This window comes from Haliotis cracherodii, unplaced genomic scaffold (genome assembly GCF_022045235.1).
Source record: "Haliotis cracherodii isolate W230 unplaced genomic scaffold, xgHalCrac1.p SCAF_3, whole genome shotgun sequence".
NCBI lineage: Eukaryota > Metazoa > Mollusca > Gastropoda > Lepetellida > Haliotidae > Haliotis > Haliotis cracherodii.
Window position 1 is genome coordinate 71,744,269 of NW_027266286.1, and position 491,821 is coordinate 72,236,089.

At 40.7% G+C, this 491,821-nt stretch overlaps 4 protein-coding genes across 14 annotated transcripts; 1 reads left to right on the forward strand and 3 right to left on the reverse strand.

The window, feature by feature from the left end:
• Nucleotides 1-426: 426 nt before the first annotated feature.
• LOC139474582 (serine/threonine-protein kinase 33-like) lies at nt 427-40,933 on the reverse strand. Its single transcript, XM_071257651.1, has 12 exons — nt 40,776-40,933; nt 19,177-19,373; nt 17,213-17,317; nt 15,887-16,025; nt 14,851-14,933; nt 14,177-14,264; nt 5,628-5,703; nt 4,665-4,777; nt 3,788-3,873; nt 2,807-3,007; nt 2,551-2,640; nt 427-1,934 (listed from the first exon to the last, which is right to left on the reverse strand). The coding sequence occupies exons 2-12, from the start codon at nt 19,339-19,341 to the stop codon at nt 1,725-1,727; spliced, it is 1,356 nt and encodes a 451-aa protein (XP_071113752.1). The 5' UTR covers nt 19,342-19,373; nt 40,776-40,933; the 3' UTR covers nt 427-1,724.
• Nucleotides 40,934-49,755: 8,822 nt separating this feature from the next.
• LOC139475031 (diacylglycerol kinase zeta-like) lies at nt 49,756-419,181 on the forward strand. Of its 9 annotated transcripts, none has more exons than XM_071258254.1 (30): nt 49,756-49,826; nt 125,382-125,563; nt 312,411-312,516; nt 331,758-331,841; nt 345,237-345,311; nt 366,389-366,445; nt 369,576-369,644; nt 373,032-373,064; nt 374,149-374,301; nt 374,959-375,203; nt 376,550-376,724; nt 380,784-380,854; nt 383,858-384,000; nt 385,548-385,603; nt 389,104-389,240; nt 389,965-390,073; nt 390,900-391,099; nt 391,750-391,871; nt 393,426-393,505; nt 395,721-395,802; nt 396,315-396,567; nt 398,705-398,785; nt 400,548-400,628; nt 406,678-406,799; nt 407,223-407,260; nt 408,125-408,245; nt 408,490-408,526; nt 410,627-410,726; nt 412,018-412,081; nt 415,828-419,181. In XM_071258254.1, exons 2-30 carry the CDS (start codon nt 125,448-125,450, stop codon nt 415,878-415,880), a joined length of 3,063 nt encoding a protein of 1,020 aa, XP_071114355.1. In that variant the 5' UTR covers nt 49,756-49,826; nt 125,382-125,447; the 3' UTR covers nt 415,881-419,181. The 9 variants fall into 9 exon arrangements, with proteins under 9 accessions (XP_071114355.1, XP_071114354.1, XP_071114349.1 ...); XM_071258253.1 differs by lacking the exon at nt 49,756-49,826 and adding an exon at nt 67,629-67,729; XM_071258248.1 differs by lacking the exons at nt 49,756-49,826; nt 125,382-125,563 and adding an exon at nt 252,369-253,803 and having other exon boundaries at nt 412,018-412,085.
• LOC139475680 (uncharacterized) lies at nt 123,404-125,449 on the reverse strand. The gene is made up of 2 exons (XM_071258869.1): nt 125,415-125,449; nt 123,404-124,745 (listed from the first exon to the last, which is right to left on the reverse strand). The coding sequence occupies exons 1-2, from the start codon at nt 125,447-125,449 to the stop codon at nt 123,404-123,406; spliced, it is 1,377 nt and encodes a 458-aa protein (XP_071114970.1).
• A 9,860-nt stretch (nt 419,182-429,041) lies between the features above and the next one.
• LOC139473618 (cyclic AMP-responsive element-binding protein 3-like protein 1) lies at nt 429,042-463,404 on the reverse strand. 3 transcript variants are annotated; one of them, XM_071256290.1, is made up of 10 exons: nt 463,021-463,404; nt 439,097-439,268; nt 435,596-435,877; nt 434,960-435,147; nt 433,958-434,101; nt 433,529-433,587; nt 433,210-433,278; nt 432,696-432,792; nt 431,466-431,655; nt 429,042-430,634 (listed from the first exon to the last, which is right to left on the reverse strand). In XM_071256290.1, exons 1-10 carry the CDS (start codon nt 463,117-463,119, stop codon nt 430,252-430,254), a joined length of 1,683 nt encoding a protein of 560 aa, XP_071112391.1. In that variant the 5' UTR covers nt 463,120-463,404; the 3' UTR covers nt 429,042-430,251. The 3 variants fall into 3 exon arrangements, with proteins under 3 accessions (XP_071112391.1, XP_071112390.1, XP_071112392.1); XM_071256289.1 differs by having other exon boundaries at nt 434,951-435,147; XM_071256291.1 differs by having other exon boundaries at nt 434,951-435,132; nt 463,021-463,402.
• Nucleotides 463,405-491,821: the final 28,417 nt, after the last annotated feature.

Consider the following 491,821-nt stretch of genomic DNA (forward strand, 5'->3'; position numbering starts at 1 on the left):
ATAATAATTTTTTCATCATTTCACCATTGCCTTTGGCTTCCTTCCCCTTCCCAACAGGCAGTTTTATTCAGGGTAAAAATGGTCGATTTGATACAAAATCTACGTTTTACATTGTCTGACGCCATGCCAAGATGGATAAACTGCCACATATCTGTGACTTACAAATCCACCGAGTCTGGCATGTATATCCCATCTTACCAGGACTCCTTTCCTATCTGTCCTTTTCCATGCTTAATTTCCAACACTGTTTATGATACAGAACTGGTGCCAATAGAGCAGTGTTTGAAATTAAGCATGAAAATTGGTCCTTGTTGTAACCCTTGTCAAAAATTGAAGATTTAAAGATATATATATATATTGATTTAAATGCTACAGAAGAAAACATTAAGTAGCCACTGATTAAGCTATAGTGTATAAATTTGACACTTGAATTTTCAGGTTTGTGATAAATGTCAATTATCATAAATCCAGGATGCTCGGAACAGCTACTATGCTCCCACAGGAACCAATAAAACACATCAAAGTATATGACAGAGAATTGGCTATTTTGAATCCTTTATCCAGTTGAAAAGGTGCAATATCAGATTTATATATCACAACACCAGGAGCTCCACTACAGTGCATGGTCTCAGGGAGCAGAGTAGGGAGCTGGAGGACATACATGTGCACTTAACAAGGGACACACAATTGTTGGATATTGGGGCGTGCTTAGCGGGAAAACTTTTTCAAAAAGAGATGAGATGTGTGAAGTATATTTTTCTTTGTCCGATTATGTAGAATATGGCCTTGGTTAAAGCTTCCAGTGCAGCTCTGATCTTGTACTTTGTAGTGTAAACTCACTGCTGATATTTAGGACATGGATAACAAGCTTCTTTTCACGATTCTATTCTATACAATGGATCTTTTTACATATCACACATTTAACAAAATAAATGCATTTGAAACTTTGAATATACAATATTGGTACATTCCTAGAAGTAGGAAAGTGTAATGCCGAATGGCTGTTCAAGCAGGGAAAGGCACTTGTTTCCTATCACTCTTCACAGCAGTTTGGATAAGGCTACGTCTAAAATATCACATCTCTAAACATCACAACAAGGTCGATCTCACTACAAAAAATTGTCATTCAACTTCCAACACTGTCCGAGACGTGGCCACTTGACAATCAATTTCAATCAAAGCAGGGAGAAAGACTGGACATCGTTATAAACCAAACTTGTGCAGTCGTCCTGTTATTTTATCTGTCTACAAAAACAAAGTCTCAATACAAAATTTCAACCCTCCCACAAAAAAGTGTATTAATACAAATGTCAACCATGATGTAATCAAGAATGAGAAAAACATGATTATTTATATTAATTTAACCAATCAGCAAGCTACATATAAATCAACAGTACAGCGGGAACAAGTTATCTCCCCTTCCACACTAAACTTCCGCAGCATCAGCACACAGAAAACCCCTGTAGTCACATGGCCTGCCAACACATCATGTGACCTCCTCACAAGTCATCTGACCTACTAACAAGTCATGTGACCTGACTGGGGTGAAGGACGGATCAGCATATGGTTGCTCCTGAAGAAAGGATCTTCTTTCCCGGTAATCTTCTGTTAGCACTTCACTCAGCGATACATAGATGTAAAATATATACACACATACTGTAAAGTCACCATCCACAGCAGTGCTGTTGGAATAAGGGTATACTTAATGCTACACTAATTTGGGGTTATTTCTTTTGGTTTCTTGTGTAAGCAGATGGTGTTTTTGTATTGTTCGAGTTCACAGCAGTTTTCTTATTGGCGGTGCCACCACCAGCTGTCCTTCCACCGGTATTTCCTGGTTTGGATCCTGTCTGTGTGGCAGGTGGTTTGGTAGATGGGTTTATCCTCGTGGCACCTCCTGTACTACCTCCGGGCTTTGTTCCTCTTCCTGTAGCCTGCAGTCACAATACATGAGGTTAGGTCTCAACATGGGTGGGACTCAATATGGTTAGTGAACACACAGTGAACATTGATAGTGAACACACATAGTGAATATGGTTAGTGAACAGACACAGTGAAAATGGGAAGGACTCAAAACGATCTTAATAAAATCAGATCTTAGTGCTTCCATCCCATTTCTGGTCATGTCAGAACGACCTTACCTCTGACCAATCAAAGTCTCACTTACAAGATCATGAAAGTGAAAGTCTGATTACGTTTTCTAATCATGCAACATCAAAACAGTTAACACAGCACATTCTGAATGACAGTTACAGGCGAGCTGTACAACTGATTCCATCAAAATCATCATCTTTCTCTTGCTTTAATGGGATAAACATTTCAAACAGAATCGACCATAGCCCTTGGAAAGTACTGCCATACAATCTCAGCCATCTATTAGACATTCCAGAATTTTCTTTTGTTCAGTTTTCAAAATGTAAATTGAAACTAGCTTGGTAGTGTTCAACTCTCTACCTACCCTAGGTTTAGTGATATAGTTAGGCATTACTGAACTGTCTACCTACCCCAGGTTTAGTGCTAGAGTTAGGCAGCTTTCAATTGTCTACTTACCCCATGTTTGGTACCAGAGTTAGGCGGTGTGCGACTGTCATTGGACCGTTTGCCTCCTCCAGATCCCTTCCTTGTATCACTTGAACTACCCTGTATCAGAAGTAATCACAAAATGAATTCCACATCTGCCATGATAAACATGATAGAGAAATAACGCAAACTTTTATAAAATTCACACACATTTCCATGGAAACATTTGTCTTGAACAATCTATCAAGGTATTAATAAAATGTATGTTTTAGTACTGGGCACTGACCTTGGCAGCATCCGGTGCAGCATTGTGGGAGGTGTTGTCGCTGGTAGAGGAGGCACTCTCCTTGATGTCACCGTCTGGGCTGTCCCCATTTATTGCACTCTCAGGGTTCTCTTCACAGCTTCCCCCCTTCTTTAACTCCGGACCCCATTCCTTCATCATCTCCAGAACGTTCACTGGCTTCGTGCTGTCGTGGGTCTGGCCCTAGGGAAACCAAAGCATGTGTCACAGAATATTTGGAACTTAACTGTCAGTACACAGTGTCAGACATGTCTGAAGTGAGTACCTTACAGATGGACAACCACAGTCTGGTGTCTTTTCTATGCCTAAACTGGTAACATGCATCAGCTTCTTCCCTGTTAGACACTGATTCTCAGTATCTTGGAGTAATATTTTCATAATAACAATTATCCCAGTATTTTGTCTAGTTCCCTGATGGTTAATTTCGACTTGATCACAGTGTTGCAGCAGTAACCTTAGTAATGTCTTTTTCTGACAAAGGCTTGCAAGAGGAGATAAAAAAACATTTTCTTTTCTTTCTGTGGTTCTGCGTAGCTAAGATATAATACCTCAGAGCTCTGATGGCGCATAAACACTGAAAGTACCTACCTGACCTATTATATATACCTGGCCATTTTATACATTGGCCTTACCTTGCCCAGAAACCTACCCATCGTATAATAAATATGTATAGCCAATCTCAGGATGCTGCCCTCAAACTCAAACTTTACCAAGGCAGCCAGAACAAAGTTTTACACATACGATTATTTTTCTTTTTAACATACATCATAAAAGCAGCAACCAAATTAACATGAAAGAATAATAATTTCAATTTTAATCCAAACGTTTTCTCCAGGGCGCACTTGCACAAAGCGATCTTTGCACAGTATGGATATGAGGACATTTTCCACTAGTGGAAAACCTGATAGCAGTGCCACTTCAAATAAGGCTACTAGCAGACAGACAATGTAGGCCTTGACTTACTGTTAGCCAGGAGTGGTCGAGCACTTCCGCCGCAGACATCCGGTGAGCAGGGTCAACCTTCAGCATTCGCTGGATACACATCTTCGCTGTAACATACAAGTCAGTGGACTTAGGCTTGTGTTTAAATCAAATTGTATTACACAGCCACTTACTGAAACAGGGGTTTGATGATAGGGGAATAACTACCGGGACCATAGATACTGGTTCACAGTGGAAACTAAACTCAATTAACTAAACATGAACTAAACTTGATGTCAACTTAACGTCAAATCCCCTTATAATGTTATGAGCAATGAAAATGCAATAAGATACACAATGAAATGAATTTGAAACTTGAAGTGAACATGCACAACAGCAATATTTTCAATTTACTGTGGAGTTGTCATACTGTCTGTTACTAGAGCTGTTATGATTGACTCTCGTATTCGGTGAATCGAACCATATCCATTCATGAATTGAATTCGTTATTCGAGACCACTAGAATGGAATATTTATGAATATGCAATCATGCATTTACATACCCTGTACCTAAAAATATCCAAAAGAAATTATTATATGCATAGATTTCTTCAAAGACAACACTCTTATAATATATAATTTGACAGTATCATGGTCATTGTCCCATTTGAGCAGATACTAATACCTGGATAAGTGCAGTATATAAATGTATTATATATTAATAATTAACAAATCATGTCAAATATTTTATGTTGTTATTTTTTCACTGAATATAACAAATAATAAATCAACTGCTGACTTGTTATTGTATTCGTGATTTAATATTCATATTCATTACCCTATATTCGTGATACGAATCGTATTCACCTCATAGTGTATTCATTGCACCCCTTTCTGTTACTATCAGATCATTCCCTACCTTCCTCACTGATCTGTGGCCATGGTTCCTCACTAAAGTCTACTTCTCCTTTCTTGATAATTTCATACAAGGAGTCTTCATCATTACTGCGGAATGGTGGGTACCCACACAACCTGAAATAGTTCATATAGAACATTATACACCATAGTCAGAAATGTTAGAGCAGCCAATACACACAGATCAGGTCTGGAGCCGGCAAACCAGGGGTCGATAGTGTGAGCATACCAGGGTCCCTTTTCCTGAAGTTACCCTGTGCTACAACTGTGGCACGTCTATGTTACAGAGTGGGAGTTACAAGTTGTATCAATACAATTGTATTGTGAAACAGGACCCGGCCAACCAGCAGTCACTCACCCTACTAGTAGCCATTGTGGCCATGGGCGGATACAGCTTTTTTTAAAAGGGGGGGTGCACAATTAAGATCTATTCATTGTCTTTGGTGGTAATTTATACAGAAATAAAGATTTTTTTCGAAATAAAAAGGGGGGCGTGAGGGATGCGCACCCCTGCACCCCCCCTCTGTATCCGCCCATGGTGGCCATCCAATCCCTATACAATACCTTGCTCCTACAACTACCATGTTCTACCCTGGGTCTGTGGCGGAAGTCACTTGGGGACCAGACATACAATACTAGCAATGTTAACACCAACAGCCCAGCTAATATGAAACACATCATGTGTCATCTGAAACATTGTTACTGTTAGATAAAGTGTGAACAATAATGCCAATCAGGATTTCTCACAAACACATATTCAAATTACAATAAAAGTAAAATTTGTTTTCTATCTACCGGTACTTTCAATGTGGGTTTTTACCAGCAAAACTGACAAGTTGTCAGACATTTATTTGTTTGTCTATTATGACGTTTCCACAGGGCCTATAATCTCTACAAAGGTGACTAGCAATAGATTGCATGTGTATAAAACTTGGAAGATGTAATTGAAATTGCAGCGAGTACTTACATGATATACATAATGACCCCCATGGCCCACACGTCACACTGTTGGCTATAGGTCTTGTTGTCGATTATCTCCGGGGCTGCAACCAGAATATGACTTTACATGATGCTGCTGACACAGAAACAAGCTTCTCTCACTACAATATTGACAAGTAGAGTCTCATTGTAATCCACATGGACAGACAACTTCACTTCCTCAAAAACCCTTTTTTGTGAAATGGGTTAATCGTAAGATGCTGTAGGCCCAGTAACTTAAGACCAGTAGGAGATGATAAACATTCACACAACATGCAGCCTAACTGTGCTTCTGCTACAGTCAACACTGATCAACCAACTGGTCTCAAATATTCCAGCGAAGTTCATTTCATTCACATCCAAGTCCGGCAAGGGGGGGTCGTTATCCTAGGATTTGTTTGTTTGTTAGTTGTTTAACACAGCACTCACCAATATTCCAGCTATGTGACGGCCTCTAAAATAATCGAATCTGAACCAGACAATCCAGTGATTGATATTTGTGACACAGGGTTGAAATATCCCTTATCAACCAAATCATTAAGCCCGACTACACGATCCATTTGGTTGACCAGCATAGGTTTCTGAGCACCAGTTCTAACCCATAACCCTCACAGGATTTATCATAGCATTGACCCTGCAGGTGCAGATCTTCGAAACTAAAGCTGTCATATCAATGAAAACACAGCACTCTTTAGTTATGGAAACAACAAAGAACACTAAACAAATTCAAACCATGCAACAACTGTGTCCACATCATATAACCATACAAACAGTCCTCATTGCATAAAATCACATTATTTATTCATAAATAATAACAACAAGTGACAAACCATGCTTGAGATTTGGTCAAATAATATTTTCATGATTAATGAACAATCAAACAAGCAATCAAAACTCAACAGAATGAAGAATATGATTACCAAGCATATGCTATTTAATTAACAACACTATCATATTATGCTTTCAGTTATCCGTTCAGTCCTGATGTCCTGATTGTCCCAGTAACAATGACATTCAATATTGGAGCAGGATGGTTCATAGCACCAACACAAGAATTCTGATGTAATTAAGTAAAACAATAACCGGCGCCAGAAGCATTAGCTATTGATCAACATCCTCCCCAACAGTGCTGAAGCCAGCACGTGTTGTGGGGGGTCTTAATGCGGGTGGTCAGTAGTCAGTAGGATTACTGTATCCAGACTGTCTGTACCCAGGTTGGTAGTAAATACTTTTACATATTAAGACAAAACTTCGCAATTGATTTTGAAAATCGGTCTTAGTTAGAAAATGGCTTAACACTGTTACAACCGTTTCTTATTCTGCTTTCAGTATTTTCAGTCGGCGGCGGTCGGGTAGCCTTGTGGTTAAAGTTTTCGCTCGTGACGCTGAAGACCTGGGTTCGATTCCTGACTTGGGTACAGTGTGTGAAGCCCATTTCTAGTGTCCCTTGCCGTGATAATGAATATTGCTAAAAGCGGTGTAAAACCATACTCACTCACTCTTTTCAATGGAACATTTTACCAATATCTTAGACTGACCAACATCTAATAATACTTCAACACCATAACTGAGTACAATGAAGAATGAAACTATTATTCTCATTTTCCCACTGAAACACTAAGTAGTATTGTTTCACGTTTAACTCTTACGATCACATTTTGACCAATCTTACTCGTACGATAGTGATTTTGTGTCGTTTTACGCTAGTCAGTAACACCGTCAGGACCCTCCTGTGGGGTGCAGTCACCTGGCAACAGCCAGTCCTGTTGCCATGGAGATGAGTGATGTGTGAGGGTACAGAGGTCAATAGAGCCTAGAGGGCCTTCTGTGTGAGCTCACTCAGCCACACATCCGCTGACAGAGTGATGGATTCGGAATCAATACACACAACAATAAACACTTAATTAAGAAGGAATTTGTGCTGGAAATATTTCATATCTTTTAATCTTTCAATGTTAAACAAGAAATTTGCATGACTTGTTCATGCTCTGTGCTAAGGAACTATCTCAGTACAATAATCTAAAACATAGGAATGAATGAGTTTGGTTTTATGCAACTATGAAAAGTATTTGAGATACTTGGGATAGGGAAGATCAAAGTGATACATGTCTTTGATGTTTACCACTGGGATTCAAACCAGATCCATGTGTAACTAACGGACCCAACTCTGCACAACTAATTACAGCACTTTAGGCCACAAGGCCACCCATGCCCCTAGTATTATCTAAAATATTAATTACTATTTACAACACAGCTAATAAATATCAAAATATTGTCATCTATATATATCGTTATGACATGTTTGTCAATCATCTGTGCATGTTCATATCAATCAATTGTGAAGCTGCTATAGGATTTTGCAGGAAGTTTCAAGAATTGATCTGTAGCCAGCAAGTGATTTACAACACAAAACTAAAATACACTGCCTGTGAGAGAGTTGAACCCTGCATGGATTGTAGCTGACAGCTCTTGGATAAATGCAGTAAAAAAACATGAATTTATTTGCCTGTTGCTGATTACATATTGATAGTTGCTAGGAATATGCAATCTGACTACACCCAACTCACACACAGAAAATCCCACAACATACAAGCTGTACCAGCTGTACAAGCTACTACTGCAGCTGCTATCACAGATTCCAAATTCAAGGGCTCGAAGGGTGGTATGACTCATGAACATGCATGAAGTTTGCTAAAAAGTCCTAACGTAAGAGCTGCAGCATTGTACAACGCACACAATATTATATATCATTTGGTTTCTGGGTAATTATTTTTATCTCCGCAAGAACACAAAACAAATTATTATTACTTGTGTTACTTGTGCGTTTTTTTACATTTGATGATTTACGGATATTTGCCAAATAATTAGCTTGGATCAGTCAAAATAGAAAAAAGCAAATCATTATTTAAATAGTTTCTTAAATTTTGTATGATATCCAGTCCATTCGAGATGAAGTGGTCACGGGTCAGGCAAACAAAAATTTACTCAAACTATTTTTATTTTATTTTGTGTGTTTTTTAACTCAAATTTAGTTATAGCTATCTCTTATGGGTGATATTGCATGATCTCACCCAAGCGGTATCTCCTGTGGAAGCCATTTTGGGTTGGTAAATACTCTGAACCATGCTGCTCATGACAAATGTTGGACTGGATGGGTAAGTTTAGCCTCCTGCCATTTGAAACAGGTTCAAAAGGAAGCAGTGGGATTGACGAGTCCAGGGTATGTATCGCAACAGGCTGGAGATATAATTCACTGGATAATCCAGGATGATATTGTCTATACTGGCTTCAACCTGATTTTGACAACCATTTGACAAGACCTTAACTATTCAGCCATCTCAGGAAGCCAGTACACCAGGTGTGAATAAATGTTTGTCATCCTAGAACATTTGTTCCAAAGATATTTCCCTCAAGACAAATAACATACCGTATTCGACGTAATAAGCGCCCCGCTCTAATAAGCGCCCACTGCGATATTTGCTAATATATTGGCTAGTGAACAATACCTATTAGCACCCTTCCGATAGATCAATGTACACCACACTTATTTATTCGCGTATAATACCTACTCGTGTGTTATATGCACCCTTAATTATGGGCAATTATATTCCTGAAAAATGTATCTCTCGTATAGAGCGGGTGGGGCAGTACTCGGACACTTAACGTTCCTAACGGCATGCAAGTTGAACCAAAGTACCTATTGACTTTCTTTCATCGTATATGTGAAGGAAGGTAACTGCTGTGGTGATTATACTCGGTAGTGGTTGTGTTCGTGCGCTTGTTTCAGCAAATTCTTATGATATTTACTCGACGACTACTTCGGTAGTAATCGGACGCCTGCGGTTGAAGTCGGACACCCTTGCGGCAGTACCCGGACACTTTAAGAATTTTTAAAAAATGTCTTAACCGAATATAACATAATTACAATTGTGTTTTTTTTTTACTGTGTCAATGAGAACATCAAAATAATAGCAACATAAATACAACTTCATTGGCTTATCTTCTCATTTTGGCATCACTGTACACAGATACATGTGTTGTTTTTATACTGACATTAGGTTTCTTCTCAGTCACTAAACCCAAACGCTGTCACCATCGAATCCTGTTTCATTCAGTCTTTCTATTATTTTGAATAAAGTACGACGTTGTGGCTTGATACGCAATAAATAAAAACAGTCTAGTTTTGGGCCCCCACCCCTAACAGGCCCGCTGTGAGTAATTCTACCAGTAAAGAACGGTGTCACATTTAAAACGCAATCTTCCATCATCAGAGGAGTGAGTACTCCTGACAACTGTAAGGGAACTCTGCCGACGACGCGGCCAGCTATGTCCCGTAAAACCTGTCTATTGGGTGGGGGCCGGACTTCCAGATCTAAACTACGAAAATGTATGTCAGCTTCATCGGGAATACTAATTTTGAGAGCGTTTACGTCATATATGTTTTCTGGTTCCTGATTCATCTTCAGTGCCATAAATGGTAACGGCTTCACATGATACACATGGTACCTATGAAGAAAGAAAATATAATATGAGAAGTGGCAACATTCGCTAAATAATCTTCCGTTGTTAATTAGGTGCAAAGTCTATCATTAACCTGGTACTTCATAGTTGTCATATATTTCCCAAAAACTTATACTCATAGAAATAAACCAGTACATCAAATGAATATAGTTTCAGGTTTAATATTACCCAGTTATTGACGAAAATATTGCGATGGGTTTCGTGCTATGGTGATAGCTGACAGCATTGGTGTCTATACCCCACCCTGGTGGTCCAGAGTATGCATGAATCTCGTGGAAAAGGGCGTCAAAGGGATATTCCATTTTTCTGTTAAAATATGAAAAATATGTTCATTTTTTGTACATTTTAATGTGAAATGAACACTGATTTCACTTCTTTCAAAAAAGCAAACTGTGCCAACAATAACATTCACATTGCAGGGAAACGGATTTTTTCCCTCTCAGCTACAAGTGTCACACGTGAAGGGAAGGTCGGCGAGTTGTTGATGTGTTAATGTCTGGTATCCCAGGCAATTCTTGTGGAACCATTTGGTACAATTAAGACACCCCACCCAGTCATCATTTGCCGCCAAATCCCGACCCAAACAAAGGTGACAAAAATCCCGGAGGGAATCATCGGAAAAATCGATGTCGTCGTCGTATTCGTCGTCATCCATGTAGGGAATCTCGGATTCAGAGAGATCTTCGTCACTGTCTAGTGTTGCTTTGCTTTTCTTTTCTATTTGTTTTAAGAGTTTGTATGCCTTTTTCTCGTCTTCTTGCTTTCTCTTTTGCACACGCTTCTCTTCCCGTTCTTTTTCCCTTAGGGCTTTCCGGGCTGCTTTCTCTTCTTCTCGTTTAAGCTTTATTTCCTCTCTCATTCGCTTTCTGCTTTCTTTCATCTGTTTCTCTTCCTCTGCCTTTCTCTTCTTTTCAAGGAGAAGTTCCCTGATGTCTTCTCCTGAGGCAGATTTGGGTAACACTGTAGGTTTATACTTTTGGGTACGGCTCCGTACTTTAGGGAGAACTAAATATTTGTCAAATGCGTCACTGGAAGATGTGTGGGCTGTGGCTGATGTAGAATGTAAGACGAGGTGTGAAGTGTCTGTTTGGGGTGTTGTGCTATGTGCAGTTTGTGATTGTACTGGTGCATGAGGGTCTGTATGGGGTGATGGCAGAGTTGTTTGTACGGCTGGTGAGGATGCATATTCTGGTGATGTTAGTGTAGCGGAAGGTTGGGATGGGGTGTCTGCTGGGGGTGCAAATGTGAATGTTCTGACTGTGGATGGGGTTACAGGGGTTGACTGAAGGACTGGTTTGCATGGTTCAAAGATGGTGCTGGGTTTTAATTTCTGATTATCGGTAACCTTACCAGGATTGAGCGGAAACAGCCCTGATTCGAGGAAACCCCTCTTCGCATTTTCTGTTGTAGCTGCCCTTACCCAAGCAGTTTTAAATACACTGGCAAAGGTACATTTCCTAACACATTCGCCGATGTTTGAAATCTGAAAATCTCGGACAGATTGGCGCCATGCATGTTTGAGTGGACTGAACAAGCTCAGGTCCAATGGCTGTATAACGTGTGATGCGTGTGATGGGAGACAGTACAGGACGATGTTGTTCTCCACACAAACAGTGCACGCTTCAAGGGTAAGGTGCGTTGAATGACCGTCCAGAAACAGAATTATTGGTTTCTTGATTGCCTGTTTATCGACATGGGGAATGAAACAAGTTTTAAGCCAAGAAACAAATAGTTCTGCGTCCATCCAGCCATTCTCGGTTCGCCCTAGAACCGCCTCCTCAAAACCATCTAGGGGGTTGTATTTGAACCTGCTGCCGGGAAAGACGATCATGGGGGGAGTGTAGTCACCTGAAGCACTTGCACAAGCAAGAACTGTTATCTGGCTCTTGTCTGAGGCCGAGAAGTTATAAACTGTCTGGGATCCTCGTTCGGCCAGAACCCTACCACTCTTTGGACACATGGGGAAACCCGACTCATCAGCATTATACAGCCTTGATGGGTCATGCAAGATGTCTGAATCAGTTTTGTCAGCGATGTAGGTTGTGAAGGTATCAAACCAATCAGCAATTTTTTGTTGTGATACCATAGCACGTTCTTTTGAAAGTTGTGTTGGTGTTCTTACTGATATTGTAGGGTTTCGTTTTAAGAAAGCCCTAAACCAATCCCTACCAGGTCTGTCATCAGTAAAAGGATTCTCCCTACCATCTAATTTGATTATTTTCTGGACCGTGTCTAACAGTTCGTCCCTTGTCCGGCCGTACCCTATACTCGACATGTGTATAGCCCAATCTGAAAGATGTCTTTCCTCGTCTTTTGATAAGATGGGTGAAGGACCTTTGCGGTAAACAAGAGGTACTTTATTTGAGAGTTTGTCATGCAGAGTACTTTTTGGTATACCAAAAGCGACGGCAGCTTTGCGTGCAGACATCTGCTTGGCGTTAACAGCATCCATAGCCCGCTTTAAGTTTTCAATTGAATAGGCAGGCTTTCCTCCTCGAACGCTCATTTTAGCAAATCTACACAGACGGTCCTACAATATAATTAGAACTAGTCAATGGAACTATCATATCCATATACTGAAGAATAACGGGAATGTTACTGATACGTAATAACTTCTGTTATCAGATTAGAATGAATGAGGGTACTGATGGGTGACACGTAAAAAACGTTCAGTTTCATCGCAAAAGTAAAATATGACTGATAAACGACACTGAGATAACGTCTTTTTATGAGATTGACAGTTACAGAATGTTTACACTAAAAGCATGCAACTGACATACTGTACGTATTAACCCCCTGAATAACACCCCCAAAGACAAAGTCACGTGCACCACCCCACCCCATCCCCAATCAGAACCCTCTTAAAGTATGTCACTGGCGATCGAAAAAAACCTATTTTTTCATTTTGCATTTTCTTAATAGCTTTTTTTCAATTATTTTTATTTAAAAAAATTCTGATATGTATTTCCAAATTTTATTTGTCGACTGTCCGAGTACTGCCTTCCCACGTAATTTCTCCGAGGTAGTAGTCGGACACAGCTTAATTAGGTTATTTTTAGAATTTTCGCGCCAAACGTTTCCATGTTGGCACGGTCGATTCACAAGAAGTCGCCAAAAACAGAAAAAGCAGACCAGAAACTAGTCGTGAGGAATCTATAACCTTATGATCAGAAACTACAATGCATTGCCAAAACGCAACAAAATGCGTGGGCGACATGGTCACGTGGGAAAACATGCACACGAGCTTTTATCGTGAGTGTTACCAGTAGCAGACGAATCTTTTCTGACGTCAGGGAGGAAGAGGAAGAAGCCTGCGTGAAAATTATGCCCATCAGTACTTTTGTTTATTGTGTACACGTGTTAATTTGCTGGGTTTCCGGGTACTGCCACTGTCCGAGTATTGCCCCACCCGCTCTATAAACATTTCAGGCTGTCAGCAAAAACCACCAAATTTATCTTTCAACTCTGTTTTTTTCCTTCACCAAAATAATATTCTAATAAGAACCATTATTTCTAATTTTGAGAGCGCCCTGGGCGCTTATTACGTCGAATACGGTAACCTTCATATCTCTTGTTTGTTTGTTTGATTGTTGTTTGTTTGTCTGGCCATCAGATCCCATTAGTCGCCTCTTACAACAAGCAAAGCCGCCTTTTAGGGCAAGCATGGGTTGCTGAAGACCTATTCAACACCGGATCTTCACAGGTCTCATATCTCTTGTAACAAGGATTGGTCGGCTTGGAGTCAGTATACTGTCTGAGTCGGGTAACCATGTTAAACTGTGTATCTCAGGGGGCCAGCTATAAAACCAGCATTAGTCCGGACAGTTCAAGCAGCCACATGTACACACACATACACATGTACACACATGCACACACATACACACACATACACACACATTAACACACATTAACACATACACATACACATACACTTCTCCATGCAAGTGAAATAATCATGAAGACAATGTTAAACCCTATTTCAGCAACTTGGCACCAGTGTAGGGAAGCGGAACTTACACATGTACATTGGTGTACCACAGAAGTCCTGCATCATGTTGTCATGTCCCGCGCCTCCCTTCACTACAGATAATCCAAAGTCAGTCACCTGGAAATAGTTCATCAACACGATCAACAAACATGTAACACCATAGCTTGTTTCACAAAACACTTCATTCTCTTTTCTTGCCTCCACCTAAAAGATGCTAAAGACTTTGGACTAGCTCTCTGACTGCTAAGTGAGTTAGTAAGTGTGGTTTTACGCCGGTTTTTCGCAATATTCCAGCAATATCACAACTGGGGACACCAGAAATGGGCTTCACACATTGTACCCATGTGGGGAATCAAACCCAGGTCTTCTGTGTGACTAGCAAAAGCTTTAACCACAAGGCTACCCCACCACCCCGCTGTCTACTAAGAAAAATAAGCCTTGTGACCTAGTCATTTTGAAACTTGCTGAGAAACATTATTATTCTTAATGGCCTACAACACACTAGTCCAAACAGTTTGTCTGTTATTGAAGGTACCCTGAGGGCCATAGAAGAGTTTCAGGTTTCTTATGGGAGATCTCTTTTTCGGGCTGATCACTTTTAGGGCTGGTCAATATTTCAGGTTAAGTTGCATTCCCGAACATATTTTTGAGCAAATGAAAAAAGAGATGAACACCATGAGACTACATTGTATTGTCTACCTACCTTAATATGTAACTTGTCGTGTGGATCGTCAGGGTTTTGACTGAGGAGAATATTTTCTAGTTTGATATCTCGATGTACAATGTCTGAAAAAAACAAATGCAAACATCAGCAGTCACACAGACAGTTCTCCAGACTCACTGCAACTCTCTGATTGAATGTTTTACATGAAGTCAGTTGGTCAACTTGTCAGTTTATTTCCAGTTTGAAGAGAATATATGGATGTCAACTTCTTTATTATGAGGAACACGTTTCGGAGCACATGCTTACTCCTCCATCAGGTGGTTGGCTCCCATTGTCTATTGCTAATACCTATCAGCGCCAATCATCTGTTGGCTTCCCTTGTTTGTTTCTACCCTTTGTTATTTTCCACCTTTTGTTGTCTTATTAATTTTGTTGTTCTTACATGTACATATATTTGCTCTCTGCCTCATGGCATTCATTCATCTGATGAAGGAGTAAGCATATACTCCGAATATACTCATAATAATAAAGAAGTTGACATCCATATATTCTCTTCCTTATGTGTATCACTTCTACATGCCTTTTAAAGACTTAAAATTATTGTTCATATTGCTGGAACATTATGTCAAACTGGAGACACAAAGCCTTCCAGCAGTATCCCAGCTATATCACAGCAGAGTGTCAAGCTATTATTTGAAAGTATGGCCAACAATCCACACCATGAAATTCAGTCATCCATGCCACTAAGTCTAACCAATTGGTCTTCAGCAACCCATGCTTGTCAAGAGGCGACTAACAGGATCAGGTGGTCAGGTTCGCTTAGTTGGTTAATGCGTGTCATCATACCCCAATTGCGTAAATTGATGGTCATGATGTCAATCAGTGGATTTTCTAATCTAGATTTGATTGTTTAATATAGCTGAAATAGTGCTGAGTTTGGCATTAAACAACAAACAAACAAACATGAACACCCAATCAAACTTAGTCTCTTCTTACAAGTATAGGTCACGGGGAGCAAGTCTAGCCAAATCCCAACAGGGCTTCATGCAGAGGAACCATATAAAGTTGTGCTTACCATTTTTATGTAGATATGAGATTGCACTTGCTAATCTTTTAATGACAGTTTTGGTATCAGCTTCTGAGAAGTGTTTGTTGTCTTTCAGAGAGTCAGCCATCTCTCCTCCATCACACAACTCCATGACCAGGAACATCCGCTGTGAAGAACATACACACAGTACAGAACCAGTACAACAACACAGTGGTGTAAGGCAGCATTTCATCTTCCACCACAGTTAACTCCAAACATGTCAAACACAAACTTCATGAAAATAAAGGTTTTTACCATACAGACATAGTTCAAATAGAATGCCAAACTTGTTCTTGGCAACACAGTCAGTGTTCTATTATGGTGCTTGAGGTTTGCACCTTTAGAATTTGAATCAAGGGATATCCTAACTTAGAGTTAACAAATTAAGTCAAATAATTGCCTGCAGCAGAAGTAGGCAAACACACCTTTTTTCAGGTAGCAAAGTGAATTTTAAGAGGCATGGTTTAATTTATTACATTGACAGTGTCACTTTTTAACTGCACCAATGATATCCTTGATGAATAGAAAAGGGGGTTGCTGAAAAATAAGTAAGAACGAAATGATCTCGACAGTAGGCATTCCTATTGATTAAACCAAGGCACATACTGGGCACGGAAAAAAAAATAACTTCACCACAAATATTCACAGATAGGACATTTTACATTACAAAGTTATGATAGTAACTTATCATAACTTACTTGTTTTTGAAAAAATTTCACAATTGACAAAACAATGTGACAAACTAGATTCTGTGCGACTAGATATGAGGGGCGATTGGGTAGCCTAGTGGTTATAGTGTTCGCTCGTCACGCCAAAGACCCGGGTTCGATTTTCCACATGGGTTCAATGTGTGAAACCCATTTCTGGTGTCCCTCACTGTGATATTGCTGGAATATCGCTAAAAGCAGCGTAAAACCATACACACTCACTCACTCACTCACCATATTTGAATATGCATTCAAGAAGAAATGCATCAAAAACTACTGATCAAAAGATGTTCTACTGATGACAATAGTCACTTATTCACACATGGGTGTCATGGCTATCCACACAGATCAATACACATCATAGAGATCGATAATCGTTAACTATATGGATAAATTATTGATAAATATCAGAGAACTTTGAGCAAATATGCAAAAAAAAGTCTGAAACAAATCAACATACCTACTTCATGTCACTGGTGAGTGGTGATACATTTAGGCATCGATTACTTTGTGGGCATCTAAGTTAATACAAACACAGTTTCCTACCGTCTTAGGCAATTGACATGATTGACAGTAACAAGTCTTATCACAACTGGGTGCCCCTTACCGTTGGGGATTCCAGTACTTCATTGAGCTGGATGATGTTAGGATGATTTACTCTCTTCAAGATGGCCACTTCCCGCTCTATCAACTTGAGAGCCGAGCTCCCCGCCTGCAAGTAGGGTAGATTTGGTCATATATGAGAACATTCTGAAGACAAACGCTTTCAAAAAGAAGTCAGACAGTCCTGTGTTTAAGGCTGAGTTCCAGAAAAACTAAGTACTATCACGATATCAAACACCGAGAGTGACCTTCACACATAATACCCATGTGTGGAATCACAACAACTTTCAGGCTACATTACTGCTATCATGTTCAAGAGAAAGGGCATCCCACTATCATGAACTGTCATATATAACACCCATGACACCTCTCTCAACCTCATGTCATCTCCAGCTCACCCTCACCACCTAACTTAAACCCCCATGGAAGCTCTCTCTTAACCAAATGTCATCTCGATATCTCAACCCCATGACAATTCTAGCTCACCCTCACCACCTCCCTTAGACCCCATGGCATCTCTAGCTCACCCTCACCTAAACCCCCATGGCATCTCTAGCTCACACTCACCTAAACCCCATGGCATCTCTCTCTTAACCCCATGGCATTACTAGCTCACCCTCACCACCTCCCTTAGACCCCATGGCATCTCTAGCTCACCCTCACCTAAACCCCCATGGCATCTCTAGCTCACACTCACCTAAACCCCATGGCATCTCTCTCTTAACCCCATGGCATTACTAGCTCACCCTCACCTCAAACCCCATGGCATCTCTCTCTTAACCCCATGGCATTACTAGCTCACCCTCACCTAAACCCTATGGCATCTCTCTCTTAACCCCATGGCATTACTAGCTCACCCTCACCTCATACCCCCATGCCATCACTAGCTCACCCTCACCTCAAACCCCATGGCATCTCTTTCTTAACCCCATGGCATCTCTAACTCACCCTCACCTAAACCCCATGGCATCTCTAGCTCACCCTCACCTAAACCCCATGGCATCTCCCTCTTAACCCCATGGCATCTCTAGCTCACCCTCACCTAAACACCGTGGCATCTCTAGCTCACCCTCACCTAAACCCCATGGTATTACTAGCTCATCCTCACCTAAACCCCATGGCATCTCCCTCTTAACCCCATGGCATCTCTAGCTCACCCTCACCTAAACACCGTGGCATCTCTAGCTTACCCTCACCTAAACCCTATGGCATCTCTCTCTTAACCCTATGGCATCTCTAGCTCACCCTCACCTAAACCCCCATGTCATCACTAACTCACCCTCACCTCACCTCTCTTCCCAATGGGACCTGTACTCCACTCTCATCACGTCCCACCACTCCCCAGTTGCTCAAACCTCAAAGTGAGCTCTCCGCCATGTCCACAACACATCATCTACCCATGTCTCCCCCAAGCCCAAGTCACCTCTCCCATCTCTCTGACCCTGTCATTTGTCTGCTACCGCCATCCCATGTCATCTACACACTACTCCTATCTCTTCCCCTACCTGTCCTGCCCAGTGTGCAACCTTAGCCACTAGTCCAAAGCCAGTCTGAAGTAAAATTCTTTTCAGTCTAGTAATTCAGTTAACAATGGTCCACATGATAACACTAAAATGTGCAACAAATTACGCTAAGAGCCAAGTTCATGCTTGTGGACTTGGCACAGACTGGCCTCATTTTGTTTCAGAACATCTTTGACCCGTGAAAATCCGGGTTAGAAGAGGTCTTCAGCAACCCATGCTTGCCGTAAAAGGCAACTATGCTTGTCATAAGAGGTGACTGACAGTATCAGGTGGTCAGGCTCGCTGACTTGGTTGATGCATGTCATCGATCCCAATTACGTGGATCGATGCCCATGATATCAATCACTGGAGTGTCTGGTCCAGACTTGATTATTTATGTTTTCATATAGCTGGAATATTGCTGAGTGCGGCGTTAAACAAAAAACAAACATTCAGGACATCTTACCTTCTCCTTGTTGATGCTCTTGATGGCCCAGGACTTGCTGGTGTCTCGGTGCTGGGCCTCATGGACCTTCCCAAAGCTTCCCTGGCCAAGCTTCTTCCCCACCTCATAGCTCTCCTTGACTGCGCTGTCATCAGCAATACGTATGTGTGGAATTGTTGTGGTCATTTTGCGACCCTCATCACCTCAGGCATAAACATCTGAAACAACATCCTCATTTTACCGGTATGACCAACTGGACCAGTTCTCAGGAACTGCTAATCTAAGCCCTGTGTAAACAAGAACAAGCATGTTGTGTAACAATGTTGAATATAGAAAAATATCAGTCATAACAAAACATATCTTAATCCCCCTGCACTGTTATCATTCACGTGAATAGCAGACTTTGGCTGCACAATGAAACCTTATTAATCCAGACAACACCGTTCCCATGGAAATAATCGGGATTAACGAACTTAGTGAAAATGGGTATGGAGTCTGCAACTTTAGCCACTAGTCTCCAATAATATTCTGTTTGGTCCAGAAAGTTCTGCTAATAACAGTCCACATTGCAACACTAAAATCGACTGAAAATGATGCCAAGAGCCTGTTGAAGTTTGGACTTGTAGACTCAAATGTTTTTGGCACAGACCGTACATGTATATAGACATGCATTGCCAGAGCTACAGATTAGCTGTGTGTTTGCATAACAAAAGCAAAATAAATCACCATAACCCAATTAATTTGCTTAGTTGCTTATGTACAAATATGTATGAAGCACTTTAAAAATACAACAATGTGCCTAATTAACCAATGAAGCCTTTTCAGCTTGCGTAACCAAATATCTTCACACATCCATATTTTCTGATCAAATACAGTCATCATTTAATAAACTCTACCGCAGTGAATAATGCACAAAATGGCTATGTGTCACTTCTTGTAACTGAGACTTGTATGTCTGTTGTGAGCTCATGCGACAAGTGCACATAAACAGAAGAATGAGCCTCCTCACGGGTTGAAAAATGGGTGAGGTTGGGTGAAATGGGGTTTAACGTTGCATTAAACATGCCCTTGTGTGTGACTGCTTTTACTAGTCCAGATTTTTTACTACTACCGATTTTACAGTGCAAGCCCAGTGAGAAACCATGTTGCAGTTTTAACATGAATACCCCATATTGACACTGTATACTGATCCAAGACGACCAGTCTTTGTTTTATCCACTTCATACCGAGTGCCAGGCAGGGTAACAACAAGTACCATTTTTTAATGTCTTCTGGTATGACGCAGACGGGGATCAAACCCCAGACCTTCCACTCTCTAAGTGGACACTCTACCACAAGACCATGGAAGCGGTTTGAAAAATACCAAATAGACTTGGACCTAAGGGAGTAAAATATATTGATGGCAACAAATAAGGGAACAATAAAACATATTCGGAAATATAATGTTCACATTTGTTATTGATAGTTTTCTTTGGATATTCTATATATACTGATGGAAATTAATAAGGGAACACTTAGTTTTAGACACTGTAAGATGACCTGCTATCATGGGGTCCCAGCCTGTCCACCAAATACACATTTGAAACAATGCACACAAATCATCTGGAAGGTAGCCTTTCTGGATCAACAGCTTCCAGAGTAACAACGTTTCTTTGCAATGAACTGAGGCCCCTTGGAGTCTGTGACAGCAGAAGCTGACTATTACTACTCATGACATAACAAAGAAAATATGTCACTTAGCAATCTGCCTCATGTTAAAAGTGTCCTTCCCGCAAGTATACATTTTTTGTTGACGTTTGGCGAAATACAAATAGTGATAGAAATTGGCACTCATCCTATAGTCCTTACCAAACTGCCCAATAGAATAGGTAAAGGACTTGTAGATATTTGCCATCTTTAAGGGTTTTGCTGTATGATGTCATCTTAAGGACAAGTGGAAAAAAATGTTAGTTTCTATTGCTGATAAATGTTATTCAGGTGAGCAGTGGTGAAGGAAGAAAGAGTCATTTGCCCTGAATATGACCAAGTATATCAAGGGCTCCTGGGTATATGGAATGTACCCAGTAATCCATGGGTGCACTGTATGCATCACTGAACAGCAGGATTCAGCAATTGACTCAGGATTCAGCAAATGAGTGAGAAAATCGCAGAGAATCTTCAGGGAAACATGTTGCCAGATCAAGTTACCAGAGTTCTGAGAGGCAAAAATATAATCCATCAATTAATGATGACTGATGTCTACAAATGATGAAGATATTTATGGATGTCCTTAAGGTGAAACATTGACAGTGAAACAACTGGAGATTCAACACAGGATTGTGTTTGTTTGTTTGTTTGTTGTTTAACACCGCACTCAGCAGTCTGTAAATAATCGAGTCTGGACCACCAGACAATCCAGTGATTGACATTATGAGCATCAATCCATGCATTTGGAATACGATGACATGCATCAACCAAGTCAGCAGCCAGACCCCCTGATCCCGTTAATCGACTCTTGCGACAAGCATGGGTTGCTGAAGACCTATTCTACCGCGGATCTTCACGGGTCACACAGGACTGTGACCATGGTATGGAGTGTGAGGCCATAGTCTAAACACAGACAGGCAACTATTGGACAGTTCCAGAATAAGCTGTTCACAGCACTGCAGCTACTTCCTCCTTCAAAATGCACCATGTTTATCCACCTTCAAACACCAACGATCTCACAACAATAGAAACAATATTCAAGGAATACAACATATTGCTACTGATTGAGAGAAGGACTTGAACTGCTCCTGAAGCAACAAACACCAGTACCCCAGTAATCAAGTCATAAGGGTGCCATTGTACAAAGCGATCTTAGCGCTAAGGTCCTCCAACTCATACTCTAACATAGACTTTCGACAGTCACAGTGCTGAGGTTGTTTGGCACAAGGGTACCCTTATCAACAGCACCACAGAAGATGGCAATCAATGGCAGGGCATGTTCCTGTATTTCCCTCAGGTAACATCTGTATGGACACACTGCAGCATCAGCTAGCTTCATCATATCACTTCAGCTGCTTCAGCAACTTCAGCTGCGTTAGAAATTGGCTGAAGTCCTTGCCAAACTGCCCAATGCTAAAGGTATCATAAGGACCAGTAGAAAATTGCCATTTTTAAGGGTTTTGCTATATGTTATCATTATAAGGACTAGTGGACGAAAACTGTTAGTTTCTAACCCTGTTCAGCCTTGTGAAGTACACATTGGGAAAATATGCTACATGTGAAACGACATGAATATTAAAGGTAGAAGGTGGCAAAAGAGATTAGCGCCATGATGGGCACCTGTTTTAGCTGCAGCGTAAATAATGGATGCTATTCTAACAGGTGATGAAGCAGTTTGTAGCGGTGGCTGAGATCCAGGTCACCTCTATAGATTTTCTCTCCTAATGCCTTCCTTCTTCATTAAACTTTCACAAATCCTACAAAAGATATTAGACACAGTTCTTTGATTCCACAGGGGAAATTAACATTCTCTCTGCACCTCAGATGAGTTTTTTAATTAAAGGTCGTTGCTGTTTTCCATGCAGAATGTTATTTTACCTTGAACATACAAAGGTGTTTTTTTATGCCAGAAGACTTTTACAATCCATGAACTATGACAAATGAAATGAACAAAATGTCTATTTACATTCATAATAGTATGATTTCTCTTATAATTACATAGCTCTAATTTCCATGATTTCCATGATCAAATCTAGGCATTTAAAAAAACAAGTAGGTATTTGCTGTAAAAATAGAATTTACAACAAAACTCATAACAAACTGTATTTGTTACTGATAGATCAAATTAAGATTCATGTTATTTCAGGCCATATTTGCAAAGCCCATCCAAATTACAAAAAGACAAAAAAGTGCAGAGCTATTAATTCTGATTTTTTTCTGAAACATTATAACAATAACGTAAGAATGAGGACCAATGTAGTTTAACCATAGTATCATTGCAAGTTAGGCAACCAATTTAAAGCTAGTAGTTGTTTTAATGATACAGCAATACAGTATTGTATCCACATACGAGGCCCACGATACAATATATCACTTTGCAACCCCTGTATCGCAATACATACCATACATCATATTGTATAGGCATATTTTTTTGTATTTCCCAGTTGGCTTCAAATAGCGTAACATTCACATTGCCCATTACCCTACCTCCTAGCTTCTACACTACAACAGTACAATATCCCATCTTTGAACTCTGAAATAAAAAACAAATGATTCAGGGTTGATTCGCCTGCAAAATGTGAGTGAGTATGGTTTTACGCCGCTTTTAGCAATATTCCAGCAATATCATGGCAGGGGGACACCAGAAATAGGCTTTACACATTGTACCCATGTCGGGAATCAAACCAGGGTCTTCGGCGTGACAAGCGAAAGCATTAACAATTAGGCTACCCGACCGCCCCATGAAAGAATATCAACAAATGAGATGAAAGTACTGTAAAAGGGGATACAAATTGCATCACACCTGTAGTATCTGGATAGTATCATATCACAACCCAATGTATCACATCTATATAAAGCAACATCACTATCTGTGTCCTCAACACAATATTACCAGGTCACAGCTTCAGTCACAGGAACACAAGGCTGAGAAAATTGAGTCTCTACAAGTTCCTGGAGGGAAATACTGGACAATCATCAGCGACCATCAGTGGCGCCTCAACAACACACACCTATCAAATATCCCAGCAGGACAGGGTAGACTGTACTTGTATATCTAACACCATTTCTCCAGATATAACCACAAGCCTAAGCCAGTTATACAGCCCACAGTTAAATACTGGACAATCATCAGCGACCATCAGTGGTGCCTCAACAACACACACCTATCAAATATCCCAGCAGGACAGGGTAGACTATTTCTCCAGATATAACCACAAGCCCAGTTATACAGCCCTCAGTTAAAAATAGAGCCACAGGACTGTAGCTCACCTGTATTTTGATCAAGGTCATCATAAATGTGAAACAAGAATATGCAGGGATAGGTTTCTACAGTTGGTTGTTTTGTTTTTTTACGCCGCACACAGCAATATTCTAGCTCTATGACCGCGGTCTGTAAATAATCGAGCTTGACCAGACAATCCAGTGATTGACATCATGAGCATCGATCTATGCATTTGGGATACGATGACATGCATCAACCAAGACAGCGAGCTTGACCACCCGATCCCGAAAGTCACCTCTGACGATAAACAAAGTCGTCTCTTTCAGCAAGCATAGGCTGCTGAAGACCTATTCTCTACCCTGATCGTCACGGGTCGGTTTCAAAAACACAAGACAGCATTAGTATTTCATAATGATACATGCAGAAATGGCAGAATAATGGAAAATTGAGATTTTGCATTGTGACTGCTATGGTTGTAATGTTTAGATGTATAATGGAACAGATTTCTCTAAGATAATCGGTGAGACACGATTGCTGGGATCATATGTACAACATTCACCTTCATGAACTTTGGGTTTCAGCGTTAGAAATTGGCACTAGTCCTGTAGTCTTTGCCAAACTGCCCAATAGTTGAAGTTTCATAAGGACAAGTAGAAAATTGCCATTTTTAGGGTTTTGCTATATGTTATCATTATGAGGACTAGTGGACTAAACATGTTAGTTTCTACAACTGCACTACAAGCAGGAATGGCTGAGTCATGGAAAATGACAGAGAAGCCATGTTAAAAAATGCATCAGAATTATGCGGAGACTTTAAATACAATTAGCTGAAATGCGCACCATCGTATACCATGGTCACCAAGGTTTACCATGGAATACCAAGCTAAACCGTGGTCACTTTCATTTCTTACCAAGTCAAAAGAAACCATGGTAGACCATGGTCATTTAAGAGTTTAGACAAATCCATAGTGGACCATGGTCATCACAAACAAAACCATGGTAGACCATGGTCATCTCAAACAAAACCATGGTAGGCAATGGTAATCTTAGACATTGCCATGGTAGACCATGGTCATCTTAGACAAATCCATGGTAGACCATGGTCATCTTAGACATAGCCATGGTAGACCATGGTCATCTTAGACATAGCCATGGTAGACCATGGTCATCTTAGACAAAGCCATGGTAGACCATGGTCATCTTAGATATAGCCATGGTAGACCATAGTCATCTTAGACAAATCCATGGTAGACCATGGCTATTTCCAACTGTGATTAAAAAAAATGAAAATTGACCTCCTGTTTCATAATTTTGAATTTCATTTACGAGTAAAAAATAATGGTAACATCAAATGAAAAGTAACTAATTCCAAAGTTTTCATCCAATAGTCCCCAATGATAATATATAGTAAAACTCTTAAAAAGGGCACATTTCTACAACCCCTCATGATATTTTAACCATTGGGCAGTTTGGCAAGGACTACAGCCAAAAGACCTAGTGCCCATTTCTAACACTGCTACATTGAATTTTTATGCCAGACTAATTGTAGAGCAACTAATAATAAAAATAAGCCATAAGCTAAAAAATGGAAAGTGGGCCTACTACTACCTGCCAAACCTCTTGGACGAACTGACCAGCTGAGCACTCTCCCAGACAAACATTACCCCTCAATAGTTAACTACAGTTGATTCACTGAACCTTGTCCACCATGCCCACAGTCATCTCGGCATGGTTGAGTGACCCTTCACATACAGTATGGATCCCCCACAATGACAATGAGTTTCCTATGATTAACATCTTGGATCAATCTAAGCCTAAACCCTTCATGGGGTGTTATTTGTATACATTATATTACACTGTTGACACCTCTGTAAACCCATGAATAAAGACATGGACACCCCATATTCCATTGTCAGCCTGTTTTTGTAGGCAGTTAATTAAGGTAGAGAAATACTTCCAAACACATGCAGGTAACACATAGTAAACACGACAGTTGTCATGCTGTTCCTACTGTTTGTGAGGGGCCATTTCCTGCTAACACATTTACCTTATGTTAAGCTCCACTGAATCACACAGAAATAAAAATAGCATGGATAATGTCTCATCGTACATGAGGTACTAGAGACGGAGGTAGTAACACTGCATTCAGGCTAGTACCACTGCTCTGAGGCTAGTCACACTACACCAAGGCTAGTAACACTGCATTCAGGCTAGTACCACTGCTCTGAGGCAAGTAACACTACACCAAGGCTAGTAACAATGCATTGAGACTGCTAACACTGTATTGTAGCTTATACCACTGCATGGATGATGGGAACAATGCACTAAGGCTAGTACCACTGCATTGTGGCTAGTAACACTGCACGGAGGCTAGTAACAATGCCTTAAGGCTAGTACCACTGCATTGTGGCTAGTAACACTGCATGGAGGCTAGCAACAATGCACTAAGGCTAGTATCACTGCATTGTGGCTAGTAACACTGCATGGAGGCTAGCAACAATGCACTAAGGCTAGTATCACTGCATTGTGGCTAGTAACACTGCATGGAGGCTAGTAATGCCTTAAGGCTAGTAACACTACATTGTGGCTAGTAATACTGCCTTTAGGCTATTTACACCTCATTGAGGCTAATAACACTGCATTGATGTAAGTAACAATGCACTGAGGCTAGTAATATTCATTGAGGCTAGTAATGATGCATTGAGGTGAGAAACACACACCATGCCGACAACCAATCTATTATTATCTGTATATGATGTAAACATGTAAAAAAACACACAGCTGAATTCGATAAAAGCTGAAATATCTAAACTTTCAATAGATTTTAATGTTGACAAACAAACACCTCACAATCTGCACAGAATGAGTAACAAGAAGTAAAACTACTTTCCATTATTTACGAGGTCTACCAAAATACAATAAGCGCCATCTCAGTTTAAAACAATGGAATCCACTGAGGTTTGAAGTCTTCAGCAACCCATAATTGCCATAAAAGGTGACTATGGTTGTCGTAAGAGGCGACTGACGGGATTGGGTGGTCAGGTTCGCTGTCTTGGTTGATGCATGTCATTGTATCCCAATTGCGTGGATTGATGCTCATGATGTCAATCACTGGATTGTCTGGTCCCGACTCGATTATTTACAGACTGCTGTCATATAGCTGGAATATTGCTGAGTGCGGTGTTAAGCTGGAATATTGCTGAGTGCGGTGTTAAACAACAAACCAGCCAAACCAACTGAGGTTTGAAACAATTATTGATAATTGTACAATTACAACTTTCAGAAAAACACAAATTGCCAAATTTAGATGAAGTAAATATATGAGAAATACGGACATAAGTAAAGCCTTATATGGGAAGTTGGTGTTCACACATGTTGGTTCTTGTTAGCAAACACAATCATGTACTGGTTCCCTGGCTATTGGAGACTCTCACTCACCATTGCTTACGATAACGTAATCCTACTTGGCTGGCAAGGTGACCCAGCTTACTACAGGGAAACAATACCGCAACTAGAAAATGTCAGCATTTAAATAATGGGTGTAAACCAAGCTCAACGCTTTCCAAACACTCCTGAATGTACTTCAATGTCAAACAGACATACGATACTATGGAGTTGCTATGAGGTATGATACCCATATATTGGGTATTACCATATTAGGTACCCCTAGATCTTTATTCATTATTTTTATGTGAGTTTTCGCTTTATTATCTTAATCTAGGGAAACATAGGTCTTTCATTTTTTACATAATGACAAAATCCACTTGACTTTCAAGATTAACTTATACGAGCAGCAGGGGTCACTCTAGGAATTTTCTGACATGGGCCTTTTATGTGAAAATTTCAAATAGTCCAGAGGTACACCCATACAGCACAATGTTAAAATGCCCCACTGTATTTGAAAAATATGGGCCTTTTTTCAAATTTAGGGGCTAAAAGCACAAGGCCCCACCCTAGAATTATCCCTGGAGCAGAGATTTTGTAAACTAGTCAAACTATAATATCCTGTTATGTATTTGTGAAAGATCATGTACACACACATTCAGATGTCTCCAAGAATATTTTGTCCTGACAAAATCAAAATCAATGCATCCCTCCACAGACAGTGTCTAAAGTTGGCAGTCTGACTCAACCACTTCTGACAATCTGTCACTTGACGTAAATAGTTCAAAATAACAGTTTATTCCATACCTCATAAGAGTGAATGCTTTGATGTACTTATCAGCACAGCAACTATTTACATAGACAAGCAAAGACATACACTTGTTCAAAAAAAGTCTTTACATCTATTCTTACAGTATGTAGACAAATATCTAAACTGCTTGACAAAATTGCCTCAACTTGTATAACCCTTTTTAACCTATTGAAGCTGCCTGTTTATCGAGCCAAGTGTGTGTACCTTTTGTGACTTGACTTGAGAGAGAGCTGAGCAGCGTTCTCCATAACAAACCTATCTGAACAAACATCTCACTTCCACTAGCATGTCCAATAAGGGTGTGGAATAGTTTACACCAAATGTTGTGTGTACATGTTTAGACCAAGTGACTCAACCACTTGAGCAATGGACAAGATGGCGGCACATGGAACTAGAAAAAATGTAGAATAACTAAAGAAATGTGCATATCTGATCAGATGGCAACAGGTTGATCGTACATACTTCTTGAAAATAAACTGGGATGTGTTCTCTTTTCCTGACAAATCAAATAAACTATTCCTTACAATCTGTACTTGACCACTTTCAGAGATGAGGAAAACAAGTTTATCTGTACATGCTGTATGTTACAAAAAAATTGTCGCATGTTGGGCGGTGGGGTAGCCTAGTGGTTAAAGTGTTCGTTCTTACACTGAATACTGGGGTTCGATTCCCCACGAGTAATGTGTGAAGCCCATTTTTTAATTTCACGGAGTCATATGAAACAAAATGCCCAAGTTATGTACAAACAAGCATGAACACCGGTGGACCCTTGTCATAGCCTGAACGTTAAAACCTGGAGATTGTAGGTGTAGCTAGATTCAAATACTATATACCCGCCTACCAATGTGTCTCCGCAGAGCGGAGTAAACAAGTGTTAATCAAATCATGTACCTCATCGAATCAGGGGTAATTATACGCATGGCTCCCCAAGATGGCTAGTTCACAGAGATACACCATCAAAGTCAGGCTAGCTGTTATACAAATCAGGTGTCTTTACATTTCCTTGCCTTGCTTATTGTCTGGGTCCATGTCTGGTGTTTGAAAGCTGCCAGTGATTTCTGCCAGGTGAAGTGTGTGGTAATGTGGTATACTAGTAATAGCCAGGTTCATTGGCTGGAGGACTTATCAGCAATCTGTGTGTGACAAGCTCGGGATAAGATTACACAAGGTAACTGAGCTACAACCTAGGAATACTTAGTGCCCCACCTTACTGCTTAAGTGGCTGCTCGTAAACCATCAACACCAAAATATCTAGAATTCAGCGTTAGACATTGGCATTATAGTCCTATAGTCCTTGCCAAACTGCCCAATGGTAAAGGTATCAGAAGGACTAGTAGAAATTTGCCCTTTTTAAGGGTTTTGCTATATGTTATCATTATAAGGACTAGTGGACGAAAACTGTTAGTTTCTAACCCTGAGAATTGGTTCACTCAGAAAAGAACACTAAAAAACATCAAGATCAATCATTAAATCATTATTCTTGCATTCGAAACATAGTCACATGCTGCTTTCAATGGTACAGGCACATCAGTGATACAGTTTTGTGGATATTCTCCGCTGGAAATATGGAGCACTTTTGGCAATATATATCACACATTAATTACCAACTTTAGCAAAAGTTAATGAAAATTATGAGAAAATAGGATGTAGAGCTATGATCATACTGACTTTCCAGTGCCTAGCCAGTTATAGCTTACAATTTCTCCGCTATATACATGTGTCGTTGATATATTGTAAGTTGACCACCGGTCTTGAGGGTCACCTGAGGGACTAGCAGACACCTAATTTATTACAGGTATGTTTTATGCATGCATGCTTTGGTCAAAATCGGTAATGATACCACAGTTAGGTATTTATCCACTTCATTGTGTCAGATAAAACATAAAACTATTCCTCTAGAACTATTTCATTCAGAAAATATTGTAAATATCAAGATAAAGGCATCTAACTTGATTCATTCAAGATACAAAACTGCAGTTGGTATTTAATGCCAACAATTCAGCAATTTGAGAGGGGAAACATAAGAAATGTGCCTTACAGCTTAGCGAGGAACACTGAAATAATAGAATGGGTCTCAGCACATCAAAATCCGAAATTCACATGTTAGGTAAGACAAAACATGATAAACACACACATGATAAACATGATAACATGACAATGGTTTATAAAATAACAATATTATAATTTCAGAATGTATCATTTTTACTTGACTTCAAAGGTATTCAACACAATATACATGATTTCTTTCTATGAAATAATTATCTCATTAAAATCAGATCTTAAAGCTCACTAGCAAACTAACCATGCTAACAGCATTCTAGACTTGACAGTGTTCAAAACAACATGAAGCATTATCAGTATAAATGTAACAGACTGAAAACAAAGCCTAGTTAAATATGCAAGGGCTGGGAATGTTTGGTTGATTACCAACTGAAAGCTTCCACCATGGTGAATAGCAGCTTAGAAATAGAGTCAACCCAAAACACACCTCCGTAAAGCCGTAAAGCCCAGCCTAATCTCTCAGCATGCACGTCAATAAGAAACTGACTTGACCCTACCTGTTCTATTCTCTCCAACTCAGCGCAATAACAGACCGTCAAGATTTGACCAATCAAATCCTTCAAAACACTGCAATCACTTAATTTACTCGCCAAATATCCCCATACCTATAGCTCTCAAATAAGAGCTGTTCATAAATCTAGAGTGGATTGTCAGAGCGCGTCATGCCGGCGTTGATGAATGCGTCCGTGACAGCACTCACCTCCAAGGAATTACAACCTTGATCACCACCACACTTACTCAAATATTTCATAACCTTTCCACACAAGATTTCCCAGAAGACCTCCACATGCACAGAATAAGGTGTACGAGGAACCACTATCCGGCCACTCAACTGTAGTCTATTATTCAGCGTCCTGGCATAGCACTCAACAAGACATAATTACATTGAATTACCTTTCAAGCTATGAACGTACAGGTATACATGACAGTGCTCATAATCTCCCCAATGTCCTTTCACCGCTCAGACTCAAAGTAAGGCAACAGTGGCACCAGGCTTCGGTTAGTACAGTTCACAATGGCTGTGTGCTTACTCCCAGAATCTCACAGTCAAAGCCTGCAGTTCACAATTAAGCAAGTCACCAAGAATGCCTACATAACCTTGCTTGACGTAATGTCAAACCCTCCATTCAAAACCTTCGGGACTGTAATGAGCAGAGCAAAAACTCAGAAATACGACCCCACAAACAATGAGCTGAAAACAAAATCTGATAACATGCAATTTACATTTTCCTTGTCAACACTAAGCCATGTTAAGTAGAATTTGACTAGTGCTGCTACCCTAGGTTACTATTGAGAGACTTTAACCATGCAAATTGATCATTAACAAGCGGCCTCGTAACATCTGTTTTACAAATGACATGGGCTCGATATTTCATGCAACAATCACTGCCCGAGTCAGGTGGTGTTTTTTAACAAGGAGCTACACAATGGGGCTGGCTGGGTAGATGTGGTGACAACGCCATGCACTGACACTATGTGAGATAGGCCTACCTGTTGTCAAAACAATGTAATGGCATGTGTGCTTGGTGATGCAGCCACGTTTCACTCTCCGTCCTGACCCTAATGACAGCCACAATACGACACACGATACAAGCAGTGTATTGCTTGTACTGCAATAACACTGGAGAGCAATCCATTATCTGTATTTTACTCATCAGAGAAACAGTAACCAATGAACCTTGCGTAGCATACCATTATGTTAATTTCGGTCATATTTCTGAAAAAAAAAATGGCCACAAAACGAAAAACAGATGACAGATTAGTATGTACTCAATTTTTAATAAATCATCAAATGTCAGGAATAAATCATCAAATGCCATAAAATATTAACTGTATGAGCTTGTCAAATTTATTTATTGCCTGAGATGGAAAAGTAAGAAATACACCATGAACGAGTAGTGATCATGATAATCGTCTCGTTTATTGTGTATTGCACACTATTAGCACGATAAGCTTGATCATAAAACCCACTATGCATAATTGTCTCATGTACTCAATACTGTAGGGGTGAAATGATACATCTGTGAACCGGTGCATTGTGAGATTTCATGCAACAATACGATACACAATACATTCTTTTCTGTATTGATACAAGGCAATACACTCGCTAAACTAAATTACTTAATACTCATTTAATGACCTCCCGCGTTTTTGTCAGTTAAATATCACAAAATGTGTTGTTAGCATTAGCATTTCAAGTTCACTACTAGAATAGCTGCCATGAACCTGCTCAGAAATATTTATAGTCAAGACATTTCTGAGTAATTTGACACAAATATGCATATCAGGATATATAACACATCGTGACCTATTTATCGTGACCATGCTGTACCATTTCACCCCTAATATACTGCACAACAAGCGACAATTTACAACTTCTAAAGCCGGTATACAATTACAAGCAAGTCAGCCAGTTCCACCCAGGGAAGTGGTTAAAAGATTGATGGAGTTCTAAACAGACTACATTTCCTCTGGGTTCTTGGACTAGTTAAGATAAATCTTACATCAGACCTTTTTAAAGTGTAATGGTATGCTGGAGATCGGGTACCTTTTGACAAGATAAAACACCATCTCAATGGGCCATACAGCTTGAACTTGATTGACTTCATACAAACATGCTGTTATATATTACACAAATGCCCCCACATAAACAAAGGTGTACATGATGATATTGACCCTGAGTTGCTGATACTGTGACGGCACGTAACATACATCGTGTACTTGGGATGCCATGACAAAACAATGCTTTACTTGTTTACATTTTATATCAACAAAATAGGCATAATTTCCAATCAATCAGAGAGTACGGCAAGGATGAAATATTATACATTATTAGATGCAGCACTATCATATTCCATCCCATGCTGAGCAATAGTACCACGGCACTGGAGCTCACCTGTGATATAATGACATGAAAAGTTCAAAAACACAAATAAAACAGCCAATTCAGATCCTGCAGCATCAATATTTTGATTTATAGTTTTAGTAATGGGTGTTAACAATAAATCATCTCTGACAGCTGTTGTTAACATTAAATCATCTCTGGCAGCTGTTGTTCACAATAAATCATCTCTAAAGATCCTCTATGGCAATGAATGTTAGCAATAAATCCTCTCTGGCAATGGATGTTAACACTAGATACTCTCTGGCAATTGATGTTAACACTAGATACTCTCTTGCAATGGATGTTAACAACAGATAAACTCTGACAATGGATATTAATACTAGATACTCTCTGATAATGGATGTTAACAACAGATATACTCTGACAATGGATGTTAACACTAGATACTCTCTGGCAATAGATGTTAACACTACATACTCTCTGGCAATGGATGTTAACAATTGATCCTCTCTGACAATGGATGTTAACAATTGATCCTCTCTGACAATGGATGTTAACAATTGATCCTCTCTGACAACCAATGTTAAAAATTGATCCTCTCTAGCATTGGATGTTAATAGATCTTCTCTGACAATGGATGTTAACAATTGATCCTCTCTGACAATGGATGTTAACAATTGATCCTCTCTGACAATGGATGTTAACAATTGATCCTCTCTGGCAATGGATGTTAACAATTGATCCTCTCTGACAATGGATGTTAACAATTGATCCTCTCTGACAACAGATGTTAAAAATTGATCCTCTCTAGCATTGGATGTTAATAGATCTTCTCTGACAATGGATGTTAACAACTGATCCTCTCTGGCAATGTATGTAAATAGATCTTCTCTGACAATGGATGTTAACAATTGATCCTCTCTGACAATGGATGTTAACAATTGATCCTCTCTGGCACAGAATGTTAACAACAGATAAAATTACCCAAACTGCCGGAACCCCACACTACCCTGCTCCAGTCTTAATAAGGTTAGATGACTCATTAATACTTGAATACCTACTATCATATACTCTCACTAAACAAGAATTCAATAGGTCATATGCACAAATACGCCCAGCAAAAATGACATGGCTATTTAATATCAGCTAAAGCACAAGGCATATATTACTGTGTTACTTAAAAAGGACTTAGTGCATAATACTGCCAGCAATATTCTTTATTATTCTTTTATAACACTGACCCCGATCTTAATCTCCATAAAGTGTTCACCATTATAGCTTGTGGCAAGATATCAAGTTAGTAGTTACCTTCACGGTTTGTAAGCCAATCTCAAAGTTAGGACCTCATTGAAATATTGTTTATAGTATCATTCCGCACATATAATGCAAGTTTCAATACTCTGTTCGTTCATGTTTTCAGGTATTAATAAACGACTTAATCAATTTCAGATAATAATTCAATATGATTGGTCAGTCTGAATATGATGAACCATGATAACAGTAGCAACACACAGGGCACATGTCCACATAATGTCGGAGATAATACCACCATTGAAGAAAACTGTGGAACTTGAACTTCTATCCAATTCATATTTATTTCAAGATAGGTGAGGTGAAATGATGTTTAGCGTCACGCTCAAGATTATTGCACTATAGTGACGTTCATGCATATGTGTGGCTGCTCGTACCAGTTCAGTTCAGACTAATGTTGAATTTAATGTGCTAGACTACTGAGATGCCGTGCCACAGTTTGACATGAATACACCACTCAGACACAGTGTACCATCTCCATGCCGATCAGTCCTTGTCTTAGCACCTTAATGCCAAGTGCCAGTCAAGGTAACAACAAGTACCATCTTCTAAAGTCTCTTGGCATGATGCGGCCTGGAATCAAACCCCCGACCTTCATCTCTCTGGGCAGATTTTCTCTCCACTTGACCATGGAGACGGTCTATTAATTTCAAATATTGTAACTGTAACCAATTAAAACAAGAAACAGTAAAAAACAAAAGCAGCCCCTTCACCAAGTTCACTGTACGTCTCGCCAGAAATAATGACACACCACTATACATGTTCACATGATCCAGTTTGATACAATATTGTTTTGTACAACCTCAAACCAGATAACGAACCCTGCCTGTTCAACATAATGCCAACATAATGGGAAACCTAACTACGAAAACCTAATACATCAAAGTCTTATTCCTCTTGCTCCCTAAACATAAAAATCATACATAGTATTCCAATCTGTGGCTTTAGCCACTATTCTGAAGCCCAAGTCTAGTAAATTTCTGTTCGGTCTAGTCATCTCAGCAAATAAATGTCCAGATGGTAACACTGAAATGTATAAAAATTATGCTAAGAACCAAGTTTGGGTTTGTAGACACAAAAGATCATGTCATATTGGTTTTCCACTCTAAAGACATCACTTATCGACTTTGTAAAACCACACGCCCCCAATATGCTCAATGCAATGCAAATTTATTTCAACCTGCTTCATGCCTCCAGATGACCCTTGAAGATCCGGGGTCAAATAGGTCTTCAGCAACCCAAGCTTACCATAAAAGGCGACTATGTCGTAATAGGCGATTAACGGCTTGATTGATGCATGTCATCGATCCCAATTGCATGGATCGATGCTCATGATGTCAATCACCGGATTGTCTGGTCCAGAATTGATTATTTACAGACCACCGTCATATAGCTGGGATATTGCTGAGTGCGGTGTTTAACACCCAACAAACAAACCCGCAACATTACAATGCAGCCGTGTAGATTCAGATATGATATGCAACGGCTTATGCTTGAATTATTACCACCACACTATCATAAGCCCTCAGTAAATGCCCTGGGCACTTAAAACTATAGACTAAGGCGGTTGCTTATTAAAAACTTTTAAAAAAAACATTTGTAACATACACAAGAAAGTATGGATCATATAAATGTAAGAGCTTAGTCCAGGGTTCTCATTGGGATTACTTACAGACTGGTGTATATGGCCATTGGCATGCTTACTGGTGCACCACGATTGTTGTAACTCCTCCACTTATCTGTTTGACAAAGGGATCGCAGCACTACAATATTTGTAACTCCCATTCTTTACTGTTTGACAAAGAAATTGTAGCATTACCATTGTTGTAACTCCCATACCTAATTGTTTGACAAAGTCATCATAGCACTATGATTGTTGCAACTGCCTTACTTTACTGATGATGAAGAGAATCCTCTTCCGTTGTTGAGTGGTAGAGCATCCACCCTGAGAGCGAAATATCTAGGGTTCAATCTGAGTCTGCATCATACCAAAATATGATAAAAGATGGTACTTGTTGTTACCCTGCCTGGCACTTTGCATTAAAGGGATAAAACAAGGACACTGTGTCTGAGTGTCATGTTAAACTGTTGCTCACACATTAAACACACACATGCACGCACGCGAGCATGCACGTCACTATATTAGAGCAATAATCTTGGACGGGATGTTAAAGTCCATTTCAACTCCCTTGACAAAGAGGTCGTAGCAATACGACTGTTGTAACTCCCTTACTTGACTGTTTGACAATGAGATTGTAACTTACCATGATTGTTGTAACCCATATTTTATGGATTCACAAGGCAAATAATAATTACAACTAGACTGTCTTAACATCCATACCTTCCTCTTTCACAAAAAAACTAATAGTTTTAGCTTACCAGTCCTTATAATGATAACATATAGCAAAACCCCTAAAAATGGCACATTTCTACTAGTCCTGAGGATACTTTAACTATTGGGCAGTTTGGCAAGGACTATAGGACTTGTGCCAATTTCTAACACTGACTGCTATTCCAAACACGAGGCGTAAACAGTGTTTATCATCATGTGTAGATATCTTGATAGATGTAAACACAAGGAGAGTAGGGTGGCAATGGGAAAGGCATGTCCCGCCACTGCTACGTGTGTCCTCCAGCAGGCAGGGTGATCAGGCTAGTTCAGTCTATGTTCACAATCCCTGTACCCTGGTCTGCCTGATAGCACAGCCATTGATTAATCCATTTCTAAGTCAGATCCCCAGATTACAAGTAGACCCATACTAAGAGTGCCATGACTGGGTCACTATACTGGCTAGCTCCTAGACTAATCACTTTCCACATTCCACCAAGTCCTGTAAACATTTTCTGCATGATAACCATGATAACACTAGGCCAACTTGTTGTGAGCAACCAGATTTTTGTTTATGCAACAATAAAATACTACTGTCCACATATTTGCAGGATCGTAGCAATTTTATTTCATTTTTTCTAAGATATGAATTCTGATTTAGAAGAAAAATAAATAATCACTCCTAATATCAATGTCAACCGGTGAAGATCTGGGTTAGAATATGTCTTGAACATCCCACGCTTGTTGTAAGAGGTGACGATGCTTGTCTTAAGAGGGGACGAATGGGATCGGGTGGTCAGGCTTGCTGACCCAATTGTGTGGATCAGTGCTCATGATGTCAATCACTCGACTGTCTGGTCGGAACTTAATAATGTACAGACTGCTGTCATATAGCTGGAATACTGCTGAGTGCTGTGTTAAACAACAAACAAACAAACAAACAAACTAATAGCAATGTCTGTAATCTATAGCGTCATTGTCATCATCTTTCTTAACATGCTTTAAGTATAATACAAAGGCTGCAAATAAACTCATCAAAACCCTATAATATCTATCAACAATCCTGTCAGTCCACTCTCAATCCCTCATATTAATGATCAAGTCAACATTTTCCTACAAAACAAAACCTTTTTGAAGGTAGAGAATACAATAATGAATAATTAAGTCATTATATTATGCGCCAAATTCCATTCAAGTGAATGCTCATGGTCCTACATTATTACCACCTCGGCCAAATGATCAGCGTGCACTCAATTTTCACTCTCAGCTCCCTGGGGAGTTTACAACATTTACATTGATAATGTTGTTATTTCACTTTCATCCAATTATTTTTTTCCTGTAAACATGGTAAATCAAAAAGAAATAATACTAAAAAAGTATTATTGTGCTGTATTTGATCATAAAGTCAATAAAAAATTTAGGGGCAGCCTCCATTATAACATCAAATGAAAACTTGGGACCATGCTTGCTGGCAGGTTTCTCAAATTCAGGTCTTATTGACATAACTATGACTAAGGTTAAACTTCATGTCGCTATCACCCTGTGTAAAGTCATGTTGATCGATGTATTCGTGTAGAAACTTTGATGTACCCAGACCAGTACATGGAACAATGAGTCATAAATAACTTCACATTGAATGTATAACATAGGAAATGCTGGTATCACACCACTAGTACTGCTCTACAGAGCCCATTGCGACACAAACAATACACATCACTACAAAGTACACCTGACAATCTTCTTTCTTATACCAATCCCACAATATACCATATCATGCTTATCATGTTCAAGGTTATGAAATTCTTTGGTTTTCTTGTTTGGTATTTCGACGAACAAGAATATTCTTACAAAAATATATGAAAAAAATTGTGCTTTCTCAAAGATCTTAAGAAATTAACCTGAAATCTACCCTGGCAATACATCTATTGTGCCTTCAGTCTCAAAGCATGCTGATCAAGAAAGCGCATAAAAGAAAACTAAATTAGCCTGGCCTTGAATTGTATTTTCTAAATAACGTCCAGCGGATCCTTGCATGCCTAAGGGTCGCAACCCTGTACAGCAAACTTGCAGCCCAATCTCACGTTATCACCAGGCAGATGGGATAGTATAACACCTATAGGAAATCCAGGTACGAAGAGAGGATCTAGCAGCCTATGCTTGTCGTATGAGGCGACTTAATGAGTCAGATGGTCAGGTCAGGTTGACGGCATGTCATCATATTCCATTTGAAAGGATCGATGGTCATGTCAATCACTGCATGGTCTGGTCTAGACTAGAGTATTTCCAGGTCTGTCATATAGCTGACTGTATCGTATACAACAATCGAGCAATATAGCATTACAATTATAGAGAGCAGCCTTACACATAACCATGACAACCAGCCACAGGAAAACAGACAAGCAGCTATTTTCAACACTGCTTCTATGCAAAAATATCTATTTAGTCTTCAGCAGTGTATTTTAAAAATATTCTAATCAAGAATTGACATGGATATAGTTTGATGATAAATGTATTTCATTCAATATGTTACAAAGCAAATGGTGGGACGCAAAGCATTTGAGTGACTAGCACACACTGGTCAACAAGACATTGAAAATCATTCAAAAGTTACTATGTACTTTGAAACAATTTCTCTATGGTATCATTTGTTGATTGACCGATATCTTGTCTGTAAATCCCAAATCAATGAAAGCCTTGGCCTGAACTGCTTGTCATGCTTGTGTGGTCCATGTAGCTTCTAGGTTTAGTTGTGAAACAACTGCAGCATTTCCACCAGTAACTGGTGAGATGAAATGGGGTTTAATGTTGTGTTCAAGATTATTGCACTTATATTGCAATGTGCATGAACATGTGAGTTTGTGGCTGCTTTTATTAGTCCAGACCAAAGCCGTATTTATGGTCCTAGCCTAGTGGATACCCACTTCAGTCAGAATATACTGACGTGCAAACCAATCCTCATTTTACCCCTTTAATGCTGAGTGCCAGGCAGGGTAAAAACAAGTAGCATCTTCGAACATATTTTGGCATGATGCATCCAGGGATCAAACTACCAACCTTCTGCTCTCCAGGCAGAAGCTCTATCCACTAGACTATGGAGTCATTTCCACCAGTAAGCAACATTATGGAGTTGAGACACATATACCTATCACCATACTTAACAAGATACTGTGAACTCAGCTAGTTTTCTTTATTATTTATTTTCAAATTATGATACTGACATACAGATCAGCAATCCATTAAAGACACATTCATAAGAAATTTCCAAAAATTTCCACTTAATATCAACGTTATATTTCAGAGGTGAATGTTGTACCTTGAAACCTGTTCTGACCTAAGCTCTGACCCAAGGATATATTATAATACCTCTTTAAAAAAGTGACAACAAATTCAAAGATAAAAAACACTCTGTATAAACAATAAGTGAATTACATATGTAAAACCAGTCCTGAGCATATAATCAAATTCACATAAATATATGAATGAAACATGAACATTAAACAACTGAGCACAAGCTGACAAATAAGTTTCATTTGGCATGATAAAGCTAGATAAAACAATTATAATCATATAATAGGTCATTTGGTGTGATTAGGTAGTTTGTTTACAAGGGCACAGGTGCTTGACCTGTTCAGATTTGGAACTATACTGATCCAATCAACATAGACTAAACGCTCTAATGGCTAATAGAACTATACAATCACAGTCACCATATATCACCTTTGAAATAGCTTAGACTAATAAGGTTAATTTGCTATAACCTTAAATATGCATTAATTTATCGTTATGTCAAACCATTATTCATCATTCCGTGATATATTATCATGATTATTCAAAGACAAAGATTATTTTAATCTCGTAGTTGACCTTCGAGAACCCAAAACACTAGGCTGGGGAACATATCACAGAGGTCGCGATTCGGTCTGTCAACTTCAAAAGTTCTCGGCTTGAAAAAAGAATCTTCCACACTTACCAAGGATAATTACAGGCCCACAATATGTCGAACGGAATGCACTGAATTCAGTCTACAAGCTGTACAAACTGTCAAATCCATGTGATAATTCTCAAGTCATTATCTGGTAAGTCTATGCAGCAAACCAAAACATTCGTAAAGTTTCAGTCGTGTCGCCATAGGCGCTTTCCGATGCTAACGACGCGACGCACATTTCTGCGCACGACTCTCGAAACAGGCGAGATAAAAAGAGACTGTCCGTCATCTGCGGACCGCTAATAAATTCTAGTGTACCTAGTATGTTATTGTGCGGTTTAAACTTATAATTATATACACTATACTATTGCTCTAAATTATGCATATTCGAACAATCTTGAGAAACATATCAACACATTAAATATAATATGATTTGGACTAAATGTCACATATTGATGAATGAGGTGAGGTGAAATGGGGTTTAACGTCGCGTCCAAGATTATTGCACTTATACTCTGTGTGTGGCTGCTTGTACCAGTCCGGACTGATGTCGATTTTTAGTGTTAGCACACTGAGATACCATGCCGCAGTTTAACATGAATACCCCATCCAGACACAGTATACTGACTCCGAACCGACCAGTCCTTGTTTTAGCCAAGAGTGCCAGACAGGGTAACAACAAGTACCATCTTTTAACGACCTTCCGCTCTCCGGGTGGACGCTCTACCACTGGACCACGGAGGCGGCCTATTGATGAATGACGTTTTCTGAAAAAGATGAATCCCCTACCTATCCCCTGCCGTTTTCCGCGGCATTGACCATGTGCGGAATGGAACTGGCATGGGCGGATACAGCTTTTTTCAAAAGTGGGTGTGCACAATTATGATCTATTTATTGTCTTTGGTGGTAATTTATACAGAAATAAAGATTTTTTTCGAAAAAAAATGTATCCGCCCATGACTGGGGTCTTCCCGTTGTAGCATAACCTCGATACTTCACCACCTCTCACATACATTAGTGAACCAGTCACAGTTAAATATTGCTTGGTGTTCGTGCTAAACCTTAACCCCGAAATATTGTACTCCCGATCTCTTGAAAAAAATAAAATTCAAATAGCTTTTGGTGAATTTGGATATTAATATCGCTTTTAATACGTATTTCAACGTTTTGCCTGTGTAATTTGCAAAGAAATCCCAAATCAGTGGACGTCGTGGACGTTCACCAGTTTGGTGACACCATGGCCCCGCTAGATACGTCATGTCGCAAGAGGCGATTGACAGAATCGGGTTGTCAGGGTCGCTGACTTGGGCGAATGTGTCAGTCACTGGATTGTCATGTCCTGATTCGATTATTTACAGGCTGGCGTCACATAGCTGACATTTTACAGGGTGTAGTGTTAAAAGACAACAAACAAAAGACACATTTTATGGTGTCTCATGAGAACGCGAATGATGCTGGATAAGTGGCTAAACACATTTCAAACACATGCAGAACCAGCGGATCCGCAAGGCACAGGGACACGACTTTGCACAGCACGATATAAATTTATGTACCCTTAAACTTTGTACTCCGTGGGACCCATCTTCCCCAGGCAAGAGCGTCCACTAGCCTTTTTATCAAAGTCTTGTTACCAGGCTTTGATACAGGCTAGTGGATACGCTTGCCTCGGAATGATGTGTGGGACCATGTCAAGTATCATTTGTAGCGTACGTAAAATAACAAATGCAAACGCCTTGGGTTCGGAAGGGATTACTTCCCTTTGGCTATCTCTTCACCGATATCTTGCAACAATACTGATATCGCGACATTCATCAACCTGTTCATTCCAAAAAGATGTACTGTGTCGTTTTTCTTCACGCTCTCAATCAAATATGTCCTTATCAAGTTCTCTCCTCCATCATAAGTCAAGCATATATCCTTTCCCTGTTGCATCAAAATACATTTAAAAAAGTACCTCACTGAACAAAGGTGTCTATATTTCCATTACCTTATATATCACTAATCCCCGCCAATTGTCTTGTCTGCCTGTACTGCAGGGTTCGTAAAAAAACGTATGTGTCAAACTGCCCATCTCTTCTTCTTTTTCTTTTTCTTTTTTTTTTAACGCATCTTTATCACATCACGATTCCACGTTTTCACATATCTGTACCATACCACGCGGACAGTTAGTGAGTGAGTGAGTGAGTTGGGTTTAACGCCACTTTTAACATTATTCCAGTTATATCACGGCGGGTCAGCTTAATGTGGGAGGAAAGCCCGAAGTGATGCAGGTCTCAGACGTTTACCACTTCGGTGAAACCCACGAGCACGGGTATGGTGCTGACAAACCTAGAAACATAATCGGGGCGAACCGGGATTCGAACCCACAATCACAGGTTTCTGGCATGCCCAAGGGACGCAACTCTGCACAGCGAATCGCGGCGCCTTGGACGTCTGGGCCACCCGTGCCCCCACCACGCGGACAGACGTTTCGGGGGATATTATTTCCAAGTTAAAGTCAATAAGATAATTTGAATTATTAATTGACACCAAGGGCGGTTTAATATACCCCTTGAAAATAAAAGGGTAAAATGAATACTACTTCTACCAAATCGAATATTGGTATGATCGTATACATGTGTCGCAGAGGCTTATGCAGGGTAATGGAGACACAAAAGCTAATCCCAAATATATACATCCTGCCACACATGTCGTGCATCAAGTATACAGTGAAGATCAGTATGAAAGGTGTGTGAGTTGGGTTTAACTCCGTTTTTAACAGTATTACAGTTAAATCGCGGCGTGTCAGCTTAATGTGGGAGGAAAGCCCGAAGTGATGCAGGTCTCAGACGTTTACCACTTCGGTGAAACCCACGAGCACGGGTATGGTGCTGACAAACCTAGAAACAAAATCGGGGCGAACCGGGATCTGAACCCACAATCATAGGTTTCTGGCGCGTCCGAAGGGACGCAAATCTGCACAGCGAATCGCGGCTCCTTAGACGACTCGGCCACCCGTGCCCCCCACTATGATAGGACAACACTGTGAGGAATACTACTGAAAATAAACACAAACAACTCCAGTAAAAGATACTGCATTCATTTATTCCGTGTAATGTTCACCTCGATAACATACATGTAAGGGTTAGTCATTTATGTGAATTTTGTGGAAGTGTTCACTGTACAGTAGATTCCATAAGACATAATCTATTTTAATTGCTTTCCCTGTTAGGTTGGACTTCTTTAGGTGGTCTAGAGCTCACCTTAATATCCATATCTGGTTTCATTTTACGTGTCCCTTAAACAGTACATTAAGGCTAAATATGCATTATTTCGCAAAAGGCTACGATTTGAATTCAATATTTAATGGTAATTCACATTTCACTACTGCAAGAAATCTTGAATTTTTTTTAAATCAGTGCATAGTTTTATTCCATATTCATGAAGATTTAGAGTTTTTTGTTTTGTTGTTTTTGTTGTTTTTTAATCAATGTTTTCATTGTTATATGTTACTGCGATGTTGTTGTCCTGGATGTAAATAATAACGTAGCTGTAGTTATGAAAGAAAATTGAGTAATAAAACACTTACAGAACAATACTTACCATTTACTTTAATGTCAATTGTGTAATGCATACTTTTTCTCATGTCACAATCAATACACTGTAATTTGTATATGTATCATGTTTGGGAGAGGCATTCAGATAAGTAAAATTTGCTTGTTTGCCAATTCCTCCACTTTATGGAAATCTATATGTTTATATCACATCATATCTAGTGTGTGTTTCTTTATTGAACTCTGCATCTTGTTAATGTCATATATGATGTATATTATGTATTATTGTTGTGACTGTGTGCGAACACATCCTTCCCAGCTCTCTAAGCTCTGTCCTGCTCGAATATTGATTGATTTAACAGACATTCAGAACCTCTCTGTTGTTGTCCTGATCCAGATGAGATCTCGGAGTGATTTCCGCCATTACAGGTAATTACTTAGGTCGCCCAGACGTTGATTGAGATAATCACCCTTTGTAGTTGAACGCCGCTGATTTAATTGGTAGTAGGGGAAACATGAAACAGAAGGTGCGACACAGCGGTTTGAGTGAGTGAGTGAGTTGGGTTTGAACAGTATTTCAGTTACATCACAGCGTGTCAGCTAGTCGTGGTGAGTGCTTGTTTGTTTGTTGTTTATCAACGCACTCAGTAATATTTTAGTTATATGGCCGCGGTCTGTAAATAATCGAATTTGGACAAGATAATCCAGTGCTTGATATCATGAGCATTTCTACACAATTGGGATACGATTAAATGCATCAACCAAGTCAACGGGCCCCGGCACGATTACCAATTGCTAGATTGCTGATTTCACATCTAACTGTGATAGGAATTTCACGGAAAATATGAGCTTGCGAGTTTCGAACTCCGAACTATATCATTCGCTGGTCTCAGTGATTTAGCTAATAAGTCTTCATAGTATATTGTGTAAAAGCATTTTATTTGACAGAAAAAGAGGCCATATTTAGTCTAAAGTGAAGACCGTGAAACAAGCTATGACTGTCTTACTCTATTGTCGAGGACGGACAATACAGTGGTGAAATACGAAATATATCTTAAAATATCAAATCAGAGAGGAAATCAATATTATCATTTTTACACATATAGATCATTTACATTTTGGACCGGACCAGTTCCAAAGACGCCTGCAGAAAGTACGTGTTTGAACTTTTCCAAAATCATTTGGCAATCATTCAGACTCTGGAGACATCATAGACAAATGAATTTATCCCGAATTCAGAGGTTTTTACCTTGAAATCCTGGATTGTGTCAGTTTGTACAGATTAAGACATTCGGAACAATATTTGCCCTGAAGGCGGTTTTCCAGACAAAGGGGGCTTCGGATGGCATTGCCATCTGCGTACATACACTTCAAGATTTACACTCGATTACCCAGTGCATTATATCTACTGGTACAATAAATATCACAATAAAATAGAGATATAGAATACTGGATAATCGACGATGTTCAAGAGTAAACAAGGTTTTCAATGTTGTACTCAAAAAATGTATTGCGCCCTATTTTTTGGCATACGTCAGTGAGTTTGATATTTCAGTCACATCACGGTGTATCATCCTTTGCAGGAGGAAGTATGAAGTGCATGCTGCATGTTTTATACGTTTGTGAACATGGTCCTGTGGTCACAAATTAAGGGAAGTTAGGCAACGTCGGTCGGAGACTTTGGACGGGTGACCCCAGTTTGGCTCCTGGGTTTTGCTATGGCTTCGATCCTGCCCCACACTGAAGCATATGTAGCACATGTGGTCTCTCCTTGGGCAAGTGACTTTGTTCGAAATGTGTCTCTGATCACCCAGCAGTGAATGGGTACCCGGGAGGATGAGTGGTTTATGGTTGTTAACCTTCTTGCGCATTGGGTTTTATACTACCTAGGGAGCTTAAAATGATTTTTGAGTGCACCATGATCAAATGACAGGGTAATAATAGAGATTTGAGCATGCCCCTGTGTGGTGTGGAAATATGCCCTATATTAATTACCTATTATTATTATTGTTGTTGTTGTTGTTGTTGTTGTTGTTATTGTTATTGTAAAGAGAACGAGCGCGCGTATGGTGTTGACAATTTGACAATTACCAGGAAACATAATCGGGGTGAATTCACACACACACACACACACACACACACACACACACACACACACACACACACACACACACACACACACACACACACGTGCGTGCACGTCGGTGTATAAGTGCAATAATTTTGAACGCGACGTTAAACCCCATTTCACCTCACCTTGATCACGTTCGATATTTACCTGCTGCCATTATAGAGTTGTAATATTGCCTAGCGTAGATCAAACAACAAACAAAGAAACCTTGCACACCAACGAAGAACGTAGCTTCGAACAGTGTCCGACATTATACTTATGTGAATTATTTTTTTCTTAAATCAAACTAAATGGCTCATTGCTAGATCTAGCTTTCGATCTGGTTCGCTAGAGTGGGCGAATTTGGCATTAACGCTGCTGTTAGCAATCTTATTGTTATATCAAGGCATGTCAGAGTAATGTGGAAAGTTCAAAGTTATGCAGGTCTTAGACCTTTACCAGAGCGGTGGAACCACTTGCTCTTGTATATGGTGTTGACTAACCACAAAACATTATCAGGTCGAGTTTGGGATTCAAAAGCACAATATTAGGTTTCTGGCACAAGCAATTACGACTGGGCCACCCGTGCCCCCTGTGTTGCACAAAGCCCCGGAACGACCTTGAACATTCATGTATGCGAAGACCTCTTTTCTTACTGGTGTCAGTGTCCTTAACCAAGTTTCCCACAATTGCAAGTTTCTTGCACAACGTTATAAAGTGACAATTCGTGATCGCTGTGTCTTTGAAATCTCCATAAATCGTGTCGTTGAAACACGACAACCACATGTGGTTTTGTAAGTGTGTTCTCTGGGGTGAAAAAATCCTTAAACTTTCTGGACTTTCGTATCTCGTAACGTTGTAGTTAGTCTAACGCGTCAGCCTAACGTTGGAGTTAGTCTTACGTGTCAGTCTTACGTTGGAGTTAGTCTTACGTGTCAGTCTTACGTTGGAGTTAGCCTAACGTGTCAGTCTTACGTTGGAGTTAGTCTTACGTGTCAGTCTTACGTTGGAGTTAGTGTTACGTGTCAGTCTTACGTTGGAGTTAGTCTTACGTGTCAGCCGAACGTGTCAGTCTTACGTTGGAGTTAGTCTTACGTGTCAGTCTTACGTTGGAGTTAGTGTTACGTGTCAGTCTTACGTTGGAGTTAGTCTTACGTGTCAGCCTAACGTGTCAGTCTTACGTTGGAGTTAGTCTTACGTGTCAGTCTTACGTTGGAGTTAGTCTTACGTGTCAGTCTTACGTTGGAGTTAGTCTTACGTGTCAGCCTATCGTGGGAGTTAGTCAAACGTGTCAGCCTTCGTTTGGAGTTCGCCTAATGTGTCAGCTTAACACTGGATGTAGCATTACGTCGGTGTTAGCATGTGTCAGTCGAGGATCGATGTTCATGATGTCAATCACTGGGTTGTCTAGCCCAAACAAGATTAATACTTTATAGTAATATTTTATTTATCATTCAACATCATTCTTCCAACTTTTTCAGTTTGTAGACAGTAATCAGCAGTGTCTTAAAGGGGAAGTGTACACGCAAAAATCACTTTCTTTCTTTTTCTAAACAAAACGCAATTTTAGAATTAGTTAGTATCTGTGTTTGAAAATATACACTCATTTTTTTTCACAGTGAAAGTAGGAAGCTCACAATAGTGTGAAAGTGATATGCCGTTATGAGGCCTTCGTTTTACGAGCGAAATAGGCCTGAGTTATCCCCCTTAGATTATGACGTAATTGGTGCCAATTCAACTGGGTCCCTGTCTATTCTCAACGCAAAAGATATCAAGGACCAGTTTGCGGTAAAACAACATGGTCTACGACACACTCCGGCGCAGTGGTGACTCAGCATAACACAATTCTGGCTGGCATCTGAGATGCTAGAATCACAAAACTGTACCTACACCACGTGAAGCGGCTCTAACAAAGCATGATGACGTCATAATGTTTATCAATTGGCACCAATGACGTCATATTGCAAGGGGCATAAGCCATGGTGTTTTTGTTATGGAAATAGAACACTTGGTAAATGTGAAAAATATAAATCGTTTTAGTGCAATAAATATGTTAATTAAATATGATGTTTTTATATTTTTGTCTATGATACTTTTATGTTAACACTTTTAATGTGGAGAAAGTACAAGAAAAAATGGTTCATTTCCGTGTGAACTTGCCCTTTAAAGTGTAAAAAGTACTGCTAACAGCTTCAGGAGCAGAGCAATTTGTGATGTCATTTGATTGTGACGTCATTGTAACAATGACGTCACAATGGTCTGCAAAGTATTGTGATGCAATTTCATTGCAGCGATATCTACAATGTTGACATCGCCTGCGCTCACCCAAGCGATATCTCCTGTGGGAGCCAGTTTTGGATGACAAATAGAGAATCTCACCCGAGTGTCTTTTGATATCAAATATATCAACACAAGTTGATAAAAGTGGGAAAACTCCGAGGCTTGCCGAGGATTTTTTCCACTTTTATCAACGAGTGTTGATATATTTGAAATCAAAAGACACGAGGATGAGATTTTATTTATCAACCAACTCCATTCTTCCAACTTTTTCAGTTTGTAGACAGTAATAAGCAGTGCAGTAACAAGTATTGATAACAGCTTCAGCAGCAGAGCCATTAGTGATGCCATTTGATTGTGACGTCATGGTAAGCAATGACGTCAAAAGGGTCTGCAAAGCAATTTCATTGCAGTGATATCAACAGTGTAGATATCGCTTGATCTCACCCAATAATCTAAAAAAAGAAAAAATAAGTAATAAATAGGAGACATGCATGGCGAAATGTTTATATAAGTCACTTCCACTTCATGGTAACCAAACAACCTTTCTTATTGTTTATAAGCCATTTGTAGATATAAATCACTTTTCAATTGTGTGTACGTCTTATCACGAGTTTGTATATTGAAGAAAACTTTCGCTATATCGCACAGACGAACGGGTATAGATTTCAGGTGTAACAAAACATAGAAATAAGCAATGGATGTTATTAAACAGTATGAGTAATAACCGGTATTAATATCTTTGAAAGCATGCACTTTCGTGTATGTTAGCCATGTTTGTTGTTATATCGAGGCAGGCAGAAGTTCACACATATTGGGGCTGATAGCTATACACAGATATACTCGATGTTGCCTTTTATAGCGCATGTTTTACAATTGAAGTCACGCTCGGTCAAAGGTGGAAAGTCACGTGATACTTGTCGATATTCCAACATCGTAATCCGCATTATTCGAGTGTTTAATCAAGATGGCTGTGCAGGAAATGATTAATAAATGTCAAATAATAAGTTAAAGGAATTAACCCAGCCTCGTCCGTGAAAGGCGAGGACAGGATATGAAGCATTCCCTCATATCCCCCGCCGAGGCTAAGCAGCTTTTGCCGTCAACACATTGGTCCTACTCTCTGATTGGAGTACACACAAATCACCGTTGAAGTCATCGTGCGGCACAGCAAAGGTAAGAAGACATCGATATTCACAATTCTTGTTTTACTGCATATGTTGCATGTTAATGATTCAAAATGTTAACAAATGTTGCAGACTGTATGCAAAACCGGTCGATATCTATTTGTATAATAACATAACATGCATCATACTTAATAACACGTACAATGGCTATGCAATTTGTTTTGAATAAATAGAAATGACTGAACAGCCTAAAGGAATTGGGGGTGTCGCATTTGAAATAACCATTCGTCCACGTTAGTATTCAATGGAACACGAAACACCCCCTGCACATACAGTATCACCGTTTATATATGAAGTGTCATATTACATAACTACACCGACTGGCCATGTCTGGTTTTAAAATGTCCTTATATCACAGGGGTTTATCAACATGTAATGTTTTAATAATCAACCATCTATTTAAGTCGGTGGAACTATGTGCATCACAGACCCATGGGCTCTTGTGATATGGTGCCCCGGCTATGGTGAAAGCTGAATGTGTGTTGACTGATGAAAGACACTGACTAAAAAGAAGCAGTGAGCCGTGTTTACCTAGGCAGATCATATGTCGCGTGTCTCTAACGGGCATAGACCTGTGTATTTACACACGAGATCTATTCCTATTACCTTATGTAAGGTGGTTGGCAATAATCAATACCATCATGACACAGAGCAGGGAGTGTTACATAACGTGCAGGTATCAGTAGCGTCTCCTGAAGTCACAGTATCACTTTATATAACCCGTATAACATCATGTGTATGTCCCCGCCCTGTATCACTATACATACCCGTATAACATCATGTGTATGTCCCCGCCCTGTATCACTATATATACCCTGTATAACATCATGTGTATGTCCCCGCCCTCTGTATCACTATATATACCCTGTATAACATCATGTGTATGTCCCTGCCCATTGCACACTATATATACCCTGTATAACATCATGTGTATGTCCCCGCCCTCTGTATCACTATATATACCCTGTATAACATCATGTGTATGTCCCCGCCCTGTATCACTATACATACCCCGTATAACATCATGTGTATGTCCCCGCCTTCTGTATCACTATATGTACCCTGTATAACATCATGTGTATGTCCCCGCCCTCTGTATCACTATATATACCTTGTATAACATCATGTGTATGTCCCCGCCCATTGCACACTATATATACCCTGTATAACATCATGTATCACTATATATACCCTGTATAACATCATGTGTATGTCCCCGCCCTCTGTATCACTATATATACCCTGTATAACATCATGTGTATGTCCCTGTCCATTGCACACTATATATACCCTGTATAACATCATGTGTATGTCCCCGCCCTCTGTATCACTATATATACCCTGTATAACATCATGTGTATGTCCCCGCCCTCTGTATCACTATATATACCCTGTATAACATCATGTGTATGTCCCCGCCCTCTGTATCGCTATATATACCCTGTATAACATCATGTGTATGTCCCTGCCCTCTGTATCGCTATATATACCCTGTATAACATCATGTGTATGTCCCTGCCCTCTGTATCGCTATATATACCCTGTATAACATCATGTGTATGTCCCCGCCCACTGTATCGCTATATATACCCTGTATAACATCATGTGTATGTCCCCGCCCTCTGTATCGCTATATATACCCTGTATAACATCATGTGTATGTCCCTGCCCTCTGTATCACTATATATACCCTGTATAACATCATGTGTATGTTCCCGCCCACTGTATCACTATATATACCCTGTATAACATCATGTGTATGTCCCCGCCCTGTATCACTATATATACCCTGTATAACATCATGTGTATGTCCCTGCCCTCTGTATCACTATATATACCCTGTATAACATCATGTGTATGTCCCTGCCCTCTGTATCGCTATATATACCCTGTATAACATCATGTGTATGTCCCCGCCCTCTGTATCACTATATATACCCTGTATAACATCATGTGTATGTCCCCGCCCTCTGTATCACTATATATACCCTGTATAACATCATGTGTATGTCCCCGCCCTCTGTATCACTATATATACCCTGTATAACATCATGTGTATGTTCCCGCCCACTGTATCACTCTATATACCCTGTATAACATCATGTGTATGTCCCCGCCCATTGCACACTATATATACCCTGTATAACATCATGTATCACTATATATACCCTGTATAAAATCATGTGTATGTCCCCGCCCTCTGTATCACTATATATACCCTCTTTAACATCATGTGTATGTCCCCGCCCACTGTATCACTATAATACCCTGTATAAAATCATGTGTATGTCCCCGCCCTCTGTATCACTATGTATACCCTGTATAACATCATGTGTATGTCCCCTCCCACTGTATCACTATATATACCCTCTTTAACATCATGTGTATGTCCCCGCCCACTGTATCACTATATATACCCTGTATAACATCATGTGTATGTCCCCACCCACTGCACACTATATGTAGCCCGTGTAACATCATGTGTGTGTCCCCACCCACTGCACACTATATGTACCCCGTGTAACATCATGTGTATGTCCCCACCCACTGCACACTATATGTAGCCCGTGTAACATCATGTGTATGTCCCCGCCCTCTGTATCACTATATGTAGCCCGTGTAACATCATGTGTATGTCCCCGCCCACTGCACACTATATATACCCTGTATAACATCATGTGTATGTCCCCGCCCTCTGTATCACTATATGTAGCCCGTGTAACATCATGTGTATGTCCCCACCCACTGTATCACTATATGTAGCCCGTGTAACATCATGTGTATGTCCCCGCCCACTGCACACTATATGTAGCCCGTGTAACATCATGTGTATGTCCCCGCCCACTGCACACTATATGTAGCCCGTGTAACATCATGTGTATGTCTCCGCCTACTGTATCACTATATATACCCTGTATAACATCATGCGTATGTCCCCGCCCACTGCGAACTATATATACCCTGTATAACATCGTGTGTATGTCCCCGCCCACTGCAAACTATATATACCCTGTATAACATCATGTGTATGTCCCCGCCCACTGCACACTATATATAGCCCGTGTAACATCATGTGTATGTCCCCGCCCACTGCACACTATATATAGCCCGTGTAACATCGTGTGTATGTCCCCGCCCACAGTATTCTTGCAGTATCAGTGACCTTGTTATTCACCTCCAGTAGTCTTTTGACGGTATTAATGACCTTAATACTCACCTCCAGTAGTCTTCTGACGGTATTAATGACCTTATTACTCACCTCCAGTAGTCTTCTGACGGTATTAATGACCTTAATACTCACCTCCAGTAGTCTTCTGACGGTATTAATGACCTTGTTATTCACCTCCCGTATTCTTCTGACGGTATTAATGACCTTGTTATTCACCTCCAGTAGTCTTCTGACGGTATTAATGACCTTGTTATTCACCTCCAGTAGTCTTCTGACGGTATTAATGACCTTGTTATTCACCTCCAGTATTCTTCTGATGGTATCAATGACCTTGTTATTCACTTCCAGTTGTCTTCTGACGGTATTAATGACCTTGTTATTTACCTCCAGTATTCTTCTGACGGTATTAATGACCTTATTACTCACCCCTAGTTGTCTTCTGACGGTATTAATGACCTTATTGCTCACCTCCAGTAGTCTTCTGACGGTATTAATGACCTTATTATTCACCTCCAGTAGTCTTCACTGACCTTATTCACCTTCATTACTCTTATGACGGTATTAATGAACTTGTTATACACCTCCAGTTGTCTTCTGGCGGCATCAATGACCTTGTTATGTGCCCCTTTCTCCATTATATCATTACACCATTAATTCGAGAAGACGGGAACGGGTGGCCAAACGTTTAAGACACCTGCTGTACAAAGTTGCGTCCTTTTGGCTTGTTAGTAACCTATCATCGTGGGTTCGAATCCAAGTTTGACAGCATCATACCATGCTCGTGGTTTTCACCAGACATCATGGCACCTTCATCACTTTCCTTTCCTCCCAAATGAAGCTGACACGCCATGACATAACTGGCATGCTGTTTAAAGCGGCGTTAAACCAAACTCACTTACTACAAGAAAGTCACGGCAAATATTAACATTTAGGTCCTTAGCGAAGAACATGCATATTTTTTGGCAACGTAGCAAAGGATTTTACGAGTGCTTCTTACAGCGTGGTTTGTATTTTCCCAAAAATTGTTTCGCGTCTCCCTCCTGTAATACAGTGTCTGACTGTGAGATGATCAGTCACAAAAAGGATTGTAAAACACATTATATTTCCACGTATGACCGAAAATACTTACATACAAACCAACACCTAACGCAATTTGTTTGAACTGCCCCATGTTGGTAAGAAGTCATTAAGTAAAGGGGTATTTGGCCCGCGCCTCCTTGATAGTGAGATACATAATAAACAAGGCCGTGCATTGCAGTCAGCCAATCTTTAAGTCAGTTGTCTCTGAAGACAATCTTAGGGTGCGGGGTGGGGGCGTATTTCACCCGGACTCCCTATGAAAGAGGCAACTTGCGCTTTACAAAATCTTGCCCTTTTGAACTCAATTAAACGGTGAAACCAATATTGAAATTAAAATATTTTTTTCAGTTCTGGTAGCTGTACATCAGCCATCACTCAATGTATCCCTTGTAGGATTTGGGGCTTTCGGGAAGCCTAGTTGTTAAAGCGTTCGCTCGACACGCGTACGATTCCCGACTTCGGTACAATGAGTGAAACCCATTTCTGGTGTCCCCTGTTGTGATATTGCTAGAATATTGTTAAAAACGGCGTAAAACATTCTCACTCCCTCACCTTGTAGGATTTATAAAAGAAAAACACTACAATGTTATTTTGAATCAGTTGTCTGATTTGCGTGATACGTGAAGCAAGATGTTGCACGAATGACGTATGCTGAGAAGGATTTCCAGTGTGTCGTATCAAGGTAACGTGTCACTATAGGTCTTCCAGACTTGAAGTACGACTCGATGACTATCTTTAAACACATAATTGTGTAGTCCGCGGTTATATAAATGTAATCGGTTATTCTTTGATACGACCCCTGTCACATCTTCCTGGTCACGATTTAACTATATAGCTGATACTGCCACGACACAATCAGGTTATGGAGACAAGTGCACATTTACAGTGATTCAATAACTGCAGCCTCAAGGCGCCGATAGAGTTTATCCAAATGTCATCAGATCACAGCTATGTCATCTTCGGGTCCGAGAGTTGGTTATATATTACGATGATGGGTGCCGGGGGGCTTGCTGTTATATCAGCGGGTTTTTTTCTCAAATTCACAACAGTTAATAAGCAGGGCTAACACTGCCTAATGACGCCCCGGTGGGCAAGTCAAGGGCGAATCATAGCACGTGTCTGACTCCGTCTGTATGACCCTCGCTATCTGTAATAATTCACTGTGATATAAATATCGAACTCTCTCTATCTGTTTACCAAAATTGCTAGCCATTATATTTACTTCACTATCAACCTATCTATCGCTATAATTGCTTCACTTGTTACCCATCCATATATATATCGCCATTTATCATCCAAAACTGGCTCCCACAGGAGATATCGCTTGGGTGAGATCAAACGATATCTACGCTGTAGATATCGCTGCAATGAAACAGCATCACAATGCTTTGCAGACCATTGTGACGTCATTGGTAACCAAGCTGTAAACAGTACTTTTTACACATAAAACATTGCTTATTACTGTCTACAAACTGAAAAAGTAGGAAGAATGATGTTGGATGATAAATATAATCTCACCCTCGTGTCTTTTGATATCAAATATATCAACACTCGTTGATAAAAGAGGAAAAAAAATCCTCGGCAAGCCTCGGAGTTTTCCCACTTTTATCAACTTATGTTGATATATTTGATATCAAAAGACACTCGGGTGAGATTCTTTATATAATACACCCGCTGTCCAACCATGTATTTGCTTCGCTAGCTATTCACCTATTTACAACACTCTGTCCATCCACCTATTTTCTTCACTCTGTCCATCCACCTATTTACTTTACTCTGTCAATCCACCTATTTACTTCACTCTGTCCATCCACCTAATTACTTTACTCTGTCAATCCACCTATTTACTTCACTCTGTCCATCCACCTATTTACTTTACTCTGTCAATCCACCTATTTTCTTCACTCTGTCCATCCACCTATTTACTTTACTCTGTCAATCCACCTATTTACTTCACTCTGTCCATCCACCTATTTACTTCACTCTGTCCATCCGCCTATTTTCTTCACTCTGTCCATCCACCTATTTACTTCATTCTCTATCCGTCTATGCATTTACCTCACTAGCTATCTATCAACCTATTTACTTCACTCTCTATCCGTCTATGCATTTACTTCACTATCTATCTATCCACCTATGTGATTCATTATCTATCCGTCAAAATATGTACTTCACTTGCTACCTATCAGCCAATTTACTTCATTATCTATCCACATATTTACTTCACTAGCTACCTTTCCGCCAATTTACTTCACCATCTATCCACATATGTACTTCACAAGCTATCTATCCGCCAATTTACTTCACTATCTATCCACATATGTACTCCACAAGCTACCTATCAGCCAGTTTACTTCACTATCTATCCACATATGTACTTCACTATCTACCTATCTGCCAATTTACTTCACTATCTATCCACATATGTACTTCACAAGCTACCTATCCGCCAATTTACTTCACTATCTATCCACATATGTACTTCACTATCTACCTATCTGCCAATTTACTTCACTATCTATCCACATATGTACTTCACAAGCTACCTATCCGCCAATTTACTTCACAATCTATCCACATATTTACTTCACTAGCTACCTATCCGCCAATTTACTTCACTATCTATCAACATATGTACTTCACTAGCTACCTATCTGCCAATTTACTTCACTATCTATCCACATATGTACTTCACAAGCTACCTATCCGCCAATTTACTTCACAATCTATCCACATATTTACTTCACTAGCTACCTATCCGCCAATTTACTTCACTATCTATCCACATATTTACTTCACTGGCTACCTTTCCGCCAATTTACTTCACTATCTATCCACATATGTACTTCACTAGCTACCTATCCGCAAATTTACTTCACAATCTATCCACATATGTACTCCACTAGCTACCTATCCGCCAATTTACTTCACAATCTACCCACATATTTACTTCTCTAGCTACCTATCCGCCAATTTACTTCACAATCTATCCACATATTTACTTCGCTAGCTACCTATCCGCCAATTTACTTCAATATCTATCCACATATGTACTTCACAAGCTATCTATCCGCCAATTTACTCCACTATCTATCCACAAATGTACTCCACTAGCTACCTATCAGCCAATTTACTTCACTATCTATCCACATATGTACTCCACTAGCTACCTATCCGCCAATTTACTTCACAATCTATCCACATATGTACTTCACTAGCTACCCATCCGCCAATTTACTTCACAATCTATCCACATATGTACTTCACTAGCTACCCATCCGAAAATTAACTTCATTATCTATCCACCTATTTACCACAGTAGTTATATATCTATCCACCCATGTGCTTCATCATCTATCCTCCATGTATCTACTACACCAGCTATCTATCCAAACATTTACTTTGCATATAGATCTAAACAGTAGTAGACGGTTCCCCATGTCAGATACACATACGACCCGACTAGCGACACAGAGGGATACATCGGATAGCCAAGTGGTTAATGCTTTGGTCTGTCGCGTCAAAGTCCCGCGTTAAATTCACAACATGGGTTCAATGCATGATAACCATTCAGGATGTTCTCCGTCGTAATACTATGAAGCGAGGTGAAATGGGGTTTAACGTCGAGTCCAAGACTACTGCACTAGTGCAGCGACGTGCGTGACTCCAAGCTAGCCAGTCCTTGTATGCCCGCTTAATGCCGAGAGCCAGGCAGGCTAACAACAATTTTTAACGTCTTGTGGTATGATGCGTCCGAGGATCAAACCACCGACCTTCCGCCCTCCGGGCAGACGCTCTATCCACAGGACAACGGAGGGGGTCGGTTTGGGATATTGCTCACACCTTACTCACTCACTGTATATTGCGCATAGACTGTGTGTTATCTAGAGCGGAGTCCGTACAGTTTTAGTAATGAAGTAACGACAGGGAAACGACGTAACTCGCACCTGTTAATGAGGATATTTACCCCACCCTGGCGGCAATTTCCAGGCTAGGCCCAGATGTTATAATCAATGCCATCCGTGAAACGGAGACATAGTCCCTGAAGACGCGCGCAGTCATTAACTGCTAGATGCGTATAAATGATAAAACGTCAGTAATTGGGATGGCGATGGACATGATGCTGGGGGTAGGTTGGGGATGGGGGTGCTTATTAGGATGAAGGTGAGGATGAGGAGTGAGTGAGTATGGTTTTACGCCGCATTTAGCAAAAGTCCAGCAATATCACGACAAGGCACACCGGAAAATGGGCTTCACACATTGCACCCATGTGAGGAATCGAACCCGGGTCTTCGGCGTCACGAGCGAACGCTTTAACCACTAGACTACCCCACCCTGAGGTTGAGGTATAATTTGGACGAACTCATCACATAACCAACAAACTATTTGGGTATTAAGATTTTATTGGAAATTCAATGCGATCGTGCTCACTGTATCCGAGGCTTGTAAACTGTTGTGTTCCATATAGCTCGATGTATCCCTGTCAGAGATACATTCACAAACTACTACTAAAACGAAGCTTTAGCAATAAGACTGGTCTCTTCACTAATTTTAACAAACCAGGCATAAACCTTTGAGCAGAGTTGCGGGCCTTATACGTGACAGAATCCTATGATCCAAATTCCCACTGATCATTTTCTTGTTTTGTCAGCACCATGTCTGTGCTCATGGGTTTCAAAGAAGTAGTAAACGTGTGTAGATAATCGAGTCCAGACCAGCAAACCAGTGGTCAGCGCTCCACGCCATCGGGACACGATGATGGGCAATGGCCAAACTATCCCATCCCTTTTGGGGGCACGGGTGGCCCGGTGGTCTAAGGTGCCGAAATTCGCTATGCTGAGTGGCGTCCCTTGGGAAACCTACAGTGGGTTCGAATCCTGGTTGAGGCCCCGCGGGAGAATGTACTACTATTATACTTAAGCTGTACTCCGATTTCTACGAATGTAAGAACTCAGTAAGAGAGACAGACACTAAAACTACGTGCATGTATATCAATGTCATATTTCGGAGAATGGCTTTTCCAGCAATCACGACGTCAGGATGAAGTTTCATTCCAAGCATTCCAACATTATTGACGTATGAGTAGACTTTGTCATTGCCTTCTTTGGAGTACAAACTTGTTAGCATGTAAAATAAATAGATAATCCCTTCCAAGCGAACATAGAAAATATCTGAAATAAATCCATCACAATAGGACCGAGAGCAGTCAGCAAAATACCGTCTACGGATATGATACTGAAGTCTTTGAGAGGGTGTTATAAGGCTTGGGGAGATGAAGACTGGCGCCAGTCTAGAATGGACTGACGCATCGCGAGAACGCAATTTTATCCTTATAGAGTCAATACGAGACTATCACGTTATCTGCCTAGATGCTGACCATGCATCTTTAGGAAAATAGTCTTTAATAAATTCATCTATATTTATGCACAGGACGAAAATGATTTTCTGTTAATCAGCGTTCGGGGACAATAACTGAACAAATCGATGACGCGCACGTCTCATTGTTAATAGAATATGCAGAAACGTGTGTTAGCAACCTCGATTATTGAGTGCATTTCAATGCATTATGTCTCAGTCCTATTATCATAATCGAATCAAGATACAATAGACTTGAAAAAAGGATGGTTCGTGTGTCACAGCTCACAAAAGTGTCGCATGATTAGTGCGGCGTGAGCGTAGATATCAAGGATAACTATTGATGGTCACTTACATGTTCACTGGAGTGTTGGAGACACTGCTCATGTTTATTGTCTTTAAACTGCGCACCTGACTCCTCATAAATGACATAGGTATGAGTGTCTGTAATTCATTGTTCACAATCATATGTGCGTAACAGCGTAAATTATTGATAATAATATGGATATTTTTCGCCGATGTTCACGTCTACACGGGACTGAAGCTATCCAGCGAAATTGTGCGTACTAATACTACTACTGCTGCTACTACTACTACTACTACTACTACTACTACTACTACTACTACTACTAATACTGCTGCTGCTGCTGCTACTGTAGTCCTGCACCATGACCGTGGAATAAATTTATTTTATGAAAAATAATAATCTAGAAATGCATACAAAAGCAAGTCTAGCCAGCTCAAGCTAGCTCTATTCTATTCTGAAATCAGCATAGGGAATTTTTTTATATTTTTAGAGTCAAGAAGGATATTGTGTAATATAAGATTTCAGAGACTAAATGTTAGTCTACTGCTACTGCTACCACTACTATTGCTGCTGCTGCTGCTACTACTACTATTAATGCTGCTGCTTCTGTTACTAATGTACTGCTACCGCTACTACTACTACTGCTACCACTACTACTACTGCTACCGCTACTACTACTTCTACCGCTACTACTACTTCTACCGCTACTACTACTACTACTGCTGCTGCTTCTGTTACTAATGTACTGCTACCGCTACCACTACTACTGCTACCACTACTACTACTGCTACCGCTACTACTACTTCTACTGCTACCGCTACTACTAATACTGGTACGCCTACTACTACTACTACTTCTACTGCCACCGCCACTACTACTACTACTACTTCTACTGCTACCGCTACTACTAATACTGCTATGCCTACTACTACTACTTCTACTGCTACCGCTACTACTACTACTACTACCACTACTACTACCACTGCTGCTTTTACTAATGCACTGCTACCGCTACTACTACCTCTACTTCTATTACTTCTACTCTTGGTCACATATAGTGACATGATACACGTGTGGGGAACTGAACCCTGGTCTCATTCAGCACCACTCGCCCATTTCCGTACACCGCAAGAAGCCATTCGGCTCGTCACGAGTGGTCACGAATGCATTGGTTGTGCCAATCGAGACATTATCAATTTATTCTGCACAGCTTATCCTTCAACTTCCTCACAGCACTGTAGATAGTCCTAATATCCGTGTCACGTTTTCATTTATAAGCTGTATTTGTAATAGGAACTCCGAAGGTTGGGTTCCAACTTTATAGTTGGGTGTCAGATAAATTTCATCAACATCGGGACAGGGATATCCATGACATTATTTTCCGCGACAATTAGGACTAAAGAATAAAATTTGTTGTGTGTTGATACAAGTTGATTGGTGGATTGTATAATTTTTATATCCTCAACCATTGTTTATACGTCAGAGAAGATTTTCACATGACGTCGATCAAACCGTTGTTGGTTTAGGCGACGTTTTTCGCCAAGGTCAAGGTCATAGGGCAGGCAATCCATATTTCCTTAATTGCAAATGATGAGGTGTCCTCTATACATATGTCTGAATATGGGATTCCATATTAAGGCTTTACCTGAACGGCATCGCTTTGTCGACGCACATTCGAAAATTGTATATGTCAACACAATTCATCATTCAATTCATCATTTGACAGACCCGTGAAGATCCGCTGTAGAACAGGTCTTCAGCAACATATGCTTGCTGTAAAATGCGACTGACGGGATCGGGTGGTCAGGCTCGCTGACGTGGTTGATGCATGTTATCGTATCCCTATTGCATGGATCGATGCTCATGATGTCAATCACTGGATTGTCTGATCAAAACTCGATTATTTACAGACCGCCGTCATATAGCTGGAATATTGCTGAGTGCGGCGTTAAACAACAAACAAACAAACAAACAAACAAACGAACAAAAAAACATCATTCGACAAGATACAGCTGACTCAGGGTATTGTCGGAAAACTAGTTATGTACGTACCTATTTTGATGGTACGCCTCAATTATATGATTATATGATCCTCTTTCTGTGGCCAAGTCATGTTTTAAGTATTTGTACATATAAGTTAGATATTTTAGATGTTTCATTTTAGCTTTAAACTTTACATACAGTACCCTACAAACAAACCTTTAGAGTTATACAAGCCCTCAATACAATAAGCCTATCCCTGCACCCTGCATTTAACAATAGCCACCTTACTGGGTCAGGCCAGGTTCTGACCCATGCGTATGCACACTGCACAAGTTTCTTTTGTCTGTCTGCTTTAGTTTCTGTGGTCAGCTTACTATCTATTGTGTATGTAGATTTAAAGGTTTCTGTCCGGCATATCCTGTTGGCAGTTGTACACAATTATTCAAGGAGGTCACTTAGATTTGTATTAGATCGTTTTCCTTCATATCAGCCCCTTGCTGATTGTGGATGTTGAACATTGTACATTCAGGGAACTCGATGTTTGTGTATTGAGGATTTCATTATCCAGAATGATGTGACCGTAAACAACATTGAACGTGACTGCGAACCACTGAGATAAGCTCATTGCCACACAGTGGTAAGTAGGGAGCATAATTATATATATATGGTTCAAACTAATAACTAGTATATGGTTATTCTTCTAAATTAATGTTTTGTGTGAATTTAATGTATTCTCAAAGTATTTACAAATGGAAATTTTATATAGTTATTCAGAAATAGTTTACAACCTGCTATTTATATTTAAGGATTTATTCATGCTAGTGCTAATGTGCTAGCTTATAAGATGAAGTCTTGTAATTGTGTTTAATCTCCATGTTCTGCTACAAAAATACTTATGATGTTTGCATTATATTTTCAGGGTTTAATATGATTAGTATCTACTCTCGGAATAAAGATGGTTGTCATGTGAACTGACGAGTAGCGTCGTGTTGTGTGTGCCCCACCAACATCCACCCCTTACCCGCTACTACATTTCTTTATGACCAAAGCAATGTCAGCGAGTTTCACCAAATTGATTTCACCTGCTTAACGTTGTATGGGTTTTAGTCGACAGTATGCTGATCCGCCATGATGTAACCCAAATACACAGATTAAAGCGGCCTTAGACCTTTGGCCTTGTTTATTGCTCAATCCGACCAATATTACAACGGAGTTCGTGAGCTAGGGGGTGGGTGGATGGGAGACGGGTAGTTGATGGGGGTGAGTGGATGGGTTGGTGTTTCAGTCAGTCAGTCGGTCAGTCAAACAGTAATCAAGGTTTCATGGCTATATTATCGAGCACAATCACAATTATTACAGGAAATGACTTAGGGGCCTTTTTAATGCACACAGGTAAAACGTTTGTTCAGTAAATGCCCCACATGAATAGTTTGTTATCAGTGATGGATGAAGCTATATTTGGTTTGTTTTAACTTTTATTTAACTATTTCAGACAACATTAAAGTAATTCAGCGCCATAGGGTCGTCCTGTGCAAGTGGATCTTGGTCACGGCTGAGGGTTGACCTTCCAATGACCTCACTATCCGTCATGTTATCCATACCTAGCACCCCATAGTGGTCACACAATGTCCACGCGAGTCCTGCTTCTTCCTGGGATCCAGTTGGGAAATACTCGTGTCCCGAATCAGGCCGTTTGACTGGATCCAGTGGGGAAACACTCGTGTCCCGAATCAGGCCGTTTGACTGGATCCAGTGGGGAAATACTCATGTCCCGAATCAAGCCGTTTGACTGGATCCAGTGGGGAAACACTCATGTCCCGAATCAGGCCGTTTGACTGGATCCAGTGGGGAAATACTCATGTCCCGAATCAGGCCGTTTGACAAGATCCAGTGGGGAAATACTCGTGTCCCGAATCAAGCCGTTTGATTGGATCCAGTGGGGAAATACTCATGTCCCGAAACAAGCCGTTTGACTGGATTCAGTGGGGAAATACTCATGTCCCGAATCAGGCCGTTTGACTGGATCCAGTGGGGAAATACTCGTGTCCCGAATCAGGCCGTTTGACATGATCCAGTGGGGAAATACTCGTGTCCCGAATCAAGCCGTTTGATTTGATCCAGTGGGGAAATACTCATGTCCCGAATCAGGCCGTTTGACTGGATCCAGTGGGGAAATACTCGTGTCCCGAATCAGGCCGTTTGACTGGATCCAGTGGGGAAATACTCGTGTCCCGAATCAGGCCGTTTGACTGGATCCAGTGGGGAAACACTCGTGTCCCGAATCAGGCCGTTTGACTGGATCCAGTGGGGAAATACTCGTGTCCCGAATCAGGCCGTTTGACTGGATCCAGTGGGGAAATACTCGTGTCCCGAATCAGGCCGTTTGACTGGATCCAGTGGGGAAATACTCGTGTCCCGAATCAGGCCGTTTGACTGGATCCAGTGGGGAAACACTCGTGTCCCGAATCAGGCCGTGTGACTGGATCCAGTGGGGAAATACTCATGTCCCGAATCAGGCCGTTTGACTGGATCCAGTGGGGAAATACTCGTGTCCCGAATCAGGCCGTTTGACAAGATCCAGTGGGGAAATACTCGTGTCCCGAATCAGGCCGTTTGACTGGATCCAGTGGGGAAACACTCGTGTCCCGAATCAGGCCGTGTGACTGGATCCAGTGGGGAAATACTCATGTCCCGAATCAGGCCGTTTGACTGGATCCAGTGGGGAAATACTCGTGTCCCGAATCAGGCCGTTTGACTGGATCCAGTGGGGAAATACTCGTGTCCCGAATCAGGCCGTTTGACTGGATCCAGTGGGGAAACACTCGTGTCCCGAATCAGGCCGTGTGACTGGATCCAGTGGGGAAATACTCATGTCCCGAATCAGGCCGTTTGACTGGATCCAGTGGGGAAATACTCGTGTCCCGAATCAGGCCGTTTGACAAGATCCAGTGGGGAAATACTCGTGTCCCGAATCAAGCCGTTTGATTGGATCCAGTGGGGAAATACTCATGTCCCGAATCAAGCCGTTTGACTGGATCCAGTGGGGAAATACTCGTGTCCCGAATCAGGCCGTTTGACAGGATCCAGTGGGGAAATACTCGTGTCCCGAATCAGGCCGTTTGACTGGATCCAGTGGGGAAATACTCATGTCCCGAATCAGGCCGTTTGACTGGATCCAGTGGGGAAATACTCGTGTCCCGAATCAGGCCGTTTGACTGGATCCAGTGGGGAAATACTCGTGTCCCGAATCAGGCCGTTTGACTGGATCCAGTGGGGAAATACTCATGTCCCGAATCAGGCCGTTTGACTGGATCCAGTGGGGAAATACTCGTGTCCCGAATCAGGCCGTTTGACTGGATCCAGTGGGGAAATACTCGTGTCCCGAATCAGGCCGTTTGACTGGATCCAGTGGGGAAACACTCGTGTCCCGAATCAGGCCGTTTGACTGGATCCAGTGGGGAAACACTCATGTCCCGAATCAGGCCGTTTGACTGGATCCAGTGGGGAAACACTCATGTCCCGAATCAGGCCGTTTGACTGGATCCAGTGGGGAAATACTCGTGTCCCGAATCAGGCCGTTTGACTGGATCCAGTGGGGAAATACTCGTGTCCCGAATCAGGCCGTTTGACTGGATCCAGTGGGGAAATACTCGTGTCCCGAATCAGGCCGTTTTCCGGCATCGACTGCGTCGGTGTAGATGTGGTCAATGGAAAGAAACACAAACGTATCGAGAACATCTTATTTACATTTCTCTATTCCGCATCAGCTTTAGAAACTGTTTAGAAGAGAGAAATGTAAAGAGAGGTGTAACTAGGCCTGACAGGGGTGTAACTAGGCCTGACAGGGGTGTAACTAGGCCTGACATGGGTGTAACTACGTCTGACAGGGGTGTAGCTAGGCCTGACAGGGGTGTAACTAGGCCTGACAGGGGTGTAACTAGGTCTGACAGGAGTGTAGCTACGTCTGACAGGAGTATAACTAGGTCTGACAGGAGTATAGCTACGTCTGACATGGGTGTAACTAAGTGTGACATGGGTGTAACTAGGCCTGACATGGGTGTAACTAGGTGTGACAGGGGTGTACCTAGGCCTGACATGGGTGTATCTAGGTGTGACATGGGTGTATCTAGGTGTGACATGGGTGTAACTAGGCCTGACAGGAGTGTACCTAGGTGTGACATGGGTGTATCTAGGTGTGACATGGGTGTAACTAGGTGTGACATGGGTGTAACTAGGCCTGACATGGGTGTAACTAGGTGTGACAGGGGTGTACCTAGGCCTGACATGGGTGTATCTAGGTGTGACATGGGTGTATCTAGGTGTGACATGGGTGTAACTAGGCCTGACAGGAGTGTACCTAGGTGTGACATGGGTGTAACTAGGCCTGACATGGGTGTACCTAGGTGTGACATGGGCGTACCTAGGTGTGACATGGGTGTATCTAGGTGTGACATGGGTGTAACTAGGTGTGACATGGGTGTAACTAGGCCTGACATGGCTGTACCTAGGTGTGACATGGGTGTATCTAGGTGTGACATGGGTGTATCTAGGTGTGACATGGGTGTATCTAGGTGTGACATGGGTGTACCTAGGTGTGACATGGGTGTATCTAGGTGTGACATGGGTGTACCTAGGTGTGACATGGGTGTAACTAGGCCTGACATGGGTGTGCCTAGGTGTGACATGGGTGTATCTAGGTGTGACATGGGTGTACCTAGGTGTGACATGGGTGTAACTAGGCCTGACATGGGTGTACCTAGGTGTGACATGGGTGTTACTAGGCCTGACATGGCTGTACCTAGGTGTGACATGGGTGTACCTAGGTGTGACATGGGTGTATCTAGGTGTGACATATGTGTAACTAGGCCTGACATGGGTGTATCTAAGCCTGGCTGGAGTGTACTGAGGCCTCATAGAGCCGTAGATCTGACTGGGCCGTTATTACGCTTACTGTAACAATATTATCTGATAAACTGCAAATATAATTAAACTATTCACAGTTTGGTATAAGCATTGTTTAGTTGGCTACATTGGTTACACCGGCCCTGTATTGATTTGGAGGATGAACAACGACACTTGGGATCACCTTGTAACTGAAGCGCCTTCCAATCCTTAACTGACTGGTTTGACTTCTTTTACAGTCACTATACCTCGAGCTTGGACACGTTATTTTGGCACATGTTTAGTTCTCTAATCCTGTGACTAAACCTAGACACAAGAATTGTGATAAAGGCAAATATATTACTGGTGTGTTATATACACCGTGTAATGTTTTGTTCACAGCTGGTTGGTCTTTAACAACAACCACATATGGTCACCCACTTATGTGAACCCAAATTAATTGAAACTTTCTAGATGTCACTTGCACATGTGTCTGTGTGTTTAATGTGGTCATAAAAGTAGCGACATGTTCATCAATGAAAAAATCGAATGTAAATATATATCACGATTTTGAGGTTATTTTCTACAAAAATAGAAACAATAAGTCACGCCTTGGGAAGAGGTGGCTGTATCCATGGATACCACTATATTTTCTGTGATCTAGATAGTTATAATAATTTCTCTTTCTACATCGAGAAAAATGGTAAAAATAGAAAATATTAGAAAAATTGTGAATGGATGTCCTTCGCGGTAGTTTAAGAAAATCGATAAGTTGGGAGCATATTGCTTGTCAATATAGGGATTATATACATGGGTTTGTGTCAATAGAAAATAGCCAATTATTATAGGAACGACCACAGGCACTTCGTATTGTTTTCATTAAAGCTAATCATAAATCCAATGAATGCCGCTCAGTAATTATTTTATCAGCGACGCCGTTGCTATGGAATCTTACAGGTAAGCGAGGGCCACGCCCACACCTCCCACGCACGATTGCGGTATCCCATCGTGCATTCGGGCAACATGGCGGGGAAGTTTGTGTTCGTCGACTAACTTATGTCAACACGTACTGCACACAAACACAGGCAGTTCAAGTTGGATATACGCATTTTTTGAGGTATGGCAATTTGTGGCAAGCGATTTCAATTACTTCAGGGCCTCTAAACAATCGTAGTCAGACGATCGATTGAAAGGTGTTCGTGGTCGAACGCATGCCGTGTTCGCCACTGTTCCGTGTTCGTGTGTGTGTGTGTGTTGTTTAGTGCCTGCGAAGAGACTCGAAATACTGACTTTCACAACTCACTGACCGACGATCGACGCATCGCGTGTCTTCCCTCCCTCATGACCAATGGCAAATTGCAGCTATAATTTCACATTTTAAGCCAGTTGACATACCGTGATGTTTACGAACAAATGTAGCATTTGGTTTCGGAATGTAGTTTGTTTGCGAGGTGGTCGTCTGAAAGGATGTCATTCATCTTTTTGAGTAACAGAAACGTGTCGGTTGTATCAGCTGATGGTGATAACACTGGATGAATATGTGACAGTTTATTTTGATGAATAATTGTCACGGAGATATGGATATATATGTTTATAACTTAGAAACTGGTGTTATTCCAACCAATGTGTACATGTGCCTTACAGGAAATACGTTGTTTTTATGAACTTTGACATAATTGTGAAACATTGTGAGGAAATGTAAACAAAGTTAATTGTCCTGGGTGAAAAACTTGGTTATTCAATATTCTATGTTCAAGATAAACTGTCATGATGAGAAAAAAGATCTGGAGGATAATTATACACAAATATCGTTTCAACGTGTTTATGAAAAGTTATCATAAACATTATGCTAACTCATGTATGGTTGTACTGTTTTGTATTTTTAAGTTATGGTTTTGTCCATGCCGTGGTTTACCTTATTAAATATCTGCCCAGAGAGCTGAAGGTCAGTGGTATGATCCCTGGCCTCACAAAGAGTTGTTAAAAAATGGTACTTGTTGTTTCCCTGCCTGGCACTCATAAGGGGCTAAAACAAGGACTGGTCGGTTCAGTCAATATACTGTGTCTGAGTGGGGTATCTATAGTGAACAGCGGCATGGAATCTCAGTAGGATAACACTATTAAACCAGCATTTGTCTGGAATAGTCCAAGCAGCCAAAAACACATGTGCATGCACATGGCTGTATAAGTGGAATTATCTTTTTCATTTCATTTTTCATGTTAATATGTCATGACAAAGTTTAAGATAATGAATATATTATATATTCAGTGTGAAAGACTGAGTTTTCTGAAGTTGATAAAAGTGATATTTTCCATTGCAGTGAACATAACAATTGATATTTCACTGCAGTGAACATAACACTTAATATTTCACAGCTGTGAACATAACACTTTGACGGAACTATTGTCATACAAGAGTGACCTCCTCTCCAATTATCTCCCTTTATCGTAAGTGTCTGGCCTGTAAACAAAATGGTGACTTCCGTTACGTTAGTTCCACATTGACAGGGTAAAATAATTACAGATGGTCATTTATGGAGTTTATCGCTTCATGACGTGTGTTATTCTCTTGAAAATGTTTTGTTATAAACTGTAAATTCTCATTTAACTTGTCAATCGAGACCTCGTTTTGCAAAGCGCCATTGTTGTTCCTTGACAAGTGTGTATTCTTTCGCTTCCTTCAGTATTCTCGTAGTTTTTCAAGAAAATGTTTGTCAAAGTTGATTTTGTGTTTAATCATATCTGTATGTATGGTACAAAATGTATGTGACCCTAAATATATTTTGTTACCTTTTTTAATTTTTTTATGGTTTTGCAAACTCAAAACTACTTTTTAAGTCGCATACAAGGGGTGGTTAACCGTCTCTGTGTGCTAGGTAGAGAGAATTTACATTTCAAGGTTTCACATTTGTAATTAAATATTAAATTTTCCTGAAGACAACTACACAAAAAGTATATAATAAATAGGATCTCCATGTGTCTTGTGAAATATCATGTTTTTCTCCTCACGTGACATGGGTAAAGGAGATATTTTCAGGAGAAATATCATATTTCCTTGTTGAAAATATGTCACTACATGATGTCTGGCTGAAATAGTACTGATACTGCATTTAATTTCAGCTCATCTTGTTTGAGAACTGAGTGCCGTTGTACAGAGCGATCTTTGCTCCAAGGTGATCATAACTCCAATACCCTACCATAGACTTACGACAGTCGTAGCGCTCAGGTGGTTTTGTACAGCGGCACCCGGGTCTTCTTCTTGAGAGTGTAGGACCTATGTACGTCACAACTGTCACAAAATTTAAAAAAACCACTTTCCCAACATCTTCAATCTTCAAATTGTGGTGGACAAGATTTTAAGATTATGTTTAGTCCTGTATTCAAGTTTTGTTGTATTTTACATATATGTTTTTGTGGATTTATTTTAAAATGGCATCTAGATGACATGTTTATTTGTTCCCCCGGCCCTTTTGTTAAAAAGTGTGACTCAAGATTTGTTGAAGAATCTTTATGTATTTCATAAAGTTAAAGGTCATCGTGTTTCATCTGACCTATAGATAGCAGAACAATCAGACAGTATATAGCCTGCTAAAGGCTTTGTCTATTAATGAATCACCCTCAGCCATTTATGATGAGGTTTTGTAGATAAAACAGTCAGTGTCACCCTCCTTGTCTGTCCGCTATGTTGTTATGTGCTAACATCTCCATGAATAGCAGCACAAGGACTTGCAACAGTCACTTACTGTTGTCAATGGCTGCTTACCACACGAATCCACCATGTTTTCTCATTGGTCCTACCCGAAAATCCTGACCCGATACGGTCCGATGCTCAGAAAGTGATGCACAAGTGAACATGACTGTTTCACCTGTTATATGAGATAAACTTGTCCATACCCTGGCTTGTTTGAACAACAATGAATTAAAACGTAAATTGCATTGATCTTAGACATAGTTAGTTGATGTGATTGGCTCTGTATCATTTTGTTGTTGTTGCTTGTATAGCATGTATAGTGATACATATTCAATTCCTCTACTCAGTTTTTTAAATATTTGTTAACAGTTTACCCGGGAATCAGCAACTGTACAAAGTTGATTGGACAACATGTAGTGATTAATTTTAAACTTTTATCCTGAGGTTTATCTCTGAGCAAAAATGAGTCAAACAATGGTGGTTCAGTCCATTTGCATAAAAGGGGCTAAAACTAAGTTGGAAATGTGCCTACAGTAATTTATGTAGGCACAATGGAATGTAGGCGCAGTGGGATGTAGGCACAATGGGATGTAGGCACAGTGGGATGTAGGCACTGTGGGATGTAGGCACTGTGGAATGTAGGTACTGTGGAATGTAGGAACAGTGGGATGTAGGCACTGTGGGATGTAGGCACAATGGGATGTAGGCACTGTGGGATGTAGGTACAGTGGGATGTAGGCACAATGGGATGTAGGCACAATGGGATGTAGGTACAGTGGGATGTAGGCACAATGGGATGTAGGCACTGTGGGATGTAGGCACAATGGGATGTAGGACAGGGGGATGTAGGCACAGTGGGATGTAGGCACTGTGGGATGTAGGCACAGTAGGATGTAGGCACAATGGGATATAGGCACAATGGGATGTAGGCACTGTGGGATGTAGGCACAATGGGATGTAGGCACAATGGGATGTAGGCACTGTGGGATGTAGGCACAGTGGGATGTAGGCACAGTGGGATGTAGGCACAATGGGATGTAGGCACAATGGGATGTAGGACAGGGGGATGTAGGCACTGTGGGATGTAGGCACAATGGGATGTAGGCACAGTGGGATGTAGGCACAATGGGATGTAGGACAGGGGGATGTAGGCACAATGGGATGTAGGACAGGGGGATGTAGGCACAGTGGGATGTAGGCACTGTGGGATGTAGGCACAGTAGGATGTAGGCACAATGGGATGTAGGCACAATGGGATGTAGGACAGGGGGATTGAACCGTGTATTTTATCTGTCCAGAATGCATTTTGTAATGGTCATGTCTGGGTGAGATCACTCAGGCAATTACTAGGTGGGTTCAGGGGTTAGTGGACAATGGTCACCTTGGCCTGTGGACAGCTGTGCTACATTCTGGGACCAGACAGAGAGTTATTTTGACTGCCCAGGGCCGATATGCAGCCTCAAGTCTGCAGCAAATGTCAGTAAAATTCTCAAACTGAATTGAAATCCCTCCCAAGTCACGTTCATCGAGTTAAAACTAATGTATTGGTCATGTGGAGACTTGTACCTCACCCATAACATGCCCCTTAGACATGATGAAGAAGAGGGGGCTTTGTTTGTTTGTTGTTTAACCCCGCACTCAGCAATATTGCAGCTATATGACGGCGGTCTGTAAATAATCGAGCCTGAACCAGACATTCTGGTGACTGACATCATGAGCATCGATCAACGCAATGGGGATATGAAGACATGCATCAACCAAGTCAGCGAGTCTGACCACCTGATCCTGTTGGTAGCCTCTTATGACAGGCATAGTTGCCTTTTACGGCAAGTAATGTTGGTTACCGAAGACCTATTCTAACCCGGATCTTCACGTGTCGAAAATGAAGCCCATTTCTGGTGTCCCCCGCTGTGATATTGCTGGAATATTGCTAAAAGTGGCGCAAAACCACACTCACTCACTCACTCACTCACATGTCGAAAAGGCTTCATGCTTAGTTGTAGAGTATTGAATGCCATGCTGAGAATAATACACTGGTAAAATACTGCTTAATTTAAGAAGAAAAGAAAAATAATAACTTTAATTCCCAACAAAGTTTGGAATCCCAGATAAATTGTTTCTAGATAAATATCAACAGTGAGCGAATCATGGTTCACTGATGTATCAGTCCATTGGAACTGACACCTGCTGATACAACACAAGATATGCCGACCCATGCATCAATATATGTTTTAAGAAGTAAATTTTTCATAAGTCTGCAGTGGCTTTGGCCCCACAAAGCAATCTTAGCGCCGCAATTGTCGTAAGTCAGTGTTGGCGCTAAGATGACTACTCAGGCATGTCACAATCCTCTGACATATCGATGTAGCACAAATTTACACCTTACTTTTCACTAAATGCCCACCCATGTATTGATTAATGATGTAATTGTGTATCCAGTTTCAAAATGTAATGTTTACTATGATTTGTAATAATCTGATCTGACATAACTTCTTAGGCTTGAATGAATGTACCACCAGTAACACTGCAACATTCCTAATCTGATTGAATAATATTGATATGACTTCTATGAGAATGCTGGACACTGGTACCCCGGTAAGACCTGCATGATTATTGCTGGGAACGTCTTCACACTTAGTACCCGCGATTCAATAATCCATTAATTTGTTAACCTACCCGTGAGGATCCAGGTTAGAATAGGCTTTCAGCAACCTATGCTTGCTGTAATAGGTCACTATGCCTGTCATTAGAGGGGACTAACGGGATTAGGTTGTCAGGCTCTCTGACTTGGTTGATGCATGTCATCATATCCCAATTGCATAGAGGGGGCACGGGTGGCCCAGTCGTCTAAGGCGCCGCGATTCACTGTGATTCAGAGTTGCGTCCCTTGGGCACGCCAGAAACCTATGATTGTGGGTTCGAATCCCGGTTCGCCCCGATTATGTTTCTAGGTTTGTCAGCACCATACCCATGCTCGTGGGTTTCACCAAAGTGGTAAACATCTGAGACCTGCATCACTTCGGGCTTTCCTCCCACATTAAACTGACACCCCGCGATATAACTGAAATAATGTTAAAAGCGGCGTTAAACCCAACTCACTCACTCACTCCCAATTGCATAGATTAATGTTCATGATTGTCTGGTTGCAGACCGCTGTCATATACTGATGTGGCTGGAATACTGCTGAGTGTGGCTTGAAACAAACTAATTTGTTAACCTGTGCGATTTCAGAGAGTACACGTCCGACAATATAACTGGTGTCTAACTGTATATTCGCTGCCAACAGTAAGCATACAGTAAGCTGGGTTTCCAGACTAACGGGGTTTCATTGTGCAAGGTTATGCATGCTAAATGAATATGTATCTTGCATATCACAACCCCTCTTAGTCTTAGTTCTGATCTTATGGTTTCTAGCAATGGTGTTAGGAATTGAGTAACTAAGGATATGTATTTATTGGGTCCTGTCTCCCTGGGGATTGCAAGCCCACTGGGAGTATAGGTCCATGAAAACTTTGTACTTGTTAAAGACAAGAAGCTACGGAAATGGGAATATGATGGAATGCCCTTGCTGATTGTGTGTTGTAGTCCCCTAATTGGGTGGATCACTGTGTGGTGTAGTCCCCTAATTGGGTGGATCACCGTGTGTTGTAGTCCCCTAATTGGACGGATCACTGTGTGGTGTAGTCCCCTAATTGGGTGGATCACCGTGTGTTGTAGTCCCCTAATTGGACGGATCACTGTGTATTGTAGTCCCCTAATTGGGTGGATCACTGTGTGTTGTAGTCCCCTAATTGGGCGGATCACTGTGTATTGTAGTCCCCTAATTGGGTGGATCACTGTGTGTTGTAGTCCCCTAATTGGGTGGATCACTGTGTGTTGTAGTCCCCTAATTGGGTGGATCACTGTGTGTTGTAGTCCCCTAATTGGGTGGATCACTGTGTGGTGTAGTCCCCTAATTGGGTGGATCACCGTGTGTTGTAGTCCCCTAATTGGGTGGATCACTGTGTGGTGTAGTCCCCTAATTGGGTGGATCACCGTGTGTTGTAGTCCCCTAATTGGACGGATCACTGTGTATTGTAGTCCCCTAATTGGGTGGATCACTGTGTGTTGTAGTCCCCTAATTGGGCGGATCACTGTGTATTGTAGTCCCCTAATTGGGTGGATCACTGTGTGTTGTAGTCCCCTAATTGGGTGGATCACTGTGTGTTGTAGTCCCCTAATTGGGTGGATCACTGTGTGGTGTATTCCCCTAATTGGGTGGATCACTGTGTGTTGAAGTCCCCTAATTGGGTGGATCACTGTGTGTTGTAGTCCCCTAATTGGGTGGATCACTGTGTGTTGAAGTCCCCTAATTGGGTGGATCACTGTGTGTTGAAGTCCCCTAATTGGGTGGATCACTGTGTGTTGTAGTCCCCTAATTGGGTGGATCACTGTGTGTTGAAGTCCCCTAATTGGGTGGATCACTGTGTGTTGTAGTCCCCTAATTGGGTGGATCACTGTGTGTTGTAGTCCCCTAATTGGGTGGATCACTGTGTGTTGTAGTCCCCTAATTGGGTGGATCACTGTGTGTTGTAGTCCCCTAATTGGGTGGATCACTGTGTGGTGTAGTCCCCTAATTGGGTGGATCACTGTGTGTTGAAGTCCCCTAATTGGGTGGATCACTGGGTGTTGTAGTCCCCTAATTGGGTGGATCACTGTGTGTTGAAGTCCCCTAATTGGGTGGATCACTGTGTGTTGTAGTCCCCTAATTGGATGGATCACTGTGTGTTGTAGTCCCCTAATTGGGTGGATCACTGTGTATTGTAGTCCCCTAATTGGGTGGATCACTGTGTATTGTAGTCCCCTAATTGGGTGGATCACTGTGTGTTGTAGTCCCCTAATTGGGCGGATCACTGTGTGTTGTAGTCCCCTAATTGGGTGAATCACTGTGTATTGTAGTCCCCTAATTGGGTGGATCACTGTGTATTGTAGTCCCCTAATTGGGTGGATCACTGTGTGTTGTAGTCCCCTAATTGGGTGGATCACTGTGTCTTGTAGTCCCCTAATTGGGCGGATCACTGTGTGTTGTAGTCCCCTAATTGGGTGGATCACTGTGTGTTGTAGTCCCCTAATTGGGTGGATCACTGTGTATTGTAGTCCCCTAATTGGGTGGATCACTGTGTGTTGTAGTCCCCTAATTGGGTGGATCACTGTGTGTTGTAGTCCCCTAATTGGGTGGATCACTGTGTGTTGTAGTCCCCTAATTGGGTGGATCACTGTGTGTTGTAGTCCCCTAATTGGGTGGATCACTGTGTGTTGTAGTCCCCTAATTGGGTGGATCACTGTGTGTTGTAGTCCCCTAATTGGGTGGATCACTGTGTGTTGTAGTCCCCTAATTGGGTGGATCACTGTGTGTTGTAGTCCCCTAATTGGGTGGATCACTGTGTATTGTAGTCCCCTAATTGGATGGATCACTGTGTATTGTAGTCCCCTAATTGGATGGATCACTGTGTGTTGTAGTCCCCTAATTGGGTGGATCACTGTGTGTTGTAGTCCCCTAATTGGATGGATCACTGTGTATTGTAGTCCCCTAATTGGGTGGATCACTGTGTGTTGTAGTCCCCTAATTGGGTGGATCACTGTGTGTTGTAGTCCCCTAATTGGGTGGATCACTGTGTGGTGTAGTCCCCTAATTGGGTGGATCACTGTGTGTTGTAGTCCCCTAATTGGGTGGATCACTGTGTGTTGTAGTCCCCTAATTGGGTGGATCACTGTGTGTTGTAGTCCCCTAATTGGGTGGATCACTGTGTGTTGTAGTCCCCTAATTGGGTGGATCACTGTGTGTTGTAGTCCCCTAATTGGGTGGATCACTGTGTGTTGTAGTCCCCTAATTGGGTGGATCACTGTGTGTTGTAGTCCCCTAATTGGGTGGATCACTGTGTATTGTAGTCCCCTAATTGGGTGGATCACTGTGTGTTGTAGTCCCCTAATTGGGTGGATCACTGTGTATTGTAGTCCCCTAATTGGGTGGATCACTGTGTGTTGTAGTCCCCTAATTGGGTGGATCACTGTGTGTTGTAGTCCCCTAATTGGGTGGATCACTGTGTGTTGTAGTCCCCTAATTGGGTGGATCACTGTGTATTGTAGAACCCTAATTGGGCGGATGACTGTATTGTATAACCTTAATTGGGTGGATCACTGTATTGTAGAACCCTAATTAGGCGGATCACTGTGTATTGTAGAACCCTAATTGGGTGAATCAGTTGTGTATTGGAGTAAATCAGCCCTAAGTCCACCTATGCTGGTTTTCTGGTCCAGATTAAGAGTCAGGTGGCTGTGTTGCTGTTGACATGACAACATTTCGTCACTCCAATGTAACTATTCCTAGCCCTGTGTCTCTGTCAATGTCAGTTAACACTGTCAGCAGTGATCAGTGGATTTCCTGTATGTGGCATGTCAGTGATGTCAGCCTGGTGACCAGTGCGGGGGTCACAGGTCAAGGCTGCAGGTAGGCAGGTGGATTGTAATCCATCTCATCTCTCATCTCTCTCTTTGACATCTCATCATAATACCTCTTCTCTGAGGGGTTGGAAGTCCAAGGTAGTTAATCAGTGTACCCTAACCAACATCCATACATAGCTGTGTTGCTGATGGTGATGTGAAACAACATCCACCCAACAGCTGTGTGGAACCTTGGATGAGTTAAATGTTTCCGATCCCAATAATCTCCTCAAAAGGATGTTAATGTAAAAATTGACTTCACTATTTCCTACGTTGATGGAGGTATTAATGTTAAAACCGGTGTGCCAACTGTGTAAGTCTGCTTAGTCAATAGTAATTACTTCAAACACTTCTTATTTACTGATTAACACACACTAAACTCTAGACAACACTTTGACATCAGTGACGTCGTTCAGAGCAAAAATGCAAAAAGCCCCACTCGTTCTATTGTCTGCTATTTGGAAAAAGTAGTTTCTAAGTGGATGTGGCCTAAGGCTGGGACGGATAACTCAGGTACTCAGGTCGGGTGGGTACTGAGTAGGACCCGGGTACCCACAGGACTACCCAGACCTGTGGTTAGACACGTGATATCTTGTTTAATGACATAAATTATCTAAACCTCTATGGTTATACTAAAAGTTACTAATGTTCCCATTTCTTTCTGACAATGCACCCATTCCTTCTGACTTTTATATGGTTGAATAAGGATAAAACTTCACACAATAAACTTCAGTGTATGCATGATCAGATCGTTTACACAAATACATTTTGCCAGGGTTATCATGGGTTATGGTCAAACTTTTCCAAATAGGACAGTTTGTTCCTATCTTTAAATATCTACAGCGTGTACCCAGGTAAGGTCGGGTAATAGGGTGTTGGGTACCCGGGTAGTAAATTTGCCCTAGTTTGGGGTTTATGGAATCGTAAACGCAAAAAATATTGCTTGCTTAGCCAATCAAATTCAACGGAATCGCTTGCTATTTATTTATCAGGAAGGAGGTACAACAGCAAGCCATTCATTCCGGAATCGGGGCGGTCGGGTAGCCTAGTGGTTAAAGCTTTCGCTCGTCACGCTGAAGACCCGGGTTCGAATCCCGACATGGGTATAATGTGTGAAGCCCATTTCTGGTGTCCCCCGCCGTGATATTGCTGGAATATTGCTAAAAGCGGCGTAAAACCAAACTCACTCACTCACTCACTCATTCCGGAATCTGACTTGACAATCAGGAAGTCCATCAGAAAAGCATTATCCAACCACTTAAACATGTGTGATGAAGGATGTGATGTATGAAGCAATTACAACACAATACAATATTAACATGATTAATGGTATTGTTTATTTTCAATTTTGTGGTAGCAGTGGTTGTTTGACTAGGAATATTAGGACTGCAGTGCATGGTTGGGTTTGTATATAACAACACTTTCCACTAATTTGTTAATGTGTCAGTATTTCTATAGCGGCTCGTTGCATCTACCCTTGAGGATCTGGGTTAGAAAAGGTCTTCAGAAACATAGGCTTACATAGGCTTGCCGTAAAAGGCGACTATGCTTGTCATAAGAGGGTACTAACAAGACCGGGTGGTCAGACTCGCTGACTTGGTTGATGCATGTCATCATATCCAACTTACTCATCGCAGATAATCATGATGTTAATCACTGGCTTGTCTGGTCAAGGCTTGTTAATTTACAGACCGCCTTCATACAGCTGGAATGTTGCAGAGAGCGGCGTTAAAAAAACAAAAATTATAACAAGATGTTATTTAGGAGATAAATATTTCGTTTTGTAAGATTTGCGTGATGTTATGCTGAATGGATGTACGGAAATTTCATTTGAACACGACGCCGTAAGGCGGAGTGTTCAAATGAAAAATTTCCGTACATCCATTCAGCATAACATCACGCAAATCTTACAAAACGAAATATTTATCGACATTGTAACATGAACGTTAATTAAATCGATATTTAGGAGGAACTAATTTACTGAGCGCATGACACAACAAAACTGTCGTTAGTAATACGTCTCCTCGTGCTCACCTTCGAAAAGATGCATGATATGGGGTGCCGCGAAACCGATCAATGGTTTCGAGGTACTCCAATAATGAGGGTCCATTTTACGAAAGGGGTGGTCACATGTTCAAGCTCATTTCTCAGAAAATAAACAAACAACAGGAAATATCACAAATTCAATTCTTTATCACAGTTCCTCATCTTACTTGTAATTTGTAGTTATGCGTAACTATGAAATACAAATAATCAAAATTAGAAAAGACGTACATACTGTTTGGCCCCTGTACAAGATAGTGTCAACTCGCCTGAAACTGAGGTGGTGACAAGAGACGTCAAACATGTGCGAAATTTCAGACATGCAGCTTAGCTGGGATTGAAAAAGTTGTTTACTGTTACAGTGGATTAACATATGTGAGAGAGGCCGTGGAAATTAGCAGAAGAATTAACCTGGAAATTATTCACGGGAGCAGTGGACAGTGGCAGGATTTCTTGTATCTATGACAGGTACCAAATTACGTTCGTTAGCGAGCTGCTGCTGTCTCTGAAAAATGTTCGAATAATGTCGTTTTTGAGACGAGCTCGAGTCAATGGAATACGGCTTCAACGATTCATCGGATTTGTGGCCGGTAATTCTGCAAATCTCGCGATTCAATACCTGCGTTTGACAGTAAAGTGACGGCAGTTTGCAGTGTGAAATTCCCGGTCTTGGATAATGTTTATGCTGCGCTCAAATGGCGGCCCCCTGATGTGCCTGTGTATGGCAACACGCAACCCAACAAAACTCGATTTTGAGTAAAGTTCTCCCTCAGCATTTCTGACTTCGGCATAAAAGAACCTCAGTCTCTCATTCAGTTGAAAAGCAGGAAGCTCTTCGAACGTGGGTTCAAAACCTCGGAAACCAAGCCATTCTGGAAGTGAAAAGATTGCCTTGTTCAGGGTACAAATGTGACGGTAAGTGGGAGTAATTCGTTATTATTACGGTGTCGTGTTTAAAAGAAATTTCCGTATATCCATTTAGTATAACATATCTCAAATCTTACAAAACGAAATATTTAATTTATGTTAAGATTTTGGTCAATCTCGTTATATTATTGCCAATTTTTGCGATGACACATTGGTCACGCTTTACATTGCTATTATGGCAATGGTGTAAGGGAGGTAACTCTCGCTGATGTTGATAGAATCTGCGTAGGAATTTTTTTTTATTTGTTTATGTATTCTTTTATGTTTCAATGGCTTACGTCGAAATATTTTAACTCCCAGTAGATTTGGAGAGGTTCCTATCCACGATGTCCTGTACTGCTTTTGTATCAAGGGACGCGAAGCGGTGACTGGACGCTTGAACTTTGGGCTCTACGGAAACGCTGGCTGTATTTCCTAGTTCGGGGGCCATCTCAGAACGGTTTTCAGCTTCAACAGCTTTTTGTGGGTTATAATAAGAACAAAATTAGGTGGATGTATGAAAGTCATTATAGAGTTGCAATAAATGTTTTTTTACTGTGTTAAAAATTGATTTTGTTTTGTTTTTTCCTTTGGCCAAGCCCAAGAAAATTACATTATTTATGATTATGATTTTGTAATTAATGGAAAAAGGTAAATTTCATTTACCTTCAAATTCTTGTATTATCTCAGAAAATGTCTCGTCGCCCCATTCACTCAATATTTTATCGAAATCTCCGATGTGGAAGTCAGGGTAAATTTCCATCTGTTCCTCCATGTTGATGATTTCAAAAATAGTTCCATTAATTAATGTATACATACACGGTGATGAGACCCCAAAAATTCAGCGATGTTATGCTCATTCGACAACACTTTTTAACCAATCAGATCAGGGAACATACCTACATTTATGTTACAATTTGTGTTTAGTATTGCTAAAGCGGCTCATTATGGGGTTTATTCTCCCTGCAGTGTTTTATTGAACGATAAACAACCCCCACTCGTTTATTTCTTAAATATACTTGAATCAGGTGTATCGATACGTGACATATCAATGTAACGTTTAAAGATTACCATATGAAAATGTACAGAGATAATGATTCCTTGATACACTGCTGTAATTATAGGACCTTCACCTTGCCTTGAAATGTGCCTCAGACAAGGACCTCTTGCCACTCCACACCACTCCACCACATCAGTGAATGCAGAAACAATGGTAGAGGTCTCATAACTATTTTAATAAAGGGAAGTTTTAAGTCTAAACATGCCGTTGGACCCGGCCCTCAAAATAAGGCCTTTTATTTTTGGGGGGTTGGATTACAAATTTTTGGCCTAAAATTCGGTGAGCAATTTCTAATTTCCTGTTAATTATGTTGGTCGGTCTTGTCAACTAACCAAAACAATTATTGAAGGCCTTGTTGAAGTAGTGACTTCACCTCAAATACTTCCTGCTTTGCTGGAGTCAAGCTGAGTTTGGTTATGTTGTGGGTCACTGTGACTTTTGATCTCTGGGTGTCATTTCAAATGTTTTCAGTTGACCAATTGAATCAAAGCTCTACAACCACCCCCACCTCGACTGATGGGCTGTTGCTGATGTTGAGGTCATTGACTGTTGATCATATGGAGGTCACTGACTGTTGATCATGTGGAGGTCACTGACTGTTGATCATGTGGCAGTCTTTGACTGTTGAGGTCACTGACCGTTGATCATGTGGAGGTCACTGACTTTTGAGGTCATTGACTGATGATCATGTAGACGTCACTTACTGTTGATCGTGTGGAGGTCACAGACTGTTGAGGTCACTGACCATTGATCATGTGGCAGTCATTGACTGTTGAGGTCACTGACTGTTGATCATGTGGAGGTCACTGACCGTTGATCATGTGGAGGTCACTGACTATTGATCATGTGGAGGTCACTGACTGTTGATCATGTGGAGGTCACTGACTGTTGATCATGTGGAGGTCACTGACTGTTGATCATGTGGAGGTCACTGACTGTTGATCATGTGGCAGTCTTTGACTGTTGAGGTCACTGACCGTTGATCATGTGGAGGTCACTGACTTTTGAGGTCATTGACTGATGATCATGTAGACGTCACTTACTGTTGATCGTGTGGAGGTCACAGACTGTTGAGGTCACTGACCATTGATCATGTGGCAGTCATTGACTGTTGAGGTCACTGACTGTTGATCATGTGGAGGTCACTGACCGTTGATCATGTGGAGGTCACTGACTATTGATCATGTGGAGGTCACTGACTGTTGATCATGTGGAGGTCACTGACTGTTGATCATGTGGAGGTCACTGACTGTTGAGGTCATTGACTGTTGATCATGTGGCAGTCATTGACTGTTGAGGTCACTGACCGTTGATCATGTGGAGGTCACTGACCATTGATCATGTGGAGGTCACTGACTGTTGATCATGTGGAGGTCACTGACCGTTGATCATGTGGAGGTCACTGACTGTTGAGGTAATTGACTGTTGAAGTCATTGACTGTTGAGGTCACTGACCATTGATCATGTGGAGGTAACTGACTGATTGTCATGCTCTAGTAGCGTCTAGGTTGTGAGATTTTATGTTGTCTTTGAGACCTTGAATGTTGTGGCAGACAATAAATTATGTTGTTTTATCTTTGTTTCCGGCTATAGCCCAATGGATAATCTTTGAAAGTCTTGGTCTCCTAAGTCTGTCATGACCAGCGGATCTCGCTGCCACTGCATCATTAACCTAGAAGTCACAGTCTGGTATCTTGTCTGAAGCAGACTCAGACTGATTGGTGCCCAGTGGGACACAGTCTTGTAATAAGGGTAACCAGTGACATCCAGGCTGAGCTTTGTAGTGGATAATGTCCCCAGTGCATTGTGGGTAGGCAGTAATGTCTTCAGTGCATTGTGGGTAGGCAGTAATGTCCCCTGTGCGTTGTGGGTAGGCAGTAATGTCTCCAGTGCATTGTGGGTAGGCAGTAATGTCTCCAGTGCATTGTGAGTAGGCAGTAATGTCCCCAGTGCATCATGGCAAGGGGTAAAGTTTGTGGTATATGTACAATTGTTCCAAACAGAATTTTCCGAATCTCATTAAAATCAGATCTTAGTTCTCGCTATCGCTAAACAAAAATCTGAGGACATCCCATTACGGGTCACGTCTGAACGACCTTTCATCCAACAAATCAGAGCGTCGCTTACCAGATCATGAAAGTGACAGTCGGAATGTGTTTTCTAATCATGCAACCTCGAAAACGTCAACACGGGGTATTCCGAACGACAGTTACGACCTGTACGACTGATTCCGTCAAAATTATCATCTATCTCTCGCTTCAGTGGGATAAACATTTGAACGGAGGAGGCGTTGCACAGTACGTGGGAAGCACTGCCATACAATCGCAACCATATATTAGACATTCCGGAATGTTCGTTTAATCATTTTTCAAAATTTTAATCGAGAACTGTGTCATCATATTTTTCAGTCCGAAATGGAAGTCTCCAGGTTGAAACGAGTGCTTTCCAGCTTGAGAAAGCTGCTTTCCAATTGGCTGATGTCGACTTCTTGTTAGTCATTTCTGTGGTCGGTCAGAGTTCTCGAAAGGTCGTTCTGACGTGACCCGTAATGGGATGTCCTCAGATCTTTGTTTAGCGGCAGCGAGAACTCACATCTGATTTAAATGAGATTGCGAATTTTCCATAAAGTAAGGTTTCCTGGTTAACAGGGTTTCACTGTATAAATACTCTCAGTCAAAAGAAACATGAACCATAGAATCATATAGAGAAATATGTACGTTAAGAAGAGATGTTTCTGATGTGTATCTTTTAATAACAAAACTAACAATCAGTCAAGTGTTACCACAGAGTATCTTTATTCTTTTCACAATATTCACGAGACAAATGGTGGATCTCAAGTCATGGATTTATGACGTCATGTGATGTGTTCATGAGCGTCATTTCACACAACATAACAGTATGTTCATTTGTGCATCCAACCAATCTAATATCTCTTGAATATGAGTAATTCTTCATATATTAACCAAAATGTTATTCACATTCCTTTTGCAGTTAGTATATATCTCAAATAAGATGAACATTAACAGAACTTTTACTTGGAATCAGACAGAATACTGAGTTAAAGTTGCTTTCTGCATGTTCTGTGATCAGCTGTCATTAGGATAATAGTACGTGTATGGCAGTCAGCAGTAGATGGCCAGCATTTTAAGCTGCCTTAATCATGATAATGTAGTACTGTCACCGACAGTCTTATTCAATGGCAGTTATTGGAAAATACACTTAAATCAATATTGAGTAAACATACGTATTACTGAGTGTATTCATACACAAGAGACAAATTGATTGTTTGGTGTGTTGCTATGTACATATTACAGGAAAATTGTCTTGCAATTCGGAAATGAATCTTGTCAAACAATAGAATAATATACAAGTTTGTCTTGAATTGAATATGATAATACCTACAACGTATGTGTTTAGTTTGGCGGACAAGATTTATGGTATTTGTATGATGAAAACAAGACATTTTGTGGTTGGTTGTTGTTTCAGTTTTAGCAGTATCACGAGAACTATGTGTGGTTTTATGTGTTCCGCGTTATGTTTTATACCACTCGCTACTGAAGCATAAAAACGTCATATATACTGAACGATTCTACAACAGCGAATTTATCTGGCCGACATGGTTCAATCTGCCATTGTAATAATGGTTATAGAATTGAAAGAAATTGAAAATTGATAGAAAACAGCTGTTCCATTGAACCTAGGTTAACTAGAGCTGTGTCACGTGACTTTCATTGCAAGTTTCTACTTCATGTCGGGGTCAATACATGTGCAGCCTGTTTTCTTCATGGCGGGGTTAAGGGTTTTATTCTCCTTTTCCACCTGTATTTCCCTCCCAAACAGGATCACATGAGCCAATCAGATCTCAGCATTCTGACATGGAGGTAAAATAATCCTTGTTTAATTAGGTCCCCTGCAATCTATGCTTGTCATACAAGGCGTGAATCGTTCCTCATTATACGATCACTTGTTTTGAGATCCAGCATCATTTTCGTGAATATTGCTGACTACAGCATTCAACTGGCTCAGTGACTTGGTTGATTTCATGTCATTGTAAATCTATGTTTATCTTTGTTCATTATATCAGGGGGCACGGGTGGCCTAGTCGTCTAAGGCGCTGCGATTCGCTGTGCAAAGTTGCGTCCCTTAGGCACGCCAGAAACCTATGATTGTGGGTTCGAATCCCGGTTCGCCCCGATGATGTTTCTAGGTTTGTCAGCACCATACCCATGCTCGTGGGTTTCACCTAAGTGGTAAATGTCTGAGACCTGCATCACTTCGGGCTTTCCTCCCACATTAAGCTGACACGCCGTGATATGACCGGAATTCTGTTAAAAGCGGCGTTAAACCCAACTCACTCATTATATCAGTAACTGGATTGTCAGGTCCAGACGTTTTTATTTACAGGCTGCTGTCTTAGTGCTGGAATATTGCAGAGTGCTGTTTGTTGCTGTGTGGTTTCAGTGGAGTGCTACTGTGTCATGTAAATATGCCTGATCAGATATTTAGCATGTTTAGTGGGAAGAAAGTTGAAATGGTTTCACTGTGGTTACAGATATGTTATAATGTGATAGTGTTTCATCACACCCAAACAGCATGCAGCCACTTCAAAGGCTGCCTGAGCCAGATTTTGTCAGAAACAAACAGCTTGGATATAGCTGGAATATTCCTGACTTTGGCATGGACAAACATTCATCTTTTGAAAAGTTACCCATTCAAGAGTTTTAACATTGTACATATCAATTCAAGTCCCTGGACAGTTGACAGTTATTTATTCCCCTCCAGAAAAGGACTGCCTCGGTGTATAATGAATGGAGCATCTGACAGTTGAATCGGTGGTTTCCTTTTTAGAAATATTTGAAGAATTTAGAAAGTTAATTATCAAGTAAATACTGGTATGTTCTTGCTGTGAGAATATGAGATGGAAAATCCTCACTCTGAAGAATCCTTATCTCCAGATTGATAAGAAATCTGTCTGGTGGATAAACACACATAATCAGAGAGTTGTCCTCGCTCAGTTCTGAGGCCCTAATAGAAATGATGGCTTCAAGTCTCAGCTGTTATCTCAACAACTTGATCCGACATGCACCTTGGCTATCCTCAACACTAATGGCACCAGGACTGGTCGCTTCATTAATGGAAGGGTTTATGTGAATGTGATAGGCTTATCAAACTCTGAGTTTCTTTGAGCCAGAGTCAGAATGTCATGGTAAATGTTGGTGAAGATTTTATTTTTATACATGTTATTGAAAAAAGTTACATGGACTGAAAGACACTATGTAATAAGTGGGGTGAAGATCCTCGTTGCTAAAGAAAGAGATATGGGCTGGATTTCTGGTTGACACTTGCTGAATATGAGGTGTAAAATATTCTTTGGAAAAGGAAATGGAATAAGATTGGGAATTAATGTTTACTGAATAGTTTGACATTCAAGGAACAGTTACGTTTCTTGGAGAGAGTGGCATGTGGGTGAGTGTTTTTCTTTCATGTGTTGTGTCCGCTGTTGTGTCGGCTGTTGTGTTGGCCATTCATCTACCTCCCTGGTTAGATGGTGTGATGTAAGGGCAGCTAGGTTTATTTTCACGAATGTTATGTCAATAATGTGAAGTGTGTTTGTTAAGAATATTCCGATTCTAGTGATGGATGTGTTTGTTTAGTTGCTTGTCGCTGCAATCAGCAATGTTCCTGGTGACAGTGGCCTGTAAATGGTCAAGTATGGGTCGGACTGACCAGTGACATTATGAGTAACGTCCCTTGCTTATTTGATCAATTCCAAGTTGTGACCCCGAAATGTCAATCACAAGCTGACTGCTCATTTCTTTTTTTGTTAATTGCTGCCGTCAGCAGTTTTCTTGTTATGTCATTTTTTTATTTTATTTTCTTTTTCAAATTAAACAAGTATGGAGCCACCAATTTGCTTGATGTTGAGGGACCCACATTCCAGTTATATCATGGTAGTCTATAATTAGTCGAGTCTGGACCAGACAATCCAGTGATTGATATTACAAGCAACATCTGGATGTGTTTGCTGGTATTTTAGGTGGTATAAAAGATGTAAAGTGTTAAACCTCAATAATTTAAAAAAACAAGCCACCCTTCTCATTTTTGAAAAAAATGTGCCTGAAAAATTATTTATTTTTTTAAGCAGTCTTATCACAATTTGACTAGGAAACATTTCAGGTTAAATTCTACAGATACAACTGACTGCTGCTTAAAACATGTAAAATATGTAGGCTAAGACCAAGTGAAACTCAAGCAGTAGCATCAGAAGCATGTTGACTATGCTGGGAATCAGCTCTCCCAGGCATTATCTGTGCCCTGTTGCATACTCCTTCATCAGCGTCTGCACTGTGACAATGGCCCTTCAGATCTCTTGCTGGTCTTTGGAACTACTTTTTGTCCTGGACTGCCCAAGGATACACCTGAAAAGTTTGGCTCCGAGACCCCACAATTATAGATTTTGTCGACGGGATCGGCAGCCCAGTCGTCCAAGGAGATGCAAGTCGATGATAGTTTACTTTGAGTTAGTACGAACATCGTTGGATGGAATCAGTGATGATGTTTCTAGGTCTGTCAGCACCATATCCAGGCTTGTGTGTTTCACCAAAGTGGTAAACATCTCAGATCCACATCACTTCAGATTTCCGACCTACATTGACTGACATGCTGTGAAAAAACAGAAATGCTGTTCTAAGCTGCGTTAAACCTCACTCACTCACTCACTGACTCGTTTTATTGTTATGCTCTTACTTGACATATTTATCATGTTGATCATGTTGATGATTTATATAATATTTACTTTTTGTATATTTTATTGATTTCTTTAATTAGAAAAATATTTAACATGATTTACAGTTGAATATTCTAAATGTTTTTTCTTCAAAAGTGAAACATTTATTCTTATCGTAATCAGACATTTTCAAAATATCCAGCATTCTATTGTAAATATTTTGTTAATCTCACTCACTCACTCACTCACTCACTCACTCACTCACTCACTCACTCACTCACGATTTACATTTGAATATTCTAAACTTTCTCATCTTTTTCTCTTCTATTACACTGATGTGACCTTTATTCATTGCCTTTAACATTATTGAAGGAGTTGAAATCTGAATGAGAATTTAAGCCAAACTTGTGAGCTGTGCATCCTGGGAGTAATCAAGGTTAATGCCTGGGCCCTTTCTCCTTTCCATTACGGGCAAGGCTTTAAAAGATATAGTTTCATAGACCTCAGAGGAGCAGTTTCAGGATGGTGTCAGATAAAAGCTTAAGTCTGTCTAATTTTCTTCAGGCTAAACATAAAAAAAATGTTGCATCCCACTCAAATGACTGGGTGATGGAGTGCACAGGATTGTTATGTAAACAGGAGTGTAAGGATAAATTGACATGCATTTACCCTGTTGATGTTGTGATGCCCAACTCTGATGTATGCCCACACACGTCTTGATACGGACATTGCTGACACACAATTGCCTTGTCAAACTATTAGAAAATTGTAACGTAATGAAGCAAAACAGTCATTCTCAATTGAAATTGATTTGATGGAATTAGTGTATTATTGACAAATAATGTATACTTTCTGCATGGTTTGTCGTTATTTTTTTCTTACTTCAAAATATTGTTCTTTAAAACATATATTCTCATATGAAGCCAATCCTGATACTCTGGATGCTTTTAGATGATGGTGATTTTTACGATTCTGAATAAACATTCGCATTAACATCTTTAACACTTGCATTATATTTCATTCACTGCTTTGACTTCATCTCACTTAAAACATCCAATATTCATGTTCCTTTTTTCTCCTTTAGCTAATACAGACAAATAAAACGACAAATCTCTTACTTTAATTACCCTTGATGTCATTCAAGGATGCTCCTATTGAAGGAGGTCTCTGAATAAACCAGAGCAGTCATCACAGCTAATGAAATAGACGGGTAAGCTTCAACACCGTCTTCTAGCAACGTGCTCCGATTACTGGCACGACCATGATGGCGACTCCTGTCCACACACCTCAAAAAGACATTTATAAAACTGCATCTCGCTATTCCCACCGGAGATACTCCTGACAGAGCGTCCATGGTAGCTGTTAAGGGAATCTCCCAGTGTGATAGGGCATGTGAGTATTATGAGGAACTGTGGTCTCATGGCCTAAACTAAGTTCTATGGCATTGAAGCACAACATGAAACCTGTAACAACTGTTGTTATAGTCCTTTGTTTGTTTGTTTGTTTGTTGTTTAATGCTGCACTCAGCAATATTCCAGCTATATGACGGTGGTCTGTTAATAATCGAGACTGGACCAGATGATCCAGTGATTGACATCATGAGCATGCATCAACTAATACCCCGTTCACATGCGCCTCTATACATATGTGTGTATGTGTGCATACGTGTGTAGAAATACATATGTGAGTATACTTGTCATGTGAACGCGTTTACTCGTGTGTATTTACACCAGGAGCAAATTTGCATCATGCCTGGAGTAGGTGCAAATGTAAATGTAAATTTGCACTGTGTGTATATGTTGCAATGTGAACGTTTATGTTAACGTAAGAGGATGATCTAATTAATATCTGTTCTTTTGCCAATACCAAACAAATTGTCAACAGTTGTCAACTTTTATGCGTATATACAGAGTTGAGTGGAAGGTGTTTTCTTTTGGTTTCAAAGAGTCAAAACTTTGTGTACAAATTAAATCAAACACAATTTACATACTTCATTTACACACCTTAGTTGATTTTCATGTGAACGCATAGTAAATTTACATGTATACACGTATGTATAGTTACACATGGGCAAGGGGCGGTCAGGTAGCCTAGTGGTTAAAGCGTTCGCTCGTCACGCCGAAGACCCGGGTTCGATTCCCGACATGGGTACAATGTGTGAAGCCCATTTCTGGTTTCCCCCGCCGTGATATTGCTGGAATATTGCCAAAAGCGGCGTAAAACCATACTCACTCACTCACTCACACATGGGCAAAATTACTTACGTAAGATGATGCTGTGCATGTGAATGGAATATAAGTCGTCAGGCCTTACCACAAACCTGTTTGTGCCCTCTTTCGACAATCATGGGTTGCTGAAGATCTATTCTACGCCAGATCTTCAATGGTTGTCATAGTCCTGTGACATGGCTGTGGAATATATGTATTTTATGCAAACAAAACCAATTTAGGTTTATGTAATAGGAAGTCTAGCCAGCCTAAAATCAGCATCAGGAAAATTTATTGTTTTAATTTTAGAGGAGAGAAATGTATTGTGTGATAAATATGATAAAAGATTTCATTGACTATATGTTAGTCTGCTGTTGTTGTTACACTGTTTTCCCTCGGAACTGTTCTTCCATACAGTGCTGTGTGTCTAGGCTGCCTCATCTTGCCACATTCCATATTAATCCACACACTTATAACTCCATATTGTATTACTCCAGGGATTGCACACAATGTGCATACCGTATTTGACGTAATAAGCGCCCCGCTCTAATAAGCGCCCACGGCGATATTTGCTAATATATTGGCTAGTGAACAATCCCAATTAGCACCCCTACCGATTGATCAATGTACACAAGACCTATTTATTTGTGTATAATACGCACTCAATTGTAATATGCACCCTCAATTATGGGCAATTAAATTCGGGAAAAATGCATCTGTCGTATATAAATATTTCAGGCTGTCAGCATAAACCACGAAATTTATTTTTCAACTGTGTTTTTTTTTTTTACCAAAATGATATTCTAATAAGAGCCCCGTATTTCTAATTTTGAGAGCGCCCTGGGCGCTGATTACATCGAATACGGTATACAGGAGTGTGATGAGGTTTGGGAGGTGTGTCCGGAGATTCACGAGATGTGCTGACACACCATGCAATTCACGGGGGAGTGTTTCAAGTGAGATGGAAACTGGTCAATTAATTTTCAGTTTGTTTCAGATGTTCGTGTGTAATGGTCAATGAAAACAATATGGAGCCATGCCTGATGTTTCATTGACCGATTCTCAAATTCCTGACTGTGTTTCCCGTTATTTTTGATAATTGCAGCCCTATTGGGTGGCAGGGCAGACCAGGCTTAGCAGTTTAATTGTCTTAATCGATAGAAATAATTTAACAGCTGGAATCATCCTCCCAGTCCCAGTGTCAGGATCATCATAGGCCTTGTCGTTTCAGAGATGTCGAAAATGTGAAAGGCAAATACACTAGGACAGACTGACGGACAATGTGACGGAGAAGGCTCCACACAGACTGAAGTGGATCAAAGTAAACATAAAACATGATAAAATAGGAATTCTGCTTCAGCAACTGGTCCCAGACCCATGTCTGATAAAATTCTGCTCAGCCTAGCTGCCTAAGAAAATAATTTTTTCAAAAACACCAGAGGACTGCTGAAAACCTTATTCACTAGTCAGAGTGTGTAGCTTATAAGTCCTGCTTGAACGAGACAAGAATGTTTATTATGTTTACATTTTCTGTCAATTTTATTCAGTATGATGCTGACAATGCAGGGGTTATAATCACTGTTCAAACCTATCATCACAGGATTCTGGCACACCTAAGGTACGCAACTCTGCACAACTTGGCCACCAGTACTGCCACTTGTCTGAAGTCTTAGTCTAGTGCACTCTGTGGTACTGTAGCCTCAGCTATTGTTCGTCCAGTAAATATTCAGAAGGTTTTGACTATCTTTTGAAAGTGCTGATGGTGATGAAATTTTTCAACTTTGGTGAAAGACACAAGCACAGTTGTGGTACAGCTGCTGACAGACAGAGGATCATAATTAGGGAAAATTGAGGATTCAAATCCATGATCAGCAGATCCTGGCACAGCAAAGGGAAACAACTCTGCACCAAACCTTACACCAGCATGACATCGGTGCCCTTAAAGAAATCAGAATCAACGAGTAATGAAATGTTTGAAGTGAGGTGAAAATATGTTGTTTCTGCCATTGACTGGGAATTGTGGATTAGCACACTGAACGTAATAGAGCAGGGATGATCCGATTTGCTGATTTTCCACAGGCTTGATCTTATTCAAAATTAATATTTGATGCGGCAGATTGATCCCTTCCGGACAGCGCTTTATCTTGGATGCTCCGATTTAGATAACCAGCTTCTTGGCCATCTTATCACAGCCTAACCTAGCAGCTGTCTGACAGTGGAACTGTGAAAGCGTGAAAGCAGCCTTTTATTGCACCAAGTCAAATAGTGCGAAGGTTTGAATCATCAGTGTTTTTATGTCGATAAATCTCATCACATTGTTTACACGGAGTACACAAAACGTTCATTCAGCCATTGCTCCAGTACTTTGCCCTTGTTGATGATATCTATAGTAGAGAAGTGTAAACATATTTATAATGTGTATACCAAGTGGGTCTATATTTTTGCCAGATATATTACGTTTATTGGGGTGATAGATCAGTATTTGTTATGCTATGATCATGTTGACAGAGTAACCCTAGAAATAACTAAGTACACATATTTTTGTTGCATGACTGAAGGAGTGTATTGGGCCCCTGGTCTTGTGTTAGGAGTTAATTTACTATAGCACTATGGTATTGTGCGATGGTGCAAATGAAATGCATTCATTAACATGATTAGGAATAACACTCAAAGGACGAGGTATAAGAAGGGCATGTTACGGCCCAGGGATCTGCACGATTTAAGAAACCGTTTGGAAATTGAAATGAAAATTATCAGATGTCTCATTCTGAATGAGAAATGGCTTTGCTACAGTTAAGGCTAAATGTGTGAAATACACCTAATTTTAGAGCTTTTCAAGCACTGTATTTCACATGTTTAAACAGGAACAAGTCTTTCACGCAAACTGATATTTCTTAAGGGAGGTAGAATCTAGATAAAGACGGTACAAATGTCTTGTTGAGATAGTTAAAAATTGTCTTGGTTCATAGACCTTTATATTATATATATTATTGTTTGTTTAATCCATTGCAAGAGGCATATTTACAATATAGACTCAGGGGATTCAAAGAAACAACAAGAGGATTTGGGGCAGTAGGGTAGCCTAGTGGTAAAAGCGTTCGCTCGACACGCCCAAGGCCTGGGTTTGATTCCCGACTTGGGTACAATGTGTGAAGCCCATTTATGGTGTCCCTCATTGTGATGTTGCTGGAATATTGCTGAAAGCCGCGAACCCTACTCACTCACTCACTCACTAATATGTCTTTACTTTGGTAACAACTGTGCCTGCCATTTCCTTTCAACTTTCCTGACTCATGGACTTGATCAATGCTAAGAGTTTTTCTTCAGGTTAATATGGAAGAAAAGAATACAAGACTAATTGTCCACCCTTTTGATAACAATATTCCAAAGTTTTCTGTCACTTTAAAATTTGACATTTTCAGTGAATCAAACAGGGCCCATACATCCATCCACATTTCATCAGATACTACTTCAGATGCTACTTCACATGGGGCACATTTTGGCCGCTGTTTTTTTAGATGTACCGAATATCTCATGACAAAACATTTCAACAAAGTTGGAGGAAGTCTACTTCATCAAAATATAATGTTGGGACTGATATGGATACACAAGCCCTCATTGGATCCTCCATATCATGTGTCATCATTTCATGTGATACGGCTGCGATACAATACAGCTGTGATGAGATGGAGCACTGTGGAACATGAACTCCAAGTTGAAAGTAACGTACTTCCTTTAATAGGCGCCTCTGGTGTGTATCTTTCATCATATAAGGACTAGGCAGTTATTGGAGATCTGGGTCTTGTTCCTCCAAGCATTCTTAGCTCTTAAAGACGATCATTCCTCCCATACTTTAACATAGATGAACCATAATCTTAGACCTGAGATGACTTTGTGGAATTGGCCCCTGGTATATATATCTGTGGAGAATCCCACTCTCACGTTTGGATATGAAATATATCATCACAAGTTGATAAAAGTTCCAACTCTGAGGCTTGCTGAGAAGTTGTATACTTTTGTTTCTGTTGCTATGTTTGATATCAAAAGAGACAAGGGTGAGATTCTGTTTATCATCCAAAATCATTCTTCCAACTTTTTCGGTTTGTTAACGGTAATAAGCAGTGTCTTGAGTGTAACTAGTCCAGCAAACTAGGACCAATCCTGCCCCGCATTCTCCAAGAGGGAGGCCAGCATGAGTCCACCAGTTGACAGATATCAGTCTCTGTGTTGGGGGTAGTGTGATGCTGATGGTTGTTATGTGCAAGATAGGCGGTACCTATCGATGATGTCATGATCATCCAAATCGTCGAGGGAGTTTGACCTGTCATGGAAAACACGATCTTGCCTCCATACTTTTTTGGCTATTTCATCCGTGTTCATCTTTATCGCTTGCGTAAATATTTACACCACCCCAAGACCTCACATAGAGTTTACGCCAATTTTTCATGGCCGTAATATTACGCTAGCTTTGTGAAATACCCTAGTTCACTTCTTCCAAGTTACGCCAGTTTTAAATGCACGTAAGACTTACCGGTACGACTGCTTTGTGAAGGTCCAGGGTAGAATAGGTCTTCAGGAACCCATGCTTGCCGTAAAAGGCAGCAATGCTTGTCATAAGAGGCGACTAACAAGGTTTGGGTGGTCAGGCTCACTGACTTTGTTGATGCATGTCATCTATCCTAATTGCGTAGATGGATGCTCATGATGTCAATCACTGGATTGTTTCGTCCGACTCAATTATTTAGACTGCCATCTAGAGCTAGAATATTCCTGAGTGCACCGTTAAACAACAAACCAAAAACCAAAAACTAGTTTGTTTTAAAGTTTGACTTGATGATCTTCATCAAACAGTGGCTTTAACTGAGGCGGAGCACACAGCACGGAAGTCCTGTACATTACACAGACAGGAGGAAGCTAATTGTCACGGAGTGCTTTATGTTGTGATCTTCCTGTTTGACTGCATATTGTTTCAGAAGAGATTTCTGCTCTCATGTCTACATCCTGTTAGATAAGAGTGTAGACTATTGTGTGTCAAGACAAATCTATGTTACTTGTGATATGTCTTCTTACCAATGTAGACTTATAGCCATGTTCCGATGTAATAATTTCAGACTTGCTGTTGAACTGGGGCGTCACAACAACATCCCATATAATGAACGTGTCTGCACTTTCTGTTTTTCAAAGGGACATAACCATGTAGAAGATGAATTCCATGTTGTTATGATTTGTGACCAGTATTCTAGAGCAAGAAGAAGCTCTATTCCCAAGCGTCTCGTTACCCCTCCCTCTATTGAGAATTTTATAAGACTTTTGTCAGCTGAAAACGAACAAATTATAAAAGTCTTAGGTAAATTTCTTTCCCATGTCATGAACATCGAAAGGAAACACAGTGTGGAACGGTAAATCATAATTAAATCTTTTACAGTATATTTCCATTGTATTATGGGCGGGTGTCTGTCTGTCAAATCTGTTGATGATGTCCAATGCTTTCATTCGGTTTAGTGGCATGAGCTGACTCGCATTGAAACTCTTCACTTGGAGGACAAGAAAACGATTTCAGCAGTAAATATTTACTTGCATAACAAAGAATGATGACTGTGGGACAAAATGACATTGTTGTGTTTGATTATCTCATGCCTAATACACAGAACAACTTATTTGATGTTTGTGGCCGTTTTGTCAAATATTACAGAAAATTGAATGTGCCTTTTCAACATGTTCAAGATGCCCCTCAAGCAAGCCACCAAGCCTGACCACACAATCCATTTAGTCGCCTCGTATGACAAGCTTAAGTTTTACTGGGGACCTATTCTCTCACAGAATCCCCACATAGGAGAGGTGAGGTCCGGTAAATTGGGGTTTAATGTAGCGTCCAAGATTATTGCTCTTAGATAGTGGCGTGCATGCATGCGTGTGTGAGTGTACTAGTCTGAACTAATGCCGATTTATAGTGCTAGCCCACTGATGAATTCCCCACTCAGACACTGTATACTAACTCCGAGCCGACCAGTCCTTGTTTTAGCCCCTTAATGCCAAGCGCCAGACAGGGTAACAACAAGTACCATCTTTTGGTATGACACGCCTGGGGATCGAACCCTGGACCTTCCGCTGTCTGTCCAGTGGACCCCCAATAATTAATATTAAGGGTCCTTGCAGGGAATTTGTGGGTCCTGTGAAGTAATGAAATGGTGTAGAGTAGTGTATGATTTGATAATTACTTTAGAGCCTGGAATGAATCAATGGCCATGTGGACAGTGGTCATGATTGATGGATGGAATGACAGACATAACTGCTCTTGATCCACTGAAGGTACAATGAAGATTATTGTGCGTCCGTCGGGACACTGTATCTTCTTTTTCTTGTAAAAACCCTGCAATATGTATGATTGTTAGTTTAGGTTATTTTGTGACCTAGGACACTATTGGCCCAATTGAAAGAAGGCCCTGCAGTTTGCTGTGCACAGTTGCATTTCTTGGTTGTGCCAGGATCCTGTGATCATGTCTTTCCCCAAAGTGGTAACCATGACAACCTGCAGCACTCGGGGCCCTTCACCCACGTCAGCTGCCATGATATATCAGTAATACTGTTAAAGCAGTGTTATACCCGACTCACTCACGACATGTAAAGGCAACAACCATATTTTACCGTGATTTATGCAATATGATTCTTAAGATGTAAAAGGAAATCTTTTGAAATTCTTGCTGGCTTGTTTGTTTGTTGATTAACGCAGCACTCAGCAATGGTCATGCTATATGACGGCGGTCTGTAAATAGTCATCATGAGCATTGATCTATGCATTATGGGATATGATGACATGCATAATCACCTCTTATGGCAAGCATGAAGACCTAATCTAACCCGGATCTTCGTGGGTGGGAAATACTCGCTGGTAGATGCATACTGGAAAGCATAATCACATGGTAAACAATGATCGTAGAGTTTGAACAACTAATTATGACCAATGAATTATTGATGACAAATTCCCAACTAATTCCTGAAGCAAGTCGTAACTATTGACAACAATAATGTTAAGCTTATTGAAAACCTCTGTAAAAGCTGAATACAGTATTATAAGAGATAGGAAGAAGGTATTGTACTTGACCTGACACTGTTCCACATCTATCAGAGCTGACTGGACCTGTGAAGATCCGGTCTTCAGCAACCCGTGCTTGCTGTAAGAGGTGACCAATGGGATCGGGTGATCAGGTTCGCTGACTTGGTTGATGCATGTCATCATATCCCAATTGCGTAGATCAATGCTTTTGATGTCAGTCACTTGATTGCCTGGTTCAGACTCAATTATTGACAGACTGCCTTCATATAGCTGGAATATTGCTGAGTGTGGCATTAAACAACAAACAAACAAACAGACCGAGCTGACTGTCATTGTTTCTGGTGGGTCAACCAGTACATCGTTGACAAAGGGTAGCATCCATTGTTAGATACCCAGATAATGCAAAATAGAAAACCTTGGAAGTCTGTCAGTGTTTGGGCGCATATGAACATGACGAGCATATGATACATGATACAAGTGTCATGGCCGACATAGGATACTGTACCTGCAGAATAGCTTAAAGGTGTTAAAAACAGTTGAACAACATGTATATGGCGGGAATGAATCAGACAGGTTTTAAATTGTCAAATATTGAAATTGGCTCTGGAAACATTTTTTGACACAATTTTCTCTGTCTATGCTACTCCAAAGGAGGGAGAAGATGTCCGAAGTTGGAGAACTTGCACCCAATCCCATTCACTTCTTGTGAATAAAACCAAACCAAAAGAAGTTAAAGAACGCGCAATTCTTTCATATTACTAAACATGCTAAAGTTAATCTGCCATGTTGATGTAGCAGGGTGTGGAGTCATCCCACTGATGACATCCTTACCTTGTCAGCGTGCTGACGGGGCAAACCTCTTTAGTCATGTGGACAAGGCGTCCGATCTCTGATCAGAAGGTCTGTGGTTCGAATCCCATCACAGGACTCGGAAATTTTATGGTCGCTACAATGGCGCCCAGCGTGGGGCTAAGCACGTTCATATTAAATTTGAGCCAAATAAGCCTCAGTACCCAACTATGCGGCCCGGGACGTGCCTTCTGTTGACGGGGGAGTATGTAGCAGGGCGTGGAGCCAACCCACAGATGACATCCTTACCTTGTCAGCTTGCTGACGGGCTTAACCTCTTTGGTCATGTGGACAAGGCGTCCGATGGCGTCAGAAGGTCCTTGGTTCGAATCCCATCACTGGACTCGGAAATTTTATGGCCGCTACATTTACACTACTCAATTATTTTATATTACTATAGTTAATCTGCCATGTTTACACTACTCAATTCTTTCATATTACTAAAGTTAATCTGCCATGTCTACACTGCTCAATTCTTTCATATTACTAAAGTTAATCTGCCGTGTCTACACTACTCAATTCTTTCATATTACTAAAGTTAATCTGCCATGTCTACACTGCTCAATTCTTTCATATTACTAAAGTTAATCTGCCATGTCTAGACCACTCAATTCTTTCATATTACTATGAAGTTACTGGATGATAACATGTTGGTAAATACTCAAGGATTAAAAAGTCGCCTGATTACCTGGATTAGTGTCCTTTGAGTGTTAATACCAAATAGCCATGCTTGCAGGTTTACCCTGAGTGTTAACTGCTAGTGACCTGCTCCCGACCTATTACTGTGTAATATATAATTTATATACCGCACTTATCCAGATATCTCTGCTCATATATGGTTTATGTTTGCTACCTGATCAGTTGATCCATATGCATTCCAATTATCATTCTCAACTCACTGGGGAGTATACAACCCATGCTGCCTACAGGTGCTAGCAGGTTTTTACATATCGGATAGGGCGTTAAGCGTTCACTCGTCACACCGAAGACCAGGGTTCGATTCCCGACATGGGTACAATGTGTGAAGCCGATTTCTGGTGTACCCCGCTTTGATATTGCTGAAATATTGCTAAAAGCGGCGTAGAACCTCACTCACTCACTACATATCGGATAGCCATTCATTGCTGACTGAACTCAGGCACTAAGTCACTTGTCCAGGGTGACCCCACACACTTTGATACTTGTGTTTCGGGTGTAAGTAGGTATTTGTGTTTCGGGTGTATGTAGGTATTTGTGTTTCGGGTGTATGTAGATATTTGTGTTTCAGGTGTATGTAGATATTTGTGTTTCGGGTGTATGTAGGTATTTGTGTTTCGGGTGTATGTAGGTTTTTGTGTTTCGGGTGTATGTAGATATTTATGTTTCGGGTGTATGTAGGTTTTTGTGTTTCGGGTGTATGTAGGTATTTGTGTTTCGGGTGTAGGTAGGTATTTGTGTTTCGGGTGTATGTAGGTATTTGTGTTTCAGGTGTATGTAGGTATTTGTGTTTCGGGTGTATGTAGGTTTTTGTGTTTCGGGTGTATGTAGATATTTGTGTTTCGGGTGTATGTAGGTATTTGTGTTTCGGGTGTATGTAGGTATTTGTGTTTCGGGTGTATGTAGGTATTTGTGTTTCGGGTGTATGTAGGTTTTTGTGTTTCGGGTGTATGTAGGTAGGTATTTGTGTTTCGGGTGTAAGTAGGTATTTGTGTTTCGGGTGTATGTAGGTAATTGTGTTTCGGGTGTATGTAGGTATTTGTGTTTCGGGTGTATGTAGGTAGGTATTTGTGTTTCGGGTGTAAGTAGGTATTTGTGTTTCGGGTGTAAGTAGGTATTTGTGTTTCGGGTGTATGTAGGTATTTGTGTTTCGGGTGTAAGTAGGTATTTGTGTTTCGGGTGTATGTAGGTATTTGTGTTTCAGGTGTATGTAGGTATTTGTGTTTCAGGTGTATGTAGGTATTTGTGTTTCGGGTGTATGTAGGTTTTTGTGTTTCGGGTGTATGTAGGTAGGTATTTGTGTTTCGGGTGTATGTAGGTATTTGTGTTTCGGGTGTAAGTAGGTATTTGTGTTTCGGGTGTATGTAGGTATTTGTGTTTCGGGTGTATGTAGGTATTTGTGTTTCGGGTGTAAGTAGGTATTTGTGTTTCGGGTGTAAGTAGGTATTTGTGTTTCGGGTGTATGTAGGTATTTGTGTTTCGGGTGTATGTAGGGATTTGTGTTTCGGGTGTATGTAGGTATTTGTGTTTCAGGTGTATGTAGGTATTTGTGTTTCGGGTGTAAGTAGGTATTTGTGTTTCAGGTGTATGTAGGTATTTGTGTTTCGGGTGTAAGTAGGTATTTGTGTTTCGGGTGTAAGTAGGTATTTGTGTTTCAGGTGTATGTAGGTATTTGTGTTTCGGGTGTATGTAGGTTTTTGTGTTTCGGGTGTATGTAGGTATTTGTGTTTCGGGTGTATGTAGGTAGGTATTTGTGTTTCGGGTGTAAGTAGGTATTTGTGTTTCGGGTGTAAGTAGGTATTTGTGTTTCGGGTGTAAGTAGGTATTTGTGTTTCGGGTGTATGTAGGTATTTGTGTTTCAGGTGTATGTAGGTATTTGTGTTACGGGTGTATGTAGGTATTTGTGTTTCAGGTGTATGTAGGTATTTGTGTTTCGGGTGTATGTAGGTATTTGTGTTTCGGGTGTATGTAGGTATTTGTGTTTCAGGTGTATGTAGGTATTTGTGTTTCAGGTGTATGTAGGTATTTGTGTTTCGGGTGTATGTAGGTTTTTGTGTTTCGGGTGTATGTAGGTAGGTATTTGTGTTTCGGGTGTATGTAGGTATTTGTGTTTCGGGTGTAAGTAGGTATTTGTGTTTCGGGTGTAAGTAGGTATTTGTGTTTCGGGTGTAAGTAGGTATTTGTGTTTCGGGTGTATGTAGGTATTTGTGTTTCGGGTGTAAGTAGGTATTTGTGTTTCAGGTGTATGTAGGTATTTGTGTTTCGGGTGTATGTAGGTATTTGTGTTTCAGGTGTATGTAGGTATTTGTGTTTCAGGTGTATGTAGGTATTTGTGTTTCGGGTGTATGTAGGTTTTTGTGTTTCAGGTGTATGTAGGTAGGTATTTGTGTTTCGGGTGTATGTAGGTATTTGTGTTTCGGGTGTATGTAGGTATTTGTGTTTCGGGTGTAAGTAGGTATTTGTGTTTCGGGTGTATGTAGGTATTTGTGTTTCGGGTGTAAGTAGGTATTTGTGTTTCGGGTGTATGTAGGTATTTGTGTTTCGGGTGTATGTAGGTATTTGTGTTTCGGGTGTAAGTAGGTATTTGTGTTTCGGGTGTAAGTAGGTATTTGTGTTTCGGGTGTATGTAGGTATTTGTGTTTCAGGTGTATGTAGATATTTGTGTTTCTGGTGTATGTAGGTATTTGTGTTTTGGGTGTATGTAGGTATTTGTGTTTCGGGTGTATGTAGGTATTTGTGTTTCAGGTGTATGTAGGTATTTGTGTTTCAGGTGTATGTAGGTATTTGTGTTTCGGGTGTATGTAGGTTTTTGTGTTTCGGGTGTATGTAGGTAGGTATTTGTGTTTCGGGTGTATGTAGGTATTTGTGTTTCGGGTGTATGTAGGTATTTGTGTTTCGGGTGTATGTAGGTATTTGTGTTTCGGGTGTATGTAGGTATTTGTGTTTCGGGTGTAAGTAGGTATTTGTGTTTCGGGTGTATGTAGGTATTTGTGTTTCGGGTGTATGTAGGTATTTGTGTTTCGGGTGTAAGTAGGTATTTGTGTTTCGGGTGTAAGTAGGTATTTGTGTTTCGGGTGTATGTAGGTATTTGTGTTTCAGGTGTATGTAGGTATTTGTGTTTCGGGTGTATGTAGGTTTTTGTGTTTCGGGTGTATGTAGGTAGGTATTTGTGTTTCGGGTGTAAGTAGGTATTTGTGTTTCGGGTGTATGTAGGTATTTGTGTTTCGGGTGTATGTAGGTTTTTGTGTTTCGGGTGTATGTAGGTAGGTATTTGTGTTTCGGGTGTATGTAGGTATTTGTGTTTCGGGTGTAAGTAGGTATTTGTGTTTCGGGTGTATGTAGGTATTTGTGTTTCGGGTGTAAGTAGGTATTTGTGTTTCGGGTGTAAGTAGGTATTTGTGTTTCGGGTGTAAGTAGGTATTTGTGTTTCGGGTGTATGTAGGTATTTGTGTTTCGGGTGTATGTAGGGATTTGTGTTTCGGGTGTATGTAGGTATTTGTGTTTCGGGTGTATGTAGGTATTTGTGTTTCCACCATCTGGTCATCTACCTTCGGATGAGGGCACAGGGTGAATGTACTGTACACGAGGGGTAGCGACAACACCTGGAGCCTGCTGGTGTGGCCCTTCTGACTGCTAGCTCACTTCGCACCACTCGGACATTGAGCTAACACACTTTGAGCTAACACACAGTTAAAAAGACCTGTGAAGATCTAGGGTAGAATAGGTCTTCAGCAACTCATGCTTGCAGTAAATGGCGACTATGCATGTCGCAAGAGGCGACTAACAGGATCAGGTGGTCAGGCTCGCTGACTTGGTTGATGCATGTCATAGAATCCAATTGAGTGGGTCGATGCTCATGATGTCAATCACTGGATTGTTTGGTCCAGACTTGATTATTTACAGACCGCCGTCATATAGCTGGAATATTGTTCAGTGCGGGATAAAAAAATGAAATATATTTCAAATAACTCACTATTTCAAATCAGTAGCCCGTTTCCGCGTGTGACAGCAGTGATGAAAAATAAAGTTTATCTTAGATTTTGATTTAGTTTTAAAAAGCTGTTTTGAAAACAGACTTGATCCTATCTAGCAGTAGGTCTGGGTGATACACCAACTGTGCGATCTGATATGTATTACCTTGTTCAAGATCCGATACGCATCACGATACTTGCATGTGCCCTTATCTGTGATGTGTAAGCCATCTTTTTCATAGACACACAAATATCTGGCACACTAACGATTTACAGGTGGTATTGTCAAGTATGGTGCAATGGATGAAAATATTTCTGTTTTTACATGTGTACTTCTAACTTTCATCATTACTTAGTGTTTGGTGTACCAGTTAGAAAGGAAACATAATTTATATATCAATATTTTTACTGTGTGCCACTGTGATTTCTAATTGTATCGAGAAATAAAAAATCATGATTCACCCATGCAAACTTATGCTGTGAACTCTTATGATATGCTTTGGTCATTGTAATTTGGTTCAGAGAGTATTGATTCAACTTCAAGATGGCTGCCATTCACCACAACATTGTGGCTTTGAAGTTTCTCAATTTTCTTTCCTTTAATGATGAAAGCATTTGGACTTTCTTTTGAATAAATAATAAGTTTAATATTTTTACTACATGTCTTTGTTACTTGTTTGATATGATTATGTAGTCCATGAAAGTTTGTTCCGCTTTTGTAATGAACATGTGATAGTCTTATTGTCAGATAGTTTTAGTAGTGTCAGGCAGATGGATATATTTCTTAGACATTTATGGGTTAAAAAGGTTGCAAAAAAATATTCTTGAAAATGATTAAAGACGCCTTGTAAAAAGATAAGGATTTTAAAAAGTCTCTGAGTGTTTTTTCGAGTAAAGTTTTCTTTTGAATTTATGGGATGAAGAGTAGGTGATTTATCATGTTTATTAGCAGTAATTTCAAATGTTAGCTTCTAAGAACATTTACTGATATCCTGTCCAAGAAGATATGCATTGATTCAGTGTCGAGTAAGCCTGTAGGACATTGACCACTGTATAATACAATGACCCTTTGTTTCCAAGCAGTTTGGGTACCCAGAGCCCCATTCCACAAAGCGATCTTAGCGCTAAGACTGTCGTAAGTCTATGTTAAAGTATGGGAGTTACGATCGTCTTACCGCTACGATCGCTTTGTGGAACGGGACCCAGGACTATATTGGGCCAGAACCTTGTTGGAGGTATTTGGTCAGGGTATGTCACCTGTCATACTGGTATGCCAGTATTGCCATCAATCTGAAGATCAGTGCATGTTCGTAACTCAGAAGAATTTGGAGACCTGGTATAGGAAGTGTATCGGTTGTGTTTGATCCCAGATGGTTGGATCGGACTCAGTATACTGTGTGTGAGTGAGTGAGTGAATGTCCTTGGTAAGCTGTGACATGGTATCTCAGGGGGACCCTTGAAATTATATACATGTTGACATTTAATAGTCAAACTGCCTCAAATATGGTACGGCATTTATGATATGTGTATACATTCTCTTGCAACTAAAGTTCGTTTATAGCTGTTAATAACGGTGAGTTGTGCAATCTACCAATCACTTCGCATACGATTTCGTCTAAATTATTGTAAACATTATTGTAATTATTGTATGAAATTTTGAATATAATTAAAAAAGTATATTGCAAACATTAGTCCAGATAAACAATGAACATTTTTTTATTACCAGATATTATAATGATAGGATTAAATTGCATACTTCAATTTGTATTTCCGGTGTTACGTGATTGCAGTGATCAGCTGATAATGTTTTCTGAGATGGGGGGAAAACATCGTGTCATTGGAAAATTTGAGTTTATTGACAATGATAGTAAATTTTGGGAGCCATGCTTTTCCGCGCGCTATAATCGAGTTAGCGCTATATTGAAGGGCGCAATAACGAGGGAACACTGTATTTGGGGTTGTTGGACTGATAATTTGTGGATTAACAAAATCAAGAGTATGAGGTAATATTGCTGTCATTGTATATTTATATAAACATAACTGACAGTAATTGTCCGAATGTTCAGGCGTGATTCTGAACTGCCGAGGTGTCGCTGTATTGCTGCATCACCATCACCTGTAGAAGGTCTGCCATGACAACTGGATATATAATCACTACAATCAACAATAGAGTAACTGTAAAAACAAATGTTTTTCAAAAGCATTTCTAAAATCTGCTCCAAATGATTGAAAGCCACGTAAGATGGTGTGAAGCACAAATGACAAATATCCAGCCATGACGTAGGTGGAAATTAATGCTCTGTCCCTAAATGATATTTTATCATAGCACTCGTAACACACATGTCACATGGATTCATTATCAGATGGAGGCTCCGACAAATGTCCCTAGAAGATATTACGTGTCTCGTCCCACTTTCTGGTGTATGTAATTCCTGTCACGATTTGGACTCAACACCAGGCAAGTCTCATTAGACTGGAGTCACCACATGGAATCATTTCCACAAGGTCGTTTCTTTTATAACCTCTCAGTAACACGATGAATACTGTTAAATCAGTATGAGATAACCAACATAGAAATTGAATATTAGAATAAATGCATTGGTATTGATATGTGGAAGGGTGAGTGAGTGAGTTTGGTTTCTCACCGCTTTTAGCAATCCAGCAATATCACGGCAGGGGACACCAGAAATGGGCTTCACACATTGATAGCCATATGGGGAATAGAACCCGGTCTTCAGTGTGATGAGTGAACGATTAAACCACAAGGCTACAAGACTGCCTCTTATGAGGGGAAGAGTTGTGCAGGATGCTTTGCATGTGTTTGCGACATCCCTCTCCTGAACAAACATGAGAATATACAGTACAAGGCATAAATCATGTCCTAATAAGTATGCAATTCTGATTTGGACTTGTACCATATGTTCTGGTGTGGTGGACAATTGACTGGCTTTTGCATGTGTTTGGGATGGGTGCCACCAGGGGGGTGAACACCTGGTGTCATCACTATTGGATAGTGATTCATAAACACCTGGTGTCATCACTATTGGATAGTGATTCATAAACACATGCTGATGATATAGTCAGAATTATACAATCGGCTTTTCCTATGAATATGGAAAGGGTTTTGTCGATTTTCTATATTGAATAGATTTGCTGTCTTTTTTGTATGATGGCATTTTGTACAAATTCAATGTCTTTCAAAATCACAGAAGGTGAAAATGAAATTAATACATGAAAAATTCATGGTTGTGATTTTTTTTCTGAAAGGAATTAAATCAATTCAAGCAATGAATATCTTCATGGTATTGATATCTGATGCTACTGAGGGTCTCTGCTTCAATGTCCATTGTCCAGAGGCAGCTGGTGTCTAGGCACAACTATAGCATGTGTGAATTTTTTGTTTGTTTAACGCCCCACTCAGCATTATTCCAGCTATATGATGAAGGTCTGTGAATAATCGAGTCCGGACCAGACAATCCAGTGATTGACATCATGAACATCGATCCAAGCAACTGGGATACAATGACATGCATCAACCAAGTCAGTGAGCCTGACTACCAGATCTAATTGTCGCCTCTCATGACAAGCATTGTCACCATTTACTGCAAGCATGGGTTGTTGAAGACTTATTTTACGCCGGATCTTCATAAGTGTTTCACAAAGCTAGTTATATATTAAGTTCTTGTAAAATTGGCGTAAACTCTACGTGTGGTCTTGGGCAAGTATGGGTTGCTGAAGACCTATTCCACCCCGTATCTTCACGGGTCTTGTTTGAAACTGAGATTGAGTCATTGTAATTAGAACCGTTCGATATGTATGATATCTTTAAGTCGGAAGAGGTGTTTTAATGACTTGAATCAAAAAATTTTTTACTTTTTGACTGGCACAGATCACCTTTATGATAATGGAGAAATATTGGAATTTATTTACTTCTGAACGAATGTAATGTTTGGAGTGAACAGAACTAGATTCATGCCCATTTTGCTCCTGGAGATTCTGGGTTAGAATTTGTCCAAATGGATCAGGGTGTCAGACTTAGTGTCTTGGTTGACGGCTTGTTATTGTACACTGACGGCGTTAGAATTGCTCTTCAGCAACCCGTGCCTGTCAGCATATGCCAATTGTGTAAATCGATGCTCATGATGTCTTTCACTGGATTGTCTGGTCCAGATTTGATTATTTACAGACCGCCATCATATAGCTGGAATATTGCTGAGTGAGGCATTAAACAACAAACAAACAAACAAACAAACATACCGAAGTCAATTCACTCAGTGTTGCTCAAAGAAGGCATTCAAATTCAGACATTGTCAATCTTGAGTTAGGTGGACTTCGGTCCAAAGGTTACAGTTCTAACCAGTTACCACAGTGTTTGGGTTTGATTCTTAACATGGGTAGACCATGACCATTCCCTGCAGCCATGTGCTTAATGCATTCGCTTGTAACCCTGAAGCCACTGAAGTCCACTCCACATGTAGCAATGTGTTCAGCCCTCTCTCTTTCTGCAGATCAAGCAGTGTGAACAAAATGGCCATTTTCTCCGAGAACCATGTTTCTTCTGAAGGAAAATATCGACTTGTTTGTTTCCAAAATTAATGCTTGCAGATATTCATTCACGTGACAAATCCAAATCAGTAGACTCACATAGATGTTGAACATTTTACAAGTAACACCAGGTTTTTCTTAAGGTCAAGGTCACCATGGAACAAATAGTGAAAAAGCAGCCAATAAATTGTCGAAATATTTCTCCTTAGTGTAGTTAGTTCATGGAAACTCTGTAAGCTGACTTGCCAGCTGCATGCTTCAGCCGTATTGCATGATTAATAGTCCGAAGACTCAGGCATGTCATCAAATTTATGCTTTTTTGCTCCCTACAAATGCTGATGAAGAAGTTGGTAAAGTTTGCAAATGCCCAGATAAGTTGAACCATGCACACATGGCTGTGACATAGAGACATAGATGTGGGACATGTGACAAAAAACTGAGGCTGCATGGCTCTTGTGGGAACATCAGTGTGAAGGCTGAATGTTTTAATAGATTGTCACGTTTCTCTCCAACTGTTCGTTTGAAGTGAATGTATGTTATAGGGTCTGATGTTCAATCATTCTTATTAATCCTCAGATGACCTTGAGTGATTACAAAATCTTTTGATGAATCGGATATGTAGTTGTGTGTGCCCTTGCTGGTGGTGTTATCATCTCATGGTGGGTTGCTCATGCTATCAACCACTGGTTTGACAAGTTTTTATTGGCTGCTGTGATAGAGGGCATGTTTTTCTGACTTCAGCATAACTTTCACTCATTCATGCGTATACATCTTGAGGTGGTCATTCATTTCAGGAGAGGATGCTGTGTCATCAATATCATCAAATGATTTGTTTCATGACTAAGTCTTTAATTATTTATTGAAACAAGTTTAATATTTTGAATCATGTCAGAAATACACATTTTTTAACATCATGTAAAACTAAAATATAATTTAATCCTTCAAGGTTATCATTTTATGTTTTATAAGCTCATTGTTTGGAGACGATGTGAGTTCTGCCTTGTGACCTCTTATGCTGCTGACAGCCTACTTAGTGTAATGTAAAAGCTAAATTCAGACACGTGTGTCACATTATTTTGATAATATTTTGATGCAATATTTTGCAGTACAAGAAGATACATTGCATTATTTGCATACGTTTCATAACTCCCCAGTTGTTCATGCGTCATTTATCACTTGACACTTGGTCGTGCCATTCGCAACTAAATAACCTTGACACTTGGTCGTGCCATTCGCAACTAAATAACCTTGACACTTGGTCGTGCCAATCGCAACTAAATAACCTTGACACTTGGTCGTGCCATTCGCAACTAAATAACCTTGACACTTGGTCGTGCCATTCGCAACTAAATAACCTTGACACTTGGTCGTGCCATTCGCAACTAAATAACCTTGACACTTGGTCGTGCCATTCGCAACTAAATAACCTTGACACTTGGTCGTACCCTTCGCAACTAGATAACCTTGACACTTGATCGTGCCATTTGCAACTAAATAACCTTGACACTTGATCGTGCCATTCGCAACTAAATAACCTTGACACTTGATCGTGCCATTTGCAACTAGAAAACCTTGACACTTGATCGTGCCATTTGCAACTAAATAACCTTGACACTTGATCGTGCCATTTGCAACTAGAAAACCTTGCAAATTGATAGTGTCTTTGCAAGCAGTGTCCTCTGCAACTTTTTTGTTTATTGTCGTAGGAAGAAATGTGGTAAGTATCATCCTTAAGGTGGGGCATTGAAGTGGTAATATTTTCAGCAACGTTCAAATAAGGTCAAGGTCACTGGAATGTTCATTCTTAGGAAAGTTCTGCATATTTTAACCAACTGTACCAGCCTCTGTGTTTCTATGACATATTTGTAGAGCTTCCCATGTTTTCAACTGGAAAAAAAAAATCATGTGATTGGTTGAAGATGAGGGTTAAGGTCATGAAACTGGAAGTGCATATAAGGTTCTTCTAAAAGGGCGTCGACCATTCTGAGGCTGTGTTTGCAAGCAATAGCCGATAACCTTACTCGCCACTTCTCGCCTTACTTCACGAGAGAAGTATCTGCTCTAGTGAGCACACCAGATTTTTCTTTTGTTCGTAGTCACTTATTCTGAAATCAGAACAGACGGACCTGATACAAGTGTGCATTACATTTTGTTTTGCATACTGCTTATCATGCTTATTGCGTCGAATACGGTAATTATATAAATATGCTACTACATCTGAGACAGTGAGGCACAAGACAATATCTTTACACATCAAAGTGGCCAGATTGCTGCAGCTGTCAGTATAGGGCTTCATTGACAGCATGTGAAGCTGCACAGCCAATGTGGACAAAGGATAAGAAGTACACAAATGGAAATAGCTTTTTGGATATTTTCTCAATGAAACAGATGAAAAGCATAAGCAGTATCTTGATGGACTGTGTCAGATTTGACGATGTGTGGCAGAGGTACTCAGCTGGCCACAAGGAACTCTAGGTAGGGAAGTGTTTTGCAGTGTCATTCTGGCTTCATATGACCGAGGCTTTTATGTTGTTATCTAGACTTCGATGAACACCCGCTTTAAATCTAATCAAGCTGGCAATTAGTGTTTTGTAGCTCATCCGCAAGAAATACACACAAACTTTTTCTTCAAGTTGCCTCTATAAACATGACTGAAAATAGTTATTCTGCGCAGCACTTGGGTCGTCGACTTCCCTGTGAGGAGCTCTATTGTTTTGGTTTGAATTGTATTGGGCATGAACAAACTTGAGCCATCACACTCAGAAATACAAGTACATATTTTAGGGTAACTCGATTCACAGCCCTAAGTTATATTGCATTTGATCAATGATGACTATAGATAGATATTAGTGAGGTCAGCTGTCACCTGATTTGGTTAAGTCAAAATAGTTCATGATACATGTTTCTTCTTGGAAAAGTTTGGAACATTTGGCTAGATGGGTCTGTCACACAGAAAACTATCTAACTGTCTCAGAAGCACATGCAGTAAACAACGTTATAACGAACACCCTTCAATAATGAAGTGACACATATTATGAACTCTTTTGGGGTCTCGTCCATTTGCTGTGTATATGCTTATGATGAACTACGGTTATAACGAAATAAAATAAGTGGTCCCTTTGAGTTCATTGTAACCGTAGTTTACTATAGTGTCATCTATTTTTATCAGGAATCCAAAGCATTCCCGAGTGACATACTTCACAACTTATTTTCCTGAAAATTGCTCAAAAAGTGTCATAATGACAATGTCTATACTTCATACTATCATACAGAAGTCAAATGACTGAAGTTTGTGCAGACCGAACTGTTGCCTTCACAAGTTCCACCAGGAATAGGGGCGGTAGGGTAGCCTAGTGGTTAAAGCGTTCGCTCGTCACGCCAAAGACCCGGGTTCGATCCCCGACATGGGTACTATGTGTGAGGCCCCCGCTTGATATTGCTGGAATATTGCTAAAAGCGGCGCAAAACCATACTTACTCAATCCACCAGGAATATTGCTGTTTGAGCGATGTAAGTTTGGTGCTCAATGGCTAGAACATTTGTTGGTTTTCCTCTATGCTTGAACCAGGCCATGGCTTGATTCGTTGCGTAAATATAGCGATTAGACTGCACTTTGTCTGTATACACCGGTGATGGAGGAAGGAAGTGTATACTGAGGCGGTGAAGTATTGATGTGCCTACTGGCTTTAGCCAACTCTACTGTTCCTCCAGGGTGACAACTTGCATCATACGGTCAATGTCAATCCTGTCAACTGAAAAGGACCAGGAGTCCGGGAGACGAAAGAACACATATGCATTTCAAGTGTAATATAAGACCTGTAGCATTATGATGTCATCTTGATTAAGGGATTCCCCTGGATTGTATGAAAATAGACTGCCCTCGTAGTCTAGTTGTAGAGCATCTGCCCGGTGAGCAGAAGGTTCGGGGTTCAATCCATGGCTGCGTCATACCAAAAAGCGTTAAAAGATGGTACTTGTTGTTACCCTGCCCATTAAAGGGCTAAAACAAGGATTGGTAGTCTTGGAGTCAGTTTACTGTGTCTGAGTGGGGTTTTCATTTTAAACTGCAACATGGTGTCTCAGTGGGCTAGCACTATAAAATCGGCATTAGTTTGGACTAGTACAAGCAGCCACACACACACTGTATATATATGTGCAATAATCTTGGACGCGATGTTAAACTCATTTCACCTCAGCACCACACTTTGAACAAACGTAAATAAGCAGCAAGTGATTCCGTGCCATTTGATTGGCCAACCGAAAAAAGAATAGGCCATCATCAGCCCACTAACAGACTACAGTTTCCTGATTGGCTGATGAGAGAATGGGCGGGGCTTGTGTTGCATTATTTCGTTGAACGTTGTTACTAATTTTTTGCTGTTGTCTACACATTTTTGTGTGTAAATGATGAAATATGCAGTCTCTGAAGTTTCTATTGTTAACATTGATGGAAGTGTGCTATGCAGATTTACACAGTTTGAACACGATTTTTTACGTTTTATACCTCGATAAACGCTAAAAATATTGAAGTGAACATACTGAAACTAACATTTTGAATTAAACAAAGATCCAAATTGAGATGTTAAATTATGATATGGTTTATGTATGATTAAATAATGCTGAAGTATTGTCGGTGATGGATATTTGATCAAATTTGGTGTGGTTTGGTTACAAACACAAGATCATAGAGTAATCCGGGTTGTGGATAGACGAGCAGATGAATAGATGAACCGATGAATAGATGAACCGATGAATAGATGAACCGATGAACTGATGAAAGGGAAACTGATGAAAGATGACTGAATGAAGGAGAAATGGATGACAAAGTGAAAGGATTAATCTCTTTGATACAGAAAGTCTGAATAGGGTCAGCAAAAAGTAATATGGAAACAGAGTCGATTGCATGTCTTTTGTACAACGGCTGGTGCTGAACGTGTTGGTGTGGAATGTACTTGACTGTAACATGCTGTGTGTGGGAGGCAGCAATCACATTCACATCAACACACGACTGTTTCATCACTCAACCACCACACTCTGTGTCACGTGGGAATACGTCTTTCACATCTTATTACTATCACCACTGCAGCTTTACCCCAATTTCATATATTTGATAGCAAATTAATTGTGTTTTAGTAGGTCTTTTAATATATTTGAAAAACAAGCTTTGACACCAAATTCTAAATTTGAACCACATCTCAAAATATGTAAATAACATTTTAGTCCATGTCATTAACTACCATGGGTTATGAATATTTTTTTATGATCCTAATTATTTTTTTATTTGCAATGGAATACACAGTGACCCCTTTCCATTTCATTGGATTCAATTACAATATTAGATTTTTTGAATATTAAATTTAGATATTGAACATGTTGAAAGTTAAACACAATAGACATTTCTTGGGACGGGGAAAAGATGTCAAATGAGACAGTTGTGAGAGTCAACAGCACTCTTGATCATGGTAATGTTAAGGCAGACCGGTGAAGATCCATAAGCTCATTTGTGTGTACTGAACTCTAAATAGTATGATGCAATATGAGTACAAGAGTACACGGACAGTACGTGGACGTAGTTGCTGCAGATGAAGGTGCTGTCTCGTGAGGGTGCAATAGGTAAGAGTTTCTGCCTGTGTTGGTAGCATGGTGGGTGCTGTTTTACAAGCTGAATTGGCTCATGTGACAAATGTTATATTTGGATAACACTTTCTTAGTAAGGTACAGATTCTTGTACATTATTGGGTGAGTCCCATCCAGGATTTAAACCCACACTACCAGAGTGAGGCACCTAATCGCGAGCACACAAGTCAGCGATCTCACCCACTCAGCCACTGAGACTTCCACAAAATGAAAGTCCGACAACTGGTAGTCTAGATCACATACATGTACTTTGTGTACCCCTCTGAAAGTATAAATTGCCACGGCTCCCATGGCCGAAAACTATGAACACAAATGTAATTTAAAAAGTGGTCAGAATATCAAATGTTATATTTGGGATAACACTTTCTTAGGAAATACAGATTCCAGTACATTTTGGGGTTGAGTCCCATTCAGGATTCGAACCCACACTTCCCACTGAATGGGCTTGAACATGGTTGAGGGTGTACACCAATGTCAGCATGTAACATCCTGTACAACTCTCTACTGACACTGACACAAATGCTTTTATACAACAGGTCTTGCAATATTGCAGTTTTATGAGTGTGAGTGTGTTTGATTTTACGCCTCTTTTAGTAATATTCCAGGAATATCACGACAGGGGGGACACCAGAAATGGGCTTCACACATTGTACCCATGTCGGTAATCGAACCTGGGTTTTCGGCGTGACGAGCGAACACTTTAACCACTAGGCTACCCGACCGCCCCCTGTAGTTTTATGAAAGCTTCAAACATGATATGTAAACCATAGTTATCCATTTGGAACTGGCAGCATAGGACAAAGGTGAGAGAGTTGGGTTTAATGCTGCTTTAAACACCATTTCAGTTGATCATAGCTTGTCAGCTTGATGTGGGAGGAAGCACAAAGTGAAGATGTGGACCAATATGGTGAACCCATGTTTAGTGCTGACGAACCATGGAACATGAGGAAGACACAAACCAAACTGTGACAGTTAAATATGTGACTAGGCCATGAAATCTTAGATTAATATCCGGAATGAGTATCCTTGTGAGAATTCTTGGCACTCATGGGTTATGCCAAAGTGATACATTTTTATCCCCCCGGCATATGATCTAGAGGGATATAGTCATCATCTGGTCTGTCTGTCTGTCTGTCTGTCTGTCCATTCGTATTTCGTTTCCAGAGCATATCTTGTTAACTGTATAAGATTTTCCATCCAAATTTTGGTACAGGTCTTATCCAGGGGCTGAAGTGTTACATTTTCCCTTGAAGTTGGAAAATCCTATCTTCAGCGGAGTTTGCCATTCTTTCATACTTGAGCATGAAAACAGGCCAGCTGTCCACCATTTGAACATGGCTGATAACATTCATGCCAACTGATTCCATTGAGCATAAAAGACAAAATAGCGGTAATCATTGTATGAATAGATCACTAGAAATCAGTTAATGTACAAGTCATGATTATCTACCCAAACTGATTCCATTGAGCGTAAAAGACAAAATAGCGGTGATCATTATATGAATGGATCACTAGAAATCAGTTAATGTACAAGTCGTGATTATCTGCCCTTACTGATTCCATTGAGCGTAAAAGACAAAATAGCGGTGATCATTATATGAATAGATCACTAGAAATCAGTCAATGTACAAGTCATGATTATTTACCCAAACTGATTCCATTGAGCGTAAAAGACAAAATAGCGGTGATCATTATATGAATAGATCACTAGAAATCAGTTAATGTACAAGTCATGATTATCTGCCCAAACTGATTACATTAAGCGTAAACGACGAAATAGCAGTGATCATTATATGAATAGATCACTATAAATCAGTTAATGTACAAGTCATGATTATCTGCCCAAACTGATTACATTAAGCATAAACGACGAATAGCAGTGATCATTATATGAATGGATCACTAGAAATCAGTTAATGTACAAGTCATGATTATCTACCCAAACTGATCCCATTGAGCGTAAAAGACAAAATAGCGGTGATTATTATATGAATGGATCACTAGAAATCAGTTAATGTACAAGTCATGATTATCTGCCCAAACTGATTCCATTGAGCGTAAAAAACAAAATAGCAGTGATCATTATATGAATGGATCACTAGAAATCAGTAAATGTACAAGTCTTGATTATGTGCCTAAACTGATTCCATTGAGTGTAAAAGACAAAATAGCAGTGATCTTTATATGAATGGATCACTAGAAATCAGTTAATGTACAAGTCATGATTATCTACCCAAACTGATTCCATTGAGCGTAAAAGACGAAATAGCAGTGATCATTATATGAATGGATCACTAGAAATCAGTAAATGACACCAGGTGTTCGAGACAGGAGTAAGCATGTCCTGCCCATTTGTGCCCTGTAAGTGTTGGTGGCCTGATGCCTCACTGCAGTAGTCATGCCATTTGACACCTGTAATCAGACCAGACAATCACCTCATCAACCAGAAAGTATTGTTGGAAAGGAGAATATTGTATTTTCAATCATTTTTAAGAGCTACGATTTCATGTATCACTGAATAGCAACATAGCTTTTCACCACAGGTGTGTCCCGATTATGTACAAGCAGCGATTTAGCTGAAATATTGCTAAATGCAGAGTAAATAAAAGCATAAAATATATTTCCATAATTATAACTGAAATCTGCACAAAAAAGCAGCATCCATTGTACGATCCAAATATACCATGAGCATATGTTTATGAACCTCCAACAAATATTGATGACACCAGATGTTCGCAAAAAGGTGAGCATATTCTGTCCCATGGATAGCACCCATCACAAACACATGCAAAGGCAAGTCAATTGGTCATCTGTAAAAAAACATGGGAACAACATTTACTCTTTACATGCCATGAATAGATGCTCACACGTGGATTATTGTTAAATTTTGAAAATAATAGTAGCCGCACATTTTCCGAATGATTCTGTCTAATCTGTTGGCAGGCGGTAACAGTAAATTGTAGCAGTAATGGCAGTGGTTTATTGATCCTGCTAATTGCTTCCTTGACAGTCTCAGGGTAACCAGCAACCCATCCATCAGTGGGAAATGTACAGCTTACATTTCGCTGATCAAGAAATCTTTGTCTGAATTTATCAGAAGATTGATGACATATCCACAATAGTCGAAACCTGATTCTTTAATCGGACAGATTCTGAATTTTGTGTAGTGAGAATGTCTGCAAGCTGAGCTGATGAATTACGTCAGACCAAATTCAGGATCAAGAGGTAATAATTTTTGAGGATTTCTATTTGTTTTAGGGTTTCTCTATGGCTCCTAATTGTTTGTTTGTTTGTTGCACTGAGCAATATTCCAGCTATATGATGGCGGTCTGTAAATAATCAAGTCTGGGCCAGACAATCCAGTGATCGACATCATGAGCATAGATCCATGCAATTGGGAAATGATGACATACATTTACGTTGTCAGAGAGCCTGACCACCCAATCCTGTTAGTCGCCTCTTATGGCAAGCATGGGTTGCTGAAGACCTATTTACCCTGGACCTTCATTGGTCAGCTCCATATAGACAGAATATATAAATAAATACTCTGTCAAGTCATTACAGATGACTTGAGCTGTGTTCAGTTGTGACCTGTCTTAAAACTCAGTCAAAAACTGTTTGTGGTTTAAGATTCAGCAGATCTGAATTTTGAAATATTAGTCTGTGATTTATGACATATTCTGAAAGCAAAGCGAAATGTATCAAATTGTTAGGTTATGGTAAACATAGTGGTGATAAGTGTATTGTGAGGACTATGGCAACATTCATGTTATAAAGGCTATGGCAACATTCATGTTATAAAGGCTATGGCAACATTCATGTTATAAAGGCTATGGCAACATTTATGTTATAAAGGCTATGGCAACATTCATGTTATAAAGGCTATGGCAACATTCATGTTATAAAGGCTAGAGCAACATTTATCTTATCAAGGCTATGGCAACATTCATGTTATAAAGGCTATGGCAACATTCATGTTATAAAGGCTATGGCAACATTCATGTTATAAAGGCTATGGCAACATTCATGTTATAAAGGCTATGGCAACATTCATGTTATAAAGGCTATGGTGACATTCATGTTATAAAGGCTATGGCAACATTCATGTTATAAAGGCTAGGGCAACATTCATGTTATAAAGGCTATGGCAACATTCATGTTATAAAGGCTATGGTGACATTCATGTTATAAAGGCTATGGCAACATTCATGTTATAAAGGCTATGGCAACATTCATGTTATAAAGGCTAGAGCAACATTCATGTTATAAAGGCTATGGCAACATTCATGTTATAAAGGCTATGGTGACATTTATGTTATAAAGGCTAGAGCAACATTTATCTTATCAAGGCTAGAGTGACATTTATCTTATGAAGCCAAGAGCGACATGATATGGCTGGAGCAACATTTATCTTATAAAGGCTATAGCGACATTTATCTTAAAAAGGCTAGAGCGACATTTATCTTTTAAAGGCTAGAGCGACATTTATCTTATAAAGGGTAGAGCGACATTTATCTTATAAAGGCTAGAGCGACATTTATCTTTTAAAGGCTAGAGTGACATTTATCTTATTAAGGCTAGAGTGACATTTATCTTATGAAGGCTAGAGCGACATTATCTTATGAAAGCTTGAGCGACATTTATCTTATCATAAAGCCTTGAATGACATGTATCTTAATAGGCTAGAGCAACATTTATCTTATGAAGGTTAGAGCGACATTTATCTTATAAAGCAGTTATAGAGCAACATTATCATGAAGACAAGAGCGACATTTGTCTTTCATGCAGACTACAGTGACACATCTTATCATAAGGGCTACTTTGACATGCACCAACTCACACGCGCACCTCCTCCTACATGCACTGTTCTATTGAGAGAAATCCAGGTGATCCATATGTCATCAATTTGTATTGTTATATCTGTCCGTTCACCGAGTTCACTACACTTCACAGTGCCAATCAATTGTCAGCGGTTGATCATGTTAATTTTACCATGTCTACAGGCATACAGTCCAAACATTCTTGGAATCTTTTTGTTACATTTGCCCTTCATGGTCAGCTACTTAAAATGAATGTCAAGGTCAAGATTCTATATATAATATATGTAAGTATGGCCTGTCAACCAGCGAAAAGTAAGCGACACGCAGTTACAGCATGCGAAAAAAGGGAAAATTTGTCTGTTTAAAGAAAAACACCCGTCAGCAAGTTTAGAAACCATCAGTAAGCATTATGGCACTGAATTTGGACATACCATAGGAAAATCGACAATTGGTGACAGTTCAAACTTCCATGACAGACTTTTTAAAACGTGTATGAATAAAGATTGAGTGGATGTATCTGTTTGCTGTTTGCTCTGTCATCTGTCATGAGTTGCATAATTGAAGGGAAGTAACTCTTCTGGTTTCTGGTTTCAGTTTTACGGAAATTTGTTTATACGGAAGAATTGTCAAATGACGCAAGTGTCAGTATAAACGAGGCATGACTGTATCTCATTACTGTGGCCCCCATTCACACACTGACTCAAACATTTGGCGCGACGGGAGTGATGGAAGCTGTTTCAGCTCAAGTTTCTGAATAGCGCCATTATGGCAGTTCATGTTTTCATTTACACAAGGAACATTCCCATAACAGCTGATATGGACGCTCTGTCAGGAGTATCTCCGGTGGGAATAGCGAGATGCAGTTTTATAAATGTCTTTTTGAGGTGTGTGGAAAGGAGTCGCCATCATGGTCGTGCCAGTAATCGGAGCACGTTGTTAGAAGACGGTGTTGAAGCTTACCCGTCTATTTCATTAGCTGTGATGACTGCACTGGTTTATTCAGAGACCTCCTTCAACAGGAGCATCTTCAAATGACATCAAGGGTAATTAAAGTTGGTCGTTTTTGCTTTTTATTTGTCTGTATTAGCTGAAGGAGAAGAAATGGAACATGAATATTGGATGTTTTAAATGAGATGAAGATAGGGCCGTGAATGAATAATGCAGGTGTTAAAGATGTTAATGTTGATGTTTATTCAGAATCATAAAAATCACCTAAAAGCATCCAGAGTATCAGGATTGGCTTCATGTCCCTGGTGGGTGGGTGAGTGGGTGAGTGAGTGAGTGAGTGAGTGACAGAGTGAGGATGTGTGGGTGGGTGGGCGAGCGGGTTGGCGTTACACGGTTTACAGTGAATTCATGCAACATTACAACTTCGCTGCTTCCCAAGGTAAAATGCAGCTGAATAACCTGATTGAAGGAGTTTGATAGTTACTGAAATACATGACAGCTATTTGAGTTTCAGTATGTCCAATGTAGCTTTAACATTGCCTTTAGAGTTATCTCCCTTGGTGTGTGGGTAATTGAATACTTTGCAAGAAAGTATGTGTTATGCCTTCTTGGTGTTAATTCATATGGATTGCCTTACAAAAGAAGTGACTTGAAGGCATTGGGGAAACCATCTTCCATATTGTCATGGATATTTGCTTTGTATGCTGCTGGCTATAAGATAATTAGACCTATGTACAATCATTTCAGAGCCATTGCACAGGGGATTCATGCAATGAGTGATGCTCGCAGCTCTAATGTCCGTCTAATGCAGACTTGAAGTGGCCGCTTCACCTTATGGGAATTTGACCATATTTTCTTTGAATGTTGAATCTTGATGGAGTCATTGGGGGAGGATGGGTGGAAAGTGGCCGTGGGGAAGTTACCGACCCCTCGGTTGATCACCTCGGCTGTGGAGTCGAGGGGACGGATTGGGAGCACTTGTTGCAGGTCAAGCTAAAGACTTACAGCTTCACTGTTTGTGTAGTTGCTTTGAATTTGTGTTTCAAAGATAAGGGTGTGTGTTGTTATTTCCAAGAAGTTGTTATACAACATGTGGTTCATATTGTGGATGGGTATTGAGTGGTTGTTGTGTTTTTGTTGGTGAGAATTTTGAAGTTTGGGGTATTGGATATGGCTTAGTTTTGTTTGGAACATGTTGGACATGTAGGTTGGAGTATATCTGTGGGTTGGTATTGCAAGGAATTGGTATTTGATGGTTAATTGGGCCTATTCTGTCCTGGAAACCCCTTTGGTAGACAAGCATTGGGCACTGGGTACCTGTTCTGTCCAGGAGTCACCACTGGGAGACAAGTATTGGACACTGGAAAACTATTCTGACCAGGAATCTCCACTGGGAGATAAGTATTGGACACTGGGAAACTATTCTGCCCAGGAATCTCCACTGGGAGATAAGCATTGGACACTGGGAAACTATTCTGCCCAGGAATCACCACTGGAAGATAAACATTGGACACTGGAAAACTATTCTGCCCAGGAAGCTCCACTGGGAGATAAGCATTGGACACTGGGAAACTATTCTGCCCAGGAATCTCCACTGGAAGATAAACATTGGACACTGGAAAACTATTCTGCCCAGGAAGCTCCACTGGGAGATAAGCATTGGACACTGGGAAACTATTCTGCCCAGGAATCTCCACTGGAAGATAAACATTGGACACTGGAAAACTATTCTGCCCAGGAATCTCCACTGGGAGATAAGCATTGGACACTGGGAAACTATTCTGCCCAGGAATCTCCACTGGGAGACAATATTGGCACAGGGGAACTATTCCACTCTTTCACATGAAAAAATGACAGTTCCATTTCTTCAAATAATAAAAAATGGTACAGTCCAAGACCAATCACTTATTGATTTGAATGGAGAATTCAAGAATAAATGTTTCAAAAGATCAGGGTTAAATAGTATTTTCAGAGCAGCGCCTTGCACGTACTCATATCAAATGATATTCACGACATATGGTACTATTTATTATGCATGAGAGTCATGCTCTTTAATATAACCTTCATCCATGATCGAATAGAGTATTTGTTGCCTCGAGAATTACTAATGTGCAGTGTCGAGTCATGGAATATATTTTCTGTGTGAGTCAACACCAAAGTTCAAAGAGGTACTTACATCATTGATTCATGGGAAACATATATTCTGTGCTTCCCATGCATTTGTATGTTAGGGGGCCCAGTCGTCTTAGGTGCCAAAATTTGCTGTGCAGAAAAATGTGGTTTGCCATGATCATATTTCTAGGTTTCAGCACCATACACATGCATCACTTTGGGCTGTCCTCCCACCTGTGAAGGTACGGGGTAGAAAAGGTCTTCAGCAACCCATGCTTGTCGTAAGAGGCGACCAACAGGATCGGATGGTCAGGCTCACTGACCAGGATGATGCATGTCATCATAACCCAACTGCGTGGATCGATGCTCATGATGTCAATCTCTGGATTGTCTGGTCCAGACTCAATTATTTACAGACCGCCGTGATATATGTGGGAGGCGGTTGGAAAGCCTAGTTGTTAAAGCATTCGCTTGTCACGCTAAACACCCGGGATCGATTCCCGACAAGGTACAATGTGTGAAGCCCATTTCTGGTGTCCCCCGCCGTGAAAGGAGGACAACTCACAAGCAAATATGTCAAGAATCTGAAGGAAATTATGGGAGTCATGATAAAAGCTCCTGTGCAATAATTCATACATTGTTTGATATGTAGCATAAGGACACTTGTTTCACATCACGTCTGCCTGTAAATTGCCGATAAATCACGAATCAGGTGCTAATAAATCAGGAAGGCTGTTCTTTCAGCAGATGTAATACAGAGGATTGGATTAGGAGAGTCATTCACATTCAACTGCTTCATCAAACACCCAGGTTTCAGGCTTCCGTTCCAGATTCAGCCTTCGGCAATCTTCCTCTCATGCATATTGAAGCAAATGAGAATACTTAACACATTATTGTATCTTTTTTGATTCAATTGAACTTGAAATTACCATGACAGCATTTCCAGAGAGAAAGCTTGTCCACACACGTTCAAGAAACTTGTGACAATCAGTAGCCTGATTGGTCAGGTGATATAACATTCTCAGTGCACAGTTGCCTCCCTTGGGCATGCCTGAGGAACCAGTGATAGTGGGTTTGTACCCTGTTCATGTTTCTAGGTTTGTCAGCACCATGCCCATGCTCGTGGGATTCACCAAATTGGTAAATGCCTGAGACTTGCATCACCTCGGGCTTTCGTACCACATTAAACTGACATGCCATGATTTAACTGGAATACTGTTAAAAGCGGAATTGAACCCAACTCATTCACTCAATCACACTCACTCTAATGCTCAGTAGACATTCAGTAGCAGAATAGGATTATCCTGATTGTCTCCTCATACAGATTTTTGGTCAGAATAGGCCTGAAGTGCCCATGCTTGTATCCCCATAATGATTCTAGGCCTTAATTCATGTTTGTCTTAGATGTTTGTGGTGGATAGGGCCATGTTAATCTTTTGGTGTCTTCCCAGTACCCCATGCTTGTCTCCCTGTGGATGTTCCAGGTCAGATTAAGTCCCCAGTACCTCTGAGATTGTGACAAATGTAGGTCTTTTCTTGGTAGATATGTTTGTCTGTGGCTTTAGAATATTCTTGTTATGTATTTAGTGATGAAATACTGTATTCACCTGAAAATATATTATCAATATCTCTCGCAAGTCAAACTTTACTATAAAACTACCTTCAGTCTGCCTCAATGTCACTAAATACCTGTGAAGATCCGGGGTAGAATAGGTCTTCAGTTTGAATCCTGGTTTGCCATGATCATATTTCTAGGTTTGTCAGCACCATATACTTTGGGCTGCCCTCCCACCCGTGAAGGTACGGGGTAGAATAAGGTCTTCAGCAACCCATGCTTGCTGTAAAAGGCAACTTTGCTAGTCGTAAGAGGCGCTAACGGGATCGGGTGGTCAGGCTCACTGACTTGGTTGATGCATGTCATCATCGTATCCCAATTGCGTGGATCGATGCTCATGATGTAAATCACAGGATAGTCTGGTCCACACTCGATTATTTACAGACCGAGTCATATAGCTGGAATATTGCTGAGTGCGGCGTTAAACAATAAACAAACAAACAAACAATGTCACTATAAAGTATTCAGAGAAAGATCCTGAAGATCAGAAAGGTAACATAATAAACAAACTTTTTGCATGTTATTTTTTCTTGTCTCATCTCTTAATCCAACAAAGCTGAATATTTCACTTGTGAATGCCACTCATGAAAACATCAACTTGTCGGGTCACCCTGTGAGATAAACATGTTATCTGACATTTAAGAAAAAGTACAGATACCCTCTGTATATGCTTGCTTGTAGGGGAACAAAGGGTAGAGTTAATGGTGAGACAGATTAGACAATTCTTCTGTGTCCTTGAAAGCACTCCGAAAGGTAAGGGCAGCGAAACAGAAATAGTTCAATGAAGAAAAGCGTGACCCATCCATCGATCTTCCCAAAGATATTAATGCTATTTTAACTGAGAACTCATGAGCAGACTTGGTATTTCTTCATCCTCTGAAGGATTTTTAGCCGGCCATTTATTTTAGCCAAAGAATCCCTGCAGATGTTCTAAATATAGCCTGTGTATCACGTTCTATCTAATGACACCTCTAACAATAGAGACAGGCATGTTACATACTTGGGCCATCAGTACAGCCATAGCAGAACGGCGGCAGTGTGTTAGCATGCTTTTATGCTCATAATTCAAGACAAAGCATCGTGGAATATGACCATTATGTACCTGTTTTATGACCAGGATGTTGCTCCATTGGGGGCCTCGAGAGCTCATGGTATTAATGAACTTGTTTCACTGCAACACACGTGCTGGTTAACTCTCTCAGACCACGATACACAAGCAGGTGAAATGGAAGTGTTTTTCTGAATACAAGTTAAGTGGAGATTTTGGAGTATTAGCAATGCAAATACTGCTTTTGAAGTGTTTTGAAGACAATTTTTACAAATATTTTTTTTTCAACCATAACAATAGTCTGGAATATTTTGGTCATGGTGAAGATTAATTTGTGATGTTATTAAAGTTTTGGAATGTGTCTCTGAGTTTTTTAAATGATTCACATTTTCATTGAAACCTGACCATACAGAAGTGGATGCCAATATATGGTTATGCCTATCAAAAGGGTTGGATGCCGATACATAGCAACATGGGGGATGCCGATACATAGCAACATGGGGGATGCCGATACATAGCAACATGGGGGATGCCGATACATAGCAACGTGGGGGATGCCGATACATAGCAACGTGGGGGATGCCGATACATAGCAACATGGGGGATGCCGATACATAGCAACATGGGGGATGCTGATACATAGCAACATGGGGGATGCTGATACAGTGGGTGGAGGCTGATACACTGGGTGGAGGCCGATACACTGGGTGGAGGCTGATACACTGGGTGGAGGCTGATACACTGGGTGGATGCCGATACAGTGGGTGGAGGCCAATATATGGGGTGGATGCCGATACAGTGGGTGGAGGCTGATACACTGGGTGGAGGCTGATACAGTGGGTGGAGGCCGATACACTGGGTGGAGGCTGATACACTGGGTGGAGGCTGATACAGTGGGTGGAAGCTGATACACTGGGTGGATGCCGATACAGTGGGTGGATGCCGATACAGTGGGTGGAGGCTGATACAGTGGGTGGAGGCTGATACACTGGGTGGATGCCGATACAGTGGGTGGAGGCCGATACAGTGGGTGGAGGCTGATACAGTGGGTGGAGGCTGATACAGTGGGTGGATGCTGATACAGTGGGTGGAGGCCAATATATGGGGTAGAGGCCGATACAGTGGGTGGAGGCCAATATATGGGGTGGATGCTGATACCCTGGGTGGATGCCGATACAGTGGGTGGAGGCTGATACAGTGGGTGGAGGCTGATACACTGGGTGGATGCCGATACAGTGGGTGGAGGCTGATACACTGGGTGGATGCTGATACACTGGGTGGAGGCTGATACAGTGGGTGGAGGCCGATACACTGGGTGGAGGCTGATACACTGGGTGGATGCTGATACACTGGGTGGATGCCGATACAGTGGGTGGAGGCCGATACACTGGGTGGAGGCTGATACACTGGGTGGAGGCTGATACACTGGGTGGATGCCGATACAGTGGGTGGAGGCCGATACAGTGGGTGGAGGCTGATACACTGGGTGGATGCCGATACACTGGGTGGAGGCTGATACAGTGGGTGGAGGCCAATATATGGGGTGGATGCCGATACAGTGGGTGGAGGCTGATACAGTGGGTGGAGGCCAATATATGGGGTGGATGCCGATACAGTGGGTGGATGCCGATATATGGGGTAGAGGCCGATACAGTGGGTGGAGGCCAATATATGGGGTGGAGGCCGATACAGTGGGTGGAGGCCTATGAGAGGGGTCGATGCAACTGTTAATCAGAGATACAGTTACCGAACGTAGAAATATCAATAGTTCCAAGATTTGTTTTGTGAGGCGTCCGGCTATGATAGACCTGGCATTAAACCTGCTTCACTGACTCCATCAGGAGGGAACACAAGAAAAGGTGTATTTTTATGTCAGTATCTGTGGGAAATGCGCAGTTTTACACCTTGTTTGTTATCCATAAATCATCATTTCATATGCAGTCCTATTTGGAATTACCAGATTGGATATGGTCTTTTTTCTTGTTTACCACAGACCTGAAGCTTATGCAGGCAATGACAAATGAGGTGTTAATGTTTGTGTAATCCATTAGCTCTGCTTTACTTCAAATTCTGTGTATTTTGTTTAAAAAGAAATCCCTTCCTGTCATGTCTGGTTGAAATGGATTGTTGAGCCTGCGACAACCCGAGGATGTTGGACATGCCTCTCTGTCGCTCTCCGACATGCCAATTATCGAGCAGACTCCCAGCCTGGTCGCTGTCACTGGCTCTCCCACTGTCATCACAGCCTGATAGGGAGGTGACAAAAAATGACCAAACTACGGGGCTCATTGAAAGATTTGACATGTGCTTTGATAGATGATCAGTGGGACTAACTTTGGATTCCTCACCTGTGTTTTCAGCCAGTGAAGACGTATTAATGTGGGGTGTCGTACAGAGTGGCGAAGACCCGCCCCAAACTCCGAGTCATGGCTGAGGGCTGGTGTTTTGAGGAGGGGAATCGAAGCGACTCGTCCGAGGGGCCAGATGGTGGACTTGGTGACCGGTTTGCGCACTTCACCATCCGCAAACAGACATCTTACAGGTAGGTTTTAGAAAGTTTCCCAGTAATTTGTTTTGTAGTATATTGTCATTTGATCAAGTCTTTGATTGGCATTTAAAAATGATACACAAAGGAGAGAGAATTTATGGATGTCAAATCCTTTATTATGAGGAACTAGGGCTGGGACGAGTCCAAATTTACTACCCGGGTAGCCGACCCCCTATTGCCCTAGCCGGCTACCCACTGCAAGTCTCAAGAGTTGGGAACAGAATGTTTGATGTCAAATTGTTTTACCGCAGACCTGGCAAAAATGATTTAGATACAAGTATCCAACATTCCTTCTGACTTTTATGTGTTTGAGTAAAGACAAACTTTCAGTCCACTTCACTGTAAACACAATCAGATCGTTTGTGCAGAATGCATGAAAACTAGTTGTAGAAATTATAAAAAATGTACCGTTAACTTTGTACTTTCTGGCTGGGGAAATCAGCAGGGACTGATTTATAGACATTCCCAACTGAAATAGTCCTAAAGTTAGGTTTTCTAAGAATACAGCTAAATAAATTCTCCCATGGGGATTCCAGGGCCACATACATCCCCTGTACCCCACTTTTGAAGATTGACTGGTTGTAGTTTGTGATCTGGTTGAATACAACCATCACACACACACTCGCATGCACACACACACGCACGCACGCACTTGTATGCACACAAACCACACACCATCCCCAAGTTCTGAGCCCCCCATAGAAGGAATTGCATTGTTGTGAAATAATTAGTTGTGGACATGACATGGTGTCATGGACAAGTGGCTGTGAGAATAGGCAGGGGTCTGTGACCTTTGGAAAATGGACAACTTGAGGAAGTGCAGAAACCCTCAAATCACCCTGAAACGTGGCAGAAAAAATAGATGAACTGAAGTCTTTTGCCACAATTTTTTATTAATGCTCATATTTATAGATACAGTCAAGTTTCGTTAATCCAACAGTCGCCTTTATCCGACACTAATGATGGGACCGATTAAATCAGTGGTATTTAGACCCGTTATTCCAACAGTCTAGCATTATGACTCCCAACAAACCTAATTTGCAACGAATTGCTGAAATCACTTATTAACAGTCTTGTTAATCGACACAGTGATCAGCGTAATCCGTGGTCATCAGCCTGTGGGGGCTGTCGGGTAGCCTAGTGGTTAAAGCGTTCGCTCGTCACGCCGAAGACCCGGGTTCGATTCCCGACATGGGCACAATGTGTGAAGCCCATTTCTGGTGACCCCCGCCGTGATATTGCTGGAATATTGCTAAAAACGGCGTAAAACCATACTCACTCACTCATCAGTCTGTGAGTACACAGCGCGAGACAAGTCGGCTAGTAGCTGCATATTACACTGGCTGCAGAGATAAGCTTGCTTAACAATCAACAAATAATGCTTTAGATAAACAAAACAGATTTTAAAAAATCACATGCTCAGATTACCTCATGCTCATAAAAATCAGATACAAGTTCTCACTCCTGCTGAGGACATCTTATTACAGGTCATGTCAGAATGATCTTTCACAAACTCAAACTTTGACTGACCAATGAAATGACGCACAGGAAGTCTACATCAGCCACTAAGAAACCTGCCTTCTTGAGCTTTGCAGCACTCGTTTCAAACTGGCGACTTCCATTCTAGACTATTCTTTCAAAAGTATTTTGAAAGTCATACAGTAGTTTTGTGATTAGCTTTAGAGGTTGCATGATTAGAAAACATATTTCCCCAGCAATGTAACGTAGCAGTATGAATATTTCATTTTAAACTTTTTTTCTTATTACATTTGTTTTGTTATCGATAGTGCAATTGTCCAATTTGAAATTGAAGCCTTCTTATTGTTTTTTACAAATCCTTTCAAATTTGATCCTAATATATTGTGAAAATTAAAGGAATTCAGGTGATTTTTAAATATCTTTAAGGTCTTCTGTTTGTGGACACTTGGCAGACTGACTTTGTGTAAAGTATTTACAAATCTGTCCCTTGTGAGTAACCTCACTCGGGACTAATGATGTGTCATTTCTTGTCACTCATTGGTCATGCTCCCACCTTGTCCTCATCACTCATTGGTCCTTCTCCCACTGTGTCCTCATCACTCATTGGTCCTTCTCACACTGTGTCCTCATCACTTATTGGTCCTTCTCCCACTGTGTCTTCATCACTCATTGTTCCTTCTCCCACTGTGTCCTCATCACTTATTGGTCATTCTCCCACTGTGTCCTCATCACTCATTGGTCCTTCTCCCACTGTGTCTTCATCACTCATTGGTCCTTCTCCCACTGTGTCCTCATCACTCATTGGTCATTCTCCCGCTGTGTCTTCATCACTCATTGGTTATTCTCCCACTGTGTCTTCATCACTCATTGGTCATTCTTCCACTGTGTCTTCATCACTCATTGGTCATTCTCCCACTGTGTCCTCGTCACTCACTGGTCATTCTTCCACTGTGTCCTCATCACTTATTGGTCATTCTCCCACTGTGTCCTCATCACTCATTGGTCATTCTTCCACTTATTGGTCATCCTCCCACTGTGTCTTCATCACTCATTGGTCATTCTCCCACTGTGTCCTCGTCACTCACTGGTCATTCTTCCACTGTGTCCTCATCACTTATTGGTCATTCTCCCACTGTGTCCTCATCACTCATTGGTCATTCTTCCACTTATTGGTCATCCTCCCACTGTGTCTTCATCACTCATTGGTCATTCTCCCACTGTGTCCTCATCACTTATTGGTTATTCTTCCACTGTTTCCTTGTCACTCATTGGTCATTCTCCCACTGTGTCTTCATCACTCATTGGTCATTCTCCCACTGTGTCTTCATCACTCATTGGTCATTCTCTCACTGTGTCTTCATCACTTATTGGTTATTCTTCCACTGTTTCCTTGTCACTCATTGGTCATTCTCCCACTGTGTCTTCATCACTCATTGGTCATTCTCTTACTGTGTCTTCATCACTTATTGGTTATTCTTCAACTGTTTCCTTGTCACTCATTGGTCATTCTCCCACTGTGTCTTAGTCACTTATTGGTCATTCTTCCACTGTTTCGTCTTCACTCATTGGTCATTCTCCCACTGTGTCCTGGTCACTCATTGGTCATTTTAGGATAACAAAGGGAGATTAGTCAAATTTTTATTGTAAAAGATTTACATAAAATGTTCATTTAAAAAAAAGTTTTCCTCAAATTAAAACTTTACTGTTTATTGTAATCGTGCTAACATCTCATATAAGTCCTATATAAATAGATCTAACAACAAACCAACCAACCAACCAATCTAACAAAACAACAGTGTTTGGTATTTGCAAAAACATGAATTAGAGTAATGAAACGAACCCAGAACCAGCTGTCCCCATGTCCCCCCACTGACGATCTGCAATCGCATTGCGCTGATTTGGTATTTTGGATTCAACTTGATAGTTTGTCTGCTCTTTGCTTGTGTTTTTACTGACTATCCCGAAAAACTACTGATTGAAGGCTTAAACTTTAAGCTGAAATACCTGAATAAAAATTAGATGACCTTCTGAACTGTCACTTATCATCCTGTTCTTTGTGTTTGATGTATTTCGGAACGTTTGATTAGGCGGGTGCCACCTGGTGACGCTATTGACCAGTCCCCATCTCCTGAGATTTGTGACTTTGATGTTTGGGAGCCGTTATTTAGCCCCAGCTGTTCGGAGCTTCCTTCTATTTGTGTTACAGCCGCGGACCTAGTCGTTAGCAACATGTTACACTTCGTCACATGCGACACCACACAGCTGAGGAATGATAGGTGGCGCTGTAATCAGCTGATCAGCATATCGTTAACCAGGCAGAGGTTCGTCAGGAATATAGGATGGGACGAGGATGCTTGATATCATCCTGTATTGTAGACAGATCTATCATAGTGAAGTGTTCAGTTATGTGCTGATGTAGATTATAGCCAAATCAATATTATTGATCGAGCCAACAAAGCCCTATTTTGCCTAATCGAGACATGTTCTGACTTTGTTCTTGAAGAAGTTTTCTTTAAGTGTCTAAGGATGTGGCTGTGTACTTGTGTGATGAGTGAGTGAGTGGATGTGACTTTACTCTGCTTGCTGCAATATTCCGGCGATACCATGGGGATATGTGAAATGGGCTTCACACATTGTACCCATGTGGGGAATCGAACCCGGGTCTTCAGCATGATCAGTGAATGCTTTAAACACTAGGCTACCCCATAGGTGAAGACTAAGGTTTGAATCCATCATGGTTGTTGTGCACATGATGCCTGCTGTGATGGGGGGCGGCGGGAACTATGTGCAGTCCTCGCAAGTTGGATTCATATAATTCAAAATCTGTGTTTGTCTTTGAACAATTTGATGATGTCTATCACTCCAGAGTGAGTGAGTGAGTCTAGTTTTACGCCGCTTTTAGCAATATTTCAGCAATATCACGGCGGGGGACACCAGAAATGGGCTTCACATATTGTACCCATGTTGGGAATCGAACCCGGGTCTTCGGCGTGACGAGTGGACACTTAACCACTAGGCTACCCGACCGCCCCAAATTACACAGAGACAAAGCTTCACTTTTACTCGTGATTTCTTAGGCCACACTTTTTTTACTTGCTTCACAGATTTTTTTGCAGGAAAATACCTGTTGGTGTGTGTAAAGAAAGCAATTCAATTTTTGTTTAGCTTTCTTTCTTCTCCACTACATAAAAATGGTTTAATGTGGGAAGAGAGCCTCCAACACAGCTGTTGCTTTAAGCAATACAAACCTGAACAATTAGCGAGGATACTGTTGTGCATCTATGCATCCTGTCAATCAAAGGATCAACAACAAAACTTCACTCCACATTTTTAATATATGTTCAGGGGTGGTGGGGTAGCCTAGTGGTTAAAGTGTTCGCTTGTCACGCTGAAGATCTAGGTTTGATTCCCAATATGCATACATTGTGTGAAGCCCATTTCTGGTGTCCTCCGCCGTGATATTGCTGGAATATTGCTAAAAGCGGCGTAAAACAATACTCACTCACTCACTCACCCACATTGCTTCAGTACTTCCATTGTTCAAAGTCACAAGACTAACATATGATATCTCTGACGGACCTGATATGACACTAAATCATCATATCACCCAATATTCTGATTGGTCACTACCTCTATTCAATAATACACAAGCAAGGGGACACAAATGGTGTTCACGGCAATAGGGGAATTTTTTTTTCCATTTCAATTTTATTACAGTCAGCAGATCCATAAATCAAGTAAAAAAGTGGTGCCTTACAATGTTTTCAGTTATTTAGAGCTCTAACAGACCTTGGAGCATGGCTCCTCTTTAATTTATAGGACCTCTGCACTCACCATTGAACACATTTTAGAGCCTTAACACAAGTGTTCATTCATGGTTTCGTGGTAAAACATTAGATCAGGCACTGTTGAAGTGTTTTGAGTAACGCATGTTCAGTTTGCACCTCCAAGGAGGATATAACTGCAAGTTAAATATAGATCTCTATGTTTTCTTTATCTTCATGTGTAATAAAATCCATTTGGAACCTGTTCTTTAATGATTGGTCCCGAGTCCTTTCTCTGTAACTGTGATGTCTGACAAGTTTGCCGTGTCCCTTGTGAGCCGAACATTGATGGCGTGCCTGCCAGAATTTTTCAAAGTTAACGTTTTATCTGTAATGCTTGAAGCAGATATCTCTGTGGTCCTGGGGCTATACATAGGAGTGTTAATCAGCGAAGGTTAATTAGCATGTCAGAGACAATGCCAAACTGTGAGATTGGAGACACTGGGCCTATTAATAGTATAACTTGGGCAGCCGTTTCATGGGGACTGAACTGTATTGATGTCCAGACTGGCTTCAGCTGATGCTTAACGATGTCTGTAATTGCTGTGATGTGAGATAGGACTTTGTCCATCATAGGAGGATTTGTCTGATTACCTGTTCTTGTTAAGATGGACACAGATGATCGATAACCCAATTTTGATATGTCCATCTTCCCAACCAGACTTTGTAGATTTGATGTGTGTATCTGAAGACAGATTATTGTCAAGGTAGTTTATATATACACCTGGCTAGGACTAGATGAGAATGTCATCTACGTGTGATGGCCGTCTGCTCATCTGCCTGTAGCTATGATTAAAGGGTGTGTCATATTTATGTCTTTTCCATTAGTTTCTAAATTAGACCTTGTGTTTTAATACGTTTCAGACCTTTCTTTCTTCATATTATAATTTGTAAAGTTAATTGTTATGAAACAAAATAGCATTCATGGTAGAAAAGAATATTTGCGTTATTCCTGATGGCATATTGCATATCTCATGAGCCAGGAATGGAGCTACACAGTTGTAGTGCTGAGAGCATGGGAGCAACACAGTTGTAGTGCTGAGAGCATGGGAGCTACACAATTATAGTGCTTAGAGCATGGGAGCTACACAGTTGTAGTGCTGAGAGCATGGGAGCTACACAGTTGTAGTGCTGAGAGCATGGGAGCTACACAGTTGTAGTGCTGAGAGCATGGGGGCTACACAGTTGTAGTGCTGAGATCATGGGAGCTACACAGTTGTAGTGCTGAGAGAATAGGAGCTACACAGTTGTAGTGTTGAGAGCATGGGAGCTACACAGTTGTAGTGCTGAGAGCATGGGAGATACACAATTGTAGTGTTGAGAGCATGGGAGCTACACAGTTGTAGTGCTGAGAGCATGGGAGATACACAGTTGTAGTGCTGAGAGCATGGGAGCTACACAGTTGTAGTGCTGAGAGCATGGGATATATACAATTATAGTGCTGAGGGCATGGAGATACACAGTTGTAGTGCTGAGAGCATGGGAGCTACACAGTTGTAGTGTTGAGAGAATAGGAGTTACACAGTTGTAGTGCTGAGAGCATAGGAGCTACACAGTTGTAGTGCTGAGAACATGGGAGATACACAATTATAGTGCTGAGGGCATGGGAGATACACAATTATAGTGCTGAGAGCATGGGATATACACAATTGTAGTGTTGAGAGCATGGGAGCTACACAGTTGTAGTGCTGAGAGCATGGGATATACACAATTGTAGTGCTGAGAGCATGGGATATACACAATTGTAGTGCAGAGAGCATGGGAGATACACAATTATAGTGCTGAGAGCATGGGAGCTACACAATTATAGTGTTGAGAGCATGCGAGATACACAGTTGTAGTGTTGAGAGCATGGGAGATACACAGTTGTAGTGTTGAGAGCATGCGAGATACACAGTTGTAGTGTTGAGAGAATAGGAGCTACACAGTTGTAGTGTTGAGAGCATGCGAGATACACAGTTGTAGTTTTGAGAGCATGCGAGATACACAGTTGTAGTGTTGAGAGAATAGGAGCTACACAGTTGTAGTGTTGAGAGCATGCGAGATACACAGTTGTAGTGTTGAGAGCATGGGAGATACACAGTTGTAGTGTTGAGAGCATGCGAGATACACAGTTGTAGTGTTGAGAGCATGCGTGATACACAGTTGTAGTGTTGAGAGCATGCGAGATACACAGTTGTAGTTTTGAGAGCATGCGAGATACACAGTTGTAGTGTTGAGAGAATAGGAGCTACACAGTTGTAGTGTTGAGAGCATGCGAGATACACAGTTGTAGTGTTGAGAGCATGGGAGATACACAGTTGTAGTGTTGAGAGCATGCGAGATACACAGTTGTAGTGTTGAGAGAATAGGAGCTACACAGTTGTAGTGTTGAGAGCATGCAGGATACACAGTTGTAGTTTTGAGAGCATGTGAGATACACAGTTGTAGTGTTGAGAGAATAGGAGCTACACAGTTGTAGTGTTGAGAGCATGCGAGATACACAGTTGTAGTATTGAGAGCATGGGAGATACACAGTTGTAGTGTTGAGAGCATGGGAGCTACACAGTTGTAATGTTGAGAGCATGCGAGATACACAGTTGTAGTGTTGAGAGAATAGGAGCTACACAGTTTTAGTGTTGAGAGCATGCGAGATACACAGTTGTAGTTTTGAGAGCATGCGAGATACACAGTTGTAGTGTTGAGAGAATAGGAGCTACACAGTTGTAGTGTTGAGAGCATGCGAGATACACAGTTGTAGTTTTGAGAGCATGCGAGATACACAGTTGTAGTTTTGAGAGCATGGGAGATACACAGTTGTAGTGTTGAGAGCATGGGAGCAGGCTCTGTGCAAGTGGACCCTTTAACAATAGAATGATTTTCAGCATTTGGAAATATTGGACATGTCTACTGTATTAGAATGCTTTATTGCTGTAAGTGAGGTCCTAGCCAGACGTTTAAAAGATTACACATTCATAATGTCAGCTTAACAGGGATCATTGTTGACCATGTGGCGTGACAGGGGTCATAAGCATGGCGTGCTGGGAGATCATACTCCGCCGGCGAGCCAGGATTAGATCATTATTACTTTAACATCAGCTTTGTAATTAACTCCCCTATCAATAATCCCTCAAACGTTAATTGATGAATATCTCCTTCAAGATGGTTTAGGATGTATGCAGGTCATTTATGGAGTTTACACGTCTTCACACAGTCACCCTGGGCTTTAGGTTCATGCCCTGGGCATGTATAGTTTTCTAGTCTGTGTCGTTGAGTTGTACATGCTAGTCTTCGTCCTTGAGATGTACAGTCTGCTAGTCTGTGTCCTTGAGATGTACATGCTAGTCTATGTCCTTGAGATGTACAGTCTGCTAGTCTTTGTCCTTGAGATGTGCAGTCTGCTAGTCTGTGTCCTTGAGATGTACAGTCTCCTAGTCTGTGTCCTTGAGATGTACAGTCTCCTAGTCTGTGTCCTTGAGATGTACAGTCTCCTAGTCTGTGTCCTTGAGATGTGCAGTCTGCTAGTCTGTGTCCTTGAGATGTGCAGTCTCCTAGTCTGTGTCCTTGAGATGTACAGTCTGCTAGTCTGTGTCCTTGAGATGTACAGTCTGCTAGTCTGTCTTTGAGATGTGCAGTCTGCTAGTCTGTGTCTTTGAGATGTACAGTCTGCTAGTCTGTGTCCTTGAGATGTACAGTCTCCTAGTCTGTGTCCTTGAGATGTGCAGTCTCCTAGTCTGTGTCCTTGAGATGTACAGTCTGCTAATCTGTGTCCTTGAGATGTACAGTCTCCTAGTCTGTGTCCTTGAGATGTGCAGTCTCCTAGTCTGTGTCCTTGAGATGTACAGTCTGCTAGTCTGTGTCCTTGAGATGTACAGTCTCTTAGTCTGTGTCCTTGAGATGTACAGTCTGCAAATCTGTGTCCTTGAGATGTACAGTCTCCTAGTCTGTGTCCTTGAGATGTGCAGTCTCCTAGTCTGTGTCCTTGAGATGTACAGTCTCCTAGTCTGTGTCCTTGAGATGTACAGTCTGCTAGTCTGTGTCCTTGAGATGTACAGTCTGCTAGTCTGTCTTTGAGATGTGCAGTCTGCTAGTCTTCGTCCTTGAGATGTACAGTCTGCTAGTCTGTGTCCTTGAGATGTACAGTCTCCTAGTCTGTGTCCTTGAGATGTGCAGTCTCCTAGTCTGTGTCCTTGAGATGTACAGTCTGCTAATCTGTGTCCTTGAGATGTACAGTCTCCTAGTCTGTGTCCTTGAGATGTGCAGTCTCCTAGTCTGTGTCCTTGAGATGTACAGTCTGCTAGTCTGTTTTTGAGATGTGCAGTCTGCTAGTCTTCATCCTTGAGATGTACAGTCTGCTAGTCTGTGTCCTTGAGATGTACAGTCTGCTAGTCTTCGTCTTTGAGATGTACAGTCTGCTAGTCTGTGTCCTTGAGATGTACATGCTAGTCTGTGTCCTTGAGATGTACAGTCTGCTAGTCTTTGTCCCTGAGATGTACAGTCTGCTAGTCTGTGTCCTTGAGATGTACAGTCTCCTAGTCTGTGTCCTTGAGATGTACAGTCTGCTAGTCTGTCTTTGAGATGTGCAGTCTGCTAGTCTTCGTCCTTGAGATGTACAGTCTCCTAGTCTGTGTCCTTGAGATGTACAGTCTGCTAGTTTGTGTCCTTGAGATGTACAGTCTGCTAGTCTGTGTCCTTGAGATGTGCAGTCTGCTAGTCTGTGTCCTTGAGATGTACAGCCTGCTAGTCTGTCTTTGAGATGTGCAGTCTGCTTGTCTTCGTCCTTGAGATATACAGTCTGCTAGTCTGTGTCCTTGAGATGTACAGTCTGCTAGTCTGTGTCCTTGAGATGTACAGTCTCCTAGTCTGTGTCCTTGAGATGTACAGTCTGCTAGTCTGTTTTTGAGATGTGCAGTCTGCTAGTCTTCATCCTTGAGATGTACAGTCTGCTAGTCTGTGTCCTTGAGATGTACAGTCTGCTAGTCTTCATCCTTGAGATGTACAGTCTCCTAGTCTGTACAGTCTTCTAGTCTGTCCTTGAGATGTACAGTCTTCTTGTCTGTGTCCTTGAGATAGACAGTCTTCGTGTCTGTGTTCTCAAAATGTAAATCTTCTGGTCAGTGTTCTTGAGAAGAGAATTTATGGATGTCAACAAGGAACACAATGTTTCGGAGTAAATGCTTACTCCTTCATCCGGTGAATAAATGATACAAAGCAGAGAACATATATATGAACCTGCAAGAACAACAAAAGTAATAAGATAACAAAGGTGGAAACTTAGCAAGGGAAGCCAACAGTTAATTGGGGCTAAAAGGTGATTAGCAATGTACAGTCGTGCCTCGTTTATACGGACACTTGCGTCATTTCACAATTCGTCCGTATAAACGAAATTTCCGTATAACTGAAACCAGCTTCTTACTGGAAGAGTTACTTCCCTTCAATTATCAACTCATGACATGGAAGTTTGAACTTTACCACATTTTGAGGTTTGAATTTTAAACAATAATGTGTCACTTGGTTAATTGACTTCTCACGAATCAAAGGATTACCACCAGCGGAAGGATTACCACCAGCGGAAGTGTATTGTCCGGATAAGTGAGACAATTTTGTGTGCATTTCAGTGTTTTGTATATGAAAATGACCGTCCGGTTCCGGAAACTGAATTTCCGTATATACGGGTAAATTTATATAGTAATTATTTCGTTTTGAATGAAAATCGTCCGGGAACCGAGGTTTCCAGATATCTGAAGTCCGTATAAGCGGGGCACGACTGTACAGTATACGTGTGGTAAAGGTGATTAGCAATGTACAGTATGCGTGTGGTAAAGGTGATTAGCAATGTACAGTATACGTGTGGTAAAGGTGATTAGCAATGTACAGTATGCGTGTGGTAAAGGTGATTAGCAATGTACAGTATGCGTGTGGTAAAGGTGATTAGCAATGTACAGTATGCGTGTGGTAAAGGTGATTAGCAATGTACAGTATACGTGTGGTAAAGGTGATTAGCAATGTACAGTATGCGTGTGGTAAAGGTGATTAGCAATGTACAGTATACGTGTGGTAAAGGTGATTAGCAATGTACAGTATGCGTGTGGTAAAGGTGATTAGCAATGTACAGTATGCGTGTGGTAAAGGTGATTAGCAATGAACAGTATGCGTGTGGTAAAGGTGATTAGCAATGTACAGTATGCGTGTGGTAAAGGTGATTAGCAATGTACAGTATACGTGTGGTAAAGGTGATTAGCAATGTACAGTATGCGTGTGGTAAAGGTGATTAGCAATGTACAGTATGCGTGTGGTAAAGATGATTAGCAATGTACAGTATGCGTGTGGTAAAGGTGATTAGCAATGTACAGTATGCGTGTGGTAAAGGTGATTAGCAATGTACAGTATGCGTGTGGTAAAGGTGATTAGCAATGTACAGTATGCGTGTGGTAAAGGTGATTAGCAATGTACAGTATGCGTGTGGTAAAGGTAATTAGCGATGTACAGTATGCGTGTGGTAAAGGTGATTAGCGATGTACAGCATTAATATCACATAACCTTCTCTGACTGACAGGACCAGGCTCAGAGACATTTGCCTGATTCTACTCGGAAGACATTTTGAAGTCTGCAGTGCTTTTGGCAAGTCGCTGCTGACATAGAGGCACAGTTGGCTGAGCCGTCTTCAACCCTGCAATTTACTGTGCAGAGTTGCATCCCTTTGGCATGCCAGGATACACTTAATCATTGTTTGGAATCTCTGATTATGTTTCTCAGGTTGTCAGTGCTGTACCTGTTCCAATGGGTTTTCATCAAGTGGTCAATATCTAAGACCTGCACCACTTCAGGTTGTCCTCCCACAAGAAGTTGACCAGCCGTGATATAAGGGATAAAACTGCTGCCAGCTAGCCCGGTCGTCTAAGGCGCTGCAATTAGCTGTGCAGAAGTGCACGTCAGAAACTTATGATTGTGGGTTCGACACTTGGTTCACTCTGATTATGTCTCTAAGTTTGTCAGCACCATACCCGTGCTTGTGAGCTTCACTTAAGTTGTAAACATCTGAGACCTGAATCACTGCAGGGTTTCCTCCCACATCAAGCTGACACACTGTTTTACTGGAGTACTGGTCAAATCATGGTTAAACCCAACTCACTCACTCACTCACTCACTCACTCACTCACTCACTCACTCACTCACTCACTCACTCACTCACTCCATGAACTTCACTGAACTTCACCCAACTGGAATTAAACAGCAGCAACCAAATAATCAACTCAAAAACCAGAAAACTAAAATGTTGGAATTTTACAAATCAAACGTTAACTTGAACTTTTTCTTCTTTAAAACTTCTTCAGGCAGGACGTAATAAGCATCTCTTAATTTTTTTTACCAGCTACTTCCAACTCTATTTTTTAAAGTTGATTCTCTCCAAAGATATTTCTGGTTTCATGAGTTAAATTTTTATGGCAAGTTTAAAATACCCATGGAGGAATTGGTTCTTTCAAGGTTTTCATTAAATACAGAAATGAAAAAGTTTCAAGCTTCATTAAGCCCATGTGCAGTCATGTGATGATGTGTCACTAGAGATCAGCTCTCTCCTCATCAGAGGTTGTTAGTCAGTCAGGTTGCAGCATGTTTCTTTTCTTTAGTATTTCATCTGGATGGTTCGAAACAGAATTTCTGCCATGTTGCAGCTGTGGAATGAGACCTACAGACATTCTGTGATTCCATTTAGATAACAGTCAGAATAAAGGTTTGGATCTTTTAAGGGACATTGACAGCATCAAGGTTAGCTCTTGTTATGTCACAATCTTTTCATCTATCCCTAATTCCATTAGCACTGAGGTGGTGGGGTAGCCTACTGGTTAAAGTGACAGCTCGTCATGCCGAAGACCCGGGTTTGATTCCCCACATGGGTACAATTAGCAGCATAAAACCATACTCACTCACTCACTCACTCACTCACTCACTCACTCACTCACTCACTTGATCCATTCATGTAATTTTCACCTCTATGTTGCCTCTTACACCCAATGGAATCTGTTTCAGCAGATATCGAGGAAGTTCATTCAATATTTTTCACTGCACTTGCCGCTATGATGGCTGTCTGTAAATAATTGAGCCTGGGCCAGACAACCAATAATTGATGTCATGAGCATATATCCATCCAATTGGATTCATGGACATGAACTAAGTCGATGAGGCTGATCCCCTGATCCATGTAGTCCCCTCTTTAGACCAGTATATAGGTTGCTAGGCGGGGGGACCTATTTTCTAACCCAGAATTGTCATGAGGTAGAGCATAGAACATCCAATTTGGACCACCGCTTGCCCATTGTACTCATTCCAGGTTTCATACTTAAAGCCCCATCTGCGGTAGTAACTACCGCACTCTAGTGGGCGTAGCTTATACAAGTGATCTGACAGGTCAATATGACGTCATGATAACACATATATTTCATTGGTTTATGTGTAAACGGGTGACGTCATGTAAACACCCACCCACATGGGCGGTTTGACAACAAGGACGTAAGTTTTAATGGTAATAAATATCTATCAAACGATTCCAAGACTTTTCAACAAACGTGTAGGTCTTTGGTTTCAAAACCTACCTGCCATGTCGTCTTCACATCTTCATAAAATGATACCGCGGAATGTCCACCCCTTTGAACGTAAAGTTGATTGTTCTGGCAAGTGATAGGCCGACCTTCAAGGTCAAGGTCACTGCTTGTTTTGTGATGATATGAACAGCTTCTGACCCCAATATCTTGTGTTCTTGTTGAAGGATATTCACCTGCCTAGCCATTCACGACCTCTAAGACAAGATCTCAAGTTGTATATACTTTGGTTGACTTTTTGTGGTAAGGTCAAAGTCTCCAGAATGCAAAAGGCTGTTATGAAACATGTTTGGAAAATGAGCAAAGTTTTAGAGTTTCTATACTAAATTATGTTTGTTGTTTCCACTGCACTCAGCAGTGTTCTAGCTATATGACTGTAGCCTGTAAATAATCTGGTCTGGACCAGACAATCCAGTGATTGAAATTGAGCGATGTCCCAATCTGTCATGTGATATGACATGCAATCAAATAAGTCACCAAGCCTGACCACCCAATCTATTTTGTTGCCTTTTGCTTACAAAAAGACCCGTGAAGATCCGGGATAGAAAAGGTCTTCAACAACCCAAGGCGACTATGCTTCGCCTAAGAGGCGACTATGCTTTTCGTAAAAGTCAACTAACGAGATCAGGTGGTTGGTTGATTCATGGCATCGTATCCCAATTGCGTGGATCGATGCTCATGATGTCAACCACTGGATTGTCTGGTCCAGACTTGATTATTTACAGACCACCGTCATATGGCTGGAATACTGCTGAGTGCGGCGTTGAACACCAAACAATCAACAGCTCATGGCTGAGAATGAAGGTCAAAAGCCAAAAGTGCCCATAAATTATTAAGGTGACTACAGCCATAGAACATTCTGTTTCAAAGTTGTACTGCACTAGTCGTGTGTTTTCCAAAACTTGAAGTGTTGTTGGTAGCTGAGGGAATCGGCTTTTCTGTTTCCAACTTTTTCTGTGTGAGGTCAGCTGTCACCTGATGTGGTCCAGTCAGAATGGCTCATGGGGCATGTATGAGGTCCGCTGTCACCTGATGTGGTCCAGTCAGAATGGCTCATGGGGCATGTATGAGGTCCGCTGTCACCTGATGTGGTCAAGTCAGAATGGCTCATGGGGCATGTATGAGGTCAGCCGTCACCTGATGTGGTCAAGTCAGAATTGCTCATGGGGCATGTGTGAGGACGGCCGTCACCTGATGTGGTCAAGTCAGAATGGCTCATGGTACATGTGTGAGGTCAGCCATCACCTGATGTGGTCAAGTCAGAATGGCTCATGGTACATGTGTGAGGTCAGCTGTCACCTGATGTGGTCAAGTCAGAATGGCTCATGGGGCATGTGTGAGGTCAGCTGTCACCTGATGTGGTCAAGTCAGAATGGCTCATGGTGCATGTGTGAGGTCAGCTGTCACCTGATGTGGTCAAGTCAGAATGGCTTAATGGGGCATGTGTGAGGTCAGCCGTCACCTGATGTGGTCCAGTCAGAATGGCTCATGGTGCATGTGTGAAGTCAGCCGTCACCTGATGTGGTCCAATCAGAATGGCTTATGGTACATGTGTGAGGTCAGCTGTCACCTGATGTGGTCAAGTCAGAATGGCTTATGGGGCATGTGTGAGGTCAGCTGTCACCTGATGTGGTCAAGTCAGAATGGCTCATGGGGCATGTGTGAGGTCAGCTGTCACCTGATGTGGTCAAGTCAGAATGGCTCATGGTGCATGTGTGAGGTCAGCTGTCACCTGATGTGGTCCAGTCAGAATGGCTCATGGTACATGTGTGAGGTCCGCTGTCACCTGATGTGGTCAAGTCAGAATGGCTCATGGTACATGTGTGAGGTCAGCTGTCATCTGATGTGGTCAAGTCAGAATGGCTCATGGTACATGTGTGAGGTCAGCCGTCACCTGATGTGGTCAAGTCAGAATGGCTCATGGTACATGTGTGAGGTCCACCGTCACCTGATGTGACATGTTTCTGATAGGTTTGGGGTATTTGGACAAAGGTGAGGATGCAGCTGCTTCTGTTTTGGCATGTAATGCAAATGCCTATATATTTCTAAGATTATGTTGGGCTGTTCTTCCTTTCTAATTTCATATCAAATCCAGAAAATCAAATGCTACTTTCAGGTTAGGATGTCTATAACATCTATAGTTTTATATCTCTATTTTCATTTTGTTTTGAGTAAAAGTCGTACAGTAAAAGAAACAAATAAGTTATTTATTTTTCATTATGACCAGTTAGTCTTGCGGGATGTACCTTTTGCTATTTAGAGATGTTGGTTAGTTTTTTTTGTTATTCCCGTGGGAAAAGTTCTATTGTGTTTGGGTTAAATTCACACTACTGTTCTGTGTCGGGAACTTTTAAAGCTTTTATGATGGGCTTTTGTTATACTGATGTTCTGCAAGAATACCAGTCTCGTGTCTCAAGGGTGCTTTTATTGCTGAGGTTTACATATTTCATCTGTAAATGATGTATTGAGATGTCCCAGTGGTGGTAAATGAGCGTCAGAACTGGTGCAGGTCATTAACCATTCACCTAACAGTGCCCTATGGAATAACACTTGTCAGCGCTAGACCTAAACCCTTTTGATTGTACAGGGGAGAAGTTGCATGTCACATCAATCTACTGATCTAGTTTTGTGTCAGATGAAGCTGTTACACGATGGAAGATGATGAAAAGCGCCCCAAGCTATGATTAGCCACAGTGGCCCCCTGTAATCCTGTTTAATGTCACCAGACTGGGATGGTAGGGTCGCCATTATCCATGTCTATTATTGTATCAGAAGTCATTTCTTTACAGCAGACGTCATCTGTGACCATCTTGAATTCTGAGTTCAGTGTGGCTGTTGGTCATTGTCGTTCACCTGTGGCAGGTCATAGGTTTTCTGGAGGGTGCTTTCATTGGGTTAGTTGTTATCATCTCGTTGTTCCATTCATTAGAAGAAAACAAGGTTGATTGGAGGCATGGCCAGACAAATTGGTCAAAATGGTTGCTTATGGTCTTAATGGAAGGTGATGTTTGTGAGTGAAAGGTTGGATGATTTTCTTTTGAATAAAGATTATTTATCACATGTTCATGGATATATTATAATGGGGGACCGCCTCCATGGTCAGGTGTTTGAGGGTCCAACCGGATGTTCGATCCCCCGGCAGCGTCATACTAAAAATGGCAACAGATGGTACGTGTCGTGACACTGCTGCACTCGGCTGAAGCAAGGACTCGGCTCAGAGTATACTGTGTCTGGTATCTCAGTGGGCTAGCCCTATAAAATTGGCATTTGTCTGGACTAGTGCAAGCAGACACACACACGCACACGTACACGCACACCCCCACGCACATGCACGCACACCCAAACACACGCACGCACACCCCCACGCACATGCATACACACCCAAGCTCATGCACGCACGCACGCACACATGCACACACACATTGAGAGGTATAATGTTTGGACTCAACTTACAAAGAGATTTGTTGCCATTGTAACGCAAGTACACATATTTGTTCAAGAATATTTTTTTTAACATGCATGTAGATGATTTCAGTGGTGCCATTTGATATTGAGTTTCTTGGGAATGGTGCAAAATCTCATTCATACAAAATATAATGTTCATGATGATTTCTTAAGTTTTCATAATGTCTTAAATCATGCAGATCATGTGGATTATCAGGCTCCCTGCTACACCTTGGCCTTGTCATGGAAATAAGTAGGACTTAAATCATCAGACTGTGATGTACAGTTTGAAGAAGAACCAAACTTTGCTTTTAGATTTCTCTTTTTTTTCTTCTCGAAACTTTGCAAACTTGTCAACCAAGTGATCAAGTTTTCAATTCTGCTGACTCGACATAATTTTTAATTTTGATGCTTGTCATTTCTGTGGAAACAAGTGGGACTTGGATTCAAATGAAGGCTGAGTCTGTTTACTTATCTCAGAGAGGGTTTCTTTTTAGTGAAGTTTTAGAAGCAGTTGGTGTACAGATGTCTTCTGGATTTCACATTCAATCATTTGTTGGTCCATTCATGTGTTCATTCAGTCAGTCATTTAAGTTAATTGATGATATTTGTTTCCTGACTTTTAATTTTCATAGGATAGACTTAGAAGTCTGCTTGAATATTCCATAAGCAGTTGTGTTTAAAGTACAGATCTGATGAATAGATGGTTTGAGTGACATGCTGGTGGGTCACATTAAGAGGGAGTGGTGTTTGTAATAGGGATGCAAGCTGTCTTTAAATCAAGATGAATAACAGCTCTTTGAGAAATGGATAACAACTCTCCTGGTATCTCCCCCATGTCATGTTTAACTAGTTGTGATATATCTGTTCCATTTAGTCCCTGATTCATGCCAAACACGTCAAGAAGAGACCGGAATCGTGTCACCCGCCACCCAGACCGGCCGTAAATTGTTCCTCCGATATTGAGATACCCGGTATTGCCGAGACGTTCCACACCAGCTCCGTACATGTCCGGACAATAGTTCGCCATAAGCAAATAGATCACTTTCAAGCTGAGGAGGAAGCAGAGGAAATCTATAATGGATCGTTGCTAAGTCTTATACTGGGCTGATAATAGCTATGGCATTTGATTCCCCATATTGAACAGGCTTCACAGGCCCACACGCTGGAGTGTTATTTGAGATCACGGTTGATGGAGAAGGAACTGAGGGCTTTAATTCTTAGGGACATGGTCAACATTGCATTGGTCAGTGGCAAATACCCTGCTGGTGACAGGTATTGAGTAATGGGGGAACCTGATTTGTTTTCATCACCTTCTCCTTATCTCAGCAGAGTAAGGAAGTAGCTTGACAGTATTTCAGGAAGTAACTTGGCGATGAGGATGTAACTTGTTGATGAGGATGTAACTTGGAGATAAGGATGTAACTTGTTGATGAGGTTGTAACTTGGAGATAAGGATGTAACTTGGAGATAAGGCTGTAACTTGGAGATAAGGATGTAACTTGTTGATGAGGCTGTAACTTGGAGATGGGGATGTAACTTGGAGATAAGGATGTAACCTGTTGATAAGGATGTAACCTGTTGATAAGGATGTAATTTTGAGATTGGGATGTAACTTTGAAATAAGGATGTAACTTTGAGATAAGGATGTAACTTTGAGATGGGGATGTAACTTGGAGATAAGAATGTAACTTTGAGATGGGGATGTAACTTTGAGATGGGGATGTAACTTGGAGATGGGGATGTAACTTGGAGATAAGAATGTAACTTTGAGATTGGGATGTAACTTTGAGATAAGGATGTTACTTTGAGATAAGAATGTAACTTTGAAATAAGGATGTAACTTGGAGATAAGGATGTAACCTGATGATAAGGATTTTACTTTGAGATGGGGATGTAACTTTGAGATAAGAATGTGACTTGCCGATAAGTATGTAACTTTGAGATGGGGATGTAACTTTGAGATAAGGATGTAACCTGTTGATAAGGATGCAACTTTGAGATAAGGATGTAACTTTGACATAAGGATGTAACTTGGAGATAAGGATGTAACCTGTTGATAAGGATGTAACTTGGAGATAAGGATGTAACTTTGAGATAAGGATGTAACTTTGAGATGGGGATGTAACTTTGATATGGGGATGTAACTTTGAGATGGGGATGTAACTTTGAGATAAGGATGTAACTTTGTGATTGGGATGTAATTTTGAGATGGGGATGTAACTTAGAGATGGGGATGTAACTTGGAGATGGGGATGTAACTTGGAGATGGGGATGTAACTTTGAGACTGGGATGTAACTTTGAGATAAGGATGTAACTTTGAGATAAGGATGTAACTTGCCGATAAGTATGTAACTTTGAGATGGGGATGTAACTTTGAGATAAGGACTCGAGGTATAGGGTTGTAAGTCTGTGAATATATCCCCCACCAGGAATAGGGGTGGGGCATATGGGAATGGCGCTTGTACCTCCGTCCATCTGCTTTCAACAGAACTTTCAGTGAATAGTGATAACGCTGTTTTCTTGTTGGTTATGAACTAGTGTTCATGTGTAAGCATGTAACAGGGTGATATGCCTGTGTTGTGACAAGGTCATTCTGAGTGATATTCTTGATACAGATCAAGTATTACTGAGTGATGTTGTATGTAACTACACTACAAAGTTTTTCTACTTTTATCAACTTGCGTTGATGTATTTGATATCAAAAGTCATGCAATAGAGAATACTACACTCATTCTCGTTAGATACCATTTTTACGAAACGAGTGGACTTTCTATGGTATCTGACCGAGCGAAAGCGAGGTCAGATACCATAGAAAGTTCACGAGTTTGTCAGCTGTATGTTTATTAAATGGGTGATCTCTTCACGGGCAAGGAATAATCAAGATTATTGCACTTATATAGTGACATGCAGCTTGTACTAGACCGGACTAATGCTGATTTTATAGAGCTAGCCCCACTGAAATACCATGCTGCAGTTTAACATGAATACCCCACTCAGACACAGTATACTGACCCTGAACAACCAGTTCTTGCTTTAGCCCCTAAATGCCAAGCTCCAGACAGGGTAACAAAAAGTAACATCTTTTTAACGTCTTTTGGTATGATGCGGCCCAGGATCGAACCCCGGACCTTCCTCACTCTGGGCAGATGCTCTACCACTAGACCAGAGAAGCAGTCTGGTATGTAACTGAGTGATGCTGGATGATGTATGTATAGTCAACACTGGTTGCCTGGCTCAGAGTCTAGTATTTACAGGACTTGGCTTGTTATTTCTGTGAACTCAGAAGGATGAGAGCAGCTTGTCTGTGAGAGTTTGTCTGTGAGGGTTTGTCTGTGGTTTTGACTTATCACGATTTCTGTATTTATCTGATTTATGATATGGAAGTCTGTGTAAAAAGACACCATGGAATGGTTTCAGATGTCAACTGCATGACATCCTTAAAGCTGAGATCTAGATTCAGACAGCCGCAAAACAAACAGAAACATGTGGCATGTCCAAATTCAACATGAAAAAATGAATCTAGTTTGGATTAAAAGTATTTGCTTTGTGTCACTGATAGCAGCTTTTTATTTCACCATGACCAGTGATGAGCTCATCCTTACACAGCAAATCAGAAGAATCTTTGAAATCAATCACTGAAATGAATATTATTCTTTTCTCTTTGTTCAACATGTTTGATTTATATTTTAGTGATTATTTTTTTATTTCACGGGTGTATCATAAACTGTACTATTCAAGTATTTAAATATTTATCTAGAAGTGCTTAAAAATGTGTTGATAAAGAAAAAAGTCAGCTAAATGGTCTGGTTAAGTACAGCTGACAGCTTGATGATGGTAGTTGAGGATTGCGTTTTCATCCATAATTCCCACATCCACGTCAACTTCCACACCACGACCACACCCACGCCCACATCGACATTCACATCCACCCACACCCACATCCACATCCATGACCACGTCCACACCCACACCCACATCCACACCCACGTCCGCATCCGCATCCGCATCCGCATCCACACCCACACCCACATCCACACCCACACCCAATTCCACGTCCACTACCGCATCCGCATTCACATCCACACCCACATCCACTACCGCATCCGCATCCACATCCACACCCACGTCCACTACCGCATCCGCATCAACATCCACACCCACACCCACGTCCACACCCACTACCGCATCCACATCCACACCCACATCCACACCCACTACCGCATCCGCATCAACATCCACACCCACGTCCACATCCACATCCACATCCACATCCACATCCACGACCACATCCGCATCCACATCCACACCCACGTCCACATCCGCATCCACACCCACATCCACACCCATGTCCGCATCCACACCCACACCCACATCCACACCCACGTCCACATCCACATCCACATCCACATCCACGACCACATCCACGACCACATCCACGTCCACATCCGCACCCATATCAACATCAGTTTTCCAGGCTTACAGACCCATATAGATCCACGGTAGAATAGGTCTTAAAGCCCCATCTGCGGTAGTAACTACCGCACTCTAGTGGGCGGAGCTTATACAAGTGATCTGACAGGTCAATATGACGTCATCATAAACACATAGATTTCATTGGTTAATGCGTAAACGGGTGACGTCATGTAAACACCCACCCACGTGGGCCGTTTGACAACAAGGACGTAAGTTTTAATGGTAATATAAATATCTAACAAACGATTCCAAGACTTTTCAACAAACGCGTTCATCTTTGGTTTCAAAACCTACCTGCCATGTCGTCTTCACATCTTCATAAAATGATACCGTGTGAATGTCCACGATTTATCCAACACACAAATTATAGTTCTAGATTTCTAGACTAGAACGAAATATGTTTGTCGTAATGCATATGAGCAGTGTAAATGAACAAGAAACATAATATGTGTTGGGGCACCAATCGTTATCCTGTGGTGTACGGTATATCTGCAGTTTATAAATAGCATTTCTCACAATATATACGGCAATCGGTGATTTCAACAATGTTTTTCTTCGTTGTGTTCGTCTTGCCTCATCTGGATGACAACGATCGTGTAAAAAACCCTGGTCAAAAATATTTTCAATTGATCAAAGTAGTTTCTTGTCGTTTTTTCATTGCCCAGTAGCAATGTATTTTGACAAAGTCTCACTTGTCCGATGAAGCTCTTCGTGCCGAAGTAACTCGATCCGTGAAACTTGGCGAGTCCGAGTGACCCAGATCCCTTTTGATTGGCATGCCAAGTGTCATTTGCATACGGCCATCTAATTGTTTGTATGTGTTTCTCCCCTCAAGCCTCAACTAATCAGAGAGCGGGCGGACGAAATAAAATATATGACTTATCAAAAAATGTCTTTCAATAATTGTGTAAGTAATTTTATGACATTTTAAAAAAACACTTGATACTAGAATCAAGTCTATGAATTAATTTATGATGTAGATCGATTCGCTTTGCTTCGGAAACGAATTTTTAATAAACAACGGAACAAAGATAAAGTTGACCTGGTTTTATGACGGTGCATTTGTAGATGTAGAAGTATTTCTTTTATTAGATCGGTGGGCAATTTTCCACTGCCGCAGCAAAATTGAGACACGAAGACATTATATTATTTCACGTCGGAATGGAGATAAAAATATTCAAATACGGACAGCCTCACAGACTTGGAAACGATGTTCAGATAAATATTTGTTCACATTAGTTCTGTCATGTGCGTGAAAATGGGTTTCATCATTACTTTCATCAAGCTTACATTCAGGTCGCTTGCTACTTTGGCAGTCGTGTTATGTCTCGAAGCTCAAAGCAACAATGTTTATCTCAGATACATTTTTCTCTCCATTCACGACGAATATCTGGGCAGTTGAATTCAACAATGTAATACACACGGCCTCATTCACGGCGTCATCGCAAAGATTTCTTCCAAATACCCACCATGTGATCAGGGTTACGACCTTGGGATAAATTAATAAATCATTTTGCATTTTTAGAAAATATTATTTTTTTCGTGAATATTATAATTAAAAAATATCCCCTAGATGGTACTTTTTCATTGCACTGGGTATTTCTTTTATTACTTTCTAAAACTTTTTATTTTCGCATTTCTGACCACGCGATCTCCTAGCAACCACGCCCCATGAGCGCATCCAGTTGCTGCTTACAACTGTGAAGATCTTTGCAATTTCGCTTGTCTTCAATATGAGCAACAGAAGATTTTCATGTGAAGCCTACTTTGACGAAGAATTGTTCGAGATAATCAGGGAGCCTTATGTCATTTCGATTATGACATTGGTGACTCTATCGTGGAGAAAGTTCCAATTCAAGTTGACATCATTCCGATTCACAACTCGAATCGACAAGATGGCGCCTCTCTTCCCGCCCTTGCAAGGGCAACAGAAACTTTGATAAATTCAGTGACGATTCTTGGGATTAGTGAATCAGTGTCACAGCTAGATTTCATTGTGGAACCAGATGAAGCCGAATATGTATGTTCGCCCTTCTTTTGTCAACCATGCGCGACACGGCACAGGCAATCGCAGTTAAGGAATGGTGCGGCCACCATGTTGCAGAAATTCGTCGATTCGAGCACATTGCTTCTGGTCGAAGTGTTTGGAGAGATTGTAGATACTTGGACTTGAAGAAACGGAATTAAACGTTGCAGCAGATCAGAGACCATATAATATTACATGGTCTCTGAGCAGATGAAGGATTGGTGTGGACAAAACGGGAAAGGGATCCCAGATTGTATTTTAAAACTTGTGCGCTAAGTGTATCCAAATACCCCGAACAAAAATACATGGGACAAGTGTGGATCTAATGATCAAACTCAGTTTTGTGTGTGAAAATTCTGTGAAAGTGAAGGAAGTTCATAATTAAAGTTGTCTTGGAATATGTGTATTGGAGTTTTCGTTTATCGTAAGTACAATATTATCTGGATACGCCTTCTGTAGGTCAAATCATGAAATATATTTCGTTACTCATTTACCAGTTGCTTATGTGCATTGTTATTTTGATACACGTGACATATTCATCTATTGTAGTCAAGCTGAGGAATATTGGCGTAACTTCTGGTGCTTCAAGTTAGGCCCCTTCCTAAACATTAGTTGAAAAATCTGTAATAATTTACGTTTTATGAATATAAACTGATTATTGTGTGGCATAAATCTAACTGTTGAATGCAAATGACCAAAACTAAACAAGTATCTGTAATTTTCGGATAGAACTGAAAGAATCGCGTCGTCAATTTCGTATTTAAGTATCGTTACTGTTACATTAACCGAAACTGATGTTCTGCCGTAAAAATATACAACACAATACACTTTGACCACAAATGCATTAAATGTGTCACATGTACACATGACCATGTGCTTTGCTATTTATAGCGCTAACGTAATTAAGCTCCGCCCACTGTGATTGATGCAGACGCCAAACACGATCGATTCGATTTTTTATGATAAAACTACAGAAAATTTATTTACTTATATCTTGATATGGAGCCATTTTTTGTATCCATGGTTTGTTATTCAAGTTGATACGAAGTTTGACGGTCAATGGTGATCTGGTTCCCGTATGGTTTTCAAAAAACCTCTCCCGACACTCGGTTGTGTTTACATTGTCAGTCATTGTTCGAAACTGAAACACCGCCACCTTGCGGGCTATTTATAGTCAGGGTGGGGCTTTAAGCAGCCCATGCTTGCCGTAAAAGGCGACAATACTTGTTGTAAGAGGCGACTAACGGGATCGGTTGGTCAGGCTCGCTGATTTGGTTGAAGCATTGTATCGTATCCCAATTGCCTGGATCGATGCTCATGTCACTCAATCACTGGTCGATTATTTACAGACCGGCATCATATAGCCGGAATATTGCTAAATGCGCTGTTAAACAACAAACAAACAAACAATCCAGCTTACAACTGACATTGTATTGACGAGATAAGTTCAATATTCACCGAATCCGCTTTGTTGGTATTTTTGGTGGGGAAAAAATATGAAATGTCATATTGTTTTTATAATAAATAAAACAAAAGTCCATCTGCCCTCCTCACTTTTGAGAAAACTGTGACCACCTCTGTGTTTTAGTGGGTAGAGCAGAACAGTGGTTGTTTGGTCCCCTGGTCGCGTCATACCAAGAGACGTTAAAAGATGGTACATGTGACCCTGCCTGGCGCTTGACATAAAGAGGATGAAAGGATCGGCTGACTGAGTCGGGATTCAATGTTAAACTTCCTGAACTACCAAGCGGGCAGCCTAAGCCCTGGCTAGTCCAAGCAGCCACACACACACATGCATGCACATGACTACATAAATGCAATAATCTTGACATGACATTAAACTTCATTTGACCTGACCACTACTAGTCAATGGACTCAGCAGGTACATCTGTGTGGCTACAAACTGACCTACAGGATGAGGAAGGGGAGGGTTTGGTGTAGCAAGTACGTCCCTGGGTTTCCTGAAGTAAACACATCCTACGGCACTGCTGCTGCTGATGATTCTGCCACTACTACTACTACTACTACTACTACTACTACTACTACTACTACTAAAAAGAAATAAATGAAAAGTAAAACAAAATCAATATCAAATAGTTAATTAAGTTTTTGAAACTACTACTACTACTACTACTACTACTACTACTACTACTACTACTACTACTACTAAAAAAGAATAAATGAAAGTAAGACAAATTCAATATCAAATAGTTAAGTAAGATTTTGAAACTACTACTACTACTACTCCTACTACTACTACTACTACTACTGCTACTACTACTAAAAAGAAATAAATGAAAAGTAAAACAAAATCAATATCAAATAGTTAAGTAAGATTTTGAAACTACTAATGCTACTACTACTACTACTACTACTACTTATCATAACTACTACTAATAAAATCTATATCAAATAGTTAAGTAAAATTTTGAAATTATTACTACTACTACTACTACTACTACTACTAAAAAAGAACAAATGAAAGTAAAACAAAATCAATATCAAATAGTTAAATGAGATTTTGAAACTTCTACTGCTGCTGCTACTACTACTACTACTACTACTACTACTACTACTACTACTACTAAAAAGAAATAAATGAAAAGTAAAACAAAATCAATATCAAATAGTTAATTAAGTTTTTGAAACTACTACTACTACTACTACTACTACTACTACTACTACTACTACTAAAAAAGAATAAATGAAAGTAAGACAAATTCAATATCAAATAGTTAAGTAAGATTTTGAAACTACTACTACTACTACTCCTACTACTACTACTACTACTACTGCTACTACTACTAAAAAGAAATAAATGAAAAGTAAAACAAAATCAATATCAAATAGTTAAGTAAGATTTTGAAACTACTAATGCTACTACTACTACTACTACTACTACTTATCATAACTACTACTAATAAAATCTATATCAAATAGTTAAGTAAAATTTTGAAATTATTACTACTACTACTACTACTACTACTACTAAAAAAGAACAAATGAAAGTAAAACAAAATCAATATCAAATAGTTAAATGAGATTTTGAAACTTCTACTGCTGCTGCTACTACTACTACTACTACTACTACTACTACTACTACTACTACTAAAAAGAAATAAATGAAAAGTAAAACAAAATCAATATCAAATAGTTAATTAAGTTTTTGAAACTACTACTACTACTACTACTACTACTACTACTACTACTACTACTAAAAAAGAATAAATGAAAGTAAGACAAATTCAATATCAAATAGTTAAGTAAGATTTTGAAACTACTACTACTACTACTCCTACTACTACTACTACTACTACTGCTACTACTACTAAAAAGAAATAAATGAAAAGTAAAACAAAATCAATATCAAATAGTTAAGTAAGATTTTGAAACTACTAATGCTACTACTACTACTACTACTACTACTTATCATAACTACTACTAATAAAATCTATATCAAATAGTTAAGTAAAATTTTGAAATTATTACTACTACTACTACTACTACTACTACTAAAAAAGAACAAATGAAAGTAAAACAAAATCAATATCAAATAGTTAAATGAGATTTTGAAACTTCTACTGCTGCTACTACTACTACTACTACTACTACTACTACTACTACTACTACTACTACTTCTACTTCTACTAATACTACTACTAAAACGAAAGTGAAACAAAATCAACGTCAAATAGTCAAGTAAAATTTGAAAGTGTTAGGGACACCCGACTGGATGTCTCAAAACAAGCCTTTTGAATCCTGACACTCCTGCCAATGAATGGAGGCTTCACTGAGTTAAGTGTGCACCTCACACAATGTTTGGAGAAAGCTGTTTCTGACAGCATCAACGCGGTTGATGGATGGCTGTGTTGCAGGTACAAGCTGCAACTTCGAAAGATTTTCAATTCAGGAACAATTGGTCGTCTTCTCTCTTTAAGTCAATATGAATTGTTTTTGTACTTGAACAACATTTCTGGAGAATTAATTGGAATATTGTCATGGATTTCGATCATTGTTTGGAAGAACTTGATTTATTTTCTTGCCAAAAAATATGATTATATTTTTTGGGAAATTTCATTAAAATGTTATTTGGATGGCTTTTTCATGAGAGACACAAAAACGATTGCTGCTATAGATATACATGTGGAGGGCACTGGTGTAGAGGTGTGGTTAAAACGTTCACTTGTTATGCCAAGCGCAGGTTCCATTTCCAGCATGGGTAAAATGTGTGAAGCTGAAATTGCTGCAATATGGTTTTATATGTAAAACCAAACTCACTTCCTCAGACCCGTGAAGATCCGGGGTAGAATAGGTCTTCAGCAACCCATGCTTGCCTCCCTGTGAAGATCCGGGGTAGAATAGGTCTTCAGTAACCCATGCTTGCCTCCCCGTGAAGATCCCGGGTAGAATAGGTCTTCAGCAACACATGCTTGCCTCCCCATGAAGATCCGGGGTAGAATAGGTCTTCAGCAACCCATGCTTGCCTCCCACATGAAGATCCCGGGTAGAATAGGTCTTCAGCAACACATGCTTGCCTCCCCCGTGAAGATCCGGGGTAGAATACGTCTTCAGCAACCCATGCTTGCCTCCCACATGAAGATCCCGGGTAGAATAGGTCTTCAGCAACACATGCTTGTCTCCCCGTGAAGATCCGGGGTAGAATAGGTCTTCAGCAACCCATGCTTGTCGTAAGATGTGGCTAACAGGATCGGGTGGTAAGGCTCAATGACTTAGTTGATGCCTGTCATCATATCCAAAATGTGTCGACCAATGCTCATGATGTCAATCACCAGATTGTCAGGTTCAGGTCCAGACTGCCACCATATAAGTGGGACATTGTTGAGTGAGGCGATTTTAACAAACGAACAAGCAAATACTCAATCTGTCACTTTCCATGATATTGCTGATCTATTGCTTAATGTAAAGTAAATGTGACAAAATCTTTTCCATATTCATAGGAAATCTCTGCCAAAAAACGATTGTACCGTTCTGATTCTGAGACCACTCACTCTGTAACTTTTTGGAATATTGCGTAGTGGCTAAAATCAAACTCACTCACTAATGCAATGAATTGCTGCATGTAGAGACCATACCCGCTCACTTTAAGCAGGAACTTTGTGTAACTCTGCATGAATCCTGCATCCCATCTTGTTTGCAACCAGTTCACTCCGGTGAAAGTTACCGTGTAATCCTGGGACCATCTGCTGTACCAGATTGACCCAGTCCACAGATGGGTGGGAGGACTTTCACGGTTCATTAGTGGTATTAGCTTGGTGGTCGAAGCAGGGTGATCTGTGCTGAGGTCAGCCGGTCAGTTTGTGATTTGATGAGTTCCTGAACTAAGTCAAGCTACATCAGTGGTACAACACTTACCAATCCTTCTTGGTTCACCTATTAGGATTCCAGGGCAGAATAGACCCAAACAACACTTCTTCGTAAGACCATTAGGATTCCAGGGCAGAATAGACCCAAACAACACTTCTTCGTAAGACCATTAGGATTCCAGGGCAGAATAGACCCAAACAACACTTCTTAGTAAGACCATTAGGATTCCAGGGCAGAATAGACCCAAACAACACTTCTTCGTAAGACCATTAGGATTCCAGGGCAGAATAGACCCAAACAACACTTCTTCGTAAGACCATTAGGATTCCAGGGCAAAATAGACCCAAACAACACTTCTTCGTAAGACCATTAGCATTCCAGGACAGAATAGACCCAAACAACACTTCTTAGTAAGACCATTAGGTTTCCAGGGCAGAATAGACCCAAACAACACTTATTAGTTTGACCATTAGAATTCCAGTGCAGAATAGACCCAAACAACACTTCTTAGCTAGACTATTAGGATTCCAGGGCAGAATAGACCCAAACAACACTTCTTCGTAAGACCATTAGGATTCCAGGACAGAAAAGACCCAAACAACACTTCTTCGTAAGACCATTAGGATTCCAGGGTAGAATAGACCCAAACAACACTTCTTAGCTAGACTATTAGGATTCCAGTGCAGAATAGACCCAAACAACACTTCTTCGTAAGACCATTAGGATTCCAGGACAGAATAGACCCAAACAACACTTCTTCGTAAGACCATTAGGATTCCAGGACAGAAAAGACCCAAACAACACTTCTTCGTAAGACCATTAGGATTCCAGGGTAGAATAGACCCAAACAACACTTCTTAGCTAGACTATTAGGATTCCAGTGCAGAATAGACCCAAACAACACTTCTTCGTAAGACCATTAGGATTCCAGGACAGAATAGACCCAAACAACACTTCTTTGTAAGACCATTAGGATTCCAGGACAGAATAGACCCAAACAACACTTCTTCGTAAGACCATTAGGATTCCAGGGCAGAATAGACCCAAACAACACTTATTAGTTTGACCATTAGAATTCCAGTGCAGAATAGACCCAAACAACACTTCTTAGCTAGACTATTAGGATTCCAGTGCAGAATAGACCCAAACAACACTTCTTAGCTAGACTATTAGGATTCCAGGGCAGAATAGACCCAAACAACACTTCTTCGTAAGACCATTAGGATTCCAGGACAGAATACACCCAAACAACACTTCTTCGTAAGACCATTAGGATTCCAGGGTAGAATAGACGCAAACAACACTTCTTAGCTAGACTATTAGGATTCCAGGGCAGAATAGACCCTAACAACACTTCTTCGTAAGACCATTAGGATTCCAGGACAGAATAGACCCAAACAACACTTCTTCGTAAGACCATTAGGATTCCAGGGTAGAATAGACCCAAACAACACTTCTTAGTAAGACCATTTGGATTCCAGGGCAGAATAGACCCAAACAACACTTCTTCGTAAGACCATTAGGATTCCAGGGCAGAATAGACCCAAACAACACTTATAAGTTTGACCATTAGGATTTCAGGACAGAATAGACCCAAACAACACTTCTTAGTAAGGCCATTTGGATTCCAGGATAGAATAGACCCAAACAACACTTCTTAGTTCCCCTGTTATTAGGATTCCAGGACAGAATAGACGCAAACAACACTTCTTAGTTTCCCTATTAGGATTCCAAGGCAGAATGGACCCAATCAACACTTCTTAGTTCCCCTATTAGGATTCCAGGACAGAATAGACCCAAACAATATTTCTTAGTAAGACCATTAGGATTCCAGGGCAGAATAGACCCAAACAACACTTCTTAGTTTCCCTATTAGGATTCCAAGGCAGAATGGACCCAATCAACACTTCTTAGTTCCCCTATTAGGATTCCAGGACAGAATAGACCCAAACAATATTTCTTAGTAAGACCATTAGGATTCCAGGGCAGAATAGACCCAAACAACACTTCTTCGTAAGACCATTAGGATTCCAGGACAGATTAGACCCAAACAACACTTCTTAGTAAGACCATTAGGAATCCAGGGCAGAATAGACCCAAACAACACTTCTTATTTAGACTATTAGGATTCCGGAGCAGAATAGTCCCAAACAACACTTCTTAGTTAGATCATTAGGATTCAAGGACAGAATAGACCCAAGCAACACTTCTTAGTTTGATCATTAGGATTCCAGGACAGAATAGACCCTAGCAACACTTCTTAGCCCCCCCATTAGGACTGAAGAATTGAAGATCAGAAAACTCCCATGAACTTCCTTATCTGAGGCAAGGTAGTTAACTGACAATAAAAGTCCATTTTCTACCCTTAGCGAACTAGGCTGGAATTATATAGTTATATTTTGGCTGTACTAACGAGTCTATGCATAGTCCAATCAAAATAGCAAAATGAAATCGCCATCCGGTTTCTTAAACTGCTGTGCACATTTTGATGGGTTGCAGGGTGTGCAAAGCATGTGCACTTCTGCATCAACAAATATTTTCCAAAACTTTTCATGTTTTAAATCAAGATGCTGACATGATTTGATGCACTTCACAAAGTAAGATTTTGATTATCGATCAGATTGTCTTGATTTGGCGCTGCCATTTTGTTTGAAGCAAATGCAAGTGATGTGAGAGGTGGAATCTGATTGGTCAATAGGAGGGACACAGACGGGACATAACTCGTAATAGCCACTGTTGGCGCAACCACTGATTTGTGCCTTGAGTTCAGCAATGGTGGAAACTGGACTTTTACAGTCAGTTAACTCCCTTGCCTCAGGAAGATGTACCTTGGAGTCTCAGTCATCTGAGGCACAGCAGTTGGATTCCAAAGGCAGAATCCAATGATTATAGTTTTGAATCTCTGATGTGCTGTGTTTATGACTGTTCGTCATCACCATACCAATGGTCGTTGGTTTCACCAAAGTGATGGAAGTCTAAGGCCGTCATCACTTTGGCCTTCTTCTGACATGCCACGATATGGCAGAAATACTGTTCAAAGGATTGACAAGTTGATAATTAATCTACAGAGCCTTCTGAGTTTACAAAACTTGTGTCAGAATTAATTCCCTTTTTACCTTCTCACTCTTAAAATACAAACACTCTTTTTGTAAGATCGTTATGACACACAAAGATTATGATCTATATTCATGCTATAACATTATGCTGTAGAGGTGATTTTTTGGTTGATAAGTAAAAGAACCTTCAGATTTGTCAAGAAATATTTGAGCTCAGTATCTACCTGCATGCCATCAGAGACTCGGCTTTGACTTGTGACATGGAAGATTCTCTTTCTTGCCGCCCGGAATATGTATCAAGGGGAATATTCTTATCTTGCGGTTGCTTTGGAAGAATCAGGAACAGCAGGAATGCCATTAATGTCATGTTATTGTGTGTTGCTTCTCTGGTAGAGATGTCTCTGCCTTTGATCATCCGAGAGCTGGTCAATATCTCTTGCAATGTGTCACGTTGACCAGAAGAAATATGAGACACACTATTAAATCTTTGTATTTCTGGAATAACCAAGGTAATATTGGCATAATTTCATTCTTCGTCAGGATTAGCTGTGAAGTTCTTTCATCCAATTTGTTTGCTTGTTTGAGTTTGATTTGGTTAACTTTTCATATACGTCAACTCTGACAAGTTAATTGATTGACAGAAGTGTATTTGAAAGTGACTTCATTTGGATTCAAATGGGAGGTGGAAAATGATCACCATTGAGTAATTATTGGTAATTGGAGTTGAACAACTCAAGGTCTGCAATTAAGGATCAGTTGGTTCAACCCAGCAGGTCTGATTTGTTTGTTGTTGTTTAAAGCCGCATTCAACAATATCCCAGCTATATGACGACGGTCTGTAAATAATTGAGTCTGCACCAGACAATTTAGTGATTGATATCATGAGCATCGATCTAGGCCATTGGGGTATCATGACATGCATCAACCAAGTCAGCGAGCCTGACCATCCCATCGCGCTGGTTGCCTCTTATGACAAGCATGGGATGCTAAAGACAAATTCTAATGTGGATCTTCACGGGTCCTGGACGTATGACGCTCTGCCTTGTAACCTTAGGAGGAAGTTATGGTTTTGTTAGCTCACCTGGACATAAAGATGTCATTTGTTCTCTATTTATAAATAATAAGCAATAATTGGCTGAAGTTTCGTTGTTATTTTCAACATCTTCCAACTTTGAAATATTCAATTTTAAGTCACTTAGCCTGTAAGGTCATGAACTCTGTCATCAGAAACGTCTGTTGTCAGCATTGCCCATCATGGCTTCATTGATTCAAAAGAAAGTTTATATGGAATATGGATGTCTCTCACTATACATAGGTTCATGTTTGTTCAAGGCAACAAAACTGGAATTTCAATATTCCTACCAGGTAGCCATCTTTCGGGGGTTGGTTGGTTGGTGAAATGGTCATGTTTTGTAGTTTCAAATTGTTCAAGGCTTCATGCCCTGGCAGCCATTTTGATATTTGAAAAAGTTAATGATGGCCATTCCTCAGATTTTTTCAAAATGTAACACAATTTGGTAGATGTGTGGTTAGCAGTGGGGCTCAATGCGTATGTTCTGTGTCTATTATGATATTTTATATTTAGACCTTGTACTGTAGACCATGCTTCTAAGTTCCCCCAAAATGCATTTCCTTGCACTGTAGACATCTTCTCTGTAGAAACCAATTGGCTGATGAAGCTGAGACTTCGCTTGCTTGTTTCCACAAATGATGAAACCTTAATATGCTCAAATAGGTTCAACTCCGATTCTTGGTGTGGCTGCCATGGCAGGTGTCCTTCTCAACTTTGGATAGAGATAATCAGATATGTCACATATATTGAAATATACAACACTTGGTGTGGCTGCCATGGCAGGTGTCCTTCTCAACTTTGGATAGAGATAATCAGATATGTCACATATATTGAAATATACAACACTTGGTGTGGCTGCCATGGCAGGTGTACTTCTCAACTTTGGATAGAGATAATCAGATATGTCACATATATTGAAATATACAACACTTGGTGTGGCTGCCATGGCAGGTGTCCTTCTCAACTTTGGATAGAGATAATCAGATATGTCACATATATTGAAATATACAACACTTGGTGTGGCTGCCATGGCAGGTGTCCTTCTCAACTTTGGATAGAGATAATCAGATATGTCAGATATATTGAAATATACAACACTTGGTGTGGCTGCCATGGCAGGTGTCCTTCTCAACTTTGGATAGAGATAATCAGATATGTCACATATATTGAAATATACAACACTTGGTGTGGCTGCCATGGCAGGTGTCCTTCTCAACTTTGGATAGAGATAATCAGATATGTCAGATATATTGAAATATACAACACTTGGTGTGGCTGCCATGGCAGGTGTCCTTCTCAACTTTGGATAGAGATAATCAGATATGTCAGATATATTGAAATATACAACACTTGGTGTGGCTGCCATGGCAGGTGTCCTTCTCAACTTTGGATAGAGATAATCAGATATGTCAGATATATTGAAATATACAACACTTGGTGTGGCTGCCATGGCAGGTGTCCTTCTCAACTTTGGATAGAGATAATCAGATATGTCAGATATATTGAAATATACAACACTTGGTGTGGCTGCCATGGCAGGTGTCCTTCTCAACTTTGGATAGAGATAATCAGATATGTCAGATATATTGAAATATACAACACTTGGTGTGGCTGCCATGGCAGGTGTCCTTCTCAACTTTGGATAGAGATAATCAGATATGTCAGATATATTGAAATATACAACACTTGGTGTGGCTGCCATGGCAGGTGTCCTTCTCAACTTTGGATAGAGATAATCAGATATGTCACATATATTGAAATATACAACACTTGGTGTGGCTGCCATGGCAGGTGTCCTTCTCAACTTTGGATAGAGATAATCAGATATGTCACATATATTGAAATATACAACACTTGGTGTGGCTGCCATGGCAGGTGTCCTTCTCAACTTTGGATAGAGATAATCAGATATGTCAGATATATTGAAATATACAACACTTGGTGTGGCTGCCATGGCAGGTGTCCTTCTCAACTTTGGATAGAGATTATCAGATATGTCAGATATATTGAAATATACAACACTTGGTGTGGCTGCCATGGCAGGTGTCCTTCTCAACTTTGGATAGAGATAATCAGATATGTCAGATATATTGAAATATACAACACTTGGTGTGGCTGCCATGGCAGGTGTCCTTCTCAACTTTGGATAGAGATTATCAGATATGTCAGATATATTGAAATATACAACACTTGGTGTGGCTGCCATGGCAGGTGTACTTCTCAACTTTGGATAGAGATTATCAGATATGTCACATATATTGAAATATACAACACTTGGTGTGGCTGCCATGGCAGGTGTCCTTCTCAACTTTGGATAGAGATTATCAGATATGTCACATATATTGAAATATACAACACTTGGTGTGGCTGCCATGGCAGGTGTCCTTCTCAACTTTGGATAGAGATAATCAGATATGTCACATATATTGAAATATACAACACTTGGTGTGGCTGCCATGGCAGGTGTACTTCTCAACTTTGGATAGAGATTATCAGATATGTCAGATATATTGAAATATACAACACTTGGTGTGGCTGCCATGGCAGGTGTCCTTCTCAACTTTGGATAGAGATTATCAGATATGTCACATATATTGAAATATACAACACTTGGTGTGGCTGCCATGGCAGGTGTCCTTCTCAACTTTGGATAGAGATTATCAGATATGTCACATATATTGAAATATACAACACTTGGTGTGGCTGCCATGGCAGGTGTCCTTCTCAACTTTGGATAGAGATTATCAGATATGTCACATATATTGAAATATACAACACTTGGTGTGGCTGCCATGGCAGGTGTCCTTCTCAACTTTGGATAGAGATAATCAGATATGTCACATATATTGAAATATACAACACTTGGTGTGGCTGCCATGGCAGGTGTACTTCTCAACTTTGGATAGAGATAGTCAGATATGTCAAAAATATTGAAATATACAACACTTGGTGCCATGAGAATTAAGTTTGTGGATCATGGAAACATAAAATTCTCCCTGTCAAAAGTATATTTTGACAAACCTATTTCTGGCTACTGCTCAGCCATTTATGCTCAATATGTAAGTTAATGCTCTTAAATCCTCTCAATGTGCACATTTGGCGATGTAATCATGTTATCCTCTGAAATTGCCTGACTCATGGAACTCAACTTAGGATGTTCATTTCTCCATGTGATGGCGTCATGTTTTGATCAGGTCATTTACAGTGTCTGTTTTAGTGAAACAATGAGAATAACAGTATGGCATTAGCAACTAACTCCACCATGAAGTGGGGTAGGGATATAGGAACAAAGTCTGTCCATCTGTCCATCCGTCCATCGGTCCATCGGCTTCTCAATGGAGACAATTTTCTCGGAAAATATTTAAGATGGAGAAATTAAATTTTACACACTGATGTTTCTGGTCATGATCTTAAATGAGTTCGAAATGATGTCATAAATTCTTTTTTACAGAGTTATGGCTCTTGCTTCAGCTCTTCAACTTAGCATATACTCAGAAACTACTAAAGTTGCATGAAAGAAAGTTTGCATGCTTATCTAAGAGACACCTGTCAAGACTGTGTTTGAAAATTGGTGCCATGAATTATTTTTTTCAAGAGTTACATCCCTTGTTACAGGTTTTTAGATATTGTTCATACACAGTTATGGCCCTTGATCCACATGGTTTTTTTATTCAGTTCATTGTACCAGCAATGGGGAATGAAAAATCTGATTTTTTAGTTAACAGTTATCTTTAATGTCAGTCACTTCAATATGAATGAAAAGAATTCTTATGTGCCCCATTGCAGGGGATAGTGATACATCTGTTTTCTTCTTCCCCTGGCTAAGAAGGTATATTATGAGGCTTAGAGTTGAAAATTGTGTAAAGTAAATTTATGGCTTTTGTGAATTGCAACAATGTTACACAATAGTACTTTCATTTTTTTAAACTTTGGACATTTTTTTCATGTTTGAATATTTGTCAATTCTGTTGTCCTCAGAGTTTTTTAAAAACATATTTGAACAACAATGCTAAAAGAAACTTGTAAACTGGAGCTACAGTGGCACTGATATTTTAAGCTTATATAATCATGATTGATTAGAACTGTATATCAGCAGGACAATGTTCTTAAAGTCTGTTTTATTTCTTTCAGGTAGGTGGATATCGTTTGGTAATCATCACGTCTCATCATTCCTAGCGATGACAGCTGTCAACTAGAAAAGGTCAATGTTATTGTTCTGCTAGGTTTACTGTGGTAATTATGTGGAATTATGAAACACATCCTTTCCCATCACAGTATAGAAACAGTATTGTGATGTATGTGAGAATTATCCAACACATCCTTTACAATCACAGTATACAAACACTATTGTGATATATGAGAATTATACAACACAGCCTTTACCATCACAGTATAGAAACAGTATTGTCATATATGTGAGAATTATCCAACACATCCTTTACAATCACAGTATACAAACACTATTGTGATATATGAGAATTATACAACACAGTGTTTACCATCACTGTATAGAAGTGCTATTGTGATCTATGAGCATTATACAACACAGTGTTTACCATCACTGCATGAAAACGCTATTGTGTTATATGAGAATAATACAACACCTTGTTTACCATCACAGTATAAAAACACTATTGTGATATATGAGCATTATACAACACAGTGTTTACCATCACTGTATAAAAACGCTATTGTGATATATGAGCATTATACAACACAGTGTTTGCCATCACTGTATAGAGACTCTATTGTGATATATGAGCATTATACAACACAGTGTTTACCATCACTGTATAGAGACGCTATTGTGATATATGAGCATTATACAACACATTGTTTACCATCACAGTATAAAAACACTATTGTGATATATGAGCATTATACAACACAGTGTTTACCATCACTGTATAAAAACGCTTTTGTGTTATATGAGCATTATGCAACACAGTGTTTAGAAGCGCTATTGTGATATATGAGCATTATACAACACAGCCTTTACCATCACAGTATAAAAACGCTTTTGTGTTATATGAGCATTTTACAACACAGTGTTTAGAAGCGCTATTGTGATATATGAGCATTATACAACACAGCCTTTACCATCACAGTATAGAAACCGTATTGTAAAACAAAGAATTCTTCAACGTAGCTTGTAGCAGTCTGTCTGGGCCAGGAAAGATGTAGGTGGAACTGGTTTGCAAGTTTTCCTGTTTAGTTTGGTGAATTATGTTTGCTGAGCCGCTCTGTCCATTTCATCAGGTTCACCACAAGGTTTTAATCATCCAAACTCCTTTTGTTTCCAATTATTGTGAAGAAGGATGGCACCTAGCTGTGGCAGTACATTGTTGGTGCTTCAGATGGTGTACCCCCACACGCAGGGATCATTGTTCAAATAGGCTCACAAAGGTGTTGAAAGGTTGCCAAGAAGTTGAATTAACCAGGATTCAGTTAAAACGAAGGGAAATGTGATCAGGAGAAAATGGGATTTTATTACGAAAATGAGGGAGTTTTGAAGTTTCCGTCAGTGGATGTATCAAGACAACCATAATTTGCAATACTATGTATAACAATGATGATGATGAGGTCACACAATGAGGTCAGCACTCACGGACTCACTCACTCATGCACTCACTCACGCACTCACGCACTCACTCACTCACTCACTCACTCACTTACTCACTCACTCACTCACTCACTCACTCACTATGTGCTCTGTCTAAGTGAGAGACAGATATCCTATATCCAGGATAACACATGGTGTTGAATTCTACCCCGGGAGTGCGAAACAGGGGTGAGAAATGATGAAATATATCATGATGGACTCTCCTCAGGAAGTTGAGGGAACCTCTGAATATATGACAGATATTTTGACAAGAGTAATCAGTTCTTTCATCCTTGAAGGAAACTTCTTCATAATAGTAAACATTTTGAAGAATAGGCCTTTTTCAATTCTTCATTTTGTTTAATTCAGTGGTTGTTATGCAGGTTGACCCTTTAAGAGTAGGTTAGCTGCCCTCTTGATAGTGTTCAGATTGACCTTTAGGAGTAGGTTAGCTGCCCTCTTGATAGTGTTCAGATTGACCCTTTAGGAGTAGGTTAGCCGCCCTCTTGATAGTGTTCAGATTGACCCTTTAGGAGTAGGTTAGCTGCCCTCTTGATTGTGTTCAGATTGTCCTTTAAGAGTAGGTTAGCTGCCCTATTGATAGTGTTCAGATTGACCCTTTAAGAGTAGGTTAGCCGCCCTCTTGATTGTGTTCAGATTGACCTTTAGGAGTAGGTTAGCTGCCCTCTTGATAGTGTTCAGATTGACTCTTTAGGAGTAGGTTAACTGCCCTCTTGATAGTGTTCAGATTGACCCTATCGGAGTAGGTTAGCTGCCTTCTTGATAGTGTTCAGATTGACCCTATCAGAGTAGGTTAGCTGCCCTATTGATTGTGTTCAGATTGACCCTATAGGAATAGGTTAGCTGCCCTCTTGATTGTGTTCAGATTGACCCTATCGAACTAGATTAGCCGCCCTCTTGATAGTGTTCAGGTTGACTCTTTAAGAGTAGGTTAGCTGCCCTCTTGATAGTATTCAGATTGACCCTTTAAGAGTAGTTTAGCCACCCTCTTGATAATGTTCAGATTGACCCTTTAGGAGTAGGTTAGCTGCCCTCTTGATAGTGTTCAGATTGACCCTATTAGAGTAGGTTAGCTGCCCTCTTGATAGTGTTCAGATTGACCCTTTAGGAGTAGGTTAGCCGCCCTCTTGATAGTGTTCAGATTGACCCTTTAAGAGTAGGTTAGCTGCCCTCTTGATAGTGTTCAGATTGACCCTTTAAGAGTAGGTTAGCTGCCCTCTTGATAGTGTTCAGATTGACCCTATCGGAGTAGGTTAGCCGCCCTCTTGATAGTGTTCAGATTGACCCTTAGGAATAGGTTAGCTGCCCTCTTGATAGTGTTCAGATTGACCCTATCGGAGTAGGTTAGCCGCCCTCTTGATAGCGTTCAGATTGACCCTTTAAGAGTAGGTTAGCTGCCCTCTTGATAGTGTTCAGATTGACCCTTTAAGAGTAGGTTAGCTGCCCTCTTGATAGTGTTCAGATTGACCCTATCGGAGTAGGTTAGCCGCCCTCTTGATAGTGTTCAGATTGACCCTTAGGAATAGGTTAGCTGCCCTCTTGATAGTGTTCAGATTGTCCCTATCGGAGTAGGTTAGCCGCCCTCTTGATAGTGTTCAGATTGACCCTTTAAGAGTAGGTTAGCTGCCCTCTTGATAGTGTTCAGATTGACCCTTTAGGAGTAGGTTAGCCACCCTCTTGATAGTGTTCAGATTGACCCTTTAAGAGTAGGTTAGCTGCCCTCTTGATAGTGTTCAGATTGACCCTTTAGGAGTAGGTTAGCCACCCTCTTGATAGTGTTCAGATTGACCCTTTAAGAGTAGGTTAGCTGCCCTCTTGATAGTGTTCAGATTGACCCTTTAGGAGTAGGTTAGCTGCCCTCTTGATAGTGTTCAGATTGACCCTTTAGGAGTAGGTCAGCAGGGAGATTGTGCTCTTTTTAATGATAAGTATCCTCACATGTCGAGGAAACCCTCATTGATTTGTCCTTTTGTCCTCTTGTGCAAGATGTGTAAATGCCTCACAGTGCTACCGTTACATCACAGACCATATTTCAGCTCATCTCGCCACCATTTTCCTGGAATCAGACAGGGTTTCTTTGAGTGTTGACATTAGCTGCATAAATGACTGCAAGTGCTACAGTGAGCGTACATATGTCAAGGGTGCTGTGTTGACGTAGTGGTGTTGACGTTGTGTGTCGACACTGCCTTCAAGAAGCAGTACCACCAGAATCCTGTGGTGTGCCTTAAGGCCGTATCTTCTTCTGTCGGTGAAAGTGCCGTGACATATCTGTAAAACCGCGGGGGGGCATTTCTGGTCTTCACGCACAGCCCTATGAATAAGTAAACAGCTTATGGAAGGTTGTCTGCGTGAATGGCTTCCTACTGAGACTGTTTGACTGGTAGATGCTGCTATTTGTGCCTACAGGAGCCTTTGTCCACAGATCCCTGTTGCTTGCAATGCTTCCAGAGTTGCTTGATGTCTCATACAGGGAGGTCACACAGGCGGGACTCTATCAATTAGCCAAATTCCTTCCTTCCAATAGGGATTGTGACTGTGAGATCATAACTGCCTTTGGGATACTATTGATGGACTTATTAGAGATTCAGGACAAACAATATGTGTGTGTGTGTGTGTGTCTGTCTGTCTGTCTGTCTGTCAGTCTCTCTCTCTCTCTCTCTCTCTCTCTCTGGAATACTGAGTGCAGTGTTAAACAACTAAAAAAACTATGAAAATTCAACAATAAAAAGCTCTTCAGGATTTGATTGCCCCAAGTTTAGATTTTCTTTCAGCTTCGTCCTGGCAGCAGTGACAGCTCGGTCAACAACACATCAGATTGTGTTGGTCAGATGACATTGTGTTGCAACTAGACAATGTCGTGGTTTGCCTGCTTCAGATGGAATTAATAAAGTCAAAACCTGTGTCCAATTTGGTCACTGAGACACAAACAGTCCTTTTGTTTTCTCTGATGGGGGCGGTCGGGTAGTCTAGTGGTTAAAGCGTTCGCTCGTCAAGCCGAAGACATGGATCGATTTCTGACATGGGTACAATGTGTGAAGCCCATTTCTGGTGTACCTCGCCTGGAATGTTGAATCTACCGTATTTTCTTGAGTATAGTGCGCACCCAAGTATAATGCGTGGATTCAGTATTTTGGAAAAAAATAACAGGGAAAGGGGAGGGTGATATGGGAATGATTGCTGTCCATCTGTCCTTCCATCTCTCCGTCCATCTGTCCTTCACATCTCTTTTCCAGAGCAGAACTCAGAAACCATGTAATACTTTATTATGAAGTTTTGCACATGTATAAATGTTCCATAAAAAGGTCGGGGTCAGCACAATACAATATGTTGTGAAAATTTATTACAACGAAAGACCAATCTCAAAACACCCCTCCCCTCTCCTATAACAAATGACCAGTCCCTTGAAAGGATGCAGATCCATGTGCCTTCAGGTGTACTGTCCAGCAGAGTGGGGGATCTGGAAAGTGGGATCAAGGATGTGGCCATGTTTTATCTGGTGTCTAATAATATCTTCAAGAGCCCCGAGGCACGATCAGTCTGGTGCTAAGTATAGTTCACTTCACCTCAAAGCAAATCATGGCTTGTTAACCATGAAGTGAAGTGTTAAGGCACACTTCATAGTGATTCTTATGGATGGCAGGGTTTTGAGGATAGGGATATTGTCAGCCTTTATACAGAAAGTCGTGTGTAGTCATACAGAAAAGTGACATGTGTTGCAGCAGTAAATAGCATTAGTGACAGGCTGTTTTTATCTGGGTGTTGGAGTCTGTCATATCTTGGTTGAACTCACTTATTCACCAAATCTCACACTTATCAGGGATAGCAGTCTTGAGTTAACTCTCTCTCTCTCTCTCTCTCTCTCTCTCTCTCTCTCTCTCTCTCTCTCTCTCTCTCTCTCTCTCTCTCTCTCTCTCTCTCTCTCCTTCCCTGGAGAAAGATTTAAATGATCAGGGATTCCAGTTTCATCCAGATATAATACAATTTTTTCTCCTTATAGTTGCTGATGATGTATTTTTTTTCAGACATGGTGTATGGTTTGCAGAAAAGTATCAATGTTCTTGAACAATATTATAATAAGTATTAATTGTCTATCATGCTTTCAAGATCACTCACTCACTCATGCTCATTCACTCACCCACTTGCTCACTCATCCATTCACTCATTCTCATGCTCACTCACTCACTCTATCACTCACTCACTCACTCACTCACTCACCTGGGGGAAATGGTGGCTCAGGCATCTTCAGGTGCCGCAATTTGCTGTGCAGAGTTGCTTCCCTTGGGCATGCCCGAGATTTGGGATCAGGGGTTCGAATCCTGTTTTCAATTATGTTTCAAGGTTTGTCAGCACCATTCCTATTCCCATTGCCATCTCACTCACTCACTCACTCACTCACTCACTCACTCACTCACTGAGGCTGACACTGATTCAACCGGCTACCTCTTCACTCACCCTCCCATGTGTCATGCTATAGTTGCAATGTTAAATAAACCTCGAAACTCTACTGTATCCACCAGGATGGCCTGATCAGACCGGGTGTACTGGAACAGCAGAACCACTCCTTCCTCAGGTCTCTCAGTAGTTGTAGGCCTCAAGTTGTGGAGCCCATTCTTTGTACTCTCCACAGTCAGGGAATGTAGAGTGTGCTCTGTCCTCCTTGGGATGTAGTCTTGTGGGTAAAATGTTTTCTTGTAGTTCTGATTTTGGGAGGTTGATTCCCCTAGTGGGCTCAAATTGTGGAACCCATTCTTTGTATTCTTGATAGTCAGGGAATGTAGAGTTTGCTCTGTCCTCCTTGGGATAGATATGTAACTTGTATCAAAGAAATTAATGGCAACTGCTACACAAGAACAAATGTGGTATTTCATTTTTATTGCAGGATATTACAGCGATGGCCCACCTCCCTGAGGAAGGTGGGCTATGTTGAAAGAATGACAAAGACGCAACAGTGGATTTAATGGCCGAGGGTGTGGAGGTTCTAAAGGGCTACCCCAATTTAGCAATGGAATAAATAGTATTTATGTGGCGACTTGAGTCGCCAAACATATTTGTTAATATATAATTAATGGTAAGGCCCAAATGGCGGAAATGTCACAACCCGACCACAGCTGCGGGTCTAAATGGGAGCGAACGCCGCCAGGCCAAATTTAATTGTTAATATATACTTAATGCTACGGCCCAAATGACGGAAACGACGCAACCCGACCACAGCTGCGGGTCTAAATGGGAGCGAACGCCGCCAGGCCAAATTTAATTGTTAATATATACTTAATGCTACGGCCCAAATGACGGAAACGACGCAACCCGACCAACGCTGCGGGTCTAAATGGGAGCGAACGCCGCCAGGCCCAGCTATGTGGCAACTTGCGTTGCCAAATATAATTGTTACTAGATTCCCGAGTGAAAACCCGGGAAAGACTGGGTTCCAACTGGTAAGAAGGTAACCCAGTCTGGGTTCCCGCTGGAAAGCAGGTAACCGGAAACCCTAATTAGTATATATATCAATATAAATTATGATGATATAGGAGGTAGCCCAGAAGAACCACGCCACTTAGCACCAAAGTGCTACCCCACACCCCACGGCCGCGGATGATGATACGCGTGCCCGCCATGATTGCCTCATAAGAAAGATGTCTTACCTTTATATTTACTTACTTGAAAATTTGGACCAAGGCATGATCGATATCCTTTACGAAAGCTACTATCCCTTTACAACTAAGGTGGATTCCCTCCCACTGGAACCAGGACCGGTCAGTGGCCACTATTCTAGGATGGGGGATAAAAGAGAACTTAGGAAGGTCGCGGAGACGATTGGCTAACCGCCTATTGAGCTTAGATCTACTCTTTTCCACCTTATGTGGGTCGCCTGCGGAATGCCAATACCTTCGTTGTAGGATACCGGAAAAACAGACATGGGTGTTTGGTAGGTGTGCCTGGATCCGCATGATTGACGTCTCCATATCTATGAGGAGCTGGCTGGTCTTCGTGGAGCCCAAGTCATTGGATCCCAAGTGTATTACGACAGCTGAAGGACTGCGCCGCGTTGCCTCCACCTGAGCGTCGATCACCCTGTCCAGGTCGTTCCACCGCAGTCCGCCCCTTGCCAACCACAAAATCTTTTTGTGGGGCACCAGCTCCGGGCGCTGTGGGGACAGCTGTTGCCTCGCCCTTGTCATAAAGCTTGAGCCCACCATCCAGACTGGAACAAATGTACTATAGTAGCATTTGGCAGTTATTAGTTATTTGCCTTTAGTTCTTGTTAACTAACATGAATAATTATGTCACAGGAAGACGTATATACGACTGATAGCATTCTGACTTCCACCTGCCATATTGCTGGATGAGATGTGGTGGTACCCCATTGATAGCTGCCGTTGTTGCTGCCCCGATTCGGAAAGAGTGGGAAGAATAACTTTCAGTACCTATTGAGCTGAGGGCCAAGGCCTTTTTTAGGACCGCTTGGAACTGATACCTGGTTAGCGGTGAATGGTCAAAGTGGATAAATGCTTGGGCGGGGCCAGATGGGCGTACCTTTAAGTATGCCTTAAGGGCAGCCACTGGGCAGGGTGATTTACCTGGTGTCGGCTCTATACCCACTGAATTGCCGTACCCATGTTGGTCACCTTTGGAGTGTGGAAGGTGGATCGTAGCTTTCTCCGGTTCGCCTGATATACTTACGTTATTGATGGAGCAGCCTGGCTGTGACATCTTAGTTTGAACTAGTTCACTTACTCTAAAGAAACCAAAGAAGGCTATACAATAGACAGCTCTGAAAAGGCATACCTCGTATGACGAAGAACAAACCTGTGTGAGATTGTTGATGACCACCTTCAACAGATCCAGAGTAATAGGTTTCCTTGTGTCCTGGCGCCCTCTTGACTTGTACATACCTGTTATTAGTTTAGTAACCAGGAAATGATTGGTACAGTCTTCCATACCTTTAAATTTATGGTTGGCGGATATACCAGCGATATATGTTTTTACTGTGTTGGGAGAATGGTTGGTGACTGACAAATGAGCAATAAAGTTTACGACCTGATCTAGGGGGACTGGCCACGTTTCTGGAAGCTGATGCACCGATCTGAACTGCTTCAGCGCGTTGATGCCTGTCCTGTAAGTCGACCAGGTATTTTCAGACAGTGACTGTAGTAGTAGCCTGTCAACTTCTTGCTTCAGATGTGCCATATGTTGTCTGGAACCGGCGTTGGCGCAGGTTCTGCTTCCGGTGCTACTGCCCGGAAACGATTGAACTGAAACCTCGAGAGTGCATCGGCTATAACATTGGAATTAGTTGCAATGTATTTTGACTTAAACAAAATGTTATAGTTAAGACAAAGGAGGATGAGGCGGCGGAGAAGATTCATCACCCGAGGGGCTTTGGTTGATTGCTTGTTGATGATTGCCACCACTGCCTGGTTGTCACAGTAGAACAGTATTTTCTTGTTCATCAGCTGTGTTCCCCATAGTTGAATGGCGCAGACGATGGGAAACAGCTCCAGAAAGGTCATGTCAAGTGTTGTCCCATCCTTAACCCAATGGTCAGGCCATCTACCGCAGAACCATCTGCCCTGAAGGTAGGCCCCAAAACCTATGCTCCCTGCTGCATCTGTGTAAAGCTGAAGGTGAGAGTTGTCCACCCACAGCTTGTCCTGAAATACTGATACACCATTAAAGTTCGTGAGAAATGTAAGCCACATTTGAAGATCCTGTTTTACCCATTCTGTGATTCGAATATGATGGAAAGGTTGCTTACCTTGGCAGAGGAGGTCGATGAGTCTTCGACAGAATGCTCTACCCATTGGGATGGCCCTACACACAAAATTGAGCTTACCAATGAGTGACTGTAATTCTTTCTTTGTTGCCTTAGAGTTTGATGTGGCGAGTATGTGCTGAATTTGGGCTGTGATTTCACTGATCTTACCTTCCGGTATTCTCACCTGCATAGCTAGCGTGTCTATTTCGAGGCCCAGAAATGTAAGTTGAGACACTGGACCTACTGTTTTATCCTGGGCGATGGGAATACCAAGATGAGTTAGCATTTCTAATGCAGACTGCAAATAGGATTGGCATTGTGTTGTGCCCTGCTGTCCCCCCGTCAGAAAGTCATCAAGGTAATGCATAATCGGTATTGCTGGGATACGCTGACTTATGCACCATTGGAGAAATGAGCTGAAGGTCTCAAAAATAGCACATGATATCGAGCATCCAAATGGTAAGCATTTATCAAAGTAAATTTTACCTTCGAATTGGATACCCAGCAGTTCGAAATCATCCGGGTGCACTGGTATAATTCTGAATGCTGACTTGATGTCGAACTTTGCAAGCAGTGCTCCCTTTCCCAAGTGTTGCACCATCTGTACAGCTTCGTCGAACTTGGCATAAGAGACTGAACACGCTTGCGGATCTATGTGGTCATTAATTGACCCTCCTTTTGGATAAGACAGATGATGAATTAGACGGAAATCATCGACTTTCTCACCTTGGCATTGTTGTGATTCTGCCTGTTTCTTTGGGATTAGACCTACAGGGGATACTTGCAAGTTAACAAAGGGGATAGTGCTAAACGGTCCTGCCATTCTGTTAAGATCCAGTTCTTTTTTAAGCTTTTGTCTAACTATGTCCCTCCTATGTTTATGGGTTGCGGATTGTAAGTTACCTGCTAGCCGACTATGGCGTGTACCTTGGAACTCGAGTTGGAAACCAAATGTAAAACCATCGAGCAAATATTGCGCATCCTCTGCGTTTAACTGAGAATAACGACACAACCATGGTGTTAACTTATCTAGTTTGACGGGAGTAGGAGCCAAAGACCTTACCTCTAGTTCCTCTGGTTGACTGCCTTGGGCCATTAAAGCGTGGGCTTGAGCCATTAAAGCGTGAGCTTGAGCTATATATTGAGAGGGGGGGTCGTGTGACCCCCTGTCCTCGAAAGCAGGTCGACGCCCCGTGAGCTGTTTCGCCGCACTTACTGCATATGTGGGAGTACGCGCAGCTGTACTTTTTACACCCATGAGGTTTGTTGAATGCGTAGCATAGGTTAAGTACAGGGTCTGAAACACTTGAAGCAGTCAGCTGACCGAATGTACCACCTACCTGTTGACGCCCCGACTGCGGGATCATGTATTTTAGCCATAGCTCACCGTCAAGTTTGTCCCATTGTCGTAGAGGGTCTCTAGCCATCCTATGTCGGAATTGCTGGTCGTATAGACACCAGGCATCCGGTCCACATCTAAGTGCCGCTGAACGGATTGTTTCCATGTACGATAATAGGCTTTGCACTATCCGTAGGCTGAAATGTTTGGCAAGGTATATGTTCATGTAAATATGGAAAGCGGATGTCCAGCTTCCCAGTGTTATTTTCCTCGTTGGCGCTTTGACAGGTTTAAATAGTACCTTCCCTGCAGTATCTGTGACCATAGTTAGCGCTTCGCTGTCCTTGGTGCCCGCGTCGTTGGGTAGAAGTGTCCCGATGTCCACATACTCACCTCGCCATACCTTTTCCCTGGTTTGTTGTTTGACGTGTGCATCGATAAACTCTGAGTTGAAGACGAGGGATTCCCCCGACGGACGATTTTCATTGGCTGACGTGTTCGGTAGTGACACGTCACTGTGAGCCTCGATCTGAAAAGGCGGGTTAACCCCACCTGGACCGCACGCATCGAGAGAAAGCGCGGGAATGTCAGCACTGTCGGTGCTACGTTGTTGGCCCATGTTATTGGCCCCCGATTGCCCCAAGAGCGCCCAGATTTGTTGCAGCTGCTGCGCTACTGATGCGGTTTGATTATTATGCAAAACGTGATCAGTTTGTTTGGGCACGGGCGCAGTGGAAGCCAAAATACCAGATGGTATTGACACACGATTATTTATGGAATATTGTAACTCACCGTCCGCTGTAGCGCTTGGCTCGATGGTGATCCCGTTCACCTCTCTTGGGGGTGGGGTGACAACTCGTGCCTGTTTGGCCCCCCTGACCAAGCGATGGTTGATGGCGGCTCTTCTTTTCGCGGGCATGATCTATCAGCGGTTTTGATAGGAGTATGACTAAACGTCAGCGAAGCTATAAGATAGGTCTATCGGCGGTTGCGAGAAAGGTATGACTAAACGTCAGCGAATGTAGTATTGAAGGATGAGATAAAACGTAGAAAGCGGAGAAAGCGGAGAGCGACAATGCGATGTTCCACGGATTGACAGCTGTGCGAAAGTGAAGAGTAGAGACGGTTACGTAATGAAAAAAAAACAGTGATTACGTCACCACGAGATGGTTACGTAACTTCCGAAGACACGCGCGTGCTATGACGTAGCAGGAAGTAAGTAAAATTGTAAACATAAGATGATATACCTGCAATAAAAACATTTAGTCGCTAGTACTAAATGTAAATATTCTTTGTAAAACATTAATGGTGAATGCCCTGACTGGAATCTGTACAGTTATGATGAAAGCTGGTGTCTGTTTATTAGCAGTGATCCTTAGCTGGGATCCATCGAACTATAAGTGGTTCTTCCGCAGTTCTGTTAATGTGATGAACTGAAAGAAATTCTTTCACTTTGCCAGAATAGCCCCAGGAAAATAAGAGTTAAAACTTAAAAATTCAGTCAATTATGCGAGCAGTGGTTAAACTACTGTCCACAGGAATGGTGGGAGTCGCACATCGTGGCCTTGAAGTCAATATTGTACTTAAATTTTAGAAATGTCAGTTTTAAGTCCTCTGTTTGTGTAGAAGAATTCATTATGAAGGTCAATGTGTAATGAAGGTCATGAGGTGAGCGTGGAAGGTCACAGTTCATCTCCTTGACAACAATCACCAGTTTGTTAATCATTGTCTCATTTACATTGTGGTCTTGTAATGAATAAGAAGCTCCAAATTGCGAAAATGAGCTGTTCATTCTGCAAATGAAATTTTAAAATTTAATGTCAACTTTGCCGAATACATGCATGGTCAGTAATTTAGTGAGTCATTTCACGCTATATGTAGGCACTGCAAAGTTGAGTGTGAACAGTAGCTTTGTAATCCAATTTCAAGAATGTTTTAGAACATAGAGTGTTAGCTGAAGTCACATTTGTCAAATGTTCAAGAGGGAGCTGAAATTAAAACTGTCTGATTGTGTTTGTCTCATCAGGTGAATGAGAAAAGTTATTATCTGTATGCATGGCACACCGTAAGTGAATGTCTCCTACTTGAGTCAACTACATTATGTTGTTTATTAGCTCATATTGTCCTCACCTGTATGAATCTGTACGACAGATTATGGACGTGACCTGTATGAATCTGTACAGCAGATTATGGACGTCACCTGTATGAATCTGTACGACAGATAATGGATGTCACCTGTATGAATCTGTACAGCAGATTATGGACGTCACCTGTATGAATCTGTACAACAGATTATGGAGGTCACCTGTATGAATCTGTACAACAGATTATGGACGTCACCTGTATGAATCTGTACAGCAGAATATGGACGTCACCTGTATGAATCTCTACGACAGATTATGGACGTCACCTGTATGAATCTGTACAACAGATTTTGGACGTCACCTGTATGAATCTGTACAACAGATTATGGACGTCACCTGTATGAATCTGTACAACAGATTATGGACGTCACCTGTATGAATCTGTAGGACAGATTTTGGACGTCACCTGTATGAATCTGTACAACAGATTATGGACGTCACCTGTATGAATCTGTGCAGCAGAATATGGACGTCACCTGTATGAATCTGTACAACAGATTATGGACGTCACCTGTATGAATCTGTACAGCAGATTATGGACGTCACCTGTATGAATCTGTACAACAGATTATGGACGTCACCTGTATGAATCTGTAGGACAGATTTTGGACGTCACCTGTATGAATCTGTACAACAGATTTTGGACGTCACCTGTATGAATCTGTACAGCAGAATATGGACGTCACTTGTATGAATCTGTACAACAGATTATGGACGTCACTTGTATGAATCTGTACGACAGATTATGGACGTCACTTGTATGAATCTGTACAACAGATTATGGACGTCACCTGTATGAATCTGTACAACAGATTATGGACGTCACCTGTATGGATCTGTACAACAGATTATGGACGTCACCTGTATGAATCTGTACAGCAGATTATGGAGGTCACCTGTATGAATCTGTACAACAGATTATGGACGTCACCTGTATGAATCTGTACAACAGATTATGGACGTCACCTGTATGAATCTGTACAACAGATTATGGACGTCACCTGTATGAATCTGTACAACAGATTATGGACATGACCTGTATGAATCTGTACAACAGATTATGGACGTCACCTGTATGAATCTGTACAACAGATTATGGACGTCACCTGTATGAATCTGTACAACAGATTATGGACGTCACCTGTATGAATCTGTACAACAGATTATGGACGTCACCTGTATGAATATGTACAGCAGATTATGGACGTCACCTGTATGAATCTGTACAACAGATTATGGACGTCACCTGTGTGAATCTGTACAACAGATTATGGACGTCACCTGTATGAATCTGTACAACAGATTATGGACGTCACCTGTATGAATCTGTACGACAGATAATGGACGTCACTTGTATGAATCTGTACAACAGATTATGGACGTCACTTGTATGAATCTGTACAACAGATTACGGACGTCAACTGTATGAATCTGTACGACAGATTATGGACGTCACTTGTATGAATCTGTACGACAGATTATGGACGTCACCTGTATGAATCTGTACAACAGATTATGGACGTCACCTGTGTGAGTCAGCTTCACTTGCATCATGCAATGAAGTGACAAGATTTTGGTCATTCAAACAAAGAATACTTCACATTTGACCTGTGGTGATTGATGAATGATCCCAGCTGAGGTCAGTCGGCCATTGTTTGTGTGGTGTGCATGAGGGCCCTTGTCCAAGCTGGCCACTAGCCCTTCTCCAAACAACACGCTTTCTAGCTGCTCCAGTTCTGCCACAAGAATTATAATGTCATGTCTTGCTGTTGGCCACAAATACAGGACATGTCAGTAAACTGTGTTGGCTTTGACAAAATAATGGACGTGAAATTATCCAAGAATGGACCAAGATGTAAATATAATGAAGTTGTTTTTTTTAGAACCTCAGTTACATCAGAGATTAATGTTTCCTGGATTGGGTTATAGTTAACATCAATAATTAAGGAAATGATGTCATTTGCTGAGGACTTGAGTTATAGCCAAGTTTAATGAATAATGAAATTATGTAAGTTTCAGTGACTTGAGTTATAGCCAAAATTAATGTTTAATAAAGTCTTGTAAATTTCGGGGAACTTGAGTTATAGTCAAGATATCTGTGAAATGAAATTATGCATGTTTCCGTGACTTGAATTGTAGCCAAGATGAATGTTTAATGAAATTACGTAAATTTCGGTGACTTGAGTTATATCGAAGATGAATGTATTATGAAATTATGTAAATTTCGGGGAACTTGAGTTATAACCAAGATGAATGTATAATGAAATTATGCAAATTTTGGTGACTTGAGTTATATCCAAGATTAATGTTTAATGAAATTATGTCAGTTTTGGGGAACTTGAGTTATAGACAAGATGAATGTATAATGAAATTATGTAAGTTTTGGGGAACTTGAGTTATAATGAAGATACATGAAATCCTAAGTGAGATGGAATGAGGTAATATCTGGAGTACTGAAGTTAAATCTGAGATTCACCAATGATGTAAATATCTGAGAATGAAAACTAGAGTTATGATCAAGTTACTTGAAATTAGGTAAATACTGTTATATCCAAGTTTAACGAAGGAGTTTCCTGATAATTGACAAATATTGATGGATTTGATCCAATTAAGGAGACATGTCTATTTTAGACAGGGCTCACGTTTGAGAGGCAGACCAATAGTCCAAACTCGGATCAATCATAGGAGGTCACATGTTGAAGATGTACCATTAGGCATAAATGGGGGAGAATTTATACATCGTTAAGCAAACATATGGGTGAATTTATACACCGTTAAGCATAAATATGGGAGAATTTATACACAGTTAGGCATAAATATAGGAGAATTTATACACCGTTAAGCTTAAATATGGGAGAATTTATACACTGTTAAGCATACATATGGGTGAATTTATACACTGTTAAGCATAAATATGGGAGAATTTATACACTGTTAAGCATACATATGGGTGAATTTATACACCGTTAAGCATAAATATGGGAGAATTTATACACCATTGAACAAAAATATGGGAGAATTTATACACTGTTAAGCATAAATATGGGAGAATTTATACACTGTTAAGCATAAATATGGGAGAATTTATAAACTGTTAAGCATAAATATGGGAGAATTTATACACTGTTAAGCATAAATATGGGAGAATTTATACACTGTTAGGCAAAAATATGGAAGAATTTATACCACAAATATAATAAGCATCCATCAGCCCAGTTGTGCGGGAAATATCATGTCCTTGGAATAGAAACTGTATCGTACAATCGTTTGGGTTTTTAGAATCCTAATATATGATATTTATGATGCAGTGTAATTTTGTGCTTCTGGTAATCACATTACAAAAGTTGGATTCGCTTGGTAACAAAACCTGAATATGAATTTGAACACTTTCATTTTGTTATTATTCTAATATAACACAAATACTTCCAAAATAACTATTCAAAATTAGCAGTTTGAGCATGTCCCTCTGTGATGTGGAATTCAGCGCAATGTAAATGTCATTATTATTATTGTTGTTGTTACTATTATTAGCCAATGCAACTTTTATGTATCAATATTAAGGAGCAACTTTTGATTTGCATGTTAAAATTCTGAAGTATCTTTTGACTGATTGCATGACAGAAAAATGCAAAATTCTATGCAAGTTCTGCACAAAAAGGTGATTTTCTGCAAGATAGATACATTTCTGCTTCAAGTGTACAACTCTGAAAAATATTCCGCAAACCACATAATACATGAGTAATGATTTTCATGAAACTAAATATACCGTATTCGATGTAATAAGCGCCCAGGGCGCTCTCGAAATTAGAAATAGGGGGCTCTTAGTTGAAAGACACATTTCGTGGTTTATAGTGACAGCCTGAAATGTTTATGTACGACAGATATATTTTTTTAATTGCCCATAATTAAGGGTGCATATAACACACGAGTGTGTATTAGACGCGAATAAAAAAGTCTTGTGTACATTGATCAATCAGAAGGGGTGCTAATTGGGATTGTTCACTAGCCAATATATCAGCAAATATCGCCGTGGGCGCTTATTATGTCGAATACGGTATGCCTTTTCCAGGATGAGCCAAGGGGTAAAAAATCAAGGGGTTAGTATATCTGGTTATATCATTTTAAGTGCAGAACTTTATATCTATTTGACGAAATATATATCTATGACAACTGCCACATGATATGTGCATTCATCATTGCCAGGAATAACATGAATGTCCAAGTCATTCTCTGCAGTTAGAACATGGAAAGGGATCATTAGAGGTGACATTCCTGACTATTTTTATTGCTGTATGTCACGGACATAGTTCAATAAATTACTCCATTGTTCAATTCCTCTGTTTCTTCTGTGTAAAACCAAGATGTTTTAGGCAAGATGACCTTTTTGTCTTCTTAACTCTATTTTCGGCAAGCTCAGCTGGTGGATTGACATCAACTTTTTCCCTTCCTGCTGATGTTGGCCCAGGGGACTTCTAAGGCATTTTAGCTGCAGGTGATCACGTTAGTGCAGGTGCTTGCTGATGTTGTCTCCACAGTCAAGTCCGGGAATGTTGAGTGTTGGGTAGCCTTGTGGGTAAAGCGTTCTTTTAATGTTCTGAAGGTCTGAGTTTCATTCCACGAGTGGGCTCAAATTGTGAACCCCGTTCTTTGTATTTTCCATAGTCAGGGAATGTAGAGTGTGCTCTGACCCCCTTGGGATATAGGGTAGCCTTGTGGGTAAAGCGTTCTTTCAATGTTCTGAAGGTCTGAGTTTGATTCCACTAGTGCACACAGTGGAGATTCTTGGTGTTCAGGGAAGGCGATGGAATCTTGTCACATTAGGACAGTGGTCATGTTGCAAAGTTTGGACACTCGCTACTGTTGTCTGAACTACAGTCTAGTTGGGTTTAACTTGTGATGTCTACCCCTGAATTGGTAGCAGATGGGCTATAACTGGCCAGGCTTTATTTGTTCTCTGGAGGACAGATTTACTGCACACCAATAAAAAAAAAGTACCGTATTCGACCCAATAAGACAGAAGGGGTGGGCACTTATTGGGACCAATTCAGAGTCAAATTGGCGTAAAGACAGAAGGGGTGGGCACTTATTGGGACCAATTCAGAGTCAAATTGGCGTAAATTCATCAGTAAGCCTATCAATATTCTTCTGTTGCTGGGGGGCTAGAGATAAACTGTTACTTACGTTTTACTGGTGAACATCTCCTCATTAACCGACTACAAAAGATTTTTGACCGTATGTAAAAAAAACCCAGGCGAGTAAATCTTACTTGGGCATCCGGGAAAAGGGGGAGGGTGGGGTGCTTATTGGGTCGAATACGGTAGGTCAAAGTGACAATAAGAATAGATTTGTATAGCTCAATATTTTGTTACTTATTGGGTCAGTCAGTTAAGCAGGAAATAACTGCTATTTTGTTTGGAGTGCAGTGTACACATACTATTGTTACAGAAAAATGACAGAATTGTCTTCGGTGAAAGCCCTGGCCCCAAATACATTCAGTGCAAGTTATTTATAGGGTACAGTTTATATAAATGGTTTTTGGTTTTCAACAATTTGTAAATTTGTAATGTACATTTGAGATGTACAGATCTTTGACAAGCTGAGATATATACTTTGTCCTTATGTGTGTTGATCACTGATAAGCCCAACGTGCGTTTCATGTCAACATTGTGTAAGTTAGATTTACAGTGTATGCGCAAGCGTTCGTTATGCTCCACCTTGTTATAACGACCAGTTTCAACTGCTATCTTAAAATAATGTATCTATATCGAGAGAGGACTACTTTCAAGTGTCTACAGATCGTGAGAACATAAATATCTCTCCGCATTGAAGTGTGTTTATAATGTTTAGCATAGTGCCATGTTGGTGAATCATTTATAGAGGGCGGCCATGGCTGTTGCAAGGTATCGGAAATCTTTCTTTGAATGTTGTCAACATATTTACATCTCCCACTCTTGAATTCACCAAGTATCCAAATCCATGCTGAAAAAGTATCATTTCTTTACAGTTACTAGTAGATTATGAGAATTCATGAGGTGCTTGTTGTCGTGAGGTGTTTGTTATCATGAGGTGCTTGTTGTCATGAGGTGTTTGTTATCATGAAGTGCTTGTTGTGAGGTGCTTGTTGTCGTGAGGTGTTTGTTACCATGAGGTGCTTGTTGTCATGAGGTGCTTGTTATCATGAAGTGCTTGTTGTCATGAGGTGCTTGTTATCATGAAGTGCTTGTTGTCATGAGGTGTTTGTTACCATGAGGTGCTTGTTGTCATGAGGTGTTTGTTACCATGAGGTGCTTGTTGTCATGAGGTGCTTGTTATCATGAAGTGCTTGTTGTGAGGTGCTTGTTGTCATGAGGTGTTTGTTAACATGAGGTGCTTGTTGTCGTGAGGTGCTTGTTGTCATGAGGTGCTTGTCATCATGAAGTGCTTGTTGTGAGGTGCTTGTTGTCATGAGGTGTTTGTTACCATGAGGTGCTTGTTGTCATGAGGTGCTCGTTGTCATGAGGTGTTTGTTACCATGAGGTGCTTGTTGTCATGAGGTGCTTGTTGTCATGAGGTGTTTGTTGTTGTGAGGTGCTTGTTGTTGTGAGGTGCTTGTTGTCATGATGTGCTTGTTGTCATGAGGTGCTTGTTGTCATGAGGTGCTTGTTGTCATGAGGTGATTTTTGTCGTGAGGTGATTGTTGTCGTGAGGTGCTTGTTGTCATGAGGTGTTTGTTACCGTGAGGTGCTTGTTGTTGTGAGGTGATTGTTGTCGTGAGGTGTTTGTTACCATGAGGTGTTTGTTACCATGAGGTGCTTGTTGTCATGAGGTGCTCGTCATGAGGTGTTTGTTACCATGAGGTGCTTGTTGTCATGAGGTGCTTGTTGTTGTGAGGTGCTTGTTGTCATGAGGTGCTTGTTGTCATGAGGTGTTTGTTACCGTGAGGTGATTGTTGTCGTGAGGTGCTTGTCGTGAAGTGCTTGTTGTCATGAAGTTATTGTTGTCGTGAAGTGCTTGTTGTCGTGAGGTGCTTGTCATGAAGTGCTTGTTGTCATGAAGTGCTTATTGTCGTGAAGTGCTTGTTGTCGTGAAGTGCTTGTTGTCATGAAGTGCTTGTTGTCGTGAAGTGCTTGTTGTCGTCAGGCAGTTAATGGAAGTTCTTGGACTTCTGCAAATGATAATTCCCTGAAAAATGCTACAAAGTGGGGGGGGGGGATAAAGGAATGGGTGCTGTCTGTTCAAGCATAACTCTGTTTAATATATTATTATTTTTATGTTTTGTTTTTTCTTTACAAAAAATATTTGCTTTTGTTTCCTTGTTTTACTTAGTGCAGTGTCTGCAATGGGGCTGATAACGGAAGATTGTTTTAACACTGTTTTTTCGTTTTTCTAATGTGCCAGATAACGGAGGATTGTTTTAACACTGTTTTTTCGTTTTTCTAATGTGCCAGATAGCGGAAAATAGTTTTAACACTGTTTTTTTTGTTTTTCTAATGTGCCCGATAACGGAAGATAGTTTTAACACGGTTTTTTCGTTTTACTAATGTGCCCGATAGCGGAAGATAGTTATTTTTTGTTTTTCTCATCCATCAAAGACTGCTTGTTTGTTTATGTGTTTGTTTGTTGTTTAACATTGCAAACAGCAATATTCCATCTACAATCAAGTTCTATTAATCCAAAATTGTTAAACTGACAGTTGGCTTTATCTGACACTAATGATGGGTACCAAATATTTAGACTCGTTCATCCGACAGTCTCGCACTCTGACACATCTAATGTATGACGGATTGCTGAAGTCAGCCATTAATCAGTGTTGTTAATCCAACACAGTGATCAGCTTACCCTGTGGTCATCTGCCCATGTGCACACAGTCCCATGTTGTGATGCGAGATGAGTCGGCAACTGGGTGCAAATTGCAACCAAACAGGGTTAGCTGTGTCACGAAGAAATAATCAAAACATTGGAAATAGAGCTTTTTCCCAGTCGACTAAATGTACCAGTTATCGCCATTATCTAGACAGCATGTGCCACATTATCACCACGAGTAGTGGCTCTATTTTTGTTGAAATATGGAATATTACGTGTATATTTGCAGTGTCATTGTCAATGAAGGAAGGAAGGACAGAATAAATACTCTAACAATATGGATATTTCATTTTTCATTATTTTATGACAGCTTACAAACATCGTTGCGATCTATCGTGTACTTGTCTGATTTTCGATCACGAATGTGGATAATGCTTAAATTTGTTTATCCGTCAGACATATTAATGCAACCGACCAAGTCAGAACAATGGTATTTGACAGTATATGACAGACGTCTGTAAATAACAAGTCCAGTGGTCAGGTAAGTAAAAGTGAAGTTTATATTTACGTAATGGATAGATGACTGATGACTTTGACACCCAAATACTCGCGTTTCCACCAGAAGCAGATCTATGTATATAATGAATACTTTGTACAAATGGCACTTTTCACTTTCCTTTCAAACATGTGAATCTGTAATTCGAGGAAAGATTTGATTTAAAAGTAAACTTTACTTGATTTTATGGCATCATACAGGCTATGTATATTTAAAAATACTTGGCATTGTAAACCCCAAACTCTCTGACATTCTGATGAGGACCCTGAAGTGCACAGTTTACACATGAAGATCCGGGGTAGATGCGGTCTTCAGCAACCGATGCTTGCCGTAAAAGGCGACTATGCTTGCCGTAAAAGGCGACTATGCTTGCCGTAAAAGGCGACTATGCTTGCCGTGAAAGGCGACTAATGGGATCGGGTGGTAAGGCTTGCTGACTTGGTTGATGAATATCATTGATCCCAATTGCATGGATTGATGCTCATGATATCAATCACTGGATTGTCTGGTCCAGACTCGATTATTTACAAGCCGCCATCATATAGCTGGAATATTGCTGAGTGCGGTGTTAATCAACAAACCAACCAACTTTCTTTTAAAAAGGGAGCTAAATATTATTATCACATTTTAACCAACTCTGTTGATTAAGAAAACATACAACATTATGGATAACAACTTCTGGTTTATTGCATATAGCAACGTTTCAATGTAGATTTTTACACTGTTATCAAGTTGGAGTGACAACAACCAAGAGATGAGAGGTATATATGCCTGATGTATTCATATGTAATGAAGCCAGATGTACAGTAAGGTTAAGGATTAAACAGTTGTGACAAGCTGACTGGATCCTAATTAAAATAGTCTATTGCTTGATTAGATCTTCATAGGCAGACAAGATGTAAAACCCTTGGTCTCTGTTGATCAAAGGTTTGTGACGGCGGATTTCCATAGCTTCTGAGAGTTTGCTTTTGGTCAAGTCCTGATGTTTGATTGAGAGGATTTGGACTTTCATTTATACCTTGTCAAAATTAGGGTACCCTCCAACAATTAATGTACTTTCTGTAGCAATGAAGTAGAAACAATTACTCATCTGTTTTGGGAATGCTCTCATGAGGTATTTTACGACTTATTGAAAGACAAGTGTAGCCATGTATGCTATTTAAACCTGAGCCTTGAGCTTGTTATTTTTGGCCTCAAAGAGTGAGAGTATGGTTTTACGCCGCTTTTAGCAATATTCCCGCAATATCACGGCGGGAGACACCAGAAATGGGCTTCACACATTGTACCCATGTCAGGAATCGAATCCGGATCTTCGGCGTGACAAGTGAACGCTTTAACCACTCGGCTACCCAACCGCCCCTGGCCTCTAAGAGAATTTTGTTTCCGATGAAACCTGTGACCTGATTTTGTTAATGGCAAAATTTTACATTTAAATCTCTGACACCACTCTCAGGTTGATACATTTGAAAATAGTTCTTCATTATAGATATTATGTTAAGAAGAACAGGTATTCTTCTGAAGTCAACAAGTGAAGATTTATCAGAAATGAATGCTGTACTGTTCTCTTTGTGAGTGAGTGAGGATGAGATGAAATGGGGTTTAATGTCGTGTCCAAGATTATTGCACTTCTATAGTGACATGCAGGCATGTGTGTGTGTGTGTGTGGCTGCTTGTACTAGTCCCAACTGATGTTGATTTATAGTGCTAGGTCACTGAGATACCATGACGAAGTTAAACATGAATACCCAACTCAGACATAGTATACTGACTCCGAGCTGACCAGGGCCCCGTTTCACAAAGCAATCTTAGCGCTAAGATGATTGTAACACCCATTCTTTATCATAGGCTTACGACAGGCATAGCGCTACGATCGCTTTTTGGAATGGGGCTCAGTCCTTGTTTTAGCCCCTCAATGCCTAGCGCCAGACAGGGTAACAACAAGTACCATCTTATACCGATCAAACCCCAGACGTTCTTCCACTAGACCACAGCGATGGTCCTTACTGAGGGACATACTTAGACATGTATTATCAGCTTAAACTGAAATTGCTTTTCTTGTCTATCGCTTGTACAAAGAGGGAATCTGTGAGTGAATGTGTTCTTGTCCATTTTTCTTTAAATAAAGAACAGAAGTCCTTTTTTACACCATTATTTTTACATGGGGCTCCTGCTGCCCTGGGCAGGAAATGATAATTACTATATACAAACATTCTGTCGGTACTGGCAGTTCTTGTCAACTGTTGTATGAAGTGTATTAGTTCTTGTTCATTATCAGGATTAGGGCTGGGACGAGTCGAAATTTAATACCCCGGTACCAACCCCCCTATTACCAGACCTACTGTAGGCTTCAAGAGATAGGTATAAAATGTCTGATTGGGAATAGTTTGACCGTAGCCCTGGACAAAATGTATTTAGATACACATTTAATCAGATCTGGTGATGCAGACACTGAAGTTGACTGAAGTTTTATCCTTATTCACCAAGGCTGCGTTCAGTGACGCAAGTCTTGGACCTGGAAGCCAGGCCTGTCATTCCTTTATTACACTGATGTATGAGCAGTGGTGCTGCTACCAAGGCAGGATATCTCTTCAGGCAAAAGTACACTCAAATTGCTCACTTTCCTGGCTGTGCAATCAGCTGATGGAAAGCGCAACGAAGACACTCTGTGTAATTATCTCCTCATCATTAGCAGACTCAGCATTCTGAGATCATGTGACAGGAAGTGCCGGACCATGCATTGATTGACACAGGTTGAGCTGGCTTCGTAAAGAGCATGGAAGGTCAAGGTTGTTTACAGTTGTGCAATTGTACTTTGCTGCAGACAGGAAGTGCCCTTGGTGACCAGGTATTAAGTCGTTCCTCACAGCAGGAAGGCTGGCAATGAAGAGACAATGAAGGAATATTGTCATTTGACAGGATCATGGAGCGTATCTCACACAAATGAATTATTGAGTCCATTTGGAAATTTCTTTTAACAATCTGAAAGTACTTGATCATTCTGGAAAATGTCAAATGAATATTGTGTTTCTTTAGTCTAGTTAGTGAGTATTGTTTGATGTTTTTTAGGGATATTGCAGCAATATATCCCAGCCGTGGACACTCACCAGAATGGCCCCAACAGTCAGATTGCCTGACCACATGGGTATCAAACCAGATTCAGCTCCTGGCTTTGAGTGAGATACAGAAGTAAGAGGTTTCAATCTGAAAGTAGTCACCACTAGTCAACCGCCTCCGTGGTCTAGTGGCAGAGCATCCGACCAGAGAGTAGAAGGTCCAGGGTTCGATCCTCAGGTGCATCTTACCAAAAGACATTAAAAGATGGTACTTGTTGTTACCCTGCCTGACACTCGTCATTTAAGGCCCAAAACAAGGACTGGTTGGCTCGGAGTCAGTGTACTGTGTCTGAGTGGGGTATTCATGATAAACTGCGAAATGGTATCTCAATGGGCTAGCACTATAAACTCAGCATTAGTCTGGACTAGTACAAGCAGCCACACACCTGCATGCATGTCGCTATACAAGTGCAATAACCTTGAACCCAGGGTGGCCACTTGGTCTAAGTTGCTGCAATTTGCTGTGCAGAGTTGCATCCCTTTGGCCAGCCAGGAACCTAAGATTGTGCGCTTGAATCCCAGTTCACCCTGATTATGTTTCTGGGTTTGTCGGCACCACACCCATGCTTGACAGTTTCATCCAAATGATGAACGTCTAAGACCGACATCACTTTGGACCTTCCTCCCACATCAAGCTGACATGAATGATACAACTGGATATGCTTTTCAAAGCAGCGTTAAACCCAACTCACTCACAAGTCACAAATCAGTAAATGTGCTATTATGTCACTGGATTGTCTAGTCCTGACTATCATTCAATGGATTGTCTTATATACTCTTTTATGCAAATTGTGTGAGTGACGGGTGGTAGCGGTAGAGCAGGACATCCTTACCTTTCTTGCGAACAGCTGCGGTCACTGATCTCCAGTGATCCATTCATATCATTTTCACCCCTGTTTTGCCTTTTATGCTCACTGGAATCCGTTTTGGCAGATAATCTTGAATGACATCGACATTTTATACGTTATGTTTTCAAGGTTCAGTTAAACTGACAAATACAAACTCCATAAATACACAGTGAGAGTGGCCAGAATGATCCAAAGCACTTACTTTGAGAACCAAAGGAAGAATTAACAGACCATGGGAGACATTGTTTTCTGATTATAATAAAGTATTTACTGGAAGAATTTTGTTTGAGAAGCATATGTTACTATAGTCCCTGCCACTTAAAATAGAATCATGAAATATCATGGATGATTAATTAACAAATACAGCTGCATGTGTTCTGGTACTTATAAAGTGAAAACAAGCCATTCTAACCATAAGGAACATTAGTTCCAGTAATGAAATAATTTGCAATGTTCGCTTTTCAAGAAGTTTGTATTTTCTTTGCGATAAACATTATTGAGTTTTGGTCACGTGGTTCCAATCTGGGTAAAAATCCACAGTCAGGTAGCAGTGACCTTGGTCAATAGCACTTTGACTACCACATCTGCACGCACTTTCCTTTCAGTTCATGCTGGTACTGAACGTATACTGCGCGCTGCTAAATATAGTCGCTCGCAGTCACCTGACACCTTTTTACTGCTGAATGGACTTATACACCATGTGACTGAAGGTCAAGGAGAACATACTCATGTTCAGTTCGTCAAATCCTGGACTCACATTCTGATACATGTAAAAAAGTTATCATTAATCTTTACAAAGTATTATTTACGGTGAAATATTTGTGTGTCACAATAATGTCTATCTTGAGACCCTCTCAGACTCTGAGAATGGCAACTCCGTATGCAAACAGGGTCACTTTTGACGTGACAAGACAGCGACATCACATCAAACATTATGATGGTATGGTACGTGACAGACAGCTGACTTAAATTGGTTTTAACAAGATGGTAACTGGCCAATCAGGTATCTAGACTTTTTTATTATTAGTATTGATAAGTTGTTTTCTCAAAAATATGAAGTAGCTTTTGGTATAATTTGGTTCAAGACACAAATGAGGGAAATTACTGAGGTGTAGGTTTCTGAAGGTTACTGGAATCCTTTGTTATCAGAACCAAATAAACACTCCTAAGGATGAACACTCCTCCAGATGATTTGGGTTTCAGAAGGATATAAAGTCATTTCTATGAAAATTAATAACATGAATCAAATGAAAACGTTTTGGAGGATCCAAGAAAGATTCCTTGAAAACTTGAAAATTGAAATCTTACAAATCAATATCAGCAGCAGGTGTCCTTGTGAAACATTTTGTCACATGACAGTTCCATAACACAGATGTATAACTAGACCAGTGAAAAGTCTTGTGAATGCTTGTCCTGATTAGCTGTTGACGGCATATTGCGATTGTGGGTCTTCCTGGTAAATATACACGATGATATTAAGTAAATAACATCCATGTTCCTGAAAGAACCGTGGTAAAAATCATGGTTAAAGATGAGCTTGGCAAAATGGTGGCCCCTAACTGTGCCCCAGTTGTCATTCGCCAATCAGGATTAACGTGCATCGGTAAAAATGTTCAGAAGAAACGTTTGGTGCTTTTGACGAAAAAACATAATACTGCATACGGTTGAGGTCACATGACCAGGCATACAGGTAATAGTTCTTCCTACGTGAACTCACAATGTTGGACGAAATCATAGCGCTGTCGGACACAATCTCGCTGAAAATTAAATAGCAGTAGTGGCCTCTGGGCGCGACAGGTTTTTGGTCAATCGTTAACGGATAATTTATTGATATTTCGCTACATGCAAAAATTGCCTCAATCTTGGCTGGGTTTATGCTTGGTAGGTAGCCTCGTGCCTTGTAGGCTAAGAGACTCTGATTATATGCTTGGCTGACGCTTGTAGTTTTCTTACTGTCTGTAATCAATCAAATTGTATACATGTTGGTTTCAAAATGTAAGTGAAGAAGTATCTTGTAATATTGCTTGTCAGGGTCGGAGAAAACATGGATGTATGGTTATAGAAGGTGGAGGGGAACTGTAGTGAACTGTAGCATTCTCACTTTGATGCTTAAACGCTTTTTTAGAGTTTGTGTGCCATGGGAAATACAGACATGCAAGGAGATGACGTCATCATAAGGAAAAGTTCTGTAAAAAAAGTATATTTCAATCCTCATTCTTTTGGTTTATTCTGATAACAATGTTTTGGTTAATGAAGCACTCAGCCCCTGTCTCTTTGAGAAGCTGGTCCAATTTTGTCTGTACAGTCTTTTTGTAAAGCTGGGCCCATCTTGTCTATACAGTCTCTTTGTGAAGCTGGTCCAGTTTTGTCTATACAGTCTCTTTGTGAAGCTGGTCCAACTTTCTCTGTACATTCTCTTTGTGAAGCTGGTCCAATTTTGTCCATACAGTCTCTTTGTGAAGCTGGTCCAGTTTTGTCTGTACAGTCTCAGGGAGATAACACAGGTTTGTTGATATCAGTGGACAGTGGACCGATGTTTACCTCTCTGTTAACCCTTTATCATGCATCAAGATGTTCCATTTGAAATGCCTTGTTTTTTGTGTTTGCTTTGACTTTTGCAACAACTTTGCCAAACCTTGAACAAGTTGTTTCATACAGATTATTCAATATCATACGTCCAAAATTCACTTAAGTTCTTTTCATAGCAGAGTTCATGAAATTGAATGGGTTAAATGAAACCTCTGATGGACTGATTGCCGTTGAAGCATGTATGTGTTTGTTTCCTTTTTTTCTAAAAGAAGAATTTATCAGTACCATGAAGAAATCATTAAGTGAGTGATTTAATATTCATTGCATTCATATTTGATGACCTCAAAAAACAGAATGAATAATTGTTAGTTTTTACAGTCAGTTTTCTTCGAGGCTGTGGAATTGAAATAATGTTTATTGTTTACGTTTGTTGACGTAAGCAGCATGTGGATTCTCATAATCGGGTCACATATATCAATCCAGTCGTGTATAATACTTATTTGAAGCATCCAATTAACTAATCACTATAGCTATGTCTGTTCAGATGGGATTAACTCCATGTGAAGGTCTTCAGCAACCTTTGCCTGCCATTAAAAAGGTGACTCATGCTTGTCGTAAGAGGTGACTAACGGGATCGATGGTCAGACACGCTGACTTGTTTGATTTTGTGGATCGATGCTTATAATGTCAATCACTGGATTGTTTGGTCCAGATTCAATTATTTACAGACCGTTGTCGTATAGCTGGAATATTGCTGAGTGCGGCGTTAAACAACAAACAAGAAAACATGTATATACATATATATTTCGGCTGCATAACAAGAAAGGAGTTGTTTCTCTATTCATTCATTTGCTTGTAAAGGGCATGGTTAGACATGTCATCTAAGGGTCTGCAATTTGTTCTGCAGAGTTGTGTTCACTTAGGTGTGCCAGAATCCCACGATAATGGGTTTGAATCCCAAACTGGCACTCAGGGCACCCTGTAACCTAACCCTTACTTGTCCTCTCAACATCTTTAAACACATTCAATGCCTCTAATATTTATAGTCATGCTTTCGTGAGTTTTACCTAATCACACTGTGTGTACTTCAAAATTATGTTCCCATAATGTTTTACACCAGTACGTCATTAATTTATGTGACACGGGCAGCAGTCCAGCCTATGTTTCAACTTTGACAAATTTCTGGGATCAAGGTGCAACCTGGTTTTGTCAGGTGCAACTGAGTTTTCATGTCAACATGCACCTGGTGCAAGTGCAATCAACTTCCTTAAATCGAGCCCTGTCGTGATGATGTTTCTAGGTTTGTCAGCTCCATCCTCGAGGGTTTCACAAAGTTTCACTTTGGTAAACGTCTGAGACCTACATCACTTCAGGCTTTCCTACCACATTAAGCTGACACACCAGGATATAACTGAAATACTGTTCAAAGTAGCAATACTAACCAAACTCCCTCCCTGGTAGCTTATAGCTAATGTTTTAAGGTATTAAATGTTTCAAAATAGTATAATCTTGAATTGTTTATTTCCTTTTTCTGTCAGGAAGGCAGCCGACAGGGAGTTTTACCAAGAAACCAGGTATAGCTTAGACGGTTTGACTCACTATCTGCATATTGGACACCAAGTACCATGCTTGTTGCCACGGGCAACCAGACAAGGGATCAGGTGTCCACAATGGCCACTTAGCATGGATAGTTGCAAGAAAGTAATTTAGTCTGTTCTTGAGATTCTTGGCGATGGTATATTTATCTAAGGACCCCTTGAATCTTTTACCATTTGTCTTTTAACCCTATGACTTTCATACAGAATTGGTTCAGTGGGTAGCTTAGTGGTTAAAGTGTTTTGTCATGCCAAGGCCTGAGTTCGATTCCCCTCATGGGTACGTGTGAAACATATTTCTGATGTCCCTTGATGTGATACAGCAGCTGTGACAATGATGTTTAATTTTGAGCTGTGATATAACTGTGATATAACTGGAATAAAGTAAAACCGGCGTTAAACCCAACTCACTTAATTTTGAACAATGATGGCCAACGGTTTGTCTGGTCCAGACCTGGACACATGCTGTCATATTGTTGTAATATTTGCTGATGTCATCAGAATCACTTATCCATGGTGCTTTCATATTAAATGTCCATCAACAGAGTTTCACAAGACAAACTGACGTATCAATCAATCATGCAGACTAAAAGTTAAGACTAAGTGATCTAATTATGCTATTGACAAATGTGATGACTTGTTGACTATCAAGCCCATGATGAAGGTCTCGCACCACCACACCTTAGGCCCAAACCAACAGCATTCCCTCACTCACTCACTTACTTATTGTTAGAGCAATTGAATCGGAGGCAGGATGAAGTCAGTCATCCGTTATGGGAATGGAGACTTACCTCCAAGTTCATCTTGTGATGATGTTTGGATTTCCTCTCTTAATTGGTGTATGTGTGTCATAGTTTAACATGAATATCCTGCTCAGACCCCCCGATGCCGAGCCCAGACAGGGTAACAACAAATACCATCTTTAAACATCTTTTGGTATGATGGGCCAGAGTTCGAACACCGGGACTTCTATTCTATCAACAAGAATAGAGGTTACTGAAGTAACTGGAAAAAGTCCTGGAAAAAATTGTTTTGTGTTAAAGTAAAAATAATTTAAAAAATCATAATGTGATGTAAGTCCCCAATAAATATTGCAGGCACTCATGGGAGGTTAAAAAGTTTCATGTTTGTGAAGAAGGTAAATTGCTGTGCCCCAAACCCATGTTGTATTTATCTGCTGTCGGAAGTACATTTGTCGGGTAATAAAGAACGCTTAGCTGCACATTAACCCCTGGTATTCCCTGGACAGAGTGGTCCTCATGGCAAGGAACGGAATAAACACCTGCCTCGAAAAAACATCCTGGTTGAAGATTTCACAAATACATGCCTAATCATCTAATCAGTGATTTACGGTCAATTCTTGGAGCAGTAAAACCATGTTTTCCAGTTGTGAGTCAAATGGGAAATCTTTTTGTCCACATTCAAAACGGTGAAATGTTCCTGGCGTCTTGCCCTAGGATCTTTGCTTTTTCTGAATTTGATCAAGGAGGTTCTGTGTTGTTGGTGTTGACAGTGTTCATCCAGCATGGCGCCTATGAATGTTTTTTTCATTGAAATGTGTGATTGAGAGTAATGGGGGAAAAACACCATTTCAATTGGCAATAACACAATGGTGTCTCCGTCCTGCCATGAGAGTAGGGATTGACTGTTTGAACTAGTTTTGCTGCCAACGCTACCATATTGACTCCAGATAGTGTGATTATTCATTCCAGGGCCCATATGCCAGAACAGGTCATAATGATAAATTGTTTGCACAGAAAACTCAACATGGCTTTTTCTCCATCATTTCATTTGTACAAGACACCAGATTTCAGATAATTCAATTTTGCTGAAATTCACCTCTTTGCGTGAAGAGCTACATTTGATAAGCATGTATCGCGTCGTATTGGCCAAATGTCATACTGGGCTAACAGCAATTATCAGAGTTAAATTCAATTTTGTCAATAGAATCGAGACAGATTGACACATCGATTGCTCGGAGTGAAGTGATGTCATTAATGCTGAACAGAAACGGACATGTTTTCTTAGTCTAGTCTGATGATAATACCACGGTGGGATTAAGAGGCCATACTGGATTGACAGCCAAAAGCAGTTTTCTCTTCAAAGCATGCAATCTTGTTACAACAATGGAAGGCAGGAAATCTCTGTCAAGTCCATCGATAACTTGTTTCATTTTTTATCCCTTTTTTTCCCATCATTTCCATAGGACAGTGGATGAAACCTAAGGAAATCAAGCTTTGCGGTTGATTCTTTTGAATTTATATTAAAAACCCACACGTCTCTCATTAGGAACTCTGTAGTTTCCAGGTCACTACAGGTCCTCAGTATGTTTTCACCAGACCAAACTCGGAAACGATTCTGTGACTAATTAGTGTTATCATACCCCATCGTTACTAAGGTGCTACAGTAATTAGTGTCATCATACCCCATGCCCTGGATCGTTACTAAGGTGCTGCAGTAATTAGTGTCATCATACCCCATGCCCTGGATCGTTACTAAGGTGCTGCAGTAATTAGTGTCATCATACCCCATGCCCTGGATCGTTACTAAGGTGCTGCAGTAATTAGTGTCATCATACTCCATCGTTACTAAGGTGCTACAGTAATTAGTGTCATCATACCCCATGCCCTGGATCGTTACTAAGGTGCTGCAGTAATTAGTGTCATCATACCCCATCGTTACTAAGGTGCTGCAGTAATTAGTGTCATCATACCCCATGCCCTGGATCGTTACTAAGGTGCTACAGTAATTAGTGTCATCATACCCCATGCCCTGGATCGTTACTAAGGTGCTGCAGTAATTAGTGTCATCATACCCCATGCCCTGGATCGTTACTAAGGCACTGCAGCAATTACTGTCATCATACCCCATGCCCTGGATTGTTACTACAGTAAGTTAGTGTCATCATATCTGATGCCCTGAATCATTGCTTATGGCATCAGTCATTGGTTTGCCTGGTCCAGACTTGATTATATTCATGATGATGTTTCTTCGTTTTTGGTTACTCCCATCATCTTCTGTTGCCGATTCCTTGTATAGACATGTGACAGTTGTTGTTGCAGTTTGTCAGTTTTCATTGGTTGGCCTGAGATAAAAAATACTAGAATATTACTGACATGTGCCATGTTACATTTCCTCACTCTGAGACTTTGAGTAGGAATACCGTACGCACCTTTATAAGCTCCCCTCCACTAACATCCCCATTTACCCCAATATTGAAATACTTGGTTAATCACCTCCTGTGTTTATTGCATTCATTACTGAAGATCCCCAGAACTCCATGTTGTCTGCCCTCTGGTCTGAACAGGCAGCCAAAGTAACTATTGACTGAGCTGTGCCTGGTCTGGTTCCCATCCACAAGGAAGGATTTTGTGTAAGATGTTCGCTAAGTCTGTGAGAAGTCTTTGAAAGGCATTTCAAACTGGATGACATTAAGTGTTATGGACAACAATTTTTTTATTTTTTGTATTGTTGGTATCCGTAACAATTTCATGTCTCCTTAGTCTGTAAAAGTATTTAACCTTTTCTAAGATTGGTATTTTTGATGTTTTTCTTATTTAATCCCTCCGTTTAATTTTAAGAAGGAAGGAAGTTGATGTGCATTTTATTATCCTTGTTGAATCGTGCCAAATTCACACTTTACGATGGAAGGATGTTGGGAAATCATACCACTGTGATAGGCTCTAAGGTAATAGTCAAAAACGTACAAATACTTCAACCACTTATGGATAAATTGCTTATCTAAAAGAAAACATGTTAGTGTGCTATTTTTTTCACAAATTTTGGGAATTAATTCTTTTTTTGGATTGATACATATCATCATATCTTGAGCTGTATATGTGTAAACTGCTGGCCTCATGGGGAGACACGAGATTGGACATGCTGCTTAACACCTGGTGTCATCAGTGTGGGGATTCCAGGGTGCAGTAAGTCAAGTCGCTGTGATTTTCCATACTAAGTCTAGTCTCTGTGATTTACCATACTCAAGTGAGGTGTGGGATGCGGACATGCTGAACGACACCTGGTGTCATCATTTTATAGTTATCAGGGATACATGAGTGTCTGTTTTTGAATTATCCATAATTTTCTGGAGATCGAAATAGAAATAAAATTACCCCCTCACTGGCACTGAAGTTTCTGTTAAGTGGAAGTCACTGAATACAACTAATACAGAAATGTTCAGAAGGAATGGATTCCATAATAGCTATTTATTTCCTTTTGTCTTTGAAGTCTCCAATTTGATGTTTGAAAATTCTTATGGCAGTGGGGAAGCCTAGTGGTTAAAGTGTTTGCTCATCATGCTGAAGACCTGAGTTTGATTCCCCACATGGGTACAATGTGTGAAGCACATTTCTGGTGTCCCTCCACTGTGATATTGCTGGAATTTTGTTAAAAGCGGCGTAAAACCATACTTGCCCACTCCCCCTAATGGCTCAGATCACAAATGCGCTACATTACTCTCCATAGAGTACATCAGTTGGCAACTCCTGTCATCATGTGCTTGGCAATATTACACAATGGCCTTACCCATGTGAAGCTAGTTATCATAAATTTATGATTTTCTCAAGTGTTGTGACTTGACCTATTGCAATCTTGAGTGATATTGATGCATGTTGTCAATCATTAAAGCTGGTCGAGAGTGAAGTCGAGATCAGATCAGCAGCTGCTGCCATTTCTTTTGTATGGATTGCAGCAGGGTCTGTGGTATGTATTGATCGATGGAACAACCACTGTCGTTATTATATGTCAATTACTACCTCTTTTGTTAATTAATTGCTGCAGAAGAGAAAACAATGTGAGTTACCAAGCTGCTTGCACTTATAGTTGAAGAATTGGAGATTGCTGGTGAGGAAGGATAAATCACAACTGCTCGAGAAACGTTGACAGACACGAGATGGAACCTGTTCTCATGATGACCCCAAATTATGTCTGCATCTTTCAAATTAGTCAACTTCATTGGAGTTCAAGAAATCAAATTTATGACTGTATCCGAGTAATGTTGTTATGACAGTACGTGAACGTTGTTTTGTGCCACATCAGTATTCCAGCTTTGTCGAAGAAGTCGTAGCAATTACATGGAAACAGATGCAGTCTGCTGGTACCAGTGGGGTATCAGTGGTGTATCAGTGGTGTACCAGTGATGTATCATTGGCCTATCAGTGGTGTATCAGTGGTGTACCAGTGGTGTATCAGTGGCGTACCAGTGGGGTATCAGTGGCGTATAAGTGGTGTACCAGTGGCGTATCAGTGGTGTATCAGTGGCATATAAGTGGTGTACCAGTGGTGTATCAGTGGCATATCAGTGGTGTACCAGTGGCGTATCAGTGGTGTATCAGTGGCATATCAGTGGCGTATCAGTGGTGTATCAGTGGCGTATAAGTGGTGTACCAGTGGCGTATCAGTGGTGTACCAGTGGCGTATAAGTGGTGTATCAGTGGCGTACCAGTGATGTATCAGTGGCATATCAGTGGCGTATCAGTGGCGTATAAGTGGTGTACCAGTGGCGTATCAGTGGTGTACCAGTGGCGTATAAGTGGTGTACCAGTGGCGTATCAGTGGCGTATCAGTGGCGTATAAGTGGCGTATCAGTGGTGTATCAGTGGCGTATAAGTGGTGTACCAGTGGCGTATCAGTGGTGTACCAGTGGCGTATAAGTGGTGTACCAGTGGCGTATCAGTGGCGTATCAGTGGCGTATAAGTGGCGTATCAGTGGTGTACCAGTGGCGTATAAGTGGTGTACCAGTGGTGTACCAGTGGCGTACCAGTGGGGTATCAGTGGCGTATCAGTGGCGTATCAGTGGCGTATAAGTGGTGTACCTACCTGTGAAGATTCGGGGGTAGAATAGGTCTTCAGCAACCCATACTTACCGTTAAAGGCGACTATGCTTGTCGTAAAAGGCGACTAACGGGATCGGGTGGTCAGGCTCGCTGACTTGGTTGATGCATGTCATCGATCCCAATTGTGTGGATCTATGCTCATGATGTCAATCACTGGATTGTCTGATCCAAACTCGATTATTTTACAGACCACCGTCATATAAAAACAAACAAACAAACAAACAGTGGTGTACCAGTGGGGTATCAGTGGTGTACAAGTGGTGTATCGGTGGTGTTTCAGTGGTGTATCGGTGGTGTATCGGTGGTGTACCAGTGGTGTATCGGTGGTGTACCGATGGTGTACCAGTGGTGTCTCGGTGGTGTACTGGTGGGGTATCAGTCGGGTACCAGTGGTGTACCAGTGGTGTATCAGTCGGGTACCAGTGGTGTACCAGTGGTGTACCAGTGGTGTATTAGTCGGGTACCAGTGGTGTACCAGTGGTGTATCAGTCGGGTACCAGTGGTGTATCAGTGGTGTACCAGTGGTGTCTCGGTGGTGTACTGGTGGGGTATCAGTGGTGTACCAGTGGTGTCCAAGTGGTGTCCCAGTGGTGTCTCGGTGGTGTACCAGTGGGGTATCAGTGGTGTATCAGTGGTGTATCGGTGGTGTATCGGTGGTGTTTCAGTGGTGTATCGGTGGTGTACCAGTGGTGTATCGGTGGTGTACCGATGGTGTACCAGTGGTGTCTCGGTGGTGTACTGGTGGGGTACCAGTGGTGTACCAGTGGTGTATCAGTCAGGTACCAGTGGTGTATCAGTGGTGTACCAGTGAAGCAATGGACAGTACTTGAATGACAGGGTTTTACCTCGATGTACTAAAGTGTTAGTCCTGGGGACTCCCAATAATCAATTAAAGGGTCCTTGTAGGCAGTATTAGGGTCTGGAAAATAATTTATCAACCAAATTTGTCTCTCACAGGAGATATGGCTTGGGTGAGATAAATAAAATTGCATCACATTTCTTTGTAGACCATTGTTACGTCATTGGTTACCATGACGCCACAATCAAATGACATCACTAATGGATCTGCTACTGAAGCTGTTAGCAGTACTTTTTACATTGAGGACACTGCTAATTACTGCCTACAAATTGAAAAAGTTGGAAGAATGATATTGGATGATAAATATAATCTCACCCTCGTGTCTTTATTTAAACATCTCAACATGAGGGGCAGTAGGGTAGCCTTGTGGTTAAAGTGTTTGCACATCACTCAGGAGACCCGGGTTTGATTCCCACCTGGGTATGACATGTGAAGCCTATTTCTGGTGTCCTCCCCGGTGATATTGCGGAATATAGCTAACAGCAGCTTAAAACCATACTCACTCATCTCAATATAACAAAGGCGTAATGTCACAAGCTGATGAATGAACAATACGTTCACTTAAAGTGGGACATTGATTTTCATAAATGTTCATCCCATAAACATCATAAAAGTTGTAAACTGTTTGATTACTTTCAAACTGGACGAGTGAAGATCTGGGTTAGAATAGGTCTTTAGCAACCCATGCCTGCAGTAAAAGGTGACTATGCTTGTCATAAGAGGCGACTAACAGGATCGGGTGGTCAGGCTCGCTGACTTGGCTGATACATGTCATCGTATCCCAATGCGTGGTTTGATACTCATGATGTCAATCACTGGATGGTCTGTTCCAGACTCGGTTATTTACAGAGGGCCATCATACAGCTGGGATATTGCTAACTGCGGTGTTAAACAACAAACAAACATCATAACTGGTAAAATTATTTTTGTGGCGTCCAACTCCAAGTATCCACAGTGAGATTTGTGACGAGCCTGCTTTAACAGTGCCACTATTACCATAGAAGTGAGATTAGCACACACCTGATCTCATTTACCAACTCAGGTTGCATGTTAACCATGTAGATTATTTCTCCCGACAAACATACACAGCTTTGTTAGTGGTCAACTGCCCCACATTGTCCCACACTTCCTCTCCCCAGCTTGTGGGATGAACTCCAGACAATTCACTTTCCTTCAATGAACTTACACGAATCACATCAACCAGAGCAGCTTCCTCTTAGACGGCTCTAGTTGACCTCTGTCAAGGTCAAGATTGTCATCCAGCAGGCTTCTGGGAAGAGGTCATTAGTACCGTTTGGTGGTTGTCAGAAATGCTGCATGCATGTTATCGTATCCCAACTTCAAAGATCAATGCTTAATGTGTCAATCACTAGATTGTCCTGTCCTGTCAGCTGAAATATTGCTGAGTGTGGTATATTAAACAAGAAACAAAGAAAGTTGGGTATTCCCCACTGGTCTGCCTGGCCCAGATTCTTAACAGGCCACAGCAACAGCCGGAATGTTGTTCACTGTTATACAACATCCACTTGCCTGGTTAGGAAATATCAGTGGTTGTTACTCAGTGATTGTGGGAAGTTGATCCAACGCCTTGATATTAAATACTTGTCAGTAGTTTGGCAGGTTTTTGTTTGTTTGTTGAGTAATGTTGCTCTCAGGAACTTCGTCGTCAATGAACTCGTAGAATGAGCATCTAACCGGCGAGTGGAGGTCGGTGCTTCACTCCCATGGCTTTGTCATACCAAAAGATGTTAAAAGATGGAACATTTTGTAGCTAGGCATTAAGGGGATAAAACAAGGACTGGTCGGCTCGGAGTAGGTACGCTGTGTCGGAGTGGGGCATTCATTTTAAACTGCAGCATGGTATCTCATGGTGAACTATAAAACCATCAGAAGTCTGGACTAGTATATGCACACACATGCACGCACGCACACAAGCACACACGCACACACGCACATCTCTGTTTATGTGCAGTAATCTTGAACATTTGACGTTAAACCCTATTTCACCACCACCTTATTGCCTCAATCTGGGTTGGGGGGCATGGGTGGCCTAGTCGTCTAAGGCGCCGCGATTCGCCGTGCAGAATTGCGTCCCATGACCTATGATTGTGGGTTTGAATCCCGGTTCGCCCCGATTATGTTTCTAGGTTTGTCAGCACCATACCGGTGCTCGTGGGTTTCACCAAAGTGGTAAACGTTTGAGACCTGCATCACTTTGGACTTTCCTCCCACATTAAGCTGACCCGCCGTGATATAACTGGAATACTGTTAAAAGCGGCCAAGTTAAACCAAACTCACTCACTCAATCTGGGTTGGCCATCTCTGGTTTCTGCCTGCTCATGGGTGTCACTGTCAGCCTACAGTGAATTGTTCAGTCTGTGTATATTTTACTGCAGCTTCAGACACTTCAAATGGCTCTCGAGACACCTCCTCTTGCAGTGTTCCCTGCATTGTCACAGTGCATGATCAGGTCACTCATAGCCAAATTATTTCCAGCAGTCTTCTACAGTATATTGTATTGTTTAATAATTAGGCATTCAACTTTCATTTTATGTACTTGCGTGCATAACCTGGCCTTATTACAGTAGTACAATCACAAACTACAACTGGCTTCTCACGCTCCATGTACAAGTACATAGCCCAATACACATCAACAAGATGTCTGCACCAAATAACACTGACTTGAACTTATCTGTGGACACACCTTATGAACCTCCAGGGACGTCATCCTAATATTCTCCAGTCGGGGAGTGTACAGCAAGGCTACAGAGGTGCTGACAAATCACATTGCTTTTAAGAATGTCTGTTTCAAGTACTGTACACCAGCAACAGATATTTTACGCCCGTTTCCTAAGGTTCATGGATGCCGTGTTTTAAATATAAAAGCCCTCAGGCAGCTTTATCCTACACATAACTGATGATACAAGACAGACCATTATCTAAACCATACCTGCAATCACTGGGTGGACGTACAGCAAAATCTTACACAATATCATCTAATCACATCTGTTATATGGCTGAAATATTGCCGATACAACATTAAATATTAACTCGCTCACTCACTCTCACTCACTCACTCACTCACTCACTCACTCATCACAGATGCTGGCTTCTTCACTGACTGCTTTATCCTCTCCCTGCTTCGCATGAGTTCGGAGATATTAAACTCAATGTGGCGTGCTTCAGTCAACCAGTAAAACCAGTCAGTCTTTGTTATGATTACTGAACAGAACCCAGGCTTATTTTAAAACATGTATCGGACATATTCATGTACACATTACACATACATTTCAGCTGGTTAAACTAGTGTTTCTATGTAACATCCATAAATTGGTGTATGTTTAGTAATAAATACATGTTTAATGTTAATATTTCTACCATGTCTTTTCTTAATAAATAACACACACACACACACACACACACACACACCACACCACACCACACCACACCACACCACACCACACCACACCACACCACACCACACCACACCACATACACACACACAAACGTGGTGTGTTGGACAATGAGTGTATATTTTAGTGCAGCTTCAACAACTGTTGTGTTCTTTAAACAAGGAAGTGTGTGGTTACTCATATCCCCCATGAGGAATACACAGCAGTTTGACGTGTCACAACAAACTACTTTGGTCTGTTCAGAAAAGTGTTTTCTTGTCTACATGCATGGTAGAAGATTGATCAGTCTGTAAAGTTAAATAGACTTTATCAACGTATTGCTTTTCTTTTTCACTTCTCAATAAATCTATAGGAATTAAAACATGGTTGACCTATGGAGGCCCCAAGCTGGACCATCACCACACCTCCACACCTCCACACCTCCACCCTGCCCTCATCCCCAGGAACACTATTCATATTCACGTCTGAACTACTTATTACTAAATCATTTTCGGTTGTTTCCAACAAAATTCACAATTGACTATATTTTGTCTGAGAAATAAAAATTGTTTCTCAAAGTTTTTTCCATTCATGTTTTATATATTTCAAGAGCATCCACCACCCCCCAAACCTCACCCACCCCTACCCTGTTTTTGAGTATGATTATGCAAGTTTGGATTATTTACATGAATATGTTTAATTAGTTTGTATCATTGTATCAGACTCAGTAGAACTTCCACCTAAATCCTGTCTTCTTTCTTTCAGGTAAGTGGTTGATTCTTCACTCCATGATAACACAGGATGTTGGTGGCATAACCTTGATGATGTCATGACTACCACCATCACGTTTCACCAATCAACGACATCGGATCAGCTGTAGGAGGTCAGCTGTATGAGGTCAATATATCATTATATTGCATTACCAGAGGTTGATTGTTTATATCACAGCCTTTTTAATCACAATATAGAAACTATAGTTATGTGATAATTTAGAGACCACATGTTTTACTGATATATCAACTGCCTTTTGTTTGGAGACCACGTTTTACTGATATATCAACTGCCTTTTGTTTGGAGACCACGTTTTACTGATATATCAACTGCCTGTTGTTTGGAGACCACGTTTTACTGATATATCAACTGCCTGTTGTTTGGAGACCACGTTTTACTGATATTCCAACTGTGCAGTTTTGCGATCCAAAAAGAGTGAGCGTGACTACACCTGAAGATTCTTTAGATAACTTAATGTTCATCATTTGAGTGGATTATATCTCCTCTAAGATAAGATTATATGATGCACATGCTTACGTTATTGACAATATTAGTTGACGCTTTAAATAGGCATGCCAAGATCCTCAGATGACAGGTTGAAATCTGCCCTGAATAGGTCTTCAGCAACCCATGCTTGCTGTAAATGGCGACTATGCTTGTCGTAAGAGGCGACTAACAGGATCGGGTGGTCAGACTCGCTGACTTGGTTGATGCATGTCATCGTATCCCAATTGCATGGATCGATGTTCTTAAGGCCTTAAACAACAAACAAACAAATCATGGATTTCACCAAGGTGGTAAACAGCTTTGACCGGGGTTATTTTGGCTGTCCTCTCACATTTAAGCTCACATAGTCACTCACCCACTCAGCTGCTACTATTAATTCCTGCTTGTCATTCTAATGGCAACTGTTTGTTAGAAACTTTGATGTTGAATGGATTGTAACCAATGTGTACTGCAATAGTTTCCTTTGTCTTGTGATATGATTTGCTTGTCTGCTTTACAATATTGGTTGAAGCATTTGTAAAATCTTTTCCTGATGGGCATAGTTCATGGGAGACAACTCTTGTCAGACTCTGCAGACCGAAGCACAGAAACTAAATATGGTTCATCTTGTGGTGTTCAATATGTTAGTGGACTGCAAAATAACGATATCTATGAGATATGAAATGTTGCTTTAACAAATTAGTTACTGCAAAGAATAATCATCTGTAGATTCAGTGGAATAAAATTTAATTGATCCTATTTGTGATATTGTGATTGATGCTATAATGGATAGGTTTCTCGGCAGGATAAAGCCAGTAATAAAATTGGTATCAGTTTGGGTCATATACAGATAGAGATGCAAATAGAAAAGGTCAGGTCAAAACTACTTTTAGTGTTTACAAACGAACATTGTGTCACCATTGTCAATCGGTGATCGAGTCAGAATGAACCTTAAGGAGTTTGGAGAAAGTACTTGGCTAATTGTTATCATTATCAAAACAATAGTCTCAGATACCGAATATCAGTGCCTAACTGGGACGTAGGTGAGACATTTTACAAGTTTGGGCATCTTTAGAGATATATATTGCGAAACAGTCTAGCAAGGACACTAGTTTTGTGGGATCAGTTTCCATATCTATTCGTTGAGACCTCATTCAGCTTGGGGCATTTCCCCCAGTTTAAAACAGTTGGATTTAGCCGAAATGTGTCTGAAATGTTACCTTGTTTCATTTTGTCACTGTGTGTACATCTGACAGCTCGTAATGTTATGATGGCAAGCTATACAGCCTCTCAACAAACATGACGTCTCCTAGATGAAGGTTCAAGTCACTCCACGTTGAGAAAGGGCCGTTTCTTCAGTGGACAGACCAATGGACTGCTGCGCAAGGCAAATAGAAACAATATGTGTGGGCAATTGTTATGGGCCTATCTGTAGTTACCTCACTGTCTGGGAAACAGGTTTCAGTTGCAACTATATTGACTGGTGTCACTGTCAGACTGACAAATCACTGACCTTCTGACATTATATGTATCAATCCCCACACTCTAAGAAAACTTGCAATGTTTTGGCACCATTTTTGAGAGACGAAAACAAGATTTTTGACAACTGAATTTAAGATTGACATTATATGATAAAAATGTTGTGTTTTGCGATGGTAAATATCCTGTATAAGGAATAAACACTATGTATTTAGCGAGCCTTAGTTAGTTTAATACATAGTGTATATGCCTTATACATCATATTCGGCATATTAGGCAACTAATGGGATCGGGTTGTCAGGCTTGCTGACTTAGTTGATGCATGTCATCATATCGATGCTCATGATGTCAATCACTGGATTGTCCGGTGCATGACTCAATTATTTACAGACTGCCATCATATGGATGGAATATTTTTGAGTGTGGCATTAAACAACAAACAAACAAAAATTTCCGTTCATACTGAACCACATGGTCACCTTTATTTGGCTGATCAGGTTGTGTTTCTGTGGTAGAATTACCATCTGTACCCAATAGATGTTTCTTTTCCCTGTTAATAATGTGTATATCTATAATGCACTCAATTTTCATTCTCAGCTCCATGAGGAGTATACAACCCAAGCTGCCTGTGAGGCGTTAGGTTAACAGCTTACCATGCATCTCATCTCACCGGGTACCCATTCACTGCTGGGGGAACAGAGGCACATTTCAAACAAAGTCTCCTCCCTAAAGAGAAATCACATGTGCTTCAGGACCGCCGTCGTGGTCTAGTGGTAGACGTTTCAAAATGGTACTTGTTGTTACCCTGCCTGGTGCTCAGGATAAAGGGGCTAAAGCAAGGACTGGTCGGTTCGTATACTGTGTCCAAGTGGGGTATTCATGGTGTCCCCTGCTGGAATATTGCTGAAAGCGACATAAAACTATACTCGCTCACTCACTCACCTCACATGTGCTGGACTGGTGCTTTAGAGTGAGTGAATATGGTTTTATGCCACTTTTAGCAATATTCCAGCAAATATCACGGTGTGGGACACCAGAAATGGGCTTCACACATTGTACCCATGTGGGTAAACGAACCCTGGTCTTTGGTGTGACGAGCGAACGCTTTAACAACCAGGCTACCCCACCACCCCCGTTGCTCTAGAAACTCCAGCTGCTGAACATGGTCAACCATCCTTCTACTCCGCGACAGATGCTTAGCTTCACCTGATTTGTGACCTGTGGGCTGTGTGCAGGACCACATGCCACCACAAGGGAAATACGGGGTCAGAATTGCTTCTTTGAACCCCATGCATTTTTTTAAAGACAACTATGAGATATGAGGATCCGACAGGGAGGGACAGTGTAAGTAATTGTTGTCAGCCATTGGTGGTGTGGTTCAGACTTGACTAGTTTCCAAATTGAAGTTTCCATCCAGTTTAATGCTTCATGCTATAAATTGCATTTGTGCTTGCAAACAGTTAATAATAACATTGTCTCTTAATGTCCTGCCTTTTATCAGAAGAAGTCATTAGAAATAACAAAAATCAAATCTTTTTCTATCCTGTTTCCTCAGCAAGGTGATGTTAGTGGTGTGTTTCTCTTCAAGTTGACGCCAACTAGTTTGCCAAAGAGCACAGAGCATGAGCAGACTCCAATCACATCAGAGCCGTTGGACATTACGGATGATCATATTGTGTGTTAGAAAGAAAAAGTGGACTTTAATAAATTTAGTCAAGCCTTTCTGAAAAATTGACATCACTCTATGAAGTGATTGATCTTCCCAGATCGTGAGAATGTGCTCATATCATGTTGCTCCTGGTCCTCTCTTTAGCCGAGCTGCACATGTTTTTTGCCAGATAATACAATGATCACATGGGTTAGATGATACGATTTTCCACTCCTACGTGAATCCAGTTGAAATAGCAATGGTTAGTTTCGAGTCTTCTGTCGACCCTCCAGCCTACTTCATCATGCTTTGTGCTGGGAGAAGACTCGATGTCTGTAATCATTCCTTGGTTCAATCTGTCCAGTGTTATGGTCCTTACCACAAGTCTCTCGGCCTCACAGCCGAAGTGAAGGAATGGCTCAAGGGCTCCTTCCCTTGAAGGAGTTTTGGGGGAAATTTGATTTTACTTGACCTCTGAGTGTCTGATTTCACAGAGACCCATATTTGCCATGAATATCCTTAAGAGGCTCAAGTTTTGTATGAACCATGTGTGAGGCTATAACATGACATAAGGGATGCCGATATATACAGTAAACCTTGGTTATAACGAACTCAAAGGGACTTCTAATTTTAGTTTGTTATAACCGTAGTTCGTTATAAGCATATATATACAGTATAACTACAGCAAATAGTCGGGACAAAAAAGTAAGTTCGTTATATCCGTCAGTTCGTTATAAGTGTGTTCGTTATAACCGTAGTTGACTGTATAATAAACAACCTTCTGGACTTTATTAATAAAAAATTTAGAGAAAAAAAGTCTACAATGGAGGTCACTGAGTTACAAATCGTAATGTCATAGAACATACTATAGGATGACATCACAGACAAGAAACATGACGCCAATGACGTCACATAGCAATAGAATAGACAGCAACCTGTTGTTAGGGGAAAGCAGACTGCTGTCAAGTTACACTGGCCTGCAGATTTCTGATAACATGCAGGCATTTTTATAATTGTATCAATTTTAGCTATAATACTTTTTTAAACGTTCACTTTTAGTGCAGTACATATTCCATTGTCAACGTTTGTGTTTACTTTAAAGCGTTGTATCGGAAACATGTCCTGCTGCTGTAAGTGTCAGGTTTTCATTTTGACATATGTGCGATAAAGATACCAAATAGTGTCAACTTTTCGGCATAATATATTCGTTATGGTGTCTTTAGTTGCCGTACATAACAATATATTCCTGCTAACCTAATATGTGACACCGTATATGGCAACTGAAGACACCATAACTAATAGCACACCGTCTGACCTCTGAGTATTATGGGGGTGGTCGGGTAGCCTAGTGGTTAAAGCGTTCGCTCGTCACGCCGAAGACCTGGGTTCGATTCCCGACATGGGTACAATGTGTGAAGCCCATTTCTGATGTCCCCCACTGTGATATTGCTGGAATATTGCTAAAAGTGGCGTAAAACCATACACACTCACTCACACTCTGAGTATTATGATCAGGCCAAAGATAAACCTTCAGAACCTCGGTATTGTACCAACTTCAGGGTCATTTGATGGCGTTACAGAACCAGAGGTACATGAAGACTTCTTCAAGTACGAGTGTGTTCCGTATTTGTGAAAGCTTGGGTGGGACAACTCCCATATTGTATGGAAACAATACCTCCTCACTGTGTCTCTGACATTGTGATGACGTAGAAGGTGATGTAGAGATGTAGAGATTTCAGATATGTAGGTGGGAGGCTGATTATGGATCCCCTCACTTCAACACCTGCATCTCTCTGATCACATTGATCTGTTGGAGGGTGGGTATTTCTGGAAATTACCGTGCATCTTGAAAAAGACATTGATTGTGAATGGTGATCACCCGGTAAATTCTTATCACCCTAATCAGATCAGAATAGAACAAAGATGTAAGTATGGATTACCTAGCCAGAAATAACTTCTTCAATTAAAGAGTATTAATTTTAAAGCGTTCACACGAAATAGGACCATTGGTAGATCAATATATTTGTGGGTGAAAGTGTGCCTTGTGTCTCTCAAGACAAGCATACATTGAACATTTTCGTAATAGATTTTTCAGCGTAGTGGTACCGTGGGATTTTCAGGGGTTCCAAGTTATAGAAATTGCATTTTGCAAATTGATAATTTTCTCTGGGCTCTTAGTTTGATTAAAAGCCTGCCAATAGAATGAGTTACCAATATATTTCTTTTGAGTGACATTGATCAGTTCAAATAAAGGTAGGCCAGGATAAGTTGTAAACTGTTTTTCATCATTGTTCAAGTCACACATAGCATGCTGTGTGAACAGATTTGGTTTAGGCTGAGGATTTTTTTTTTTTTTGTTATCTCAATGATCTGCTATTGATATTGGGTCTGTAAATGTCACGATTTTCCAGGAAAATCCTTTAAAAAGTAAGAATATGTCCCAAGTTGTTTATCACTGCAGCACATTCAGCAGTATTCCAGCTCTGTGGCAGCAGCTTTTGTATAATTGGGGGACGGTGGAGTAGCCCAGTGAATAGTTAAAGCGTTCACTCCTCACCCGGGTTCGATGCCCCACATGGGTTCAATGTGAGAAGTCCATTTCTGGTGTCCCCTGCTGTGATATTGCAGTATATTGCTTAAAGTAGCGTAAAACAATACTCACTCACTCACTCACTTGTAAATAATTGTGTCTTGACCAGACAAAATAGTGTCCAATATTGTAAGCAATGATAATCATTGTCGAGGTACGATGGCATGCAATCAACCAAACCACCCAGTCTGACCACTTAATACATTAAGTCATCTCATATGACAGGCACAGGTTCCTTGGGACCAATTCTTACACGGAATATCCTCCTGCGTAGGTCCCAAGTACCTCATAGTTGAAAGGGGGCGGTCGGGTAGCCTAGTGGTTAAAGCGTTCTCTTTATTGAGACAATGGGAGTCTACTTCCTGTCAACCCGTGAAGATCCGGGTAGAATAGATCTTCAGCAACCCATGCTTGTCGTAAAGCTCGACTATGCTTGTGGTAAGCGTCGAGTAACAGGATCGTGTGGTCAGGCTCACTGACTTTGTTGATGCATGTCATCGATCCCACATTGCGATATCAATCACTGGATTGTCTGGTCCAGACTGGATTATTTACAGACCGCTGTCATATAGCTGGAATATTGCTGAGTGCAGCATTTAACAACAAACCAGCCAACCAACCATTTCCTGTCACTAAATCACCAATTAATTGTTATACTTTACTTAGCTTACGGGGTGGTCAGGTAGCCTAGTGGTTAAAGCATTCACTCGTCATGCCAAAGACCCAGGTTCGATTCCCGACATGGGTACAATGTGTGAAGCCCATTTCTGGTGTCCCCCCGCAGGGATATTGCCGGAATGTTGCTAAAAGCTGCGTAAAACCACACTCACTCGCTCACAGTTGAAAGAGCCAAAGAATTAGGGAGCAGATTTTCAGTCTCGTCATAACTTGGTTGGTGGGAATGTTTGTTCAAAACAGTTATTTGCCATTGTTTAAGATAAGGTTATATAATTGCTAATGTTTGAAATAGTGTTCAGTTTACTGCTAAAAATGCCCAATGACCTGATCATGTTGAAATTTCTTTTTAAGCTTCTGATCAGAAACATTTAATTTTTAGGGCCTTTAATTTGTAGAATTGAACGTAGGAATGTTGTTTTGCTCAATGTGATTGATAATATTTATCTTGTAGTTCCAAGTTCAGTATGCTCCAGACTGTGTTCATGAAAATGAGAAATTGTTTCAAAAATAATGTACTGGTGTAATACCTCGACTGCCTCTCCCTTTTCTAATTTGGTGAAGGCGCCAATGGTCCAGATTAAAGTATGGTCAGGTTCTGAGACCAATGTCTGTAATAGTCGGCGCAATCAGTGGATGGTGACGTAGTATGGCACCCAGTTCAGGAAGTTCATCTGCAATTCCTTGTGGCTCAAAGGCCACATATCTCACTACAAGTCCCTGAACCAGGTGGCCCAGTTTTACCATGGCTGTAATACAGGACTGGAGACTGAAGAATTACACGCAGACATTTCTCATTTATGTTTTTAATGTCAATTTTGCTTCTGATTTATTTATGCTCAACAAAATTATCAGCTATTTTCTGCTCAGATATCAATTCATCTGTATGTTTGTTTGTTTGTTTTGTTTGTTTGTTGATTAACACCACACTTAGCAATATTTCAGCTACATGATGGCCGTCAGTATATAATCAACAATCCAGTGATTGACATCATGAGCATCGATCCACTCAATTTGGATACGATAACATGCATCAATCAAGTCAGTGAGCCTTACCACCCGATACAGTTAGTCGCCTCTTACATCAAGCATAGTCGCCTTTTAAGGCAAGCATAGGTTGCTGAAGACCTATTCTAACCAGATCTTCACAGGTCTCATCAGTATGTTTATATAAGGAAGAGACCTGTATGTTTATAGTTTCCGCGTATCTTTGTGGTACATTTTTGCCTGTTCAAAGTGTAACAGGATGAATGTTGTGTGTGGGTGTTTTGGCCTCATCTGTGACCAAGGCTTTGACCCTCCAGCACATGCTGAAAACAGATACAATTTTTATGTCTCGTGTGAGTGAGTGAGTTTTGTATGATTCTTTAATTCGGCTTTTGATACTATTCCAGTTATATATCGGTGTTTCAGCTTAATGTGGGATAAAGACCATAGTTCACAAGATTATGTCTCTAGGTTTGTCAGCACCATACCAGTGCTTGTGGGTTTCTCGAAGTGGTAAAGACCTGCATCACTCCGGGCTCTTCTACCACATCAAGATGGCTCATCGCCATATCTGGAAGTGTGTTGTAAGCAACATTAAACCCAGTTCACTCACTGAATAACCGTGTTTAAATTAATCAGAATGTAATCAGATATTTGTAAATATCTCCCAAACAAATTTCAGTGAGCTACAGAGCCTCTTGGCTCTGTTCTTTACTGTATTTGTTATAAGCAAAGACCTGTTCTCCAGGCCATGTAGTCATGAATCTTCTTGTGCATTGTTTTCTACTGCTACTCATGCAACGTTCATGTTTAATAAACCCTGTATTTAAGTCTGATCAATATATGTATGGAGATCCGCTTGGTGCAACATGCATGCTAATATGCTGTCACTGAGTACATGGGTCTGGAATAATCAGATGCAGGTGTCAGTGAATGGTAGTGTAAAGTTATATTCTGTCCATAATTGTCTTGTGGCCTTTATGTTAGGGCTGGGACGAGTCCAATTTTACTACCCGGGTACCCACACCCCTGTTACCCGACACTACTCGGGTACCTGCTGATGGTGTCAAGAGATGGGTACAAAATGTCCGATTGGGAATAGTTTGACAGTAGCCCTAGCAGAATGTATTTAGATACACGTATAAAACGATGTGGTCATGCATACACTGAAGTTGACTGAAGTTTTAGCTTTGTTAAAACATATATAAGTCAGAAGGAACATGTTCATAGTCATGAAGAAATGCGAACATTAGAGACTTAAAATTTTTGTGTTACCATGTATTTATACTGTGAATTTTTGTCATGAAACAATATATCACGTGACTAACCACGGGTCCGGGTAGTCCTGTGGGTACCCGGTTCCTACTCAGTACCCACCTGACCCAAGTACCCGAGTGACCCGTGCCAGCCCTACTTTACTTTATGTTATACCTTTCTGTTACACACAATATCACTTCTGGTTTCGTTTAACGCTTGAGGTTTGTTTGTGTCCTTACATTTGTTACATTCTGTGTTCCCAGAAATAGTGATGTAATGGTGTGGCGTAGAGGGGGAGCAGTTTTAGGGTAACGGTTGAGACGTGTGGCGTGTTACGGAAGTATAAACAGATTGTGTCTCTGTGTGTGTGATATACTCAGTTGTGTCCGTTGATTTCACTGCAGACTTATATATACGTCAAATAAATGTACAGATTGCTTCCTTCATCCTGTGTTCCCAGTGTATTTCCTATGTAGCTTCAAATGGTAATGTGACAATCTATGTGATGGTCAATGTGACAACAATCTGTGCAACAATCTATGTGACAGTTTGTGACATACAGCCAATGTGACGGTCAATATGACATGCAGTCAATGTGACAGTTTGTGACATACAGCCAATGTGACAGTCAATAGGACAGTCAATAGGTCATGCAGTCAATGTGACAGTTTGTGACATACAGCCAATGTGACAGTCAATAGGACATGCAGTCAATGTGACAGTCGATGTGACATGCAGTCAATGTGACAGTCGATGTGACATGCAGTCAATGTGACACTTAATAGGACATGCAGTCATTGGGACACATTGTCCATGTGACAGTCATTATAGCCTTATCCTCCACTAATACTAAAACTATCCTTTTTACTCTCCAGCAAAACATCCAATTCTTTACACATTAAAGCCTCCTTTATCCCACAGTTTCCATCAGTGTTTAACACAGAGCCTGTTTCCCTGCCTTTGTCTATGGAACCCTACAGTTGCATCCCCCTCATCAATATCCTTCTAAGGACAATGAGGAAGTCCGTGCAGGCTGATCAGTCGGAGACAATAGATCAGCATCAGACATGCTTATTCCCTCTCTCTGCTGACGTCTTCCAGGGAATGCTTTTACTCCTGTGTTTGCCAAAGGACTTTGGTCTGTGTTTCTTATCCCCGTAGGTAAAACACGATTCCTGGTCCAACACACACTCCATCTGTCTTTGTAATTACGACCAACAGATGTATGATCGATTGCTCAGACAAATAGTCACACTACTATTGTGGGCAACTTCTTCATACGTCTTAAAGACTCCCTTGAATCATTGTGTCTGAACTGTTGGTGAAGTGTTCATTGAACTTGGTTGTTTAAATATGATGGTGCATTGTATAAATATGCAGAAGTTCAATAGTAACTGTCAATGCCTCTGACACTGTGAGTGTTCTTTAGGGAATCTTGTTAACAGAAACGAGGTAGAATTGGTCAGCGTGGAATCTATTAGCGCTCCTTAAGGGACACTCTTCATATCAACTCCGGGTTATTGCTGTTAACAGGTAGGCATTGGCCATGAAGCGGAACTCTGGTACAGATAGGCAAGTGAAAGAGTTCTACCTGAATGGGGTAGATGACAGTAAATGTTTTATATCCAACAGTTAACTGGAAGGCACTTGGAATAAAGGATATATATATATAACAGTAGAATCAGAATGTGGCAAGTTAAAGATTTATATATACCAGATAGTGGGTAGAGAACATGCAATAAATGTTTTATGCCCAATAGTGGGTAGAGAAAGTGACATAAACGTTTTTATTCAACAGTTGCACAAGAACAGGGAGTAAATGATTTATATTCAAACTTTGCAGAGAAGATGGAAGAAATACTTTTCTAAATTATATAATTGTATGTTGATAAACATTTTAATATTTCGTGTTATTAAGTCCATTGGTCTATGTGAGCAGTTGGATAGCTTCGTGGTTAAAGTGTTTGCTCGTCACGCCGAAGGTCAGGGTCATATTCCCGACATGGGTAGAATGGGTAGCCCTGGTTTGTAGTGTCCCCACTGGGATATTGCTGCAATATTGCTGAAATCGGTGTAAAACCATACTCACTCACTCCATTGCTAATTAAATTGGCCTGTTATGCCAAATTTTATTTTCCAATTGGGATACATTTATCCCAACCATGGTATTCATGCAGTATCCCTGCTGTGGTATTGATGCAGTATCCCTGCTGTGGTATTAAGGCAGTATCCCTGCTGTGGTATTGATGCAGTATCCCTGCTGTGGTATTGATCCAGTATCCCTGCTGTGGTATTGATGCAGTATCCGTGTCATGGTATTGATGCGGTATCCCTGCTGTGGTATTGATGCAGTATCCCTGCTGTGGTATTGATGCAGTATCCGTGTCATGGTATTCATGCAGTACCCCTGCTGTGGTATTGATGCAATATCCCTGCTGTGGTATTGATGCAGTATCCCAGCTGTGGTATTGATGCAGTGTTCCTGCTGTGGTATTGATGCGGTATCCCTGCTGTGGTATTGGTGCAGTATCCGTGTCATGGTATTCATGCAGTACATCTGCTGTGGTATTGATGCAGTATCCATGTCATGGTATTCATGCAGTACCCCTGCTGTGGTATTGATGTGGTATCCCTTCTGTGGTATTGATGCAGTGTCCCTGCTGTGGTATTGATGCAGTGTCCCTGCTGTGGTATTGATGCAGTATCCCTTCTGTGGTATTGATGCAGTGTCCATTTCATGGTATTCATGCAGTATCCCTGCTGTGGTATTGATGCAGTACCCCTGCTGTGGTTTTAAGGCAGTACCCCTGCTGTGGTATTGATGCAGTATCCCTGCTGTGGTATTGATGCAGTATCCCTGCTGTGGTATTAAGGCAGTATCCCTGCTGTGGTATTGATGCAGTATCCCTGCTGTGGTATTGATGCAGTATCCCTGCTGTGGTATTAAGGCAGTATCCCTGCTGTGGTATTGATGCAGTATCCCTGCTGTGGTATTGATGCAGTATCCCTGCTGTGGTATTGATGCAGTACCCCTGCTGTGGTATTGGTGCAGTATCCATGTCATGGTATTCATGCAGTACCCCTGCTGTGGTATTGATGTGGTATCCCTTCTGTGGTATTGATGCAGTGTCCCTGCTGTGGTATTGATGCAGTGTCCCTGCTGTGGTATTGATGCAGTGTCCCTGCTGTGGTATTGATGCAGTATCCCTGCTGTGGTATTGATGCAGTGTCCATGTCATGGTATTCATGCAGTGTCCATGTCATGGTATTCATGCAGTATCCCTGCTGTGGTATTGATGCAGTATCCCTGCTGTGGGATTGATGCAGTATCCCTGCTGTGGTATTGATGCACTATACCTGCTGTGGTATTGATGCAGTATCCCTGCTGTGGTATTAAGGCAGTATCCCTGCTGTGGTATTGATGCAGTATCCCTGCTGTGGTATTGATGCAGTATCCCTGCTGTGGTATTAAGGCAGTATCCCTGCTGTGGTATTGATGCAGTATCCCTGCTGTGGTATTCATGCAGTATCCCTGCTGTGGTATTGATGCAGTACCCCTGCTGTGGTATTGGTGCAGTATCCATGTCATGGTATTCATGCAGTACCCCTGCTGTGGTATTGATGTGGTATCCCTTCTGTGGTATTGATGCAGAGTCCCTGCTGTGGTATTGATGCAGTGTCCCTGCTGTGGTATTGATGCAGTATCCCTGCTGTGGTATTGATGCAGTGTCCATGTCATGGTATTCATGCAGTGTCCATGTCATGGTATTCATGCAGTATCCCTGCTGTGGTATTGATGCAGTATCCCTGCTGTGGGATTGATGCAGTATCCCTGCTGTGGTATTGATGCAGTATCCGTGTCATGGTATTGATGCAATATCCCTGCTGTGGTATTGATGCAGTATCCGTGTCATGGTATTGATGCGGTATCCCTGCTGTGGTATTGATGCAGTATCCGTGTCATGGTATTCATGCAGTACCCCTGCTGTGGTATTGATGCAGTATCCCTGCTGTGGTATTGATGCAGTACCCCTGCTGTGGTATTAAGGCAGTATCCCTGCTGTGGTATTGATGCAGTATCCCTGCTGTGGTATTGATGCAGTATCCCTGCTGTGGTATTAAGGCAGTATCCCTGCTGTGGTATTGATGCAGTATCCCTGCTGTGGTATTCATGCAGTATCCCTTCTGTGGTATTGATGCAGTACCCCTGCTGTGGTATTGGTGCAGTATCCGTGTCATGGTATTCATGCAGTACCCCTGCTGTGGTATTGATGCAGTACCCCTGCTGTGGTATTCATGCAGTACCCCTGCTGTGGTATTAATGCAGTGTCTGTGTCATGGTATTCACGCAGTACCCTTGTATCTGCATAACCCAGATAGTATGACTGTTGACTGCATATTGTATTTTGATGCTTTAATGCTGGACTAGATTGTATGAGATATGTTGATACCATAGACTGAGCCTTCTGAAATACCAACTCCCATGATGTCTCTGTGAAGGCAAGTAGCATCAGAGTCAGGCCTGACAGCCCGTCTCATTCCAACATTACATAACTGTTTGTCAATACAGGAATGCTTCTACAGCATTGAGCACAAGCACACACACTCAACTACCTCTGTATTGTCATATCCTAATGTTATGTAATATGATAACCCAACAATTAAACAAAGAGATAATGTAATAATTTCAGAATTAGGGTATCTTTTAACAAATGCAACATGATACTTCTGCATTCACTACTGAGAGGAAAACTTTAGTTAAGAGCATAATTATTATTCTCTGGCTTTGACATTTTATTTTTAACCCTGGTGATAAGTTGCTGGGCCAAGGCTTTGTTGTTCATTGGGTAGATATCCTAGTTTCAAGAAGGTAATGCTGTCTGTTATCAGTATGTTAATAATAGCCATAAGCGGTGTTATTGAATGGCTTTGACAAACATGAAACCTTTTAGAACAGAGTGGAGGTCATTTTGAAAGTGTGGTGGCACCGACAACGCAGTTACAATGTTGTTGGACAGACTATGGATGTCTTCACATGCTGTTGATGCTTAGCTGCTGGAGCCCATTTTTGGTTTACAATATTAATTAGTCATTCATCAGTCGAATGAGGAATCAGATACTTATTATGAGAATTGACTTCATTTATTTTCTGTTTTGAACCGGCATGATGGTAATATTCACATAGATAGTTAATCAACAGTCATCTTTTTTTCATAGAAATATCTGCTTCAGAAGACAGCATTAAACTTTGTCAGCATTAAAGTTGCATATATCTGGAACCTGCTGACGGTCATTGAGGCAGATTATAAGCTCATGGGATCGTGATACAAGTCATTCTCCCAGGAACTGAGATCTTGGCATTTGATTGGTTTTCATTGGATGTAGCAGATATCTAGAACTGGTAAATACTTGTGTCCTTGGTAAGACTGGTGCCAGTATCTAATGCTTGTGTCCTTGGTAAGACTGGTGCTGGTATCTAATACTTGGGTCCTTGGTAAGACTGGTGCTGGTATCTAATGCTTGTGTCCTTGGTAAGACTGGTGCCAGTATCTAATGCTCGTGTCCTTGGTAAGACTGGTGCTGGTATCTAATGCTCGTGTCCTTGGTAAGACTGGTGTTGGTATCTGATGCTTGTGTCCTTGGTAAGACTGGTGCGGGTATCTAATGCTCGTGTCCTTGGTAAGACTGGTGCCAGTATCTAATACTTGTGTCCTTGGTAAGACTGGTGCCAGTATCTAATACTTGTATCCTTGGTAAGACTGATGCCAGTATCTAATACTTGTGTCCTTGGTAAGACTGGTGCCAGTATCTAATACTTGTGTCCTTGGTAAGACTTGTGCCAGTATCTAATACTTGTGTCCTTGGTAAGACTGGTGCCAGTATCTAATACTTGTGTCCTTGGTAAGACTGGTGCCAGTATCTAATACTTGTGTCCTTGGTAAGACTGGTGCCAGTATCTAATGCTTGTGTCCTTGGTAAGACTGGTGCTGGTATCTAATACTTGTGTCCTTGGTAAGACTGATGCCAGTATCTAATACTTGTGTCCTTGGTAAGACTGGTGCTAGTATCTAATACTTGTGTCCTTGGTAAGACTGGTGCCAGTATCTAATACTTGTGTCCTTGGTAAGACTGGTGCCAGTATCTAATACTTGTGTCCTTGGTAAGACTGGTGCCAGTATCAAATACTTGTGTCCTTGGTAAGACTGGTGCCAGTATCTAATACTTGTGTCCTTGGTAAGACTGGTGCCAGTATCTAATGCTTGTGTCCTTGGTAAGACTGGTGCCAGTATCTAATACTTGTGTCCTTGGTAAGACTGGTGCCAGTATCTAATGCTTGTGTCCTTGGGAAGACTGGTGCCAGTATCCCATGCTCATGTCCATGATGGCTTGCTGGGACTCTGGACTATGTAGTCAGCAACAGGTCTGTCTCGACTGCACTTCTCCATGATTTCCACACCACTCTGACAAGCATTCATGATGGCTTGCTGTGCCCACTGTTATATTTATTGGAACATTAGTGTCTAGTTTATGTCAAAAACAGTTCCACCTTAAAGCAAGTTTTTTTGCAGCGCAGACAGAACACATTTGCCACGCCAGTGGAAACCAGTGGACCATCTGGTACCCTTAATTATTCTCTTGGTATTGAAGCGGTTGTGGAGTTTGTCTGCATATCACAGACTTTGGTCTCTTCCCAAATGTGGGCAGTAATTGTTAAACCATTTCTCTATGCTCCCTACAGTGACGTTACTGCAATGTACTGAATACTGTGCAATGTACTGAATCCTGCTCACTTACCAGACACATAAAATCCATACCAGCAAAACTGCAAACAGCATAAAACATATATGTTGAACACAAACAGTTTACCAATTGTGAATAACATCTGTGACATACTATTTTGTACTTAATACAGAGATCCCGATCAGTCCCTTCGTTTGAACCGCCTCTGGACATTGAGGAGCATCGTGGGAGTGTTCATCCTTTATTCAAGAGCTACATATCTCTCTCATTGCAAGTCAAATAGTTGCATGCGGTGTCCATTCCATCACTGAAATGTCACTGGCAATTCACGTTTAATCCGACATTTGACCATGGTGAGGCGGAGGCACCCAGTTGGTATCACAAATTGCCTATTGATCAGAACGCTTCTGTACCCTCGTCTCCCAGCACACTGATGGAGGGGATGCCATAATGACATTGTGGATTGTGTTTAGGACAAGCGTCAAACTGTTTACTTGATTAGGTGATTGTAGTATGTGCTTGAATAGATAAGCCAATCAGTTGTCAGGATGGGGTGCGCGATGGACAATAGGCACTTTGTACTGTTTCTGGAGATGTGGTTAAAGTCTTCCAGTTAAAACTTAAGAAATCATATGGGGATTTGTAAGTTGAGGTGTATTTATTCCCTGGTGAGGGTTGTAAAGGATACGCTTGAAATATGGCTTGATATTTTTCAGCAGAAGTGATCGCTGATTGATGATGATGATTTGGATTGTAATGACATGTCCAACTACTGAGCTATCACAATTGTTTTCCCTTTGATAGTATTATAGTGATAGGAATTTACCAATGGTATTGTCGACAGTATGCACAACAATCGATAGTTTCAATAGTCGTAATTAGTTATACATAATACATATATTATGTGAATTGCACACCAGCTTGTTGCGTTGGTTGGCAATGATTACAACAACTTCAGATTAGAGTTACTTCCCTTTGGTTTGAGTTGTGATAGGGAAGAAAATGGCTGTCTATGAGATTGTCAGCGATACTTTATTCATTTCTATTACAAAGATTAATGTAATTATCAAGACTTTAAGTTGGTTTACAACTATCGCAATACTACCGCGACAGTGAAAACAGCCCCTATAGTCACTCACACCTGATGATGATGATGATGATGATGATTTTTAACATTTTTAAGCATATTGACAGACTACTGAGTCCTTCCTTGGGCGTTTACTAGAAGTCTCACATCAAGACTTACCATGAGGACTTTTCTCAGAGACGGCATCCAGTTTCAATTATTTTTCACAATGCTTATTGATTACCTGACTTACCATAACTATCTCCTGGCACTGATATCCATGAACACCTGAGATACCTCTTGGGTCAGACAAAGACATGGACATATTCATTTTGATATTTGAGCAGGCGTCATTATAAGGACAAAGCTTCACTGATACAGTGAATGGGAAGCCCAGTGGCTGTCGTATCCACATCTGAGGTGCAACTGGCATTGTCTCATGTAAATCTGTAAGATATGTTTAATGAAGGTGCGGGTTAATTGAATTTTCTGTTTGATGAAGCAATCAGTGATTCTCCTTCAACTGACTCAGGCCCAGGTGGGGACAATGTGTTCCTCTCTGTCTTAACACTGGTTGGTTGGTTGGTTGGTTGGTTGGTCTGGACCAATGATTGATATCAAGAACATCAATCCACGCAATTGGAATATGATGACATGCATCAACCAAGTCAGCAACCCTGACCACCTGATCGTATTAGTTGCCTCATATGACAAGCATAGTCCTATCACAACCAACCAACCAACCTTGTCATTGGTTATTGTGTTATTATCTACCATGTATACCACAACCACTCAACCTTGACATTGGTTATTGTTTGATAAACTGCCATGTATATCACAACCAACCAGATTTGTCATTGCTTATTGTGTTAATATCTGCCATGTATATCCCAACCAACCAACCTTGTCATTGGTTATTTTGTTAATATCTGCCATGTATATCCCAACCAACCAACCTTGTCATTGGTTATTGTGTTAATATCTGCCATGTATATCCCAACCAACCAACCTTATCATTGGTTATTGTCTTAATATATGCCAAGTATATCCCAACCAACCTTATCAGTGGTTATTGTCTTAATATCTGCCAAGTATATCCCAAACAACCTTATCATTGGTTATTGTCTTAATATCTGCCAAGTATATCCCAAACAACCTTGTCATTGGTTATTGTCTTAATATCTGCCAAGTATATCCCAACCAACCTTGTCATTGGTTACCAAACAAAATGAAATTACAGTATCAAAAGTCATTTATATTCTTTGTTATCTTGTTGGAAGAGTTCATTTAACTTAAGGGATAAGGGTACACTCATCCATAAATTTGTTTTGATTGTAGTGTAGTGCCAGATGAGGACAGGCCATGTTAATGTCTGCCACTTATATCTCAACCAAACCCCAAATTTTCACCACATCACTATTTCTGCTCTTATATGCAAGATGGTTTTTTTTCAATTGTTTTCTTCAATTCAAATAGGCAGACATTGTTTTGGAATACCTAGTCCTGTTTATACCTCCTGCCAACTGATACCTTCGATGGCCTGTCTTCCAAATGTAGTGTCTCAGTACCTGCATTGTCGTAGGACTAGAAGGCCTATAACGTTCAATGTCTTTAGGATGAATTATTGAGAGGCTTGTTCTCCTCTGTGTTGAAGAGATGCCTCCCAATGTCCCTCCCAGACGAGGGGACAGAGACCGAGTCAATAACTGTTTAACTCCTTTCTATTCTCGATGCCACTATTTTTCTGAAGCTTTGTTCTCGAAATGAAGAGGAATGTTCCCTTGTGAATTGGTACATATTGAATTATCGTGCTTTGCACATGACTGAGCTAATTTTAGCAGGATGAAATGGTTGTAATTGGTTGTATCTTCAGACAGTTGCAAGGTTTTGTTCAGGCCCCCGTTCCACAGAGCGATCTTAGTGCTCTGACTGTTGTCACTTTCCTGCTTCAGTTGTAGTGCTGGGTTGGCTTCATGTGACAGGCCCAGAATAACATTGGTGTCTTCACATGGAAACTCCAAGTTTGAACAATGCTGAGCTTAGTGTGTTAAATATGTGATAGAAATGGATTTTATGTAGATCTGTTGTAGACCTAATTCACAAATATACTTTAAAGTATTGATGTGCTTCAGAAAAATGGCAAATGTTTTCATGTGTAATAAATGTCTTTGGTCGCCTCATGTACCACCCTCATATGGTACTGCTGCAGTGATCAAAGCATTTACATATTTTCTTGAGTATGATATACACTTGAGTACGATATACACTTGAGTACGTTATACACTTGAGTATGGATATACACTTGAGTACGATATACACTTGAGCATGATATACACTAAAGGATGATATACACTTGAGTATGATATACTCTTGAGTACGATATACACTTGAGTACGATATACACTTGAGTATGATATACACTTGAGTATGATATACACTTGAGTACTATATACACTTGAGTATGATATACACTTGAATACGATATACACTTGAGTACGATATACACTTGAGTATGATATACACTTGAGTACGATATACACTTGAGTATGATATACACTAAAGGATGATATACACTTGAGTATGATATACACTTGAGTACGATATACACTAAAGGATGATATACATTTGAGTATGATATACACTTGAGTACGATATACACTTGAGTACGATATACACTTGAGTATGATATACACTTGAGTATGATATACACTTGAGTACTATATACACTTGAGTATGATATACACTTGAATACGATATACACTTGAGTACGATATACACTTGAGTATGATATACACTTGAGTACGATATACACTTGAGTATGATATACACTAAAGGATGATATACACTTGAGTATGATATACACTTGAGTACGATATACACTTGAGTATGATATACACTAAAGGATGATATACACTTGAGTATGATATACACTTGAATACGATATACACTTGAGTATGATATACACTTGAGTACGATATACACTTGAGTATGATATACACTAAAGGATGATATACACTTGAGTATGATATACACTTGAGTACGATATACACTTGAGTATGATATACACTAAAGGATCATATACACTTGAGTATGATATACACTTGAGTACGATATACACTTGAGTATGATATACACTTGAGTACGATATACACTTGAGTACGATATACATTTGAGTATGATATACACTTGAGTACGATATACACTTGAGTACGATATACACTTGAGTATGATATACACTTGAATACGATATACACTTGAGTATGATATACACTTGAGTACGATATACACTTGAGTACGATATACACTTGAGTACTATATACACTTGAGTATGATATACACCTGAGGACGATATACACTTGAATACGATATACACTTGAGTATGATACATACTCGCATCTCTGCTCTATGTGACATTTAATTGCATGTTTCTTCACTATCATAAGAGACACTGGCGCCTTATGTACATCCCCTGACATCTTGTAGGCTCTAACGGCCTCAGGCCTGTGTCCTGTTTAAGTATTACTGGGAAGGGATCACCATAACTGAAGGATTTAAGTTAGTTTGGCTATATAAAGATTTGTGCCTAGTTTTTAGAGTACAGCATGTACAGTACTGCTTTAACTGTTAATTCACATTGCCATGGCTGTTATCCACTGTAGACTGGCCAGTTTGTCACCTGCTGCTCAGGGGGTATGGTTGCCCACTCATCTGAGGCGCCGCAATTTGCTGTGCAGAGTTGTGTCCCTTCGGCTTGCCAGCAACCTATGATTGGGGGTTCGAATCTCTGGGTTGCCCCGATTATGTTTCTTGGTTTGTCAGCACCATACCTGTGCGTGTGGGTTTCATTGAAGTGGTTAACATCTGAGACATGCATCACTTTGGGCTTTCTTCCCACATTAAGCTGACACATTGTGATATAACTGGAATACTGTTAAAAGCTGTGTTAAACCCAACTCACTCACTCACTAACTCACCCACTCACAGCAAATCATCTAATTGTTAGCCTGACACAATCACTTCCTTTCTTTGTGATTTTGTCGTACAGGCCCAGAACCATATTATTTTCCCTTCTGCCTAGCCTTTTCTGTAATGCAAAAGCCCTAAATGAAGCAAGTCTAGATTTTCCTCATGTTCTGGATCTCCTATCTCACTTGGGCTCCTTTTAGATGGAGTTACTTGTTTCTATCAAAATTATATACTTTCCTCACTCACTCACTCACTGCCTCACTCACTCACTCAATCACTCACTCAATCACTGTCACTCACTCACTGCCTCACTCACTCACTCGCCTCACTCACTGCCTCACTCACTCATTCACTCACTCACTCACTCACTCACTCACTCACTCACTCACTCACTCACTCACTCACTCCCTGCCTCACTCACTCACTACCTCACTCACTCCCTGCCTCACTCACTCACTCACTCTCTCACTCACTCACTCTTGGGGATATCATAAATCCAACCTTAATGACATCTTCAAAATCCAATGGCAATGTTTGTTTGTTTGTTTGTTTTTAATGCCATTCTCAGCAATATTCCAGCTATATGATGTCGGTCTGCAAATAATCAAGCCTGGACCAGACAATCCTGTGATTGACATCATGAGTATGGATCTGTGCAATTGAGATGCAATGACATGCATCAATCAAGTCAGCGAGCCTCACTCCCTGATCCCATTAGTCGTCTCTTATGATGAGCCATAGTTCATGAGAACATTGCAGCCCATTCCTGGTTCTCTCGTCCTGATATTCCACAAATATTGCTAGAGAGCATACTCTCTTGTTCACTCACTCTTGAGAACTCGATAGGTCATGTCATTGTTCAGAGTTGATATGTACCTCTCGTATCTATTTCCCTCTATAAATATTCAATATTCAAATATCATTCAATGTCATTGTCTTCATTGTCGGTTAAGAAAAACCATTTGGTCCCGTCAACAAAATACGCCTGAATTGACAACTGAATAAGTCATTGTTTGATTGCTTCTGGTACTGAAAGGTTGTTGCTTCCCCAAGGTTTCATGGAATGATGTCAGCTGAAGGTCAAGAACCTCCTTCAAGATCTGTGTTGAGATACTGACTTATATCCGTGGCCTGGGTTCTTTTATCATGTTTATTGTCTTAGAACATTCTGGCTCTATGTCCTGTTTAATGATTCAAGCGGCACAGATGATCTGGAAAAACATCAACTGTTCTGGAACCTCTAATGGCTGTTGTCCTAAACGTGAAGTGGATCATTACTGATAGGGTGTTGTATCGGCTCTATGCTGGTGAGCGATGTCGCCCACTAGAGAGTGTGTTTCCCCATCATGCTCAACGACCAGTACCTCACACTGGGCACAATGTGTGAATGGATGTTTGCGGGCAAAATAGGTCCCCATTATCTCAAGTTTAGATCTCTATATGGCTGCAGACTCAATCTATGACCCAGTACCTCAAGCTTGTCTCTCTATATGGCCTCCAGCTCAAGCTATGTCCCCAGTACCTCAGCTTGTCTCCCTATAGGGATTTGGGAAGGAATGGATTCCTAATACCTCATGCTTGTCTCCCTGTAGGGATTTGGGAAGGAATGGATTCCTAATACCTCATGCTTGTCTCCCTGTAGGGATTTGGGAAAGAATGGATTCCTAATACCTCATGCTTGTTTCCCTGTAGGAATTTGGGAAAGAATGGATTCCTAATACCTCATGCTTGTCTCCCTGTAGGGTTTTCGGAAGGAATGGATTCCTAATACCTCATGCTTGTCTCCCTGTAGTGATTTGGGAAGGAATGGATTCCTAATACCTCATGCTTGTATCCCTGTAGGGATTTGGGAAAGAATGGATTCTTAATACCTCATGCTTGTCTCCCTGTAGGGATTTGGGAAAGAATGGATTCCTAATACCTCATGCTTGTCCCCTTGTAGGGATTTGGGAAGGAATGGATTCCTAATACCTCATGCTTGTCTCCCTGTAGGAATTTGGGAAAGAATGGATTCTTAATACCTCATGCTTGTCTCCCTGTAAGTTTGGGAAAGAATGGATTCCTAATACCTCATGCTTGTCTCCCTGTAGGAATTTGGGAAAGAATGGATTCCTAATACCTCATGCTTGTCTCCCTGGAGGAATTTGGGAAGGAATGGATTCCTAATACCTCATGCTTGTCTCCCTGTAAGTTTGGGAAAGAATGGATTCCTAATACCTCATGCTTGTCTCCCTGTAGGAATTTGGGAAAGAATGGATTCCTAATACCTCATGCTTGTCTCCCTGGAGGAATTTGGGAAGGAATGGATTCCTAATACCTCATGCTTGTCTCCCTGTAGGGATTTGGGAAAGAATGGATTCCTAATATCTCATGCTTGTCTCCCTGTAGGGATTTGGGAAAGAATAGATTCCTAATACTTTATGCTTGTCTCCTTGTAGGGAATCAGGATAGAATGGATTCCTAATACGTCATGCTTGTCTCCCTGTAGGGATTTGGGAAAGAATGGATTCCTAATATCTCATGCTTGTCTCCCTGTAGGGATTTGGGAAAGAATGGATTCCTAATATCTCATGCTTGTCTCCCTGTAGGGATTTGGGAAAGAATGGATTCCTAATACCTCATGCTTGTCTCCCTGTAGGGATTTGGGAAAGAATGGATTCCTAATATCTCATGCTTGTCTCCATGTAGGGATTTGGGAAAGAATAGATTCCTAATACTTTATGCTTGTCTCCTTGTAGGGAATCAGGATAGAATGAATTCCTAATATCTCATGCTTGTCTCCCTGTAGGGATTTGGGAAAGAATGGATTCCTAATACCTCATGCTTGTCTCCCTGTAGGGATTTGGGAAAGAATGGATTCCTAATACCTCATGCTTGTCTCCCTGTAGGGATTTGGGAAAGAATGGATTCCTAATACCTCATGCTTGTCTCCCTGTAGGGAATCAGGATAGAATGGATTCCTAATACCTCATGCTTGTCTCCTTGTAGGGAATCAGGATAGAATGGATTCCTAATACCTCATGCTTGTCTCCCTGGAGGAATTTGGGAAGGAATGGATTCCTAATACCTCATGCTTGTCTCCCTGTAGGGATTTGGGAAAGAATGGATTCCTAATATCTCATGCTTGTCTCCCTGTAGGGATTTGGGAAAGAATAGATTCCTAATACTTTATGCTTGTCTCCTTGTAGGGAATCAGGATAGAATGGATTCCTAATACGTCATGCTTGTCTCCCTGTAGGGATTTGGGAAAGAATGGATTCCTAATATCTCATGCTTGTCTCCCTGTAGGGATTTGGGAAAGAATGGATTCCTAATATCTCATGCTTGTCTCCCTGTAGGGATTTGGGAAAGAATGGATTCCTAATACCTCATGCTTGTCTCCCTGTAGGGATTTGGGAAAGAATGGATTCCTAATATCTCATGCTTGTCTCCCTGTAGGGATTTGGGAAAGAATAGATTCCTAATACTTTATGCTTGTCTCCTTGTAGGGAATCAGGATAGAATGAATTCCTAATATCTCATGCTTGTCTCCCTGTAGGGATTTGGGAAAGAATGGATTCCTAATACCTCATGCTTGTCTCCCTGTAGGGATTTGGGAAAGAATGGATTCCTAATATCTCATGCTTGTCTCCCTGTAGGGATTTGGGAAAGAATGGATTCCTAATACCTCATGCTTGTCTCCCTGTAGGAATTTGGGAAGGAATGGATTCCTAATACCTCATGCTTGTCTCCTTGTAGGGAATCAGGATAGAATGGATTCCTAATACCTCATGCTTGTTTCCCTGTAGGGAATCAGGATAGAATGGATTCCTAATACCTCATGCTTGTCTCCTTGTAGGGAATCAGGATAGAATGGATTCCTAATACCTCATGCTTGTTTCCCTGTAGGGATTTGGAAAAGAATGGATTCCTAATACCTCATGCTTGTCTCCCTGTAGGGATTTGGGAAGGAATGGATTCCTAATACCTCATGCTTGTCTCCCTGTAGGGAATCAGGATAGAATGGATTCCTAATACCTCATGCTTGTCTCCTTGTAGGGAATCAGGAAAGAATGGATTCCTACTACCTCATGCTTGTCTCCCTGTAGGAATTTGGGAAAGAATGGATTCCTAATACCTCATGCTTGTCTCCCTGTAGGAATTTGGGAAAGAATGGATTCCTAATACCTCATGCTTGTCTCCCTGTAGGAATTTGGGAAAGAATGGATTCCTAATACCTCATGCTTGTCTCCCTGTAGGAATTTGGGAAAGAATGGATTCCTAATACCTCATGCTTGTCTCCTTGTAGGGAATCAGGATAGAATGGATTCCTAATACCTCATGCTTGTCTCCCTGTAGGGATTTTGGAAAGAATGGATTCCTAATACCTCATGCTTGTCTCCCTGTAGGGATTTGGGAAAGAATGGATTCCTAATACCTCATGCTTGTCTCCTTGTAGGGAATCAGGATAGAATGGATTCCTAATACCTCATGCTTGTCTCCCTGTACTGACAAATTGTCAGCAACTACATATCATACACAATGTTCAAAATATGAGAAATGGAAATGAGTGAAATCCATTTTGATATTTTTAATGGTTAATTGTGCATGGTGGAGGAAAAGATGCTGTGGATGAATAGCAGCCATTTGTTGTTAAATACTACCATGATCTACATCTCAATTTTGATAAATAACAGACATTGGTATTTTTTAAATTGAAAATAATTGAAGGTGAGAAAAACTACAGATCTTTTGTATATATACATATACATATTCATGAGTACTACAATTTTTCATCTTATGAATAAAAACCAATATATTCATACTTATTTTCTGTGTCTACATCCATTTGACAATGATCAGCTGTTTGTAAAGATGATGCTCCTTCTTAATTTGACCAAACCTGCTTTTTTATGTTTCCTTATTCTATGCTTGTGTTTCAGGTTCCCACACAATCAAATTTATAATGCATACCGTATTCGACGTTATAAGCGCCCACGGCGATATTTGCTAATGTATTGGCTAATGAAGAATCCCAATTAGCACCCCTTCCGATTGATCAATGTACACAAGACTTATTTATTCATGTATGATACACACTCGTGTGTTATATGCACCCTTAATTATGTGCAATTAAATTCTGGAAAAATATATCTGTCGTGTATGATACACACAGACTTTTATTTTGTATCATTTCAGGCTGTGAGCATAAACCACGAAATTTACAATCTTTCAACTCTGTTTTTTTTCTCTCCAAAATTTTATTCCAATAAGAGCCCCCTATTTCAAATTTTGAGAGCACCCTGGGCGCTTATTACGTCGAATGCGGTATAAAGCAGTGCATGGTTTATGAATAACTTGTCAACATATGTTACCAAAACAAGAAGACACAGCTATCATTTACATCTATCATACACAGATTGTGGGGTCGTCAGTCGGAGTTGTTGTTTGTTGGGACACATCTCTGTACTTTACGACTATTTTAACAGCAGCAGTATCTGAATTGTGTAAGAAATGGATCAATATGTGATGACTGAAAACACTCAGTGATGGGAGGGACACTTCGTGAGGGGAAGGATGTTTGGGTAAGTTCTGTACCACAAAGATAACTGGTATGTCTATTGCTACTGAGAAGCTGATTGGTTGTTGGATACATGGTAGATTTTCATTTGGTATATTTCTGAAAAAAATATTATCGGAATTTTATAAAAATAAAATTGGATGTTAGGGGAAATGTTGAAATAAAAATAACATTTGAAATCATTTGTTTTATTCTGAACATTATTTATTCAATTCTTAATATAGGCAGGAATATATCATGATTATAGATCCATGATAAAGGCCTTTTAGAGATGGAACATTGAAATCCATGGTAGTATCAAAACTATTTGTTATATATGAATGCAGCAAAAGGAATTATCATGGGAAATAACACAAAGACTGATAAATGCAAGGAGTTTGTATTATTTCAACAAGGTGATGTTACCTCAGACTGACAAAATGCCTCACTGTTTTCTGATGTAGAAAATGCTGTGGCAAAATACAGTACATTACGGTTATTACAAACTCAAAAGGACCACTAGTTTAAGTTTGTGATAATCTTGGTTCGTAATAAGCGTATGTACAGCATATATACAACAAATGGCCAGGACTAAAAAATAAGTTTGTTATATCGGTCAGTTCATTGTGTTTGTTATAACTGTAGTTTAATGTAGTTTTTTATGGCCTTCCATAATGGATCTTCCATCGTGTCAGTTCGTGTTTTAGTTGAAGACTCAACAAATGTTTATGTTCTAAACAAATAATCACTTCAAAATATGTGCTAGTTAAAAATATTCAGTGGTAAATGACCTTTTTTGAATGAAGGTGCAACTTGGTTACACTTTAGCTTGGCTCCGTCTCTACGTGTCACTAGTTCCCACAGCGCACTAGCTTGGCTCCGTCTCTACGTGTCACTAGTTCCCACAGCGCACTAGCTTGGCTCCGTCTCTACGTGTCACTAGTTCCCACAGCGCACTAGCTTGGCTCCGTCTCTACGTGTCACTAGTTCCCACAGCGCACTAGCTTGGCTCCATCTCTACGTGTCACTAGTTCCCACAGCGCACTAGCTTGGCTCCGTCTCTACATGTCACTAGTTCTCACAGCGCACTAGCTTGGCTCTGTCTCTACGTGTCACTAGTTCCCACAGCGCACTAGCTTCGCTCCGTCTCTACGTGTCACTAGTTCTCACAGCGCACATTTATCCAGGAAGCAGCAAGCTTGACCGTCGCTAATATCATTTCAATAGGAGAATTATTGCTGTTTGGAAATAAATGATCGCCCCCTTAAACAATACACGCATACTGATCACTGCCTAGCATTGTAGGAAATACAACCAAAATGGTACATAATAACATCCAGCATCAATCCCAGAATGAAAACTTGACATCTACATTGATTTTGTCACCATGTTTGTTGCTGCAGCCAAGAATGTACCTGGAACTAGCTTGATACAGTTTATGGCTTGGCATTGTGAATAGATGTTGGCTGGTAATCATAAAGTGCAAATAACACTCACTCACTCACTCACTCACTCACTCACTCACTCACTCACTCACTGAAGTATAAAAACTCACACACTCTTCATCGAGTTATGAAACAACGTTCTTATTCACTGAAGTATAAAACAACACTCACTCTTATTCACTGAAGTATAAAACAACTCTCACTCTTCATCGAGTTATGAAACAACGCTCTTCATCAAGTATAAAAAAACATTCTTCAAAGTATAAAACAACATTCTTCACTGAAGTATGAAACAACACTCTTCATCAAGTAGGGGCGGTCGGGTAGCCTAGTGGTTAAAGCGTTCGCTCGTCAAGCCGAAGACCCGGGTTTGATTTCCTACATGGGTATTATGTGTGAATCCCATTTCTGGTGTCATAAAATTTGATAAAACAAAACTCTTCATCAAAGTATAAAAGAACACTCAGCACGTTTGCTCTTTTATTCCTTCTCGGCCCTCGGTCTCAAAGAGTTGTTTGGACAATGTAGATGCATAAATTTTGCCTAATGTCCTGTGCATGACGATACACGTGAGCAGAAAGGGAATTCCCTCGACTGTAATAATATTTGGATCCCCGACATTCTGCAGAAATAAAAGTAGTCCACCTCAGTGGATGTGTCTTATATTTTTACATCCATTGGGAAATAAATGCAATAACACGTGACCAATTCAGCTGATCAGAATGCAGGATCTTCAATGAACACAACGAAAATTAAATTATAGTGATGTGAACATTATTGTATAAGTGAGTCGTTTCATTACCCAGTGACAATATTTCTGACACACCAAATTAATGACATTTCCCTGATTTATTTGCTTCATGCCACAAATTATGATGAAAATACATAATTCTTTGTTTAAAAACTTAGGAATCAATGTTGAATTTGTTAATCTCCATCATTCCTGATGGCCGTTAAATGTCGTGTGACTTGGCAGGAAGTGTGCTCAGGTACCCAGGATAGGAGGATCTAGGTCATAATCCCACATTGCATTTAGAAAGTCAGAGCATGTGGGTGGCAGACTCTGCATGAAGGATGTTCCGAGCACATCCTGACATACTTATAACTAGATCTCCATTCATTACTGCAATATCAAAATAGACAGACCCGTTTTGGTGTAAGAGGCTTAGCCATGGTACAGAGGAGCTGTGGTTCCTTTTTAAGACTTTTAATTACAACATGCTTGTTTTGTGTCATGAAATTTATTTCTGACTTTTCTATAATTGTATGTCATTGAAGGGACAACATGGAAATAAATTTGTGAAACAGTCCGAACTTGAAAGGAAGTCTCAAATTAGCCGGTACAGGTGTGGTTTTCAGGCTATCTCTGATGACTTAGTTGGACTCAGGTGGTGCACGCAATCAATCAGCAAAGTCTGATTATTTGGATATGTTGAAATCCTTCTGAAAATAGACAGGAAATACTGTTATAAGTATGGGGGAGCATGTGGCGTATGTTAGATAGTAATAGCTTATAGTCATGACGGGGAATCACGGTTTCTGCCCCAAGGTAGTGCCACACATCACCGCATTGATCTGTGGAAGTTGTTGGATTCAAATAATCAGATTTCTTTGACATGCTTATCAATTTGGTCTTAGTTTCCCTTCAGGCCTGGGTTGGGAGGATATATCTAGGAATTAATTGTCATTGATCTTCAGTTTTGATTTCTGCAGATGATCCTGAATGGGTTGTTTCATCTCATGTTTGTGTTGATGAAGACAAAGTCTGAAGGCTTTCCTAGGAATCCTCACCACGTGGCAGACATGTCCTTTCTCCAATAAAATCATCTCTATACAATTTCTTTGCCAATTGAGCTTAAGATGTGATGATTTTCAGTTGTGTGCGTGCAAAATATCATGCTTTTACGCTTCTTATCATTTTAGCCTGATTTGCTTCATGTTGTTCTGTTGGTATTTTGGAAAGTTTTTTATGGAAACTCTCTTCACAAATCTCTGTTAGCCAAACAACTTCCTTTGATATCACCAAATGTTGGAACAGCATTGCCCTCAAAAGCTTTAGAAAGTGTTTCCAACATGTCATTTGTAATGCCCTGAACATGTTTAGGAGTTCTTTCATATTATTTTGGGGATGCATCCTGGACGGATAGTCTGTATGCAGATTCAGGGCCCCCTGAATGCAGAACCCATAGTGGAACTATCAGTAAAGTTCTTGAAGGGGATCAATATGATCAATCCTCAAATTTCCATGGCCTAAACGCTGTGAGGCGAGCCAGGTTCCCTGTACCCACATTGGTGGTGCTCTTCATAGCCCTGGGAAAAAACTCTTTTGATGATGTCCAAGGGAGCTCCTTCAAACCATCCTGAAGTTAAAAATGTTATGGATTGACGAGCTGTGCACTGTTTGGCGTACTGTTTTTGCTCATTGGCATGTTTTCTGAGTCAGTGTCAGAACTTGGTATTTCAGACAAATAAAATCCTGAAATGTGTTCAGTTTGATTATAATTCTGGAATCTCTAAAAAAGCGAAAAGGTAGCTATGTAGATAGTTCAGTTGGCATGGAAACAGTGAAAGCATATGATGGCATCCATCACAACATGATTTCTTTCTTCAACTTTTCAGGCATGTGTTGATATGAAGCTTGTTGAATATTTTTTAACATGATTTGGAAACTTAAGCCTAATTTGTGGTATTCAAAGGTGTGTTAAATCCCACTCACTCACTCACATGCTTATGTACACAAGCACTCACTCGCTCACTCACTCACTCACTCACTCACTCACTCACATGCTTACTCACTCACTCAATCACTCACACACTCACTCACATGCTTAGGTACTCACTCACTCACTCACATGCTTAGGTAAACACTCACTCACATGCTTATGCACTCACTCACTCACTCACTCATTCATTCAAGAGTGTATAATTGTCAATGCTTATTCTTGTCTGTTATTATTGAATTAACACACAGTAACTTATTGTCATGCTCGTGTGGATTGATGCTCATGATATCAATAACTGGATTGTCTGGTCCAGACTCGATTATTTACAGACCACCGCAATATAGCTGGAATATTGCTGAGTGCAGCGTTAAACAACAAACAAACAAATGTCATGCTCATATTTTCATTTTTCTGATATTTTACTCATTCCACAAGCATACGAGTAAGATATTTTACCGTATTCACAGAGCTTCAGCAACCCATTCTTGCCGTAAAAGGCGACTATGCTTGTCGTAAGAGGCGACTAACGGGATCGGGTGGTCAGGCTTGCTGACTTGGTTGATGTATGTCATCATATTCCAATTGCGTGGATTGATGCTCATGATGTCAATCACTGGATTGTCTTGTTCAGACTTGATTATTTACAGACTGCTGTCATGTTGCTGATTATAGCGTTAAACAACAAACAAACAAACAATCATCGTCTCCTCGTTTCAACGCTAACCTCAGAACATATACACCAGTTTACATCTACACCGTCACATGGGGATTCTGAGACGGTTAGAATCGGTCCTAAGCATCATCTGCTGGTTGTAAGGGGTGACCAAATGGATCAGATTGTCAGGCTCGGTGAATTAGTTGAAAGCAGATGTGACCTGTATTTCACAGAGAACAACAACAGTTTTAACAAACAAAATAAAAAAATAGCATATTCTTTTCAAGCAAGTATGCAACTAACAGGATCGAGTGGTCAGACTTGCTGACTCAGTTGATGCATGTCATCATATCCCGAATGCGTGGATCCCAACTGCGTGCTCATGATGTTAATCACTGGATTGTCTGGTCCAGACTCGATTATTTACAGACTGCCGTCATATATCTAGAATATTGCTCAGTACAGCGTTAAACAAACAAACAAACAAACAACCATCTACACCAGACTATAAAAGGAGTTTCCTCCCTTAAGTGTCATAGCTATCTGGTATGGTTACCTTGGCTTGATGTCATGTGGAATAAAACAGTGAACTGTGTATTGAAGGATGGTGAATATGCAATTCATGCAGTCCTACTGTAGTAGTGATCAAGGATTGATTTAGGCCACGATTCCGCGATATTCTCGCATAGTTGTCGTAGATATCGCATCAATATTCAGTCAGATCGATTGAAAAGTGTGTAAATCTTTCAATAGTTTTATGTGCATTAACGCTCTCATTTTCACTTACAAAAATAAAAAATGTTGTATTGCTTGAATAAATTGATCTACGGTACCTAAAAATGTCAATAAAAAACTTACACGCTAGTTTATTCAATCATCAAAAGTTGTCAATCTAAACACAGATTTGCATACTCTCAACATTGCATGCTATTTTTATCATAATATTTATTTCTTACTGTGCATAACTGACTCCTATGTCACTACATGGAGCTTTGCATCAGCTGACAATGGTGGAGTGCACAACATTTTTTTATCCCGAGTGGAAAAACGAGTGTTTGTTTTTACAAACTAAACACTTTGGTAGCGCACGAAAATGTTATTCCATGATCCACAACTCCCAAGTCATTAAACGTATTGTTTAAGACTTAAATCCTAGCAGAAAGCAAACACTTTCATCTTCATGTACGCGTCCATGCAGAAATTAAGAGAAAAAATGGCAATCACGGGTAAAGTTTCAAAACATAGGCAAATTTGGATTTTGGAATGACAGCAAAACCAAAACTGAATGTATATACATAAAAACTTATACAATATAATAATCTATACATTTCAGATCAGAAACGATCATATTTGAGATGAGATTTGCCTAGCCGGTGACGGCACCGGTGTAAGAGTTTTCATGAACATACCCTCGTGCAAGAATGGCCATCATGCGTGAATTACAAATTTTGAACTTTTTCTAGTGGTCAAACAGCAAGTTGGATTTAGATTTTTTAGAATATACTACGATACATTTGCTTCCAAATTTGTCCATGAAAATTGAAAACTGTGACTTAATCATTCAAATGTAACTCTTAAACATTGTGAATGTCAATTTTCAACTTCCGGTTACTCGTAAACATTTTCTGGTTGGTGCACCTGGCAAACACGCCGCCTTCTGTGTGAAATAAATGACTCAATTGTTTCTAATTAAACAAGAGGATGAACCTGGAGCAATAGTCATTGTATAATGAACTGTCACTTCTAATTTATTGAAAAGTCCATTTTGATAAGATTTCATTTCATACGGTCAGAGACCCGGCCTCTGATATGGTACACACTTCAGACGACAATAAGACGGCAAAATGGACGAAAGCAGCGGAATGTAAATAATATATATTTTGCCAACAAACTGGATATACCATTTACAACAGTTGCTATTTCATGTCATCACTGTAAATATATTGACTTACGATCTAAACACAACATTGTCGAAATTTGATAACTGCAGATTGTTGTCTCCTGCATGCCAATGAAATGAACAGCTGATGGTGGTAAACATGCCTCCTAAACAATCTATAATTGTCCTCGCGAATAATTCCCCATCAAGTCGATAATGAACAGAAATACATAAATATTATTGTAATTTCTCCTAAAGAAGACAATGAATAGAAATAGAAGTCGAATGTAATTTTTTGTTACCGGTAATACTAATGCTAATATTTTTAAAAACATGTATTCGCAGTGGAATAATTAATGTTCGAAAATAGGATATCTGAGGATATATCTGTATAATATGGTAATATTACTTGCAACATTATTTGAGTCTCAAATACCATAAATCAAATACAGTTTCCACTGTGTAAAGATGAAATGTCTCTGAAAATTAGCAAAATCTCATCACACGCCAAAAATTCTCATTGCTTTTGGACCAGGGGAGACTTTCTCTCATTGGTAAAAATTTCCAGGATAATCCCCGAGTTATACGCAGATGTATCACAATAGTCTTTGAACAACCCTGATCCTGAACACACAATGCCATTTAGAAAGTGGTCAGATGTAACAACTGTTACATCTAGGCTTACCCTTTCTCAGTAAAGTACAGTTTCTAGTGCTTTACACATGTCAGAGGGGTACGCAAAGTATGTGATCTAGACGACCAGTTGTCAGACTTTCATTTTGTGAAAGTCTCAGTGGCTGAGTGGGTTAGATCACTGACTTTGTGTGCTGGCGATTAGGTGCCTCAGTCTGGCAGTGTGGGTTTCAAATCCCTGATGGTAGTCAACCCCCAAAAGTACTAGAATCTGTCCTTTACTGAAAAAGTGTTATCCCAAGAATAACATTTGTTCCAATCCTGATTCTGCTGGGCACATTACCACATTGTAGTCATGTAGACTGGGATAGTTGTGTTTAAAAAGACTTGGGGTACTGATGCAACATTATTGGTGTATCTGTAAGTAGCTAAGCTAAGTAAATGAGTGAGTGAGTGAGTATGGTTTTACGCTGCTCTTAGCAATATTCCAGCAATATCACGGCGGAGAGCACCAGAAATGGGCTTCACACATTGTACCCATGTCGGGAATCGAACCTGGGTCTTCGGTGTCACGAGTAAATGCTTTAACAACCAGGCTACCCGCCCCCTAAGCTAAGTAAAGTATAACAATTAATTGGTGATTTAGTGACAGGAAATGGTTGGTTGGCTGGTTTGTTGTTAAATGCTGCACTCAGCAATATTCCAGCTATATGACGGCGGTCTGTAAATAATCCAGTCTGGACCAGACAATCCAGTGATTGATATCGCAATGTGGGATCGATGACATGCATCAACCAAGTCAGTGAGCCTCACCACCCGATCCTGTTACTCGCCGTTTACGACAAGCATAGTCGAGCTTTACGACAAGCATGGGTTGCTGAAGATCTATTCTACCCGGATCTTCACGGGTTGACAGGAAGAAGACTCCCATTGTCTCACTAAAGATCAAACTTGCTTCTTTTCGTGTTAATTTTATTGGCAGCTATCCTAGATGGAACTCTTCATGTAACAATAGCATCGAGGAAAAAAGAAGGCAAACAAGTTCTTTGTTGAAACATTTACAACCCAGTAGACTCTGCTGGTGTTCTTTTCTCTGGATCACAGAATAGACCGGGTGTATATACTGGACAAAAGAAGTTAGGGATCACAAAGATTTTGGGGGATATATTTTTGTAGTGAAAACTGAGCACACACTTTTATAAAATATCCCCCAAACTAATTATTCATATACTCATGATCCTTAGCTTGTTTTGTTCAGCATATATGAATAGTACTGATTTTGAAAGTTTCTACAGGAGGGTCGCATTATCTGCGGGATCATATTATAGACAGCGATGGACAGTTGTTGTCCAATCTTAATATGTAGGGCATGGATGTGGAAAAAAGCATCTCTTGAGTTTTCGATTGAGATTTGACAAATGTTCGATTGTTTCAATTAACATGAGGTATATGCTTCCCAATCAGCTGTATTCAGGACGTGCGCCCTCTATGACGAAGAGGGGGCACAGAAGGCCCAGTTGGCAAAGGCATGCCGCAATTCGCTGTGCAGAGTCCTTTGGGCACTCCAGAAATCTATGATTGTGGGTTTGAATCCCAGTTCACCCAATTATGTTTCTAGGTTTGTCAGCACCATACCCTTGCTTGTGGGTTTCACCGAAGTGGTAAATGTCTAAGACCTGACTCACTTCGGGCTTTCCTCCAACATCAAACTGACCCTCCAGTATATAACTGGAGTACTGTTAAAAGCGGCGTTAAACCCAACTTGTTCACTCACTCACTCACTCACTCACTTACTAAATGATGAAGATGTGGTGAGGTAGCATAGTGATTAAAACGTTTGCTCATCACGCCAAAGATCTGGGTTTGATTCCCCACATGAAGCCTTTTCTGTTTTCCTCTATTGTGATACTGCTGAAATAAGCGATATTAAACCCAAACTGACTCACTCACCATATAGGACAAAAAAACAAAAGAATCTACATTTGTTTCCTGACAGGAAGTCCAGCAGGTGGTCGACCCTACATGTTCGAAAACATTAATATTTTTAACATCTGGTGTCATTTTTCTAAAAACTATTGATTATTCATTCAACCCACAAACATAACTTCTGATTTCAATGATTTGGTGTTAATATTTCTGTTAACTGCTGGTGGGTTTATTGCCCAGCTACTTTGTGTGGGTATATCATTAATACAGGTGTTCCTTGTCATCCAGTGGGCTGATATCGTCAGTACTTATTTGGAATGATAGGTTTTTTCTTTGAGCCTGAGATTATTATCATGATTTATATACGTGATGATGTTCGTCAATCTGCCCATTTTCAGCTGCTATGGTTCACAAGATGTTTCTATCAGCCTAATGATTGGTCACAGGTTTCACCAGCTTGTTTTATTCAAAGGAGGTCGACCTCTAATTCTAGACCTTCTTTTGCTTCTTACCTCATTACATCAATTCGGAGAATTCCGAGCAAAAATACTTCGATAAAACCGTCTTTCAGTTATTAGGAACCTTGATTAATCTTATATTAAATGTGCTTCTTGAGTTTTTTCAGGAAATCAAATCATTCATGATTAGCCCTGTAAAAATCAAGTTTAAAACTTTTTAAGAAATCAAATGATTTCTGTAATTAAGGCTCAGTGTTGGAATCGATCTCTTTTCCTTACACGTCGTTGAGACATCGCAGTCTGGGAGAAGTTCTATATAGCTATCTAGCATTCATGAGGCTGTCATTTCAATGAATTCCCTCTGTACAGATACTGAAATCAGTTCGGTCGCAATTTGCTTGTGGACATTTTCCTTTCACGCTGCTCTGAACCCTGGGAAAATTCATGTTTTTTTAAGCTCTACCCGTCAACCAAAATTAACATCTGACAAAGCTAAAGAGGTTTCAATAGATGTAATTTCACAGCGTGTTTACACGTTCATTTCAAGGCAACTCTCCGTCCAATCAACCAGTAAAGTTGTTTCTTATGAAGGACTCTATGCTCTATTTATAGTTTTTGTCATTTTTTTCCGCGAGATGAAGGACTCTATGTTCTATTTATAGCTTTTGTCATTTTTTTCCGCGAGATGAAGGACTCTATGTTCTATTTATATTTTTTCCGCAAGCTTGTTAAGTAGTTCAAAAAATTGTTTTTTGTCCCTGTCATGATTTTACTGAAATTATCGAAGTCTTTTCACAAAGTTCTATTCTGTTATTTTGCATAAATCCATTTTGTTTTATGACAGCAGAAGTTAGTGAAGTTATGTGTGCAACAAACATGCAAGTTGAGTTGTGTCCTGCTGTGTTAATGATGTTGTGTTGTGCAAAAGTGATAAATATATCTTTGAAAATATTATGCCAAGTTATCCATTACAGGCGAAATATTACCCAGACTTGTTCCTAGTGTCACCCAGACTTGTTGCTAGTGTCACCCACACTTGTTCCTAGTGTCACCCACACTTGTTCCTAGTGTCACCCACACTTGTTCCTAGTGTCACACACACTTGTTGCTAGTGTCACACACACTTGTTCCTAGTGTCACCCACACTTGTTGCCAGTATCACCCACACTTGTTGCTAGTGTCACACACACTTGTTCCTAGTGTCACCCACACTTGTTCCTAGTGTCACCCACACTTGTTCCTAGTGTCACACACACTTGTTCCTAGTGTCACACACACTTGTTGCTAGTGTCACACACACTTGTTGCTAGTGTCACACACACTTGTTGCTAGTGTCACACACACTTGTTCCTAGTGTCACCCACACTTGTTCCTAGTGTCACACACACTTGTTCCTAGTGTCACACACACTTGTTCCTAGTGTCACCCACACTTGTTCCTAGTGTCACCCACACTTGTTCCTAGTGTCACACACACTTGTTGCCAGTGTCACCCACACTTGTTGCTAGTGTCACACACACTTGTTGCTAGTGTCACCCACACTTGTTCCTAGTGTCACCCACACTTGTTGCCAGTGTCACACACACTTGTTCCTAGTGTCACACACACTTGTTCCTAGTGTCACACACACTTGTTCCTAGTGTCACCCACACTTGTCGCTAGTGTCACACACACTTGTTGCCAGTGTCACACACACTTGTTCCTCGTGTCACACACACTTGTTGCCAGTGTCACACACACTTGTTGCCAGTGTCACCCACACTTGTTCCTAGTGTCACCCACACTTGTTCCTAGTGTCACACACACTTGTCGCCAGTGTCACCCACACTTGTTGCCAGTGTCACAAACACTTGTTCCTAGTGTCACCCACACTTGTTCCTAGTGTCACACACACTTGTTGCCAGTGTCACACACACTTGTTGCCAGTGTCACACACACTTGTTGCCAGTGTCACCCACACTTGTTGCCAGTGTCACACACACTTGTTCCTAGTGTCACCCACACTTGTTGCCAGTGTCACCCACACTTGTTGCCAGTGTCACACACACTTGTTGCCAGTGTCACACACACTTGTTCCTAGTGTCACCCACACTTGTTGCCAGTGTCACACACACTTGTTGCCAGTGTCACACACACTTGTTCCTAGTGTCACACACACTTGTTGCCAGTGTCACACACACTTGTTGCCAGTGTCACACACACTTGTTCCTAGTGTCACACACACTTGTTGCCAGTGTCACCCACACTTGTTGCCAGTGTCACAAACACTTGTTCCTAGTGTCACCCACACTTGTTCCTAGTGTCACACACACTTGTTGCCAGTGTCACACACACTTGTTGCCAGTGTCACACACACTTGTTGCCAGTGTCACCCACACTTGTTGCCAGTGTCACACACACTTGTTCCTAGTGTCACCCACACTTGTTGCCAGTGTCACCCACACTTGTTGCCAGTGTCATACACACTTGTTGCCAGTGTCACACACACTTGTTCCTAGTGTCACCCACACTTGTTGCCAGTGTCACACACACTTGTTGCCAGTGTCACACACACTTGTTCCTAGTGTCACACACACTTGTTGCCAGTGTCACACACACTTGTTGCCAGTGTCACACACACTTGTTCCTAGTGTCACACACACTTGTTGCCAGTGTCACATACACTTGTTGCCAGTGTCACACACACTTGTTGCCAGTGTCACACACACTTGTCGCCAGTGTCACACACACTTGTCGCCAGTGTCACACACACTTGTTGCCAGTGTCACACATGTTATTTTCCTGACAACATAACACATTCCTGTCACAAAAGGCCTTTATTAAATCTTGAACCATGGTGCTCTTTTGCTGAAGTTTCACCAAACTATTCACCTTGTCTCATTCTGGGAGCTGAAGTGGATGTTGACAGTTTCCCTAATTCCTCAGCACATGATTCATTTTTCCAAATGATATGTGTCTGATAGTTGTCAGGAAACCTGAATATTTTATTTACGCAAGGCTAGCTGCTGTTTTCAAGGCTATAAATCATCTATGGAGTTGTCTCACGTCATGTGCCAAGTGAAGTCTCTTGAGCTAAATTTAAAACCAGAGTTTAGTGAATTATATCATGTACTCTGTTTACTGTCCTGGTTAATAGTCCTCTGTTCTAATCAGGAGTTGATGGAGAATATTGCAAAGACATTGACACTTTCCCACCAGGACTGGCCTGATTGCTGATGCTTGCCTGACAACTGATTAAGGACAATACAAAAAATAAACACTGTATGCACATTCTGTTGTGAAATTGTTATTTGTTTTTAATTCTTTGCCATTTATGTACATAAAAGTATGGTTTAAAATGCATTGTCTTTGGGATAATAAGATCTGATCTTAAAATTTTATATATATTATAAACATGAGTTGTATAAGAGCCAGTTTCCAGCAATATCACGGCGGGGAACACCAGAAATGGGCTTCACACATTGTTACCCATGTCATTAATCAAACCCTGGTCTTCAGCGTGGCGAGTGAACGCTTTAACCCCTAGGCTACCCAACCGCCCCCAGTTTCAGGGGGAAATGTACATTATATTAGTCATAATCTGAATCGAGCATGGATATATTATAATTTAAAAGGAAATATACTTTTCGGAAGATAGTCCTTTTATGTGAAAAGAGATTTCGTGACCGATGCATGTTATTGTTGAAATCCCTGGAAGTGGATAATAATGAGGCTTGGCTTTGTTTATAGAACACCTCACAATGCAGTGTGTGTGGGAATAAAAACTGAACTTATCCCGAATTACAACCATGCTTGTTGCTAGTGCTGCCAAGAGATGAAACCTGTGCCTTGAAGCTACAATCCTATAATTCACAGTCATTTTTCTGTCACAGAGAGAAATATGACCTTGACATTGAGAAAACATTGTTGAGATTGTTATCACAGGATCAATCAAAAGATTTCAGATATGCTTAGCCTAATAAAAACAAAGCTCTCAACATTAAAATTGATTTCAAGGGTCTATTTTTCAGAGGATTGCCTGTTCGTGGGGTTTTCAATTTAGGGGTGATGTTTCATTGTAAAAGAAATATTTTCAATGTGCACAGTTACACTGAAACATGTCTGCGATGCTTGCGTGATAATTGCTTCGTAAGCAAGTCCAACAGTATGGTGGTATTTCCAGATCGTAACTATTGTGGTATATGACTTAGTGCAAACATGGAGGTGGAAAGATATCAACAGCAGACCCTTTGTATCAACGCTTCCATGTTTTTTTAGATGGTGAGCTCACACACAACAGCCTTGGTAGTGATTGACTTCAGTTTCTGATGTGTGAAGAAGAAATTTGCCATTAGTGATAGGGTGTGAAATTATTGTTTTGTTTGATTGCAACTGTAGTTGCTGGGTTGAACATTGTTTAAAATGTCGTACACTCACACAATACCTTTAATGTTGTTTGGGTATAAATATTGTTCTGTCTGTTTGGGTTGTTATGGAAACATAGAGGCTCTCTCAGCATCTTTTAAATTCATATCCTTAAGTGATTTGGAGTTCTTTACATAGCTGATTTATTGAAATGTCCCGTGGAATTTTAAACATTATTTTAGATATATATTAGGAGTGAAACAATACATCAGTGCATCATGAGTTTCTTTGCGACGATACGATATGATGTTTTGTTTTGTTTTTGTTTTTTTGCAAGATGATACACTTGTTAAATAAATTACTTACTACTCGTTGATGACCCCCAACATTTGTGTCATTCAGATTTTGCAAAATATGTTGTAATTAGCTTTTCAAGTTCACTACTAGAAATAGCCACTATGCAAATGTGTCTACAGCTACTGAACCTGCTCTAAAATAATAAAAGTCAAGAAGTTCCATGCAATTTGATGTAAATACAGTAAACTAAGGTTATAACGAACTCAAAGGGACTACTAATTTTAGTTTGTTATAACTGTAATTCATTATAAGCATATATACAGTATAACTACAGCAAATAGTTGGGACTAAAATGTTAGTTCGTTATATCCGTTAGTTCGTTATAAGCGTGTTCGTTATAACCGTAGTTTACTGTATTTCATATCCTGACCTATGCATCGTGATACGTATTGTATCGTGACCTAGCTGTATCTCTTCACCCCTATAATATATATATATATATAATAGACCTTAAATATATATATATATATATATATATATAATCTTTAAAAGAACAGAACTATGTCTTCAATGGATGATCAGAATTGGCTCTTTAATTGATTAATTACAAGTAATAGAAGTTGACTTTATCGTGGAACATTACGGGGGGTGCGGTAGGTTATCCCTGTGGTAAAATGTTCACTCCTTTCACCGAAGACCAGGGTTCAGTTTGGGTGTAGTAATGGGGGATGTGGTTGTAGTAATGGGGGTTTGGGTGTAGTAATGGGGGTTTGGGTGTAGTAATGGGGGTTTGGGTGTAGTAATGGGGGTTTGGGTGTAGTAATGGGGGATGTGGTTGTAGTAATGGGGGTTTGGGTGTAGTAATGGGGGATGTGGTTGTAGTAATGGGGGTTTGGGTGTAGTAATGGGGGATGTGGTTGTAGTAATGGGGGTTTGGGTGTAGTAATGGGGGATGTGGTTGTAGTAATGGGGGATGTGGTTGTAGTAATGGGGTTTGGGTGTAGTAATGGGGGTTTGGGTGTAGTAATGGGGGTTTGGGTGTAGTAAGGGGTTTGGATGTAGTAATGGGGGATGTGGTTGTAATAATGGGGGTTTGGGTGTAGTAATGGGGGTTTGGGTGTAGTAAGGGGTTTGGATGTAGTAATGGGGGATGTGGTTGTAGTAATGGGGGATGTGGTTGTAATAATGGGGGTTTGTGTGTAGTAATGGGGGTTTGGGTGTAGTAAGGGGTTTGGATGTAGTAATGGGGGATGTGGTTGTAATAATGGGGGTTTTGGTGTAGTAATGGGGGTTTGGGTGTAGTAATGGGGGATGTGGTTGTAGTAATGGGGGTTTGTGTGTAGTAATGGGGGTTTTGGTGTAGTAATGGGGGTTTGGGTGTAGTAATGGGGGATGTGGTTGTAGTAATGGGGGTTTGGGTGTAGTAATGGGGGTTTGGGTGTAGTAATGGGGGATGTGGTTGTAGTAATGGGGGTTTGGGTGAAGTAAGGGGTTTGGGTGTTGTAATGGGGGTTTGGGTGTAGTAATGGGGTTTGGGTGTAGTAATGGGGGTTTGGGTGTAGTTATGGGGGTTTGGGTGTAGTAAGGGGGTTTGGGTGTAGTAATGGGGGTTTTGGTGGAGTAATGTGGGTTTGGGTGTAGTAATGGGGGTTTGGGTATAGTGTTCCAGAAATGCTATTACATGGAGTTCACATCAAGGACAACCCCATGTTAGGTCCCAACACTTTGCCACACATTATGTCATACACTAGAAGCGTCACACAGATTATTTTCTCACAGCAGAACCTGCCACTTGTTTACCAGCATGGTTTTGTCTGCAGAATCCTGTAATACATACAGACAGCTGGAAGGCAGCAGTAGCCTAATGGGCTACTCAAGCCTCCGAGGTATTTAAAACTCATTAATCTTGGCCAAACAAACACTGGTCCTGGTTGTTGTTGCATCTTATTTACACACACAGAATCTGACAGCACCAGGACAGATCAGTGACAGGTATAGTGCTGCAAGAAAAGTCTTACACTATGACATAAGAAACAGCTGATTTGCCTAGGACCAGAGCCTGGAGCCTGGATCCAGGAGCCCTGGAGCCTGAGTGTTAGAGAACCAAACATCCCATGTACCCTGTGACCCCAACCAGTCCTTGAGAGCCATCCTGAAAACCTTCTGGCTGCATGCTGGGGGACACTCGTTTGGAATCGGTCCAGTAATTAAATGGCATTGTAATTATTGGTCAAGGTCAGTGAACATCTGGCATCCTGGCTGCTCATGGAAGTGACTCTGGTATTGACAAACAGATTGTCCTGATTGATTGTTTGGTTGGTGTTCAGGAACCATGTATGCTGCTATTGCTCATCATCTTATCACTATCCAGGGAGCTACAGTATATGCTTGTAAGGGAGAGGTTATGGATGTCAGCTTCTTTAGTATAAGAAACACAATGTTTCGCACATGCTTCCTTCTTCATCGGGTGCATGTACTCTGAAATGTTGTTTTGTAGATGCTTCCTTCTTCATCAGGTGCCTGTACTCTGAAATGTTGTTTTGTAGATGCTTCCGCCTTCATCAGGTAATGAAGAAGGGAGCGTTTACTCCGAAAAGTTTGCCTTCATAATAAAGAAGTTGATGTCCATCAGGCTCTAAACAGAGTGCAAGCAAGGAAATTTGACTAATAAATGATAAATTGATTTGAGGTTAATTTCCTTATAAATCATCTTGAAATAAAAAAAATTGATGTAAAATTTAATAAGAGACATGAAGACATTTCTTCAAACTGGAACTGAAACTGGAATAATACTTGATTAGATTATAATGGAAACCTAATATCCAATCAATACAATCAGATTTGTTTAAGTAAACAAGCAGATGTTCACCCAGCTGTTGTCATGATGACAGAGATTCATGACTTTCAGGGAAGGGTTACCAGAAAAATAGAAACATTAACAATTAGCATAGAAATTTGTTTACAAAACTCTGGAGAGAGTCACGCATATTTCTGTAAAATGTAGATACATTTATTGACAGCATCAACAGTTCTGTTGATTTTAAAGGGGAGAAAGCTTGGTTGGTCGTTCAAGGTGTACAGGCATATTGGTGATAGATAAATATTTGGTTCACTAATTAGTAAACAAATATTATTGGTGTGAGAATTGCTCACATTTTCATCTGTATGGAATTGTTGCATAAGTTAATAACAGAGCAGGCTTCCACTAAAACATTGGTTGATTGATGTTAGTTATTACACATGTAGTTATGATATGAATCAGGCTACCTGTCATCTACAGGCCATTATTGCTGGGTTGCTTAATTGCAATTTGTTACCTGTACGACAGGTGAGCACACCAGTGGAGTGACAGCAGTTCTTGGTTTACATGACAGCCACCGTGGTCTAGTGGTAGAGTGTCCGCCCGGAGAGCGGAAGGTCGTTGCTTTGATCCCCGGCCATGTCATACCAAAACACGTTAAATGACTATATCCCCTACAGTTGCCAACATCTAACAATGTCCCCTACAGCTGCAGACATCTGACAATGTCTCCTACAGTTGGCGACATCTGACAATGTCCCCTACAGTTGCCGACATATGACAATGTCCTCTACAGTTGCCAACATCTGACAATGTCCCCTACAGTAATTTCTCAATATTTTGTCAATATAAACATGTTCTGATACCCTGGCTGAAATGTCTTTGAACTATTTTCATTGAAACATATTTTATCAGGTGATGTCTTTCATAGATGTATTTTATTGTAGAAAGATAGTTTCATCAGCAAATCCTAGATAAAATATGTAATGTGCTTTAAAAGGTCAAGGAGAGACGTGAGGGTTTGGAGAAAGCTTTATGAGAAACCAAAACATCAGTAAAGATAGAAAATCAATATTAATTGACAATTTTGATATTTCTTCCAGCAGTGGGTCTATAGTTGTTTGTCAGACTTTGCCATAAATAAATATGAAACAATATGAAAACAATGTGTTGGAAGGTCAGCGACTATTGCTGTATAAGTCAATGAAAGTGTGTGAGTGAATTATGTCGTTGAACGCCACAGTCAGCCCTTCTTCAACACAGCAGCTTTTACATCAGTCAAACCAGTGGTGGACAGCATGAGCATCAATCCAGTATGACACACAATGAACCAGGTTAAACATGGTACCACATTGGGCTGGGACGGGTAGCTCGGGTACTCTTGTTGGGTGGGTCCTGAGTTGGACCCGGATACCCACAGAGCTACCTGGACCCGTGGTTAGTCACGTGATAATGACAAAAACTCACTAAAGCTCGGTGGTTAAATTACAAGTGGTTAATGGTCACATTTCTTTCTGACGATGCACACATTCCTCTCGACTTTCGAAATAGTTTTGGCCAGGGCTGCCGTAAAACAGTTCCCAATCAGACATTTTGTTCCCAACTCTTGAGACTTACAGTGGGTGCCCGGGTAGGGTCGGGTAATAGGGGGTTGGGTACCCGGGCAGTAAATTTGGACTGGTCCCAGCCCTCTCTGCCTCATAGCATATATTCAGCTGATGAAGAAGTAAGTATATATTCCCGAACGTGTTCCTCATCATGAAGAAGCCGACATCCATAAAGCACAATGTTGGAGTCCAAATCTATCTGCTCCTTCTCTGGGGTGGACTTGATGAGGTAGCCAAGTATTTTAAATGTACCCTTGTCATATCGAAGACCGGAGTGTATCCAGGTTGCTATACATGTGCACTAATCTTGAATACAACATTAAATCCCTGACTTCACCTCACCTCAACTCACCCCACCTCACCTCATCCCACTTGACTTCACCCCACCTCACCTCACCCCACCTGACTTCACCCCACCTCACCTCATCTGACCTCAACTCACCCCACCTGACTTCACCCCACCTCACCTCACCCCACCTGACTTCACCCCACCTCACCTCAACTGACCTGACCTCACCTCACCCCACCTCACCTAATCCCACCTGACTTCATCCCACCTCACCTCACCCCACCTCACCTCATCTGATCTCACCTCTCCCCACCTGACTTCACCCCACCTCCCCTCATCCCACCTGACTTCACCCCACCTGACTTCACCCCACCTCACCTCATCCCACCTGACTTCACCTCACCCCACCTGACTTCACCCCACCTCACCTCATCCCACCTGACTTCACCTCACCCCACCTGACTTCACCCCACCTCACCTCATCCCACCTGACTTCACCCCACCTCACCTCACCCCACCTGACTTCACCCCACCTCACCTCACCCCACCTCACCTCATCTGATCTCACCTCTCCCCACCTGACTTCACCCCACCTTACCTCATCCCACCTGACTTCACCCCACCTCACCTCATCCCACCTGACTTCACCCCACCTCACCTCATCCCACCTGACTTCACCCCACCTCACCTCATCCCACCTGACTTCACCTCACCCCACCTGACTTCACCCCACCTCACCTCATCCCACCTGACTTCACCCCACCTCACCTCACCCCACCTCACCTCACCCCACCTCACCTCATCCCACCTGACTTCACCCCACCTCATCCCACCTGACTTCACCTCACCTCATCCCACCTGACTTCACCCCACCCCGCCTCATCCCACCGGACTTCACCCCACCTCACCTCATCCAACCTGACTCCACCCCACCTCACCTCACCCCACCTGACTTCACCCCACCCCACCTCACCCCACCTGACTTCACCCCATCTCACTCATTTCGACATTAAACTTACAATGGTAGAAAAACGTACAGTGAAAGTCTCCACAGATTCCCTTCTGAATAGAAAATTTTCAACTTTGTCACTTTCAAATGAAAAGAATAACAATCAGCCTGACATTGAATAATTTGCCTGTCATACAGTGTGCAAAATTAATGCATTAGGAATCCCCCGAGATGTCTGAGATTTGACATTTTCATTGTTGCTATTGTCACTTGCTTCATTAATCCTCGTTTTTGTCTCCCACTTTTATTGATTTCAAAATCTCCGCTTCATATTGTAATTCTTATGTGAAGGTTGTGAAATATAAATCCTATTTTTGTTTTGGTGATCTGTCAATTTTTACAATACTTCCTGTCGGGTTATATTTCCTTTCTAATTTTATTGTATTATTTTGATATTGTTAATAAGTGAAAAAAATCGTCATCTCATTCATGTAAGAAATAGTCTATGAAAATCATGGCTTGGCTTTGAGACTGATAGAATAAGCAAGAATAATGAACTCAGTATATTTAATAGGAGAGATATGTTCACATATATGATGAAAAACAACCCTCTATATAAACTGGCATCACGATAGATGCTAGATTATTTTTCCAAGGTGAAATTGATAAATCAATACTGCCATTTAAAAAACAACTTTGCCGTGTATTTGAGATTCGTGATGTCAGTCTTGACATGACAGGTTTGAGGGAGGAGAGGCCTCCTCGTCATTGAGCTGTAAGTTCACATCCAATGGCACAAGTGTATGTGATCTTCCCCAGGCACGGCCAGTGGTAGAACAAGTACTACGGCAGACGCAGCCTACACCTGGTGTTGTGGTATAGTGAAACTCCGAGTCAGAGCGCTTGCTTCATCCTGCAATACCTCTCACACAATGTGGATAAGCTGTATCCATATGACAGAACCCATCATACACTTCCAACAAAGCCGCTGTGAAGAGAATGGACAGTAACCATGGCAGGCAGTCCTTGTGAAGCTCCTGATAATTAGCACAGTGATAAACAGAAGTGACAGTCGCTCATCAAGTTGAACAGGATCGAGTTCGTTTGTCGTGGGGTGAATTAGGACCTGTTTGTCTTGGATCCAACTCTCACCTGCTTGTTGTCGTGGCTTTAATTAAGACCATCGAACAAGAAGGATTCCAATTTCATTTCATAGGGAGAATTATGAGTCTTTGTTACAACATTTCATTGGAACTGGATCAGTGATTCCTCCTTGTTTTGATGGTGGATCTACAGGTAGATTCATTGATTCTCCTGGCACTCTCCCTCTCTTTACACTGAAGGATATGACTATGCCTGGCAACCCTACAACAACTGCGGGGCTAAACACTGCCATTCCACCGTACTGCCTCCAGAGTTAGGAGGACAACGTTGGAATAGAATCGTTGTTAATTGATTGTGGAGATAATACTCTTTATCAAGGAACATTTGGATATCTGAGCATTTAGGCTGAATTTTGTTAAAATTTTCATTATTATTTTTAAGGGCAATTCAATCAAATATATTGTTGAGTGAGTTTGAAGATCATTAAGTTTGTTTGCATGATTAAGTTTAGTTTTTAATTGCATTATCAAATATTGACAAAAATAATTATTTCTAACCAAACTGTGGAAGACAAATTAGAATAAAATGAATAAAATCATGCCCTTTTTCATGAGAAACATCTGTAAGAAGAAGAACCTTTGATGATTAGCTGGAGGTTCTCCAACGAGAATATTAATATTTGAATGAAAAAATTATGAAAGAGCAGTCATGTGTATACCAGCTATCTCTGCCTTCACATTAATTAATATGTCACAAAATCTATCTCCCTCTATGTGAATGACATCATTGCTATTTTCTGCGACATAACTGACAGTCTGACTCTGGGATCAGTGATCGCCACGTACTGGATTCTCAGCTCTGGTTATTATCCTTCAAGACACAAAACAAAAAAATACTCGTATTGTTTCTGAAGTTATGAGAGAAAGATGTACATGGACAACTAAATTCTGCCTCTGTTGTTTGATGTGATGGCTTAATGTAGTCTGTTGAGTAATAAGCACTGTACGACCATGCTCCGTCTTACGTAAATAGCCGACAGATAATTAATGTCTTTCAGAAAGTCTTACAGGAATATGTAGGTAGGTCTTCCAATTATGGTAAAACTGATCACATCTTTCTATCAAGATGTAATGGATATCGTGAACATTAGCTTAGGAACCAATTATTTGTGTGAATACATTTAGAATTTATTGCCTGATTGATGGCGATACAAAATAGTCCTCAGTTTTAGGTTTTTATAGATTAAGAAGTACCAAATAATTTCAGAATAATTCATTGTGAAATTAATGATGTAAATAGATTTAACGACAAAGAATATATTTGTGTCGCTGGTTGATAAAGTACGAATAGTTATTTCTTTTCTACTTAATAGTCATTGAGGTATATTGTTTTCATCCCTGTGGATGTACATGGGACTTAGAACAGCTCTTCCCTTCCCCTCCCTTACAAGTTCACTCCATCAACAAGCTGTCATCATTGAGAGATAGCAATATCCTGGAAGCTCTTCTGTTTCACTCCCTGCTGTTCTCACTGATAACATGACAGTTGTAAATCCTAAATGGAGTGATTGAAAACTAGTGTGTGTGTCTGTGTGTTGATATTTTGGGTGTATAATAGCCTGTTAAAAAGGCGGCATATGGTTGATGAGGCATGGTATTAAGTGGCAGGAGATAGCATTCCACAGACAACTGACCACACTGACGGAAGCTGTAGAATGGTTAATATTTCCTCTGCTCTCCCTCCCCCGCCCGGCCTTCAGTCAGTTGGATAATAGCCATGTGTGTGGAGTATGTCAGTGGCATGCTTACTACTGCTGGATCAATTGTTGGCCAATACTGACTGGAGGCACTGCGGTGATCGGAGCTGCGGAGAGCCCACGGTCTTGACAGCCTTCAGTGAACAGTCAGAGGCAACACAGGGTTTAGGGCAGTTCTGATTGGTGGTTCGAACTCCCTATTGGGAACTTTGTCAGTGCAAGTCGTGTGCACACCTCTGGGATGACATCAATGTACTGTGGTAGAAGTTCCATCTCTTATTGATGGGAACAAGTGTCGTCGAGGCCGGGATGTTCTACCTCTCAGTTCCTCATTTGTTTCAGCTAAGAAGTTGCTAAGACCAGGCAGGTGTTAATTCATTAAACATTAACGAAGAGCTAATTAGATTCTTCCCTTTTCTACACAGCGTCGTCGATGTGTCCAGCACCATGTTGTCACAGCGGTGCACATACAGCGGTCAGTGTTGTCACCTAAATGTTCCAAACTCGGCTTACATCGAACTGCTTTCCTATGTCTAATTGTTGTATGTGTCACAAGTTTGATCTTGTGGATTTTTGTCATTCCAATATGCATGGCTCTTGAGAAGGGAGGAAGTGAACTCATGCAATGGCCAAACTCGCCAAACTAACTGACATTTTGAGTCACTGAGTGATATTCCCCCAACAGAGATCATGTTGAACTTTTTCAAAAGATCCCGGTCGCGATCTCCTTCGTTTGAGATTCCCAAACTTTGTCTACCTAGACAAAAACGGTCTACATCTGTAGACTGCAGTACCGCAAACCTTCAAGTTCCAATCGAGCCTCAAAGAGGAAGATCATCAAGTTTTGACTCAAGTAGCCTACATGGGGATGAATATCTTCAAGTGCCGGTCAACATGCATGGCAGACGGTCACATTCCTTTGACTCTTCCCCTCCTTGGAACGGGGGATCATCTGATGAAAATATTTCTGACAAAGAATGTAGTCAAAGTTTGCGAGTGCCCAGGTATGAGAGGAGAAGAGCGTCTTTGGAAATTCCTAAAGTTTGTTTACATTGTTTACATATGGAAAATTTGATGAAAGAAAAGGAAAAAGCGGACGCTGAAAGGTTGGAAAATGGTGAGTTATCCAGTGACAGTTCGTCGTTTTGTGACGATTATGATGTCGGGGACGATGATGACAATTCCGCTGACATTTTTTCAAGTGACACCGAAGGGACATCAGGTAGCAAGGAGGAATTTCCCCAAATTGTTGAAGTTAATTCCAGAAACAGTAGCTTGGACTCGGATAAATTGTATCGAACAGCGGTCATGTTGGAGGTGCCGGTCATTAAACAGCGGTCATCGTCTATGGATGCAGCATATATGCCTTTACAAGTTCCCCAACAGGAAAGTCCCCGAAAAGCATCACTAGATGAAAGCTCACTGGATGTTCCTAAACAAATGCGATCTAGTTCAGTTGATATAAGTCTCCCCACTGAGGATAACAGTTCATACAAGGCTATAACCAATACCAAGTAAGTCTGCTCTTAACATGTATTATAAATGTCCATTTCTTTTAGGAACACTCATTATAAAATTGTAGAAAAAAAATGGGCTCAATTACTGTTAATTCTAACTGGCAGTTCAGAGACTCTAAATTCTCCTTTTTTTAAATTTAATATTCTCAAAGAATTGCCTAAAGGAATGAGACTTTTTCTTATCTGACTGTTTTATATTCAAAGTAGGTTATAAAAATTTGAGGTCCCTGCAGTGAATATATGTCAATCTATAAGTTGTAAAGCTAAAAAAAAAATTGACATGTGTGACAAAGTGGTGTCACTTTTCCGTCACATTAATTAGTATTGATGGCGTGTTTGTCTTCAAATTTTGACACGTCTTTCAAAATTTCTTCATATTGGGTGTTATTCTTTTTATTGCAACTGAGTCCTTAATGATTTTGATGGAAACTGTTCACCCGAGTGTACTTGCCGTGTTGAGATGATATAGTTCGACAATGATCATAATGCAGTGTCGCTTTTATTATTGATATTAAGAAAATCGTTTAGTTGCTCCAATTCCAAGCAAATAGTTATAAATGTGATTCTTTTATTATTCACAATGTCCCAACTTTATTAGATTTGCTGCTTCAATAATAAATACACACTGGCAGTTGTTGAATGTGGGTAGAAAAGAGGTTTCAACGTATTCACATTGTTGAACGTCCCTGTAGCTATCCATTGGTGTGCAGTTGGTAATGCTGGTCACAGATGTGTGATGGAACCGTGTGTAATGTGTGTAATGTGTGTGTCAATGAGCTGTGTCTCGTTCAGCCTACTCAGAATCATGTTTCATCACTGCAGGGCTCCTCGTTCTCATCGGCCAATGTTAGAGGATCATGTTGAGAAGAAAAGAACTGGGTGTCTATTTCTTGATGATCTAGGCTATGACTTGTCGTAGGTGGAGGCATTGTAGGTCAGGGGTAGTGCAGTACATCGGGGAGGGGGGACTGGGTGATATTTAGGTACCCCGCAGATTTGATTTGGGTAACAGAGGTTTGTGTAGGGGCGTCAGGTAATATTTAGGTACCCCTCGGATTTGATCGGGGTAACTGAGTACATGGTTTTAGGGAGGGTAATATGGTTGCCACAAGGGTTTGATCGGGATAACTGAGTACATGGTTTTAGGGAGGGTAATATGGTTGCCACAAGGGTTTGATCGGGGTAACTGAGTACATGGTTTTAGGGAGGGTAATATGGTTGCCACAAGGGTTTGATCGGGGTAACTGAGTACATGGTTTTAGGGAGGGTAATATGGTTGCCACAAGGGTTTGATCGGGATAACTGAGGACACGGTTGTAGATGGATTTGTGTTGAAATGAGTTTAATCAAGAATGGGTGAATGTTGTTTTTATGCTCAGCCAGCAATATTTCAGCTGTATCTCATGGTCTGCTACATGGAGTCTGGGCAAGGCACACCAATAGTCTGGGCAAGGCACACCGATAGTCTGGGCAAGGCACACCAATGTTTGAAGCATGACTAGATAACGTTGATAGTGTGTGGTGATACACAATCTGCCATGTCCTACAGTGGGACAACCCAATCCTCATCAGTGGGCTCCTACAACAAGCAAGGGAGAATGAATTTGGAAAGATCTGTTGATCTTCATTTGAACACACGGACACACAATCTGGCATGAACAGGCTGACCGTGGAGTTCAGTGATATACAGTTCATGTTCAGCCGCCATTGTGGCCAACTAATACCCACTTTACACCTTCATGACAACCAGGAGGGGTCTGTGGAGCTTGTCAAAGTGTTCGCTCGTCATGCCCATGGCCATGTTTCGATTCCCCACATGGGTAGCATACTACCTTTGAATACACTCTGTTAAATCAGAGCCATAAATTCCTGTTTGGGTTGTTTTTAGATTTTGCAACAAATGTCCTCTTCACTGCCAACATTTCTAATTAGTTTTGAGGTAAACTCTATCCTCTCTCTCCTCTGTACCAACTGAGGTGCAAAAGGTCACTACTTTCCTGTGGGGGGCACGGGTGGCCCAGTCGTCTAAGGCGATGCAATTCGCTGTGCAGAGTTACGTCTTTTGGGCACGCCAGAAACCTATGATTGTGGGTTCGAATCCCGGTTCACCCCGATTGTGTTTCTAGGTTTGTCAGCACCAAACGGTGTTAAACCCAACTCACTCACTCACTCTTTCCTGTGTGTCCAGATGAACATAAGAAAACTTTCATCAGATCTAAACAAGATTGTGTTCGCTTTTCACTCTGTTTTCTTCTTGAAAACAATTGTGTGATTTTTACTTTGTCCTGCCATGATTTGGAATATTGCTTTGAGTGATGTAAAATTCTTACTCATTCACTCAAGACAACCAAGAGGTTTATGCCCTACTTGGCCCTGGAATATCAAAGGGTAAATATATCAACTTGTGAAGCGATTTATTTTGGCTCTCCAAGGAGAGTTAGTTCACCAGGAGGTATTGGTATGAGCCACTTAAGATTCCTTGGCTGGGGTTTTCTCATCAGCACATTTAATTTGCCAATCAGTTTAACTACAGAATGTAAGTTCCATTTCTCAAATTTTAAAACTCCTAATTGTATTCTTAACCAGTGAACAGTACTAAATATGTTTTAAAGGATCAGAATGTTTCAATGTAAGGCTAAACAGATCCTTGAGAATAATTTAAAAAAGGAGAAAACTCAAGTCTAGAATCATTTGGCAAGTCTAGTTTGCATCAGCTCAAGAAAATTAAGATTTTTTCTGGGTCTCTTTGGACTTTATTTAGTATATATATATATATATATATATATATATATATATATATATAAATTTAAAAACAACTTTATTTCTGGGACTAAAGGTTAGTATAGGCTAAACATTTCCCCTATGAACTTGTCACAGAGGAGATTGGGCAATGGGGTAGCCTTGTTGTTAATGTGTTTGCGCTTCACGACGACGACCCGGGTTCGATTTCCCACACAGCCACAATGTGTGAAGCCCATTTCTGGTGTCCCTCAATGTGCTAAAATCGACGTAAAACTATATCACTCACGCAATGATGATAGTCGATTGCTATAACGATCTGTTCACCTTTGGACAGTATCAGTTGGAATTAGAAGGAATATCCCCAATAGGTGCAAGTGAAGATGGATATTTGTGTTTGTGACATCACAGTCAATGGAGTGGGTTGTTGCTCACAATATCAACCACTAGGTTGCCTGGTCCAGACAGTATACATAGGCCATTGGTTGCCTGGTCCAGACAGTATACATGGGACTAAGGGTGGCCTGGTCCAGACAGTACACACAGGCCATTGGTTGCCTGGTCCAGACAGTACACACAGGCCATTGGTTACCTGGTACAGACAGTACACACAGGCCATTGGTTGCCTTTACCAGACAGTACACACAGGCCATTGGTTACCTGGTACAGACAGTATACACAGGCCATTGGTTGCCTGGTCCAGACAGTACACACAGGCCATTGGTTGCCTGGTACAGACAGTACACACAGGCCATTGGTTGCCTGGTACAGACAGTACACATGGGACTAAGGGTGGCCTGGTCCAGACAGTACACACAGGCCATTGGTTGCCTTTTCCAGACAGTACACATGGGACTAAGGGTGGCCTGGTCCAGACAGTACACACAGGCCATTGGTTGCCTTTTCCAGACAGTACACATGGGACTAAGGGTGGCCTGGTCCAGACAGTACACACAGGCCATTGGTTGCCTGGTACAGACAGTACACATGGGACTAAGGGTGGCCTGGTCCAGACAGTACACACAGGCCATTGGTTGCCTGGTACAGACAGTACACACAGGCCATTGGTTACCTGGTACAGACAGTATACATGGGACTAAGAGTGGCCTGGTCCAGACAGTACACACAGGCCATTGGTTGCCTTTACCAGACAGTACACACAGGCCATTGGTTACCTGGTACAGACAGTACACACAGGCCATTGGTTACCTGGTACAGACAGTACACACAGGCCATTGGTCCCCTGGTACAGACAGTACACACAGGCCATTGGTCCCCTGGTACAGACAGTACACACAGGCCATTGGTTACCTGGTACAGACAGTATACATGGGACTAAGGGTGGCCTGGTCCAGACAGTACACACAGGCCATTGGTTGCCTTTACCAGACAGTACACACAGGCCATTGGTTACCTGGTACAGACAGTACACACAGGCCATTGGTTGCCTTTACCAGACAGTACACACAGGCCATTGGTTACCTGGTACAGACAGTATACACAGGCCATTGGTTGCCTGGTACAGACAGTATACATAGGCCATTGGTTGCCTGGTCCAGACAGTATACACAGGCCATTGGTTGCCTGGTCCAGACAGTACACAGGCCATTGGTTGCCTGGTACAGACAGTATACATGGGACTAAGGGTGGCCTGGTCCAGACAGTATACACAGGCCATTGGTTACCTGGTACAGACAGTATACATGGGACTAAGGGTGGCCTGGTCCAGACAGTACACACAGGCCATTGGTTGCCTGGTACAGACAGTACACACAGGCCATTGGTTACCTGGTCCAGACAGTATACATGGGACTAAGGGTGGCCTGGTCCAGACAGTACACACAGGCCATTGGTTGCCTGGTCCAGACAGTATACACAGGCCATTGGTTGCCTGGTCCAGACAGTATACATGGGACTAAGGGTGGCCTGGTCCAGACAGTATACACAGGCCATTGGTCACCTGGTACAGACAGTATACACAAGCCATTGGTTGCCTGGTCCAGACAGCACACACAGGCCATTGGTTACCTGGTACAGACAGTATACACAGGCCATTGGTTGCCTGGTCCAGACAGTATACACAGGCCATTGGTCACCTGGTACAGACAGTATACACAGGCCATTGGTCACCTGGTACAGACAGTACACATCGGCCAATTGCATGGATCAATGCTCGTGATGTCAGTCACTTGATTGTCTGTTATTTACAGACTGCCATCATATAGCTGGAATATTGCTAAGTGTAGCGTTAAACAACAAACACACAAACAAACAAACAAACATAAATCCTTGCTGCTCCATAAAACAACATCCTCTCACTCACTTCATCATCATCTTGTACTCTGACATCCCAAGCGATATTGGGGCTAAGGTGATCGTTACTCACATACTTTAACCTGGTCTTATGATGATCGTAGCAGTAAGATCACTTTGTGGATCAGTGCCCTGATCAGGACCTCTCTGAAGTGAAATATTTCATTTCATGAAAGGTTTAACATAAAGGATATATATTTGTACTCCAAATAACAATGCATGTATTTAGGTCAGGGATTTCACAATGTAGTTGGAACAATATGGTTTGGTCTTATTATATTACGATTCATCAGACCCATCGGCTAGACCCATAGGATTTAGATTGAGAAACTTCATAATTTGGTCTTGAGAAACTTGTTATTGTGTGTATCCAATGAATAAACTGGTTGCTAAATAATTAACATCCTCAGTGGTGCTGAAGAGGAATTTAGTCAGTATAAGGCTATCACATTGTATCGTACACATTCCGTCCGAGGTAACCACACACACTGAAGCAGTGTTGAAAGACGTATCAGCTGTGGAACTAAACAATGATAGCATCAAATATTAATTCACGATTTGAACAACACAGATCTATGAGGCAGTCAGGGAAGGTTGGTGTAGTGAAGACACATGATGTGTTGGATGGTAGGACACTTTGATGTAAGTTCAAACACTCAAGTGTTGCCATCTTGTGGGGAAACCATGCCAGGCAGCTGGGACACATTTGGAGGAAGAGTACCCTGGGGCAGTGGGGGGTGGTGATGGGGGAGGGGTAACTGAGAGGGGAGAGGTTGAGGGGATGGAATCGGCTTAGACACCTTTCTTTGTGCTCATCAAGTGAAAACCATTTATATTCCTCCAGTGATTTTCATCGCATATGAAACTGATTTTTATGACCCTCAGTTTCTCTCTTGTAATTAGCTGATTTAGTTCGTTGATTTTCTTGGAATGTTATGAAGAATGTGAAACATTTGGCAATGTGAAAAATATTTAGGAATATGAAAGTGGTATGAATTTGAGAAATAATTTGTTTCTTTACATACAAACGCACCCACGCACCCACACACCCACACACCCACGCACCCACGCACGATCTGACAAGTTCATAATGCATTAATCAGGGGTTGGGGGGAAAACACATCTCATTTAGATTTATTAAAATGTGGCCTCAATATCATTAAAATCAATATCTTGTTCATTGATAGACCAGTTGGTTAAAATGTTTAATGATGTATTAAATAGTGGTCGCTTTCCACAGAGTTCGGCAGCCTCGGTTGTTACCGCATTACATAAGAAGGGTGATAAGACTGACCCTAACAACTACAGGGGTATTGCACTAAGCAGCTGCTTAGGTAAGCTATTCTGAAAGAATAATGGAACACATGGACAAAAATCAATTACAAGACCACTGTCAGTCTGGATTTAGGAAGGGCTACCAAACATCAGATAATGTATTTGTTCTTAAACATAAATAGATTCTACAAAAAGTAAAAAGAAAAAACTACACTCTTGATTTGTAGATTTTCCAAAAGCCTTTGATTCAGTTGACAGATCACTACTGCTAACAAAGGTATTATCAAATAAAATCTCAGGAAACATATTTAAAATAATATCATCACTATACATACTGACAAGGGCCTATCACGATCCTTTAAATCCAACATCGGGGTACGACAAGGTTGCATTTTGTCTCCCACATTATTTAATATATTCCTCAATGACCTTCCACATTATATCAAATCTGATAGCAATAATATAACACTTAATGGTTTCAACATTTGTCATTTGTTGTTTGCCGCTGATTTAGTTCTATTTGCTGATTCTCAAAAAAAACCTATAAGTTTTACTTGATGGATTTGGACCATGGGTGATACAAAAATACTAGTTATGGATAGTTATAATTATATAGGAATACGATTCGAAGCAAATGGTAAACTTAAAAACAGTGCTAAATCTCTCTTGAAAAAAGGCCTAGGGGCCTACCACAAGCTTCAGTCCACCATTTTTAACCAAGATATACCAATAGCTCTTGCTTGCAAACTATTTAAAACACTAATTGAGCCAGTAATTTTATATAATAGTGAAATCTGGGGTGTAGAATCAATCCTCCTGAACAACTTTGATTCATTTATCCCAGAGATACTGCAACTCAAATTTTGTAAATCCATGTTAGGTGTCAACAAAACACACCACTGGGCAAGCCGAGCAGAACTATGACTCTACCCTCTTATCTACACAGTATTAATCAAAATAGCTAATTTTTATCACCATGTTTGTTCTTCCAAAAACATAATACTTCAGAACGCTTTTACAGAAAGTACATATTTGGTGAATAAGCGATGAGGATGGGTTTACCAGCTCAATCTATTCTTAGGAAAACACAATTTGAGTACTTCATCTTTCCTATCACCAATATTCAAAGAGACAATCAAATCTAAATTCAACTCCCTCTTCAAGAATCTCTTCAAGATGTAAATGCAACAAGAGGCACTGAGGAAACAAACTTAGGACATACAGGATAGTTAAAAATGAAATAAAATTAGAACCCTATCTCAATCACTGTAAAGTAAGAAAATATCGAGTGCACTTTACTAAACTAAGACTAAGTAACCATAAATTAAATATTGAACTTGGAAGACATACAAAGCCACCAGCCCCACTACATCTGAGGCTATGCTCTACATGTTCAACCATTGATGACGAAAAACACTACTTACTTCACTGTATTAAACACACTCAAGAAAGAAATATACTCTTTGAAAAATTATCCATACAAAATGTAAATGTTAATGTCCACAGTCATGAAGACAAATTATTTCACTACATCCTGTCAAATAATGAAGCAGTCAATATCAACTGCATTCGTTTCCATATCTATCATTTCAAAAAATAAGTACCCCTTCATAATCAACCGTTGACATTTTATGTATAATAATATCATCAAATATGTAATATTGATTGTTTTGTTTTTGTATGTGTCTACAGGAATGTAAATAATGTATGTCTGTATATATGTATATATGAATCATAATGTCTTGTCTTTTAAAATTGCATCTGTCCCGTAATGGAACGTTTCTGCAATAGATATTATCTTATCTATCTTATCTTATCTTATCCGCATATTGGGAAAAAAATTATTCAAGGACAAATTCTCTATCGGCAGTGCCCATAATCATTTTCGGAGAGACTTCAGTCTGATTCCCCTCTATACTGTGAGAACGTTTGTATACAAGACACCTGGAACAGCCCCTTTCATGGATTAACATTAGCACTGCATCCATGAACCAGCACACACAACTCATAAAATGGATTTCTCTGGTCTTGTTTCAAATATATTTTTATCTATTACAATACATGTTTAAATAAAAGCTTTTATTTGAAAACAACATTTTTTTTCAAATTTTAGTTCCCACAATGCATCATTGCTATTAGATGTGTTGGAGCCTTCTGTGTTTTTTATTGTTGAAACAGTCTGACATGAAATTTACAGAAGTAGAGTATCAGAGAGACACAATAGTTCCGCCATTAAGGTGATGGGGAACACAAAACATGAATACATTTGGACGCATATTGAATTAAATCGGGTTGAATCTGCTAGAATTTGATACATCTATGAAATGTTTGAAGAGGTAATGGCTTGTTATAGAATAACTATTCAATTGTTGTGTGAGTCCTGCCATGTTGGTCTGACTGTGTGGGCGGGGGTGTAGTCAGTTCTGCCATGTTGGCCTCACTGTGTGGGTGGAGGTGTAGTGAGTTGTGCCATGTTGGTCTGACTGTGTGGGCGGGGGAGTAGTGAGTTCTGCCATGTTGGTCTGACTGTGTGGGCGGGGGATTAGCAAGTTGTGCCAAGTTGGTCTGACTGTGTGGGCGGGGGAGTTGTGAGTTGTGCCATGTTGGTCTGACTGTGTGGGCGGGGGAGTAGTGAGTTGTGCCATGTTGGTCTGACTGTGTGGGCGTAGGTGTAGTGAGTTGTGCCATGTTGGTCTGACTGTGTGGGCGTAGGTGTAGTGAGTTCTGCCATGTTGGTCTGACTGTGTGGGCGGGGGAGTAGTGAGTTGTGCCATGTTGGTCTGACTGTGTGGGCGTAGGTGTAGTGAGTTGTGCCATGTTGGTCTGACTGTGTGGGCGTAGGTGTAGTGAGTTCTGCCATGTTGGTCTGACTGTGTGGGCGTAGGTGTAGTGAGTTGTGCCATGTTGGTCTGACTGTGTGGGCGTAGGTGTAGTGAGTTGTGCCATGTTGGTCTGACTCTGTGGGCGGGGGATTAGCAAGTTGTGCCATGTTGGTCTGACTGTGTGGGTGGAGGTGTAGTGAGTTGTGCCATGTTGGTCTGACTGTGTGGGCGGGGGAGTTGTGAGTTCTGCCATGTTTGTCTGACTGTGTGGGCGGGGGAGTAGTGAGATGGATTTTGTTTGAAGATTTTTTCGGGTTTGGGTATGAGGAATCAAAATGTAGAGGAATATTTGCAGTATTGGAGACACTTGGTGTTAGTTGTCCCTCCGCTGTTGTGAGTGAGTGACAGAGTTAGTTGGATTGGCTGTGTTCACGTTGTTTCACCCAACGAGTCGAAAACATATGGTTGTCATTAGCCAACGCATGCTCAATTAAACATTCAATGATTATTGACCTCGGTTAATTTAACACCCTCAAGAAGTGTGATATGCCTTGCTTAAAAGCTGTATTAATTTCGAGGTTTTGAAGATTATGTTTGATATTCTATTCTTTTTTTACAAAGATGAAATGACGTATTTAGTTTTTTAAATTTACTTTTATTTCATTAACTTAGTTTATCTCTTTCTGAAACAAAATCCCCCATTTATGATCATAGCTATGTATGTTGATATAGACAACAAAAGCTAAATGTTAAATTATTAATGGTACAGCAACCTTTTGTAAAACAATCATCTTTGAACTTTCATCCAATCATATAACTCGATGTCATGTAGTAATGTCTTATATTTTTGAGTATATTCTAGTGAAAGCTAATACTGAGTATTAAGTGAAAATATCTCTTTTTGTATTCCCATGTTCCGTACAAGTTTCTGAATTCCTGACATTCTTGTTTTTTTCCTGTATTGATAAGAAGTACACTTAGAGAACCCAGATTCAATTAACCTAAACCTTTTGTTAAGTACAAATTGTTTTCTTAGCTAAGATTTCCGTTAAGTAACAACTATATAGAAAGCTTCTCACAACTTTGTTGCTGCTGATCAATAGTCTGGACTGTTTTTATGTTAGTTTGTGATATGCATTGTTTGTTTTACAGCTAAGTAGCTAAGTGGTACATGTCACGACAATGCAGCACCTGTGTTTAAAAAATTCATCCATCAAGTATTTAAACCCGGCAGATGTTTTTGTCAGTTGAAGAGTTGCTAATTTCTCCTACCTCCAACACAAATAAAACAAATTGCTGTAAGAGTGTGATGAATGAACGGCATGGCGGGGGGTGGGGGGAAGAGACAGGGGCGTTTGTTTACAGAGACCCATGTGGTGCCGTTCCACGTGTAACCACTGGTTCCATTCTTCGAAATTGGTCAGATGTGGTCGGCAAATATAGAGATATCATCCCCGGATGGATGGGTACAGGTGAAAAGGGGTTTAAAGTTGGGTGATATCTTGTAAAATCATTTCTCTGATTTAATCACAACTGCGCCATATTGCACCATATTATTTTCCCTTCCACCCAGTCTTAAAGTCTGTCATACAGACCCTGAAACAAAGATATCCAATACAGCCCATGCAAGTTTATGTTTGGCAAGTCTAGATTACTGCAGTATCTGAAAATGAAGAGAGTCTCTGGGCTCATTTTTACAATATTTTATAACTATAATTAAACAACTGTTTTTTCTGTAAGTATGTTCATTTCAGAGACTATCGGTAGATATTAGTCCCCCCAGCCCTCACTGTAATGCTGTAGTGCTACATAAAGCAAGTCTAGTTTTTCAATAGATTTTCTCCCATATTTCTCGGGGTCCTTTTCAGTTTAGTAGTTGCTTGTTTCTTTCAAAATGATGTTTTCAGAGACGATGATTTTGTCTGCCATGCTACATGTAACAGGAGAACCGCTGGTTCTTTTCATCTAAATTGATGAAATGTGACCAGTGCAGGTTTGGAAGGATCTGCCAGTCAGCAAATATTGAGACTCTATTCTCCCCAGACAGAAGGGGTGGGTTTAAAAGGGGCTTAACGTTGCATTTAAGATTATTTCACTCATATAGTGACGTGCTACACATGTGTGTGTGTGACTGTTTTGGCAAGTCCAGACTTATGCTGGCTCTCAGAGATACCATGCTGCAGTTTAACATGGATCCCACTCAGACACAGTATGCTGTTTCCCAGACGTCCAATGCTTGCTTTATCGAGTGCCAGGGTAACAACAAGTAACATTCTTTGATATGACACGTCTTTTGGCGATTGAACCACGGACCTGCTGTCCAGGCAGACACTCTATCCATGATACCACGGAGGCGATCACCCCAGACAGAACTTAGCATCATGTTTGTGAATATCTTTAATGGAAGAGTCCAAGCTGAAGATACTTAGGGTTGCAGACATTTCCAGAAAATAATTTCAGGTTCACTTATAAAATTTTGTTTGATAACCCCATCAACCCCTTTCTTTTTAGAGTTTCTTATTACCCTTAGCAGTGAATGAGTGAGTTAACTTAACATCACATCGGCATTATTTCAGCAATATAGCAACCGTGGGTTGGTTGAAATAAGATGTGTTGCTGTTGAAATTTGTGTGAAAATCCCTTCCAATTTTATCAAACAAATCAAGTTTAAATATAAATAAAAATAATGTAATTTTCCTTTTCCAAGAGCATTCATACCTCTATTATGAATCTTGCAATTCCATTGGTTAATCTGTACCATGTGACAAAAAATGTATTTCCATGTAGACCCCGAAATCATGTGACTGACACTGACCTCAAATATTGACTCGTCACATGATCAATATTGAATCACGTGCTGAATATTGACTAGTCTGCTCGAAAACAAGATGGCATCTGGTATATTTACATTTTTTGGTTTGCAGCTAAGTTACTTTTATGAATCATGGGATGGCTTAAAGGCTGCATAACTTTAATTTTTTGTGAATTTTTGGTTAATAAAACAAATTATTATTTTTTATGAAATCAATATTAGAAAACAAGGACCTTCGAACCCGATGCCTTGGGCAGCCTTGGTCCAGTCAGATCACCCCAGGGGTCTGGTCCTCCTTGTTTTCGCATATTGACCTTGTCAAGAGTGGTTTTGGCACATTGACCTTATCAAGAGTGGTTATGTGTATAACGTTAGCAGACCCATAAACCCTATACAGTAAACTATGTTTATAAAGAACACGCTTAAAATGAACTGACGGATATACAAACTGATTTTTTTTTGTCCCAGCCATTTGCTGTGGATATGATATATATATGCTTATAACAAACAACTGTTATTACAAACTAAAATTAGTGGTCCCTTTGAGTTCGTTATAACCGTGGTTTGCTGTATTTTAAAGATGTTGCGTAACGTTGTCCCTGACATCCTGACAGTAAGAGCACCAACTCCGCATCACATGTTGTAGACTAACATTTAGTCTCTGAAATCTTATATTACACAATATCCTTCTTGACTCTTAAAATAATTAAAAAATCCCTATGCTGTGTGGAATAGAGCTAGCTTGAGCAGGCTAGACTTGATTTTGTATGCATTTCTAGATTTTGTTTTTTCCTAAAATAAATATATTCCACGGTCATGGTGCAGGACTACACATGTTGCTGCTGTGGCTGTTAGAGCAGCCAGCCTCTATGCAGGGAACCCCCCCCCATCATCCCAGATAAACATGTCAGGTGCTGGGACCATTTATGAATTATGAATGTCTGGTTTCTGTATGCTACATATTGAATTACTATTCTATATTATGATACAAGCTGAAGTATTTTCCCTCCGCATAACTCTGTTTTTTTTCTCTGTAATTTCAAAGGTAACTTATAAATTAAATGGAGGAAATTTAGTACCTAACAGGACATTGAAGCGACAGCTGTCATGAACATTTTGTTTTTGTATGAATTGCCGGTTTTATGTGGCAATTTGTTATGAAAATGGCAACGACATAAAGAAATAACACATAATCTGTTGATAAATCATAAAAAACTATTGCAATATGGATAGTATCAAGCGAATGTCAAATGGAAAACACCAGAAGCACCACACATTTTAACAGTCTCGGGGGAAGAAAGTGGCCACGTCAACACAGGTGTCACAATTTGCTATACAGATTTATGTCCCTTACGCATGTCAGGATCCAGTGAACAAATCCCACAATCAGTCTGTATGATCCTTGATTTTCAGCACCATACCTTTGCTTGTAGACTCATGCATGAGTTTCCTCATGAGTCCACACTCACTCACTCGCACACACATCCGGTTCTAATCATATTCATTTACCCGTTGATCTTGTGAGACGAAGACAAATGAAATTTGATAGAATTCAACATCAAGGTAAGGGCTGTAGCAACAAGAGCTCTTTTGATATTCAGATCAATGTTGATGAAGGAAAATACATATGGCGAAAAACATGAAATATCAATTATCTTCCTATGCAGAAAGACACTGGCTAGAACAACACACACCCTGCAGTCAGAAACAGCTACAAAATAGTAATAAGCTCCAGGATGTCTTCCTGGAGTTTCCAGCATTTGAAAGACTGTTGACATAGCATGTACGAACTGTTCTATCTGTTGGGCAGGAGATGAGGAGTGTGATTCTTATAGAAGATTTGCATTGCTCTCCATAGAAAGGCGGCATCAATATTTATGTTTGCCAAGCTCACTGAACATAAAATTCAGTAGAAATAAGAAGGCAAACTAAGCCGTATCAGCTTTCTCCAATTATGTCACAGATTTGAAATCCTTGTTGTGCTGATCAATGGTGAATGTTTCATGTTTTGTGGACCTAGTGTGACTCTTTCATGTGATAGGAGTCTTTGTTGACAGTTTCATCTTATTTGGAGCTTTAAAGGATAATATTATATTGATCAATATTGTATGTATCATGTTACATTGATTAATAATGACTGTATCATGTTTTATTGATCAATATTTCATGTATCATGTTACATTGATCAATATTGACTGTATCATGTTATATTGATCAATATTGACTGTATCATGTTACATTGATCAATATTGACTGTATCATGTTATATTGATCAATATTGAATGTATCATGTTATATTGATCAATATTGACTGTATCATGTTATATTGATCAATATTGTATGTATCATGTTACATTGATCAATATTGACTGTATCATGTTATATTGATCAATATTGAATGTATCATGTTATATTGATCAATATTGACTGTATCATGTTATATTGATCAATATTGTATGTATCATGTTATATTGATCAATATTGACTGTATCATGTTATATTGATCAATATTGGCTGTATCATGTTATATTGATCAATATTGACTTATGTTATATTGATCAGTATTGACTGTATCATGTATTGATCAGTATTGACTGTATCATGTTATATGGATCAATATTGACTGTATCATGTTATATTGATCAATATTGACTGTATCATGTTATATAAATCAATATTGACTGTATCATGTTATATTGATCAATATTGACTGTATCATGTTATATTGATCAATATTGACTGTATCATGTTATATTGATCAATATTGACTATCATGTTATATTGATCAGTATTGACTGTATCATGTATTGATCAGTATTGGCTGTATCATGTTATATGGATCAATATTGACTGTATCATGTTTTATTGATCAATATTGACTGTATCATGTTATATTGATCAATATTGACTGTATCATGTTATATTGATCAGTATTGAATGTATCATGTTACATTGATCAATATTGACTGTATCATGTTATATTGATCAATATTGACTATCATGTTATATTGATCAATATTGACTGTATCATGTTTTATTTATCATTATTGACGGTATCATGTTATATGGATCAATATTGACTGTATCATGTTATATTGATCAATATTGACTGTATCAGTATTGAATGCATCATGTCATTTTTATCAAAATTGAATGTATCATGTCATATTTATCTATCTTAAATATATCATGTTACACTGATCAATATTGATTGTATCATGTTATACTGATCTATATTATATCCATCAATATTGTCAGTTCCGTCACTAATGGATCTATATCAACCATTTTCTTGTGATGTAAATCTATATTGACTGTTTCATGTTGAATGGAGCTTTATGGACAGTTATATTCATCAATATTAAGCGTTTCATCATATATGGTTGTATACTGACCATTTCATTATGAATATATATTGACCATTTAATCCATCAGTATTGATTTTCATGCTACTTCCTGGATGATTCAGTCCTTATGATGCACAAATTAATGTTTGGGGCAATATCATCCCGATCCAGGTGATGAAAGAAGTGACCTGATTTGTTTGTTTGTTTGTTTGTTTGTTTGTTGTTTAACGTCGCACTCAGCATTATTCCAGCTATATGACGGCGGTCTGTAAATAATCAAGTCTGAACCAGACAATCCAGTGACGGACATCATGGATATCGATCCACGCAATTGGGATATGATGACATCATCATCCAAGTCAGTGAGCGTGACCACCCGATCCCATAAGTTGCCTTTTACAGCAAGCATGAAGACCTATTCTACCCCAGATCTTCACGGGGGAGACAAGCATGGGTTGCTGAAGACCTATTCTATCCCCGATCTTCACGGGGAGGCAAGCATGTGTTGCTGAAGACCTATTCTACCCCGGATCTTCACGGGGGAGGCAAGCATGTGTTGCTGAAGACCTATTCTACCCCGGATCTTCACAGGGAGACAAGCATGTGTTGCTGAAGACCTATTCTATCCCGGATCTTCACAGGGAGACAAGCATGTGTTGCTGAAGACCTATTCTTATCCTGGATCTTCACGGGGGAGACAAGCATAGGTTGCTGAAGACCTATTCTACTCCGGATCTTCACGGGGAGACAAGCATGGTTTGCTGAAGACCTATTCTACCCCGGATCTTCATAGGGGAGGCAAGCATTGGTTGCTGAAGACCTATTCTACCCTGGATCTTCACGGGGGAGACAAGCATGTGTTGCTCAAGACCTATTCTACCCCAGATCTTCACGGGGGAGGCAAGCATGTGTTGCTGAAGACCTATTCTACCCCGAATCTTCACAGGGAGACAAGCATGTGTTGTTCAAGACCTATTCTATCCCGGATCTTCACAGGGAGACAAGCATGTGTTGCTCAAGACCTATTCTACCCCGGATCTTCACAGGGAGACAAGCATGTGTTGCTCAAGACCTATTCTATCCCGGATCTTCACGGGGGAGACAAGCATGTGTTGCTGAAGACCTATTCTACCCCGGATCTTCATGGGGAGACAAGCGTGGGTTGCTGAAGACCTATTCTACCCCGGATCTTCACGGGGGAGACAAGCATGTGTTGCTGAAGACCTATTCTACCCCGGATCTTCACGGGGGAGACAAGCATGGGTTGCTGAAGACCTATTCTACCCCGAATCTTCACGGGGAGACAAGCATGTGTTGCTGAAGACCTATTCTACCCCGGATCTTCATGGGGAGACAAGCATGTGTTGCTGAAGACCTATTCTACCCCAGATCTTCACGGGGGAGACAAGCATGTGTTGCTGAAGACCTATTCTACCCCGGATCTTCACGGGGGAGGCAAGCATGTGTTGCACAAGACCTATTCTACCCCGGATCTTCATGGGGGAGACAAGCATGTGTTGCTGAAGACCTATTCTACCCCGATCTTCACAGGTCAGTAGTGGCAAGAAGGAAGATGAAAGTCTCATTGAAACAATTGATGATTTCGCATGTATTGAAGTCACATTATCACCATGACAGTTCCTGTCTCCTTCCCAAGATGAAGGTCAGGGTGGGTGTGATGTGAAGCAGTACAATCAATGTACACAAGATGTTCCAGCATGTGGCTTGATGAAGGGCCCTCAGTGTGGCAAACCATTGCAGATAAAATCTACTTCTGTCCGGACAAAATCAGCCAATCGAAGGGCATTGATCACCATGAACTCATCATGAAAAGCGAGGTACTTAAGTTTCCCCATGTCTGCAATGGCTGTTTAGATTCCTGTGTTGCAAGGCCTGTAGTTTCCGGCATGCCATGATAATTCGATGGAATGGATGTGGTTGAGTTGGTCATATTCTGTGGTATCTGAGTTTACAGTGATGAAACACTTAGGTCCTCTCATGATTGAATCCTCGATACCTTTGTGCACCATGTTTATCTTATGAAGAGCCTGTCTTCCATATCTCCCCCGCATCTATACAGACAGGGGAGAATGTCCTCAATTTCAACTGATATTGAAATATTGGAAATTTCATCTTTAGGTATAAACTTGAGTCCCTCTTCATGGCAACAGATAGATCGCCAGATCAACCTCCTTTTCTGACTAACCTTCTCAGAAGGAACATGATATTTAGACAAGGGACATGTACGAAGGGAATATTACAAATAAGCTAATTAAAAGGTCTTTTAAAACCCTTTTGACTGATTTGTTTGCGCTTTTTGACCTGGAGTGTTTGATCTTCCCGAAGAATATTTCACAAAAATGATATTAAACTGTTAAATGTGCTTTGGTGGCAAGCTTCGGATTTTGAAGCAGAAGTGATGAGGCTCTTCCAGTGACTTCGTCCCAAAGAGGCACAGACAGGACTGTAGATTAAGTGTTACTTTGGGCTGGGACGAGTCCAAATTTATTACCCGGATACTCGACCCCCTATTGCCCAACCCTCCCGGGTACCCACTGTATGTCTGAAGAGTTGGGTACATGAGGTCTTCATCGATCCCAATTGCATGGATCGATGCTCATGATATTAATCACTGGATTGTCTGGTCCAGACTCGATTATTTGCAGACCGCCGTCATATAGCTGGAATATTGCTGAGTGCGGCATTAAACAACAAACCAAACCCAAACCAAAACATGGGGTCTGATTTGGGAATTGTTTTGCTGGAGTGCTGGCAAATGCTGTTTACATACATATATAAAACAATCAGATCATGCATACACTAAAGTTGACTGAAGTCAAATCTTTACTCAAACAGATAAAAGTCAGAAACAATGCGTGCATATATAGTCAGAGAGGATTGCAAACATAGCGACTTTAGTTGTTATTGTATTTAAACAATATATCACGTGACTACCCCGGGTCTGGGTGGTACTGTGGGTACCCGGGTCCTACTCAGTACCAGCCCGACCCGAGTACCCGTCCCAGCCCGTGTGCTACTATTTGCTGTGTAGAGATGCCGCCCTCTTACTTGCCAGAAATCTTTGTGGGTTGGATTGCCAGGTTCACCACGATCAGGATCCTTGCTTTGTCTGCACAATATTGTGGGTATCACCCACAGTGGTGAAAGTGAGCGTACATTGACGATTCTCAGAGTTTTTGTATCATGCATGAAATCATTTCTGAGTCTGACATCACATGCCTGATTCACTTCTCAAACTAAACAATGGAGCTCCGCACAGTGAAGCCAGCAATGCAAGTGCTGCGCAGAGTAAACTGGCTTTAGTCTTGTTTTTTTAAACGAATCAAATTGGAGAGAAAGCTTGTGTGTTTTTCTAACGGCTGAGTTACAAAATACTAATTGTCAGCTTGATTAGATTAGAAGTCAGTGTTTATCAAAACCTAGATTACAATATATATGTGCCTTGGGTGTATGAAGCCAATCACTCTCCTACCCAGAGTTCCTTGCGGCCAGCCGAGCACCTCTGTCACATCGTCACATCGTCCATTCATGTGTTTTTCATCTGTGTCATTTTGTATGAGTCTACACATTGAGATAAACATATGTCATGAAATGTTAAACCCAGCCACATCCCTGGGGATGTTTTTAATATTGATACACAATATTTATGAATATTTATGCTTTATTAATATTTCACTATGAGAGAAACGTTTATATTTGTTAATATTACCATGGTTACGATTGACAATAAGAAGGCAGAAAATTCAATTTTTAACATAATAATTTATCAGCTATAGTTAGCATTAAAATTTATTGATTGCAGTCTACATGGGAACACTTTGTCTGTACACATGCAGCATAATTAAGTTTATTTTTATTTGATACATTTGAGGTGATATATTGATACTTAACTCTCTGATCAATGACTCCCCTACAAGTTATTTCCTTAAACTGACCCCTTTATATTGTCCTTCAAGGACGACCACCTCTGTGGCCTAGTGGTAGAGCATCCGCCTGGAGAGAGGAAAGTCTGGGGTTCAATCCCCGGCTGCGCCATACCAAAAGACGTTAAAAGATGGTACTTGTTGTTACCCAGTCGGGCGCTTGGCATTAAGGGGCTAAAACAAGGACTAGTTGGCTCGGAGTCAGTATTCAGTGCCTGAGAGGGGTATTCATGTTAAACTGTGGCGTGGTATGTCAGTGGGCTAGCACGCACACACACACACATACACACACACACACACACACACACACACTCGATGCACGTCGCTATGTAAGTGCATTAATCTTTCACGCGACGTTAAATCCCATTTCAATTCACTTCACCTCCTTCAAGGAATAACAGATTCATGACATGGCTTTAGTACCGGCCTCACAGTCATTCCCTATTGAACAGTGCATGACCACTACATGTGGGCCTTAAAATTTATGACATCCTTTTACATGATACACGTTTCATATTTACCAGTGCTTCATGCAGACCAGTACATTTCCCTCCATGAAATATAAGATTTATGACTTGATTCTACAAGCTGTCTCATTGTATATTGACCAGTGCTTCACCCTGACCACTACGTTTTCTGATGGATTATTAGATTTATGACACGACTCTGCTTCCATACTGTCCGAGTTTCTATTGACCAGTGCATCATCCTAACCGCTGCCATTTCCTCTGAGGGATATAAAATGTCCAACATATCTAGTACCATGCTGTTCAAAATATTGACCCACACTTCAGACTGACCACCACACTTCATACTGACCACTATGTTTAACCTCCAAGCGATATGAGATTTATGACACGTCCAGCAGATGTTGGCATCCTCCATACACACCAGTAAACCACTTAGCTCATCTCAAGGACACTGTCCATCCCTGTTTGATGTAGACTTGTGAACAAGTCAATGGGTTTAGCAGGTAACAAGCTGATGGTGCATCTAGAGCTCCACTGACATTACATAAGCCTATCCATGCAGGCCTCTCCACACAAGCTGTCACTCCCACTCAGCCTGGTGGGGGCACACAACCAGATGCTCTTGGATGTTCTTGCTCTTCAAATCGTTTAATCCATGTTGAACAATCTATCATACAGACACTAAAAATAAATAGATCCAATGCAGCCAAAGCAAGTCTATAATAGATGTCAAGTCTAGAATACTTGGAAAGTCTCTTGGATCCTTTATATTATTTTTATGAAGATTTATCAACTGTATTTTTTCTGTTTTTATTTTCTGAAACTAGGTGTTGAAGTACCTGAAGTTGTCCTTCTATCAAATGTTGGGTTAATGAAAGTTACCTTACAGCTTACAGAATCCTTGCTACACTGATACTCCTCTCTCTCTCCCTCTCTCTCTTCCCCCCCCCCCCCCCCTCTCTCTCACACACACACACACACACACACACACCCTCTCACAACCCAATTTGGTAGGAATTGGTCCCCAGAAACCAATGGGAACGAACTTATTGGTCAGACTTGGGACTTGGTTGATTGTGTGTTATCTTATCCAGATGGTGTGTATCATTGCTTATAACGTCAGTCACTGGATTGTCTGATACAGACTCAATTATTTACACACTGCCATCGTACAGCTGGAATATTGCTGAGTGCAGTGTTAAACTACAAACAAACTCAAGGATGCATATTCCACCTCCCACTCAGGGAGGCCCAAGTCAAGCATGACTTCTACCGTCACAAACAGCTACTGTTCCAACCTTGTATACAATCTCATAATGCAACTGAAGATCAACTTATGAAATAGACAAGAAGACACAATTTATGGACAGGAACTTCTTTATTTTCAGTATAGATCCTCATGCATTGCTTAGTAAGGGTATATTGATCTAATCGCCTATACAGGAAATAAAGAAGTTATCCATAAATTGTGTCTACTTTGTCATCCGTCAACTCCTAAGTAATGCCTATCAAACAACTCAAAATGGATAGAGTTATCATCAAATGGCCGCAAGTTATGAGGCAAGGGGCAGGCTACTGTATCTTGAAAATGCCCTCTTTGTGCAGGCACTTGTCTGTGGTATACGAGAGAAAACATCTTTCTTATATACAATAAGGGGTATATAACAGTAGGCATCTTTTACATACATTACACAAAGCATCATCATTCACCATTCCAACTACTGAAGGTGGTTCAATTATAGGAAGGCACGACAATAAAGTGCTAACCGCTCTGACAGAACATTAAGGTCCTACCTTGCAATGAAGACCAATGAAGACCTTGACAAACGAATGATTAGTCAATAAGCTTGTATCTAATTGAGGCATGGTCCGTTTATCAACCTACCATCATCATGACCTCAGTATCAGATTAGGGCATCATTTGGAATTAATATCCATGTCATGCAGTCGGATATGTACTAATGTGAGGATAACGCTATTTTCCAGGGCATTATAAGTTTTAGCAGGATCACAAGGGTTAAGTGGGGTTTTAGGTTTCCCGTGTTAGGTTTTATAAAACCCATCTAGGGACGCATAAAACCTCATGTACCCCTCGTGATCCTGCTACAACGAATTTATCTTCCTGACATGATTTAATATGACATTGTAAAGAATTAAAACAAATTCGATATTGAGTGACAACAGCTATTCAATTGAGCGTAGGTTAACTATGCATTATGTCGCAGAAAAAGGCATGCAGTTTTTTGCTTCGAAGCGGGGTTATAAGGGATTTATTCTGCCTCTCAGAAATCCATGTGCAGTGTGACTTGTACATGGCTGGGTATAAGAGATTTATTATCCCGCTGAGAAATTTATTTCCCTCCAAGGCCGGATACATAGTATTTGATAAAGATCAGGTGGACCAATCAGATCTTATCATTCTGACATGGAGGTATGATTATATCATTTGCAGAAGCCCAAGGCCTGCCTTCAACTGTCAGACTCAACAATGTTTGTTTTCATTAGTATGCAGATTAACTGTGATATCTCATGAAAAGTGACTGATAACTGCCATCATTAGGAAAATCCATCAACTTCTAAGTAATGCCTAACTAACTTCAAAATGGATAGAGTTATCATCAAATGGTCGCAGCAAATGGCCCATGAGGCACTCGGTCAGTCATCTGAGTCAAGGTTCCAATTATCAGACGCCATGTTTGTTTTCATTAGTATGCAGATTAGCTTGATGTCGCATGATAAGATGATTGATAATTGCCGTCATTAAGAAAATGAGGGCATTATCAAGTTGCTGTGGCCTGCCTTTGACTGATAACTTGCAGCCATTTGATGATAACTCTATCCATTTCATATTCAACGTCCCAAAATATTGAAAGTTCTTCAGTTGCATAATATGAGATTGTATACCAGGTTTGAACAGTTGCTGTTTGTGATGGTAGTGGTCATGCGTGGCTTGGTGGAATATGCATCCTAGAGTTCGTTAGTTTGCACTCAGCAATAGTCCAGCTATTATGGCAGTCTGTAAATAATTGAGTCTGGATCAGACAATCCAGTGACTGACATTATGAGCAACGATACACACCATCTGGATAAGATAACACACAATCAACCAAGTCCCCAAGACTGACCAATATGTTCGTTACCATTGGTTACTGGGGACCAATTCCTACCAGAACCCCAGCAGAGGTGTGAGGGGTGGGTAGAAGAATATCAATGTAGGAAGGGTCAAGTCAGATTCTGTAACGTAACTTTCTTTAACCCAACTTTTGATAGGACAAGTTCAGGTACTTCAATAGACAAACATCCCAATCTCTCACATTGGTGTCATGTCATTTGTCATGTAGTTTTTTAAAAATAATAATAACAATAATAATGATAATAATAATTATCCTTTTTCTATTGTGCTATAACCACACAAAAGGGGCATGCTCAAAGCGCCACACAATTATTACCCCGGTCAAAGGATCAGTGTGCACTCAACCATCATTCTCAGCTCCCTAGGGAGTATACAACCCAAGCAGCCTGTGAGGCGCTAGAAAGTTAACATCCACATTGCCATCTCATCCTACCGGGTACCCATGAACTGCCGGGTGAACAGATTATTATTTCTTATTTATTATTAACACTTGCCCACGGAGACACCACATTGCGTACCTTCCATTGTCCCCCTATGCTTCATAAGCTTCACAAGGTTTAACTAAATTGTCTGATTGGCGGATGACAAACTGGAGACAATTTATAGATAACAACTTCTTTGTTTACTGTAAAGGCAATGGTTCGGTATAGATCCTTATACCGTTGTCCAGCAAGTCAGCCTTGCTCAACAACAGTATCAGGATCTATACCGAAACGTCACATTTACACTAGATAAAGAAGTTGTTATCCATTAATTGTCTTCACTTCGTAGGTTTGTCTAGTTTCAAATTTCCCATATACATCAGCTGCCGGAGGTGATTATAAGCAAAGGAAGTGGCACTTTGTCTCCGTTTGGGTTCTGACAACGTGTCTCCAAGTCGGGACAAATCCAAGCTTTCCTGCAGTGGTGATGAAATATTCATGATTTGAGGGGAGATTGTGGCACAATCAACCATTACCTTCAAATGATTAGAACTAAGTAGGTATGATGTGTATATACATGCTGATAATGGTGAATCAAATTGCAAATATATTGATTTCTTAATAAACAGTATGCAATATTTAGTATGAGTATATATTTCCACAGCATTTGTCTGACTTAGACTCAAAAGCTCTTTTCAAATTAGAAGATATTTAACTGAATTTGGAGAAAAAATCTTTCTCTCTCATTGTTATCTGCAGAGTAGGCAGACGTGTAGGCGTGAAGATGGCCGTCCTGTTTTCATCATGTGGAGGGTTGCTAGTGCAGACATTTACAGTAAACTATAAATATGGAACTAAATAATTTATCAAGCATATTGAAACAAGTATCTTGAAGGGTAAGAAACTACTCATATTCCAGAAACTACCAAGAGTTGATGAGCAGATTTGTCATCACGTGACCTGACGTTGTGTTTGGTAGATTACTCGTGTTCGCCATGGCATCAGCAGACAATGCCCCAATGAAAAAATTGAATTTCCACTCCGTGACCTTACACATATTCTTCCATATCGTGTGGGATTGTGGTTAGTTAAAATAATCTTGACAACAGTTCTTTTCACATTGACATTTATCATAAAATCATTCCCAAGTTGATATGTTTTTTTCATTTTTCATGACTAAGACTCCTTCATTTCAAGGATCGATCCTGTTTTTATGTTTAGGGTATACATAATGTACTTGGTGGTGTGTATTGATTAACTTGTTTTATGGTCGTTGATATGGAGGCTTACAGATACTGTGTATACTTAAGAAGCCCAGGTTACCAAAGACATCCTAAAAACATAGAAGAGTTCATTCTGCGTGTTTTGTGAATAAAATAAGAGAGGCCTTACCTGCAGAATCAGACAGGGTTTCAAGTTTGCAAGATTATGAACTGAATATGTGAATCTATGTACACCAAAACAAATATATTGCCTTAGCATGTGATCTGACCAATGTGCATGGCCCTCTGTAATTGTTGTACAATGGTAGTGAGTACTGAATTATTTTTAACAATGTATGCAAAAGTTATTTTCACAACCAGTTCTTTTAGTTTATGGTGACCTCTCTCACAGACAGATGCCTCAAAATGCAAGGAATACAAAACGGTATGTCCAGTCAGTTTCCATTTTCCACCTCGCTGATAACTCACATCGGCCTTTTCGTTTGGAAGTTTGAAGAAATGACACCTGGTGCTTCAGTTTGATGAACTAGGACACCCCATGTAACACAATAGGACACCCCAAGCACCACAATAGGACACCCCAAGCACCACAATAGGACACCCCAAGCACCACAATAGGACACCCCATGCAACACAATACCCCATTTCACGTCTTCAATACGCTGAGATTTTCTGAGTGAGTGAGTTGTGTTTAACGCCGCTTTTAACAGTATTCCAGTCATATCACTCCGTGTCAGCTTAATGTGGGAGGAAAGCCCCAAGTGATGCAGGTATTAGATGTTTACCACTTCGGTGAAACCCACGAGCACGGGTATGGTGCTGACAAACCTAGAAACATAATAGGGGCGAACCGGGATTCGAACCCACAATCATAGGTTTCTGGCGTGCCCAAGAGACGCAACTCTGCACAGCGAATCGCGGCGCCTTAGACGACTGTGCGACCCGTGCCCCCGGAGATTTTCAGAAAGTCACTTCATTGTCATGTAGATTATTGCACTGTAAACAAAACAAAATGGCAGTCATCTCTAGTATCATGTCACACCTACAGCTCGGACGAAAGACGGGATTTCAATATGCATACTTATTGTTTGTGGCAATAGGACAGTTGTTTGTTGCTTTTTTGATAACGATGAAATCACATAGGACTTTTTTGTAAATATGTTCTTTTTTCTTTACTATTTAACATGTTTTAGAAAAAAAAATTGGGAGATCTCTTTTAAGGTCGTTATGGAGATCTAATGGCATCTTCCCTTTTCATCATTAGGGGTCACAGATGCAATGTTTTTATTCAGAAATACTCCCTTAATTAGGTGTGCCAGGTTTGAATCCCAGAATCTTAATCAGACCCGGTATCATGCATCGCAGGTAGAGTGTTTGTTGCTATCTGACATCAGGAAAGAAAGTCCAGAGCCACCAGGAAATTACACACAATGTATTTAGAGATAGCAGGTCCCACTGGCCGATTGTTGTGTTTCCATCTGACGAATCTTCTCGCCAGACTGTCAGCACAGATCACTTGCCAGACACTCCATTATGTATTGCTTACTGGATACAGGAGAATCAAAGGACCGAGGGCAGCTTTCATGGGCACAATATTTTCAGAAAGATAATTGTGCAGGTTGTTAACATGGAAACTTGCATAACCAGCTTTGAAATTAGTGCACTTTACTATCTGATGTCATGTTAATTTGGCCAATGGCCAATTAGATCAATGAGTCGTAAGTTACTTTAGTGTTGTGGCATCAACGGAAAGAAGAAGAACACCTGTATGTCATACAGTGTTGTCAGATGGGGATTGGGTGATCAAAATGGAGACATGTTTGGTAATCAGTTCTGTTTTGTATTGGATATGTTTTTTATTTTACTGCCATTCAGCAATGAATGTAACGGTGCTGTTTATGACATCCCAATGTTCCAGTAACTGGTACTTGTTGTACATGATGATCAGTAGCTACAAGGGGTGGTGGCGTAGACGTTAAAGCGTTCGCTCGTCACGCCGAAGACCCAGGTTCAATTCCCCACATGGGTACTATGTGTGAGGCCCATTTCTGGTGTCCCCCGCCGTGATATTGCTGGAATATTACTAAAAGTGGCGTAAAAACATATTCACTCGCTAAAAGGCTATAAGGTGTGGTTAGTACTTGGTTGGTGCTCATACTGTCACTGGTTTCCCCCAGCCTTGTATTCTTAAGGTCAAGTATTGTTTTTATCTAACCTAGAGTATGTAATGTAGAAATTGTAATTAGCACATCAAACATTCCATTATGTTTGTAAAGCAATCTTTCAGACCAAATAATCCAGAAGGATTTAAAAAAAAAAAATGTTTATGAATTTCTGATATATTGAACAGAATATGGGAACTGGAAAGATGATTAATTAATGTGGAGACAGATTGCTTTGCGGGTTCCTTGGTTGAAACCAGAGGGATATATGATTAGCATAAGATTAACTTAAGATAATTTACAAAGAATTTCTCACTGGAAACCTTATGGGGACATATACTACTCAAAAGATGTTAAAAAACACCCATTCTTTCTGACTATAGTTAATCTGTCATGGCTGGTGGGTTTAACAAACAGCGTTCCAATTGTGCGTGTTCTTTAATTTGTTTTGAGTAGTATATATCAGCCTTTAAGCCTTAAATAATACAGACCACTGTTACGCGGCTGAGATATGAGTTACGTCTGTCAGTCGTGGGGTGTTCAGGGCCTGTTCCACGAAGCAACCTTTAACTGCTATGATTTAATGATTGATCGTCACATAAAGCGTATGTTAAAAGTGTGGGATTATGATCACCGGAGTTGCTATTAAAGCTCGCATTGTGCAACGGGCGCAAGATTTTATGATCTAAATGGTCTTCTGATCGCCATTATTGACACATAAAACAAATTTATTATTAGGAGTAACAGTTACAAATACATATTTTCAGTTGAATATCTGTGTGTGACAATACCATCTATCTTGTGATCGCCAAGAGGCTCTCAGTATGGTAACTCGAAGTGTGCATACGGTCAGCTTATTGTCAGAATCAAGTGAATCATATTAAACAGTATGCGGCTGGGTTTTTTCAAGATTGCAACATGCCAATATTTAATTTATTTGTTTGTTGTTTAATACCACACAAATATTCCAGCTATACGACAGCCGTCTGTTACTAATCAAGTCTGGACTAGGCAGTCCGGTGATTGACATCATAAGCATCAATCCACGCAGCTGGAATATGACATGCATCAACCAAGTCAGCAAGCTTGACCACCCGATCCTGTTAGTCGCCTCTTACAACAAGCATAGTCACCTTTTACAGCAAGATTGGGTGGCTGTTAGCAATATTCCAGCAATATCACGGCGGGGACACCAGAAATAGGCTTCACACATTGTACCCATGTTTGGATTCGAACCCGGATCTTCGGCATGACGAGCGAATGCTTTAACCACTAGGCTACCCGACCGCCCCACAGGCTGCTACGAGATTTGCCCACATGTAGTGAGTTCAAAGGAATATAGGACTTGGGCAGCCTTTATACAAGAGTCTTTCCAGGACCATTTATTGAACCCATTTTAGAGCTGTTGGCTCAGATATGATGAACAATGGAAGAGCTGTTTTGTTCTTTCTATATTGATATATCTATATATTTTTTATTTCAATCTGAAGCATTTTGATATCAAGTTTATTAGATATCTCATGCCATCTGTTCTCTCGTATCATAGAAGCCATTACTGTGGAGATTAACTTGCCCTTTTATCCTGGTATCGAAGGAAGTAAAGTGAATGCTATTATACACCTGTGTGTTTGGGTAGGAAGACAGGGTCGCTACTTAACAGGCAATTTGATGAGCAATCATCTGTATGGATGAGAGGCCAGGTCTGGAGGGTCTTCAAACAAAGCCATTATCTACGTTATGTAGATGTGTATCAGGGACGGCGGAGGGGAAGAGAAACATGAAGCTTGGTCACGGGGAGATGTTCCATGTGTGACGTCACGAGGTCATGCTGATGTGTAATGTCACACAAGCATGACTAAAGTGATCAAGATCCATCGAAGGTACTTAGCTGTTTTCTTTACAGCTTTTGATTCATGACCTTTGTTTGTGAAAGACTGCAGCATGTAATGGTTGTATAATGATGCCTGATGACTAAATGAGGGCACCGATTTTGAATTGGTTTGGGTTGGTGTGTGGGTGAGTTTAAGTGTTTTAAAGAACATCATTTATATTGGATTGGCAGTCCTTTACATAGAATGGTTGCAAGTTGTAATTGTTTGTTGCGATGCTGCAATATTCTCTTCAGAGTTGCCTCCCTTGGATATACCAGGAAGTGTGGGTTTGAATCCCAGATTTGCTCTGATTCTTTGTTTGGGTTTGTCAGCAAAATACCCATGCTTGTGATTTCATCAAAGACTGTCTATATCTGAGATCTGCATCACTTTCAACTTTTCTTTTCTCCCACATCAAACTGACATCCCGTAATATGACTGAAATACTGCTCAAAACAGTGGTAAACCCAACTCACTCACTCACTCACTCACTCACTTTTTTTATGTTTAACGCCGCACTCAGCAATATTCCAGCTATATGACAGCAGTCTGTAAATAATCGAGTCTGGACCAGACAATCCAGTAATTGACATCATGACCATCGATTCACTTGGGATATGATGACATGCTTCAACCAAGACAGCGAGTCTGACCACCTGATCCCGTTAGTGGCCTCTTACAGCAAGCATGGCTTGCTGAAGACCTATTCTAACCCAGATCTTCACAGTTAGGACTTACTAATTCTTCTTCATGTTAAACATCATGTATTACACTGATGATGGTGTTTGGAGTTGGATTATTCTCATCATGACTCTCCTGCATTCAGAGAACATCGTGAACACCTGGTGTCATCACTTTTTGATTGTAATTCATAAACACAAGCTCATGGTAAAGTCGGACTCGTACAATCAACTCCGCTTTTAGCAGAGATGTCTTATGGCCATGGAAAGGGTTTTGTTGCTTTTAATTATATTGTGCTAATGCATCCTATTGAGTTGGGTAATAAGGTAGCTGGCAAACTGTCTGTTTTGTACAAAGGAGTTGGCTCGTGTCTTGTTCATACCCCCTTCAGGAAACCCGTTCTAAGTCCATTGACTCTTGTGTAAATGACATGAAATGAGACTGGCTTTAGCTAATTGTTCAGAACTACAGGGTATTGATGGGAGATCGGGGATTAATTAGCTGGAAGTCAATGGAAATCCCTCCTCACTGAGCTTTCCCTGAACCCTTTGTATTAAACCTTAATTACAAGACGCTCTTGTAGCACTGAGTGCATCCTATATGTGGTCTTGATTCAACAATTTAAGCTCTACCATGCCTTCAGAGAAGCAGCATTTCTTAATAGTAAGAAGTGTATTTGAATTGTGCCAAATTCCATTCACATGGGGATGCTCATATCGCAACAAAGTTCATAAAACTGGCATGGTATTAAGACCACAATTCATGTGAGGCCATAGTATATATGGAACAGATGCTTTTTCAGTCCACTCTTAAAAGATGGAAGGTGGGGACAGTTTCAGTTCATAAAGTGGTGGCCCCAATCTTGTAAGATCTCTGACCGAATGATTTCAATCTGGTTGTAGGAATTTAAGCAAAAGTTTGTTGGCAGAGGGCAGAAATTTTGAAGGTGTCCATTTCTCCAAGTGCTCAGAGAAATGTTCAGGTGCATAGCATTGTCAAGTATCACTGCAAATGATATGATATGAATTCATGATTGGCAAACTGATTCATTTAAGACTTTCACCTAGTGTGAGTTCTTTGGAGTATGAACCTTCATAGAGTGAGGGCCAAACATATGAACGTCGGAGCGAAGTGAAAGTCAATTCTTATAAGTTTATGTCACTATTTTATACCTTGAGGGATGTAGTGGTAGATCATAACATGTGACTTCATGTTTACACTGACAGCCAAACAACAACCAGCTGTATTGCAGAATAAAATAGTTCCCCAAACAAGTGACATGAGCATATGTATGCTCAACTTGCTTTACAGGAACATCTGTTGTAGTTTGTTTACAAGAAATGTATTCAAATAATATCATCATTGGGTGAGAAAGGTCTGTAAAGAACTATCTCAGTAAGTCAGTCACAATGACAGTGCATCGTAATACATTTACATCAAGTACAAGACGTCAAAAAATGCTGACAGGATAAACGTGACAGGAAAGATTTCTAAAGTTGTCAATGAACCTGTGGCGGTTACATGTGTTGGTCATCACAGATCAATTGGGAGATTAATATGATGTATCAAATAGATACTAAGGTAAATTCATAGATCGCTGTAGACTGTCGCTGTCAGTCTAGACACGGATGGAGTCCATACTACGACAGTAGATGTGCATTTGTACGTATTTTTTCACTAAGATTGGTTGTAGCAAGAATATTCGTGAACGATCATGCGGTCAAACTCAGTGATGTTTCTCAATGTTTGCTAAAACGCTGTGTTCCAGATTATAGGGTCTAAATGATCAGAAAGAACGCTTCCATATGTAATCATCCAAGGGAATTTACAGGGGTTTTCCCAGGTCTGTGGAAATAATTAGTCAGTGTTAATGTCATTTCAAGAATACAGTCTTGTGAAAAACATATGAACGTCAAATTATGTCATTCATGCACTAATGAACATCCTCTTTGTGGTCACTCTTCCAATTTAAAAGCCATATCTCATGTAAACTTTGTGTAAACAAAATTAATAAGGTTTGGACAATATTGTCCAAAGAACAAAATGGTCGATATGAGACATCATATGAAGCAGAACTTGCAGAGTTATGGGCCTTCGTCATGCCAGGATCAGCTGATTTTGCATTTGACCCACTGTTGACACATGTAATGAATTTATCCCAAGTTATAAATTTAAAAAATACATTTCCATGAGTTATTAGAAAGAAAAAAAACAACTCAAAGTATCCTTGCACGCTTTCAACAGGGAAGTACACACAGCAAAATCCTAATTGAAGTCTTTGAAGAGATCAAGTTGATATAATAGGATGATTTGTGCTTTAACTATGCAAATGAAAGAGTCAATATAAAAGAAATTTAAATTTTGAGTGCAGAAATGTTGCAACAGCTCAGACGCTGAAGCCCCTGATATCACTCCGTACTTCCTGGTACCAGCCAAGGGATGTTTATGTGAGTACTTTGTGTGCTTTAGTCTCCATAATCAGCTGATGTGGCTGTTAATGAACTGTTCTCAACATCTTAATGATTCTTGCTAGGAATTAGTGCTGTTGATAGTTTATCACCGTTCAGTGTTAACAATCACCCCAGATTTACGACAGTGTAGTTCATGCAAAAACTGGTTTTGCCCCGCTGTCTAATGGGTTTTTAATTATTCTGTTTGTCCAATTTGTGTCATAGGAACACTTGTGGACAGATTTTGGTAGGTGTGATTGTTTTTTAACAAAATAGTTGCGATAGAATTGTACCTAATGTGATCAGCATTCTGATGTTTGCGTCATTATCGTCAGCCATCTTGGAAAATGACTGATACGAACAGTTATCATGTTATGGCGTCACTTGCATGTCACGTTACAACAACTGTTCACACAACTATTTCACCCAAAATAAATCATAAATTTGTGAATTAATGTTTGTGTACACCTTGTGAAATTTTGCAGTAGGATTGAGAAATGTCTGTGTTTGCGTTATTTAAAGACAGTAATATGGTGGAGGTCCGGGTGGGAGAAATATCCTACCACATCTGGGCGCCGTCATCCATGTTTGAATTATGATAAACGATAATGGTTAAAAAGGGAACAACTTGCAGGATTTGATGGAGAGCTGTTAAGATTGTATAAATCACGCTGAAGATTCTGATCAATATTGTTATGGCCACTTCGTGGATTATATGAATAGAAATGATTTGCACTCATAAGTGGTTTAAGGTGACATTCACGAACTGAATGACAATCTCACGTCATTGTCCGCACATGTAGAACAAGGGGAGGAGGTTTATTGATGGAGATCTGACCTTCAGTGAGTGAGTGAGTTATCAGCAGCGTTCCCACCATTTCAACGTGGATACAACACCAGATATGGGCTTCACACATTGTTCTCAGGGGATTTGAACCTGATCTACAGTGTGATGAGCCAACACTTTACCCACAGGGCTACTCCACCACTCCCAGCCAACAGGAAGTCTGCTGAACTGTCTTGCAGCACATTTCTGTTGTAGAAAATCGATGAAATTTTCAACAAAAAAATTTCTTTGATATTTTCAGATAATGCGGTTGTTGTCCTTTGCTATGTTCAGAGATAAGTTTCGCCAAATACTATATGCATCAAACAAGCATCATTATGTAACTTTGAGATTTTCTACAACATAGCTGACTAACCATGATTTATTTATGGTAGCTGATTTATCAGCCAGGTGGTAGAAAATCTCAAAGCCTGTCAAGTTGCATAAGCGATAAATAACTTGACTTTTATTCAGTCCTACCATGGACAGTGTGTGACAAGTACTTCCAGAAGTCATTACACCTAAGTACCTCATGGACACAGATGGACAGCCTTCCATTTGGCTTAGCAGATGGCTGGATTCAACTGACGTGCCTGGATCCCAGATAGCATATGTCTGGCCTGATATGATTCCACTTAAGAAACATCAGTACACTGTGTATTAGACTGATGATGGCCGGACATGTAACATGGCAGACAGAGGTGGCATTCAGAGAGCCATAAAATTGTTCAATGCTTGTCGGAGGAAATAAAACTTCCGTCACGGTATTGATTATTTGAGGAAGGTTATAGTTTTCATTTGCAGTGTTTGGCTGGTGCTCCATCACTATTGAGGTAGGTAGAACCTCTCTGTAGATCCCCTCCAGGGTCCATGAAGATCCTAATGAAGAAACTCCATCCAAGAGGAAACTATTACAGGGTAGAGTTCCAAAGATCGATGTGTTTGGCAGTGGACCCACTACAAGGAAGCAGACAGACATAATTAAATGGAGGGATTTTTTATTCCCCTCCATGGCAAGGCTATTTGCTCAAATGCCCGCTATGACAGTGTGGGAGTCAGATGAATGGCCAGAGTAATGAGCTAATGTGTAGGTTTGCCGTGGTGTGCCGCCGCCTCGATGGTTGTCACAAGTGCTGACAATTCTCAAGTGGACCTCGACAAACAGGAGAGGGTTCCTTCTGTTCTTGGCTTATTGCATTCCACATTGGGGCTTTGCTCTGGTCCAGAGATTCACCTTTATGGTATAAACAGCTTGATTGCTGATTTAAGTTAATGAATTTTAGATTTTGTTTTTGTTGTGGTCGTTTGGGCTTTTGAAATAGGGGTAAATGTACCAATTATAATTCATTTGATTGATTTTGGTTACCTGTATTGAAATTTCATGACAGTAATTTTGAATGAATCTGTGTCAAGAATGAAATATAGTTTTGGCAAAAATTGTCAATGTCAGAAATATTGCTCTTTTGGCTCTGGATTTCTGCTCTTTTGGCTATGGATGTATGGATCAGGGCTTATGTTTAGTAACTGGATAGGCTCAGTCCTCTAGGCATCCTCAGTTCGCTGTGCAGAGTTGAAACCCACAGGCCAGCAGTAAGCTTGGAGGAGAGCCCCATGCAGGTCTACAGCAACACATGCTTACTGTAAGGTGGCGACTAACGGGGTCAGGTGGTCAGGCTTGTTGACTTGGTTGATGCTTGTTGACTCATGATGTCAGTCACTGGATTGTCTGGTCCCAGTTCAGTTATTTATAAACCGCCATCATAGAGCTGGAATATTGATGAGTGTGGCGTTGAACAACAACAAATTATTTAGATGGTCACTTCTATTTAGAATAATGTTACACATAGACCAGGTTAGCTACAGGGCATTAGGAATATCTTGATATGATCATTTTAGTTTAACAACCCTTTTTATGAAGTTCAATGGGTTTTTTAGGACACAAGTTACATAATAAGATCTGTTGGATACAAAACACAGAAAAAACCCAATGTCATACAAGTCAAAAGTAAAATCGAACCAATTCAATAAAATGTGACAAAGATGCTGGTTCAGCAATTTTGTCAGTAATAAAGACATCTTATGACAGTTCTACTGGAAGCACCAGCCAATGATATTTGTGTCTTCTGTGACACAAGGTTGTGATATGAGCCAGTTTTATGAGACTGTGAAGGGTCGGAATTGCCCACAAAGACAAATCTATTCACATGGCAAATATCACGGTGTCTGTGTTTGACAGCTCTAGATGCTTGCAGCCTTCCACCTAACCTTTATTGATAATACAGTTTCAAACAACTCCTGCGCAAAGTTGAGATCTCATTAATTACATATCAGCTTGTTGTGCTTGAATGAGTCCTAGTTTATGTTAGGTGCTAGACTTGCACAAGTCTCTATAGCTAAGGAAATGATTATTAGTTTAAACTACAATTCATAGATTATATTAATAATAAGAACAAGTTATCCTCATTAAAGAGTACTCAACCATCGGCTTTTCCAGACTTTCCTATTACAAGGGTAAAATGAATATACATCCATGGACTTATCATTCAGTAGAGCCTTAGAGCAAGGCTAGTTTGGTGCTAGTGTCAGAGATACTGTTCTTGGGGTGAAATTGGTCCGTTGTCTCCAGGGGAATTATTCCCATGGAAAAGTTTTAACTGGGAAAATTTTCCGCAATACATTTACAGTGGAAATATTTGTTCTGGACGGAACTGTTTCCATGTTGAACAGATCATCGTCGACAGTTACTGTTACACTGGCAGCTTCCGTACCTGTCAGATGGGAGTGGATTATGTTGACGTTCGTTCCTGAACTCTTGCAGCATTCTGTATGACCTTTATAGAATAATATAGTTGTGTACAACTCCCTCGTGAAGTCAAGATATTATCATTTTTTAATATATTAGCATATCATGCCCCTCCATCCCACCCACCTGTGAAAGATGTTTCTGAGCGTCGTACAAGTCTTGCTCAGAAGCTGTTTGATCTAGGTTACAACGTTCAAGGCCCCAGTAAAGCTGTCAAAAAGTTTTATGGTAGACATGTGGAGGACATTTCCAAATTTGACGCATCAGTGACAAAAATGATGTCCGATGCAATTCCCTATTTTGACTTGTACCACATGTTCCCGTGTTTTTTTCAGGTGAATTGACTTGCCTTTGCCTGTGTTTGTGAAGGGTGCCACTGGTGGGGCAGGATACTCTCACCTATTTGCAAACACCTGGTATCATTACTATTTGATAGTGATTTATGAACACATGCTCATGATAAAGATGGGAATCGTACAATCAATCCAATTTCTATTGGATATGGAAAGGGTTTTTGTCGCTTTAATTATTATTATTATTATTATTCAGGATTCATTTCTGATATTATGTCATTTTGATAGAAATAAGCAATGCCATATAAAATGAAAAGGAGCCCCAGTGAGATAGACCTATGGAAAAATCTAGACTTGTTTCTTTTAGGGCTATAGCATTACAGAAAGGGCTGGGCTGAAGGGGAAATAATATGGTTCAGGAACTGTGTGACAGGCTAGGGAAGGAGTCTGTTTACTCTCATACAGTTGCAATTTCTGGTCTTTTCCTTGTACAGGAAATGTTCTCTCAGTTTCCATGTGTGAAGATTTTCCATCTTTGTATACATAATGAATTTGTACATGAGGCTGAAACATTATTTGTACATTTCCGTGGGCTAGATGGCATCAGGCTGACTTTATATCCTCAGTTTACGTTTCAATCAACTTGTCCTCATCAGCCTCCTTGTGATGGCGGACCCTGGATCCTGAATGTTGCCCCACGAGGGATGTCGTCTGCACTGGTGCTGGCTGGCTGTCAGTCCAGGGGATGTGGAACAGCTTAGTCTGAAGTGGAAATGTGGAAGAGATGTGTTGTATATCTGGCATATATCACGCATATAGAAAAGGCTAATATTCCCCATGTGTCCATGTTGTTTCCGTAAACCAACAAGAGGGTGTCTTAAGAGTGACCTTCCTGTCCTCAGCTACAATCTTTTGGTGTCCGTGATGCATGTCTTGGTATTTATGTGTCAAATTGAGCTGAAGATATTTTGTCTTTACGTGGACAGTGCCCCTTGTTGTAACTGTGAGTGAAGGGATTTCCCTTGTGGGAGAGGTGTACTTGCTTCAGTGCAGGACAGTCATCTGAAGTGAGTGAGTGAGTGAGTGAGTTTGGTTTGATGCTGCTATGAACAGTATTTCAATTGTATCAGGTTGTGTCAGCTTGATGTAGGGGGAAAGCCTGAAGTGATGCAGAGGATGTCCATTGACCTCTTTTGTGAAACCCTGGAGCACATATGTGATGTATGATTCTATGTGAGAATATGTGAAGGTGTGTGATACTATGTGAGAATATGTGAAGGTGTATGATACTATGTGAGAATATGTGAAGGTGTGTGATACTATATGGGAATATGTGAAGGTGTGTGGTGCTATGTGAGAATATGTGAAGGTGTGTGATACTATGTGGTGCTATGTGAAAGTGTGTGGTGCTATGTGAAGGTGTGTGATACTATGTGGGAATATGTGAAGGTGTGGTGCTATGTGAAGGTGTGTGGTGCTATGTGAGAATATGTGAAGGTGTGTGGTGTTATGTGAAGGTGTGTGATACTATGTGGGAATATGTGAAGGTGTGTGGTGCTATGTGAGAATATGTGAAGGTGTGTGGTGCTATGTGAGAATATGTGAAGGTGTGTGATACTATGTGAAGGTGTGTGATACTATGAGAATATGTGAAGGTGTATGGTGCTATGTGAAGGTGTGTGGTGCTATGTGAGAATATGTGAAGGTGTGTGGTGCTATGTGAAGGTGTGTGGTGCTTTGTGAGAATATGTGAATATGTGAAGGTGTGTGGTGCTATGTGAAGGTGTGTGGTGCTATGTGAGAATATGTGAAGGTGTGTGGTGCTATGTGAAGGTGTGTGGTGCTTTGTGAGAATATGTGAATATGTGAAGGTGTGTGGTGCTATGTGAAGGTGTGTGGTGCTATGTGAGAATATGTGAAGGTGTGGTTTGCTATGTGCCATGTCACTTCTCTGATTGACACACATCACAGTTCCCTATCCAGTCTCTGGTGCAGTCGCTAACAGTTCATCTGTTGTTTGGACATCAGGAGACTTCAATGATAGATGAGGGAACCTACGGAAGACAACATCATTATGCCTTGCCTGAGCACGTCCACACGGACTCTAAGTGCTGCTTGATGAAACCCACCAGAGCATGCCATGTTTTCCCCTGGTGGTAGACGAAAGCAACTCAGAGGCGCTAGCTAGGGCATCCGTTACTCTAGACGACTGCTTCGTCTCTGAAAATATTAAAGAACGTTTAAATTGAAAAGGAGCCCCAGTGTGGTTGAAGTTTCAGTGTCCTGAACCTGTGGGAAATCTAGACTTGCTTCATTTTGGGTTATATGGGTGTATGGCATTACATTAAGTCACAATGTAACGTTAAGACATATTACATGGTACCTAGCAACTGAACATCAAGTAACTGTAAAGTGTAATAAGTTGTTGAGTTGTGTGGGAGTTAATGTTGGTGTGTTGTTTAATGTCACAATCAGCAATATTCCTGCTGTCTCATGGTGGGAGAATAGTCTGGTATTTCCCAAGAGTGAATATTGACCCACTATTGCCATATGTAACAGAATTACTTTTTCTGGTAAATTACATTTCGGGACAATGTAGATCTGTACTTGGACGTTAGTGAGGTGTTTGTGCAAACTGGCTATTGTGTCTTCAGTATTGTTCATGTAGGCCAAGTTGTATGGGTGTTTGAGTAATGGCGACTGGTCACAGGGTAATAGCGTATTTCATAAGTAACTTGGCAATGCACCTGAGCACCTTTAACACCCGTTATTGATTGACTTAAAAAACAGGGAAGTGAAAAATGTAATTTTCATGAGGATAATTTGTTCTCCTTTCCATCTGGGTTCATCAAGCCTTGTGGTATGTTTTTAGAGATCGTTATGTGGCACTTAGAAGCTGTAGAAGCATAATGAGGATAGGGACGACTTATGGATTTCAGCTCCAGTCTCCTTTCCATGCAACAGTTGTGTACAGGTGCTCGTACCTCTACCAAGCAAGTGATCAGCAAGTGATCATGTTAAGGATAATGCACAAGTAACTGGAAATGTGTTTCAACTAATGTGTGAATCATGCTCATGAGTATCATTATTTAAAACGTATGTCCAGCTGTGCATACGTTATCAGACTTAAATAGGGCATCAAAGTAACTGTGGAAAGTTCACATTGATCAATAAATAAATGAAAATAAATACAGCACAAAATTGCCGATGGACATTTCTTGCAGTATGTTCATATTGTATGAGAATCTTTAACTTCGTGTTTCCTTTTCTGAGCTGCATTTGAATTATCATGCATAGTTGTACTGCATGTGCATTTTGTGAGATTTGATCGTTGTAGCCAGTTCACTCATAATTAACATGCTTAACATTAATGCATGAGCTTTAAATTTGCATTGCTGAAAGTAGGTCAGTAAACTGTCCATTGACAACAGATAATCTACAGTTGAAACAATACCGTGAGTGACATCGCTTTTAACAGTATTCCAGATATATCGCAGTGTGTCAGCTTAATGTGGGAGGAAAGCCCCAAGTGATGCAGGTCTCAGACATTTACCACTCAGGTGAAACCCACTAGCACGGGTATGGTGCTGACAAACCTAGAAACCAAATGGGGTCGAACCGAGATTCATAGGTCTCTGGCATGCCCAAGGGACGCAACTCTGCACAGCACATCCTGGCGCCTTGGGCCACCCATGACCCCAACAATCCAGTGACATCATAGTTGTGTTTTGTATACATAAACAACAAACTGTGTGACACATTTGTAAAAAAATTAAAGTTATAAAAAAATTAAGTCCTTCCTGCCTTCTAGGATGATGTCAAGAGCTTTTTTAAGTCTTTGTCTGTAAAATAGTGTCTTAATTGTGACATTGAAAGACCATGTAACCAGAGTCATAAGTACACAAATTTTCTTTCACCTGATAAAACATTCAAGAACAAAGGTAGACATCTCGACATGTCTACTGGGATCTGTGATGAGAAAAACTATACATAGAAAATATCAGAATTCTACTTGCGGTGTGTGAGTGTATGTGTAAAAATGTCATGTAGGAAGATGAAAAATGTCGGACAGCATGTGTGTCAGTTTGTGTTGGAGATAATTAGTCTCACGAGTATCCGCGACCTTGATGAGATTGCAGTGGCTCCCTCTGACAGGCTCGAGCAGACCAGTGCCCCACATTCTCGTACTGAAAACGTAAAGGTTGGAGTGGTATTTCCAACACTGATTAAGTGTGTTTATCAATGGAACATTTCATGTCTGGATAAATGTTAACTGTATTCTGCAATCCCAGAAACCACCTGTACTCTCGTGTCAGAGTGGAGATGTCGTTCCAGTCACAGAAATGTCTGCTCGATCTTAAGATGTTGTTTGGTTTTAAAGAGTCATGTCATCCGATGGTACGATGCTGCAAGATAGGTTGTTGTTGTTGTTGTTGTTGTTGTTGTTGTTGTTGTTGTTGTTGTTGTTGTTGCTGTTGAAGTGAACCTTCACACCGACTGATGTTTGCTCTTTGTGAACACATCTTGTCTGTAAGGGATCACGGGAAACCCAGTTGTCCAAGGTAGTGAAATTCACTGTGAAGAGTTGTTTCTCTTAGGCGTGGCAGGATTCTATGACTGGGTTTCAAATCCAGATTAGCCCTTATCATGATTCTTTGTTTGTCAACATACCAATGGATTTCACCAAAATTTGTTTACTTGTTGTTAGCGCCATACTCACCCATATTCCACCTATTTCACCCAAGTGAACATTTTTTACTTCACCATTTCTTTCATTTCATTTCTGTATTCTTTTTGCCACAGTTTGCTTGTTTTTTAAAAACCCTTCCTTCTGCTTTTGGTATTGCAGTTGGATTTGCATTAAATTTGTGTTTGTTTGTTGTTTAACGCTGTAAATAATCGAGTCTGCATCAGACATTCCAGTGACTGACACCATGATCATTGGTCTACACAACTGGGATACAATGACATGCATCAACCAAGTCAGTGAGCCTGGCCACCCGATCCCGCTAGTCGCCTCTTATGACAAGCATTGTCGCCTTTTGCGGCAAGCATGGGTTGCTGAAGACCTATTCTACCCCAGACCTTCACAGGTCCATTAAGCGTGTGACACAAGAGACTGGATTTGTCCACTTCAATGCTAGCATCACCACTTTCCTCCCACATCAAGCTAATACTCCATGATACTAATGAACTAGAACTGTTATGCAAAACTGGCTCACGAACTCACTCATACCAACCCAAAATTCACTCACTCACTCACTCATACCAACCCCAAACTCACTCACTCACTCACTCACTCACTCACTCACTCACTCACTCACTCATACCAACCCAAAACTCACTCCCTCATACCAACCCAAAACTCACTCACTCATGTAAGTAATGGTTATATTGAAGCAAAATCATTCAATACTAGACAAGTAATCATACAAGTTTATACAATGATCCATAGCTTACATGCTTGATAGTTTTCATCTGCCTGAAGTGAGATAGAAAATCAGGAAAAACAGTGCAGTTAATGGACTGCATGGCAAGATGTGACTTGATTCAGTATAGACATGGCGAGATAAAACATCTCCTCCTTCAAACATCTGACACAACCGACTCATTTACCTTGATTAAAACTGTCCAACAAAAGTGGAAGAAAGATATAGATTGTCTCCGTACACTTGAAGAACAGCACTGTGGATTGGACAAGGCAAAATTAAACAGCCAAAAAATAGACAAAGTCGGTGGAACAGACAAGGCAAAAATTATACAGCTTTCGGAATAGATAAAGACATGCAATGTTTGCTTCTATGTTCAATTTTCACTGTCTACGTCTTTTATGTCTGTGATTTCATCATGTTTTATTGCTGAAATTCTGGCTTTGTTGCTGAAACAATCATCCTGTCGTACCTATTTGCAACCTGAACCAGTCATAGAAAATGTGTTTAGCTGACGGTGTGTTTTACATTCATCTCCTGGCCATGATGGAACCTTTACTTACGGCATCAAGTTGTGTATGTAGCCTGTCTACAGTAAAGGCCATGGCCGTCTCGCCATATGCCGCTACGTGGGGATGGGAGAGATTCTGCTCCACTCTGCGGCAGGGGAACATGGACATTTCTTGTATGATCACAGATTTCTTTTTCTATGGAAAGCACAGTCTTAACTAATGTAAACAGGAATTAAGATCCTGTGTTTGAGTGATGTTATTTTGGAGTTTAATATGTGTGACCGTCCATGAGATAAGGGATCTTATGGGCGAAAAATCACATTTTGATTTCTCATTATATTTTAAAACTACAGTATCTTAGGAACGCAAAATACAATTCACAAGCTTCAATGTATATTTATTACAGATACACATGACATCAAACATGTGGACTCATTTTCTGCAAAGTTCCATTTATAGACTTATAACTGTTTTTGTAATAATTGCAGTTTTAAGATATAATGTTTCATTAATGGAATGTAGACATGTATGCTGAATGTTTTGAAGTAATGTTTTTATTACATTACAAACTATTAAGAGAAAAATAAGATATTTTTGTACAGTCCATACACATGGCCTTTTTTTATGAAAGAATGTTGACGTGGAACGTCCCTCTTTATGATGTCACAGCACAATTGTATCCTATTACCCAAAACGTCCCTTCTCTCCCACTAGGTCCCTTTCTCCTCTTCTGTCACATATATTGTTTCAACTATTATTTCAAGAGATCTCGATCAAGTCAACATTTTATGCCAAGACGACATTTTATGCCATCTAACATTGGTAAAATGAAATGTACTTATTCTTTTCAAATGTTTTATGATAGAAAATTATTAAATTTGCTTTTCATCCTCCTGTTTGCAGACTTTATTTAACGTAATAATCACCTCAAATAAACACTGATAGTATTCTGCCTCCTGCCTTTTAGCATGTGTTAAAAGAATTTGGCCTGGACAAATTGAGATGTGTTTCTTTTGTGAAATTCATCTGTAATGGTGAAAGAACACCTTCACAGATTTCAGTGACTACTTAGTTTAATATGGCAAGACAAATGTAATTGGGTCAAGGTTAACCGGAGGTCATCTATGGAGAAGGAAGTCCTGACGACACGATATTGATTATGGATATTATTTTTTAAATGCCAGTTCATAAGGCTTCACATCTTTTACTTTTTGTTACACGGGCACACTGCCCCTACTGAAAAACAGCTGGAAAAGAAATAAATTAAACATTAACATAGTTATTTTTATTACGTCACCCACTAGTAATCTAGACCCTCTTATACAATATAAATGTTATATATAAATTCCATGTCTACATCACTATCAGTGATTCAAGAACCAGCTGCAGTTTTGACTCCAAGGCTGAATGATTTTCATATAAATAAATAAATAAGTGATCGACACAGCTATTTATTTTTTTATTTTTTTTTCGATCGACTTTGTGTCAAAAAGCTGGAATAAATCCGCTAAAAAAACAAAAGAGTTAAAAAGTGTGGCATTATGTATGGCACATGATCCTGCGTGAAGTGCACAGGCCACAAGTCAGGTGATGCAAGGCTTGTCACGGAGCGTGGTTGGATGGGTGATCATGACCAGGAGGTCGACTCCTGAGTGTGTCCAGGCTTGTCACGGAGTGTGGTTGGATGGGTGATCATGACCAGGAGGTTGACTCCTGAGTGTGTCCAGGCTTGTCACGGAGAGTGGTTGGATGGGTGATCATGTCCAGGAGGTTGACTCCTGAGTGTATCCAGGCTTGTCACGGAGCGTGGTTGGATGGGTGATCATGTCCAGGAGCTTGACTCCTGAGTGTGTCCAGGTTTGTCACGGAGCGTGGTTGGATGGGTGATCATGTCAAGGAGCTTGACTCCTGAGTGTGTCCAGGTTTGTCACGGAGAGTGGTTGGATGGGTGATCATGTCCAGGAGCTTGACTCCTGAGTGTGTCCAGGCTTGTCACGGAGCGTGGTTGGATGGGTGATCATGTCCAGGAGCTTGACTCCTGAGTGTGTCCAGGTTTGTCACGGAGAGTGGTTGGATGGGTGATCATGTCCAGGAGCTTGACTCCTGAGTGTGTCCAGGTTTGTCACGGAGAGTGGTTGGATGGGTGATCATGTCCAGGAGCTTGACTCCTGAGTGTGTCCAGGCTTGTCACAGAGCATGGTTGGATGGGTGATCATGTCCAGGAGCTTGACTCCTGAGTGTGTCCAGGTTTGTCACGGAGAGTGGTTGGATGGGTGATCATGTCCAGGAGCTTGACTCCTGAGTGTGTCCAGGTTTGTCACGGAGAGTGGTTGGATGGGTGATCATGTCCAGGAGCTTGACTCCTGAGTGTGTCCAGGGCCTCGACCCTGCCCAACACTGGAACACATGTAGCACTTGTGCCATCTCTTCAAGCAAGTGACTTTGGTCGAAATATCGCTCTGCTCACCCAGCAGTGAATGGGTACCAGGTAGGATGAGATGGTAATGTGACTGTTCACCGTCTGGGATCTCACAGGCAGCTTGGGTTGTACTCCCCGGGGAGCTGAGAATGAAAATTATACTGCACACTGAGCCAACACAGGGATCAGAAGTTTAAGGTCCCTACAAGTTTAAAACTACTTGTTATATTTAAATACTTTTGATCCATCCAAGTTCCAACAAAACAGTAACAAGCTGAACAAGGTTTGGAAAGTGTGTTTGAGCTTAACTGCATCAAAGGGCCATTTGATGCTTTTGAATTGGAGTCCGCCCTATTCATGCAAGGTGAAAGAAGGTAATAGATTAGTGTGTTGTGGAAGTCATAGTAGAAAATAATGTAAAAAAAAATGTTTGTCACATATAAGTAGCAGGACAGAGGGTAGATGAAACAGATGATTATACTTAATACAGTGTTTCCTCGCTATTGCACTCTTCAATATAGCGCTAACTCTGTTATAGCCCGCGGTAATGCATGGCTCCCAAAATTTACTTACATTTTTAAACTCAAGTTTGACGCCACACATGGTAATTTTAATATCTGCATTTAAAATAAGGCCCTTTGAGAGCAGGAAATACAATTTAAATGGTACATCATCATGTCAAGCGATGTTTTATATCAAATTTCATATTTTTATTCACCTGAATTCGGCGGGTTTTTTTTTTAAAGCGCACAACACTCGATAAATCTGTCTTTACACTATGAATCATAAACAACTACTATTCTAATCTTTTTTCGATCTCTGAAACGCATATCGTACATCGTGTTAGGTAGGCAGAGCATGTACTCTTGTGCTGGTCGTCTACCCCAACGACTCCACCATGGTTATACCGCTGATCGTCTATAACGCTCATCAATTATTTGGATCACAAAGGTAGCGCTGTAGGGAGGGATCACTTCATGTGTATATTTTGATGGTCAAGCGTCAAAATTCTTCAAAGTATGGCAATTTTACTCTTTGGTGGCCTTCCATTACATACACTTCCTCATACTGCAGTTTCAATGGTGATGTAGTGCGCTGAAATGGCATTTACGACTCATGTTGATCCAGTTGAAGCCTGCACAAAGTGTTAACTCTCGTGATGTCTGTCATTGGTGTAATTGGTGCAGACTTTGTCAAGCTATTAGGATCACATTTCCCTGCAAAAGTAGGGTTAATAATGTTGATTACGCGTGCACAGGTCGTTTTGTTTAGTCTGCCTCGCAGGTGGCTAGTCATAGCCAGCCATTAGCTTCAAAGTAAGCTACACAACAGCAGCCTGGTCCCACCTGTCCAGCCAATTGCGGCTAGATTGACTACGGCCAGCTCCACCCTCACTGGTGTAGCAGCACTGCACATGGGTGAAATAGTGTTCCGTAAGTATGGAGGCCTTGTGGGGACTTCACCTACTGACCTGGCATTGTCATCGTCCTAGCACTAGACATCTTTCTGGAATAGAGTCCTGGTCAGTAGGTTCTTAGATGTAAATGGTTGTTCATTGTTGATCTTTCTGCCTTTTAGAGTGTTTGTCTGCTCTCCTTCGACAGACCACCTCTGTGGTCTAGTCAAGAGCGGAAGGTCCGAGGTTTGATCCCCGGCCGCATCATACCATGAGACGTTAAAAGATGGTACTTGTTGTTACCCTGCCTGGCGCTCAGCATTAAGGGGCTAAAACTAGTACTGGTCGGCTCAGAGTCAGTATACTGTGTCTGAGTGGGGTATTCATGTTATACTGTGGCATGGTGTCTCAGTGGGCTAGCACTATAAAATCTGCATTAGTCCGAACTAGCAGACACACACACACACACACACACACACACACACACACATGCACATCACTTTATAAGTCCAATAATCTTAGATGTGACATTAAACCCCATTTCACTTCACCTCTCCCTTGATAATTTATTTTTTCAATTTAAAGCTCATGTAAGAACTAAAACCATTTCAAGTTGTGAATGAACAATCTCCAACGTCTAGGGCTCTGTTCCACAAAGTGATAACAGTGAATGCTCACATTGACACATCTGACCCCAGGTTGGCCAGGTCAAGTGTCATTCACTTTACATGCTACAGACATATCTGTCTGTCTCAACATACACCTTACAACAGTTAGACTTGGTCTATCATTACACTCTGTATCATGCCCCCCTCACCTTTTCATGGGGACCCCGTGAAGAACTGGGTTAGAATATGTCTTCAGCAACCCATGCTTGCCGTAAAAGGCGACTATGCTTGTTGCAAGAGGCAACTAACGGGATCATTTGGTCAGGCTCCCTGACTTGGTTGATGCATGTCATCATATCCCAATTGTGTGGATCGATGCTCATGATATGAATCACTGGATTGTCTGGTCTAGACACGATTATTATCAGACTGCCGTCGTATAGCTGGAATATTGCTACACATCTGTCGTTTCTTCCATGTTAACACGAACCAATCATGAAATTACTTTAAGAAAGCTGTGTTGATGCACAATGCACTCACTGAAGGCTTTGTGCTGGACGGTTGACTGGGGTATCAGTAGGTAAGGATTAGGATCGGGGCAGAGAATGGCAGTCCAGAAAATCTTCATTTGATTAGCAGCTGTGTTTTCTGTTTGGGCCTTCATACATTCTTGTCCAGGATGAGGGAATCAATGATTAGCTGCCTCTAGCAGCTTCTGTGGACTGAATGCAAATGCTCTTGGGGATTCATGGCAATGGAAGTTTGTACCTTAGTGTCTATTGTTCTCTGTTATAATCTGCAGACCAATATCTATATGTGGTCGACTTGCACAAAGCAAAAATAAAATGTCAATGCAATAGAATAACCAGTCTTGATTATCTGCTGAAACAGATTCCATTTGAGAAGGGCAAATATATTGTGAAAATCATATGACTGGACCATTGAAAAGCAGTGATGACACAGGTGTTCACGAAAAGGTTTTTGTTTGTTTGTTTGTTGTTTAACGCCGCACTCAGCAATATTCCAGCTATTTGACGGCGGTCTGTAAAATAATCAAGTCTGGACCAGACAATCCAGTGATTGACATCATGAGCATCGATCCACACAATTGGGATCGATGACATGTATCAACCAAGTCAGCGAGCCTGACCACCCGATCCCGTTCGTCGCCTTTTACGGCAAGTATGGGTTGCTGAAGACCTATTCTATCCCGGAATCTTCAAGGGTCGTTCACGAAAAGGGTAAGCATGTTATTGACACAATTTGTGTAAAGAAGTAAACATTTTTTGCCTGATACCACACAGCAGTACTCCTGCCTTGCAAGCTAGGTCCACTATGGTTTCTGGTTGAGAATGGACAGAAGGGGAGACAACTCCTAATTGTGACTTGACTGAATCTTTGTGCAATTTCCCTGCAGACATGTAATCCCAGTTCAATCACTCACACTGTCACGCGTTCCTGATACATCTTTCTTGTTCCATGTTGTCTCCTGTCATCACCTTTCCTCAGGTGTTGGACAAAAGAAAGTGACTAAAGAAACTGGTTTACCAGCTCACGTGGTAGTGTTGCAGCATACAAGAGATGCAGCTGGATTGACATACACTTATTTCATTGTGGCCATTGCAGGAAATCAGAACATTGTGATCAAATCTTTTATTTGTAATACAGTTATGAAATATTGGATGGGTTTGTAGGAATTTTTCCGCATGCCATGAAGATAAGCCTTGACTAAAAGGGTGAACTTCTACAGTACATCTTGCTCATACCTCCACAGATCCGATAGTCTGAGTCATTCTGTGTGGGAACCCTGGAAAGATATGCTATTGAGAGGACAACTTCATGATCTCTTAACTTGAAGATGTTTGGACCTTAAAGTTATAGGACTTGGGGATGTTAGGACCTTGAAGTCATAGGACTTGGAGATGTTAGGACCTTGAAGTCATAGGACTTGGAGATGTTAGGACCTTGAAGTCTTAGGACTTGGGGATGTTTGGACCTTAAAGTTATAGGACTTGGGGATGTTAGGACCTTGAAGTCATAGGATTTGGAGATGTTAGGACCTTGAAGTCATAGGACTTGGAGATGTTAGGACCTTGAAGTCATAGGACTTGGAGATGTTAGGACCTTGAAGTCATGGGACTTGGAGATGTTAGGACCTTGAAGTCATTGGACTTTGGGATGTTAGGACCTTGAAGTCTTAGGACTTGGGGATGTTAAGACCTTGGGGATGTTAAGACCTTGAAGTCATTGGACTTGGGAATGTTAGGACCTTGAAATCATTGGACTTGGGGATGTTAGGACCTTAAAGTTATAGGATTTGGAGATGTTAGGACCTTGAAGTCATAGAACTTGGGGATGTTAGGACGTTCAGATTATAAGACCTTGTTGAATTCATTGGACATTGAAATGACTTTAAACTTTACAGTCTCTGTCTTGCCAAATTCATGTTGACATTAATAGCAGTCATGATGGTCTGTATTTGGTTGGCTTTACCAGGGCAAATGCACCAATGCAATATGTAGAAGACAAGTCACTATCCTTGCCACTTGTGGCAGAACACAGTTATAGAACAAACATGGATACACTGAACAAACAACGACAACAAACTGTTTCAAAGTCCCAAGTGTTTTGCTACATATGACCATGTATAATTCACACAAGTATCGAATCGTATTATGAATTAACAGCTTCAGCGCACTGAATTTTCATCCAAAACAAACCTAAAAATCTATATTTTCTTCCACAATAAAAGAAGTAGTTAAACTCAGTGTCAGTTGCAATCTGCAGGGAATCAGACAATGTGCATGTAATTAGCCAATCATCGGTACAGAACACATACTGGTTATTTACAATCCTTTCAATAATGCATGGTAATTGTGTTAATCCAACATATTTCAGATGTCCCTTTTGGTTTTCAACTTAAACTTCAAAGAGTTGAAAGGTGGAGGAAGGGGTGATATGTGTGAGTTGATTGTCTCCATTCAACACATAAAAGGCCTATGTTCTGCAGGCTTTTCATCAAAGACTTTTGTCTCTTTCAAGGAATGTTTTTGGTTCTAAGTAATTATACCTACATCACTGTTGTTAAAGCCATAATTTGATTTGTGAATGTTAAGTTTGTATTAATCAGACCATGATCGCGTTTGGATGAGACTGAGGTGTAAGTAGCCTTTTCCACAACATGTGCTCCAAGGCCTCATGGGATATGCTACACTGTCAAGATGGCTGCCTCGAAAGCAGACGTCACGGACAGATGTTTGAATTTACATCATGGTACATTTAACCTTCACTCTCTCAGAAGCAGTTGTCACATTCAGGACTCTATGTCACCATTGTTCAATCATGTGTGTGACATGCTGTATTTAGCAGCCCCTCTTTGATGAAGAAGTCTATCAAGCATAATCATCAAGTCATTTTCAAAATGTCAACTGTTTGATGTCATCACTGTCCTGTGTCACCCACTCATCCTCATTGAGTTATATCAATTATTCATCTCGCACTTGTTGATTTCCCTTGACACAGTAGGCTGCATTTATAATGTCATATATCACTGTGGATATGTTTGGTTTTGACGGTATGTCCCTGGTTTATCTTTCTCGGATCAATTCTAGTAATGTGTTTTGGTACAGTGCAACCTGTTTATCTTGGGTTACAGTCCCTTTGGATCCCATACGACCACAGCAACCTATGCCTGCCATAAGATCTGATGGTAAGACTTGGAGACTCAGTTGATCGCGTGTCATCATACACCAATAATGTGGATGGTTGCTCATATCACTTGACAGATTGTCTGGTCCAGATTTTATTATTCACAGGCCATTGTCATATACTGGAGTATTGTGGAAAATAGGTTATGTTAGAGACAAGCATCCTGAGTTACCAGTCCGATTGAAGCAGTCTGTATGAACACATTTCCCGAGTCACATATCATGTTAGACTAACATTTAGTCTCTGAAATCTTATATTACACAATATCCTTCTTGACTCTAAAAATAAAAAAATTCCCTATGCTATTTCTGTGGAATAGAGCTAGCTTGAGCTGGCTAGACTTGCTTTTGTATGCATTTCTAGATTATTATTTTTTCATAAAATAAATATATTCCACGGTCATGGTGCAGGACTAATATCATGTATACATGGTGTTACACAATGTTATTTTATTTGCGTGTAGATGTTCAAACTCTCATCGTCCTGAGTGAGTAAAGTACTCATTGAAATGAAAAAAAACTCTTTTGCTGGATTTAATAATCAACACAAAGCATTACGTAGATGTAAATACGAAATAACTAAACAACTGGAAAAGTAGTAGTCTGGATTTGCTAATTTTATCTCAGTGCTCAATACAAAATGTACTTTACAGGAGGTAATTTGTAGGCACTTTCAACATTCCAAAATTAAACTAAGTCCAAATTGACATGACAGAAACAGGCTATAGGCATTATGCAAATTAGCCTGGGAAAAAAGTTATCAAAACAACAATTAAAATAACAGCTATGTTTATGTACACAATAATAATGACATGTAAGTTGTTGTTTGAGAAGGGAATATGTTACTTTTACGTTCTGATATTTTGACGATGATTCTCTATCCCACAATGCCACTCACAAATCACTAACCACTCACAAACCACATGCACGTGGGTTTCAAGCACCTGTCGTCAAGGTGTCATAGGTCATGGACATTCACCTTGATCTAATAACACCTGGTTATGCTCAGTTTCACAATAGTCTGTTTTGTTCATATTTTTACACACTTTTACTTTCACATTATCAGGATGAACTGAGTGAATCCTTACACATCTAAGGGAGACAACTGTTCAGAGCAAATTGTCTCTCATTACTTTAGATGGCCACCCTTGCCATCTTTACCTAGAAACAAAGTTATTTACACAGTGCTAGATACACACTAGATGTACACTAGATACACACTAGATGCACATTCTAGATGCACACTACACTATATGAACACTAGATGCACACTAGCTCCACACTAGATACACTCTAGATGCACACTACACTAGATGAACACTAGATGCACACTAGATGCACACAAGATGCACACTAGATTCACTCTAGATACACACTAGATGCACACTAGATACGCTCTAGATACACTCTAGATGCACACTAGATACACTCTAGATGCACACTAGATGCACACTATACTATATGAACACTAGATGCACACTAGATACTCTCTAGATGCACACTACACTAGATGAACACTACACTAGATGAACACTAGATACACACTAGATACTCTCTAGATGCACACTACACTAGATGCACTCTAGATACACACTAGACACACTCTAGATGCAAACTACACTAGATGCACACTAGCTCCACACTAGATACACACTAGATACTCTCTAGATGCACACTACACTAGATGCACTCTAGATACACACTAGACACACTCTAGATGCACACTACACTAGATGAACACTAGATGCACACTAGATACACACTAGATACTCTCTAGATGCACACTACACTAGATGCACTCTATATACACACTAGATGCACAGTAGATACTCTAGATGCACACAATACAGAAGTTGAAATGGTTTATCTAACTGAACAGGGCATCTATACCAAGTGTTTTTCTTAATCATGAAAAAATATTTCCTAACTGATTAACGTATTGAACCCAAATGTCTTGGGAACTTTGGTCACATGAGAACATATTGATATTGCAGGGTAATATGTGGTACGATCAATCCGTCACAGCTGTTTCCCTGAAAGGAAAGACAAAAAATGGAACAAATTGTTAAAACTGTAAGTGCTGGTGTACCCATTTTGCAAAACCTCACACGTGGCTCGGAAACATTCAGTGAGACTTGATTTGCTACGCAAACAACAAGAACTGAATTGCTGTTGTCATAAGATTTAATGTAATTCAAATATTTCTGGCTAAATCCTGAGGCGTATGGATCAGATTATTCATGGAGTTTCTGTTGGAATTCTATGTTGGTTCATTGTACATTCAGCGTGTCCAAGCCATTAGGAAACGGTAGTACTGACTTGAACATTTTTATCAGTGAGTTCATTTCCCTACTTGTTCCAAGATGTTGAGGAGAGGTTAACCTTTGAAGTGGTTTACCTGCTGCAGATAAGCTGTGGCTTGCTGATCGTTCCAAGATCGCCTACCTTTGACAACACAATGAGAAAGTGCAGATCAGTCGCAATGCTTATTATGTGACAGTACTGAGTCTTGTGAACCATGGCAGCTTGTGACGGTACTGAGTCTTGTCAACCATGGCAGCTTGTGATGGTACTAAGTCTTGTCAACCATGGCAGCTTGTGATGGTACTAAGTCTTGTCAACCATGGCAGCTTGTGATGGTACTAAGTCTTGTCAACCATGGCAGCTTGTGACGGTACTGAGTCTTGTCAACCATGGCAGCTTGTGACGGTACTGAGTCTTGTCAACCATGGCAGCTTGTGACAGTGCTGAGTCTTGTCAACCATGGCAGCCTGTGACAGTACTGAGTCTTGTCAACCATGGCAGCTTGTGACGGTACTGAGTCTTGTCAACCATGGCAGCTTGTGACAGTACTGAGTCTTGTCAACCATGGCAGCTTGTGACGGTACTGAGTCTTGTCAACCATGGCAGCTTGTGATGGTACTGAGTCTTGTCAACCATGGCAGCTTGTGATGGTACTGAGTCTTGTCAACCATGGCAGCTTGTGACGGTACTGGGTCTTGTCAACAATGGCAGCTTGTGACGGTACTGGGTCTTGTCAACCATGGCAGCTTGTGACGGTACTGAGTCTTGTCAACCATGGCAGCTTGTGATGGTACTGAGTCTTGTCAACCATGGCAGCTTGTGACGGTACTGGGTCTTGTCAACCATGGCAGCTTGTGACGGTACTGAGTCTTGTCAACCATGGCAGCTTGTGACAGTACTAAGTCTTGTCAACCATGGCAGCTTGTGACAGTACTGAGTCTTGTCAACCATGGCAGCTTGTGACGGTACTGAGTCTTGTCAACCATGGCAGCTTGTGACGGTACTGAGTCTTGTCAACCATGGCAGCTTGTGACGGTACTGAGTCTTGTCAACCATGGCAGCTTGTGACGGTACTGAGTCTTGTCAACCATGGCAGCCTGTGACGGTACTGAGTCTTGTCAACCATGAAAGCTTGTGATGGTACTGAGTCTTGTCAACCATGGCAGCCTGTGACGGTACTGAGTCTTGTCAACCATAGCAGCTTGTGACGGTACTGAGTCTTGTCAACCATGGCAGCCTGTGACGGTACTGAGTCTTGTCAACCATAGCAGCTTGTGACGGTACTGAGTCTTGTCAACCATAGCAGCCTGTGATGGTACTGAGTCTTGTCATCCACATCCAACGTACCATGTTAATGTATTTTACCAAGAAAACTGGCTCCACTTTAGAATTCCCCTATCATTATATACAGTGATTCAACCAATAGGCTGTAGGAAGCAGAGGAGTACCCAGCTGAACCTGCTGTTGCTTCAGACGTCAGTCCTAGAAACAACAGGCCACAACAGTAACAGTATCAACTCCATCAATACCTCTTCAGCATTACATTTCTGTCACTAAAACCTATCCATCACCCACTCTGCCGCCTCAGGCAGATCGTCACAGAAAACATCTGAGAATCAATCTTATTGACAGCATGAACTAATTCTATAATACATCCTCGGTATGTGGGACACAGAATCCAGCCACATTCATCATCTACACATCATCATTTAACAGCACAAGTAATCGGGGTAATCAGGGTCTTAGTGACAGCACCGTCAATTCCTGCAGTATCAGCTCCACATTGATTCTGGGATTGATAGTATTGAGAGCTTGCTATTATGACTGATTAACATGGACAGTAGAGGCCCACGCCTGAACAGGAAGCTATCATGTTGATCATCACTACTCTTGCTATGACTTCCTCTGTGGTGTTCACTTCCTGTGGTGGAGAATCGGTGTCTGTTTGATCACGACAAATTTGAAATAGGCTGCCGGTGCAAATTTGCAAGTGAAATTGTGTAACGTGTTGTAGGTTTACTGTATTAGCCTTCGCTTTAATGAGTCAGCTGTTTCAATGAGTGAGTGAGTGAACGTTATTTTTGTGCTGCTTTATGTTCCTGATTTATCACAGCTGTCTGTATTTGTTTGGCTCCAGGTGAACCTGAGTCTGACAGCCTGAACAACGGTAACTGACATGTTTACACACCATGAGCCTGGTCACTCATTGTGACTACCTGATTCCCACTGTAGTTGCAACTTAGGGCTGGGACAATACTCCAACTGTGAGATCCCATACATAACATGATACCTTGCTCACGATCCGATTGGTATAACGATCCTTGCATATGCTGTTATCTGTGGTGCGTGAGACATCTTTTTCATAGAATGGCCAAGTTTTTGTTTGTTTGTTTGTTGTAACGCCGCACTCAGCAATATTCCAGCTATATGACAGCGGTCTGTAAATAATCGAGTCTATCGAGACAAACCAGTGATTGACAGCATGAGCAACGATCCACGCATTTAGGATCGATGACATGTATCAACCAAGTCAGCGAGTCTGACCACCCGATCCCGTTAGTCGCCTTTTACGACAAGCATAGACGCCTTTTACGGCAAGTATGGGTTGCTGAAGACCTATTCTACCCTGGAATCTTCACGGGTCGAATGGCCAAGTACCTGGCCCACTGACAATTTACTTTTGGCAGTGTCAAGTATTGCTCAATAGAGTAAAATATTGACATTTTCACTTCCAATTTTCACTTCTAATTAGTGTTTGCTGTAACAGTTATAGAAGCAAACATTTAACGCAAGAATGGATATTTTTTACTTAGTGTGTGACTGTGATCAATACTTATATTGAGCAGTGGAAAATTGTGATCCACCAATACATCGGTGTATTATCCCAGTACTAGTTAGCATGTGGGTCTTTGGACCAGTTCTGACACTGAAATCCCTAGACCAGACAATCCAGGTATGACATGATGAGCATTGATCTACACATTTGGGATACGAGGACATGCATCAACCAAGTCAGTGAGCCTGACCATCCGATCCCGTTAGTCACCTCTTACGACAAGCATGGGCTGCTGAAGACCACTTCTGATCTTCACTGATGAGGGTTCTGATCTAATGAAGCGTCATTTGTGTGATTGAATGAAATGTTGTTCTGGTTCAATGAAATGTTCCCCTGGTTCAATGAAATGTTTCTCTGTCTGGTGGAATGAAGTGTTCTTCTGGTTCAATTAAATGTTCCTCTGGTTCAATTAAATGTTCCCCTGGTTCAATGAAATGTTCCTCTGATTCAATGAAATGTTACCCTGGTTCAATGAAAAGTTCCCCTGGTTCAATTAAATGTTCTCCTAGTTCAATGAAATGTTCCTTTGGTTCAATGAAATGTTCCTCTGGTTGTATGAAAAGTTCCCCTGGTTCAATGAAATGTTACCCTGGTTAAATGAAATTTTACCCTGATTCAATGAAATGTTCCCCTGGTTCAATGAAATGTTCCTCTGGTTCAATTAAATGTTCTCCTGGTTCAATGGAATGTTCCTCTGGTTCAATGAAATGTTCCTTTGGTTCAATTAAATGTTCCTCAGGTTCAATGAAATGTTCCTCTGGTTCAATGAAATGTTCCTCAGGTTCAATGAAATGTTCCTCAGGTTCAATGAAATGTTCCTCTGATTCAATGAAATGTTCCTCTGATTCAATGAAATGTTCCTCTGGTTCAATGAAATGTTCCTCTGATTCAATGAAATGTTCCTCTGGTTCAATGAAATGTTCCTCTGGTTCAATGAAATGTTCCTCAGGTTCAATGAAATGTGCCTTTGATTCAATGAAATGTTCCTCTGGTTCAATGAAATGTTCCTCTGATTCAATGAAATGTTCCTCTGATTCAATGAAATGTTCCCCTGATTCAATTAAACATTTCTCTCTCTGATGGAATGAAATGTTCCCCTGTCTGGTTAAATTAATGTTTCTCCTTCTGGTTCAACTAATGTTTCTCTTTGTGGTTAAATTAATGTTTCCCTTTCTGTCTGGTCAGATGAACCATTGTTCCGTGTGGTGTGCTGTGTCTTCTTGCCATGTTCTCTTCCAGCCTGGTTAATGAGGCTCGGGGTCGGGTTGATCAGAGCTTATACCACTGACGGTGAGGGAGATTCTCATGTTGAGACTCACAGGGAAGGTTGTTGTTTCTTATTAAGAGTCTTATGGACGTTTCTTGTACAGCTAAGTGGGATAATGACATGTTTATTAAAAATCAATACATCCTCTCCGAAACGTTCCTCAGATGTAGGATGGCGAGGAGGTTTTTGTGGGTTTTTTTCGTGAATAATATATGAGAAGGAAGGAGGGGGAGAATGAAAGGAAGATGGATAACATCAGGATTCACAGGAGTTTCCTTGTACTGTAATATTGCAGGATCTGAACATAAGTCTGATGTCAGTTAACTTTTTCTGAAGGAATTATAGTCATGCATTTTACTTGTTTTTGCTTTCATAAAATGACAATGACTAATAAAAAAGAATTAATACTTTCAATTCCTTAATAAATGTGCAATAGGCTTGCACTGCTCAGATAGAGATTCAGTGATTCTCAGTAGCTCTTTCTATATTCTTAAAAGCAGTTCCAAGGTGGAATATATTTTGGTAAGAAATAGGCAATATTATTTCTTTTGAGTATTTCTAGAACAAAGACTGTACCTGTTGTCGCTTCCCCCTCGGGAACTTGCTTGTTGTAGCATTCCCTAAAATGTTACCGGTCACTTCTCATCTCATACTTCTGGGTACCCATTCACTGCTGGGTTGTACCGAAGTTGTAAATGTTGTCGCTGTGGGCTGTCCTCCAACACTTTGTAGCCCATAGTTGACCACGGACACGACACAGTCAACATCACCACTTCAGTTTAGGTGCAAATAGAGAATATCCAATAAACTGGGAGGTCGTATGGATTATCTGTCCTGGGTGAAGGAAATGTGCATGCGCCAAGCCATGCTGTAAAGATGGTCAGATATAACATTTGATGAAAACATAAGAGTAAAGAATTCTTTTGTTACTATGTTTCTTCAGAAATGCTATGGAATGTGTTTGATTACCCTCGAGGGACCCAAAATTGTTGAGTTATTGTGAAAGAGAGCTTGTCTGTTCTGAAACGGTCTCTCAGGTCTTGCCTAGGAAGGCATTTGCACATATTTATTCCTTATTGATGAAACAGGGTTTTGTGTACAGTTCAAGGCTTGACAGTAAACTTCAACCAATGTATTTATTATCCCCCGCCACGAAGAATGTTTGTTTGTTTGTTTGTTGCTTAACGCCGCACTCAGCAATATTCCAGCTAAATGATGGCGTTAATAATAATCGAGTCTTGACCAGACACTCCACAGATTGACATCATATGCATCGATATACACAATTGGGATACGATGACATGCATCAACCAAGTCAGCGAGCCTGACCAACCAATATGTTCCTGGGTTGCTGAAAACCAATTCTAACCCAGATTTTCACAGGTCCAGATTGTGTGTAACATCAACACTCCATAAACGTTGCTTAATGACTTCGGAGAAGTGGAAGGCGGAAGTTAAAAAAGGAATTGTGGGTAATCCAGGGCAGTCGAACGTCTGTTGCATCACCTACTGATTTGTAAAACATATTTTTATTATAAGACCATCTGAAACACATCCATGCGGAAGAAATGTTTCCACTGGTTCAACATCAGGGTTTGTGTTTTCACTGAAACTGTTTCCTCATTGAGGACGTGGGAACATTCTGCCATCTGTTCAAATACCAGGCATCAATGCTGATTTAGGACTGGACGTCTATGGTATTATTTAACACCTGGTGTTTTCACTCATGACTGGTAACAGTGTGCGATCTAAGAGATCAAAGTAATATGAGACAATCTAAACATCTGTTGTTAGTTGCCTGGATATTTTAAGTAGTTCATTGTAATTATTCGTTTACTTTCTGGAACGATGTGGTCGAATTTCTGTACCACGAGATGGAAACGTATTCTGGTATTGAATGCCAAATGCATCATTTTGTAGTTGTATCTTAGTTGAATTATTAATAGGCTGTTTATTTAAGTGGTTCATTGTATAACTATTTTTCCCTCTGGAACAAAGTGGTGGAATTCCTGTACCATGAGATGAAAATGTTTTCTGGTATTGACTGCCAAGTGTGTCATTATCTAGTTGTATTATCAAGTTTATTTTGGTCCTTGCCACTTTAATGCATGATTGAAATGTAATTCTTGATGGAAGTAAACACCTTTGTTGACGAACAATACTCACATTACGAAACTATGCATTGTACTTAAAAAGATGTTAATTTTAGAATTTTTATTTACAGATGGGTTAGCCCGTAATGCGATTGCACAAAAATACTGTCCCATGCCCATTGATTCTGTCTCATTGTCCAAGGCCTTGGAGACACCCATTGTTGAACAGGCTTGGAAGAAATGGACAGTAATTGATCATGTTGAGAAGAAGTAGAAAAAGTTCAGAAGAAAAAGGAATTACATGTGTATCACAGTTGTTGTGTTGAGCGTGGTTTGGTGATTGATTCTCCTAGTTAGTGTGAATTGGTGCCCGGTATCAGATTCTTTTAATCTTTTTGATGTGCTTGTTGAAAATGACAAGTGATCATTATTTTATTTTTTTTCCAGAAAAGCAATTGCCAAGAGTACCTTCAGTCATACAAACTACCTGCATCCGAGTCACGCGGAGTATGGCTACAAGAAGAGGGAGCTCCGCTCAAACGTTGACTGGACGGTAAGGGCGCACCATGCCAAACATATTGTGTTTTATTTATGGTCAAACTGTCCACCGCTCCAACGTTGACTGGACGGTAAGGGCGCAACAGGCCAAACATATTATGTTTTATTTATGGTCAAACTGTCTGCTGGTGATCCTCAGTTTGGTTTGCATGGCCATTTTCACATATGTTCTCAATAAATAAGTGACATTGATTGGTTCACCAAGCAAATCGTTTGGCATTTTTGTTTCCATAAACTGAAAAAGATTAGGCTGTGCCTGCTAAAGGACTGCCATGTCCTGATTGACTGACAGTAGCATGGGAGTGTGTCCTGATTGACTGACAGTAGCATGGGAGCGGCTTGGTTTGGATTATTGCTGTGAACAATGTCATTAATTTCTTATTGTTGTCGACAGTTTTGTGTGTTGATGATTGGATAAGCAATCTAAAAAGCTTTATTGTTGACATTAATTTTTGAGAATTGACTTCAATATATATTGTGTTATGTTGGTTATAAATGTAAAAAACAGTGTGCACACTTTATACACACAATCTTTCACTTCTATACTTCAAGAAAAGCAAAACATATTGAAGTCAGTTCTTCATCCATATATTGATTTTTCTTCAGAAATTTTGTATATTTCTTTAAATATTAGTTTTCCGATTAACCGATTGTAAAATTTAAAGGTAGACAAAATATTTCTGAAAAGAGTCATTTCTTTTGATTGTGAAGAATGAAAGTATTCATGGGAAGATATTCAGATAAGTTTTTGAAGAACGGAACAAAATCTGAAATGTCTCTCTTGTTTATTCTTTTAAATCAAAGTATGAAAAAAATAGAGATAACAGTTCCCCTGAGAATTTAAGTTGGAACCATAATCATGTTGGGTGCATGTTGACAAACAAATATCTTGACATCAAACCAAGTCTATTGATCAGTGTAACCACAATCACTTACTATAATTAATAACAAGACATAAATCAAGTATTGTATCTGTAACTCAACTGTTAAACTCTTGAATTAATCTCATGGAGGCAGTAGGTTCATGTTGCGATATATAATGCTGTTCAGTGATCAGAAAGGTGATTGGTTTAGTTCTAGACAATACCAAGTTTCAGCTCCAAGTGATAACTTTGAGAAGATTAATTTAAATACCAGCTTTTACTTGCTATAATGAAACAAAAAGATTATTACATTGGTTTGCTGTGGGAATCACAAGTCTCCCATTTCCATCTAAGCCGGCGAGGAAGGATGGGGAGTCGAGGTATGTATTTATCTTAATGTGGAACAGATTTCTTCTTTTTGAAAGAAATGGGAAGGGAAGTATGAGAGTTGATTGGAGTGTTCCGAGCCTCCCATAGAAGGAATTGTGTAATCGTGAAATATTTTGTTGTGGACATAACATGATGTCCTAGGTATGTCCACAAAAACTTGAGTCAACTGAGCAGATTATTTAACTTGACACAAATCAGTAAATAAAGCAGGTATCTGTGACCTTTGGAAAATGGACAAGCTTGAGGAACTTTGTATATCTTCTAAACCCATCTCCTGGCATGACATTGTATAAACCCATCTTCTGTCATGACATTGAATAAACCCATCTTCTGTCATGACATTGTATAAACCCATCTTCTGTCATGACATTGTATAAACCCATCTTCTGCCAGGACATTGTATAAACCCATCTCTTGGCATGACATTGAATAAACCCATCTCCTGGCATGACATTGAATAAACCCATCTCCTGGCATGACATTGTATAAACCAATCTTCTGTCATGACATTGAATAAACCCATCTTCTGTCATGACATTGTATAAACCCATCTTCTGTCATGACATTGTATAAACCCATCTCCTGGCATGACATTGTATAAACCCATCTCCTGTCATGACATTGTATAAACCCATCTTCTGTCATGACATTGTATAAACCCATCTCCTGTCATGACATTGTATAAACCCATCTTCTGTCATGACATTGTATAAACCCATCTCCTGGCATGACATTGTATAAACCCATCTTCTGTCATGACATTGTATAAACCCATCTCCTGGCATGACATTGTATAAACCCATCTCCTGGCATGACATTGTATAAACCCCTCTTCTGTCATGACATTGTATAAACCCATCTCCTGGCATGACATTGTATAAACCCATCTTCTGTCATGACATTGTATAAACCCATCTCCTGGCATGACATTGTATAAACCCATCTTCTGTCATGACACTGTATAAACCCCTCTTCTGTCATGACATTGTATAAACCCATCTCCTGGCATGACATTGTATAAACCCATCTTCTGTCATGACATTGTATAAACCCATCTCCTGGCATGACATTGAATAAACCCATAATCTGTCATGACATTGTATAAACCCATCTCCTGGCATGACATTGAATAAACCCATCTTCTGTCATGACATTGTATAAACCCATCTTCTGTCATGACATTGAATAAACCCATCTTTTGTCATGACATTGTATAAACCCATCTTCTGTCATGACATTGAATAAACCCATCTTCTGTCATGACATTGTATAAACCCATCTTCTGTCATGACATTGAATAAACCCATAATCTGTCATGACATTGTATAAACCCATCTCCTGGCATGACATTGTATAAACCCATCTTCTGTCATGACATTGTATAAACCCATCTTCTGTCATGACATTGTATAAACCCATCTTCTGTCATGACATTGTATAAACCCATCTTCTGTCATGACATTGTATAAACCCATCTTCTGCCAGGACATTGTATAAACCCATCTTCTGTCATGACATTGTATAAACCCATCTTCTGTCATGGCATTGAATAAACCCATCTTCTGCCAGGACATTGTATAAACCCATCTTCTGTCATGACATTGTATAAACCCATCTTCTGTCATGACATTGTATAAACCCATCTTCTGTCATGACATTGTATAAACCCATCTTCTGTCATGACATTGAATAAACCCATAATCTGTAATGACATTGAATGAATCCATCTTCTGTCATGACATTGAATAAACCCATCTTCTGTCATGACATTGATTAAACCCATTTTCTGTCTTGACATTGAATGAACCGATCCTCTGTCATGACATTGAATAAACCCATCTTCTGTCATGACATTAAATAAACCCCTCTTCTGTCATGACATTGACATAACCCATCTCCTGGCATGACAATGACATTACCCATCTCCTGGCATGACAATGACATTACCCATCTCCTGGCATGACAATGACATTACCCATCTCCTGGCATGACATTGACATTACCCATCTCCTGGCATGACATTGACATTACCCATCTCCTGGCATGACAATGACATTACCCATCTCCTGGCATGACAATGACATTACCCATCTCCTGGCATGACAATGACATTACCCATCTCCTATCATGACAATGACATAACCCATCTCCTGGCATGGCAATGACATTACCCATCTCCTGGCATGACAATGACATAACCCATCTCCTGGCATGACAATGACATTACCCATCTCCTGGCATGACAATGACATTACCCATCTCCTGGCATGACATTGACATAACCCATCTCCTGGCATGACAATGACATTACCCATCTCCTGGCATGACATTGACATTACCCATCTCCTGGCATGACAATGACATAACCCATCTCCTGGCATGACAATGACATTACCCGTCTCCTGGCATGACATTGACATGTCTGGTGATGTGGCATGTATATATTTGTTAATCTACTGGACAGAAAGGCATGATGGGTAGTGAGAGATGGAGTGGAAGATGTATCACAGTCCCCGACTATATTCAGACACAACTGAAATGTTCAAGAGGGAATTGCATGACAGTGTCACCCCAGAGAATGGAAATTCAAGAATCTTTGAACTTATAGACTTTTTCCTTGATTGATCATGCAGTGTTTGTCTTTGATTGATAGTAATGTACTTTGTGGTGATTTCCCAATGAAATCTGAGACAACGGTGGGCGAGTGGGTTCCAAAGGATGCTGTGCTGCTACAGGGTTCTGCCTGTTGAAGGGGGGGTTCAGATGGACCCGGGTCATGACCCTTGTTTTGCCAGCACACTACCAGATCCTGTTGGCTTTTAAAGTGGGAAAAAAAACAACTTTTGCAATACTATTCCAATATAGCTACAATTACAATGTAGATTTCCTGCAATCAGCTTGATGACAAAGGCTAACATCCCTCCATGGTTTGGGATTTTTTGTAAAAAAATAATTTGGTCCAGAAATTATTGAAAAAGAATGTTTTGTGAAGAAAAATAATAATTCTTCCATGCCCCCCTTCAGAGAACAAAAGAGACTGACCAATTGATATGGGTGTGTGTGTATGGGGTGGAGGGGGTGGGGGTGGGGGGGGTGTAGGGGGGATTTTCTTGAAAAAAACAAGTGTTCCCCCCAAAAGTTTTTGAGAAAAATAATTGTGCTTCTGTCTGTTGATAAACAGGAAACTGACAGACATGGAAAATACATTGTTGCAAGCTGAATGCTGGTAGTTAAAATTAAATAAGTATCTGGTTTTGCAGAAGTAGTTGCAAAAAATAGTTAGTCTCTCAAAACAAAATCCCCAAACCCAGAACATCAAATGGATCCCTTAGATGCCACTGCCACCTGTTCAGTGTGGAACTTTGAATAGCAAACTGTAGTTTTGTGATGTGTCAAGCAAGCGAGCGAGTTGGGTTTAACACTGGTTTTAACAGTATTCCAGTTATATCCCGGCGTGTCAGCTTAATGTGGGAGGAAAGCCCGAAGAGATGCAGGTCTCAGACGTTTACCACAAGCACGGGTATGGTGCTGACAAACCTTGAAACATAATCGGGGTGAACCGGGATTCGAACCCACCATCATAGGTTTTTGGTGTGCCCAAGGGACGCAACTCTGCACAGCGAAATGTGGCGCCTTAGACGACTGGGCCACCCATGCCCCAGAGAACCAAGTGACCTCACCTTACAGGGTGGGGTGTCATCATATCTGTACAGGCCAACCAGCTGACTTGTGTGGGTCTTTACGAGATAAGACTGGTCAGTCAGATTCTTTAAAGAGTAACAGATAACGTTCCCAGTGAAATCGAGCAATCAGGGTTTGTCATTCTCAGAAAAGGCCATATCAATTTTATTTCGGTCAATGCTTTTGTTTTATGAAATTGTTATGAAAATACCTGTTGAATATTAGGGTTTGTTTGTTTGTTGTGTAATGGTGCAATCATCAATATTCCTGCGGACTGTAAACAATCAAGTCTGGACCAAACAGTTCAGAGATTGACATCATGAGCATCGATCTAAGGGATACAGAGACGTGCATCAAATATCTATCTCTTGTTTGTCTGTTACAGACTCTGTTGTTTACGGGCCAACATCATGTTGTTTGACTACCACTGAGTGCTACTTAAAACAACGAACAACTGTCCACAATGTCATGGAACCTCGGCTACGCCCTCTGAATTTAATTAAGAAACACAGATTAACTCTGTAAACACTATACAGGCTGGCAAACACATATTGAAATCAATTTTATATAAAAATACTTCAACTATAATAACTTCGCAGACTTTATTTAATCATCAACACGAACAAAATATAGACAGTACCAAATCAGTGACATCAATCAGACAAATAATTGAATTCTATTATCAGCCAATCAGGAAACTAATCTGTTAGTGGGCATGGGCATTCTTTTTGTTTGGATTATGGAACACAAAGGCAAAAAGGATCAAATGCCATGAAATAACTTTATTTATTTATATTTAAATCAAATTCAATAACAAGAAGGAAATAAAGTCATCATACTTCTGGAAGAAAATATTTGGTACGAAAATTACTTTAGTGAAATGGCAGACAGATTCCTGTGTTGAATAAGGATAAGTTCTGACGTGAGGTCAAAGGAAACCTAGAGTCCGGAGTCATGGGCCAGGAGGACGGTAGGGGTTGGAAGGGGTGAGAGAGATGCAGCTGAAATGGTGACAAAGAGGTGAAGGGGTTACCCAGATGAAGATGGGGAAGACGTGTGTGTCGGGGAAGTCTAGTAAGGTGCTGATGGAAGGCGATAGCCTGTCCTGGGTGTCTGTAGGAAATGTGACACAGGTCTTGAACTGTAGCCTGCGTGGGTGAAAGGGTTTAAGAGACTATGCTTCTTGTCATTACGTGTCAAGAAAGCCTATCTTCTCGCAGGCCCCAAACTCTATAAATCAATTACTTTATGTGTTGGGTTTTTGTTCAGTACAGGCAATCAATTCGTCAGTGCCAACAAAACATCAGGAAGAATCAGTAAAAGTATTTTAATCAAGATTGAAAAGACCCAAAAACTGTTTCATTAAGTCAGATCTTGCCCAGTATCTTAAACAGATTTTCAAATACAGTTTGCGGATGTCTGTTATTCGAAGTCCTGATTCACCCCAATCTTGACACTTTTTCCCATCAATGTCCTCAGCCAGTATTTATTCTGACAGACAAATAAACAACGTTGAATAGATGGACGGGCATGTCCATGTTTAGCATGTATGGACAACTGAAGCTAAGAGAGCTTCATGAAATGGATTCATTGGCTTAGTGCAAAGGAATTGACAGACCAATGACGAGGGTAATATTCATCTGTCTGCCAAAAAATCGTTGACTTATTTTCATACAATTCTCAAAAGAATGTGATTCATTTAAATGTTCTTTGGGAGTTGTGTATTGCGTTGTCAGCACTGTGGGAGCCAGTGCTCACATGCAGTGTCGCCTCAAGGCTATTGAGACCCCTGGGTGAGTCTACGATAAGGCTGGAGAGGTTTTGTTTCACTGCAGTAATCGCTTCAAACTTGTACCAGGGTCCTTGATAAATACCGGGTGCCATTTCATTCAGTTTGTTACCAACTTGTCAGCAGTTTGTCTTCCTCGTCCCTGGAAGACTCCATGACATCATGTGGTTGGATTTGTTATGTAAGTTAACGGTATTCCTGTATAGAATAATGGAGGTTATAGACCCTGTCAAGTACCAACCCTGTCGTTCTTTTGATCCTTGCTAGTGCCAACCCCCTCATACTTTTGATCCTTGCTAGTGCCAACCCCCTCATACTTTTGATCCTTGCTAGTGCCAACCCCCTCATACTTTTGATCCTTGCTAGTGCCAACCCTCTCGTTTTTTTTATCCTTGCTAGTGACAACCCCTCATACTTTTGATCCTTGCTAGTGCCAACCCCCTCATACTTTTGATCCTTGCTAGTGCCAACCCCCTCATACTTTTGATCCTTGCTAGTGCTAACAGCCCTTGTTCTTTTGATCCTTGCTAGTGCCAACCCCCTCATACTTTTGATCCTTGCTAGTGCTAACAGCCCTTGTTCCTTTGAACCTTGCTAGTGACAACCCCCTCATACTTTTGATCCTTTCTAGTGCCAACCCCCTCGTACTTTTGATCCTTGCTAGTGCCAACCCCCTCGTACTTTTGATCCTTGCTAGTGCCAACCCCCTCGTACTTTTGATCCTTGCTAGTGCCAACCCCCTCATACTTTTGATCCTTGCTAGTGCCAACCCCCTCGTACTTTTGATACTTGCTAGTGCCAACCCCCTCGTACTTTTGATCCTTGCTAGTGCCAACCCCCTCGTACTTTTGATCCTTGCTAGTGCCAACCCCCTCGTACTTTTGATCCTTGCTAGTGCCAACCCCCTCGTACTTTTGATCCTTGCTAGTGCCAACCCCCTCGTACTTTTGATCCTTGCTAGTGACAACCCCCTCGTACTTTTGATCCTTGCTAGTGACAACCCCCTCATACTTTTGATCCTTGCTAGTGCCAACCTCCTCATACTTTTGATCCTTGCTAGTGCCAACTTCCTCATACTTTTGATCCTTGCTAGTGCCAACCCCCTCATACTTTTGATCCTTGCTAGTGCCAACCCCCTCATACTTTTGATCCTTGCTAGTGCCAACCCCCTCATACTTTTGATCGTTTCTAGTGCCAACCCCCTCATACTTTTGATCCTTTCTAGTGCCAACCCCCTCATACTTTTGATCCTTTCTAGTGCCAACCCCCTCATACTTTTGATCCTTTCTAGTGCTAACAGCCCTTGTCTCGGCCAACAATCCTCATTCTTTCATTTCCTTTGCAATGCCAAGAGCCTTAATTCCCCCCTCGGTCCACCGCCTGCACCCCGGTATGGTCGACCAATCAGTGATAATTTAAGTCCAGATTCCAGTTTCTTCAAGTCCCTTATTGGGGAAACATTATGTCTGTCATATTTAGTCAACTGTCTTTGTTAATGTATAATTGAGAAAATGAGTTTAGTGAGTAGTCACAATTATTTCCTGTCATGGAATTTGACTTATTTACATACCGCCGTCGTATAGCTGGAATATTGCTGAGTGCGGCATTAAACAACAACCAAACAAACAAACAGTATCTTTACTGTAGGAACTGATGGGAAAGTTGATAGCAACAAAATCTGATATGTGACTTTGTCTGGAAACATTTTTGTCTAGTTATTACCATTACTTTTCTTTCTCCTGTCATCCACCTGAGTGAAAGAGTTCTTGAATACAGTTGCTGCAGTGTCATTGGTTAATTTTGAAATACTTTTGTATCATGTTATGTATAGGTAGGCATTTGCCTGCATACTTTTTCAAGATGATAGTTCAGTGCATGTTTTGGACAAGTTTAATATGGCACTCACTCTAAATTATTCAAAAAGGGTTCCCTGTCTGTTGAAGAGCAACATTCTAACAAAATGTCAATTTTGTCCAGCTGTGATAGTAAGTATTTTACAGGGGTATGGAAATATCAAATGTTTTAACTTGTCCAGAAACAAACATTTGACCCGATTATTGACCCAAAATGGTGTTTCATCACAAGACACAAGATGGAAATGTATTTTGACCAGGCGTTGTCCAGCCTGTAATCAAACATAACACAAGGAATTTGATTTTACTTCCACCAGGTGCATGTTGACATGAACAGCTAGTTGCACCAGGTGCATGTTGACAAGAACAGCTAGTTGCACCAGGTGCATGTTGACAGGACAGCTAGTTGCACCAGGTGCATGTTGACATGAACAGCTAGTTGCACCAGGTGCATGTTGACATGAACAGCTAGTTGCACCAGGTGCATGTTGACAAGAACAGCTAGTTGCACCAGGTGCATGTTGACAGGACAGCTAGTTGCACCAGGTGCATGTTGACATGAACAGCTAGTTGCACCAGGTGCATGTTGACATGAACAGCTAGTTGCACCAGGTGCATGTTGACATGAACAGCTAGTTGCACCAGGTGCATGTTGACAGGACAGCTAGTTGCACCAGGTGCATGTTGACAGGACAGCTAGTTGCACCAGGTGCATGTTGACAGGACAGCTAGTTGCACCAGGTGCATGTTAACATGAACAGCTAGTTGCACCAGGTGCATGTTGACATGAACAGCTAGTTGCACCAGGTGCATGTTGACAAGAACAGCTAGTTGCACCAGGTGCATGTTGACAGGACAGCTAGTTGCACCAGGTGCATGTTGACATGAACAGCTAGTTGCACCAGGTGCATGTTGACAGGACAGCTAGTTGCACCAGGTGCATGTTGACAGGACAGCTAGTTGCACCAGGTGCATGTTGACAGGACAGCTAGTTGCACCAGGTGCATGTTGACATGAACAGCTAGTTGCACCAGGTGCATGTTGACATGAACAGCTAGTTGCACCAGGTGCATGTTGACATGAACAGCTAGTTGCACCAGGTGCATGTTGACAAGAACAGCTAGTTGCACCAGGTGCATGTTGACAGGACAGCTAGTTGCACCAGGTGCATGTTGACATGAACAGCTAGTTGCACCAGGTGCATGTTGACAGGACAGCTAGTTGCACCAGGTGCATGTTGACATGAACAGCTAGTTGCACCAGGTGCATGTTGACATGAACAGCTAGTTGCACCAGGTGCATGTTGACAGGACAGCTAGTTGCACCAGGTGCATGTTGACAGGACAGCTAGTTGCACCAGGTGCATGTTGACATGAACAGCTAGTTGCACCAGGTGCATGTTGACAGGACAGCTAGTTGCACCAGGTGCATGTTGACAGGACAGCTAGTTGCACCAGACAAAACCATTTTGCAGCCTGGTCCCATAAATTTTGAACAGAGATGCATAATCAAGTCGAAATAAGAAAATAAGTAAGGTCTCTGATGACTGTGTCAGGAATGATACAGAACACAAATGTTAGTGATTTAGTATGGTCAATAAGGCTCAGAGGCACTGGGTGTTCAGAGATTGATGTCCTGTGGACAAGTAAGGCTTAGTCACTCAAATATTTAGTTTTTTACATGCATTTGGTGTATGTGGACATATATATTAGTTGCATTTTTCAGTAGTAGCTTGCACTGGTGCATGTTTTATATAGCTAAATCTAAGTCCTAAAAACTGAAGCTGGTTTTTTAGTTGTCCAGCGATCTTATGTAATGAGTTGGGCAAGTTGGGCATTGATTTTCCACACCCATTAAAACCTTGCAGTCCTGTAACACCACAGTTTCCCAAACAATCCGATATGCAGCCACCACAGTGGCAGAATTCAGAGTCTTGATTTAGTGGAATTCACATTCAGAGCTAGTAATAATTGAAACAAAATCCTTAGCAGTGATTTTCCCGTACTGTACGTTGAATTCTGAAGTGAATTATGCTGTTTATCTCAGTTGTGACATTTAAAAACGTGCCATTACTTCGTAATAATGAACTTTTGGCAACTTGGATCTCACCAGGAACATTTTCAGAATGTTTCATATTGTCCTTCTTGACTATGGTTATAGCTCATTTGGTTGTCTTGTATATCTTTTGATAATGTCAGTCACTGGTTTGTCTGGTCCTTACAAAACATAACAGTGATTGATATAAGGAGCAACAACCCACATTGGGTTCAATGACACACAATCTACTAAGTCACTGAGTTGGAGTGAGTGACTTGGGTTTAACGCCGCTTTTAACATTATTCTTATTTTCATACAATTCTCAAAAGAATGTGATTCATTTAAATGTTCTTTGGGAGTTGTGTATTGCGTTGTCAGCACTGTAGGAGCCAGTGCTCACATGCAGTGTCGCCTCAAGGCTATTGAGACCCCTGGGTGAGTCTACGATAAGGCTGGAGAGGTTTTGTTTCACTGCAGTAATCGCTTCAAACTTGTACCAGGGTCCTTGATAAATACCGGGTGCCATTTCATTCAGTTTGTTACCAACTTGTCAGCAGTTTGTCTTCCTCATCCCTGGAAGACTCCATGACATCATGTGGTTGGATTTGTTATGTAAGTTAATGGTATTCCTGTATAGAATAATGGAGGTTATAGACCCTGTCAAGTACCAACCCTGTCGTTCTTTTGATCCTTGCTAGTGCCAACCCCCTCATACTTTTGATCCTTGCTAGTGCCAACCCCCTCATACTTTTGATCCTTGCTAGTGCCAACCCCCTCATACTTTTGATCCTTGCTAGTGCTAACAGCCCTTGTTCTTTTGATCCTTGCTAGTGCCAACCCCCTCATACTTTTGATCCTTGCTAGTGCTAACAGCCCTTGTTCCTTTGAACCTTGCTAGTGACAACCCCCTCATACTTTTGATCCTTGCTAGTGCCAACCCCCTCATACTTTTGATCCTTGCTAGTGCCAACCCCCTCGTACTTTTGATCCTTGCTAGTGCCAACCCCCTCGTACTTTTGATCCTTGCTAGTGACAACCCCCTCATACTTTTGATCCTTGCTAGTGCCAACCCCCTCGTACTTTTGATCCTTGCTAGTGCCAACCCCCTCGTACTTTTGATCCTTGCTAGTGCCAACCCCCTCGTACTTTTGATCCTTGCTAGTGCCAACCCCCTCATACTTTTGATCCTTGCTAGTGCCAACCCCCTCGTACTTTTGATCCTTGCTAGTGCCAACCCCCTCATACTTTTGATCCTTTCTAGTGCCAACCCCCTCATACTTTTGATCCTTGCTAGTGCCAACCCCCTCATACTTTTGATCCTTTCTAGTGCTAACAGCCCTTGTCTCGGCCAACAATCTTCATTCTTTCATTTCCTTTGCAATGCCAAGAGCCCTAATTCCCCCCTCGGTCCACCGCCTGCACCCCGGTATGGTCGACCAATCAGTGATAATTTAAGTCCAGATTCCAGTTTCTTCAAGTCCCTTATTGGGGAAACATTATGTCTGTCATATTTAGTCAACTGTCTTTGTTAATGTATAATTGAGAAAATGAGTTTAGTGAGTAGTTACAATTATTTCCTGTCATGGAATTTGACTTATTTACATACCGGCGTCGTATAGCTGGAATATTGCTGAGTGCGGCATTAAACAACAACCAAACAAACAAACAGTATCTTTACTGTAGGAACTGATGGGAAAGTTGATAGCAACAAAATCTGATATGTGACTTTGTCTGGAAACATTTTTGTCTAGTTATTACCATTACTTTTCTTTCTCCTGTCATCCACCTGAGTGAAAGAGTTCTTGAATACAGTAGCTGCAGTGTCATTGGTTAATTTTGAAATACTTTTGTATCATGTTATGTATAGGTAGGCATTTGCCTGCATACTTTTTCAAGATGATAGTTCAGTGCATGTTTTGGACAAGTTTAATATGGCACTCACTCTAAATTATTCAAAAAGGGTTCCCTGTCTGTTGAAGAGCAACATTCTAACAAAATGTCAATTTTGTCCAGCTGTGATAGTAAGTATTATACAGGGGTATGGAAATATCAAATGTTTTAACTTGTCCAGAAACAAACATTTGACCCGATTATTGACCCAAAATGGTGTTTCATCACAAGACACAAGATGGAAATGTATTTTGACCAGGCGTTGTCCAGCCTGTAATCAAACATAACACAAGGAACTTGATTTTACTTCCACCAGGTGCATGTTGACATGAACAGCTAGTTGCACCAGGTGCATGTTGACAGGACAGCTAGTTGCACCAGGTGCATGTTGACATGAACAGCTAGTTGCACCAGGTGCATGTTGACAAGAACAGCTAGTTGCACCAGGTGCATGTTGACATGAACAGTTAGTTGCACCAGGTGCATGTTGACAGGACAGCTAGTTGCACCAGGTGCATGTTGACAGGACAGCTAGTTGCACCAGGTGCATGTTGCCATAAACAGCTAGTTGCACCAGGTGCATGTTGACAGGACAGCTAGTTGCACCAGGTGCATGTTGACAGGACAGCTAGTTGAACCAGGTGCATGTTGACAGGACAGCTAGTTGCACCAGGTGCATGTTGACATGAACATCTAGTTGCACCAGGTGCATGTTGACAGGACAGCTAGTTGCACCAGGTGCATGTTGACAGGACAGCTAGTTGCACCAGGTGCATGTTGACAAGAACAGCTAGTTGCACCAGGTGCATGTTGACATGAACAGCTAGTTGTGCCAGGTGCATGTTGACAGGACAGCTAGTTGCACCAGGTGCATGTTGACATGAACATCTAGTTGCACCAGGTGCATGTTGACAGGACAGCTAGTTGCACCAGGTGCATGTTGACAGGACAGCTAGTTGCACCAGGTGCATGTTGACAGGACAGCTAGTTGCACCAGACAAAACCATTTTGCAGCCTGGTCCCATAAATTTTGATCAGAGATGCATAATCGAGTCGAAATAAGAAAATAAGTAAGGTCTCTGATGACTGTGTCAGGAATGATACAGAACACAAATGTTAGTGATTTAGTATGGTCAATAAGGCTCAGAGGCACTGGGTGTTCAGAGATTGATGTCCTGTGGACAAGTAAGGCTTAGTCACTCAAATATTTAGTTTTTTTACATGCATTTGGTGTATGTGGACATATATATTAGTTGCATTTTTCAGTAGTAGCTTGCACTGGTGCATGTTTTATATAGCTAAATCTAAGTCCTAAAAACTGAAGCTGGTTTTTTAGTTGTCCAGCGATCTTATGTAATGAGTTGGGCAAGTTGGGCATTGATTTTCCACACCCATTAAAACCTTGCAGTCCTGTAACACCACAGTTTCCCAAACAATCCAATATGCAGCCACCACAGTGGCAGAATTCAGAGTCTTGATTTAGTGGAATTCACATTCAGAGCTAGTAATAATTGAAACAAAATCCTTGGCAGTGATTTTCCCGTACTGTACGTTGAATTCTAAAGTGAATTATGCTGTTTATCTCAGTTGTGACATTTAAAAACGTGCCATTACTTCGTAATAATGAACTTTTGGCAACTTGGATCTCACCAGGAACATTTTCAGAATGTTTCATATTGTCCTTCTTGACTATGGTTATAGCTCATTTGGTTGTCTTGTATATCTTTTGATAATGTCAATCACTGGTTTGTCTGGTCCTTACAAAACATAACAGTGATTGATATAAGGAGCAACAACCCACTTTGGGTTCAATGACACACAATCTACTAAGTCACTGAGTTGGAGTGAGTGACTTGGGTTTAACGCCGCTTTTAACATTATTCCAGTCATATTGCGGCATGTCAGCTTATTGTGGGAGGAAAGCCCGAAGTGATGCAGATCTCAGACGTTTGCCACTTCGGTGAAACCCACGAGCACGGGTATGGTGCTGACAAACCTAGAAACATAATCAGGGCGAACCGGGATTCGAACCCACAATCATAGGTTTCTGGCATGCCCAAGGGATGCAACTCTGGACAGCGAATCGCGGCGCCTAAGACGACTGGGCCCCCCATGCCCCCCACTGAGTTGGAAACACTTGATCCATATAGTAATTTTTGATGACAAGCACTAGGTTGTAGGAGACCTTGCAATCTTAACTCCCCACTGAGTTTCAGACAGAACTGACCTTTATTGAGTAATTGACCTATTTTAACCTATATTTTTCTTTATAACAAGCAATGGCACTTCCTACAAATAGGCACTAATTATGTTGGTGAGTGGGTGGTATGAAGCCACTTTGGTATTATTCCAGAAATATCAGGGCAGGGCACACCAGAAATGGGCTTCACACATTGTGCTCATATGGGGAATCGAACCTAGGTCTTCGGCTTGACTAGCAAATGCTTTAACCACAAGGCTACCCCACCACCCCACAAGATATCATGGAACAACATAGTCATTCTCATAAGATGAAAATTGAATGATTTAACTAAATATGGTGTGGTAGAAGCAAAGATCTCAGAGATTGTTTCCTTTGGAGCTATATTCTTGGTTGCCTGTGTTTCATCACATGAATCTTGAATGGAGGTCTTGAATACTATTGCTGTCCTTGGGCTGCAATTATTGGACCATTTCAATGACCATTTTCGGCCAGAGATTGTCTCAAACAGGGTCTGTATTGCCACATCAGCCAGAATTGGGATTCATTCGTTACTGACCCAACACTAGATCCTCAGTGTCGCTTGACAGGATAACTCAAAATTGGTCACTACTTTCTGTCAATTCTGCCTGAGTTAATTCCCTTAGCTGTCTGTCACTGTTAGCGATTGTGTTACAAATAGAGCATCTCTGTGACTCAGTTACAGACAAACACCCTCATCTGGCCAAAACCTGTAGCAGGAGAGGTGAGACAAACAGACACTTCGTACAGCAGAGATATGAATGTTTGTGTTCAGATGTGCTGCAGGGCGCTCACAGAGATGTTTAGGTGAACCCTTTGGATTTAAATTGTGCCAACAAAAAGCATGCGTTTATCCTGCTTGATATCCAGTGCATGTGATTTCAATATGAGTAGCTAATGATATTGTAATCTTTTACATTTGTCTCCTTCTTGAAATTCATAACATCCTCTTTGATTCCTGAATGCCCGGGGTTATTTTATGAATCTGACTGAATTAATTGTGTTCATGTGTTCAATGATTGTCACTGGTGTGTAATATACGCCATAAGGTATTTCATTTTTAAAGATTTTATTTCTAAGGTGCCCTTCCACCTGTGTGGCCTTATGACTTTAACTGTGACACTGTTATGCAAGGAATTTGAAACCTTAGCAGTGTCGGCAGGGGTTGAAAATTTATGAAAATGTTCCTTGACCAAGGGCAGGTATTACCAACATTCTTACTTGCCCTTCTTTAAAATGTACTTGCCCAAAATTAAGCTAATAAATTCAGTGAAATGTTATATCTTCAGAACTGAGAATCAGAGATACAGTGTTCCCTCGCTATTGCACCCCTCGATATAGCGCTAACTTGGTTATAGTGCGCGGTTACGCATGGCTCCCAAAATGACTTACATATTTAATAAACTTACAGTGACACAATTTTTCCCCCATCTAAAAAAAAGCATCAGCTGATCACCGCAAGCACGTTATACCAGAAATACCAATCAACAAATCCGAACTTAAGTACACAATTTAATCCCATTATTGTATGATTATAAACGTGTTCATTGTATGTCTGCACTTAGGTTTGTAATATAATTTATTTATTTTATTCAAAATTTCATTCAATATTTGTTTACATTCATTTCGGAGAAATCATGTGTGAAGTGATAGATAGATCGCACAATTCACCATTATTTACAGCAACCATGATCAGATTATCGCTATTGATGCCTTGAAATAAACTTTAGTTGCCAGGAAATGGATACATATATCATAAATGCCATCCTTTGACTCATGAAAAGTCATATTTGTTGTAGTTTAACTTATCAAGAGCGTGTGAACCTCGTTGGTGACTGGCGTAGTCAAAGAAAATATTTCATCAAAGCAAATGAAGCTTCAAAATTAAAAAAAATGTAGTCAAATGTCCGTCATTCCATTTCCAAGAAGCATGTGCCATATTTGGAAGTGTTACTACGATTTGTCAATGAAACAAGCCTGGTTCTCATGTTGCTGACCTGCCTGACATCGAAGTGTATTAATCCCATTGGTTGACGTAACTGATGTAACTGTATGCAAATTAGATTGCCAGTCTGGGTCACTAGCAAAATATTAGCCAATGAAATATTGTAACATGATCACATGATTACATTCTCGTGAAACTTGATCCAGTTCATTTTGTGTGCTCTACTTGTCCACGGGCATGCTAGAAAACGTATATTACTCGCCCGACACCCACGGGCGTTGAGTTGAAGCTGGACACTGACTGTGACATTTGCAATTTTGCAAATAAAGTTGTCCATGGTTCATGGCGTTACACGACGGCCTCTATGGTCTTGTGGTAGAGTGTCCGTCCGGAAAACGCAAGGTCCGGGGTTCTATCACTGGCAGCGTCCTACAAAAAGACGTTCAAAGATGGTACTTGTTGTTACCCTGTCTGGTGATTGGCATTAAGGGGCTAAAACAAGGATTGGTCAGCTCGGAGTCAGAAAACTGTGTCTGAGTGGGGTATTCATGTTAAACTACGGCATGGTATTTCAGTGGGCTAGCACTATCAATCGGCATCAGACTGGACTAGTACAAGCAGCCACATGCCGGTCACTATATAAGCGCAATAATTTTGGACGAGACGTTAAACCCCATTTCACCTCACCTCCTCATGACGTTACCCACGGTCGTTGTCTGGTCACTAGTGCTACACCTATTGGTCTTAGCTTATCATAGTTAGAGCACTGAGATAGCTGTGTTGGGCAAGGCCCTAGGTATTAATTCCTGACCTCATGAAGACTTAATGAATAAATGGAACAACCTTTTTTTTCCAAAGATCATTTAAAAAAAAGAGTCTAACTGCAGTAATTACAAGCTAGCTGTTTCTCTCGGGTTGTAATTAAGTGTTTTTATGACATTTTTAGTAAAACGTATTGCACGTTTTCTCGTAGGAATTTAAATTCTACTCAACATTCATCACTGCTATGGAGTCATTTCCAGCTTCTGCCCTTTAATGTCTATGAGATGCTTACAGTGCTGGAGCCTCCGTTAACTACTTACAGGAATTGGCTCTTTATTTTTCCTCTAAGAAACTAACATTTCAGCCTAGTGCACTTTAGAAATTAAATGCTCGCATAAGAGTGCTTTTTGTCTCTCACTTGGGAATCCAAATTTGGCATCGGGTGCATTTCAAAGGTGATTTTATTTGACCAGAATTTTAAGCTGTATCAATGCTTGATTCATGGTGCCTCCTGGATTTGTCTGATTTGTTTGGAGATTTCATCATCAGTTGTTACTTGCAACTCATCAACACTTTTGTATTATACTGTACTTATTGACGTTCCTGATAGTCTTGACACCTCACTAACATCGGATGTTTATTGAAGCAATCACTGATGCCTTTTTAGACAACCACTTCATGCCAACATACCCTTTTTCTGACACACCGACTGCATCCTCCCACACACCCACTGCATCCTCCCATACACCCACTGCATCCTCCGACACACCCACTGCATCCTCCGACACACCCACTGCATCCTCTGACACCCACTGCATCCTCCGACACACCCACTGCATCCTCCGACACACCCACTGCATCCTCTGACACACCCACTGCATCCTCTGACACCCACTGCATCCTCTGACACACCCACTGCATCCTCTGACACACCCACTGCATCCTCTGACACACCAACTGCATCCTCCAACACACCCACTGCATCCTCTGACACACCCACTGCATCCTCCGACACACCCATTGCATCCTCCGACACACCCACTGCATCCTCTGACACACCCACTGCATGCTCCGACACACCCACTGCATCCTCTGACACATCCCCTGCATCCTCCGACACACCAACTGCATCCTCTGACAGTCCCACTGCATCCTCTGACACACCCACTGCATCCTCCGACACACCCACTGCATCCTCTGACACACCCACTGCATCCTCCGACACACCCACTGCATCCTCCAACACACCCATTGCATCCTCCGACACACCCACTGCATCCTCCAACACACCCACTGCATCCTCCAACACACCCACTGCATCCCACTGCATCCTCTGACACACCCATTGCATCCTCCGACACACCCACTGCATCCTCCGACACACCCACTGCATCCTCCAACACACCCACTGCATCCCACTGCATCCTCCGACACACCCACTGCATCCTCTGACACACCCACTGCATCCTCTGTAAACTGATAAACTAATGAGACTGAATAACCCACTCACTGATGGCTGCTGAAAACTAGATCCATTGATACCTACTGAAAAATAGTGCCTGCTACTGGCTGACCTACCCACAACGGACTGACGACTACTGAACCAACCACTGACCTACCAACTTGTGTCTACTGACCCACCAACTGACCTGTTTTATATTACAGGAAGAGGCAGTCAACAATAACCATCCGTAGGTGATTTAAGGCTATCTCTAACAGTCAGCATTTACATTACAAACAAGATACCAACAGCTATTGCTTGGGTGATCAAAGCTTACATCTTCTGGTTTGCTTTTGCATTACAGGAACAGGCAGTCAACAGCGAGCATCTATGGGTGGAGACCAATGCCTCAGGAGACTACTGTTATGCAATGGAACCTGATTGTCTGGTAAGTTATCATCTGTCTATCAAAATATCAGTTTATCTGTCCAACAGTCACGTTCATGTCTCTGTCCATCTGTCTGTTCATCACTGTCCATCTGTCTGTTCATCAGTCTGACCATCTGTCTGTTCATCAGTCTTTTCATCTGTCTGTCCATCTACCTGTTCACCTGTATAGCCATTAGTCTGTTCATCTGTCTGTTCATCAGTCTGTCCATCTGTCTCTTCATCAGTTGGTTCATCTGTCTGTCCATCAGTCTGCCTATCAGTCTGTTCACCTGTCTGTCCATCTGTCTGTCCATCATACTGTTCAGCTGTCTGTCCATCTGTCTCTCCATCAGTCAGTTCACTTGTCTGTCCATCTGTCTGTTCACCTGTCTATCTGTCTGTTCACCTGTCTGTCCACCAGTCTGTTCACCTGTCTGTCCATCAGTCTGTCCATCAGTATGTTCATTTCTGTCCATCTGTCTGTTCATCAGTCTGTCCATCTGTCGGTTCATCTGTCGGTTCACCTGTCTGTCCATCTGTCTGTCTGTCCATCAGTCTGTTCATCTGTCTGTCCATCAGTCTCTCCATCTGTCTGTCCATCAGTCTGTTCACCTGTCTCTCCATCAGTCTGTTAACCTGTCTCTCCATCAGTCTGTTAACCTGTCTGTCCATCAGTCTGTCATCTGTCTGTTCACCTGTCTGTCCATCAGTCTGTTCACCTGTCTGTTCATCAGTCTCTTCACCTGTCTGTCCGTCAGTCTGTTCACCTGTCTGTCCATCAGTCTGTTCACCTGTCTGTTCATCAGTCTTTTCATCTGTCTGTCCATCAGTCTGTTCATCTGTCTGTCCATCAGTCTGTTAACCTGTCTCTCCATCAGTCTGTTCACCTGTCTGTTCATCTGTCTGTCCAACAGTCTGTCCATCTGTCTGTCCATCTGTCTGTCCATCAGTATGTTCATTTCTGTCCATCAGTATGTTCATTTCTGTTCATCTGTCTGTCCATCAGTATGTCCATCGGTATGTTCATTTCTGTTCATCTGTCTGTCCATCTGCTGTTCATCTGTCTGTCCATCAGTCTGTTCATCTGTCTGTCCATCTGCTGTTCATCTGTTTGTCCATCAGTCTGTTTATCTGTCTGTTCATCAGTCTGTTCATCTGCTGTTCATCTGTCTGTACATCAGTCTGTTGATCTGCTGTTCATCTGTCTGTCCATCTGCTGTTCATCTGTTTGTCCATCTGCTGTTCATCAGTTTGTCCATCAGTCTGTGTATCTGTCTGTCCTCATAATGTATACACAGAGATATTATCAATCGGTAGCAATCATTGGTGATGCGATGTTTAGCACGATGCAAAATTATGTAGTCAGTTGTGTCAACACATTTTATACATTTCAACACATTCAAAATTATATTCCATTTTGCAGAATTTCTGTGGTACTTGAGGATGTCTTTTACAGCGTGGAATTCCTTCATTTTGTGTATAGACTCTAGAGAGTTGTTCCCAAAAAATGCATTCCAATGCTGACAAGAGTGTTATAATATTTCAGTTCGAAAGGCCATTATCAATCAGTGTCAAGAAAAGAATCTCTCTTGATTTTATTACAGCGGTGCATTGTCAGACTAAAAACAATCTACAGACAAGTTATATGTTCAGTCATTTGTTCAATGCATCTATCACAGGAAAAAAATGTTTGGAGTTTGGCGAAATATTAGTTACAAGCTGGATTCCCCTCCAAGCTCATACAACAAGAGCACTGTTGTGCATTATGGGATATATATTATCCTGACGGCGCCATCTGGCAGGTGGTCTTCATCTCAATGAGCATGTGCTGGATAATAGTCGTTAATTGCCGTGTAAAGCATCCTTGATTACAGTGCAGATTTGTTCAGTAGGGCAGCCCACGCAGACCAAATAACCCGGCCTTGGTTTCGACACAAGCCGAATGATTGGCTGTAGTTCTCTGTGTTGTCAAATGCTGGAAAAGTTGATCACCAGTGCAAGTGTTGGTGTCCTCTTGTCAATATCAAGCAGATCTTTACTCATGCTAGCTGCTGTACAACTAATTGCCATAGTTAAACATATCTGCCAGTTCAAGATGGCCATCAAGGGATCTAATTGGTCTTTTCTTATTTATACTATTTCACTGTTGATCTAGACAGAATTTATACTGGGAAACACATGTTTCATCCACAGTTGTATAAATAGCTCGATCGGAGAGTTATAGCAACAGAAATGATTCACCTATGAACCAGATGAGAAGGGCCATCCAACTTGGATTAATCATCAGTTGTCTGGAAGACTGTATTGGATATCATTTAGACCATAATCAGAATATTTACGTCTGGGATTCTTGTTGTTACAGACGTGTAAATCAGGGTTTTCATAATTGGCTTTTATCGCGTAGATTATGAGTCATCTTTTCGCTTGTCGCTCAGCTCGTTTGGACGAGACACTGTCACAGGGTTCTGTATGGGTGAGAGTAAACAAGGTAGTCACTAAGATTCCATTCAGTCCAGGGTTTGACACTCTTTTGTGTATGCAATAAGAGTTTAATGTTTGTAGGTGCACTGCACTATGCAGCACTATTTTAACACAAATAAATTGGACAAACATAGAAGTGGATGAGTGAGTGAGTTTGGTTTAACACTGCTTTTATCAGTATTCCAGTCATATCACGGCGTGTCAGCTTAATGTGGGAGTTAAGCCCGAAGTGGAGCAGGTCTTGACGTTTACCACTTCGGTGAAACCACGAGCACGGGTATGGTGCTGACAAACCTAGAAACATAATCAGGGTGACTCGAGATTCGAACCCACAATCATAGGTTTCGGTCATGTCTAAGTCACAAAGTTATGAAGAGATTTTCAAACAACCTGTTGTGGTTTTTTTCTGGATTCCAGGGCAGAATATGTGCCCAGTACCCCAAGCTTGTCCCACGTGAAGATCCGGGTTAGAATTGGTCTTCAGCAACAAGTGCTTTTAAAAGAGGAGACTAACGGGATTGGGTGATCCAGCTTGCTAACTTAGTTGACACATGTCAATGTATCCAAATTGGGTGGATCGATGCTCATGATGTCAATCACTGGATTGTCTGGTCCAGACTTGAATATTTACAGACCCCGTCATATATATTGTTTTACACAACATTCAGCACTATTCATTGTATATTGTGGCGACCTGGACAATTCATGGTTCAAGAAGAAGTGCACTATTCAGTGTATATCATGGCAACCCGGTCAACCAGTGGTTCAAGAAGAAGTGCACTATTCATTGTGTATGATGGCGACCTGGTCAACCAGTGGTTCAAGAAGAAGTGCACTATTCATTGTATATCATGGCAACCCGGTCAACCAGTGGTTCAAGAAGAAGTGCACTATTCATTGTATATCATGGCGACCCGGTCAACTAGTGGTTTAAGAAGAAGTGCACTATTCATTGTGTATGATGGCGACCTGGTCAACCAGTGGTTCAAGAAGAAGTGCACTATTCATTGTATATCATGGCAACCCAGTCAACCAGTGGTTCAAGAAGAAGTGCACTATTCATTGTATATCATGGCGACATGGTCATCCAGTTGTTCAAGAAGAAGTGCACTATTCATTGTGTGTCATGGCGACCTGGTCAACCAGTGGTTCAAGAAGAAGTGCACTATTCATTGTATATCATGGCGACCTGATCAACTAGTGGTTCAAGAAGAAGTGCACTATTCATTGTATATCATGGCGACCTGGTCAACTAGTGGTTCAAGAAGAAGTGCACTATTCATTGTATATCATGGCGACCTGGTCAACCAGTGGTTTAAGAAGAAGTGCACTATTCATTGTGAACCATGTCGTATGAAATACCAGAGTATCCCTATGAAAATCTGAGAAGTGTTATTCTGTGAGGTAAAAACATAGCACTAAAAAACTGTTGTGCAGTACTTACTCTCCATCAGCAGAACACTATTTCCCTTTAGTACTCGGAAGGGTAGAGTGATCAATTCCAATAATTGCACTTGTGCATTTTAGTGATTCTCAATGCAATTTAGTGTTTCATTGTTGAGAAAAATATGACATGACGTCATCCAATGTTCATGAAGTCCAAATTTATTATATTAAATTTATCTGTAGGATTGATATTTCATACGTTTATTTTTCAGTTTCTCTCTTAAAATATAATGAAACTCAGAATTACTGTATATCTGTCCCTAGAACTGTACTTCCTCATAGTTTATTCTCTCGATATTTCATAAAGACATTGCAAACTTATCTCTCTGGTAAACATTATGACTAATAAGGTGTTGTTTGGAAAAGTGACAGCTTTGTTCAAGATGGAGACTCCAGTCCTTTCTGTCTTGCATGCATCATAATTCATGGTTCTAGAACTCGAGGAAGAACCTGATTCAGACATGCAAACTAACCACTGAGTGCCACCTCAACAAGCTGGGAACATGTCTTACATAGTCTTCTCTGACGTAACCATGGATCAGGAGACTGAGTTTTTTCATGTTTTTCATCAATTTTTTTGTTGCCTTTACCACCCTTAGAGAGTTAAGTGTTTTAGCTGGGAGCCGGAGGGAGTATGACCTCAATCTGCAATGAAATCGTCATGTGTCTATATGTTGTTTCCGTGTCAAGAACTAATTACTTCAATTCTCAAAGGGACCATTACAACAGTTTTTTCCTTCAGCATTTCATTTCCTGCGCATGTTTAATGAAGAACCTATGTTTCCTCCATCTATGGAGAGCTCTGAAGAAGGACAGCACTTATTATCTACCAATCAATTTGCTCATTATGTGTGCCAACTGTTGGCGCCTTAACGGGAAACTTGGAATTGATATCTTTGGGCTAGTGGCAAAAGTCAAGATACTGTACACTTAAACTTTATAAAACAGAAAAAAAATGCAAGACTTGACAGTATTTCAAAATACTATTTTCAAGTAGTGTTGACTCAGATGAACTCCATTCAAAATAATGTGTGAACCAAGCGGAGGTTGGAGAATTATTTTTGTAAAAATACACAATTTGTTCTCAGGAATGTGCTTTTGAAACTGTGATGAGGACAGGCTATTTTTATTGATGTAGATCCCAGGAGTAAGTGTATTCAATATATTTTTGTCTGAAAGCAGAATTATTATAAACTGCTGGAATTTGAGATATTTCATTCTGTTACGACTGTAGGTGGACAGCAGCTTGTTGGAATTTGTGTTCTTTTGTTTTATTAAAACTGGAATTGTAGTAAAAAAAAACAGGTTACATTTTGTTAGCCTTCCTGGCGAGCGGCATGAATTAAGGGGACTGGTCATCTCAGTGTCAGTTTACTAAGGACAATGTACTGTCTAGAACAATGTATGACTGACAATATACTGGACTCATGGACAGAACCACATTTCAGAACATGGTTACACACCTACATTTTCACAGTCCCTAGAACAATACTCATGGACAGAACCACATTTCAGAACATGGTTACACACCTACATTGTCACAGTCCCTAGAACAATGTATGACTGACAATATACTGACAACAATGATACAGAAACACATTTCAGAACATGGTTACACACCTACATTGTCACAGTCCCTAGAACAATGTATGACTGACAATATACTGACAACAATGATACAGAAACACATTTCAGAACATGGTTACACACCTACATTGTCAGAGTCCCTAGAACAATGTATGACTGACAATATACTGGACACAATGATACAGAACCACATTTCAGAACATGGTTACAGACCTACATTGTAACAGTTCCTAGAACAATGTATGACTGACAATATACTGGACTCATGGACAGAACCACATTTCAGAACATGGTTACAGACCTACATTGTAACAGCCCCTAGAACAATGTATGACTGACAATATACTGGACACAATGATACAGAACCACATTTCAGAACATGGTTACAGACCTACATTGTAACAGTCCCTAGAACAATGTATGACTGACAATATACTGGACACAATGATACAGAACCACATTTCAGAACATGGTTACAGACCTACATTGTAACAGCCCCTAGAACAATGTATGACTGACAATATACTGGACACAATGATACAGAACCACATTTCAGAACATGGTTACAGACCTACATTGTAACAGCCCCTAGAACAATGTATGACTGACAATATACTGACAACAATGATACAGAAACACATTTCAGAACATGGTTACACACCTACATTGTCACAGTCCCTAGAACAATGTATGACTGACAATATACTGGACACAATGATACAGAACCACATTTCAGAACATGGTTACAGACCTACATTGTAACAGCCCCTAGAACAATGTATGACTGACAATATACTGGACACAATGATACAGAACCACATTTCAGAACATGGTTACAGACCTACATTGTAACAGCCCCTAGAACAATGTATGACTGACAATATACTGGACACAATGATACAGAACCACATTTCAGAACATGGTTACAGACCTACATTGTAACAGCCCCTAGAACAATGTATGACTGACAATATACTGACAACAATGATACAGAAACACATTTCAGAACATGGTTACACACCTACATTGTCACAGTCCCTAGAACAATGTATGACTGACAATATACTGGACACAATGATACAGAACCACATTTCAGAACATGGTTACAGACCTACATTGTAACAGCCCCTAGAACAATGTATGACTGACAATATACTGGACACAATGATACAGAACCACATTTCAGAACATGGTTACAGACCTACATTGTAACAGCCCCTAGAACAATGTATGACTGACAATATACTGGACACAATGATACAGAAACACATTTCAGAACATGGTTACACACCTACATTGTCACAGTCCCTAGAACAATGTATGACTGACAATATACTGGACACAATGATACAGAACCACATTTCAGAACATGGTTACAGACCTACATTGTAACAGCCCCTAGAACAATGTATGACTGACAATATACTGGACACAATGATACAGAACCACATTTCAGAACATGGTTACAGACCTACATTGTAACAGCCCCTAGAACAATGTATGACTGACAATATACTGGACACAATGATACAGAACCACATTTCAGAACATGGTTACAGACCTACATTGTAACAGCCCCTAGAACAATGTATGACTGACAATATACTGACAACAATGATACAGAAACACATTTCAGAACATGGTTACACACCTACATTGTCACAGTCCCTAGAACAATGTATGACTGACAATATACTGGACACAATGATACAGAACCACATTTCAGAACATGGTTACAGACCTACATTGTAACAGCCCCTAGAACAATGTATGACTGACAATATACTGGACACAATGATACAGAACCACATTTCAGAACATGGTTACAGACCTACATTGTAACAGCCCCTAGAACAATGTATGACTGACAATATACTGACAACAATGATACAGAAACACATTTCAGAACATGGTTACACACCTACATTGTCACAGTCCCTAGAACAATGTATGACTGACAATATACTGGACACAATGATACAGAACCACATTTCAGAACATGGTTACAGACCTACATTGTAACAGCCCCTAGAACAATGTATGACTGACAATATACTGGACACAATGATACAGAACCACATTTCAGAACATGGTTACAGACCTACATTGTAACAGTCCCTAGAACAATGTATGACTGACAATATACTGGACTCAATGATACAGAAACACATTTCAGAACATGGTTACACACCTTCATTCTAACAATTGTAGAACACTGTCCTCTGTACTGCCTGACCAGACCACAGCCGTTGGACAAAAACATGATGATTAAACATAGATGAGAAGAGGCATCTATGTTAACCCCAGGCCCTGGCCAAGTGGTAATTGTTTTAGTTGCCTGTCTGTAGATAGATCACTTGATTAAGCTGCAGAGAAATTCCCACAATTGAAATACAAAAATTGCATTTCCCTTTTGGTACAATGCCCTCAAGGCCCGGTAAATCAGGTGTCAAGGAGTCTGGTGGTACCTAAATATTCCTCATCTCTATGTTTAGTCGTTTGCAACATAATCGGTTCAAGGTTGCTGTTTTGGGAATTACATAATGAAGGTTCTATTATTGCATATTTTGTTAAAGAAACATATTGGCTTTGATAGTATATTTATATTTTGTGACTGCAAATTGTTCGCTTTGGTAGTTGACACACCTGTCCTCAACACTATTCTTACTACAGTAGCTGATATTAGGGGCACAGGTGGCCCAGTCATCTAAGGCAGCAATTTATTTTGCAGAGTTTGGTCCCTAGGGCCTGCCAGAAGCATGTTGGTGTTGGTTCGAATCTTGGTTTGCCCCAATTCTTTTAATGGGTTTGTCAGCACCATACCCATGCTCGTGGGTTTTATCGAAGTGGTAAACGTCTGAGACCTGCATCACTTCAGGATTTCCTACCACATTAAGCTGACACTCTGTGATATAACTGGAACACTGTTCAAAACGGTGTTAAACCAAACTCACTCTCAATACTAGGCGATATCAAACAGTTGTGATGTTCATGCTATGTTGATGTGAATTGTATTCCCTCAAGCTCCCTACAGTGGTCCCTCATTAATAATATTAATAATAATAGTACTGTCCATTTATATGGCTCTGTACTCCATGCATAAGCATGCTCTAAGCATGATTACCCCGGTCAATGGATCAGTGTGCACTCAGCAATCATTCTCAGCTCCCTGGGGAGTATACAACCCAAGCTGCCTGTTAGGCACTAGAAAATTAATGACATTGCCATCTCATCCTACCAGGTACCGATGCACTGCTGGTCATTGCACTACGTCTAAAGTACACCAAGAACAAAATTATTGTGTCACCACTGGGGTGGTATTTGTTACTCATATCAGCTGATACTGAAAATGATTTTCACTGTGACAACTGGTCTAGTGGTAGAGCGTCCGTTCTGAGGGTTCTGAGGGTGGAGGCCGCATTATTCAAAAAGATGTTAAAAGATGGTAATTGTTGTTACCCTGCCCGGTGCTCAGCATTAAGGAGCTTAAACAAGGACTGGTTGTCTTGGAGTCAGTATACTGTGTCTGAGTGGGGTATTCATGTTTAACTTCGGCATGGTATCTCAGTGGTCTGGCACTATAAATTCGGCATTAGTCCGGACTAGTAAAACCAGGTGCTCACAAGTGCATCGCATCACTATATAAGTGCAATAATCTTGGACACGTCGTTAAACCCCATTTCACCCCCAGACTAATATAAGCAGCCACACACACACGTCGCTTTATAAGTACAGTAATCTTGAACGCAACAGTAAACCCCATTTCAACTCACCTCACGTACCCTTCGATTATATATTCTTTTCAATTTAAAGTTCATTTTTTAACTCAAACCATTTCAAGTTCCTTAACTTTGAATGAATATCTCCTACTTCTAGTGTTCCATTCCACACGCACACACTCGCATGCATGCACACAGACACACGCGGGGGCGGTCGGGTAGTCTAGTGGTTAAAGTGTTTGCTTGTCACGCAGAAGACCTGGGTTCGATTTCTGACATGGGTACAATGTGTGAAGCCCATTTCTGGTGTCGCCCACCGTGATATTGCTGGAATATAGGTAAGACAGCAATCACAGTGCAAATTGTAGTAGTCCTAATTGATGAGCACTTGGGTGATACATGTTCCAGGTTTCCTCAGGTTTCTTCGGACATATCAGCAGTTTTAACTGTTTGAAGTCTTTGTTGAAGTAGAGGTGGAGTGAAATCGGGTTAAACGTCGCTTCCAAGATTATTGTACTTACATAGCGACGTGCATGCATGTGTGTGTGTGTGGCTGCAGTTTAACATGAATACCCCACTAAGACACAGTATACTGAATCTGAGCTGACCAGTCCTTGTTTTAGCCCCATAATGCCAAGCGCCAGACAGGGTAATAACAAGTACCATCTTTTAACGTCTTTTGGTATGATCCGGCCAGGGATCAAACTCCGGACCTTCAGCTCCGAGCGGACTCTCTACCAGGCGGTTGTTGAAGTAGTCTTTTAGAGGTCATGTTGTTGGTCACATGGAAACCCTAGCACTGCTAGCGCTAACTATTGCAGAAGCAAGCACAAAAGCAATACCGGTAGTTCTCTAGTGATGAGTAGTGTTTGAAGTCGTGGAGGGGCTGCATGAGAACAGGTTGAGAATTGCCAATGAACCTCAAGCCTTTCCTGGTGTTAGCAATTTAAGAAGCCACACAGTGCAAATACTGGTAGCTCAGAGGAGACCAACATGTATTAAGCTTACCATCTGTAAGTACTAGGATAATGTCAACCCACAAGAGAAAGCAAGCATCGTATAAATGTGTAGTCTACAATGGTGTGAATTGATGGACACTTTAGTGATCATCAGTTGAGTAAACATACGTCCTAACAATGTTGGTTGGTCTTGTTTCTTGGTGTAGCGCAGTGTGCAGTGTCAGTATTCTCTAGAGGAACTGTGGAGATGTGGGGTAGAATAGGTCTTCAACAACCCATTCTTGCCTTAAAAGGTGACAATGCTTGTAATAGGTGACTAATGGGATCGGATGGTCAGACTCGCTGACTTTGGTTGATGTATGTCCTTGTATCCCAAATGCGGGGATCAATGTCTGGTCCAGACGCGATTATTTACTGACCCCATCATACAGCTGGAATATTGCTGAGTATTATTGCTTTGTTAAACAAAAAACAAGCCAACAAACAAACAAAGTTCCCTAGAGCAACTTTAGCATTTGCAAGTCCAGGCTAATAAAACAATTTATCATCCAAAACTGGCTCCCACAGGAGATATCGCTTGGGTGAGATCAAGCTTTTCTGAATCACCAATTGGCCAATATAGGTCACATGACCATTATGACCATTGGGACTACTTTTACCTAATAAACATCAACAAACATGGCCGACATAAACATCAAAAAGTTTTATTCAGGTGACAAAGTGTCAATTGATGGGTCTGGGCAAGCAACAATTGTTAAGAATGTTGGTGAAGGAAACTATCGGTGAAGACTGGATGGAATAGACTACGAAATGGAGCTAATGGAGACCAGAATCAAGCTCATCGGCACATCAAAGAGATCAGGTGGGCGCCCGTCATCGTTAACGTCATCAAGGTCAAGTCCAAGTTGCACAACTCCAGGGTCGAGCGAGTCCCGTACACTCCCTGAAACCAATCCCAATCCACGCTTTATCGAAGTCGATGATAGTGATATAGACAAAATGATCGATATGCAGGAAAATCAAAACACTGCTAGAAAGACCCTTCATGACATGAAATTGTTGAACCAGTTCTTATTGTCTATCGGCGAAAGTCGTCTTATTCATGAAATTCCACCCAAAGATCTCAATACAATAATCTGCAAATTCATAATCTCTGTGCGGAAAGAGGATGGGGGTGAATTTGAAACGAACACACTGCGTGGTATTGGTTCATCAATTGAGAGATACCTGCGCCGACACAATTACGGCTACTCACTTCGAGATGACACTGGATTCACTCAGTACAGAGACATAATGAAAGCAAAACAAAAACAATTGAAGTCAAAGGGTAAAGGTAACTTACCAAACAGGTGTGACGCTATATCCGACAATGAAATTGAAATGTTGAGGGAGACAAAACAATTAGGAAATTCGTCGCCAGATGCCATAATTAACACTCTTTGGTTTAATAACACCACACATTTTGGTTTCCGTGGGTTCGACAAACACAAAAAAATGTTGTGGGGGGATGATGAGCTTTGCGTTGACACAAATTGTCTGGAGTATCTCGATTTCACAGAAAGGGTATCCAAGACAAGACAAGGTTCCGATCCCAAGGGCTCTAGGGATGTTACTCCTAAAATGTTTGCCACTCCAAAAAATAAAGCTCGTTGTCCCATTGAAATGTATAAGCTCTACCGTAGTTTGAGACCTGGCGATTACTCCACTCCAGATAGTCCTTTCTACATTGCAAGCTTCACTCTCAAAAATCAAGGTTCATTACCAGGTCCATGGTTTAGAAGGCAAACTGTTGGTATCCACAAAATTCAATCCATAATGAAACGCATGGTAACTTCTGTGGGAATGTCAAGTGACAAGAAACTGACAAACCACAGTGCCCGTAAATATTTGGTGCAAAAGTTGAACGATGCAAACGTCCCACCGTCTCACATTATGCAGATATCAGGCCACAAAAACGTTCACAGCATCAATAATTATTCCCATATTAACTCTGAACAACACAGAGAAATATCCTCCATTCTTTCAGGATCAAAGACCAGAGCACTTGTACCGCGTTCTTCTGAAGTGAACAGGGAGGTAAACAATGCCAGCTGTTCGCGGTATAGCGAGGTGTGTCCGGTTGCTACCATGCCGCCTGCTTCGAACTCAACATGTGCTTCGTCGGTTTCATGCACTTCTTCAATGAAACGCGACCACATATCCTCAGTTTTTGGATCGAGTAACATTTCAGGTGGCACTTTTACGATTAATGTCAATTATGCTTAAAAAAAACGCCGAATTGCCGTAATAGACAGTGATTCCAAATCTCGCCTCTGCCGCAACATGGCTGCTCTCTACCAAGCATGACTGTACAAGTCACAAGGCTAGGGACCGAGTTCCCCGCCGCACACATTTGCGCATGCAGCCCGTGCGCCACGTGCTGTCCAGAACACAACACTTTAACAAGTGGTGCGTTCGCACAAATGTTTCTGAATGATTTGTCATCCTTCTGTTCAGCACTCCTCTCGCCTCTGCCGCAAACTTGCAAATGTCTACGTGACATCTCGCACATGATGATGTTATTTACTTACTGCTGTTAATATTTTCTTCCATTGAAATGTTTTTGGGTGATAAAGGCGCATAAAAATGCAATGATGCATTAATTTTGCCGTATGAACTGTGACTTTTGCGCAGATAACGGCAATTTTATTGTGCACTATTTTTTGTCAATGAAGGTACACACAAAAAATCTGTCGTTTGTTTTTATTCACATGACGTTGCTAAATGTATTCATACGCCAATTCTCTGCAGTTCGCCCCTCGAAAGTTCTTTTTTCGCATATTTCGATTTAAGAATGATATTGGATGATAAATAAAATCTCACCCTCGTGTCTTTTGATATCAAATATATCAACACTCGTAGATAAAAGTGGAAAAACTTTTATCAACTCGTGTTGATATATTTGATATCAAAAGACACTCGAGTGAGATTCTCTATTTACCTTATGTGAGAATTGAAAATAGTCTGCGTCTTGTGTATACTGTGTTTCCTGTGAGCATTGTGTCAGTCATACATCATTCAACCACATGAACCCAGCGGCTGGGAAAGTTGAAACATTGCATGGATGAACCAACAATGGCATCTCTGTATTAAGACCGGATATGAAAATGGCTTTGTCAGTTTAGGTACTTTTTCAAATATGTATGACAGAATGAAAATCATATATGCTGTATTATTTTTCAGAAAACTGGCCCCAGGAAGAAATGCATAGCGTGCAAGGTCGTTGCCCACACAGCCTGTGTTCCAGTGTTAGAGCAGGTGAGCTTCTGAACATTTATACTCGTGAGTGAATGAGAGAGTGAGTGAGTGAGTTGTATTTAATGCCATGTTGAGCAGTTTTCCTTTTACATCATGGCTTGCTTGCTTCGTTGTTTGGAAGAAGCTTGCCTTTGGCATTTTACACTGTGATGACGCCACAAGCAATGTTGCTGGCAGACTATTGATCAAATGGGGTCAAGTCTGGGATTCAGACTCACAACTAACAGATCCAGACACTTCAAAGGGAGGCAACTCTGCTTGGCTAATTTCATTGTCTTAGACAACAGGATACCTGTTCTCCCTACACTGAGATCAGACTTTTGTTTTCTATGGCCTGTTGGTTTTAAAAAATATATGATGACCAAATATAGGATAGCGTCATAATAAATCACAAAGAACAACGAAGAATGAAGCTGGTTTATTTTACTATAAAACATTGTTCTATCATGACGTCATTTCTGGAGATTCAAACATGAGCTTGCAACTTGATGACGTTGTAAATTGGACAACGTTATTATTGAGAGGGAAGTGTCTAGTGAGCTGTTCCCTGTAGAAGTAGCTGGGCAACATAGATAAACACAAAGGTCGAACAATTGCATCCAAAAGTGGGAGAGATGGGACATTCAGTATTGAATAGGTACAGATAGTTGACATGCAAATTATGAGAATATGCAAAAAAGACAGAATTTAACCCCCTGTTCATAAAATGGACTTGTCCGACATTGCCGAGGTCATATTCTTTTCAGAGAGTCATTTTGTCAACATCCTTAAAGAGGCTGTACATAATGTTGATACCTTATAAAAGGAATAAATGACGAGTGGGAGTTGTTTATTGTACAATAAAAAACTGCAGGGAGAATAATTATAAATACTACTCACATCGGCATTATTTCAGCCATATGGTGACAATTGTCAATGGGAAACTGAAGGTCAAAACTTTTACACTTCACTCCAAAGTGTGTGAGTATGTTTTTACGCCGCTTGAAGTAATATTCCAGCAGTGTCACGTGAAGCCAAAATGTGGAATATAGGTGAATTGTGATTGATCAGCATTCTAGAAGTTAGTGGGAGAAAAAAATAATGTTGTATGGTTGTTTAACAGTGAATTAATCCAATGGGAAACAACATTTAACCAGTGCAACAACACGTTGGACTATGCACCTGTCCTCTAAGATACTGTGAACAAGCTTTGGGTTTGGCCTGTTTGCTCTGTGTCTTGAACACTTTCTTGGTTTTTGTTCATGTCTTCCAACAATATAGTCTCATTGCATATCTGTTTCTGTTTCACTATTGAAATTGTTTTCATAATACACAAAAAAAGTTTTTGAAATAAATATACAGTTTTTTTTTATAAGATTTCACAAAACTTTTGGAATCACATGGAGCCCTTTCACTGTTTTTATCGAAAAATATGTGGCGCTTGATTATATATGATGTGACAGCCACTATTGCAATTGTTTTTCGTGCAACACAGTTCTTTAAAATAAAATTAAAGGGTTGTGTTTCTTATAAAATTTGACTTAACTCTGAGATTTACATGGAGTTCTTTTAATGTTTTCATCCTGAAATATGTAGTGTTTGATGACATGTGATGTGACATTATCACTCGCTTTTGTGGTTCGTAATACACAGTTATTTACATAAGTTAAAGGGTTCTGTTTTTATGAGATTTCATTTCACTACTTTGCGATTCACATGCAACTCTTGTAACATTTCATCCAGAAATATGTGACACTTGATGATATGTGATGTGACTTTTAAGCCGTCTGCTCTAAGCCGTCTGCTCCAAGCCGTCTGCTCCATGTCACATGACACTGAAACACAAGAGGCATGTTGCTGATTATGTTCTCAAGATATTCCTGTTGAAACACATTGAAGTTTTCTACGAGTCCTGGCTTGATACCCGGTTTTATCTCTCGACATACACATGACTGACTCCATCTTGGGGCAGAGGCTCCAATTTGTCATGATCACGTCTTTGATGATTTCTGAAAGATGTGTGTCGTGTCAGGGCTTGCTGGCATCAACCTTGATGCTGCGCTGGTAATTCTACAAAGGCATCTTATCAAGACAGGCATATTGTTCAAACCCATCCAGACATGCTTGTGAGATACGGACACATTCCTGTAATCCCGAAATATCTGAGTGAATAATTCATCCCCATGACCTGATGACCCACACACTGCAGAGTCAGGATCTGGTAATGCTTGACTTGTGCAATGTATAGAAATTACCCGATTAGATGTTCGGTTTGTCTTTAGAATAGGATTCCATGAATCATGAAATGCACAGTTTGTATTATGGTTGATGTGATGGCTGAACGATGGCAAAACAAGAGGGAAGTGCTTTGCATGGTGATTTAATCGGAGCTGAAAGCTGTCAAAGACTAACGAGTGTCAAGGAAGTGACATCATAGTCTCGTTATCTCGTATGACAAATGAGCAGGCGGCAGGAAGTGCAAAGGGTTCCTCTATATCGGGTTGAAATATGAAGTCGTGTTATGAAACTATCATCAAATATCAGCTTATTTCATATTGCCTCAGTGTTCCATGCTTTCTGTTCAATATGATCGCAAAATGTATGACTTGATTCCAGAATTATGTTTTGGGGCACACTAAGTATCTGTTTGTCTGTATATGTCCAGCAATATTCCAGCTATATGCCAGCAGTCTGTAAATAATCAAGCATGGACCAGACAATCTGATGATTGATATGATGGACAATTTGGGAAACAGTGGCATGAAGTCAACCCAATCATAAAGCCTGCCCACTAATCCATTTAGTTGTTTCTTGTGAAGTTGTTGAGATCCTGTATTCTTACCGTGAAGCCCCTCAGGGTACATAAATAAAGCGACAAAACCCTATCCATGTCCAATATTGAAAGACAGGGGCCAACAGTGACCCAGTCAGCTAAGGCAAAGCAGTTCACTGTGCAGAAATGTGTCCCTTGGGCACACAAGAAACCTAAGACCAAGGGTTCGAATCCCAGTACACCGTGATTATGTTTTTAGATTTGTTGGCACCATACACAGGCTTGTGGGTTTCACCAAAGTGGTAAATGTTTAATCAAGGCGTTTGTTGGTACCATACCCGGGCTTGTGGGTTTCACCAAAGTGGTAAACGTTTAATCAGGGTTTGTTGTGGCTGTGTACTCGTAATATTTGAAGCCTTGTATGGCCTTTGGCCTCTATTCTGAAGCCAGAGGGCAATGAATAGTCCATATGTTAAACTGAAATCTGAAAGACCCCAAAGACATGTTACGGCAGTACATTGTAAGGCTTTGGCACAGACGGGCAGGTCATTGAATCCCAATTGCGTGGATCGATGCTCATGATATCAATAACTGGATTGTATGGTCCAGACTCGATTATTTACAGACCACTATCATATAGCTGGAATATAGCTGAGTGCGGCGTTAAACAACAAACAAACAAAAAACAGCCTTGCATCTGATGTACACAAAGCAAGGCATGATGGTGGCAATTGCTACAGCACAATTTTTACACCTGAGAAAAGGGTGTTTAATAGCATGTGTCACAATAATCCATGTGTCTCCTATTGGTCTCACCATCTATTTCAAAATTTAGAATTCTTTTATTGGTGTCGTTTCTCATTCAGACCCAGTAACCAAAATTCCCAAATGACCCCAAGCAAGTCTACAATACCAAAATCTATATTTGTTCAGTTTCAGGGAGAGATTCCGCAGACTCCTGTCTGTTTTTATCAAAAGACAATTTAACAACAACCAAACCATATTTCAGTAACTAAATGTCAGCTATTGTAGGTGGCATGTATAGTACATGGAGGGTTATTTCTAGTTTATGTTGGTAGTTTGAAGAGGGTGGATATAAAACGCTGTATGTGAGTGTCTGCCTTGGCTTTGAAAAATGTTCACAATTAAACTCTGTGCATGTTATCAAGTGTAGAACATGCTGAAGGCAGTAAATATAGAATGTGACAGAGATGTAATTGTCAGTGAGTGATGTGAGATCTTTTAGACTGAAGTAGAAAAGTGAAGAAGATGTTGGAGGAAGGGTTCGTTAACCAAAAAGGTTTTAACAAGAACGGAATAATGTTCCTGTTCTTTTTACATTAACTGATTAGCCTAATGAATAGAAATCGGCAAAACGGAAAAATGGAAAATATAATAGTGATGTGATGAAGAATGCATCTGGCTTGTCTCTCTGTGAGATTAAAAGAAGCACCATGAAGCTGTGTCTCTATACCGTGCCACCTTGTCAGGTATACGGGGAATGTGAAAAGGCTTAAGGTGTTTTGTTGTTTGATTTCTGTCATCTGTGAGATTCTTTTCATTTTATTGTTTATGAAAAGAAGTACCTGTTACATAAAAATGGGTATCAGAAAGGCCATGACATTTATCACAACTTATCAGTACATTTTAGATTTTTTTACGGAAAATAACATACTTCACACTTACACATTCACTCTAGAAATACAAACATACTGTATATATCCAGTTTGCATAAGTGGTATGTCAAAGGTGTTGTAGGGAGGTGATATATACTGGAGCAGACAGGATGAAGGCGGTATATCAAAGGTGTTGTAGGGAGGTGATATATGCTGGAGCAGACAGGATGAAGGCGGTATATCAAAGGTGTTGTAGGGAGGTGATATATACTGGAGCAGACGGGATGAAGGCTGTATATCAAAGGTGTTGTAGGGAGGTGATATATACTGGAGCAGACAAGATGAAGGCGGTATATCAAAGGTGTTGTAGGGAGGTGATATATACTAGAGCAGACAAAATGAAGGCGGTATATCAAAGGTGTTGTAGGGAGGTGATATATATTGGAGCAGACAGGATGAAGGCGGTATGTGAAAGGTGTTGTAGGGAGGTGAGATATACTGGAGCAGACAGGATGAAGGCGGTATATGAAAGGTGTTGTAGGGAGGAGATATATACTGGAGCAGACAGGATGAAGGCGGTATATGAAAGGTGTTGTAGGGAGGTGATATATACTGGAGCAGACAGGATGAAGGCGGCATGTGAAAGGTGTTGTAGGGAGGTGATATATACTGGAGCAGACAGGATGAAGGCAGTATATGAAAGGTGTTGTAGGGAGGTGAGATATACTGGAGCAGACAGGATGAAGGCGGTATATCAAAGGTGTTGTAGGAAGGTGATATATACTAGAGCAGACAAGATGAAGGTGGTATATGAAAGGTGTTGTAGGGAGGTGAGTTATACTGGAGCAGACAGGATGAAGGCGGTATGTGAAAGGTGTTGTAGGGAGGTGAGATATACTGGAGCAGACAGGATGAAGGCGGTATGTGAAAGGTGTTGGAGGGAGGTGATATGTACTGGAGCAGACAGGATGAAGGCGGTATGTGAAAGGTGTTGTAGGGAGGTGAGATATACTGGAGCAGACAGGATGAAGGCGGTATGTGAAAGGTGTTGTAGGGAGGAGATATATACTGGAGCAGACAGGATGAAGGCGGTATATGAAAGGTGTTGTAGGGAGGTGATATATACTGGAGCAGACAGGATGAAGGCTGTATATCAAAGGTGTTGCAGGGAGGTGATATATACTGGAGCAGACAGGATGAAGGCGGTATATGAAAGGTGTTGGAGGGAGGTGATATAGACTTGAGCAGACAGGATGAAGGTGGTATATCAAAGGTGTTGGAGGGAGGTGATATATACTGGAGCAGACAGGATGAAGGCTGTATATCAAAGGTGTTGTAGGGAGGTGATATATACTGGAGCAGACAGGATGAAGGCCGTATATGAAAGGTGTTGTAGGGAGGTGATTTATACTGGAGCAGACAGGATGAAGGCGGTATATGAAAGGTGTTGTAGGGAGGTGATATATACTGGCGCAGACAGGATGAAGGCGGTATATAAAAGGTGTTGTAGGGAGGTGATATATACTGGAGCAGACAGGATGAAGGCTGTATATCAAGGTGTTGTAGGGAGGAGATATATACTGGAGCAGACAGGATGAAGGCTGTATGTGAAAGGTGTTGTAGGGAGGTGAGATATACTGGAGCAGACAGGATGAAGGCCGTATATCAAAGGTGTTGTAGGGAGGTGATATATACTGGAGCAGACAGGATGAAGGCTGTATATAAAAGGTGTTGTAGGGAGGTGATTTATACTAGAGCAGACAGGATGAAGGTGGTATATAAAAGGTGTTGTAGGGAGGTGATATATACTGGAGCAGACAGGATGAAGGTGGTATATCAAGGTGTTGTAGGGAGGTGATATAGACTGGAGCAGACAGGATTAAGGTAGTATATCAAGGTGTTGTAAGGAGGTGATTTATACTGGAGCAGACAGGATGAAAGTGGTATATCAAGGTGTTGTAGGGAGGTGATATATACTGGCGCAGACAGGATGAAGGTGGTATATCAAGGTGTTGTAAGGAGGTGATATATACTGGCGCAGACAGGATGAAGGTGGTATATCAAGGTGTTGTAGGGAGGTGATATATACTGGCGCAGACAGGATGAAGGTGGTATATCAAGGTGTTGTAGGGAGGTGATATATACTGGCGCAGACAGGATGAAGGTGGTATATCAAGGTGTTGTAGCAAGGTGATATAGACTGGCGCAGACAGGATGAAGGTGGTATATCAAGGTGTTGTAGCAAGGTGATATATACTGGCGCAGACAGGATGAAGGTGGTATATCAAGGTGTTGTAGCAAGGTGATATAGACTGGCGCAGACAGGATGAAGGTGGTATATCAAGGTGTTGTAGCAAGGTGATATATACTGGCGCAGACAGGATGAAGGTGGTATATCAAGGTGTTGTAGGGAGGTGATATATACTGGCGCAGACAGGATGAAGGTGGTATATCAAGGTGTTGTAGGAAGGTGATATAGACTGGAGCAGAAGCAGGACAGAGATGATATAGTGGAGGAGGGTGCGGAAGTGTGTAAAACAGGTCTGTGGAGAAGCTAACACAATGTCCAATGCTATTACTACGTAGACCCGTGATGAGGACTTCTATTATTTATGTTCCAGGGTAATGATCACACATGTTTTAGCGCCAAGTCATGCACAATTCACAAAGTTTCTCAACATTCAATAACAAGACATCGAAAACTTGGTAATTAGGAGCAAGTGACTTCGATCTTGAGCAACTGCTGAGAGTATATATAGATAGCTGCGTACAGATAATATAATCATATCAGCATGACAAAATCTCTGCATAAAGTATTCTGTTTTGTTACTGGCTGGAAAAGTAATTGTGTTTCGCCATAGGTGTTTTTATCATTATGTTTAGGAAAGTCGCAAGCACAGCTGTGAACACAATTTGAAATTGTATAATATTCCACAGAGTTCCTGGAAACAGTCTTGTCTCTTCTCTGAAAGGTTTAATGGGGGAAGTTTGAGGATGACAATTCACAGCTGTATACACAGTATACTGACTCCGAGCTGACCAGTCCTTGTTTTAGCCCCTTAATGCCGAGATGGGAGACAGCCTAACAACAAGTACCATCTTTAAAAGTCTTTTGGTATGACGCGGCCGGGGATCGAACTCTGGACCTTCCCTCTCCAGGCGGAAAGCTGGTTAGCAGTAGTAGAGCTTATTTGAAAGTGTTTGTTTGCAGTTCTGTCATAATTTTTCAAGAAAATATAAAGCATTGATGACATTTGTCCCAAATTGGTTTCTGGAAAGTCCTTTGAAGGGAAAATAACCAAAGCCTAAGTACCATGTCATAATAGTCAATTTATTTCTGTCAAAGGTCAAATTACCAACTTATGACTCGTGAGGGGGGCAGGGGGGGCCCAGTCGTCTAAGGCGCCGCGATTCGCTGTGCAGAGTTGCGTTCCTTGGGCACGCCATAAACCTATGATTGTGGGTTCGAATACCGGTTTGCCCCGATTATGTTTCTAGGTTTGTCAGCACTATTCCCGTGCTTGTGGGTTTCACCGAAGTGGCAAACATCTGAGATCTGCATCACTTCGGGCTTTCCTCCCACATTAAGCTGCCACACCGTGATAAAACTGGAATACTGCTAAAAGCGGTGTTAAACCAAACTCACTGACTCACTAAAACTCGTGAAATACTTTTTAAATACAATAATTTACTGAAACCAATGTCACATGTCGTTGGCAAGAGCTCATGACCCTGGTTCAAATTTGTTTTTATTTTTATAATTTTTCAATTATCTATTCAGATCTTGTGTATATGGTCAAGTTTAGATATACATATTGCAGTATTAAGGATCATGGTTTTAACAAACTCATTATATATTAGATCGTTGTCCTAGCATACATGGTAAACGTAATAAGTTTGGTCTGCTCCCAGCCCCTGGTGTTTGCCCTGCACTTGTCACTAAACTTGCCAGCACTGACATCTTCTTGAGGTTCATTGGGGAGTAACAACCTTGTGATTACTTCTGCAAATGTTTGCATCAGCAAATGCTGGGGTTCAGAGTGACACATGGCCTTCATCCAAGTCTACTGTGTCAAAATATAGTCATCCAATTTATCCTGTCTTGTTCCTTTTTTGATGATATGTGGTACCATTCTTCTCCCAAAGTAGGGTCTTTGTTAACTAGGTAAGATCAACACTGGAATATTAAAATTAAATTTCTTTCAAGATTTACTATAACTGGGATATTCAAATATTACCAAGCATTGAGTGAGGGTACTGTTTTTTTAAAAACAAAAGGGCATTCCAAACACACCTATCAGCTAAAAATAGATCAGGGTAGTCTGCGTCTACATAAGGAAACTTTTGATTTACATTAAGTTGTCACCAATCTCATTCATGTGGTACATCTCCACATGAAGATCTGAACATACTTCCATAGGTGATGGCATCAGGTGAAGTTTCTAATCAGCCAATCAGATTCAAGGCTTCTTTATTCTCGGGATGAGTGAGTTAGCATTCAAACCACCATATTTTATTTCTCTGTCTTGCTAACGATTATAATCAGGAGATCTATATGCCAAAAATAATGAGTGCCTTGGAATCCTGGATTTAGTCGACTGGGTTACCACCCTTGCCGAAGTTACATTTTGGCTGGACTAATGAGTCTATGCACAGTGCAATCAAAATCACATGATGAACTGGACATCCGGTTCGCAAACAACATGGCTTTCAACATGCAGATTTTGGTTGCCTTCGGGATTTGCAAAGTATGTGCACCTCCAACTGGGCGTCGACAGATATTTTGTAAGTCTTTTCATGTTTTTCATCAAGCTGCTCAAGTGATCTCATGCACTTTGCGAAGTAAAACCTGTTTTATGACAATATAGATCTTGATTACCGATCTTGACTGGGTGCTGTCGTTTTGTTTGAGCAAATGCAAGTGATATGAGAGGTTTAATCTGATTGGTCAGTAGGAGGGACATAAAAGGGGCATAACTTGTAATAGCCACTGGTGGCGCTACGATTGAGCCTGGAAATTCCAGCCTACTTCAGCATGGGTTGGAACTGGAATATTTAGCAAGTTGGTCAACTCCTTGCCTCATGAGTGAGTGAGTATGGTTTTATGCCGCTTTTAGCAATATTCCAGCAATATCATGGCGGGGGACACCAGAAATCGGCTTCACACTATGTACCCATGCCAGGAATCGAACCCAGGTCTTCGGCGTGACGAGCGAATGCTTTAACCACTAGGCTACCCGACCACCACCCCCAACCCCCCCACCCCCTTGCCTCATGAAGATGCATATGTCTGGCAACTTCTTTTCTGGACTGGATGAAAAGATGGATCTGAAATTTTAGCAAGATGTCTCGCATCATAATAAGATTCAGATGTGTTTATCTGGGTATAACAGCTGTCTCAACAACTGATTACCATAAATCTTATCTTTCCATAGTATTCAAAAAGTATCACTTGCAGGGTTAACCAAAACAAATTTGTTTACATTTGCTTTGTGATTTATATATTTTATTTTCTATATTTAACATATTGCTGATGGGACATTAAATTTTAACTCCCTCATTTGTGCACTGTATTTTTATATTGATAATGTTGTTGAAGATAATTGAGAAATCAATCACCATGTGGTTGAGTGGTAATTGTTGGTTTAAATGGTTTTCTTCACAGTGATATTGACAGACTGCTTCAAGGTCGTCATCATTGATCTGAACACATTAATCTCTCTCTTTTGTGATTTCTGTCCTGAAAAAACAAGATGGATTTTATGATTTTAGTAAAGGAGCCGCTAATGTACTTCCAGATATTTGTCCTAGTTATGATAAAACACAAGTATGGCTAGGACAGCTAACAAAAAGGACTCGGGAAATTTATTGCTTGATAATGCAGGCCAACATAATGCATCACTCTTGTTTCAGTACTACTATCCCACATTTCATAGCTCTTTAAGCAGTTTCTCATCAGACTTTTTTTGTTTAATTAATTTAAGGAAATGGTCTATTTAAAGGAAAGCTTTTAGCCATCAGTAATTTGTTTGAAGGAACGCAGTATTTCTGTGGGATTGTCATAGTGGAGTTCGTCCGTTGTTATTCATAGTTAACGACAACGTGCGTCAGCCGGCTAACGAAGTTTCTTTACATTGATAGGAATATGTTTTTTTCATTTTATTGTCTATTTCTTTCAATTTGTTTCCCTCGTCATAAAGGGCAGTGACTCGGCGATCATGTCCCTTGGACTGGAGACACAGTTTATCTCCTTGTCTGCTTATAACGTGTAAATAGGCGATATTATTCAGGCATTATGGGTAACTCGGTTGTGGAAATCAAATTCTCGGTTGTGCTATTTTCTCTCATTTCCTGTAATGACTTCAGTATAAGTCTGTCGTGTACAAAGACAGGGGGGTGTTCTGGTAATGTCTGCACACTGTGTGGATTGAAGGGGCCTGTAGTCTGTGGAGGAACGTAATCAGGCCTTGGACAAGGGATGAATCGAAGGACACTCAGTAATGAAAGTTCAAATTAAGCTTCCCGAGGGAATGAGGCATTAATATTGCTCCATTGATTTAATGACAGTCGCTTCCACTGTCCAGCATGTCTATGTCCTGATGTCCCATCATGCAGGCTTTCAGTACAATCAAGTATATATTACCTTATTCGACGTATTAGATTGGAGAACACTATTTTTTACAATGATTACAGTGTTAAATTTGATCATAGGCGGAGGGTCCTCCCCCTCCTCCATTTTTGTAACCAAATGAACGTGGTAGGCAGTACAATTATCTGAGTGTGCATTTTGATATTTTAGACCCCTCCCTTTCAAAAATGCTGATCTCCCCTTGTTGATGAATATTTATCAGGACAACTTGGATGTGGCTGGACAGGTTTCAGTTATCGTGCAACATCATCCATTGTATCATGACATCATAGCATTCCAGAGTGATGTCATGTCTTCTTTACAACTGAGGGAGTGCATGTAGAGAGAGAGTGCTATGCGAAAATACTGATTATTTTCAATAATGATATTAATAGTATATTTATATGGCGCTGTACGCCATGCGTAGGCATACTCTAAGCGCTTAGACATTTATTACCCCAGGCAATGGATCAGTGAGCACTCAACAATCATTCTCAGCTCCCTGGGGAGTATACAACCCAAGCTGCCAGTTAGGCGCTAGGAGGTCAACAACCACATTACCATCTCATCCTACCGGGTACCCATTCACTGCTGGGTAAACAGAGGCACAATTCAAACAAAGTCACTTGCCCAAGGAGACACCACATGTTCTCCATATGCTTCAGTGTGGGGCAGGACCGAAGCCCTAGAAACTCTCAGGAGCCAAAGTACCACACATGATCACCCATCCAAGGACTCGCCGTGACCGACATTGCTTTAATCTGTGACCAACATTAATGTTGTATCTTTCCTTGCTATGTCAATGTCAAATGTGTGATTCTCCTGTTACAGGCATTGTTGTAAGTGGGAGGTTTTGATCAGTGCTGATGTCAGTAAACCCCATGAGGTGTCCAGAAATAACCTTCTCTTCGATTTTGTCATGTTTTGGGGACCAGATGTCTGTATATGCACATTATTTATCACTCATGAACATGTCATATTTGCAAATGAAGAGGTATACTTGGTTAATATTTGATTAAATGCACTCTATGAATGCAGGGATAAGATGAAAATTAATAAAAAGGTTAGATATATGTTTTCGTGTATTGTTTATAAAAACATTTGAGTGGTGGGATCACTCCACATGTCTGAACCAAACCAGTACGTTCATGAATGTTTTATAGACGTCAGCTCCTCGATACATGGATGCAGATTTATGTATGCTAACGTGTTCAGCTTTTCTCATGGATTTCATCTCAAAACCAGCTCAATCACTTTTTCCCGTTCCCACTGTCAAAAATATTTTTTCAGATTTCCTTTCAGTGGGAAATTTTACGGTTTTGGCATCATTGTGGAATCAGGTAAAGCTCACCTGGGCGAAGATTAGTGAGTGAGTTGGGCGTAATGCCACTTTGAATACTGTAAACAGGGAATTTTTTGCGACCGTTTTATTATTGCAAGTTTTGCGAACGAGACTCAATCGCAAAAATTAAAAACGCAAAAATAAGTATAAATAATACATGCATACTTTATTCATTGCAATACGTCATCAAATGTTGAAATCATCAACCAGAACTACAAGTTACTCAATAAGTTAAAAACACAAATGAATGCAGAATGGTCACACAATACATCACAAATGACAGTGTAAACAGACCAGTTAATGTCACTGTTACCTCACAGTAATCCTGCCTTCTTCCAACCTTGCTTGATTGCGTCAGTGTCCTTTGCAATTTTGTCCACACATGACATGACACTGAGTTGAGTCAATTATCGTATTTGATAATTAGTCGCAATCTCTTCCGGTCAACTTTCCGGCCAACTAAGAAAAAAAAAAGCTTCGGAGAGAAGCTGTCTATTGTTTGGTACGCGAGGGGTCATCTCAACACGGCAACTCGCAAAAATATCTCGTCGCAGTATTGTCTTAAGCGTGGTATTCGCAATATTTTAACGGCGCAGAAATAAAGCTGTTTACAGTAGTATTCCCGTTATGTCACAGCGTATCAGCTAAATGTGGGAGGAAAGCCTGAAGTGAAGCAGGTCTCCCATGTTTACCACTTGAGTAACGCCCATGAGCGGGATGGTGGAATCTAAGATCAATGTTTGTCGTCCTCTGTAAAATGTACTTCAGCATCTCAGAATCTACAGGGCCTATAAGCTAAATTTTGGCAGTGATGATACCAGCATTGTAAGTTGATTTTCTTTTATCTTAATCTTATTGAAATGTTATCTATGGTAGGCTTGCGGCTTCTGAGCAAGGGCAGTGATGTATGACATCAGAGATCTTGGAAATCAAGTGCCACATGCCACGTCGCTAGACTTGGACCCCCATGTTCTTGCCGTGAACCCCAAACACTTGTTACATAGAGTCCCTTGTACTCGTGGTCAAGTGGTAGAGCATCTGGCCGGAAATCGGAAGGTCTGGGTTCGATCCCCAGCTGTGTCATACCAAAAGACATTAAAAGATGGAACTTGTTGTTATCCTGCCTGGTGCTCAGCATTTGGGGGCTAAAACAAGGACTGGTCGGCTCGGAGTCTGAGTGGAGTATTCATGTTTAACTTTGGCATGGTATTGCAGTGGTCTGGCACTGTAAAATCGGCATTAGTCCGGTCTAGTACAACCAGTCGCTCACACGTGCATGCACATCACTATATAAGTGCAATAATCTTGGACACGTCGTTAAACCCCATTTCATCCTGCCCCCACTGAAGAATATATAGTCCCTTGTAAATCAATGCTTCTTACAAATTCTTGCTTTTGAAGGTGCTAATAGTGGACACTTCTCTGTGTTATCACTGGAGGCAATGGTTCCCGACACTGCTGATGCAGACCACGGAGGCTGCATGGACTTTAGGCCGTATTCAATACAGAATCTTGATTTTGAACACACCAATAGAGAAGTGGTATGACTAGTGGCAATGTTCTTGGGCGCTGTGTATACCTAGTAAGATGGGCGAGAAGTAATGGCTGCCGGGATGTGTTATTGCTATCCTCAGTATCACACCGAGCAGATGGCAGATGTGACATGAGCAAAGAAACCTGAGTGTTGGAAGGTCATCTACTTCAACACTGCATCTTCGGCATTCTCCCTACAAAGCTCTCCATATTCAGGTCAAGATGATAGCATGGGCATTGTTTATAAACTTGTGTCAGTGGAAAGCCTCTTGAGAGCTCTTTCAGGATGTAGGTCACTGAAGCCAAAGAATTTTAATTGCAAGTAAATTCTAATAGTTTTATATGTTGAGTCTGAGCAGAAGGCATAGTGGTTCTGAAGGTCAACTGATTGCAGTGAGAAGGACACTAGAGTGACTTGGATTCCCTGACAGCTGAGTAATAACAGCGACCAGGCCTTGTTTTATTCCCATAATGCCGAGAGCCAGGCAGGATAACGAATTGTACTATCTCTTAGCGTCTTTTGGTATGACATGGCCAGGGATCGAACCACTGCTGCAGTCAAAAGACACATCAATGAACGACAAACACTATCTTTCAATGCTGGGATCATCACTGCAAACGTTTAGCTTAAAGGCCTTGTAGTTAAAGAGATGTTGAGAACGTAAAATTTTACAGAAGACGACAAACATTGATCTTAGATTCCACCATCCCCTGCTCACGGGTTTCACCAAAGTGGTAAACGTTGTAGACCTGCATCACTTCAGGCTTTCCTCCCACATTAAGCTGGCACGCTGTGACATAACGGGAATACTGTTTAAAGTGGCATTACGCCCAACTCACTCACTCACTCACTCACTCGCCCACTTATCTTCGATACACTGACTCTTAAGAGAGGAGACAACTCCTGTATGATGGCTTAGATGAATGCATGTAGTGTTCCTGCAATAGATATGACGTCATGGACCCGCCATTTGATAATCTTGGGGATGGTGGAGTGGGGATGTTTTCAAACAAATATATTGTCCCTGAAAATTCTTGAAGAAATAATTATGCTTCAGACCTTTGAAACAAATATGAAATTGCCTGCCACAAAAATTAATTTGTTGCAAGGTGTTTTTCTTAGAAAAAAATTCAGGCTCATAGTTTTAATATAAAAATAAAAAATATCTGTTCAGCAGCTGGAGCTGAAAAAATGTCAAATCTCAGCATCTCTAATACAAAGTCCCAGCCTCTCCCCTCCCCCGAATATCAAATAGTCACTACCTTATTCATCTCAGATTTCGTCTGAGTTTTAAGTGAGTGAATGCTGTTAATGCCATACTCTGGAATATTCAAGAAATAACATGGCAGTGAAGACACCAGGTGTTCACAAAAAGGGAAAGCAAGCCGTCTTTCTAGTAGCACCGGCCACACATAAGTCCACAGCACAGCTTGTTCATCGCAGGCGACCGACCGGTCACTCCACACCGTTGTGTCCCGCCAGAAACCTGGGACGGTCAATTGAAACCCGAGATTCGCTTTGATAATGTTTTTAGTTTGTCAACACCATAACATACGTGGGTGTTTTGGCTAATTTTGAAAGGGAATTTTTTTTACACCCACCGATCAAAGGGATGAGAGAAGCACTCGATATCGTAAATGGATGTTACTTTGTTTAGATGGTCATCTTGCATTTCAAACAGATTTAGCATTTGTCTTTCCTCTGCTATTCGGACACACCCAGGAAATGTCATGCTAACTAAAAACTAGATATTCCGATGGCCACATTTAAATTTATTTTTATTTTAACCAAACCCAAGCTACTCCGTAGGCTAAATTCTGTAAAGTTTTAAATTACAAATAGTATGACACTGTTGCATTTTCAAAGGATTTGAGGTGAGAGCAGGTTGGAATGATTTTATGCAGTTTTTTAGAATACATTCTGACTAACATGTTAACAGCAGTGAAACTCACATCCATCATATACAACAGAAGGTTGTTTAAAATAACTGAAAAAATATAACATATGTTTCCTATTATATCATCAAACAAAATCCTGACAGGGGATATAATGGTTATATTTTCCTGCGAGAACGAAAATCGATCTCTAATTAAACAATCCATGAATATCAGACAGCATTTTAGCAGCTTTGGATGGGTCCTGAAATGTCCTGTCATTCAAGGTCGCGGATGCAGCTGATGGCACTCAGATATTAAGATGGGAAAACATTAGGCATAAGACTGTTCTATGTGCACATAAAAATACACTATGGCATTTTCAGGAAAGTAATTATGAGATGTTCATACTAGTGGACATATTAATGTAGAACTGAGGGAATTGACAGCATGCTGATCTGCCTACGTCTGCTCTGCAGCTCCTCATGAGTGAGTGAGTGAGTTGGGTTTAAAGCCACTTTTAACAGTATTACAGTTATATCGCGGCGTGTCAGCTTAATGTGGGAGGAAAGCCCAAAGTGATGCAGGTCTCAGACGGTTACCACTTCAGTGAACATGTATGGTGCTGACAAACCTAGAAACATAATCGGGGCAAATTTGGATTTGAAACCACAATCATAGGTTTCTGTCGTGCCTAAGGAATGCAGCTCTACACAGCGAATCGCGGCGCCTCAGACGACTGGGCCACCTGTGCCCCCAGCTCCTCATGAAGGTCATGATGATGATGATGATGATGCTGACGATGACAATGTTTCTTATCCATTTGTGATTATTAATTTGTAGCTCACCTGATTGAAAGTAAAGTGAGCACTTGATTGAAAATGAAGTGAGCTTTTGTCAAGGCCTGCTTGTCAGATGTCCAGCTTCTGCATCTGTATAAACATCATCCCACCTCAGAAACAACTGGACCAATGAAGTTGAAACTACATGCTTATCCCTACCAACGAAACCCCCCAATTTCTTCAAGGGGTTCCAGTCTGATTTCCTTAATTGCCACTATGACAGCTGTATTAAAAAACACTATTTGTGATAAAGACACGATCATTTGGTATATGTAATAGCAGGTAGTGGGGCTCAACACTTATGTTCCCATTTTGGGGGTTGCAATATTTCAAAATTTGGCCTTTGACCTTTGCATCAATATGCTGAAACATGATTGTTCCGTCAAATGATGATACCCCAAATTTGTTGATTTCTTATGTAGCCACCCAGAAAGCTCATATCAGTCAGACTTGAGGTCAAAGATTTCCTGAGTACTTCAAATTTGTTTCCCTGTGGAGATGCCGGTCAGAGTAGGTCCCCAGTACTTCAAGTTTGTTTCCCTGTGGAGATGCCAGTCAGAATAGGTCCCCAGTACTTCAAGTTTGTTTCCCTGTGGAGATGCTAGTCAGAAAAGGTCCCCAGAACTTCAAGTTTGTTTCCCTGTGGAGATGCTAGTCAGAAATGGTCCCCAGAACTTCAAGTTTGTTTCCCTGTGGAGATGCTAGTCAGAAAAGGTCCCCAGAACTTCAAGTTTGTTTCCCTGTGGAGATGCTAGTCAGAAAAGGTCCCCAGAACTTCAAGTTTGTTTCCCTGTGGAGATGCTAGTCAGAAAAGGTCCCCAGAACTTCAAGTTTGTTTCCCTGTGGAGATGCTAGTCAGAAAAGGTCCCCAGAACTTCAAGTTTGTTTCCCTGTGGAGATGCCGGTCAGAAAAGGTCCCCAGAACTTCAAGTTTGTTTCCCTGTGGAGATGCTAGTCAGAAAAGGTCCCCAGAACTTCAAGTTTGTTTCCCTGTGGAGATGCTAGTCAGAAAAGGTCCCCAGAACTTCAAGTTTGTTTCCCTGTAAAGATGCCAGTCAGAATAGGTCCCCAGTACTTCAAGTTTGTTCATTACTACACTTGTTGGACATTAACTTTTTGGGTATGAAGTTATCAACCCCTGGTATGTCAGCCCAATCCTGTTCATTTATAGGCTGCTGTGATATTCATGGAATACATCATCATTAAACAACAAAGTAGTTATGTAAACCAAGTGGCAGGGATTAAGTTGCTGGCATACAAATGTCTTCGATGAAGCTGGTTCAATTAATACAGATGCTTGTCAAGTGAAATATTTATTCAGACAATTAATTTAAACAGAACAAGTTAGAGATCATGAGTATTTGGGGGATATTTTTATAAAATTATGTGCTTCATGTTCACAACAACAAATGTCCTCCTTCACCCCCAACCCCCCCCCCCCCCCCCCCCCCCCACCCCCCTCCCTCCCTTCCCCTAAAAAAGAAGCCCTATCTTATTTGTTCAGTATATATCCACATAAGCTACAATGGTGTGTCATTATAGTTTGTCTACAAGACATCAGTCTTTGTCATTGAGCTGTTCTCAGTCAACCACTACTTTGCATCAATATTCATGCAGCAGTTCTGCTGAACCTCAGTGTTAAAGTAGGGCTATGTTCGGATGTTTTGACGAGGCCTTGGATTACACGTAAACACCCTCCACAGAGGCCATGAGTATTGGTCAAGCATGGAGCCGTCGACATATACGTGTTGTGAACAAGTAACTGAGGGAAAAAAACATCAAACAAATTAATCCAGGCTTCAATTATTGGCTATTGACAAAAATAAGGTTGCTCTACAGAATTAGCTAGGGTGTGTCTTGCATCTGGATTAAACGTGTAGTATTATCTGATTAGTGCTAAATGTGTACATATTTTCCAGGAATGGTCAATGTGTGTTTGTGCTCCAAAAATGTGTTGTTGCTGAACATGGCTGTACAAATCACATAAATGATGAAAAGCTGTGTCATTCTAATTTTCAGATTGGCATTTATTAATTATCAAATGGATGTTGACAAAGTCGCAGACATATTACTGCACAACTCCGTGACTCTGGGATAGGTATAAGAGCACTGAAAGTGTGTTACACATTAATAGTACAGAGGTATGAAGGCTTCTGTCTCGACCTTATGAGACGTGGATGGCTTCTACACCCCACTGGGCAGCGTTCACTGAGCACATACATACTAACATGCAGTCTGTCGGCTTATCATTGAGAGACCAGACCTGTTTTCTTTCCTGTTTACAGGTTTTCTTCATCAATGTTGCTGCTTATATCAATGCTGGAACTTGTATCAACCGGTTCATGCTTCAAATAGTTGTAAACTGCTGATGCCGCATAAACAATATTTATTCATCATTCAATATATTTCTGTGTTGATTTGAGGTTTTAAAAATAATACAAAAAATTGTATTTTTAAAATCACACTAAGGAAATAGTTACATGATTATACGTAATTTAAATATTTTATGTATATAAAAAATTGTTTTCATTGCTGTAACCATGGCAATCATATTTAATCCCTTGTGGAATTCTCGCATGATGATTTAATAGATTTGTGGCACGCAATACAGTGTATTGTGTTTTAATATCATTAATCCAATTCAATCAGGAGCTAGATTTATTATTGCATGATGCCTACTATATGGTATTTTGTGTATTCCACACTCATCTTTTGGGATTTTATTTTTTATTTTATGGGGGGAAAATGATATCCTTAAATTTCAGAGGAAGTCTTTGCTGGAGAGGACAAAGAGTATGTCAGTGTAATTTAGTTTAACAGACTAACGGGATCGGGTGGTCAGGCTCGCTGACTTGGTTGATGCATGTCATCGTATTCCAATTGCGTGGATTGATGCTCATGATGTCAATCACTGGATTGTCTGGTCCAGACTCAATTATTTACAGACTGCATCATATAGCTGGAATATTACTGAGTGCGGCGTTAAACAACAAACAAACGAACAATAGCATATGAGGTCACAATTATTTCATGTTACCAGGGATGTATCTGGACCTGCTCACAGGTTGATATTCGGCCTTAAATCTGAAAAAAGTGTGAGTAAAAATTCCTACGTGGATAATGTGGACCAGTAAAGAAGAAGAGCCCTGAATGCTTAATTCTACATTATTGCATTGAATGCAAGGTTACAATATAATGTTAAAATGCATCTGAAATTAAGAAAGTAAGAACTATAAAAAATTTGGAATATATAATAATATTTTCCCAAATTGTCTGCCAGGACTTCACATAGTTTCCCTGTGTTCGTGTGTATGGTAAGGGGTGGTCAGGTAGCCTAGTGGTTAAAGCGTTCACTTGTCATGCCAAAGATCCAGGTTCAATTCCCCACATGGGTACAATGTGTGAAGCCCATTTCTGGTGTCCCATACTGAGAGATTGCTAGAATATTGCTAAAAGTGACGTAAAACCATACTCACTCACCCACCCACACACCCACTCACTCACTCAACCACTCAACCACCCACCCACTCACTCACTAACTCACTCCTGTGTATGGTACAGTCACACACACAGAGGATGGTGAAGGGGCTTCGCTGGCATTTCTCATCACATGTTCTGAAAATCCATTAAGCCTCGCTGTCAAACTTGTGCATGAGGCTGATGGCTTGAGGTTTAATTTGACAACCATTGTTTTCCTTGCCGTCCAGGATGACAAAGGTTAAATGATTTTCTTGTGTATCATACTTGAAAAATGGGTGTAGCTTTCCAGTACGTGGTTGATTTATGCATGTTTTGATGTCCAAAATTATCAATGAATTCATTGTTTGTTATATCTTGGGTCGGAATCAGTGGATTAGGTATTCTGTGATTGATGTTGATAATTTGCTTGTCATGTATGGACTTATTGTGTGACTAGTAGGCCTTGAGGAAAAAACATATGCTTGGGAGAATGCATTGAGCAGGTGAAGGTCAATACACGATTTGTGTTTTGTTGAAATGGTTCTGTAGTTGGGATATTAAGTTGAATATATTGACAAGTTTATGTATGCTTGAATGTCTCTGATAAAAGAGGATTTGTTTAACACGTTCATGTTGGAAATATGAACTGCAGAGCTTTTAACAGGAATTTAGTGTCATGTTCTGTTGAAATATGTTGAGTGAGTGAGTGAGTGAATATTGCTTTCTGCTACATCAACAATTTTATTGCTATTCGCAGCAAGTGATTGAAATGAATTCATTGGTAATATTTTGCAATGTGATATTAAAGGGCATGATGAAATAACATATAAACTTAAACCTTTTTTTTTATAGTGATTGGTTTAAAGACATTTCGGTAGGAAGTCGAGTTAAATTCTCCTGCAAAAAATGGTTAAGTTTGAAAAAATACCCTTCAGACTGATTATGGTAAGAGTTGAAAGGAGAGTTTTTAGTCTGTCTGACGTCAAGCTGTGACACGGCTTCTATATCTCAATTTTCTTGATGTTTTCAGAAAAACCTGAGATGTAAGCCAACCTTCCGGGAAGCAGGTGTACGCAATTACAGAGAGGTAAGATGTTGAGACACCAAGCAAAGGTCATTGGGCACTGGACACTAGGCACAGGTCATTGGACACTAGGCACAGGTCATTGGACACTAGGCACAGGGCATTGGACACTAGACACCAGGCACAGGGCATGCGACACTAGACACAGGGCATTGGGCACTGGACACTAGGCACAGGTCATTGGACACTAGGCACTGGACACTAGGCACAGGGCATTGGACATTGGGCACTAGACACAGGTCATTGGACACTAGACACAGGGCATTGGACACTAGACACCAGGCACAGGGCATGCGACACTAGACACAGGGCATTGGGCACTGGACACTAGGCACAGGTCATTGGACACTAGGCACTGGACACTAGGCACAGGGCATTGGACATTGGGCACTAGACACAGGTCATTGGACACTAGACACAGGGCATTGGACACTAGACACAGGGCATTGGGCACTAGACACCAGGCACTGGACACTAGGCACAGGGCATTGGGCACTAGACACAGGGCATTGGGCACTGGACACTAGGCACAGGGCATTGGACACTAGACACAGGTCATTGGACACTAGACACAGGGCATTGGGCACTGCACACCAGGCACAGGGCATTGGACACTAGGCACAGGGCATTGGACACTAGACACAGGGCATTGGACACTGGACACCAGGCACAGGGCATGCGACACAGGGCATAGGGCATTGGGCACTAGACACAGGTCACTGGACACTAGGCACAAGTCACTGGACACTAGGCACAGGGCACTGGGCACTTGACACTAGGCACAGAGCATGCGACACTAGACACAGGGCATTGGGCACTAGACACAGGTCATTGGACACTAGACACAGGGCATTGGACACTGGACACCAGGCACAAGGCACTGGACACTAGGCATTGGGCACAGGGCATTGGACACTAGACACAGGGCATTGGACACTGGACACCAGGCACAGGGCATGCGACACTAGACACAGGGCATTGGTCACTAGAAACAGGTCATTAGACACTGGACACTAGGCACAGGTCATTGGACACTAGGCACTGGACACAGGGCATTGGTCACTAGAAACCGGTCATTGGACACTGGACACTAGGCACAGGTCATTGGACACTAGGCACAGGGCATTGGACACTGGACACTAGGCATTGGTCACTTGACACTAGGCACAGGGCATGCTACACTAGACACAGGGCATTGGACACTAGACACAGGGCACTAGGCACAGGGCATGCGACACACAAGTTAAAGGGATCTCTTATCTTTATACAACTTTATCATTTCTGACTTTAATGGCTACTTTAGTTCTGCAATAAATATACATTTTCACAAAGCAACACAAAGAGATCATTTAGTATAGCAGCCTAGTTCACTGTTTGAATCAATGACTGCATGGTTCACTCTGATGGGGTATGCAGTTGGCTCAAGGGTATCTTTGATAATATCAACCTACATCACTCTGGGCAACAATCGGACACTGTGACTTATTCAAAGCAGAATTGAACCCACCTTACTCTAATTAAGGGGACCCGTGAAGATCCGGGGTAGAATAGGTCTTCTGCATGCCATGCTTGCCGTAAAAGGCGACAAACAGGATCAGGTGGTCAGGCTCGCTGCCTTGGTTGATGCATGTCATCGTATCCCAGTTATGTGGATCAATACTTATAATGTCAATCACTGGATTGTCTTGTCCAGACTCAATTATCTACAAACCTTTGTCATATAGCTGGAATATTGCTGAGTGCAATGTTAAACAACAAACAAACAACTAATTAAGGGCAAGAAGGCCTGGGGTTGGATACATTGGTCAGACACAAAACCAATCGAGCACAAATCCAAAGAATTCTGGTTAGTAATTTCTAGTATTCCCAGTAAATTATTTTGTAAACACACATCTTTACGATGCGTCACCATATGTAGAATGTAAGATCTTAAGATAAAAAGCTGCTTTAAATATTTGATGTCAGTTGTCAAACGTAGTGTGTCAGTTTGAAGCAGCGTACGTCCAATCCCAGCGGTACAGCAAGAAGTGGTCTTCCATTAGCATACTAACTTCTGGCAGTGAACACGTCGCTCCATGTGTTGTATCTCCGGCTGGCTGTAACCTGCAGCTCCAATTTAGCCATTAACTGTTAAACCGGCCTCTCTTTTAAGTTAACTTTTTTTTTAAGTAATTTTTCTAATATATTTCTTTTTTGAGTCCTCCGTTTTTATTTTAAATGTCTTAGTGATAACTAAATTCATCATCATCATCATCATCATCATCATCATCATCAATACTTTACCTTTATCATTATGTATTTAATACTTTGGCAATAATTTTTGTAGTTTACTCATTCAAGGAACCATAGCCAAAAACACGATGAGAAAGAAAAAGATGACAATTTTATATTTATTTGTATTTGTCCATCCACTGTATCTTTAATGGATTAGAAACAAACTACAGAAAGTAAGGATAAGAATTTATGGATGAACAACTTCTTTATTACAATGAAGAGCGACGTTTCGGTGTAGGTTCTAACACAGTTATCAAGCAAGTGATTTACAGAGTGCAGTAAGCAAGTATATATACACGTAGGAGGCAATGTTTATACAGTAGGGTAGATATAATGGAGTAGCGAAGCCTGCTGTGTACACACAAGGGCAGTGATGATGACCATGGGTGAAGTCAGTGCCATGGTCATCATCACTACTAAGTTATCCTTACTTAGTACTCCAACTTCTAAATGCCTATCAAAGAAGAAACTACAAAAATTTGAAGTATGGCCTGAGCATGGTTAGTAATGGATGACTGATTATTTTCCCCCACCATGAAGTGGAAGGAGGATATAGGAATGGGTGATGTCCATCCATCATCTGTCTTGTCTTGTTTCGTTTCTGAAGCAGAACTCAAAAGCCATGAGAGAAATCTTACCCAAACTTGGTACACAGATCAGTCTAGCGGTGAACTAGTGCCTTTTGATAGTTTTGGAATTTGAACAAAAAATTATTATTTTTTGAGTTTCCATGGCGACAAACTAAGACTAAGACTGAAAATGGTGGTAGTGCTAATTTCCAGAGGGCCAATGCCTTGTCCACATGCTATATTGGAGGGGGATAGGAGTATTTCATGCTTGTTTCTATTTTGAATTTCAGCAAACATTCATGCGACACCACTGGGTACATCGGCGTCGGCAGGAGGGCAAGTGCAAACAGTGTGGCAAGGTGAGCTGTCAGTGGCATTCAAAAACCTCTACATGTTACCTGTTAAATGTGGGCATCCCTTTACAATATGGAAGCTCACTCATTTATTTACTGGTTCCAAACTATTGTACAAACAAGTCTTTTCTAAGCGTTTAGAATGAATTCATGAATATGTGACACTGTTATTGATAACAACTCATGTGCTGTAACTCCATCCCCGTGGACATCTTCATTGCCTCCTTGTTACACCGTCACCGTATCAGCTTTTTGTTGTATTGGAGAAAACACGCTCACGAGGGTTTGGTAGACAGAGCATGCCCTTGGGAGATTGAAAAACCAAGGGGGCAAAGTTTTTTTTTCCATGCTTATAAACTGAAAAAAGAAACTTAAAACAACATTTATCAACATTTTTATGTCTCGAACATACTTTCCATGAACCTTAGGAAACGCCCGTAAAATATCTGTTGATGGTGTATGGATCTTGAAAAGGACATTCTAAAAACCAAAGTGGCTTATCAACACCTCTGTAGCCTCGTGGTACACTCACTTGGCTACAGATATGAAGGTTGCGAGTTCGATCCTTGGGAATATTAAGAAAACATTTGTCGTTTGATTTTACATTTCATTACATATTACAATCTGAACGGAAGTTACATTAATAAAATACCCAGGACATTATATAAAATCTCAGGGATATGAGATTTAACCCGACTGGAAAGTAAAACCTCACAATAGGTTTTAATGCCTATAGAAAGAAGTCTCTTACTTAATAGCGATCCCAATGAATAGGTTTATAAATAACAGCCAAGCCCTCACTTAACCTTCACTCCACCGTCATTGTATTTGATTGGCTCTCACCATTTGGTGGTTCCTTGTTATATTTTTATCTTTGTACCTTATTCCTATCTTGTGTAAATACCATCATGTATTTATATTAACTCAATACACTTACTCACACCCGTGAAGATCCAGGGCAGAATAGGTCTTCAGCAAACCATGTTTGCTGTAAAAGGTGACTATGCTTGTCTTAAGAGGTGATGAATGGGATCGGGTGGTCAGACTCGCTGACTTAGTTGATGCATGTCATCGTATCCCAGTTGCGTGGATTGATGCTCATAATGTCAATCACTGGATCGTCTTGTTCAGATTTGATTATTTACAAACCCTGTCATGTAGCTGGAATATTGCTGAGTGCGGCGTTAAACAATCAATCAATCAGTAGTCACCTGATGGGCGGCAAGTAGTAGCCCTGAAATGTCGGGACAAAACTTAAAGAGTGAGTGAGTTTAGTTTTACTCTGCTTTTAGCAATATTCCAGCAATATCACGGTGGGGGACACCAGAAATGGGCTTCACACATTGTACCCATTTCGGGATTCGAACCCGGGTCTTCGTTGTGACGAGCAAACGCTTTAACCACGTGGCTACCCGTCCGCCCCACAAAACAAAGAAGTTGTTATCCATAATGTAAAAATGTTTATGACTCTCTCCACTAGTTGTACATGTCTTGTAGGAAAAATGTCCAAAAATTTCTTGAAAGATTTCATAGATTTAGAAATTAGAATATAGTTGCAATTACCTCACTCACATTATAGTCTTTGATGTGTCAGAAGATATTTAAACCAGAAATAGCTTCAACACAATAAATGACCATCTCGAGATCTATCATGACCTCCAACAGACATATTTTTTCACGACCCTCCTTAAAACTGTCATATTTTCCCCTGCCCTTTTCCTCTCCACCGCCACACCTCTTCCTCTCCACCACCACACCTCTTCCTCTCCACCGCCACATCTCTTCCTCTACACCGCCATTCCTCTTCCTCTCCACCACCACACCTCTTCCTCTCCACCGCCGCTCCTCTTCCTCTCTACCGCTGCTCCTCTCCACCGCCACACCTCTTCCTCTCCACCGCCATTCCTCTTCCTCTCCACCACCACACCTCTTCCTCTCCACCACCACACCTCTTCCTCTCCACCACCACACCTCTTCCTCTCCACTGCCACACCTCTTCCTCTCCACCGCCATTCCTCTTCCTCTCCACTGCCGCTCCTCTTCCTCTCCACCGCCATTCCTCTTCCTCTCCACCGCCACTCCTCTCAACTCATATTCACACACACTCACACCCCAGTCAGAGGCCCTCCTATTTATTTGGATAAAAAGCATGTAATGAAATTAAAATTATATTGGTAGCATAGCTTCCCCATTGTTATCAAATGCATTTACTTTGCAAATGAAAAGAAATACTATCAGATTTGACAGCAGTCGGTAAGAGAAGAGGTGCACAGCAGTTTTGGAGAATTTCGGTCAAATATAAATTAATATTGTGTGAGTCACAATCAGCCACAGATGAATTGACTACTGTTTATTAGCACTTATGTCAACACTTATAGGACAAATACTAGATTTATGGGTGAAATCTTTTATCTAGCTCTATGGCTGATAAGGTTTCATATCGATCCATCAAAATGTTCGATGCACATTAACTTCTGACATAGAATGAGATTCATTCAAGACAAGATTAAAACACCTGTTTCTCTTCTCAGCTAGTGTCAGCCATTTTTTGTGCTCTGTGACGACAGGAAGTGTTGGAGTAGTTTGGCAAAATGCAGAATTTAATGATGATGAATGAATAGGTTCAATTGCAGATGCTTTCAGGTTCCAATTGCATTGGTCATGCGTTAAGTCACTAGTTTTGTCATTGTGACTCAGTGGTGGGGAGCATTGAGCCTCAATGGTGGGGAGCATTGTGACTCAGTGGTGGGGAGCATTGGTCCTCAATGGTGGGGAGCATTGTGACTCAATGGTGGGGAGCATTGTGCCTCAATGGTGGGGAGCATTGTGCCTCAATGGTGGGGAGCATTGTGACTCAATGGTGGGGAGCATTGTGCCTCAATGGTGGGGAGCATTGTGACTCAATGGTGGGGAGCATTGTGCCTCAGTGGTGGGGAGCATTGTGCCTCAATGGTGGGGAGCATTGTGACTCAGTGGTGGGGAGCATTGTGACTCAATGGTGGGGAGCATTGTGCCTCAATGGTGTGGAGCATTGTGACTCAATGGTGGGGAGCATTGTGACTCAATGGTAGGGATTATTGTGCCTCAATCGTGGGGAGCATTGTGCCTCAATGGTGGGGAGCATTGGCCACTCTTTAAGTCCCTGAGTTGCATGTCCAGACCACAGTCACCCTCGACTACATGCAAGAGCTGCTGACCCAGATTTACACACATCCTACACTTCCCTCAGAGCTTAGTTTTTTCAGTTTGTAATTTGATACAGTTTTTCCTTTCAGTTGTTTTGGATTCATTAACCTGTTTGTGGTATTTATTATTGCTTAAAATGAGACAATCTGAGAAATTCTTGAGAAAAATCAGTAAGATGGCAGTGACATATTGGCGTCTTTGTTTCAGTCCTTCCAGCAGAGGTTCGCCTTCCAGAACAAGGTGAGAGAGGAGACATTGATCTCCACCTGGACCATTATGTCCGCAGTCCCCCATCTCAAGACATAAATGAAAATGATTAGGTTTTTTTCTGCAAATTTTGGAACAAATCTCTTTTTGAGTGTAGGCACGTTTCCTAAGTCAATATTTTATTGGTTACGTAGGATGGGAGATTTTCAAATAAGGTGAGATTTGATTTCAAAATTAGTTTTCTGATTCCACCAAAAGTTGAAAAAATTGTATCTTGAAAGCACTGTTTATTTAAAAAACTCTTCCGAAGACAAACTTCTATGGTTATCACTATAGTTTTTGCATAAAATAGATTATGGTGCAAGACATTAAAATTGGATACATTAGGTTAAAAACTCTCTCTGCACTCATGGCAGCTTTCAGAAGTCATTTTGAAGAAGGAAAAAGGTGAAGATCTTAGATTAAAATTTAATTTGTTATTTGATAATATCCTACCTTTCCAACTGTACATTTAAGGATAAAGAAACCAATTGTACTTTTACTAAATATTTACTTTGTATGTTCTATCTTAGCGGTCACATGTCACCTCAGCTATGTTACATGTAAGTCCATGTCACGTGGTCATATGGCCTTGAAAAAGAGAAACAACTTGAATCTCTTGAGTGTCAAGAATTTACTTTTAGCCTTGTGAAAAGGCTTGAAGATGACCTCATACTTGACTGGATGAGATGTGTAGACCGCCACCGTTGTCTAGAGCGTCCTCCAGTAGAGCGGAAGGTCTTGCGTTTCGATCCCCACCGCATCATACCAAAGAAGTTAATCGATGGTACTTGTTGTTACCCTGCCTGGCACTCGGCATTAAGGGGCTAAAACAAGGACTGGTTGGCTCAGAGTCAGTATACTGTGACTGAGTGGGGTATTCATGTTAAACTCTGGCATGGTATCTGAGTGGGCTTGCACTATAAACCGGCATTAGTCCGGACTAGTACAAGCAACAACACACATGCACGTGACTATATTAGTGCAATAATCTCGGAGGCGACGTTGAACCCCACTGCACCTCACCTCAACTCCCAAGTTGTTGGTGACTCTGATTCCCCATGATGGTTTGTTGCAGGATATCATAGCAATCAGCTGCTCGTGGTGTAAGGCTGCCTACCACAACAAGACCACCTGCTTCATGATGCAGCAGATAGAAGAACAATGCACCCTGGGTATTCATGCTGGCATCATCATCCCGCCATCTTGGATTATTAAACTTCCCAAGAAAGTGAGTTTGTCTACAGCCTGGATTACTTCTGACTCTGATTCTTTGTGTTGACCATACTTATTTCTTTGGCGTTTTATGTGGTCTGACGAAACATTTGTGGTATGAAATCAAATGCTTGTGTTGAGTACTTTCTAGTCAGCCCTTGAATATAGCCCCAGGGCCCACTTGCACAAAGCGATCTTAGCGCTAAGATGATCGTAACTCCCATACTTTAACATAGGCGTACAATAGTCGTAGCGCTAAGATCGCTTTGTGCAAGTGGGCACTGGTCATTATGTGTGCCTGTAGTACTTGAATCCCAGCCCTCAACATCACATATAAAGATGATGAGAAAATAATTATCGATGTTGGCTTTCTGTTTCCCATATGGTTTTACATAAAATGTACGGACCAGAAAGTTGACATGTGTTTGAGCTTTTCTTTCCTTTCAACAACCGATGTTTTTTTTGTGCTGGCTTAGTTGGGATGGTATGTTATATGTTAGAATGTCTCATCAGTGCTAGTGAACAAAGAATATTGATTTTCTTTATCGTTGTTGCCCTCAACCGATATTTGACCAATATTCCCAAGTAATGTGATTGTGCTTTGAAACAAGAAAAAAACTATTTTATATAATCTTGAGCACTGTTTGAAATAAATACTTTCCGTCTGCGACAGGGTTCCTTCAAATCTTCACTTCGGGCTAGTAAGAAAAGGAAAGCATCCTTGAAGAAAAGGCGAAGTAAAGATGAACAAAAACCATTTCTGATCAAACCGATTCCATCACCGCTTTTAAAGCCGCTCCTGGTTTTTATAAACCCCAAGAGTGGTGGCAATCAGGGGGCAAAACTCTTCCACAAGTTCAGCTGGCTCCTGAACCCGCGGCAAGTGTTTGACTTGACACAAGGAGGACCACAGTTTGGGTGAGAAACATTTTATTTCAAATTGGCAGAAATAGCTCCAATAGAACATTCTCATGCGGAGTCTTGTGGTTCAATTTGTGCCTAGCTACATTTTTATTTTTAAGACTAAAAAAAGAACGTTTTGGTTGTCAGGCACCACAGCAGCATCATGTAGTCGCATTTTATTTTTTAAGCCAAAGCATTTGGCAGGCCCCATGTTACACCACAAGGCAGGGGCTACCCAGTAGTTATGGTTGCATCACCTAGCCATGGCAGCACCTCAGTAGGTTTGAACTCCCGATTCAGCCAAATTTTAATCTTTTTATTTGTTTATTTTTTGTTTGTTGTTGAACACCCCACTCATCAGCTATATGACGGTGGTCCGTAAATAATCGAGTCTGGACCCGACAATCCAGTGATTGACATTAGGAGTATTGATGTATGCAATTGGGATACGATGACATGCATGAACCAAGTCGGCGAGTCTGACCACCCGATCCCGTCAGTCACCTCTTACTACAAGCATTGTCGCCTCTTTCGGCAAGCAGTGGTTGCTGAAGACCAATTCTACCCCGGATCTTCACGGGTATTGTCTTTTGAAACAATAATTGTGCTTGTGGGTTGATCAGAGTGGTTCATGTCTGAGACCTGTAGGGAGCCAATGCGAGTAAGTCGCAACAGCTTGCTGAAATAATGTTCAAAGACAACACTCAGAGAATGAGTGATTGAGTTTGCTTTGACAGTGTTTTGGACATTATTTCAGTTATATCACAGTGTGTTGGCTTGTTGTGGGAGGTAGTGGGGTAGCCTCGTGTTTAAAGTGTTTGCTCATTCCTACATGGGTACAATGTGTGATGTCCATAATTCCATTGAATACCTTACATCCATTCAATCACAGCCATTCATTTAAGTTTTGGACGTAATCACGCTATAAAATCTTTTCAAATTTTTCAAATGTGCCAACATATTCTCATTTTCACTACCAACATATCTAATGGTTGTGAGGCAAACCCTATGCTTCTGGTATGACATGACGGGGATCGAACCCCGAACCTCCCCCTTCTCTGGGCGAAAGCTCTATCACTAGAACACGGAGAGTTATATCAATGGCATAATTTCTATCCAGGTTCTGTGACAATGAGCAGCATTATTTTGGCCTATCGTTTTTATTTTCATTTGTTGGTTTCCAATATCTTCGGCTCAAAATTTAATGCAGGAAAATAATATATATGTTTTATTTCCCTTCCAGCCATAAGATTCATAGTTGCAGGCAGCTTTTAACAATTGATACATCAATTTTAGTTTGACATCAGTCAAGTAAAATGTATATAAACTGTCACTCAGTTGACCCATGCTCTGTATTTCAGTCTGGAATTGTTCAAGAAAGTGCCTAACCTTCGCCTGTTGGCCTGTGGGGGAGACGGTACGGTGGACTGGATTCTGTCCATGCTGGACTCCCTGGGGATCTCGCCCCCACCCCCTGTCGCCATCCTCCCCATCGGAACCGGCAACGACCTGGCCAGAACACTCAACTGGGGAGGGGTAAGTCTCGCTTCTATCAGCAAGTGTTTCACCTACCTAGTCACTACAGGAACATCCTGTTGGGGGCACTTGTCATTCAGTGTTTCACCTACCTAGTGCACTACAGGAACATCCTATTGGGGGCACTTGTCATACAGTGTTTCACCTACCTAGTCACTACAGGAACATCCTGTTGGGGGCACTTGTCATACAGTGTTTCATATAGAAGACCTGGGTTCGATTCCCCACATGCTCAATACTCTCTCTTCATTGGTGAGTGATTGAGCGAGACGGTGAGGTAGCCTAGTGGTTAAAGTGTTCACTCATTATGCAGAAGGCCTGGGTTCAATTCCCCATACTCACTCACTCACCAATGTAGAGCGGGACGGTGAGTTAGCCTAGTGGTTAAAGTGTTCACTAATTATGCAGAAGGTCTGGGTTCAATTCCCCATACTCACTCACTCACTAATGTAGAGCGGGACGGTGAGGTAGCCTAGTGGTTAAAGTGTTCACTCGTCACGCCGAAGTCCCGGGTTCGATTCCCGATATGGGTACTATGTGTGAAGCCAATTTCTGGTGTCCCCCGCTGTGATATTGCTGGAATATTGCTAAAAACGGCGTAAAACCATACTCACTCACTCACTCACTCATGGTATTCATGGTATTCATGTTGAGGAACTTGTCAAAATATAAATCTTCTAATGATTGGGGTTATGCTGGTTTAGAAAATTACATGTTTTCATTGTTGGTTTGAGAAAAGTTACAAACTTTAGAAATGTATATGCTTGTTGATTATTAGACTAGTTGTTTTATTTTCCTTGGATAAAGATGTGAGATAGAGGATCAAGACAAAAACATTAGGGAAATGGGTTTGAAATGAGCTTACTTTTAGTTACCTCATGCAGATATTAATTTATGCTGTTTTATTTCATTTTGTAATGGTGGGCTCCTCCATTAAACCAGAAACATAATTAGTCTGTTCTGAATTGTGATATTATTCTTTGCTTATTTTCCGTGATCTTTTTTGTAATTTGGCTAGTTTCGCAGTATGTAGATATCTACATGTGGTATTGATCATAAATGATCAAAAACAAAATGGCTTCCAAGCAATGGTGAAGGAAATCTTAACATTATTTTTCTCCGATGAAAACATTTATTTGATGGCTATTACATTATCCCAACCAGGAATATCAAAATGGGTGTGTGCTGCAGATTCAGAGGTTTGTTAAGTCTGTATTAGGACGTCAAGATCATATATGGCTGTAATTGATACGTAAAAGTTCCCTCCTGTATATGATTGCCTTAATTTCTCCTACTTACAGTTTTTTTTAATTTCTTGTCTTAAAGGTCAGATTTTTTTTCTCTGTTATGAAATGTCACAACGATATGTGTCTGTAATTATGCTAAGATGTAAATCAACATTGACAACCTCTGAAACCGTCTTAGAACAAATATTGACATCTTTACTGTTCTATTCTCTTTTATTCTTTCATTTTGAAAATGTTTGAAACTTTCACCAGGTATTTTGTGAATAAGGGCAGTGTCAGTTGCTTGTTTTATATAGTAATAGTAAACTATGGGAAGGTTATGGAGCAGAAATTAACACAAATACCTTAATATGAAATATTTTGTGGTGAGGTGAGGTGAGGTGAAATGGGGTTTAACGTTGCCTTCAAGATTATTGTACTTATTGAGCGATGTGCATGCACGTGTGTGTGTGGCTGCTTGTACTCGTCTGGACTGATGCCAATTTCATAGAGCTAGCCCACTGAGATACCATTCCGCAGTTTGACATGAATACCCCACACAGACACAGTATACTGACTCCAAGCCAACCAGTCCTTGTATTTTTAGCCCCTTAATGCTGAGCCCAAGCAGGGTTACAAGTACTATCTTTTGACATCTCTTGGTTTGACGCTGCCGGGGATCGAACCCTGGACCCTCCGCTCTCTGAGCAGACACTCTACCACTTGACCAAGGAGGCAGTCATATCCAATATTATCACTTTCACTTTAAAATATATTTACTTGAAGTACTGAAAAAACAAATTAATTTTGCAGGATATGGAGTTATAGTTTAAACATATTTTATTCAACTAACTTGAAAGGTATTGGTACACTGGCCCCACTGACTTCTGTAAATACTGCTCCCTGTTACATAATTACATCAGTGTTGCCATCAAAACTTTAAATTGAACAACACAAATTATATAGAGAGAAGACCAAGGCTGCAGCCATGGAGAATGAGGATCTTCCTGGCCTGACAGATTAACTATTGTAATATGAAAGTATCAGGTGGCCCTTAGTTTCTTTTGAGTAGTATGTATTATATTGGCTCCTAGCTTCAAACTGGTACTAAGTATTTGGACCTCATTAGTGGAGAGTCCATTTTGTCATGTACAGTAGTGGACACTGTTTGACTGAATACATATCTGCTGTCCCCACTGACATTACTGATTAGTTGGGGTACCTGAGTATATTAGTCAAATTAATCCAGGTGACACTAATCCAAAGATGAGCGCTAATTGACAACTCGATAATAACCTTAATGAACCTATAACGAAGATAATGTCCCTTGTAGTTTGAACACTGATGCTGGGTTGTCAGGAAAATAGCAGATAGTTGGAGAGCATCCAATTAACAGATGAAGGTACATTTTTACTGATGCAAATGAATAAGGGAACACCTAGTATTAGACACTGTAAGATCATATGCTATCATGGGTTCCCAGCCTTGGAAACATGCACACGAAAACAACTCAACATTTGATTCGTACATGTCTTGACTTTGTACACATGCTATTTCAAATGTACAGTAAAGTTTATTTCCCATTCTTTTCATTGTTTCTTTATTCGTTTCCATGATTAAATGTCAGCATGTATATACAATTGTTTTGTGATGGAAACTCATTAGTAAGGCTGTTATTAGGGTTGTTGGTGTTCTGTATGGAAAAATATAAGATACGCGATAAATCGCAAAGAAAAATGAAGAACAAAGCGTGGTTTATTTCAAGATAAAACTTTAGTCTATCATGATGTCAGTTCTGGAAAATCAAATGTGAGCTGCGCCCCTCATGGTTTATTCTCCCTGCAGTGTTTTATTGTACGATAGACACCTCACATTTGTCATATATTTCTTGTGTACACTCAGATCACACTTTACATAGTGATACTTTTCATACTTTCAACATAAAACTCCGGCCTTTATTAACACCTTGTCTCATCATGTCTTCAACTTCTGATATGTCCGCACATCATTGTCCATGTTGTCAAGGTTTCAGTGTGGCGGCATGGTGACACTGCTGTTTGACCTTTGGTATCAGGTATCCTAATGTCCAATCATATTGTTTATAAGGCTTAAAAAAATAAAAGAATTGGTTCTCAGGCAGTGGCTTTAGAACATATAGTGCAGGCGGGCGGGTGAGCGGGCGGTCACTTTTGTTATATTTTGGGGGTTGTTAAAACTAGGACATGTATGTAACCAAATAAACATTGTTTAAAATCAACCTGGGAAAGGGCCTCCAAAAATAAATGTATTCCTTGATGAGTACATTACTGATAAATTTGTCTCATTGTCCAATTTGAATCAGCTGGTGGTGGTCGGGTAGACCAAGCTTGTACATGTATTGTAAATCAGAGAACTCATGAATATTCATGTGATCCAATGTATGCTATTAAGAGCAAAATCTTCCATGTCTACCAGCTTTGTTTGCCTAAGAGCTGATGCATGTTTTCATGGTCACATTTGCATTATTCTTTTTAAAATCCAGTGATATATTAGTATTAATTTTCTTGACATAATTTTACACTCTCACTATAAGGCAATGATCATAGTACTGGTGATCATGAAAGCATTTTACAATACCACAAAATACAGATATTGCTTTTGATATTAAACAGATTTAAAATAACAAAATAATAGGGTAGACTGGAAAACAGTATTTGATTACAATTTGGCTACCTGTGTGGTGCATGATACATGCATGATTTTTTAAAATTTCTGCCTGTGATCTGTCTTGAACAACCTTCACACACCCACATTTTAGAATGTTTAACTAAATGTTTGATCTGCTGTGTTACAGGGCTACACCGATGAACCCATTTCTAAAATCTTATGCAATGTTGAAGATGGACAGGTGGTTCAGCTGGACCGGTAAGTTCCTTGTTATCTCTCATCCAGGTAGTATGGCTGTTATCTCCCATCCAGGTATATGGCTGTTATCTCCCATCCTGGTAGTATTGCTGTTATCTCCTATCCAGGTAGTATTGCTGTTATCTCCTATCCAAGGCAGCATGGCTGTTATCTCCTAGCCAGGAAATATCACTGTTATCTCCTGTCCAGGCAGTATGACTGTTACCTCCCGTCCAGGTAGTATGGCTGTTATCTCCCAGCCAGGTAGTATGACTGTTATCTCCAGTCTAGGTAGTATGACTGTTATCACCCATCCAGGTAGTATTGCTGTTATCTCCCATCCAGGTAGTATGACTGTTATGTCCCATCCAGGCAGTATGACTGTTATCACCCATCCAGGCAGTATGACTGTTATCTCCCATCCAGGCAGTATGACTGTTATCTCCAATCCAGGTAGTATGACTGTTATCTCCCATCCAGGCAGTATGACTGTTATCACCCATCCAGGTAGTATGACTGTTATCTCCCATCCAGGCAGTATGACTGTTATCTCCAATCCAGGCAGTATGACTATTATGGCCCATCCAGGCAGTATGGCTGTTATCTCCCATCCAGGTAGTATGACCATTATCTCCCATCCAGGTAGTATGACTGTTATCTCCCATCCAGGCAGTATGACTGTTATCTCCCATCCAAGCAGTATGACTGTTATCTCCCATGCAGAGAGTATGGCTGTTATCTCCCATCCAGGCAGTATCACTATTATAGCCCATCCAGGTAGTATGACTGTTATCTCCCATCCAGGTAGTAAGGCTGTTATCTCCCATCCAAGCAGTATGACTGTTATCTCCCTTCCAGGTAGTATGACTGTTATCTCCCATCCAGGCAGTATGACTGTTATCTCCCATCCAGGTGGTATGACTATTATCGCTCATCCATGTAGTATGACTATTATCACCCATCCAGGCAGTATTGCTGTTATCTCCCATCCAGGTAGTATTGCTGTTATCTCCCATCCAGGTAGTTTGACTGTTATCTCCCATCCAGGTAGTATGACTGTTATCTCCCATCCAGGTAGTATGACTATTATCTCCCATCCAGGCATTATCGCTGTTATCTCCCATCCAGGTAGTATGACTGTTATCTCCCATCCAGGTAGTATGACTGTTATCTCCCATCCATGTAGTATGACTGTTATCTCCCATCCAGGTAGTATGATTGTTATCTCCCATCCAGGTAGTATGACTGTTATCTCCCATCCAGGCAGTATGACTATTATCTCCCTTCCAGGCAGTATGACTGTTATCTCCAATCCAGGCAGTATGACTATTATGGCCCATCCAGGCAGTATGGCTGTTATCTCCCATCCATGTAGTATGACTGTTATCTCCCATCCAGGTAGTATGACTGTTATCTCCCATCCATGTAGTATGACTGTTATCTCCCATCCAGGTAGTATGATTGTTATCTCCCATCCAGGTAGTATGACTGTTATCTCCCATCCAGGCAGTATGACTATTATCTCCCTTCCAGGCAGTATGACTATTATCTCCCATCCAGGTAGTATAGCTGTTATCTCCCATCCATGTAGTATGACTATTATCTCCCATCCAGGTAGTATGACTGTTATCTCCCATCCATGTAGTATGACTATTATCTCCCATCCAGGCAGTATTGCTGTTATCTCCCATCCAGGTAGTATGACTATTATCTCCCATCCATGTAGTATGACTGTTATCTCCCATCCAGGCAGTATTGCTGTTATCTACCATCCAGGTAGTATGACTGTTATCTCCCATCCAGGTAGTATGACTATTATCTCCCATCCAAGCAGTATGACTGTTATCTCCCATCCATGTAGTATGACTGTTATCTCCCATCCAGGTAGTATGATTGTTATCTCCCATCCAGGTAGTATGACTGTTATCTCCCATCCAGGTAGTATGACTATTATCTCCCATCCAGGCAGTATGACTGTTATCTCCCATCCAGGTAGTATAGCTGTTATCTCCCATCCAGGCAGTATTGCTGTTATCTCCCATCCAGGTAGTATTGCTGTTATCTCCCATCCAGGTAGTATGACTGTTATCTCCCATCCAGGTAGTATGACTGTCATTGGTGGCATGACAATAGATACATATATTCCTGTGTGTCGACAGTAGATCATGGTTGTGTACAGGGGAAGGTAAATCATCATTGGAAGATTCTGGAGATTTTACTGGTGCTTCAATTTCATGTTTCCATTACTGATGCATTATTGGGTCATAGGTGGGTGGCCAAGTGGTCTCAGCCTATAACTGGCAGGATCCGCTGGTCATAGGTTTGAATCCCTTATTTTCCCCTTGATAATGGTTTCAAAGGTCTGTACCCATGCTTGTGGATTTATGAATTTGATCAAAGTCGATAACCAACATTCAAATCTTCTCCCCACATTCTGAAGCTGACATTCTGAAGCATTGCTATGAGGTATTCAGCTCCACGTGACTGACTCACCCTTTTGTGTTTTTGCTGAGATAAACCCTTGGGGGATTCCAGGACAGAATTATAGATAATATTGCTTACTACAACTTAAAAGAATATCATTTTTTACTTCACTACCCCATGCTGATCTTGACCCTGGGTTAGAACTGGTCCACCAAAATCTGTGCCGGTCATTAGAAGTGACCAATTGGTGGTCAGACTCAGTGACTTGCTTATTTGTGTGTCATTGTTCCCCAACAGCATGGTTCATTGCCCACGATATCAGTCACTGGAATGTCTGACCCATACTCGATTATTTGCAGGCTGTAATCATATTGCAGAAGTATTGCTGGAATATAGTGTATTCAATAACAAACATACTCATATATTGCTAGGGTATGTCATTCAATGACCTCAGGACAGTAACTTGCATTATTCTTTATTGTGGTCATGGCTAGTTAGACGAGAGTGAAATTCTAAATAATCATTTTGTTGTGTAATAAATGACTAACTTGCATCCTCAAGGCTTAAGAATGGTCACTCACTCACTCCTCCCTGTTACAGGTGGAACATCAGTGTGACCCCTAACACAGCTGCCGAGCCAGATGAGGAGGGAGGAGCGGAGACGCTGCCCCTAGAAATCTTCAACAACTACTTCAGTCTTGGTGCTGACGCTCATGTGTCCTTGGAGTTCCACGAATCTCGGGGTGAGACATCTCACTATCCCTGTCATCCCTCGCACTGAGTAAACCTCAGTTGTCTTTCACCTATTTCACCTCCCAGGGTACCGTCAGACGTTACAAACATGGCTTCCTTCTCTTGTTCTTAGTAAACCTTGGTTGTCGTTCACCACTTACGAATCCCAGGTAACCATCAGACATTACAAACATGGCTTCCTTCTCTTGTTCTTAGTAAACCTGGGTTGTCTTTCACCACTTACGAATCCCAGGTTACCATCAGTCATTACAAACATGGCTTTGTTCTCTTGTTCTCACTAAACCTGGGTTGTCGTTCACCACTTACGAATCCCAGGTAACCATCAGACATTACAAACATGGCTTCGTTCTCTTGTTCTTAGTAAACCTGGGTTGTCTTTCACCACTTACGAATCCCAGGTAACCATCAGACATTACAAACATGGCTTCGTTCTCTTGTTCTTAGTAAACCTGGGTTGTCTTTCACCACTTACGAATCCCAGGTTACCATCAGACATTACAAACATGGCTTTGTTCTCTTGTTCTCACTAAACCTCAGTTGTCTTTCACCACTTACGAATCCCAGGTTACCATCAGACATTACAAACATGGCTTCGTTCTCTTGTTCTTAGTAAACCTTAGTTGTCTTTCACCATTTATGAATCCCAGGTTACCATCAGACATTACAAACATTGCTTCGTTCTCTTGTTCTTAGTAAACCTCAGTTGTCTTTCACCATTAACGAATCCCAGGTTACCATCAGACATTACAAACATGGCTTTGTTCTCTTGTTCTTAGTAAACCTGGGTTGTCTTTCACCACTTACGAATCCCAGGTAACCATCAGACATTACAAACATTGCTTCGTTCTCTTGTTCTTAGTAAACCTGGATTGTCGTTCACCACTTACGAATCCCAGGTTACCATCAGACATTACAAACATTGCTTCGTTCACTTGTTCTGAGTAAACCTGGGTTGTCTTTCACCACTTACGAATCCCAGGTTACCATCAGACATTACAAATTTGGCTTCGCTCTCTTGTTCTTAGTAAACCTGGGTTGTCTTTCACCACTTACAAATCCCATGGTACCGTCAGACATTACAAACATTGCTTCGTTCTCTTGTTCTTAGTAAACCTGGATTGTCTTTCACCATTTACGAATCCCAGGTTACCGTCAGACTTTGCAAACATGGCTTCGTTCGTTCTTACGAATCCCAGGAATCCCTTCCATATAGAGGATGAGTGTGACTGACTGCCATTGCATGGCTCTCTTGTCCTGAGTAAACCTGGGTTGTCGTTCACCACTAACAAATCCCAGGAGTCCCTTACATATAGAGGATGAGTGTGACTGACTGCCATTGCATGGCTCTCTTGTCCTGAGTAAACCTGGGTTGTCTTTCACCTTGTTCTGGTGGTGCTAGTTAGTTTAGTCTGTTTTATACTGTTTGTAACCCAACCAAGAAAGTTAGTATGAGAAGAACCAAACAGTCTTAGCTCATTAATACAAGCATGAGTATTATGAATGGCAACAATTAATACATCTTATTTTCTTATTTCAGAGGCGAACCCTGAGAAGTTCAATAGCAGGTTACGAAACAAAATATTCTATGCAGGGGTAAGTGATATCTATTAATAAAACTTTCATCCAGGCAAAACGTATTATACGTGTAAAACTCTGTTATTTATTCAGTTTAAAATGTTAATCATCAGAGGTACACTTGTATTTGACTTCTGTAGTCACAGACAGTGAAGGAGGTAAACTAGCCGAGGGAAGCTGATGGTGTGAGTATCATGATGCCCGTGTAGCTCTGACCCAGGGGTCCGGAAAATTTAAAATCCCAATCGGACGTTTACATTTATGCCACGCCCCCTTCAAACAGTGTGTTTTAGTACGACTTTTTACACACAAATTACAAGTTGTTACGTATTCATAATATGATGAATTATGAATTGTTTCAATTTAAATTGTTTAATTCACCGGACAATTAATAACAAATAATATCATTTTAGATATATATGGAAAACATACGTTTGTTTCTGTTATAATAACGATCTGTCAACTTTGTGAACGGTCTAATTAATATTCATGAGTCTGCTCAAGTGTACGCGTTGTAACATTTGGATCGAGACTATTATCCCATATTTGGTTATCACGTGACCTTATGGGAAAAGTTTTTTTTTAAACTAAAGATTATTTAAAAACAAGACAGATAATATAATTATAAATCCTAAACTATCGTTGCAATAGTTGTTTGAATACTTTTTCATCTGTACTTAATTATTGACCATAAAAAAATTTGATATCGATCGTCACAGAAAGCAAAATGGCGGTCAATCAAGATTCAATATACGACTAGCTACTGAAAACAATAAAATCTGCAAATCCTCGTTGTATGTCAACCAAGTGAAAGTCGTTAGCCACGACTTACAAAATGATCATTCAGACTTTGAGGGTTTGGCAGATCCGCTCGACTGATCTGCATCGGTCGACTGGCTGTCGTCACGCTTTCGCTTCTTGTCTGAGGTTACGTATCGTAGCATTGTGAGGATAATGAGGTACATCGATGATGCAAGGTATTTATGTACAGTTGTAAACACACTTTACTCAAATTAACAAGATGTTCTCAGTAATAAATCCTCGATTAATCAGTGTCAACTCAGTTTATTGCCTATTACAGTGATTGACCGATTGGACTATCATTCTAAGTACGATGTATTTACAGCAATCAAAACAAACAAAGCTTGTCAGTGTAGATAATCTTCTTTGTGTTACAACTGCAGAAAGAAATTGCTCAGTCCTAACTGTTGATAATGTCCGGTCAAAATTTAAGAATGTCCGGACAATACTTTTTAAAATGTCCAGACAGAAAAATTTAAATGTCCGGTAAGCAATATTTTAAACCGGACATTTGAGATTCCCAATCGGACATGTCCGGCGCATATGACGGTTTCCGGACCCCTGCTCTGACCATAACGACCCCTATGAAGATTCCTGAGCTCCTTCCACGAAGTGATCGTAGGACTAAGACTGTCGTAAGTGTATCTTGAAGGATGGGAGTTACAATCCGCCTTTTAGCTCTGACCATAACAACCCCTATGAAGATTCCTGAGCCCCTTCCACGAAGTGATGGTAGGACTACGACTGTCGTAAGTGTATCTTGAAGGATGGGAGTTACAATCTGCCTTTTAGCTCTGACCATAACGACCCCTATGAAGATTCCTGAGCCCCTTCCACGAAGTGATGGTAGGACTAAGACTGTCGTAAGTGTATCTTGAAGGATGGGAGTTACAATCTGCCTTTTAGCTCTGACCATAACGACCCCTATGAAGATTCCTGAGCCCCCTTCCACGAAGTGATCGTAGGACTACGACTGTCGTAAGTGTATCTTGAAGGATGGGAGTTACAATCTGCCTTTTAGCTCTGACCATAACAACCCCTATGAAGATTCCTGAGCCCCCTCCACGAAGTGATCGTAGGACTAGGACTGTCGTAAGTGTATCTTGAAGGATTGGAGTTACAATCTGCCTTTTAGCTCTGACCTTAACGACCCCTATGAAGATTCCTGAGCCCCTTCCACGAAGTGGTCGTAGGACTACGACTGTCGTAAGTGTATCTTGAAGGATGGGAGTTACAATCTCCCTTTTAGCTCTGACCTTAACGACCCCTATGAAGATTCCTGAGCCCCTTCCACGAAGTGGTCGTAGGACTACGACTGTCGTAAGTGTATCTTGAAGGATGGGAGTTACAATCTGCCTTTTAGCTCTGACCTTAAGACCCCTATGAAGATTCCTGAGCCCCCTCCACGAAGTGATAGTAGAACTACGACTGTCATAAGTGTATCTTGAAGGATGGGAGTTACAATCTCCCTTTTAGCTCTGACCATAACAACCCCTATGAAGATTCCTGAGCCCCCTCCACGAAGTGATAGTAGAACTACGACTGTCATAAGTGTATCTTGAAGGATGGGAGTTACAATCTCCCTTTTAGCTCTGACCATAACAACCCCTATGAAGATTCCTGAGCCCCCTCCACGAAGTGATCGTAGGACTACGACTGTCATAAGTGTATGTTGAAGGATGGGAGTTACAATCTGCCTTTTAGCTCTGACCTTAACGACCCCTATGAAGATTCCTGAGCCCCCTTCCACGAAGTGATCGTAGGACTACGACTGTCATAAGTGTATGTTGAAGGATGGGAGTTACAATCTGCCTTTTAGCTCTGACCTTAACAACCCCTATGAGGATTCTGGGGGCACTGGTGTGAGTGTATGTTGAAGGATGGGAGTTATGATCATTTTGTGGAACGGGCCCTAGTCAGAATGCCGCTGTAGCCCTTGCTTAAGGCGGCCAGTGAGAATTTGAAGGATTGAAGGTGTGACTAGACTGATTGTGTGTCATCATCTGTCCTGATGGCATTGAAACCTTTGCACACTCCCGCGCAGTGATGACTTGGCATTACACTACAGCCACAGGCTAATTTGCATATTAGATTACTTTTTTCTAGTTTCTGAACAAGCGTGCTAATACAGAAATTAATGCAGTACAACCTTTCAGTGCATTTAACAGATTGTCTTGAATAATTATAAAGATGTCTTGCTACAACAGCAACTGTGAGGAGCATGGCCATATACCTTTATACATCAAAGTGACTGTGTCGTTAGTACTCTGTAGGGCTTCTATGACAGCACTTGGAGCTGTACAACCAATGTAAACAAAGGATAACTATGCAAATGGAAATAGTGTTTTACGTTTTCGGATATTTTCTCAATGAAAGTTAACCGGACAGATGTGTATCTAAACGTTTAGACTCATCCAAAATGAAACACGTGGAAAACATATTCAATATCTTAAATGGACTGTGTAAATGTAATGAATGATCACATGTCGCTGGCCACACGAGGTACTAGGCTGGTGGCTAGCTGTGGGTAGGAGGGTGTGGACATTGCTCATTGCTCATCTACTGCTGCTGGTCTGGCACAGATTCCACGAGTTTCAGGCCTCAGTTGTGTAGCTGGAATATTGCTGACTGGGGCATAAAGGAACACACAAACACCTCAAGACCAGTTGACCAATGTTCCTTATGTAGACTCTAGTTGTGCATGTGACTCTGTGCAGGCCGGGGGGAGAGACCTGTTGAAGAGGAGCTGGAAGGGTTTCTCCGGCCACATCAAGGTGGAGTGTGACGGGGTGGACCTCACACAGAAGATTCAGGACATGAAGCTCCACTGTCTACTCTTCCTCAACATTCCACGGTATGTACAGAGCGGGGGAGTGAGGGGGGGTCCACTGTCTACTCTTCCTCAACATTCCACGGTATGTACAGAGCGGGGGAGTGAGGGGGGGGTCCACTGTCTACTCTTCTTCAACATTCCACGGTATGTACAGAGCCGGGGGGGGGGAGGGGGTGATATGGGATATATGTTACAGTTATATGAAACGATGTGATACTATCGTGACTATGGTGTGTGATACAATTTGTGATAATGATGTGATACTATCTCTTACTATGTGATACTCTGTTACTATGATGTGAGAGTCTTTTACAATAATGTGATACACTCTGTTACAGTTGTGTTATACATTCTGTTACTATGAGGGGCGGTCAGGTAGTGTTCACTCATCATGCCAGAGACCTGGGTTCGATTCCCGACATGGGTTCAATGTGTGAAGCCCATTTCTTGGTGTCCCCCGCCGTGAAATTGCTGGAATATTGCTAAAAGCGACGTAAAACCATACTGACTCACTCACACTTTGTTACTATGATATGATACAGTCTGTTACAATTATGTTATACACTGTTAAAATTATATTATACACTGTTACAATTATATTATACACTCAGTCACTATCATGTGATATTCTCAGTAACAATTATTTGATACAATGTGTTACAATGATGTACTATATCTGCTACAATGATGTCATACAGTCTATGATACAGATGTGATCTCATGGTGTGGTCTCTTCCTGTTCTAGGTATGCTAGCGGCACTCTCCCCTGGGGCAACCCGACCACGGTGGGCTTTGAGCCACAACGACACGACGATGGCTACCTGGAGGTGGTGGGCTTCACATACTCCTCCCTGGTCAGTAGCAACAGCACGTCGTCATGGCAACTGTTGGGTGGGGATTAATGGGACGCTGTAGCATTTACGACCCGTGAAGATCCTGGTAGAGAAAAGGACTTCAGCAGCCCATGCTTGTCCAAAGAGGCGACTATACTTGTCCTAATAGGCCACTAACAAGATCGTGTGATCAGGCTTACTGACTTGGTTGAAGCATGTCATTGTATCCCAATTGTTTGGATCGATGCTCATGATGTCAATGACTGGATTGTCTGGTCCAGACTTGATTATGTACAGACCAGCGTCATATAGCTGGAATATTGCTGAGTGCGGCGTTAAACAACAAACAAAACGAACAAACTGTAGCATTTATCCCAACCACCCGCGTGTGTGCAAAAATGATCATGAGGCACTGATGCATCTTAATTGATGGTGGTGGTGGTAAGTTGGCCAGTGGTTAGCCCATTGGCTTCTCATATCTGGGACCAGGTTTTATTCCCAACGAGGGTGCAATAAGCCCATTCTTTTAGCCCCTTGTTGAGTGAGATGGTGTGGTTTTACGCCGCTTACAGCAATATTTCAGGAATATCATGGCGGGGTACACCAGAAATGGGCTTCATATATTGTATCTATGTGGGGAATCGAGGCTACCCCACTATCCCAGTCCCTTGTTGTGATATGCCTGGAATATTTCTTCAGGGTACAATACGTGAAGCCCATTCTAGTCCCTCGTGATATTGATCGACTTTCTGAAAGGTCCGTAAATGCATGCCCTCCAACAACACTAATGTAGCCCAAATCCAAGCAGCATCCTAGTTTCCTGACCATCTCTGTGTTTTCGATCCAGGCAACATTGTACGTGGGTGGTCACGGTGAACGTTTGATACAGTGTCAGGAGGTCAAGCTGACCACACACAAGTCCATGCCTATGCAACTAGATGGCGAACCTTGTCGACTCCGCCCATCCGTCGTCTCAATACGATTTCGCAATCAGGCCAATATGATCATGAAGCCCAAGAGACGAGGATCAATGCCTATAACCAATGAGTATGTACTTAACGTCTGCCGTAGACCATCAATAACCAATAAGTATGTACTTAACATCTGCAGTAGACCATCACACCATGGGTTGCAATATGCACTACATTTTTAAGGGCAGAGAAACATTGTAGGATCTTATTGCAGTATTGCTATGGATTCTAAGTAATGAAGTCAGTATCTTCTCTCTCATAGTTTAATTCTGAATGATGGATTATGTTTTACTCTCAAAGAGCTTTTCCATTTCTTATTCTCAATTCAGAGTCTTGTTTGAATTGCAGTAATGTGTAGCTGTAACAAAGTTCTTACTGTATTTGACGTTTTAAGCAACAAGATGTGTAAAAGCTACAGTGTCAGGGATATTGACCATTGTTAATGCCTCTTGGCTTGAACACACCATGTTTCTCCATATCCATATGTGCTCCCTCTTTGTGGTATAGTCATATGTTTTTTCTTATCCCTACAGAATTTTAGAAAAGGTTTCACATTAAATCCCTGTTGAATATTTATAATATTGGGCATATCTTATGCATGTTGCTACAAACGTCCAATACAGTAATGTGTTTTAGGAGTTTGTGTGAAACCTGATACACTAATCCCTTGGTTTCAGCAGCACCTCACCCCAGGGTTCCCCTCAGACTGTTTTAGCCCATCTATAGTCCTGACTTTGCGTTTTTCAGTCCACCTTCGGTTCCCGAACGGTTACGGCTCCAAGTGAGTCGAATCGGCATGGCAACGTACGAGGCCATGCACTACGACAAAGACAAACTCCGGGAAGCTTGTAAGTTGTCACGTGACAAAGTGCATGATGAGAAGATGACACTGGTTGCAGCTTGGCCTCCTCCATCCTCTAGCTAGCCATACATACATTGTGACCCACCATATAGCCAACAGTGACCTGTGTCAGGGCAACGTGTTACATTGTCAGGGCAATGTGCTACATTGTCAGGGCAACGTGCTACATTGTCAGGGCAACGTGTTACATTGTCAGGGCAACGTGTTACATTGTCAGGGCTTGTCAGGGCAAAGTGTTACATTGCCAGCGCAACGTGTTACATTGCCAGGGCAACACATTACATTGTCAGGGCAACGTGTTACATTGTCAGGGCAACGTGTTACATTGCCAGGGCACTTTGCTGATAAATTTTCTGTTTGGGATACAAAAATTATGCCAACTTTCTGCAATATTTGGCCTGGTGGTCTCTCCATAGCAGATATTTCGTATCTTGAAGTAACACAAAATTATTGTATATTAGTTTCAGATAAATGTCTTTCCATACTCTGACAATGTGACATCACTTTACACCTGTGTAATGAGTGCAGTCTAACACATTAAGGCTTAACAAGTTATTAATTTGGTTATTGGGCATTGACATCTGAAAACACAAGGTGTATTTTTGTGTGAACTGTATATCCATATCTCACAACATGGTGTAACATGTCCTACAAGGAGATCCATGGCTGTCAGTCTATTGGTTTTTGTAAGAGGATTGTGCTGGTAATGCAGTAAAGACAACTATGGTCAGGGGGATAACTTCCAAATAAGATAAGACCCATTTAAAAAGTACAAACTAGTAAATAAAAGTTTGCTCAAAAGCCTTGCACTTCTTACACCAGTTCTCATTGCAATAAAAACAAGTATTTCATTTCTCACTTTTTGGTACATACCAATGAATAAAATGTGACCTGGGTTCTGCATGGACATTGGGACTGACCCCTGACCTGACCCTGACCTTGACCTTGACCTTGATCCAACTCATGACCCCTATCACATGCATGTCTAGCCTCATCCAGTTTGCACTAGACTCTGGGCTGCAACCCCATCACTTGTTGGTGTATATTAGGCACTAGACCTAGTAAGCATTGGACATACCTTCATCAGTTACCCTGTAATCAAAGTCACCTACACATTTTTCATTTTTGAATGATTATATGCAACCACAGTAATTTTCAAACATAATCATGAAATACATTCTTGGCTTATGGTTTTTATAGTCCTTTAATACCCATGCATGTGCTTTTCACTTACGCTAAAACAACTATGCTATAACAATTTTATCATACATGTGTTATTTACTCTTTGACTAACTCAATATAACTTTTACCCGTCGAAATTAAATATCAACACGTGCTTAAAAGCACACTACAGACAAATAGAAGTAAAGACCTAAGTGTTCTCACATCAATGATAATAAAGTGAGCCTTCTTTGTGATGAGTGTAAGACGTAACTGTAGCCTGAGCTGGTGGTTATGGTTGACGTAAGTTCAAGTAACGTACCTACCTGTATGTGGGGTGCCCTTGTTACCACGGTGTGTGGACTGTTTGTTTTGCCAGCTATTCCAGTAGGGTTGATCATCGTGGACAACAACGCCGACCTGGAACAGGTTAGAGAACAAATCAACAAGCTGAACCTGGTAGGTCATTGTCTGACAAAAACAATTCTTTCATTTCGTTTGTTGTTTAAAAATACCTGGTGATGATAATTTGTTTGTTTGTTGTTTAATGCCGCACTCAGCAATATTCCAGCTTTATGAAGGCGGTCTGTAAATAATCGAGTCTGGCACAGACAATCCAGTGATTGACATCATGAGCATCGATCAACGCGATTGGGATACAATGACATGCATCTACCAAGTCACCAGATCCCATTAGTCGCCCCTTACGACAAGCCCAGTTGCCTTTTACGGCAAGCATGGGTTGCTGAAGACCTATTCCACCCCGGATCTTCACGGGTCCTGTTGATGATTAGGGTGTGTTTGTTTGTTGTTAATCCAGCTATGAGATGGTTGTCTGTAAATAATAGTCTGGACCCAACTAGTGATTGACTATGAACAACATCAAATTGGTATGGTTGACAGATGATTGACAAAGTCACCAAATGTGACCGCCCAACCTATTAAGTTGTCTCTTATGAGAGGTGTAGTTTACTGGAGACAAATTCTAACCCATAGTTCCGACAGGTCCAAGAAATAAACTTGCCTTAATCAAAGTAATTTCAAATTGAAGTATAAGTTATTGCTAAAAAGTTGTTAATGTGTGTGTGAGAGTGAGTGAGTTAGCCATATTACAGTGCTTTATCAGTCATATTACAGTGAGTGAGTTGTCAGCCATATTACAGTTAGAGTGAGTGAGTGAGTTGTCAGCCATATCACAGTTAGAGTGAGTGAGTTGTCAGCCATATTACAGTAAGAGTGAGTGAGTGAGTGAGTTGTCAGCCATATTACAGTAAGAGTGAGTGAGTGAGTTGTCAGCCATATTACAGTGAGAGTGAGTGAGTTGTCAGCCATATTACAGTTAGAGTGAGTGAGTGAGTTGTCAGCCATATTACAGTGAGAGTGAGTGAGTTGTCAGCCATATTACAGTAAGAGTGAGTGAGTGAGTTGTCAGCCATATTACAGTGAGAGTGAGTGAGTGAGTTGTCAGCCATATTACAGTGAGAGTGAGTGAGTGAGTTGTCAGCCATATTACAGTGAGAGTGAGTGAGTTGTCAGCCATATTACAGTTAGAGTGAGTGAGTTGTCAGCCATATTACAGTTAGAGTGAGTTGTCAGCCATATTACAGTGAGAGTGAGTGAGTTGTCAGCCATATTACAGTGAGAGTGAGTGAGTGAGTTGTCAGCCATATTACAGTTAGAGTGAGTGAGTGAGTTGTCAGCCATATTACAGTGAGAGTGAGTGAGTGAGTTGTCAGCCATATTACAGTGAGAGTGAGTGAGTTGTCAGCCATATTACAGTGAGAGTGAGTGAGTGAGTTGTCAGCCATATTAGTTAGAGTGAGTGAGTGAGTTGTCAGCCATATTACAGTGAGAGTGAGTGAGTGAGTTGTCAGCCATATTACAGTGAGAGTGAGTGAGTTGTCAGCCATATTACAGTGAGAGTGAGTGAGTTGTCAGCCATATTACAGTGAGAGTGAGTGAGTGAGTTGTCAGCCATATTACAGTGAGTGAGTGAGTTGTCAGCCATATTACAGTAAGAGTGAGTGAGTGAGTTGTCAGCCATATTACAGTGAGAGTGAGTGAGTGAGTTGTCAGCCATATTACAGTGAGAGTGAGTGAGTGAGTTGTCAGCCATATTACAGTGAGAGTGAGTGAGTGAGTTGTCAGCCATATTACAGTTAGAGTGAGTGAGTGAGTTGTCATCCATATTACAGTTAGAGTGAGTGAGTTGTCAGCCATATTACAGTGAGAGTGAGTGAGTGAGTGAGTTGTCAGCCATATTACAGTTAGAGTGAGTGAGTTGTCAGCCATATTACAGTGAGAGGGAGTGAGTGAGTTGTCAGCCATATTACAGTGAGAGTAAGTGAGTGAGTTGTCAGCCATATTACAGTGAGAGTGAGTGAGTGAGTTGTCAGCCATATTGCAGCAGTCATGTTTGCCTGCACAGTGTGATCAGGCATGTTGTAGACAGACTAGTGGTTGATAGTGCAAGCACCAATCCTTGTCAGGAATATAAAGATAAATTGAATCGGCCATGTCTGCTGCTGGTCACCCAGTAAATACTTACCCTAACATGTATACCCATCACTCGTCCCCCTTTACAATCATCTTTAAGTGGTTCCGCCTAGGTGATGATGGTCGAGGTCATATCCATTCCATGCGTCACCATGGTAACCACTGTTGATTGTTTCAGGATTTCCACAACGGTGAGGAGGCATCACCCACATCTACCCAGTCACTGCAGAAACTCTCGAAGAAATGGTGCTTCTTAGACTGTGAGTCAATCTTCCTTCACAGGATCACTGTACACAAAGGCCACAAAAAATGATTATTAGTTTATAGAAACAGTGTAACCTTTCTTAAAACAATAAAATATTTCTGTCAGGTGAATTTTCATAAGGCTACAAATTATCACTGAATGACAAACTGTCCCCCAAAACATAGGTTGAACTCACTATTCACTTAATTAGTCACTGCTACCTTTTTTAAACAAGTAATATTTTTATTTTGTGGGGAATTTGTTTGTAAGAATTAACAACAATGGACACACTGTCCTGACAAAGGTAGTTTAAATGACTATTTACGGATAATGAATTTTTCATTACAGTTTTATAATAATAAAATCTAAGTAACAAATATTATACATTTTTCATTTCATTGTATTGTTTGTGAATTTTGTTATATTATTTGAATAGATCATATGGGACTAATAATTGATCTCTTGGTCTCTTGATTTTCATCTAAATTTGTATCACATACAAAATTGTTTGGGAATATTGTTTTGCAGCAACTACTGCAGAAAGATTTTTTCGAATTGACCGGGCACAGGAGAATCTTCATTACATCACTGACATTTCATCAGAAGACCTGTATATACTCGACCCTGACCTCTCACCAACCTCATTGGTCAAGGCCACGAATGGAGAAAAGTCATTAGAAGTCACTGAGAACAATAACTCCAAGACGTCAAAAGATGGTGATCTCATTTTCAAATTCTCTCTGCCAGTCACACCACCCAAGTCGCCACGACAGAGTTGCCAGTGAGTTGCCAACTTAGCTGAGATTTTCTTACTGGCTGCCATAATATAAATCATTTAAATTTATTTTATATATTTGGAATGTTTTTACTGGCTTCACATACAACACATTTCGTTATTTATTTTCTCACACGAGGGTTGAGTTCACCGTAGCTGTGTACCAGTTTCTAGCTGCAGTTTTATTTCGTATTTGTCATGATTGATTTTAGTGCCAACATGTTAGCTCATCGGTATCTATATATGCATTCATACACTGAAAAACCATACTGTGGATATAGCATCAGAATCTAATGATAGGTGTTGACAACAACAGACTTGTTTCTTGGTTTACAGAACACTTGAAATATTGTTTGGTTGTTCAGTATCATGACAATAAAACAAGGATATACAGTCAACTTCGGATATAGTCAGACTCTCCTCAGGGCAGTCAGCTTCCCGAGCCAAGAGAATCCACTAGTGTTTTTATCAAAGTCTTGTTCCACCGTTGCCACATCAAGCCCACTTTCCTGTGCTAAATATGATTGGACTATCACACATGTCGATAGTCCAATCAGAGAACGTTTCACAAAATCAACATCCATGAGTGGTACATGTTTGTGTGATTTAACGCTGCCTGTCTTTGTGGACACGAATGTTTTTTTCATCCTTAAACCCCCCAACTATTGCCTGTGTTTTTGTGTTGGATGAAATCGCAAATGTTTTCGTTATCTGATCGACTATGTCGTCGCCTATGAATTAAGCTAAGATAAGAACTGCGATCTGATTGGATATCGCGTTTTCATCACAAGAGGCACAACTCGGGATCTACGCAATGTGGCACCAGGGTCGCGCCTGGACAGGTGGCCTTGATGTGGCAAAGGTAGAAACTATAGACTTTGTTATAGGCTAGTGGACAAGCTTGCCTCGGGAAGATGGAGGGCAGTAGGTTAGCCTTGTGGTTGAGTGTTTGCTCTTCCGGCTGAGGTCACTTGAGATGTTATTTGCGAGTCAATTCCTGGTGTCCCTTCCATTAAATTTCTATGCTTCTAAAAGGCATAAAAGTAAGTAAAATTCATCTTTATTTGTATTTATTTACATTGAAATCACCTTAATAAATCTGGATCCTGTTTCACAAAGTGATCATGATCGAGGACTGTCCTACAGACTTTCAACAGTCGTAGTGCTACGATCACTTCACAAGTGGGCTCCTGACTCAGTGGTCTAAGATCGAATAATTTGCAATGAAAAGTTATGTCCCTTGGCTGTGTTCCCAGTTTAATATCTTTGGAAACCCCTGGGTTTCACCAAGTGGTAAAAGTCTACGACTTGAGTCACTTCGACATGTCGTGACATGCCACGACATGAATAAATTCTGTTCAAGGCTGCTGACCCTCACATACAGTTAACTAGTTTATAACGAACATGCTTGTAGCGAACTGACGGATATAACAAACTGTTTGTTTTTGGTCCGGCCTTTAGCTGTATATATGCTGAAAATGAACTACGATTATAGCAAACTAAATTTAGTGACCTATTTGAGTTTGTTATAACCGTAGTTTACTGTACTTACTAAACATCCCCTCGTCCAGATTCACCCTAAAGTGATTCTAGGTTTGTCAGCTTATGGGTTTCACTTCGCGCTCACAGTAAGCTGGCATGACTTGATATCACTGAAATACTGTTCCAAGTCCAAGCATGGCTGTTGGGTAGCCTAGTGATTAAAGTGTTCGCTCGTCACGCCGAAGACCCGGGTTCTATTCCCCACATGGGTACAATGTGTGATGTCTGGTGTCCCCCGCTGTGATATTGCTGTGATATTGCTAAAAGCGGCATAAAACCATACTCACTCACTACCTCACCCAAGTCCAAGCAGTACTAAACCCAACTCACTCGCTCACTTGATTATATGCGGAGTTGACTGTCAGTAAGCCAAGAAACCAATCTAGTTCATCTAATTCATCCAATCAACATCATAACAATCCTAATGTCAGATGTAACTTTTGCATTATTTTTTATAGCTACTAGTATATTTTCTTATCGTAATCAGTGTATCAGTCTATTGGCAATGGACTTCAAATCTGTCGAAGGTCTTTAAGTACTAGTTTTCCTGCTCCACCTTGACATCTTTGATCAGAATCACTCCTTCTTTCCATCTAAACAGGAGGAAAAACAAGAAAATCTCATATTCCCACTCCGAGAGAATGAAGAGCTTTGACCGTAGCCGCTACACGGCAAAATCCAGGTCCATGATATTTGCAGCTTATTTTCTGCCAGTTTAGCACCTCTCAAGTCTGGTCCAGGGGAGATAACTCCTCCTCACACTCACAAACACATGAATAGTTCACTCTCCTAGACTAGAAATACACAAGTCAAGCATAGAGCCCAGTCTCCAAATATATTTTCAGTAAAATTTAACCCGATCAAAACTAAATTTCTAGCTCCTGAAATTATTTAATTTTTGATTATCATATTCATAGGGAGATACAGGTAGACTTATAATGTGATTTGTTTAATAACAATAATGAAAAATGAATATAAATTATTTTCATTTGATTTAATAGATTTATGAATTCATTATTTAATTAATATTTTGTTTCTGTTTTGAGTTCATGCTAAGACTTTGAGGGGCTAAGCTTCCTCTTAGTATTCTGCTGTTTGCTTCCTTTACCATTAATTCCCTCGCCCACTTCTCAACAATCCTTGTAATGGATGCTCAATACATGTTTTGCAATGCTGGCTATAAATTGAATGATTCCATCATTTATACAATCTCCTAAAGTTGAAAGAATTTTTATGTCTGAATTCTTTACTCAAAGCATTTTTTCTAAATTAAGTACAATCTTTTCTTCTTTAATATTCCATCTGTTTTTCATGTGTAAATTAAAGATTTCTAGTCTCTGTGTTCCACTATGTGTCTGTATAGCCTGCCCTTGCTTGCTCAAGGGAGGATGGGTAGCCCAGTGGTTAAAACGTTGGCTCACACCGAAGACCAGTGTTCAGTTCCCCACATGGGTACAATATATCAGTCCCTTCTGATCTCCCCTGCCGTCATATGGCTGGAATATTGCCAAACGCGGCATGAAACTCTACTCACTCACTCACTCTTTCACTCTTGTAATTTCAAAGTTACAGATATCAGTCCTCCACTTAGAGATAACCTAGATATAAGGCCACAACAAGTTTTATTATTTGTTCCACGAATCTTCTAAAAGTGTGGATAAGGAGGAGGAGGAATTTATTTTTTTATTATTGAAAACTTTTGTATGACAATAATTATTGCTTTCCAAGACTGAAGATTGTTTATATGTTCGGTTTTGGTATGTAAATATCTCATAAATAGACGGAATAATTTGGATAAGAATTTAGGTTCTTGCTGAGGCTTAGAGAGTGATTGGAAAACCTGCATGAAAATATATTATGATTAAAGATTTCTTAAATACAAATAATTATTTTGTTGTGGCCTTAGCTGAGTGTGAAATAACAAATGTAGGAGTCAGTAGGTCATGTTGATTAGTGTTAGAAGTTATTCCCTCTGAATCATTTGAAACAAGACATTTTAGAAAAGACTTATTCAATGATTTCAATTTTATAATGTAAACATTTTAAGGATTTGGGACGATTAGGATGGCATTGATTATATTTTCTTGAATTATAAATTGTTGAACTTCAATAAAGGGTTTCAGAAAGTGCAGTTTATATTTGAGATATTTAATTTCATTTTTTAATTTGCCATGTTTAAGTTGATGTGTTTACTTTCAATGAATTAACTGTCTTCAGCGACAGTATTTTAATTGCTAATAATGAAAAAATATTTATTATCAACATCAAAGAAGTAAAATAGAATGGAGAAATGTTCAAATCTATGACTGTGTAATTCACAGAGCAAACTGCACAGTGTGTTTTGTTTTTGAATGTTGACTGCTTTTGTTGGCTCATGATTGATTAATAAGTGTGTTTATCACTTGAACACATTCACTGATATTGCCTTTTACTGATGTGCTCAGATGCCCTGAAATATTGCCCTTGCAACGCCCGGAAAGCACAGAGAACCTACTTGTACCGCCCCCGCCAGGCTCCAATAACAGGTCCGCACAAAACAAAATGGCTACCTTCCCACAATTCTCTCTCACTTCCTGTCATACCACACCTTGAACTATATACAGTACCATCTTTGATAAAAAAAATAAAAAATATAATGAAACCAACTTGACATAATTTATCAATATTTCTAATAAGGCATTTATTTGGAATGATAATTTTTATCAATCTTGAAACTTTTGTGGTTATTCCTCAGTAGCTGAGATGATGATGTGATAGGCATGGGGTGGCATGTACAGACTTGTGCAGAGAAATGGTACTCTGTAGGCACCCTTGTTGATGTAGGTGGTGTGTGTACGGTGCTTACAATACACAATGTCATATCTCATGTTGCACGGTTTCCTATAGAGATTATATTGTCTACTTTTACGGTGGTGAAAGTAACTAGTGCCCATTAGAATGTGTTATCTAAAATTAATTGCCTTGTTGGTTTCTTTAATTATCACACTAATGTACAGAATTTAATTCTAGAATGCCTGTCTAGTGTTTGCATAGTGTAGGAATTTTTGTTTCAGTTAACAGTCTTGTAGATATTATAACAAAATCTGTATCTTTATTATTTCTTCTGAGATTTTGATTTTAAGTTCTTAAGAGGTCAAAGTTAGTTTATGATCCACGGTAAATGGTAGAGCTTGTTTGCACCGTGCTGAAATGAAGAATTTTAGAAGTAACTGTGTCATTGAGAATATTGTGAAACCTCTGTCCCCCCATGTTGTTGACTTTCCTATTGTAACCTTTGACCCCTCCCTCTTCTCATGATGTGGATACTCTCATCTCTGTGTTGTTCCCAGTGTTACCCATAATTCAGCATTACCCAGAATCCAGCATTACCCACAATTCAGTGTGTCTCTCCAGGGCTGAGTCTGTTCCAGTACCCCGTCATTGTCATATTAGCCAAACTCTATGGGGATTCCAGGTTACTTAATGGAATGTGTGTCCCCTGCTTTGATCGTTGTTCATTATATCAATCACTTGATTGACTGGTCCTGAGGTTACTTACAGGCAGCTGTCATATAGCTTGATATTGCTGAGTGCAAACAAACAAACACAACAGACTCAGTGAGGATTAGGTGGCTACAATGGCGGACCTGGCTGATGGTGGGACGTCATACCCTGACTGCCTCAGTAGTTGCTCATTTTTTCAACGACTGGTTTGCCTGGTCCAGACTTGAACACTAACCGGATGCTGTTATGTAGCTGGAATATTGCTGACTGTGGCATGAAACAGCATCTTCTTCTCAAGTGTTTCAGAAAACGTTGATGAAATGGAGATTAGATGGTCACAATGGCCGCAGTGTATGGGTAGTACTTTTGGTAGTGTGTGGACAAGGCATAAATACTTGTCCTCTAACTGCTACCAAAGTTTATGAAACTACCAATATCTCTTATTTTAGAATTAGTCTATATGTCATTGGTTAATACAAGCATCTGATCGGCTGATATATCCATGACTCCCATCTTATTGGCTGAAATATCCATGACTTCCATCTGATTGGCTGAGATATCCATGACTCCCATCTGATTGGCTGAAATATCCATGACTCCCATCTGATTGGCTGTTATATCCATTGGATTGTCCAAGGTCCCGATGGGTTTGCTTGAGTCAGACTAGATTATTTAAAGGCTGCTGTGATATATCTGGAACTGTGTCTACTGCAGTATAAAACAATGTCCACCCTCACTTGCTGGGGCAGGATAGCCACAGTTACGTATTTGGTACCCATCACAAGAGGCGATGGGCATTGGGTCCTGACATGTCAGGACTTGAACAAGGCTCCATCAGTATACATCCTGTAAGGATTAGGGTCAGAATGAATGTCTCCAGTACCTCAAGCTTGTTATCCCCTGTAGGTATTCCGGCATAGAATAGGTCCCACCAACCTATGCTGGTCCTGGAAGGAACCAACTGGATCGGGTGGTCAGGCTCGGTGGCTTGCTTGATTGACATCATATCCCCACAGTGTGGATTGTTGCTCACAATTTCGAGCACCGGATTGTCTGGATTATATACAGGCCGTCAGCATGTAGTTAGAATATTGCTGAGTGCAGTGTTATAAAAAAGGCAAGCGGCATTGTTTGCTCATCACACCAAAAGCCTGAGTTCAATTCTCCACAGGTGTACCATTTCTGGTGTCGCTGTGATACGGCTGTAAACACTAACTCCCTCAATCACTAGTTCTGCCAATTCCCAATCCTAGATATAACAACTTCACACAAGAACTATGCATCTGGAACAGTAGCCCAGTATTCTAAGGTACAGAGTTGCCTCCCTTGGCCATGCCACAATCAGCTGATAAATGGTTCAAATATCTTTTTGTTGCAATTATTTTTCATTGTTTCCCATGAGTAAAACTTAATTTGAAACAGATAGCAAACTTTGGGTAAATAGCTGAATATCTCTTGACCCCTACACTTGACCTGAAATAAGGTATAGGCGTAAAGATAGATAACTCTGTAAGGAATCAGTATCAAGGATCCCTCAAGTCTCTTTAATTTAATGGGTACTGTCTCCTAGAGGGGTTGGGAATGGATTGGGGAGTGTTTTATTAAATAAATGTTCTGGGTCTGTAAGAGAGACATGGCCCCCAGCCTTCATCATGTGGGGTAGTGGGGTAGCCCAGTGGTTAAAGCAATCACTAGTAACGCTGAAGACCCAGGTTCGTTTCCCCATGTGGGTACAATGTTTGAAGCCCATTTCTGGTGTCCCCCACTGTGATAGTGCTGGAATATTGCTAAAAGCAGTGTAAAATCATACTCACTCATTATATGGATTATAGTGTATCTGAGTTCAATGCAGAGCCGTACTTAAGGGGTGTGGGTGGTCCAGTGGTCTAATGTTCTGCTTTTCACCGTTTATGTGCCACAGTCCGTTCATCTGTTACCGGTATGACACCCTATGTCACGTTGATTATTATCACGGGTAGGATACGACCCGTGAAGATTCCGGGGTAGAATAGGTCTTCAGCAACCCATGCTTGCCGTAAAAGGTGACTATGCTTGTAGTAAAAGGCGACTAACGGGATCGGGTGGTCAGGCTCGCTGACTTGGTTGATGCATGTCATCGATCCCAATTGCGTGGATCGATGCTCATGATATTAATCACTGGATTGTCTGGTCCAGACTCGATGATTTACAGACCGCCGTCATATAGCTGGAATATTGCTGAGTGTGGAGTTAAACAATAAACCAACCACTGGTAGGATACAGAGGAGGGGTGTGGATCCTTCAGGACCTTATAGGACTGCATTACTGAAAGCAGCACTAAACCCAAGTCACTCACTCACTTGAGGAGTCATCAACATGCACATCTATGGGACTTAGAAGATTTGCTTCGGTTTGAGATTCTCCACATACACAAGTGTTGACGTTGTCTCTTGACCCCTACACTTGACCCGAAATAAGGTATAGGCGTAAAGATAGATAACTCTGTAAGGAATCAGTATAAAGGATCCCTCAAGTCTCTTTAATTTAATGGGTACTGTCTCCTAGAGGGGTTGGGAATGGATTGGGGAGTGTTTTATTAAATAAATGTTCTGGGTCTGTAAGAGAGACATGGCCCCCAGCCTTCATCATGTGGGGTAGTGGGGTAGCCCAGTGGTTAAAGCAATCGCTCGTAACGCTGAAGACCCAGGTTCGTTTCCCCATGTGGGTACAATGCTTGAAGCCCATTTCTGGTGTCCCCCACTGTGATAGTGCTGGAATATTGCTAAAAGCAGTGTAAAATCATACTCACTCATTATATGGATTATAGTGTATCTGAGTTCAATGCAGAGCCGTACTTAAGGGGTGTGGGTGGTCCAGTGGTCTAATGTTCTGCTTTTCACCGTTTATGTGCCACAGTCCGTTCATCTGTTACCGGTATGACACCCTATGTCACGTTGATTATTATCACGGGTAGGATACGACCCGTGAAGATTCCGGGGTAGAATAGGTCTTCAGCAACCCATGCTTGCCGTAAAAGGTGACTATGCTTGTAGTAAAAGGCGACTAACGGGATCGGGTGGTCAGGCTCGCTGACTTGGTTGATGCATGTCATCGATCCCAATTGCGTGGATCGATGCTCATGATATTAATCACTGGATTGTCTGGTCCAGACTCGATGATTTACAGACCGCCGTCATATAGCTGGAATATTGCTGAGTGTGGAGTTAAACAATAAACCAACCACTGGTAGGATACAGAGGAGGGGTGTGGATCCTTCAGGACCTTATAGGACTGCATTACTGAAAGCAGCACTAAACCCAAGTCACTCACTCACTTGAGGACACATCAACATGCACATCTATGGGACTTAGAAGATTTGCTTCGGTTTGAGATTCTCCACATACACAAGTGTTGACGTTGTCGTGGTTGACATACGGCTTGAGGTGGCATGGCTTACTGCATCCAGGGTGTGGGCTGTAAAGATGCTTAGTCAGAAGAATCAAGGAAACATTTCAACATTATTGAAAACAACTACTGTAAATCTTGTAATAATGCATTTCCAAATTAATGCGACCCCTGGCCCCAAGCAAAAACTGAAACTCAGTATAAATTTACTTTTATGTCGAAGTTGGTATATCTGCTATCCAAAATGTGAAGTGAGGCCGTCTTTTTGTTGATAGTCATTTCGAGATATAAATGCGATGTGTAATCAATGCGAGCAAAGACCACTACCATTTTTCGCATTTAATTCACGCTCGCACAAATTTCACGATTTACAGTAATTATTGAAAACAGTGTCTCTGCCTACCTTTACAACTGTAATGGTGGTCACTAGAGTCAATGCAGTAATATCAGGAATAAGTTAGGGTGTTTAGGCAATAAAGGACGAGGTAAGATAACAACCTTTTTGGGCCCTCTGGAAATGACAAAAACTCTATTTACAATAAAATTTGAGATATCGGTGAGAAGATTATCGACTATGTTCAAACGGTTGACAACTAACATATCCTTACTGCTACATGGGTAAAATGAGAGAGGTGTTAATTTTTCTAATTTCAGGAGAAATTCTTAGCTATGAGCAACTTCTTGACCTGAGCGACTTCCTCACGTTCAAATATTAGGACATTTCCTGAAAAACCTTTCAATCAACCTTTTTGACATAACTATACCCTACAGATTTTGGGTTGTCATCTGTCAAAAACATGCAAGTTTTGAAATGAACAAAGTCAACTTCTCATACCATGAACACATGTGATAACTTTCATGACAATTTCCACCAGATTTACTCCCATCTAAGGAGGTGCCTCTTCCTAGTGCCTCTTCCTATCTGTTGTCCATTGTTCCATTGTCCAACAAACTTCATCAAATGAAAACTCCCCCTCCGCCATCACCCCAATAGTTTCCTTGTGGGAAATGTTCTTGAATAATTTGATCCATAGAACTGGAAAGTGAAGTTTTATTTGATATTTTGTCAAAAAGAAATTAGATTCCAAATCAAGCTTCACAACCATTTCTTAATTTCAATTAAATGTTGACATGTCAAGCAAATAATTGTTTATGGTATGCGTGCTACTTGATCCTCCTGCTCTGACATGCTTCTGCCATCTGTAGACCTGTGCTGCTATCGTATTCCTGTCTGCTGTATTTTGCTTCTCAAGTTAGATCTTGTAAAGTTTCTCATACGTTTCCTGTAATTTCTGTGTAGTTGTATTTTGGTGACGTGTTCTGCATGCCTCGTGTTTGTGGCTCTGTTTCAGCTTGAACGGCATGAACATGACTAGCTTCATACTACTTTGTGTCATATGCCCTTATATGTGTCAAGATGTACAATACATAAACTAAAGGTTCATTTCTCATAAGAAATGAGACCAATTTGAACATGAGAGTGCGTCAAAATAAATTATTAATTTTTAGAATTGTTTCTATTGACTGTTGTCAAACATTAATGTTTCTTGATTTCTCATACAGTATCTCATACTTTCAGAACTTTTACCATTTCATAATGAGTTATTTTAAATTGTTTGTTCACTCCTATTATTGATTCACTGTTTTGTGTTTATCCATTAACATAAGACAATGTGTGTTTTCAATGTTCAGTGACGTTTTTTTCAGTTCAGAACCAGGATCCCCAAACTCCCCTGTGGCGGAAGCAAAGCATATTCACTTCACGACGGTGTCGAGCGCCACCGCAGCCGCCGAGGGAAGAACCCACACCATTACACCGCTAGACAAATGTAAATTAGTTGAATACAATGCCAGACTAATTTATTTTCATCCTCAAACATCATACCGTAAATACCTCACGTGATTGTATATTTCCCACATTTCTCCAGACGGAAAAACGCTATGTGTATTCACTTTTGTATTTCCTAGATAAAATACACCATATCAGTTGTGCATTGCTCTACCAGATATTTGTGCACCATGTGACACATCAGTCGACACAAAGATGCCTTGAACAGTTGGTTTGAAAAAAAAAATATACCGTAATGCCTCTGCTTGACAACTGAAACACTTGGATGAAAATTAATTCATTGTAGCCTCACAGCCTTATTTATGTCTTGAACCACTCAGGCTAGCAGAAGAGTCCTAGAAAGATGCATGATAAGTCACAATTATTATTTATTATTGTTTTTATTTTTGCTTTTTATTTTCAGCTCTCATTGATGCCTCTAAGCGAGGGGAGATTCACAAGGTAGGTCATGTGATCACACTGTAGCTCACCTTCCTGGTCAGCCCTCAAAGTTTGATATTTTCCAGCCATCTGGCTCCTAGTATTATATTCGATGCACTAAGACAATATTGTAGGAATCAGTATATCTTTTGGAGCCAGGGGGCACGGGTGGCCCAGTCGTCTAAGGCGCCGCGATTCGCTGTGCAGAGTTGCATCCCCTTCGGGCATGCCAGAAACCTATGATTGTGGGTTCGAATCCCGGTTCGCCCCGATTATGTTTCTAGGTTTGTCAGCACCATACCCGTGCTCGTGGGTTTCACCGAAGTGGTAAACGTCTAAGACCTGCATCACTTCGGGCATTCCTCCCTCATAAAGCTGACACGCTGTGATATAACTGGAATACTGTTAAAAGTGGCATTAACCCAACTCACTCACTCTTTTGGAGCCAGACTCGTAAGATATATGATTCAGGCTCAGATCTGTTACTGTTACAGGTGAAGCACCATGGCCAGAACAGTTGGCATGTTATTTGATGGGCTTATGCCAAGTTTTTAGAGATCAAAATGAGGAGTGTAAACAAAATGTAGAAATTTGTTTATTTTTAGCTGGAGTCACAACTGCTAAACATAGAATTTGGTTGCATGGAAGTCAACAGATATGACACCATTCAAATCCAATGCATTTTCTTGTTCATATGTCCATGTCAAGAGTGTTTTACTTATCTAAAATATACATTTTCAAACTCGCAAAGATTTCAAGAAAATTTTGCTGAGTGCCTCGTTAAACAACAATCAAAGAAAATGATTCCAAGTAGAGGTGTTGTTATGACGTAGGGAGATGTAACTCGGAAATGGAAACAATGAGTATTTTGTGTTTGTGTTGCAGTTGGTGGAGATATACCAGCGTGGCGGAGAGCTTCTAGCCACTGACCAGTACGGGATGACCGCACTTCACCATGCTGCCCGCTTCGGTCACAAAGGAATTGTCAAGTTCTTAATTGATAATGGTAATGCCATGATGTGATTACCCTAAGTCAATCATCTTTAACGTGACCATTCCAATTGTAGAGATGTTTGTTTACATGTTGTAAGAGATAGAGTAACTATTGTGTGCAGATTCATAGATCCAATTATTATCCAGTGAAAACCATGACTTGATTTATTCAGTGTTAAAATTGTCCAATTGAGTGTTTTGTAGTACTTTCAATTTGAAATGAAACTAATTTCTTATTCTTTTCTTGTGTCTTGCAGCACCACCTGTGATATTAGATATGATTGACCATGAGAAGTAAGTTGCCAAGTGTTAATATGTGCATGTTTAGCTCACCTGGCTAAATGTCAAAAGAACGTATGTCATGGACTGATTTCCCTTGTTACATTTTACTTGCCTACATTTCATCTGAAAGTATAATGCAGTGAGTCCGAGACTTTGCATGGGCCCCCAGCTGGGGGCCGTCGGGTAGCCTAGTGGTTACTCACTCATTCACCCCCAGCTGTGGTGTCTCTGATAGCTGCTTAAATAATTCTGGTCTGATTTTAAACATGTTTTTCTGGCCAGCCATGTGTCAATATACAATGTCAATTTTAACCCTTAGTCAGCCATTTCTGCATGGATCATTATGATAATGTATATGTATTAGGTTTATGCTGTGCAGGGGTAAAATGTATTAAGTATTAGCCGTGTGGGATAACATATGATACATTTGTCACATACTTTGACCTTCACAAATGACACCCACTTTTCTAGTGTTTTCATCGTCTCCTCTAAAACCTCTTGTTTGTGAAGCTGAATTTTGTGTAAATTGTCCCAGTAATGGTAACTCTCAAATATGCTCACAGAATTCGGATCTGAATTAAATATGGACAACGTGGCAACTAAAAGTAATAGAAAGTCATTGTTGCGCCTTACTCTGCCATTTCTGCATGTATCGGAATGACATTTCACATGCAGTAAGTATGTTCTTTGCCCAATGATAATGTATGTTTTGCTGATGATTGTGATATTTGACACAGCTTCAATCAACCTGTAACTTCCATGTACCACTGTGGTGGCCAATACTGCTATAGCAAGCATGACTAACATGTAAGTGTAGCCTACTACACAGCCAGTTGACCCGTGAAGATCCGGGGTAGAATAGGTCTTCAGCAACCCATGCTTGCCACCCCCGTGAAGATCCTTGGTAGAATAGGTCTTCAGCAACCCATGCTTGCCTCCCCATGAAGATCCGGGTTAGAATAGGTCTTCAGCAACCCATGCTTGCTCCCCGTGAAGATCCGGGTTAGAATAGGTCTTCAGCAACCCATGCTTGCCTCCCCTGTGAAGATCCGGGGTAGAATAGGTCTTCAGCAACCCATGCTTGCCTCCCCTGTGAAGATCCGGGTTAGAATAGGTCTTCAGCAACCCATGCTTGCCTCCCCATGAAGATCCGGGTTAGAATAGGTCTTCAGCAACCCATGCTTGCCTCCCTGTGAAGATCCGGGGTAGAATAAGTCTTCAGCAACCCATGCTTGCCTACCCTGTGAAGATCCGGGTTAGAATAGGTCTTCAGCAACCCATGCTTGCCTCCCCATGAAGATCCGGGTTAGAATAGGTCTTCAGCAACCCATGCTTGCCTCCCCTGTGAAGATCCGGGTTAGAATAGGTCTTCAGCAACCCATGCTTGCCTCCCCTGTGAAGATCCGGGGTAGAATAGGTCTTCAGCAACCCATGCTTTCCTCCGATGAATTAAAGGGTTAGAATAGGTCTTCAGCAACCCATGCTTGCCTCCCCTGTGAAGATCCGGGGTAGAATAGGTCTTCAGCAACCATGCTTGCCTCCCCATGAAGTTACGGGGTGGAATAGGTCTTCAGCAACCCATGCTTGCCTCCCCTGTGAAGATCCGGGGTAAAATAGGTTTTCAGCAACACATGCTTGCTCCCCGTGAAGATCCAGGTTAGAATAGGTCTTCAGCAACCCATGCTTGCCTCCTCTGCGAAGATCCGGGTTAGAATAGGTCTTCAGCAACCCATGCTTGCCTCCCCTGTGAAGATCCGGGGTAGAATAGGTCTTCAGCAACCCATGCTTTCCTCCCATGAAGTTACGGGGTAGAATAGGTCTTCAGCAACCCATGCTTGCCTCCCCTGTGAAGATCCGGGGTAGAATAGGTCTTCAGCAACCCATGCTTGCCTCCCAATGAAGTTACGGGGTAGAATAGGTTTTCAGCAACCCATGCTTGCCGTAAAAGGCAACTATGCTTGTTGTGAGAGGCGACTTTGTTGATGCATGTCACAGACAGTTGTGATATTGCTTGAAAATGGCTGAGGTTTGCATTTCACAATCAAAGAGATAATGTAAGTCATCAAATACAGTACATGACTAGAGAGCTGCTAATTGCTTGACCTGTTGCAGAGGTCAGACTGCCCTCCACAAGGCGGCGTGGTACCAGCGGAGGACGATATGTCACATGTTAGTGGATGCAGGTGCCTCCCTCACCAGGACAGACTATCAGGTGAGCTACAGCTTCACCGACAGTGCTATCCTAGTCCAAGTCTAGAGGATTAAATGTTTAACAAGAAATGTAGTCAGGTTACATAACTGTAACATGGTCAAAATAATTGGGATGTAACTGTAACATTGTAACAAGATTGCCAGGAAATGTGCAGAGTATCCTGTTTAGTGTGGGGGGGTGCCTTTTGCCAGGCGTATCAATTAGGTTGGGTTTCAAGAGTCGAGATGGCAGCTTATGGCCCAGGGCCGTACTCCACAAATTGATCTTGGTGCTAAGACAATCTTAACTCCCATACTTTAACATGGCTTAAGATCATCATAGCACTAAGATCACTCTATGACCCAGGGTGCCGTTGTACAGAGCGAACTAAGCGCTAAGGTTTTGTACAACGGCATCCTGGGTGATAAGTGATCTTATTGCTAAGACTGTCTAAGATATGTTAAATTATGAGAGTAACTATAGTCTAACTCTAAGATTGCCTTGTTGAAAGAGCCCAGGTTGGCAAGTCTCCTCTGTTTGATAGTGGCAGTTCTCAACATCCATCTGCGGGCACACGTGGCCCAGTCGTCTCAAGGTGCTGTAATTCGCTGTGCAGAGTTGCATCCCTTGGACAAGCGAATCGCCACAATTATATTTCTTGGTTAATAAGCACAATACCTGTGCTTGTAGGTTTCACCAAAGAGATAAATATCTGCGCTCTTCGGCTTTTCTCCCACAGCTGACAGACTGTGGTATAACTGGAATACTGTTAAAAATGGCATTAAATCCAATTCACTCACTCACCCAAAGTCCTACTTCCTTCTCAGTCTTGGGTTAGCCCAGTAGGTAGTGTCTCACATACAAAGAATTGGTTATAGGTTAGTGAAAGGGTGAAAGGTCCAACTCCTATATTTTACAATAAACTGTTAGAATGAATATTATTACTAAAACAACTTATATTTCTGATACTGACATGCCTAGTTGGAATGAAAGATGTATTAATTAGGAGATAAACATACTGTGTTTTCAGTGTAGAGCTAGATTGCCTGTAGATTTAACTGCACCAAATTAAATTTGGAACAGAACACTCAATTCATATTCTGTAAATAATAGCTTTCACCGCTGTCAAATCGGCAGTTTCAATCAGAGGGTGGTTATTGTGAATAGATAACCTCTGATTGACCAATTAGAATCAAGTTATTTTCAAAATCATGGTATAAATCTGTATCTATACTGATGATGTCATGATATAACAGGAATATTGTAAAAAGCAGTTTTTAAGCCCACTGACTCACTCACTCACTCTGAACAGGGCAACACACCCCAGCAGCAGGCCCAAAAGGCCGAGGACAAGGACCTGGCGGCCTACCTCCAGAGTAAGTAAGTGTTCTCACTCTGCACTTTTCTGTTGCATTCACACCACCTTGCCTTGCTGACTGACTGACCTAGTACTAGACACAGATGACAAGACACCACCTTGCTGACTGACCTAGTACTAGACACAGGTGACAAGACACCACCTTGCTGACTGACCTAGTACTAGACACTGATGACAAGACACCACCTTGCTGACTGACTGATCTAGTACTAGACACAGATGACAAGACACCACCTTGCTGACTGACCCAGTACTAGACACAGGTGACAAGACACCACCTTGCTGACTGACCTAGTACTAGACACTGATGACAAGACACCACCTTGCTGACTGACTGATCTAGTACTAGACACAGATGACAAGACACCACCTTGCTGACTGACTGATCTAGTACTAGACACAGATGACAAGACACCACCTAGCTGACTGACTGATCTAGTACTAGACACTGATGACAAGACACCACCTTGCTGACTGACTGATCTAGTACTAGACACTCATGACAAGACACCACCTTGCTGACTGATTTAGTACTAGACACAGATGACAAGACACCACCTTTCTGACTGACCCAGTACAAGACACAGGTGACAAGACACCTCCTTGCTGACTGACCCAGTACTAGACACTGATGACAAGACACCACCTTGCTGACTGACTGATCTAGTACTAGACACTGATGACAAGACACCACCTTGCTGACTGACCTAGTACTAGACACTGATGACAAGACACCACCTTTCTGACTGACTGACCCAGTACTAGACACAGGTGACAAGACACCTCCTTGCTGACTGACCCAGTACTAGACACAGATGACAAGACACCTCCTTGCTGACTGACCCAGTACTAGACACTGATGACAAGACACCACCTTGCTGACTGACTGACCCAGTACTAGACACAGGTGACAAGACACCTCCTTGCTGACTGACCCAGTACTAGACACAGATGACAAGACACCACCTGGAGCGCAGACCAGTGACAGATGACGCTACATGTAGTGGGGTCATGGACCAGACAGTAATATGTCGACAGGACTGCCATCTCCTGCTTGATCCCAAGCTTTGCCAGTTAGCATGTTCCAATAATGTCCGCCTCTTACTATAGTGCCCCTATTTCAAATGTTGTTATGTTTATTCCCCCTTCTTATGCTCTTGCTGTATAATTTGTTGGGTTGAGTATGGTATGTTAATTTTGTGGCACACCAAGTTCTTGCATGATTATTTAGTTGTAGCCGACACACATTTAGCGACAGTGTAACTAGAAATAGTTTTGTATATTTTGATCCTGTGGGGTCAGAATAGATCCCCAGCAACCTGTGCTTGTCGTAAGAGGCGACGTAATGGATAGGATGGTCAGACTCGGTGACTTGGTAGACTGTGTCATCGTAACCCGACGTCATGGATCGTTGCTCACAATATCTATCACTGGATTGACTGGTCCATACTGATTATTTACAGCCCACCATCCTATAGCTGGAATATTGCTTAGTGAGGCATTAAGCTTTTAACAAATCTCTATTTAGTCTTAATGACCTTAAGTCTTGAGTCTTCTTCCTCCTTCTATCTGTCTGTGTGTCTATTAGTTTATAGTTATATTTTCACTGTCATCTCCCAGCCTCTGTGTTCAAATATCCCAAAGCATCCTAAAAGGTATCACCAAATTTCAGCACCCAGTTGCACATGTCAGCACTATATCTGGTAGTTATGTAGTCTGTGTTGTCCTGTGTTGGAATCTGGGGAATATGTCAGTAGCCCATGCTTGTCAATAATGATGACTGCAGTGAGTATTGGTTGGCTGCAGTGGGTATTGGTTGGCTACAATGGGTATTGGTTTGCTACAGTAGGTATTGGTTGGCTGCAATAAGCATTGGTTGGCTGCAGTGGGTATTGGTTGGCTGCAGTGAGTATTGCTTGCTTGCAATAAGTATTCCTTGGCTGTAGTGGGTATTGGTTGGCTGTAGTGGGTATTGGTTGGCTGTAATGGGTATCAGTTACCTGCAATAAGATTATTTGGCTACAATGGGTATTGGTTGGGTACAATGGGTATCACTTGGGTACAATGAGTATCAGTTGCCTGCAGTGGGTATTGGTTGGCTGCAGTGGGTATTGGTTGCCTGCAGTGGGTATTGGTTTGCTACAATGACTGCTGACCACAAAGGAAAACACTCACCTGTCACATAAGGCTATACCAAGATGTAATGGTGTTTCTGATAACTCATCCACTTCTCTTGTTCTTGGAAATGTTAAATCACATGGTCATAATGTTTCTGTGACCAATTTTGTATTTTTGAAAAAGATGCAAATATATGTTTTTTATATCCTTGTACTTACAACACGGAAACACAAGTTGGTTTGCCTTGCCTGACTGTGTGTCATTTCATACCTTGACAACGGCAACCAGTTGCTAGCTTAGTTCTATGTGATAGCTGCTCCACTGGGTTCCTGGATTAGGATACATCGTCAGCAACCTATGATGGTCGTAAGAGTGAGTGAGTGAGTTAAAGTTTAACGTCACGTTGGCAATATTTCAGCCATATCGTGACGAAACAATATATTTTAAACTGTATAAAATTCTGCCGACGAAGGACAGTATAATAACTAGAATATCACAGATTTACATAAAACTAGTTAGAGAGCATGTAACTGAAGGTAAATCACCACGCTAAGGTCCATGGGGACTTACAGTACTTTTGCTACCTGCATGGACCCCAGCAGGATTTACACCATCCCTTCATTGGTTGGCGATTATTGTCAATTTAGCCGAATTAAAAGAACATATATTCTGCCATTAAAAACGTGGTATTAATAAATATACTGTGAATGACATGGACTTACATACCATCTCCGGGGGATCTGGTCGTAAGAGGCGACTTAGTGGACCGAGTGGTCAGACTCGGCGTCTTGGCTGATTGCTTGTCATCATACCCTGACGGTATGGTTTGTTGCTCATAATATCAGCCATTTGATTGTCTTGTTGAGGCCGCCATCATTTAGCTAATGCCGCTACCAATTTATGTCATAAATGTCAGTGTGCCTATGCCTTAATACTGAATAAGACCGCCTCTGTGGTCTAGTGGTAGAGTGTCCGCCTGGAGAGTGGAAGGTCCGGGGTTCGAACCCTGGCCACGTCGTACCAAAAGACGTTAAAAGAAGATACTTGGTGTTAACCTGCCTGGCGCTCAGCATTAAGGGCCTAAAACATGGACTGGTTCGCTCAGTATCTGTATACTGTGTCTGAGTGGGGTATTCATGTTAAACTGTGGCATGGTATCTCAGTGGACAAGCACTATAAAATTGGCATTAGTCCCGACTAGTACAAGCAGCCACACACACACACACACACACACACACACACACACACACACACACACACACACACACACACACACACACACACACACACACACACACACACACACATGCATGCACATCACTATAATCTTGGATGCAACATTAATCCCCTCCTCAACTCACCTCAACTCAACTCACCTCACCTCACCTCATAGTGAATAAAGAGCTGTATAATTGATTGACACTGTTTAATCATTTAGGGTTGTAATAAGTCGAAAACTTGTAACTGTTGAAATGCTCCAGCAATCGCCACATTTCTGATAAATTTCATAACTTCTAAAAGTGCACAAACAATATGCAAGCTAGGTATCACAACCAAAGATGATAGATTGATGCGATCAGTGACATTTGAGGATATATATATATATGACATATTGACATGTTTCAGACCAAGAACACTTCCAGTTAGTTGTGTCTGAGGATCAGGAAACAGCAGTATGACCTTCAACTTTTGACCTCTGTTATCAAGGTTATGACCCCATCACCATGACAACAAGGTCATTCAACCAAAGATGGCAACCAAACCTGCTATGACTGGTGGAGCACAGTGCTCTTCCAGTGTTATGTGTGTGTGCTGACAAGTGATGAAATTCTCAACTCGCATTCGTACAGCTCGTTCATAAATATTGATAGCTGAATGCAGGTTCAATGGAGTAAGTACATATTTGGTAGGATCACGTGATCCTACCTTTTTCAACTGTGATTGCCTATACGTGGACCATAAGAGAAACACTGTTCCATATGCAATATATTTTTCCATTAGCCTACATTTAGAGAACCAATCAAATTCCTTGTTGCCCCTTGATGGGGTTCTTATGACAATTTTGATTGGTGTTTATCTGTTTTATAAACTGTACAGCTCCCTGTTGTGTGTTTTATTTTGTATAACGTGCAACTTGTGCAACTGTGTGTTGGGTGTCAATGGATGACTTGTTCGACAGACATTCCACATCTTTCCTCCAAGAAGTGACATGGGGGTGAATTCCGATGGTTGTTTGTTTGTTGATATTTATTCATGTTTATTCATGTTTATTCATGTTTATCAGTTATGTATAACCTGTGACAGTGAATACTTTGAAAGTTATAACCTTAAAACATGCATGGTTTTTTTATCATTAATTTTCTTATTTCGTGTTTAGGTAAAACCCTGTTTTTCTTTTTTTATGATTCCCTGCCAGTTTAAATAGAGCTGACTCAGCATTAATAAAGATGGGACGTTTTGGTAAATGATGAGGTACAAGACTTCAAGTTGTATCAGACTTTAAGGAGCTCCATTTTATTCAATTTCAACACCGGTTTTCAATACTTAAGATTTACCCATTTTTTAACATTTTAAAAAAACTATTTTTATTAAATGCTCTTGGAACAGCTGACTGTCATTTATGCTGTATTTGTTATTCTAGCCAATGTTTCACCCAGGGTATCTTGGCGTATTGACAGTTTTACTATTTTATACGTATTGTATATCAGAACTGACAACCAGTTGATTGGTTCTTAAATTACAAAATTGATCTATTTCAACGAGGCATCGCACTTGTTTATATATGCTGATATGTCTGTAAGGCTTCGCCTGTAGTGTAGTCTTGCCACATGTTCTCGTCGGGTTTTTGTCACGTCGATCTTATGTGCAAGCCGTATTCCCACCCCAAGTAATATTATAAGGCAGCTCTCTGTCTGAAATGTCCATGATTTTATGAAGACAATTCCTCATTCTCTAGGAATACAGTACCCAGCGCACTGTTAATGTCTGAATAATGATTTTAACACTACCAAGTGCCTCGTTAAGTGTAATATAGCCAAAATGTGTGTTACCTAACTTGTTATTCTTCGTCTTGCAGTAGTTGATTATAATTCAGTCTAGAAAGAAAATCAGAAATATTTTTCGAAACAGTATCATATTCCCATTTTGATATTTTCCTCATCTAGAAACAACATTTTCGATTTTTTTGATTTTCTGAATCATGCATTATGTAATTTGTATTGATAAGTGTTTATGATTGGACAGCAAGAATTTGGGATAACATAACCATATTGATACAGTTTTTTTAAAGGCAATTATTACTGGTTTCTAATATTAGATATATTACAGAATGTTTCTGTTGACTTTGATTAATGATTTGGTTTTATTTGTACAATTAATGATTGTCTACTCAGTGGATTTTCTGAAGGGTTGAATGCATGAACTGAGGTGTATTTGTTTATCTGAGATGCGTATTTCTACTTTGTGATATATCATGTATAATGTGATGGTGGATGTCAGTCATCTGGAATGATTGGCATTGGCACTTTGTTATTACACTTCCATATTTGGCTGGGTAAACAGTCACGCACTTGTCACTAGCCACGACCTCAACAGTGATTGGTCTAGAGTTATCCAATCAGCATCCACCAATAATGAATGCTACCAATCATATGTCACCTATCTGAGATCTAGGGCTGGTACCATGGTGACCCCTTGCATGTTGCTTAGCCTTTTGTCTTCTGATATTTGATTGGATGATTGTTGATAATGATGGTTCAATCATATGTGTCCTGGTTTCTGATTGGATGTATCCACTATGTACAGAGCAATTGACATTTCCATGAGGCACATAATACCATATGTAACTATTTTGTATTTATTACATTATTTTTTCATCTAAATATGTTATTGCAGCGACATTTAATCAGATTTGTAATATTCCTGTGTACTTACCATGTTTGATAATATCATGATCTTACTCTTTCAAGAATTTCTTAATTAAGACATCTTAAACTAAAAAAAGTGGTTATTCGGAACAATTTTAATTTATAGATTACAATATTTATATTTGACTATACAAAATTAGAACAGTGGATATAACTCCCATATTTGACCATAAAGTATTAATATTTTGCATAATACCATATTTATTCTCTAGGCCAGTTGTATGAGCACAGGTTCCTAGCTTTTATGTAAGTTTTCTGAAAATCAACCCTTTGAGATACAGCAGTTGATATAGAATATACTCATGGTATCTTAGGATTAAAATACTAGGGTCATGTTCCACACATCAGGTCATAGTGCTGTGACTGTTGTAATTCAGTGTTGAAGCATGGGAGTTACGATCATCTTAGCGCTATGTCCTGAGATATTTACAGTTGTCTTAGCGCTAAGATCACTTTATGGAACAGGGCCCTTCGTAAGTCCGTGTTGAAGCATGGGAGTTACGTTCATCTTAGAGCTATGTCCTGAGATATTTACAGTTGTCTTAGCGCTAAGATCACTTTATGGAACAGGGATGTGGGAACATGCACACATGGTTGTGATTAATATTCAGAATTACAAACTTACAGGTAAATAAATATTCAAATTGTTTACATACTAGTGCTGAAATATTTTTACAATTTGGGGAAACAATTTGACTTTTGTACTAATGGCAGACATGGTTAGTTAAAGTTTCAAGAACAATTTCTCTTTGTGCTCTTGTGCCCATTATAATGGCATGGGTGATGATTTCTTAAAGATTTTTTGTAAGAGAGTTCTGGAGATGCACTGATTGTGTTATATACTGAAGCTCACCTGGCGTGTGTGAGGGACAGTGTACACTTGCACTAGGAGGACCACCACAGTGTTTGCCTTCCTCCGATGATACACTTCACCTATCTGGATGTGCCAAACTGCTTCTCACTGGCCTCGGTCACCTGGTTGTTGTTGCCACGGTGACCATATGTTTCAATCACAATAAGAACCATCCCTCACAAAAATAAACCTCTGCAAAGATTTTGTTGTTATGTTATATTTGTGGACCTTGGGGTTGGCTGTGGTAATTCGGTGGACCCTCAGAAGTGAGGGGATATCGTGAAACGTATCTCTCCTTCCTGTCCATAAAACACCCCGGTGTGGGAGGACACCTTGGGGCGGAAGGACATCTGTTGTGGGAAAACATCTAGGAGAGGGAGGGAAAACATCTTGGGGAGGAAGGACACCTTGGGGCGGAAGGACATCTGTTGTGGGAAAACATCTAGGAGAGGGAGGACACCTTGGGGCGGAAGGACATCTGTTGTGGGAAAACATCTAGGAGAGGAAGGACACCTTGGGGCGGAAGGACATCTGTTGTGGGAAAACATCTAGGAGAGGGAGGACACCTTGGGGCGGAAGGACATCTGTTGTGGGAAAACATCTAGGAGAGGAAGGACACCTTGGGGCGGAAGGACATCTGTTGTGGGAAAACATCTAGGAGAGGGAGGACACCTTGGGGCGGAAGGACATCTGTTGTGGGAAAACATCTAGGAGAGGGAGGACACCTTGGGGCGGAAGGACATCTGTTGTGGGAAAACATCTAGGAGAGGGAGGACACCTTGGGGTGGAAGGACATCTGTTGTGGGAAAACATCTAGGAGAGGGAGGACACCTTGGAGCGGAAGGACATCTGTTGTGGGAAAACATCTAGGAGAGGGAGGACACCTTGGGGCGGAAGGACATCTGTTGTGGGAAAACATCTTGGAGAAGGAGGACACCTTGGGGCGGAAGGACATCTGTTGTGGGAAAACATCTAGGAGAGGGAGGACACCTTGGGGCGGAAGGACATCTGTTGTGGGAAAACATCTTGGAGAGGGAGGACACCTTGGGGCGGAAGGACATCTGTTGTGGGAAAACATCTAGGAGAGGGAGGACACCTTGGGGCGGAAGGACATCTGTTGTGGGAAAACATCTAGGAGTGGGAGGACACCTTGGGGCGGAAGGACATCTGTTGTGGGAAAACATCTAGGAGAGGGAGGGAAAACACCTTGGGGAGGAAGGACATCTGTTGTGGGAAAACATCTAGGAGAAGGAGGACACCTTGGGGTGGAAGGACATCTGTTGTGGGAAAACATCTAGGAGAGGGAGGGAAAACACCTTGGGGGGAGGACACCTTGGGCAGAAGGACATCTGTTGTGGGAAAACATCTTGGAGAGGGAGGGAAAACATCTTGGGGAGGAAGGGAAAACATCTAGGGCAGAGTCAATATCTAGGGGAGGGAGGGAAAACATCTAGGGCAGAGTCAATATCTAGGGGAGGGAGGGAAAACATCTAGGGCAGAGTCAATATCTAGGGGAGGGAGGGAAAACATCTAGGGCAGAGTGGATATCTGAGGGAGGGAGGGAAAACATCTAGGGAAGAGTGAATATCTAGGGGAGGGAGAGAAATCACCTACTGGAGGGAGGGAAATGATCATTGGGGAATGACATCTAGGTTACTGAGAGGGAGCAGGGTTGTCGCATGGGGTGGAGAGGGACATCTAGGAGAGGGAGGGTGAACATCTAGAGGAGGGAGGGAAAACATCTAGGGCAGAGTCAATATCTAGGGGAGGGAGGGAAACACCTTGGGGGGAGGACACCTTGGGCAGAAGGACATCTGTTGTGGGAAAACATCTTGGAGAGGGAGGGAAAACATCTTGGGGAGGAAGGGAAAACATCTAGGGCAGAGTCAATATCTAGGGGAGGGAGGGAAAACATCTAGGGCAGAGTCAATATCTAGGGGAGGGAGGGAAAACATCTAGGGCAGAGTCAATATCTAGGGGAGGGAGGGAAAACATCTAGGGCAGAGTGGATATCTGAGGGAGGGAGGGAAATCACCTACTGGAGGGAGGGAAATGATCATTGGGGAATGACATCTAGGTTACTGAGAGGGAGCAGGGTTGTCGCATGGCCAAACGCACAACAGTTCCTTATGCAATGTTGAAGATGGCAATGAGAGAGAAAGAGGGAGAGTTATTTACAGGGGAAAGGTAATTCATCTTACCGGGTTGCAACTCTCAGAATTGGAATATTTGGAGATTATACTGGGGCTTCAATAGATCAGCATCAGTGATGTAAAACCACAAGCTAAGGATTTGTTGTCATATCAGTAAATGTCAGATAAATACTGATTATAATCCTAGGTCTATCAACACAAGACCTAGACCCACTTGCACAAAGCAACCTTAGCACTAAGATGATCTCAAATTTTATACATAACATCGGCAGTGACTGACATCATGAGCATCAATCTACGCAATTGGGATACAATGACATGCATCAACCGTTAGTCGCTTCTTACAACAAACATGGGCCGCTGAAGACCTATTCTCAACCGGAGCTTTCCGGAGGTAAAGCAGGAAGTGAAGTCATAAGACCAGAAAATGTGTCTGCATCTGTATTTTAACCACTTTTGTAGAAACAATTCATTTACTTATGTGAATGATTTTTATGAAAGGATCAACGTGAAAGTTTTAGCCTTGGAGAAGCAATTGGAAAACCACACATCGATGCCATACAATGTTATATATTATACATTCATTTTTGTCCATTGTGATACACGGTTGAAAGGATCGGGTGCCATAAGGGCCATTTTGGCCCCCTGGAAATGTGAACTTTATAATTTACAGAAACATTTGAAACTTGTAAGATATATTCATATGACTGATAACTGGTTTATTCTTCTTCATTGTATGTTGTATTCATTGTATTGTATGCTTGTATGTTCTTGGCCTTTGACATTCTGAATACATAGTTTTGGCTAAAATAAGTGAAAAAGACTGATTCTTGAAATTCATGATAAAATCTATATGTGATCAAGTCTTTGACCCAGTATGTATTTATACTATATGCTTGTAATGTCTTTACTACACATCCTAAGTTAATCAGATAGGATCAAACTCATGGTATTCAAATATTAGAAAGTTGATTCCTTAAAAGCTTTAAATGAACCTTCTTGACAGAAAGATATCTTACATTTTTTTACAAATTAACATTCATGTGAAAGCTCAGCAAGGGATAGAGTGTGTGTGTACATGTGTGTGGGATGGCTATTACAGATAAAACAACAGTGAAGGTAGATGGTATGTAACTTAGGAATAATTAGGTACAATTTCTTATAGTTGAAATGTGCAACATTACTTGATGGGCTATTAAAACGTTGGGTTTTCATTTGCATGCCGCCACAATCTCACAGGAAGTGAACAGCGAAAACATGCCACGGCTGACGGAAGCCCAATGCAACATCGGCACCGGCCGACTGCAAACAGGAGAATCATGTTCAGCTGTAGCCAGCATATCCCCTTTGGCACCAAACACCATGACAAGATTGTAGAACCGTTAGCAGACACACGGGACAACACGGAACCTTCTTTGATCCGATCGACCATGTATCACTCCTACTGCACAGGACAGATTCATACGGCTACGTTACTGAAAGAACCACCACGACCACCTATACAACTACGGCAGTACCAGGAGTATGATATCAGCCCAGACAGTGGGGAACCGTTTACGCGCCGAAGCTGTCATTTTGACGGACTTGCATCGTCGGCTACGGCGTCAATGGCGTCAAGGTAACAGAGTATGGCCACAACTGCGATGGAGAAAAATTTGGTTCAGTGACGAGTCACGTTTTATGCTTTGCCTTGCAGATGTTAGATACGTCGTGTTTACCGGCGGCGCGGGGAACGTTCTACACGAAACTGTAAACAGGAAGTGAACAGATTTAGTGGTGGCAGTGTGATCAGGTAGCCATCTCTTACACTGGTAGGACAGACTTGGTGCACGCTCTGGGGAATTCAACGTCACAGCATTACACTCTTGAGATTCTTCGGCCACCTGTCCTACCCATTATGCAACAAGTGAACGTCATTATCCAACAAGACAACCCCGACCTCACACGGCAAGACGGACAACGGCCTTTTTCAGGAATCACAACATCCAGGACCTGTCATGGCCCTCCAGTTCTTCAGATCTAAACCCAAACATTTATGGGATGCACTGGATCAACGACAGCGAGCACGTCAGCAACAACCACAGAACCTCCGACAGTTAGCACAAGCACTGCAGGCAGAGTAGGTGAACATTCCCCAGGCCACAATTTGGGATATGATTGCATACACTGGACCTGGATCCAGTCAGTTTTGGACTCTAATGGTGGCCATACAAGATATTGAGAACAGATACCTTCACCTTGAAAATCTACAGTTCCATGTTTGCCATATGGAACCTGGGTTAATGACAATGATGTGTGAACAATCGATTACCATCTGTTGATTATTTATATGATATATTAAATATACATCTAAAATCACTGGGGTGATCGGGTAGCCTAGTGGTTAAAGCGTTAGCTCGTCACGCCGAAGACCCGGGTTCGATTCCCGATATGGGTACAATGTGTGAAGCCCATTTCTGGTGTCCCCCGTCGTGATATTGCTGGAATATTGCTAAAAGCGGCGTAAAACCTCTCACTCACTCTAAAATCCCTTTTGCGTTTCCTTTTTTGCAGAGTATAACTTTAGAAACGCTATGTTTGGCGGGTAATGACACTATGTCCTTTGGGGATTCCAGCTTTGAATTGGTATAGTATGGTGGTCGTCAGGGGCGACTTACTGGTCAGGCTCGGTGACTTCGTCGACTGCGTGTGATGGTGCCACAACAACATGGTTCGTTTCAATCACTGGAATGTCTGGTCCAGACTCAGTTAGTTACGAACTGCTATCATACAGCTGGTATATTGCCGAGTGAGGTGTTAAACAAATACAAACAAACCACTACCGATTTATTTCATAAATGGCCTAGTCGCCTTTACACTGAATAAGGCGACTAATGGGATCCGGTGGTCAGGCTCGTTGACTTGGTGGATGCATATCATCGTATCCCTATTATGTGGATCGATACTCATGATGTCAATCACTGGATTGTCTGATCCATACTCAATTATTTACAGACTGCTGTCATATAGCTGGAATATTGCTGCGTGCGGCGTTAAACAACACTGAGTGAGTGAGTATGGATTTACGCCGCTTTTAGCAATATTCCAGCATTATCACGACGGGGGACACCAGAAATTGGCTTCACACATTGTACCCATGTCGTGTGGGGCGGTCGGGTAGCCTAGTGGTTAAAGCGTTCGCTCGTCACGCCGAAGACCCGGGTTCGATTCCCGATATGGGTACAATGTGTGAAGCCCATTTCTGGTGACCCCCGCCGTGATATTGCTGGAATATTGCTAAAAGCGGCGTAAAACCATACTCACTCACTCACTCATGTACCCATGTCGTGAATCAAACCCGGGTATTCGGCGTGACGAGCGAACGCTTTAACCACTAGGCTACCCGACTGCCCTCGTTAAACAACAAACATACAAACTGTAAAAAGAGATGATTAATTGATTGACACAATGTTTTGTCATGCCTGCACATTAAGGGTTTAATGTGGATACTCCGCCCAGACACAATGTCCCGAGCAAATCAATCCTTGTTTTATCCCCGTAATCCTGAACGCCGGGCTGGGTAAAAACAAGTACAATATTTAAACATCTCTTGGTATGACATCAGCATTGACATTTGAGCTGGCCATGTTGACAGCACACATCTTGTAACACCACGCCGGTCTCTCTCTCTCTCCCAACTGTTCCCGACCCGTAAAGATCTGGGATAGAATAGGTCTTCAGCAACCCATGCGTGCCGTAAAATGCGACCATGCTGGTCGTAAAAGGCGACTAGCGGGATCGGGTGGTCAGGCTCGCCGACTTGGTTGAAGCATGTCATCGATCCCACTGGATCGATGCTCATGATATCAATCACTGGATTGTCTGGTCCAGACTCGATTATTTACAGACCGCCGTCATATAGCTGGAATATTGCTGAGTGCGGCGTTAAACAACAAACCAACCTACCCAGCTGTTCCCGTTGTGTCAAGAGGTAGTCAATACATAGCTCGAGGCTACCGTTGATTACCTATACGTCTCTACCTGGGTTGTTTGTTCGCTGTACACGTGGTGCTCCCTAGCGGACATATTGGACACCAGGTGTTGGCAGTGCTGGTGTCAGTCCAATCGTGGGGATAACAGATGACAAGCTCTTTGAGGGATTGCCTGTCAAGTAGATTCAATCTCGAGACAGCTTATGTTAACAGCAAAAATAATCTTTAGCTTATATTTTCGGCCCTAAATGATTTGTATACTGACTTTGAAGTCTGGTTGGTCGTGGTTGTACTATAGATATTTTCCCTTGGTATCTTTCGCTGTAATAAATGTACCCTTACAAAAATCAAAATATTCCCACCGTCAAAAGAAACGCAAACCATAGAAACATATAGAGACGTATATACGTTAGGGGCAGGGGTGGCTCAGTCGTCTAAGGCGCCGCGATTCGCTGTGCAGAGTTGCATCCCCCTTGGGCAAGCCAGAAACCTATGATTGTGGGTTTGAATCCCGGTTCGCCCCGATCATGTTTCTAGGTTTGTCAGCACCATACCCGTTCTCGTGGGTTTCACCGATGTGTAAACGTCTGAGACCTGCATCACTTCGGGCTTTCCTCCCATGTTAAGCTGACAAGCCGCGACATAACTGTAATACCGTTAAAAGCGGCGTTAAACCCATTAAGAAGACCTGTTTCCATGTGTACTAAGTCTGGTTGGTCGTGGTTGTACTATAGATATTTTCCCTTGGTATCTTTCGCTGTAATAAATGTACCCTTACAAAAATCAAAATATTCCCACCGTCAAAAGAAACGCAAACCATAGAAACATATAGAGACGTATATACGTTAGGGGCAGGGGTGGCTCAGTCGTCTAAGGCGCCGCGATTCGCTGTGCAGAGTTGCATCCCCCTTGGGCAAGCCAGAAACCTATGATTGTGGGTTTGAATCCCGGTTCGCCCCGATCATGTTTCTAGGTTTGTCAGCACCATACCCGTTCTCGTGGGTTTCACCGATGTGTAAACGTCTGAGACCTGCATCACTTCGGGCTTTCCTCCCATGTTAAGCTGACAAGCCGCGACATAACTGTAATACCGTTAAAAGCGGCGTTAAACCCATTAAGAAGACCTGTTTCCATGTGTACTACTTAATGACAAAACTCACAATCAGTCAAGTGTTACCACATAGTGACTGTATTCTTATCACGATATGCTGCACGTGATTTCCAAACATTACACGCTAATCCTGCACGAGACAAATGGTGCATCTCGAGTCATGGATCTATGACGTCAAATGTGATGCGTTCATGAATGTCGCTTCATGCAACGTAACAGTATGTTCGTTTGTGCATCGAGCCAATCTAAAATCTAAAATCTCTTAAAAATGAGGAATTCTTCATATATCAACCAATATGTGTGGTTTTCGTGTTTCTTTTGTCGGTGAGTATACAATGTGCAAAACCAGTTAGGAAGTCGAGACTATGCCAATCTGCGGAGAAACAGTTTCAGGCCTTGTGGGATAGACTTGTCCTGCGTCATTACCAAGCTGTGTATATTAACATATTCCAAGTCGGTGGTATCTTGATGGTGCGATGTCAGCTGTGACCCTGTAGCCCTGTCGCTTAAGGTGCCGCAATTCACCGAGCAGAGTTGCGTCCCATAGTCACGCCAGAAACCTCATCTTCGTGGGTTCGAATCCAGGCAGTTATGTTTCTAGGTTGGTTAGCACCGTACACGTGCTCGTTGGTTTCATCAAAGTTGTGAACGTCTCAGACCTGCATCAATTCGGGCTTTCCTCCCACATTAAATTGACTTGTGATTTGAAAGGAATACTGTTCAAAGAAGCGCTAAACCAACTCACTCAAAACAATGCACTCATACCATTACATTCATACGCATGAACAAACTGCGCATAATGAAGATGGCATATAGCATGCGTAGGGACGACCTGTGACACTCCCAGTCACTATCCCGACTCTCTCTGATGTAGCTCAAATTAGTGGGCATTAATTCACCCACTTACCGTATTCGACATAATAAGCGTCCAGGGCGTTCTCAAAATTAGAAATAGGGGCTCGTATTAGAATATTATTTTGGTGAAAAACAACAGAGTTGAAAGATCGTAAATTTCGTGGTTTATGCTGACAGCTTGAAATGTTTATGTACGACAGTATATTTTTCAAGAATTTAATTTAAATAAGTCTTGTGTACATTGATCAATCGGAAGGGGTGCTAATTGGCATTGTTCACTAGCCAATGTATTAGCAAATATCCCCGTGGCCGCTTATTAGAGCGGCGCGATTATTACGTCGAATACGGTGCAATATGCTTGACGCTACGTTAAGCCCCGCTCTACTTTACCAGTTTGTACCGTTACGTGGGTAGGAACTGTCTCTGTCTCTGTCTCCGGGCGGTCGGGTAGCCTTGTGGTCAAAGCGTTCGCTCGTCACGCCGAAGACCCGGGTGCGATTCCTCACATGGGTAAAATAAGAGAAGCCCATGCATTTCTGGTGTCCCCCGCCGTGATATTGCTGGAATATTGTTTAAATCGGCGTTAAACCATACTCACTCACAATTGCAAAAACGACGTGCGGGACGTTTCTGGACATGCTATTCCATCACTGTCTTGTGCAAATACATCACTTTTAATGGATATCTATGAGAACGGTAGTTGCAGCATGATATATACGTTTCTTAAGCATGGTCCGTGTGTAATTTGACGTGTCAGTTTTTCAGTGGGACCTGAATATCTAACCTAAATTGAGGTGAGGTGAAATGGGGTTTAACGTCGCGTCCAAGAGTATTGCTCTTATACAGCGACGTGCATGCACGTGTGTGTGTGTGTGTGGCTGCTTGTACTAGACCGGACTGATGCCGATTTATAGTGCTAGCTTACTGAGATACCATGCCGCAAGTTTAACATGAATACCCAACTCAGACTCAGTATACTGACTCCGAGCCGACCAGTCCTTGTTTTAGCCCCTTAATGCCAAGCGCCAGACAGGGTAACAACAGTTTTGGTATGACGCGGCCGGGGACCAAACTCCGGACCTTCCGTTCTCCGGGCGGACGCTCTACCACTAGACCACGGAGGCGGTCTAACCTAAATTGATGAGAGACATGGAATAATTTGAACTGTTCATAGTTGAATACTATTTTGAACACGTTTCTATTTTGAAAACCGCATAAGGTGTACTTATAAAAACATGCCTTTGTTACATGAAGTATCGACAATACATCCTCATTCACCTGATGAAGGAGTAAGCGTATACTCCCTTGTGTTCCTATAACATAGAAGTCGACCTCCATAAAGTCTAGGTGTTGGGTGTTTTAGTGTTGTGTCTGAGGGTTTAATGCTTGTCACAGACAGCTGTGGGTGATGAAGATGACAAGCTGAATACATGTAGCTACTGGACCCTGGGACAATTGATTACTGATCAATTCCGGTGACATTATTTACACTGTATCCGATGTAGTCTCGTTAAACCCACTACAGCGATGTGCGTCAGAGGCAACAGCTTGGTGGTGTATGGACGTGCAAGTCCTTGAAGAAGGTGGGTTTTGCTGCGCCACCTGGTGTTAGGGATGATCTGATGAAACAGAGCTAGCCGCTCCCCGTCCTCCCTCATCGACCCCCTGGGGTGGAGACATGACGTCGTCATGTAGATGGGAGGCACTGCTGTGGTAAATGCCATATAGATGGAATAAAGGGTTGTGGTATGCCATGTAGATGGAATACAGGGATGTGGTATGTCATGTAGATGGAATAAAGGGTTGTGGTATATGTAATGTGTATGGAATATGGGGAAATTCTTTCGGGTATATTTCAACATGAAACTGCTCACTAGACTTAATGAGTCTATATCAACATGGAGACACTCAAGGCTATAGAATCCAGTAAATCAAAACAGACATATATTTATGTATATATATATATATATATTTATTTCTTTATTTTATGATTTGGAGTCAATTTACAGATCTCTGTAAAACAATGAGAATTTCATTTGGAGATATAATCAACAACAGGCATATGTACCATTAATTTGGCCCTTGCAGATATTCCCACAACCAGAAAATGGTCAACAAAAATAGTTCTCTGTCTTTGTCTAAGAGATATAAATATTTACACTGACTAGGTTTTCCGACAGCATGGCCGGGACCCCCTGCAGAGACCCCAAGTCCAGCTATGCAAGGGGAACTTGGAGTTACAGTTATTTATATATGCATATTCCCTCAAGGGCCCCTCACATTGACGGGGTATCTAACCGTCTACCCCTTCAAATCACAGATTCATACTATGTACAAACACATTCAAAAATAAAATTATCAAATTTGGTTTCCATGGAAACAGGCCCTAATACTTGCTTCCATTACTAGCACATTGTGACTGCGACGCTCCGTCACAAGTAAACAAAACAAATGCTTCATTCATTGAAGAAATGAATGAGAATGAAATGAAACTAAAAACGTAATATTTGCCATGATTAACGATTTAAAAAAAATGAAAATGTGGATGCAGTTTGTTCATAACATTCTTACCACAATGTGAGTATTTCTACATAACTAGGATGCATGCATGGGTAAAAAGAGGGCGATGATGCTTTCTAAAACGCCAATGACAGTGTAACATGAGCGATGTTTAGTAAGGAGAATATGACTGATCAACAATAAACCTGGTTGTCTCCCTTCCTTCCACTCTCATGGAAGGAGGCTCCCAGATACTGTTGACTTTACGACCAATCAAAACAATTCCATACTATGTATGTAGCATAAATTGCAAACATTTATGTTTGAACTGTTTGGATTTCTTAAATAAATATGTGTTAATAAGTGGACAATTTTGAAAGTATTGAATCTACCTTTTTAAAAGGAACAGATCTTTTTTCCAAATATCTTCTAAATGCCACTAAAACATTCTAGTATATTCTGACATCGTGAATGCCCACAGAATCACAGTTCATAGCATAGTACTGGTTCATTAAATAATTGACAATGAAGTGTATGAATACATAACATTCATTAGATGCCATCATTTTGGTCCTCAAGGATAAACGAGCCCGCCACCATTATGAGACAAATTGTGTATGTATACTGTACATACATCGTCCTTGGCAGTAATCAAGTACTGCAGTCATTACGAAAGTTGTTATTAGGCAGTCTCCATCTCGGCGGTCAGATTGCCCCTGGGCTCGATGGACCGAAGGTCAACCGGAGCTACTGCGATATCAGGGTGCATTATGGCCTGGTAGTCTTCCTCATACGTTTCATTAGCTCGGCTAATGCTGGACCGAGGCAGGGAGAGAACGGGCAGGTCTGGACTCTGTGAAGCCTCAACCTCGACTTCCTCTTGGCGTGTGTAGTCCCCCTCGGGAGAGGCATTGTTGATGGCTGGCTTGTTGGTCTCACCGTGTTCTTCCTCTGCCCGATGTCCGGAGTAGCACCATGAGCGGTCCCACGGATAAAAGGCACGGACATCCTCGCTCAACATTTCTTCTTGATCATCTTTCACAGATAACAGCATTCGCGATTTCACTGTTGGGAGAAAAATAGAATTATAGAGATTGCTTAAGATTCCAACACAAGAGGCTAAGCCTTATGCTAGATACAAGACTATTAGTATTGAAACTGTTAGTATTGTAGGGTCATATGTTCTCGGACATGTTTACAGACATAACCTTCAAAATTAATATTCAAGAAAAATTTGGCAACAATAATAACACACCTGCCATAGGAATTATCTTTTTGTTAATCATAATTTTAAGCTTTGGTATATTTTATATATGATCAATCACCTATGAAACAAGTATATCGTTTCCTAGTGTCTGATGAACACATGACCCAATGCTGAGGAAAGACAAGATTGAGGAGGAGCACATAAAACTAACAGTTGATATTTACCATCACCAAATCAACCTGTACATCTTCCACCAAAAAATTCAGTGGGAGATAAGATGGATGCAGACGTAAAACCGGAGGGCATCTAAATCATACCACTCAAAAGATGTTAATAAACACACAATTTTTTCAATTGACTATAATTAATCTGTTATGGTACGACAGATTAAACAGTCACATCGGATGTGCTTAGCTTCTTTTTAGTAGTATATAAATGTTTATTCAATGATTTTTAGCAATTTCCTTTTACCGAAATGTTTATTAGAAGGTCCAGATGAGGCAATCAATGTTGACGTTACGAATGGTATGCCTTACTGATTTATCATTGCCACACAACACTGAACCATCTTTTTCCGACTGATGACAATTTACAAGGGGTAATCAATTTTAGGACTTTGAGGTTTTTAGAAATGATCCATTTCTTATCTCCCATCATGACAAATGCGTCACACATGCAGAATAACTCACTATTGGGTGTGGCATAGTCGCCATTGACCTTGGCATTGCCAATACTCGGCCCATGGTCAGGTGTCGGGCGGATGTGATCTGGTTTTTGCAGGAAAACGGGACTGACTGCCCGAGGCCCCGGAGAATAACCAATGTTGAGAGAAGTGGGAGACCAGCTGCCCAGGAAAACAGCAAAGCACAAAACAAGGACCTGCAGCAGACAAGATGGCCGACAGTCAGATACTTGTGTCTGCTTGCAACTTAATTTCCTGGTGTAGTTCCTTACATTAATGATTTCCAAGAAAATTTGGATGAAAACTTTTGGTAAAGGTATGAATTATTAGAAAATGACCACGCTTGTGTAGTTTGAGTTTTGAATTTGGACTGATTGTCCCATTTGTCTGATAATGGCTGCAGCTCCCTTGTAACATGTCCCATCACCATAATGAACCAACACAATCACATTCTGTTACCTGCAAAAGCCTCCAATAGAACACAGTCCTAGCTTTACCTATTCTAGCAGCAGTAACTCTTTATAATGGCATTATGTCTGATAAGTCGGACATGTTGTCAGACTGATGATTTGACATTTTTCTAGTCAAAACTTTCAAATCAAATTTCAAAAGACTTTACAATACAAAAAGATTTTCTTCTTCAATAAAACCCAAAATAACATTTTTTATTACTGTGTTCAGTTACTCTGCTGGAAAGAAACATTTGATTGGTTGATTCATATATACCATGTTTGCAGGGAGCAAAGCCCACCATTGGACAAATAGGATGGAATTCACCTTGTACCCAAAATATTCACATTAACTAGAAATATCACCATGGGAACTCTAGAACTAAAACATACTATTAAAAAGTCAAAATTACATTAATATATGACAATTATGGACATAAATTCTTCATATCTATGAGTTGCCATGGTAATATTTCGCAGATTTCCTTATATCTGTTGTTAGATATAAGAACTCTGCTTTTCAAACATGTCAATCTAGAGAGAAATGTAAATTTTACAGAATGTAACTTTGTAAAATTTAATGTGCATTTAAAAGAAATTGTGCATAAGTTTTCAGTCCAAAAGGACAACAGTGCAGTGTGAGATTATGATACAATAAGTTGATTCATAGTTCATTTAGCGAAATTTCAAGATAGGTCCTAAAACAAACTCATCACATGAAATCCGGTTATGTCTTCTATGACAGGAATGGTTGAGGCAAGTGGAGAAGGGAGGTAACTCTTACTAACCATGAGAACAGTTCCTGTCTGTGTTGCAGATGCTGCTGATGGGCGTGGCATCTTAGAAACAAGTGCTTGTAACTTGTGCAGCTGACCCAGGAGCGACCTGGAAGATAAACAATATATATAAAATACCTGCCATTAATCAACAAAAGAAAAATCAGGCAATGATGAAACCAAAGCAGAATTGTGCAAAATAAACAAAAAGGTATCATTTTCGTAAAGTTTTGCAAATAACATCTTGCAAATTAGTTTTTAATTCCACTGAAAATGAAGAAACCAAACACCTTTCCTTCCAGTTAGCAAAATCCATCACTCGCTTGTGTAGCAGTACACATATGCAGCCATTCAGCACAAATCTATTCATTCAACACATAGTACACGTCTCGCCATTCAACACATTATACGTATGTCCTAGCCATTCAACACATTATGCGTATGTCCTAGCCATTCAACCTAGTGCATATATCCAGCCAGTCACCACAATGCAGTACAAACTTCTATACATTATACAACAACTTACCTGTTGTTATTCTCTAGTGAATCAACCTTTTTCCGCAGGTCAGTATTTTCCTGGTTAAACGATTCAACCCTGTGAAAAAGAAATATGTTTATGAATCACCACAAACGTTACAAACATACAAGTAAGTGTTTCTGTTTCAACATTGGCAAATCTTGCCAAAGTATCGATCTTGGTATACACGATTGTCAGAGTTTCAAAGTAATTGCTTCTATTTCAAATCCTTCTTTCTCTGGCTTAAGTGACAAAACTTGAGCAGATTTGTTAATAATTCCATTTTATAAATACAAAAAATACAACGAATGAAAACCTTCAAACAAACCTTTTTTCTAATGCTTCTAAGTATTCCTTCTTTTTTCTTCTGCTTTCCTGGGCTGAGATCTGGGAAAAGAGTTATCAATGAAAACATCATTTTGTTAAAAAACCATATATCCAAAACCATGGAAACAAAGAATAATGAAAGTGTAAGACGGAGCTGCTTGCAATCAGCATTAGGTCAGCTGTACACAGCTGCTCATAGATAATCAAGTCTAGGCCAGGCACACAGCATGACCATTTTGTTTCTTTGTTGTTTGACACCACATTCAGCAATATTTCAGCTATATGATAGTGGCCTGCAAATAATCGAGTCAATTAATTTGAAGGTGGTATCAAACAGATTGATTACAATTTCTAAAATTAACCTGATAGTTTAATTATTTTAATCCTTTGCTTTCCAGAGAGACATTTAATAATTTTAGCAAAGATGTACCTTATTTTTTATTTTTCGACGGATTTTCTTCAGATTCTTTTCCTCTTGTTTTGTGAGTGGCAGTTTACCAGGAATAGGGTAACCCTCTGAAACGAGGGTGCGTTTCTCCTCCTCAGAGAGGATCAATACTCCCGACTGAGGTATCTGAAATAATATATGCTTTGTCAACAACAATGTTTAACAAAAGAACTTATTTCCAAGATATTACTCATGATTTGAATTGATACTTGAAACATCATCATTCTAAAGTAACATTATGTTTAGAGTATACTTGAATTCTTTTTAATGGCGAAATTGTATGACCATGCATTACAACAACAAAATACTGATGGAAATAAATAAAGTAAAAGCAAAAACCCCAAAAATTCTTCATCAAAGCATAAATCATTAAATATTTTTGTTAAATTAAATATTTAAACAATGTCTGACAATTTTTACCATAAACAATATTGATAATTAAAATTGAGAGGCATGCATTACAAAGGTCAAAGACGAAAGGTGGATACTGTTAAGTTAAACTGTGAACTAAGATGCATGTATGCAAATAAATAGCAGTTGTTCGCAGGAAGGTAGTACATTCTCTACATTATCAGGGCAGTACTCTCATGCTGTCAGGAATTCATTCACATGCAAATGGCATTAGTTGATGCATAGTATGGGGCAATTTGCAACAATGCATGTGTTATACAGACGGATCACGGAGTGAGTGAGGGAGTGGGATTTACTCCACTTTTAGCAATATTCCAGCCACATCATGGCGGCGGGCACTGGAATCGAACCAGGTCTCCAGCATCACAAGCCAATGCTGTAACCACTAGGTTACTCAAGAATCTATTATGCAATATTATCATCAGCGAAAAAATAAGTAGCAAGGATTTCATGCCTTCAACATTCAAAATGTCCGACGTTATGATAAAGATCACTCATGGGAGTTTGGGGAGGGAAGCGGTGCTATTTATTTGCTGCATGTACACTTAGCTTACAGTAACTTACTGGATTTACAAAGAGAGGCTGTGACAGCGCCTTGGCTGAGGTGACGTGATGCGTCTGGCGGGATGAGCTGATCCCGCGGATGGGGCTAGAGGGCGCTGATCGCTGGGGACTCTGGCTGCCTTCGCTGTCACTGCTAGCACTACTTGGGGGTGTTGGGGGGAGAATAATCTGCTCCATTGTTACTGTAACAACATCAACTACATGAATTATAGCATTATCAACTACAACAATTATCGCAACATTAACATCCGGAATATGATTATCAACATATTCAACATCATTGTATTTCAATATTGACTAAAAACAATAGCTACTAATATTAAAAATCTATATTCATACAAATTTGACTTACAATAAATATATAATAATAAATTTCCAATCAACTGATCATAATAACTATAAATAATAAATTTTCAATTTCAGGTATCATTATTAACACTCGTCACATATAAATATTGACTAACCATAACAGCTATCAATATTTACTGATTATTTCAGATATGAATATTGACCAATCAGATCAAAGGATCCCATTAGCTCCATAAACTGCTCCCCTAGTCTTTGTTTTCTCCATTTCATAAATGACAGAAAACCAAGTCAACATCAAGCACCATCCATGTTACACAGAACTTTTATGATGCCTACCAGTTTGCTCGGAGATGTCGAACGTGTCGGGCGGCTCCTGCTTGACTGTGATCTGTGGAAACACAGGCTGATCAGGGGCGATGGTGGACGTTGGCGTGGCCAGGACAATGGTTGGCTGCTTGGTAAAGGAGGTGGTTGTGCATGTGTTAGGGGCTGACGTAAGTAAGGGGTCATTGTCCATGCTTTCTTGTTTAACAATCACAGATGGACTGCCAGCGCTGCCGAAGGACTTCTGTGAAAGGTCAAGGGCATTTGGGGAACCCATGAAGTCGGAATCAATGTCTGAAAAAAAAGGATAAATGTTTATAGCGAGTGAGTTTTTATGCCACTTTTGGGATTAATTCAGCTATATTAAGGCTGGAAACAACCAGCATGGGGTTTATAAATTTTACCCATGTGGGGAATCAAACCCATTTTGATTGTATTTTGTGCCAATGTGTTAACCACTAGACTACCCCACCACCCTTAAATATTAATATACTTTTTCATTTGAAACAGGTGCATATTGCATATTAAACAGGATCATAATGTAAAAATTTGAAGAAAAACCCCCGTAAAAGGCAACTATGCTCATCGTAGGAGGCGACTAACTGGTTCAGGCGACTAACTGGGGGTTAATGGGGACCTGTTCTGCCTCGTACAGGCTGCGACATTAACAAGCTTTTTCAATAGCACCCATGTTGAGAATCAAACGTGTAGTCACATGACAAGCGAGTGCTGTAACCAGTTAACTACCCACACCCCAGGACTTAATCTCCACACCTGCTTGTGACAACTGTGTCATAGCAATGTGAGATATGGCAGTCCGGCTAGAATAGCTAGGTCACAGAATGCTTTAATACCAGCTGTTATTTCTTGTAACATTCACAGAAGTTATATACATTTTCCCAGAGAAGTCCTTGAAACCAACACCAAGACAAAATAATTTAAATGGATTTATTAATTAATTTATTTCTTCTGATTATGAATTTTGTGACAGATTGGAATTTAATACCATAGTAATCTAATTTATTTTTTAATGTTTTTTATAAAGTAATTAATAGTCATATTCTAAAGTCAAACATCTGTTAGTAAAATATACCCAATGAAACATTAAATTAAACACGATTCATTAATTATCTCCAATTAGGCGTCTATATCTATTCATGAAAGCTAAAAGCAGTTGTTAGGTACATACAATCAGCAAACAAACATGGCAGCCACCGCCGCCACCTGTTGCATCCCAACCTCACCTACACAACTTGTACGGGGGTGGGGAAAGATTAAACTGTATATCTGTGATAAATGTGACATAAAATTAGCAGAATAGAAACACACATACATTTCTTGCGGATATAGGTGCAGCATGTTGTATTGTTATACTGAATCACTCACGGATCTTTTGAATTGACCGATTCTAACATTTCCGCCACTTGTCATTTATTACATTACCAGATAGAAATAACTGGTCAGAAATACTTTGGTAACATATAAATACATATATTACACCCAGTAATCTTTATATATATGAAGGAATTTCCAAATTAGACAGGACCACATATGCATCAAGGCTTCATGCCTTCAATAACTAGCTTGTATTGTTATTACCTTATCCATCTGTTCAAAATCAATACTACCAATCAATGGGCTCTATACATCTATCTCCCACAGTCCAGTACTACACACCACTCAACTGTTCATAGGGATACAAACCTACTGTACACTGCTACAAACAGTAATCCTTCTAACAGTATTCCTGTTATATCACCAGTGTTAAACATTGGCACTAGTCCTATAGTCCAAATTGCCCAATAGTTAAGGTATCATAAGAACTAGTAGAAATGTGCCATTTTTAAGGGTTTTGATATATGTTTTATTATAAGGAATCGTGGACTAAAACTGTAAGATGTGTTGACCCTGACTGCAAACAATCAATCCCACTAGGTCCTCTTCAGTTACAGTGAGTGAGTGAGTCTGAACATTATTTCAGTTATATCAAGGCGTGTCAAGTGATTCACCTAGTAACATAATCAAGTTGAACAGGATTTGAACCCATGATCAGAGTTTTTTGACAAGAATAAGGGATGCAACTCTGTAAAATGAATTCTGACACTGATGACTAGGCCACTGTGACTCTGTGAATAGTTCATCCCTCTGGAAAGCTGGGCAGTATATGACAACACCCAGTGTCAGCTACAGGTAAAGTGCTAGTATTGTTTGAGTAAACTGATCTTCTAACTTGCAGGAAGCCATTTAAATCAATAACGATAAACACTGTACACAGCTGTCACTTAATACAGATTATAGCGTGTAATTAAAGATTTTTATCCACTGCTAACTGCATCCTGTCTAACATTGATAATCAAAAATTGCTGACCATGAGAATTTTCACTTAAACATTCAGGTAGAGCCATATGTTGAATATTGAATGTTTGCAGATGTTATTTAGATTCAACGACATTTTTACATTCACACTTGTAGATAGGAAATTGGAATCGGCACCATGTGTACTGTCTGCAACAATGGCATACTATATGGAGGAAATTCACAAGACAAATGTCATCAAATCTTCAGAATATTTGGAAATGTGGGACTGTGAGAATAGTGAGTGAGTGAGTGAGTATGGATTTATGCCACTTTTAGCAATAAAGGACTAAATATTTTACGTAGAAATTGAGGGAAGGAAATAGTCCTCATCACAGGTATATTGTTCCACAGGAACCAATACTCCTGGGCCCACTTGCACAAAGCGACTTTTAGCGCTAAGATGATCGTAACTCCAATACTTTAGCATAGGCTTACAATAGTCTTAGCGTTAAGATCGCTTTGTGCAAGTGGGCCCTGGTACTTGATTCCTTCAGAACAAATGTTCAAGGGGAACATATTTACTGTCACATATACACTTTATGTAACTGCTGGTGCATATTGATTTTATCACATGCCCTAGATAGGGTAATGAGTAAAACACATATGTAACAGACATGAAGGCAACACTTGACAGAACAATGTCATTTTCATGAAAATATAATATATATACATTCACAAAAATGTCATATCTTGAAGGAGGAATGAGGTTAAAGTTCCTGTCTTGAAGTTGTGCCAATAATTAGAGTATTTCTCCTCTAGTTTGGGGTCTTCTTCCTTCTCGCAATCCTCATCTCTGTTTATTCTGACTCAATACACAATCTGTGTCTAGGTGAGAAAGCTAACAGGTCCTGTATTTGACGAAGTTGGATTACCCAGTCCATGTTACACCACAAACACTTAGCCCCGTATTATTCCAAGTCTGCTGTCTTCCGCACTAGACAATGCGGACATCATGTCTTACTGAGGCCAGGCCATTACCAACATTCAAATCACTCAAACCTGTTGACTCTGGAAATAGAATCAACAGATTCTCTCCATTTTTTCCATACCTATATTCTGTCCCCTTTGTCACAATAGGTAATTTCATTACATTTCTGCTGTGAATTAGTTCCCCTTAACAATTCCTATCATCATATCTAACGGCCGAGTGCACACCTTCAATCTTAGCAAGTCCGAGCGGTGATCCTGGAGATTGGTCATTCAGGGAGTAGCTGTGTTCGGACTTGATGCACGGGGGTTGGGCGGCATCGGTGATCATCTTGTCATTAAGTACTGGGTCGTCAAAGAAAGAGCTGAGCCAATCATTGTCCATGTAGTTGTCTGGGGCCTGGAACAAACATACAACATGTACATAAATGTGCAACATTAGCAATATTACACCAGGCCAATTTCTTTTTGTTTTTCTTTACAATACTTTCTTTGTCACTGTGCCAAAAGGAAGGTTACATCTGTCAGGGCTTATTTAGGAATTCTCTTCTTTTCTAAAGTTCTTGATAAAAATAAAAGCATAAACAAATAAAACAAAAATATGTTCAAAATTAGCATTTTTTAGTGACACAGCATATTCACTTGCTTTAATTCTATCTTTGATGGGATGACTCAAGTGTAACACAAGAACCTAAATAGGTCTGCCGAAAATAGACAGTATCAGCAAAACAGAACAAACCCACAGTATCAGTAAAACAGAACAAACCCACAGTATCAGTAAAACAGAATAACCCCATAGTATAAATAGAACAAAATAAGTGAGTGAGGGCGGGAGCTTAACAACGTTTAGAACAGTATACCACAGTATACCACAGCATGAGAGGTCGATATGAGTGAGAAAAGCCTGAACAACAAAGTAGACACACAATATCAGTACACAAACTGAGCGAGTGAGTTGGGTTTCAATGCCACTACGAACATTATTCTAGTTGTATCACAGCATGTCAGCTTAATGTGGGAAAAAGGCCAGTGTAACAAAATGAACCTATAGTATAAGTACAAATGCAATTCAGAATACATCCGTACCATTCTGTAATTATTACTTTTATATTCCCAAACATCACCAGTTAAATTCATTGTTGACGTTACAAACTGAAATAACCACAAAGTCTTCATCACATTGACAAAGCGATTTTCCCTCAAAAACACCTTATCAGGAGTGGTGTACAAGTTTGAGTTTCTAAAATGCACATAACAACGAGCTTGGGTTTCTCCTATGCACCCATGGTGTTTTCAATTCCCCATCAACATGCAGCCCTGGTGTCACCGTGACCTCGTCCTCTAGCATCACACTGACACACATGCCCTCCAGCATCTGTTGACTTTTTCAGCCAATTCTTAAACTTTTAAAATGTTCCCAAATCCCGAGCCTGGTTATAGAATGCAAACAATGGCAGAGTGTTTGACTATTGTTTATGGCCCTCTGGGACCGGACTAGTGACAGTGGTATGTTGCACATTGTGAGACACTTGCAACTTTGTTGGACAGGAAAAAGGTTTCCTTCCAACTCTACAGCAGGCGGAGACCACTTGAGGCGGAAATGAGTTTCCTTGCTATTTGCATGTCTCGAGTTCCATGTTACATATGTCAGATGTAGGGCAAGTCATGCTCGATGGATGTGTGAGCGGGGGAGTGAGTGACCTGGGTTTAATGCCGCTTACGAAACAGGTTTTCATTTCTACATGTCTGTCAGTTTAATGTGTGAGAAAAGTCTAAGTGATTCACAGACCTACCAACGAAAACCAGACTATGGAATATGTACTCACTTTAAATAGAAACAGCTACACAAATTACAAACAAGACACATTCAAGTGTGCTTCGTAATGATTAAAACCGGCCATTTCATTGGAATCAAACAAAGTAAATCATGCAGATCACAACAAACTGAGTGTGTAACTGCTCCGACTACGAGTTTGAATCCTGACATTGTGGATCATTGCCCTTGCAACAAACCACTGCTTTGGCACACCAAAACCACATCATATGGATGGAAAATTGGCATTCCGACACACTCCATGCCCTGCCCACTAAACCACACACTGCGCCACGCCACACCATGCCACGCACACACACATCACACACCTTTTTTTTTTACTATAAACATAGAAACTTGACAACATAGACCCCTGAAGTATCTGCTTCCCAATTGAAAGTTTCTGGGAGACTAGCATCTGCTGCAAAGGCTCTTCACCTCTAACCAGATCTCAAGTTTCAAGTCAGATTTTGTCACGACAGAAGCAGGAAACAAATGAAAAAGTGTACGACAAAGCGTGTGTATGTTTCTCCATGTGTGTTGGTAGGTAAAAGCTTTTGACTGGGTCAGGTTCTCGACATTGTGAGTCAGCGCTAATGATCAATGGCAGTAGGGCCAGCCCTCAGATGTTTGTTGGTGAACTTGTTGCAAGTTTGTTTCCTTGAGAAACGATCGTTGTTGCGCTAAGATTGCTTTGTGGACCAGGGCTCTGGAGCCTGGTAATAATGAAGATGTTATATTGAGATCTTAGTGCTGCGACTGTCGTAAGTCAGTGTTAAAGCATGGGAGTTACGATCATCTTAGCGTTAAGATCACTCTTTGGGACATGGCCGACCCTACAAAGAATTTGTAATGCTAGTACTACCATTGGTCAAAGTGAATGTAAGGGAGTTCAGACATTCATAGCACTTACATATTTACAACTGTCTTAGCACTAAAATCCCACTGTGGAATGAGACCCTGACAGTGAGAATTTTGTAGGAAACGGGTTTGCAATCATGTAGGATCGACAATTAAGAAAAAAAAATGGAGGGTTAATCATTGACGTAGGGAATGAAACCAGAGCACATGGCGAAATTAGCAAACACTTTAACCGCTAGACTAAACTTTCTCCTTATACATAGCCAGGTCAAGCAAACACATCCATGATTAACCATACATGTGCAAACTAAGACTTTGTCAATGGATTCAAAGTAAACAGGCAAAGTAAACATTATATCGATCACAATTAACAGGCATAAAAACGCTTCCTTTGAAATTGCTTAAATTAACAATATGTCCATGTATATCTTTTATTTAATATCAACCTCATAAATTTCACAGAGGGTTTAATGTTTAAAAAGCAGGCATAACAAGACTCAGATAGCAGTTCAAATGAAGTCATTCTACACGGTAAATACTGAAATTACACAGACATGACTGTTGTTACACTATCGATTGCTTCCAGGCATGGAGACGCTGTGTTTTCACTATATAAGGTCACTACATAGTGTTGATTTAACCTCCTAAGGATTAAACTTGATATTAAACCATGAAATGTGTTGGCAAAGCTGTTTATCCACCTCTCATGCCGCATGTTATTGATGTTTACCAATGGGGATTGTGGGTCACCATCAGTTCCCTGTCCTCTTCACTGAGGGCGGTCGGGTAGCCTAGTGGTAAAAGCGTTGGCTCATCATGCCGAAGACCTGGGTTCAATTCCCATCATGGGTACAATGTGTGAAACCCGTTCCTGGTGTCCCTTGCCGTGATATTACTGGAAAATTGCTAAAAAATTGCATAAAACCAAACTCACTCACTCACTCACTCCTCAATGCTGGCAACAACGGCCACAAAGGATTGAGTGGCTACAAGGTGTGACCGACCCTGTTGCTATCAACAATTAGTGTGCCTTGTCCAGATTAGTTACCATGGTTACAGGCCAGTTCAGTCCCCCTATTATTACTTATCTTCAAAAAGAAGCAAACTGGATCACTTTAGCGAAAAAGACTAAATGAAATAATTGTAATGAGTGGTGTGGTTTTACGCCCCTTTTAGCAATATTCCCACAAAATCATGGCGGGGGGACACCAGAAATGGGCTTCACACATTGTCACCATGTAGGGAAGCGAACCTGGATCTTTGGCATGATAAGCAAATGCAGAAAACTGCTGGTGCTAAATTCGGCATTACTCAATCAAGCAATTTAGTCGGTTTCAAATATCCTCAACATTCGCTAAGGACCACAATAGTCATTCATCTGCAGTCATACATGGTCCTTTGGGTAGTATAAATGAATAATGAACACTTTTTGAATATTTTTAATAAAACACTATTTTAATGAGTAATGAATAATACAACATTAAAACATGACTAAAAACTAGTCACTTGTCTTTGTTTCAACATATACAGTTAACAGAAATTATTACTTAACGCAAAGCAGCCTTTCGTATTTTTAACATAATTATTATGTTAAATAATAACCAAACTAACGCTAATGCTAGTGTTTTGATTCCGGTCCCTCACCCAACTATACTACTCAAAATCTGCTAAGGACCACAATTTTGACTGAAGATGACTCTTTTGATCCTTAGCAATGTTGAGTAGTATATATCTTGGTGCAGTATTAAGTAATATCTGAATATACAACAATGGTTATGTACCATGAGTCAACAGTATCCCTTGTTGTCTAACTGACCACCTTCCTGTCGCCTACACGGCACCAGCTGGGTGTTGACATCCCCGCACAAGGAAACGTCTTCAGGAAATCCAATAATGTGTACAATCGAGATCATCCCAGGGAGGAATTTACTTTGCTTATTTCCTTAACAATGTCAGATACAATTAATGTTCATGTACGATGAGGTCAACCGACTCGTTTTGTCCAGCAAGATTGCGTGTTTCACAAGACACCGGATGTTGTTTTGAAAAATGTCTTCCTCCCATCTCATTTATAAGCTAGAAAACAGAATAATCTACGTATTTCTATGCAGAAAAGGAAATGTGCAAGAGTGTATACATTTCTTTATTTGTCTTTAGTTTCTAGGAAAGACCATTTTTCTTTCTTTTTTTATATATTTTATTGACCAGAAGCAATATATGGGATATTAAATACTACTCAAAAGAAGTTAAAGAACACTTCTTTGTTTTATATGTTAATCTGTAACAAATGTTATATTTGGGATAACACTTTCGCAGTTAAGTTAAGTTTAAATCTGTCACCCCACCCCCCTTATTCAGTCTCCAATTAGAGCAAGGCCATTTTATTAATTGACTCGATGGATCTTGCACACCATCACCTAAAGCTTGCTGGAACACGTTGTTGTGTGGCTACACTAAACAAATAGTAACAAGATGATATATCTACATGCTACATTCATGATAATATACTGTCCGTCTCGTATGATAGTGACAAGCATAAAAGCGCCCAACACAACTGTCGCTATTCACAAGATCTCCAAGCTCAGCCTAGCAACATGGCTGAATAATTGAACATATCTCATTTCAGCTATCTCTTTTCTTAGAATTAGGAAAATGAAGATGACGTATAATCAATTATTATCTCAAAAAGACCCTGAATGATTATGGTAAATTTAACATTATCAACTATTACAGCCTCTAGGGAAAGAATACAATGAGAACATATTTTGCTCAATGTTAACGGGAGTCTGTGAAAAAATAGTGCAGGTTAAAGATTGTTTTTCCTGTTATATTCTTATCTAAGATGAAGTGTAAAATTTATTATCTAGCAGCATACAAAGGACAGTAGGATTACTTTTGTTTTACCCGGAGATAATTGGGTCAGCAAGATGACGGTATTTTTGCTGCACAACAAGCATCTAGATCAGACATTCAGGGACTGTGACGTCATTTCCCATGCCAGTATTGTCAATTATTTCCCATGGTTGATATCATGTACGTATTCCATATGGTGTATATATTACACCGGTGTCATCATCCATTGTCATGTTGTTCAACAACAAAAGAAGGTGTTAGTCATGATCTGTCAGGAAGTTGGGAACAATCAGCATCTGACATTCTGCCATTACTGACATCTGACAGTGAACGGTTTATGACACTGGACCTAGAACTCAACACACACAAAAGAGATATGACAACATTCTTTATAAACTTGTCCTCATCACTTTTAAGGCTTAAGAACATTTACCAAGTGAAACTGAATTTGATAAATTTTATAGAACAAAATATAATTTCCACAAATATTTTATCGTTTTTCTGTTCCCCCTTCAGTGCTTCTGATGATCCGCTGATCAGCAACATTTAAAATTGCGTTTTGTTGAATATCAGAGATAAGAATTTTTATAACTGGTTGCTTAAACCTATTTACTTAGCTTTTAGGAATGCATAATTTGAATATTACAAGTAAATAATACAATACAGTAATTTCAATTTATTTTCCATTTTAATTCATTTTTGCTATTTTGTTGTTTCAATATATAACGATAGTTACTGGAATATATCATTGGACTGTTTTAATATATAACTAGTTCCTGGAATACATCACTTGACTATTTTAATATATAACTAGTTCCTGGAATATATCACTTGAATATTTCCATATATAACTAGTTCCTGGAATATATCACTTGGCTATTTCAATATATAACTAGTTCCTGGAATATATCACTTGGCTATTTCAATATATAACTAGTTCCTGGAATATATCACTTGGCTATTTCAATATATAACGCACATCATTTGCCTGTTTCAGAGTTCAGGCTGCCCTACATGTGACCTGACAATGCAGCCCAGCCAGATTGCATCAGTCTAACAGCTGACTTGAGTTACAATCAGGGTTTGTTTTCAGTCTGGGGGCTGTGGCAAATAAACTCTCAGTCAAAGAACTTACATGTTCCACATGCTACTAAAGCTTGCCAGAGGTCATGTTCAATACAACAAACTTAACATTGCAGGAATATATTTGTCTATAGTAAACACAAACAATCATGTCCAGTTGTTTGCCTAACAGTTTTTTTCCGCCTATATCAATAAATGTATATATTATTTACAATGTCATTCACGCCAAATTTTCGACCAGTAAAACAATCCTATTGTGTTGATGATTATGGGCCTTACAGGGTTCCATTGTTTTCAGTCATGTGGATGAAAATGCATAGCAACAAGTGGGTCTCCCTAGCAACAAGTTTTTGACCCAGTTCCCACACTCAGTCATATGCATGCATATGTAGTCTGGTTTTAACCCTAAATATGCCAACCATAGATTTTCTTTTCTAAAAACCTAACAGTCCTAACAGGCCATTCAATAAGTTGTCCCTACTTCCTCATTCCTTCTCCCCACCCCTGTCGCCACCCACCATGAATGCATACCCTCTCTTACACCACACTCTAGACTTGCACCAGTCTCTAAGACAATAATTAGTAGTTTAAATCATAATCTCTAGATTATGTAAATAATAAGAACAAGTTGTCCCTATAAGAGATAGGAGTCACATATCTAGACTTGCTTATTAGGAGGAAAAAATTACTACACATCAACAGACTTTTCTTTCAGTACAGCTTTGGAGCAAGGCTAACAACACTCCTTCCTGATACTGATAACCCTGTCAATTGTTCATTCCTCAAATGAGGGTAGGGGGTGGGGGGATTCCCCTTACATATTTAAATGTGTCATAAAATTCCCAATTTAAACCCTTTGCATCAATTCAAAATTTCTTCACGTAAAACTAAGACATATGTCAATGGTAGTATCTAGTATTAATGATTTATTTCAGTGTTAACATGTCATGATAAATTAACTCTCTTCCACTGAACTCCACCTACCTAAATAATGTCCACGTACTCCCACCCCAGTAGATGGACTGTATGGTTGATAGTGAGTCACGTCCCCCCTCCTTCATCCCCCCCAAATAAGAGTCTGGGTAAACAGGAGTTTACCTACAGTAAAGAAGAACCGGAGAGTCAACAGACCCCGGGTTCACAGTGTGTGACTTATACTCAGTCGCACAGATCTAAACACTCATCAAGTCCATTTGGGAGGCACAAAAACAGCTTCTGGGGCCCACGGGTTAATCTTAGGCTATTTAAAGGTCCCACTATCAATGCATTCAAGTTGAAACGTTTTTACACAATTATCGTACACTATGACTGCAATAACATCAGATATTGAGCAATGTTGAGACAATGCTATCAAACATGTCACCTGTAAACAGCCCTACAATTATATATTCTGTCCTTATTGTATCCTCATCTCAGGGCACCATAGCCTGCAGACAGGGTCGAAACTCTCACCTCTAGCAAGTGTCTTATCTCATCTTGTGTGTGATCATTGCCTTCAGCATCAAGTGTCCTCCTGCCCCATGCCTCCCACCCCCCCCTCTTGCCTTCTCCATCCCTCCCCCCTCCCATAATCTCAACCCATTGGGGACCATAAGAATATCCCCTTCCACTAAAACATCCCCAGGAATGAAGACATATACTCATGGAAATAAATATGGGCCCATTTACCAATAGAGGCATTTGTTGGAAATGATTTAAAAGTGCCGTGACAAAGATTTGGTTTCAATTCCCCACATGGGACAATGTGTGAAATCCATTCTTGCACCGCCCGCCATGATTTTGCTAGAATGTTCCAAAGAACGACACAATAAACCACTCACTCACTCCAGTATATATGGGGTTAAGATATTAAGTTAACCTAAGTAATTTATTGTGTGACATTCCATGAAAAATCAGTAGCAATATTCTACAAACAACAAAATGTATGCCACTCAGTACTAAGCACCAATGAGGTACATTCTAACAATGTCATCTTTATAAGCACATATAAGATGAACAGAAACTGTTTTGTGACTCACAACAACTTATATTTCGATCTATTTTGTTGAAATAAAGGTGTTATGCTTTACAAAGCTGTAAGCAATATCCATGTTTACAATCAGTATATCAGCTGGCTGGTATCTTCAGAATTCAGGTCAGTGAAAGTACAGATGGATGGCCATCTTGAACTCTACATTCCCCCTATCCCAAACAACAAGCACAAATTGGGTCAAACTGACAGATAACAGTTCAAACCAGGATGCACCTCCACCGGCTACCCGGTTTCATCTCCATAATACTCGTCACAACTCAACACCCGGGTATGTTTGCATACATCCTTGATATCGTCCGGGTTTTCACACAGACCATCCCACAGTTGATTGTGCAAACTGACAATATAAGCACACACAATTGTGCAATTTGAATTGAAAAGATCTTTGTTATATGTACCCCTTCTATCCCAGCCACCCACTTAGTCTTTTTGACTTCCTGTTGTAACAAAAAAAACTTTTACCAATGGACAATAAACCCACGCCTCTCATATCCTCCCATATTTCAAGCCCATGGGGACTCCAGGTTAGAATAGGTCTCAGCAACCAATGCTTCTTGTACATGGCGACTTGATAGATTCGGTGGTCAGACACGGTCACTTGGTTGATTGTGTGTCAACCACTTGGTTGATTGTGTGTCAACCACTTGGTTGATTGTGTGTCAACCACTTGGTTGATTGTCTGTCATCGTACCCCGATGACGAAGCTTGCCGAATGTGGTTTCAACAAGAAACAAACAATCCAGAATCTCATCTACCTGACCTGGGTACTCAACATGGATAGATGATCTCTTTTCCCCCAGTAAACGTAAACAACCTAAATACACCAAGCCTGCCATCCACTACAAGTGATGGACTCCAGGTGTGACACTAATTCTCAGATGCTATTCTTATGCTCCAGTTCCATGTGTAAACACGATCTGTCATTGTCATTATGGATGCCTAGCCATCACAGAACACCTACTATCAACATGAAACACCAAGACATGAGTAGTGAATACCATGATATACCATCATACCATGATATATACCATCATGCCATGATATATACCAGCACACCATCATACCATGATATATACCTGCATACCATCATACAATGATATATACCAGCATACCATGTATACACCATCATACCATGATATATACCACAATGCCATGATATATACCAGCACACCATCATACCATGATATATACCATCATACCATGTATATACCAGAAGATGCCATATATTCCATGATGTCCCACATTCCATAAACCATGATATACCAATGTAATAGTAAAACATTGTATTCCATAATTCCATGATATACCATGCTATACCAATGTAATGATAAACCATCATATTCCATATGCCAAGATATACCACGTGCCAAGTCATGATATATCAGGTACACCATCAACTATCATCCTGCCATGTCAACCTCCTATCCAAACCCATCCATCCCCACCCCATTCCAGGGCCAGCAATTCTAGTTCCGGCTGATAACAAAACTCTTCAATGACAACACAAACATGAAATCAGCACAACAAAGGAAATCCTTATTCCAAACCCTCAACACTTTGTAAAAGACCCTGAGATAGCATCTCCACTAGTCCAAGACATGTGTTGCTGGTTCCATCAACAAGTGTGGCCTCCATGCTGTGTGTAATCCTATCTGCAGTTATCACCAGGAGGTCAGGTCTAAGCCCTTCTTTGTCTCCTCTCAATCTCGGATGTCCAGGTCCAGACCTCTACACATTTTGGTCAGGGAATTCATTTACTTTTTCACCAGATAGAGATACAAGTCATGATAATTAAGCCTCAAAAACTATACCACCCAAAAGAGTGAGTGAGTGAGTGAGTGAGTGAGTGAGAGAGTGAGTGAGTTAGTTGGATTTAACGCCGCTTTGAACATTATTCCAGTTATATCATGGCGTGTCAGCTTAATGGGGGAGGAAAGCCCGAAGTGATGCAGGTCTCAGATGTTTACCACTTCGGTGAAACACATGAGCACGGGAATGGTGCTGACAAACCTAGAAACATAATTGGGGGGAACCGGGATTTGAACCCACAATCAATGGTTTCTGGCGTGCCAAAGGGACACTGCTCTGCACAGCTAATAGCGGAGCCTCCACCCAAAAAGACGTTAAAGAACACTCATTTCTTTCTTAATACAGTCTACTATCTATCATGCCGTGACAGATTAACTACAGTAATGTGGAAGAATCAGGTGTTCTTTAACTTCTTTTGAGTAGTATATATTGAAACAAGAATTCAAACACGTCTGTAACCAAGAATCTTTTGAAGCATCAACATCGACTTAGTGTTATAGTTAATTCCCAATTTACAAATGTTACCATGGTTACAATGATGTAAAATTTTATTCAAGATTGTTAGTCATGTTTCAAAGCATGTTGTGGTTTTGTTGGTCTTGAACATGAGTTCCCGTGTATCAATACTTGTGTACTACACATAGCCACGTTATAACACAGCAAATAGCAAAGTGCCCAATCAGCAAAAATGAGGCTAGTATTATGCCTCATGAATATTCATGAACCGGTACTGCTATCAGTTCCGAACTTCAACTTTTAATTCCCTCCCACTCTTCAACACCTGTTGCAAGGCAACAAAGAGACATATTCCACAGGGCTGTTATACGAATATTCACGTTTTGACATACGTCATACCTATATATCTATATCTCCACCTTTGATGTTGCACAAATTTATCATCACCGAAAAGATGTAAACTATCCACACAGAGATAGAGAGAGAGAGAGAGAGACAGACAGACAGACAGACAGTGCCTGGGACTTCAGCACAACAAACAATATAATACTTTAACCACTAGGCTACCCAACTTAATACAAAAATATAAATGTCCTTAACATAATCTTATTGTAAAACTGACTACAAATCATCTACAACAATCAAAATTTTCTAGACAGAAATCATCACACATTTTCAAGAAAGGCAATGATAAAATTAGCAATATTACCATTAAACAAGCCTGGGGATTATTTTCTATCAGAACTCCACAATGCAAGTTTTTTCTTACATTCAACTCAGAGGATGTTTTCATTGAAATAGATTGTGACATCACTGCACATCAGCACTGATCAGAGAACCAGCGTTTCCACATATTCAGAAACAATCCAAATTTCCATCGTTTATGCGTAACCCCTTTATCCCTGCTGGAATTATTTAGAAATCATTATGTATGAGATTTTTCAGATGCATGCCATTCTGGAAGTTTGAAATATATGAGATTAGGGCCAGCACTGATTACAAACACACCTGCTCCCTCCCTGCATGCAAGGTGGAGGGGAAGTACATGTGTGTGCATGTACAGCCGCATTCCTGGGGTGATCATCCTGCACAGGGAAACAAAACTATCTGCAAAATGTTCTATGATTGTACCTGATTAACACAGTACTCAATAATTCATGCCGAAAATCACTATCTGCATTTACAACAACAAATAGCTTGTTCTATATATATAGAATTGTTTTATTGTTCATGTACACCCAGCAGGGAGAGGAAACAGAAACAAACTAAACACATTATACATTATGACATTATTATACATTAACGATAATAATGAAATACAATGTCAGAGTATATAGTAACAGCACAAGTAACAATATTTGGCTGTTGTTTAATGTACACTCAGCAATATTCCAGCTCTAAGATAGCGGCTGTAAATAATCAACTCTGACCAGACAATGCAGTGATTGATATTGTGAACAACAAATGATCAACGTCAATGACCTATTTGTATCTTACAAAATCATGTATCACCACCAGAATTTAGTTGTTTCCCCACTCAGAGGTGATATTCCTACCTCTCAGATCAATACCCCAGGAAATATACAACAAACAGGGCACTATATCATGGGGCGCGTTTTCCCCTGACTGGTCACTCTGCCCCAATTGCAAACTGTCAAACTCATATTGATTCAAATGTTTAGATTATAAACTATAAAATTAATGATAGAAAAAGACATTTGTGATCAATTTGTTACCAAACAGACTGCTGGTTAGCCAAACACTGTCGGTGTGGTGACACTTATCACAATTCGCATCAAGAAGGAAATCTGTTCTAGAAGAGAAGCACAGTGACAGTTGGATTGTAGAGTCTGCGATTAAGTCTGAAGTGCGAATAATGTCACCAGGGAGCACTGCCATGCGACCAAAATATCTTGCAATTTATGTTAGAAGCAGCAGCTTAACCGGAAATCAGTAAATAAAAAATCATGGCAATACATTCTAGTCACACATATCCTTCATTCACTCAAAAAATGTTTTCATCAACATCAATTATTTCTCTGTAACAATGACAACTGTGAATGTGTTAACTTGCTTTGTTAAACCAGTTGAGTATGACATATCTATCAGATATATCAAACCAGACAATATGATCAGTTTCTGTCCTAGATGTCATGAATAGACAAGTAGATACGAGTGAGTGAGTGAGTGAGTGAGTGAGTGAGTGAGTGAGTGAGTGAGTGAGTGAGTGAGTGAGTGAGTGAGTGAGTGAGTGATGCTATTCAACCCAAACACTAAATACTTGATTAAAACTTAATAGTCTTAAAGATAATGTGCTGATTAACAAATGAAAATAGCCTCCTTCAAGTATGCATATTGTCATCCTGTTCTTGCTATCAGCCCACAACTGCCATCTATTTATGTGATTATCATGACTATCTACAGCTGATTGCCACAGGAGACACCAAACGATTCATACAGAGAGAGAACATGTGTCTTTCTTAAGATAAACATGTGTTTTGGCACCAACCTATATACAAGTGTAACCATGGTAACAGACTAATAACAGTAATAACACCAAGGGAAAAATATCCATTGTATGATAAATTTCTGGTGAACATGAGCATAAATCTACAGTAAAATGAGGCAACTACTCTCTTTACTCACTACTCTCCCCCCCACCCCCCCACCCCCACCCCAACACAAACCCCCACCCCAGCCCACACTTCCACCAAGTCTTTGTTTTGAGTTCTGCTCCAAGCCTGTAGGTGGCGCTGCAAGGGTCAGCTGGTGCAGGCACTGCAGACACAACATCCCGCTGCAATCTTCGACCCCTGACCTGTGCACTGTGTCATGCCGTTACACAACATGGGGCCTGAGAGGAGGGCAAACTCCAGAGTACCTGGCAGTCCATGTCAGCCTCACTCACACACTGGTCAGAACACTTCGGAATACCATCCCCTTCCCCTCCCATGACTACACCCCCCAATCCATGACCCTGTCTGCTCTACAGACCCTGAAACAATCCCTTAAATACATTGCAAAGTCATTTGGCAAATCCAGACCATTATAAGTTTCAAATAGCGATCCCTTTGCATATATTAAAAGACAATTAAGCCAAGAGATTTTGAAATTTTCCATTTCCAAGACTAACCATCTACATCCCCCATCCAAAAAAACACTCCTTTGCAAATGGAGGTACTAATAAGGAATGTTGATTTTGGCAGAACGACACCCAAACTGATTTCCTACTCTGCAGCACTGATGGGGAAGCCCTGATGTCACAGTTTAAGTGTCTGGATATCTCCATCTACAGGCAACTGTAAGAAAATCACCTTGTGGGGTTTATGTGTCACAGTGATTCATCCTTGCTGGTGGCCTACATGGTACATGGTTCACGTCTTCTGTGCCCACTGTGACATGCACTCAAACAAACTCTTCAACAAAGGAAATCAGCAGTGGGGTAGCCTCGTGGTTAAAGCGTTGTCATGCTGAAAAACCAGGTTCAATTCCCCACATGGATACAATGTGAAGATCATTTCTGGTGTCCCCAACCGTCATATTGCTGAAATATTTCTAAAAACATCATAAACCCCATATTCACTCACTTGCAAATGAAATCTGTGCCTAGTTTAATGATAATACTTATACAAATTTAATATTTGTAAAAAAAGATGATTGTGAGACACAAATTATTGTGGGACAATTTCAAATGCAAAAATATTTTTGGAGGTACTGATGATCTTAAAATAACTTTTTATTCACGCTATAAGCATGATAACAATAAACTAAAATTGATAAAAAATATTTGAAAAATTATCTTTCTGTGTGAGCAACACCTGGTATGTTTACGAGCAATGACTGCTGTGCTGTACCCATATTTCACGCTAATACAGACATCAGACTGATCCCCTCAAGGGTAAAATGCATCACGTCTTGATTCATTGCCCTGCCTCAGGTCAGGCCCTGCACCTTAGGCCCTCCACCTCAGGTCCTCTCAGGTCATGCCCAAGCAAGCTCCACAGATGGACTACAGTTCCTATCTGGATAACTACCCATCTAATCATGATAAGATTGAATATCGAGGCAGATAAACAAGCCTTTGACCTGTTTACATGTAAGGTACTGCGTATGTCCAATCATATAATAAATAACAAACATGCTGGTTTGTTAACTGAGCACATATTCACCAACCGGTGTATATGAGGATTTATACCCTTGACATATTACACTGTCTGTCATATGAACAAATTAAAATTGAAAATCCAAACATTTTAATATCCCACACTCTAAGATTTGAGTACCGAGTTTTAATACAATGTATTCAGTCAAAATGCAATGATGCATTAAAATTTCTTATTCTTTGTATTTCATTGGGCAAGATTTTCTTTAAATATATGAAAAAAGCTCACCCATAAGGCTAATAGTCTTGGTTCTCAGGCACTGCCCACATCAGCATAAAGTTCATTGCTCATTTCGTTTAAGTTTCCATTTTTTTTTTTTGCATTGTGTTTAAATATTTGTATTTTTGTATTTTTTTAAAAAATGGAAATAAGAACAAAACGTGCGGCAGACCTTATGAAGATGCGGGTGGTGCCTGAGAACCAAGCCTTTTTTTTTCCAAATACAATGACAAACAGAAAGAGAATAAAAAGCGACCCAATATTTCCTGACATCAAAATCAAAGGTCATTTAACTCACACTTCTTCAGGTGAAACAAGAACAGAGTAATAAATCATGAGGAAACAAACACACAGTTAATCTGTCTAGCTGTGATCCATGTCATCTGTCAATCACGCCAACCTACAGCCCATACCACATGCACATATGCCCCAGGACTGACTAGACCAATACATGCGCTTGTCACAACGTCCCTGCCATGAGACCAGCTCTCTACACATCAACTATCTGATGATCTGCGTGATCAAAACTCGTTCTGTCAGCTAGTACTTTCTATCATTCTGATACAAATCTGCTGTCGCACACCGATAAACAACCGATAGTATGTCATATATAATACCCTAGCTCATATATTATATATCCCACGATGTACTAGAATATACTATGTTTCTATGGGGATAATGTATCATATGTCATCTGGATATGACATGCTAGCGTGTGGTATACCATACCTCATGTATGGGGACAGTATGTTTTATATATAGATATATATCCTTGTTCACAGAATATATTTTATTTTACCTTTTAGTCTTGAATGTAGTATGACAGTATATCTACCGAACCCATCAAATAAGTGACTTGTCTTCATAACATTTCATTATTTGACATGCTAATCAATCATACAACCCAACAAAAATGAATCAGTTAAAAGGTCACTAAATGAACATGTTTATTTGTTGGACTTTTCCTCTTAAACATCATTAACTATCTCAACATTCAATAATTAAAAACTCTACATACCCCATTACAGGGGCGGTTGGGTAGCCTAGTGGTTAAAGCGTTTGCTTGTCACGCTGAAGACGCAGGTTCGATTCCCGACATGGGTACAATGTGTGGAGCCCATTTCTGGTGTCCCCCGCCGTGATATTGCTGGAATATTGCTAAAAGCGGTGTAAAACCATACTCACTCACTCACATTACAATCATGATATTAAAAATAAAACCAGGTATGAATTATTCCAAAATGACTTATCTTCTAGTTCAAAAGGCGAAGTAAAGGGCTTGTTAATTCAGCAACTACATAACAATCAGCTCATGACTTGTAAACAAGAGAGCTACTTCCCCATCAAACAAGGACTGCTCGTTCAAATAAATATAAATGTCTTCCGATATAGGTGCAGATGTACAGTAAACAGCTTGTTGTCCAATTATTTGTAGTGTGGTCATAACTAGCCTTCATCACTCTCACTACAAACAGTCTTTGTTTACTTCATTGGATCACACAAATAAGCTGATGACACTTTGAGGATCTGACTTGGTGCCCTTGTTGACCATAGGAAAACAAATTAAATATATCAATCAAATATGTTAACTACAACAAACAATATAGAACACTGGTTGAATCCCTTGCTTCAAGATTTGGGTGAAATGCCTTAATCGGCATAATCAGATCGGCCAACTGTGCACCCTGTAACTACACAACCAAAGGGTATGTTACGCCACCATAGTCAGGAACATTCATATTTCTTTATTTACACAAATTTCACAATTAAAGGCCGAGTAGTATATAGACATAAATTGCGGTGGTTCAAACAACCCAAGTTCTTGGTGAACCTAACCTTACTTCATAACTTTATATTCAACTGCTTGATAAACAATCAACAGCTTTAATAATACTACAGTATAATTCTAAAGCTTACGTTATAAGAAACAATGAATTTCAATTTCATTTATCTTAAATATGGCTAAACAAATGAACACTTTCTCAGATTGTTGTTTGAGAATAAAGACTTCAACCTTGCCGACATTAAAACAAACACTTCAATGTTAATTTAATCTGTAAATCAAGCAGATATTATAAGCATTTGCAAAATCAAAATCAAACTGACAATTCATGTTACTTTTTTGTCAAGAGGATCAATAAAATACAACTTGTCGTGAAAACTTAATAAAACCGGGTTTATTAATGCTTTAGGCTAAATGCATGGACAAAGATAGTCGTTATCTCAGTGAGCGGTCCACCCCTCAAGGTACAATCTCATTCAACTCCTCGAAGAAGATAAAATTAAAGAAGACATACCCATTTTAGAAGATTGATCGAACAGTTATAAAGTGTCTAATTTGTAACCACGATCTTGACAGGTGCATACAATACAGCCATAGTGGTTAGGAAAATATCACATTCTTATCAGTTCATGTCAAGCTAATTTTCTTAAACAGCATAGCAATACACCTAATCTCTGTACATTGTCATGGGATTTTCAGGTAATAAACAAAATGAAAGTTTGGATTAATTAGAATTTGACTTTCCAATATATATTGTTCCTATATTGATAGGTATTGGTGAATGACATCTTGACATGCATTATTACTTAACATGAAACGTGATTGAACACAACTGTTCATGTTTTGATCCGACTCTGCACTCAATGCCATTAAAAGCGGTCTCTAAATCTTAGGTCACTAAACTACATGTAATTTACATGCATTTAATAAAAGAAAATATATTTCAAAGTTTGAGACACATCATACCACCCCAAACCCAGAGAAATGTAAACATTCATGAAATATACTCGCAATTTTTTTAAATTCATTTTTACTTTTTAAATGAAATACACAACTTGATAACAGATTTTATTTTGCATGTCTGTTGCCTCCAGCAGTCTTGGAAGGCAACATCAACACCAATATTCTGGAGAAAACTGTTAACAGGTTGTGTGCTGAGTGACCCATCTCATGAATATTCATGAGGTCAGAGTGAAAGTAGTTCCGGCAAGCAACAGCTGGTTTGTTCCTATGGTCAGTATACCAAATCCTGCACTAATTACTGCCCGGTGGTCAGCTGGGATCGTGTCCAAGTTTGCAGCTGTTCTAAATTAAAGATGTTGCCGATTCTGGGAATTAAATTTAACTTTTATTTGATATTAATTTAACCAGGACAACCTGTTGAGCTTCCTCATTTGACACCTTGGTGGCATTTTCATCCTTGTTACATAGGAACCAGTAGTCACTATTCATCTTATTCAAGGAATAATCTCGTATTATGTATATTATTTCCTTTTAGCTCAACACTACATTTATTTGCCAGAATTACACTGATGTCTGAAGACACTGCTCAAACTGTTGTTCTAGTCTAACTAGCGATAATAAATGAATAAAGGAGTAAACATATTTCATACGTTGGTTCCAAATAGTCCACCATTTTCCTAACAGAAAGACCACTGTAAAATGTCTGAACACAAAAACTGCTTCCCAGGCAGTGTTTGAAAGTTACAAGATTGCCAGGCTGCCATCAAGACCCACAGACCTGAGAAGCTGCAGGTCCTGACTCAACCATTCAGGCCATACTTAAAAAAACTGCAGCTGATTGTGACAAGTAAATCCACACGTTAATTTACTGCAGGCCATAAGCACCCCTACAAATGTGAAACTATGGGCTGACTTGAGCTCTACCTGCAACAGGCCTACGGGCAGGCACTTACTTCCAACTCTGTTCCCAGACGACTGTCGCTCATAAAAATTCCTGCAAACTATATTTCTTTATTTGTTTAGAAAGAAAATGACAACTGTCTTGGTATTTCATTCCTTTGCATTCATGCAGAAACATATTGTTGTCAAGCTGGGTGTTCTTTCTGATGCAATTCCAGTATGTTTTGATGAGCCATTTCAACCACTTTCAATCATGATTGTACTGCAACCTACATGTGCCAAATTTATAATGCCTGTACAATGTTTGCACCCTGGCCCATGAGGGTGTTTTGTACAACATATTCTATGTAATTCTACAGTCTGCGAGTAACATTCTTTCCAAAGATGTCGCATGTTGACATTGATATTCTTGCAACAGTATGTGCCCCATAAGAGGGCTGGACCACAATATCCACACCTCTACCATCCTCACAGCTGTTGGGGCTCCATTGATTCAACTCTTATATTTATGACTTTCTGGATAAGCTATCAGCATCTGTGTCAGCTGCAGAGAGGCCATTCCAACAAACACTAGCACTGACCATGTCTGTCGACCTCTGACCTTGTGACCTGTGGCCTTCCTCAGCGGATCAACAAAGACCCATCAGGAGCAACTTTTCACTCAACTTGAGAAATTTGAAGCTGAGATTGAAAACATGAAATGGATACGATGACAAATGCCCAATATGGGAAAAGCCCAATAATTAGAAACAGGCAACTTTGGAAATAACATTAAGAGGTATCTATTTCGTTTATGAAATTTTGATGTGGGCTGTACTGGGGTAATAGACACCTTATATCCTACTAGTGCACAGATTGTAAAATAACTAGATATTTGGGGTAATACTACAATGTATACAACACTAGGAATAATAAATTTGTTTACAATACTAGAGCATTATGATCATATACACCACTATGTTGTTCTGAATATGAATACAATACTAGTGTGTTATGAATATATAATCATACTAGGGCATTATGAACATGTACACAATACTAAGGTACTATAAATATGTACACAATACTGGTAATAATAGTCAATATATGCTCCATGATGACCCCTTGTTATCACAAAGTTTGTAGCCTTGAGAATTACATCATTCAATCTTGCGAGCTTATTCCCACGCTTAAAAACATTCCTACACCCAATACTACCCACTTTTTTACACTGTGTTGGTTCAGCTTCAACCAATCCTATAATGAAAGCTTGAAATGTGACATTCTTATTGGTAGATATTTGGGAACAGTTGAAACCTGACACTGTCTCCAAGCTAGTAAACCACGATTCCCTGACTTGCTTGGCCAGCAGATTTACAAGTCACGATGCAGCCAGACATGGATACAGGCATGGTATGGGAGAAAGTGAAAACAGCTGATGGAGACAGCCTTGACATTGGACAGAAACCTGTTGGTTTCTCCAGAACTAGACAAGCTCTTCTGTCACTCCGATAGAAGGGTAGTTCCAACATCTTGACCTCTGGACAACTGTATATCCAGTGTTGTGTAGACTTGCACAAGTCTCTAAGGCAATATTAGTAGATTAAATCATAAATCATAATTGCTAGATTATGTAAATAATAAAAACAAGTTTTCCCTATAAGAGATTGGAGTACTTACTGTCCATATATTTAGACTTGCCTATTAGGAGGATAGAATAACTACACATCCATGTACTTTTCTTTCAGTACAGCCTTGGAGCAAGTCTAAGTGTTGTGCTGAGGGTCTACTTAGGGGCCCCTTGATTTCTGAACTTCCACACACTGAGACACTACATGTTTAGGGTTGGATAAATAAAACATTCCTTTTATAGGATCCATTTGACAGTATGTAATGCATAACTGTTTAAAAATGCATTTTATTCCCAAGACCACAGAAGTCTATACCAATCAAACATTAAACCTACAACTACAAAATCCAGGCTATACTGCTTCGTTCTACTATCAAACATTCACTGGTTTCCTAAATGTTGGATAGAAGAAACAGAGCAGTACAAAGTTGCAGCTGTAAACTACACAAGAATAGTGAAATATTCTTTCATTAAACAATGTCTCTATTCCTATGAAATATGAAAGGGACCAATTCTTATGAGACGACTGTAAACAATGTCAGAGCGTGGTGTGCCAGCCTTTCCTAGCACATGTCCTGAACCGTGGTCGATACTCAACGCACCAGCTATATCCCTATTCAGATGTCCACTAATTAACAATGCCACTGTATTTTTTATGACCTCTCCGCTAGAGACATCCCAGGTAAGATGAAATCAATGAAGTGTTCAATACACAATGCAGCCTAAACCCCCTACACAAGTTACAACCGACAGAATGATTTCAACAATATTTGAATTCTTGCTGTCTAATACACTGGAACGAAACTAGAATATTTATTTAAACTGTTATCCCACAGTGTTCTTTATGAAAACTACCTCTAACTTTAGTTAAAATGTTGGGTTTTTATAAATGTTATCAGTGATATTTACAAAACTTCCATTGACGTTTCTGTTAAATTGTTTTTAAAAAAATGAGATAAAAGAAGCCCTGACTATGAATACTGTGTAATATATTTTTTTAGTCACAGAGGTATAGAATGTACTTTTCCAGTCCCTATATATTAATGAATGGTAGGCATCGAGTTGTAAGAGCTTTTCCTTCTTCTCAATGTTATGATAGATGATATGGGTATTTTAACAACACCTAATATGTATTGACATGGCACACCAAATATGAAATAATATGAATTTCATTTAAACATACAATATGTTAAATGTGAAACAATGTAAAAATCAGGTTTGCCAATTTAAAAAATGCACTACTTAAACCATTCAAGGAGGGACCAAAAATGTTGATGGAATATATTTAATATTTCAATCTTTCCAACTTCAAAAAGCCACAATGCAATATTCTGTTAAATATTGCAGTTTGCATCTCACATAAGATGCTTATTTCTACGTCTACATACCACCATGTGAATCGAGTCTGTATCACTGTCAAAATCCATATTGATATCCATTGCACCTTTCAGTCCACAACAGCACTAACAGAAAGTCCCTTAAGCAGGCAGCATCCTTTATATAAATCCCCTATTCCTGTATTGTTTTATGACAGTGGTCAGTAGTCCAGCCAATGAAATGGTCACTGCAGACTGGTAATTAACAGTGGACAGTCTATAAAGGCTGTTACATTCCAGCCATAAATTGCATATAATCACTAAACAATAGCTTTAAAGGCACCATACCATTCTGGCAAGATAGACAGTAAGGATACACACAAAAGGATCAATCACCACTCCACCCTAAGGGGTCAGGTATTAAGGACAGTCTCCACCCATGTGTTACGACATTATAGCCCCCAGGCCAACTGTTACACTTCAGAGCTGATAACAGTGGACAATGAAAAGATAAACATTATTGTGTGTTACCTATAGATAGGTATGAGACAGTTTACTGTTTCCATGTCTATTAAGAACAGTGATTGTCTAGCAGTACTTAACTTTCAGTGGGTCAAGCTTGACAACAACTTGTTTGTGTAAGGTTAGATTAACGTGTTGATGTTTTTATTGGTTCTACAAACACTCCATGACATTTATAGTATGTTTTGAAAACTTTATTTTCACTTACTGTGTAGATAATATACACCTTACAACTTATCTTACTGGAAATGACAAATTAAGAAATTTCAGAGGGGGGTGGGGGGAGGTGTATTTGAAAGAGGGGTTGTGGGTGGGAGGTGTTGACAAGGACCTATGATAAGACTCCAGATTAGATCACCACAAACTTTCCATTCACAACAGTTATTGTGACAAGTTCAAAGTTTATACTGCTATGGGTTTCAAAGTCTGGTACTTGTATTGCCAACCCTATGTTAAGTACCTTCAATACAATAGTGTTATGGAGTTAATCTTGCTAACTATCAGTTGGTCAGACGCTGCTGTAGTTGTGACCCCAGTGATAACAAGATGACACTGATTACAGGGTTAAACTCCATGACAGTGTTGAGATGCTTCCTACATCTAATTCCCTGATCAGGAACTTGCTGTAACTTGTAAACATTCTTCCTCAACTGAAACCTTTCCCAGTTCAAATTATAACATAACAAAATTGAACCAAAAAGTCCCACATCCTATTCTTATGAAGCTGTATATTCTATAGTATAGTTAAACATATTGTTGCATTAACAAAAAAGTATTACTGGTGTTTTAAAATAACACCCAGAAGTCACTAGTGTGTTTGTGTGATCATCTCTTTACATCCTCTATTATTTGTCTGCTATAGTAATTAACAAAACAATTAGAAAGTCTGCATGTTAATTACAGCACATGGGTGTCAGTGGGACACAATGTAAAGTGATGAATTATTTACAATAATGTCAACTGTAGCTATAAAAAAAAGCAGCAACGTTGTGAAGACAGTGTTTATAATCAATTATTCCCGACCCTGAGATAAAAACTAGGGACAGTTTATTACATTAATCATTATATTTTATATCATTCGCTGAAAACTATCATTATTTTCCGTGTCACATATCAATCAAAATACCTTCGGATAATTATCCCAGAATTTATTACACATACAGTTACATTTAATTCAACATAAAACCAGCGTGTTATGAGATGTGGTCAATTGCTCATTTTTCAAATTGCACATAATGAGCGGCATCATTTTCGATTACTCTTATAATAGACTTCTTATCGAAGCGAGTTTGTATGGGTCTATTTATGATAGACGGGTGCTTTCACACTCAAAGTACTCAATATTGCGTGACCGGAGAAATCTGTGCGTTGCTTTTTTAGATATGCATTTATATATGAGGGACAACGCCCTGCGTGAAAGACGGGGTATGTAAACCCCATTGATGAAAGGGGGATGACAACCCCTTTGGAATCACGTCCAATACAATAGGAAGACGGTCATGCATGCAAGCCGCTTTGTAAACACATGGGCGTTCCCCAACTCGCGCTGGCTTGTCGTCGAGCTATCACATGGCCCATGTTTTCAACACAATTTCTCGTTTCAAACAACACACAACTACTGACATAAACTAATACCCGTAATGTACAAGAAAACCACCCGGCTAGGCGATTCTGGTGTGTTTCGGTGCCAAATTTACCCCCCAAAACGACGTTTGTAGAAAACATATGGAAGTGTCTCATAAACCCATGCCCGATTTCATCATAGCTTACCATAGAATGGGTGTTGAACATATCGCTGTCAAGAAAATCTGTCATGTCCGAATCCTCCATATCGCCAAGTTTGTGATCAGTTCCGTAGAGAACGTCCATGGTCGGAAGTCCCTGAGGTGACCACTGGTCTTGGAGCCTCAAGGGATAGTCGGTGCCGGCAAAACCCTCTCAAACAAAATTCCACCGTCCTCTCTCGTGCTCGCTGGGCGAATTGAAAGGCAGAACCGAAGCACACACTTGAGAATATACATCCGCGGAGGCAGACTGTTGCCCAAACACCAGTTATTGGCTGAGCCCGACAACCTGTGGCCGCATTGATCAGACTTCACCTACCGGTGGTTTATGCATGGTTCTGTGGATATAGCTCTGAACAAACAGTACTACGAGCTAGCTGTAAATTAATTTAACTGTGGAGTTTCCGTAAATAACAGAGCTAATGCATATGCATATCAAGCAACCAAGACCCGTAAGACACGTTAGTATTCAACATATTTCAGCCAATCAGAGAGCGGGATCGCGGGAAACCTATTCAAATAAACCCGGTCACATGACATAACAGGGCTATATTTAGTAACAATAGTATTTCTACTCCACAATCACATGTTCAGTGTTTTGGTTTGGAGAACCACATGTTCACTTTGCGGTCAGAGCCCAGGCGCCCCCTGCTCAGATAAGGACGCGCTGCACACTTTGTTGAGAGAGTGTTTCCGAAAGTTAACTTGTTCACTGACCCACTGCTGTTCTTTCAAGAGTGGAATGATATTATTCACAGTTGTCGCTTTCCTGTAAGATCGTGGCTTTCACTTTCAGTAAAATGTGATTTCCAACGTCCCTCTCCCAATGTCACTGTTGGTATGTGTATTTAGAGTTACCATGACAACTGAACACACCATAACGGGTTTAAATATATTCATTGACTAATGTTTAGATATTTGAATAAATATAATAACAAAGTATACACTTAGTGTTTGTTAAATATATAGGACTCAACTTTAACGGAGCACATTTGAACATTTTGTGTTTGATAGATATACGACTCAACTTTTGATGTAATAATCAGATATGTCAGGTATATTTTAATATACACTTGACATATGAGAACCACGGAAAGATAAATATATATCTCTATCAAAGGTGGAGCCGTATATAACTTACATACAGTGTTATGGGGTGGGCGAATTTTAATATTTATTCATTCACTATGTATGCCCGTGTCTAATGTGCATGCCAGTCCCTGACCGACATTAGCAGTCTGTTAGGACGGATGAGGGGCACCTCAATTAATATTCAGGTCTTATCTTTTTTCACGACACTTACTAATGATGTTGAAAACGCATAATATCGGCAATGCTCATTACAGATACAATGCGATGGTGTGTTATATCATTCCTACACCCAGCGAAGATCCGGGACAGAAATGTTCTTCAGCAACCCATGCTTGTAAGAGGCGACTAACGGGATTGGGTGGTCAGACTCGCTGACTTGGTTGATGCATGTCATCGTATCCCATTTACGTAGATCGATGCTCATGGTGTCAATCACTGGATGTTCTGGTCCCGACTCGATTATTTACAGAGTGCCGTCATATTGCTGAGTGCGGCGTTAAAGAAACAGTATATGGTCGTACTGCAAAGGACACAGTATTATTAGACTACGTGCATCATGTTCTCATTTGTAGCGTATATATGTAGGCATTGCGTTACACGCGTCCCAGAACCCAGCATGTTACAGCTCATGACAGAGGAACGTCCCCATTTCCCCTGTCGATAATTACAGATGGACGCTCGCACGCAGACTCTGCTCACACGCAAATCCGCACCGTGTATCAGAAACAGGTTGGCTCTTAATCTAAGAAAAGTGGTCATAGATCCTTCTTAGTTATAGCTGCAAGGTATACTAAAATATACTACATGTATGTATCGGGGCTGTGGGGTAGTCTAGTGGTGAAAGAGTTCGCCCGTCACGCCGAAGACCCGGGTTCGATTCCCGAAAAGGGTACAAAGTGTAAAGCCCATTTCTGGCGTCCCCCGCCGTTATATTGGTGAAATGTTGCTATATTCACTCACTCACATGTATCACAAACAAACAAACAAACAAACAAACACCCACATGTATGTATCAAATGCTACATGTTCTTGGGGAAGCCAAGCGGGTAAAGCTTTCACTTGTCACGACAAGGACCCGTGTTTGATTCCCTATACGGGCACACTGTGTGAATTTTATTCTTGGTTGCCCCTACATATGCTTGTATTTGCTAAAAGCGCAACAAAAACATACTCACTCACCTTTACCACTGTTCTGACAGACACAAATAGTGGATAACAACTTCTTTATAATACTGTAATAAAGAAGTTGTTATCCATAAATTGTGTCTACCTTGACATCCTCCATATCTAGGAACAACTGATAAAAAAAAATCAAACTCTGTTCTGTTCTGTTATAGACAAGCCCCCCCCCCCCCCCCCCCCCCCCTCCCCGGTTGCTGTAAATAACGGTGGTTTGATGCGATCTATCGATCGCTTCACACATCATTTCGCATTAATTAATGTAAATCGTATTGAATGAATAAAATTAATAAATTGTTTCAGATATACAGTGAGCACTTATAACCAGATGACGTTATATCAGGCTTGTATTGCGCACTTTAGTACAGATTTGATGACTTGGTATGTTCGGGGTTAGGTGTTCCGTGCGTTACGGTAATGTCAGTGTTTTGGGAGAATACCTCCCATCAAAACTAATTGTGGCGTGTATTACGCGCATCCCCCTCAACTCAGCTGTGGTTTCTTTCTGTTTGTTTTTTGTTTTGTTTTACAAAAAAAATGTGGCATGGTATCTCAGTGGGTTACCACATAACACCAGTAACACTAGAACACACGCACGCATAAACACACACATGCACGCACACACACGGACAAATACACACGCACGCAAACACATACACAGAGACATACACACACGCACGCACACAAACACACAAGCACGCACGCACAAACACACACACAGACAAACACAGAGACACAGACACAGAGGCACGCACACAAACACACACACACACATACACACACACACTGCATGTACTTGAACACGTTGACGTATGTCTCCGAGACAAGATCCACCCGTCACCAAGCCACACACACACGCACGCACGCGCACACACACACACACACACACACAGGTACAGACAGACACACACAGACAGACAAACACAGAGGTACATACACACACACAGACACAAAGACAAACACAGAGGTACATACACACACAGAGACAAACACAGAGGTACAGACAGACACACACAGACACACAGACACACAGACAAACACAGAGGTACATACACACACAGAGACAAACACAGAGGTACAGACAGACACACACAGACACACACAGATGTACAGACAGACACACACAGACACACAGACAAACACAGAGGTACATACACACACACAGACAAACACAGAGGTACAGACAGACATACACACAGAGACAAACAGAGGTACAGACAGACACACACACACAGACAAACACAGAGGTACATGTACAGACACACACACACACACGATCCACCCGTCACCAGGCCGATTGAACTTTAAAACAACAACTGAGCAATATTATATTCTCTTTTATCGTTCAGTGGCTACCCGATCTTTATACATTGGGTGCATTTTTAATGAATGTTCCCAATTTAGCAAAGGCGTTGTGATATGTCATGCATGTGTTAATGGTTTTGTATGTGATATGTTTGTGTTCTTCTTGGTAGCGACAGAGACAAGCACATGTTACACCGTGAGACGGCTGTACTCCAAGATTAGGCCCCATGCATATGATGAAACTGTCTCTATCATGCCACACGGCTGTCAACTGTAGTATGTATGTAATGGTCTTCCAAACCCAGGTCACGGGGCAAGTTTAAGCTTGCTGCTTTTTTTGTTGAAATATTCGCTTCAGATGGGATCTCGGCAGATTATTTCTATAATCCACTGATAAAGATCAACAGTGGCCTACAGGAACTCCACACAGCCGGTGGTACGTGCGAACCCTATGACCTATAGACCACTTTATAACACGTTGTGTTTGTATATAATATTATATATGACATTCAAATCATAGGCACAGTCGGCTAATATACTGTGCGGAGATCATGCTGTTTATTGCGCGTCATAATCGGACACAAGCATTTGTTTTTAGTATTTATATGTATAATCCTGGAGCCCTGATACAGACAGGAGCTTTTCCCAGGAAAATCTGAAGCTCCTTGGAATGGAAATTGGGATTATACATACACGACACCAGGTTTTTTCAGTACACTTATTCACACTAACCTCACACACACACACACACACACACACACACACACACACACACACACACACACACACACACACACACACACACACACACACACACACACACACACACACACACACACACACACACATAGGTATACCTATATACCTTTATAGGTATACAATGCATAAATAAAGACATCATTGCAGAGTATGCTATAGACAATAACCTTATACATGGCGCAAGTTGGTTTTAATGGATTTATGAATTTAGCAATGTACATAGCTTGAAGTTGCGCTCTAGTAGGTGAAACAATTTGGCTTCGTTTGGAGTCTCCCAGTAATATTTATTTATGAACTTAATTCTACTAAAACTTAGGACGCACTTACAGAAACTGATATTCATCTTCCATAGCATCAACAGTTTTCTGATGACAGTAATCACAATATACGGAAGCCTTTTAGGGCCATTTTGTTTCCTTGAAATTTCAAAATACATACTAAGTTGAAATTTCAAGATACATACTAAGTTGAATTTTTTTATGATATTAACTTGAAACTTCATCTTATTATCTTGAAATTTCAAGATCATTATCTTAACATTTCAACGAAGTATGTATATTGAAATTTCAACATAATGTCTTGAAATTTCAAGAAAAAATAAATAAACAAATGGCCCTAAAAGGCTTCCGTAACGATATCTAAACTTTCTGGAAATTTTGTTGTAACGACCTGTTTCAATTTTTAGCTATGAGAACAAATTCTAAGCATTGTCATTGTCACGTGTCGATTCCTAAATTAAAACAATGTGTAAACCTAGAAATCAGTACGTAAAAGAACTTAGAATGAAACCAACAAACAACCAACAAATGGTATAAGATCAACAATTGTAATACACAATTTACTAGGTTTACAAATCAACACAAATTACTGCACACCAATTACAATGGCAGCAAGTAATGGAGATGTAGTACAATATTCAATGGCAGTATAAAATGTGAGACAATGACATTACAAATAATCACATCGCCGCATCAGCGGTCAAGCTTCCGAGATAGGAATCCGGGATGATAAGTGATATTCACACTAAAGCTGGTCTTGATGATATATCAGATGAAATGTGAGATGGGAGAGGCACGCGCCCGTTCCACTTTCCACACAATGCTCGACAAGTCCAGTGTCACTAGTACATCACAAATATTCAACATGTTTCTTTTACGCTTGACATCCACCCGTGCTATTTCGGTGGTTTACAGATAATTCGAGCATCTAAATATAATAACTTCCTCACCACTGCTTGCATTAAATAGTACTACATTTCTGAGAACTAATCATTGTCCAAATACAATGCAATAAACTTCTACTGAATCTCAACAGAAACAATGGAATAAATTTACAATTAGTGTTTAACAATAAATACACTGCCAGTTATATACTTCTTTAACTCCTGGTGTAAACTGTCTAATACTATTATAGTCAACATTAACTTTCAAATTACTATATCGCTGTGCAGAGTTGCGTCCCTTTGGCACGCCAGAAACCTATGATTGTGGGTTCGAATCCCGGTTCGCCCCGATTATGTTTCAAGGTTTGTCAGCACCATACCCGTGCTCGCGGGTTTCACCGAAGTGGTAAACGTCTGAGACCTGCATCACTTCGGGCTTTCCTCCCACATTAAGCTGACACGCCGCGATATAACTAGAATAATGTTAAAAGCAGCGTTAAACCCAACTCACTCACACTCAAATTACTATACAATACAAGGTTCTTAATCTGACATACAGTTTCTCTCAATGTCTCAATATTAACCGAAACGTTCTCAGGCTTTGAGTTTGCGTTATTAAAACACAACAAAACACGTCCTCTTCACGTTGGTATTTCCTACATCCCGTACAGCTGACATGGCTTCACTGAAACGTTACACAACCGGCCACACTAAGCTTCCTCCTACGTCAGTGTTTGGTACTGAGCGACTTCCAGGTAAAACCCACGGAAAGTAATTTCAATAGACACCGTTTTTATTTCACGCGATGTTCAGAACGTATATAATGTAGAATGTTAGAAAGTGAGAATCTTTGAATCATTGAATCCACCACTGCTTACCTCAGACCCACCACTGCTTACCCAGAACCCACCACTGCTAACCCAGAACCCACCACTGTACCCAGAACCCACCACTGCTTACCCAGAACCCACCACTGCTTACCCAGAACCCACCACTGCTCACCCAGAACCCACCACTGCTAACCCAGAACCCACCACTGTACCCAGAACCCACCACTGCTTACCCAGAACCCACCACTGCTTACCCAGAACCCACCACTGCTTACCCAAAACCTACCACTGCTTACCCCAAAAATCCTACCACTGCTAATCTCCAACCCACCAGTGCTTTTCTCAATCCTACCACTGATAACCTACCACCAACAACTGATAACTTAAAACCCACCTCTGCCTTAACCCATCTCACTCAAATGTATGTCAGAAAGTATTTTATTTCAGTATGTTTTGCTACGGTCACATATCAGTCGGCTCATTTCCTAGAAACGTAAAGCATGTATTATTTCTCTTGTGGAAGTTTCAAATACCCGGATGCGAGGACCTTTGTCCTTTTAAAGAAACTTTACACTCATTCGATAAGACATGCCGTCGTACATCCGGGTGTCACCGGTCATAATGGGTTTTGTATCGCGTGTCTGTGACGTCATGCGATAGTTCCTACAGCAGCATGAACCGTTTTGATATAAAAGAGGAAGTACAATTTGAGTCAACTGGAGTGAGCGAATATGTACTGCTGTCAGCAATATTGCAGCTGCGCATGGTAATTATGGGACAGGTTATCCTTGAGTTATGAAGAGTATTATATATCTGTTCAGTTACGTTTTTTGTGTATTATTTAACGCCGTGCTCAGCAATATTCCTGCTATAGAACGACGGTCTGTAAATAATCGAGTCCGGACCAGATAATCCACTGGTTGACATCATGAGCATTGTCCACGCAATTGGGACACATGCACCAACCAAGACAGCAAGCCCTACCATCCGATCCCGTTTGTTGCCATTTACGACAAGCATGAGACCCGTGAAGATAGGTCCCAACAACCCATGCTTGCTGTAAAGGCGACTGTGCTTGTCGTGACAGGCTCCTAACGGGATCGGGTGGCCAGGCCCGCTGACTTGGTTAATGCACATTAACGTATCCCTATTGCGTGGATCGATGCTCATGATATCAATCACTGGATTGTCTGGTCCGGATAATAAACCGCCGTCATATAGCTGGACTATTGCTGAGTGCTGCGTTAAACAACAAACGAATGGTTGAACGAAGGAAAAGCATGATTGCCGCAGGCCTCTAACCCGGGTCGTTACGGGACCTAGTCTATCATGCTACCATAGCTTCGTTTCGGAAGTCAAGTGACCATGTCCACTGCTCCTAATTGTGACTTAGCGCAGACTCTCGCTCATGTGGGAAATTTCATTGGGTAGTTATTTATAGCATCGTGCCTTTTACCCTGGCCTCAAAACGGGGTTATGGTAGTGAATGGCCCCAGGGACTTTATCAAACAGGATTGGTGATGTAATGCAGTGGGTAATTCTAGATGGGGACAGACACACCCGTGGTTGACATTATACGCAATGATCCAACGATCGGTGTGCAATGACACAATCTGCCATGTCACATTATAAGCACCCGTTCGTCATAGTCCTCACATTTCGCAACCAACATGTATTGGTGACCCATTCTGCAAGGGCGTTGGTTTTTTAAATCCAACCGATAATATATTCCTCTATCTTCAGAACAGAAACAATAGTTATTGCGGTCAATAATGTTAAAACTTTAGTAAATAATTTTTTTCAGTGAATTGGTATTTGTTCTTAAGCAATTAACAGGGGTTTTATCGCTTTTTAGAACCTTACTTTGAAAAAAATGGTTCTCTTTCCCAGTTAATTTATAGTTAAATATTTTCGCTTGATCCTCATATATAATATAACTTACCAACACAAACGGGGTTTTTATAATTTAAAGAACAGCGACGATTCTAAAGAGCGAATAATCAATTTGTTGTGGTCCAAGCATACATACACTCTCTGACTTTAGATATATCCATGGGTCTATTTGAGTGTTGATTAATGATAACACAAACACCTTTCCCTTTTCTCAAACATTGCCTTATAAAGTCTCCGCTAAAATGATGAATATGATATGTAAATATTGACATGTTTTCATGGATAGGAATGTCTGAAATTATCACCAAGCCTTGTCATTCCTTCAACAATAATTCATAACAAAATATTGGTTCGTATTTCATGTGATGAGACGGCGATTTTCTACAATGGAGCCCCTTGTTCTGTTAACGCCTAGTTCTATAATCTGATAAACATTCAAAATAACTGTTATTATTAACAGTCGGGTGCTCATGCACTCATTTTACTGATTCAGTTAGGTAAAAACTTGTAGTTTATATTCTCAAGTCATGATACACGCATGCCCATTATGCTAGTCCATGCAATTATGACGTGTGGTTGCCAATAGTGACGTAAAAGCACGCGACACATGCCCCGGTGACCCGCGTTTGCCGGTTGGCTAGTTTTGAAAGAGCTCGTGACAATATTTAAATACATCCAGATTATATACTGGTCTCACCTCAGACATAGTTTGTGGTTGCCGAGTAGTAATATATATTGTTGACCAGAGCTTGTGAAGTTTTGGAAAGAAATCGTGGTGACATGTACATATACCTCTACAGCGGTGGTAAATATAGATCAACCCTGCACGCACGATTGTATTGTATATACTCTGTTGTTGTCTCTGGTCACACGAGCTGAGCCTTGAAATAGGATTTCCTGATATGATTACCTGACTAAACGTCGTTGCAACATAGTATGCGTAGATTTCGTTCATACCAATGAATGTAGATGGTGAGAATGTTTGGCCATGTTTTGTTTAACGCCTCCTTCCAGCATTATATATGGAAGCCTACGGAAGCCTTTTTGGGGCCATGACGTGGGTCTGTGAATTTGTGCGTCCAGTGACTGATATAATGAGCGCCGTCTGGGTACGATGGCAGACAATCATCCGAGTCTCCGTGCGCGACCACCAGATCAATTTAATTGTCTTTTACGGTAAGTCTATAAGGTACTGGGCATATATTCTAACCCAGAATCTCCACGGATTCAATCCCATGTTCGTGGATAAGTGAGTTAACGGAGTTTGGGCACTGAGTTATTTGAACCATTACACGATCGGGGACAAACAAACCAGATGGTTGCAAAACCTGGACCTCGTTATACAATAAACACTTTATTTATTATATGCAATTCTGTTTCTACTTTTTTATTGAGTGCCAAACGATTTCAAACGGCTGGTGCAGCCGTTACTTGCCATATATGGCTTCATGTGACTGTAAACTGTCCTTGTGTCTGGCTAGGTGTCTGTGAACGTGCATGTAATCTGTCAAATCCAGACAGACATTTTTAGGTATATACAAATATACATTTTGCACATACATTCACTTGGAGTGGGACCCGTGAAGATCCGGGGTAGAATAGGTCTTCAGCAACCATGCTTGCCGTAAGAGGTGACTATGCTTGTCGAAAAAGGCGACTAACGGGATCGGGTGGTCAGGCACGCAGACTTGATTGATGCATGTCATCGTATCCCAATTATGTTTGTCGTAAGAAGTGATGATAAAGGACTGAAATGATATGTTTGTCATAAGACTTGATAATAAGGGACTGTCATCAGTGTTTCTCACACATGAATTTCAACAGTATTGTTGAATAAAGGACACTTATAATATATCTTTCATCAGTAATGGTGTTTTTCATCAGTATTGTTGTATAAATGAATGTTATCGTATACTTTTGATCGGTATTGTTGAATAAAGGGCCGTTTAGATATATATTTCATCGGTATTGTTGAATAAAGGGATATTATAATATATCTCTCCTTAGTATGGTTGAATATAGGACTGTTATAACATACCGTATTGATACATATAGGACTGTTATATATGTTAGTAGTATTGGTAATTAAAGGCCTTTCGTTGCATATCGTTGTATAAGTATTTCTGTATATATGGGTGTCATGGTATATATGTCTCGAGTATTGCCGCATATACATGAGGTTGCCATGATATATATATAACCAGTATTGCCGCATACAGATGAGGTTCCCATGATATATATATCACCAGTATTGCCGCGTACACATGAGGTTGCCATGATATATTTGCAACCAGAATGGCTGCATACACATGAGGTTGCCATGATATATATATCACCAGAATGGCTGCATACATATGAGGTTGCCATTATATATATATCACCAGAATGGCTGCATACACATGAGGTTGCCATGATATATTTGCAACCAGAATGGCTGCATACACATGAGGTTGCCATGATATATATATCACGAGAATGGCTGCATTCATTTGAGGTTGCCGTGATATATATGTCACCAGCATTGCCGCGTACACATGAGGTTGCCATGATATATTTGCAACCAGAATGGCCGCATACACATGAGGTTGCCATGATATATATTTCACCAGTATTGCTGCATACACATGCGGTTGCAATGATATATATTTCACCAGTATTGCTGCATACATATGAGGTTGCAATGATATATTTGCCTCCAGTAGTGTTGCATACACATGAGGTTGCCATGATACATACTGAACCAAATTAAAAACTTCACAATCCTAAAATTTAAACATTTTGACCAGTTATCATTGTGGGCCCTTATTGTGTATTTAAACAGTAATGGCCACGTATTGTCTTCAGATAACACCCGTTTTTGTGCAGGTGAATCGATCAAAATCATGTGATCAGCACTATAGTGGCAAAAGTGTTTTTTCACGTGCAACTGGTCACGTGGCCATAATACCGCACGTGTTTTCAGCCATACTTGTTAGCAGTCATTAACAAAAAAAAGAAAAACACAAGAAAACAAAAGTCTTTACGGACATTTGTCATGCCACGCCTTTCAAATGTGCAACGTGAACGTGCCATCGACATGTTGCAGACGAAAACGTCCGTAGCTGAAGTCGCAAGGACGATGGGTTGTAGTCGACGGACTGTTTATGATTTACAGACGCGTCTACAGCAAACGGGTTCCACCGCTGATCGCCCTCGGCCAGGTCGACCACGTGTGACGTCACATGCAGAGGATCGTCAGATTGTCTCACGTCACCTCCGTAACCGATTTTTGACGGCTGCATCAACCAGAAATGAACTGTTTAGGGGTAGACTGAGTGCGCAAACTGTTCGAAACCGTCTGAGAACTGCTCACACCCAAGCACTACGGCCATACTGCGGGCCGATTCTGAATCAATTACACAGACGTCAACGTCAATTGTGGGCACAGCGACAGTTACGAGGAATTGGAATCAAGTCGTCTTCAGTGATGAATCTCGATTTAATCTTCGATTTGTTGATGGTAGGGCGAGGGTGTTGAGGCGCCGTCATGAACGTTACGCACAGTGTTGTGTACAGGAAGTTGATAGATTTCGAGGCGGAAGTGTCATGGTGTGGGGGGCTTTCTGTTGCAATGCACGTTCCAGGCTTCTTGTCATCCATGCAACCTCAACGCTGCTGCTTACCGCGACCAGGTACTGGCACCAGAACTTCTGCCTTTTATGGCAGCACATGGATCCGGTTTGATCTTCCAACACGACAATGCCAGACCCAACACAGCAATTTTGACAAGGAATTTCCTTCAGAATGCGGGAGTCAACGTCATGGACTGGCCGTCAAGGTCTCCCGACCTCAATCCCATCGAACACGTCTGGGATGCTCTTGGCAGAAGTCTGCGCACTCTCCAGAACCAACCACAGAATTTGCAAGATCTTGGCACCACTTTGCAGCAACAATGTCGTCGTCTTCCCAATCATGTATTCACAAGCATCACAAGGTCCATGCGGAGGCGTTGTGTGGCAGTTGTCAACGCACATGGTAGCCATACACGCTACTGAACTTGTGTGCCATCAGATTCTCATGCTTGGGACTTATGATTTAAACCGTTGATGTTATTACCAAATACCGTAGGTGCTTGGAACAAATTATGGTTACCAACGTTAATTAAAATCCTTCTTTGGACATTAATGATTAAAAATTACCTTCTCTGATACATTTGTCCGTTGTATATCATATATGGGATTACTTTTTAAAATGTGAAGTTTTTAATTTGACTGAGTATATTTGCCACCCGGATTGCTGCATATAGATTGCCACATATATTTTATCAGCCAATCATTTATTCGCCCGCGCACTGTCATTGACTTTGTGGATCTGCAACATCCATATTTGTTAACTGGGAAGCAACATTATCGCTTTTCCGAGAGCACTTCTATCTAATTTACCGAGGCCGAACGATAACATAAACATGGAGACGTCACGAACGACCTTGTACTTGCACCGATGAAACGAACATCCACAAAAATCTTCATGCCTACTTTCAAAATATCTTTTAAAGATAAACAAACTAGAACTGTTATTTATAAAATTGAAGTACAACATCATCCTTCATCAGTCTCGACAAGATGATATCATGCCCCGGATTCAAAATAGCAAATATTTTGTACGTGGTTGTAAGATTTCTTATAGTGTCTAGGAAACATTTCTCAAAAGCCACACAAGTGCCATTACCATAACAACACTTTTAATAATCTTGTCATGAATTCTCCATATTGCTATTTATGGGATAAGAGGACATGAAACGCCCCCGCGTGAAGACTCCTTTCTTCCGGTCGGGGTGATTACTTCGTGGCTTCTGGAGATTCAAGATGGCCGCCGGTAGAGGGTTGTGGGCGGAAGTTGGGGGTGGCAGGGGACAGTGGGGTCGGTGGAGACCGGAAGTCGGGGGAGTGAGAGACCATACAGTTGATGAGGAGGTGGCCGATAATATATATTCTTTCTTGCCTCATGAATAGTGGGCAAATGGTCGTACAGAATCGGTGTTCATAGTTACTAAAAGTAAAAGAATTTATAAGTTTATAAATAATAATTATGCAAACAAACAATAATACCACAGGCTGATTTTGTTTCTTGATATGACTGTATTTACCTACGTTTTGTGTATCAAAACCGACAGCGATGAATGTAAAATTGTGCCCACATAGCAATGTGCCCACATAGAGCGTTTAAGAATATTTTCTTAGCGACAGCTACAGCCTTAGTCAAACCAGATTATACAAACCGGAAACGTTTCTCCTTCAAACATCTAGCACTAATCACTTGCGCTTGTCACTTGTCTAGTGTAATAGTCTTTGTGCTGTGTTATGGAGACAGAAATGGAAAGTCATGTAAATCGCGTCTTGTACAGTCTAGAGTGAGTGAGTATGGTTTTACGCCGCTTTTAGCAATATTCCAGCAATATCACGGCGGGGGACACCAGAGATGGGCTTCACACTTTGTACCCATGTCGGGAATCGAACCCTGGTCTTCGGCGTGACGAGCGAACACTTTAACCACGAGGCTACCCTGCCAAAGAAACAACACGGTCCAATGCAGGATGGATTCAGTTTATTCAAAAACAAATTTGTATAATTAACGAAATAAGAATCACAGTTCAGCGGTTATTGAATTGCATTTAGTAATGTGTGCGATGATGTTGTTGATCTAACATATACACATATATAGGACACTGCAAGTTTTCCGTGCTTATGGTGGAAATTTTGTTTGTGAGTAATGCTGTTAAATAATGTCAGTCGAAACAGTGTAGGTTACTTTCCTAATTGGTTGAAAATAACCATGGATCTCTCCGTGGAGAATATTTACATACACATTATATAGCAATAGGTGATACCTAGGCATTAATCGTTATCACCAGAATGGTAACACGACTACGCAATTGTTTTGATGAAGTCCGTGTTTACTGTAAACAATATATGTTTATCAGAATCACGTGACTCGAGCATCACAAAGTTCATTGTATTTACGGTATATTTTTTCACTATCCAAAGTATATTTCTATCAGCGATAAACGATAAGAACTGGATGTAATGTGACTCAGAAATGTTTGTCCTTTCTAACAGAATTCACTAATTCACTAATTACCAAGAAAGAAAGAAACTGATCGTTTTTATGCATTGACTCACTATAAATATAACTTAATAGATTTAATGTCAAGTTTCCAAAATTCGTAGATTCCTTTAAATATGCACCAATTAGGTTTGAGATGAACTACAGTACATATGTGTCATTTCATAAAAGAGTTTAGTAATAAAACTAATAATTATGATAATAATGTTAATAATAATAATAATAAGAAGAAGAAGAATTGCCCCCCTAAGTCGCACCAGGATCCGATAATCATTTGCTCTTATATTGGTGTTAATTATGATCCTTTGTATTTCGGCACTATATAAACTCGTTGGTTTCTCCAGGTAAATCCGTAAACAAGACGTCATACATAACTATAGTTTCGAGAAAAAACAGAACAAATGCCATACATTCGACATAATCGTAGTTTCGAGAAAAAACTGAAACAGACGTCATACATTCGACATAATCGTAGTTTCGAGAAACCGTCGTCATAGCCAGGTTCTAGATGAGGTGATGCGATTAAGGCTGACTATAGTGTACGGACATGTATCGATGCACTGTTGTGTATTGGAATATCGCACAACTGGTGGTCATACGGGGCGACTATCTGGATCGGTCGGCCAGATTCGCTGACTTGGTTGATACATCTTATCATACCCCAATTGCCTGGATCAATGTCAATCACTGGATTGAGTGGTTCAGACTTGATTACTTACAGACATACAGCTGGGATATTGCTGAGTGTGGCGTTAATGAATAGAGAAACAGATATGGAGATATAATACACTGGATAATCAAGGGTGACAACAAACAAACAAACAAACAAACAAACAAAATCATGATGGTCATTGTTAGACAGGCCGCCGTTGTGTAGTTGGAATATGACTGCATCGTCAACCAACAGATTCCAGATGGCCGGTTCTATCTAGCATGGCGTGTTGCACTGACGACACAGCTGATTCTGTTGGAAATTGATTTAACATTTTTAAATTGGTATAAACGTATCGTAAGTGTAATTTATAACTAGTTTTTGCCATTTTCATAGTGTAGTTTTCTACAAATATTTGTATATAAATTACATATTTGTATGTATTTATATGTAAATTGGTATTCAAATCGTTATGTGTTTCTATAAATTCAGTGCATCATGCCCTCACAATGCCCCGAACCACTATGAACTTACATATGATACGTATCTGACTAGTATATCACAGTTCCAAATCGATCAGCCTGTCGCTGCCTCACCCACATGCCGTGCAAGCAGAGGATGTCGAATGTCGTGCCAACGTCGACAGCGTTGACGTGGGACGGTGGCTGGTGTCTGATGCAAGCCCGGCTGATGCAATCCTATCTAGAATTATCCTCTCAACCTGACCCAGTTCCATATTCTAGTAAATATCCCGAGGCGATATGAGCAAGATAAGCATAATGTCAACGTGACGAAACAAGCACCCTCCCACAATAGAACACATTTCACCCCCAACACGACACCCCCAACATCCAAGAATTTAAGGCCCTAAAATATGTGTATTTCTTCCACATACTTAGCGTTTGAGTGAGTGAGTTTGATTTTAAGCCGCCTTTAGCAATATTCCAGGAATATCACGGCAGGGGACACCAGAAATTGGCTTCATACATTGTACCTATGTCGGGAATCGAAACCGGGTCTTCGGCGTGACGAGCGAATGCTTTAACCACTGGGCTACCCGACCACCCCCTTAGCGTTTGAACACATGTTTCGGAAAGGAACAGGTTATTGGACAAGGAACGCGTTTAGACTTGCATAAAGAACCTAAATACATTCTTATGTTCGTTTCACCTTGCTTTTAATTCCCCTAATGTTTTGTCGCCAATCTATTCACCCGTCTCTCGCTATCGCTGTACCTTCTCTATGCCCGCAACTCCAGAACTCATCTATTGTCTGGTACCATACAGTACACTCAGTGAGACGGCCGTGCTCGCCCCCATAAACACCCCAAGTCCACCGGGAACAACACTGGTGGTTCTGTAAGGGACGACTCTGCCGACGAGAATCTATGCACAGTGACCAACAACTATAAACACACTCCTTTCATACCTTATGAAAGCCACTTTATCTACAGTCGTACTTGGCCGATAATGCTGTTTACTTATATTCTTTACAGCTAACCAGCTCAATAGGAACTCGATAGCAGTCTCAAGTATACTTAATGAACCTGCGATTGAGTGAGTGAGTATGATTTTACGCTGCAGGGAAAGATCAATGACACATGTTAATCAAATATTATTGAATTGTGGTCATCGATTTTGGAATTAACTATTTAAAAATAAATTTCTTAAAATATGAAAAGGTAATTACATGATTATTAAAATCAGGTGAGGTGAGGTGAGGTGAGGTTTAACGTCACTTTCGGGATTATTGCACTTATATGCAAAGAAAGTTTTAATGAATAAAAAAAAATAATCCAGTAAAAAATTCGCGTGTTCGCCTAATGGCCATGCTGTCAGTACGGGATCACTAATACTCCGCGGCTTGTAGTACTCCTTAGCATGAATGTAAACAAACCTAAAACTGCTGTTTCAGCACATTGGTTTCATAAATATTTGCATTACTAAACTGCACTATGACCGGAAATGGCCCCTTTAATAGCTTTGATAATCTAGTCTTTACACCAGCAACTCACTTCCTGACAGTCAAGACACTTTCACGTTGGCGAAGGGGTTTCATTCAAAGGGAATAAGTGAATGTTGAGTAACGCCAAAGGCACCTATGTTCCTGCAAAGTGACGACGGCATTCATATCATAGAATTTGGACAAGACAATCCAGTGACTGTCCCGTGATGATCCGGGTTAGATTTGGTCTTCAGCAACTCATGCTTGTCGTAAGAGGCGACTAACGGGATGGGGTGGTGAGGCTCGCTGACCATGTCCATGCATGTTATCATATCCCAGTTGCGTAGAACGATGTTTATGATTTCAATCACTGGATTGTCCGGTCCCGGCTCGATTATTTACAGACCGTCGTCATATAGCTGGAATAATGCTGAGTGCAGCGATAAACAAGCAATAAACAAACAAACTGAAGATTAGCAACGATCTACCTATCAGGCCTTGTTGACATGTGAGTGAGTTGTATTTTAAGCCGCTTTTAGCAATGTTCCACCAATATCACGGCAGAGGACACCAGGAATGGGCTTCACACATTGTACCCATGTGGGTGCTGGCATGTCATCACCCCCAGACACCAAACCTGACCACCCGACCCAACCCAAGAGCCCCATACAACACCACTAGTGTTGGAAACCTTGTCTTACCCTTTCCTCACGTAGGGGCCGTCGGGTAGCCTAGTGGTTAAAGCGTTCGCTCGTCACGCCAAAGACCCGGGTTCGATTCCCTACATGGGTACAATGTGTGAAGCCCATTTCTGGTGTCCCCCGCCGTGATATTGCGAAAAGCGGCGTAAAACCACACTCACTCACTCACTCACTCACTGTCCTCCCGTACAGTTACTGGAAGGGAATTAATAGAAAACACAACACCATATGGTCAGATCTCTAGGAAATCAGGTAGGGCAGGGAATGCCAATCACTCACTGGCGGGTCTTTCATCACATACCTATACATATACCATTATACACATACGAAAGGTTGACCCAAACGTGCCCTACATGGTTATGACCATATGCCTGTATCCCCTCGTATTATCTTCAAGTCCGCAATATCCTTCTATCAATATTATCGATACTGATACAAGCCCGATAGTTCTCAGGCTCAAGGGGGTGTGCGACAGCTGTCACGCCATCAACCCTTGCTCTGACACGGACAGCGTGCGGCAACACTGGGCAGTATTAATAGGGCTCCCTAATACGATCCTAATGCCATGGTCGGGCCTACTTTCTCTAACTACAGAAGCCCTCCTGTGACCAAATAGCTGATAGTTGCCACAACAGGACTCTGAAATGTAATCCTTGTACCAATACAGATCGGCGGAATGGGATATTGATACTAGCGTTGTTCTGAAGTACTTGGATATTTCAAAATCAACTATTTATATTGTCTTTCTGAAATTTATGTGTAGAATATTCACTGCTATTGATATTGTGTCAAGCTAGAATCATGCACACACACACACACACACACACACACACACACACACACACACACACACACACGTTTTCTACACAGGTTTTGATAGAAAGTGTCATTGATATTTTTTTATTAAAAATAGGCCATGTCCCTAACAGGTGATGAATATCCACGGTCGATTAAGTCAATGACACCAGGCTGTATCACAGACAGATGACAACCACGGACTATGAAGTCAGTGACACCAGGCCATATCACAGATAGGTGAAACCCACGGACTATGAAGTTAGTGACACCAAGCTATATCACAGATAGGTGACAACCACGGAATATGAAGTCAGTGACACCAGGCGATGTCACAAACATATGATAACCAAGGACTATGAAGTCAATGACACCAGGCTATATCACAGATAGGTGACAACCACGGACTATGAAGTCAATGACACCAGGCTATATCACAGAAAGGTTACACCCACAGACTATGAAGTTAGTGACACCAGGCCATATCACAGATAGGTGAAACCCACGGACTATGAAGTTAGTGACACCAAGCTATATCACAGATAGGTGACAACCACGGAATATGAAGTCAGTGACACCAGGCGATGTCACAAACATATGACAACCAAGGACTATGAAGTCAATGACACCAGGCTATATCACAGATAGGTGACAACCACGGACTATGAAGTCAATGACACCAGGCTATATCACAGAAAGGTTACACCCACAGACTATGAAGTTAGTGACACAAGGCTATATCACAGATAGGTGACAACCACGGACTATGAAGTTAGTGACACCAGGCTATATCACAGATTGGTGACAACCACGGAATATGAAGTCAGTGACACCAGGCGATGTCACAAACATATGACAACCAAGGACTATGAAGTCAATGACACCAGGCTATATCACAGAAATGTTACACCCACGGACTATGAAGTCAATGACACCAGGCTATATCACAGAAAGGTTACACCCACAGACTATGAAGTTAGTGACACAAGGCTATATCACAGACAGGTGACAACCACGGACTATGAAGTTAGTGACACCAGGCTATATCACAGACAGGTGACAACCACGGACTATGAAGTTAGTGATACCAGGCTACTAGTATATCACAGACAGGTGACACCCACGGACTATGAAGTTAGTGACACCAGGCTACATCACAGAAAGGTTACACCCACGGACTATGAAGTTAGTGACACCAGGCTACATCACAGATAGGTGACACTCACGGACTATGAAGTTAGTGACCCCAGGCTATATCACAGATAGGTGACACTCACGGACTATGAAGTTAGTGACACCAGGCCATGTCACAGACAGGTGACATCCACGGACTATGAAATTAGTGACACCAGGCCATATCACAGACATATGATAACTACGGACTATGAAGTCAGTGACACCAGGCTATATCACAGACATATGACAACTACGGACTATGAAGTAAGTGACACCAGGCATGTCACAGACAGGTGACATCCACGGACTATGAAATTAGTGACACCAGGCCATATTACAGACAGGTGACAACCACGGACTATGAAGTCAGTGACACCAGGCTATATCACAGACAGGTGACACCCACGGACTATGAAGTAAGTGACACCAGGCCATGTCAATGACACCAGGCTATATCACAGACAGGTGACAACTACGGATATGAAGTAAGTGACACCAGGCTATATCACAGACAGGTGACAACCACGGACTATGAAGTTAGTGACACCAGGCTATATCACAGACAGGTGACATCCACGGACTATGAAGTTAGTGACACCAGGCCATGTCACAGACAGGTGACAACCACGGACTATGAAGTAAGTGACACCAGGCCATGTCAATGACACCAGGCTATATCACAGATAGGTTACACCCACGGACAATGAAGTCAATGACACCAGGCCATGTCACAGACATATGACAACCATGGACTATGAAGTCAATGAAACCACGCCATGTCACAGACAGGTGACATCCACGGAATATGAAGTCAATGACACCAGGCCAGTCAATGACACCAGGCTATATCACAGATAGGTTACACCCAAGGACTATGAAGTCAATGACACCAGGCCATGTCACAGACATATGACAACCACGGACTATGAAGTCAATGACACCAGGCCAGTCAATGACACCAGGCTATATCTCAGATAGGTTACACCCAAGGACTATGAAGTCAATGACACCAGGCCATGTCACAGACATATGACAACCACGGACTATGAAGTCAATGACACCAGGCCATGTCGCAGATAGGTTACACCCACGGACTATGAAGTCAATGACACCAGGCCATGTCACAGATCGGTGACGCCCACGGACTATGACGTTAGTGACACCAGGCCATATCACAGACAGGTGACAACCACAGACTATGAAGTAAGTGAAGCCAGCCATGTCACAGACAGGTGACAACCACGGACTATGAAGTTAGTGACACCAGGCTATATCACAGACAGGTGACACCCACGGACTATGAAGTAAGTGACACCAGGCCATATCACAGACAGGTGACAACCACGGACTATGAAGTTAGTGACACAAGGCTATATCACAGACAGGTGACAACCACGGACTATGAAGTTAATGACACCAGGCCATATCACAGACAGGTGACACCCACGGACTATGAAGTTAATGACACCAGGCCATATCACAGACAGGTGACACCTACGGACTATGAAGTAAGTGACACCAGGCCATGTCACAGACAGGTGACACCCACGGACTATGAAGTTAATGACACCAGGCCATATCACAGACAGGTGACACCCACGGACTTTGAAGTTAGTCACACCAGGCGATCTCAAAAACAGGTGACAACCACGGACTATGAAGTTAGTCACACCAGGCGATGTCACAAACAGCTGACAACCACGGACTTTGAAGTTAGTCACACCAGGCGATCTCAAAAACAGGGGTTTGCAAGTTTTTTTTCAATGTTCATTTATATGTATAAAATGAAACAATGATTAATTTGAATATATTTATATACCCCCAAGTCTATACTCATTAGGATTTAGCTTTGATATTTCCCTTCGTGTAATTACAGCGACGAGAAGTCAGGTGTGAAAACCTGCCATAAATCTGCCTGTCTCTGTTAAAGGAACGCTCAAGAACATAAAGGGCTTGTGGGAGAACCGAAGCTCACTGTGACGGGGCACTGCTAGTCCTGGGGGTATATTATGTTACAATCATCTCTAAATATACCAAACTCTGGTTTTCCAATAATTTCTATTCATATGAACAACGGCGTTAATTGGCCCTACTGGGGCTCAGCATTTGTTTCAGCAGGAAGTCGACATGACAGCTCCACAGGAATGTTAAACTCCTTAGCGTTAGCATTGAGGAGGAACTGAACTCTGCAGAGTTGATTCAAACCCCGCATTCACCACTATACCGGTCTGTGTACTCGCCTTTAATGAGGTACATCAGTCAATTGGGGAATTATAACTCTCATCGCACGGAGACAACGGGGGTGGTGGTGTTTGTGTGGGAGGGGGCACCTTGCAACAATGTCACTTTTGTGGCAGGCAGATTATTTATTTCTAACAGTCTTAAGCATAATTATTGCTTTTACGAATTATCAGGGACAATATATTTCTTTCTATAAAATCCCAGCCCCACCGCCACACCGGAATATCAAATGGTCGGTCGTGATATCCATCTGAAAACAGGGAAATACCCCGTTTCACAATGTCATAACTCTGATAATAGATTCGCAGTGTTTCAGATAGTATGCCTGTTTGACGCATGTGCATGATTCACCGACGTTGATAATGCACGTCGACGTCTTTATCGACGTGGATCGATGCTCATGATGTCAATCACTGGATTGTCTGGTCCAGACTCGATTATTTACAGACCGCCATATAGAATGCTGGAATATTGCTGAGTTTGTTGTTAAACGGAGTACTCAGTAATCTTCCAGCTATATGAGACGGTCTGTAAATAATCTAGACTGGACCAGGCAATTCAGGGATTGACATCATGAGCATCGATCCATGTAATTGGGATACGATGACATGCATCACCAACCAAGTCAGCGAGCCTGACCACCCGATTCCGTTAGTCGCCTCGTACGACAAGCATAGTCGCCTTTAAGCAAGCATGGGTTACTGAAGACCTGTTCTTCCCCGAATCTTCATGGGTCGCATCTAAACAATGACAACCCAGTGATTGGCCTCATGAGCACCGATCCACGCAAGTCACCGAGCTTGGCCACTCGATCTGTTTTGTCGCCTTGACGACAAGCATAGGTTTCCGAGAACTTATATGCTTATCGGAAATCCCCACGGGGATGGGTTTAAGCTCTCTACACACGAACAAGTGGGGTTAACTTAGGTAGGGGTGGGGGAGGGATGTTTGTTTGAGACAGATTGAGTCATCGCTCCAAGACCAAAAGTCAAATTTGGCACCAGTATTCTGCGTGATCCTCTCTCTGCTGCACTGGTTAATGGCCACATTTTTATTCTATCGATCAATAGGTCAATACTATCGATGTAGCCTTGACATCAGCGACAGCATGTAACACCATAGCGTGATGTCAGGCACTAACCGGTCCAACTCGCATCTGAATTATGTTGTATTTATGGACCAATCCGTGATTGGACACAATATGCCGTCTTACTTCCATCACAGCACGGTCGAGGCAAGGGAGAGGATTAATTGAGGTGTCCCGCATTCCTAGTCAGAGTCAGACCACGTTTCTTCGACCATGGTGCAGCATCTTTACGTAAGCGTGCACAGAACATGCAGATGATATCAAGAGACAGAACATGCAGATGATATCAACAGACAGAACATACAGATGATATCAACAGACAGAACATGCAGATGATATCAACAGACAGAACATGCAGATGATATCAACAGACAAAATATACAGATGATATCAACAGACAGAACATACAGATGATATCAACAGACAGAACATGCAGATGATATCAATAGACAGAACATGCAGATGATATCAACAGAAACAGAACATGGAGATGATATCAACAGACAGAACATGCAGATGATATCAACAGACAGAACATGCAGATGATATCAACAGACAGAACATACAGATGATATCAACAGACAGAACATACAGATGATATCAAGAGACAGAACATACAGATGGTATCAACAGACAGAACATGCAGATGATATCAACAGACAGAACAAGCACAAGATATAAACATTGAGATGACGCCAACACAGACGCATGCAGATGACGTCAACAGACACGGAACATGGAGATGACGTCAACAGACACAGAACATGGAGATGACGTCAACACAGACGCATGCAGATGATGTCAGCAGACACAGACCATGGAGATGACGCCAACACAGACGCATGCAGATGATGTCAGCAGACACAAAACATGAAGATGACGTCAACAGACAAAGAACATGGAGATGATGTCAACAGACACAGCAAATGGAGATGGTGTCAACAGACACAAAAAATGGAGATGACGTCAACAGACAAAAAATGAAGATGACGTCAACAGACACAAAAAATGGAGATGACGTCAACAGACACAAAACATGGGGATGGCGTCAACAGACACAAAAAATGGAGATGACATCAACAGACACAGAACATGGAGATGACGTCAACAGACAAAAAATGGAAATGACATCAACAGACACAGAACATGGAGATGACGTCAACACACACAAAAATGGAGATGACGTCAACAGACACAGAACATGGAGATGACGTCAACAGACAAAAAATGGAGATGACATCAACAGACACAGAACATGGAGATGACGTCAACAGACAAAAAATGGAGATGACGTCAACAGACACAAAACATGGGGATGGCGTCAACAGACACAAAAAATGGAGCTGACGTCAACAGACACAGAACATGGAGATGACGTCAACAGACACAGAACATGGAGATGGCGTCAACAGACACAGAACATGCATATGACGTCAACAGACACAGAACATGGAGATGACGTCAACGGACACAGAACATGGAGATGACTTCAACAGACACAGAACATGGAGATGACGTCAACAGACACAGAACATGCATATGACGTCAACAGATCTGATGTCATTCACACAGTCCTTTGTTTGCAATAATCTGTAATACCGTAGTTATGTACTGCTCTGTCTTTACTGCACAACACACATTAGTACTGTCTTATCTGCTTTTACTGTATAAGATTCATTGCTACTTGTCTGCTTTTATTTTACAAGATTCGTTGGTACTTATCTGCTTTTATTTTACAAGATTCATTGCTACTTGTCTGCTTTTATTTTACAAGATTCATTGCTACTTGTCTGCTTTTATTTTACAAGATTCATTGGTACTTATCTGCCTTTACTATACAACATTTAGTTGGTACTGTCCTGCTCTTCTTTGCCTATGCGACATTCATTACTAGTGTGCTGCTCTGTTTAATAACCCCACATTTTCGTAACAACTTTTTATTTTCTTCCACTTTGCAGATGCGCATAAGTGCAAGATATTATAGTAATACATTAAGACTATGGCAGCTTGGTCAGTATTTATTAAAGTATTCAATGTTATAATTCGCAATACTATATATGTCGTTATCAAATAGTACTGACTGCAATCCCGCTGGATTTCTTGGAAGGTTGGCATTTTAAGTTTAATATATTTACAATGATATTTTTTAATTATACTAATATTGTGTCAACGGGATTGTTATTTTGTAGAGTCTATCCAAGTGGAAGATCTTCTCCTGAAATAGGTACGGTTATTTTCCGACATTTATTGGTGCTGTACTCATCTGCTTTACCATTTAATGGTACCAATATCGGCACCAATATATGGTTGATAATAAAAATAGCCAAAGCATAGTCACGAATTCGAAAAAGGTTGCAAAAATATCATATTTCTTTTGTCTAAGCTATTAGTACTCATCGGCTGTTTATAAGCTAAACCAAGGGTGAAATTAAAGCCAGACACAAATAATACTGGTTGTATAAGGAAGTGTTTAGAATATTCGGTAGTCAGTTGAAACAAACGGCATTCAATAATTCATATTCAACAAAAATCCCTTGAATAGTAGAATAATTTGTCACTAACGGGTGATGAACATTTAATAGATGGATATTATTATAACAACCGATTAATATCCCTGCAATTTTGGCAGGACTCAGGCTAAACCTATTATGTTCTGAATTAATAAGGCTAAACTAACCCCATGAGGTGAAACTAAGCGCTAAAACCCTGCATTGAATATTAAACTATCGATCACACGTGCATGTGCTATAAAGACAATCTAAACAAGCTGATGCCCTGGGTCGGGGGAGTGGGTTTGAGAAATTGCCGCTACTTATTGTCAACATTGAATGAGGCACGTGTCACCGACCTAGTGCTTTTGAGAGAATATTGGCGTATAAATTATGCCCGCATCAATCCTTCTCGTTTCTATTTCCGTCAAGAACATTGGTGTAGATTCGACTGTAACCCGAAAGCTGTGACACTGTAGGAATTTATAGCAATGAATAATAACAATGTCTTGTAAACTCAAACATTATTTATTACAATCTTCTGGCGTCGATGAATTCTTCAGTGACGAAATACACAAGAGACTTTTCGTCAGCTGTGTGGAGTTCGTCATTAGTGATCGATTCTGTCATGCATACGCAAGACACATAGGAATAACAAGGGCATTCTCGGTGTTACAGTGTGTTTACGGTCTCTATTCTAACTTTCCACTATAGCTTCATTTGTATATGAATTAAAAATATTTAACGGTCCTTTATGAATGACAGACGTACAGTACATCGTTGTACGACATAGTCGTACAGTACATCATTGTACTACGCATATTGTGTTGTGTATTATTCTGCTGTGACGCAATTGAGATCATATATGCTGGAATATTCTGTAAGAGCATAGAACAAAATATAATTTAGGTTGTCGTATTGACTTTATTGATTATGCAAAACCTTGAAAAGGTATCTGGGTGAAATGCAATAGGTTATGTGTACTTGGGACGTCCCTTATCGCGAAGGCAATAACTAAGGTATCGGTTACAGGCTGAAATGTAATTGAATCCATGTAGACCAACTACAACGGATAAACAAACGAGCTAAAATGTCTATGCTTTGGGGTTTGTTTCTATATGAGATGAATGTATAGGAGATACTGAGAAATGATACAAAACTATGCTACATTTTATCTTTTCTGAAACTATAAGGACTCAAAGAATCACCATGTGTTAGGGTACAAATGGACTTTGAGATCTGATAACTATACAGTGAAAATTAGTGTTAGGTTCTGAGAAAAGGACTTAACAAAGTGTTTCTTCAGAAGTTAAAAACACCACTGAAGGAGACAGTTGAAGGCTTCAGGAACTATTTCTCGAATTTTGAGGTTTCCTTATATTCTACAAAAATATGTTAAGTATAATTCTTCAGAACGCCGGTAGTGTTTGTTTTCTAGGATATTTATTAGAAGGCGGCCACTTGTATCTTGAGAAATTCTGCATCGTGGCCATTAGAACAGTGACATGTGTTGGCATTTCCCTCAGTGCGTGTGTGAGGTTTATCATCATCTTCAGCCATATTACACAAGACTGGGCTGAATATGCAGTTTTTGTTTGAAACACTGAAGCCGTGTTTGGCGATAACATTATCCAGTCTCTCACTTCACCACGAGTGTTCCCCTTGACCAGTCAGCACCAGAGGGATCCTAATTCTACACACGCTTTTGAAGATTTCTTCCAGTTCAGGATTTTCAGCGCAACATTCTTAAATTTCTTCGTCTGAAGATTTTCCTAAATGTAGGACAAATTTAATTCAGTGTTTTACAGCTTTTCCGAGTCAGTACCTCAAATTATGTATTTAACCAAATGTTGATAATGCTGACATGAGTTTAGTTTTCGAAGAAACCGACAAACAAGATTTTCACTATTCTGTTTTATCATAGTTCCGAGAAGGCTTGTTGGCAAAACAATGATATTGGTCTGCTCTCAGTTGTATTTTCCAAAACACGGAGCAAAATAATGTCTTATTTTTGCAGGTATTGTTCTGACTTCGTAACTCATTGGGTATGTTCTTGTGAGTGAGATCTGCACTGATGTAAAAGTCAAACATAGCACAACCAGGATCCTGAACACAGCACAACCAGGATCCTGAACACAGCACAACCAGGATCCTCTTTTAACAAGGAGGAGGGTGCCAACACCTTCTGGCATGCCTGACGTCAGCCCTGCTAAGTTGTATTCCGGAAGTTGTGCAGTACGCTGGATGCCATGAAATGTTTATCTCATGCAGATGCCATTTTTTCAACGTTGAATATATTTTTCATTTGTTTCTTGATAAGAACAAAAGAATCAATCAACTATTAGCCCTTAGCTTATGAGCATGCATGGTCATGCAATGTGTGAACATCCCAATCTAATTGAATTGTACCAGCTGTGTACACTGTTATGACTCAAGAGTTCTTAAACTGGATGACAAGACAAAATACTTGGCCTGTCGGGGGCCTAGAGGGAGGGCTTGGGATCCCCATGATCAAAGTGGTACAAGTAGGTTAAGATCTCGTTGTGGGAGTGAGTGTGTAAGTATGGATTTTGCCACTTTTAGCAATATTCCACCAATATCACAGAGGGGAACACCAGAAATGGGCTTCACCCATTTTGGGAATAGAACCTGGTCCTTTGGAATCAGAAACGTTTTAACCACTATACTAGGCTACCCCACCGCCCCTCTTTGTGGGACAGTCACTGAGCAGGTAATAATTATGTAAGGGAACCTTCAAATTTCAGAGCTTTGAAGGGGTATAGGCTGAGTATAGGCTGCTAGAGCTGAGAATGGGAGAAGTATAGGCTGCTAGAGCTGAGAATGCGATGAGTATTGGCTGCAAGAGCTGGGAAGGAGATGAGTATAGGCTACTAGAGCTGGGAAGGAAATGAGTATAGGCTACTAGAGCTGGGAAGGAGATGAGTATAGGCTGTTAGAGCTGGGAAGGAGATGAGTATAGGCTACTAGAGCTGGGAAGGAGATGAGTATAGGCTACTAGAGCTGGGAAGGAGATGAGTATAGGCTACTAGAGCTGAGAAGGGAATGATTGTAGGCTGCTAGTGCTGAGGAGATGAGTATAGTCTACTAGAGCTGAGGAGATGATATAGGCTACAAGAGCTGGGAAGGAGATGAGTATAGGCTGCTAGAGCTGAGGAGATGAGTATAGTCTACTAGAGCTGAGGAGATGATATAGGCTACAAGAGCTGGGAAGATGAGTATAGGCTACTAGAGCTGGGAAGGAGATGAGTATAGGCTACTAGAGCTGGGAAGGAGATGAGTATAGGCTACAAGGGCTGGGAAGGAGATGAGTATAGGCTACTAGAGCTGGGAAGGAGATGAGTATAGGCTACAAGAGCTGG

Coding starts and splice junctions, on each gene's coding strand:
- LOC139474582 (XM_071257651.1), bottom strand. CDS start 19,341: ATGACCACAACAATTCCACACATACGTATTGCTGATGACAGCGCAGTC. Junction 3,008..3,787: donor TCGACCACTCCTGGCTAACA/GTAAGTCAAGGC, acceptor TGGTTTCCCTAG/GGCCAGACCCACGACAGCAC. Junction 1,935..2,550: donor ACTCTGGTACCAAACATGGG/GTAAGTAGACAA, acceptor TTGTGACTGCAG/GCTACAGGAAGAGGAACAAA.
- LOC139475031 (XM_071258246.1), top strand. CDS start 252,980: ATGTTGAACTTTTTCAAAAGATCCCGGTCGCGATCTCCTTCGTTTGAG. Junction 390,074..390,899: donor GCTTCACATACTCCTCCCTG/GTCAGTAGCAAC, acceptor TTTTCGATCCAG/GCAACATTGTACGTGGGTGG. Junction 391,100..391,749: donor TCAATGCCTATAACCAATGA/GTATGTACTTAA, acceptor GCCCATCTATAG/TCCTGACTTTGCGTTTTTCA.
- LOC139473618 (XM_071256289.1), bottom strand. CDS start 463,119: ATGGACGTTCTCTACGGAACTGATCACAAACTTGGCGATATGGAGGAT. Junction 435,878..439,096: donor CGGACTTGCTAAGATTGAAG/GTGTGCACTCGG, acceptor CTTTTTTTTCAG/ACATTGATTCCGACTTCATG. Junction 433,279..433,528: donor TTAGAAGCATTAGAAAAAAG/GTTTGTTTGAAG, acceptor TCTTTTTCACAG/GGTTGAATCGTTTAACCAGG.
- LOC139475680 (XM_071258869.1), bottom strand. CDS start 125,449: ATGACTCGGAGTTTGGGGCGGGTCTTCGCCACTCT. Junction 124,746..125,414: donor GGGCGGGTCTTCGCCACTCT/GTACGACACCCC, acceptor TCTGATTAACAG/TTGCATCGACCCCTCTCATA.